A 564,078-nucleotide genomic window follows, 5' to 3' on the forward strand; every position below is an offset into this window, starting at 1 on the left:
CAACTTACCAAGGGTTGTGAGGGATTCTTCAACACTGGCAATTTTTAAAGCAAGATACGCTCTTTTTTTAGAAAAACATCCTACGTTCAAACAGGAATTATTTCAGGAAAATTACTTGGCTTGTGTTATACAGGAGATCAGACTAGATGATCTCAGTCCTTTGACCGTAGAATTACGAAATATGATCAAACAGCTCATGAGAAACTGTAGCAATGAATATTAAATAGTTCTCACTTTCATGATCAAGTAATGTACAAAACAAACATTGCATCACTGGCTAGAGCCAAGCAGCATATAGGCAAACAAAATCTGAGGTTTCCTACACATCCCCAGTTAATGCACCTGAATTCTTACTTGCAACATGACTCCTGTGCCAGTCAGGAACCTCATACAGATGAACAAATGTGAACTTGGTAGCTTACTATTTCAGCATCAAACAACCTGGTGGACTTGTGATGAAGCTACCTACCTCTTTTGCCAATGTTCTGAGGAAAACAATTTGTTCTTCTTTCCCTGTGAGGAGTTTCTCTCCCCTCTACTTCTGCTTCTCAACACTTCCCACCCTGTGAAAGTTCCACAAATATCTGTGTCAGGCAAGGTGCACTGAGACACTCCCTGGGAGCTAAAAGCTGTCCAACAGGTGAACTACATCACTGCAACAAAATTCTTGGAGGGGCTGTGGCAGCAGCAGCACAATAAATTCTCATCATAAGAAAATGCCTCTTCTAGTAAGGCCCCCATGCTCATGATAGTCAAGTGAAGTGTGATTTTCATCATTCACATCATAAAATCAGTCAAAGAAACATGCTCATCAAGAGTAAAGGCCATGTGTCAATACATCCAGAGCTTCAAACACCCATCAATTTACTAATAAGAATCCTCAAGAAATAGCTGATGGAGAAGCAAAGTCTGACCTTCCATGTCCACTAGTGCTTACAATGGGTTGCTCCCAAGTGACTGGAACTGTTATGTGCTGTGGGATTCTAATTTACACACAAGGGTATGAAAACAAATTACTGACCAAAAGACGTGGCATATGTGGGAAAGGGGGCCCTAGAGCTATATGGTGTTAACAGCCAAAGTGGACTAATGCACATGCATTTCAAGTTTCCTCAGAGTCTGACACTCCTGTCTAGGCAATTAATCTGTTGTTGCTGACAGCTGTTAGCAACAAGTCTACTCAAACTGCTGGTGTAGACAGGACAAAACTTTTCAGCACCATCATAGACAAGAGTGTACAGAATGTATACTTGTGTGTGTAACTTATCCATAAGGGTGCTGAGAACAGTTTTTCCCCTCTGTATATCGATAGTTTAACTATCTACAGAACTGGTTCAAAGAAATCCATTGCTGACAGCCATTAGCAATGGGTATATTTCCTGGCATGAACAGAGCCTAAGTATACAGTTATTGCCAGCAATTGTTAGGTTGCTTACAACAAACAAAACCAAACTCTGGGAGCCAATAGCCCTTCTGCTGAGTTCTGGGGATTTAATGATTCCTGACTTTCCTTAAGTTAAATACCTCTTCCTCTGTTATTTATCTAAGTGGAGGAATATGGCTTAGGATGCAACAAATGGGATTTATCAAATCAAAGAAGTGTAAGGTGCATCTCTTCGCATATCTGCAGCCATCACAACTGAACCTAACTGCATCCTTTCCAGCAGAAGGGAGAGTTGTTTATTTTGTTAGTGATTACATAGATGTAAGACAATCAGGTGACTAGCTTCTACTAGAACTCCTTTCTTGAGAGCAAGGTAATGGATTACGCATGTAGGAAACTCTTCCAAGTCTCTCTATAGTGCCACGAGATTTTGCGTCCTATTTTGCTTTCATAGGATTTGACTTATTGGCCTACCCCCCGACAGACATCCTCCCTGCTCTCCCATGCCCAGGGACCTTTACTTTCTGTTCAGCTAAGTCCCCAGACAATGCTCAAACACACATCCACCCCTGAAATCCTCACAGCATGAGGATTTCAAGGGTGGATGTGTGTTTATAAGTACATGTTTATTAGTATTAAACAGAAAAACACTTCTCTTGGACATATCTAAGGCAAGACAGCTTCAAACCCAAAGCTAAAATTATTGCTGGTAAGATTTGCAGGCGACACAAAAGTTGGGGGAGTGGTAAATCAGACAGATCAGTTCTACGGAGTGATTGGGAAGGTGGGCTTACTGGAACAAATTATGTACTAAATACAGCCGAATGCATGTATAGAAACAAAGGATGGGTCATACTTACAGGACTGGGGAGAGTATGTTGGACAGCAGCAACTCTGAAAGGGAATTAGCTGGATAACCAACGCAACATGAGCTTCTAGCGGTTAGCAACAGCAAATAGAATTAACACCACCCTTGAATGTGTAAGCAGGGGAATATCAAGTAGGAGCAGGGAGGTGGTATTACCAACACTGTACTCCATTAGCAAGACCACTTCTAGCACAGTGTCCAGTTCTCACACTTCAACGAAGATGTTGACAAAAAGGGTTCAGAAAAGAATCTATATATTTAAAGGTTTGGAAATCAGGCCTTATAGTGAGATGCTAAAAAAAAAAAACCACCTCAGTCTATTTAGTTTGAAGGTTAAGAGGTGACTTGATAATGGTCTATAAATACCTATGTAGGGAGAAGATTTTTGATAGCAGAGGGCTCTTTAATCTAACAAAGAAAGGCATAACAAAATCCAGTAACTGAAAGCTGAATTTAGACAAGTTCAGACTAGAAATAAGGTTCACATTATTAACTTTGAGGATAATCAACCACTGGAATAATTTACCAAGGCATTTAGTGAGTTCTCCATCACTTGAATCTAGACCGGATGTCTTCCTAAAAAGACATGTTATAGTGCCAACAAAAGTTATGGGCTTGATGTAGGAAATGCTGGGCAGAATTCTATGGCCTGTTCTATGCAGAAGTACAGACTAGAAGTTCATAATGGTCCTTTCTGGCCTTAAAGTCTATCCATCTATTCCTTCAGAAATAATATAGCAAGACTTTTCTCTCCTGTTCTGCAGAGGTAACACCCACCAAAGCATTTCCCCCTGTAGATTAAGTTAAAATATGCAACAGGACTGAACCCCACCATTAATACCTAGAACAGCCACATGGGCAGTGGAAGCGTGAGCGTCCTCATCTTGCTTTGTCAATATACTTCATCCCTGTCCCGAATCAAAGTTTTCTCTCATCTACCCACCTTGATTTTTGTACAGCGCTCACACTATCTTCCATCCTGTTTACATCTCGATCTCTAAAGATAACAATGCCAATTGGGTTAGCAACATGGATGTTGGTCCCTTGGATGGAGCAACAAACTAATTTTCCACAAATCTGTTTGAGTGAACTAGTAACGAGAAAGACTCCACATCTCACGATTACCACTCCTCTAAGATATCCAGGCCTTCACAGCTAGGCATTATTATACGGTTATCTTTATCTGCTCCTAGATAAAGAAATGCCCTTTCCTCCAGAGTTACTGCTTGAATTATGCTATCACTGCCACACGTACAGCTTTCCTGCACTGCGGCTGCTCTGAATACTGGTAATTGTGTATCAGCCATTCCTCACCCAAATAAATCCACGTGGGCTGCCTAGTTCTCCAGCATTTCTATGAGAGACATCTCATAGCTCCCTGCTCCTGAAAACGTTTGGATGATAAATGACTCTCCCTTGTAATGACACTGAAAATCGCCCTGATTCTCTACCTAGCCTGCCTTGCAAATTATAAATATGTCACTAAAACACAGCAGCTGGGAACATTGGTCAGTTTAAGAACAGAATCTCCTTGAAACATCGTTATGGCAGAAATCACTGGCATCACAAAAGTAAAAACAAAGTTAGTTCTACAAGGCTGGGAACAGCCTGTGTCCAGGTGGACAAGCGAAGACATTCACCAGCCTCTTGTGAGGCCACAAGCCCCAGAGTATCCCCACTTAGCGTCCTGTGTATCTTAGAAATGCACCATCTACCAGCGGCACCAGGAGTTGGTTATTTTGACTGATAGTATTAAGGTGAAATTATTTATCTACACTCAAAGCTCTTCTGGGAGAATTGGTAACAGTATCTGAGTTGGGAGCTTGGGTGAGAGTGAGCAGAACTGTGCCAAGGCTGGGTGCAAGGAACCACAACTTGTCTGTCCGTTGGAGTGGCAAGCTGTCTGCCTGCCTACTGCAGAAAGGACCCTAAGAAATGCATACTTTCTACTAGCCTTGTAACGGAGCCTGGTTAGGGTTACCCCTGAGTTTGCCTGTCTCTCTCTGTGCACATGCTGACCCAAGACAACTTCCAATTTGGGAAGGAGCAGTAAGAGAAGCACTGCCCTGTTGCTCTGTTGCTGCACTGATTCAGCCTGCGGATTCAGAGTTTTTGCCAGCAGCAGCTACCCCTTCTCGACGATCACCACATCCAATAAAAGCAAAGTTTATTTGGCAGAAGGCAAGAAAGAGAGCGAGCGCGCAAATAAACCAATGACATGCAGAATATAAACCCAGCTGGACTTATGGCCAAATTCAGAGATAGAGCCTCTAAATTCAGGACTTGTCTATACACAAAGTTGTACCAATGTAATTTAAACCAGTTTAAAAACCATTTTACACTGATCCAAATCCCTATTGTGGAGAGTTTAAACCTGGCTCATAGCAGTTTAGCTTGCACCTGTACATTAGGGTTTATCTGTAGGATTAAGTTGCCCCAATTTAATAATGGTGTGATTTTAAACTGATTTAGTTGAATTGATGCCAACCCCTCATGTGGAAACACATCAGTTTACACCTGACAAATTAATTTAGCTTAATTTGGTAAGCTGGCCACCACAGGCCCAAACCAAAACCCTGGACATGAACAGCTCCAAACTTCAAGTTAAGTTCAGATTCAATGATTACAACTCAGGCCCAACTTTACTTTCCACCAGGGTTCATATGCAGACCAGCTGCACAAGTCAGGAGCTGATGATTAATTCAAAGCTGGTCTTCCCCCTTTCAGCAGGGCAGAGGGAATCCCCTAGGGAAGCCGTATGTATGTGAGCACGTGTGTGCCAAGGCAAACAATTACAGCCATCTGCTCAGTTAGCCTTCTTAGCATCTACTTACTCTGTTGCACACAGAACGGGAACATTCTGTAACCAGGACCCCGCAGCACAAGTTATTAACCTAACCAACAACTAAAGCACCTTGCAATGAGTTATACCTGGGGTATCCTTAGGGAACAGATTCCTGGTCTGAACCTCATCAGCCATTGCACATCCTGTCTGGTCTGCACAAGGACAACTGAAAGTCAATTCCTCTGCTCTGAAAAATTCTCCACTTTTAACCTTGCATTTGGTCTAGTAATTAAGCACTACGGCACAGCACGGGGTATCTGCTCCGTGATTTCTGGCGTGCCTCAGGTGGTGCTGTAATACCAACACTTCATACCTGCAGCATCACAGCACATCATCAGTATCGTTTAATCCACTCTCACTACACCCCTGCAAAGTCAGTGACCATCATCCATGCATTTCACAGATGGGGAGATTGAGACAGAAAAATTATATAGGGCTGGATTTTCACAAGTATGAACACTGAATTATGCATGCAGCTAGGGGTTGGGTGCAGGGAGGGGGGAGCTCAGGGTGCAGGGAGGGGGATAGCTAGGGGCTGGGTGCAGGGAGGGGGGAGCTCAGGGTGCAGGGTGCAGGGAGGGGGAGCTCAGGGTGCAGGGAGGGGGGTAGCTAGGGGTTGGGTGCAGGGAGGGGATAGCCCAGGGTGCAGGGAGGGGGGTAGCTAGGGGCTGTGTGCAGGGAGGGGGGGAGCTCAGGGTGCAGGGAGGGGGTAGCTAGGGGTTGGGTGCAGGGAGGGGGAAGCTCAGGGTGCAGGGAGGGGGGTAGTTAGGGGCTGTGTACAGGGAGGGGGTAGCTCAGGGTGCAGGGAGGGGGGTAGTTAGGGGCTGTGTGCAGGGAGGGGGGTAGTTAGGGGCTGTGTGCAGGGAGGGAGTAACTAGGGGTTGGATGCAGGGAGGGGGTAACTAGGGGTTGGATGCAGGGAGGGGGTAGCTCAGGGTGCAGGGAGGGGGGTAGTTAGGGGCTGTGTGCAGGGATGGGGGGAGCTCAGGTGCAGGGAGGGGGGTAGTTAGGGGCTGGGTGCAGTGAGGGGGAGCTCAGGGTGCAGGGAGGGATAGCTAGGGGTTAGGTGCAGGGAGGGGGTAGCTCAGGGCTGGGTGCAGGGAGGGGGTAACGAGGGGCTGGGTGCAGGGAGGGGGTAACGAGGGGCTGGGTGCAGGGAGGGGGGTAGCTCAGGGTGCAGGGAGGGGGTAGTTAGGGGCTGTGTGCAGGGATGGGGGGTAGTTAGGGGCTGTGTGCAGGGAGGGGGGTAGTTAGGGGCTGTGTGCAGGGAGGGGGGGAGCTCAGGTGCAGGGAGGGGGGTAGTTAGGGGCTGTCTGCAGGGAGGGGGTAGCTCAGGGTGCAGGGAGGGGGTAACGAGGGGCTGGGTGCAGTGAGGGGGGTAGCTAGGGGCTGGGTGCAGTGAGGGGGAGCTCAGGGTGCACGGAGGGGGTAGCTAGGGGCTGGGTGCAGTGAGGGGGAGCTCAGGGTGCAGGGAGGGATAGCTAGGGGTTAGGTGCAGGGAGGGGGTAGCTCAGGGCTGGGTGCAGGGAGGGGGTAACGAGGGGCTGGGTGCAGGGAGGGGGTAACGAGGGGCTGGGTGCAGGGAGGGGGTAACGAGGGGCTGGGTGCAGGGAGGGGGTAGTTAGGGGCTGGGTGCAGGGAGGGGGGTAGCTCAGGGTGCAGGGAGGGGGGTAGTTAGGGGCTGGGTGCAGGGATGGGGGGAGCTCAGGTGCAGGGAGGGGGGTAGTTAGGGGCTGTGTGCAGGGAGGCGGGAGCTAGGGGCTGTGTGCAGGGAGGGGGGAGCTCAGGGCTGTGTGCAGGGAGGGGGGAGCTCAGGGCTGTGTGCAGGGAGGGGGGAGCTCAGGGGCTGTGTGCAGGGATGGGGGGAGCTCAGGTGCAGGGAGGGGGGTAGTTAGGGGCTGGGTGCAGGGAGGGGGGTAGCTCAGGGTGCAGGGAGGGGGTAGTTAGGGGCTGGGTGCAGGGAGGGGGGTAGCTCAGGGTGCGGGGAGAGGGTAATGAGGGGCTGGATGCAGTGAGGGGGAGCTCAGGGTGCAGGGAGGGGGTAACGAGGGGTTAGGTGCAGGGAGGGGGGTAGCTAGGGGCTGGGTGCAGGGCGGGGGGTAGCTCAGGGTGCAGGGAGGGGGGAGCTCAGTTTGCAGGGAGGGGGATAGCTAGGGTCTGGGTGCCGGGAGGGGGGAGCTCAGGGTGCAGGGAGGGGGGTAGTTAGGGGCTGTGTGCAGGGAGGCGGGAGCTAGGGGCTGGGTGCCGGGAGGGGGGAGCTCAGGGTGCAGGGAGGGGGGTAGCTAGGGGCTGGGTGCCGGGAGGGGGGAGCTCAGGGTGCAGGGAGGGATAGCTAGGGGCTGTGTGCAGAGAGGGGGGGAGCTCAGGGTGCAGGGAGGGGGGTAGCTAGGGGCTGTGTGCAGAGAGGGGGGTAGCTCAGGGTGCAGGGAGGGGGGTAGCTAGGGGCTGTGTGCAGGGATCGGGGGAGCTCAGGGTGCAGGGAGGGGGTAGCTAGGGGCTGTGTGCAGGGAAGTGGTAGCTCAGGGTGCAGGGAGGGGTAGCTAGGGGCTGTGTGCAGGGATGGGGGGAGCTCAGGTGCAGGGAGGGGGGTAACTAGGGGCTGTGTGCAGAGAGGGGGTAGCTCAGGGTGCAGGGAGGGGGGTAGCTAGGGGCTGTGTGCAGGGAGGGGGTAGCTCAAGGTGCAGGGAGGGGGGTAGCTAGGGGCTGTGTGCAGAGAGGGGGGTAGCTCAGGGTGCAGGGAGGGGGGTAGCTAGGGGCTGTGTGCAGGGATCAGGGGAGCTCAGGGTGCAGGGAGGGGTAGCTAGGGGCTGTGTGCAGGGATGGGGGGAGCTCAGGTGCAGGGAGGGGGGTAACTAGGGGCTGTGTGCAGAGAGGGGGTAGCTCAGGGTGCAGGGAGGGGGGTAGCTAGGGGCTGTGTGCAGGGAGGGGGTAGCTCAGGGTGCAGGGAGGGGGGTAGCTAGGGGCTATGTGCCAGGACTCCCCCCCTGCGGTCCCTGTTCCCTAAGGGCTCTGCCAGCCACGGAGCCGGGTCCCTGGTGGCTGGCTGTGTGAGCAAAGGCGGCTGGGAGCAGACGAGCAGCTTCAACCCCCTGCACCAGCAGCAGCTGAGGAAACACCATAGCTGCCTGCGCCATGGCACCGTCCGGCACTGGCTTCCCGCCTCTGACCTGCCATGGGGCGAGGAGAGAAAGAGATATATTGGGGGGGGGAGGGGTATGTGGAGCTGCCCTGTTTTTGGACTGTAGCTTTGGGGGGGAGCACCCCCGTGTTCCCCCAACTCTGCCCATGGGCTCAGGACTTCTGCCCCCTGGGGAGCACTGGGGCTTGGGGCTCTGGAATTCAGCCCAGCTGCTCCCAGCTTCAGCCCCCTGGGGGACACTAGGTATCGGGGCTTCAACCCCACGGCTCCTGGCTTCAGCTCCGTGGGAGGTGCTGGGGCTCAGGCTCTGGGTTTTAGCCTGTAAGGGTTCGCGGACGCCCCTGTTGAGAACCCCTGTTTTACAGGACATGAGAAAGCACAGGGTTCCTCCCCTGGAGAGCCCAATTATTACACTTGGAGACCTAAGCTGGGGTTCTCATTTTGCCACTTACATGCCTAAAGCAGGGTATGTCAGCACCCAGCTGTGAAACTGGACACCACAGCATGGACACTACATGAGAACACTGGAGCCAGAGCTCAATACAAAACTATGATCCTTGGGACTGGATTTTAGGAATGACAAGGTACAGATCTCAATGACAGGATTATAATGATGCACAGCTGCCATTTACAGAGCACACAGGGATCACTTCTCCTCCCACAGTAACGCAGCCGCTGTTCAGCGGCGGCACAGCACAGCCGCGGCACAGCAGCCGCACAGCCATCCTGCACACCAGGTTGGGCCAGGAACTGAAGAAGCCAAAGAATGGTGTCTGCTTGAAACTGCAAAGGGAATTTAAGGTGGCAAAATGTAATTACCTAAGAGAAAGGTGGCTCAGAGAGTTGGATTAACCACCTCTCTCACCTTCTTCCTGCCAACAGCTCCATTCCTCACAATCAGGACCTTGGCTTTGCATTTCATCTGAAGCGAGTTCCTCCTGGAAACATATCAGGACGCTCACTATTTGCAGTATTGTGGTAGTCACGTTGGTCCCAGGATATGAGACACACACGGTGGGTGGGGTAATATCTTTTATTGGACCAATTTCTACTGGTGAAAGAGACAAGCTTATGAGCTACCCAGACCCTGAAGAAACGCTCTGTGTAGCATGAAAGCTTGTCTGTTTCACCAACAGAAGTTGGTCCAATAAAAGATATTACCTCCCCCTCCTCTCAGGGCATTCATTTAACATTTAAAAGGCAGCTGAATAACAGAAACCAGAATATGTTCAGCTACTGTATTTGATACAGGGAAATCATTGTGACACATGCCCCCTACCCTGAAGTCAATAGGCAGTTTTCAGAGGATCTATGGTTTCTTAAAAGTGGTTCAGCTAACAAAGTTCGTAGCAGTTCTATATAGTAATTTACATCTTCCAAACCCTGTACAAACATCAACTATCAAACACCTCTGGAGGAAGGTATTATCCTCAAACAGATAAGGCACCAACACGAAAATTACATTTCCAAGGTCACAAAGCAATCAGTGACAGAGTCAGGATCAGACATCAGAAGCTCCTAATGCCCAATCATGTGCTCAGTCTATTAAACAATGCTGCCACCCATGTCAGTGTCTGCGAACCTTCCTGTGTACTAAATGGCAGTGTTTCTTCCACGGAAAACTAACAAGCTTACATACATTCTCAGATTGCACAGCAATAGGTGAGGGATGAGAACCTGAAGAGAACAGCTAAGAAATCTTTACTAATTCGTGGCAGAAAGATAGCAATTAGACTGAGAACAGGAATTTACTAAACAGATTTCAGAAATCCATGTCTCTGTATCAGTATCTTCAGTCCATGGACGGAATCAGCGTGTCTTGCTAAAGACAGCACTGAATACTTCTGCAGCCCAGACTGATAGTGTCTGACTGAAAAAAACTCAGCTTTCCCATTAGAGAGCAGAGCGTTTTAAAGCTGTTGACAGATAATTACTATTTTAAAAAATGTTTTGGTTAAATTAACTGTTGGTTTAATAACTATTACATTAACTAAACAAATTTATATCAATATTGCAATCCTGAAGTGCTCTGCTCTCCAGTATTTTTTTTAAATTGGAAAGCCAAGTCTTTAACTCAGTTTGTATTAATAAGCAGAAGAATAAATCTCTTTAGAGTGATTAATTTCCATGTTCAGTTTGGTGCATTCAGAATCTCTTTTCAAACCTGACACAGCTTTGTTCAAACTTGTAAAAGGCACAAATGCTTGGTAATGTCTGAACAAGACCAGACTGTTCTTGTAAAACAGAAACCATTTTGAAGCTACTGAGTGACCAGAAACACCCTGTGACAATGCAGGAAACCTCTTTGTTTTTATAAAAAGAACAGGAGTACTTGTGGCACCTTAGAGACTAACAAATTTATTTGTGCATAAGCTTTCGTGGGTTACAGCCCACTTCTTCGTAGCTTTGTTTTTATAGTTTTATAACAAAAAAGGACTAGGCCAGATTATTTTGAATCAAAGGGGAAAAAAACTAACACTGCTCTGAGGTTCTGCATTAGAATTTTCAGGAAGTTTGCTTGGAGAAGATTTAAAGGAAATCACAAATATGCCCAAGAATGGAATGATGGTTGTATCCTAAACTATGGAGACATCACCGTGACTCCATGGTTACAAAGGAGTTTTCCTTTAAATCCCAGAGGTTCTCATATGTGTGCGCTCCATATGAGCACCAGGTGGCAGTACATCATTGCAATCAGTCACTTGGTGACTTTTCCCTGCACCTTATGAGGAGCAGGTAAGAATGTTTCATTCCCCTCCTGCAGTGTTCTCCAACCTTTTTATGCCCAAGTTCACCTCTTGAATTTAAGGGCACCCCAGAATCTACCCTGCTCCTTTCCGAGGCCTCGCCTCTCCCCCAAAGCCCCGCCCATTCCACAACCACCACCCTGCCCTCCCCATCCCACCCCTGCTCTTCCACACTCACTTTCACCGGGCTGGGGTTCAGGAGGGGGTGCGGGCTCTGGGCTGGGGCCCAGGGGTTTGCAGCATGGGAGGAGGCTCTGGGCTGAGCCTGGGGCAGGGGATTGGGGTGCAGGAGGGGGTGAGAGGTGCAAACTCTGGGAGGGCATTTGGGTGCAGGAGGGGCAGAGTGTTGGAGTGTAGGAGGAGATGCAGGGTGCTGGCTCTGGGAGGGGGGTCAGAGCTAGGGCAGGGGGTTGGGCTGCTGGCTCTGGGATGGGGCTCAGTAGGGGGTGTGTGTGCTGGCTCTGGGAGAGGGGTCAGAGCTGGGGCTGGGGTGCAGGAGGGGATTTGGGGTGCTGGCTTTGGGAGGGGGCTCAGGGCTAGGTCTTGGGGTGCAGCCTCTCATCGGGTGGCACTTACCACGGGTGGCTCCTGGTTGGCAGCACAGTGCGGCTAAGCCAGGCTCCCTGCCTGCCCTGGCCCCACGCCGCTCCCAAAAGGGGCCAATGTGCCTCTGTGACCCCCTGGGGGGGGGGGGGCGGTACATGGCTCTGAGCACTGCCCCTCTCTGCAGGCACTACCCCCAGAGCTCCATTGGCCACAGTTCCCCGTTCCCGGCCAATGGGAGCTGCGGGGGTGGTGCTTGCAGGCAGGAGCAGCGCACAGAGACCCCTGCCCCCGCCCCCTCCAGGCCGCTGCTCCCGGGAGTGGCGTTGGGCGGCGGCAGGCCGGGAGCATGCCTTAGCGGCAGCCCCGCTACACCACCAGAGACCGCGATCAACTGGGAGAGTCCCCAGGATCTACCAGCCGATCGCGAGCGACGGGTTAGTGACCACTGCGGGCCTCTGGCTCCCCATCCTCAGCTCAATGTTTCCTAAAGGGAACTGGCCATTATTGACACTGGCCCTGGAAAACAATCCACATGCAAAGATCTGCATCTGGGACGGTGGTATTCACCGACGGCGAACAGCCAGAAATAACCGGCTCAGAATCCTCTCCATGGGCAAAACTCCCATTTACAAATAACATGCACATCCACAGAGCCCTCCACCAGAGGAACTCAAAGGACTGTAGTAACTGTAATCAATAAAGTCGACAGTACCAGGAGGCGTGAGCCAGAGTGACATCGTTCTCCCACTATGAGAAAAGGACCAAGTGACCTTCTCTGTTGGATCATATGAACTGGAACCATAAACTCCCTGAACATTAAATCTCACCAAATGAGGGTCAATCCATCCTCATCATCATATCCACTCATTATACTCCTCACCTGAACATAGCCACTTTATGAACTTCAAACCCTCATAGCTCAATGCCTGTACTTTGACTCATCAACCTTTTACCCCCAATCGGGGATATTGCAGATTATGTATTCCTTATGTCACCCGATCTTAAACCAAATTTTGCACCCTCAATAATCTGTACGTTATTCCCTGATAACCAGAAACTTCTATGCTCAAACTCTGTTCACTTTTTTTTTAACATCATCTTAATAAAATTTTTAAAACTGTAATCAATAAAGCCTCACAACACCCTGGTGAGCCAGGCATTCGTTATCCCCATATGAGAGACGGGAGTCGGGGCAGAGATGGAACAGGAATCCCTGGCTCCCAGCGCTATGCTCTCTAACCACTAGATGACACTTCCTCCAAACAAGACTCTCCTCTCTACTCTATGGGTAAACTTTCACTGGGATGGGGAAAGGCAACCAACTGTATCATTACTCTACCCCGCCCTCCACAGGATTAACAGGCCAGGCCACTGATGGGACACTGTCAAGTACTTTATAGTCCAGTTATTAGATTTGACTCAGCAACTCACAGGAGGGCCCAAATTCCCCCTCTGGCAATGGGACCAAAGGAGGGAAATAACTCTGCTGCACCCCCTCCTTTCTGGCTAGAAATGGGCCTGACTGAGCCTTCCATTTCGGAGCTTCCCAAAGTTCTAGGCATTGGCGTCCAGAGTTGTGTCTCGGCCTTGGCTCTACTTCCGGAGCTGGCAGCCCCACAGCTCGCCAGCCCAGCCCTGGTGCTACTCCACAGGATTTGAAAACCCATCTTAGAATCCTGACAATCACATTTCTTTGGTCTCACTCTATTTGCCAAACGCTCTTCTGATCTGAAGCCCAGTGTCTCCATAGACTTCCACTGGGACAGTGGGCCCTACACGTCTCACTATATTGGACAGAGAGCTGTGCAGACTGCAATCCTTATACACGCTGGGTTCATCCGCGCCTGGAAAATAGCCCATTGCTGATCACCATTGTCAGCAGCGGAGCCCCCGGCTCTCCCTCAGCTGGGGTTGAGAACAGCTTAACTGCTAGTGTAAGCAGAACAGAACCATTACCAGCCCCATTACAGAGCCTGCACCGCCTGGCCCAACTGCACTTGCTCCAACCCAGCTAGAAACAGTTCAGCCCAGCTTCAGGAGCAGTGAAGCCATTTTCAGCACTTTCTCGAGGGGAGTCAAGAGGAGTAAGTTGCCAACACTGGCTGTGGGTAGAATCACAGGCCTGGAAGGGACCTCGAGAGGCAGGACTAAGTATTATCTAGACCATCCCTGATGGGTGTTTGTCCAACCTGCTCTTAAAAATCTCCAATGATGGAGATTCCACAACCTCCCTAGGCAACTTATTCCAGTGCTTCACCACCCTGGCAGTTAGGAAGTTTTTCCTAATGTCCAGCCTAAACCGACCCACTGAGTCCAGCTCAAGGAACTGCAGCAGCAATACCACAGGGGGTGAAGCCAGACATGGACAAAGCTTTCTTTGTAAACACTTCGCCATTTGCTTCATTTGCAGTTGAAAGCTGGGCGGCCTGTCCTGTCCATTGTGATTACAAAGAGGGCCATTCCTGACATTATGATGGTAAAACCTGCTCAGCTTTGTAAAAGAGACTTCCCTCCAAACTGACAGCCCGGTATGTTGGTTTGCGAAGCTGGAGGTAACTCCCAGCTGCTGGAAAATACTTTAGAGCGCAAGGGATTGATTCTCTTCTTACATCATTGTAACCCTACTGGCTTCAATTGAATTGCTCCCAAGTTACGCCAGGGAGAGGTCAGACTCAGGTCCGCTGCTGGCTCTGTCACTAATGTGCTGTGTAACCTTGGGCAGTCAAGGTGACAAGAAAAGGGAAAAATTGGGTTTGTGCCCTTTCCTGTTTCTTTCCGATGAATAAAAACAGCCTGTGAATGAAAGCTTTCCTTTTTACGGCTTGGTTTTTTTCACACATTAGATATTCCAGTCTGCTCTACCCTGTTTTTCCTGGAAGACTATGAATGACTGGAGAACTAGTGCAATTACAACGTCACAAGTCCCAAGGAAGTGAAACCTGAACAAATGAGAGGGGAAGGGATTTTTAGTTAAAACTCTTCTCTTTTGTTAACACTTATAACTCCAATGCCTTAACAGTTGGGAGAAAAAATATCCTTGTTAAAGACCAATACTCCTTACAATTAAGAGCTAGATATTCCTACAGGGGCTAAAAGGAGTCCTCTAGCAAAAACAAGGAAGAAAAGATGCTGTATTTCTAATACTTCTATGGTAAAATGAAAGAAAAAAATCCCTTTTAAAACAAAAATAAAATAAAATAAAAGCTTTTCAGGCCTTTATACAGAAAAAAGTAACAAAAGACATGCACACATCTAATTTTGTCCCTGTGGCCCACCACCTTTAATCTCTCCAAGCATCAGTTTCCCCACTTATAACACAAGGTATGGTAATATTTACCTGCCACATCCAGAGGTTGAGGCTTCATTAGTGTTTGCAAAGCAATTCCCGTCCCCAGATGAGCAATGCTATAAAAGTGCAAAGTGTTGTTATTCTGCCCTTCAGGAAGATAACGCGTTTCCAAAGGTTGTACAAAAACAAGGCTACTTTTGGTGTATGCTGTCTTTTTAAGCCCTTGCACATATGAACTAGTCCTGAAATTCTCTCAGATTCTTTCATAATAGTTTACTGCCAGGATTCACCTCGCTTAAGTCTGTGTCTACATTAGGGAATTTTACAAAGCAATTCTATAGCTGAACTGATAGTAGCAATGGTGGGAGACAGTGTAGACAAGGCTCTGGTGGCCTCTCCTCTGGGCATTTTTACCACCCTGTAAATTAAACTAATTTCAAAGTAGCCTAAGGGGATTCAGTGTCAAACTCCCATTGAAATTCAATGGGATTTGGGTGCTGAACTCACTTAGGCCCCTTTCAAAACCCCACCCTAAAGCTGCCAGTTCAGCACAGTCAGCAGTTGCTCAGGTGAACACTTTTTCGGTAAAAACAATGAGGAGTCCTTGTGGCACCTTAGAGACTAACAAATTTATTTGGGCATAAACTTTCGTGGGCTAGAACCCACTTCATCAGTATCTTGCTGATACAGACTAACACGGCCACCACTCAAACTTTTTGGGTAAAATTCCCTAGTGTAGACAAGGCTTTGAAGTTCTGTACAAACTTCAGCCAGGCTCTGCCACAGAGCATTGCACTGTCCCCAGGACAGGAGATACACGACATTCCTGCTTGTGAACCTGCTCAAACCACAACTGGAACCTCACCAAGGTTCAAGAGTCTTCTTGGATGGAAGGAGACGACTCCTGGCCATCTGGCTGAAAAGTGACATCCCCCAACGCCACCGGGGCCTCGTTGTCAGACTCCATGAACCAGTTTCCATCCAGCACTGAAGCGGGTTTAACAAGCAGAAGAACGACTTTTAGTGCTGAAGCATAAAACCACCACTGAAGTGCTACGGATTGGTAAAGCTGGATGCGTGCTTGTTTACAGTCTCTGACACTGAGCAGTCCCTATCTCCCACTTAAGACCCCATTTGAATTTGGAAACCCAATGTTCCATGGCAGGTGCCCCAAACGGTCAGCAGGCTCCAGACACTGAAAGGCCGGGGGTATGTATACATAGGCTCTGAGGTTCGTGTTAGCTATATTTCTTTCCCCAGATTTTTAAAACCAGTCCCTCAAGGAGCCATTTATTAGGCAAAACACTGCCGGACCTGGTCTCCTTGTGGTATTTCAATTCCTGGATGGCAGGACTGGCCGAAGATCAGGTCTCACATTATTATCTTTAGGGCACTGGCCAGTCACAGCTGGACTTCTGTCTGAGCTTCCAGGAAGCACCATGCTAGCAGGAAGCAGGGGCCTGATTAAATTCTCTTCTAATAAAAGCGGACATTACAAACAGGCCCCAATTTCATCTCGTTAGGCTGCCCCAAACTTCAAATGCTCTGAATACTGTTGAGCCGCAAAGTGGGCTCTGAGCCCTGGTCTGGTTCAATGCTTCATGGCACTTTGGCTCAGGGGCAGGCCCTGTCCACTAGTGGCAGGAAACGCGTCTCGCCACGAGACCATTTAGAGCACTGGGCTGGGCATGCTGGGGTCAGGGAGGGGGCTTTTCTTGAGAGGTTTCCCTGCTGGATAGAAGATGCAAATGGAGCAGATTTTCCACAGGAGAAACAGACTGTTAGAAAAGCAGACAGACAGATGCTTTTGCACATCAAAGGAAACAGGATCCGGAGAGGCTTTCAGGGATACGCACAAATCGATAGTCTCCTTTTAAATACCAAGCGCATTTGTTTGAGTGCAGGGAGATTAGTCCCTCAGGATGGAAGTAAGATGGGGGACTATTAACAGACCCGCTGACAGGAGGAAGGGGGAGTTCAGAAGTGTACAGTTAAACTGCATGTACATCCCTGGCTATCTGCTAGCCTCAGCGTGAGAGAGACTGTCAGGGCTCCCCACCAGCTCTCAGCTCTAAGAAATCTCAGCAGCAGCAGCTAAATTAGACTCAGTACCATTTCCACTGGATTCTGAACAGCAATATTTGCCCATCAAAGTCACCAATGAAAGGGGGTCTTCTTTTGGGGTTGAAGCAGTGGACTGGGAGTCAGGATATCCCAGTCCACCCCGGCTCTGTCATAGACTTTGGCCAAGTCATTTAACCTTGTGTGCCTCGGTTTTCACAACTGTAGAGTGGGGATTATTACCTGCCTATGAATTTCTATTGCGTCCAGCAGTGTAGATACTATCTCTTCACATTGGGGTGGGAGGTTATGCAGCTTAATTTGTTTGTCTGTAAAGCAAGATCCCCCTAGGGAAGGGCAGAAGATTGTAGTGCCATGCATCTGGCTTGAGGTGTAGGTCTTGTCTAGGATTCCTGAAATATCCCAGCATCCCTGATGGTTATATTGAAACTTGTGTTTTTATTTGGTTTCATTGGTCCAGTTTCAATACAATCCTCAGGACCTTGCTACAAAACACAGGGCAATTTTTACCTATGTCCCTGTCTGCCAACCACTCTTCAGAGGTCCTTGGAACAGCCATCACAAGTCTTGAGAACTAGGAGCAGGAGTGGCTTTGCATGACTGGGCGTGTTTACACTCACCAAACAGGCATTCAAGGCTCACTGTCCGTTTAGGGAAGATTCTTTCACCCTCAGTGAATTTGTTCTGCCACTCTCTGGTGAGCGGGTGGTGATCCTGGAACTGCTCTAGCTAGAACTTTGCTATGTTACAAGATCTCAGCTCCAACATTCTGGAGCCTACAGTAACACACAAAGCCAACAGCCAAAGATGGGGAGGAGGCATGGAGCATGTGGGTACTGTGAACAGATGCAAGTGGAAGGCTACCTGGGTAGGCAGAACAGAAAGCATCACATCCAGGACTAGATCAACGCCCAGTGGCATAATACAAACCAGGCCTGACTCTTGGGCTGTGCCTACACCCTCCCACCACAAATGACAAATGTCATTTTCCCAGCGGCTTATTACAAACTATTAAAAACCCCAGCATCAATATGGGATAGTGCACAAAGCCCCAAGCCACCCAGATCTGTCACCTTCAGCATGCAGCAAGGCCCCTCTGCTGAGGCCCTTGAGAAGGGCTGGTGCCCATGGGCTGAGCACATTGTTCAGACTTTGACTTCATCTTTGGCCAGTTGTTTTTTCCGTTTTTAAGGTGAGAAGCTGCTGCTGACACTCAGGTTTTTGGGTGTATGGTTCTATGGTTAACTTATGGCAAAGGCACCTAGGTGAGGTGCCTGCACCAGTCCTTCAACTCCAGCCGCATCTTCCAATTCCCCTTATGGGCACACAAACTCTCCCTGCCTCCCTAAGGTTTTAGTAAAGAGTGGAGGGAAGCCATCAAAGTCTCAATGTGCCCCCACAAAACTGGAGAAGATGGAAATTAAATACGTCTGTTACACTCACTGAGCAGGGAAAGGTCTGGTCAGGCACACTTTATTAATACTCCTGCAAATTAAAAGAAAAGACCCTCACTATGGAAAAGCGAGAGACAGCTTTACCTCCTACACCACAGCACCTCTCTGTCCCATAAAACAGCTACCACAACCACACAAAATAAAGTTACAAGGGCAAATACATTTTACAAATGACAAACGTCCTCAGCTCCATCCAGAGCGATGGCTCACCCCAAACGGCAGAGACCATTAACACCAGCGTGAGTGATCGCCTTTCCTTAAAGCTTCGTAGCCGAGGGACAGATCTCATGGTGGCAGAAGTAGGCTGCACCTTGGATCTAACTTTAAGGCCTCAGCGGCTGCTTGCCATTAGCGAGCAATGGTTTGGGGGCAGTGGATCGGATGGGCAGGGGAGTTGGAAAGTGAGCTCACTTCTCCTTGCAGGAGCCTGAGCACGAGGACGGCTGGGGGGATTTGGAATCCGGCTTTACAATTGTCAAGGGGGCAGTACCCCGCCGAGGCTGCCGTTTGTTATCATCGCCTGAACGCGGCTTATCAACTGTGAAGAGGGTCCTCCTGGGATCCCAGCCGGGTACTTGGGAGTTAAGTGGCTCTTAAGCTGCGCAGTAAAAAACGATTCCGCGTTAAGAGCCACCACGTGTCACTGAAAGTTATTCTTGGAGGAGGGTTTTTTCTGCTTGACTTCTCCGAAGATGGGCAGCCAGCGGGTGCAGCGCTCGGGGATGTTCTCAGCTATGGCTGGTTAGAAAACCCCCCCGCCTTCACTGTCCCCAGCCCGGGCCCGGCAGCTCAGCCCGGCTGCTGCAGGTGGGCAGCTCGGGGGACGGAGGCGCTTCTCCCCTAGCCGCGCCCCCCGCCTGCAGAAGGAAAAGCAGCCACGTGGACTCACCCGTTCCCCGGCTTCCAGCCCGGGCCCCCTGCCCCAGAGCGGGCAGCGGCCGAGCTCCCGCCCCTTCGCCTCGCGCCCGCGGGCCCGCTCCGGGCGCACGTCAGCCGCGCGAAGCCAAACCCTGCAGAAGCTGCTAGAAAGTCTCCGGGTTTGCCCAGCCCATGAGCGGTTGTTCGGAGGATGTGACGCCTCGGGCTTGTTTTTGGATTGGCTGATTGAAATCTCTTCCCTCGCGCTCGGGGAGCTCAGAGGAGGGGTTGGGTTACACGCAGCTGGCAGCCAGGTTTGTAATGAGCGCTGCGCCGGAGCCCTGCGTTTGGGGGTGGGGGGCTGCCACTCAGGCGTCTCCTCCTCTGGGCTGAGGGGCGGTGGGAGAATTAGTTCCCTTCCCAGGGCAGGGTCCCCTGAACACATGCATCTTTTAGGCTATGTCTCATTGAGCGAGCCCCGTGTAGCCACAGCAGCACTGGGAGGGGCTAGCCCCCCTGCGTACACCCCCTCTCCCCCACGCCCGCGGGGGATGTACTTCGGCAACAAGCCAGAACTGTTGCCTATACTAACCCAGCTGCATTACTATTTTTAGCACGCCAGCAGGTGTATGTCTACCAGAGCTAGGAATCAAAGGCTAGCTCCAACTGGAGACAGCGCCTCAGGCTGCATGGGCACTGAGAACAGTAGCCTCTCTAACTGCCCACTGGGGATGCGCCATGGAGCAGTATAAGCTGCACTGCAGACAGGGAGAAGGCATTTTTACTAACACGCTACCTGCACTGAGCAGGGTTAGCTAAGGCCCAAGAGTTCAAAAAACAGACAAGCAAATCAAAACAAACATGGGTTTATTTTCACCTTGAAATGAACACAACCCCCCTTCCCAATGCACCCTCATCCCACACCAGCATCCTATAGCAAACAGAAAAGCATCCTTCAAAGAATTAGTGCAAGAAATTCTGAGTCATAACTAGGTATGCAAGTGGATGGCCAGGGGATCGTGGACGTGACAGGGAAAATGCCGAAAGCTTTGTTCAAGAACATGGTCAAGAGCATGTGTCACAATGTTTGTCACCGGATAACACCACTAAACTGGAACCAATTATGTGTTTGAAACAGGACACACAGCAATCACACTCAAGATTTTACTTTGCTGCTGATAATGACGTGCCCTCCATGTGTCTCATTTCCTTTTTATTAAGGCTTTCAGGGGGCCTTTACAACAACATGTTACACACACAGAGGAAGCAGCAGCAGTTCAGATGAAGTCATAGATTTGCAAAATGCCAAAGCCAAACAGAAGCAAGCCAGTGAAAACTCTAAGGAGAGGTCAGAAAATGGAGTCAAGTACGCATCTGGGGGTAAGAGACTAATGCTTAGTAAAATTACAACAAAGCTGTCCAAGTCTCTAACCCCAGAGAGCAGCAAGAAAGGAAAATGGATGTAATGCTCTGAGTAAGGCCAGAATGATTCACTGAGAAGAACGCTGTAGCCCTGTTACATAACAGACAACTGAGGAATAAAGGGCTCTCCCTCTGCATGAAGCTGGATTTCCTTGTTCTATATCCTCAAGGCTGGAGGTTTATTAGCCACCTCTGACTAACCAGCTGTACCAACAGGCCCTTCACAGGTGCCAGCCTTTGCAGAACTATTTTTGACAACTTGATGAACCACTGCCATGAGCCTATTTCTAAAGATCCCCAGGAATCCTTCCCTTTGCAACAGGGCTACCCAGTTCTCTTTGTGAAGTGTTCTGACTCTGACTCACCTTCAGAGCTTTCTCTTCAAAGCACTTTTCAGACATTAAAGTAATTCTACCACCACCCCTGTAATGCAGAAAAACATCATCCCCATTTCACAGAAGGGGGGACTGAGACAAAGAGGTGAAGTTAGCAGACTGTGACAGGAAAGGCATGTAGATTCTTTTCTGTAACTTTTCTAGGCCATCTTGTCAGTGCAGTTTTAATGGCGGTCAGCATGGTAGCCATATGACCAATGTCTCCTGGGAGAGAGAGCAACAGGGGAATCTTCCACAATTTAAATTCTGTTGCATTCCTTGTGGTAGTCAAAGGAACTAACAGAAACCTGCAGTAATTTTGATCGCCCAAGAAGTCTGAAGTCTCAAAAGATGGTGGCAAATTAATTGCTAGAGGTTACTTCGCATCAGTTATTCCAACCCAAGCAGGACGGTCTATATCTCACCCGGCCTTCATCTCAGCTGGTGCTAGGACGGTGTGAAATAGGGAAGTTTGGAGGATAAAAATAAAACCAAGGCACTTTTTTGGTCCAGACCATGCCCCTTTTTTAGTGATCCACTTACCCTAGCACGTGTGTGCTGTACCAATCCCTATTTGGAGCAGAGAAGGATCTAAAGGAGCAGTATGTATGTGGCTGCAGCAAAGTTAAGCCCTCATTTCTGTTGCTGCTTATCTCATATCCACTCTGTGGAGCTTAGAGGAGGCACTCAATCTCTGTGCAACTCACACTCACAATGCAAAGGTAATCAGCAATGCACTAATTATATGAGAAAGTCATTAGTCCTGGGAACTGAGGGTTTAATGGATTAAGTTATCAGTAATTTGCAATAATTACTTTTTCAAAGTAATTTTAATAATGTGCAATGAACACAACCTGACACCCCCACACTACAGACACGCAATGCTGACTCCCCCACACACTGACAGTGACACACTTACACCACACACACACCAAAACATCCACACCTTAAAGGAAACATACAAACCCTGGCACAGAGTGAGACACACACCCACTCACAACTAACACCCCTGCTCCATGCTCGCTCTCTTTCACGCACACACACCACGCTACACACTCAACTTTGTGAAATCCAGTACCCACTCCAAATGACACACCCCAACTCCCCACTGACCGATACATACCAAACTGTAGTTTATTTAAAGTGTTACATGAAAACATTCTCTTAAATAACGTCAGTCAGTCTAGGATCATGTTTATCACCACAGGAGAAACAGAGAGCCCCTCCCAAACGGGACTCCTATCCAATTGTGGTTCTGCACTGGGGCACATCAGGATGCTGCTCCACTCAACAAAATAAAGAAAATAAAAACCAGAGTGAAATGCAAGGACCTTCATTCAAAGTGATGAGCCATTTACAGCTGCGAATGTAAGGGAATAGCTCTTCCAGAGGAAGGACCCCACAGGTAAGGGAGGGCAGCTGCTCTCCTGCCCGACTGCACTGAGTACATTCCTAGAGCGGGTTCCAAATCATCAGCAGCACAATGACATAGTTGGACAGCCTGGAAACCACAGCAGGGCACCGACTGTTCAGAACAATAAATGCATCTGGCAACTTACATTTGGAACATTTTTTCTAAAAGCAAATGTCCAATGAGAAGAGACAGCTTGGTTAAAGCTTGTGCCTCGTCAGGACCGTTTCACAGATTACAGGGAGTAGGACGGTAACTACAAGTGAACAGGCCACTTCTCTGGAGCTGTGGGAGAAGCAAAGGTGGGGGGACGTTTGAGATTTACAGTGAAAAACACCTTCCCTCACAAAGACAGAGGTCAGCGTAACAGAGTGAGCTCTGCTATACATGGCCCTGTTTTGGTCAATCAGACCCTTCCAAGAATTCCCAGGGCATCTCCCAAACGCCACCAGCTCAACTGAAAATAGCAACCAAAAGGAAAATGAGAAAACATTGGGTTAACAGGTGTGAACTGAGTAAGGCTAAGGGAGCTGGTGTGATGACACATGGAGACAAACACAGACACTTGCAGTTGTTCTCTTGTGTGCAATGAACTCGGATCTGTCTGTGTGACCCTTCCAACTCTGCTTCAGGAGCACACGCATTGCTGCATCTTCTCCATTACACAGCTTTAGGGAAAGGGCCATGACTGTGGCTGTACTTTCTACGGTTAATTAATGGGGTTGTCTACACTAATTGAAGAAACCACTGCAGGGACATTGGCAGGTTCGTTGTCTGGCATGTCCTTACAATGATGTCTCAATCCACACAGTCACTATGCTTATGGCTGAACTGTTTTGGTGTGTCCACCTGTGGTACATTCTGTGACACCTTAGGCATATGTCCCCTGGCTAGCATTCTTCTGGGAGCAGGGGCTTTTGGGTAATTTCCAAACGCAAGATACAAATGCATTGTAGGATAGAGTTAAGAAGCTGGCTGAATCAGTGCAGCTGCATTGCTTGTGACTTCCCAGCCACACTTTGGAGACAGCATTGTAGACTACATTGATTCAGACAGACCTGAACTAATGCAGGAGTTGCAACCAACCCATACAACCAGTGCTTGAAAAACGCCTGGGACAGCTGTTGAGTGGGGGCACAAGTTGTACGGATGTTACGAGATTAAACGTGTCCCAGCCTACGATTTGTTGCAACACCTCTTTACCTACTGTAGGCAGGGCCACAAGGTGACAATCCCAGAGCAAATTTTAAAGTGGTTTTCCTTACAATGTTCTTTGAGTTCTTTCATTGGGAAGAATCCTCCCCTTCACCAGCAGGCATAGGGGAACAAAGGGTACTGGCTCCAGTCTGCCATGCTCCCATGGGCATGCCCTGAAGCCCCTTGAGTATTATAATCTGTGGAGAAGGGAGAATAGCTCATTGCCCTGTACTGGCTGTGGGAAGGTACCATCCATTGGCCTAGGCCTTGCTCGGTGCCATATGGATTGTACATTGGACCTCGGGTCCCTGGTTTCCCAGCAGAGTCTACAGCCATGTTGACCACCCCAGTATAGTCCTGTGGAGGAGGTAGTGGAGGGTGGAGTGTAGGCAGGTTGGTGAAACCTTCTGACAGCTGTTTGGAATCTTGTTCGGGCACCGTGGCTATATCCACTCGGTGGGATCTGGCCCGGAATTCATTTAAAGCGAGGATGTCACGAGTGGGCGCCTGCTGTGTATCCCCATTGTCGTGGAACCTGAGTCCAGAAGGTAGAGAGAAGAGGAAGGAGTCAAACCTACCACAGCATAACATTCTTGAATTAACCAACATTGTTTGTGGTTCAAAGCTTGATCCAGGGAAGTGGGGGAAGCCAACAACACGTGGCAGTTTTAAACATCAGCTAGCCTTTTGAAACTAGTGCACTTCTTAAACTTATTTGTCTCTGTATCTGCCCTCCTGCTTATCTACCTCCCTCCATCCCTGTGCCCTCTTCCTGTCACTCCTGCCCCTACCTCTCTCTAACAGGATGCACTGGGTCTCTCTCATGGATAAATATCCCATAAGGAGTCAGGCTGCAAAAGGGACATGCCAGTCCTTTCCAGTAAGTATGGGGAGGACCCGGACCCTGCTCACTACACATAAACAGCTGGGAGTTGAGACTCACCTATATGTCTGGTAGGAGGAAGGTGTTGGCACTTGCTGCTCTCTGGCAGTTGCCTCTCTTTGGTCTGCTGGTGCTGGTGACGCTGCAGGGATCGAGTGGCTGCCGTTCTGCTCGGAGACCCAGAAGGGGTACCCGCTGCTGACAGGAATGGAATTACTCTCTTCCTTCACCTCCACGTTCTCATCCTTCACAAAATCTGACTCAAACGGGAAATAAAGAGAAAAAAGGAGAGGGGGGGAGGCGGGAAGAGAGAAAGCAGAGCTCAGCAATGGTGGGTTTCAGTTAGATGCAGGCGGAGGTCCCCCACAGACAGAACAGGAGGTTGGAAGGTTAAGGCGTTTATGTAAATAGTCTAAAATGTCTAATAATTAGCAGGAATCTTCTTACATTCCATTAATTAGAAACAAAGGGCGAGTGTTTTTCTAATCTCTCTCTCGTTCTCAGTGAGAGATTCTGGAGACCGTGACCGACAGACTAGGGATTCAGCTGGAAATCTATAAGGGGTCAGAGTCTCCCAAACTGTTGCTGGTCACATGGTGTTTGGGCTGGCTCCTCCTCCTCTCTAAACTGCACTAAAAGACAGCTAAAAAGACACTACATATTTCCCTAATATCCCTCTTCCAACAGCTGTAGCTGCCATAGCAGTGTTATTAGATCATCAGTGGGAGGGGACGTGGCTTGTGCAATCATAAGTGGGAGGGGAGGGGAGAGGTGGGGTTTACCAGACAATCTCTACAATATGGTCCACACTATGAAAATTTCGAGCAGGCCTGTTTTAAGTCATTGCGTCTGGCATAGGAAGACCCTTGCTCCAGATGGCCTCCTGAGGCTGGCTGCAGCACAATATGCCCAACAGCCTCAGTTTCTCCTTCTGTTTGCCCATGAAAAGAACAGACCCTCACAGTCCAGTTCAAAGCCTGCTTCTGTGCATAATTTATTCCTGTACACCAGTGCATGAGTTCCCCCCAAACCTTGCAGTAAGACCATTCTCACCAAACCCGCAGTAAAGATATAAAGGTGGAACCATTTTCCCATTCCCCTCTTCAGGAAACGCAGCTCCAGGTCCCTCACCCAAGAGTCAACAGCAGCATTGTGTTCCCAGTTCCTTTTGCCCCTGACACAGGGCACCGCTCTCCAGGCCATCCACCTGAGAGCAACCAGACGCCTGAATCTACCACAGCCCCCAAGTCAGGTCTTCTTCAAGTGAGCTCCTCACAGCTCCACTCGCCTTCTCCTGTTTAGAAAAGGTCTCTCCAGGACCAACCCCTTGTTATGGGCATCCTCATGCCAAGGGCTCCCTGCAGCATTCCCACTCCCCAGGCCTCCTTGCCTGTGAGTCCTACCCTTGCTCAGGGCATGTCCCCTCATAGTCCCAGGTTTGGCCTCCCCTGACCAAGCTGGAGCTTCCCCTTTTGTCTAGGGGCCATTGTCCAAGCCTTCCGCTCGTCAGGGGTTCCCAGGAGTTCTGTTCCAGTTCTCCTCACAACTCAGCGCTCTCCCCCAGGGCTCCTCTAGCTCTGTTCCAAGCAACTCTTGCCAGTGCTTGTGTCTCTGTCTGAGCCTTCATAGGAGCTGACTAGCCCTCCTTCCCGTGGGTGCTTGACCCCCCTCTGCCCCAGGCCTCACCCCCACTCCACCCCTTCCTCTTCCCACCTCTGCCCCGCCCCCATTCCAACCCCTTCCCCAAAGTCCCCGCCCCAACTCCGCCCGCTCCCTGCCCCTATTCTAATTCCTTCCACAAATCCCCGCCCCGAACCCGCCTCCTCCCCTGAGTGCGCCCGAATTCCCGCTCCTCCCCCTTCCATCCCGGAACATGCTAACGCTGCCAAACAGCTGTTTGGCAGCAGCCGGTTGGGAAGTGCTGGGAGGTAGGCGGAGAAGCGGGGACACGGTGCACTCAGGGGAGGAAGTGGTGGGGTGGGGGGTGAGGGAAGCTCGGCTGCAGGTGGATGCAGAGCACGCACTAATTTTTCCCCATGGGTGCTCCAGCCCCGGAGCACCCACGGAGTTGGCGCCTCTGCCTCAGGCAGCTCTAACCCACCTCTCCTGTATCTGACTGTGCTCTCCAGGTCTCGGATAGCTCTCACCCACCAATCTCCTCACTTCAGGATCCAGCTGCCCTCTTTTAAGGCCAACTGGGAGTCAGTTGACCAGTCACAGGTGCACTGGCCTCTTTCCTCTTGCAAGGCCAGTGTCACCCTGTGACAGTGTCCATCTCCCTGCCAATGCCAGGTTGTTCCCTACAGGACATTTTCTAGCCCATTGTCTAGTCTAGTTGTAAAGGTTTCCAGCAATGGGGCTTTCTCCACATCCCATGGGAAACTCTTCTGCAACTGACTAGAGTGGAAGAAGGTAGTTATTGTGTATTACAAACGTATTCTTACATATTTCTCTCTGAAAAGCAACTTGTAAACAGCAGCATACAAATCCTAACAGGGACTCCCCCTGCTGTATGCTAGATGCTCCAATTCTTTCCCACAGGAGTATAAAGATTCCTCCTTCGAATGGGGGTCTGGTCTTCCTGCTATACATCGCCTGCCCCATTTTGTGGCAGTTAATGAAGGGCCAGATCAACCCAACAGACTACAATTTTATGTGCCCGTCCTGAGTCTTAACCCTGAAGTGGCATGTCAGAAATTGCTCAGATCAAAAAGCCAATTAAGTTGGTTCTGCAGCCCATCTTTTGTCCTTCCCAGTGCCAGGGACAGCTTTTCTCTCCCTCCCTGCCATCAGTCAGCATGCTGCCCTCCTCCTTACACCCACTGGCAATCCCGCAACCTCTACTGTCCAGTCCCCTTTGCTGCTCCTGCCTCCACCACCCATCCACCTGCCTCATTCCTCACCTACCTCTCCCATGCTGCTCCACCGGTTCTCCCTTGATGCCCAGGACCCCACATCCCAGCTGTCACTATGTACTTGACCCTTATTTCAGGCTATACCCCCAACTACCACATATTCCTGACCCTTTGGTCATGAATTAAGGTGTGAGAATTCAGGTGTAACATTCCTTTTCTTTTCTACTCTAAAAGATCTGCAGTGTCCTCTAAAATCCCTGCCCTTGCGGCCCAGGATTCACAGGCCTGCTGACAAACATGGCCCTGTGCAGAAAGAAGCTTTAGCAGAGCTGTGTTAATGCCTTTTTTCCTCCCCCGTGGCATGATCCCTGCTGGTGAGCGCCTCCCCAGGTTTGTTGTTGCCAATATTACCAGATTCCTCAGCACCAGATTCTGTTTCTTCTGGCAGCTTCCTCTTCTGGCCTTTGGCTGGACTAAGTTTCTGGCCTTTGACTCGCCCTTCCCTGCAAAGAGAACAATGTCTGGAGGCAGTTCATACGCAACCTTCCTACCCAGGAGCCTGTGCTGGGGACTCTGGAGCAGACACAAATCCTATTGTGTTGGGGGAAGCAGAAAGGCCAAGTACCCATCAACATCTGCAAAAAGAGAGGGTAGGGGTTGATGTCTCCCAGGTTTTTGAAGCTGCACATTGGCTGGCAGAGCACCAACACAACAGTAGGGTTGACTTCTTGGGAATGTACGTGTCCAATGAGATGCAATTAGTTATGCTGGTTGCCACTAGAGAATAGGGATCAGGGAGAAAGACTGAATTACCCCATCAGGATTCAGGCACTAGAACTAATCAGTGAATGGATTATATAAGTTTTACAAAATGCTCCGTGACATTGGAAAACCTCAGCGTTGGAAGTTTGAACAATGATTTTGTGAAAACGGTCCAACATCATTCATACATACATACCATAAAATGTTGTGGGGCTTTTGTTTGAAAGTGGGACCATTTCTGAGGGAACATGGACCCAATTTAACTCAAAAATGGTCCTATTAGGTGAAAAACAATCTTGAAATTTTCAAAATATTCTTTGGATGAAAATCAGTTTTGACCCTTTCTCCAAAACTGAAGGCATTTTCCAGGCATGAAAAAAAATTGCAAATATTTTCATGAAAAGTTTTGATTCTAAACATACATAGTTTCACCCCTCTCTTCTATCTGCTTTCATTTGCTCTTAAGTTTTCCTGTTATCTCGTGCACTGCCCTCAGACCTGACAGAAGTCCTCCCTGGGGGTGGCATCCAACTTCCTCTTCACAGTAACTGGGGGGAAGGAGGAGGAGGATGGAAGGAACCTGGATCTTAGAATTAAGCTGACACTAAACAGGGACAGCGATCTACAGCAGATTCTCTATTTCAAGTGTTCTCAAACTGGGGGTTGTGACCCCTCGGGGTCGTGAGATTATTACATGGGGGGTCACAAGCTGTCAGCCTCCACCCCAAACCCTGCTTCACCGCCACCATTTAGAATAGTGTTAAATATTTTAAAAATGTGTTTTTAATTTATAAGGTGTGTGTGTGTGGGTGTCTCACTTAGAGGCTTGCTTTTGTGAAACAGGTCACCAGTACAAAAGTTTGAGAGACACTGCTCTATTCGGTCAGGAGAGTGTCTACCTTCGAGTGTTCTTCCCATGTTCCCGGAATCCCTTAGCAAATGGGTTGTTGTCAATCTTGAGTTTTGTGATCTACAAGTAGAGACATGAGATCCAGTATTAGAATGAGCAGCTGCCCATGCTGCCATGTTTGGCTTATACCACTCTGAAGCAAGATCCCTGGCACTAACAACTGCTCTATGGATAAATGTCTATCCTGTGGTCTCCATCTGAGCGCCTCACAGCTTTACTGCATTTATCCTCACAACAGCCCGCTTAACAGAAGGGGAACTCAGGTGCGGAGAGAATAAGTGACTTGGGCAAGTTCACACAGGAAGTCTGTGGCAGAGCAGGCAACTGAATCTGGGTCTCCCAGGTGCCAGATGAGTGCCCTAACCACTGGTTTATCTTTTCTCTCTACATTAATTTACAATTTAATTTCAATTTCAAATTCAATTTCAGCAGCAATAAATGCCTCACTTTAAGTCGTCAGATACAATAAATTCAGAGTCTGCAAGGCATTGAAACATCAGCGCTACAGATCCACGCAATACTGTACACAAATTGCTAGTGAAATGTCCCTCCATCTCCAGCTGATAGAGACTTCTCTACGGGAGGTGCACGGGTGATAAGGGGTGACAGGGATACTTGTGCTGTCCCAGATGTGGGCATGGAGAAGGTTATAGGTGTCACGCTCACAGGCAAGGGAAGAGGGAAGTACACTTGTATTCCCCACATGGGAAAGGGGTACTCCTGTTCCATTCAAAGGGAAGAGGGGAGGTGATTCATATATTGCCCATATAGGGGAGAATTCCACCTGCACTAGTGGGAGGGCCGTGTAGTGTTATCTGCAGAGGAAGAGGAGGGGAGAGGCCCTTTGTGGGCCACAAAAGGTCAGTGGAGGATCTTTTCCTGTGGGAGCAGGTTCTGGTGTCAGTAGGGTGACCAGATGTCCTGATTTTATAGGGACTGTCCCGATATTTGGGTCTTTGTCTTATATAGGTGCCTATTTCCCCCCACACACACTGTCTGGTCACCCTAGGTGTTAGGGACAGGGTATTTCCGAGGGAGTGGAAGGCTGATCTCATACACTCTACCTGCTCATTCTGGTAGGCAGTGACAGAGGTGAAGACAGTCTCAGGGAAGCTGAACATCTGGAATATGCTCCAGCGGGCACTGAACAGGTCGTCTGCCTGAACGACGTGGAAGCGAGGCTTGTAGCGGTGCATGGAGTGAAGGATGATCTGGTGGAGAGGGAGAAAGGAAGAATTCCATTTGCAGCTTGGCTCAGTAGGCTTGCTATTGCCATATTCTGAAGTTGCCAACCACCCCTCAAGAGTGACCACCTCTTCTCTGTGATCATTCAAGCGCCATCTGTCTTTAGTCATGGGTGTTTTCTGAGGGGACCCAGGAATTGGGGTCTCCCCGCATATTCCAACAGTGGCAGCATATACTGAGCCCATCTCTGGAAGCTGGTGAAAGGAGGAATATTGCACATTCTGAGTATGGTGCCTCCATCTTCTAGTTGCATGACTAGGGCAGTAAACCTAGCGGCCTTGCAGTGGGGGTAACACTGTGTGGAAGGAAAGAAGTTTTAGCCTTCCTCCACTTAGACCTGCTAACATATCCTGAGTCAATGCTGAGTCCAAAGTCATCAAGAGCCACCAAACCTATGGGGCTGTAGTCAGTAGGCTGAAGAGTATGTACTGCCTACAGATACCACGGCCCTGCAGCATGAACCCTCCCACAGACTGCACATTTCCCATTTGTAACAAAGTTTCCCGGAAGTTTCCCAATCATTTAATTTCTCATGACACCGACATTCGATTTGCAACCGAATCCTCCTTCCCACAAATTCCTAGATAACAAGTTCCAGGGAGCAGAGACAAACCCAGCTCTCATCTTACGTGCCCGTGTTGATCCAGGGTATTGTTGGTGAGCTTCAGCTTTTGGAAGGAGACAGGTTCTTTCATCCAGTGGCTGCCAGGAGCTGGAGAATCTGGATGTATGTATGTACGACAGGGCAGCTGTGGCTCTGCCTTTCCAGCAACTTCCCACTGATCCTTATTCCACTGGGGAAGGCAAAGCAGGAAATTCCATATCAAAGCAACCATGACTCCAGCGCCTTTGCTTCACTGCTTAAGGCTGTGGAGCAGTGGTGCCCAAACTTTTCCTGTCACCCCCGCCCCTTACCAGTAATGGAATCTGTCTGCATTCAGATGACCAGACTGCAAGTGTGAAAAATCTGGACGAGGGTGGGGGGTAAATAGGAGCCCATATAAAAAAAAAAAAAAAAAGCCCCAAATATTGGGACTATCCCTATAAAATTGGGACATCTGGTCACCCTAGTCCACATCCACCTCCATTACTGCACAGCCAAGGCTTCCTCAGCAGAGGAGCTTGGGCTGGAGGCAGAAAGGGAATGAGAGCTAAGCTAGGCTGGGGGCAGAGCAGAGCTGTGACTGCAGCTGGGGCCTGAACAGAGGGTTGCTGCAGCTGGGTGGAGTGGGGCTGGGTGGCACTCCCTCCCTGCCCCCCTCCCTTGTCCTGTGCCCACTGAATGTTCCTCCATGCCTCCGAGGGGGGTGCACTCCACAGTTCGGGGACCACTGCTGTGGAGATCTCTGACACAGGTAACCTTGCCAGACAGTGGAGCGTGACTGACGGCTGTCACAGAGTCACTCTATAATGCTCCCATGTCAGTGTCCAAGTTCAGGCCCAGTTTGCTCTCTCTCTCTCTCTACTGCCTTCAAAACACTTTGCAAACATTAAGTAACTAATGGCTGCACGGTTATTGTGTCTGTGATTCAAAACCAAATTTGCAGTTTACAAATTAAAAAGTAAAAGTTATTTTTCTAGCGGCTAGCTGAATCTAGCTGCAGTGCTGGCAAATGGTGGCTGATTCAAAACAAGGCATAAATCCTAGAGAGCATCTAATGTGCAGTGCTCTGAGGGGCATTTCTTCCTAACCCGGGCTGGTGAGCAACTAGTGCCTGGAGCATACAGATGGATTCGCCTTGTGCAGGGGGCCAGGACACAAGTCCCATTTAAGATGTATGGTGGCTTCAATGATACCTGGCTTTACACTTGCTCTCTGCAGAGGGGTTTATTTCACTAAGCAGAAAGGGCAGACAGAATAACTTTTAAAAAAGTATTTACCTTGTACCTGAAGTTGTCCATCGGCACAAAATCCACCAGCATGAGGTACTTAGCGTAAGGGATCAAGCCAGAGATTTTGATTTTGCACTGCGGAAACATTCGTCTGAAGAATAAATAAAATCTACATTATAAAAAGTATTGAGTTTTCTTTAATGGCCCAATCAGGTATTAGGTCTTGTTTGCTCTCTGTCAGGTAAACTGCTGGTGAGAGCAGCACTAGTGTAGACCAGCAGTGAGCATTTTTACCCGCCTATTGCCTATTCCAGCTCAGAGTACGTCTAGATGACACAGTGGTTAAAAGGCCAGCAGTTGCAGGTGGCCTGTCTATTCCAGTACTCCTACTGTTACAACCCCCATAATGCAGCAGTAGGAAATTTAAGAAAAAGTTAGTGTAGCCCAGGTTTCAAGCTTACAGTTGCACCAGGGCTAGAAACAGTGTATCAGAGATGGAAAACAGCTTAGAAACAGTTCTGTGTAGGTGGCACCCATCTGAAAATCTATTGAGCTCTCTCCTAGCAAGTCCCCACCACCTCCATTCCTCCTATGACCCTGAAAGAGTTTTTAGCCCCTATGCTGCGAGGACTTGTCTCCCAGCTCTCCCTACCCACTGAAGATCCTGTGTCAGGTCTCAGAGGCTCTGGCACCCTCTCTGCTTGCTTTATCTTGCACAATGAATTAAAATTCCACATACTCTAGCTATAAGATCCAGAATATATCATGCACTCCAGGGCATGCAGGATTTCAATTTAAGAGCAGCCTGGGCCTCAGATCCTGTCTTTTCCTTGCCTTGTTCTTGTTCACAGACAGAACGAACGCCATACATTCAGCTCTCATTCTCCTTTGCAGCGTCCATCTTGAGTGCCAAGTCCCCAAGCTGGCCATCAGGAACATCCCAAGTATTTAGTCTATCAATGTGCCCTAGACTAGCTTTTTGTCTTTTATATTCAAAGGACTTGCCTACAATGCAGCATCAATATGTGCTCATGAGGCAAATGGGCTCTAATACTCAATCCTTGTGTGCCAGCTTCACAGCAACGGCGAGGGGACACAAACTACTACATGCAGGAGCTACCGAATGGGTTTTTCAGGGTACCAGGCGGTGCTTAAATTGTGCCAGGGCTGAGCCTGACACCTCTAGGCTTGGCAGTTCATACCCCCAGCATCTCTGGGCTTGTTGCATTAGTTACAAAAATAAAAAATTGCTTGAGCCTGTAGAGGATTTACGACTCACTGGCGCAGCACCTCCTGCTGGCCGTCTCAGGAATTAGCTCTTTCCAGCCCGGAGTGCCCTCTGCAGGCCGGTGTCTTGCCTGCCGCTGGCCCTGTGTCACTCCCAGACCCTGGTGCCCTTTACCCAGGGGTTCTGCCCACCACAGTTACCCCTCGCTCTGGGTCTCCCTACCCAGGGGAACCCCAACCCTCTATCCCCACCTTGCCTCAGTGGCTACTGCCAGTCTCCATCTAGCCCCCGCTCACTGGGGCAGACTGTATACCACGCATCATCGGCAAGGGGGGTTAGGACCTGCTGCCTTTGCCTGTCTCTGGGCTGCCTCCCTGCAGCCCCAGTACCTTTTTGGCCTTCTTAGTAAGGCCTGCTGCCTCGGGTTTTACTAGTCTGGAGCGCCCCAGCTCCCTCTGCCCTGCCCCAGCACTGCTCCACCTCAAGTACCCTTCTCAGCTACCAGGCAGCCAGGTCCTTCTCTCTCAGGAAGCTAGAGAGAGTGTGTGTTTTAGCTTCTGGCCCACTGCCCTCTTATAAGGGCCAGCTGGGCCTTGATTAAGCTGGCCACAGCTGTGGCTGCTTTCCCCATCAGCCTATCTTTTCCCAGCTGCAGCTCTCTCCAGGGCTGCTTTAACCCCTTCAGGGCCGGAGCCCCAGCACCTAATTGCTTGAGCCCGGGCACCTCTTTCATTAAAAAATTAAGCACTGGCACCAGACACTAAGTGACCTGGGTGATATTCCTAATTCAGAGTTTATGAGCCTTCAGTAAACCTTGATGCTGCACTTGTTCTGCAAGGAAGGGGAGGAGAAGGGTAACAATATAATTGGCTTAAAAACTAGCCTAAGAGTGGCCTTTCCAAAAGTGACCTCTTAGGAAAGCTCTGGAATGCAGCTTGCAGGGAGAGGGCATACACTGCTTTCTTGCTTTCCTTACCTGCCAGACTTGGTGATGATCATCTCAGTTCCTACTTGATGAAACTGCATCCAGAGGTCCATGTCTTCTAGGGTAACCACAATGGAGCTCTGAGGGTAAGGCTCCAGGCTGGAGGAAGGAAGTGCATCACACTGAGCTTTCACATCTACCAGGAGAGAGTAAAGAGAGGGATACCTCAGACAGTGAGGAGGAAAGTCAACATGAAATAGCACCATAATGCTTCAGGAGACAAAGCACTGGGAATCAGCATCAATACCAGTTCCTCTCAATGTCAGTGCCTGAACATATCCAGTTGTAGAGTTTCACATGCTGATGTACTAGACTAGCCCAGTGTATGTGGTCACCACTCCACTTAGTGACTGGCCCTCCAGAACTATTCAACCCACTACTATCTCACAGCTTATGGAGCTTTCATTTAGTTCAGACTATAGAAACCTATGTTTTTGGTGCTGTAGATCCCCAGTTTATTCCCAATGACAACTGTGGAGTCTTTGTGTGGTGTCTAGTCACAACTGGCTACAATGAGGTAACTTGCCTGCAAAGACCTTTGGCTATCCTGGCTCAGTAAACAGACAGGCTGCCTGTTGCAGATGTTTTTCAGGAGGCAAAATCCTTGTTGGTAGAGATTTAGGCTCCATACATCAGTGGTAGTCAATTGGCAAACCGCGGACCAAAGCCGGACCGCCAGATGCTATTGAATGGACTGCAAAATATTTGTATTTACTTATTCTTATCTTTATTGTTATTGCGGTGTGAAAAATGTTTCTCTAGAGTCTGGACCTTGACAATACCTTGACCAAGAAATTTGGACCTTGACAAAAAATAATTGACTAGCCCTACCGTACATCATGCTAAGTTTACTTGTTCCATTCAGTACTCAGACGGGGATCCACGATGCTGTACATTTCTCTCTACCAATGTTCTTATGTAATCACGGTCACACAAAACATTTTATATAGAGAGAGTAAATTGAAAGCTAAGAAAAATGGGAAGATTTTAAGTGGCATGGAGGGGAAGGGGAGAGAATGCTGGATAGACAGGGCAGCAAAAGTGACATAAGCAATCCCAGAAGACAGTGGAAAAAAGGATAGAAGAGCCAAACCTGAGGAATGAAGTTGGTAGATAGACAAGAGATCAGAGAGGGAGGGTGGAGCTAGACCATGGGGGGGGGGGGGTTTCAAAAATGGAAGGCCATTTTGAAATGTATTTGCTAGGGCTAGGAAGTCTGTTAAGAGGGTGGAGAATGGTCCCATGTGCAATACAACTACAACCATGCCAGGAGAGTCATTCGCAATATGACTCCATTTTATAGTGCAGTCAGGGATTAACTATGTTCCTAAGCCCTATGGACTTCTGAGCAGGCATCTGTACCATAGATGGGGTCCTATTCTTACAGAAAGTTCTAAATTCAGGTGTGTGACAAGAAAGCCAGAGATATTGGACTTCACACAGACTGAGAAGCAGTCAAATAGGCAAGAAGCAAAGGGATCACTGAGTGATTCCCTTTGAAAATTTTTATAGAGATCTCAAATCATGCAGACACTTTTGGGAAGGTATGGCACAACTCATATTTTCAAAGAGACAAAAAGTTAGTTGCTTTTTCCCTTCCTATATTTCAGCCCGAACACCTGGGAGAGCATGTCTGGACCTGACGGTTCCCATGTAAAGTAACTTTGGGATGTGAAATGTCTTTTTGCTCTTTGCAGAAGTGCTAGTTTACCTTCTAAATTATATGTACCTCATGGCTAGTTTTTGGATGAAGCAATGTTTTGCCCATTTGTATTTGTAGACTGTGGGAAAAGAAAGCTCACTTGCCTGTCATGAAATTAAATTTTAGTGCTTTAATTTTTCACCATAACCTTGTTTTATTTGGGGATGTTTTCCCCATACTGGTCCGACATACACTGTAATTCCTGTAGTTCTGAGGGACCTGATAATGACACAATAGTGCCCAATATTGTTAGGGTATGTTTTGGTCTTGCAGAGTATAGCAAATTCAACTGTGTTTTAAACTTTGTTCCTGAACTGTGTAACAACCCTAAGTACAAGGCTGTAGCACCGTTTGGAAACAGTTAAAACATGATTCAGCCCCTTTACACTACAAGACCAAAACACATTTTAGTCAGGTCAAAGGCTACTGTGGTGAAATGTGATTCCCCACCACAGTAGTTATAAATTGTATTAAAGCTACTGTTACAATTATATAATACACAGGTTAAGGAAAGAATGTCACACTGTAGACAGGATCACTAATGCTATCCAGTGAAGTCCGGACCCAAACCCAATTCCATTCCTAGGTCTGAAACCTGATCACACTGAAGTTAGTGGCAAAACCCCCATTGGTTTCTGGTGCATCAGGGTTTAGCCCATGGTCTTATGATAATATTGGTATTAATCAAATATATGTGACTCTTCATTTGAAAGTATTCAGAACAGCAATGCTGTCATCAGGTTAACAAAAGCAGGTTCACTTTTGCTTAACAGAGAGTGATACATTATCAGCCATCCACAGCCATTTATTTTAACAGGGGATTGTCTCAGCCTGCATCAGGTCCTATATAGAAACAAGGGAATTTGTCACCTCATTACAACTTTCCTGAGCAACATCTTTAAACAAATACACATGGAAAGTAGCCAATTATTTCCAGGGAAAGCAGACCCTTTTCAGGATACAACTTTCCATGCAAGAAGCCCAGTGCAAACCAAACAGGTTGTTTCCACAAGATTAGGATGCAAACACCATCTAAACACAATTCTGTCAGTTTGCAAAGGCCTTTAGGTGTTTAAAATAATAATAAAAAAAAAAGACCCTCCACCCTTAGACTTTTCCTGCTTTGATCCAACATTAATGAACTGGCTAAGAAGTGACACCTAATTGACTCACTAACATTAGCCTGTTAACATCTTCTTACTAAGGCTTTTCTCATATCCTCTAGCAGAGACATGAAAGCTGCAATGAGATTGTGCATTTTGTTGTTCAGTTCAGAGCACATATTAAAAGGAATTACAATAAAATTGGGCTGATTTTCAACAAGCCACTGTCCAGAAACAGATACATGCAAACAGAGTTGATTGAATTGATAGATTAGATAGGATAGGTAATATTCATTCCTTCCCCCAACTGTATTCTACAATTAGCATTTTTGTAAACAAATTCAAGCCCAGCAAATGAGATACTGGGAAAAATTCTGGAAGTCCTTACTCATGCAAGACATATGGTGAAGTCAATGGGAATTAAACTCAGTGGGAGTTTTGCCTCAATAAGTATTGAATTAAAAACCAAATACAGATCTCAGAATCAGGCTCCATAGGAATGAACCCACAACGAGTGAAATACTGTAGAAAACGGCAGCATAGCCATATTTATAATCAGCACTGGGGCAAAGCTTTTAAAAGGTAAAAAATTATTTTAGTGTCTCAATTTTTGGGTGCCCAAACTTATACCTGAAAGGGGCCGGAGTTTCAGAGACAGGATGGATCTATGCTTGGATCTGAATCTGAATCACAACAGATCCTACTGATGGCTCCACATAGTGACCCAATTAGTTCAATGGGGCTCCACACAAGCACAGGGGTTTGTTGAAGCAGAGCTATTTGCAGGATCTAGTCTCCAGTTTGATTTTGTAAAACCAAAGCCACCATGTTTTTGCCCAGCTCTAATCAGCGTATAGTGCAAACATTTATTTCCTTTCTGACCATGCCTTGATATTGGAATGGAACCATCTTGCAGAAAGGTTTGACACACACTGTTCAGATGCCACTGGAGCAAGTGCAAGGCCCATATGGGACCAGCTCAGCTCATAACCTTAAAAAGAAACTTTCTAAAGATTTTAGGTTCATTATTTCAATTGATTTTTAATCATAGGTTTCCAGTCTGTCATTCAATGGAGTTCTCACATTTGTGTTTCCTTTTTATTAGGTGAAAACTTAGGGCCTGGATTTGATTTTAGGGTTTATTTGAATAGTTATAGTTTAACATTTGTTTTCAGGAATTTTAGGCTTTCAAACATTATTTTAAAGGTATTGGTTGCTATTAACATTACACAGTGATAACACTGTGCACTACACATTTTAAAGGTATATTTGTCTCTGTGCCAAGACAGAATTGGAGAGGAAGCGCGCGGTCTTGTGAGTGAAGCAGGGCACTGGGAACCAGGAGGTCTCAGATCTATACCCTGATCTGCTGTAGTCTTCCTCTGAGAACATGGGCAAGTCACTAAATCTGTCAGCCTCAGTTTTGCAACCTGCAAACTGTTGAAAATAATATTTTCCTGTCTCATGGGGGGACGCTTAGTTTATATTTGTAAAGTGCTTTGAGATTCGTGGATGGAAGATTCTAGAGAAGTGTCCCAGAAAGTAATCCAGCCGTCTTCAGTGAATCCCCTAAACACGCCACAGTGCTGAGCTACTGGAAGGTTTGTGGTGTTTCCTGTGAGATGTATAGGACAGGGTCTGTGTGCACTGAAAATCTCCAGTAAGACACAGGGTAAGTCTACCATCTTCACTAAAATCAGTTTCAATTCCATTTGCATTTGTTGCTGTTACATAATCAGCGCGGGAGTCTAACTGTCATTTGGTATCTACTGTACAGAAGGATTTCTTCTCCAGTGACGCTATCTGGGAAAGGTTTCAGAGTGGTAGCTGTGTTAGTCTGTATCCAGCAAAAAGAACGAGGAGTACTTGTGGCACCTTAGAGACTAACCAATTTATTTAAGCATATGCATTATGCTTAAATAAATTGGCTAGTCTCTAAGGTGCCACAACTACTCCTCCTCGTTCTTTTATCTGGGAAAAAAATCTTGCCAATAATTCTGACCCCCCCCCCCCAAAAAGGCTCCCAGGCTTGTAAATGACAATAGAAACATCCCATTTGTTAAGTGGGAGCGCTCTCAGTTTCCTGGAATTGCAATGCTTTTGGCATTAACCTCGGGAGAGTGGAAGGTTCATCACTGCTTATCCAGTCCCACATTGGGTGTTTCATAAGTACTATGGCTTTATTTCTCACTGGCCATCAGGACTGTTTCTGATTTCCAGTGCTGTGTGATACAAACCATTAGATGAGAAAATAATATATTTTTAAAAAACTGGAACCCTTCGATAGATATAATGGTATAAGATAGACTATTGACTATTCCCTTCATTGTACATCCGATGTCTGTAAAGTCAAAGTCCTGCTAGATGTAGCAGAAATCACTATTATACTCCTATATTAATTTCAATACAGATTTTTTTAAACAGCTATGGTTGAGATGAAAATTATTTGAGTCACATATCTACCTAAGCTTTTCAAATGAATCAGCACAGTGTGGGGGCGGGGAAGGGAAGCAGAGGATAGCTAGCCGTTTGAAACGTGTACATTAAATGCGTACACCAAAGGGATAAATGATCTGCAGCCCTCCTCCAAAGTGCAGAACCTTAGGTCTAGATTCAGGTGTCAGTTACATCACTGAATGGAGTTCTCTCTGGATTGACACTAGTGTAACTGAGATCAGAATCTGGCCCTTGTTCTCCCAGTGCTGACCTGCCCTTACACACAATCTGTTCACATCACAATTAGAGAGATTTTACAGGGTGTTGTTAAAAAGGACTGAAGAACAGAAATAAAAAAAGTATGTAAATAAAAATCCTTGGCAATCAATACAAGACACATGTTGCCCCCCAGGGAATGAAAGCTTATGGAGACCGTGACATATGCCTGCCTGGTGCTTTCATTCTTGGAAGGCAGAGAAAACCCAAAATCAAGCTGACTGTGTAATACAGATCAGAAATGTCTTTATCCCCTTAACAACATAACATACAACTATTTTAGATTCCTATCGGGCCTTACATCCCAAAGGAACCCAAGGTGCTTCACAAACCGGACACACAGCATCAGCAACCTTCTGCATATGCTCACATTGTACAAGTTAATGGTGACTGGGGAATTTTGGGCAAAGACATTGAAGCAAACCCCTACTAGTCTTACAAAAAGTGACAGGAGATCTCAAATTATCCACAGAGAGCAGACATAACCTCAGTTTGTCCTCTGCTCCTGTGGGATGGTTTAGAAAACCCAATGTTACCCACAAATGCTGATGACCCAGTGAGTAACACTTCTTCTTCCCAATTTTTAAAAAACCGTAGCCCATCTCTACCACAATTTTAGATCCACCCCACACACTAAGACATGAAATAGTCACCTACCAGGTAAAGCTTGCATTTTTCCATGTACTGTGAAGCCAGAGAGGTTGTGGAAGTCACCGTAGGCGAGAGATCCACCAGAACTCTTATCTCACGAAAACCAAAACAGTCCAGTTCAAAATCAGAAGGCTTGATTTCTCAAAGAAAGCGAGCGCCCTTCTGTTATCCAGTGTCAAGAGTGACTGGGGCTCCAAGCTAAGCTAGCCAAGGTGAGTTCCTGTTTTATGAAGGCTAATGAGCAGGGAGGAGCTTCTCTCCAGGGTTGTCCCCTTGCAGTCCTTTGATGTCCAAAGGGACAAAGAGAGGAAGGATTTGCAGCAATGGCTGGGCTGAGGGAAGAAAATCAAAGAGAATTAACATGGCTTTGACATACAGGAAACCCTACAGGGGAAATGCACCTTGATTTACTGCTAACACACTTTTAAACAAATAGAGACAAGACCAAAAATGCCAGCTGAAGATGTACCTACAAAAAATAACTTAATTGCAGACAACAGAGGAGATTTCCCTCTGGCAGTTTTGGGGTTTTGATAAAACTTTCATCTCCTGAACAGATTTCTGCATTCCAAACACAGAGCTTGTGGTTTCTTTTAACTGTTGAAACTGTGGGATGTATCAATTCAGGAAGACAATGATTTTTAAAAAGCGGATTCTCCCAAGATGAATGAAATAACTGTCTGATGTAACCTTTCACTCTCATAACACATTACTGAAATATCCCTTTTCTTTTGTCAATAGAGGTCTTCAACCCCATTGGTATGAAATTCAAGGGAACCTCAGCAGAAATTCAAGGGACCACCAAAGCGTTACCTGACTATATCTGTCCCTTCAACAGGGCTCGGCAGTATAATTTATTTTCTTTTTTATCACATCAATTTTCTATTGCATTGTACCCATTGATACAACAGAAATTTATTCTCTTTGGACAAATCCTGACACTCTTACTACACTCAAAAGTTTTGCTAGCACACCTCTGATGGTCAGGAGTGTGATTTTTTTTTTTTGCTGACATAGGTATGCTGGCAAACGTGTGGAGTCGGCTATACTAGCAAAGAAGTCCTTTTGCCTGTATAGTGCTTGGTTTGCTTGATGAACTGGTATAAGTTTACCAGCAAAAGGAATATTTTGCTGGTATTAACTGCATCTCTATGTGGGTAAGGTAATCTCTTTCCTGAACCCAACTTCTGTTGGTGAGAGAGACAAGCTTTGTGTAAGCTCGACAGCTTGTCTCTCTCTCACCAACAGAAGTTGGTCCAATAAAAGATATTACCTCACCCACCTTGTCTCGCTAATATCCTGGGATCAACATGACTACAACAATTCTACACCAGGTTAACCTTTTAAGTGTAGACTATACAAGGCCTAGTGTTTGTAGTCATTCAGTCACTGAATTCAAGGCTGAGTAGAAACTAATGACTTCAAGTTTGGCCCTTAATGAGTTTATCCTGAGAGTGTGACCAATAACATTTGTGCTTACAAGTGCTAAGAGATGGCTAATCAATTCTCATGCTTCAGGACATGAACTGACCACCACCTGGCCAAGAAAGGGATTTCTTTGCATCTATGTACAGCATTTCATTACTGGCTGTGTATATTAGGGGCCAACGCTGGTGGCTCAAATACTGATCACTGCCAAGGCCAGATATTGGTCTTGATGGATCAGAGTCTGATTCCATTGACAAACTCTTGTGTTCCAATCTTTTGTTAATTTCAAATGGCATGATTAGATAGCTGATTTAGGGTCTGATCCTCCTCCCTCTGAAATAGACAGAAGTTTTGTCACTGTCTTTAATGGCAGCAGGACCAGACCTTTAGTTTGGCGCATGAAATACATATTTTTAACATGCCTATTCCTTTATAGGACTTTTGTTTAAAGTGGATGTTAGCATAGTTAATATTAATTCAGAAATAAATTAAATAGTGATAAAAGACATCTTCAGCAATAGTAGTTAGGAGCCTGAGATTACTTATCTTTGAACCACCCCGTATGCCACTCCCCTCCTCTCAGTTTTACACTCCCCTCCTCTCAGTCACACACTACGACTAGATCTCAGGATGTAACCAGCGCCTGCTCTGGTTTTAATAAAAGGGATTTTCTCTTCTCCTTTATTGCAACTCATTGTCGTCTGCAGTAACTTGGCTGTGGTAGGTAGGTCCCGCTACCCAAACACAGCACTAATGATATGAATGGATCCAAATCTTGAACATTCTGAAGGGAATGAAAATCCAAATTCTTATTACCACACGGCCAAATCTTGAGACCCTTACACTCAGACAAAATTCCCCAGTGACCTCAGTGGGAGCTACCCTGAGTAAACACTTAATCAAGGCCTCAGGATTTGGCCCAGAAAGGGTTCGAATAGAAACATTTGTAGACCACTTCTGTAATCACTACCCCATTGGCCAAGATCAGCATATTGTGCTTTGCATTGCTGAAAACTGGACCACACTGGTCATGGTGTCTTTCTGTTGCTGTGGGTTGAGACTGAAAATGTTGCTCCTTGCCTCACTCTACCTAAGGGCTGGAAATAAAAATATATAACCCCACCCTAGACCCCAGTTCCTGCACTGGTAGGCCCAGGAGCCTTCCTCTTGCTCCTGCTAAACACGGGCCCTTTGACACACTGGAGCTGAGGTGTCCAAGAGTGTGCTAGGCTGACAGGGGATTTCCATTCTTGGGGGAGTATGGGCCATTTCTAGTAGCACATTGCACTCTGGGGCATCCCAGTCCTGAAGGGGTGATGTGCCAACGCTTAGCGCAGTGGAATCAGGAAGAATGTTTTGTGAGTAGTTGTAGAGTGACAGGTTACTGACGCCTGGGAAGACTCCACCCGAGGAGGATTTTTGTGGGAAGGGTTAGTCTACTGGTCAGGTCCCTTGAAGAGCCAGGAGCAATCTACCTGACTGCCCCTTCAGATGGGAGGTGGGGCGGAGGGAGGAATGTCAAACAAAAGACCACAGTTTCTTCCCCTGCAGAGACAGCTAGGGACATCTCTAGAATTGGGGAGCTCAGCCCTTGAAAGGGAGGTTACTGTTTGGAAGTGGAAAGACGATCCTATGGGGAAGGAGAATCAGCTCTCTGTTTTGGGGAGAGGAAGGATGACCTTGGGGTAAAGGCAATGGACTGGGGGGGCACAAGATCTGGAGCCTATTCCTAGAGTGAGGTTTGGTCTACACTACCAACTTATATCGGTATAACTGAGTGACGTAGTTATAGTGACCTAATAAAACCCCCGCCCCACATACCCCATATGTAGATATAGCTACTGCCTCTCGGGGAGATGGAGTACCTACACCGACAGGCGAGGATCTCCCGCCCCAGCTCTAGCTGTGGCGCTGCAGCGCTGTAGGTGTAGACAAGCCCTGAGAGGCACAGATGTTGCAAAGCAGTATCACTCTCCCTGTTCAGGATAAGGGACTAAACTTGTCTTTCCTTCAAGTCACACTTGCATTGGCTCTGATTTCCTAGATGAGCGGTGGTCCCCTTGTTCTCATCCTGTCAAAGGGAAGAGGTCATATTAGCTCCTGAAATCTAGGAAAAGGTGAGGAGAGCATGGAAAATAAACCAAACAGACTGGTAATGTCAAGAGTGGGCCCCTCACCCTGCATAGGTTGACTGGGGATCCTGAGGCTCTGGGTAGAAGCAGCTCTGGGACAAGGAACAACAGAGACTCCTCAATTCTATGTTAAAAAGAACATGAAAAAGATCCGAAGACAAATTGTTCCAGGGTCAGACCTTCTCCTTCAGTTCTCCCAGCCCCAGTAGCAAGCAGAACAGTATTGAAAATGACTCTTGTTGCTCTCCCCACTGATAAGGTGGAAGCAGCCACTGAATCCTCCTTCTCAGCCCTGATTTTCTAGTGACACTTTTTCTGCCATAGAAAGGCATATGGGGGCCGTAACCAGAGGATATATCTACACTGCAATAAAAGACCCACAGGCATGGCTGCAGCTGGCCTGGGTCAGCTGACTTGGGCTCAAGGGGCTAGGGCTGCGGGGTTGTACAATTGCAGTGTAGACTGCCCGAGCCTGGGCCCTGATCATCCGGGAAGGGGGAGGGTCGCAGAGCCCAAACTCCAGCACGAGCCCAAACATCTACTGCAATTTTTAGCCCCACATCCCAAGCCCCACGAATCCAAGTCACCGACTGGGCTCTGAGATTCAGTGCTGCAGGTTTTCTATCGCAGTGTAGACGTGCCCAGAGAGCCTGAGATCTGCGCTCATTGCAGAAGATGGGAGAAGAAAGAGAAAAGAGGGTCACATTCAAACTAGTGGTGAGCTGGATTAACATCCAACTCAGTCAACAACTGCACAGCAATAGCACCACCAGGGATTTCACACAAGTGCCCCACCAGACTGTCCAGTGTATCAGGACTTAGTGCAATGCCTTTTATTGGTGTACGCACTATCTCCCTCATCCACTTCATCTGGACGTTCACCATCGGTATTTCTGGCAACACATATTTTCTGTAAACACCCATTCCTTTCATCTCCTCCCAACTGATTGATGGGGAGGTGGAGTCATTAATTACCAATTACTAGTTAACAGCTAGCGCGCTCTCAGCCATTCTAGCAGATAGAGAGGTTTTAAAAAGGGAAGAAAAGTGAATTTGTTATAATTGCTAGAAAGTGTGGCTAATAGCAGCAAAACCCATGAAATTCACCACCGCCAAGGTGGAATTTAACACATTACCCTCTGTCTGTCTGTCCCCAGCGTGCCTCAGGCTATTCACTGAGAAATCAGATGTGAAGGGCTGGCCTCTAACAATTCATGGGCAAATTGGATGGGTGGGAGGGATGAGGGGGAAGGAGAGGGAGGCTGGGAGTGGGGCAGTGAAAGGTGAAAGTCAGTGATGTGTACAGCTCTGCGCCCAGCACATTTACAGCAGTGGGTAAAGATCATATTGTACCTGACTCTAAACAGGAACTGCCCCCAGCATCCGGAAGGGAATGAGGAGGGGAAGGCACATGGCATACACCAGTGGATATGGGATGAAGGGAGAAGGGGAGGAGTAAACACAGCATTTATTTTTGTCTCTCCAATGAGCTGATCTCAGTGCTTTTAACAAAACAACCTTTTTCTGGCCAATTTCCTAGCATGTGAAGAGTTTTCAACCCTCTCTCCACCTTTTAGCAGCTAACACATAGCAGGACTTTGTGCTGAATTGGCCCACATGCATACCATATCACATTCCCGGCTTCTTTTGAACCACTCGCATGTGGTATTGGCACAATAAAGACCAGTAGGTCAGCAACCCTGTGGCCTCAGTTGTTGGGGTTGGATCCTATAAGATTCTGAATGGTCTGCACCCGCATTGCTCAGCTGCAGTTCCTAGAACGCAAACCCCGACCCAACATCTTCTGTTCAGTAGGCTTGCCAGGTTCCAAGTTACTATCAGGAGCGTTGAGATGCAATAGACATCCAGATGAGGGGTAATGATCCTTTTGGGTAGAGGTGGCCTTGAAAGTCACATGTGTTAAACCTTATCACTGCCATCTCCAGTTTTGCTTGGTAGCCAAAGGTTCATTAGATATAGGCCCCCGTGTACGCCACAATTTCATGGCTGTGGAATTGGCTGCAGAATTATGTGCCAGAACATGAGCCTTCATTTTTTGTTTTTAAAAAAGACTGTTTCTAGCCCTCATGGTTGTTAAGAGAATGTTAAAAACATGAACAGGGTGTAACTGAAGCAGCGTGGTCTTCCCGAGTCTGCAAGCAGCCTGAAACAATGGCTCAGAGAAGTATGAACTGCAGTATATTCAGCTCAGTGGGGTGTTATCTCTGAAACCTAAAAATAGCAATGTTGGCATTTTAACTATTAATCATTTTAGCAGGGACTAAGGTGCTTATCCCAAACTGCCTCCTATGCTTCTCCAAACGCCAGAAGACCCAGCTGCCCACACCTCCCTTGGCCACCTTTGATACCAGTATTAGTGCTGCATGCATGTATCTCTGGAAGAATGAAAATGTGGGGAAGACCTACAATTAATGGAATTTAATACAAAATAAACAGCAGGTGCTACTATCCTGACTATTCATTAATATCCTGCATTAAAAATTTTCTAATAAATCAGACACGTATCTTCCAGATTGCTATGGAATCCAGAGACACTGAAATAAAATTTAGGTCCAGGGCCCTGATTACGCGCACACAGACCCACCGGCGAGGAGCAGCATGCCCGCAAAGTCAGCGCATACTGAATCCATTTGCCCCTAGAGGAGGTGTCAGGATTACTCCCCTTTAGGTCTGGAGCAGCACACAATGGCACTAATGACCACTCCAGTATCTAAGCTAACTAACTAGCAGTGTCCTGGCTAGACACTGACTTCAAACATCTCAGAAGGGACAGAAAGAAAAGAAAATGCAAAAGTTGCTCTCTAAGCAGAGCAGACACTTCTGCAAGAAGTATATTTAGTGGCCTGAGCAGAGAACTGGGAGTGAGGACAGAGAGATTCTATTCCTGATATTCCCACTGACTCAATCTCATCTTGGGCAAGTTACTTAGGCTCTCTCTAGGGCTCGGTTTCCTCAATCATGGGGATGTGAAGCTAAAATCAACTGATGTCAGTAAAGTGTTTTGAGATCCCCACATGAAGTGCTAGAAAAGTGCAAAGTATTGCTATTATTCAGAAAGACTCCCCAGTGAGCAGAACTTTCCACATGTTGGTTCAAAAAAATCCAATTTCCTCTCATGCTGTAGCATAAGGAAGGGCTTCTTGACAGCTGCTTACTACCGCTCAGGTGCTGCAACCTTTTCTTTTGATGGTGAGTATTTGCACTTTTTTAAGTGGACAATTTTGGTTGCTATTTCCCGGGAAATCAGCTGTCATGCAGACCCATGTGAGAGGCTCAGCAGCAGGCAGAGGTCTGCGGGGCCGCTAAGCCACAAATTGCATTGGTCCCCAAACCATCTGAGTGTTCACAAAAAGCAAAATCACTTTTGGGAAAACAAAAGTAGCTGAAAGAGTTCAACACAAACAGGTTGGTTGGAGATGGCCTGTTGGTAACAGCTCCATGAACTGTGAGGCAGTGTGCTGTGTCCTGGTCACCTGCCTGTTCCCATCCCAGAGGAGGCTGCATTTAAAAGGTGCGGTGTGTAGTTTGTGGTGGACTTTGAGACCGTGGGGTGAAAAGGGCTCATGCAAATGTAGTATAATATATTACAGTATTAACTTAGGCTTTGCTTCTTCACAGGTTTGTGGATTGAGCTATCTGGCCAAAGAGTTATGCTTGTGAATTGGAGAAATGAAGGTGCTCTTCCCTTCCTTCCCATACTCATATCCCCCCTCCCATCCCCTCTATAATATGCACTCACTTCTTCCAACTGGCTAGTTAGCATTGAGACAAGAAGGGAAACACTTAACGGCCACTTAACAGGGCAGGCTGAGTTTGGGCTCAAAGGCTACAGTCCAGAGTCAAATGCAAAATGTTGGGGCCTTAGGCTCTTTCAAGTTTTCACAGACTCCTGATGTTAGCTGCACTGTTTTCCTGTCAGCCCATTGTGTTTCCCAGACACTGCTCAGCACTCCGTCCCATTCAAATCCACAAACACACCTTTTTGAAAGGACTTTACAGATTGGATGGGACATGACATCACAACACAGCACCCAAGAGGAGAATAACCACAAAGCACAACACAGCACAGTGCTGCTTTTCTTGCACACTGCATGGGAAAGTGCCAGCATATTAGTGCACCTGGGCATTGTATAAGGAAAAGCCAACAACAAAGGAAGAATCCAATCATCTCCAAACCCAGTACACATTCATTTCATAGGGAGAAGGCAGCAACCAACAGCTGTAGGTTAAAATACATACAAGGAAAAGAGAAGCAACATGGAGAGTATAAACACTGAATATTGGGGGTTGAACTAAACCAGGACCCAGATCAAAATAAGCCCTGGGTATGGTTTTGCTGAATAAAAACCCAAACTGACATGGTTTTGCAAAACAAAAGTTGTTTTTAGGTTTTCACCATCTATTATAGAAAAAAAGAAGGGCCAAACCCAGAACGATGTATCCTAATCTTTTGGATTTTTGGGGGTTCAGATAAAGTAGGATCCTGATTTTCTTTTTGTAAACAAACACACGGTATTAGATCTATCTTACAAACAACTACAGAATAAGTCAGAACATGAACATTTAATCAGCTTGCAAATTCATTAGTGAGCTTCTGACATCAGCGGTGTACGTCCACGTTATACAATTGTTTCTGTATAAGACTCTACTATATCCCACCAAGGTTACACTGTCTTAACATTAAATTAATAAACAACAAAATACAGGAGTCGATGGGACAACTCACATGCATAGCACTAATGCATATGTTTAAGATTTTGCAGGCATGGAGCGAAAGTTTGCTGGAAGGACTGGGAAGTGCTGTCTACAACATAATTTTATGGCTTTACCCCACAATAGCATCATTTTTGGATAAAGATAATCAAGATACCTCGGAAGATTATTAATAAAGCGTTTCAAACAGCAAATAGAATACTTGGGATAGATAACTGAAATACACGATTAAAATGTAAAAAAATAAAACTGATTAGAAAGTTATGTCTAGCTGGGAAATACTTCATGGAAATTGGTCTTGCCACCCTCTAACACAAACTGGTTATATTATGCTATGCTATGCATCTGAAGAAGTGAGCTGTAGCCCACGAAAGCTTATGCTGAAATAAATTTGTTAGTCTCTAAGGTGCCACAAGTACTCCTGTTCTTTTTGCGGATACAGACTAACACGGCTGCCACTTTGAAACCTGGTTATATTACGTGTGGCATATGCAAGAAATGGAAGAACTCACACATAATTTTCCCAAATACAAAAAAGAAATTCATGTCCATTTGGTCTTCCCTCCTTGATTACTTTAATGATTCTACTCACCACCCAAAAAGCAATGAATAACTGACATTTGTAGGGTGTTGGTGTTATTTCTTAATCTCCAATAATGTATTGTCTCACAGCAAAAGGGAATAATACGAGAATGAAGTCATACATAATGGATTTCGATAGCGGGTACCTGTGATATTATCTCTGTCACTCAGGCTAGTTCTATACTTAAAACGCTACCATGCTGCACTTGCACGGCTGTAGCCTTTAGTGCAAACACTCACTACAGCGACAAGAGGGCTTCTCCCATCGCTGAAGTTAATCCAGCTCCCCAAGAGGCTCTAGCTAGTTTGACAGAAGAATTTTTCCATCAACCTAGCACTGTCTACACTGGAAGCAGGTAGATTTTCCACACCGCTGAGAGACATAGCTATGCCAATGTAAATTTTCAGTGTAGACAAGCCCTCAGGAATTAAATAAAAGTTACTGCTGTTCTAAGTTTATCATCATGATGGAATTCTTTTACCAACATATTTTATTATTTTAAAAAAAGAGGATTCCATTTTTTCTCTGTGTATTTATATGTCATTTATATTTTCTCACTTAAAAAAAGAACAAGACCTGACTAAATCTACCACGCTATACAGCCATTGGATACATACACTGTATAAGACAGGGAGCCAGAATTAGATACCCAGAGCGAATACAGGCATTCCACAGGAGGAAGGAATTGAACCCAGAGACACGGAGGATGTATATAGAATCCACAGAAGAATCCGACCTGAGGGACTGAGTTACAGGACATACACCTGTATCTCTCAGAAGAAGAAACTGAATGCAGCAGTAGACTCACAAGGTGCATCCTAGATGACTGGTTCTGAAACTAGGAACAAAAGTTAGGATGGGATACATATATTCTATAGGGAAGCTGAAGCCAGTAAAAAAAGAGACATAAGATATATTCATTGTAGGAAGGAAGCACACTTCAATCAATCGGAGTGGTCTCACATATATACTGAAAAAAAAACCACCATTCAGTTGACTGGAGAGATTCCCATATTTTCTCTCACACCAGTTGATCAGCCCCGATAGCAAAAATGGTATCTGTGTCAGCAACAGAAATTGAGACAGGAATTCCTGTGTATTACCAGGAATGGAAAGCAGAGCCTGTCAGATTTCATGGATTCCTGAGGTCTGGCTGTGGGATCATACAGCCCATGAATTCCCATGCATTTGCATAGCCTTACATGACTGCTGCTCTGTCTCTTTCATGAAGCAATTTGTTTGTATAGGTTCCTCCCCCCCATCTCTAGTTAGTAAGTTCCTCATCCTTGTGATCACAGGCCTGGGTGCAAACTCCAGGCAGGAATCGCAGACCTAAGGCTCCCTCCCCCCACTCCAGTATATTGTGAAATGTTTATGACCAGGGTCTTATGGCTCTGGAGGTGCTGAATAGCCTGTTTTCTCCAAGTCTCAACTCCTGATGGGCAGCTAGAGACCAACTTTTAGCCGGTTTGGTCCCTAGTTGTGCATTTTATTACCCAGTTTGTCTCTTCAGCTCACATTTGTAAACTCCCGAGTAAATTTCTCCCTGGTTAACACTCTGGAGCTCAAAGAACTTTTCATGTTTTTATTACATCCTTAGTGATTAAAGGGAAATTTAAACCTCAAAATGTCCCCTGCCGTGATTATAAAAGCACAGCATCATTTTGGGTAGACATGTTTTTAAACAATAAATTAAAAATTAGCCCTCCTAAAGTAGACAAATGTTTTTAAGTTAAGTGCAGGATGTTATTAACAATAAATAAGTTGCAATTCCTTCATAGATCACTGGGTGGCATGTGAGTGAGTTGTATGGGCCATTAAAAGAGGTAAATTCTAATTGGACTGAGGGCAGAAGGGGTGTGAAATGGATGTATTACACTAAAAATATTAGACTTTATCCAACTTGTGTGCTTCTGCTAAGAATATACCGAGTTCCAATCTGTCATCTACGTAAGGAATCACTAGCACAAAAGTGTAGACCACCCATGCGTCCGTGATGAGAAAATGTATTTAACTGACCAGCACTTTAAAGGCTGCAATATCTTCTGCAATAGGAACATAGATTTAAAATACAAAACAAATGTCTGTAAAGTACAATCAATGGAAACACTCAAATTCTGTGCTAAAATTCCAAATGGGAAGGTAGGAAAGGATTGAAATTGGAACTGGGTGTGGTGAGTTCCTGCTAGGAATGGCTTATGTTCAGCTGTATAACTATCTAATAACAAAGGGCAGTAGTTTGTTATGGTAAATTATATGAAAAATCATAGCCTGGGCATAGTAAGAGCCAGCAGAAGTGAGCCCAGGGCAAGCTTTGGGTTTGCAAAGAGAAACTGCTTGCTTTACCCACCCATACCACTAAGCTTTGTGTAGAGAGCTGCTCCGTGCCTCAGTCTCAGCGGAGAGACCAGTATCCTTGCAGTGTGGCTACAGACTCACCAGTGAGCGGGTCACAGCCTGTCTCCTCAGCACTTGCTTGCTTGACCATTTCAGTACCTTGAACATTTTCCCCTCTAGAATGAAGGAGAAAAACAAATTCACCATCACACAGCATACAAAAATCGATCCAGATGTACATTTCCAGGTATTCAGACAAATACATTGTACCTGCACCGCTTTAAACACACATACTCACCCCCCACACTGCAGCTCCCCCATATGTAAGGATGCCATTTGTACTTCTGGACACACATTTAGACATACTAGCAACAAGCATGGGCACATACATAGACACTACAACATGATAATTACTAAACACACAGACATATTTCTTTTATTACACAGACATACAGTGTACACACCCTCAAATACCAGAATCCTTATATTCAGACATATATATCAACAAGTAGCATTCTTCTATTCATACATCTGGGCTCTCATTCTCTCCCTCAGAGGTGCACATATGATCAATCTGCATGGATAAACTCTACGTCTATGATTCTAGAGCTTATTCCAGGGTATTTCTCTAGTGCACATGCACAGCTAAAGACAGTGAAGGGGCTAGCAGGTTAAAGTTGCCCTTTCAAATTACTTCTCGTTTATTCTCCATCCACACTTGAGGCCCTGACTATAATGAAGCTGAAACTGAGTTTAAAAAAACATGTTCAACTAGGGTGACCAGATGTCCCTATTTTATTTGGGGCTTTTTTTAATATAGGCGCCTGTTACCCCCCACCCCCGTCCCGATTTTTCACACTTGCTGTCTGATCACCCTATGTTCAAACTTGGTTGTTTGTTATTTATTTAGTGTGTGTGGTTGGTAAGCATGATGCTTTCTTTACATTCGTGTCCATGCCCAGAAGAGTTAACAATCTCTAGACAGATGAATAACAGAGATGGCAACAGCAGAGGCATAGGGAGGAAGAGAAGAACAACAAAAACCAGGAGAAAGAGAAGCGCTTGTGGGACAGCATTGTTGGATCATTATGACATCAGAACTGGTCTTTAGCATGCTTTGTCTGGCTGGTGTGGATGGTTACAACCATATTTATAATTATGCTCAAGCTTGGGTCTTTACAGGTTTTAATCATGGTTCTAATAATTTAAGCGCTATCCACGCAGACTGGTAAAACCATGCCAGGACTGGGTTTAAGGAGAACTCTTTAAACATGTTTCCCATATTCTCTTTAAAGACCAATTTAGATAAGGCCTTTGTGGGCTTAGTCTCTGTGCCTCTTAATAAGGTGTACCCCATCTGGATTTAGAATAACCAAGAGATGAACCAAAGCAGTCTCAGAAAAGGGAATGTTATAGCAAAGTTGAGAGTACACTAGCCTTTTGGGAGGAATCTCTACTATTTTGCTACTACTGGTGCACTACTACTACCCTAGTGGTAGCAATGGCAGGAGCATTAGCATAGAAAAGGCACCTTTTATTTTTTTTATCGTGGTGTCCTCTAAACCTGCTTTAAGCTGGTCTGACTGACTGACATGGTATTTAAAATGCTGGTGGCTAGTGTGTTCTGTCTACACCACTTCTACCACCATCTCTACCACTAATGGAGCTGCAGCTGTGGGAGTGAAATGGTGGGATATTTCCCACATATGTGTAATACAGACAAGGCCTAGGTGGTTTGGCATAACAGGAACTGTTGGTGGAGGCTTCTTACCGGTTCTTCTTAGAGCTGAGGCCATTCTCTCGGAACCCCTTTGCAAATGGATTGTTATCAATCTTCAGCTGGGTAACCTGTGATGGGGAGATAACAGAGGGAGAGAAGGAAATGGAAAAGAGAGAGAGATGGGAAGATGGAGACAAAGAGAAAGGAAGAGAGGAAGAAAAATGCAGAGAAAAGGAAATAGAGGGAGAGGAAGAGAGAAAAGACAGAGGAAAGGATGAGAGAAGAAGGAGGGGTAATGAGAGAAAGAGAGAAGTGGAGAGGAACAGAAAATGGGGGAAGAATGAGTGAGGGGAGAGAGTGAAAAAGGGCATGTTAGTTATGTGGATATTCCCCAGTCTATTGGTGAAATGGCTTCAGAGTCAGACCATTCAAAAATGGAGATTATTTAAGAAGCAAGTGGGACAGGAAACCAGAAAGAGGAAAATAACAGAAACCTGGAAGATGAAGCTGGTGAAATCAGGGCACAATGCTGTCTTCAAAGGCAATAGCCCACATGATCCTATTTCCCAAGCCCTTCACTTAAAACCAACAGGCTGGTTTCTGAGAGAATGAAAATTTTCCATATGACCATTAGAAACTTCACGGGTTTTCTTATTTTTGCTACTACAGGTTAAGCAGGAAAAAGCAGTCGTTCTTGTTATGGCACAATTATGTTCATGTCACATGCAAAGTTTGTGAAATATATTGTATTCTTTTTATATTTAGAGTTAATTTGGTGGTCTTGATTAAAGTGAAGACTAGAGAGTACATGCTAGAGTCAGCTATGGTGCAGACATGAGCTGTACAAGCCAATACACCCAGTCCTGATGATGTTATTGCACCCTTGGCTATTCCTGTACTGGGTCTCCCTTCAGACAAAACCATGGACAATTATGGAGTATTTTTTGTGATGTGGGCAAATGTCATTAGCTACATTACCAAACTCACACTTTTAAATTTGTGCTCAGAGCTAGGATTTGAACCGAGGTCTCCAAGGTGTTAACTAATAAACTACCTTTGTGTATTTTTAATAGCTTTAGCACCAGAGTACCTGAATCTTTCCCCATCATACCCTTAATTTCCACCTCTTAGTGCTAATGATCATTTTGCTTGAAGGAAGCTTTATTTACCCCTGAATTGCCCCAGGTTCACAGAAAGTCACAGAGAAGATGGAAGGAGTCAGAGATAAGCTACCTTGGAATTCTGATAGGCTGTCACAGCCATAAAAGTTGTTTCTGGGAACACAAAGGTGGCCACAGCATTCCAGGGCAGGGTGAGTGTATGTGCGCTGGTCAGCACCACATGGAATCGTGGTTGGTATTTGTGCATTGAATGCAATATAATCTAAAGCCAAAGAGAGAACAAGCATTTCAGGAGGATTTGATAACAATGTTGAACTCTGTATGGCATCACTGTGATGAACTCAATGTTCCTGGAAGAGTCACCTGGAAAGGCTTCAGAGGCAGTAGCATGTTGCACACCACCACTTTTAAATAACTGCTTATGTGCAAGTGGAATACAGATCACATTAGATCTAAAGGGAGTGGACATGAATGCCACACCACATGTAACCCTGAAGATTTGACTTAAATAAACAAAAGTCTAGAATAAATTTGAAATGTAGCTCTATCCATGGGCCTGATCTTACACTTGTTGGTTCTTTCCAACCTCTCTCTCCGCCCCGCCCCCAATCTCTCTGAATTGGGACCTCCTACTCCAGACCCACTTGCCCTTCCCACTCACCATAGGTAATTGGGTGGAACTTGTCTACTTGTGCTGGTCCATCTCTCTGGAACTTCTCGCAGAGCTGTACACTGAAGTGAAAACCTTCCTTTTCACTTTAGTGTAAAACTGTCTCCACACGTCTGTGGAACAGATGGGAATATGAAAAATGCTACTGTATAGAAAGATCGTTCATATGGTATGGGACTGCACTGGGGGAAGAGGGTCTACAACAAATGAGATGTTTTTAGTCCAACAAGGGAAACAGTAAAGGCCAGTGCACTGCAAGGTGCATATTGGAAAGTAATACATGGCAGAACAGGGAGGTAGCAAAGCCTCCCTCTATGGCTTGGGTGTGAACACACCTCTAGGAACAGGTCCAGGTCCAATTCTGAGCACCTCACTACCAGAAATTTATTGCCAAACTAGAGAGAGGCTGGAAGGACCATTTTATTAGGAGAGATTAAAATAGTTAATAGCTTGATTAAGTGATGGCTATGGGGTGAGATAAGAAAGGGACGTAACAGTGTACATATAAACACCAAAGAGGGAGAGGAATAATTTAGGGTGTTACAAGGGGTGTAACTAACAGCATAAATAGGGATGAAAATGAGACAGGGAAAATTTAAGATGAACATCAGGAAAAACGTCCTGGCTGTGAGGTGTTAGGGTGTGCAACACACTCCCAAAAGAAGGGGCGGAAGCCTCATTGCGTGGAACTTTTAAAAGTAGCCTGAACAACACAGCAGTAGTAGGACCGTAGGGAACAAACCTGCCCTGGCAGGGAGATGGGTGAGCTGCTCTAATAGGCCCTTCCATCACGTATAATTCTGATTAATATTAATATCAGTTCTGGGTACATGAAAGAATGAATATTATTCTCCTTGTTGTGTATGAACAGCATGTCATGGCATTAGACAACTTCACAGTGCAGTGCTCCCTATAAACCAATGGTTTGTAGCACCACACATTTATTCTACGTACAAGTGAAATGGTCAGGCCTCTTCTTACATGTTCACACTGCTCCAGAGTATTGTTGGTGATCTTGAGTCTCTGGAAGGAGACTGGTTCTTTCATCCAGTGATTGCCAGGAGCTGGAGAATCTGGATGGAGGTAGAAGCGACTGGGGAAATGGGGATCAGCTTTTCCAACTGCCTCCCAGTGGCCACAGTGCCATTTATACCGAGTGTTGTCCAAAGGTACAATGTCCACCAGCATCAGGTAGAGAGAGTGAGGGTTCAGGCCGGAAACAATCACTTTGCAAGGTGGGAACATACATCTGCACGGACGGAGAAGAAAGAGAGCAGAAAAAGATTTCACTGTATGCTTGTCATAATCTGACGCCCCAACTCTTGTTCAGGGCCTTCACTTGAAGGAAGTGCACTTCCTTGGGAGCTCAAGTCACTGACTTTCTTGCACTGATAAATACAGTGGGCTAAATTCTGCCTTCATTTACACTTATGCAACCCCCGTGAAGCTGTTTACTGTCTCTGTTGAGGGCCAGTGGGACTGCACAGGGATAACAGAGGGCGGAATTTGTCCTGCTGTGTGCAATGAAAATCGAAAACCCAGATCAGATAATATACTGCAACAGTCCATATCAGGATCTGGAGAGCTCGCATAGGGCATATGACTGTAAAACTATTTAAAAGGGGGAGTACTTGCCACTCCTTTGACAAAACACAGTGAGGTTGTTACCAAAGGCCCAGCATAATATCCAGGCTTCTGCAGTGCATCCCAGCTACTGTCTTGGTCACTGTCCCTGATGGCGAGGGTATTACTGCTCTTACTGGATCACACAGCATGGAGCTTTCCCTTTAGTTCACCTTGTAGAGCTGTTGCCCAGGAATCATCTGACCCTCAAGCGAATGGCTTGGTCAGGGTGGTGTGCACCTTGCACACTGAGAGCACACTTTATAGTGTTATGCTGGACATGCGAACTCGTCACATTCATCTGGTGAGCCTGGTCACTAGTAAGCAGACACAGCACTTGGCTGGCTTGACCCAGAGAACAGGTGAGAGACAGAAAGGTAAAATAGTAGCTTCAGCATTGCACAGCAGATGGAACCGAAGGTGGGGTGTACCTAGGGTGGGGGGTGAGTGTTGAAAGTAACATGCCACAGGCATTCTTGGCGATACAGATTTGCTCTCACCTGCCAGATTTGGTGATGATCATTTCAGTGCCAAGTGTGTAGAACTCCTCCCACAGTGCTTTGTTCTCCAGAGAGAGCTGGACCCTGCCACAGGAACCATTTATGGATGGAGGGAAGCAGCCCTCATTATGGAAGGAAGTGAGTTGCGAGCTCTGAAGGGGTATCATCTGGAATTGAGGGAACAAGCCTCGGCATCTGCTGCATGGGGGGACAGGGTCACAGTCTCGCAGGAGAAGGGGAGAAAAGCAAACACATTAATGTACATTCTAGAGAGTGGCCCACACAGCTGGAACAAAAGCAATCCAGCTGCAAATGGAACATGTCAGAGGAAGGGGAGAATCCCTGCCAGGAGAGCTGTGCACTTTACAGCTATGCCGGGGAGAACATCCTTCAGGCAGGATCACCTCCACATCTATGCTTGGCTGCAAGCACAGAGGGTCTCTTTGCAAGCACCGAGAAGCTTAGAACACCAACCTCAAATACTTTATTCCCAAGCGATCTGGTGAGCGGCACTGGCCACCAGAGTGACCGACACAGCGAGTTCAGGCTATCCCCTGATGGGAATGCGGCAAGCCATGATTCCTTCACATTGAGGGCAAATGAGCTTGCCCACTGAGTCCTTGACACAACTGCTGAGAAGCAACTAGTCACAATGCTAGGGAAGACATGGCAGCACCACGTTAAGCGGGCCATACACATCAACCAGCCCCGTGCTGAGCAAGGCCGCATTCCCCACCAACCATCGTCTGCCCTACTTCCATTGACAGAGGTTTTGTCTCTCTCCTGGGTTCATTCACTCACAACTATCTTTTCGGTGCTTCAAAGCAGCCCAGGATTTTAAACACAGCCCCAACGATACCCTGAGAATTCTGGGGACAGAGGGAAGGTAACATGGGAAAAATGAATGAAACAGAGAAATACATACTCATTATTCAACCCCCCAAACAATCCCATTCAACCTGCTCTAGGGCCAGCATTTCTGTCTGAGAATCCTCGCTACAAAGGGCATCCTAGTGCCAGGCTGAGTGGACAGAACCAGGAAGGTCACCCCAAAGTCTGCAGCGGGCCTTTTGCTTGGTCTGTAGGAGAGGAACATGACAAATCTACTCACACAGCCTGGGGTGACAAAATCATGAGCCTATTCAAGCAAAGACTTGCAAAACTATTTTAGAGGAGGCAGAATGCTCACAGGTTAGGATCCAGGATTGCCCGAACCATCTCTTACCTGGCATCAGCATTGGTGCCCTCTGTTGGTGGCCCAAGGTGCAGCTTTCACCATGCTGGTGCCTGTATCGGCACTGGTGCCTTGAGCCACCGATATACAGGTCCCTTGAGGCATGAAGCATCGTGTAAGAACCTGCAAAGAGGCAGAAGGGCTTGGACTCCAGTGTTTGCCAAGAGAGGCAGGGAACAGCTTATAACTTGTGCAGGCAAACCTTCAAATTCGCCACAGGAGCAGAAAGGGTAAAAGAGGGAGAAGTGAATGAAAGAGAGATGGGAAAGAGAAATAAGGGAAAGAGTCAATGAAATGAGGCAATAGAGACAAAATGATAAAGATCCCGAGGATGTATATTGGCAATGCAGGCTTCTCTCTGCCTTTAGTATCCTCTCCCTGAACTCGGGGGTCTTACCATTGGCTTTTGTATCCAGCACAGGAATGGCAATAAGAAAATCCTATACTTCCACACTTCATAATTCACAAAACCCCAACTGTTTGTCCCCAAGGGAGGCATGATGCTGTTTGAATGTCGCTAGCTTCATACTGCACTCCCTCCATCAGCCCTGCGATTGGGCCGGCGGTGACAGGTAGGTGCCACATTATTGAGCAGGCCAGCACCCAGAGAGGTTTCAGTCCCCCCGAGGTGGCTCTGGAGGGCTGTGGAGGTATTAAAGCTGGCAGCCATCCTGTTAAGGCTGAGAAAAGATTGATCCAGGGATGAATGAAGCTATTTCATTGTCATTCCAAAGTGTGATGTTTACAGGCTGCTCTTCTCATAGCTTTCAGAGAGCTTCAGATGGCTCTCCGGGGAGGAGGGGGCTTCAGTTTATGCCAACAACATCCTCTCAGTGCCTTTAACTCCAGCACAGCATCCAAGAATCACTTCCTCACCTTCCAAGTCTCAACAAATTCCTGCTAAGTTCAGGCCCCTGGTTCCAGAAATCAAAATCCTCTTTCTTGTCCCTAGGAGCAACTGCAGCTGAGAAACAGGGGACACACCTTGTAAGATTCCTTCTACCCTGGCCTACCTCCTGGGAATTCAAACACCAAGGCTGTGCAGGTCCAGATTAACAGACACAAAATGGAGATGGACACTTTTTTCCTGTCTCAATTCTAGCATTCATGAGAAGGGTCAGACTGCGCCCTGGAGACTGCCGTCCTGTTTATCCACAGAACAGGTACAGCATTGGCAGGGGCATGCTCCCCCACACTGTCCTGCCAATGTGCCTCAGCCCTGACGTGGAGGTGCCAGGACAAACTGGGCCATGTTTATTTGTGGCACCTCTCCTGAGGCTGTCCACACATGTGGAGGCATCTGTGACATAGGCACTGATCCATTGAGAGCAGGAATGGGACTCAACAGCTCTTCATCCAAAGGCCTCTGCATAGGTGATACAGCCATTTTATGCAGCAAACTGCATTGTAACATGTAGCTGGAGAAGAAACAGTAGCAGACAGTGGAGACCACTGGGTGATGTTTTTAAACGTGATTTTTGCACTGAAAGCTTTCCTAGACATTTCTCATCAGTGGCCCCACAACCACGCAGGTCTGATTCCTGCTCCCACTGAAGTGGGATCAGGACTGGGCTGATGGTGCTGGGCAGCAGATGTTACGTCAAGACTGAGGCCACCACGAGACTCCGAAGGAGAGAAGTGGGGGAGAAGAGAGGCCAGGAGGGCTCTAGAGCCCCCCTCCCCCCGAGTAACCCACAAACTGGTGCCTTTGGACTCTCTAGACACTTGTGCCCACAGAGGTCATCACCTCCTGGTTCTACTTCCTGCTCCAGTCACCTGAGACGGGTCAAGTTACATAAAGTTAACACACTCATCACACAACAGGATCAGTATCCATTGTTATGGAGTATGCCAGCCACTCAAACACTGGGAGAGTGGAGTGTAGGTTACGTGTGCAGCTACCCTGTTTCCCCGAAAATAAGACAGTGTCTTATATTAATTTTTGCTCCCAAAGATGCGCTAGGTCTTATTTTCAGGGGATGTCTTATTTTTCAGAAATGAAAAATGCCTTATTATCGGTGGATGCCTTATTATCGGGGAGGTCTTATTATCGGGGGGATGCCTTATATTACAACGAGAGGCAAAACTGTAAGTAGGCCTTATTTTCGGAGGATGTCTTATTTTCGGGGAAACAGGGTACACATTGCAATGAAAGGGAGGTGCACACTGTTATTGCAGCTTGTAGCTACGAGGCAGTGAAAGGCTCTGTCGTGGGGAGCTGTGCCAGAGCCTTTTCCCCTTTGCCTCTCCCCTGCTGGAGCTTTTCACTGCAGTACGGACAGGCTCTGGCAGGGGGGAACTGCTGGAGTCCTTCCCCCCTACCTCCCCCTTGCCGGAGTCCTTCACTGTGGCAGGGAAAGGCTCCAGCAGCAGGACACTACACTGCTAAAAATAGCATAGACATGGGAGGCACTGCTTGGCCATCTCGAGAACTGTGTAGGATAAATGCCCTAGGGTTCATGTTTCTACTCTAGTCGCCTAAGTAGTGCATCACCCTCTACACTGCTATTTGTACCCATGCTAGCTGGGCGTGAGGTGTCTGTACTCTACATACTGCCACAAATGGAGATCTACCTTGAGAAAGCCATTTGGGTTCATGTTTTACAAAAGCAGTATTGACAACCCAAGTTTCAGCATCGTGAATCAGCCTCCCTACCCCCCCCCCCAATCACAAGAGCAACTTAAAAATCAAATAATTCATTTTCAAGTTCTTTTTCTTTGCTTTTAGGTTTTAACCTTTTGGGGTTCAGATTTTTAAACCTTTCTCCACGTTCATGAGGACTAGAAACTTTCATCAAAAGAACAGTAAGCTCAGAGTATTCACACGACTCCAAGAGTTAGGGCTTTATATTGCAATGGCCTGTGATATAGGAAGCAGGAGTTGGCAACAGTTACCATTTTTTTAAATACCGATTTGCTGATTTGTAGCAATTTTTTCCTTGTACATTTATAAGTAAACTATTTTAATGGAAGAAAAATTTTATCAGGCAAGAACAGTCAAACCTGAACCATTTATCTAACATGGTCCCCTCCCTGTGAATTTTGTGGGGTTAGAGCACATTTGTATTTGTTTTTCGCAAACCAGAATCCCAGCCAATGAGGCTTGCAATACAAATCCTCCCCACCATTTGCTCTCTCTGTCTGTAACAGAGATGCCCTAATACTGGAAATGTTTTCCCGAGACCCTCACCCAACTTTGGAGATCTGGGTCTGAGAAAAACTTGTATTATGGTTTTACTCTTACTGACTAGCTGGAGCTTCCCAAAGGAGGGAATATCCAACCACATCATGGTCATCATCACAGCTTCCTTCCATGACACCAGGAGTTACAAGCAGCTACTTTAAAAGCTTCATTATTTCTCTTTTCTGAGAGAGATGATGAGACCAGAGTGGGAGTTTATGCTCAGTAATGGTCCATAACTGCTTAAAAAATTACCTGACCATCTTGGTCTCATTAGTTGTCTGCCAGCTACAGGGAACTGAAGTTGCTGCTGAAACTCATTTTTTAATAATGTTATCACAAAACTCTGTACCAAATAGAATTAGAACCAGACAATCAACTGACATTTAATCAAGAAAAGTTTTGAAAAACAAATGGAGTGAAAACAGTGCAGGAGGTGATGATTTTTAAGCAAACTCCAACCAGACCAAAGAACACAGTTGTGTGCCGTACAATTCCGCCCCACCTTGATTAGAAGACCCACATCTGCCAAGCAACTGGTTTTTGTCAGTCCCTGAAGACAGATTTCATGGTAGAATTTCTGCCAGTCAGAAACCAGCTTTAAACACCTCATCTCCCAACAGACATGTGCTCTTATGGATAAGCTGGCCCATATCTGGTTGAAGGACACAATAGGTCTCTTCTGAAGCAATCAAATTCACCAGAACTTCAATAATGGCAGAGAGGGTAAATCTGTCTCATTGTACGATGCTGCATCAGACACAATTATTAAATCAACGTCAGTATTTTGGGTGCAAGGGAAAAATCCTTGTAACAGAGTGATATTACAGCATCAATGGTTCCTGCTTTGCTGTTCATGTAGCAGCAGCACACCATTCTACCAGAACAATGTGCCAATTCCATTGACATTTCTTGAACTCCGCCATCTGGTTTTGGATAACTGTCTTCATGCAAGGCTGTTTCAAGTAAAAAAGAAAAACGGGCATAATGGATGTTAGCAGGACCTCAGGAGAGGTTACGAGTTATAGAGAACTTTAGCTGGGGAAAGAGAAAAAATCCCAGTGAATTTATAATGAGAGAAAAGTGAAGAGCATTGGTGTTTCTGTACTGAATCATTTCAGTATCTTAGCAATTAAACCTAGAGGCTCTCCAACAATTAGCTGTGGAGTATCCCTTAACAACAGATGTTAAATCAGCTGATAGCCCCCTTGTGAATCTTCACCAGAACCTTGCTCAAGAGAAGCTACAGGTCATCGATCCTGATGAAACCCAAGTGGGTTTCTGTACTCTGGCTGTTCAGTTGAGTCACTGGTCTAAATTAATCTCAATGATTACATCATCCATCCATGAAAAACAGAGAAGAAAATAACAGATTGGATCAAATATTAAAAAGCAAAATTACAAGGTGTTCCAAATGCATAAAAAAATGTGCTAGCTTCAGTCCATGGACGACAAATTATTCTTGTCAAAACATTTTTCTGTACACATCTATGACATCCTTGATCCAAGATCTCAAAGCACTTTACAAACATTAATTAATTAATCCTTACCACAGCTTGGTGAGATAAGCATGTATCATTATCCCCATTTTACAGATGGGGAAATAGAGGCATAAGCTTAAAGGCCACACACTGAGCCAGTGGCAGAGCTGTGACTAAAACTCAGGTCTCCTGATTTCCAGTTCTACACTTCAGCCATTAAGTCAATGCTCTTTAATGAGAAGGAAAAGACATTAATGATTACAAAGATCCAACTTTACAGCATCAACTTGTGTCCAGTCTAAGTGAGTGGGACACCTCTACTTCTATTGCTGCTGCTTTGAAAGCCACCATGAATTTCTCACCATAAAAGCTTCAGCCTTTGCAGATGGGGAGGAAGGCTGTTAAACAACTAGATGTGTTCGACAAAGTCCAATTACCATTTATCTAGGTATCACCCAGAGACAATACTGCTAAATGGAATTTCATTTCATGCTTCCCACCTTGGGGTTTACCCCAGTGTCCCTGCAGTTGCCGCAGGGATCTCTCCATTGCCACCATATTTCTGGCCAAGGAGAACAGAACGTAAATGGCTTTGGAGTCCCAGAAAACTGTTCCTGAGTTTGCAGAGTTGCTATAACTGAGTGGCCTCTCTGCCAGGTGTAGAGAGCACTGTCTTGGTAGATCTTCCAGCTCCTGCTGACATTAGAAGCAGGATAAGGGGTCAGGTAAATAAAACTTATTCTCCACTGGGGGTTACATATCGTGAAAAAAAAAATGCAGTGATGCTCTTCCAAGCTCTGCCCACCCAAGATGCCAAAAATGAGATGCCTCGCCCAGTACATTGACATGTTGTTCCAAATAGGATGGTGCATGTTCTGTTGGGCTTGACATCTTTTCATTGGGGTTTGCATCACCCAAAGGTTCTGCTGAATCCCTTGGGCTTAGCTCAGGCTCAGAGGCAGTGCTGGGCTCCTTTAGCCTTGCTTTCCCATGGTGGAATGCAGATTCTTTGTTTGGCTCTGGTAGGCTCTTTTTTGACTGAGGGGAAAAATAAATGGTGTCATCTCATAAATGCCATCAATTGTGGCACCAGAAAGAGATGTCCCTCACAGCAGCTTGTTCAGATCTTTATAATATGATCACCAAGCTCCTTTCTTATGCTTTGGTCGACAGTGAAATAGTTAACATTATTGATATTCAAATTATCACTTGCCTTCTGAGTTATCACCTCACGGAGATGATTGGGGGCAGTTCACATCTCTCCCCGAGCTACTGTTTCAGGATCTATGAAAATCCAGGCATACACCACTGCATCAGTTACACTTATCATGTTTTGAAGGTTTTCTTCAGAACACCAAGGGATAGAAACTAACTACAAGAAAAACTTAGAGTCAGGATCACAAGATGGTAACTCAAGGAAAATACCACCTACTCTTGTACCTCAACCCCAGGTTCTCCTGTATGGTAGCTCAGAATATTAACTGGCCACAGGGCTGACCCAGAATGTCCCTTTTTTGCCTTCTCAAAGCCTTTACTGCATTTAAGCTGCCCTTGATTACTGACAGGCATTATTCTTGTTTCTCTTGTGAGCAGCTAGTAAATTGTCCCACAGCTCAATATGCACTTTTCATTGTCTCCCATCTTACAACAGAAATCAGAGATGGAAAAGCCTTATTAGCTCATCCAATCCATCATTTATGGACCAACGCAGGATTACATCCTCTAGTATATTATATTCTCCAGTACCTTTTCCAGTCAAGAGCGATGCTTTCATCGGTATCCTTGAGAGATTATTCCACCATGATCTCAATGTTGGGCAATTTTTCCTCATATTCACATTCAGCCTTAGGTTCTCTTTACTTATCAGGTATTTTCTGGATAAGGTTACCCAATATTTATTTGCAGAATTCTAATTTGCTAATTGCAGAATTCTAATTTGCACCCTGAATTAGAAGGTGCCCTTTGTTTGCATACCATCCCACATGTCTGACAAAATGTCAGCAACTTTCCCCATAGACACCTTTTTTGTGCTGCTTTACAGATAAATAAAGGAGAAGGTGAGTAAAAATGTATCAAAAGAAATCTGACCCAACAAAGCAGATGACAGTAACTTAAGGAAAGGGGGCCAGATAATGCAGAGTTACTGTTCTAGGCTTTAGCGTCCAATCACAAATAAAGACGTGAATTGGTAACACCAAATGAGTCCTAGACATTTACCCATATCTGAAAAATCAGTCTTAATGCATTTGGTATGATTGTCACTTTCTGCTCAGAAAAGGCTCAGTATAGGAAAAGGAGTAGCATGCAGGTCAGAATTAAGGTTCATCAAGCCACTAGCAACCTAAGAGTGTAGTAGTCGGAATGTAGGTCATTATTAAAAGTGCATCAACAAAACTGAATAGTGGACCAAGACTGGAGAAGTGGAAACCAGCAGCTGGGAAGCTGGCCGTTAGGGAAAGGAGTGAAGGTTTCCTACCATGAAGATGTTGGGTGGGGCTGAGAAAGGAGTCTTGAGTGTCGGAAGCATAAACAGAACAATTTATCCATGTTGGAAAATCCCTCACATACAGCGCCCCTTCCTCCCCATATTCCTTAAAATTTAGCCAGCTCCCAGGTGGGAATTTACACATTTACTAAGAGTTAACTCACATAACCTCATTAGCTTCCACTGCCAGCCTCTGACCACACTATAACTTCCTATTAATGAGTACTTCAAAGACTGAAGTTCTCCTGTTAATGAAAAGTTCATCAGATTATCACTCACGTTAACTTTGCTCTCATTGTCAGAAGTCTTGAAGCCATCCTTGACCTCAAACTATGTCACATAAAAAAATCAAACCCCTAACTGACATTATTATATCAGCAAAAGTTTCTAGTGTAGATCTGGCCTTAGGCTCTTAAGTGTCTATTTCCCTTTTGAAAATGGGGTTAGGTGCTTTTGCAAATTTTACCCAAGGCTTCTGCATCCAATTTAAAACTACCTTCCCCTTAATGCTCCATGGACATACCCCTTCTGATCCTCTAGGAGTTCATGTTCATCTGCAATTCCCCACAGAATCACTCACTCCACTTCTCTAATTTTACTTTCCTCTTTGACCTCTCTATTGACTCTCTCATGTTGTGCTGGGGGAGTGGGTGGTGTTCATTACTTTGTGCTGTTACCCTACCTGGATTTCTTTTCTTCCTATGAGTCACAAGCATTCTCTCTCTCTAAGTTCTACACAGGACTTTTGTTGGTAAAACTTTTGTTGTTCACGGGTGTGGAAAAAACCACCCCTCCAAACGACAACAGTTTTACCGACAAAAAACGCTGGTGTGAACAGCGCTTTGTCAGTGGGAGAGCTCTCCTGCCGACAAAGCTACTGCTGCTCATTGGGGTGTAATTTTTTTATCATCGGGAGAGCTCTCTCCTGCCGACAAAGAGCGGCTACACTGCGCGCCTTTTAGCGGCACGGTTGTAGTGGCAGAGCTGTGTCGCTAACAGGTGCGTAGTGTAGACATAGCCTAAATCTCACCTTGAAGACTTCCTTTTCTCCTCAGCTGATGAATGACTCTCTGCAAAGCTGTTTCTGATAGTCTGCACTATGAATGGTATAAAAATGGTATAAACAAAGCTTGTCTCTCTCACCAACAGAAGTTAGTCCAATAAAAGATATTACCTCCCTCACCTTGTCTCTCTAATATCCTCTGACCAACATGGCTACAACAACACTGCATACATATAAAAATGGTTAGATTTTCTAAAGGAATCTAAAACCTCCTACAGAAGACGTCTTGTTTGTTTCAGTTTACTCTGGTTGACTCCGAAGCAAAGACTCCCAGCATGCTGCCTATTTTGCTTATATACTATAGCAATTGTATTATACACGTGGACGTTCTTTTCAGTCACTTGTAACTTTGTCTCAAATCTTTCACTTGGACTGAATCTACATCAGTTAAATCATTTTCATTTTTGTTTATGGTCATTTTCACTTTCTTAGGGATTGTCTACACTTACAAACATTGGTTGACATAGCTATGGTGCTCTGTGATGTGAAATATGTAAACCCCTCAGCTCTGTAGCTATACCGACCTAGTTGTGTAGAATGCTTCCATGCACCTAGCTGTTGCTTGAAGAAGTGAAGTTTCTACAGGGATGAGAAAAGCCCTTCTATCATTGTAGTCTGCATCTATCCTAGGGGGTTATGGCAGCATAGCTATGGTGCCGTAGCTATGCTGCTATAGTCCACGTAGTGTAGACATGGCTTTCGTGGTGGAATTCCGGGGTTGCAAACATTGAAAGGTAATGTATATTTGTTTTAAAATATCTGTTTTCACTAGATTTTTTTTAAATTGAGGAAACACTTCTTATGGTTTGTAAATAGCTTGATTTTACAAAATTTAAATTTGTGGCCAAATTTAAGTTGGCAATATCCCTTAATATGAACATTAAGCGTAATGAGGCAGAAATAGCCGAGCCACTTCCCGCAGCCCCCATTGGCCTGGAGCAGTGAACCGCGGCCAGTGGGAGCCGCGATCGGCCGAACCTGTGGACGCGGCAGGTAAACCAACAGGCCCAGTCCGCCAAGGGCTTACCCTGATGGGCCGCGTGCCAAAGGTTACCGATCCCTGAACTAGCGTATACTTACATTCTTAATATTAACACTATATTAAGCTACTCTAGATTTCTATTAAGAGGGTTCCTGGTACCATATACAAGAATATGTAAGGTAATTAATGGCATGAGTTGCTTCATTGAAGTCAATGGACTAGTCACATGGTTATGTACCTTGCTGGATAAGTGTCATATGCTATTTTTAATTTCTGCAATTTCTCTGGCATCCTTTGCACCTACTTTTTTGTTTCAAATTTCAGCTATATTTATCAGATAGTGTGAGGGCTGGGGCACTGTGCTGTCTTGTATGTGAACTGCAATCGTTACTATGCTGACATAGTCACAAACTCTACATTTTCATCCAAATAGATTTCTCTACGTTTCACTGAGATTGCAACAGGCATCTCAATTCTGGATTTATCATCCCATTAAATAGTACAAGGACGGTGGAGAAAAAGTATAAACATATACTATTGACCCTTCTCTCTTACTTCAGCTATCAATTGCTTAAAAATAAGCCCAGAAATCTAGACATTAATGTCTCTGAATGGCCATTGCCCGAACAGCCATTTTAATTATGTGCAGTTGTTAAAGGACCTTATGTCTGCTTCTTAACAGCTGCCAATACACATGTCCAAGGAGCTCAGCCTTAGAAGTCATTCATTGTCCTGCAGAGGGAGAGCTGCAGTGCTCAGACAGGACTAAGCACCTGTTATCCAAGTTGAATAGGGACATATTTGCAGCCAACAGGGAGGCAAGGGAAGATATCAAAGGATTAAATTGGCTCTGAGGCTGCAGTCTTCCTCTTCAGTAAAACTTCTTTGCTTTCTTACTTTTTACAGGCCTTCAAAAACAGTGTATTACTAATACTGAGAGAAAACTGACAGCAAAGGTCAGGCAGGAGCATCCCATGGTTGGGGGAACTGTAGCTCAGCTCATACGGAGTGCTGACCTTAAAGACACTCAGACTGAGCAGAAGCATGGAGCATCAATATGGAAAAAGACACCTGCTGGGCAAATGCTCTCTGCCAGTTTGGCTTCTATCAGAAGTTCCAAATAATTTCTCATCTTACATTTAAAATAGCCAGTGCCTGATGGCACTGGTTAAGTGCCTGTGCTTCTAACCAAAGAGGTGGAATTTCAGGTGTTCACTTCCTACATTTGCAAAACAAGGACATTAATGGTATTTTGGGCTCAGCAGTGCAACAGGGAGCATGTGCAGTTCTTCTGGCATTGATCTTTTGAAATAACAAATCCTGAAGTTTGCAGTGTTGTTCTAGCCATATCAGTCCCAGGATATTAGAGAGACAAGAAGAGAGACACGAGACCTGAAGAAGAGCTCTGTGTAAGCTTGAAACCTTGTCTCTCTCAGGTCCAATAAAATATATGACCTCAATTCTGAAGTTGTCATTCTGTTCATGAAAGCTTGACTGAAAACTCTCCTTTCACCAGTTCTGCTTTGCTGCCACACAACACATCAGAGCCTTTGTTATGCTCTCAGCAGAGCTAATTTGCTTATTGGGACGTGGAAGGAGTTTCCAGCACTGCCATCTATTGGGGAACTCATAGCAGTATTGTTGTTTCACTGAACTTGAACTGAAAAGTTGAAAGAGTTTAAAGCAGGGGTCGGCAACCTTTCAGAAGTGGTGTGCCAAGTCTTCATTTATTCACTCTAATTTAAGGTTTTGTGTGCCAGTAATACATTTTAACGTTTTTAGAAGGTCTCTCTCTATAATGTATAACTAAACTACTGTTGTATGTAAAGTAAATAAGGTTTTTAAAATGTTTAAGAAGCTTCATTTAAAATTAAATTAAAATGCAGATCTTATCAGTTTAGTGTGATCCTTGCCCTGGCTTTTCCTTGCTGAGTTTTCCAATGTCTGGCACGTACTTGAATACTTTAAGCTGCACACAGGCTTCTGAGTGATCAGTTGTTAACTGGCTCCCAGAGGGACAGAGGACAGATTTCATGTGTGAAAATACCTGTTCACACAGGTACGTGGATCCAAATGCTGAAAGCACTGCAAACGCAATTTTCTTCAAACAGTTAAATTTCACTGGCAAGGACGTCCAGCAGGTCAGAATAGAAGCCCCATGATCTCTCTCGGTAGCTTCAAGTGCGCGCCGCAGATCTACAAACTTTGATGCCCACAATTCTGAGCTTTATAAGTGAATGAGCTGCATTTCGAAATCTTCAACACCTATCCACTGAAATACAGACAAATCCAAGTCGCCTTTGTTGAACTTTCCAGGTTTAATTAGAAAAGAAAGCATTGGGCCAAACCGCTGGAAATCTTGAAATCTGTCAGAAAATTCTGATTCCAGTTCTTGCATGTACATTCTAATCGCAACATCAAACGCAGTGTGCTGTTCCATGTGGTGTGATAGTGATGTAAACAGCCAATCAGGACGTACAAATATCCCAGCACAGTGGTACTGGAACAATTTTTAAGGTGGGGGTGCTGAGCTGTGCCCCTCTTGCCCCTGTCTGCACCCCTCACTGTCCCAAGCTGGAGCCAGTGGGCCACAGCTGGGGGCGGCTGCAGAGCCCCGGGCCGGCGGCCGGGACTCCGGGCCGGCAGCAGAGCCTCCCGGACTGGTGGCCAGGACCCGGGGCCAGCAGTGGGCTGAAGGGGGCTGACGGACGGAATGTGGCTGGCAGTGGGCTGGCGGCCAGTACCCCAGGCCAGCAGCAGAGCCCCCAGAACCGGTGGCTGGGACCCCGGGCCAGCAGCTGGGACCCCGGGCCGGCAGCAGGCTGAGCAGGGCCGACGGACGGAACCCCAGCTGGTGGCCAGGACCTGGGCAGTGTGAGTGCCACTGAAAATCAGCTCGCGTGCCATAGGTTGCCTACCCCTGGTTTAAAGCTTAACACTGCACGTTTACATTGTAAACTGTGTAACTTTCACTATGAATTTCTAGTTTCAAAGTAGCAGCCATGTTAGTCTGTATCAGCAAAAAGAACAGGAGTACTTGTGGCACCTTAGAGACTAACAAATTTATTTGAGCATAAGCTTTCGTGGGCTACAGGTATGGGTACTTCCACCTTTTCATGTTCTCTGTATGTATAAATATCTTCTTACTGTATGTTTCATTCTATGCATCCGATGAAGTGGGCTGTAGCCCATGAAAGCTTATGCTCAAATAAATTTGTTAGTCTCTAAGGTGCCACACGTACTCCTGTTCTTTTTATGAATTTCTAGATCTTCACATATTTTAAACTCTCTCAAGTCTAAGTTAATGGAAATCTCCAGTCTACTATCTAGAAGACAACCCAAACTGATGATTGCCAGACTTCTGGGGGGAAAAAAAAAGGAAAAAAAAAAAGTTAAAAATCCCGCAGTACAAGAATGTTAGTTAAAAGTTGGCTCAGTTAAGAATATTAACAAAGTTTGAGAAAGCACCCTGAGCCTTCTCCTTCATGAGGAAAATAAGATTATTAATTGGTTTCAGAGTATTAATTATTAATTATTAATGATTATTAATGTAATCTTATTTCAGAAGTTACTCTTTATATATACACATGCATTTAGCAAGGAAAATAACATGTGCCGACATAACTTTTAAGGAGTATAAAATGTGGGGTATGCATCTGTGTGACATTAAGGAAACCAGAGGGTGGTTTTAAATAGAAGCAGCACTTTTTTGTTCATAAAACATTCCGTACTAATGGTTTATATGTAATAGAGTACTCAAGCAAGTATGATGTGGCAGCATATACACAGACTATTTGAAAATAAGCCTTGCCACAGTTTTATAACCGTTCCATGTGATCAGACCCCTGTGCCAGCTCTTCTCACTCAACTCAAAGGGGTTGAAAGTGGGTTCAGGGATCTGCCTATGCAGACCAGATTGCAGGATTGGTGCACAGTTAACAGATTAAGGGTCTGATCTTTTATTTCTGAACCAGGCAAAATTCCTGTTGGTTTAGAGGGGACTTCTGCCTGTCAAAGATTATGGAATCAGACCCTTATTGTCTTGATTCTCAAAGGGTGTTGAGCACCAGTAAATCTCAGTGAAGTCCATTATTATTTCTATTATAGTAGCTCTTAGAGTCCCAAATGGGAAATTAGGTTATTTTGTGCAAAGCACTGTATGCACATAACAGCAGGTAGAGGTGATCAATATCTGAAAATCTGATCTTGATTTTCAAAAACTGTTTCACCTGAGTTTGGCAGGTTCTTACTATACTTGCATATTTGGTACCTAGTTTTATGTGCAACAAACATGTACTTATATATTTACATAGTACTTAGTATGTTTAAACCATACAATTTACTTAAAAATTGAACAGTGAATTTTTTACCCACTGTTGTGGCAAGCCTAAAATTACTGTATCCGAGGACTTGTCTAGATGGCTAGTTACTGGATAGCAAGCAGAGGTGTGAACATACAGCACATTAGCCTACTGTGCACTAACTACGTCAAAGCATACTCCAGTTTAGAGTATGGTAACAGGGTCCACACTGGTAGTTAATGCGTTGCATGCTAGTGCTCTGTATATTCACACCCAGGTTCGTCATGCACTAACTAGCCATATAGACAAGCAGAGAGATTAGAAATATTTCTGTGTTATTTCAGTTTGGTTACTTTGTGCATTTGACAGCACTTTTCGTATAGTCAGTTTCACTGGTTCCCCTGTTGACTGTGTGGGACCATCAAACAACAGGTGAGAGAAAAATGTTTTTTAAAAAATGGACTGTGAAGTAAAAATTGGCAGGGGGACTCAGTGGCTAATTTTGTACCAGAAACTACTTTCTACCTTATGTTTTTCAAATATATTGACAAGATTTCAAATAGGTAGTATCCCTTAGACAGTTACTTATAGACACGTTGTGAAGTGTTCCCCCCAATGGGACTGTATAATTGAGGGCTTTCATACTAAGCCATGTATCCAATCATCTAATTGCACAAATCAATCCTAAAGGTAGGCAAAAATGAATTTTATTCTTCCCATTGGAGGAAGAGGCAGGAACTTATGGGCCTTTTATTTTTCTGATTACTACAGATGATGCCATGCCAGAGCTATTTCTCACTATCCTAATTCATGTGCATTACTATAAGATGACTATAGTATCTTATTTTAGCCCCAAGCTGCCTGTTTAGTTATTTCTTCTTATGCATTGGTCACAGCTGTACAACTTTTTCCAGCTCAAAAACCTTACTGCACATTTCATTCTTGTGCTACTCTCAGACTCATGTTTTTGTCTCTAATTAGAATTTGGTTTTATACAATATCTTTAACAAGGTACCTCGAAGTAATGAGGATAAATACCAGGGGCTAAATTCTGCTCTGAGTTACACTACTGGAAGTCCTGAGTAACTGCAATTAACTAAAAGAAGTCACTCAGGATTTACACGGATGTAACCGAAAGCACAATTTGACCCATTTAATGCAGGGATGTTAGTTAACACACCAGGACTGTCACCCCTTTCCAGCATAAACCCTACACGCACTTATCAGAAGTTTTAAAGAAAAAAAAATTCTTAACTTTAATCAAACAAAATACATCCAAGGGGCCAAAGGTCAAAACAACTTTAACCTGGTAAACATGCACAGAATAATTCTGTTTTCAGGCAAAACAGAACTGCAAACAACCTTAGTAGCAATAATGCTTCATTTTTGTTTGTTTCCAAGAACTTTAAGCAGTAGGAATACAACTTAAATCCTGGGGGATGTGCTGAGAATTAATTTATCCTTTCAACTGTTAGATTTAACTATAATTCTGTGCAAACGATACTTCTAACAAGATTTTTTTAAGGTTCTGCAGAAACAGATTGGGCAAGGGGGAACATGGATACCTTAGCTTAAGATCGTTTGAACTTTGAAGGGCTCAAATGAAGACTGGCTATCCAGTGACTGGTAGATGTCACTGGCTAAGCTCCTGGAACCAGAGCTTGTTGAAGTGCTAACCCAGTTTTTGATATCAGGAGCCTCTTCTGCCGGTGCAGAGAGAATAATGTCTTCACTTCAGTTTACTCAATTAGTTCAGCTGAAAGACTAGCTCATTCAAAAAAGTTAAGAAACCGCCTGAGAATTGAAAAAAACAGGAAAGCTGGTTTTCCTTTTCCAATCTATGAATCAAAACTATGTCTGAGAATGAGATCTATTAGTTCTAAACTCTTAAAGGACTTGGTGACCAAAAACAATCAGCTCAATCACTAACTACAAATAATACTTCCTTTGTTTAGTAAATCCGTTAGTTTTAAATGCAAAACACGCTTTGATAAACTTTTTTTCTTATGTAACCATCCTACTTAAGGTAGTTTTTTTCAATTAAAAATGCTGTTTTTGTGCATTTTTAATTGAATTTGAATTTCCATCTAAACAGAGCTTCACAAAAATCACAAGACAAAATTAATCTAGTAAATAAGAAATGCATCATTCACTGTTAACATAATAAAAATGTAAAAAATTAAGAATCTAAATAAATGTAAATTAAGTTTTATAACTGCTTGAATAAATGTCTACATAGTACAGCAGAACCTCAGAGTTTAGAACTCCAGAGTTACAAACTGACCAGTCAACCGCACACTTCATTTGGAACCAGAAGTACACAATCAGTCAGCAGCAGAGACAAAAAAACCCAAAACAAAACAAAAACCCCACGCAAAGACAGTACAGGACTGTGTTAAATGTAAACTACTACAAAAAATAAAGGGAAAGCAGCAGTTTTCTTCTGCATAGTAAAGTTTTGAAGGAGTATTAAGTCAATGTTCAGTTGAAAACTTTTGAAAGAACAACCATAATGTGTTGTTCAGGGTTACGAACATTTCAGAGTTATGAACAACCTCCATTCCCTAGGCGTTCGTAACTCTGAGGTTCTACTATATATCCTCCAGGATATATAGTAGAAGCATCAAATTTAGTGTAAAGACTATGTTTAGTTGCAAATCCATGTTTTAATGAAAATTAACCTCTCTTTAGGAAAATAACTAAAGTACAAATGCCAAACACGATTAAAATAAATTATTTACATCAAGGTTTCCTGCTTGTTGATTTATATCATGATTAAAATTGGGGATTTAAATCACTGATTTAAAACCAATCTACTCTGTAGTCATCTATTTTGATTTTAGCTTTTATTCTGCAATATGGCACCCTCTAGTGTTAAAAAAAAAAAAGAGTTACTTTAAGAGGACTATCAAGGTCAGCAGGCTAACAATTTTACTTTAAAAAAAATCCTAATAGGACTAAACATCCTTTCTACATCTCATATAACTCAGCTTATAAAGAGAAATTTAGTCGATTAGGATACCTTTGGAGTCTGCTAATTAAACTTTCTAAACTCATTCCCTTCACCCACGTGCCACTTGGGCTTTCACATAATCACTCAGCATTCTGGGTATATATGTAGCTGACAGTTGGAAGCAGGAAGGCAAACTCAGCTGTTGGGAAGTAGTCTGCCAGGGTAGTTACAGATATGAGAAGACAGCAGCAGGGTGGGTAGTAAATGGACAACAATGGTGAAAAGAAACAAAAAGGGAGGTAGAGGGTAAAAGAAACAACTCCTCCAGACTTCCCCCCAAAATGCTTGTGCACTAAACAGGACCAACATTTCACTCTCCACAGTTTGGAACTAATCATTAATCAAAATAGAGGGAAGAGAGAATCTGGCAACAACTACAGACCAGTGTTTTCCCCAGGAATTGAAATTAGGGGGGAAGGTGTTTAAATATACAGGGAAGGTGATGGCTGACAAAGAATGAGACCATTAGGGCGAAGATGGGCTGTACGGCACGATAGTAAAAACTAAAAATTGTTTCATGACCATTAGATTTAACTCATGTTTTAAAACCATCACACAAATTAAAGTTGGCTACTTAAGCCTATTATGAAGCACTACATCTACATCCTTCTTGTTTCTTGTTGTAATTTTGCACAACTCTATTAATGAACTTTTTGAATGCAGGGGTTTCATCTTTGGTGGCTTCTTGTGTGTTCGGTACTGCCAGTCTTTCATGATATGCTCATGATCAGGCAGAAGCTGACTCCTTTCAGAACACAAAATTCTATTCAACGAGGAAAAAGAGTGCTCAACTGTAGCTGTTGTGACTGGGAGTAGCAAGAGATGGATTCCTACTTCTTTCATCCCAGGAAATATAGCACAAAGATTGGGTCGAACCACTAGTGATGATAAAGAAGAAGTTGAAGTCAAATCTTCATTTGTTCATCTTATGATATTCCACTATGTTCAAATTCTCTATTCTATCCTGAACACATGGCAACCCCATTGCTGGTCGTGCCTCACTCCACACAACCGTTGGTGTGTACAGGCAACTGTAAAAGCTGTGTGAGGGGTTGAGTAGAATCCAGAAGTTGCTGTTGTAGATTTGTAAGGATCACATCTGTGTACTTTTTCAGCTGTCTTAACAAACACTTCTTGTCCTCCTCACTTAAGGAGTCAATATACGTGCCCTAATTAGTCAACTTCTGAACTGAAGTCTTTGCTTCTTCCAGTATGTTTTCAATGTATATCTCTCTGATCTAAGTGTAGCTTCTATTGCTGGACAAAGGTCTACTGCTGTTGTAGCAGATGCCTAGATAGCATTGTTTAATGACCAAAGTGGTTTCAACAGTAGACTTACAAGAGAGAGAATGGCAATAGTCTTCTCTGAACTTAGTACCAAAAGTTGTCCTTAGATCTGGCCCATCTCAGTGGATAGTTTCCAAAGCCAATAATAATGGTTCCAGTAATTTTAAGACAACAGGCAAGGGTCGCTTATGAGAAAGCCAGCGGGTTTTCCCAGGTTGGACTCATTTGAACTTCAGTCCCAGGGTATCTTCTATTTTTTCCAAGATGTTCAGTCCTTTTGGACTCTTGCTGAAAAATAGAATATAATGAAGATATTAAATTTATGGCTTTTTAAATGTCTTTTGCAGATTCTGCATCTCATACTAGTGCTAGTTGAAGTAAACGGCCTCTGTAGTAGGCACAGGAGAGATTAGGATTACACTTTTCTCTGAGCAAAGCTTGTCCACTATGTCTTCCAAAGAAGTTTGCAACTCCATCAAATGCACAGGCAGCCATCTCTTCTGGGTTCAATTTACAAACATTTAACTCTTCTAAGATGTTGGTTGTCAGATGCAGCCAATGTCTCTTCTATAATCTGAACATGTAGAAATGCATCTACTGGTCTACCACTGACATCAAGATAACTTAATACTTGACACCCATATGCATCAGTGCATTCATCAGCCATGTATGCACATTTTCTGAATGCGGTGAGAGAGTTCTTCACTTTTTCAACTGATGAGTCTTTCCTGTTCCACTGCATGCTTCTAACCAGTCAATTGAGCTTCTTGCAAAACGATAGTGAGCATTTGTGGGTCTTGGTCAACTTCAGGATTAACAAGTGATCATGCACTTAACATTGGCCTCCAGTTTGTAGTGTGTGGTCCCTCTTGCTTAAATAGAAAGTATGATGCAACAGCCATGTTTGTTCTCATAAACTGTGTTGTGTCTCCAGCATTCTTAACAGCGTCATTAAGTACTTTAAAATTGGCTTTAACAGTGACTGGCTTATAAGGATTTCTGCATGTCAATGCAGTCCAAAGACTTGGTGTTTTGCAGCCTTTTCACATAGGTTGTCAGCATTGGTTTGCTGATCAGTCTGGCAAACCAAGCTCTTCCACTTTTACTATATGAACCCATGGTACACCCACATCTTGAATACTGAATGCAGTTTTAGTCACCCCAACTAAAAAAAGATGTATTGGAGTAGGAAAAAGTATAGAAAATGGCAACTAAAATGATTATGGGTATGGAACAGCTTTCATTTGAGGAGAGATTAAGACTGGGACTTTTCAGCTTGGAAAAGAGACGACTAAGAGGGGATATGATAGAGGTCTATAAACTCTTAACTGATATGGAGAAAGTGAATAAGGAAGTGTTATTTACTCCTTCTCATAACACAAGAACTAGGTGAAATTAATAGATATCAGGTTTAAAACAAACAAAAGGAAGTATTTCTTCATACAACACACAGCCAACCTGTGGAACTTTTTGCCAGGGGATGTTGTGAAGGCCAAAACTATAACAGGATTAAAAAAAGAACTAGATACGTTCATGGATGATAGGTCCATCAATGGCTATTAGCAGGATGGGCAGGGATGCAACACCACAGCTCTGTTCACCAGAAGCTGGGAGTGGATGACGGGATGGATCACTTGATAATTGCTCTTTTCTGTTCATTCCCTTTGAAGAACCTGGCATTGGCCACTGTCAGAAGACAGGATACTGGGCTATATGGACCATTGGTTTGACGCAGTATGGCCATTCTTATGTTCTTATGTAAAAAGTAATTATAATAAAAATGTTTAGTACAGAAACTCCCCAAGATAATGACCTCTCGAGATAGCGATAATGTGAGATAATGACCTTGGCAAATAATGCATTTTAAAAATCTTGGCCTACTAGGAAATGTGTATTTATATGTTTCCCAGTCACAAATCTAGCATTCTGGAGCAAAGTCACTAAAACATAGTCCAACAAACAAATGTTCCTTTGATGTACCCCCTCCCTTCTCCCTCCACTGCCCCCCACTCATAGTTGTTGTCCTTGGTCAATGGAGACCCAGAGTTCAGAGGTGCTTTCGCATGAGTTCACCTCCCACCCTGGGGGAGGGGGAGGAAAAGGGGGAAGGCACCTTACTCGTTCCTCCAGCCACTTGCCACGGCCACTTGCTCTGGCCACTCTTCACTTCATCTCTCTATCACCAATGGACCTGCACCATCACCTTCTGGTGCCACCTGCCACTGTGACCTCTTGAGTCTCTTGAGGTTCCTCCAGCTCTCAGTTATTTCAGCTCTCAGTGGGGGAACCTCGCTGCTAGAGGACGCTGGACTGTCTCTTTCACACAAACACTTTCCTGCAGCAGATCTAAGCACTTAGACCTGATTATCAGTGATTTCAGCTCTAGTGGTTACTTAAACCAAAAAACTCTCAGTTGAGCCCTATCAGCTCTGTCTTTAAACAGGAGGGGGAAGGTCAAATAGTGCCGGTGACTTAGGCAGAGCCCACCACCAAGCAAAACACCTGTCCCCACCCTCTCTCCCCCCACTGGGATCTGCCATCGAAAACCTTTGCTTAGCGAGTGCAGTTCAGTGGAGGGTGACCAGTTTTTAATTTATAATGAAAGAAGTGCCGGGACTCAAGTAAGTATTTTACTTTCATAACTGATGTAGCAAGCCCAGTGGTCCCGGGGCTATGAACTACCAAGCCAAATATGCCAGGGCTCAGACTTGGCAAAAATTAAGCACTGAGGGTGACCCCCTCAATCAGGATAGGCTATATACCACTCTGCTGCCCTTTACTCAGACAATAAGGATACCATTTCATTACCCCGCATTTAATACTAAAGTGATTTGTCACTCAACACCACCCAAAATTGATCACTTGGGTAACACAGCTTTGTCTGCTGGATACCTAGGCAGAATAGGTGTTTCCATGTAAATACAGTCTGATCCTGAACACCTGGCTCATCACTAGTTGTCAGGGGAGAACTCATTCAGACCTTGTTTACCAATCAAAACAAATGCATCGACACTGTCAGAAAAAAAAACAGCTGTGTGAGGAAACTAGTCTTTGTTCATACTTCTCAAACCTATTATGCTTTTCCACCAGGTACAAGTATTTTATCACATACCATATATGCTTTTAAAGTGTGTATTAATGTTTCAATTTCAATTCAAATTTCCAACCGACTAAATTGGCAACACTGCTTGATGTAACTAGTTGACTAGTAGGGGAGTGTTGGGGAAATTTGGGGGGAGAGGGGGCTGTAGGGAAATCCCTGCTGCAGACCCTCTCTTCTTGTCTAAACCCCTTATCTTCTCTAAGGCTAGGCCTACATTACAATGTTAGGTTGACCCAACTATGTCACACGGGTTGTGAAAAATCCATACCTGAGCGACATAGTGAAGTCAACCTAACCCCCAGAATTCTTCTGTCTACCTAGCTACTGCCATTCAGGGAGGTGGATTAACCACAATAATGGGAGAACTCCTCCTGTCACTGTAGTGAGTGTCTACACTGAAGTGCTACAGAGGCTGTAGGTAGGCTTACAGAATTCTTCCATCAACCTAGTGTTGTCCATGTCAGGGGTTAGGTTGTCTGAACTACAATGCTCAGAGGTGTGGATTTTTCACACCCCTCAGGAATGTAGCTAGGTTGACTTAACTTTTTAGTTTAGCTCTGGCCTTAGGGGATGTTTACACTACAAGCACTACAGCTGTAGTGATGCAGCTATGATGCTGTAGCGTAGACACTTGTAGCAGCAACCGAAGGGTATTTTCCCGCACTATAATAAATCCACCCCCTCAAGAGGCGGTAGCTAGGTTGATGGAAGAATTCTTCCACTGACATAGCGGTGTCTACACTGGGGCTTAGGTCAGCTGAACTATGCTTCTCAAGCAACATAGCTAGATCAATTTAAGAGTTAGGTGTGGAATAGGCCTTAAGGTGTATGATGACCACCTACGGGACTAAGTAGGTGTATAGCTCTGCTCTGTGTATAGCCTTGCACAAATTGCCCAGGTGCATTAATAGACTTTTCACCTTCCCCAGAATTGTCATCACCACTGCCAAAGGCAGCACACTGGACTTGACAGCTGACTGATCTGATCAAACACAGTGAATCCTATGTTCTATTCTCACCTGGCACCTCTTTGCTTCCACTGAGTCCAACCTGACCAAATTCAGATTCCTTACTGTAGCCACCACTTCTGCTGACAGACCTTCCTCATCCTTTCCTGGTCCTTTCCCTTGACAAGTCCCTTATCAAGTCTTGTTTCCTTTGGCTGCAAGAGACACATTTATGTCATTATCGATTGGACAGACTCTCACTCTGAATTGAAAACATCTGAACATACTATACTAATACTTGATGTAACTAATGCAGACTTTTGCAGTATTACCTGATCCCACATTTTAACTGTGGAATAAAGTTTATTCTCTCTTTTTTTTTTTATTATATTTTTGAGACAGTGGAAGAACACCAGTAAGGAAATCAGTGCTTAGCATGCAAGTCTCAGTATGGCACAGGTCCAACCTGGGAGATCAGAATTTTTGCTGGTCTTGGATTATAAACTCTTTGGGCCAGGCACCGAGCCTGCACTCCACCCAACAGGATCCCAAATGCGGATTGGTGTCTCTAAGCGCTACCATATTAATATTAAATTATAATAGTTATAGGTCAGTTATCTTTGCTGGTGCAAAGAACCATACACTATGAGGGTGCAGGAACACTAGAAATCCTCAGAAATACTTCTAAACCTTAGACTCAAAATAGTAATTTTTCCCCTTTGCTCTGAGACCCTAAACTTATGTGATTATACAAGAGGTCTGTGTTTATTCTTTTTTTAGATCAAAATACCCCTAAATTTGACACTATCTATATCTGAGTGAAGTGAAACAATTGTGGATTTGCTCTTTTAAGAAATTACTGAGAGAATAACCAGTACAAAAAAACCTCTTTCATTAGGGATCCTGCTAGTTTTGGAAGACGCTTGTGCACTGAAATTGAAAATGCTGGTCTGACCTCCTTCGGCTGGTCACTTAGTGTACAACTGCTATGAATGTAACAAAGGCTAGCACAGAAGATCCAAGGAGACATGGGGAGCGGCTGCAAAGAAAGCCGTTACCACTTTGTTCATTCAGTGTTATATAGGGAGAATCATCTCCTGCTACATAGAAATAATGCATTTTGTCTGAAGTTTTGGAATCTTCTTCTAGCACCAGCCATTTTGCTGAAAAACGACACTGGACACCAACAATATGTTTAATGAGGTAAACAAAATTTCATGTTTAAATGTTAAAGTTCTTCCTATTGTTAAAGCACAGAGGACGATGTAACAGTCCATTTTCTAATACAGTAGTGTTTTTAAATGACAAGAAGAGCTTCTTAGTCCATGTGCTGAGTATAAAGAAAAATTTTCCTTTAAACTCACATTTGGCATCAGAGCTTCCTCCCTACGTTCCTTTACAATAAAGGGGGCTCTCACCAGCCTTTTTTTTTTTCCCCCCTTTTCTTTATCTGGCACAATCTTATGAAGAAACCTGGGAACCTTTCCACAGATGTCAGAGGTGATGGTGGTCCAGCAGTTCCCCTAAAAAATGTATCATCACAGGCGGTAGTTAAGTGAAGTTGAGCTACATGCCTACATTTGATATGCAAGTCTGAAGCTGGAAGTGATGTTAGCTTGATAATTATGTCTTATCTACACTGGGGATTTCATGTCACCAAAAATATGATTTGCACCACCACAGCTTACCTCTGCTTGAAACTGAGTAAACTACACCGAAGTAAGACTAATATCAGTTTTACCTGTCTAGTTTAGGGTTTTACATTGGTGCAGCTACTCCAGTGGCTATAACTGGAACAAATCCCACTTTATTGGACTTTACTGACTGGCCTCTCAAAAAAGGCGGTAATGAGAGCAAGTTACACTCTCTTGGTTTTTAAAAGAGTCGGGGTTCAGTGTGTGGTCCCTTTTGTACATGGTTTAAAGCAAGCATGTCACACAAAATGCATCCTTTCTGGCATCTTTTGCCTCAGAACAAGCTGTACTGAGTTGAACAGTGACTGAATAATCACCACTTACAGAGACACGGTTTGGGGGATAAGGAAGGTATGTGGTTCCTTTGGCTGAAGTCAGCAGAAATACAATTATAAAAGATGGCCTGGAGTCTTGCCAGCACAGTATGTAGCCAGTAGCTGAAAACTGGTGCTTGGAGGAGACAGTACATGTACCAAATCAGTATGAATTATCTTCATGCGTATAAAGAAGAAAGTCCTCAAGTCACTTGAGGGTAATGGGAATTAAGCATCACAGACAAAAGGAAGGGAGAGAAGCAACTGAGAGCTTTCAATCCAGGCCAAATACACAGTACTGTAGACAAGAACAGAACACTGTGTTTCAAACTGACCTACAATATTCAACTTGCTTTGCTAACAGAAAATGGCAATTTCTAGCCTTGTTATACCCTTTCATGAGCACAAAAAAGAACACATCTCGTAAAATAGGAGGTGGGGTTGGAGTGAAAGAAAGACCCAGACATTTTAGAAAATGTTGGAAAAATATGGAAAATATATCAGAAAAATGTCTAGCACCTTGGAATCCTTAGGAGAAATAAAGGTAAATATAATACTTTGCACTTACAAACTTAATTCTTTAAATAAAAGCGATGTTTTTGATTTATGCAGACAAAAATCATCATAGCCTAGGAACTAAATGTTCTTAAAACAAAATACCCAGATTAATTTTACTGAAAAATTGTAATATATATTGTATAAGGAATACAATGAAAATAGGCTGTCAAAAATCCAATCAAATCCTCAGTCTTGGTCTAGTATCACCAAGCCCATGCTATATGCATGGAGCCAAGAATCCAGATTATCTTAAACTTAACCACACATCTGAGAGTATATATTGACCAAAGACCTACAGGGTCAAGTCCAATTGCTTGAATGAACATTGCATAGAATTACATGATCCATCGAAGTTTGGGTCTGAGGTCCATACTGTTCACGGTCTTCCATTTCTTGCGATGGACTGTACCACTCCTGTTGGATGACCTCATGTTACGTAGAAACAGACACAGACCACAAGGTGTTAAAAAAAACCCCACAGACAACAACCCAGTCAGTTAATGTCTACAAAATATAGCGTGCTATGCATTCGGTTTATAAAAACGAAGGCCAAATTAATGAACAAGACAGCACTGGATACTTTCCTCATTGAAAATGAATTTATCTGCATTGCTTGTTCATTGATCCTGACAAATATTCTCTCTCTCTCTCTTAGATTCATGTAGATAATTTTGTAATTTCTGTTAACTAGACCTAGTTTCATCAGAATTTGTTGATGTCCTGATTGGTGGACTTGTCCGTCAGTTTCCCAGTCATACTCTATTCAAACTAACCTTTATGGTGGTAGTTAAAGTTTAGAACGATGGGTCTGAAATGCAAATTTTGGACCTGAACACTCCCAAAGTTTGTAACTATTTGAATTTCTGTTTTGACCTGGGCTCATATCTGTTCAGGATTCATGTATAGAAACAAGTTCTTCCTCCTAACGAGAAAAAGTGATTGCTGTGATAGTGTATGAATTTCAGTTTTGTACAGTTAAATACTCTTTCAATATGGCCATTGTCATCACTGGGCTATATTCTCTTCCCTTATGTTATCCAAAGAGTGGACTGTGAGCTCTCTGAGGAAGGGACTGTCTTTTTTTACAAAATAATGGATTTTTTCCCCCCTTGCATCCCTCCTCCTACCACAGAGGGCACCTTTTCCAGAATCATGGTAGGATGAACAGATGTCCTGCCCTTTCCAACCAGCAGTTAAGAGAGGCAACCGTGAGTACATTTTTACTTTATTAGAAAAAATGTTTATACAAAGCTCTGCACTGCACAAAAACACACCTCCCCCCAAACACAAAGAGCAATCTAACATGGCAAGCTGTATGCATATTATATATGTGGCATATATATATTTTTTGCATGGTTTGCATTCATTATTTTACAAAGTTAACATTCAGTAGAAAAAGATGCTGTTTGTTACCATTATTTTCCCATATAAATAACTGTGAGCAATCCCTCTTCAGATAGATAAAAAACACCTTTTCGTGTCATTCTGTAAAAAACAGACTGAAATGGTATTGAAATCTATAACATTCCCCAATACCACCATAAAAATAGCATCTAGCCCCTGGCCCAAAATGCTTGTCCAAGGCAATTAGAAGAGAAGGGACCATAAGACAATGCTGGAAGGTGTGTCTTCAGTCCAGTTCTTTGAGCCAACATTCAGGTAAATAATCTTTTATTGGACTTAACAGTAAGAGTGAAATGAGCACAAGTTGGGAGGGACAAAACTTCTGCCCACATTGGAAACCCAACTTCCTGGTAATCTGTCATCCAGCCAGCTTCTTACATGTCCTGTGGCTGTGCCAAGAAGCCAAACACTCACCAATTCTCTCCAGAAGGCATGGGAAATCAATGGTGCCAGGAGAAACCTTTGCTGGCTTGCCAACTTCTTCCCTCCACTCCCCTTTGCTGGAAACACACAGCAGGAGGCTGGGCTGCTAAAATTATCTGGAGAAAAAGTCAACTAGGGGGAAATGCTAAAAGACAGCTAACGGGAAGCTTTAAAGAAAAAGCCACTGGAATGGCTCCCAAGGATCTGGTTTGGAGAAGCAAGAGCAAGTAGAAAGAAATGCCTGCAGCTCACAAGACTGGCTTTACTGGAGTTTAAGGGTGGTGTTTTGGTCCAGATGAATTAACTGGCTAGTGACCAATCATTCTTTCTGTCAAGTACAATGGTGGGTAGAATGGAGACGTTTTTGAAGGCAATACAGAGGCAGTGATGGTGGTGAAAATAATGGACGTGAATGACACAATGCTGATGAAGATTAATTGGAGGATAATGCCAACAAAGAGCAAGATGTGCTGCCTGGCAGTGATGCTGACAACAAGAAGAATGGCTGTATGGTTGGTGTTGTTGGTGATGACCACTGCAATCTATTCATATGTCCATGTAGTCGTCATCTTCATCAGTATCACTCTCCAGTGAGGACTCTTGGCTTGAGGTTTCTAAGATCTCCAATGCTGGCTGACAAAGACTCTCCTTCTTTACATTGGCTGCAGACTGAGCAGACAAAATAGCAGACTGACCCAAAGAAAAAAGAAAAAAAAAGAAATATATTGCTGAATAGTTAGAATAAACCCTCGATCACAGGGCTCAAAGACAAATGTCTGCTATTCCTCAACATTCATGAGTCCCCTTATTTGTAAAACTTTGTTTGTCCCACCTTGCGGCTCCATAATACTGAATCATCAGTAAGCTTCCCCACAGCCAGTACTCCTGAAGTTCTCTCTATAGCAAGACAGACTGGAACAGCTGGATATCCCATTCAGACTGTATTTCTACTTCGTCCTTTTTCATGACTACTGCTCGGACTGCAGTAGCTATGAACTCCTGCAACCAACTGGGGCCCTGATAGCTATGAGCTCACCTACAGCCTACACTTCACTAGTCCGTAAAGTAACTCCACTTGGGAAAAGCTAGGCCTCATACCACTCCCTGTACCATCTCCTGTGATGAGCTGGGGAAAGGAGCAGTTGTTCCAATGACATGAAAAAATCTCATTTTAAAGGGAGAATTAAGGTCAAACCCAAACATGTCCTAAAAGTTATTCTTTTTCTTGAATTACCTTTAATTTTTGCTTTGTCTCTTCTGAAATGCTGCCCTTTGGAGAAAGTAAGGTTGGTGTTGGTGGGGTGACAGTGATCTCAGGTGGGAATTTGGTGATAGATGAAGGGATAAAAAGCTTTGGCATGGTGGGCAGAATGCGGGTTTTTACTCGGGTGCTATCTGCCTTGTTCTGCTGGCTTCCCAAGGACTGTGTATTGGAACTGACTTCTGGCTTGGAACTGGAGGCTGAGGAGAAAAGAATCAGGAAAAGAATTTTAGTGGTTTTCCATGCTTACATATGTCAAAGAAAGGAAAACAATATTGTAGTTAAAAAAAATCATCTGAAAAAATATATTTCACGGCAAAGATTTTTGTATGAAGACTCAGAAATGGAAAAAGAAATGGAAGAGCAGGAGGAGATGCAAGTGGTAGAAAACGATTCAGGATTCTGCAGTTCATGCTCTAGGTAACAGCAAAAAGGCAGTGATAATTCTTAAGAGACACAATATCTCAAACTTTCCTTGAAAAGCACAATACTTGGCAAATGTAATCTTGCCCCACTCACATCCATTCAATACGCCACTGCAAAGTTAGTTTTCCTAGACCATCACTTTGACCGTGTCACTCCCCTCTTTGAAGCCCTCCACAGGCTCCTTCTTCTCTACTGCATCAAACTTAAGCTGCCTGTCAAGACCGCTCTCATGGTCTACCCCGTCCAACCTATCATCTCTCATTCACTGTTGAGGTGTTGACTCCCACCTCAGATGAGCCAGTGGTGCCAGCATCCATTGTCTGCTTGTTCAAACAAGCACCTTATTCCATTTTGCCCCTTCCGCTTAGAAGGAGCTCCCTGTAAACATCCGCACAGCTACATTATCTTCCTGTCTCATTGTTTCTTTGTACTCTCCCCATCTGTCTTCTTTGTATCCAGCTGTTGTCTTGTCTTACACTTAGACTGTAAGCTCTTTGGAGTACAGACTATCTTTTTGTTGTGTGCTTGCACAGCACCTAGGCACTATAGGGCCCTGGTCTATGATTAGAGCTCCTAGGAGCTACAGTAATACAAATTAAAAATAATATTTCTGTAATAATGATTAGTACAAGACATTGTCTCTTAGTTGACCTATTCAGTCCATAGAGAGGAGAGAGACCGTAAGAGATTTCTCAGCCATACTGTTACTCTTTCTATATGAAACTATGACAAAAAACACTCCACCAAAAAACAACCAACCAATAAAATCAAATTATGCAAGCCTGATCCACGATGTGAGCCTCTGTAAGAGGTACAATAACAAGAGGTACTACAACTTCCTGCTCTTCAAACTAAACACTTTCAGTTCTAGAAACCTGTAAGAGGCTGAGCAGTTTTATTGGGATTAGGCAGGGCTATTTAATCAGAGCCAAATGGAACTCCCAATTACGAAGGCCTGCCAGGAAAGCAGACACATCACCACCTATAAAATGATGTAAAACTGAATTTGGTGTGTCCTTAATACTACAGAGGAACATCAGATTTGCCACTCTCAATCAGACCTGAGGTCCTTCTATATCATAGTATCTTGTATCCAAGTATGGACAGTGCCAGATGCTTCAGAGGAAGGTTCAAGAAACACAGCAGAAGGCAAATGCAGGATAATCTGCTTCCCATGTAGGTATCATCTTATTATTTATATTTGTATTACTATAACACCTAGGAGCCCTGATTATGAACCAGGATCCCAAAGTGCTTGGTGCTGTACAAACACAGAACAAGAAGTCAGTCCTTACCCCAATCCCTAACAGTTAGAGAGACAGGCTTAAGCCCTGAAGCATGAGGCTTTATATTCCTTCCAAAACCCTTTTTTTTAAAAAGCATTAACTGTTATAACTATGAATATTCTTGTTATCCACATAAATGTCCAATCTCTCTTTGAATCTTGCTGAAAATCTTTTTCCATGAGGCAGGTACTACAGCAGTTTAATTAGAAGAGAAGAGTCATGGAAAAAATAAAGGTAAAAAATGTGAATTTCCGATTTTGCTTTCAAACTGTATCCAATTTATCTGGAACAGTGGAGGAATCCTGTGTTAGGAAAGTGCCTAATTGAAGCAGTGACAAAGGAACTGGACATGTTAACCGCTCCTCTGGATTTGGTATACTGCAGACCTTAGGTGACCTCAGTAAGCTTTTTATTTTTTAAACTGACTATTACTTTAAAAGCAGCATAGACTACAGAGTAAGGGCCAGGTACAATGGTGCTTTTTGTTTGGCTAGGCTGCCACTGGTATTCAGCATGCAAGTCCTATGCCAAAGAGAATTACCAATGAGGCACTTCTCCAGGAAGCTGGGCCATTGCCATGAATGTCTGTAAAATCTGGAAGACCGAAGGCATGGAGAGAAAGCTGGAGAAAGCATATCCCATGGTGGGTACAAGATTGCTACAGATGGATTTATTGCTCATTAAAACAAACTTTCAGAAATGAAACCAAAAGAAAGACCATTCAGCTTCTATGGAGCATGAAACATTCTTACCTTGGGTACAGCCATGTCCTGAGCTTGTGCTGGTCACGGATTCCACTTGCCAGCGTGCAGCCTCAGGCGACGGAGCAACAGTAGCCATTTTCATCTGCTGGCAAAGTCGGGACTCTTGCTGCTGAAATCCAAGCCCTTCCAAAGGTCCTTCCAGCTCCTCCTCCTCTTCATTAACGAAAGATAATTCACAGATAAGAAAGGGATTAGAAAATCGCTTAAATTCTAATTATTTTGTGTGTATTTTACAACTGGTGGGCATTTCGTTACTCTGCCACTATTCAACCACAGCATGATTGAAATTAAATACTGGCAATTTAAAGTGGCAACATTACAATTCTGACACTTGGTACCATCAATTAAAGCACAGATTTTCATGAAACCTTTAAAAACATAGCATTTTTAAAAGTTGGATGGAACACTGCGTGATAAATAATTCTCGCATATGCAAAGGCCGCATCCATGTGCCAAGTGAATTCCCTAAATGTGTATATGTGATCACAACTTTTGAGACCTGGGGATTGGAACTCCTGTCATAAGCACTATTACACAGACAATGCAGAAGTAGAATAGTTGGCTGGAGTGCCATGCCAGCACTGATCCAAGAGATCTGTGTCTGATTATTGGTGACAAAAGATACATACTATATTAAAAACCTCCTTAAAGCAAGCTATAAGGTTATTTATTATGAGTGCCAAGACACAGTGGAAGCAGCAGCTTGGCTTATCTATCTTGGAGACAAAGAATTATCTACTGTAGTTTTACTAATGCGTTTTTTTAATTAACACATTGTGAAATTCCCAGATTCTGGTATTCAAAAGTATATACACATACAGCTCAAATCCTTATATTGTGGGTACTGGTTTGCACACTCTCTTTCTCTCTATTCCACCCCCACACATACCCATGCTAATTTATATTAGAAAAATATTTAACTGAATGCAATTTTCATAGATTCCAAGGCCAGGACTGCATATTTTATATGAGTAGTATAATTTTCACTGACTACCATAAGATCCTAATCATAGTCCTTTCTGGAAAGGACAGGCTGAAATAACTGTTAGCTTTCTTAGATTCACTAACTGATAACAATGCTTACTACCCAAGGAATATATATTTCAACTTGCCACCATTTCTGGAGAAAACAGTATTTTTGCAATGAGAAAACCACTTTTCCATCTCCATCCAACGTAGCTAAGATCTCACCATCTGTTACTCTGATGTTCTGCTGCTTAATTCTTGCCTTTGCAGCAGGAGTTTGAAAGGAAGGTTTTATGTCTGAAGAACCTGCCAACTCTATTAAAAGGAATACCTAGCTAACCTGGGGTTCCTTATCTAGGTAGAATTATTTAATGAGTTACATTTCCTAAATTTCTTGAACACAGTTGGTGAGAATAAGTTTACCAAGTCAGATGGTGTGAAAATATTGCACTTGCAAATGTTAATTGGTCATAAAAAAAGAAATGTCACCTAAACTGATGCCTGCTACCTTGGATTCACTCTACACCAGGTGTAAGTGTGGTTTAACAATAAACAAGAGTACCAGAGGCTGTGTACCAAAAGAACAACAGCCCTGAAGTGGACTGAAGACAGGATGAATGCCCTATATACTGCTGGCCTTTGAGGATATGTTATGGGCTAGACACTCTAGACTTCCAGAATCAAATGATTGCAAAAAAATTCTTCTGACTCTGAGGTAGAGAGGAAGGAACATTACACCTCCCCAAAAGAGAAGCAGGAGAACAATGACGATTTTGGGGGATTATCCTGTACAACAGCCATGCTATCAAATTCCACCTTGCTGCTGCAACATCTCAGATGACAGATTTTAAGAATTTGGGATAAGCATAAAGTGGTCTTTATTCACCGAGGTTTGCCATCTACTGTTACTTTCATTAGATAAAATACTAAATATGAGTGTGCTGTAAATCCTGTAACTAAAGTGTAACCTAAGAAGAAATCACATGTAACTGACTGCTAAGCCATATCAGGGGCTTAATAATTCAGCAACTAATTAAAGTTTACCACTCATTCACATTAAAAGCTGTGATTTCTGTTATTGCCTAATGACTGAATACTTACCCTTTAATGCTGATTATTTGCTTTATTTGATTATAAGGTATTTCATTGTTTGGACTGATTTGCTATATTTTGATTCTAACTAGACTGTCACGTGACCTGATTGATTGGGTCTTCTGAGCAATCAAATTTTAGCCTAATGGTGCTAGCTTGAAATATACATAGTCTATCCATGTACCTGTCCCATATTCAATAATTTGCTTTATTAATTTATTTTGAATTTGTCTTGTATATCTAGTTTTACAGAGTAAGATTAGATTTCACTTGAATAAAATTAGATTTAATTTGCCAGCTCCCTTTCACTCTTAAGAGAACACAAATGAAAGGACATAAATCTGATAACTCTAAATATGAATTTGTATTGAGACCTTTCTGGAAACAGCGATTGTTAATATAATATTGTAATGAATGCTCCAGACTACCAGAACGAGGAGCCAATGTCAAGTTAATCAATCAATAACTCTACTCTCAGAGGTGTTAAATGCCCAGTGACTGAATTATGCCCCTATATTGGCTGAGACTCTTTATTCTCTTGTGACTATGATGTTTTGTGCCACGGTTACTTGAGAGCAACATCTTTTTTTCCTAAGTTTAAAAACTGAATTTACAAACAAAATATCAAAAAAATTCACTTAACCTGTGGTCTCACTGCACACAGATGTGTACACATATATATACAAATGTCCCTGTCATAATTTGTACCAATGACACTTCAATATAATGGGAAGTTATTCACTACATTTCTTTCTCCTTGAACAGACAGAAAAAGCAAGAGACTGAAGGATAAACACAAAAAGACACACGCAATTCAATTTTCTCCTATCCATCTAAAACAGGTTCTGAAGAAAATATCCCGATACTTGCCTTTGTGGAAGACACTGTTACAGCCCCGACAAACATAATGTATTAGTTCAGCTTATAAAAACTTTCCCCAGGGAGGCAAAGACTCCACTAAGTCATGAGCTACAATATTCTGCATCAGCACAAAAGCACAAGGAAATCGATACAGCACAGTCTAGAGGTGTTCAGAAGCTCATTTTTAGTCCTATTCAACTAGATCTTTCTATATCACACAGTACTGGTACGAGCCTGGTACATTTGCAAATGTTAGTTCTACAAATCCAGCTTCAAAATAAAATCAGTTTTTGAAGACATTAAGAGGAGATGCAATAGCCACCAGTCCCTGGGCAGAAGATGGGACAGATACAGTACTTCAGAGATTTATCTGGCACTCAAACACTATAGTGCAACTTGCAAACTGTAAGCACAAAGGGAAAACACAGATTTGCAACATAGAAAATTTATGTTAATATTTAAATAGAAAAGTTCATGTCTGTCTGAGCAAAATGGAGCTGAATAAGATAAAATTTTAGCGTACCCCTTCCCAACAGCTCTCTATTATACATAATATAACATACACAATAGAAAGAGGCACATCATACCTTTCAACATCTCCCTGCTTTAGTGAGGAAGAAACAAGCTGAAAACAATTCAGTGCAACAACCTACTCCAGCTTTCCTCTCCAACCTCTTTCCACTTGTTGCCAGGGTAACCAGTGTTTGCAGATGCCTATAGCGGGCGCCTGGGTTCATGACTTCATTATAGTTAATATTCTCTTTCACTGCCTCTCTTTATACAGAGAACACATTATATACATATATACTCAACTGTAGATATATATATTATAGACTTCCAGTGAGCATCATATATACAAATATGACACATTATTTTGCTAATCTAACATGTATACAATGAAAAAAGGGCAAATATTCTCCCTGCATTTTACACGTGAACAGAAAGTTTACAAGCAGAGGGGCTGTAAGTGATAAACTGCTGTTCTGCTCTCCTTGTGCTCTGTACAGTGTCATTTGATTTCCTTGTCCCGTCAGGTATTACAAGAGACCAACATTATGATGTTAATGTTTTAAATCAAAATCAAACACCTGCTTTTATTTATTGACAAAAACTGACAAAACAAACTGGATAATGAGACTAACACCTTAAGCAGATACTTTCCAGCTGTTCAAGGAGGCAACTATTAATACATACACACAAAGACATATTAAGGACTAAAAGAAAGGGAGAGAAAGAGCAAAATATCATCTCATCATAGGAAAGATGAAAGAGCTGAGCTCTGAACTCAAACTCCAAAACAGATTCATACCTGGGTTTCCAAAAGGCATGACTCGGGGAAACCATGGCCAAAAGTATCAAGTGCTTAAGTAGACAATACAAAAAACCCTACAAGTATTGTGTTATGAGAGGAAACACTAGGAAATATAATACTATTAAGTAGTCCTATAGTACTTTTACATCATAGAAACACTTTAGACACAGTGAAGACCCAATTCTGCAATCTTTACTTGTACTGAATAGTACTCACATAATTAGACTCAGTGACCTCAATGGGTTTAATTGCATGTAAGTACTACTCTCTGCTCGAGCACAGGGTTACAGAAACAAACCTTAATTCACCATGCAAGGTAGGTAAGTATTGCTATCCCTATTTTTCAGATGGGGCATAGACATGGGGACAAATGCTCTGCTCTGAACTCCACACCCCCATTTCTCCCTCCCCCCCCCCTTTTTAAAGTGATCAGTGAGCCTTCAAAGCGCTGTGCTAGTGCTTAAGGCCGTGCACACGATAGAAAAGCTTTCTGCATCCTGCCTACCCTCAGCCTGAAGAGAGGAGAGCTCCATGCCTATAAAAGGGAGAAGAGTTAAGTACTCCACAGAGAGTTAAGGAACATGTCCAAGACCAGACAGCAAATAAGTCACAGAGGTAGGATTAGCATTTTGGTATTTCTGGCTGACAGTATTGTGCTTAGTTTAGTCTATGCTGCTTCTCTAAAGGGAACAATATTGTACCTGCAGGGAAATGGATTAGATGACTTAATATGGCTTTTGTATCTCTAGGATTCTAGGTCTTTAGCATGAAGACCCACTTTAATACACAGAGTGGAGAAAGTTATATTGGAACAGATGAAGAGAAAAAAAAAAAGGTAGAGCGTGGAAGTTAGAAGAGGGCTTAAAAACATTGTGACCGATATCAGTGCACAAACTGTGACAAGAATGACAAGTAATGAGTATTTGAATGAAGTGCAGCATGCAAGAAACTAGATACAACAATGAAGCACAAAGCCACAGTGATAAAAATTCCTTTCAGAGAAACCTGGAAGAAGGTAAAGTTTTGGAACAAAGTTCTGTGATATGATTAAATGCAAGATGCTCAGATACCACGGTGAAGAGAATACTGCACTCTAATGGAAAGGTGAGAGTATCTATATCTAGGTCTATGAATACTTCGAACCCCAGATGCACATGGGGGAAGGGGAAACCCTAAAAAAGAATGTTTTGTTCCCAAAATCCTTTTTCTTTTATTAAACTTTTAAATCTGTTTCTAAATATTTGTTGAAGACTAAAGTTTGGTGTCCAGTTCCATGATTTCTTTACAGTGCCATTTAAAAAACAGTAAGCTAACTGATTTTAGTGTCTTAACATCTGACTCAGCAGTAGTTAATAACTTGGAGAGAACAACATTGTACACAGCACTACTAGAGTACAGCAGCAGTTTTTCATTTGTAGTCCATTGCTGGTGAATTTTATGTACGTTAATCTGTTGGACAGGTCCATCAATGGCTATTAGCCAGGATGGGTAGGGATGGTGTCCCTAGCCTCTATTTGCCAGAAGCTGGGAATGGGCGACAGGGGATGGATCACTTGATGATTATCTGTTCTGTTCATTCCCTCTGGGGCACCTGGCATTGGCCACTGTCGGAAGACAGGATACTGGGCTAGATGGACCTTTGGTCTGACCCAGAATGGCCATTATGTTCTTATGTTGTTTGAATGCAATAGCTGCCTGGAAAAAGCCATAAGTCTCTCCCTTCTTTGACAATATTTAATCCTTTCTTGTCCCCGAGCCAAATAAACATAGTAGAGGTTAGTGAAAGCTGCCATTAGATTGGTGAGTGGTTAAAAAAAAGTTTTAAAGCATTGTATAAATAAGTTATGCAATAGCAGTGGAGTAGATTTTCAGCTGGGCCTCTATTCAGCCTTAACTTGGGTTAATGGGAGCACTTGCAGGTGATCACACCTATTAAAATTTCTATCACTTGCATGTGCACAGTTGTTATTTCATTTGCAACAGTAGAACAGCAATGTGCATGTAAGAGTTAGCATTTGCACTCAAAAACACCATTGACCTTAATGGATTTTCTGGGTGCAATTACTAACATTTCAATTAACTAGGGTGTTACACCATTTAAAGGGTGCATGCAAAGATTAGTGTCCATGCATGTTTGCAATTTTGCACACAAAAAAGAGGTGGCCAACAACTGAAAATCTAGCCCATAGTAAAAATCTGAAATGTATGTACAGTCAAAAGTCCATATACAATGTCTCACTATCCACTCCTCTTAGAAGGTCACCCTGTCTCAGCAAGATACATCCCAATATCTTTATCACAATTTGGTATACTGTAGGTCTATCTTTGTTGCTTTAATTGTATGTATACATGTACATAACAGATCTCATACACAGGTTTAATTCTATCAAGGAATTCTGGAGACAGAGTTTGTAATGAAAGGTTTCAGAGTAGCAGCCGTGTTAGTCTGTATCCGCAAAAAGAAGAACAGGAGGACTTGTGGCACCTTAGAGACTAACAAATTTATTAGAGCATAAGCTTTCGTGGACTACAGCCCACTTCTTCGGATGCATATAGAATGGAACATATATTGAGGAGATATATATACACACATACAGAGAGCATAAACAGGTGGGAGTTGTCTTACCACCTCTGAGAGGCCAATTAATTAAGAGAAAAAAAAAAAAAAAAAAAAAACAAACAAACAAACAAACAAAAACTTTTGAAGTGATAATCAAGCTAGCCCAGTACAGACAGTTAGATAACAAGTAATATATATCATACAAGTGGAATTCAAATGGTAGCCATCAGAAAAAGAAAGACAGTAAAGCTACTACATGGACTGAAATGTTTTTGGCATTAACGTATCATGCTAGCTGGCTAATTCAACCTGCTGTACTCCAAATAGGTATATCGTGAGGAGGAGGAGGCAGAGAACCTATCCAATCAAGTGATCAGCTTGTGCTGTCTGAATGTGAGGCAAGAGGGAATTAAGAGATCCTTCACAAACAGGAAAAACCCCACTGACATCCAAAAGTGAGGTTGTTCTCAGAGTGCACCTGTGGTGAAGAGAAGAAGAAAACCTGCATGAAAGGCATGGATCTTAATGGATGAGACAAAGGGAAGTGAGTATACCAAGGCCAAGTTTAGGAGGTGGCTGCAGCAAGAGATTAGAAAGAGTAAACACAGACTACTTGTGACTGGCTCAGAAGCTGCCTGGTTTATTCCTACTAGCAAATCCATCCACTGTAAAATCTCACCTTGGAATATACAACAACTAACAGATACCACATTGCTTGCCCTATTTCAGAAAACCTTGTGAAAAATGGAGATGAAAGCTCAGGAAACAGGAAAGGGTCAAGAGAAAAAAGGGAAATAAGGGAGGGAGAGATGGAAAATGGAAGTGAGGAGGACAAGACAACAAAGAAAAAGACATACGGATTTATAAAAATAGAAGGATTTAAGATGAGATTACCTACAAAGCTGAAACTCACTCCGGGAAGAGATCTTGTTAACCACGAACCTCAGCAGCTTCAGAATGAAATGCCAAACCCATCTCTTTGGTAGAGCTTACTCAAAATAATATCACATTTTAAAAAAAGAAATAAAGGAAAAAATGTTCCTAAAAACCAGAAGGCATGCAAGAAAAATGATTTTTTTAAAACGTGATGCCGTGGGAAGGCTTAGGTTTTGCATTTCACTCAGAAGGAAGACAAGGATTCATGGTCATACTGGTTCTCTTCCAGGAGCAAGTTTCAGTTTTTTGGGGGCCAATCATCGAGAAAGCGCCATCTTCTTTGCAACCAGGTACCATTCTTAGGTCTGACCGTTCCATTTTCCAGTGGAACATAGCTGTCCATGGAAATCATTGATCACACAGAGTTAGGAAGTCCCCAAGTTAACTCGGTCCAGTCCCAAAGATGGCTTTGAAGACAAGGACTGAAACCTTGAATTTAATTCAGCATTCAGAGAAGAGAATGAGAAATGGGGTCACGTGATCTTGGCATTCTGCATTGGAGAGCAGATGGACTGCTAGGCTCTGAACTAAAAGTAGCTTTAACAAAGGTTGGCATTTTGTCCCCGGGTACAGAAAATTACAATAAGCAAACCCAGAAGTTGCTGTGGATCACGGTGGCTAAGTCCAAACAAAACAGAAGGGGGTTCCATCTAATCAGCCATAGATGGAAAAGGGGGATTTTGGGTGGCGGTAGCTATTCAGGTATTCAAAAACAGTGAGGAGTCAAGGTGAACACTTACACTATGTACTGTATTAATATGAAGGCAGATGCCCTCAATGGAAGATGAGGTTAAGAGAGTTTGTGAGTTCTCTGAAGTACTTCCCACTCCATTTGCATTACCTCAGTCTTTTCAGGCTTCGGCTTCAATCAACTGCTGAACTCAACCAAGCTCAGGACAGCTGGGAGACTGTGCTATTTGTATCTGATGTGAAGGCAATGTAGAGCTGGGTGTCTTCTGTAAACATCTGGCATTTTAGTCCACGCTGATTCACAATCTCTCCTTCTTGCTTTATATAGATTTGTATTGAAAAAAGATATGAGAAATGGAGGTGGGATCTCTCTGAGAACTCTGGAGATGGACGAGCAAGTGCTCAACGTAACTCTCTGGGTACTGTCTCAGAGATATAAGTGAAACCATCTTAGCACGATCCTGTTAGATCTCTGAAGTGGGGAAGCAAAATTCCACACCCTGCCATATTAAATGCTGTATTAACATGTGTCAAAGACTTCCTATCCTACAAGGGGAGGGATAGCTCAGTGGTTTGAGCATTGGCCTGCTAAACCCAGGGTTGTGAGTTCAGTCCTTGAGGGGGCCACCTATGGATCTGGGGCAGAATCAGTACTTGGTCCTGCTAGTGAAGGCAGGGGGCTGGACTTCCAGTTCTAGGAGATAAGTATATCTCCATATATTATTATAACCGCCTTTATTTTGAGCTTCTGCTCTTGAGTTCACTATTCCTGCCTGTGATGGGGCACCTGCCCCACACTGGCTCTGTGAGGGTTAAAATCAGCCTAGCGAGGCTGTGCGGCAGGCAGCCAAAGATGTGGCTGCAGGGGAAACAGCCAATTAGGGTGGAGGCTGCAGACAATTAGGGCGAAGGCTGGACCAGCTAATCAGGGCCCAGCCAGCCCATATAAAAGGAAGCTGCAGACCAGCACAAGAGAGTCTGCTGCAGGGAGAAAACTGGCTTCCTAGAGGGCTCCTGGCAGGCTGCCAGGATTTACAGGCTCGAGGCCCTGGGAAGAGGGCAAAGGAGCTGGAGCCAGAGGTAGGAGCAGAAGGAACTGAGGCTACAGGAAAGTGGCCCAGGGAATAGAGATAGTAGGCTGGAAGGAAGAGGCAGCAGAAAGCTTCCGTTTGCAGGGTCCCTGGGCCAGGGCCTGGAGCAGTGGGCAGGCCTGCGCGCCACCCCTCCAGCCCCCCTAATAGCTGCTGAAGGAGCGGCCCGGCTGTGGACTGCTGAGCCGCTGCAAGGAGTGGCTGAACTCTTGTTGGAGGAGTCCCCCGGAAAGCAGGGGGGAGGAACGGGATGGTGACATGGCCGGAAGGCTGTGCCATGAAGCAGACGCCAAGAGAAAGGAGTTGTAATGGGTCTGCAGGCGGAAGCAGGGATGGGATAGCCACCACCCACCCAAGGGTGCACCTGCTGGGACTGAGCTAATTCCCAAAACGTCCAGCAGGTGGTGCCAGTGTGGTGGGTGACCCCGTGACACTGCCCATTATTTCTCATGCTGAATCAAATCTAGTACCAGTTCCTTCTCTACAGCTATGATCGTATTGTCACTCAACCTTCTGGGCCCTACGCAGCCTTCTTCAACCATCTCTGTATCTCATTTACTATATTTCAACAGATAGGGTTATAAAGCTTAGGTACTTTCAGAATGATCACTACATTCTTAACTTGTTCTGTTGTGTCCAAGCACTGCAAATATCTGGGATCAAAGCAGGATATTTACACAGTATGTATGTTGCAATACTTAGACATTACAGAAAGAACTAAGGATTTGTCTTAACTCTGAATTTCCTAGTTTTGGAAGGGTTATGTCACAGCTTCAATATTTGAAAAAAATCTGTTTTGCATGTGAGTAAAAGGGTCATTTACAAGTTTCAGGAAGAATGCATCATGGCAAACTAAAACAATTTAATGTATTTGGAAGTCAAAAGTGATAATGATCTGTACCACTGAGTACCATCACCATAACAGGCAGTAGCTAAGGTAGAGGTAAAAATAAGGCAACTGAAGGCAGGTAATTACATCTTAAAGTCCTCAGTGCATTCTGCTGTAGTCTCACCAGGGGGACCCAGCTCTCCTCCATATACTGCACTGTGATTCCTTTGTGAAGGAATGGAGACCAGAATACAATGTCAGTGATCTGCTGCTGCTCCTGGGAAGGGGTGTGTGTGGGGGGGAGGAGGGGACAGACAGGGAGGGCAGAAGGCATGTCAAAAGAACCATCATAAAACAGCAGATTTTCACCAGTTAAAATCTTAACCTTATATTTTAATGCCCTTTAAAAATCTCAGCATTTATTTAGCGGGGCAGGATCCCATTTCCCCCTCCCTCCATTTTATATGCAGATCTAGTGCAATACTGGTTTCAAGCAGAGTCATCCTCACTTCTGAATAAATCCAGATGTGGAAATCCTCTCTTGCTATCCTGTACCTCATTGCCTGGACCCATGTTAGTGTTTTCCTTCTAATAATCATCACTGGATTAAGAAATGGGGAAAAAAAGGGAGACCATCTGGGAAAAAAACAACCATACCAGTAAGATTTTCAGAGTGATGGAATAGTACAGCTATTGGAATTGTGTGACAGAGCTGGAGAGGGTTTATCCTACTTGACCTATTTTACAGCTCTCCCCTGAGTCAATTCTATGCTGAGCTAAGAAGGCTGGCAGCCCCATGTGAATTTATACCTAAATGTAGGAAGTTTCCATGCTGTCATTAGCACCTGGTCATTGGACTTCATCGTGCTGTAGTTTCTGTACTGGTTGCTGTATACCAGTTGCAAGATCCCATTAAAATGTTTACATGGGGAATGACTGGCAGAACACCAACACTGCTTGGAAAACTGTTGTGTAATTCCTTTATGAAGTCATGAAGAAATACAGTAGTTAATACTTGGGGACAGGGAATCCTCTGAGATGGACAAACAGACATGGTGGGGGTATGAAAGTGGCAATTAAAAGGAAAGGCAGGAAGGGGAAAAGGTGAAAAATAAAAAGATTACTTGAAAAATGAGGCAGAGGAGAGACTTTACATAGAAAAGGAGAAATAACGGCAGAAAAGAGCAAAAAGAAAGGGTAAAACTTATGAATTTAGCAATCATTGTTTAAAAAGTGGGGGTGTGGCTAGGGGAAAAGTAGAAAGAAAAAAGAAGCAAAGGACAGAGCAGTAATTGGTGTCTCTCTCAGCTAGAGAAACGACCTGTCAGGTGGGTCTGAGATCCAGACAGCCGGAAACGATACATGCACTCAGCACTGAAATGAGAGCTGTACAGAGAAAGCCTCTTGATCTTCAGACAGGAGACTTCAGGGCAATAATTTTGGCAGCTAACCCACCCCTCTTCCACCACCGGAAGATGTGCAGAAACCATGAAAGAAGCCATCAGAAGCCTCACAAATCCCTGAAAGGCCTAGAGAGTCAAAAGATTAAAATAAATGTTCCAGCCACTGCAGGATGGCCTGGAAAATTAGATAGAGGAAAGTATGTAAGAAATGCTTATGAGTTTTATATGTAAAGCAATGGCACATGGGAGCTCTAACCTGCATTGTCATTCCTACCTCTCTGCTCAGTGAGAGCACAACTTTAAAAGGCAGAGGTTTCATTTTTTTCCTCCTCCAAGGATGGACCTGAATTATTCTCTGTTGAACAAGCCTGGAAAGACATCCCATGATAATACCATATAATTCCATTTCTGGACAAATCTGACTGCAACCTTCTCTCCCTCCCACCACAGGATTTGTGGAGAAGGAAAGTGAGGTGATTATAATGTGACTATTAGTGGCGGATGTTAAATTTCAATTTCATCCTGTACTCTCTGAGAGATTAGCTCGTTGGGAAAATTGATTTCTCCCTGGTTTGCTCTTTGTTGCGGATGTATTCAGAAGATTATGTGCATTTAGCTGCAAGGCTGATTACATAAGGAAAAAAATCATGTACAGTAGGTGTGTGCGCATAAACTATACAAAGATACTCAGTCACAAAGCTAAATTTCTTTCAAACAAACCAGTTTGAGACTAGCTTATGAAGTATTGATGATGACTGTTAATGAGTAAGCCTCCAATACATTGGCACTACTCTGATTTGTTCCATTCTACAGTGCCTGGATGGATATATGACGTTTCATTCTTAACAGTAAACATACCAGGCTTGTGTAGATTTGTCTCTGGCTTTTAATATTATCTGAAAATAGTTTGATTATTTTCTTTATACAGACAGGGGCCAAGTCACTTCTGAAAAAGGGATTTAGGCACTTTTGACCATTGTGCCCATAATGTAAATATTAATTTGTGAAATATTCATCTACAAACTACAGTTTTGATTTTGATTAAAATTTTTGATTTTCAATGTAATTAACAGACGTCAAAAGACATGATCTTGTTTCAGATGATAATTTTGGGTAATTGAAGATGCATTGTATATATTTCATATAAAAGTCACATACCTTCAGGGCCAGATTGTGCCTTAAAGGCACAATCCCACATTGGGGGTATCTGTATAGCTGGAGGCGGCTAGGTTGTTAACAGAAGCCAGAGGAAGAATTGTGGTTGATTCAGACAGAATTCCTCCTGGGGCTCCACAGCGTACACTACAGCAAGAATTCTGCCATCTTTTAAGTGGGTGCATCATTATGCTTCTACACATGTGCACCACTAGGCTCTGCTGGCCAGTACAGAGTGGGGTTCGGGCTGGTCCAGCCTTACTTCATACCCTCTGTGGAAGTTAGTAATGCTGAGGGTGCTAGCCTATCACACTCCCTTTGCCTACTGACCATGCTGTGGCTGGCCTGTCGCCAAAAATGCAAGAATGAGAAGATTAATTGAATTCTCTCATCTTGCTTGTCTGTCTAGGACCAACTACATAAAATGGTCTCTAATAAGTCATGTTCTCATGCCAACCACTGACTCTAAACTGTATATATTTTGCATCTTTGACCTTATCATCTGCCCCTGTGTGCTCATCAAACTACATTAGGGCTACAAATATTGTAATTCCATCATTCCAGTCCTCTCAGCCACTGTTTATTCCGCCTCACACAACTATCATTCTGTAGTTACCATGGTTCATTGTAACTAAGCCAACCCTCCATTTTCCAGTGCAGAAATATATAAACACCCCAAAACAGTACCAATAGCATATCAGATGACTAAATATCTTATAAAATAATTTCTCTCTAAAATCTGTGGCATAAAGATGATGCTACCCTACAAAAAAGTTACTAGTATTGTACAAGTTTGGGATTTACTACATTCTGCATTTCTACACAAACACATGGGAGTGATATACATGTAGTAAGTTATATTCATCATGCACCTTTGACTACACATTGCTAACTAATCCATCTCCACTGGTATTATGTCTAACATTTCAAACGTCTAAGCAATTTTAAACCATCACGATTTCTTTAAGTCAACCACTTGAGAAAATAAATACCTATTTTATACCACAGCAGAATTAGAAACCCTCCTTTTCAATGAGCTATAGCACTTTTATATTTTACACACACACACAGAGGACAACTCTTCAATCAGTTCTAGTAATATATATATCCCTTTCAGAATCAGGGACAAGTCTCAAAGTTTGTGTGGCCTCTTGTGTTCTTTTGCATATGGTCTAGTGATAAAAAAATGTGACTTGTGGCAGAATTCTGCCACTGACTTACTATGTGCCCTTGGGCAAGTCAATTAGAGAAGGTCAAGACATTTTATTAGGCGCAGACTTACCATGAGTAATATAAGACATGTTGGGAGCAGTCTCTGCACTCTGGCGTTGGTGCGGCTCGATGTCCTTGTGTGGTGTCTGTGGTGGGGGCACTGAAGAAGATGCTGAGGAAGAAGAAGAGGAGGAAGAGGACGCTGGCTTGGGTTTGGAATGAAGATCGTTCAGTTTTAGGACGTTTTCAGAAGTCACAGTGTCTGGATTCACTGGTGTAGGAGGCAGCGTTGCTGGAGTTGCTGGGAAGAAGCTCTCTTTATTGTCCTTTATATGCTTTGGAGTTGTTGGCGTTTCCCCTATGGACTACATTAAAAAAGGAGAGATGGTGAGAAAATATGGCCTACTGAGCTCATATATGTAACCTTATTAAATGGAAACTGCAAGTACTGTGGGTCACTTGCATAATGCAAAAAAAGAGTATCTCTCTTGTGCACATATAAAATCTTCCCCCTAGGTGAGTATTTATCTTCCATAATTTACAGTTCATTTATCAAAGCACCACCTGGAGTACTTATTCATATTCACAGTTATAGTGCTCTAATTGAACTGCTTTGTATAGAAAGCTCCTTACAGCATAATATACTCAGCTGAACTTTATTATTAAACAGGATGAAATTCAGGACTGTTCCAAACTCCTATGAATAGAAAGAAGCTCTTTCAATTAAAAAGAATTGTTGGCAAACTCTGGGTTTAATCTAACAGATAGTTAGTGCTCTGGGAAGAATCGAGCTTCAAATCCCCAAATTATTAAAAGAAAATACTGTGTGTAAGGCTATGAAAGACAGCAAAAGAAATGAGGAGACAAGAAAGTATTTATATTTGTAAAATAATAAAAATGTGCCTATCCTAAGGTCAATGATTATCAACTGCTGCAGCAGAGTGAATAACGCTGAAGTCCAGCTTGAAATGACTGATCTGGAAGCTCGCTTGCCTTTGGACCTTAATGGTGAGGATAAAATATCAATACTAACAGCTGGGCTCAACTAAGAATATGAAGTATTGCTACTAGTTACGTAACCAAGAGGTGGAAGTGTGATTTAAATTCACCAAGGAAAGGAAAGAAAGCTCAAATAAAATGAAAAAAGGTCCCACATTCCATACCAATAGATAGGCTGGATATAATATTCCAGTTTTTAAAGCTACAGACTGCCTTTGTGTTCTTAACAATCTTCATTAATTCAGATTAAGTTGTAATGAACTGGCTAGACAGACTCCAAGCTGCTCAACTGTCAGTCTCATAGGCCCTAAACCAGGGGTGGGCAAACTACGGCCCAAGGGCCACATCCCGCCCTTCAGACGTTTTAATCTGGCCCTTGAGCTCCCGCCAGGGAGCAGGGTGGGGGGCTTACCCTGCTCCATGCCGTGGCTCCGCGCAGCTCCTGGAAGTAACAGCATGTCCCTACTCCAGCTCCTACATGTAGGGGCAGCCAGGAGGCTCCGCACACTGCCCCTCCCCCAGCACTGCCCCTGCAGCTCCCACTGGCCAGGAACTGTGGCCAATGGGAGCTGCAGGGGCGACGCCTGTGGATGGGGCAGTGTGCAGAGCCGCCTGTTTGCGCCGCCGCGTAGGAGTCAGAGGGGGGACATGCTGCTGCTTGAGGTAAGCACTGCCAGGAGCCTGCCCCACTGACCCCCTCCCATGCCCCGACCCCCAGCCCCAGCCCTGATCCCCCTTCTGCCTCCAAACCCCTTGGTCCCAACCCATAATATGACAGGTGGGAAAAGGAGTGCATGAATAGAAAGGTCAGAGAGAAGGAAAAGGCAAGAGTTGGGGACATACAAGAGATAAAGGAGAAAACAGATGGTGAGGCAAGAATAAACTGAAAGGTACATGAAAGGGGAGTTACTGACAGATTCCCATATAACACTTAACTGGAGCTTGAAGAAAATCACGGTGAAAGTTGAATATAGAAAGGTGTTTTAATTGCAGATGAATGGGCGTGTAGGGTGGGGACAGAGATTTGACTGACATAATCCATGCATGCATGCATGCATACATACATAAAAGGCCAAATTCATACCTAGTAAATCTGAAGTCAATCAGGAATATATTTGGCTCATTGTCTTTCAAGTGGTTCATTCATGTAAAATTTCAAGGTCTGTGTAAAACTTTCTTGGCAGCCTAAGACTTCCAGGGTTGCCCTTTAAAGAGGATGTTGGCACCCAATGGTGGCATAAACAAAGACATACTTCATGTGTACATGGACCAGCACTGTACAACGTAAGTTTCACTTAAAAATTGCAGCCACTGTCTTGACTGGAGCTGATAGAGTGCTTGAGCACCAACAAGACCAAGATTCCAATTACTAGTGTATAATGGAAAACTATGGGTGTGTGTGTGTTGGCAAGGATTTAGGTATTCCAGCCAACGGTCAGTTACTTTACAATGCAATCGTTGCTTGTAATAAATCTGAACTTCAGGAGAAATGTGTACATGGGCAGCGGGTATTAAAGGCTGGCCCAAACAGCCCTGCATGGCCCTGCCCACGCTCCGCCCCCAGGCCCACTCCTGCTTCCCGACACTGTGCTGCGGAGGGCTCTTCCCCTGTGGCCGAGGCTCAGGGGTTAATGGGGGCTGTCCTGGGGCCAGTGACTCCACCTGGTGCTCCGGGGCACTGGAAGCTGTCCTGCGCTCCAGTGTTGGGGAGGGCACTGCCTGGAGCTCTGGGGCAGCCGGGGGCAGGGGAGGGAAGGAGGCTGTGCTTCCTGCCCGGTGCTCTGGGGGGGCACATGCTGCCTGCCTGGCACTCGGGAGGTCCAGGGCTGGGGGGCCACTCTGGGCTTCAGCGGGAGAGGAGGGATCTCAGGCAGAAAGGGCAGGCAGGGCCAGGGGCTACCCTCCCCGAAGTTCATCCACTGCTCATGAATGTGCATGTGTGCAAAGTAGGGGTAATAAAGCATCAGCACATGGCATTATCCTGTACTAGTACTAATCTGATAGCTCCATTAGTTTCAATGGGATTTAAGGCAGTGGTTCTCAAAGCCGGTCCACTGCTTGTTCAGGGAAAGCCCCTGCCAGGCTGGGCCAGTTTGTTTACCTGCTGCGTCCGCAGGTTCGGCCAATCACGGCTCCCACTGGCCGCGGTTCGCCGCTCCAGGCCAATGGGGGCTTTGAGAACCACTGATTTAAGGTTTTACTTGAAAAAAATTTCTCATTTTAATGGCTGTTAAGAAAACTTTCCAAATGTAAACTGGTGAAGGGCTGTCTTACTGATTCTGGAGATAGAGAAAATCAGATCCCCTTCAATCCAATGAAACAAACAGAGATGTTAGTAGGTGAACATAACCTTGATAACTTTCTTTGATGATGAAAGTGGGGGTAAGGAGACCTTCTTAAAACAAAAAATCTCCCACACACTATATACTGCCCCCACCACAATTCCACTGCTGACCTCCTGAGAGAAGCTGAAATGTATACAACATTTTATTGAAGTCAAGAAAGCTGGAGTAGGATCAAAAATAACTAAGCAAGAATATGGGAGGAGGAAGAATTATAATAGGTGTGAAGGATTACCTATTTTGAAAATATTTAGTTTTTAGTGTGAAGACAAGAGTTGTGGCACTTCTATAGCAGTCGCTGATGCCAACTTACACCTAAAGCAGGTGTGCATGATCCCACTCTCTGTAATACTTGTCAAGGTCTATGGGGCCACAACTATTTTAATGTCATGCAGGTGATTGCCTAGCAGCAAAAACTCAGTGTTGTCAGATGCTACCGGTGTGGTGCTCTGCTTTCTCCTTTGTTGATATCACTCGGCTGCATGCGTGTTCCCTCTGCGTGCTGCCCCAGCTCTGCGCAGATAGCTGACCCAGCAGACCCGAAGAGAACCCCCAATAACCACAGAGTCTAGTAAGGTACGAAGGCACCTCGGCCAGGTTTATTGTGACCCTGACACAATTGCAGTTCCCCATAGATTACTTAGTCTACCGGGCATACTACGAGAAAGTGCCTCTTGGCAATGGACTCAGCTCAGTCAGTGGCAGGACTTTCCACTGCCCCCTCGGCTGGACAAAGACACCACCCCAGGGATACATTCTTATACACAGGTACAAACAAGTTACACATCACTCCTGACGTATTGAGGTGCAAACCCTCTACGCAGCAAGGTACAACCCCTCTATGTAGTAAGGTGCTGCCTCTCACCTTGTACATGTTGGTTTGAACAAAACAACACTATCCATCATATTCCCCTTTTGGCCCTGTCATTGGGATGGGTCAGCCTGTTCCTTGTGTGTGGAATGTACAAGTATGCGAATGTTCTGATATCTGGTGTCCAGGACCTTTTAGGTATGTCTCTTCTTGCAGCATCAGCCCTTTCCTTGCCAGCTTCTGTGAGCAGGGCCTGTCTCTGGCTCACAGCTTAACTTTGCTTTATGTTAGCAAAGTCTTGACCATTACTTTAGTTCAGGCCTTAGGCTTCATACCGGGCCTCTGATACCAAGGTTTATATCTCAGGGCCTCCTCTTACTACACACAGGACTATGACACTTTGCATGAGAAACAGATACTGAAGAAACTTAGGGCATGGCTACACTTGCAGATGTAGAGCGCTTTGAGTTAAACCAGCCTTCGCAGAGTGCAGTAGGGAAAGCGCTGCAGTCTGTCTTCACTGACAGCTGCAAGCGCACTGATGTGGCCACATTTGCGGCACTTGCAGTGGCATTGGGAGCAGTGTATTATGGGCAGCTATCCCACAAAGCACCTCTTCCCATTCTGGTGCTGTGGACTGTTGGGAAGGGGGCGGGGCATTCCTGGTCCTGTCCCAACGCCCCATGATGCATTGGTTCGCATCCCAGAAATCCCTGGCTTCCGTCCACATTTGGGCGCCATCTTTCAACGTTTTTTGTACTGCGCGCTCGGTCTTCCCTTTCGGTCTGTGGGAACAGAACCTGAACTGCTGAGAAATATGCTACAAGTCTCGCCAGCACATCACGTTTGGCAGTCAAGTTACTCCTTAAGATCCAAACTGACAGTGAGGACTCCGGCGATATCGACTTGAGTAACGTATATGACACGAGATTGCTTGTGGAATTCACGGACATGCTCACCACCGTGGAACGCCGCTTTTGGGCTCGGGAAACAAGCACTGAGTGGTGGAATTACATCGTCCTGCAAGTCTAGGATGACGAGCAGTGACTCCAGAACTTTTGGATGAGAAAAGCCACTTTCATGGGACTGTGTGAGGAGCTTGCCCATATCCTGTGGCGCAAGGATACGAGATTGAGAGCTGCCCTGACAGTGGAGAAACAGGTAGCTATTGCAATCTGGAAGCTGACAACTGCAGACAGCTACCGATCGGTTGCGAACCAGTTTGGAGTGGGAAAGTCGACAGTTGGAATCGTGTTGATGCAAGTTTGCAGGGCCATTAATCGCATCCTGCTCAGAAGAACCGTGACTCTGGGTAACGTGCATGACATTGTGGCTGGCTTTGCCCAAATGGGTTTCTCTAACTGTGGAAGGGCGATAGATGGGACGCATATTCCAATTCTGGCACCAGCCCACCTAGCCTCCGAGTACATTAATCGGAAGGGGTATTTCTCTATGGTTCTCCAGGCGCTTGTGGATCACCTTGGGCGTTTCACTGACATTAACACAGGCTGGCCCAGAAAGGTGCATGATGCATGCATCTTTCGGAACACTGGCCTGTTCAGGAAGCTGCAAGCTGGGACTTTTTTCCCAGACCAGAAGATCACCATAGGGGAAGTCGAAATGCCCATTGTGATCCTTGGAGACTCCACTTACCCTTTAATGCCGTGGCTCATGAAATCCTACACAGGGAGCCTTGACAGCAGCAAGGAGCGGTTCAACAACAGGCTGAGCCGGTGCCGAATGAGTGTGGAGTGTGCTTTTGGCCATTTAGAGGGCCACGAGCGCTCTCTGTATGGGAAGCTGGACCTGGCCGATGACAGAATCCCCGTGGTTATATCCGTGTGCTGTGCCCTCTGTAACATTTGTGAAGGGAAGGGTGAAAGATTCACTCAGGCATGGAACTTGGGGGTTCAACACCTGGAGGCTAAATCTGAACAGCCAGAGAGCAGGGCTATTAGAGGGGCCCAGCGCAGGGCTGCAAGGATTAGGGATGCCTTAAGGGAGCAATTTGAGGCTGAAAGCCACCAGTAATGTTTGGTGCGCTGCACGGGAGTGAAGTGCAGTGGTTCCAATGTTAGCAGGAATCTGTGTTTGCTAAGCTGACTTACAGTGCCTGTTGCTTTCCTGGGTTAAGGTATCTTTTACTTTATGCAATAATAAAAAATGTTTTCAAAGCCAAAAAAATCCATTTATTGAAAAGAAAATCCAGTTATTAAAAAGAAACACAACTGCTTGGGAAACAGAAAGGGCAAGGGGTGGAGTGGGGAACGGTACAATCACAGATTTGCGTATGTCCTGTTTTCATACTCAGTCTTCCTGTCTGGAGTGCTGTGCAATGAGTGCTGCACTTGATGGCTATAATGCATGGTGATGAGGGTTGAGTGCAGTGGGTAAGGGTCATAGTTTTCAGGGCTGGGTGGTGAAGCTACAGGTGTTGGAGGCAGCTGGTGGTGATAAGAACCCAGATGCTGGGGAAAGTGGGTTAGAGGTGACATGGGGGCACAAGGGAAAGAGTTTTGGGACAAAGGCTGCGGGGGGAGGGAGGGGAGCAGGTGTGGTAGTGCTCTACCTGCATGGCTACGAGCGTCTGGATTGAGTCCGCTTGGCGCTCCATGATGCTTATCAGCCGATTCGTGATTTGCTGCTGGAGCTCTGCGCTTTTGTGCCGGCGCTCCTCATTCTGTGGGCGGATCCTCCTTTCACACTCCCTCCACTCCTGCGCTTTTAGATTCTTGTTAAGGGACTGCTGCATTACTTCATGCAGCATGTCTTCTTTGCTTCTATGTGGCCTCTTCCTAATTCTTTGGAGTTTTTCAGCCAGTGATAACACGGATGGCTGAGATCTCAAGGTTGCATCTGTAAAGGCAAAATGCAACATTTAACAAAGGCAGCATTGTTCACGCCAGACAGAGCAATGATTCCCCCGTACTTAAGGACAAGCACAGTCTACACAATAGCATAATTTGCCTGTCCCAAAGCGAGTGGATATAACCCATGGGAACCCCAAAATGGTGAATAACAGGGTCAAGGGGGACTGATTGTTTCACGGCTGTACTGTAATCTAGGTTTCTGTGCCTTGGGGACAGCCAACAGCTGCAGGGGCCCCTCTACTGAGCACGGTCCCCACATTTTCCACAGGAGTTCGTCCTGGAAAATATCTCGCTTCCCAGGTCACCCTCAGCAGCAAGGGAGGGTCTTCTACTACAATGCGGCTTTCGCCCTGGCCCATGTGCAGCTTGCCTGTGTGTAGCAATGGTCCCCCCACCCCTCATGGCACAGTGGCGCGGACATGTTAGCCTAACTGGGACAAGGAGCACAGCGGCTCTCACAAGAAACCTGCACAAGCGCATTGCCCAAGTTCTGGATGAAACCTTTGAAGAGATCACTGAGGCTGATTACCACAATGTGAGAGAGCACATCAACGCCCTATTCCGCATCTAGGCATGCAAGCAGCCCTAACCCTCCTCGCCCCAAGAGCCCACATCAAATAATTTCCTTCCCAAAATAAAAGCTGCTTACCGGGCACCTCCTCTAGTGTTTGTCCTTCCCCAAGCACCGGCCGCCGCAACTGGCTACCTTCCTCCTGGCCTGAGAACAGCTCCTTGCTGCATGCATCTAGGGATGCTGGGGCATCTTCCTCCTCCTCAGCACCCTCGCTCCCGCTTTCCTCCCCGTCCCTTGTTGAACTGGACTCTGAAGTGTCCATGGTGGTACTCGGAGTGGAGGTGGGGTCACCGCCAAGCATTGCGTCCAGCTCTTTGTAGAAATGGCAGGTCGCGGGGGCAACACCGGAGCGATGGTTTGCCTCGCGGGCTTTGCGGTAGGCTCCTTCACTTTAACCCTACACTGCAGTGTGTCCTGGTCATGGTCCCTTTCCATCATGTCCCTTGATATCTGCCCGAAGGTATCGTAATTCCTATGGCTGGAGCACAACTGGGACTGGACAACTTCCTCCCCCCAATCACTGATGAGGTCCAGCACCTAGCCATTGCTCCAACTGGGGATCGCCTGGCACGTGGAGCCATGGTCACCTGGAAAGATTTGCTGAGAGCACTCCACGCCTGGCTGAGCAAAGAGGAAGGGGATTTTCAAAATTTCCAGAGCGCATTAACAGACCAGGGCGTCCACACTGGCACTGTGGTGTTCCAGCGGGGGCTCATCAAACGTTATTCCACTCACCGAGGTGGATTACTAGGAGCACTCTAGCTGCAGAATCAGAGCGCTCTACGTGCCTTGCCAGTGTGGATGCATCGTGAGTTAGAGTGCACGGGGCTGCTTTAATGCACTCTAATTCGCAAGTGTAGCCGTGCCATCAGTAGAGAAACTGACATAAGTTCATCAGAACTACTAGCTATTCCCATTGCTGATAATAAGCAGGCACAGTAAAGTCAAGACACTAAGAAGGGTACCAAGAGGGCACTTTTATTTTTTTATTTTATTTTTTTAAAATCAGGAGGGTATCAATGATGTTCTCCGTGGATGAATGCATCCATCGTCTTTCTGGGACTTATTCCCCCTTCCCCCAAATCCTTTCCAGTAGAAAACTGAGTATTAGTGTCAAGCTTCTACCCTTGTTTTATGTGGCTCTATGAGAAGAATGTTCTACTTTGTTGTGGTACATAGAGTCCAAGCTCTGACTATTCCCTCCCAATCCACTGCAGGATGTAAACTTTCCCATTCTCACTGCTTTTAAAATTGATGTAAATGTGTTTTACAAATGTGAAGAGGCTTCATGCTTTTCTCCATGTATATGATAAAGGTAGCAAGTCTCAGAGGGAACTGGTACAGGAGGAGGAAAATTCTCTCTCCTCTCATTCCCCCTCAGATCATTTTGGTGGAAAACCTCTAGTTTCCCCAATAGGGGCTAGAATTTCTTGTAGGCCCTGACCTGTTAAAGAGAAGAGTATGCAGGAACTCTGCTTTCGCCTCGTCTCTACCACAGCATATAGAGAGAACTAACAAAGGCTGAGGCTTTTATGCTGTACTGGTCACATGACTGGTGATCAAATGATGTGTAATAGGAAGAAGTATATCTACTTTGGTCAATGTTTACTTTACATATCCTATGTTCTTGTTTTTTTATACGTATATCAAAAGAGGTTTAAAGCAAAGGTGCCCTTTGGTATGGGATCAGACTGAAACCTAATTGAATAAATAAAGATATGTGGCTATGCAGATTGTGTGATCTCTTTTTGGGCTAGATGTAGCTAGGTGTCTAAGGGCTGGTCTACACTGGGGGGGGAGGGGGGGGGGCGGAAATCAATCCAAGATAATGCAACTTCAGCTACGTCAAAATATCTTGGATCGAATTACCTGGGTCCACACGGCGCGGGATCGATGGGCGCGGCTCCCCCATCAACTGTGCTACAGCTGCTCGCTCTGGTGGAGTTCCGGAGTCGATGGTGAGCACATTTGGGGATCGATATATCACATCTTAACGAGACACGATATATCGATCCCGGATAAATCGATTGCTACCCGCTGATACAGAGGGTAGTGAAGACGTACCCTAACTAAGTCTCTTTCTATGCTTCTATAGAACATAAGAACGGCCGTACTGGGTCAGACCAAATGTCCATCCAGCTCAGTATCCTGTCTATCGACCGTGACCAATGCCAGGTGTCCCACAGGGAGTGAACAGGTAATGATCAAGTGATCTCTCTCCTGCCATCCATCTCCACCCTCTGACAAACAGAGGCTAGGGACACCATTCCTTACCCATCCTGGCTAATAGCCATTAATGGACTTAACCTCCATGAATTTATCTAGTTCTCTTTTAAACCCTATTATAGTCCTAGACTTCACAACCTCCTCAGGTAAGGAGTTCCACAAGTTGACTGTGTGCTGTGTGAAGAAGAACTTCCTTTTATTTGTTTTAAACCTGCTGCCTATTAATTTCATTTGGTGACCCCCTAGTTCTTGTATTATGGGAATAAGTACATAATTTTTCCTTATCTACTTTCTTCACATCACTCATGATTTTATATACCTTTATTATATCCCCCTTAGTCTCCTCTTTTCCAAGCTGAAAAGTCCTAGCCTCTTTAATCTCTCCTCATATGGGACCCGTTCCAAACCCCTAATCATTTTAGTTGCCCTTCTCTGAACCTTTTCTAGTGCCAGTATGTCTTTTTTGAGATGAGAAGACCACATCTGTATGCAGTATTCAAGATGTGAGCGTACCATCGATTTATAAGGGCAATAATATATTCATTATGCCTTTTTTAATGATTCCTAACATCCGACCACCTCTGCACACTGCATGGACATCTTCAGAGAACTATCCACAATGACTCCAAGATCTTTTTCCTGATTCGTTGTAGCTAAATTAGCCCGCATCATATTGTATGTATAGTTGGGGTTATTTTTTCCAAATTGCATTACTTTACACTTATCCACATTAAATTTCATTTGTCATTTTGTTGCCCAATCACTTAGTTTTGTGAGATCTTTTTGAAGTTCTTCACAGTCTCCTTTGGTCTTAACTATCTTGATCAGTTTAGTATCATCTGCAAACTTTGCCACCTCACTTTTTACCCCTTTCTCCAGATCATTTATGAATAAGTTGAATAGGATTGGTCCTAGGATTGACCCTTGGGGAACACCACTAGTTACCCCTCTCCATTCTGAGAATTTACCATTAATTCCTACCCTTTGTTCCCTGTCTTTTAACCAGTTCTCAATCCATGACAGGACCTTCCCTTTTATCCCATGACAACTTAGCCATCAACAGATTACTCTTTTCTTCCTTTTCTATCCTTTCTTTGGACTCTGGAGGCGTTAATCCACTCCTCTTAGGAAAATATCCTTAGGCCTCATGGGAACTGCAGGATCTATGGAGAAACCTTTCTTATACAGGAAGAAGATATAAAGGTACAGAAGAGGCAGAAAAGCAATTACTGACCTAGCCTTACAGGGAAGAAAGCAGTAGAGATAGAGGAATAACCTTCTCCTGGAGTATAAGCTCAGGAAAAAATTCCTTGCAGTTTTTCTGTAAGGCACTTCAGTGTGGAGACAACAAGTAGTAAAGAAATGGAGTATTGAATCTGGCTTAGGGTAAACCATCTGCTGTGTTTTACCCTTTATACTATATATCTGAGGTTCTCTATTGACAACTGAATCAGGGTTTTCTTTTTGTCTTGTTTCTTGTACGCACTGTTATTTTATCAGGATAGGACAAAATTCTGAAAATAACAGAAGTCATCAAGGCTCATTAACTATAAAACGTCTGGAGTGGTTTACAACGTTTAGCCTCAAGGATACAAAGATATCTGCAACACACTCTGGTACAAAGATAAGATCCAGACTTTGACTGTAGGAAAAGCAAATATTTTACTTAGTAGTGAGTGTAGGCTTCCCAATAAATATTTTCTAACTATAGAAAGTTGGTAGTATGAAGGATACAGCACCCTTATTTCACTTCTGAGTTCCAGATTCAAATTTTATCCTACAGGAAACGATTTCAGCATGGTCTCAGTCTTCCTGTTGGTAGATGGAGTCTTTACCATTCACATTCTGGAAAAATACCAACCAGAACGTGAAGTCTCAACAGTTGGAAGCTGTCACATGGAGTGCTGGAGTGGTAACAGCATACATGTTGCACTATGTTACCACTCCTATTTCTCCCTAGAATTCTATTTGCTGAAAACTATCTGTTCACATTGTCTTTCTACATTTCTCCTTAGTGATATTTGAAACAAGACTTATGTCTAAGCTTTCTCCAATGTACCTTTAGAACTAGCAGAAATGCCCATAATATAGTACTCCATATCTTGAAGAACCATATCTCAACTTCAGCATGGCCTCCACACTTGGGTTTAGTGTGTGGGTGCTGGTGGCCTGGGATATACAGGAGCTCAGACTAGATGATCTAGTTGTCCCTTGTGGCCTTAAACTCTATGACTAACATTTTGTAAAGGGAAAATTATAACTAACATACACATACAGTCATCTGAATTGTATTCCAGCCTAGCCAATCCTTCATGTAACGCATGCATTCAAAGACCTTGTCTCCCATTCTGAGCAGGTGGCTACTCCATATTCCAACAATGCTCTGATATGCGAACAACAGAATTATCAGATCAAGAGAGGTAAAATGGAAGGATGAAAAATATTAATAAATTAAAAAGAAAAAGTGTTTTTTTTTCTTTCCTTCTTGTTCATTTAACAATTGTTTTCAGCTGCAGGCTGAGAGAGGAGAGCCGTTAATTACACTGAGAGTACACCTCCAGTATAAAGTGAGAGGGGGATGCCATGGTAACTGGTGAATGCAACAGTGAACAAAACGGTCACCCTTCGGTAGGAGTGAGATCTAAAAGATCTCGTCTTTTTGTTCCCCTTTTCCCACCTTCTTCTTCCCCCTTTTCTTGTCGTCTCTCTGCTGCATTAAATAAAACCTACAGACAACTCAGGAAAAACAGTTTCAGCTCCATAAGCAGTCTCTGACGTCTTGATGTGCAGAAAGAAAGGAAAATGAGGAGATGAAAATTAGCAGCAAGTGGGAGGAACAAAGGGGGGAGAGAGAACCACATGAGGCAGAACAAGAGATGCTTATTTTCTAATTATTTAATGTTTCACTTATTTCCCCCCATCCCTGGGAAAGGGCTTTTAACAGTTTCTTTTACAGATTGACAAGGTAAAATTGTGGGAATATGAAAAGAATATCTGGACATGCAAGCCAGATCAAACAATATCGTCTCATCAGTTTTCTTCCTGAAGAAAAAAAATGTTTACAAACTTACCATTTCAGTCCACATTTTGTTTTGCCCATGCACGACAATTTCTTCTGTTCCAAGCAAAACTTAAAAAGCCACTTTGAATACAAAATCTAACATGATGATTGACCAATTGTAAATCCACTGATAGTGCAATTTGAGTGACTGATTTGATTTTGAGACTGGCTCAAAGAGAAGCCTTGAAAAACTCTTGTTAACAGATAATAGGTTATACAGCTCTACCTCGATAGAATGCTGTCCTCGGGAGCCAAAAAATCTTACCACGTTATAGGTGAAACCACATTATATCGAACTTGCTTTGATCCACCGGAGTGCGCAGCCCTGCCCCCCTGGAGCGCTGCTTTACTGCGTTATGTCCGAATTCGTGTTATATCGAGTTGCATTATATCGGGTAGAGGTGTTTCATGTTTCTGCAATATTTTGCCCACCACCACATGGAGTCCATCCAAAAACTTTATTTTAACTGGTCATTAGAGTCAATAAAGATTGGAATATGCTATAGTGAAAGAATATCGATTTCCAGGATTTGGGAAATTAATGTTTTGCGTTGGTGAAAGAAAACAAAAAGGCCTCTGTTATTTTTCCATTATGAGCCACGCTGGAATGTAGAAAAGTGTCTTTGAAGCTAGTATTTTTCTTCAGCAGATATTCCTTTATATTATAGAGGATCCCAAAATTTAAACCAATACAAACCCAAAGACAATTAGATGAGGCCTACTTTGCATAATCTACTGTGCCTTTTTTAAATGTCATTGGCAGGTTCATCATAAAGCACATTTTTAAAGAAGCTGATACTGAAAGTTGCTGAGAAGTTTTGACTGCCAGTTTTAAAGGAGAGGGAGAAAAGCATTCAGGCTTTGACAGCTAAGAGCAGGGAAAGAATGTTGTAGATATGTTATTTTGACAGGGGGTACACAAAGCTGGGGAGTAAAGGGAAGGTTTTTCGGTTGGGGTGGTATGAGGAGAGTGGGGATTTTGGCAACTGGAGTGGGAAGGGGTGGTTGGGAATTTCTCTCTCTCTCCAGGGATAAGAATCCCAGAGCAGGGACTCTTTTTGGCCAGGTAGTGGTCAACCCCACAGAAATAACCTTCTAAAGTTGGAATGGCCTCCTTCATTGTCTTCTTGTGACATTTAGATGATGTACTACATCTGCAGATGTACTATATCCACTCAAGAAAAATCATGGAGTCATTGTGGATAGTTCTCTGAAAACATCCGCTCAATGTTCAGCAGCAGTCTAAAAAGCTAACAATGTTAGGAACCATTAGGAAAGGGATAGATGATAAAACAGAAAATATCATAATGCCACAATATAAATCCATGGTACGCCCACACCTTGAATATTGCATGCCTGTTTGGTGACCCACATCTCAAAAAAAAGATATATTAGAACTGGAAAAAGTACAGAGAAAGGCAAGGCAACAAAAATGATTAAGGGTATGGAACAGCTTCCATATGAGGATGGATTAAAAAGACTGGGACTTTTCAGCTTGGAAAAGAGATGACTAAGAGAGGATAGGATGGAGATCTATAAAATAATTAATGGTGTGGAAAAAGTGAATAAGGGAGTGTTCTTTACTCTGTCACATAACACAAGAGCCAGGGATTACCCAATGAAATTAACAGGCATCAAGTTTAAAACAAACCAAAAGAAGTACTTTTTCACACAACTCACAGACAACCTGTGGGACTCATTGCCAGGGGATGTTGTGAAGGTCAAAACTATAACTGGGTGCAAAAAAGAATTAGACAAGTTAATAGAGGATAGGTCTGTCAATGGCTATTAGCCAAGATGGTCAGGGATGAAATTCCATGCTCTGGGTATCCCTACTGCTGACTGCTAGAAGTGGACGACAGGGGATGGATAACTCGATGATTGCCTGCTCAGTACATTCCCTCTCAAGCACCTGGCATTGGCCACTGTCAGAAAACAGGATACTGGGCTAGACGGTCCATTGGTCTGACTCAGAATGACTGTTCTTATGTTATGTTCTTATGCAGTAGCCAATGGGAAAGGCTGCTACAATGACACCATGTTACTAGTGCTGTGCACATGCATGGTTCCATGCTTTCAAGAGTTACAACGTAACAGACACAGCTTACCTGCACTTTGGAGATTAATATTTCGGACACACCGGTTTTATGTTTTATATTTTTCAGATAGTTAAAATTCGATCTTTATCTGAAATAGATGCCTGCAATATTTTATATATTTTTAACACATTTAACTTAAACATCATTTCTCTCAACAGCTCTGAAAGGATAGGTAATATACAATATACCCAGCACCTGCACATCCCTAAGGAAGCTCTGTTTATCCTCTACATGCTACTTGCCATGCCGCAATTTCAATTATGATTCAAGAGGTAAACTGAAAATTTAGAAAATACAGAGTTGTAACAGTGACCACACAATATAAGCTTTACAAGTTTCTGTTCCTATCTTAATAAAAGTGCTATTTGTAAGTACCTGCCTAGGAGAAAGGAGATAGATGTTCTAACATTTTTAAGAGTGCAACACTTTGTTTATATTGGTCACATTAACTTCACAACTTCAATCTCAAATAGTCAATGGAAAAGCCTGTAAGAAATTCCCTCCCATCAACCTAGAAGTTTCACAGCTAGGTTTATAATAAATGCATCCCCAAACAAACACTCATCTAAACGCTTTGCAATACTAAGAATGGTCAGGCAAGAAGTGACCCTGTTGAGAGAGAATTAGGTAACAGAGTCACAGCAAACTGTATGCTAATTTATTTAAAATCATATACTCTCTGTAAAGGGAACAATAGTTGGCAAGACTAAATATAGCTTATAGCTCTGAGGTAGCAGACTGCTTTCAAAACTTCAAATATCTCTGTGACTAAGACTGCAGCCAGATTGGAAGAAGCACAGAGAAAAACAAACACCTTTCCAACTGCTGTGTGACTGTGGACCAAATTCATTTCTGGTGCAACTCCAATGATTTCAAAAAGAAAATAGCAAAGTGATTGATATTTATTCCACTGATAACAGAGAGAACCAGCTACTGGTTGAAAGGTATATGCAGGGCCGCCGAGAGCAGGTTTGGGCCCCAGCAAGGGCGGACCGGCTAAACAGGGCCAACAAGAGGAGGGGGAAGCCGGGCCCTGGTAATTTGTACCAGCTTCCCCCCCTCTCGTCGGCCCTGGGTATATGGAGAAGGAGAAGGTTTTTGTTTGAAGAGTTCCAAAACCTCCGGCATATGAAAGAAAAATTTTATTAGTACTGTACTTTTGCTAACACTACATGATAAGCTACAGTATGCTATTGCCACAGTACCACCAGGAGCAATTTCATCTGCTTTCTATAGTTATCCCTGGACAAGGCTCCCTAGTTCACCAGGTGCTCTCTAGTTCACCAGGTGCTACCATTTTTATTAAAAAATTGCATATTTCCATTTCTGAGACAAGGGCAGTATCTTATTCCTTTTGTTCTTTCAACAATAGTCAAAGTTTACTCTTTTGGGGGGGGGGGGCAACTAGAAGAAAAGTGTCATAGATTCCAAGGCTTAAAGGGACCACTGTGGTCATCTTGTCTGACCCTCCTACTTTTTGGAAGTAGAGCACATTGTTAAAAATATAAATAAATAAAACCAAACTTTGATTTAAAAATTGTCAGTGATGTTAAAATGTACACTATTATTTACAGTCTGAAATTGCCTAGCTTCAACTTCTAGCCACTGGATCTTCTTTCCCTTTCCTTGCTAGATTAAAGAGCCCATTATCAACTATTTGTTCTCCACAGAGGTACTTATGGACTGATCAAGTCACCTTTAACCTTCTCTTGTTAAGCTGAACAGATTGAGCTCCTTGTGTCTATCCCTAAAGACATGTTTTTCAATCGTTTAATCATTCTCGTGGCTCTTCTCTGAACCCTCTCCAATTTATCAACATACTTCTTGAATTGTAGACACCAGAACTGGACAGTGGACGCACCAGTGCCAAATACAGAGGTAAAATAATCTCTTTACTCAGTCTCGAGATTCCCCTGTTTATACAACCAAGGATCACATTAGCCCTTTCAGCTACATCATCACACTCAGAAAAGGCTGGAAAATGTGAAGTATTTTCAGATCAGATACAGAGGAATTTTTTTCCACCCTGCTCCAGTTTTTCTTGGCTTTTTTGCCTTCAAAAATTATCTGGGTCAAGCAGTGGAAACAATTATCCTTCATAATGGAATTCAGTTTTTAAAGAGAGTCCCTTAGACTCAGAAGAAAACCAAAAGCCATTACACAAAAACTCTCCTTATATATAAATATAGCTAGTACCTTTATTATCACCTTACATTAAAACCTTTATTAATGTATTTTTCTTACAGCCCACCTCCTTCCAAGAAAGAGTCACCATTCTATCATGATGAAGTAAGGTGGTTAAGTGACTCAACAACGGTCTCTCAAAGTCTATGAATGAGGCTGGAATACAACTTTGGTCTCCTTATTCTCAAGTTGTGTGTTTTAATCAAAAGGCCATCTTTTGCCCCCTTCCTTATGGCCTCACCATATTGTGAAGAAGAAGAATGAGTTGGACAAAAGAGAAAAATCTTTAATTAAAGAACTATTCAGAATGGGAGAAAAGAGGTTTGGGGTTTTGTTTAGAGCTGGTCAATTTCCCCCCCCCGCCCCAATGTCTTTTAGGGTTTGTTTTTTGAGCCTTTAGGATTCTCCACAATCATAAGAGCTAGGAAATTACATATTTAATTCTCATTATCTTAAAATATAACATTCACATTCTGGAGTCTGTATTCTTTAGTAATGATGGTTTCATAAAAATGACCATAGCAAGGAAACAATGAAATAAATACTGAGAATCATTAAATAACTAGAAGATAATGGAACTGTGAACAGCAATTAACAATGATTTATAAAGAACAAACAATGCCAGACAAACCTGATTGTGTAATTCGGTACAAAAAAAAGAAGAAGAAGATCAGTGTATGAAGAGAATGCGTAATATCTAATATATTCGGACGCTAGAAATACATTTAATATATACGTCTTGAGAAACAGGGCTTTGGAGAGGCGCGGAGCAGCTCCGAAGCAGTGGAGCTGCAGGTTTTTGCCGGGAGCTGGAGCGGAGCTGGAGCACAGCTCCAAAGCCCTGTGAGAAATTCTACTCACAAGATTAATTCAAAATGGTTTGGGGATCTGAATTTTGTTATAGAATGAAATCTGCCTGAAAGACTATAAACTGAGTAACGTTAAACAATAATGTACAGATTAGGAAGAGTGCCACAGCAGGTAAGTGTTAAGTTTGGTTTTATTTAACTTTTTCATGAAAAACATACAGAAGTGGAAGTAAACAGGATATTTATGAAATTCACATATGTTGGTAACTTGGGAAGTATTGTGAGGACAAAAATAATTGAGAGAGTCCTTCGGACGTTAGATATGTGGACAGGAAATAAAATAAAACTTGGAAAAATGCAATAAATATATCTGGGGTGAAAAAAATATGAAACAGATATTTAAGGAGAGGGAGAAAGCTGGAAAGCAATACAACTGGAAGAGACGGAGAATGGAATACTAGACAAGATAGTGGACAAGAAATTAAGTAGGCATTTGCAATATAATATAATAGCAAAAAAGGCCAATGTGATGCTGGATTCTATATATTATTGTTTGTATTACAGTAGGGCTGAGAGACACCAACTATGATTTAGTCTGCGGTGTTCTAGAAACTGTACAAAAACATATCAAGAGAGTCCTTGCCTTCTTACAATCTAAACAGACAAGACAGCCAAAGGGTAGGAGGAGAAACAGATACAGAAAGTGAAGCATCTTGCCCAAGGTGACACAGCAGATCTGGGGCAGAGCTTTGACTAGAACCCCTCTCTCCCACATGCTAGTCCAGTACCTTACTCAGTAGCTCACGTTGCCTCTCTCACGCAGAAACATCAAGTCTTGGAGCAGGGAGAAGGTATTTCCTTTCTTTGGCCTTAAGTCAGCAAAGTAGTTAACCATATGTTTAACTTTAAGCACATGTTTAAAATCCCATTGACTTCAGAGACTATAAGAAAATATTAGAGCTAAAATATATATATAGCTTTGTTAAACAACTAAGAGTACCTTCTGAGGGGTATAGACATCACGAAGGGAGAAGAACTATTTAGAGTGGTACAAAGGGGTATAATTAAGCAGTGGGATGAAATTAAGGAGAAAATTTAGGTGGGATATCAGAACAACATGTCAGACGGTAAGATCTATCATACCACAGAATAGTCTCCCTAGAGCAGTGGACTGGACAATGTACTAGAAAATATACTGAAAGGAACAATTCTGTATTTGCAGGTAAAATGAACTAGATGATCTAAAGTGTCTTTTCCATCTCTAATGCTTAAGTGCCTATGATTCACTGTCATGGTTTCTCATATATATCTATGTATGTAAAATGCATGTGCGGCATATACCCCACCCCATCCATCCCAATAAGTACGGCCCATGTTTTCCCATCAACCAAACCAATTCACTTGATGGGGGGAAAAAACCCAAATTGTTTCAGCAAGAGGACAAGCAACTGCTTAGCTAAGAAAGATGAGGCTTTCACTATGTGTTAATGACCAGCAGACTCTGTCTCAGCAAAATTAGTGACTAAGAAATATTGTGAAGAAATTAAATGCTCCATAATCTTTTGTTTGGGTTTGCATTTTATGTCTATGTCAGCACCACATATTTACTTCTGTAAACTCATATACACTTGCCAGTACCTGGGGCCTTAATGGAGTAAATCTGGAATTGCTGTAGAAAACCTCTTCCAAACAATTTACAAAAGTATAAAAGTAGATAGAATTATGTTTTAGAAACATGGAGTATCTGTGTTATTTAACTGAAGTGAATCCTCTTTACATTTTGTGAAACTGGAAATCTAGTGTTCTACGTTTATATTTATGTCTGCACTGAGGCACATACTGCACATTTTGTCCAGTTCAAGATCATCGAAATATGAACATATTCGTTTGCTTTTCCCTTAATACCGTGCATTGATACAATGGTATCTTAATACAATTACTGTTAGCATCCAGTTGTATGATAGCTCCTTTTTGGAGAAGTATAGATCTCCGTAAAATTAGTTGCACAGAGAAAAAGTATGGGAAATATTTTTAGTTGTGGGGAGAGGAGAGACAGGCAGCTTACCACAGGCTCAAGCAGATTTTATGGTATGGCTATCATTTTTTAAATCTGAAGATAATAAATACACAGATAATCATAAGAGGTTAATGAAACAAATTGGTCTTTTAAAAAGGTAACCAATACAGGTTCTGAATAAGATATTTTAATACTTGTATTGAAAGTTCATGTATGTTAATAAATGATAAAAAAAGAGCTTTTAAAAAAAATCTTAATGTCAAGGAAGCACAGCAGAATTCCTGTAAGAAAGTACCTGAACTAAATCAATTTTCAAAAATGGACCTTGCTCATTTTAGCTAGCGTTCAATATTAGGATTAAAAGTTATTCCGCTAAAACAAAAATAAATTTCTTATTGCCCTGCAATAAAGTTTGGATGTTGCTTCTGTGCAGAAAACAACCCATTCTACATCTTCTTTGACTCCCTCTCTAATCTTTCAGTTCCCATCTATAGGTCTGTCTTAACCCGTTAAGTCCCTTTGGTTTACAGCACCATAATTTATTATTACTGAATGTTTTAAATTGAAGTTCTCCCTCTGGGGAAAATGTCTCCCTTGTCTACTGCAATTCCCTCTTTCTCTGGTGCCACCACATACATGCTCTTGAACCTGAATAGTTTTTCCCACTCACTTTGTATTGTGACCTAGTAGGACTGAAGAAGTTAATTTCTCCTATGGGACAAGGGAATAGGAGATGGGTGTTGGTTGAGTAGGCATGTCTGGGTTAGTATAAATGAACGCTCAAGAACAGTCAACATATGGATGGAGTTACCTTGGAGAGAGAATAGAAGACCAACAATCAGACACTAACTGGCTGCCAAGCGATGCAAAACATGAGACAGCAGCATGACTAGAGCTTGAAACAAAGAAGTAAGATGCTAGGAGGCTGCAATAAGAACTCTCCCGCCCAGGACTGTGGTAGGGATGGAGTCCTGGATGTTTTTGAACCAAAGAAGCATGTTGTGCTGACAGCATGGACATGTGTAAGCTTTGCTTTTCCATTTTAAGCAAAAGACCCTAAAATACTGTATTCCAGTTGATTAATAATGCTGACTTGTTTTGAAAAGGCTTTCCTGTGTCACTGAAAACATATGCTGTTTGCATAGCTCCCAAAAGGGCAAAGTATCCAATTTTTTTTGGACTCAATGGAGCCACAATGAGAAATAATGGTGCTGAAGCCTGGACTCAGTCTTGGAGTAGTGGAGCTGTGGGGCAAATAAGTAGAGGCCTAGGACCTAAAAAAGGTATACTCCGAGAGAAACGATATAAAAGTTGAAGGCAAGCTTTCCCTTTGGAGTCAAGATATTTGGTAGGAAGGTTGCTATTGTCTCATTGTTTCCTTGTATTCTGTTTAGCCAATACATGGTACGTGTAGGACACACCACATTAATACTGTATTATATTTAGCATGTGGGCAGTTATGTTAAAATTTTTGTTCATTTATGTCAAGATATATACTGTGCAATGCGAAATGATGCTTTTGGCACTAGTGAGTACAAAACTGGCAAAAGCAAGATACATTAATGGTTTGCCCTGGTACAAGTTTGGGAGGTGCCTTCATGCCTATTGGTACCTAGTATGTGGTAAACAAGAGATGAGGCAAGGTACAGAACAACAAACTAAGGAACTTGTACAAACTGGTGGGTTGGATCTTAGGTGACATTTGAAGTGCTTTTGTCTTGTACACAACCTTGTTATAAATAGAGGTAATTCTGAGGGTGTATCTTCGAAACACCATTACTGTGTAAGAGGAACATGCTGCGAGATAAGAATTGTTTCCCAAAAGGAGGGGTATGTATATCTCCTTTTCATGTTGTACTATTTTGTCTTTAGGCAATACACTGGCTAAGCTTGGCTATTTGGTCTTTTAACATTTTTACTATTGAACTGCAAATGTAGTTAATCAATTGGCTATACATTTTAATCAGTAATTCCTGCTCCCCATCTGTCTTCTCCCCCTGTTGTTTCTTGTCTTAAAACTAAGACTGCGGGGCAGGGACTATCTTTTTGTTCGGTTTGTAGCGCGCCTAGCAAAATGGGGTCCTGGTCCTTCGGAAATACAAATAAATCATTATATAAACAAATAAATGGTATTGTATTTCTCAAGCTAGTTTGGCGAGTGCATTTTTAATGACTGGCCAAATTTAAATAAAAATAAACTGGTTCAAATCCTCTCTGCTTCTCTTAACTTTCTCAGATGACTGGAATGTTTCTCTTTGCCATATCACCCAATAAGATCACATAAGAGAAGTAGCAGTTAAACAAACCTTTACGGGTTGTCTACACTAGAGGGGCTTCAATGGCATAGCTACTTTGCTGCGCTATGCTCCTGTAACCCCGTAATGTAGATGCATCCTACAGTGACTGAAGGGGTTTGTCAGTCACCGAAGGAACTCCCCGACCCTGACTGGTGGTAGCTAGGATGACAAAAGCATTCTTCCATCAACCTCGCTGTGTCTTCACCAGGGATTAGGTTGGCAAAGCTAGAACACTTGTGTTGACTTATTTTCTGCTCTTCTTTAAAGAGACATAACAAATACCAACGCCCCTGAAAACAATGCTGTCAAATTTCCAGGTGGAAAACTTCCCTGATGGGGCTGGAAAAAAGTTAAAAACAGGTATTGATTGGACGTCCCATTCAGTCACTAGTTCTGGCAGCCAATGAAAGTCTTCAGAACAAATATGCATGCTGACTGGCTGTTACAGTTGTAAAATCTGTGCTACCTGTGGCCATGAAAGAAAAAACCCAAGATATTGGCTTGTTAAAAACGGATAAAAACAACAGAAAAATCACAGACTTTGTAAGTCTATTTTCCCATCCAAACCCTCCAGTAACACAGGCCTCTCTCCTTGGGTTGCTGCTGTTTTACACATTAGCACCATTTGTTTACAGGAGGTAAATATTTGCTGGTTTGAGATAAAGCAGGATTCACTCTATTGGAACCAGACAGATGTCCCTTAGAGTAAATATTCTAGTGCCTGCATATTAATCCATGGCTTTGTACTAGCAATAATATGTCATCTCCATGCTATTGAAGATCATATCCCCAGCAGAAGAGAGTCAAACTGACTATGTTGAGTAATCTCTAAAATTCAGATTTCCACCTTCCCAAAAGGGAGTCCCTAGAAGGCTTTGAAGAAAGGCATATGTTAAATTAGACAGTAAGTTTTATTAGAAATTACTTATTAGGAGAACCTGTGTTGTTCCAGTGTACTCTGATATCAAACCTGCTCTAGTAGTTGCTTTCAAGACTAAATTTGTTCGCAGAGTTCTCCCATCTCAAACTTTAGTTACATGACTGAACAATGAATGACTTTGCTAGAGGATCTGGTGGTAAACTAGTCACATTCCCAGAATCTTAGCATCCTACAACTAACATAACTCAATTGGTCATGCTAATCTTCTCAGAACTCTACTTAGCAGCAAGTTATTTCCAGGATGAAACAATAGCAGGATGGATAAAAAATCAACTGTTTTTGAAAGAAAAATAAAAAAATGTTTTCTTTACATCAGATTTTTTAAATGTTGTCATTTAAATTATAAGTTTCTCTTTTTAAAATTAAACCTGTTATACAAAACATATTAGAGTCTCTTAAAACATTTACATAAAAAATATATGTTGAATCCGTGAGCCTCTATAAAACTTTGAGTTCAAGGCTGCTTTTCTATATAAAGAAAGGATTAAGGAAAAAACATCTAACTTTTGAGGTCAAGCTTAATAAATAAAGCACAACAGGGCAGCTTAATTGAAGAGATTGTCTCATTTCAAGAGCTAGGTGAAACTAGCAATATAAATTCCAGTCACTTTCACTTAGGCATATTTGAATATTTTCCCAGACTGGCCTGAAATAATCAGTTAAATTCACCGACTACAGTTAGTCCCTCAGTTTAATAAATAATTTAGCTGTAAATGTGAAACATGTTTTGATAAGAGAAGTTTATGTATTCAAAACATTTAAGGTTGTTTTGTTTAATAAAAATAAATTTGATATGCCATTTTGTGTGATTAATTAAATTCCAGTTACCATCCCAATGAGGCTTCACACAAATCACAAGCAAGAAGCTAATTACCTAGTAAATAAGCAATATATCATTCACCATTTCCTAACACACTAAAAATGTACAGTTAATAAGAATCTGAAAATACTGAGCTATACAATTTCTTTAAAAATATATATGTATACCAAGTAGTTATTTAGTAACAGTTAACCCTCCTAGAGAGCAAAAAGTTGTATCAAATCTAGTGTAAATGATCTATTTAGTTGTAAATCAACAAATTTTAATGGTTATAACAACCAATGAGAGTACAAATGGAAAAGTTGATTAAAACTGATTATTTAAATCAAGGCTTTCCACTTGGTTATTTAAATCATGATTTAAATCAATGCACTCTGAACAAAAGCATGGTTTATTTTAAGAAATTCACTACTCAGCATATTAGTTTTACAATCCAGGTCACAAATCAGACTAACATTTTTTGTTTTAAAGGAAAAATAAAGACATGATTTGCCTTCTGATCCCAGATTTCTTTATAAAGAAACAAGTTAAAGAGTAGACTATATGGGAAGAGAAAAAGTCCCTGCTGTATTGCCACTTGCACTATTTGTAGTCATTTGTGTAGTTTTAACAGGAAAATGTTACTGGCTACCTGATGGAGTCAATATGGAGAACAAGACCTTCCACTGAAAATCAAATCAAGAGAGCCTCCTGCACCTCTTTCTACCTCCTTCCTTCAAGAAATCAAACAATGAGTTCTCAAGAACCTGTCAAATTGCTTCTTAAATGAATCTGCATTGCAAAATACTCCATAAACAAATTGAATACAGAGTATAAAATGTAGTGTCCTTGCAACTATATGAGAAGTGTAATATTTAGCACATTGGACTATCTGCTCCTACTTCTCTTGTCTGCTTATATTTCTAGGAGAAGGAAAGAGATCATTTGTTTTATCTTGTTAATACAATTGTTTTAATAAATGCTAATAATGCCAATAATGAAAATCCACTACCATCACTTCTAAGATTCTACACCTGTAGTGAGTATTGTGTATTAACAGAATGGGAAGAATTCTTGCAGCATAAAACATTAAACCAATATCTTCACTCCCAAATTGAAAAAAAAAAAATTAAGTTGGTCTATGTGAAGACAAATGGTCTAGGCCTTTAAACCAATTGTTCTGAGACATTGTTTGACATGCTAACTTTACAAGTGCACCTGAAGAATAAAAGGTATGTTTGTAATACATATATCAAGCAGAAGAGGACAAACTTCTATCAAGACAAGAAAAGGGATTTTAGTTAATGAGTGCTGCTGTAATCCTAATGCTTCAGGTTTTCATTTTTCTAATTTATGTTATGGCACTCTACATCTAAGGAACGATTAATTTAAAAAAATAGAATAGAAGCCCAGGTTTAAAGATCCTCAAGTGGTGTGACTGTAGAAGTGCAATATGCTCAGGTGTCTTCTGGTTTCTGACCTCTCTTGTTCACAAACTAATGCTAATTCTAGAAGCGAATTTCTGGTTATCATGCCTGGGGCTAATAAGAAATTACGGTACTTAAGTTATAAGAAAAGTCCCGTCTCAAGGACAGCAAAACATTTCTTTTGAGGAGACAGAATTAGTGAAAGCCCTAAATGCATGACACAGAAGCCTCCTGTCTTCATGTTACCCATTCATTCATCAGAAAGACCTTCATCCCCGTTCCTATTGTGACAGCTTTGTGGCCTTCTTGAGAGAGGGTGCAGTTTGACATTATTCAGGCTGTAATGCAAAGATCAAACAGTAACCCCATGCATCATCATAGAACTGTTGATCGAATTGTAGTCATCGCTCTACATGAATTTAATAGATTTCTAAAAAGACTTTGACACAGTCGATAGAACTGTCTATTGGAAATTGCTGCATCACTATGGAATCCCCCAGAAATCTGTGATTATTCTTCAAAGCTTCTATGAAAATATAACATGCCAAGTAATGCATAACAGCAAAGTGACTAAGCCACTCAAGGTAACTACCGGCATCAGACAAGTACATCTTATGTCACAGATGACTTTCCTATTAGTAACAAATTGGGTAATGAGAAAAACCACAAACAGCCCAGGGGTTTGCAACAGACTTTCACACAGAAACTAGGAGACCCTGACTTCGCAGATAACATCAGCTTGCTGTCCCATACCCACAAAGATATGCAAGCTAAAACAAACCATCTCCAGACATGTTACTAGGGCTGAAAATCAACACTAGGAAAACTAAAACCATGAGAATCAACCCCAATAACACTTTCTGGGATTAGCGAGAATAGTAGGTGAGGTAATACCTTTTACTGGACCAACTTCTGTTGGTGAGAGAGGCAAGCTTTCGAGCTACACGGAGCTCTTTCTCATGTCTGGGAAAGGTACTTAGATCTTTATACAAATACAAAATACAAGATCAAACTGATAGAATATATGCTAAGGGACCATTCTGGGATTGACATAGAAGAGGTCTGACACTTCACATATCTTGGCAGCATCATAAGCAAAACAGGTGGAATAGACGAAATAAATTAACAACTAGGGGTCTCAAAGTTATTTGGAACAGGGGAATTTGTCTTTATAGTTTGAGACATACAAGCATGCACATAAAATTGCCATAAGGTAAGGAGAGTAAGCAGATGAACCCACAATGGAAGTCTCTGGGCCAAAATCAGCAACTTTAACTGGTGGTCTAAGTAGACTGTAAAACAGGTGATATAACTTGTATTGATTAGGTATTCAGTAGATGTGAAAAATAAGTGCAACTTACTGATCTAGGAGATGTGTGTGGGATTGTAGCAAGAAAAGCAACTAAATGGGTAGGTGTAGGAGAAAGCATACCTCCAGCTTATCTTTCATCCTCTTGTTAGTTCTTTTCCTGCTCCAGACTCCGTGGTGTGTCAGTTATACTCATTTTGCAACCCCCATTAAATACCAAACTGATACAAGATACACAACTTTACCACTTTCATCCATTTTTCAATGTTCTTATGAATGAGGAATATATTATATTTAAGTCATGGTTGAATTTGGCTCAGTATGTATGCACAATTCCTCATTTTTGGTGCAGAAAATCTCACCCAGTGGCACTTTTTGTATCTAGTTTTACAATTTTAAAATAATACCACTTTATATCATAGGAAAGCAATAAAAAGTTTCTAACTTGGACTTCTTTAAATATTTCAAACAAATTTGTGTTTATTGTTCATACATTTTTGAGAGCTGTCAATCTACAATATAGCTAGATTTTTATATTTTGAAATAATGTATAAGGTAGCTGAGTAATATTTAAAAACTGGCTATTGAGTAGGCACATTGGGATTTTTCCAAGATGTATTTTACTTTTTCTAGTTGTACTTTAGAGTCACTGTTTCTGCTCTTAATCCATGTGTGCTGATGCTATAAACCATAAAATCCTGTGGTTTTGCCAACTCTATGGTTTGCCAGCAACATGAATCACCATAGGACACACCTACTGACCTGTTTGCTCTTTCTTCTTGGCTTTAGGTCTCTCTCCAAGGGTAGATAAATAACCATCTGCCTTCAGGTTCCACAGCTGTTGCTTGGAGTACAACCCAGAAACCACAGAGTTGCTGGGTGACCATGAAAAATGAGACCTTTACATATAACAATACGTACAGATCTGTTGCTGCTGGTCCAAAGGTTTAGAAGATTTAGATAGAGGAGTCATTGTAAAAGTACGGAAATCACTCTGATTTCCACTGTTAGCTACCTAGATCTCTCATCTTAAATCAGCTCACCTCAATTGTACAATAGATTACAAGTCATCGCAATCCCGCAACAGCCTTTGTAATGACTGATTATCATAAAAACTGATGAGGGGAAAGAGAGTATAAAGGGTTAAATAAATAAATTTCAGCCAGTGGACAAAGAAAAAAGGAAATGTGACAAAGGGCTAAGAAACAAATAAGAATTGAATTATCCTTAGCAACAAAACTTGATTAAACATTCAAAGTGTGAAACCCCTCCTCCCTCGACCTCCAACGATACTTGTTCCTCAAAAACAATGCTAAGAGGAAGTAGATGTTTCTTATGTGACTTACAGACCCTTGTCTGCTAACTATCAGACCATAAAATAACAGTGTTGATGATGGTAAAGGGATGAAAGAATGGTTTAGTGCTTACCTGTTTCTGTGCTGAGGCTCCCATATGCACCTGACAGAACTTGACTGCCTGTTCCAGGGCTGCTTCCTCATCCACCTGAATAAAGAAGGACACGTGATGAAGCCAGGATGATTTAGTAACCGGCAGAAAAGCTACACTGATTTCAGTGCAGCAGAAGCAGGCCCTTGAGTTCCAACACAGTGTGGGTTTGACTTTGCATCTTGCAAACAATGCCCTTGTCCCGGCAAGAGGCTCTGTGGCAAAGTGCTCCCTTGCCCAGAGGCAATTTGGTGGGATGGTAGGAGGCCATCTGAAATATGTGGCTCCTTTTATATTTTGTTGGATACGGTGTTCACTGTTGCTCTCTGGTTTAACCAGATTGATTAATATGTCAACAGTGCAATAGGCAGATTCAGAATTTATGCTAACAAAGCCACTGCAAAATTTCACGCTGGGAAGAGCTGAAGGCCCACTCTCCCTATTGCCCAAGTGCATCAACTATCAGTGAATCCTACTGACCAAGGAAGCAACAAACATAGTCCCTCTTGCACCCCTCTCTGCCAAGATCATAAACCAGAAATGTTTGTTAAAAATAGTTGTTTTAATGTACCTTACCTTATAGATAGGACATGATGCAACTCCAAAAATTAAGAGCTCCAAAGTAAGGATGCATTAGGGATTTATGTTCCTAACATAGGTGACATATTTTGATTAATAATCACTCCCTACCACCTTGAGTCATAAAATGACAATGGTAACAGAGAGACAAGGTGGGTGAGGTAATATCTTTTATTGGGCCAATTTCTATTGATGGGAGACAAGCTTCTGAGAGAGACAGAGAGCTCTTCTTCAGGTAACAGAGAAAGCTGTTTGCCCAAAATCTACAGAGAAAGTTGAACTGATAGTAAAATCACTTGCCTGTTTAATCAGCATGTATGTTTCTGACATGATCTTCTCAATCCTGCCCAGGTCATAGGCCATGACCTTCTGACCTTGTTGCCACACCCGGTAGGCATCCAGTAACAGAGTTTTCCCAGACTCTGCATCATCTAGTAACTTCCTCTTTCTGCTTGATCTCTGGACAGCTTCCTCTGCAGGTGCTGCCTGAACAGTTCCTTTAGCTGCCTGCTGTTGTTGCTGTTTTGAGCTGATACTTAACTCCTCCAGGGAGAGTTCTGCAGTCCTGCTTTCAGGGGTTTTGTCCTTTGAATTCCTGCCAGACTGAACACGATCTGGCTCAGTATGTTTAAAGGAAGAATCAATTTTTTCAGGGTCTTTGGAATATCCATCAAAATCCATGGGCTCAACTGAGCCAGGCCTGAGAACCTCTTTCATCTCCTTGTCATTCTTATCCTCTTGTTCCAATGTGTCCATAGCATTGAGGGTTTGTCCCTGGGTCACTTCTTTTACTCCATTCTCAGTACCACATACTGCTCCATCGGAGAAAGCTGGCTTTTTGGGAAGGACCTCCTTCCCCTCTTCAGCACTAGCTTTGTTGGAAACATCTGTTGTCATCTTTCCTAACGCAAGGCTACAAGATTTGGAACCTTGATCTTCTGATACCTTTAAAAAAAGATCATCCTTTTTAATTATCACTGAAATCAGAAGAAACTTAGTGTTTGAAAAGCTAACTACAGGTAACACGAAGGCTGACAATAAGGACCATTGTTGTGTTGCTGTCTTTGGTGCTAAAGAGAATGAGTTTATTTAGTGTTCATTCTTGCTTAGTTCTAAAAAAAAAAAAAAAAAAAAAAAAATGTTAAAATTAATTCAAGTCACTAGCTTTAAGACTGGTTATAATATTCTGATGAGAAGATCGCAGTTGAACCAATAGCATAAACTGGATAAAAAATGCAATGGCAGGTTTATTTTATTCTTAAAATTTCCTTTTGCTGCTTCAGTCTATGCCATATATTTGATTAGGCAAAATCAGGGTTTAGATAGCTAGAAATTTCCATCGTACTGCAACCAAAACCAAATTATTTCTTTTGGCACCTAAACACTAACATCAATTTCATAATCTTCATTTTGGTTTCTAAGACATAACCTTCTCTTGTGGTTAGAGGCTTAAAAGATATCATGGACTCTGATCTAACATTTGAATGTTATGGCTTTGCTGTAGTGAAATCTATCTTTGGAATATCACCAGAGTATACCTTCTCCTCTTTCAGACCACAGCTGATATCAAATGCTACTGCTGTCATTCTTACAACATCCAGATGGAAGAACCGCAGTACATATAAAGGTCCAACTCCTTCAAACTTGTTTTCAGTGAGTTTATTAGCTTGTATTCTTCTTAACCAAAGAAATCCTTAGACCAGAGCTCTTCCCTTGATTTGTTTGCCTAATATGCTTCCAAGTTCCAGTAAAGTTAGTTTAAGGACTTATCTACACAGCAAATTACTGCATGGCAAGCCAGAATGTGAATCTACAGCACACTAGCTTGCTGCACAGTAACATCAATGTGGATACTGCTACATTGCAACCGGAATGCAGCTCTACTCTAGGACTTTCCTTGCATTGTATCAGTGTCCACATGGGATGCTACCGTGCAAAAAGCTGGTGTGCTGTAGACTGGCATGCTGGCTTGCCATATAGTGACTTGCCATGCAGACAAGCTCTGATACTTATTTAACTTGCAGACAATATGGAATGTTGGATGCTCACTGATTCAGCAGTTTAGCTCTTTTTCAGAGAGACATGAGACATATGGCTATTCTTTTATTCCTTTCACAAAATGACTGGATTCTGAATGATACCACTTAATGAAAGCTATAAACATAACTAACATGCATGTGGCTGTGAAGAAAGAGTATTAAAGAAACAAATCCAGACCTAAAGAGTCTAGGTTTATTCTGCTAGCAGAGCCTCTGGTCGTGCTAACTAAAGATCCTGGGCCAGATTCTGCTCACTAGCATTGTTTTTACACTAATGGAATTACGTGGGGGTCAGAGCAGTTATTTCTGACTTCCACAACTTTAAGGAAAAGCAGAATCAAACCCACTCTTCATGAATGTCTCTGGTTTTCACGACTGAGCAATAGGCCACCACTGCACTACACCACTGAAGTTTTCTGGGCAGTTGCACAGATGCTTTCTTACCTCTGTCAGCTCGTTGAGTGTGTCCTCCAATACTTTCACTGTGAGAACAAAGGCTCTTTGTGCAAGAACCTGGCGATCTGCATCCCGTAAGTACTTCCTATGCCACAATGAGAAGATGAGAAAGGAAATTAAGCATCCAAAAGTTCTAGGGTTTTAAAAACAAGAATAAATGTAAACTTTCTAAAAAAATAAAATCTCTTTAGAACAGATGTTGCAGGAAAAAAGCCAGCAAAAATTTACACTTCTACACCAAACTGCTTCAAACTTCCCCCATATCCCTCCCAAGTTTGAGAGGCACTTTGTGGAGAATGGTATTTGTATTGGCAAGACACTGACACTATTATCTATAGGTGTGAAAAATGTCAGAAATGGTGCACAAATTTTCAATACCCCTCAAATTCTGACCTACACTATCTTTGTTAGTCAAAATCTAGACTTCTCCTGAGCAAAGGATGTCAATTATGTAGAATTGGCTTGAATTGCGAGGTGGCTTTTGTAACCCGGATAAATGTCCATTTGAGCTAAGGGAGGATCAGCAGATTATTTTCACTTGTGTTCCAAGTTGCCTTTGAATCCAGATTTCTAGAGTTAAAAAGCTAGTGAATTAACGCATATAATTCCTAACGATCATTTACATTAAATCCTAACTATTTACATTAAGTGCCACAGAAAAGTGCTGTGAATTGGCTGGAACCTACTTAAACTACATATTTAACCCCACCCCAATGAAACACTGTAGCCTCACTGAGTTGCAATTCCTAATTGTGTATTTCACTTTAAAAGAAAGTTTTCAGAGAAAACGTTCTCAGCAACCAGCTTCACCCATCCAGTGTGATGAAAAACAGCATTTCAGCCTCAAAGTTGACTATTTCTAACCAGAACTGGCTACAAATGCAGGAACTACATTTAGTCAGAAATGCCCCAAATGTGTATTTTTTATAGCATTTACCTAATCAAACCATTTTCTGTTTTGTTTTTTCAAATGAATGATTACTGAATTGATGACAATTCTCTGATTTATTACAACTGACAGTTTATTTGAATTAGGTTAAAGTCAAAGAAAAACCTCCTTTAGTAAAACTAAAAATATCAAATATAATTGGCACATGCTATATATACACCCCAATATTTTCACTTTGTCGGAGAAAAACACTCTACTTCCACAACTTACAGGCACCTCACATGGCTATAGCTTGCTCTGGTTGGCACAAGCGGACCATATTTTAGACAAGTTAAGAATACTCTAAACTTCAGTTTAGAACTGTAAATGATTATGCTGCATTTTGAACACAGCCATGGACTGGCCTGGTATAAATTTAAAGCCTTCTGTCCTCCAGTACTTTTGATATGCTAAAAATTAACATATTTTTGGCTGCAACTTTGCTGAACATGTGATCACATATACATGAATGTACTGCACCATATGCAAACTCAGAAGCTCTCACACACTGAAAAACATACACAGTGAGCTGTGTAATGCTTCCAGCCACCACAGCCTGTTACCATCCATCTTAATTTCAATTTCTTAAAAACTGCATCCTGTACATATTTCCTTCTCAGTAACCAACTGGAATTTTATGGGGTTTTTAATTTACCCTGCAATATTTAAATTCTGGCCTTTCTACCTATATATGCAGCCGACATTAAAATGGCACTCTTTCAAATGTAATTAAAATTAGATCACTCCTGTATTAGATCAACTCCTACATTGTGGCAGTTGCCAACAGCCAGTTAGGGGCTAGTCAGTCACTCAGGAATTGCAGGGACAAAGGAGTGTCTGAACCTCAACTTCTGAACATGCTTCCTGTGCCAGAGGGGAGGACAGGGGCGATATATGCTACTATGCTGCCTCTAGGACACCTATGGTTCTTCTCATATAAGAGGACTCCTCAGGTCAGGTAAGCCAGCTCAATGGCTGCTTTATGCTGGAGGAGCGTAAAGCAGCTCTGGTAGGGATAAGAATCTGACCCCAGGAGTTATAGGTCTCAGTACCATTTTTAAGCATAGTCAAACTGCCTCAGAACCATATTAATTCACTCTCTTGAAATATGTTCTTCCTTCAACAGAAATGTAATTTATGGTGTTATAGATCAGGGTTTTATTTTTATTTTTTAAAGCAGTTAAGGATTTTTCCAAAGAAACAGGAAAAATGGGGGGAGAGAGGGGAAATATTCAAAATGGAAAGAAAAGACTAAACTTATGGCCTCACTTTCCCTGATCAGGTGTCCTCTGCAGCATGGACGAGACTTTCAGCAGGGTGTTGTAATCCTTGAGCTGAGACAGCACATTCAGCAGCAAGACAATGGAGCGGTTCATATGAGATGCAAAGCTGCCCGGGCGGTCAATTTCATCCACGGGGATTCGCCAGATTCCCTGCAAAGAAATCAAGAGAAGAAATCTCTAAAGATGGATCCGTGGTAAAAGACAGAACAGAAAACTAAAAATATGGACCAGGTTCCTCTGCATTCTGTGGATACTGTTTCAGCGTGAGACGGGGTACAATGAATGAACTAATGCAACGGTTCTTTAAATAAGGAAATTTGGATAAGGAACAGAGTCTTACAGAATCCACAGTACACACCTTAGTTATATTTGCCAATGAATTCCTGAAAAAGGTAAGAGAAGGTTAAATATTATGAGGGTTTTTTCTGAACCTCACCTAAATTCAAAGGTTTTAGTGTTTTGGTGTTACAAAAACCAAATCTCATTATCAAACAAGACAAGCTAGCCTATCCTTGGACGCGCAAATAAAATTTTTCTGATCTAATTCAGAGTCTCGCAACTGTCAGCCAGCTATTGTAGGAGTATCTTCAAATAGATTGTTAGCATAAAGGCTTCACCTGTTTGGTGGTTGCCAAGCATTAGCCATGGAGCAACCAACCTTTGGTCTGGTACCAATAATGTGATTCCTTATAATTCAGTTTCCCCACTAGCAAATTTTAAACACACTTGTGCTCACATCCTGAACTCTTAACTAAATCTCAGGAGCCAAAGGAATCTTTGGGAAAGACACTGGCAACAAATGGATAGTTATAATTAAATAATGACCAGTCAGCATTGATTTTGCAATGCTTAACAAATCTGAGGGGACTTTTCCCCCCATATTAATAAAATGTGCTTAAGATGGATGTTAACCAGATTTTAAAAATTATGTTCAAACAATATCCATACATCAGTAGTGGTGGCAGAGATCACTGACTGTCTCCATCTAAATAACAAATACTACTGTTGCTATGCCAATGCCAACTCTCCCACTATTTCCCTTGTTCAATGACAGAAATTCTCGAGGGGTACATCTGCAGACTGGAATCCTCATCTTGACCATGCCGTTTAATAAAGTAGTAGGAAGAATCTCATTAATTTGAGAATACCTGCTAAAGAGGTGAACCCTGCTTTCCAAACTAGTCCAGAGAGCAAGACGTACAAATATTTAATCTTTCATGCTTGTTTAAAGGTTTTGTTTTGCTAATTTTAGCTGTACTCTAAATGTGAGCAAAGTTCTTTAGAATTTATTACAAGGTGGAAGTGAAGAAATGGATTACAGCGAAGAACACATGATAGCTGAACATCAAAAACAGCTATGTAAAAAGCCTGTCCACAGTAGGTCTGCCTCCTACTCCTTTTTGGTGAATTTGCCGTTCCACCCCATATAATTTATTTAAACATTTGTAAATCTCTTATACTCCCACCCTATTATTTGGGGGCCAACTTCCCATGTTTTCAAAAGAGAAGCACTGACTTGAGCTATGCACAATGCACAGAGGTTGTCCTGCAGACTTCTCTTGCTTTCCACACTGCTCTTCTTTCCAGCCATCTTTTTTTATATCAACACTTCCCCATTCTTCCTTCTGCTTCTTCCAATTTTATCAGCAAACTTCATCCCTTTATTACAGGTTACTTATGCCAGGTAAACAGAATAGTAACTACAATTGTTCTGAGACCAACTTTTGTGGCACTATTGTCACTTCCCTCCACGCCAGAGGTGGGCAAATTTTTTGGCCCGAGGGCCACATCTGGGTATGGAAATTGTATGACAGGCCATGAATGCTCACGAAATTGGGGGTTGGGGTATGGGAGGGGGTAAGGGCTCTGGCTGGGGGAGCGGGCTATGGGGTGGGGCCAGAAATGAGGCGTTCAGGATGTGGGAGGGGGCTCTGGGCTGGGACAGGGGGTTGAAGTGTGGGGGGAGGGAGGGGAAGGGCTCTGGGATGGGGCTCGGGATGAGGGGTTGTGAGGGCAGGAGGGTACTTCGGGCTGGGACCAAGGGGTTCGCAGGGCGGAATCAGGACTGAGGCAGGGGGCTGAGGCATGGGAGGGGGTCAGGCTCCAGGCAGTGCTTACGTCAAGCAGCTCCCGGAAACAGCGGCATGTCCCACCCTCCAGTTCCTACGTGAAGGCGTGGACCTCACTCCCTGGGGGGAGCGTGAGGGCCAGATTAAAATGTCTGAAGGGCAGGATGTGGCCCCCGGGCCATAGTTTGCCCACCGCTGTTCCACCCTCAACTGCTACTTTTCACAAGCACCCTCTATGTTTTGATAAAACTGTGCTATCAAGCAGCTCACTATCTAACACTTACTGACCTTGTAGATTAAAAGTGAAATATTACGTTGAAAGCTTTCTGAATGCACAAAATAAGTCTGTAGAGAGAAAGGTCTCTTGGCTGTAAATATTTTTAAACTATTAAAGCCCTGTGACTATGCTTCTTGGCTTCACCTGGATGCACTAATTCTAAAGAGGATACACAAAGAAGCAAGGTTATAATTAAACTGGTTCCCACCAAATCCTCAAAGGGTTAGTTGACCTCAACGATGGCAACACACAAGTAGATAAAAACAGTCTTCCCAGCTGAAGCAGCCCTACACGTCGATTTACTGTTCATTTATAAATTAATGGTACACAACTCTCTATCTCATCTTTCACTTGCATTATGTAGCTCACTCAGAGCAAACTTTAGGACATGACACCAGTAGACAATGCTTTCCCCCAGCTTCTTCCCATCTGCCCAGTCAACATTTTAACTACTTTCCCCCACACACTGGGTATCAGCTGGAAAGTCAGAGAATGACCATTCTACAGGTCTCCAAGGACTCTTTGTTTGAAAACTAAAGTGCGTTGCGGGATTACCACAGAGTAAACTATTTTACAACATGTTAGGATATCAAATCATCTAACCAAAATCACTATCGGGGAAATAACTTTCAGGAAGCATTAGCCGCTTGTGGAGAAAGGCTCACCTCCACACACTTCAAGCCTCCAGAATGCTCAAGTTCAACTGAGCACAGTTTACAGTGTTTCATTTCTACAGTTATGGTATTACCATATTTTGGTACTGAACAAGTAATGTACTTTGTACAGTCCTACCTACATACAGACAGATGTTACTGTGCTGAAGAAAATAATCCAGGTGCCATACTTACCTTTAAACTCATCTCCTTTCAATGTTCTACAATTACAGGGTGAGAAAGAGATTGAAAAGGAAGATTCCTCATCAGCTTTTGCACTGACTTTTCATCACGGTCTTGCAATGAACTATACAGCTTCATACAAGTGCACTTAATTAACTATGACTACTCCCCTATGCTATCTACTCATCTTGTCTTCAGACCCAATCATAAAGCATAAAGGAATTTGCCGTTAAGAACCAACTACCTTGCTTGCTTTCCTTCAACTGTACTTTTGCATTGTGATGGGAAAAAACACCAGATGTTTAAGCAGTCAACCAGAATCCTACCAGGGCCTCCAGCTGAAGCCGAATCCTGCTCAATCTCACAGTCTGAGCTGAGTTAAAGATACATCCTCATCCAGAGTACTCCCAGAAGAATCCCACAAATATACATAAAGAAGGATCTAGCCAAGCCTTCCCTGGCTGTCATCTATCTCCAGGGAAAACGTATTTCTGAATTCAGAACACAAGAACTGCAATAAAAAAAATCTGCTATTTTTAAAAGCCTATTTTTCAGCAATCAAAGAAGCTGGAACTCTTAACTAAAACAAAACACACCATATAGAAGTACTTGCTGGAGCTGCCATGGAACCAACCGGGGAGCAGACAGGAAAAAGTTACTCAGTCTGACTGACATACCATTAAGTTTTCACATCATTTGAAAAGTACATTTTTTAACCAAATGTGCCCTTTAATGTACTCAGACTTAACAGTGCAGACATTTCAGACCCAGCAGAGACTGACAACATTTGCAGTCCTCTTCGGGGTTTCTATTACTTATCATCACTATCCAGGTCACTTGGCAGAGGTTCTCCCATCCAGTCAGTCACTGAATGGAATTTATGTTCAAAACACCACTCTGTTGCACAGCTTCTGTGTGCTGGCCACCATTCTTTCAGCCTTAAGACTCTCCTCCCTTCTGTTACAGCCAACAGAGCTGTTTACATGAAACCAAGAGAAGGAGTGAGAAGCTTTAAAAAGCTTCAAATGCCTCCAGGGTCCCAGAACTCCAAACCTCCATAAACAAACACTCTGCTCCCTCCTAACAAATTTTACAATTGTTTTGCATTGTTGATAAAAATCTGCAGCTAAGTGAAAATCTGAGGACAACATAAAATAAACTGAATTTTACATCAAAATAAATACCACAAAAAATACTGTATTGATTGCATTGTTCATTTTCACATTTATTTCAGGCTGCTGCAGAATTTCCATTGGCTGCAGAATTCAGCACTGAAGCAAGAGGGAGGATGTTGCTGCAGTATTCAGTTCCAGCTTAATGCAGGGTACATGAAGGCTTGTGGACAGGATTCAGAAAGTATCCATTGTGCCCATCTCAGCCATTCTGAAAGCAGATAGGCAGGGAGTGCTAACTGCTCCATGCTGCTTACCTTAAAATTTTTTGAGGGAAGGGATTCCCCAGGGATTAGGAATATCTCTTTGGGGAGAAAAAGCGGACTGTCCTCAACAAAATGAGGCTTCTGTGGCTTTCTACTGACACTATACAAAAGCACTCTTAACAGATTAAATATTTGAGAATTCTGGGCACAGAGCAAACTTCTCAGTATGCAAGTTACTGGATTGGCTATAGGATTTCTGTTCTTGGCAACAGTTTTTAAACGAAAGGAGTGACCCCATGTCACACTCAAGATGTTCCATCCAGTTGTGATAAGCAATCCCCTGAAACAATTACACTATAACTATAACAGAGTCAGGGCCTTCAAGTTTCATTAGGGTTGTCTCTCCTGCTTCCTCCATGAACCTCTCAAGAGCGCAAATCACTTCAAAAGGGGGCAGAGACAGGGTCATGACCCTTTTCCTGCACTGGCCCACAGAGGAGCACATACACATCAGGTAGGAAGGAAACATACTGGACTCCTGAGTCAAACAGGCTCTCTGACCACAGTTCTAGGAGATGTTTTTCTTAAGGTATTGATTATATAAACTAAGACACATAAAACTATTAACTAAACAAAGCAACCTGAGAGAGCCCAAACTCACCTAAAATGGAAGCAGCTAAAACAGATAATGACAAGCTGTTTGGTGCTGACATCAGAAATTGAAAATCTGTTCCATTTCAGCATGAGATTACAGAGTATAGGAAAAGTAGAAAGGATGCTCTTTCTTCACACATCTGTCCTTTTCTAGCAAGGGACAATATTCCTTCTGAATATCAACCCCTGGTCTTGCAGATTTCTATGGGTGAGCAAGGAAACTTGTTCTTCTCATTTCCATCTCTCATACCATCTTAACTGGCATCCTCTATCCAGAAGTTACTTCTAGTATTTTCAGAAAGAGCAGGAAAGAAGAAAAAGAATTCACATTCAAAGCTTTTAAGAGAGCTAATAAAATTTACAACAGCATCCAGAGGGAAATGCATACGTATTTCCTCAGACAAGGTGGATGAGGTAATATCTTTTATCGAATCACCTTCTGTTGGTGAGACAGACAAGCTCTCAACCTTGCACGGAGTTCTTTTTCAGGTCTACATTTCCATATTTTTCTGGTATTCATTTCCGTCTCTCATTTATGTTTTACACTATTTGTTTACAGCCACCTGTTTCACTAAGCACTTCTCTTATCCTCAACTAGAAGGCTGTGTTCCCCATCTGGAACTCTTGATGATGCCTGGGATTAATCTCCAGGCAAGTGGAAATCTTGTGAAGACCCAGAATGCACAAAAGAGGGGCAACCCCCCACCTCACCCACAATTATAAGAACATACAGACAACACTGGGGGCAAAAGAACAGACTAACATTAGTCAACCTGCATAATAACCTTGCCAACGAAAGCACACAGTCCATGGACTAATCAAAAGTCCATAACAATACAGCAAACCAACTCTAGATGGAGGGAAGCTATTGACTAATACTGCAGCAATTCAGATCTACACTGTTCTTCATTGCACAGCAGCTTAAAGTCTGGAACTGAACTCTCTTAACCAAAAGGAGTGGCCTCTAGTTGCATTAAAGATGCCCCTGTCCACTTATGAAAAGTGTGGGTCATCTCTGTGGACATTAATATCCTAAAGCTACTTTTTAAAATCTACTTCTAGCATGAAGTTTCCACAACGCCCCCTCTTTGCTTCCCCATGACATCTTTTCATAGTAAGATCTTCCCACATGATCTAGACCAAGACAAGACCTTGGATTCAGGGGCTGGAAAGTAAAGGAGTCAGGCTTGAGCTCTGTGGATTAAATGGCTGTATTTTCCCTTCTATAGTTCAACCCACTTCCTTCAGCCAACAAAGTGCAATATAGGGTAATAAACAGAAGTATCCTTAATCCTTGTTAATAGGTGTTGCACCATATAGTGTGGGTCTTGAAGACATCAGTGAGCTTGCTCCAAGAGCGATAAATTCCTGCTGGCTTGGAGAGCAGAGTCCTCAAGGTCTGAATCTCTGGTCCACCTAATCTTTCTTGATAAAGTAACATTTCTCTCTAATCCTTTCTTCTAGTTGCATTGTCTCCTGCGGCAAGCTTTTCTTATAGCCATCTCTCCTTTTAGCTCTTTCATATTTTGCATATCTACCGTTTCTCTCTCTTTTGATCCTCCTCTTCCATTTGCCCCTATTCCTTTTCATCTATTTTGCAAACCAGATCCACTTTCTGTAATATGGAAATACAGGTGGGTGCAGCAAAGGCAGCGAAAAAGCTGAAACAATTCTAGTGGGTATATTAAAAAAATATTATATGAAGTTTTACACCCCACCCCCCAGTTTTTGTGTTTTTTTTTTAATAAGAACTCTCCTGTTTCCTCTGGGTAATGATTCAGAGAAGGCTTGCCAACCCCTCTAGAATGTTTTAGAAAATTTCTTCCAATTTGCCATTTATCTTCCTGATATGGAAGAGCGAGAGAACATCAAAAGTGCCATGATACAAAAGATGGCATTTGGTCAGCCTGTGGGAAGGGAATAGAGGACACAGCTAATTGCCCCTCTTCCTCGCATTTCCTGTTTAAGAACTCTCAGACCTGGACTAGAATTCCATATCCTACCTCAGATCACAAGCAGTACATCCATAGCTACATGTGTAAATACTGCTACTCTTCTACTTTTACTCACAGCATTTGGAAGACTTACATGTAGAAGGCCAGGATTATGCATAGCCCAGTAGCATTAATTCTGAAGAAGAGCTGCCGGACCAAAATGGTGGTGTGAAAAAAATGCTCAGCCTGTCCCCACATCAAAGTGTCAGTGGGAAGGAAGTAGTAAGGGAAGATGACAGAGAACCTACACTTGGAGCTTTTCTGTTCCAAACAATAGCAATGTTTTAACTTGAGTTTTAAATTTAATATTTTCACTTCCTAGAATTAACATAATTTTACAAAGCTGAACACACTGTTACTGTTTATAGGGAGTTAGATTGGTTTTTACCACATGAAAAGCACACCCAAACTATCTGTTCAAAGAGAGTGTGTGTGTGTGTGAGAGAGAGAGAGAGAGAGAGAGATCAGACAGGGGGGGGGGGGGCGGAGGGGCAGGGTCAGAAAATATGAACAGTCATTTCCTCCTGAATAAGCAATTATCTAAAACCAGAAATGCCTTGTTAAGATGATGAGTTAAGGGTTCAGGCAAAATTAGTGAAACAGAAACTGAGGTTTGATAGCCTTTGTGAATGTTGGCTTTGGTCATTTGCCAGTTGCGATCTAGGGGGTTTTTGCTCACAGAAGCAGGAGACTGGCGTTTTTACTCAAAATGTTCCAACATCTAGTTCAATTTCACAAGGATCTCAGCAGAAATACTAAAATATACTCTTTTCATGGAAATGCACTAGATCAACAAGAGATGGGGACCATGCAGCCATTCTGCTCAGTGGCTTCTGTGGAACAAAGATCAGGGAAAGGAGGAAAGGAAAAATAATTCACCTTGTGCTGTAACTTCAAGTGCTGTCCCTGTGGGAGCTCCACTTTAGGTCCATATGCGCCCCTGTGCTTTTGGTCAGAAATTTTTGGTAGCAGTGTACCTTTTGCCTGTGCATGAGTCCTACAGATCCTCATGCCCCATAACAAGGCTATATAGGGCCGCAGAGGCGGACCGCCCTCAGTTCCTTCTCTACCGCAAAGCCCACAGAGATGGCTCCGAAGCAGAGTGGAGGAGAGCGGGTAGCGGAACACCCAACGAGGGACACATCTTGAAGAACTCCAGTTACTGCACAAAATGAGTAATCTCTCCTTCTTCGAGCAGTGTCCCTGTGGGTGTGCCACTTTAGGTGACTCCCTAGCAGTACCCCTTTTAAAGAGGTGGCAGCTTCAGAACAGAGTCCATCTCTGAAGAAAGAACTGCGTTGCCTACTGCAGCTTCTAATCTTGCTGTATGAATTAAGCCACAGTGGGTGGAAACTGTGGGCACCGAGGACCATATTGCAGCCCTATAGTTTTCAGCAACTGGAACATCTTTGAGTAGAGCAACAGATGTAGAATGTGATCTAGCAGAGTGCGCAGTCACTTTTGGGGAGGTGGAACCTCAGGATACCCATAACAGGCAATAATGCATCCAGAGAGCCCTTTAGAAAGCCTCTGAGTGGAGACAGGCATTCCCTTAGCCCCATCTGCAGTGGAAACAAAGAGTTTAGGGGCTCTTCATGAGAGGACTCGTCCTGTCCAAGTAAACAGCTAACAGGCTCTTAACATCTAGAGCAGAGGTTCTCAACCAGGGGTCCAGGGCCGGCCCCCCTGGGAGTCTGAGCAGGTTTCAGGGGTCCTCCAAAATAAACCAGAGAGCAAGGCCAGTGTTAGGCTCACTGGGGCCCAAGGCAGAAAGCCAAAGCCTGAGCCCCGCCATGTGGGGCTGAAGCCAAAACCTGAGCAACTTAGCTTCACGGGGCCATCTGTGGCTTGGGGCCCTGGGCAATTGCCCTGCTTCCTCCCCCCTCCCCCCAACACCAGCCTTGGCTTTTAATCTACTGGCTATGCAGAGAAACAGTTGCTGTGGCACAGCTGGGCCATGGAGTTTTTATAGCATGTGGGTTGGGGGCGGGGGGAGGCTCAGAAAGAAAAAGGTTGAGAACCCCAATCTAGAGTATGAAGAGCCAATTCCTGTATAGACTGATGCCACTTAGAAAAAAATGGAAGATGAACAGTTTGGTTGATAGGAAATTCAGGGGACACTTGGATGAGGTCGCAAAGATATCTTCTCCTTGGGGAAGGAAGGAAAGGGAGCATCTGCCATTAAAGCCCCCATCTCCCTAACCCTTTCTGCAGAAGTGATGGCCACCAAGAAGGCAGTCTTCATAGACAGATGTAGCAGCAAGCATGTAATTAGTGGCTCAAAGGGCTGTTTCATGAGAGGTTAAGAACCAGATTGAAATCCCTATGTGGAGCAGGGGCTCCAATCTGAGGGAAAAGATTGATAAATCCTTTGAAGAATCTCAGTGTGGTTGAATGAGTGAATACCGAGCAGCCTTCTAACAATGCTTGGAAAACTGTTATTTCCGCTAAATGAATCTTGATGGAACTCATAGAAAAGCCTGATTTTTTTAATTCCAACAGGTAAACCAAGATTGAGGAAAGAGACAACTGGATAGGAGAAAGATGGCACTGGTTACACAAAATGTTATATTTTCTCCATTTTCGAAGGTAAGTATGCCTAGAAGAATCCTTTCTGCTATTTAACAGTATCTTTCGTACTTCTGATGAACATGTGGTCTCTGATCCCAAGAACCATTGCAGAATCAGGCTTCTAGTTACAGGACATTCAGATTCAGATGAAGCCTCTGATTTGCATCCTGAGAACAATCAAGGTTTGATCAGGAGCTGCCACGGATGGCGAGAGGCGAATTAGATGGGGTAAGGAAACCAAACTTGTCTTAGCCAAGTTGGTGCAATCAAAATGACTTTGGCTTGGTTCGGTCTGATCTTGATAAGGAACTTTAAGAGCAATGGAGTTGGAGAATATGCATAAAAAAGACCCTTTAACCATGTAATTAGGAAAACATCTTCAGATCAGGAATCGAACCCCCATCTGAAACAGAATTTCCTGCGCTTTGTGTTGGCTGCCATGGCAAGAAGGTCGATGTCTGGCAATCCCCAAGATAGGAATACTTTGTTGAAGACTTGAGAGTCCAACTCCCATTTGTAATTTAGGGAGAAATATCTGCTCAGGTCATCTGCCATGGTGTTTTGTACACTCGAGAGGTAAGAAGCAGAGACGACCATCCGATTGGCTATGCAGCAGTTCCAAAGCCTTATCGCTTTGGTGCAGATTGAGGGGGAATGCACGCCACTTTGATGATTAATATAATACATGCATGCTATGTTGTCTGTCATGATCTTGATTTTGAGTAGGGGAAGGAAGTGGAGGCAAGCATTTCTGACTGCCCTTAATTCCAATAGATTGATGTACAAGTGCTGTTCCTGTTGTGACCATTTGCCTTGGACAGTGTGAGGCATCAAATGTGCTCTCTATCCAAGAGGGAAGCTTCTGACATTAATATGATTGTATGGGGATTCTGGCTGAACAGGATTCCTGAACGAACTTTGGATGGATTAATCCACTAGGTGAGTGACTGTAGGACCTGTCTGGGTACAGATACATGCTTGCTGAGACTGTGGGTATGTCTACACTATGAAATTAGGTCGAATTTATAGAAGCCGGTTTTATAGATATCGGTTTTATACAGTCGATTGTGTGTGTCCCCACATAAAATGCTCTAAGTGCATGAAGCCGGCGGACAGCGTCCACAGTACCGAGGCTAGCGTCGACTTCCGGAGCGTTGCACTGTGGGTAGCTATCCCACAGTTCCCGCAGTTTCTGCCGCCCATTGGAATTCTGGGTTGAGATCCCAATGCCTGATGATGCAAAACAGTGTTGCGGGGGGTTCTGGGTACATGCCATGTCCTCTCCGTCAGAGCAACAGCAGACAATCAATTCGCGCCTTTTTACCTGGGTTACCTGTACAGACAACATACCATGGCAAGCATGGAGCCCGCTCAGCTCAGCTCACCGTCACCATATGTCATCTGGGTGCTGGCAGACATGGTACTGCATTGCTACACAGCAGCAGCTAATTGCCTTTTGGCAGTAGATGGTGCAGTATGACTGGTAACCTTTATCGGCTATCTGGGTGCTGGCAGACATGGGGCTGCATTGCTACACAGCAGCAGCCCCTTGCCTTTTGGCAGTAGATGGTGTATTATGACTGGTATCCGTCGTCGTCGTACTCCAGTTCAATCATAGGCACCTGGGCAGACATGCTTTGTCTCCTGGAGACTCAGTCCTGCCGACAGTCCTATTGAACCGTCTTGACGATGATGGCTAGCAGTCATAGTACAGTATCTTCTGCCAAGCACTTAGAAGATGCCGAGGGCTATCAATCATGCTGCACCGTCTGCTGCCAGCTTAAGATGTAAAAAATAGATGGACCAGATTTGTTCTGTATTCATTTGCTTCCCCCTCCCTCCATGGTCACCTGTGCTCTCCACGCTGGGTAAACAGGAAATGAAATTCAAAAGTTCGCGGGGCTTTTCCTGTCTACCTGGTCAGTACATCTGAGTTGAGAGTGCTGTCCAGAGCGGTCACAATGAAGCACTGTGGGAGAGCTCCCAGAGGCCAATAACGTCGAATTCCGTCCACACTACCCCAAATCCGACCCGCAAAGGCCGATTTTAGCGCTAATCCCCTTGTCGGAGGTGGAGTAAAGAAACCGGTTTAAAGGGCCCTTTAAGTCGAAAGAAAGGGCTTTGTCGTGTGCACGTGTCCAGGCTTAATTCGATTTAACCCTGCTAAAGTCGACCTAAACTCGTAGTGTAGACCAGGGCTGTGTTTATTGGGTACATAAACCGTCTGAGCCATTCCTGGAGACATCAAAGATGCAATCTGGCATTTTGTGTCATAAAAAACACAAGCTGCCATGTGTCCCAGAAGTTACAGACATGTCCTTGCTGGAACTTGAGGGCTGAGCTGCACTCTGTATAAGATTCTTTAGAGCAAGAAACCTGTCAGAGGGAGATAAGCTCCGCCCGTTATCGAATCCAGATGCATTCCTATAAAGAATATTTGTTGTATAGGGGATGTCAAGTGGCTCAAGAGCATGAGTATCAACCGTAGGGTAGACTTAAGAAGCAGGGCACACACCCCAAACTGGTTGTGAATTCTATACTTAGATTTCTCCAACCATGTATCAAGTGAAAACTCTTCAGGCACTTTAACAGCCTAACCACAGAGTCACAGGCAGTCCCTTTGGATACTCCAGTCTATCTCACCACCTAGGCAAGCTTGCCTTTATGATAGATGGTCCCCAAAAATCACAGCAATATTCAGGTTACTCCCAGTCTCACAGGACCAGTCACTTACCCCAGGTCAATTGCGCCCTATATCTTACACTAAAGACAAAGCTTGTAGCCAATCCAATAATAAACTAACTAAAGATTTACTAAGAAAAAGAAATGAGTTATTTACAAGGTTAAACCAGGTAAACATACACACACAAATGAGTTACAGTCTTAGTTTTGAAAAGGTAATATAAGCTTCTGTAATAAGCAAGCTCTATATGTCCTTTGAGGTAACTCAGGCCAAGCACTGGGGATCTTTTGCTTACACTTAGTAACCCTTGCCCCTCAGACTCCAAGCAGCATAAAGATAGTTTATTCTTGATAAGAGATTTGTATCCCCCTTCCCCCAAAGTTCAAGCTGACGGGATAAGTTTACATGCATGTCTCCTTCATTCCTGGGCGCTAAAGGGGGGAGAGGGAGAAGGGAATCCAATTAACAAAGTTTTTGTTATGTGATGTTCCACAATGGCTCATTTGGTTTCAGTGGGTCGTCTTGGTGGGCAGGACCTAACACCTTCTGTAGGAAGCCTGCATTTTACATTAATTAGTGCTTCTTTCCTGTTTGATTACTTACACAATCACAAAGGATTACAATGCAAACACTTAATGTCACCTTATAACATGGGGACAGATGTTATAAGTGAGATTAATACATTCAGCATCCTACAAGTGTTTCATACTACATGTTCCATTCTACTCATCTGATGAAGTGGGCTGTAGCCTACGAAAGCTTATGCTCAGATAAATTTGTTAGTCTCTAAGGTGCAACAAGTACTCCTGTTCTTTTTATAAAGACTAAAAACATTCTTATAAACTTAACATCTATTTTAACAATACTAATACACAGGTGAGCCACACTGATTTCCAGCTATGTATTGGTCAGTGTTCAGCTGAGGTCTCGGGGCCTTGGTAAGATCTGTTTAAAGAGCTGGAAAAAGTTGTTTGAACTGCCAATCATTCCTCCTGATATGACTGACCCTTAAGGAGCCAGTTGTCAATGTAGGGAAAAGATTTATTCTTAGACAACCTAGGTAGGCAGCTATGACCACCATGATTTTTTAGAACAACCTTGGGGTGGATGACAGACCGAAGGGTAAGACCTGGTCCTGGTAATGATTGTGATTGAAAGTGAAATGAAGAAATCTTTTGTGAGAAGGATGAATTGCTACATGGGAGTAGTCTTCTTTGAGGTCAAGGGTTGCAAACCAGTCCCTTAATTCCAGGGAGGGAACTGTAGCTGCCAGGGATGCCATTCTGAATTTTAGATATCTGACATGCTTGTTCAATTGTCTGAGATCTAATATTAGCCTCCAACCCTCATTTTCCCTGGGTCTGAGAACATATCTTGAATATAACTCTTCCCCCCTGTCCTGAAGTGGGACTGGCTCTAGGGCTCCTAGACTTAGGAGTGATGAGATCTCCTATGTTAGCAACTGCTCATAAGAATGGTCCCTAAGGAGTGACAGGGAAGGAGGTTGGAAGGGCAGAGTGGAAGGAAATTGGATTTTATATCCTGAAGTAACAGCCTCCACTACCCATTTTTCTGATGTTATAGTCTCCCAGGCTTGATGAAAGAGAGAGGCAGTGTCCAAATTGAGGAATGGGGGTTGTCTTGTGCAGCTGATAAAACCTGGTCATTGGGTAGTCTGGATTCTCAACCAAACCATCAAAACTGGCATTTGGACAATGTTGCAGACTTGTATGAAGCAGTTGAGGTGGTTGCAGACTTTTTCTTTGCAAACCTTGACCTCTTAGCCAGTGGCTCCGGTAGCCTACGGAAGGTAGAAAATTGAGCCAGGTTGGAGCTTTGTGCCAATTGAAACCAGCTATATTTCCATTTATTTGGAGACATCTCTATCCCTAACGACCTAAGTGTTGCCCTACAGTTCTTTAGGGTATGAAGAGAGTTGTCTGACCATTGAAAGGTAAATCTTCCACAGTTGTTTGCACTGCCTGTGGAAATCTGAACAACTGAAGCCAGGAAGCTCACCTCATCGCTACTGTTGAGGAAGTAGACACAGCTGCAGTGTCTGCTGCACTAAGTGAAGATTGAGTAAAGAAATACAAGGAAATGACAACAGAAGGGATCCAATGTTTGAAAAATAGGAGGACAACAAGCTTGAAACAAAGAAGTTCTATAGTTTAGTCCAAGGATAGACGAGCTAAAGGCTGGCAATAGATCTCAAAATGGTACATCTAGTCTCACTCCCCAAAAGACAGTATTTCCATCCCTATGGAATAGCAGCAGAACAATGCACAAAATGGGAAAGAAAAAGAAAAATATAAGACAGATGTGTTCAAAAGGATGTGGAGAATGATACAATCTATGGAATATCCAACTGGGCCAAGATAGGCAGCCATTTTAGGCAAAAAAAAGGGAATAATTGTTTTGCAAAAAAAATCAGCTAATGTTCAGGTCGATTTGATCAGAGCAATTAATAGAAAATGCTTGATTAATTTATGCATTAATATATTAATTATAATTAACAGCAATGATCATTTATAATGTGTTAATGATAACACTGCTGTACAGCCAAAATGCTTCTGAAATAAATGTAGTCAAACTTTACTAATTCTGGGTCAATGAGAATGAAAATGATTCTTAAAATTGTTGATTGGCTCTAGTTTTCAAGATATGCTATTGGGTCAGTATATACGACCCTTGACTTGGGAATGGCGGAGGATAAGTGAGTTATAAAGGGAAGGGATCTCAATTTAAACCAGAAATGACTAAAATACATCTTTGACTGGATCTATGAATAAATCTATGACTGGGTTTGGACAGTACTTGCTTTTTAGGCAAAACAATGAATGATGCAATCTGAAGCTGGTATTGCGTCATACATGATATGAATTGCATCATGTTATTCCTAGAAGTCATGGATGATGCAATCATAACGAAGCTTACATCACTCTGCTGAACAAATTGCCCTATATCAGCTCTAGAAATCATACAGTGTCGTGCTCTCTTATTTGTCAGTGTTTGATTTTGCAAAGGGACACATTTCTGTTTAGCCAAAGTGAGCAGAGATGCCTCGTACGTGTGTGAACAGTGCAGATAACTTCTGCTATGTTTGTGGTGAAGTGACTTTTGCATCACAAAAGCGCAGTATAACCACTATGGTTAAGAAAGCCTATCACCTTTATTTTGGCTGCAAAATTGGAGATCAGGACAAGAGGTGGGCCCCACACATATGCTGCAACACTTGTGCAACAAATCTTCGCCAGTGGTTGAACAGGAAAAGGAAATCTATGCCTTTTGCAGTGCCAATGATTTGGAGAGAGCCAACAGATCATACCAGCAATTGTTACTTCTGCATGGTGCCTCCAGTTGGGAAAGGTGTGCCAAAGAAGAAAAAAGTGGACTGTGCATTATCTAAACATTCCATCAGCTATACGCCCAGTACCCCACGGAGAAGGACTGCCTGTTCCTGATGCACCAGAATCATCACTCTGACTCACTTGAGTCAGACGAGGAAGAGGATGAAACTTCTGGTCCTGAACCATCAATGTCACAGGACCCACATTTTCTCCCATCCTCCTCTTCTGAACCACACCTCATAACACAAGGTGAACTGAATGACCTTGTCAGGGATTTGGAACTACCCATGAGTAAGGCAGAGCTGTTGGGCTCCAGACTACAGCAGTGGAATCTCCTGGCAGGTGATGTTAGGGTTTCCATGTTCCGTGACCGTCAAAAGGATCTTATCCCATTCTTCTTCATGGAAGGTGATCTTGTAGCCTGCAACAACATCGATGGTGTGATGGCAGCCCTCAACATCGTTCACGATCCAGATGAGTGGAGACTATTCATTGATTCATCGAAGACGAGTCTTAAAGCTGTTTTACTGCATAATAGCAATGTTTTGCCATCAATTCCAGTTGGTCATGCAATCCATATGAAGGAAACCTATGACAACATGAAACAACTTTTGAGGTGCATAAACTATGACCAACATCAGTGGCAGCTTTGTGGCGATTTGAAGGTTGTTGCTCTCTTGCTTGGTCTGCAGACTGGATACACAAAGTACTGCTGTTTTCTCTGTGAATGGGATAGTCGTGCAAGAGATTCCCACTACATCAAGAAAGATTGGCCACTCCGACAGTCATTGGAGCCTGGGAGGAAAAGTGTTCAGCATCCACCACTTGTTGAATCAAGGAAGATTTTGTTACCACCCTTACACATCAAGCTGGGTCTGATGAAGAACTTTGTCAAGGCCATTAACAAAACACAAGCAGCTTTCAAGTATCTCCGTGGAAAATTTCCAAGGTTAAGTGAAGCTAAGATAAAGGAAGGTGTCTTTGTTGGTCCTCAGATTTGTGAACTTCTTCGAGATGATGCATTTGACCATGCACTGCGTGGCAAAGAAAAGACGGCATGGAAAGCCTTCCAGTTAGTGGCAATAAATTTTCTCAGAAACAACAAGGCAGACAACTACAGGTTGTTGGTGGAAAACCTCCTCAAGGCATACAAAAGCCTTGGTTGCAACATGTCACTAAAGATACATTTTTTGCACTCTCATCTAGATTTTTTTTCCACCAAATTGTGGAGCAGTGAGCGATGAGCACGGCGAGCGATTTCACGAGGACATTGCAACAATGGAGAAACGCTATCAGGGCAAATGGAGCCCATCAATGCTTGCAGACTATTGCTGGACAGTGACAAGAGATGCTCCATTTAATGAATACAAGAGACAAGCCAAGAAGCGCCGAGTAGACACTGAATAGGACTAAACTATGTACATAATAGTTTTTTGCCTTTTGTTTCATAATAAATTTTATTTATATAACCCTTTTGCTGATTTTTAAAGTGTTACATAAACAGGACAGGTGAAATATTATCATGTAAAGCAACCATAAACACATGAAAAGACCTAGGTTTACAATTTATGATTAAAACTCTATCTACACAATGTACATAGACATAAAATGTAAAAACTTAAATATCTTAGAAACAGTAGCCAATCAGTTGTTTTAATTGTCATATTTGAATTCAGCACAAAATACATAATAAATAGCACATTTTATCTCTGAAGCAGACGACTTCTCAAAAATTGTAGACCAGTGTAATAAATATATTAATAATATAGTAACAGATCAATATATTTATTTATTTGTTATAAATTTAGCTTTATACCAGGTGCCTATCACCATCATATCTAGACATATTTCACTGATTCACTGAAACCATCCAGTCTTGCTGCTATTATACTACAGGTAAAAGAAGAATTTATCAGCATGAAGAACAGTGTTATTCATTGAGAGCTAATGTGACTTTTTAATTTGAACCTTTGAATGACACAAAACCCCTCATCCTCGAACATTACAATGTAAGTATCGCACTATTAGGGGGTACCTCTTCCTATTATAATGGTCAATCTAGCAAACCAGAAAGCGTTCCTTCACATGCGATTTGAAGAAACTGTCAAATGCATATTTTATTACCTTGAATATGAGTTTTTGACATGCTATTTAAGCTACTTAATATAGTACACAGGCTGTAACAGAGAAAATTTCACCAGTGAAATGACTAAGAAATTCCTGTGTACTGGGCTGCCAGAATGCCTAGAAGAGTCACCTTTTACGGAAGCATTCCAGGTAGGGTTTTTGGTTTTGGGATGCCATTTTCACACCCCTCCCCTCTGATCAAACAAAATGTTCAATCTAAGGTGAATGCTCTTCCCCCATCTGCCAATATCCTGAATCCCTACATTGGAGCCTGTATGGCCGGGCCTGCTTTGAACCTCTCAATTTACAGAACATCCTCCGCATAACTGTGAGCACTCCAAGCCACAAAGTTAAAGAGGTGCAAGATTAAGAGTGTCAGAGAAAACAAAGAAAGCATTTCAGGTGATGTTACAGAATTCGTTATCCCAGCTGAGAGAAGAACTTTTCATCTGTTCTGTATGCTTGTATAAACATATCACCAAATTGGGCTCCGATCCCATCAGATATACAAGCCAAATAGGGTTGGGTCAAGTCAGTACTTATACGGGAGGCCTCAGAGGAAAACTCATGTACTGTAGAAAGCAATAATCATTCAGTCACTGATGCTTGAATCAGTTCTAAAGGAATGCCACAGCAACAGATTATGACATAGCACTGGAGAAGGTCTCACCCCCTTGGATAAAACACAAAATAGAGGTCTCACCCCCTTGGATAAAACACAAAATAGAGGTCCAGACCACTTGTGGTTAGCTTCTATGGCAGTTTTCATGAAAGAAAAACATTTATACGGCATCCTCCACAACAATGTCAGAGAGCACCTTATAACTAAACTCAAATTATCAGCACTTTGAAACAGTTACAAACTGCACAGGTGCTGGTGTTCTGGCTTAATTCCAACCTAACATTTTGCCTGCATAAAAACATCTCTCCCTGTAATTGAAGTTTAACCCTTTGGCTGCTCTTATTTCCCAGGGTTTGCAGTGCTCTTGTAGAGCTGTTGCCCTCTGATTTTAGAAAATTGGACAGGGAGCATCTTTTTGGGGCTCTTTCCTCCTCACTCACTCCAATCATTGTGGGCATGCAGTTTCTCTTGACCGAGAGGGCAGGCATGAAAAAATAGTCTCTTGACAAAGCTTGGCCCTGGTGCAGCATGGACAGTTAGATCCTGTCTATGCTACAACTTCTAACATGGTAACTGGGTCAGGAGACAGCCATGTTGCAACCAGCTTTGACCCTGGTAAATAGCTATAGCATTGACAGGTCCCGAACAAAACTAATCATTTCAGCAGGTTACCATCAGAGTACTTAATAAGGAAGTCACCCAGACAGTAGCATGTGAACACCCCAGCCTCCAAAACCATAAGACAGGAGTTATTTCTGCAGTTCACTGCTAAATTTGGTAGCAGGTTGGGCCCTTGGAGCATGCCAAATAGATTTCACCAAAGAAATTGTGATATGATTTACAAACACAGAGGATTCTTTTGGGGGGGGGGTGCGAACTGGCATCAGGGTTATTATTATTATTATTATTTTTTGGAATTTAATTTTTTTTTAAATAAAATAAAAATGAATGCATTTATTATTTAGCAGGACCACAAACTATGAAGTGTTATTAATAACAAGCAATATGTAACAAATCAAAACGTAGCTATCCACTATTAGAGCCACCGATTTTTGCCATTGGGGTTTCTGGAAGGAAATGAGGAGGACCTATCCCCTGGCCAGTGTATAGGGTATATGCAGGTTTGCAGGGGGGATATAGTGGAATATGAATCCCTTTCATCAGTGTAGTCTGAACAGAATTATTTGACAACTGAATTGATAGTAAATTATAAATAAATTTCCTCCTATTCTTGTGTTTCAACAGAAGGGAAAATGAGGGCAGAGGTTAGTGGAAAAGCCTTTTAATCTTGAGACAGAATCTTTGTCAGGAGGCTGTGACTAGGGCTTTCTATTCCTCTTCTTTATTGCCAAATTATTAAAGATGCACATTTGTTCACAGATGAGTTTATTCATATTTGAAGGTCAGAGTTCTGTCTGAGGTTTCAAAATATGGTAGAAGATTGATGGTGATGTGCATCCTGGATTATAAACTGTTAGCAGGAATAGGCAGGAGGAAGAAGAGGCTTATACAAGATAGATAATGAGAAACAAATACCTACACATTAGCGATTAGGAATAAGAAACACACACACAAGGGTAACCACTGTTAGAGAGGAGTTAAGTCTACACAGAAGCATAATCCCCTCCAATAGCTAAAAATCTCTACAGAAGTTTGTACATTCCAACCTCGCCAAATGTACTTTTCAGAAGGGGTAGGAGGCTATTAAATCATTTCTTTTACCTCCTTCTCCATTCCCTACTGAAATGTCTATAGAACATTTCTCTTTCCTGTCAAGCAAGTCAAGGCTCCAAACAGAAATCTTGACTACTACACAAAGCAAGCAATGTTGCTTCTATTAATGGCTATGCATCCCATCACTAACCTGGAAATATTTTTTTCTTTGACTCTGCTGCAATTACTGCAGTAGACAACAAAGAGTTCTCTACAAGAGAGTTATTTATTGTGCTAGTCCAGGGATAGGCAACCTATGGCACGCCTGCCAAAGGTGGCACGCGAGCTGATTTTCAGTGGAACTCTCACAGCCCGGATCCTGGCCACCGTTCCGGGGGGCTCTGCATTTTAATTTAATTTAAAATGAAGCTTCTTAAACATTTTAAAAACCTTATTTACATACAACAATAGTTTAGTTATATATTAGACTTATAGAAAGAGACCTTCTAAAAACATTAAAATGTATTACTGGCATGTGAAACCTTAAATTAGAGTGAATAAATGAAGACTCAGGACACCACTTCTGAAAGGTTGCTGACCCCTGTGCTAGTCCCTCCATTTTTCAGCTACTTTATCAGACCTACTAAAAATCAAAGAAAAATCATGTCCTGACACTGTTCCCATTTATTTGGTTTTCCAGGGCTTTGTCCATAACTAGGCGTTAACAAAAGGCTTTTTATCCAATTAGGGGATTTGGTGAAAATCATAGAATCATAGAATCTCTGGGTTGGAAGGGACCTCAGGAGGTCGTCTAGTCCAACCCCTTGCTCAAGGCAGGGCCAATTCCCAACTAAATCATCCCAGCCAGGGCTTTGTCAAGCCTGACCTTAAAACCTCTAAGGAAGGAGATTCCACCACCTCCTTAAGTAACCCATTCCAGTGCTTCACCTCCCTCCTAGTGAAAAAGCTTTTCCTAATATCCAACCTAAACCTCCCCCACTGCAACTTGAGACCATTACTCCTTATTCTGTCATCTGCTACCACTGAGAACAGTCCACATCCATCCTCTTTGGAACCCCCTTTCGGGTAGTTGAAAGCAGCTATCAAATCCCCCCTCATTCTTCTCTTCTGCAGACTAAATAATCCCAGTTCCCTCAGCCTCTCCTCATAAATCATGTGCTCCAGACCCCTAATCATTTTTGTTGCCCTCTGCTGGAATCTTTCCAATTTTTCCACATCCTTCTTGTAGTGTGGGGCCCAAAACTGGGCACAGTACTCCAGATGAGGCCTCACCAATGCCAAATAGAGGGGAATGATCACGTCCCTCGATCTGCTGGCAAGGCTCCTACTTATACAGACCAAAATGCCATTAGCCTTCTTGGCAACAAGGGCACATTGTTGACTCATATCCAGCTTCTTGTTCACTGTAACCCCTAGGTCCTTTTCTGCAGAACTGCTACCTAGCAATCGGTCCCTAGTCTGTAGCAGTGCATGGGATTCTTCCGTTCTAAGTGCAGGACTCTGTACTTGTCCTTGTTGAACCTCATCAAATTTCTTTTGGTCCAATCCTCTAATTTGTCTAGATCCCTCTGTATCCTATCCCTACCCTACCCTACCTACCACTCCTCCCAGTTTAGTATCATCTGCAAACTTGCTGAGGGTGCAATCCATGCCATCCTCCAGATCATTAATGCCCAACTCATGTAAACAATGAGGACTGCCTAGCAATTTAGCTAAAGTTAACCACTGTTTGGTAATACTGGAGAGAAAGGTAATGCAAAGTAGTTATGCTTGAATTATCCTAATTACAATAATGCAATGCACAGTATACACAGGGGATTTTCAAAATTCAACCAGCAGCGATTTTACAATGGCTTCATCTGGCACAGGGCAGGACAGTGACTCAGTTGGCTAAGCGGGAGAGAGCATTGTCTGCTGCGGTTTGATTTCTGGGATACTGTCAGATGGGAACAGTATGCATGTCAACTGACAGAATACTTATAAATGTGTGGGGGAGTGCTCAACTCGCACAGTATTTTATGTCCCTTGGAAAAGGTAAAAACAAACCCACAACTGATGATTCCTAATTGGAACATGCTGTTGAGGCTAACTAAAACAGTTCAGGATGTCAGCTTCAATATGCCCCCAATAAAAGAGGTACATCTTCCAGACTCCAGGGTGATAAAGATGTTCGGAAACAGATGCTCTAATTTAGGGATCTGCTTTAAGTTAAATATCCACAGCAGATACACACCTTGCAGTACCAATAAGCAAACACACCACACACACTATCAAAAAATTAGCAACATGAAGATGTTGAAGCCAGTGCCACAATTAGCAGGTGGCACTTGCTTCATTTACATTAGAATTTATTGCAATTAAGACATACAAAAGAAAGCTCAAAAATTGTAAACATATGACCAGACAAAGCTGACTGATTTTAGCTAATTGCTAATTAAACTGGAATCCTCTTATCCTCTTTCCTTTCAGATGACTGAAACTGTGACTGCTACAGTTCAGTACTTTGTGCAAAACAGATGCCGAATGACAGTGTTAGGTCACTGTTAAAAAGGGGGAATCTCCAATGTGAGCATGACAGTCACAGTCAAAACAGCAGAGTGCACACTAGAGATCACAGCTGGGTTGCTCTGTGCCAGACGTTGTTTTACAGGGCATACTGCGTCTCCTCTTCTTCCAGACGTGAAAACTCCCATTCTAAGCTCCAGGTCTGAATTGAAAATGATGGTGCTAAATAATTCATCCTACTCAGAAAAAAACAAAAACAAACCACTCCCCACCCAAACTTAATTCTTGATTTCCCACCCTCCCATCCCTTTGTAGATTTCTCTGTATAGCAAGCAAGACTCTGCTAAAGCCTTTAATAGAACATAAACTGAACTACTGAAATAAGTGCTTCCCAGCCACCACAACAAATGTCATCAGAGCACTCCCTGCCTCTTTATGCAGCTAACTGACTGCACATAGCACTGTGGAGAAATCTTCGGGGCACACACAGATCTCCCTTCCCCCATCCTCTCTCCCAGCTTTTTAAGGGGAGGGATTCCCCGCCATATCCACAGGTAATGAATAGCTAGAAGAGGGAAGGTATTACTAACCAGAGGCAACTAGAACAAAGATGGGTTAAGAAACCTGAAGTGTAAATAAGCTAGTAGTTATTTACATTAGAGGGTCATAAAGAGATGGAAAAGACGTTAGCAAAGCATAAAATCTCTTCCTCTGCTACTGCAGGTTATAGGCTCCCATGAGAGGGCATACCAGACACTAAATTTCTCTTCTCATATCATTTTCTTACCAAACATTCCAAATGTCTCTCTCTGTTCTGAACAGCAGTTTCCCACGTCTCCTTCTGTCTCTAACACAGGCGTACGTAAATAGCAAAACATTCAGGCTAAAACCAGAAGCACAAACATATTCTCTCGCTGCTGAACAGGACATATTTTTCCCTTCTGCCTTAAACATACTCGCAGCGGCACATAAACACCATCTCGATACAATGACTCTGCCTGGCTCTCAGCCTCTCTTCCCCTCCCCCTCGTGGGTAAGTTTCGCTCCAGCCTCTTCGTTGTCACCTTCACAACAAGTTCAGGCGAAGGAACACAACAATCGGGGAAAGGAAAAGCCCCAGCGGCGGCTCTCCTGCCCTAATGAATTGCGGCCATACAAAGGCTTCGCTCCATTTCCCCTCCCCCGTAATCAGTGCTATTTATAGCCTTCAAAATAAAGGCACTCCAGCAGCAGGGCAGCCCAGCAAAAGCCCTGCGTCTGGGCAGGTAACTCACCATTACAAAGGGAAAGGGCACCTCCAGAGCTGGGTTTTACTTCACCCGCATGTACAGCCAGCCATAGTGCAATTAAAAAGTTCATTAAAATCCCCCAGGCCCGCCGAGGGGGCTTGCCAGGCGCTGTGTTTGCAGGGAGAGGCGCTGTGGCTGAGAAGCGGCGGCGCCCCCAGGGGCTAGGAGAGACAGCATGCCTCTGCCAGACACTCCGCTTTCTCTTTCCGAGCCCTCCATCGCACACCCACGCACCCCTGCGCTCGCTCGCTCTCTTCCCCCCCGACCCCGGGCTCCTCCAGCTTTCGTTAGTGTGTGTGAGTCGCCGTGTGTTTCTCTCGGTGGCTTTTTTTTTTTTAAGGCAGCCCTGAGGTTGAAGGCGGCCAATCACGTGGGACTTTAAATCCACCCACTCATCCACCCACACAAAATGCACTAAACAAATCCAACCCACCTGACTGCACAAGCAGAGCGTACAACTGGAACTCGGAGTGGTCCAAAACAACACAACAAAAAAGAAACTATACTGACAAACACAGCCTCGTACCCACGGTGTTAACCGCCCGTCTCTTTCCTGTACTCCCCCTCCCCTACTTCTCACATACTTCCTCTCTACATGGGAGTAGATCAGCCTCTGGAAACCACATACCTTAGATTTCCTGCTGCATGTTTTTTTGCAACGTTTGTTTTAAGGTGGCCGGAGAAAGTATGTGCAATGCGCACTAGCTGTAGACCTGCTTGCTTTAATATTAGGGAGCATGTTTATGCTTGGCAGAGGATATTAGACCAGAATCTTACTCAGGGCCAGCTCCAAGGGGTCTGCTGCCCTATAGCAAATGAGTAAGCATTCACCCCCACAGATATGCCCACACTGATACTTAACAGCTATCTGTCCCCCATCCCTCCCAAAATATCCCTTGACCCAGCCTCACCCTCTAAGAGTGATCTATCTCTCTTCACCGCTAAATGTATTGAAAGACCCAATTAAAGCCATTGCCAGATTTTTTTCAACTGCATCCCTGATGCCCTCCAATCTGGTTTTCTCTCCCCTCACTCTATAGTAACTACTCTCACCAACGAGATGAGAATCATCAAATTGCAGGTCTATAGTCCCGCCCCATCCTTCTGGTTTTGACAGTGTCAGTCACCCCCTCCTTTATCAATCCAGGGCTTTTGCGATACTGTAATAGCCTGGTCCTCTACCTCTGTCCATTCCTTTAGCATCTTGTTCAGTGAGTCCTCCTTTTCTTCTCTCCCACTGCCTGTGCAGGAAACAAAGGGCTCCCCCTCATCCTTACATCTTACCGTGAGTGACGGCATCAATTACCATATTTATACTGATAACTCACAAATCTACTTGTTCACTCATGACTTTTTCCTCCATCGATCCAATCCTGCATCTCAGACTCCCTCATCTCCACCTGGGTGTCTCACTCACAGCTCGTGTTTAACACAGCCAAAACCAAACTCTTCATCTTCTCTCCAGTGCCTCTCTACTCCCATCAGTCTGTCACTGCCACCAACATCACCATCTTCCCCTCACTCAAGCCTGTAACCTGTTTTTATCTTTGGCTTCTCCTGCTGCCTTGCTCCAGATATTCAAGCTGTGCTGAAGTTCTCCTTCTTTCTCTACATCACTATGTCTAAACTAGAGAGCTTACAGCGGCACAGCCATATTGATGCAGCTGCACCACTGTAAGATCTCTCGGGCAGCCGCTCTATGCCCAAGGAAGAGAGCTCTCCTGTCGACATAATTAAACCACCCCCAATGAGCAGTGGTAGCTATGTTGACGGGAGACGCTGTCTACACTGGCGCTTCTGTCGATATAAACTAATTTTGCTCTGGGGGGTGTATTTTCACACCCGAGAGACATAAGTTTTGCCGACATAAGTGGTAGTGTAGACAGCTTAGAACTATCAGTTTCTTTCTCTATATAGTTAAACCTCTTGGTTCAGGCACTCAAAATTCATCTTGCCTACTGAAACATCATGTTTACTTGCTGCTTGATGCCCATATTGCCCCCTGCTGTACCTACAAAATTCAACAGATAAGATCATCCTCCTTCCAGTCATTTTAACCACATTCCAGTTCCCCTCATTTTTGAATCCCTCCACTAGCCTCCCATTTCCCACGGTTATGTTTTTTGTCATGTTAGAAACCCTGCATATGTCTGCCCCTCCTTACTTATCCATCCTTATCTTCGTTTGTGTTGCCCCTTCAGTTCTGCCAAGGATGCTAGCCTTGTCTGCCCATTTATCAACTTTTAAGATATATCTGTGCCTTCTTCTATGTTAATCTCTATGCACTGTACTGAATACCCCTCCTGATGTGATCTCCAAGGTCATTACCCTCTCCACACTTGGAATCTATTCCTGACATGATACCTACATGAAACTAACCAGCTGATAATGGCACATTTGAAGAATAGCAGGGACTTGTTTATATACTTTAATATTTTTAAAAAGTTAGCTTCTTTACATGTTGTATCCCTACCTAATTGTCCTCTGTCTCTCTTTAGATTGTGAACTCCTTGGGGCAGGAACCATTCCTTCCTTTTTTGGTTAGAAAGTTCATAGCAGTCTGCCATAAATAAACAACACACATTTTGTTGCCTCCAATATCTTGCTATACTGGAGACAATTGCCCATTCTGCACTTATGACAGAGCAACTCTGGCAGTCCACCCCAAATATCTGTTAACTTTTAATCTTTAGACTGCTAAGCATAGGTATGTGTTTTACATACAGATCCAAAATATGTATTTACTCTCTATGTATTTAATGTACTTGAGCATCTTTCTGACTGCAGTTTTTAATCTACTGGTTTATTCACAGTTAACTGTAGAGCCTCTGTTCTCTCTGTTGCACTGGAATTTGTTCCTACTGCGTTGTCATTTATTTATGCAAATTAAATGGTTGCTGTACCTGGAGTTAAATACACCTTAAAACATTTAAAAATTAATAGCCTGGGGACTGGGTGCTCAAGAGACTGGAAATTATGTCATATAGAAGTGCTGCAGAGCTAAATGCCTTTTGCCTTTATATTGTAGGCTTGGAGGTGCAATTTTTTTTTTCTAATGAATACATTTTACGTATTGTGATGAACAGTTATGGTGCCATAAAAACAACATATGTGACTTTAAGTGTTGGTAATAAGTAAATATGAATGATTATCACTACTAAGACTAATATAATAATACCCTCACACTTACATAGCACTTTTCTTCTGTAGGTCTCGAAGAGCTTTACAACAGAGGCATTATCCCCATTTCACAGATGGAGAAACTTACATATACATTTGTTTTTTACATATACTCCAAGAGTTTGATTTCCTATCTTATTCACTGGGATACTTACTATACACCAATGATTTTTTTTTTTAAACAGGAGAAGTATTTTTGGCAAAGGTCATTCACCCACTCAAATTATACAAGGCAAACACTATCTGCCTAAAGTTTAACATAGGGTTGCCATACGTCCGGATTTTCCCGGACATGTCCGGCTTTTTGGTCCTCAAATCCCCATCCGGGAGGAATTTCCAAAAAGCCAAACATGTCCGGAAAAATAGGGAGGCATGGTAAGGGGACTCCGAGTGCGAGTGGCTGCAGCAAAACGTACAACTCCCGCGATCTGCCGGGGCACAGAGGCAGTGGGCGGCATTCGAGCACGCAGCCGCCTCCTCCCCGGGCTCCAACTTTCCCGGCTCCCACTGCTCTCCACTGCGGCGGGGGCCGAAGCAACTTCCCCAGTGCAGCAGCAGCCGGAGCCCAGGGGGCGGGAGGGAGGAGGGGGAATGCGGGGTGCTCAGGGGAGGGCGAGGAGTTGGGACAGGGGTTTTGGGGAAGGGGTTGGAATGGGGGCGGGGAGGGGACAGAGTTGGGGCAGGGCCGGGGAAGGGGTGGAGATGGGGCAGGGCCGGGGTCCCCGTGGAGTGTCCTCTTTTTTCAGTGTTGAAATATGGTAACCCTATTTTTAACAGAATGAAGTTTTCCTCACAAATGAACCTCCCATTGATCTAGTACCAAAAGCCTCCCAGTTTTTTTTCTCAATTCATAATGAAATTTCCCTTCATTGCTTGTTGTGATGCTTTCCAGGGTTGTGTGGAACCTTGCTACCACCTGCCCTTAGAGTGAGCGTGCCCTGTCTGTACCTGCCAAGGATTAGTTGCCAGACAACCTTGGCCACAGGCGCAGGCAGCACAATTAGCCCTCTCAGCCCCTGTAGGTTCACCAACCCCCAAACTCTCCGAGTGTCCCTCTGGAATGCCCAGCTCATGTTCCACTGAGCAGTCACAGAACTCAGATTCTACTCCCAAAGGAACAGTACACAGCCTCTTACTCGTTTTAACTGAGGATCATCGCTCTACTTAACACACGGCCCTTAAAAATGTATATACACACACACACACACACACACACCCAGAAAGAGAGAGAGAGGTGTGACCAGGGGAGGGGCAGGGTGGGGCGCAGACAACATGCAGAGTCACAGTGCCCCCTTCCTGGGGACCCAGCCTGGAGAGGCAGAGCTGCAGGAGGGTCTGCTGCTTTAACTGTCCTGGGAGAAGCAGAGGCAAATCTGGGAGCTGCATTGAGGGGCTGCTGCTTTCTGGGAGGATAGGGGCTGCCAGGGATAGGTGTGTGTGCCTTGGGCTGTTCTTTCTGGGGTTGTGCCCCCCCGGTCAGGAGGCACAGGTCGTCTATGTATGAAAACAAGAATAAGTTTATCATCAAAGAATAGAGATTCAAGTGACAGAAAGTAAGAGTACTGGAAACAAATAGTTACATATAAAACAAAATCATAAATATGTTTTCTAAAGCCTAAATTTAACTCACAAGGCTTTTGTCTATCTCCTACCAGATAGCTTACCCTTTTCCCAGTGTTTTCAACCAGTTTGGCTGAGCAACTTCCCCCTTTCACAAGATCAATCCCCCTGGTGACTTGACCTCACAGACTGAAGGATATATCTGGGGGCTCGTATACACCCCAGATATAGTTCCAAAAGTTCATTGTCTCACTCCTAAACTGGATATCCCCAGCTGGTTTTATTTTTTCCTGCATCCCCTGCAATCTCTTGATTAGCATTTTGTTCAGACTGTAAATGGGCCTCCATTGGGAACCATACAATACTCGATTTGCATATGACCACCCAGAGAGAGAGAAAAAGAGAGAGAGAGAGACAGACAGACATCTCTTCCCTCCTGCCTGACAAGAGTATAGGGATCACTTTTTGAGGACCTGCCTGAACACTCACACACACACACACACACACCTCCCCACATACATCTCATAATGATTATGATGACTGTTGTGGCACAGGCTTTCATTAGAGACCTGACATGATATTCTTTGGAAGACTAGTATGTAGGTATCAGACCTATGGGATCACTGTAACCATTATGTAACTCTGTGCCCTCTACCACTCGGCATGAAGAGGTCCTAGGGTTATACTTGAGTTACGTCCATGTGTGTTGCACCATTGGAACTCCAAACAAAATCCAACTGACTGAGACAGGGTCATGCAAACTAAATTAGTCTTCTATTACTGCCTTTGTAGCTGGTCAGAATTTCTGGTGTCATTGACCATGATATCATATCATAAAATACAGAAGCTTCAGTGATGTGCAAATGGCAGCCACTATGCCTGTGGGGACAGGCATTGGTATTGTTACCGGGGATGCACCGACTCAACACATCTCCTGACTGACTTTGCTCCCTCTCCAACTGGCTCCATGATCCCTGCTGAAACAGGCTGTGGATGGCTTGCACCACTGTACCTCTAATCTAAACTTTCCACCACTGGGACCTGCAGCATGAGCCTATGTAGTACTTGAGGCCTTTATACTGATTCCCACCTAATACCGCATTTGGGGCGCCTTTCCTTACTCTTCTAGCAGGCTGGGAAGGAAAGAGATCCCTTTTGTTATTTTTTAATTTTTAATTACTTGGGAGGTGCTCAGATATTACAGAGATGGGAGCCAATTAAACAGCTTAGATAGACAGAGAGCTGCAATATAGAGCACCAAAGTGCAATATAGAGCAACTGCAATATAGAAAGACAAAAGTGTGGGGGAAATGATGGGGGGAAAAACAAGATAATTACAAAGAACTTGAAACACTCCCAGGGTCACCAATAGGGCCCTAACTACAGCTGGCTTAAAATCAAAAATTTAAAGTAAACACCCTCAATCCAACAAACACGTTTCTGAACTGAAAGAATAGTGCAACTGTTAATACCTGCATACGACACAAGAAACTTGTAATTCCTCAAATGCCATTCTTCTCTCACATCCCACTCATGCTTTTTTGGATACTGCTTTCTTTAAAATCATCTCTTATTCAATTAGCTCTCTTTTTTGGTTTTAGCATTCTGTATCCTTTAGATCAATAGCCATATAAGAAAGATTATGGAATGTCTTGGGCTGGTCTACACTGGGGGGGAGGGGGATCGGGATTGAATTACCTGGGGTCCACACGGCGCAGGATCAACGGCCACGGCTCCCCCGTCGACTGCGCTACCGCCGCTTGCTCTGGTGGAGTTCTGGAGTCGACAGTGAGCGCGTTCGGGGATCGATATATCGCGTCTTAACAAGACGCAATATATTAATCCCGGATAAATCGATTGCTACCCGCCGTATCGGCGGGTAGTCAAGACATACCCTTAGTGAGCCAGAATCGCCTGCTAAGATTTGAACTCTAGCCCTAAATCTCCAGTACTACAATAGCAGGACCCAGAGCAAACCGATTTTAGATTCTTAGCACTTTTAACCCTTATGCATTGGGATTTCATGATGAAATCTGATGGATTAAAATATGAAAGTTCATAAAGATGAGATCTCCACATCTCTCTGCACTAGGGAGATAAGGAGACCGACTTTATACACATAAGCAGAACATGTCCATGTGTTATGGAATAGCTTATAAAAGTCATGGATATGATAAATTCTCCTACTTTCAATGGAATTTCTTCAGGTCAGTGGACATTCACTACAGGTACTAGCATGAACTCTTCTTCCATTAAAAAGACTCGATCTGATCTTTTGTTTTAAAGTAGTAAGAGGTTCTTGTTTTCTTTTAGAGATAAAGCTAATCAAATCTAAAGATTCAGGGGAATACCTGATGACCAGGAGGAGTTCAAAAAAATTCGCCCTCCTATCCCCACAGCACAGCTGGCTAGGTTTATTAAGGGGCTTTTTCGCCTTCCTTCTGAAGCGTCAGGTGTTGGTTACTGCCAGAGGCCAATGCTCTGATCCAGCATGGCAAATTTTAAATTCTGATAGAAGTAACTTCCAGCCCAATTTCTCCCTTTATCAGTATTGAGACACACTACGAGTTCAGTCCTGCTGAGCAGTACACCTTGCAGGATTGGATACTAGAAGTACGGAGGGTTTGAGTCCTACTAAAATAAGTTGAGCAGGTTGGGGACAGCTGTAGAAATGACTCAAGAAAGTAATGTGCTTGGCTCACAGAGAGAAAGGGTTGCAAAGAACAGAGGATATAGTTAAAGAGGGGGTGGAGGAAGAAACAGCTCAGAAAACAACAAATGCAATTCTTAGTTAAGTCTGCACTGATTTTGAGCTTTGAGGAAATGGCTGCCCTTTTTATTCAGTCTGCACTCTAATACCTTAAGTTCATCTAAAAGTTTGTATTCTTTGCTGGTCAAATGAGTCATCAAGATATGCAGCTCCAGAAGTTCTCTGTTTCCATTATGTCCCTTTGGGTCTCAAGGATGAAGATGTAACAGCAGAGCCAGCAAAAGCCAGATTTGGGCCTGTAGTGGAGAGGTAACCTTTTAACACCTGGCCCTGTTATTGGAATGACCATTCAATACTGGTGATAATTTAATTTCTTATGGCAACTGGTGTTTAGAATTTGGAAACTACAACTTCTGCATCAAAGCGATTATTATTTCAGCCAGTTCAACATTGTTTTACAACATTATTTGATAAACGCCATGAAACGATCACAGAATCTTGTTAAAAAGCAGCTATTTCTAAGGATGAAGTCACTATTTTGGTAATTGCACATGCTCAGTGTGCTGTCTCTTTTACTGATAGAACCTCCAATATTCAGGTGCCTGATTATTTGTCTATATACTACATTTAAAACATGCTCATTAAAGGACAAAGGGAACAAGAAAAAGGAGCCAATGGCAAATGGGAAAATAAGCAGAGGAATATGGTCAAAAGGTAGAGACAGGAATAAAGAGAAGATAAAAGTAGATTCAGAAGAGAAATCTGTAGCATATCACCATGCCACCTTCACCTTGCTGCCTGCATATTTAAAGAACCTCAGATTCAGACTAGTCTCCTGGTGGGTCTTTCATTCTGTCAGCTTCAGGCAGCCATTGGAGGCAGGTTTCAGATGGAAGTTTTCAGGAAAAAAGACATTTCCCTTCTCCACTGCTTTAGCTTATCAATTTTAGAACACACAGAGAGTCAGGAAATTTTATTCCAACTCTATTATTCACAAAAAAACATTCAGCAACCTGCCAGAGTTAGAAGGGAGAAGAGTGACACATTGAAAGGATCGTACCAAAACAACCCCCAAAAAATAAGACTACATGTAAATGGTGTTTCTACTTAGACTGTCACAGCAATGCTGTGCCCAGAATATGCTGCCTGTGAGCACTAGCAAGGATTACTGAAAGGGGGACACTACTGAGACCACTGTAGTTACGAATTTACCAAACATGTCTGTACTGTTATTTTCTCCTCCCTCTTTTATTAGTTTATTTGCCAATTGAGTATTGTCTAAATCCTAGATTGTGAGCTCTCTGGGAATTGCGTGTTATTTTTCTGTACAGTTTGTAATATAATGGGGTTCTGATCCCCAACTGGGGTCTTTAATGTCACTGCAATAGTAATACATTATAATCATAATTGGTCAGATATTCAGAATTTCCTGCTTTTTCTAGACTTCCTGCACTTTGATCATCATTAAAATGCCAACATCGTTAACAATTTCAGTGCTGATCACTAGGCTTCCAAGTTGACATCACTAGGATGAATGGAGCAATTCATGTTTCTCAGAACTATTACAGTAGGTTGCCTGCAAACTTCACAGTTTATACTCAATTCACATTTTGAAGATCTAGAGGATCTAGAAGATTAAATTTCTTTTATCTGGAAACAGATTCTGGAGCACAGCTGCCACCCTCCAGTTGCCATGAGACAGCTCAATTCAACAACAGATGGCAATATAGAGTGCAAGAAGTCTTCCTCCCACACTGTGCACTCCAGGCAATGGCCAGGTACAACCATGGGCGAATTGTCCTGAAAGGGGTAGGGAGGGAGATAAGTAGGGATTAGCCCTGTCCCTACCCCTCCAATGGGCCCACAGAGATGGATGGGTAAATGGGGGAATGCAGGCTACACTATTCTGAAAGATGGCGTTAGATGCACATTCCCCGGGCATGTTAGAGAGTTGGGGGAGGGATTTTGTCTCCTGGCTGGCAAACACCTGGATCTGCACCCTGTGTATGGAAATACTGGGAATCCCATAGCCAAGTTTTAACCATCAACAGGACAGCCCATGCCTGCCCCTGTCTGGAATCCTGGTGACCCACAGTGCCTCTAATAGGTTAGTTCTTTCTAATAACAAAAGTTTTAAATTCAGGTACATTAGGACAATATATTCTCCAACTATGTGAAGAGGTTAGTCTGTGACTATGGATCTGCTGTGACCACACAACCATCAGCAAACCCGACTTACAACTAATTTTTTCCTCTTGAAAGTGGGTCTCATAGCAGATCCTCACTGAGAATAAACATCTCATGGAAATTTTTATGGATGGTGGGGGTGCATCTAAGCTGCCAGATGTATATTAAATTTCTTATAGGAGAGTACACTATCAGTGCAGAGCATGAGCTATCTCCAGTTTTTTTTTTTAACAAGAAACGAATACAGAATACTGCAACTGTAGGATGACGGAACATCAGGCTCCCGAAAAGAAAAACATACAACATATCACTTGAGTGATAAGGTACTCCAAAATAGAAACAAACACAGTAATATAAAAAAGCACAGACAAATCACTAAACCAATAAAATAATTGGAACAGATTCTGTAACAATAAGTCAATCCTGGAAACACAACACAGTACAGAGAGTCTACACAATGATGCCTTGGAAAATTCCATGTGGCTACTCTGTAAGTCTGTCTGGGAACTGATCTGAAGCTGGCTATGTATGACCCTAAGACAGTAGTCCTCAAACTGTGGGGTGCGCCGTCCCCCTAGAGGGATGTGGAGGAACATTTGGGATGTGTGGCAGGCCTGGGCAGGGAGGAAGCACCACCCAGCCTTGCTCCGCCTCCAGATCTGCTCCAACCCCACCCCCTAGCCCCGGCCATAGCTCCAGCCCCAGCCTCGGTCCCTGGCTCCATTCTCGACCCCAGCCTGAGACCTGGCCCCAGCTGCGACCCCCTTACCTCTGTCTGCATCACGCCCCGCTCCCGGCCCAGGCTCCCGGGTGGAGGGGGGGCCGTGACCCTGAAAAGTTTGGGGACCACTTCCCTAAGAGCACCCCAGTGCCAGAGGGCAAGAGGTTCCCTGGTATCTCTCAGTGAGTCTCAGCTAGCCTGACCAGCTGTGTACCCCAACTCATTGTTGTCATAAACTATCTAAAAGGTGTCATGTAAGGTAACATATGCAAACTGGTAATACTCTGGGCATTAATATTATTGCATGGTGTGTGTACAGGTGATATATGAAAATTTATAAACATGTACTGGAAATATGTTCCTAAAATGTGTTGGTCGTCAGGTAGGGCTAAAGGTATACCACCCTAAACAGAAGAATGTGGTCCTGCCTGCTTGAATTGGTCTCCAATGTAAACTGAGCATAAAGAGATGATGGAAGTAAACAAAATCATCAAACTACATAGTAGGGGAAATATCAACTTAACTATCTTGATGGGGGTGCGGGGGGAGAGGAAGGAGACTGCAAAAATTAACATGGCATCAGCTCCCTAGTGAATACAGCAAGGCAGACCCCCCCATGAGGGCTTCCTGACTTTGAAAACAAAGATAAACTTTGAAGATGCAAGCAGAAAGAGAAAGCCACTTTGGCATCCTTCACATGAAGAGACAAAGAAACCAAGTGCTTTGAGTTCTGTGTCGGATCTTGTGAAGAACTGACCAGCGATGCTGGAGGAACAACTGTGGTGAGTAAACTACTTTGAACAAAAGGCTCATTTGTTAAGTTAGATTTTAGTCTTAGAAATGTATTTTTAGTTTTGTTTTTTGTAACTATTTCTATCTCAATTCCGTCTACTCGTTATCACTTAAATACCTGTTCTTTGTCAATAAACTTAATCTTGTTTTATTACAAAACCATCTCAGAGCAGTGTTTCAAACTGAAGAGTAAAATCCTTAGCCAAAATAACAGGCTGGAACTGTGTACTGCCACTTTTAAAAAAGCAGCGATCTTGGAAAGGTTTTGTGGGCAAGAGGGGCTGAGCGCTGCAGGGGAGATGGTTCTGGGTAGATGTGGGTCTGGAGGGGCTGTTGGTGTTATTCTGCAAGGAGTCATCAGGCTGGTGGAAGCCGGGGTGAGGTCACTGTACTCTGAGCAAGCTGCTGTTGTCAGGGCTGTGAGCCAAAGATGAATAGCACAGAAGCACCCAGGGTTACAGGGCAGGCAGTGACACACACCCTGACTTGTCTGGGTGATCCCCCAAAGTGCCACATTGGTGTAATCGAACAGAATTTACACAGAGCTTGCTATTTAACTGAGGTTTATACTTCAAGCATTGGTAAAATAGTTTTAAGTGATTCTCAAGTGAAAAGGCTGGGAACAGTTTTAAAGAGAGGTTACAGATTTATTATTTTCTGTTTATTCTGAGTGAGGAAATAGAACAAAGGAAGTTTAAAATGAGCAACAGTGAAGCAACCCCCGAAGTGTCACACTATGATACTTGACATTCCACAGACTGAATGTGACCTAACTTGACCCTGACATTGGAGGTCTGCTTCAGAAACAGAGATGCAGCCAGACTACCTTTTTGTTACGGTTTAATGCAGAATGACCTATTGATCCAGTGTCAAAGAAATGAAAAGCTGATGGATGTTCCAAGGGCTTTATAATTTACCACAGGCAGTAGTAACTGAAGGAACTTTTCATATCATAGATTTGCCAAGCACCAGAGTGAAATTAATAAGACTCTGGTGGTCAGTTTCTTTGCTCTTTTTCTGAACCCTATAGGCAGCAGCAAAACTGTCAGAAATCATATCCACTTCACGCTGTTGATGCTTCAAAAAGCTCTGAGACGTTGCAGAGGCAAGCACTGGAGTTATTCATGAAGATGGAGGACCCCAAAAATGGTGACTGAGGAAGAGGCAGAGTAATGGGGGCCTCTCCTCAGACACATATAGCCAGAGGGGGCAGAGCATCAAATTGATCAAATCCCTAATATCCAGAAACTGGTAAGAATGGAATCCACAAGCAACGTCTAGGTAACAGCTCCCTGAAACAAATCTTAACATTTTCTCCCTTCTAAGCAGCTGGGAGAGGTAAGTGGACTGTTTACCAGTATGCTAACCGTGGACTTTAAGGGTGGGGGTCCTCCACCAACAAATATGTCATATCTACCTCTGGATATTAGATATAGTCCTTTGGCTACTAGGTGTCAAGTAATTTTCAAGCACCTCACTAAGACTCATGGATTATTTCCAGAAGAGGGAAGGCTTTGAGGCAAGTTGTGTCCAATAAGGTTCCTACATATTCCAATTGTCTTTAGAGAACAAAATGAGATTTTGGGGAGTTTAAGATGAAACTTAATGACTCTGCAGCAATGTCACATTCCCTTCTGAAGTACTGTTTTGCTCCAGCCAATCATCCAGATATGGTGCAATGAACTCCATTTCTTTCTAGAAATGCTACAGCTACAAAAACGTGTTGTAAACACATGCCATGCTGATACTAGCTCAAAAGGCTATGCTCTGCACTGATAGTGCACTCTCCTATAAGAAATTTAATTTACATCTGGCAGCTTAGATGTACCCCCACCATCCAGAAAAATTTCCTTGGGGGCCAGAGTGCACATCCCATTATCATCTAGATGAGAAGATTGTTTCAAGAGATATCATTTACAGTATTTCTTCTATCAGACAGTAATTGAGTTTTCCGAGATTCAGACTGGACCTCGGGCCTCCTACAGTTGTGGGCACTTGGAAGTACCCAGAATAAAAACCCCTTCCTTCTATTGCTGGGTGGCATGGATTCATTCACATGTTTTTGCCACACAGTATTTGAGGTTTCTGAGTTGCAGGCTTTGACTGAATTCCCTAAAGTTTCTCAACCTAATACTGAAGGTCTCAAGAGCATTCATGAAAGAGTCAGTCTGAAGGAATTTTTTTACATCAAACTCCATAGCCCCGCTTCACAACATTGATAACCAATGTGTCTGAGGCAAGCAAAGGCCCTTAGCTTTTCTCCAGTTGGAACATCTGCACCCTTCTTCCTTTGCTGGTAGTGAGGTCTGGTGACCTAACTCTGGGAATACTGGATGCCCCTTGAAGCCATAGCTAAAATATAGATTCTTTTCTGGGTAAGTGCCTTTCCTTTTCCTCCTTTGTGTTGGGAAATGGCTGAGGATTGAACAATGGAGCCAAAGGAATGAAGTGTGACCTATTCTTTTTAGCTTTTGTAAACCTATCTTCCAACTTCCTTCTAAAGAAATTCATTTTGTCCTAACACAGGACCCAAGTTTTTCTGAACTTCCTATGGAGAATTCCTTCACCATCAGTGGTTAGAAAGGAACAAAATGTCTTAGGTTGCTTTATAGTGCTCGTCACAGTAATAATATCAAAGGAACCGTTAAAGGCACACTACGATTTCAAGAAGGGGCAGGAGCACATCATCCTGTTATTGTCTTCTGCCGAGACTTAGTTATGGAAGTCCAGACAGTCACATGAAAGAGCACATATATAAGAATTAGGATCAGCTATGACACCCACTTCTAGAGAAATCCACATACAATATATAGTTTATACAAAGAATCATTTGTAATAATCCTATTGGAGTTTGAACCTCTTAACTCCGTACCATACTTCTTCAGGATTTCTCTAGCTAACTACCAGCTAGGGCAGAGATGGTCAAACTACAGCCCGCAGGGCACATGCAGCCCATGGGACCCTCCTGCCCGGCCCCTGAGCTCCTGACCCAGAAGGCTAGGCCCCAGCCCCCCCCGCTGTTCCACCTCCCCTGCAGCCTCAGCTCACTGTGCTGCCAGCGCAATGCTCTGGGTGGCGGGGCTGCAAGCTCTTGCCGAGCAGCAGAGCTGTAGAGCCGTGGCCTGACCCGGTCCTTTGTGCTGCGTGGTGGCATGGTGGGCTCCAACCGGGCGGCGCGGCTGCCTGTCCTGGTGCTCTGGGCGGTGCAGCTGTAGTGCTGCTGGCCACCAGTGCTCCAGGCAGCGCAGTAAGGGAGCAAGGAGCAGGGGGGGTTGGATAGAGGGCAGGGGAGTTCAGGGTGGTGGTCAGGGGGCAGGGGCGTGGATAGGGGTCGGGGCAGTCAGAGGGCAGGGAACAGTGGGGTTGAATGGGGCCAGGGGTCCCGGGAGGGGGCAGTCAGGAATGAGAGGACAGGTTGGACAGGGCGGCGGGGGGCAGTCAGGGGACAGAGAGCGGGATGTGTGTGGATGGGGCAGGAGTCCCGGGGGGGGCCCCCATCAGGGGACAGGGGAGGCTGGATGGGGCAGGAGTCCCGGGGGGGGTCCATCAGGGGGCAAGAAGCGTGTGGGGGGGTCGGATAGGGGACGGGGGCTTGGCGACGCCTGGCTCTTTGGGGAGGCACAGGCACCCCTAACCGGACCTCCATACAATTTTGGAAACCCAATGTGGCCCTCAGGCCAAAAAGTTTGCCCGCTCCTGAGCTAGGGGTTACATATTTCCTTTTCTATTAAAATTCAAACTTTTTCTGACATCTTTATCTTAGAAGAAGTGTCTTCTCCACTCCCTTCCCCAAACTTTAATTAGAGGACTCTTCCATGCTCTCTACTGATGGACACATACTTTCACATTTTCCTTAAAGGTGAGGGTAAATCTGAGCTAGTCTCCTGCATAGCTTCTCCTTTCATCTCTGCAGGAGAAGAACTCACAGCCTGGAAAAACCTGTCTGATGTGGATACCAAGGCAATAAGGATATATTTTTCTATCATTTTTTAATTGGAGAAAGTGATGTTTTCTCCCTGGGATATGGAACCATTGTGCTCAAGGGCTGCAGAGCTGCTACAGGACTTTGAAAAATTTCTAGGATCCCTCTGTGCTATTGTTATTAGGGGTGGCTGTTGCAAGAGTAAGATGGAAACAGCTTCACACAACAACTGCAAAAGCACCCGCAGGAAGCAGACAAAGTTTAAAATGTAACCCATCATGTACTTGCATTGGCTGGTGAATTTCATTTTGTAAAAGTGAATATAAAAACTAAAATCCAAAGCAGCAAACATACACCACTCTAAAAATGGCAGAGGAGATCCCTTTTCAAGCAAGAAAAGGTAGGGACTATGAATCTGGAACTAATGGTTAGAGCACACTGATTCCTATTTTCTAGCCCTAGTACTGTTAGTTTTATCATCTTATAAAATATTTGTCATTCTTGGTTTCTGTGGGGAGGAGTGTGAAATCAAAAGAAAAATGTTCAGAATTAAAATGTTCTGTTAGCTAAGGAAATTTTAACACAGCCATCCATTAGCATAGGGTTGTCAGGTTAAGGCAAACACCCTCCCCCCCCCCAGCAGAACAACCAAAAAAGCAACCAAACGATTCTCTCTTAAGCCTGTTAGAACAGCAACTGCATTACAGGTGGGAAAACCTCAGTTTTTAGCCTTGTTAGAAAGAAACTGTCATTTTTAATTTTATTCCCTTGCCAGTACTTCAGTTAATGAGGTATTCAGAGCATTCTTGCTTTAATGTTTGTGTCTACGAAACAGTTCCAATTACTAGTTTTTTTATCTTGTACTGAAGAGAAAGTGTTTTCTCAGACAAGTTCTTCTAAGGGGGTTCTGCTGGGAACCACTGGATTTTACAGTCTAGTAAACAGCAGGATATTTTATCTCAAAGCTCTTACACAGCACTCACATTAAAACCTTTGAACATTGAAGGAGATAAATGGTAAGGGTATATGTTTTTGTGCATGTCATGTATAACCACACAAAAAAACCTCTACATTAAAAGAGCATTAAGGATCCAAAGTCAAGCACTCAAAAATTCAGAAATGCCACGACTGAAGTGCAACTTTATTCAGCTCCCTTGTGTGTATGCACTATGACGACAGTCTTAATTTACATGATCACGTGCTATTTTTTCCTACAGGACCCCTACCCGATTCAGGATGGACAGAGCTCAACTAACGAACAACTATCCAATATTTTGTTTTCTTCTTGTTCAGAGTGTGGTTCCATGTCTCATTTACTTACACTATCCAAAACCTATTCTGAAGCCAGAATTACTAATTTCCTCATAAGCTTTTCTATGGTGTGCTCGTAACTGTAGTATCAGGGTGCTTCACAAACATGAACGAATTTATTTTCACAGTATCCCTGTGAGAGAAGGGGGTAGGGATGTAAAATGTTAACTGGTTAATCGGTAAGCATCAGTCTTACCAGTAATGTATTCAGTTAATGTTTAAATACCTAACGTGCACATTAAAAATACCGCAGCAATACCATTTCATAGAGTATGTGGAACTAGGTTCCACGTTGTTAGGACCATTGCTATGGAACTGATGTCACACTTTGGTACCGTTAAACCTTCAAACAATATCATGTAGGTTATCGCGATTTTTGGTAACTAATGTTCCATAGTGAAGATGGAGCGATTGAAAAGGACTAATGCCTGAAATCATTTCACAAAAATAACAGAAGATACCGTTAAATGTAAACTGTGTAATACACAGCTAAGGTATGCAAACAGTACCGGCGTAAGGCTGAATCATTTGAAGCTGAAACATCATTCTGTTTCATGTGAAAAAGAAGGCAAAAATCAAACAACGTTTGTTTCAGCAGTTCAAGAAAATAGCACACACAATGTGACAAAAAACTAGGAGTTGTTGTGCACCATGATCACTACAGATATGCTGCCTGTAAGTGTCGTTGAAGGTACAGGTTTTTGTGCATTGATGAGTTTTGTAGAACCTGAATACTGTGTGCCTGTGAGAGAGACTATAACCTCGCAACTAGAAGTGCTATGAAGACAGTGTGAAGTCTGTCTAGGGAAAAATTGGAAAACGCCGTTAAAGTAGCTTTCATCCCTAACTGCTGGACAGCATTAACTACAGAAAATACATGACTGCCACTTGCCATTATAATGAAAATTGGGAGCTTCGATCTGCAGTTCTATAAACCAAAAGTATGGCAGAACCACATACAGTGGAAATCCTTGCTGAAAAATTAAACACCACTGTGGGAAAATAGGGTCTGTTAGGCCGTGTCTTGGCGTGCGTACACGATAATGCAAGCAACATTGTGCTCGCCAACACACCAAGGTATGTTACATGGGAATCTGTCAGTTGTTTTGCCCATACTTTGCAGCTAGCCATAAATGATGGGTTTTTCTTCAAGTAGTGTGGATCGTGTTGTTGCAGCTGCAAGTAGACTACTTGCACACTTCCACCACAGCACTGTGGCTGCAAAAGCACTCGAAAGAAAACAAACACAGCTTCAGGTTCAGCGACACCATCTGATCCAGTCGTGTGAAACTCGCTGGAATTCGGTATGACATGTTCAAAAGACTCAGTGAGCAAAGGTGGGCTATAACAGTTGTGCTTTCAGATAGCTCTGTAACAAAACAATTTGATGCCCAAACACTTCAGCTGCAAGATGAGCACTGGCATTTAATAAAGGATAAAATGTAATAAGAAAAGCCAAAAAGGAGTTTGAAGAATAGATAGCCAAAAACTCAAAAGGTAATAACAAAATGTTTTTTAAGTACATCAGAAGCAGGAAGCCTGCTAAACAACCAGTGGGGCCCTGGACGATCGAGATACAAAAGGATCACTTAAAGACGATAAAGTCATTGTGGAGAAACTAAATGAATTCTTTGCTTCAGTCTTCACGGCTGAGGATGCTAGGGAGATTCCCAAAACTGAGACGTCCTTTGTAGGTGAAAAATCTGAGGAATTGCCACAGATTGAAGTGTCACTACAGGAGGTTTTGGAATTAATTGATAAACTGAACAGTAACAAGTCACTGGGACCAGATGACATTCACCCAAGAGTTCTGAAAGAACTCAAATGTGAAATTGCAGAACTACTCACTATGGTTTGTAACCTGGCCTTTAAATCAGCTTCTGTACCCAATGACTGGAAGATAGCTAATGTAACGCCAATATTTAAAAAGGGCTCTAGAGGTGATCCCAGCAATTACAGACCGGTAAGTCTAACGTCAGTACCGGGCAAATTAGTTGAAACAATAGTAAAGAATAAAATTGTCAGACACATAGAAGAACATAAATTGTTGGGCAAAAGACAACATGGTTTCTGTAAAGGGAAATCATGTCTTACTAATCTATTAGAGTTCTTTGAAGGAGTAAACAAACAAGTGGACAAAGGGGATCCAGTGGACATGGTGTACTTAGATTTCCAGAAAGCCTTTGACAAGGTCCCTCACCAAAGGCTCTTACATAAATTGTCATGGGATAAGAGAGAAGATCCTTTCATGGACTGAGAACGGGTAAAAAGACAAGGAACAAAGGGTAGGAATAGATGGTAAATTTTCAGAATGGAGAGGGGTAACTAGTGGTGTTCCCCCCAAGGGTCAATCCTAGGACCAATCCTATTCAACTTATTCATAAATGATCTGGAGAAAGGGGTAAACAGTGAGGTGGCAAAGTTTGCAGATGATACTAAACTGCTCAAGATAGTTAAGACCAAAGGAGACTGTGAAGAACTTCAAAAAGATCTCACAAAACTAAGTGATTGGGCAACAAAATGGCAAATGAAATTTAATGTGGATAAATGTAAAGTAATGCACATTGGAAAAAATAACCCCAACTATACATACAATATGATGGGGGCTAATTTATCTACAACTAATCAAGAAAGAGATCTTGAAATCATCATGGATAGTTCTCTGAAGACGTCCATGCAGTGTGCAGCGGCAGTCAAAAAAGCAAACAGGATGTTAGGAATCATTAAAAAAGGGATAGAGAATAAGACGGAGAATATCTTCTTGCCCTTATATAAATCCATGGTATGCCCACATCTTGAATACTGTGTACAGATGTGGTCTCCTCATCTCAAAAAAGATATACTGGCATTAGAAAAGGCTCAGAGAAGGGCAACTAAAATGATTAGGGGTTTGGAACGGGTCCCATACGAGGAGAGATTAAAGAGGCTAGGACTTTTCAGCTTGGAAAAGAGGAGACTAAGGGGGAATATGATAGAGGTATCTAAAATCATGAGTGGTGTGGAGAAAGTGAATAAGGAAAAGTTATTTACTTGTTCCCAATAATATAAGAACTAGGAGCAACCAAATTAAATTAATGGGCAGCAGGTTTAAAACAAATAAAAGAAAGTTATTCTTCACACAGCGCACAGTCAACCTGTGGAACTCCTTGTCTGAGGAGGTTATGAAGGCTAGGACTATAACAGGGTTTAAAAGAGAACTAGATAAATTCCTGGAGGTTAAGTCCATTAATGGCTGTTAGCCAGGATGGGTAAGGAATGGTGTCCCTAGCCTCTGTTTGTCAGAGGGTGGAGATGGATGGCAGGAGAGAGATCACTTGATCATTACCTGTCACGTTCACTCACTCTGGGACACCTGGCATTGATCACTGTCGGTGGACAGGATACTGGGCTGGAGGGACCTTTGGTCTGACCCAGTACGGCCGTTCTTATATCTTACCACTACTTTCCACTTTAAAATGCACAACAACTGCCATGTCTGCTGAACAGTCAGTTTCAATTTCAAATATTTATCCAATTTGCAACAGTCTTCTCCAAACTCACCTCAGAAGCGAAGCTCCAGTCAAAAATGGAAAAGTCACTGATTTCAAGGCTGCTGTTCGTTGATCTCTGGAGCATCGCATGAAACCCAATGATCCTGCCATAACTGCCAAACCTGCACTTATTGCCTCCATGTTAGATCCATGCCATAAACACATGTGGTTTCTTTTGCCTGTTGCCCAGATCACTGCTAAATCAAAGCTTCTGCAACTTGCATTGCTGTTAGAAATAGAAGAACCTCCAAGTGCTAGGGCTGAACCGAGAAGTGCTGAAATGGATGAACTGATAGAGCCAGCACCAAAAAAAAGTATGAAACTGAGAAGAGTGCTATAATGATGCTTTCAGGTGAAGATTATACCAAAAAGGAGAATGCAGTAGAAAATGAACTGGAAAATTATTTCAAGGAGCCTTGACCTTCATTGGAATGCAGTCCATTGGGAGTGGTGGAAGGTCAATGCACAGCGTTTTCTAAGGCGTGGAAAACTGGCAAAGAGTTACCTGTGCATTCCAGGATCATCTATGCCTGCAGAAAGTGTGTTTTCCCAACACTGGCCTTCCTGTTAATCGGCTGCGCACAAGACTGACATCAGAGCATGTAAACATGTTAATTTTTCTTAACAAAAAAATCATCAGCAGAGTTGAAATTCTAATCGGACCTTTTGTGTTTTTGGACGGCTCAGGGATATTATGTAAAAGGTTAAACAAAAAAGTGGGTTTTACACATAAGACTGTCTATTTTTATTGTTAGTAAAAGGCACTTGACAAAGATAATATATGTATGTGGGGTAGATTCATTGTGAACTCGTTAACAGTTAAATTGTTAACCGACAGAGTTTAAAAAAGGACCTCCATAGAAAGTGGTACTTATTATTCATATTTTACAGATGGCAAACTAAGGCACAGCAAGATTAGGTTAAAAAAATCCAATAGTTTTGGGTGTCCAGTTAGAGACACGTAGGACCTGATTTTTTGGAAAATTTAACATAATATAGCACTTTATATGTTCAAAGCACAGCTCCCATGTAATTCAATTGCAGCTGAATATTATACCACACATGGATATCACAGAAATGCAGGGCTGGAAAATACCTCAATGGATCATTTCAGTCTATCCCCCTTTGCTGAGGCAGGATTAGGTCTAACTAGACCATCCCTGACAGGTGTTTGTCTAACCTGTTCTTAAAAACCTCTAATAATGGGGTTTCCTGTCCTACCTAGGTAACCTGTTCTAGTGCTTACCTATAAGGGATAGTTAGTTTTTCCTAACATGTGACTTAAATCTTGCTTGCTGCAAACTAAGCCAATTACTTCTTCTCCTACCCTCAGTGAACATGGAGGTCAGTTGCGCACCATACTCTTTATGAAAACCTTTTACATATTTAAAGACTTATGTCCCCCCTCAGTCTTCTCATCTCTGGACTAAACATGCCCAATTCTTTCAACCTTTTCTTACAGGTCATGTTTTCTAAGCCTCTTATTTTTGTTGTTCTCCTCTGGATTCTATCTGATTTGTTCATAATTTTCTTAAAGGTGTGGTGCCCAAAGCTGGACAAGTATTCCAGCTGATGCCTCACCAGTGTCAAGTACAGTACAGCAACACACTCAAACAAAACTTAACACACTTCTAGGGAAAAGTAGAAATTAGGGGAAATACAACCTAGATGGAGGGAAATACAGCCAGGGAAATACTACCTAGCTGGAGCTACTATAAAGTAGGTGCATAACTAGTTGGAAAATCATTCCCAGAGAGTAGTTATCAGTGGTTCACAGTCAAGCTGGAAGGGCATATCAAGTGGGGCCCCTGCAGGGATCAGTTCTGGGTCTTGTTCTGTTCAATTTCATCAGTGATTTAGATAATGGCATAGAGAGTACAGTACAGTTATAAAGTTTGCGGATGATACCAAGCTGGGAAGGTTGCAAGTGCTTTGGAAGACAGGATTAAAATTCAAAGTTATCTGGACAAACTGGAGAAATGGTCTGAAGTAAACAGGATGAAATTCAATAAGGGCAAATGCAAAGTACTCCACTTAGGAAGGAAAAGACGGTTACTCACCGTTGTAACTGTTGTTCTTCGAGATGTGTTGCTCATATCCATTCCATTAGGGTGTGTGCGCGCCGCGTGCACGATCGTCGGAAGATTTTTACCCTAGCAACACCGGCGGGTCGGCTGTGGAGCCCCCTAGAGTGGCGCCTTCATGGCGCTGAATATATACCCCAGCCGACCCGGCGCCCCCTCAGTTCCTTCTTGCCGGCTACTCCGACAGTGGGGACGGGGGGCGGGTTTGGAATGGATATGAGCAACACATCTCGAAGAACAACAGTTACAACGGTGAGTAACCGTCTTTTCTTCTTCGAGTGCTTGCTCATATCCATTCCATTAGGTGACTCCCAAGCCCAACTTAGGTGGTGGGGTCGGAGTGAGACATTGCTGTGTGCAAAACCGCTGATCCGAAGGCAGCATCGTCCCTGGACTGCTGCACTAGTGCATAGTGAGCTGTAAACGTGTGGACTGATGACCAAACCGCCGCTCTACAGATGTCCTGGATCGGAACTTGCGCCAGGAAAGCAGTCGAGGAAGCTTGGGCCCTCGTGGAGTGAGCGGTGAGGTGCGGTGCTGAGACACCTGCCAGGTCATAGCAAGTCCGGATGCAAGACGTAATCCAGGAGGATAGGCGTTGTGAGGAGACCGGTGAGCCTTTCATTCGGTCGGCCACTGCAACGAAGAGTTGCGTCGTCTTTCTAAAGTGCCTTGTGCGGTAAATATAGAAGGCCAGGGCCCTGCGTACGTCCAGAGAATGCAAACGTTGATCCTGGCGAGTAGCATGTGGTTTAGGATGAAAGACCGGGAGAAATATATCCTGGTTGATATGAAAAGGAGAAACCACCTTAGGGAGAAAGGCAGGATGTGGACGAAGCTGCACTTTATCCTTGTGGAAAACCGTGTAAGGGGGCTCGGATGTAAGCGCCCTGAGTTCAGAAACGCGCCTTGCTGAGGTGATGGCTACGAGGAAGGCTGTCTTCCAGGATAGGTACAGAAGTGAACAGGTGGCCAGTGGCTCGAATGGAGGACCTGTGAGCTTGGAGAGAACCAGGTTGAGGTCCCACGTCTGAACGGGCTGACGTTGTTGTGGGTACGTCCGGTCTAAGCCCTTGAGGAATCTAACGACCATCGGGTTAGAGAATACCGAGGATGCGAGTTCCCCTGGGTGAAAGGCCGATATAGCGGCCAGGTGAACTCTAATTGAAGATATCGCCAACCCTTGCTGTTTTAGGGAGAGGAGATATTCCAAAATGAGAGGAATAGGTGCCTGCAACGGGGACGTGGCTCGTTGTTCGCACCAACAGGAGAACCGCTTCCACTTGGCCAAGTATGTGGTCCGTGTTGAGGGCTTCCTACTGCTCAGCAGAATCTGTTGGACAGAGTGCGAGCACTGCTGCTCTGCCTGGGTGAACCATGGAGCAGCCACGCCGTGAGGTGGAGTGATTGCAGGTCGGGGTGACGCAGGCGGCCGTGGTCCTGAGAGATGAGGTCCGGGCATAATGGAAGCGGGATCGGTGTCTGAACCGAGAGCTCCAACAGCGTGGTGTACCAATGTTGTCTCGGCCACGCTGGGGCGATCAGAATCACCTGTGCCTGGTCTCTGCGCAATTTGAGCAGTACCTTGTGGACCAGAGGAAACGGAGGGAAGGCATAAAACAGGTGGTCCTTCCAGGGAAGGAGAAACGCGTCCGAGAGGGAGCCCGGAGCTCGACCTTGCAGGGAGCAGAACACGTGGCACTTCCTGTTGTCTCGAGATGCAAACAGGTCTATCTGGGGAAACCCCCACTTCTGGAAAACGGAATGTATGATGTCCGGACGGATAGACCACTCGTGTGTTTGAAAAGACCTGCTGAGTCGGTCCGCCAGAGTGTTCTGGACTCCAGGGAGGAACGATGCCGTGAGATGGATTGAGTGGGCGATGCAGAAGTCCCACAGGCGAATGGCCTCTTGGCATAGCATTGACGAACGTGCTCCTCCTTGCTTGTTGATGTAAAACATGGCGGTGGTGTTGTCGATGAGAACTAACACACAGCGGCCACGTAGGAGATTGAGAAATGCCTGGCACGCCAGGCGCACCGCCATCAGTTCCCGAACATTGATGTGCAGGGCTATCTGGGGTGCAGTCCACAGGCCCTGGGTATGGTGTTCGTTGAGATGGGCGCCCCAACCCAGGGATGAAGCGTCTGTGACCAGGTGCAGAGAGGGTTGTGGGGCGTGAAACGGCATCCCCTCGCAAACCACCTTGTGGTCTAGCCACCATGTGAGGGAGGTCAGGACCGAGTTCGGGACCGTGACCACCATGTTCAGGCTGTCCCGATGTGGGCGGTATCTTGATGACACCCAGGTCTGGAGTGGGCGAAGCCGAAGTCTGGCATGCCTGGTTACGTACGTGCAGGAAGCCATGTGACCCAGCAGGGTGAGGCACGACCTCACCGTGGTAGTTGGGAAGGCCTTGAGTCCTTGAATGAGGCTCGTGATGGTGCAAAAGCGATTGTCTGGCAGGATGGCTTGTGCACGTCTGGAGTCTAGAACCGCGCCGATGAATTCTATTCTCTGGGTAGGTTCTAGAGTGGATTTGTCCTTGTTGAGTAGGATACCCAACTTGTTGAATGTGTGCACTATTATGTGGACGTGATCTCGAACTTGTTCTTTGGTGCGACCGCGTACCAGCCAGTCGTCTAGGTACGGGAACACCTGTATCCCTTGCCGACGAAGGTACGCTGCCACGACAGCCATACATTTCGTGAACACCCTTGGGGCCGAGGATAGGCCGAAGGGAAGGACTGCAAATTGGTAGTGCACCTTGCTTACCACGAACCGCAGGAAGCGTCTGTGAGGCGGGTAAATTGCTATGTGAAAGTATGCATCTTTCATGTCGAGGGCGGCGAACCAGTCTCCAGGATCGAGGGAAGGGATAATGGCCCCCAAAGAGACCATGCGGAACTTCAACTTTACTACGAATTTGTTGAGTCCGCGCAAGTCCAAGATGGGTCGCAGACCTCCTTTGGACTTGGGAATGAGGAAGTAACGGGAATAGAATCCCCTGCCCCTTAACTCCACTGGAACCTCCTCTATGGCCCCCATAGCAAGGAGCGTGGAAACTTCCTGTATAAGAAGTTGCTCGTGAGAAGGGTCCCTGAAGAGGGACGGGGAAGGGGGGGGAGGAGGGGGGGATTGAAGAAAACTGGATAGCATATCCCCTGTCCACCGTGCGAAGGACCCAACGGTCCGAAGTTATAAGGGACCAGGTCCGGTGGAAATGGGAAAGGCGATCCCGAAAGGATGGGGCTGGATCCTGTGGGATGACTGGGGCGCCGTCCTCGACCGCACCTTCAAAAGTTCTGCCTGGGGCCTGAAGGTGGTCTAGGTGGCCCCTGGTTCTGACCAGGTTGAGGGCCGGTCCACCTTCTTCTACCACCTCGCCCTCGCCTCCGGGTCGAGTCCTGTCTCTGACGAGGCGGGGGGGGGTAGAAGCGCTGAGGCTGCGGTCTAAATGGCCTGCGCTGAGGGTCCACAACATGCATCCCCAAGGACCGCATGATCGTCCTGGAGTCCTTGAGGCTCTGCAGGCGAGAGTCCGTCTTTTCGGAAAACAGCCCTTGTCCTTTGAAGGGCAGATCCTGCAGGGTTTGCTGCAGTTCCTGAGGCAGACCCGAAACCTGGAGCCAGGAGATCCTCCGCATAGCGATACCTGAGGCCAGGGTTCTCGCAGCAGAGTCCGCTATGTCTAAGGAGGCCTGTAAGGAGGTCCGAGCCACCTTCTTACCCTCCTCCACCAGGGCTCCAAACTCCTCCCTGGACTCTTGGGGAACCAACTCCTTGAACTTCCCCATAGAGTTCCAGGAGTTAAAGCTATAGCGGCTCAAGAGCGCCTGTTGATTAGCCGCTCTAAGTTGCAACCCTCCGGCTGAGTAAACTTTACGGCCGAATAAATCGAGGCGCTTAGCCTCCTTCGATTTGGGCGCTGCGGCCTGCTGACCGTGGCGCTCCCTTGCGTTCACTGATGCCACCACCAGTGAACACGGCTGGGGGTGGGTATACAAGTACCCGTAGTCTTTAGACGGAACAAAGTATTTCCTTTCCACCCCTCTCGCTGTGGGTGGGATAGAGGCAGGAGTCTGCCATATCGTAGATACATTGGCTTGTATCGTGCGGATCAGGGGTAACGCCACCCTCGATGGGGCATCCGCTCCGAGGATATTCACGATGGGGTCGTGCACCTCCACTATCTCCTCCGCCTGCAGGTCCATATTACGGGCCATCCGACGCAGAAGATCTTGGTGAGCCCGAAGATCTATTGGAGGTGGACCTGTGCACGATGTGCCCGCCACTGCCTCATCCGGAGAGGAAGAGGAAGATGCCTCCGGTGGGACAGGATCCAAGGGAGGGTCCTGGGCTCCCTGCTCCTGGGCCGGAGCATCACCTGCGCTTGAGTCCAGGGCGTCAGGTGGTGCGGACACGGAAGCCTCCATGCCCCCTGGCGGAGGCCGAGAGATGGTGGACTCCGGGGCCCTTCTAACAGAGTAACCGGAGCGAGAGGTCGAAGCAACTGGAGCCCCTTGCACCTGATGGTACGCCCACGGGGTCCAAAACGACCAGTGAGAAGGGCCATGAGATGGTCCTCTGTTATGTTCTGCCAATGGCCCAAGCCCTGTTCCTCGGCTTGCCCTTGAGGGGGGTATGCCGATCTCGAGAGGTCCTCCGAGGAGCGAGACCCCGATCTCGATGGCCATGGCGGTGCCGAGAGCGTCGAGACGATTCCCGTGGGCTGCGGTGCCGCACGGTGCCGGTCTGGAGATGATCTATCTCCACGCGGTGCCGGCGATCGGTGCCGGGACCGCGACCGGTGCCGATGACCTCGTCGGTACCGGGAGTCGGATCTGGACCTCGACGAGGACCTGGAGTATGCCCGGTACCGGGAGCGGCCTCTCGACGTCGAGCGGCGACCGTAGCGGTGCCGAGAACTACGTCTCGACGTTGATCGGTGCCGACGATCATAGCGGTGCCGAGACGTAGAGCGGTGCCGCGAAGAAGATCTTGGCCGCGAGTACGACCGGTGCCGAGGTGATATTCGGTGCCGGGACTGCGAGCGGCGTGGGGACCTGCTTCGGGACCTGGATCGGTGCCGAGGTTCCAGCCCTTGCGATGGAGGGCGCATCAAGGCAGGTTTCCCCCTCGACTGGACCGGGCGAGGCAACGGTGCCGTCGGTGCCGGTGGTTGAGGCGGTGCCGGCTCCGTGAGAGCTATTAAGTCTCTCGCCGCCGCGAAGGTCTCTGGCGTCGACGGGAGGCACTGTATCACCGCCTGCCTCGGTGGAGACGCCGTCTGCACCGGACTCAACGGCCTCGGCGCCGGAGTCGACGGTGCTGGAGGCACCTGTTTCCGGTGCTCCACCGGCGTACGCGGCTCTACCCCCGGCACTGGGGGAGCCAGCGTCTTCGGCACGGAGGTCCCCGTCTTATGGGCTTTCTTATGCCCTGGGGATAATGACCGGCGCCGAGGCACTTGCTGTGCTTTCGGTGCCGACGAGGTCCGGTGCCGGGAAGGCTCATCTGACGCCACTCGCGTGGTCGTCATGGCCGGTGCCGCCGGGGCACTGCGCACCGAGGCGCTAGGTGCCGGGGCCTGACTTGTAGATGGAGCGTCCGGACTAAGTGCCGCCTCCATCAGGAGTTGCCGGAGCCGAAAGTCCCGCTCCTTCTTGGTCCTTGGTCTGAAGGCCTTACAGATCTTGCACTTATCTGTTTGATGGGACTCTCCCAGGCACTTCAGACAGGAATCGTGCGGGTCGCTCGTGGGCATAGGCTTAGCGCAGGAGGCGCACAGCTTGAAGCCGGGAGCGTTGGGCATGAGCCCGGCCCCGCGGCCGGGGGAGAAAGGGCGAGACGACCCCCTTAATCCCCTGAACTATTATAACAACTAGACAACTATTAAAACTATTGAACTATTTAACTATAAACACTAGGACTATAACTATAACTATAACTGCGAATAACGAACTAAGCTAGGGAGAGTGGAGAACAGCTAAGCAGCGCTCCACAGTTCCAACGACCGTCAGGGGCGGTAAGAAGGAACTGAGGGGGCGCCGGGTCGGCTGGGGTATATATTCAGCGCCATGAAGGCGCCACTCTAGGGGGCTCCACAGCCGACCCGCCGGTGTTGCTAGGGTAAAAATCTTCCGACGATCGTGCACGCGGCGCGCACACACCCTAATGGAATGGATATGAGCAAGCACTCGAAGAAGAACAATCAGTTGCATACATACAAAATGGGAAATGACTGCCTAAAATGGAGTACTGCAGAAAGAGATCCAGGGGCATAGGCGCCAACTCCATGCATGCTTGAGCCCTGAAGCACCCACAGAAAAAAGAATTAGTAGGTGCTTAGCACCCACCAGCAGCCAGCTCCCTCCTTCCCCCCAGCACCTCCCGTCTGCCAGTGGCCCTGCCGATCAACTCCTCCCCCTCCCTCTGAGTGCCTCCCGCAATCAGCTGTTCCACGGCATGCAGAAGGCAGTAGGGGAAATGGGAGGAGCGGGGATGGGACACGTTTGGGGGAGGGGTCATAAATGGGCGTGAAGAGGTGGGGCAGGGGCGGAGTGAAGGCATGAAGAGGCGGGGCGGGAATCTTGGGGGATGGAGTTGGATGGGGGCAGGGCCTGCGGCAGAGCAGGGGGTTGAGCACTCCTGGGGCTCAGAGGAAGCCGGTAACTGTGTCTGGGGGTCATAGTGGATCACAAGCTAAATATGAATGAAAAGTAATAGCACTGTTTCAAAAAAAGCACACATCATTCTGGTATGTTTTAGCAGAAATACTATAAGCAAGACACAAGAAGTAATTCTTCTGCTCTACTCCACACTGATTAGGCCTCAACTGGAGTATTATGTCCAGTTCTGGGCGCCCTATTTCAGGAAAGATGTAGACAAATTGGAGAAAGTCCAGAGAAGAGCAACAAAAATGATTAAAGGTCTAGAAAACATGACCTATTATGGAAGATTTAAAAAACTGGGCTTGTTTAGTCTGGAAAAGAGAAGACTGAGAGGGGACATGATAAGTTTTTGAGTACATAAAAGGTTGTTACAAGGAGGAGGGAGGAAAATGGTTATCCTTAACCTCTGAGGATAGGACAAGAAGCAATGGGCTTCAATTGCAGCAAGGGCAGTTTAGGTTGGACATTAGGAAAAACTTCATGTCAGAGTGGTTAAGCCAGAGGTGGGCAAACTACAGCCCGCGGCACCATCCTGCCCGGCCCTCGAGCTCCCAGATGGGGAGGCTAGCCCCTGGCCCCTCCCCTGCTACCCCCCCTCCCCCTCAGCCACAACGCTGTGCGGTAAGCGCTCTAGGCAGCAGGGTTGCGTGCTCCAGCTGAGCAGCGCAGTGGTGTGGCTGGCTCCGGCTGTGCGGCGTGGCTCCCAGACATGCTGCTCTGAGCAGCATGGTAAGGGGGCCGGGGCTGGGGGGGTTGGATAAGGGGCGAGGGGTTCTGGGGGGCAGTCAGGGGACAGGGAGCGGTTGGATGGGACAATCAGGGGATGGGGAACGGGGAGAGTTGGATAGGTGTGGGATCCCAGGGGGGCCTGTCAAGGGGCGGGGGTGTGGATAGGGGTCAGAGCAGTCAGGGGACTGGGAGCAGGAGGGTTGGATAGGGGGCGGGTCCTGGGAGGGGGCGGTCAGGGGACAAGGAGAAGGTTGGGGGTTCTGAGGGGGGCAGTCAGGGGGCAGGAAGTGGGACAGGGTGGATAGGGGCGGGGACCAAGCTGTTTGGGGGAGGCACAGCCTTCGCTACCCGGCCCTCCATACAGTTTTGCAACCCCAAAATGGCCCTCGGGCCAAAAAGTTTGCCCACCCCTGGGTTAAGCACTGGAATAAATTGCCTAGGGAGGTTATGGCATCTCCATCGTTGGAGATTTTTAAGAGCAGGTTAGAGAAACACCTGTTAGGGATGGTCTAAATAATATTTAGTCCTGCCATGAGTGCAGGGGACTGGACTAGAAGACCTCTCAAGGTCCCTTCCTGTCCTACGATTTTATGATTTCACTGCACACTTTTTGGTACATTCTGTCAGAAGGAACACACTGTGTATGTGTAAGCAGGATCCATTTTAGCCACTATCCATGCTCATTCTGATCGCAAAGAATGAATACATAAGAAAAATAGACAATTGTGAATAAGCATTCCCCTAAACCATATTTCTGCAGTAGTTAGATTAGTAAATCTGACAGATTCCGCTATGCAAAGCAGCAAGTCACTAATGCAAGCGATGAAGCAACTCCGAAGTCACATATCAATCCAAACAATCTGAATACAATCCAGGCTCTTTCAGAGCAGATGGTTTACACCAGGGGTCGGCAACGTTCGGCACGCGGCTCGCCAGGGTAAGAACCCTGGCAGGCCAGGCCAGTTTTATTTACCTGCTGACGCGGCAGGTTCGGCCGATCACGGTCCCCACTGGCCGCGGTTCGCCGTCCCGGGCCAATGGGGGCCGCGATCGGCCGAACCTGCCACGTCAGCAAGTAAATAAAACTGGCCCGGCCCGCCAGTGTGCTTACCCTGGCGAGCCGCGTGCCAAAAGTTGCCAACCCCGGTTTACACTATCTCCTTGTAGACTGTCAGAGTAAATGTTTCAGCAGACCAATGAACCTAAGAGATGACAGAGTGACAGTTTTGTGTGTAGATTTAGATGTCTCTGTCCATACTCGCTTGTCCAAAGAGGTGTAACTGAAAGCCATTGAAAATTTAGGTTGACTATCAGGAAAAATTGTTTCAGTGAGTTCTATCAGACTGAAATAGTCTTCCCAGGGAATCAGAGAAATTCCCTCAGTTTATTTAAAATTAGACTGGACAAAATACTTGAGAGATACTTTGCCTGCACTGGCAAAGATCTCAATAAGATGCCCCAAGAGGACCTTCCATCTCTAATTTCTATTCTGTGTCAGCAAACCTCAACAGCAAATAAAAGCAAAATAGCCAACAATCCCAATTCATTCTGAATAACCTGTTAGGAAAGGCTTAACGTAGAAGGAGTTTGTTTTTCTCAGCTTGCTTCCTTTGAACTACAGAAAAATAAAGCAAATTCACAAAAGCCAAGTTTGTGAAACTGTTTGTTGAAAGGAGGTGTGCGCACACACCTGCTGAGTGGTAGCACTGACAGAAGTACTGCAAATTAGTATGGCCATGGAACTCTTGGAAATGAGCCATTTCGCACTCAAGCTGTACTTGGAACTTCCTTGCTGAATGAGAGAATGTAACAAATTTAGTGACTCATAGGAGTAAATGTATAATGCTGACCACAAGTGGACTCTTTCTCTGTTCCTCTCTTCCTACACCTTCCCCAATCCCCTTTCCAAGAGGCTCACAAAGTTCTCTGATTGATTTGTTAACCCTCTGGAGCTCCAACTACTAGTTATCATGCAAGCTGCAAAATGGATGCATATTATGGCAGGAATTCCCACCTCCTCCTCATGAGCCGAAGAGTATGGAACAATCACACAATACAATTGTCAAATTTTTTATTCTCTTAATTTTGGCAACACTGCCAAAGCCAGTGCACTACCATTCATGAGGAGTATTTCTGCTTCAATGTTTACATCTGTAACCCTAAGCAGTGCTACTGCATCCACCCATGAAAAGGCTCCCTAACTACTTCACAAGAACAAAATATATTCTACTCTGCCACATCTCCTCTTTCCTCCATCTTAATTTTCACCATATGACCAGTCACACCAGCTTAAAGCCATTAAATAAAAATTCACTCATGTCTAGGCCCTTCACATTATGATACATACACACTCCCAAAGTACTGTACACAGAACAATCCTGTCTTGGATCATTCTGCTCTCTTCTGCCCACATAGTTTCTCAGGCACCCTCACACTAGACAATATTTCTTTGTGGCAGGTGCTTAAAACCTTCAGCCAAGATCTGGCAGTGCCAGGAATATTTCTGATGGCATATGCTGCTTTAATAAAGCAAAATACTTTTCATTACAGGTCCTCTTCCCTTTCAAAGGCTGAACATTCCAATAAATGACCGATTTGCCCAGTAAATTGGGATATAGTCCCAGTTGCAGCCCCAGGTCATGTCAGGATTTCACAGAGGTAATACAATCTGCCCAGTAGTGGCTGGTTTTTGCATCTACTTGCTAAGGATCAGCTCCTTTAGCCCCCAAAATAGAATCAGTTCTTACAGGAACAAGGTGCAAGGTTGAAAAATCTTGCTGATAAATCCTGAGCACAAAATAAATGAATACTAAACTGGCTGTGGCTTTGCAGTTCCCTTCAATGCAAGCTCAGACAGAAGCTCAAGCCTGCCTCAAAAGCATTCTCGCAGTTACGATATACACAGAATGGGTAGTGGAAATGACATTGAATTACATTGATTACTATCTTAGAATCCTCTTAAAACCAACATATAGCTAGTGAAAACATCTCAACCTAAATTCACAAAGTGAAAAAAGTACTTCCGTTTAGAAATGGACTGAAGAAAATTGCTTTGCAGTGAACAGTCCTTTGATAAGTTCATGGAGGAAAGGTGCATGAATGGGCAAAGGCAAAAGTGGCAGGGATGCCACCCCACGTTCCCTAAGCCAAAAACTGGCACTAGATGACATGGGATGAATCGATCAAAATTGTCCTGCGCTGTTTATTCCTTCTGAAGCATCTGGTACTGCCCACTCTCAGAAAACAGGATATTAGGCTAGATGAACCATTGGTTTGGCCCAGTATGACCATTCTTATGTTGTTAGAATCTGACTGTACATCCATTAAATTCCCTTTCCACAAGGAATACTGCTATCACCCTCATAAAAAGGAGTTAAAAAAAAGTCAAGCATATTTAAAGTCAATGAAGTTTCACCTAGCAAAGTTACTCACTTCCTCTCCATTCATACACAGCCACATGCCTGCCTGCACTCACATCTGATGCTACTGAATTTAACAAATGAGTAACTCTTGTGTCAGGGGTTTTAGACAAAAGCTAGAAGAGTTTATAGGGGAAAGAAGAATGCTGATGCCAGCTACTTAAAAAAAAAGAAAAGTTAAAACTTGCTTGTTTTTTCTTAATTCTCTTTTTAAAAACACTCTAATAAAAGCTTAATATACGCTATTTCTGGCAAATGTTAATTGAAAGATATGGAAAGATTAATGTGGCTCTTTTTATTGTTTTCTTTGCTTATGCACCAGTACCACTGATTTCAGAGTAGCAGCCGTGTTAGTCTGTATCCGCAAAAAGAACAGGAGTACTTGTGGCACCTTAGAGACTAACAAATTTATTTGAGCATAAGCTTTCGTGGGCTACAGCCCACTTCATCGAATGGCATACAAATCTAATATTAAAATAGAAGTATATATATTTTAAAAGACCAAGACGTATTACACATCATCATCTTCAAAATTCTAGTCACAGTGAAACTACCATTTTTCAGAATTTGAAGGTGTCCCATTAGGTTAGATTTTTAAAGGAGGTAACTTGAAGTAGTTTAAACGTAAACGGCTCAACAGTTTCTCCTTAAGGTGACAGTCTCCATACCATTTAATTTCTTTTCCTTTTACTGATATCCTCTGTTCACAGCTGGCAAAGACAAACTATGGAATTTATTCACTGTACATTTGTAAAATGACACATCATTACAGGTATTAGTAATGGGGGATTTGATCATCAGAAACATAGATAGCTGGGTTTGCAATGACCGGGAGAACCACACGGTGACTTGCCTGTCCTGTGCAAAAGTTGCGGATCTCTCAAGACATCTAGATAGATGTATGAGTAGTGCTGGGGAGGAGCCAGTGGTCGTGGTACATGTAGGTACTAATGACATCGGGAAGGATAGGAGAGAGATCCTGGAAGCCAAATTTAGGCTGCGAGGTAAGAGATTAAAGTCCAGGACCTCCATGGTAGCATTCTCTGAAATGCTTCCAGTTCCACATGCAGAGCCAGTCAGACAGGCAGAACAGCAGGGTCTCAATGCGTGGATGAGATGATGGTGTAGGGAGGAGGGGTTTCGATTTATTAGGAACTGGGGAAACTTTTGGGAAAGGGGGAGCATATACAGGAAGAATGGGCTCCACCTAAACCAAAATGGAACCAGATTGCTGGCCCTTAAAATTGAGAAGGTCGTAGAGCAGTTTTTAAACCAAGGACTGGTGGAAAGCAGACAGGTGCAGGAGCACATGATTTAGACAGAGACATTCCTTAGGGGAGGATCTATTAATGGAGATTCTCTATGTCCTAGTAGGGAGGAGAGGATGGAAGATGATAAAACATGGGAAGGATCTGATGAGAAACAGTCAAATGAAAAAGAGTCCCATTCAATTACATCATGTAATGGCAGACATCTAAAAAGTGACAAGTTTTTAAAATGCTTACATACAAATGCTAGAAGTCAAAATAATAAGATGGGTGAACTAGAGTGCCTCGTATTAAATGAGGATATTGATATAATAAACATCACAGAAACTTGGTGGAATGAGGATAATCAATGGGACTTAGTAATACCAGGGTACAAAATATATCAGAAGGACAAAACAGGTCGTGTTGGTGGGGGAGTGGCACTATATATGAAAGAAAGCATAGAATCAAATGAAGTAAAAATCTTAAATGATATATTTATTAAAGTCAGATTCTCCAGCTTTCATTTTAAAAGAAAGTTAATTTCTAGACTGTATGGCTGCAGAGATAACCTTTTAAATATGAACTGAGTGAGTGATGTAGATATCTGCCTGAGTCTGCAGACAGTGAAATGATGACTGTGATGTGAACTCTCCTGTCACCTATTAATCTGAAAGGAATATCAACTTTGAATGACACTTGGGTCAATATTAACTATTTAGTTGCCAGTATAACGGGGAAGAGGCTGAGAATGGAGCATTCTGGGATGGGAATTGGGAGTTGTCGTAGGGAAAGAAATGCAGAGAAAAGAACAGCAAGGAGCTGCCGGAGCCTTTCCCTGCTGCAGGGAAAGACTCCTGGCAACAGGGAGTTGCCGGCGCCCAAGTTCCTTGTTGCAGGAGTTTTCCCTATGGCAGGGAAAGGCTCCAGTAGCAGGGAGCTGCCAGAATCTTTCCCCGTGTCAGATACTTTTCTGCAGTGGGGAGACTCCAGAAGCAGGGAGACAGAAGGACATTACACTGCTAAAAATAGCACTGTAGCGGAGGCCGCAATGCTTGGGCGAGTAGAGAGCCCTGTTGTGTACACACCCACAGGGTTCAGAAGTGTCTTTAGTGTACTTGCCCAAACAGTGCCTCACCGTCTACACTGCTATTTATACCTTGGGGGTGGGGGTGCGGGGGGTGGGGTGGCTTGTCATGTTTGTATTCTACTTGCCGCCGAAAGGAGTGTGCAGTGTGATGTACACTCAGACAAAAGTGTGGATACCTTCTGAATCACCAACACTCTTTCCTGCAGCACCTGATTTTCCTTGGAGGTCCCCTCAGACAAATATTTTGCAGCCCTGCCTCTACTTAGCTATGAACTCTGACAAGTGCACAGTTGGTGGTGGTGAAGCTGTAAGGGATTCCATTCACTGTTCCACTGGACTGCACTTCTCCAGAATAGCGCCTATTCACTGCATCATAACAACTATGGAAGGGGAGCTAGTTACAACAAAGCTGTCTCCTGTGAAGGTTAATCACAGTTCTGTCTTCTAGGGTAGATGAAACGTAACCATACTTTAATCACATCTCTGAGCCTTGCTACAGCCTTAAACAGAACAGACATGTTGAGGCTGGTTTAATATGTATTTTTGTTATGCTCTTTATTGATTATTTTATTGTGCCCACAAGTGTGCTAGACACTTCAAGCTGAGGGTTAATGCTGTAGGTTGCAAGTTATTTATTTCAGCCCCCTCGTAGTGGGACATTTACTTATTGTTGCCAATTCATGTAATTTTATTGTGAATCTCATGATATTTGTTTCTGTTAAAGCCACAGCTGCTGGAATCAAGAGACTGCACGAGAACCTTAGATTTCATTTAAAAAGAAACGTTTCTAGCCTCCTTGGTTGCAGAGAAAAAGCACCCTAAAGCCTTAGGGACCAGAAGGCAAATACCCCCCCCCCCATATATATTATTAAAAAAAAACCACCTCACAATTTTGGGGGCCTGACTCATGAGTTTGGGCGTTTACGGTTGGCAATATTGCTTACCAATTTTCAGAATAAGTGTGAGAATTGCTTGAAGGGCCACAACCTCCTTGGCAAAGGGTGGCAGCCAAGCATGAACACGTCCCCATCCAACCATAAACCAACGTACAGCCATAATGTATGTCATTAAATACACTCAGAAGCAGAATCCCTCTGAGGCAGAATCCCAACCCACACACCACATTACCCTCTTCCCCCTCCCCAAGAAAGCTTTTCCCCGTATTCTTTCCCTTCTTTTTCATGCTGGTGCTGCGCCTCCCAGAATTTTAGACTTCACTGCAGCAGCTGCCTAGGATCTGGAGTTCCAGAAACTGCTGCCAATCTGGAAGAGCTACCAGCTAGGAGAGAGATGGAGAAAGTGTCCCTAACCCATTACCAGCCAAGAGAAAGAAGAGAAGGGTAGCAGACACTATAATAAAGCGGCACAAGAAGAAGGGGGACTTGAGTCCATCAGAAGCCTAAAGGAGCACCCCTTGCCAGATCTCTTGGGCTTCTCCAGGGCAGCAGCAGTAGCTGGCTCAGGCTGGCCTGAGAAAGAGCCCAGTACGGCTCAGGCAACTCTGCTGGATCTCCTGCTTCCCTCCTCCCTCAGCTGTTATGTGTGAGGTCATGTCTATCACATTACAGGGCTACTAGGGACACCATGTAGCATATTCTGCACGTGGTTTGGATCTCTGAGTACAGGTCATGTGAGTCAATAATGCTTTGGGAACATTGTGGAATCCCGGTGGGAATAGGGCTGGCTTCCCTGCTGCCCAACCATATAAACAACAATCAGAATGCCATCAGCTCAAATTCATGTGCCCAACTCTGGCTGCTCAAAATTCCAGTCCAAAGTCACATGGTTCCTAACTAGATCCCCTCGTCAGAACCAACTGCTTCCTTACAGAACTGTAAGAGCAGGCAGGACCAATAGCAGGGCCAGAGAAAGCCCACTACTGGCAGAGCAACAGAGGAGGGCCTACGTTGACTAATTCTGCCCCCATGAGCATCCTGTACACATAGAGCACCAACATATAAGAGAACCTTATTCTTTGACTGCACAGCAGCCAGAACTCTCAATCCTGCAGGGCCCATTCACAGTGTACCAAAGCCCAATCAGACTTAGTGTGAACAGTCCCAAAGCAATGAAAAAATCACTCTAATCTGAGCCATCACCTGCTCCCTCTCAGAATGCTGGAATGATCTGACAGCTGCTGCCCTATGAAGGCTGATGCCTATGCTTGGCTCTGCTTTGCCAGAGTATGGAAGGAAGAATGGGAAACCTTGGAGACACAAAGCCCAGTCAAATTTTTGTGCCACTTTTAGAGGTAGAAAGAGTGCTGAAGTCCTTGGCAGCCTCCATCCCCGCATGACTTGGTACACCCGTCTCCTTATGCATAGTATGTTGTACGTGTGTATACATTGCTTTATTCCTGTCTTTTCCTCCCTAGTAAAAATGGTCAAAGATGGCTATCAGGGTTCTTAAATTCTGAATATAAAAAAAAAAACCCACAATATTTTGAACTAGACATTTGTAAGCCAATATGTAAAGATATTTTGGGCTAATGAATTTTATTGTGAAATTCAGACTTGTGAAAAACAGCATGAAATAACTTTTGTAAAATGTTATGAGCATTTACCTTGAACATCTAAAAGCCTTTTCATCCCCTAAACTTATTAATGCTGTGAGGGATATACAACGAAACCGCAAATCCTGGACATCAGACTGCATGGTATAGGCAGCTGCTGATGCAACAGAGCTCAACCCCTCACAATGCTCCTTTCCATTCAGTCTCAAGAAACGTAGTTACCAGCCACCCATGTATTGGTGAACCCTATCTTCTGTGCACTGAGCTTAATTTTTTTATTATTATTATTAATAGTGGCATAGAATCTGAACTGAAAAAGCTGCTTACTATATAAAGAAAATGCTCCTCCTCTCCTCCCTGTGGATTAATCTCTGATTTAGTTACTATAGAAACCTTTCTGTAGACATTATAAGTAAAATAATATAATATATATTTATTAAAGGCAAATATACAAAATTAACTAAACAAAGTAGAAGTGGTACCATCAGTAGTGGGCACACCAGTGGGAATGAAGTCAACCCCGAAGTCAGGAATAGTATCGACATGTCCGACGGCAGTGAGAAGTGCGATAGCAACATTTGCATTGCCAACTGTGGCGGTGCAGAGGTGTCTCATACCGATCCCAATGCCCGCCCCAATTTCACGACTTGCAGGAAGGGAACATTACGATATGGTGCTGACAGACTCGGTGGTTCAGCAACCCAATCAGCACACTGGTCTACAAATGATGTAGTCCTGGCAAAGTCCTGGATCAAAGGAGAGGTCGGGACTAAAGGCAGAGATCTATAGCCACCTGACATGCCACCAACGAGGGAACAGTCCTTCATGGGTACCAGACTCAATGCACACCCAGAAGCCAGAACCAGAGTCAATGGTACAGGGTTTCTAACCTCCCCAATCAGTACTGGGGCAGTGTTACAGGTACCTGTGCCATCCTGCGTGTCGGCACTCACCCGGTGCCAATCCATGCTCCTTCTGGGGGAGGTGGGAGTGTCCCCACAGGACCTGGGACCGTCCTGATTAGTCTTATGCAACCTCTTCCTCGGCGCACTTGATGGGGAATGATGGGGAATGACTCCACTGCACGTGCTCCAGAACGTGAAGCCAGAGCACTCTCGGAACCCGAGGGTGACCTCCGACCAGACGAGGGCCTCGGCACCGAAGCAAGCCACATGGGCTGCTCAAATAGATGCTGCTTTAAAGGGAGGTCTCCAGCCACTTGAGTCTGCTTTTTTAAATAACTTGCAGATTGCACAGCACACTCTAACATGGGCCTCACCAAGACACAGTAAGCACCACATGTGGGGATCCCTGTTGGGAATTGCTCCCCCACATGAAGGACAATGTTTAAACCCTGGTGCAGACATCACTGGGAAAACTTTGCTAATAAAACACTAAGGCACTACTAACTATGTACAACAACTATAAAACAGGAAACACTAGCTGAGAGAGATGTGGGATTAAACCACACAGAGCTCTGACTCCAGCCACGGGTGGTAAGAAGGAACTGACAGAGGGTCGGGGCAGCGGCACCTAATATAGTCAGGGGAGGGGCTACAGCATGAGAGCTGCCCCTCTACAGGTACTGCTAGGCAAAATGTTCCCGCTCCAGTGCACGGGATGTGCTCTCACTTAAGTGGAATACACATCTGCATCAACTCAAAGAAGCATATTTCCTTCGAATTTAGAATACTGAATTTTAAGTACCTTGAAGCTCAGTTTAATGTCAGTGAGGTGGCATCAAGGCTAAGCAAACAAGCCTTACTTGCTGTTCCTCAAGGCAGCAGAGCATAGTACAAAAAGATCTCACTCACAGCTGCTCAAGGGCTAACGAATTAGATAACAGAACAGGACATCCTGAGATTCAGACCTGTAGTCCTGCAGTAAAATTTAACAGGAGACAGCACTACCCTGTTTATTCCTTTTCATATACTGCTCTCACTCATTTCATAAATAATTCCACCAGGAATATGCATGATTTATAAAATGTCTGGAAGAGCAGGTTGGCAAGGTCCCTACTAAAATCTTTGAGCTGCTAGCTCTCATTCTCACACGATGGTTGTTTGTATATGTAAAATTAAATCAGCTACAATTTCAGCAGCTATGAGTCTTCCATAGAAAAACAGCAGGACTATTCACTTTGGAAGGAAATGGTATCTAAACAGTGAATCATATGGAGAAAGCCACTCAGGCATTCATTTTAACCTTTCCTATGATGAGAACAAAAGAGCACTCTATGTCAAGGGCATACACTTTAAGTGGATACAAGTAAATACTTTAAGCAACACTGTTAACCTGTGGAAATCACTGCTGCAGGATATTGAGTTTAGTAAGATTAAAAATATTTGACATATGAATAAGATTAGTGTGAGAGACGCTTTGGACAATTGCCTATTTTTATGGGATTCTGCAAAATTCTATTTTGTTACCACCTTGTCCTATTCAACATACATGTGATGCTATTAAGGAGGATAGTGGGCTGTAAAGATATCAGTACGTAGCAGATGGCATGCAGCTCTGTATTTCCTTTTTGCCAGACCCAGATGATGCAGCACATTTGCTTTCCTAGTGCTTGGTCAAGGTAGAGACTTGGCTGAGGGTAAACTGGCTGAAGCTTAACCCAAACAAGATGGATGTTGGCTTTTCAGGGTATGGTGGGAGGGGTGATTCTTATTCCAATTATGGAGGGAGTTTTTCAAATGATTCACAATTTGGAGGTTCTTTGAACATTATTCGCTCTTGGAATCTCAGGTGGCACCGGTGGCTTTTTTCATCTATATCAAAGTAACTATAACCATTTCTCTTGGATCTGGATCTTGCCACTGTGGTCCATGCTTGCATGTCTTCTATGCTGGACTACTACAATTTGCTCTACATGGTAATCCCCCTGAAGAGGACTAGAAAGATACAGATGGTGCAGAATGCCACTGTCAGCCTGTTATGCTGAGTTAGCCTCAAGATTAATATTATGCCTGTTGAATAATAGTACTAACTTTTTATTTGCGTGTTGGTGTTAGGGTGTTAGCGTCGATCTATAAACCCCTAAATGGCTTACATTATAGCTCTCTAAGACACTCCCCACCCTAGCGTGCCATCATGGCAGTTGAGAAACGCTGGGGCACTTGAGTTAAGAGTCCCTAGATTTAAATAGCTCATGGCTGAAGACAGCATCCTAAATGAGGCCTCTTAACTGGCATAGGCACACCAACAGCAGAAGCAAGGATCATCTTTTTTCTAATGCTACTTTTTGAGGGTTGTGTTGAGTTGGCGCATAGCTTCCTTTTGGAGACTATATTTTTATTTTTCTTATTATAACATTTAAGTTGTTAATAATGTATGAACATCCTAAACTGTGGGAATTTATTCAATTTTGTAATTTAAAATTTTTACTGAATATGCAAATGTATAGTATCTAGGATAAAATTAACAAGGCATAAACGGATCATCATCTGGGGTCAGGAAGAAATTTCCCTCACATGGCACAGCACCATACAATTAGGGACATTATGGGGGTTTATACCTTCCTTTGAAGTATCTCACACTAGCATTCAAAAACTAGATACTAAATTAGGTGGACCACTCACCTCTTTTTAAACAGTAAATCCCTGTTTTTGAGTAGAAATCAATTCTCACACAAATTGCACAGTTCCCTCCTGACTGGCTCTTCCAGTCTGTTTAGTGCAGCCATTGGGATTTGATCCTTCAAGGTGCTGAATGCTCTGCTCCCGATCCACCAGTGCACATGGTTAACTTTAAGCATGTGAACAGTCCAACTGACTTCTTTAGGAACACTCATGTGATTAAAGCTAAGCATGAGGCAAGAAGAATGAAATATTTAATGCCTCTTTTGCTTCAGTCTTCACTAAAGAGTTAATTATGACCAGATATTTAGCACAAGTAACATTAACAAAAGGAGGAAGGAACACAAACCAGAACAGGGAAGAACAGATTAAAAAATATTTAATAAAATTTGATGCATTTAAGTCAGGAAGGGCTGATGAAATTAATCTTCGGGTACTTAAGGAACTAGCTGAAGCAAACGTAGAACCCTAAGCGATTATCTCTGAGATCTCATGGAGCAGGAGTGATGTCCCAGAAGTCTGGAGAAGGGCAAACATAGTACATATCTTTAAAAAGGGGAACAAAGAGGACCTGGGGAATTACAGACAAGTTAGCCTAACTTCGATAACTGGAAAGATAATGAAACCAATTATTAAGCAATCAGTTTGTAAGGACCTAGAGGATAGTAAGGTAATAAAGTAATAGCCACCATGGATTTGTCAAGAACAAATCGTGCCAAACCAACCTAATTTCCTTCTTTGACAGGGTTAGTGGCCTAGTGGATGGAGGAAAGCTATAAATATGATACATCTTGATTTTAGTAAGGCTTTTGACATAGTCCCAATGACATTTTGATAAGCAAAGTAGAGAAATATGGTCTAATTGAAATTATTGTAAGATGGGTGCATAACTATTCTTTTAAGTACAGTTTTTCAACTAGTTATCTATGTTTTGCTGCCAAACTGGGAGTATGTATCTAGTGGGGTCCCATAGGAGTCGATCTTGGGTTTGGTACTATTCAATATTTTAATTAATGAATTAGATAACGGAGTGTTGTATGTAAAACATGGGAGGTAATTGTCCTGCTCTACTCAGCCCTGGTAAGGCCTCCGCAGAAGTTCTGTGTCCAATTCTGGGCACCACACTTTAAGAACGATGTGGACAAACTGGAGAGAATCCCGATGAGAATTACAAAAATGATAAAAGGTTTAGAAAACCTGACCTATAAATAAGGACAGCTTAAAACACTGGGCATGTTTAATCTTGAGAAAGGAAGACTGAGGAGGGACCTGATAAAAGTCTTTAAATGTGTTTAAGGCCGTTATAAAGAGGACTGGATTTAGAACACAAAATGATCAGCTTCATCTGAAGAAAGGGAGATTTAGATCGGGTATTAGGAAAAACTTTCTAATTAGAAGGCTAGTTAACCACTGGAATAGGCTTCCAAGGGAGGCTGTGGAAACCCAGTCTTTGTCTAACCTGTTTTTAAAAACCTCCAAACACCTGTCAGGGATAGTCTAAGTATACTTGGTCCTGCCTCAGTGCAGGCAGATGGACTAAATGACCTCTTGAGGTCCCTTCCAGTCCTATATTTCTATGATTCTATATGCTTAACCACTTTGCTAGATCAGAGCCAGTGTGTTCAATAGTTTGCAGGATTAAGCATTTACAGAACAAGATTTTTGTAGGAAAAGCAGGCAGGCACTGCAGGAGAATAGCATGACACACAGGCACCTCCTCAACAACTACATCACAACTGCTAAGTCTATACCCTCCCAGACATGGCAGTCTTTATAACAAAAACCTCTCTTCAGGAGCAGAGAGGGAGATGGAATTTAAGATTGGTCCATGATACAGTTTTGAAACACTTGAAATTTCATTTTTCTTCCAGTAGATTACAGTCGGAGAAGGGCACATACTATACATCAAAAGAAACTTCTGCAGGAGGGAGGGATAGCTCAGTGGTTTGAGCACTGGCCTGCTAAACCCAGGGCTGTGAGTTCAATCCCTGAAGGGGCCATTTAGGGATCTGGGGCAAAAATCTGTCTGGGCATTGGTCCTGCTTTGAACAGGGGGTTGGACTAGATGACCTCCTGAGGTCCCTTCCACCCCTGATTTTCTATGAGGACTACTGAGAACAGAATGCACAAAACAGCAAATGGTCTTCAGAAGAGGGCTTTTTGTTTGTTTTAAATAGATGCAAAGCAAAAATCAATTCTTATGAGAAAACTGTTTTGTACAGGAAACCATAGTATTAAACAGTGAAGCAAACATTGAGCATTGTAATGACCTGAAAGACACCTTGGCTACATATGTATAGACAGCTAGTTTGCCGTACAGTGAGACTCTGCTAGAGACTGGGCTTCATGAGATTACCTAGAACTCCTGTTCTTGCTGACAAAGTAGCTCATGTTTAGATACAGGACTTCAATACTCTCCCCCAACCTCAACAATTCTTTGAACAAATGGCACTATTTTTGGTTGTTCCAAAAAGTGCAAAAGGACTTACCCAAGTGAGAGAGACAGAGCGCATGCACACGCAGAGATGAACAGAATTAGAATTTTAAACAGTTTTCATCCCAGCAGCATTTAGTGACCATCACATGATGGCAAGCCACTGATTCTCCCGCCCCCATTCATGTTAATACTGTAAGATGATCGCTTCTCAAGCTTATAAGGTAGAGGTGAGCCTGAGGAGCCGCCAGAATTTACCAATGTACATTGCCAAAGAGCCACAGTATTATGTCAGCAGCCCCTATCAGCTCCCCCACCCCACTCCCAGTGCCTCCCACCCACCGGCAGCCTCACCAATCAGCGCCTCCCGCTCCCTCCCTGCACTTCCCGATCAGCTGTTTCGTGGCGTGCAGGAGGCTGGGGGGGGCGGGGAGGGGGGAAACGAGGGCACTACAGCCTCAGGGGAGGGGGTGGGAAGGGAGGAGTGGGGGCAGGGCCTGTGTCAGAGCAGCGAGTACCCCGCAGCACACTGAAAAGTTGGTGCCTGTAGCTCCAGCCTTGTAGTCGGTGCCTATACAAGGAGCCGCATATTAACTTCTGAAGAGCCGCATGTGACTCTGGAGCCACAGGTTGGCCACCCCTGTTATAAGGAATAAGCACTATGCATACATCTTCTTAGATGGGACAACACTGGTAAATTTTGCTGTAGTACAAATCCAACTTCTCCTTTGCCCTCCTCTGTGCTATAGCCCCTCCTTTGCTGTAGTACAAATCCAACTTCTCCTTGTTGCCCCTTCAACCCTCTCTTGTTAAATTCTCCCATCATTCTCTCGCAACAAACCTTCCATATGAGAAGCAGGTGTTAAAATGTCCAAGTAGTGGTATGTTTGTCAACAATATTAACTTACATTGAAGAAATTAGTCTTGTTCCTCTCACAGAAGAGACCCTGTGCTGGCATGTGCTTCAGTTGCTGCCATGGGATACTGCTGCCTAGCAACACATCTCGGGCCCACTGGAGGTTCTACAGAAGCAAGCAAGAAAGAAAATGAGTAGGAGACAGAGGAACGGTTTGTTAATGCAGGTAAAAGTACAAAACATCCTCTTGCTTTTATTTATACATTACCAGCTATAATTTTTCCAGAGAGATCTGTCTAATGGCAGCCAGACTTAGTTCAGCTAATATTTGTGCATTTTGGGCACTAATGTAATTCAGAGGTTAGATTATCCCATCTCCCTCAAAAAAACTCTTACACAGAAAACACGATGGTTTAACAGCACAAGCCCTAAGACTGACTGGCCCTGGCACTAGGCAGCGAATTACTCAATCCCCCATTACTTTCAAATTCAGTCTCAGACCCTCATATTTTGCGCTGACTTAGAGTCTTTTTTGTGCTTCCTCAATGCCACTGAAGTCTGTTTCCATTTCCTGTCACTTAGAGCACCTCAGTTGCACACATATTTTCTACCTGTTTTTAAAAAAAATTGACTATATGGATTTTTTAATGGAATAATTGTCATAATTTCATTAACCAATGTAAAAGGATTAGATAGCAACCAAACTCAGAACAAAAAGTCACTAATTTCTAATACCAATTTCTTGTCCACAAATACTAAACAGCTAGCCAGATCCCTTGAATATTTAGCAGTTTCCCTGCCAGCACTTTTTTTGGTTGCCTAGGATGTGTGTCTGTGTGCCTAATCACCATACTTCAATGTACCATACTTGCAAACCCTGTCAGCCCTAAAAATGAGAAACCAAGTCAGAAAATGAAATGTTCATATTTCAGATGGCAAGAAAGCTCACCATTGCTCTGTCAACTAAAGCCTGGTCTACAGATAGATTTTTTTTTTAAACTGTTACTATTATTTTGGTTAGTTTGGTTTTTTTAAACTGAAATAATTATACCAGTACAACCAGTAGTGTGGATACATTCATACCAGTATAAAGGTGCCTTAAATGAATGTAGCTTATTCCCCCTTTTTCCTTAGGGGAATAAGCTATACGACTATACGCAACTTTATACTGGTATAACTGTGCCCACACTAGGTATGTTGTAACACCTTAGCTATACCAGTATAGTTAAAGGAGTACACTTTGTGTGTGTAGATAAGCCATACTTTGGCTTTATAAGTTAAGAAATTAGGGCCTGGTCTGGCAAGCACCCCATTTGCATCCTGATTTACACACAAACATTTAACATGCGAGAATAAGAAATATTCCTGAGAGTAAGATCTTGCAGGATCAGTCTCCTAAGGAAGAAAAAATTATGATTCAATAGAACTCAATGTCTGACATGAACATATGAATATGAAAACTTGTATAAAGCCTTTATTTGGTCAGAAGAACAGCAGCTGTTGGCCCTGGGCAAAACATGCCACCCAGGAGTACTAACAGAAGGGACAATTATTAATTGTAAAGTTTCACTGACAAGCTAAATCTTTGGTTTACTTCTACTTTTTCTTCAATCATTCCATGATTTCCTTAGCAGTTAAGCACTGGGTTGTTTTTTCCCCAGAGCACTAGAGCTGTAGAGCAAACAAAAGGCAGAGAACAAGGAAGAGAATGCAGTGATAGCTCTTGAGAGGCATGTGACAATGCTATAACCTGCCTGTGGTGTTCTTTCTATGGACCTTGGAGCTGCATAAATAAACCATAAATCTGATTAACCCAGGTATATCCTGCAACTGTATTCTGGTTATACCACCTTAATCTTTTTCCTCTTGATGTATCTTCTGTGGACATTATTGATTTTTTCTAGACTGATTTTTACCTTATTTCTCTGCTGATTTTCCTTTCCATCCTGCGAGTGTTCGTTGAAATATGCACAACTCATGTATAAACCCTATCTAGTTGCAAACTCTTTCAGTCCTTTAGTTATAATAATCATGCAGAAACGCGCCGTGTCTTTTCAGAATTGGAGACTCACCCCTGGACAGGTTACTGTTTCTAGAATCAAGTGTAACAAAGCATAATGTTGGAAATGTCAATCAGCTGCTGCTAAGGGTCAAAAGCACTTTCAGATAAACTAGAAAGATTGTTAGAAATTAGGGAGAAACAGATATCGGGCATCTGTAATTACAGCATCTGACACTGGACAGAATTTGGAGAGCTTACCTTGAGTATGAGACAAATGCACATTACTTTACAAATACCATTAGGCATTTTCTGGCTTTTATGAGGACCAGTACATATATTTATTACCACAGAGACATATGAATAATAAAAGGTTTACTGGTGTTATGACTGGAAAATAAAATGCTTTAACCTCACCATGTTCTCTCTCCATAGCACTGTTTTCTGCAATTTACACCATAACCATGCACTGACTTTTATGATACAAATCTGTAAAGCCTTTTAAGTTACAGACAGTAGAAAACCAAAGATATAAAAGAAGCTATGCAAAAAAGGGCCTGCTCCTGCTTTTATTGAAAAAAATGGCAAAACACTCATTGATTTCAGCATGCTGAAGGATTGGTCCTAAAGTTGCATTGCTATCAGAAAATTTATAAAAGTGCAGCAATTTATTATCATGGACTAGGCTGATTGTCATATTGAGGTGGATATACACCACTACCTTGATATAACGCGACCTGATATAACACGAATTCAGATATAACGCGGTAAAGCAGTGCTCCGGGGGGGACGGTGGGGGGCGGGCTGCGCATTCTGGTGGCTCAAAGCAAGTTCAATATAACGCGGTTTCACCTATAACGCGGTAAGATATTTTGGCTCCCTAGGACAGCGTTATATCGAGGTAAAGGTGTATCATAATTACATTTAGAATATGATCAGAGAGAAGGTAACTTTTCTTTTAAAGTCTCTCCGTTGCCCATTTCATCTGAAGGTTTCTATAATATATCATTTACACAGCAATGCTATTATCTGACCACGGTGTCTGATGTTTCAGTAGACACTAATTTTTAAGGTGTTGCGATCGTGTGAATCTTGTCTTAAAATTTACTCTTGTAGAACCTAAAATAATTGATGGCAACATCTCTCACAATACATGCTTTACAGAACACCTCCTGGCTTTCCAATGAGCTGTGAAAGACACATTTCTTGCCAGATTCTGCCCTGCATTAAGATTGCTTTGCACTGCTATGGTGGTGCAAAACAATACTAAAGTCAACTTAACTGGTCACTTGAGAATTCTCCCAATTTAGGAGATTCTGGGCTGGCACCGAGCCACCATACTGGCTCCTAGGTCACCTTCTATCTCTCTCCCACATCTCCTGATAGAGGAATCATGGCTAGAAAAAAGGAGCTGGGGATAAGGTTGCTTTATGCCCTGGCAATCGCCAGGCGACAACTGCCTCTGGGGCTACTGGCAGAAGTCTTAAGTGGCTCTGATTTATGCCAGGGACTTCCTAGCACCCACATGCCCCCAAAATCAGGGGCTGGGGGCCTCATAGAGGGCCCCTTGCATTATTCTCCTCCTTAGCCACACCATATTGAGATCTAGCCCACAATATGGAAATTCCAAAAAGAACAGTTCATTTACTGCTTTTGGTAGTGAACAGAGAAGCCACGTGAACAATAACTAAACCCAGTTTATTTTGTGTGATGTTTGTGGCCATTCTGTTCTGAATGAAGTCAGCAGACAGCACAAGTGATAATTATTACAATCAGCTCTTCACATCTTTCAAGAAGCAGGCACATGAATACTTTTTACGCTGTTCTCACACATCAAATGCAACCCCCCCCCCCCCCCCAAAAAAAAAGCTGTGAATGGAGCCGGGAAACAACAAACCTAGTGTTTCTTGTCCACTTCAACTCTGGGCTTTCCCTTTCAGATATATCTGCCTGTTTTTCTATCTATGGTATTTGACAGTACCAGCCACCATAGTAAAGTAGGTGCTTTCAAGTCTGATCTTAAACTCCACTTCTACTTACTCTAAATGCTGGAAACGCCCATCATAGATTTTATTTTCCCTAATAGGTCAGTCTACACCCTCCAAACCCAAACTGCCACTTCTGCAATGTCAGCTCTCTACTGATTTATGCACTGAAACTACACTGGGTTGCAGTCACATCAAAAGACTGGCTTCCTCTTAAGAACAAGACATCAGCATTTGGCTACCTAGCAGAGAATGTAAGAAGACTGCTGTATTATTTTACACTTCAAAAATATTCTGGCAGCGAAAAGGCTCTCTCATAAATGGCTGAGTCTGTAAAAGCAGTGAACCAGAATTGCCAGCCTAACAACAGAACAATGGGGCAGCCCATGTTTCAGTGATTAGTGCTTCACATTGCTCCTGGAAAGACACAGAGTTCAAGGCTAAATAAGGCCAAAAAAAGCCAAAGTGTTTAATTATTGTACTTTCTGCGTTGCTTGCATGCATCTATTTCAATTCAATCTGTGATGATCTGAGGTGTATGAAAGTGACATGCAATCTCTGGGCATCTCAACGCACACGGCCGTGCGGATTTTTACTTACAGTCAAAAAAACCCTCAATCAAATATTTTTAACAAACAAAAACAGAAAAGCTATCATCACAAGGCTATAACCTTATATATAAAATCCCAGGCCTGAATGACTCTTTAGAGGTGGCTTATAGATACACCTCTACCCCGATATAACGCTGTCCTCGGGAGCCAAAAAATCTTACCGTGTTATAGGTGAAACCGCGTTATATCGAACTTGCTTTGATCCACCGGAGTGTGCAGCCCTGCCCTCCCGGAGCACTGCTTTACCGTGTTCTATCCGAATTCGTGTTATATCGGGTCGCGTTATATTGGGGTAGAGGTGTATATTCTTGAAACTAGGATTTACACCAGATAGTTTGACAGATCTGTAACTGTAGTGGCATGCTCTTGTGCTGCTCAAGTTGTGTATGATATATGTACACTGAATATATTATTCGTAGGGAAATCCACATATTTTGCAAAATGATGATGATGATCTAGCCAAAAGCAAAAAAGGTCATCCAGACAAATAATGCAATTTTTCAGTAATCTTCATACAACTCTATGTAATGGGAGTAAAGGGTGTAGCTAAGGATGTTCCACTGTCCTTATCCTTAAATCAGGATAATCAGGAATACCCAGTAAACACACCTGAGTGGGGGTCTCAACTCACAGGTTTCAAAGACTCTGCTCTGCTTACTTTTTTAAATTGATGGAGTCATTAGAAGCGAAGAAGGGATCCAGGACAAAGCAAAAGGGATTTATTCTTACCAGTCTGAAGCACTGGATTTAACTGTGACTCAGAGCAATTATAAAGAACTGTTTCCAGTTCAACAACCACCTCCCACTCCCTCACCACTCCAAGATTCAAAGGCAGGCTAACTGACAGGGTACAGTCCCTTGCAGAACTGTTTTCCTGTATTACTAAGATGGACAAGGAGACTACCATAAAGATCATCGTGCTAGAAATCTGAGTCACCTCACAAATGTATACCTCTTAACGCCAACGTGTCAAAGGCGACCTTTCAACAACTCGGGAACCACAGGAAGGGTGGCTGTGAATTGCATAAAATGATCCGCTACTTCCTACCCCTCCCAATTATTTTAAAATGTCTGTTTCACTGCCAATGCTTGTAATTATGATAATCATGCAAAAATATCATGCAAAAATATCACTTTTACTAATTACAAGAACCAGTACTACTCAAACCCAAGCCCTCAACTCCTCATTTCAGCATATGGCCAGGAGAAGAGCTAGAAAGCTCTCACTGAGGACACTGCAGGGTTAGCATCAATCTAGAAGCTCTAACAAAACTTTCAAATGTTGCTCTTCTTGGTAATTGTAGAAAACATATTTTCAAGTTTGAGTTTGTTAAGGAAGCCTGGAGTTGCCCCTCCTCCACTATGGGAGAACATGCGGCCATGCTCATGATCTTAAAGCAGCGTTTGTGCAGTTGCATTCCAATGCTTCCCAGAGCCATACACTGCACTGACCCACAAATGATGTACAGATATGAAAACATTCTTACTGTAGTTAAATTTTTTATTTAAATACCAGGCTTTTAGGAGCGCAAGACAGCCACTTTTCACATTTGAAATTTGCCATAAATTAATATCCAAATAATGCAACAAATTAAGACTAAGGATTATAGCCTATTCCTTTTTATATATTTTTAACTTAAGTGGCATATAAACAAACTAGGGCGGTCGATCAATCGCAGTTAACTCACGCAATTAACTCAAAAAATTAATTGCGATTAAAAAAATTAATCGTGATTAATCGCAGTTTTAATCACACTGTTAAACAATAGAATACCAATTAAAATTTATTAAATATTTTGGATGTTTTTCAACTCTTTCATATATATTGTATTCTGTGTTGTAATTGAAATCAATATATTTGAAAACGTAGAAAAACATCCAAAAATATTTAAACAGTAATTCATTATTGTTTAACAGTGCGATTAATCGAGGTCAATTTTTTTAATCACGCGATTAATCAAGATTAATTTTTTTAATCCCTTGACAGCCCTAAAACAAACTGTTTCGCTCTTCAAGATATTTTTTGATGTGGAATGGTATCACGTGTATATATGTGGTGGCAGGTAACAGACTGTTGCGTAGTCTGAAGGTTCTTTAGAACTTTTGAATGTACTCAGAATAGAAGGCATATTTAATGGGAAAATTCTAGTTCCCTCAAGTGAACAACAACATTTCACTTTGCATCAAAGCTATGTACTTTACAAGACCTCATCTCCAATGCACCTTGCTATTTTAAAAACATAATTACCTTTTTTTGGTCTATAAACATTTCCTCCTTATTGGTCATTTGTTTGTGAAAGTTTCCACTATGTATTTCATGCAGTAGGTTGATGTGTTCTGTGGGGTTGTTTTGGGGTTTTTTTGGAAAGAGAAATTGGGAGAAAACCATGGGAAGCACCACTATAACCTATCTGATGGATTTTATTGGATCCCTAGTACTGTTGACATGGGCTGAGATCTGCCAATATGTCAGGCTTGGAAAGTGCCATTATATTAGGAAAAGTGTTGTTACATTGTGTGACCTAAACCCATAGGCCATACAACAGACATTTTAAAATTAGCTTCCATTGCTAACGGTGATACAAGCTCTGAACAGGTAAGAGAACAATTTGCTGTTTGCAAACAGGTGGCAGTCCAGTTTGTCATCTTTATGAATAACCTCTGGATAGCTCCATTTTATTTAGCAGCTCTTTTCTTACCAAGGACTAAAGCTGCAGCATAGATGTAAAAGATGCAGGGGGATAGAGTAGAAGTGAAAGATCCTGGAGGGAGACATTTTGAACTAACATATGATCAAGCAGCAAATATACATGATTATTACTAACGAGGTACTAACAATTTCTCTGAGCTGTACTGTTTGTGTTGGAAAGAGTTTTAAAGAACAGCACTGATCAGAGAAACTGTTAGCAACAACATATTAACACATTTCTGCCAAAACAATTGGGGTACTAATGTAGACCAGTCCATGCAACATCTGCTCCAAAGTGAGGAACGTGGTTATTAGATTTCAAAGTGGAATGGGAATCAACTGTAACCTTGAACTACACAAGTTTACATTGTCAGAATTTGTTCCTATTGTTTGATGTATATCCTTTATAGACACTTTTTGACTGAATTCCAAGGCAACTAGCTCAAAGTGCCTTTTTGATTCCACAGCTGTGATGTCATCTTGCAGCAGGAATGTAGCAAAGAACAGTCCCTGAAGCTGATAGAAAGCTAGACCCAGAGCAGCTGTAATATTGGTGTATTACTGGATTTGTACTACAAAGTTCCTGAAAATTGTCAAAACTTCCTACTTCCACAAACTAATTGGACTGTTAAGTACAAAGTTAGTGATGATGAACAACTCAGGTAGTGGATCACTTTATCAAAGATTCTGGCTTTAAATTACCACTCATGCATTTTATACCATGTCCTGTGGCCTCCTGATGTAACTACGGCTCATATTACATTCTCCTAATGGCAAACAGGTGTTAAAAATTGTTAAGGGTTCTGTTAAGGATAGATAATGCATGAGCATTAATAAATTAAAAAACCTAAGGACAGGAAAAAAGCATCTCCTGGGAAAGACATTATAAGAAAGTTATGCCTAAAACTTGCATTAGGAGGAACATTTTATATATACAATTTTTTTATATACTTCCTGACTGCCTATGAGTAGGAGAATATTTTACCCCTGCCTGGACTGACCCCCCCAACAAAAGAGAACTATTCACTTTCTTTTAGGTAGTATTTTCTAGTCGTATTTGTGAACAAAGCCTTGATTTTTTCCCTGCCCATCTTGTCCTTCCTATTTTATATCCTAGATATAAGTCATAAAGATCAAATTGTGGCATTGCATTCATTTTTGTGGTAAAAGATGGAAGTCACAAAGAAAGGATTAGGACAGAGAAGCAGCTTTAGTGGGGGAATAAAACTGGCAGTCAAGTTTGTAGTGAAATAATAGCTTTTGAAAATTCACTTTTATATTCCCCCACGCCCTCCACCCAGTATGAAAGTCCTGTCTAAAAATATGTAACAGTTAAACACAGATTAGCTTTGATTTCAACATGAGATGAAAAGAAATAACCACCAAGTAGCAGGCAACATTTTGAGGTGGAAAGGTAGAAAGTGGAGTATCTGTCCAAACAAAATGTAGAACAGATCCTGAAAAGGACTTGGTAAAAAAAGCCTGTGCCTTTACCAACATCCTGCTTCAGAAAAATCAGCTGTACAGAGACATGACAGAAAAGGGTGAAAAGAACCAGTGCATGAGAAACTTGCTGTTCTATGCACTGTGGCAGCTAGACAATTGTCTCTCATGTAAATTTCTGGCAATGGACACAAGTGCTGAACTTCACAAGATTTTGTGCATTTTAAAATTACTCTCAGCTCTCTGAAACCCCACCAGAAATCTATTCAAGCCACACTGCAACCCACCACTACCTAATCTATTTACCAGGGTTTTCATACCACACTTGTCACCATGGTACCTAAGCATTCTTCTCACTCCAGTTGTTACTACATATGCTCAGATATATTTTACTTTTAACATTTATTTATGGGTAAAACTCCCACAAAGTACATAACAGAGGCACATATATCCTAGCTCTTTAGCACTAGCTAACATGAGGCAGCAACTGTGTAAAAGAATATGAATCAATGGTCCAAAACAGAAAATTCTATCCTCTGGAAATTCTGTGGTATAAGCAATCATAATAGTAGAAAGTAATAGAAGTTTTTTGGGAAGTTGAGTGGCAGTTCATTATGCACCAAAAGTAAAAATTATATATAACCCTGTATAGACTGCACAGAAATTAACCTATCTACTAGAAATGAGGAAGGGCTGAACTGGTAAAGACAAGATTTAATCCTATGAGTTCCAGGAAAGACAGGTATTTGACATGATATTTAGACTACTGTGCCATCCTCTTCTATGCGATCTACTGTCCAGCCAATAGCCAAATATAATGAATAACTAAGTGTATATAATTAGTTGGTTTGTGAGAGAAAGAAAGAAAGGAAAAAAAGGGAAAAACAAAAAATGTTTTGTGAGGGGTTCCCCAGGCAAGGATATTCTACCCTCTGACCGACTGCTTTGAAGACAGACAGGCTTTCTTACTGGAAGTTGATACAACCACAATTTGTCAGCAACAGTAATGACAGATTGTGAAAATCCATTGCTGCTCTTAATGATTGGATTTTATGAAGAAATTAATGGCTGTCATATGCAAACAGTGTGAAAATATTTTCAGAACCTGCTGTGTTTAAAAACTGGTCATTTTTTGCTAGATAATTACTTTATAGCCAGTCTGAATGCTGGACACATTCCACTTGATTAGTAATACATGTTACAGCTCAATTTGGTGTCTCTTGTGCTGTTAATATTTTTGTACCACAGTATGACAGAAATTGAGCTCACCTGTAATAAGGTTATGAACACCATAGGAACTACTATATATTAACCTATGAATATAGATATGTAATAATGACATGAACACTGTATATGACCAGGGCAATGAGGGAAACATTCTATATTGGGTTATAAGACTTTCCTGTGTGAATGCATTGATCTAACTTGTATTGGGATTAGTTGAACATTTATTATATGCCTATAATGCTTGAATTCAATGGGAACTGTACATAAAGGCAATACAATGGTTTCCCAGATGAGAATACATAGGTACACACGAAAAAGACAAGGCAGCCAGCTGTTGGCTTCAAAGTGGAGTAGTACGAAGGAACTGGGCGTCCCAGATCTAGGGAATGGTAAGCCTTAGAGAAGAACTAGCTATGCAGACAGGATACTTTATTGTTGTTAAGATGCGTTTCCTCTGAAATGCTTTTGTTCTAAATAAAGACTTAGCTTTAAGGAAGCTGTTTGGTCACTAATCACCATTGTCACTGGGAACAAAACTGCAGGTTTGCACCCAAGTCAGACCTGGTAAGGTGATCACAGTTGAGACACAGGGGACTGCCATCCTGCACCTGGTCTGAGAGTGGGAGACATGTGTGTTTCCATTTCAAGAAGAAGGTGACAGCCTGAGGCCTAGAGGGGGCATGCTCAAGAAGCCAGGAGTTATTGGAGGTGCATTTAGCCCGATAACTATGACAAGCAGTATAATTTCCTTCTCCCATTACCTTCCCTCACTGCTATTAGAGTGCATAGTGGAAATTCAATTAATGGAAGCTACGGTGTAGGTGGGGAAGGAATACCATGGGGTAAGGTAGTGCAGTGTGTCGTTGCACTAGCCTTTCAAATCAAGAGACTTGGGTTCAAATCCTGATTTTGACCAACCGAGACGTAAGTTTGGTAGTTTCAACTTATTACTCATGGATACTTTACAATTTACTTTAAAAGCTGGCAAGATAGGCAGTTGTTGCTCAAGAAAGGCCCAGGGCTAGAATAGCAGTGGTGTTGCAGGCCAATATTCAGGTGGACTACAGAACTGTGGCGAAGAAACTTTCACAGCACCTGACTGTAGAGCACTTTGCCTCCCTCTAGGCTAGCAGTATCAATCTATAATTTTCATGAGCACCAAATTCTTAACAAAAAGATGCTACAGCATGCAAGAGTTACTCAAAAGATCCATAGTTGCAAAGATCAATGCTCAACGCATTTTGTATGCTGATTGATTATGTGGGAGACAGATAGTGCTCTGCAGAAACATGGTTACTTGTTTTGGATGCAAAATAAACATGCTAAATTTAAAATAAAGAAAGTTTACAGTTCAAAACAGAGAGAAAGAGAACTCATGACAGTTAAAGTCCTTTGACAGTAATTCTACCATGAAGAACACATGAAGCTTCATGCTGGAGGAGGAAACTTCTGGGGCTCTCAGGCCAAATGTGCACTAATTCCAACACAGTGACCAAGACATTTTCTGCCCTGTTTAAACCAAGACCACGGGCCTGGGCACCACAGTCTGCTTTGGAATTGCAATCAGATCCTTGAGTGACTTTCACTCAGTGATTTCTAACAGCCAGTAACTGGTCTACTCAGGGGGAAGTAATGACAGATTACAGGAGCAGGAGACTTAGAAACGCAATACCCCAAGCACAGCAATTTGGGTTTTGTGGGGAAAAGAAATTTCCCTCAAGCCCTAATTCTTATTTTGACCTTCACTGAGTGATAACTAGAATCCTGACTACACTACCCGTCCAGTGAATGTCATTATGGAGATATTTAAGAGTAGGTTAGATAAATGTCTATCAGGGATGGTCTAGACAGTATTTGGTCCTGCCATGCGGGCAGGGGACTGGACTCGATGACCTCTCGAGGTCCCTTCCAGTCCTATAATCTATGATTCATAATCTATGATTAGAAAAAGCATGCATTCCTACGAGATGGGAGGAATGTGTTCAGGTTACAAAATCTTGAACTTTTTCAGCTGTGTGACGGGAGGCAGAGGTAATGTTTCTGTCTTCATATTGAGCTTATATAACCTTCCCCTTTCCAAATAGTTCCATGACAATACTTCAGTAAGGAGGAACTGTGCTCCTCTCAGAGCTCTGTTAAAACTATTCTTGACTGACCAGAAAATATCACTGTTGAGGAAGCACAAGACTTCCCTATCCCCAAATGAGAACCCAACCTCTGCAGTACTCCCAAGATAAGGCAGCACAAGAGTCAGAGACCAAACCTGGTATCCAAACCTGGTCTTCTATCTGACAGTGATCTTACATCTGGCCCCGGAGATGCCACAAGCCAGAAACTGAGGGAGATAGGAAGAGAACTAATTCTCACCATACTTAAGTGACCTTCTGGAATACAGCTCCTCTTGTTTTAATATATTAAGGACGTGTAATCTTCTAGTATCAATAAGTATCTATTAATAAATTTACTGCTTTTATTTTTCAAAAAGCTGCATATACACAAAGTCCTAAAATTTAAAAAGTGTGCACACAAAGCATACCTTTTTGCATTCAGATCTCTCAGCATGTGTACGTGCATCAATTGGTTTGCGCATACCATACATATGCATGCGAATGTAGTTGTCCAATTCTGCACATGTACTTTTTAAAATTTAGGTCCAATTTACTAATCTTCTCTATGCCCTGGATTTGGGTAAGCATTATTATCCTCATTTTACAGATGAGGAATCTGAGGTGCCACAAAGGCTAAGTGAATTGATCAAGCTCACACAGCATGTCCATGTCAACACTGAGGAGTTCCTAACCATTTGTTCAGTCCACTTATTTAGTTATAGGTAAGTTGTAATTCTTTTTATATTTATAAGAAATAAATAGCTTTAAACACAGCTGGCCAGTCATTCTGCCAGTGCTATGTCTTACCTTGTGTGTTTTGCTGTACGTGTACAGAAAGGCCAGCCTGTAGAGGCTCTTATAGTGCTGGGGGAAACGGCTCAGACACAAACGGAAGGAGGTGATGCACTGTTCTGTCAGGAATTTGCGTTGCTCTTCAAGATCTGCTGGAAGACACTGGGGAAACTCAGATGCATCTCCACAAGATTCAGCTTTCTTCTTACAGTCCCACTGTGAAGGTGGGGGAACTGTAGCCTTGACAGGGATGCCAGATGATGCTTGGGCATCTAAAAGAACTTTCTGGACACTATGCTCAGCTGCATGATAAGATTCAGAGTTCTCCAAGGGTTCTTCTGATTTTCCTACAAATGAACAAAGGTTCAGCATTTGTGTTTTAGAACCGATGTGTACCGAAAAAACTTAAAACTTTTTCTCCATTAAACTACATTCAGAATAATTCCAGAACTTCCCAATATACGTATGACTGTTCTTGATGTTCAATGAATAAGACGCCTTCAGACTCCTAGAGAAACATATATCATTTATCAAGAGGAAGGCAATTTTAGAGTCACAGGTTTTAGGGGCGGAAGGGACTATTATGATCACCTAATCTGACTTCCTGAATAACACAGGCCATAGAATTCCACCCAGTAATTTTTCCATTGAGTCCAATAATTTGTGGTTCAACCAGCCCATCTCTTTTAGAAGATAAATTTTCATTTATCAGGTAATGCGGAATCTACAATATCCCTTGTCACCTGTTGCAAAGGTTAATTACCTTCACTGTTAAAAATTTGCAACCTATTGCCAATTAAAAATTTTTCAGCTTCAGCTTTCAACCACTGAACCTTGTTACATCTGTCTACTAGAATAACGAGCCCTCTTATATCAGATATTATCACTCGATGTAGCTCTTTATAGTCCATGATCAAATCACCTCTTAACCTTCTCTCTCATAAACTAAATAAACTGAGTTTAAGTCTCTCTTTCAGGTGTGTTTTCCACACAGCGAAATCATTCCTGAAGCTCTTGTCTGAACCCTCTCCAATTTTTCAACAGCCTTTTGAATGGTTAACACTAGAAATTGACACAATATTCCAGCAGGATGTACTATGTTTTTCAGAAGCTTCTGAAGGCTGGGGAAAATATTTATATTTAATTTTTTAAAGCATTAAATATTTTACAATCACCACCTTCTGGCCTAGAATTGTTAGCACACTTGATGCATCTGAGCCCTCCCAAGTTTGAGGAAGACCTTTTTAAATTTTTAACTTAAAAAGTGTTATAGATTTTTCAAGCTAGAGCATATTCAATGTTTCAATACACAATGTTTCAGTTCAGACGCTCCCTGGGTTACGCAAACCCGACTTACACAAATCCGCACTTACGGAAAAAGTTCCGTAAATTCCGTAAGCTAGAAAGTTTTCTTTTTGTTTTGTTTTTTGCGTAATGGTCGGATATACGTTCCTGACTTACGCAAAATTAGAGTTACGCAAGGCGTTCCAGAACGGAACACTTGCGTAAGTTGGGGAGTGCCGTAATACCAGAATGTTTTAATTCTCAACTCAGAAAGTTTCAGTCATTCCAATGCCTTAATCATCCCAGTAGCAGAGGAAAAAAGCTGTCAAAATTGACATACACAAGCCCCTTTTACATACCTAGCTGTTATTTTGCATTTATCCTCATAGCATCTCGGTGACTTAAAATTTGTTTTAATTATTTTTTAAAGTATCTTGTATATCAAAAATTTATGTCCATTCTCTCAAAATAGGCTTTTTAAAATTAATTGTAGGAAAGCTAATTCAAATATTTTTGAATTATTTTTGAATTGTGGGTTTTTGTTTTGTTTTGTGTGGGTTTTTTTTTTTTTTTTTTTAAGCAGTTGGTGTAGTTAGAAGTGGAAGTATAAAACACACACCCCACCTCTTATACTGGGTCATATTACAAAATGATGTTATCAAATCTTATATTGATTTACATTTATGTTGCATATATCTTAATTGCATACTCTTAATTTTCAGACAGAGGGCTAAATGACATAGCTCTCAGCCTCTTCTCAGTCTAAAACATTTCAATCTTTGCCATACAGTGAATACAAAATATACACATTATATCATCTAAATGTATTACACTGTCTTGTAATGCTATATTTGTAGCTGGCTTAGAAAGGTACTTTTCCAGAGACATTTGTTAGAGTGAACGCAAATAATGCAATACTGAATTTAACATAGGTCTCCAAATAGGCATCTGATTGCAATGCCTTTTAAGTCACTATTGCCTAGAAAATTGTTATTGTAGTGATCAACCCCTCCCAAATACTATTTATATAAAGCTCTCTCTATACTAGGAATTTTGCACTGATGTAGCTATACTGGGACCTACAGCATAGATACACTCGAGTGGTATAAGATGATGATTACCCTGGTGAATCTTATTCTGCAAGGTTACTGGAATTAGTCACATACTAGTTCAAGTAGTTATGCACATTTGGGGGTTTGCACCTGCGTGGCTGTATTGGTATAGTCACTCTGGTGCAAGTTTCCCTAGTTTAGACAAACCTTAAGAAAAAGCATAATTCAAAAGAGAAAACAAGTTATCAGTCAAAATGTCAATGATACATACAATGTTGAAATAAATGTTTACTGTACATTTCTCTCCAATGAGAATAAGGGAATGGATCAGGACCAGCTATGGATTTTGTGGACCCATAAAATTGACAAAAGATATGATATTATGGAAGGAGAGACTAAACAATGTGATAGGAAAGTTTTATGAGCCTAAGTTTGGATGGCAGCATTACTCACAAAGTTGAACAAATTACATGCCAATAATATTTATGCTACACCCTCACATTTTACAGAAAAAAAGTGTTAACTTTTAGAAAGTTTTAAACAAATGTATTGGTTTTGTTTTTCATATCCCTCTACTTGTAAAGCCCAGCTCCCTCAGCACCAAGTTCAATTATACAGGCTTCAGATGGAGAGAGAAAAAAATCTAACTAATAGATTTTGGAAGGTCTAAAATTATTTAAAATCACTTTTCCATATATAACATCTGATATCAAATGATCTATTGGAGCTACAAATAACTGCTGTATTCCACTGCAAAAGGATGGCAGAGGGTGATTTCAAGTTCTCCTGTGTGATTAAGCATTCAATTCCAGTATTTATCATTTGCAAGATATTTAATAATAATCTATCACTAGTCCAGGATTAAGTATGGACAAAAAAGAGAAACATTTTTATTTGAGATTGTTTTACAACAGCAGCTCCTTGAACTGCTAAGGACTTTGAAATATTAGAAGCCAGAGTACAGGTGAGGCAGTCAAAAGAGCACAATAAAAATTTATTTACCACATGATTCTGCAGGTTATGAGAGGGTTCTAACACTTATGTCAGTGGTATCACTACCACATGGGTGATATAAATATAAAATTTATATATACACATTTAAAAAAAAAAAACCACTAACTATACATACACACCCCACTGACATCCAACAAAAATTCAAAAGCATAGTTCAACATCTTTCCAGTACTGCATGCTGGACAAAACATTTTAATGTAATCACTAGGGCTGTTGATTACGCAGTTAACTCACGATTAACTCAAAAAAAATTAATCGCGATTAATCCCAGTTTTAATTGCACTGTTAAACAATAGCATACCAATTGAAATGCATTAAATATTTTGGATTTTTTTTACATTTTCCTATATATTGTATTCTGTGTTGTAACTGAAATCAAAGTGTATATTACTTTTTTATAACAAATATTTGCACTGTAAAAATGATCAACATAAGAAATAGTATTTTTCAGTTCACCTCATACAAGTACTGTAGTGCAATCTCTATCATGGAAGTGCAACTTACAAATGTAAATTTATTTTGTTACATAACTGCACTCAAAAACAAAACAATGTAAAACTTCAGAGCTTACAAGTCCACTCAGTCCTACTTCTTGTTCAGCCAGTCGCTAAGACAAACAAGTTTGTTTACATTTACGGGAGATATGCTGCCCTTTTCTTATTTACAATGTCACCAGAAAGTAAGAACAGGCATTTGCATGGCACTTTTGTAGCCAGCATCGCAAGGTATTTACATGCCAGATATACTAAACATTTGTATACACCTTCATGCTTCGGCCACCATTCTATACTCCTGAGGGCATTCTGTGCCAAAAAATTAAAAATTCTGTGCACAATATTTTAAAATTCTGCAAGTTTTATTTGTCAATAAATAAATGCAGAGGCTCCAGCACAGTAGGAAACACAGGCCACTGCCTGGGCGAAGGTGGGAGATCACCCTGCAGCCTCCCCACCCCTGGGACACCGACTAAGTGGTGAGGCTGCACCTGACCCTGACCCAACACAAGGCCTGGGCCTGCCCAAGGAACATCCTGGGGCCCTGCCCCTCTGTGCCAGGTGCACCAAGTGTGGGCAGGCAGGCTCAACCAGGCAGGATCCAAGTGTGAAGGGGCTCAGTGTGGGGGATCCAGGTGTGGGATGAGAGGGTTCTGTGTGGGACAATCTGGGTGCAGGCAGATTGTGGGGGGCATCTGGATGCACAGAGGCTCGTTTGGGGGGGGGGGTTTACAGGTACAGGGGAAATGGGACTCTACAGGGGCTTCCAGGTGAAGGTGGTTGGAGCTCAGTGCGGGAGTCTGGGTGCTGGGGGAGTGTGGCGTGGTGGGGTGGGGGCCTGGGTACAGTTAGTTGGGGATCAGTGGCATGGATGTCTGGATGTGGGGGCCCAGGGTGGTGCGGGGGGGTGAGGTTTGTCAGGGTGGAGGTTTGAGTGCAGGAAGCAGAGTGGGGGGTGGGGTGGGGTGGAGGTCCGGAGGCAGGGGGGCTCCAGATGCAGGGGTTGAGGTTCAGTGGGGTGGGGTTCGGGTATGGAGTGCTAGGAGGGTTCTGGGTGTACGGGATGAGGCTTGGCAGGAGTGTCTGGGTATGGAAGGTCAGGCTGCTCTGGGTGGCCTGAAACAAACAAACAATCTACCTGCGCTGCTAGGGAGTGGTGTGTGACTGCTCTTGCAGCTTCCCTGTCAGAAAGTCATTTTTCTGTGGGGAAGCCAAGAAATCTGTGGGGGACATGAATTCTGCACACGCACAGTGTTGCAAAATTCCCCCAGGAGTAATTCCAGAGGACACGCTTCAATGCCGATGACGCTCATTAAAAAAATAATGCGTTAATTAAATTTGTGACTGAATTCCTTGGGGGAGAATTGTATGTCCTCTGCTCTGTTTTATCCACATTCTGACATATATTTCATGTTATAGCAGTCTCGGATGATGACCCAGCACATGTTGTTCATTTTAAGAAAAACTTTCACTGCAGATTTGACAAAATGCAAAGAAGGTACCAATGTGAGATTTCTAAAGATAGCTACAGCACTCAACCCAAGGTTTAAGAATCTGAAGTGCCTTCCAAAATCTGAGAGAGACGAGGTGCGGAGCCTGCTTTCAGAAGTTTTAAAAGAGCAACACTCAGATGCAGAAACTACAGAACCCAAACCACCAAAAAAGAAAATCAACCTTCTGCTGGTGGCATCTGACTCAGATAATGAAAAGGAACATGCGTTGGTCCGCACTGCTTTGGATTGTTATCGAGCAGAACCCATCATCAGTATGGACGCATGTCCCTTGGAATGGTGGTTGAAGCATGAAGGGACATATGAATCTTTATCGCATCTGGCACGTAAAGATCTTGTGACCCTGGCTACAATAGTGCCATGAGAATGCCTGTTCTCACTTTCAGGTGACATTGTAAGCAAGAAGCGGGCAGCATTATCGCCTGCAAATGTAAACAAGCTTGTTTGTCTGAGCAATTGGCTGAACAAGTAGTAGGACAGAGGACTTGCAGGCTCTAAAATTTTACATTGTTTATTTTTGAATGCAGGTTTTTTGTACGTAATTCTGCATTTGCAAGTTCAACTTTCATGATAAAGAGATTGCACTATAGTACTTGTATTAGGTGAACTGAAAAATACTATTTTGTTTTTTTACAGTGCAAATACTTGTAATCAAAAATATAGTGTGCACTGTACACTTTGTATTCTGTGTTGTAATTGAAATCAATATATTTGAAAATGTAAAAACATCCAAAAATATTTAAATAAATGGTATTCTATTATTGTTTAACAGTGAGATTAATCGCGATTATTTTTTTTAATAATGATTAATTTTTTTAATCACTTGACAGCCCTAGTCATCACACAAGCTGCTGTGAGTTACATAATAAAATGATTGTACCTCTTTCCTCTTCAGATCCTAGAGTTTCTTTGCAGGATGCCATCACATCTGAACAGGAAGTGGAAATCCTCTTCTCTGAGTAAGGCTTCCTCGAACTGTCTTGAGAACTGGCAGGTTCATTGAAGATGTCCTGTGTGGAGCTGGAATCAGAGAGCACCACTGCTGTGCTGTCCTGACTCCTTTCTGCAAAAAAGGAAAACGAGGTAAAGAACGAATGTGCTACTTCATCCACACCACAGGAGACATTAGGACCAAACAGTCCTCTATCTTAAACCATGAGTTAGTGCTTTCTCCTCAATCTAAGTAGCATAATGACTGCAACCATTCTGTAAAGTTTTCTCTATTGTAACGCATGGACCTATACCAACCAATGTTCCTACTGTCTAAAAGGTAATTTTTTTTTTTTTGTAATCTGTCTTCTACAATTTATTGCCATGTTCATCTCCTCACCTGTTTGTTCCAAGAACTGAAAATTTAACTGTTTTATTTCATAAGCAGTTGCTAAATATTCACGTAGATTTCATTTTTCGAATGACTTCCTGGGATATCTAATCAGGTTAGAAACCTCGTACAAGGGAGTCGATGCACAACCCTGATAAGCAGTCACCTTTAGGACAGAATGTAGCCAACATTTTACACTCATAACATTCAGCAGTTTTACTGTGCCATTTGTGGCATCTCAAAAGGCAGGTGGGACAACTTTGGTACACTAGTTAAAAATCTGAGTCCACTAGAAATCATTTGCTAGGGGAAGACCACAAACATCAAGATATCTAAGAATTTTTAAAAGCAGTTCTTGCAAAGAATAGAGGATCGAAGTAATTAGAGATGCAAAAGACCTAACAGAATGATCACTGACATCATCAACCTGACAAGCATTTGATACAGTCCACTGAATGGTCATCTGCTTAGCATCTTGCTAAGATTTGGGGTTAAGATAGATATCGAGATTCTTGAACTTCAGGCTAGCAGCAGTGCTTAATTTGTAATGAAAGACGTGCTGGGGCTCAAGCAATTTTTTTACTTTCATAACTGATGTGGCAATCCCAGAGGTGCCAGGGCTATAAACTGCCAAGACTAGAGGTGCCAGCGCTCAGCCCTGGCAAGCCCTGACACAAATTAAGGAATGGCTAGCAGATAGAAGGGCGAGGGAAGTGATTCAGTCTTGGTGGGTACAGCTGATTAGAGTAATGTATCACACTTGTTGACTGCATTACAGTTTAGAGGGGGTTGTTAGCCCTTTCAGCCATAGTTGTTTCAGCACATGAAACACTTGTACAAGGCTGTGATTATAGTGGGATAAAAACTGCACCCTAGAATAAAGAAAAGTGAAAACTTCTCAGATACCTCTGAGGCCAGTCTAATATATTCTTAGTCACTATGTCAGGGTTTGTCAGAGACAACCTAGAATATCTTCATGATTGGAACTGGAACAGCCCATCCACATGCAGCCTCTAAAACTCCAACACAACTACAGAAAAAGATGCACACTTTCTTCCTCACATGGGAAAAAAAAACACATTTTTCTACAATTTTCCACCAGCAAAATCCAATGTCTGATGTGAAATCCTAGCAGACAGAGCTCTCTCTATATCTAAAGCCCATGGATGAATTTAGTCCCTTTACCAGACACAGGATTGGTTCAACCGATAAAAAAGTTTTCTACAATTAACTGCATGCAAAAAAGCTGACAACTATCTGACACTGAAGACCAATGCAGTCCCTCTGCATTCTTATTCATGATATGATCAAGAATAAAATGAAAAAATGCTCAGCAACAGAGAGCTTCAACAGAGAGGAGCTGGCAGTATATAAATCCCTCCCTTTCTATACATTTACACAGTGTAGATAGAGAGCTGAGATGCCTCTTATGGATGTGTCTTAACCAGATAAACCCCCTCCCCAGACCTCAACTTATAGTACAGGTATTACTTGTTTTGATTCCAAAAAGATTAAAATGCAATTTGATGAAACCTATGGGTTTTTCATTTGGCACATGAAGAAACCCTGCCTATCCAGTGAACAGGTCTTATCAAACTGCACCTGGAAAAAGGAATTGGGGGAGGGGGTTCCTGGCTTCCTAATAGGAAGTTTTACAGTTTGTTAGTGATGACAGACTTTATATAGAAATGATATAATTACAAAAGAATGGGAGAGGAAAGATTCTGAATGGAGGTCAGTCAAGCTTTCATGACTCATTTGTAGAGCTTTAAGAATGTTCTTTGATATACGTGGATATAGCCGAACGCCTTGTGGGTATCAGGAAAAAAATTATGTTTTTTACACTTCCAAGGTTTGGAAATTGATTGCAAAGTTTTGGGGGATAAAATAAAAGATATTTTCTCTTGTCCACAGTGGTTCTTAGCAGTTTTGTAACATCCTGAAAGACTGGTTGAATGACAGCACCAACAACAAAGGCCCTGATACAGACAACCAACACACTCCACATTTACAGCAATTCATCTGACAGATTTTTTTTTAAATGGGAGAAACTCAGGCATCTGCTTCAGAAGCAGGTTAGAGGTTGAGTTAGAAGCTTGCAGATGCAAAAATACAGCAGTTGCAAGACTATAAATGTTTCATTATCCCATAAGCACTGAAGTTAATTTTGATGTACAGCCTGTGACAGATGAAAAGTCGAAATGTTGGAAAAGGAATCAAGAATGGCTGGTATACAGTGAGTTTGAGAGAGCTACATCAATTACTAGGAAATTATACTAACCTCTCTCAGCATAAAAAATGACGCTCATAGGCTCTGAGCTAGCATGTTGTATTTCAAATATCTGAATATCAATGAGGTTTTTCATCCCAAGGGAGCAAACGTGAAGTCTTCCTTTTCAAATCCTAACTAGCAATCTCAGCTTGAAGTTTCTACTAAAAAGAAGTGTATATATGTAGGTATGCATGGGTGTATGTGCCGCTCTCGCTTTCGGCTATTCCTACACTAGCCAGACAGATACCCAATATTTCAACCACATCATCATCTAACCATGCTCCAAGCACACAACATAGTGGTAAAAATGCAAGCATCTATCAATATCTTGTCTGCACAATGACTCCCAGCATTGCTTTTGTTGATGGAGCTGAGATGGTGGGCTGAAACAATAGAAATTTTTTCGAAAGGAAAGCAAGTGTAACCCAAGTTGGGGGTGGCGGGTGGGAGGATGTTTTGTGCTGTTGCATCTAAGACATTTTTAATGATTTCTTCTGAGTCAACTTCCACATTTTCAGTGTACATTTCCCAGAAATGTTTAGAAAGATTGTCAATTGATTTTTTTAAATATTAAAATAAATCAGGACTGCTAAGTAGAAGACATGGGTAAATGTAGTGACTTCATTTCTTTTTCATGGGCTCCAAAGCAACCACAGAAGAGAGGGTTATAGGAACACTTTCTTAAGTTGCTAAGTTTTAATTACGGTGTATAGGGCATTTAAGCATGACTATGCTTCCTTCTTTCACCTGCTCTGACCATTGATATATTACACGGTGGTGTGTATTACTTTGGAGTACCCACCAAGGTGACACTAGGATAAGATAAGGTGTAGTCTGAGTAGAGGTGAAAATACTTTACATATTCAATGCATTCCACCCTCAGCTGCTATTGAAATTCAGCATACAAATTGTAAAATGAGAGTCTCAGATTATTAGGTTGTTGCCAGGATTCAACTAAATAGTAATTCAGAGGATGGGAAGTGCTAATATCCACACATTACAGATATTCTCTGCTCAAAATACCTTAAAATATATACGTTAGTGCATCAAGATTCAGACTCCGTCTGAAGAAGCTCCTAAACGGGACACACTTTGAACCTGCACTGCAAATAACAATGGGAACAAGAGCTAGGGGTTCCAAAAGTAGGCTTCTCCAAAGACACCACATTAGTTATGTATGAAAGGATTCCAGACTTAGAGTTCTTCACAGGGTCAGTGTGTTGTGAGTCGGGATGTAAGTGGATTATCTCAGCAGTAGTTAGAATCTGTAGGTCCGTGCTATGGAATCAGGCATGGATGAACTGATAGGAGAAACCATCAAACTAGACAACTCAGCACTGACTGTATGGATCATTTTGGGGAATGGGGTGTCTTCTAGGAACCCCCAATTTTCCCCCCACTTCCTTTTACTTCTCCACCTACCCTCAAATGCCTCCTATTGCTGTAACTGTCCCACTGTCAAGAAGAGCTGTTCATGGCTCTCTTTGGAGCCTATCAATGTCATTCCTCCAATCAAGCAGAGAGGACGCTAAAGAGCATCACCAGGCACTCTCCCCCAGAAAAGATGAGTGAATCACCTTCTCAGTTCTCCCATGCCAGTAACAATTTCAGGTTCTGGACTTGCATCTGAAGAAGTGAGGTTCTTACCCACGAAAGCTTATGCTCCCAATGCTTCTGTTAGTCTTAAAGGTGCCACAGGACCCTCTGTTGCTTTTTACAGGTTCTGGACTGTGATTCTTCCATGGTAGTTTACTGTGATGTCAGACTGCCAGACTAGCCATCTGCATGGTTCAGTTTGTGAGTGTGAGCAGGAGCCCAGAGAGAGAGACTGGCATCAAGACTATATTAGCTTTGATTATTAAGAAATGATTAAAACGTACATAGTGCTGTACGTTTATCTGGAATTTTACAAACATTCCCTGCCAAAAAAAAAAAGAGTCTTAAAAGCTAAGAAAGAAAAAAGGTAACACATGGCCTAGTAGTTTAGGAAAGGGGATTACTATTAAGGGTTGAAAAGATCCCTTAAAGCTTAGACTACAAGATCTTCAGAGCAGGAGTTGTACACCTAATACATTTTTGGCACACCTGTAATAATACATGAGCTTTAAAATGCAGTTTTATTCTGAGAAATGACTAGAGCTGGTTGGAAAGTTTCAGGATTTTTTTTTTTTTTTACTAGAAGAGATACATTTTTCATGAATATTTTCTCCATTTCTCAAACAACATTAGAAGTGACTATGTATAGCATATGTGGCACTGTAAAGCTACTTGTTTATTGTTTCAATGACTTCTATATCAAAATGTGCTCAGATTACAAGCAAAGAGATGCTTTCTGACTGCCAGTTCCACAAACTCAGCCTAGAATCTGAGAATCAAGCTGTGTTCTTTCTACTTCATCCACCAGCACCAGCTGTGAAGGTCCCAAATTAAGCACTCGTGACACCTATAGAACGCCAAATTATGCTTTCAGCAACACCTGCATAAACTCAACGTGAGAGAGTCTCTCCTTTGCTAAATCAATGTACATGCAATTGTGGCCCTGTTGCAAGGTCTGGTGAAGAGAGTACGCTGATGGGGTCATTATGGGAGAGAATTCTTCCAGGAGTGGGTGGGTCAGCTTTGGTGGCCTGCATCATGCGGGAGGTCAGTCTAGATGATCATAATGGTCCCTTCTGACCTTAGAGTCTATGAGTCTATTTAAAGCAGCCCCCAGGGATCCCTATGTTATCCTACGGGACCATTACAGTCCTTTCAGCAGCCCAAAATTGGAGGATGAAAAGGTGGGGTAAAGTCACCTTTGCCCTGCTACTTCCAAGGTTGTGAGTTCTGTGCTGTGCCTTGAAGAGACTTAGCAAAGAATCACACCAAATGCCTTCAATATGTTTGCACAGGTGTAACTGACAGGAAAGAATCAATTTGTTGATGAACATGGGAAGGAAGAGAATCCAACTCACACCCTAATAGCTGTAGTGTCTCTGCAGCACTAACAGTAGTAAAAGACAATAAAAACTTATAGGGTAAATTTTAGGGAAGTCAATGGGGAAAAAAAAGTCGATGGGACTCAGGAGCATAAGTCACTTAGGCACTTTAGTGACAACGGGTAAGATTTTCTAAACTCAGTAGACATGCCTCGGACTACACAAAGGGAGCAGATCTGCTGAGCATGGTGTCTTTTTACATAGTCACCTTTTGGAGTAGAACTGCACTTTATAGAGGGATTTGAAGGAGGAAAGAGGGAGTCTTGGTAAACAAGAAGAGGGAGCCAATTCCTGGCATGAGGGTAGCAAAAGTAAAGGTACGAAACTTAGAAAAAAGCATTTGAAGACACACATGGAGAGAGTGTGACCAGTGGAGGAGAGCAGAAATGTAGAAAGGGGCAAAATAAGTTATTTAAGGATTAGAATTAAGAGTTTAAAATGATGTGTTAAGAGACAGGAAGAGAGCAAAGGGGAGTGTGAACTTTGTCTTCTCTTCAATGGTTGAGAAAAGGAAAGCATAATCAGAATACTTACCAGCTGAAAGGGAGAGATATGCAGCAAGCATCAGCCCACTGCTAAATGGTCAAGTCAGGGCTGCAGTTGCTTGTCTTAACCAAATTTAAAAGGCCATCTATTAGAAAAGCATACTTCTACACTGAGACATTTCAAGAGTGACGAGGCGATTGAGAAGAAATGTGGGAAGGAACAGAATTACCACCTATTTGAGGCAAGAGACCTGACAAACACATGCCCAGGACGGCTATGTCTTTTTATTGATATTATGTTTCTATAACAAAAGCTGAGATCAATTTTTGATGTCTACAGCTTGTGGTAATTTAATACATTATGTTAAAAGAGGGGAGCCTTGTGACTGGAATGCAGCAGAGGAAGAGAACAATAGCCAAGGCACCATATACTCTGCAGCTGTGGTATGTACTGCAGAATTGTGCTCACAAATCTAAACTTTATTTTAAGAACTCTTTTAAATGTCTAGTTCTTATAGTTGGGCAGGAAACCTTAAAAATGTGAACCAAGAGCAAGTGATGGACAGACAGAAGATTTCAGTTATACAGTAGAAACATCAGAGAACAAGCAGTGTTTGGTAAAGACCCAGGCTCCAATCCTGCAAACATACATGTATTTAACTTCAACCATGTGAACATCCCACTGAACTTGCCTAAATCCCAATTACATGGTGACATGCTTTGTTGAATCAAAGTCCAAAGGAGGAGGTTAAGGAGAGAAAACAGAGAGATGTCCTCCGTGTTGCAAATGAAGCCAGGACAATTATCCTTCCATGAAAATCCTCTAATCTCACATCACTAGAGATTTTGGGATATCACACATACCAGAAGAATTGAGATTTCTGTTTACTATGATCCTCCAGAAACAAAAGAAAAATAATTGGTTGGTTAAGACTAGAAGGATGTAAAGAAGTTAAAATAAAATTTTACCTCAGTAAAAAAGTAACTTTTGTTTCAAACACAGAACAAACTAACAAGCCCTTCCTTTCCTTTTCCCAAATTAAAAAAAAAACCCTCAAATAGGAAAGTTGGAAACTTTGTTTTTTACTTGAAAATACGACCATTTTAAAATTAGAGGAACCTCAAACTTTATAAAAATATGCAATTTTTTAAATTTCATGTGTTTTCAATATGAAAATGGCCATTTCTTAGACATTTTTGCAAAACCCCCAAAACTACCTGGGTCACAAAATGAAAAAAAATTGAGTGAAAATTTTAAAATTTATTATTTCCACACAACACCAGTTAAAATTAATTTTTGTTTCCTCAGAGGACACAGTGTATTGCTTAGTGAACACAGTTGTTTAGCAGAGGAATTCAGCAGACCTCAAAGTTGTGTTAAGCTTTTACAGTTTACCTCAGATGTACATTTACATATTAAAAATAATATTTAAAAATACTGCTTTGCTCCAGCAACAGAATTCTCTCCTCATATCTTCAGACACTGAGCCCCAGTGTGCAGGAGGGAGAGGCAGAAAGTAAAAGTGCCTTTCGTCCTGTTTACAAAGAGGTTTTGACTTTGGTTAACATGTTGTTACAGAAACATATTTGAATACAGGTCTTGCTAGAAAGATAATTTCAGGATTTGAAAAATTAATGCAAATGGACCTTTACCTACAACTTTAGTGTTTTAAACTTCAAAATTAACACTGTTCATAGACTGCAAGGAAGGGAAGGGAGGTTTCATTAAACATTGCATAGTTTCCATTCCATTGTATCTGGTGAAGACTTTTTTAGTCATTCAGGTGACTGAAGAAAAAGTATTTACCTATGACATTTTAAAGAACTAGAACTTCTATCAAATCTCAGTTTTCTTCTTAAAAGTATGTTAAGGCTAATCTAGTTTCTGACTGACTGAAGTTCACAAGACTGATCCATAAACCAAAGTAGAATAGTGCTATTCTATAATAGCACAGGAAGCCATTGCCATTCTATTTCACTAATATCCAAATAAAAACATGTGTGTGTGCCTAACAACTTTTTTCCAAATAACTTTGAAAAAGGATCAGTCTCTCTCTTTATAAAAAAGAGCATCTCAGCACTTCTTTAGGACCAGGAGATCATTATTCTTCGTCAACATTCTACTCCATTGATGTGAACTCTTTACATATACCAGTATACATATGGAACATACCTTGCTATCTGAACTGTGGATGTTCACTAGCATGGCAGGAATGGAAAAAGAAGGGGACAATGATGTGTAAAAATGTGAGACTGGCCTGCAGCAGCAAGTATACACTAGCACTGGACAAGAGGCTATGTGCAAAGGCATAGGTATAATGTAGTAAACCTCTTAGAATAGCATGTTGACTGGCAGAATCTGTGTTGCATTACGAAACTGTGAACGTCCTTGCAAAGGAGGTAGTAAGTAACTGAGAAAGGTAAGAAAGTAAAGCCTTTTTGCAGTGTATTAATAAGGTATTTAGTTTTTATCAGTGAAGTTGCTATTAAACTTGATTGATAGATTCCCCACATTCCAACCCATGAAACTCTTTTTTGAGATGAGAGAGGAGGGGGAGAAGGTCCTAGGTGCAGCTATATCTGTGGGAAGATACCAGGTTCAAAGAGAAGAAAGGGTAAAACATACAGCTTCCTCTTTAGAATACTATCCTGGATATCGGGAGGAAGGGCATGGGTTCTAGTAGTTATAAGAAGGTCTTTCAACTGGGGTAGGCATTCAGATAGTGGTAGAAAAAGGTGCTAAAACAAAGAGACTTAGACAAATGTGAGCTGAACACAAAGCTTTTCTGGTATGTGACATATGTATTTTAATTCATTTTAAAGTAAAGAAAAACCTTTGAACAACCATATTTATGGAGTGGTAACTGATTACATTTATTAAAAGTGTTAGACTCAGACTTTTCTACTTCATAAAAGTGTCACGGAGTGGGGGGAAATCAGGGCCCTGCACCCCTCTTCCTGCGATTCACCGTGACACTCAGCCAGCCAGTAAAACAGAAGGTTTATCAGATGACAGGAACACAGTCCCAAGCAGAGCGTGTAGGTACAACCAGGACCCCTCAGTCAAGTCCTTTGGGCGGGGGCCCTAGGGAGCTTAGACCCCAGCTTGGGGTTCTCTGTGTTTCACCACCCAGCCCACAACTGAAAACCAAAACCCCCTCTAGCCCTCTCTCTCCCCCTTCCCTCAGCTCCTCCCCTCCCTTTGTCCAGTTTCCCAGGCAAAGGTGTCACCTGGCACCACCTCCCTTCCTGGCTCAGGTTACAAGCTCAGGTAACTCAAGTAAAATCATCCCCTGCTCTCCCATCCCCAATGCAGACAGTCCCAGTAAAACTAACAGGAGTACTTGTGGCACTTTAGAGACTAACAAATTTATTAGAGCATAAGCTTCCGTGGGCTACAGCCCACTTCTTTGGATGCATGCATCCACGGAAGCTTATGCTCTAATAAATTTGTTAGTCTCTAAAGTGCCACAAGTACTCCTGTTCTTTTTGCGGATACAGACTAACACGGCTGCTACTCTGAAACCAGTAAAACTAGACGACATTCTCAGGTCAATCTGCCCCGCTCCCTACTGCATCACAATAAGGATGGTTGTTCAAAGGCTGTGGCTTCACAGATTTACTGAATGGGGAATATAGTATTGTTACTTACCTTGGCAGTAACTGGAGTTCTTTTAGATATGTGATTCCTATGTGTATTCCACTGGAGGTATTCGTGTGCTCCATGAGCCTGAAGACCAGAAAAGTTTTGCTAGCAATGTCCGTTGATCCAGGCCTGCATCCTTCTCCTCATGCTCCAAACTGAGAGCATAAGGGGCGGTGAAAACTGACTACCCCTCCAGTTCCTTCTGTACCACAAATAACCTTTGGAAGTATTTGCAGCAGAGGGGAAAGAGGGCACTGACAGATCCTATGCAAAGAAGGCTGGATCTTGCTCCTGCCTGTTTATTGATATAATAAATTGCTGCCCTGTTGTCTGACATGATCTGAACATGAAGGGTCTGAATAAGTGGTAGAAATCGCTTGAAGGCTTCATGCACTGACTTGCAGATCCAGGATGTTGATGTGTAGCTGGGATTCTTGTTGAGTACCACTACCCTGTGCTACATGTTCATTCAGATGGCCTCCCCAGCCTAGTATGGAGGCATCTGTGACCCATCTTTTAATGGGTTGGGGAGGGATGAAGAGGCCCCCCCCACCACACACACACACTGTTAATCTGTTTTCCTACCAGGTAAGCTAAGTCAGAACTCTGTGGGGACGTGAAACTGCTTTGTTCACAACCACACCTGTAGATATCAGAGATGAAGTCTCATAAAGAGCATCACATACATATAAGAGGCCATGTGATGTAGGAGGAAGAGAGAGCATCATACTGTTATCTGAGGGCATAGTTGAAGCTGAGTGATGAGCTCCCTCATAGCTTGGAACCTGTCCAGAGGTAGGTATACTTTGGCTCTGATCGAATGCAGGGTTGTTCTAATAAAATCATTGGCATGGGAGCTAAAATGGACTTTTTTACATTTACTTGGAGTCCTAATGAACATAGGAGTTGGACTAAAGATAGGGCTGCCCTCTGAACTTCTTGGTACAGCTTCCCCATGAGTCGCTAGTACTTCGAGGTACTGCAATAATATTGGTGTGCCCTGATAATTCAAATGTGCTGCCACTACCAATGACACCTTTGTGAAAACTCATAGCACCATCAAGAGATCGAAGGGGATCACTCTGTATTGGTAACGGTCCAAGCAGATGGTGCACTGAAGGAACCTCCTGTGTGCTAGGTGGATGTTTGTCTGGAAATAAGCATTCTTTAAATCAGGAGCTGTGAACCAGTCGCGTTTGTTTAGAGAGGGAGCTATAGAGGCCAGGGTGATCATCTGAACCACAGGAGGCAGATGAAGGCATTCAGCTGTCTAAGATCTAGTATGAGCCTCCAGCCTACTTTCTTCTTGAGGATTCTTCTTCTTTCATATGTCAACTTGAAAAGCAACATTAAAAGGTCAATATCCAAGTCTGTCATCTGCTCTATGGCTTCAGGTGACCTGGAATAAATCAAGGCTTTCCCTTCAGAGAAAGATCTTAGAAGGCAATGGTTCACTAGTTGTTCCCTGGTTTGGATGGCTATTCCACATTCACATATCAGGCTAGTCTTCATTTTCCATTTGTGTAGTTGTAATTACAAACATCTGTGTGAGATTCTGATATGGTTTGCTGTGATCCAAAGCTTTTGTGGCATGGTGAAGCTAGATGGTTGGTCTATAAGATCTGTGATCAGGTCTTGATTCTTTACCTCCACTACTTTCCCCACAGCCTCTACGCCATTTGGTTTTTGCTCATAGTCCCAAGGTTTTGATAGCTTGGACCAAAGGCAGCATTTTGGAGGGGTTTTGAGATCATCATAGATGAGTTTGTTATTGCATGGTTGTACCCTTGTATTACTGCTGCTTCTCTTCAGTAGTAATAGTAAAATAGTATAGTAAAATATGGGCGAAGACGTGAAGACAGATATTCAACTGCTGAGAAAGCAAAATTACTCAAGATTGTAACTCTTTGCAATCAGCTTTGGATTTAACTAGGGGATTTCACACAACAGGGTGACTGGGCAACAAAATGGCAGACGAAATTCAATGTTGCTAAATGCAAAGTAATGTTCACTGAAAAACATAATCCCAATTATACGTACAAAATGATGGGGTATAAATTAGCTGTTACCACTCAAGAAAGAGATCTTGGGGTCATCATGGATAGTTCTCCTAAAACATTTGTTGTATGTGCAGAAGCAGTCAAATAAATAAATAAATAAAACAAAAGAACAGACTGTTACAATCCCTTAGGAAAGAGTTAAATAATACGATGGAAAATATCATAATGCCCCTATATAAATCCATGGTACATGCCCACACCTTGAATACTGCTTGCAGTTCTGGTTGCCGCCCCATCTCAAAAAAAAAAAATTGGAAAATGGAGATATCCCATCTCCTAGAACTGGAAGGGACCTTGAAAGGTCATCGAGTCCAGCCCCCTGCCTTCACTAGCAGGACCAAGTACTGATTTTGCCCCAGATCCCTAAGTGGCCCCCTCAAGGATTGAACTCACAACCCTGGGTTTAGCAGGCCAATGCTCAAACCACTGAGCTATCCCTCTGCCCTGTACAGAGAAGGGCAACAAAAATGATTAGGGGTATGGAACAGCTTCCATATGAGGAGAGATTAAAAACACTGGAACTGTTCAGTTTGGAAGAGAGATGACGACTAAGGAAGAATATATTAGAGGTCTATAAAATAATGAATGATATGGACAAATTGAATAAGGAAGTGTTATTTAACCCTTAATGTAACAAAAGAACCGGGTTGACCCAATGAAATTAACAGGCAGCAAGTTTAAAATAAATATAATGAAGTACTTCCACGTTCAACCCATGGAACTCATTGCCAGGGAATGCTGTGAAAGCCAAAAGAATAACTGTTCAAAAGAGAATTAGATAAGTTCATGGAGGATAGGTCCATCAGTGGCTATTAGCTAAGATGGTTAGGGATGCAACCCCATACTGTGGGTTTCCCTAAGCCTCTGACAACCAGAAGCTGGGCCTGGATGACAGGGAATGGATCACTTGATAACTGCTCTGTTCTGTTCATTCCCTCTGAAGCATCTGGCACTGGCCACTGCTGGAAGACAGGATACTGGGGTAGATGGACCATATGTCTGACCCAGTATGTTTGTTCTCATGTTCTTAAGATGGAGACCAAAGTGGCTGTCTGCAAGGTGTGAGCATCTGTTCCCCAACTGGCCCAAGCTAGTTTGTGGATTATATTGTTCCTAGTTTTTATCTTGGAGAAGAGGAAATATCTTGAGTAGAATATTTTCCCTTGGGCTGAAGCGGTACCAGTTCTATGGCTCACAGATGGAGCAGGAGTCTATTTCCTTTCTGACCATCTTCTTATGAGAGGGGTCACTGAAAAGGGACATGGAAGGGGGTTCTGGAGAGAGAACAGACAGGACCTCTGTCATATCACCAGTAGTGATAACCTCTAGAACCCATGTTTGACATTATACCGTGCCATGCTGAGAAAAAGTGAACCAGATGACCTCCAAATAGGGTGCAGGAGTCCTGTGTATGTGTTAGGGGCCTGATTCTTGGCTTCTGAAAGCCCCATCAAAAGGATTTCTTGGTGGGAGGCTAGGGCTGGAAGAATGAAGAGGAAACATTCTGCTTACTGTGTTGTAATCTTGGTGTTTGCTAGGAGCTCAAGTCCTTTGATGATAGAATGGTTATGGGGCTGGATGCTGCCTGTAAGACTGAGGTTTAGGATACCTCCTCTGTGGCCCCAGGGTATAGATACCCAGAGAGTGAAACATTGCTCATGGGTTTTTAAGGGTATGTAACAATTTCATCTTTTTTTCATGCTGAATGGGTTATTTCTCTCAAGAGGCAGATCCTCCACAGTGGATTGGACTTCTTTGGTAAATCTGGAAGATTGGAGCCATGAATCCCTTCTCATCGTTATAGATGCTGCCATTGACTAGGAGGCTAATTAATTAATACAACCATATTTCAACTTTAAACCTTGGTTCTATTTCACTAAATGGAACTGTGCACTCACCAAAGTGAAGTTCTTTCTTCAAAAGAGGTCTAGACATTTGGCCTCCTTGCCAGTGGGTGTAAATCTGGGTTGATGTTGCTTGTCACTTTTGGTGACAGCCTGCAACACTACAGAGTTTGGAGTATGAAAGTAAGTATTCCATACCCTTCAATGGTACAAAATATTTTTTCTCTGCTCTTTTCAGAGTGAGAGCACAAGTAGCTGGAGTATTCCAGACCATTCTGGTTGGTTCTAAAATGGACTCATTAATAGGCAGTGCCTCCTTCCTGGGACCAGCTCTTTGGAGGATATCTAATAGCTCATGAGTGATGTCCTGCATTTTATCCAGGGGTATCTGCAGCATATCTGCAATTCTCCCAAGGTGGTCTTGGAACTGCCTATAGTCAGGTGGTGATGGTGTGATCACCTCATCTGATGCGGACAATGATAATCATCCCACAGGGGCAAATGGTTCCAGCTATTTGGGTTGCTCCTCTTCATCAGAGTGTCCCTGATTAAGCTGAGGTTCTTTCCCAGGTGGGAATCCTGCCTTGCATCTCACTGATACCGTGCATATTTGGGAGTCACAAAGATGGATCTCAGGGACACCAATAAGGCTAGTGCAGGGGATCATAGAGGTAATGAGGCAGACTCCAGAGAGGAAGGTACCATCCTGAGCTGGGCAGTCCTTCCTATGAGAATATGAAGGCACCCATGATATCTTGGAGCCTCTGTCGGGGCTGACTTCCTGCCTCATTAAAGCTGGTGAAACTCTCCCGGTAATTCCAGACTAAGTGGAGGAAAATAAGGCCTCTATGTTGATGGGCGGCGCCATCAGTACCAGTAGTCTCATTATGTATTGGCTGGCTGATAGTACAGGAGAGTGGTGAAGTGATGGTGTCAGGAGCTCCCTGGTTAGGACCGGATCTGATAGTGTCAGCGATTCCAGATCTGCAAAGACGGTAAGGGCCTCTGGGATAGAATATCTAGTCTGTTGAAGGAGAGTGGACCCAGTTTCTGTCCCTTAGCAGTGCTGATTTCAGAAGGACAGTGGTTTTCAGTAACAATGATTTCTTATCTCTTCATGCTGGTACCATCAGTGTAGGATGTGTCCAAGTTCCTCTTTCCATTGTCACTACCAGAGATAGTCCTGTCCTTTTGGCTATCAACCGTTTTGGAGGACTCTTGATTCTCCATATCAAGGAACCAGTACCATGCTCCTTAGGAGTTCCAGACACGTCCGTATCAAGGCATGGGTCTTATTGACCTAGAAGTTGTCAGCAAGGAGGTCCTCTTTTTAGGTGAGGACTTGGCAAGAGACTTTTCACATTTCTTGTGAGTGTTTGCTTTTACCCTCCTCATGTCTCTGTTTGGAAGAGTCTGTAACTCTGCCCTGAGCAGCCCCAGAGTTGGAGACCCCCGTGATCGAAGGGGTGCCCTTCAATGCCTCTGTCTGATGTGCAGAGGAGTGTGATGGGCCAGAATAAGACTGAAGTCTCACAGAATTGTCCATCGGGAATCTTGTAAGCCTGAATTCATGGGACTGATGGGTTCAGCAAGGAAAGCAAGGACAGATACTGCACTTAGAAGGATTATGAGCTTTGTGGAAGTCGGTGACCAGGAAGAACCAGGGATAGGCCTTGCACACCCTGGGATCTTGGGCATACAGGGCACCCCCCTATGGGGGGGAGGGGTGTTTGGGTGGGGGTGCCCCTAGACCTCTGAACTACTCTAACTACACTATCTAAAACTGCTAAAACTATTAATATCTAATTGTTTGAACAGGCACACTAGCTAAAGCTACGGACACTAGAGAAGTTCTGTCTCAGACCACATACAGTAGAAAGGAACAGGAGAAGTGGTAGGTCTGCACCACCCCTTTTGCCCTCGGTTCAGAGCAGGAGGAGGAGAAAGGCGCAGGCCAGGCAAAAAAATCTGCCCATCTCAGATGCATGGAACACATATGCACCTCGACTGGAATACACTTAGTGACCATCACTGGAAGAACTCTGGTTTACACACACGTCTATCTTCATTGGTATGCAGTCGAAACATTTGAGATTACTTGGCCTCATACCCCTGTGATTCTTGAAATAGACCCCAGCCATAATAGATGGCACTACACAAATCTGGAATCAAAATGCACTTTCATGTAATTAATTTTTTTTTTTTTTTTTTTAAAGAAAAAGTTGAGTTTTGCATTGGAGCCAATTCACCACTTGAGGCAGAGTGCCTGTCTCTGTGTGCAGAAGGGACCTCCCTTACAAAATCAGTCAAAGATGTAATCCTGGATTGGGTCTAGTTTCATCAAATCATTAGATACATGAGTAACTAGCAACTCTAACAACTCCTATACTTCTACCATCCACAATCTCAGAGCACAGAGGCTCATCAACATTCCATTTATCTGGTCAGATTTTTCTTGCATATTTTTGTACTAAATATCAATTTCAGATTTTTTCTCATTCAAACCCATTAAAATAGGGGCGGTAAATAGAATAAATTACAGAAAGGATAAAAAGCAGAATAGTAATTCCCATCCTGGATCCATTAGTCCAATGTCCTGTCTCCAAGAGCATCCAGTACCAGATGCCTCAGAAGCAGGTGCAAAATCACAATAGTAGTCAAATGTGTTATGTCCCCCCATGCCGGTTTCATTCTAATCTCTAATAGTGAGAGATTGGTTTAAACCCTGATGCATGAGGATTTTGTATCCCTTCCAAAATTCTGTTTGTATTAACTGTTATAACTCTGGATATTCTTGTTATCGATATAAATGTCCGATCCCTCTTTGAATCTTACTAAATTCTTGGCACCAGTGACAAGTTAATGCATAATATCCTCATGGATCACCTTTGACTCATCAATACCTTGAGAATCCCACTCTCGCAGAAACTGTACATCTCTATGACATTTGCAGAATCACAGGACCAACAGACTATGAAGTGGGACTCCTCCCACAGCAGAAAGCAAGTAGCCTTTCCCAGTGAGCTTAACATGCAGTTTTTGCCAATTACTGAAGCAAGCCGTGACAGGTAAAAGCAGGAAGAAAATGTCTAGGGAACAGAATTGTATAAAGGTTAGCGGCAGCACGGGCAATATTGGTTGCAAAAGCAGTCAAGCAAAGATAAAACATAAAAAAAGGATGATCACATCTAATTGAACAGAAGGCAGTAAATGACATGGATAAAGACAACAACAATATAATGTTTCAGCATTACAGTAGCAATGGGCATTCCATGCATTTTCTGCACTCTCTCACAACGCTTCACTGGTAGATATATACATAGCTGAACATCAATAGATTCAAAAGACAGATACTACAGCAAAAGGACAAACTTTTCAGTTCTCTTTCTGGGAACTAGATTTCTTATTTGGATAACTGTTTTTATTTAAATACCTTTTATTTTTTCTCTTTCTGAATTAACGTCAATATTTAAACCAGGGATTAGCTGAACACATTGAGACGGTAACTGTTGAAAGTCTGTATTTTCTCCCTGTCTCTCTCTGAAGAGCTGCACATATCCAAGGATTAATCACTGTGCATTCAGTAGAAAGTTGGCCCTCTAGCCGGGTAAATTAATCATAGTGATATCCTAGGTGAGGCAAATGTCCTATTTAATCCCAGATTGCTATTTTTAAAAAGTAAATAATGGAGGTCTACATTTGATTCATCCACTGTTAAACTCAGATTTTTACTCTGTTGGGTTACAAAACCAGTGATGTGAAGGGGAGGGAAAAGGAGAGGCTGGGCTAAGACAACAAAGGGGAATGCGTAAGAAAGAGCACTGAGAAAACAAGCCGCCTGTTTTGTGCATGCACAACTGCCAGCAAATATTAGCTGCAACTCAGCTATATTTCTTGCCTCCTGAAGGAAAGATGCAGGTCAGCAGCTGCCATAGGGAGACCGAGCTAGAAATGTGCGTACTGTACAATAAAGTACTGTACTACTCTACAAGCTTTAATTGCTCTATATTTTCCAGTTTGTCTAAAACATGATATTCTAAACCAGCACTACAGGGATTCAAAATGGTCTAGACTATAGCAGTCATTTCTGAATTTTGTGTCCATCTTTTCCCAGATATAGAAATATGCTAGACAGTTATAGTACAATATGAGAGAGATAAGGTGTAAGCTTATCTCTCTCACCAACAGAAGTTGGTCCACTAAAATATATTACCTCACCCACCACCTTCTCTCTCCATTATACTGGGACCAAAATGGATACAACTACACTACATAGTACTATATGGACATGACAGCTACATCACCTGAAAATAAATGCTTGCCCTTTACATTTTAGCTGTGTAGAGGTGCACACTTGAGGACTGGAGTCCAGTGATTTTCAGTGAAGGGCTCCTCCCTGTGGATGAACTTACTCTCTCTTGAAGTCAGCAAGTTTGCTGACCTCAGGGTACAATACAAGATATCTTGGTAAAGCATTTGTTTGACTATGGACCATTGCTGAGTTATAAAATAAGTTTGCTTGTAGCAATGCAGGCAGAGGGGATGTTTGTGTGTGGGATCTGTTGTAGTCACTTATATTATTGTCATTTAATTTGTCAGGTGCCATGGAAATAAGTATATAAAAATATTAAGACGATTAGGGTAGATACCTGAACTGAATTTGGGCCAAACTGTTTCATTCATGAACAATACCAGTGTGAGCTATTTCAACTGGTGTCAGAATAGCAAAACGTTTCCCAAAAGTAGTAAGTTTTAAAAAAAAAAAAAAAAAAAAAAAAAAAGGGCAATTGACTCTTTTTAGGAACAGTATAATGGAAAAGCAGACACCACACTTCTGCAGCAATTAGATTGCGTTAAAGATGTCAGTAGCACTTTACTTTAAAAAGTACATATTTTAAGAAAAGTATTATGCAAATTAATGCAAAGCAATGCAATATTAGTAATACATGTATACACACACACACACACACACACAGGTGAGTAACTTCTGAGCTTCTCAACCTGTTAGCACTCCTCCCTCTGCAACAGCAGCCCAAGGCAAATATTTTAATTTCCTGGGGCTCTACAGCGTGCTGCTGCTGTAGTTTGGCTTTGCCAGCAATTTAAGGCATGATGACTGGTGCAGTGCTTTGCAATTCTACTTGTAATAGTCACACTCTACCTTCCTAGAGGGCACCCTAACTTGGCTTCTTCTACAAATTGACAATTTCAATAGCTGTGACAGCAGCTATGCTATGCCAGGCTTGCAGCTCCTAGAATTGCTGCTTCAGCCCTGATGGATGTAACAGCTCCTTAGCTTGCACCTTTTGGTTTTGCTAAGTAGCCCACCTTCCTCCATCAGGAAATTAGTATGCCATCACCCATAATGCCTTCTTGTGAGTGAATGCACTCATGACATGCACTGCAACGACTCATTTGTCTCCAAAGTATATTTCAGCAAGCTGTAGGGTCTATGCATATGTAGTCTGACAGAGAATTGAATTGTAGTCTGACAGTGCATATTATTTTAGGATACTTTAAAAAAAATTTACATTTTGCATTTGCAATGTCAGTCTTCAGAAGTGGGGGGAAAAGCAGATCATGACTGGCCCCACATCCAAGTAACAGCAGAATTATTTGAGAAGAATCTTTGACTAACAGGGCAAAAACTATCTGCTAATGAATGTGGCTGCTAACAGAGAGGTAAATAATGTACCTGCCAACAAATAAAGGTGATTGTCCAATGATTTCCGAAGCATACTAGCTACACAAAGAAACTTCTTGCTTTCCAGGCACATGCTGTCTGAGCCTGATCTGATCCAAAGGCCAGTGAAGTCCATGCAAAGACTCCCATTGACTGTAATGGGCTTTGGATCAGACCCTATATCTTTATCCCTATTCTCTCTCTCTCTCTCATTTATATTTTACACACACACACACACACACACACACACACACACACACACACACACACACACACACGTACGTAAGACTGGTAGAGAAAGGACATGGAGCAGCTGAAGCAGTACAAGTGCCTGCCTATATACAACTCATTCACACTAATGTGTGTACACACATTACACACACACTCTCTCTCCCTCTCTCTCTATTAAAACAGTGAGCGAATTACTGCATACTGAAATGAAGGTTTGGATAAACTAAACTTTTAAATATTCAGGTTAGTGAAGGAAATGCAAGAACCTTCTGCTGGTTTTAATCCAGGAGTTATTTATTAGTAGCGAAGAAAAAGGAACAAATACACCTTGTTGGGTACTGGACATTTAGCTATTGGTTTCAAAATTGGGTCACATTTTTATGGTTTAGTTATTTTTGAAATGTTGACGGGCACGGAAGCAGCCCACCCTACAGAAATAAGTTCAGACCAGGAACAGCAGTTCCTCGAGGAGGATGCTGTAATCCATCAACATTCACCTGCAGAATATGCACTTTATTCATGAATGTTGGTAGCCACAGATCCAGAGGGACAGATAGCTAAGCTGGTCACCAGAGTGGTGATGTTGAAACAAAACTGCCTGCCAAAAGACAGTGTCAAGTTTCCTAAATAGAAGATTTCTATTAATTTGTATTGCAATGACACCACTACACTGCCCTACTACTTTTCTTTCTAAACCAATCAGCTGTTATTTTATGACCCACAGAAATGTGCTGCTAGCCAGTTATTGTAAATAATAAAGAAAAAATTAAAAGACGAAGTCTATTAGACCACCATGCAAATCACCTTGTGTTGATAAGCAATATATTCAGACAGTCGCCACCTGCCTCATTCCAAATGGGATAAACTCTGGTGGGATTTTTTGGATGGAACATCACAAAAAGTTAACTGACTTGCTCAGATTCTCACCAAGTCAAGGAAGCACTGAAATGGTACAAGCTCAGGTATCAATTTAACCCAAGTCTTTCCTCATAAGCTCAACAAGCACATGATTGGCTCTAGAAATATGCCACATTACTGAAGGACCATTTAATAGCCAAATACCCCATCCCACCCCCATTCCCATTTAGTTTGGGTGGGAGGTGACGACCTTGAATGTTTTATTTAAAGCTCTGACCACTGTGAATTTATGAAGTTAATGAGCAGCAATATTGCCCGTGTTACCACAGACCCATCACCCTCCTTGAAATGAGCAGATTGATCTTCCCAGGTCAAGCCCCCCATGATTAGAGCACCTCCCTGTGCTTGCAGTATTGAGAACAGGGACTGTACCGTCCGGCGTTGCCTGCTGACGGGGTTTTTTACATTTGACGTAATCGTGGTCAACTGGAGTGGCTGTGTAAGGTGGGGATGTCAGACCTGGACCAGAGGAAGAGGGGAGGGAAGTCCCAGGGCCTGGTACTGTTCCAGCAGAAGAGTGAGAGTCTTCATCAATCATGCAAGTCTTTTCCCTGGGTAGATGGGAAGAAGAGAAAAATGAAAAGGAAGAGTATTAGCATAGTCAGTCTCTATATAAATTAAATGGAAATAGACTGCTCCTCTTCCATCATTATCTTCTGTATATAATCAAATCTATTAGTAACATCAACAAGATGGATTTTCACCATAGAAACAGGAAAGAAATGAAAAAGGGCAAACTGGATCCCCATCAATGGTTTGTGTCAAAACATCTTTATTTTATGGCCGCTAACAAACGAAAGCTAGAGGGCTCATGTCAATAAATTAAGCTAGACTTTTAAGTAAACATCTGCTAATTAATCAAAAATAATGGTTTCACCAGTGGATCCAAAGATGAGGTTGTCCCCTTCTCTCGTTAACCTTCCTCCCTACATTGTGTCCATATATTGCAGAGATCTCAGAAAAATCAATAACGTAAGTTCTATGACGTGGAACACTAGATGCCATAAGAGTGAGTTAAATTCTTAATATTTTGTGGCTTCTGTTGGTTTATGGCATTCATTGTTACCGTAATAGTCTGTGGCACACCTGTTTTGAATCTATGTAGGTGTCTGCACAAATAATAATCTTTACACTAAAAGCCTACTTAGTGTGGAAAAAGCATGTTTTCAGAGTATTTTCTGGAAGTTAGCACTCACTTTTCTGTAACTTTTGGAGTGTTCTTCTCTTCACCCCTGGCAAATGGTCCCTCAGAAGCCTCCTTCATGAAAATAACTAATACCTCCGCATCCACCCCAGAGTCTGGCTTCCCCAGAAGTTTCAGAATAGAGGCATGAAGCCGAAAGTAAACCTAGGAAAACAAAACACAGTTCATTAAATCAGTAGAAAGCTCAGAATTCTGAAACTAGTTCCAAGAAGTTGGCCCTGTTCTGCAAAAATTATTTGTTGTCACATGTACCTCATCAGGACATTTCCTGTCTATCCAAGTCAAGTAAACGGCACAGGGTCTCAAAACAAAAAGGTGTTCCCTCCAGGCAATGAAATGAAGCAATGAGGACAGACATGGGAGGAGGTCACTGGATACATACTACAGCCAATGTCCTTAACAAGCTGCACCATGGATGCAGAGGGTCTGTGACTACTACGTCAGCCCATGGGCTCATGCCCTGTCTCTGGGCGAGGGGATGGATTTCACCCCAACCACCTACACTTCAACCTCAAAGTCTGATTGATGAGTTTTATGTGGGTAAAGCAAATTTGACTCTTATTAAATAAGTGATTAAAAGTAGCATTATCTGATACCAGTATCATACCTATAAATTGGCTTTATAATGCAAGCATTTAGGATTCCTGGTTTTTGTCTTGAATATTTCCATCTGTAAAGTACAATGCACATCTATAGCCACTATGCTAATAATAATGATTATCATTATTTCAACTAACTGGAGAAAACAAAATATAAACCTTCCATGCTTTAAAAAACAGAAAATGGTGTCTACTGGTTAAACTATGCATGTGTGTCAACATTTTCAACACACTTAAACCATGGTAACAGCAGTTAAATTCTGATTCAGTTTAGCTAGTAGACCTTGCACTAAGCTTTTGTGCATGTTTTCCCATTTTACCTCTAATGCCTCCATGGCCAGTTCTGGTGGGTTATGGTAGTGAATCTTCTTTGGATACCTGGCAGCTTCCTCATGGAGGTAGTGACCTGCCTGTTTGTAATGAAACAGATAGACAACAGGAGACTGCTTTTGCTTCTCTGCAATCTTTCCCAGCATGTAGTGAATAAGCCACTCCTCTTCATCTCCATCTCCCTCACAGCGAGATGCCGAACTAAAGCAGAGTTTGGCTGTCTCCAACATGCTGTCTCGACGCTCTTCCATCTGCAATGGGACAAGATGCTGAAAACATGAGTTCACCCTTAGCTGGAATGAACAATGTTGAAATTTATTCTACTGCATATGAAAGCTCAAAAAAGCAATAGGTTATTTAAATGTATCCAACTACCCAAATGGCTTCTGAAAAGTCATAAAATGGAGTGCATATGAATCTGTGTTTCATTCAGTTAAATGCCTTCTTACATTAATGACTGAAATAAAGCGGTAAGAAAAAAATGTATAAACGTAAAACACTTGTGGAGAAATTAACAGACAGTGATTCTGTTTCTTTTCCATCATTGTAAGCAATTCCCTCAACACATTTTATTTAAAAATAAGAATTAGGGATATTTACCTAACTCTGCAACTAATAGTCTGCTAGAACATAGGCCATTAGAATTCACAAGAAAATACATTTTATAATAGTTGGTAAGAATCGGATTTTGACCCCATAAGCAAGGCAGCAGTATTGATTTTTACTAAACAAAACAAAAGCATAAATTAAGGTTAGCCTTCCCCAAGACTGAATTAAAAAATATTTAAAAATATAAAGTTATGACAGCATCTTAAGTACTGTCTGGGAAAGTGTTGCTTTATTTTACAGAGTTTCAATATAATGTTAAATATTAATTACGAACTTCTTGAACAGAAAATATTCTTGAAACACATCTGCCCCCTTTTACATAATTCATTTAAGGAGAATCCCTTTGATTATGGTTTGGTATACAACAGTGGCTTTGTATTTTTTTTTAAACAGATATATCCCTGACAGGGAGAATCACGCTGTTCTAACTCACCTTTTGTTACACCGAAAGCTTAGCCTTTTCAAAGGTTTATACCTTTATAACACATTCATTTTAAAAAGAAGAGTGAAGCCATTTTAAATAAATATTCTGGTTTGGTGCATGGAAACTTAAGTTGGATGGTCTGTACCCACGTTATAACTCTGTAACATATTGTAACTAAAGTATTGTCGACTCAATTCCTTAATAAGTACCTCACTGTGATAGGTTTACAAGACAGTAATGAGCATGTCTTTATTGTGAAGAATGACGTGGGGCTGTAATAACTTGGGGCTTCAAGGTAATTAATTTTGGAGTTCTTAGGTATAATTACCAAGTAATCTTTAGAGATGTAATAAACACACTGTTACATGGCAGTCCACAGTAAACCTTGTATGGTTACCATGTAACTAAGAGCAATAACATAGTCAAGAGCCTTTGTTTCTTATGTGTGTAAAGCTCTGCACACTTCTATGGTGGTACTACATATATCAATACAGAAGGGGAAGGTGGTAAATATTTATACTTGGGAACACTCAAAACTGAGAAGGGTGAAAATGTAATTTAATCTCCCCCCATTAACATTTGGGATGCTAACACCTCAAGAGCTTTGGAAGAGATGGGAGAGTAGAGGTGCTAGTAAAATTACTCTAATATCAGCATCATGATGTCCCATGGTTCTTATCGCTCAATAACTACATCAAAATTTGTATGTGGACAAATAAAAAGATGAATCTTTCTAACTACCAAATTGCAAATAAATTAATAACTAATTCTAGCACTGTTCTATCAGAGAATTCATGCCAATCAGACACAATTTTGATGGGAAAGAGCCCTGTATTTCTTTCCCTTTCCACCACAGTGATCACCTTCCCAAATTATCTTTAGAAGAAGCAAGAAATCTAAAAACAGGATCCGAAAGACTGATATGGTGTAATCGCCTTGGTTAGGTGTCTGACCTTTCACCATTAGTTTTAATATTTCCTGAATAAACAGGAAATGAGAAGTTGAGATCCTGAACATGCTAAGATACTTTTCATAGCATCTACTAAAGAGCAGCAAGAACCTGGATGAGTAAATTTGGAAAAAATGTTTATTTTGTTTTCCTGGGAGGCATAGCGATTCACTGAAGTTATCCTTCATGAATTCAAAATCAACTCAGTGCATTTCCCACAAACATGTTTGTTTAGAGATGCTATTTCAGTAGATCATCTGCTGCTACGGAATACGGCTGCTGACAGCCACCACTTTGTTTATAATCCAGATTATCAACAGCTCATATAATGTTCATTTTGCTTCATGGGAACACCCTTGTTGACTTCTGATTGTTTTACTGCAAGACAAAAATCTGAATTCAACCCCCTGGGGCAAGTTTGCTCTAGAAAACGCTTTTTATATATATAAAGGCAAATTGCAAAGCAAAAATTTAAGCCTAGATTTATCTGCTAAGCTCCTCACTAACCAAGTTGTGGGAGGCATCCAACATACAAACGTTATAATTAACCTTTTAGACATTCTTTCCCCACCTTAGTGGAACCCTATTATTACCTCTTGATTCACTGAAGACATGCCAAAATCCATCATTATGTGACATAACAAATACCATGGACTGTATTCAAACATCTGGGATAGCTTCCATGAACCAAGATCTACCAAGAGGGCTGGACATCCCTCTGTGTTGAACATCCCTCAGAGCTTCCTTAATGGGGGCATTCAACACAGAAATTCAGCTCAAGTTTTTATTTTTCTTTGCAGTTCACCTAACTCAGGATGAGAGCCTCGTAGAGACTTTTGAATAAAAAAACCAAGAAGAATGACTAAGCCTCTTGAGATGCGTGTTCTCTGAACATGGGGGCCTCCCAAGACCCATGTTTTCCAAATAGAATTTTCAGCTCCTTTTGTGCCTAGCTCAAGAGTGTTGAAGAAAATGATTCACTACCTTGAGTTAACTGAGAATTTTGTTTTCACACATCTAGCACTGTGTGATCACAAAAGGGTATATTTAAAATTTTGACAATATAAAAGGATTAGAAAATAACCAATTAACTTTCAGTGCAGCTAAGTCAAAATCTTTTATCAGGCAGTCCTAACTCTTTCCTGCTTTCAGGATGCAAACACCTTCCATTTCCCAATATTACTTTTTTTGAAGAGATCCATTACTCAAGTAATGGCCATTTTGTCTTTATCTGCAGGGATACTGGCTGAAACAATGGTCTTTAAAACAGTGCCTCATTTCTTAAATTGATTAATTCATACCTCATTCCACATGTAAAACCTGCAGTCTGAACACAGCAATTGATTCTATGATTTCCAAATCTCCCCAGTGACATACGGTGCTCGAGAGAGAAGTATTCTTTATACTGAACCACTACAAGGTGCTCATCTTATTAACTGAGAAGCCATATAACTTTCAGTTAGAAAGCCATATATCCCTACATGATTCCTGATGCTTAAAGTTATCTATAAGAAAGTATCTCTCTGTTTCCAGAGATTGTGATTTCTCTACTTTTCTGCAACTGGATATTTTAAGACCTTGTTTTCCATTCAGCTCATATAAGAAAGTTCATATTAATTCCCCACAGTGGTTCACGCCAGTATTGTTTCTTTGAGTCTCCTTGTCCACATTTTCTCTGGCATAGTTACCTTTGCTGAAAAAGTAATTGTGGTTTAACTTCAGGCTGAGGAACAGGGATAACTTTCTAGGATTCAGAGCACATTTCAATAGAACCTTTGCAGGAGGGAAGAGAGCCTTCGAAAAGGCAGGAGAAGAAGGCAGTTCTCATTGCACCTTCTCTTCCATTCATATACTGGGGAACTTTAGATATTCATGAGTATTTAACAGCTCACAGACCAGAGACAATTCACCCCCCCCCCAAATTTCCATTCCTTCATTGTAATCTGATAATTGAGAGTCAGGATGGAAGATAAACGTATCAATCAGAAAGAGGGGGATACAACATTGTCTATATCTAGTGACCCAAGTTTATAAAGATTAAAGTTGCTTTTCCCACTTGGATCAGCAGAAAATTTCACAATCAAGATAATTTATGCATGGCTGTTGGTCGGGGTCAATAATCACGTAAATTACTTCCTTGAAAATGCTATTGAGATGTTTGTCATTTAACAATTTTGATCATGAGCTTAAGTAAATAACCCAAATGTAACAAAAAGAGAACCCTCATTATGACACAAGAGAAATGATGTTGTGTGGACACAAATGTGAGCTGCCCAATTTTCTGGTCTTTTGACTATTTAAAAAGATATATTTCATCTTATTCTGAAGTAATTTGTATGAAGTTTAATAACAGGGAAGGTAAATGTATTGTAGATACTTGCAGTTCATTAAACATTCTTAAGTTTTTGTTTTTTCCTTGCTGGTTCTGCCATTTTTGAGTGATCTTTGGAGGAAGAGTCTAAGTAGGCCCAAATCTCTGACAGACTAATTTTGAGAAGAAACTAACAAAATTTCAAAAAGTGCTCACACTGGCAATTTACATGTTTATTTTCACTGGGGCTGGGTGGATGCTGTGACTAGCAATGCTGCTAAGTCATCATGCAGTGTAGCAATTCCACACCAAGAGTACTGAATGCTTTAATCAGAAAGATTATAAGGTTTAAATAAGCATTTCAAAGTTCACACAGCTCTAACTTAGACCCCCACCTGCTGCACAACTTCAGAGGGAAGTTCTAACTTCCACTGCTTAAGCTGTCGGGATGCAAAAGAGTGCAGGGCATAGGAAATGGTTCCGTATTCTATCCAGAGAGAGAGATTGGAGCTGTCAATCTCCAGGGCTCGTTTAAAGCAGTTGAGGACAGGAGTAGAGTGCTTCCAAATGGGGCCATCACTCTTCAGCTCATTGGAGTTCAACTTGTCCTGAATTCGACTTGCTCTAGCCAGCGCCATGCCAGCCCAAGAATCAAACCTATGCAAGAAAGAACAAACACAGCAAATAAACTCGCTGCAAAGTATCTTGAATCATGAGTGTGATTATTCCTTTTACTATTTCTCCAGATGTTTCCTTCTTACATCACAGGCTTCTCCAAAACAATATTCCTGCTGCACATCCTCCCATGGTGGTGGCATTCTGAGAGACACCGTACACATCTAATCCTTACTGCTCTCAAAACTAAATTGAAAAAACACTTCCCCTGTCCCCATTTTGTGTTTTAACAGAATGAGGAACCTGGTCTAGAATTGTATGAAACACAAAAATGGGTAAAATGGATAAAATGTGTATGTCGATTTTGAAAACCTCCATTTTCTAGCTAACCCAATATTGTCCTAAACATCCATCATCATAGAAAATGAATAACTGGTGTCTTTTCATTCGAATTCAATATGTCCAAGTTTGAACAGTTCCATTCCAACCAGCTTCTTCTCTCAGAAACCATGCTGTCCTATCAAAACAATATGGTGCCCTTTCATCCTAGCCTCTAAACATTATCAAATCTTGTCCAACAGACAGCCCGTATTCACAACAACATTCTGGATGGCAGGACTGGATGGGACTCGATCTTTACTATCATTATGCTTTTTTGATGGAAACATGACTTAGTAGGAACCAAAAAATCTCCCTTCAGGACAAAATGTGATGTACAGACGTTCCCCCGACTTATGCAAGCATTCCATTCCGGAACACCTTGCATAACTCAAATTTCACGTAAGTCAGAAACGTTTGTCTGACCATTACGCAAAAAACCCCCAAACTCCTATTTCTAGCTTACAGAACTTTTTCCGTAAGGGCAGATTTGCGTAAGTCGGGTCTTGCGTAACCCGGAGAGCATCTGTATGTGTAGCGTGGTGGTCACCCTCTTCCACCTCAGAAAGGGTTAAAACCCAGCCCTTGGAGGGGACTGGGAGGCAACCAATCAGGGCTTGCCAAGCCAGTATAAAAGAGGGCAGACCAGAAGGGATAGTCAGTCTCTCTCCAGCCTTGGGGACAGAGATGGACCTGGCTCCCGGATAGAAAAAAGGGTACCTTGGACAGCGCAGTGCTGGAGAAGGGCAGGAGGAGCTAGGGAAGCTCCAGCCTGGCAAACCTCCAGGCAGAGGCCTTGCTTTCAGGACCGGAGGAGATACTAGGGCTGTGGGGAAGCAGCCAGGGAAGGAAGAAGCAGCAGGTCCAACCCCCTTGCTGATGATGAGTAGCCATTTCAGACTGAAGTTTGTCCCTGATGGAAGGGGCTATATGAAGACTGGCAGTGGGTCACTGAGGCGAGTTGGGGTTCCCCACGGAGGGGAGGACCACTGAGTCTATGGGCACTGCTGCAGGGCCGTACTCCAGAGAAGGGGCACCGTGGGCCGGGAGGGATGCGGGGCCTGAAGTACAGTGGTGGAGATTGAAAGGAAGCAGGTGCCGGTAGGGTGACACCGGCCAGCAGGACGCGCTCCGGAGCTGGAAGAGCTAATTCCCAAGGTAACCAGCAGGAAGCGCCGCGGCGGTGAGTGCACACCATGATACAGTATGGTAAAAGCTACCTTGCGATGAAATACCTCAAGATTCAGCACTATGCTTATAAGTAAGGTTAAGATTTTGTCACAGTTATTTTAGTAAAAGTCACGCACAGGTCGCAGACAATAAACAAAAATTCATGAAAGTCTGCAACCTGTCCATGACTTTTACTAAAAATCACCAGCAGGAGGGGATTGATAGCCCTCACTGCTTTGGGGGGAAAGCTCCGGCCCTGACTGCCGGGAGTGGGACTGACAGGCCCAGCTGCTGCGGGGAGGACAGCTCCGGCCCCAGCCTGCAGCTGCTGCAGAGAGGGCTGAAGCTGAAGAAGTCATAGAGGTCCATTAAAGTCAAGGAATCCGTGACCTCCGTGACTAAATCATATCCTTACTTATAAGTGACAGTAAATTCAAGGGTATTCTCCACATTGGATGAACCCAAATTGCTAAACCATTTTAGCGATGGTATGGAGCTTCCAATTTTTAATGCGATTCTAACACCAGATGGTTAATCATATTTATAATACTTTTAAGTTTCTGCTTACCAACATTGACTTAAAACTTCACACCATGTCAGATTAAAAGGTGATCTGAAGACCCACATTCCATGAGGTTTTCAAAATTAGATATTTTGAAAAGATAATATGAAAATACTATGTTGCTTGCTGGATAATTAATTGTAACAAATTAATGGCAGCCTGTGGAGCAGAATTTTGAAGTGACACTCTCAAATGCTGACAGGGCTTTACTCCTCCCCCTCCAAAAAAAATCCTCATTTTGTATTAAAATGTTCTTGCAGTTTTATCATAAGCCACCGAATCAAGATTTCAACACTTGAAAAATCCCAGTTTCTAGACTGGAAGACTCAATCATGACCAGGCTATGATGCTGGGTTTGTTTTGATTGCAGATTTTCAAATATAACTTTGCTCTGTGCCTACACTCTCCCTGTTGCTTTGTTATATGACTGAAATTAACAATATTTTTGCTCTTCAGAAAAGGTTTTTGTCAACTTCAATCCCTTTGCCATCTCATTAGAAGGAAGCTGGTAGGAAAAGCCGAATTTGCACGTCCTAGGTTTATTGATTGGCATTTTAAGATTATTGCAGCTCACTTTTTGCAGGAATTTTAAAATAGAAAATACAATTTTTAAAATGAGGGACTGTCACTCTGTGAAGCTTATTCACCTTAGAAAGTATCCCTTTGAGATGGTGAATACTGAAAAGGCAGACAAGAGAAATATTTCTGAGTTTAACTAGTGGTCATCAGAACAATACAGCTCTGTCCATTTTGACCTATTTTAGAGTATCTCTCTGCCAGCAAATCTAAATAAACTTAAAAAACCCAGCCCAAGCAGCTAATCCATCGAGAGATGGTATGTGTTTGTCTTATGCAGTTAACCACTGACATAGCTTCCATTTCTCACTGCCTGTAAACCTGCCCCAGGGAAACCAATGAGCAAAAGAGAAAAGAAAGTCAAGTCAGTAATTATCACAACCTCTTGCTCTTCCTGATTATAATTCAATTTCCCCCCCTCTCTGAATTCTGGTCATTTCAGAAACCAAAAGGAAAATGTCAAATAGCTGAAAATTAACAACAGGTTTTTTCCCCAAAAATGCTCCTTAAGATACAACTTACTTCTAATAATAAACACCAGAAAATGTTATTACTTTCCAAATAGAACAAACCCCCTGATTTGTCCCTCATTTCAGTACTGATGAATTGAAGGAAAAGAACAACACTGACCTATTTGGACAAATACAGATATCATGCATGTAGAATTTAATGGCCTTAGATTGCTCTTTATTCTTGAAATGGTAGTCTGCCAGGAGGTAGTACAGCTCAGTCACCACTGGAGGAGAGTAGTCTGCACCCTCAGGGAGAGATGGTACCTGAAAACAGAAAATCTTAGATGACTCAGGAGCATATTTTAAAATAGCTCTGTATATACTATTTCCCCACATCCCTACATCTATCCATATTCATCTACATTGAACCTCTTCCTTGTAAAACGACAAGCTTTGGAAAGGCCATTCTAACCCAATTAAAATGTGATTTTTGTGAGCATCAAATGTCAAATTAGACACCACCCAACAATCCCATACTGTGAAAATGAAACAATATAGCCATTTCCTTCCCTTGAAGTTTTTTAAACAATTAACTGTACCTTGCTGAAGGTTCCTTCAATATAGCCAGAGACATCATCTAGGCTTAACATGGGCTTATCTGTTCGAGGAACAATTGTAGCAATTTTCTTCAGAAGGTTGGCCAGATCAGCAGATACAGTGCTGGTTTTGTAGCTATCAAACTCAGGGAGGGTTTTGGGCTTAAAATATTCAAACATGAATAATGCATCTTCCCACATCAGATCCACCTTAAGGGAAGGGGGTGGGGGAAAGAGAGAAAGAAATTATCTCAATAAGTCAAGAGCTAGGGAAATTTTTTAAGAATAGAACAAAACATTACATCAGCTAAAAACCAGTGCAACCTTTCCAGAATGGAAGATCCAAAGGCATTATTAAGATACAAATGTTCAGCACAGTGATTACAGGCGAAGGCTCTCGACTGTAACTTAACGAATGTTTTTAATAAGGATAGCTTTACTTACTTGGAAGAGTTGGAGAGTCTGCTTAGACCTCCCTGAGAAACAGGAAATTTGGAGACTGACATGGGGGGTGTGAGAAGAGATAGAAGGAAAGAACTACATTTGCTATAGATTTTGAAACTCAAATCCAGGTAACAGAGAAGGAAAATTCCAGGAGCATCCCCAGCAATTACAGAGTTGGAAGCATTTTCAAATCAAACAGTAAAATAGCCAGTCACACCCTTGTCTCATCACCTTTTTTCTTCATTTTTTTTTAAATGTTCAGGTGTTTGTAGTTTTCCTATCTTAAGCTAATTGAGTCATGCTTCCTCTATTACTCATGCAACACTGGAATTTGCTTTTCTGAAGACAGGGTGAAATCATAGCCCCAATGAAGTTAATGGGAGTTTTGTTACTTACTTCAGTGGGGCCAGGATTTCACCCAGAGTTTCCCACCTTTTTTAGACAAGAAGTGCCCTTTCCAGCAGGAGGGATTCTCTTCTCCCACTTTCTTTTTTTTCCTTTGCCCGTCCCATTCATCTCCTCCTCCTTTTTATTAGACTTACAAAACAGTCTATCTGAGATGCTTCTTCTGGGACTCTAGCATATTATACATATGAGACGAGGTGAGGTTGAGAAGAATTCAGAGACAGACTATGAACAAGAAAAATACAGCTATCACTCAGCAGACTGCACTGCAAAATTCTTAACAGGCTCGCTATATTATGGCGTCAGAGGCACTAACCAATTAAGTGTTTTCTTGGGTAAAATCCAGACACAGGAGGCAGCTTCATGACCATCTTTTTTTTGGTAAATGTAACGTTATCTCGAGTCTAACAATGAGTGAAATGTCTTCTGGAGATTCCTCATAGCTCTGCTTCTTCCAAACTGAATTTTGTAAGTTTTAATAATCCGTACTAACCAATATTTTACATCAGAGCTTTGGCAAGATAAAAATTTTAATATTTTACCAGCATCACTTTAAACTGCATTTTCCATATTCATCAACTGGAAGATCAGATGTTTGGTGTTTTAGGGTGTTTTTTTTTTTTTTTAATATCATGGGTAAAGATACAATTGGCTTTATATCCAACATCTAGCCCTCTTGTTCCATACTTATTTTAGGGATCCAGCGAGTTTTTTCATTATTTCTACCATATATAAAGGAAATGAATTTCAGGTCTGGAAAAAAGGTCCTAGTAATTATGACTCCTTCCCATTAATTCAGCTCAATATATTGACACTGGAGAAAACCATGTTCTTCAGCATTTTAAGGTGTTACACTAAAGGTAAGTTGTGCTTATCTTACCTGTTGCACAGAATGCTCTTCCAGGTACCTTGCTTTGCTCTTTTTGCTCGGGAAGCTGTACAAACAGTAAAAACATTGCTCCAGGGCTGTCTCCAGTTCCTCTTTGTAGGGATGAGTATCTTCCGAGGTAGACACTGCAAGCTCCTTTTGCAGTACCCACACCTAGAACATCACAAGCATCATAAGTCAAACAAGGTCTGATAACTGAATTTGACATTAAATTAAATGCTACCTATTTTTATTTTCCTAAATGTGGCAACCAGATACTACGGCGAGGAATGCAGTATAAGAGCCTATATCTAACAGAACATGCACAAAACAAGTTTACTGTTTCTCTATTACTCACATCCAAATATTCTCCACATCTCTGCATGCTCATCACTTTTGTAATATGTCCATTTCCATTACACTGTAACCGAATACCATTCTTTTACCTTCTGTATTTGTGATGCTTATGTTCTCTTTCAGTTTCATTTACTGAAGACAGTATCTCCACTTGACGTTTTCAACTTCTAAAAGTCATTGAAAAGCTCTCTCATTACCCTCTGCACATTTAGATGGTTTACTCTAACAAATTATTAGATTTTACCAGCCTTGACATTCAAGAAGAATATCACCACCAAAGAGACAGAAAAATGAGAAAGAAGAGGCCCCAGTTCAGAGGATGTGGAGGAATACCTGGGATAATTAATGAAATTCAGGCAAGAAAAGAAAGAGGGAGTTGTCTTGCACAGTAACTCCTTTTTTCAACCATAGCATTTTAACTACACATGTAGGATACCATGACCTATTTATACACTAGGGGTCAAAGAAGGCAGCTGGATTATTGCTGAGAAGACTGAACCTCAGAGGAGTCTGTAATGTCTACTGGAAGTTTGACAGATCTCACAAACATCAGTTAACAGAACTTTCCAAATCTCAACCCAACAGGCATCAACAGCTCTGGATGAGCGAGCTTCCCCACAGATGGGAAGAAGCCACGTTATATGAAATAATTCTCTAATAGAGAAAATCATCCATCTTGCCGGTGAGAGTTTAGAGATGGGAAAACCTAACCTTGACTGATAAGAGGATATATCATCTGTCTGAGACTTGGGCAAAGAGCTTCTAAGCTTGATCTCAAAGTTTATGCTACATATTTACAAATCCCCTTAGGTCTGGAAGTTCCATTAGAACCTACAAAAATAATTTATGAATTCTCAATGAAAATGTAACACCAATTACAGCCTGAAGTTCTGTAATTCTGCAGGCCAGATAATGGAAAACAGGAAAGCCTTTTCTAAAGAAAAACTTCAACTATGTACCAGAGTAAGGATGCTCACATATTAGGACACCAAGGGCTGCATTAATAGTTTACCAGAAGGCCAAAGGCGATGTCAGTTTTGCATATAAAATTTACACAAATATTATCCCCAAAAAGCACCGTGTGAATATATGTTGCAAATGTATCTTTCTTGGTTGCATCTGATCAGCTCTCACTCCACAGCTATAGGTGGAAGAAGAGGGTAGCCATCAGCTGCCCCTCCATCCCCCCCCCCTCCTTTTAAGGATCATACCTAGTTCTATGACATTTTTGGGATAGATCTGCAATAGAAGGCTGAAGAGTAAAAAAGGTGGCCCTATGAGATCTTTTAGTAAGATCCCTAAAGGGAACATTTTTGTGAGGGTCTTGATTTTTCAGTGTCATTGACAGACATTTTCACCAAGAGTAAGCTGTGTTTTTGATTCTGCCCCTTTATGAAAGACTGGTTTAACCACCAACTATCCCCAAGAAACGACAGGGACCCCAATTTCTATAGATTGTGTAGGCTCTCTTTATTCTCATTAGCATTAACGCACAACCTGTATCATGTGGTTAAGATACATGTTGGAGACAAGATTTGCCTTTACAGCATTTTTATGATTTAAAATTAATCTTCTGGCTAATTTTTTTGCATTACCACCACTTGGTACCTCTTTTCCCATAATCTTAGGGCATCGGGTTATTCTTTGGTCACTTACTTATGTCAGCATTTCTTAGCGCCAAGGCCTAAAACAGCTAAGCTAAAACGTTGCAGGCCTCAGCCTACAGGCCTTGCGTTCCAACCCTCCTGTGCCCTTGCTCAGCTTTTAATAATATTCATTCTTAGCAGCAATTCAGAATGATTTTGTAATGAATGATTCAAACTGTGTCTATAGTAGATGTATTAATGCCATATTAACATTTTTTGTTACACAATATCCTTCAGCCACCAGCAGTGAAATGTGTGCCAGCAGATGGCTCACCTACAGATGGTGATAATTTGGTACTGATGGGCTATTGTGTAAAACGCACACCTGTGTCTAGCATACTTGTGAAGGCCATTTTCTCTTTTAATGTTTTCTTCCCCACTGGAATATCTTCCTGATTTTCAGCCTTTCAACACCTTTTTGGATCTGAAAGCTATACTACTGACTACTTGTAATAAGTTACACATGTTAAATAAGGCTTTTGTTAAAAGTACTTGACTCTAGGATTGGTAATTCAGGGTTTTTTTCAGAGCACACAATTACATGTGGGGTAGCGATGCACCTTCTAAATTCTAGGAGGATAAGAGGAAGCAGTAATCTGCTGACAAAAATTCTACTGCTGCCCATAGGAGATTTCTTCTCCCCAGCATTAATTAAACCACACTATATCTCATCATCAAAGTCAACAGTGATCTGACAGCCCTCCTTTCATCTACTAATAGTGCAGTACTAGTGCCTTAAAATACACTTCTGGGTTCTATAATACTATCTAGCTGTAACATGAATACAATGAAGAAAAGTCTTCCTGTAAGACAGCAGGCACTAAGCAATGATCCATGGACAAGGTAAACAAAATCTATTTCTTCCCCAGATCAACCTAGAATTATTAAATTATCATCTAGGGCAGCTGCAGACGTCCTAGCATAGTTTCACAGAACTCCACCTGAAAGAGGTTTTTTTTTTGTTGGTCTTAATATACACATTTTATTTTTTGAGCATCAAATTCTGACGTGCACAGTTGGACTTCCTCCCCACAGGAGAATTCCATGTGTGTGTGTGCACGCACGTTTGCATATGTGTGCATACCCACAGTGCATCTCTGTCGTCCTGTCTTTTCTGCACTGATCTGCTGTGCTGAACTCAGTGAATATGAACAAGGGAACTGGGTGCTGAGGATTATCTATTGCTTTACTCCAGGAACATGAGCAGGGAAAACCGCACTAATTTTATTTATTTATTTCCCCTTTGGGTATTTTTCCCTATGATCCTGCTTTAGAGGAAGATGCAAGTTTGAAACCGTGTTTGAGCCCAAAAATATTTAGTGACTAACACTCCCCCTGCCCTCAAAGAGGCTGGGCTGATTGTCTCTCCTCCCCCGTATGAGCCCCCTTTCAGTACTGGCCTGGAGTTCAGGATGGACTGGACACCTGTTTACTGCATGGGAGCCACACGGGCCAGACAGGTCTGTATTTCCCTAGGAGGCTCCAGCCTGGCAGTATAGAACAGCTGGGAAGCCTGTTGTAGAGGTAGTAGCAGGGGAAGGGAGCTGGGCATGAAGGTCCCTTATCACGCTCTCTGGTGTCAGCAGCACCCATGTTGCATCCATGGCCCGAGGAGAGGCTGAGGGGTACGAGGTGGCTGAATTCTGCAGTCAGCAGCATGCTGCTGGTGAGGGTCTAGGGACAAAGGCATGATGCCATTCTGGCATCACTCCCCTCATGGAGTTGAGAGAGGGGGAGCTGCTTACCCCCTACAGCCGTTTTTTCTAATCCTAGCTGCCTCCTTTCCTGCCTGGATGAGGGGGACAGAAGTGAGCCCACCTAGACTAAGCTGCTGAGACAATGCATGTGTCTTGCCCAGCAGAGCTGGCCTCTTCTATCCCTCATGCAATGGCAGCCAAGGCAAACCTGCTCAGACTGAGCTGAGAGAAACTGCATTTTGCCCACAGAACTGGCTGAGTTCTCCAATGTGACGCCCAATAAGCAGGGGAGGGACACAGACCTTGCCTTCTGCCTTTGGCTTTCCTTGGTCTAGCTGTCTCCCCTGAAGCCTGTAGGGGTGCTAGCTACTGCAAATGCCTCAAAGGGAGAAGTAGAGCTGGGGGACAATTTCCCCAAAAAGGGAAAAAAACAGCGCAAGGAGATGGCAGGGAAATAAGACACACTACTGAGCCAAAAAGTTATTCAGAAACTTGAAACAAAGTTTCAGTAAAGCTCTGCAGCAGGAAGATCTGGAAGAACCACAGGTCTGGTTCTGCTCCCAAACTGCAAAGCAGCAAGTGCCCTTTGTACCAGATATCTGGACCAGAGCACAATAAAAAAAAAAAAAGCAATATCATGCTCAGTCATTAGGTTACAAATAATGTCAATGGATGCTGACGATACCATTCATTAACATGGCTTCTACTAACTTCAGAAAACCTCAGTTTAATTAATTCTTTTTTTTTTTTTTTTTTTTTTTTTTTTTTTAAGAGTACAGTACCCACCATTGCTTTATTAAAATTTCAGTTGCATAATTTGAACCTTGTGTTGATCACTGAGAACACAGGCGGATGAAAGAGCATAATTTTTTCAGGCAAATCAGTAATAACCTTTATTCAGTGCTTTACAGTTTCAAAGAAATGTATAGTGAATGAGTAATGAATAGTTAATGAGTTAACATAAGACAGTCTGTTATCCCAGGCAAATGACATGTTTTGTCTGTTTAGGAAAGCCAGATAACTTTTTCAGACTATGATGGAAAACAGCTTGGAAGAGCAATCCTTAACTATTTCATTACCTAGGATAAAATGGCCATTCCAATACATGTATATGGGGGTAGGGAACAGGAGAAAAAACAAATAAAAAAAAACGTTTAATATTTAGGCATCAATACTCACATAGAATTTGAGAAGGGCACCCTCTGAGTTACAACACCAAGATCTTCTTCCTAGGTACTCATGAGCAGTGTTCAGTAACATGAGGGAAGGAGGCAGCATAGGCGTGTCAGGACTCACTGGAAGAAAGGAGATATAAATACTGGCATCTAAGTACAAAACTGAGCTAACCTACCTAGCCACTTATTTCTCCGCGTTTTGGTATGGAAACCTTTCCTCAGAATGACTGTCCACTGTGGTGAGGAAATGAGGATTGGAGACTCCCTAAGGGAGGGGGACAAAGGAACACTAGCCAGTTCCCATACACATGCCAAAGAGGAAAAGGATAAGGAGCAATGTTTTAACAACATATAACATTGACAAATTAAACTATTACCTTCCTCACCCTGGCTTTGGAGCTGCTGCTGCTGCTGACAGCAAAGGGATCGGAAGGCATCTTCTTCATGCTGGATGATTCGGTGCAAAATAATCCAGGGAAGCACTGACGAGACATATGGCTCTTTGGCTTCCTCCTGGATTGCCATGCTGCAATCTATAATCTAATAAAGAAATATACTATACCCATTATACACATTAGAAAAAGGATTTACACATGTCCAGATGACTCAGCTGGTAGTGCATTCTATTCATACACAAACAAAATCTAAATTTAAGTAGCTTTGCTTCTTGTGCTGGCTGGGCCTGAAAGTACTAAAAGGAGAAGACACACTCAACTTCCAGAATTTGATAATATGGGAAAAGCCCATTTTTCTTACCTGTAAGGTCATTTTCTAACTAGGTACATTTGTACTAATATCACACTAGAACAAGTGCAAATCACTAAGCGAATAGCAGAATTTTTGAACACTAACAGAAGCTGCATCAAGGCTCCTGTTAGTGATGACCATAAAGAGATGTATTTGCACCCTGGAAGGTAAGACATACCTGCTTAGAACGAAACTGGACAAAAGTTAGTTCCAACAAATTTAAATAAAATGAAAATCTTGTAGCCAGATACAGCCAACTAGGAATTATGAACAGATTCTACTGAAGAGATACATTTCAGAAAGAGTAGTTAACTAGTGAATAACGCCTAACAACAGACTAGAAATAAGGGATGGGTGGGTGTGTGACAGACAGTCTGTTAGAGAAATACCACTATCATTTACCTATGAAAAATTGCCTATTCTCGAAACAGAGAAGACAACAGCTGAAAGAAAAGGGATTTGTATGGCTTTCCTTCTATGTCCCTTTTCCAGAACATATGCTAGAAGAGCTCTACTGAAAGCTGCATCTACTGAAGCATATTTGACTACCTTATAGTGTCTAGTAAAAGCATGCATTGAGGACCACACAGCAACTTTACAAATCTGTTAGTAAAAATAGTGTCCTTTTTCAGTTAACCAGGTGGAGTTGCTATTCAGGAAATGGACTGTGATATTCAGAGAAGTATAGGCTTTAGTAACACATTCCATATCATTCAGATAGTATATTTTTATGGAACTTATGCTTTTCCTTTGGCCTCTCAAAAGTAAAATGAACAAACATCCATAAACTCAGAACATTTGTATTTTATTCTTATTTTTATGTCCTATTGAACATCTCAGCAGGGATGGAGAGACAAAGGCCTAGGAAAGGAAGGCTAATCTCTTGATTCTGATAGAAATTAGTAGTGCAAGTTACATTAACTCTCCATGCCTCAGTTTCACCAACTGAAAAGTGGGAGTAATGATACTTACAATCCTTTGTAAAGGACACAGAGCTACAGATGAAAAGATCTATATACAAGTATTATCATCACTGTTTTTCGTTAATGTAAGAAATAAAACCCAACTCTCGACTTCTAATATTAAAGTCTCTTTGAAGGAGAACTCAACTGTAGTAACATGAAAGGTATTCCAACAGCTATATCTATTTCTAAATGAGAGTGTGTCCCTATACAATTTTAAGTGTCTAATCAGTAACTAAAAAAATAAACCCCCCGACAATCAAGAAGCAGTTAAGAACAAAAAAAAAAAAAAAAGAGAAGCAGTCCATTTGGCATAAAATAAATAGGAAGCTAGCATTTTGACAATTTCTTTAAATTATGTAGGATTGAGAAAATTCAGGTACTGTTAAAACTTTCTGGAAAATCCTCTACTATAAACCAAAACAAATTAAGGAATTTACCTCTAGCAAATTTGAAATTCTCTGATTTTCCTTTCCCCCACACCCCAAATGGAAAATTGATTTATAACGTCCAATTTACCTCAGAGAGAGAGCCTCTTGGTGAGAGTACAATGTCCCATCATTAAAACAGTAGCCCTAACCTTACACAAAGATAACAGCCCCAGTTACTGAAACGGTGACAGGTGTTTTTAAAATTTCTGGAAATTCCTTCTTTATTTTATTATATTATACTTAGAGACATATTTTATGCATATAAACTATATATATTTGTTCTTATCTGTGAAAATATTTATGGTATTACAAGAAATTCCTGCAGTTTCCCTAGAATAGCCTTACCCTTAGTGCCACTTTAACTAGTGACCAAATAGGCATCACTGTACACATTGCTCTAAAGCCTTAGGGTCAGATTGTACAAGGTGCCAAGTGACCTCAGCTCCCACTGAAGTGAATGACAATTGAGAGCACTCAGAATGTTGCAGATAGCAATTAGCAAGCTTGGGTCTTTAAAGAGGAAATAATATTGAAAGTAGTTTACACTTGTGGCACTTAAATGAGAAGTTCAGGAAAAAAGTAAACAGTTTTCAAAATTTCAGAAGAACTTCTACAAAAAGGCTAAATATTGCCTGTAATTTTAAAACTGGAAAGAGATAATAACCATCATTTTACTTAATTCTGTCCTTAAGAGGAAGGGAAAGAGGAATGAGGATGAAAATACCCCTCATCATCGTCAGATTTCCAATTCTGACTCACGTCCTATATCTGTATAAGAATCTAAAGAACTGATCAGCCGCCAGAGCTACTAGCATCTCAGTTGAATGATGTAACATACCAACAATACCAACTGACTGTACCTGTTCCTAAGGTTCACAGGATCTCTTTTACCATCCCTCATGTGAATGGCAGGAATATGCAACAAGATCTGTGCCAGAAACAAACTGGGCCCAGCCAGCGGGACCAAAGCTTGCACTGCTGCCATTAGAAACAGAGTCATAGCCAGCAGTACTGCTCCCTGAGCCACCTTATTACTATTCCTTGCTCATTTCAGCAGAGACGGTGCTCAGAATTAGCTGCCATTACTGATTTCAGAAGAGATTCTGCATCTGACATCTTGCAGTGAAAACTAAGAGTGTGAAAGGAAACAGCCCACACAGAAATGTAACCCAAGAGAGACTCTGCAAGTGGGTGGCAGTTCAGGCAGCAGCTGTATCACGCCTAAAAAAGATCTGTAGCACAGTGGCTGCTTGCTAGTGTAGGTGAACAGGTTACCTGAATGAGGTTGTTTGTTAGCCGAATGAGGCTCAGTGTTACAGAAGATTCCTTCAGGATGCTGCTGTCTGACGACAGTGAGCGATCAATCCCCGTGAGCAGCTGTGTTACTGTAGCAACCCACTCTTCTTTAGCAGAAGCTACTGTCATGTTAATCATCTGCTGAATTGCTTCGTTCAAGGCAACTTCAGAGCATTCAAAACATTGCCTGTAATCCTTCTGTTTCAGCAGGGAATCCTAGTGAATGTTAACATGAAAAAAAAAAATGTTATATGGATCTAATGTTTATTTCAAAGCATAAAAGCACAATAAAGGGGAAAGGAGAATGGAAGAAGGCACACAGTTTGCAGCTAATGTTTACTCTACTGAGATACCAGTATGAATTTCTAAATGTGACATAAAATGGGCAATACAAGAGATCCCAGAACCCATGCTCCTCAACTGAGTGTCATCAGGGAAGCAACACTGAGTCCCATTCTCTGAATACGAAGAGACTCTACATGAGCCTCCTTTGCAGGAAAGAGGCAGCAATGAGCCTCTTGCTTTCAAGCCACATACTGCCGTGTAAAGAGGTTCAACAGAATCAGAGTTTGAGTCACTATGGACCCATGCTACTATGTTATTACTGATTTAGAAAACAAGCTCATATGATGATAAAGGCTACAATGCTCTAAGTATTTTTATGATCCCCAGCTCTAAGATTCTTTCTTGTTGAGTATGGAAAACAAGTTCTGATGTCCCACTATCACAACAAAATAGGAATGTGGATGAAAAGTAACTGGCACAGGCTCACTCCAGTCAAACTAGCAGTAAAAATAGCCAACACAGAGGAAAGACTAAGGAACTGACAGACTGCATCCTGTTCCCTCAGCAGAGGGCATCTGTCCCTTAATTGTCATGGTAGTGCATAATCTTCTGATCTTGCTAGACTAATCTTCTATCCTGTACTTTCGGATTGCAGCAGCAGTCAAGAACTTTTTTTTAAATCTATAGTTGGGCAATATCTGGCACCCTTTTCTGTTAGATAAGGATCTTGCCATGTTGATCTAAGCTTTTATCACCTCCAGTTTGGACTTTTGTAATATGCTGTGAAGCCACCCTGGAGATTACAGCTGGTGCAGCAGCCTGCCTGTGAAGCAGGACAGACCAATGAGAAGTTATCACACCAGTGCTTCTTGCCTCACATCCAGTTGTCTAACAACTTTCAGGTGCATAGGATGCTTGGGAGCCACCATATAAATAGTCACCGGCAACAAAAACTCCAAGTCCTAATAGCAGGCCATTGGTAAAGTGGGTTCATCCATAATAAACCTCTAAAACTGATCCAGGTTCACTCGCATTTATACAGCCTTAAAGTTTTCAAACTCGAGTGAACCTGGATAGATTTTAGAGGTTTGGGTGAATCCACTATCTCTCTCTCTCTCTCTATTTATATATATATCTATATACCCACACACATTTTCTCTCTCTCTCTCTACAAATATATATACATACATATATACACCTCTACCTCGATATAACTCTGTCCTCGGGAGCCAAAAAATCTTACCGCGTTATAGGTGAAACCGCGTTATATCGAACTTGCTTTGATCCACTGGAGTGCGCAGCCCCGCCCCCCCCGGAGCACTGCTTTACCGCGTTATATCCGAATTCGTGTTATATAGGGTGGTGTTATATATACACACACACACACACACACACACACACACACACACACCCTCTTATTGATCAGAGAGCTTAGACTATGAGTTTAAGTTTCAACAGAACTTTGCCAATTTACTTCACCTGACGATCTGGCCCCATGTTTTGCTTCTTAAATGAAGTCAACACAATTCATCATTAATGCTAACCCTCCAAATCTTTATGTTGCTCTTGGAAATAAAGCAGATGCAGGGCTTTCAAACCCTCACTAAAGATAACTTTTTAAAGAAACATAACAAACCTGCAACAGAAGTAACTGTGTTGGTCTCTCTGGTATAGATATAACAAATTCCAGATGTTTAGCTCTACCATATCCACTGAAGCACAAGGTTGGACGAAGCAGATGCACCACTGCCTTGTAATCCCCTGCCTCATACAGTCGCTGGATCTCCTCCAAAGACTGGCATCTCTCCAGAGACTTTAGGTTCTTGTCAATCTGCAAAAGTCACAGATGGTGCAATCCAACCTACATTTCACCTTCATGTGCAAATGACTGACTTTTCTTATGAACAACAAAGCTATAGCTGTAGGATGTGTAAAGTTTACAGCACTGTAAGGAAGAGAAACGACAAGGAAGAAAGTAGACAAGCTTCCACCCCATTATCACTTACCCCAACTTGTATTTAATTTTTTTTTAAATTAATACTATTGCTTTTTTGTATCTAAGCCATACATTTGAAAATCTCACATTTTTCTGATGAACTATGAGAAAGAGCGATCATGGGAAAGCCTTTAGAATCGAGATGGCATTGCTTGTGTTTGAAGCCCTCCCCTATAAGCAGTAACAGAAAAATAACCACCATGTCTAATTTTTTATTTATGAATTCATTTGCATGTTTTACTGGAAAATTCTGACTGCTGAAGGCAAGAGTTCATTTGAACAACAGTAACATTAAAGCACAAGAAACCCTCTAAAACAAAGCTCTAGTCTAATGACTAACAGCTGTATACGCAGCACCCTGATAGCAATCTTTTTCACTCTATTTATTAAGCAGACAGAATTGTGCAGGGACCAGTAATAGACAAAGAAAGCATTTAACTGAAAAAGGGAAGGATGGTTTTCAAATCAATTAACTATAAAAACACAGTCATTGTTAGTTTTATCCTGGTTTGTGAAAATATTCTTCACTCTAAGACAGTTGCTACTGATGTTGTACATGCTACTTTTCCATCAGGGTAAGTGATAGTAATTTTGAGATGAGTCTTGCAACTACGGCACTGTTTCTGAGCACTGCTGATATAGAAGCCACACTAGTTTGTTTTGTTTTAAATCATAAAACATGCTTTTTATCCCCAAAGGGAATAAATGCCTCTAAGGAGCATAGGAACTTGTCCCTTAGCATCTCTATCTCAGATTCTCTCCAGAAGTATCACATTATCAGCCCAAAAGAAAATGGATTGTGCACAAGAAAATGGCGCACACATATAAAACCTCTAGTTTCTCACAAGACTTAGCTCTTCTTTAGAAATGTCTCCAAAACACATTACGTTGACTGGAATCCTCAATTTTGGATGAACCTAGAAACAGAAAAACCCAAACAAACAAACTGATCCCTACCTCTTCTAGAGAAACAACAGAATCAACATGGAGGTTAGGTAATCGGATCACGATGCTGCGTTCATTGCCAGCTTTGGCTTGGACTGCAGTGGAACTCTGCAGCATTTCGGTGCAGATGTCATAATTCTCCAATGCCTGCTCCATGTCACCCTGTGGAAACAGTTAGAAGAAATCACACAATGCTACCTGAGATTCTTCAAAAGCAGCTAGGCAATGTTGAATCACTAACTCTGTGAGTACACTGTCAGTGAGAAATAGGCAAATTTGGGAGGGTACTTTACAAATCAAAATATCAACCAAAAGAGTCATTACCAATAAACAGTTTAACAGTCTATTCTACCAGTTATCTTCATCACCACTGGGGGGGAGGGGAGGGTGGAGAAGGGGAGGAAATCGGACACCTAGGTATTCAAGTTACATAGCAAGAAAATGTATTTGTATAAAATTGACTAACATTCTCTTTTTCTGAAAGTGAAGGGAGGCAGATTAAATCCAGAAGTAAGTCTTCCTTTTGTGCTGACCAGAACCATACATTTGGGTAACATTACCGAGATGTACAGCTAACTGGTTAAAATAAACTAAAACTGTGAGGAACCCACTTTGTCCATCTTAAACAGATTTGAGTTTTCCTAAAAGGGAGGGATCAGGACAGGAAGAGAGGCTGTAGAGGGAGAAAATATAACTCACTAAAGCTAAAGAGATACAGCACTAGCCATACGACAGTTTGTTTAATAAAGATGATCAATCCATTTTGACTGGACAACCTGCATTCAGTTTAAGTGGAGTTGGCTCTGATTCCAAATGTATATTTATGTTTCAGATTATCCTTCTACTTCCATCTTTGTTTTTTAAATTGCAATATCTAGATCTGTTGTGAAACAGAGGAGTTACATGTGTGTCATAAAAATTGTATCTTTCAGTGAAATAGAGCAAAAAGTATTAGTCTAGTCTACATGTTTCTTCATTACTGGGACTGTGCAGTGACAGTTGATTTTGAATTGTCTTTACCTGGAAAGGGAATTAGAAGATCTTTTTAACTTAAAGAAATTTTATTTTTGAGTGAAAATAAAATGACTTATCAAGAAGTCTCTACTTTAGATGTATAACATGATTAAACATAGTTTATAAATGAGAAGGAGGTTCTGTCCCCACTAATTTTTCTATGGAACAATCCAGTTTTTCATTAGATGGATTTCTTAAAGAAGGATTTTGAGATATGAAAATAAAAAGGGAAATGAATTACTCAGTGGGTGCATATGAAATCAACTGATATTGTACTTTATCAATTGAAGATTAAAGTTTGATTAGTCAAACCCACATTTTTCTTCTCAACGGTTTAGAATTAAGTACAGACAATCTGTAAACATTTTCTTTGCTGCCTTAAGAAACTGATGCTTGAAATAAAATAATGAAGTAGTCTGGAATCCAATAAATAACTTTTCTTGAGACTGTTTACTTGAGCAATCAGTCTAGAACAAATTGCTTGAAAATCTGTACATGAAATGAATAATTGTCAAAAGAATGCTCAAGCTCCATCAATCACAACATATAAATGTTGACTCGATGCACAGTTGCATTTTGGACATTCTATTTGGGCTTCTATTACAGATTCTAGGAGCTACAATCCAGGCTTCAGTCTGCTAGTGAATTTGCGTACTGCGGCTGCTCATTATAACTCCAGTCGAAATTTATTTCTGGGGACCAAAGACAAACTACTTTAAACACATGTGTATGTACCAAAATGACTGAATGCTGGTACAATGCATAAGAATTACAGCCAGATCCTTCGCATCTATCTAATTACTGAATGTTCATAGGGACATTTAACAAAACTAAATAAAACAGTATCAAAGGGGTAGCCATGTTAGTCTGGATCTGTAAAAGCAGCAAAGAGTCCTGTGGCACCTTATAGACTAACAGACCTTTGGATGCATCCAAAGAAGTGGGTATTCACCCACGAAAGCTCACGTTCCCATACGTCTGTTAGTCTATAAGGTGCCACAGGACTCTTTGCTGCTTTTAAATAAAACAGACAAATGTAACCTCTACTTTATCTTCAAATTAGAGCTCAGTCAAGATATTCCTGAAGTGGTGGGTATGGTGCGTTGATGACTTACCATACCTACCACTTCAACGGCTTATAGTAATTCTAAAGTCCATTTGTTTAAAAAAAATATGCTAACTGTGAAAAATTCTATTTGTTGAACTCAAAATGAAAACAAACCTGCAGTGCTAGAAAGCGAGCCTTCAGCCAATACACTCGAGCCACAAACTCCAGCCAGCCTTCCTCAAATAGATCTCGCTGGGAGGATGCAAATGAGAGCTGCAACAAGTCCCCCAGAAAATGGGATCCTGGGAAATCAGGACCAAACTTTCCGTTCACAGTGGCAGAAGGGCAATTTCGAGGGGAAACTGTAAATTAATTTATTACAGTTTAGCATAAAATCACATTCTCCCTATGCAAACAATTCCACGTGCAGCAGCTGCAACACTCAGCTCACCCTTCTAACACAAACACTAATAAAAAATAATAATAATAAAGAACTGTTGTACACATCCATTGCTCAGACCTACATCTGGAGAAGTAACAGCTCAGTATTTTAATAAATGATTCACAACATTTCTTACAAGTTTAATTTACATTGTAAGAATAGCCTAGCAGAGAAAAAACAATTCTCACCTGTAGAGCTCTTCCCTTTGGTCAGCAACCATTGGTCAAGTTGTAGTTCCATGCAAGAAAGGCTCATCAGCATCATATCCTACAGGGAAGGTATGAAGAGATCAGGGAAGAATATAAAGAACCTTGTTTGGAAAGTAAAAAGAAGTTAACAATTCACTTGAAAGGAAGCTTTCTAATTAATCCTCTTTTGTGATTTCCATTTCCAAGCTACAGCCATCATGGCTTTCTTCTGTCTAAGGAAAGGAGGTTGCCCTCTTTCTATGATGCTCAGTAGGATTAAAGAGACCCCCCCTGGCCTTTTACAACTAGAAAGAGGAATGGAAAAAAATTTATTTAAGAAAGGATACGACGATCTAGTGGGGAAGAAGATAAGAAGGGAACAGTTGGCCCAGTCTTGAAAAAGAGCAGCATCCTCAATCTAAAATACAACCATTTTAAATTGCTTCATCATTAATACTTTATGTTAGAACATCTGAAAAAAGACACATCAAAAGGCTGAGATGAATACTGAAGAAGTTGTAGAAATCAAGGAGATCGAGCACATATGCTAGTTTTGCCAGCTCATTAATGCTTTCTGGAGAAAGACAGGTGGATTTTAAAAAAACAAAAAACTGGATATGAGTTGGTCCTGGTAACACTGGATGTTCTGTTACAGCTCTTACAGACGTGGTTGTGTGGATTAAAGAGAAAATTATTTTTATATTTTTTTTCCCACAGTAACCAGGGTTGTAACTGCAGCTCCATCTGGAGAGGGTGAAAGCTCCTGACATGGGTTCAAAAATCTCTGTACCCTAAAATCTCTGGGCATTTGTTACATCCAAAGGCATCATCTTCTATCCCAAATAAACTCAAAAAAACAAAAGGGCATCTTGGAAATCAATTTATAATCAAAGTTAAATGGAAAGATTCAGAAGCAATATATGTTAATCAGAACTCCCGAATTTCCTAATATTTATTTGTGTAAAATCTAATCCATAATATTGTATGTAGTAATTTTGATTTTTTAATTTAATATATAAGCAATAAAGATCAAGCAGTCTCAGACAAGCAAATCAAACAGTAATATATATAGCAATAGATATACATGCTAGTGTAGATTGTTTAGAGTATGTTATATCTATACAGCAACACTACTTTTTTAAACCACCAAGATATTATTATTTTCAAAGCTCAATTTTATTTTGCACAGCATTAAATACGCTGGTGATGGAAAAGCTGAAATGTGGGAAATAGCAAAAGAGGAAATTATTTGGGAGTGCAGTTACCATGAATACTCAAAGTCAGAACTTTTCAGCTACAGGTCTGATCCTTCTTGCTAATGTCTTAAAAACACAGTAATATAGACAGCAGCCAGTGGACAAAGAATATAGCATTTTGCTTTTACTATTACCACATACAGTATTTAACCTAAAATGTGTGCATTCATGTAAGCCAGGCCCATTTTGGGTTCCAATTTATTGTATAATTTTTGTTTTTCCATTTTGTATTTGTGAAATTTATATACCTGTATTTGGAAAAGGAAATAAAAGTTTTTCATTGTACTTTCACTATGGGATGTAATTATCTTTTTAAAAACAAGCTCAACAATTTGCCATTAATTAAGTCACTATACCTTTTATACGTGCTATTTAAAACAGGGATTTTCCTAAAACCCATGTACAGTAAAAGCTCTTTTATCTGGCATTTCACCAAGCTGCAAACTCTATAAACTAGCATTTCTTAGCTGCACTGAAAGTATGGTTTATAGTGCGGTTGGTGAGGGGCTGGGGCATGGGAGGGGCTGCGGGGTATGCTCTGGGAGGGAGTTTGGGTCCTGGAGGGGACTTGGGGTAGGGAGTTGGGGCGTGGAAGAGGCTTGGGGGGCTAAATGGGGGGGGGCACTCACCTCCGGCAGCTTCCCACAAGCAACTCCGTCCCTGCTGTTGCTGGCGGAGTCGCAGCAGGCGGCTCTGCAGGCATGCTGCCTCCGTCACCCTTCCCTGAGCGCTGACTCTGCAGCTCCCAGCCCATTGGCCGGGAAAGCCGCAAGGGGCAGCGTGCCTGCTTGCAGAGCGGCCTGGCTGCGCCTCCGCCAGGAGCAGAAGGGATGGAGAGTCGCTTGCAGGGAACTGCCAGAGGTAAGTACCCCATCCATCCCCATCGGGCACCCTGAGTTCCCTCCCATGCCTCAACCCCCTGCTCCAAGCCCCCTCCTGGACCCAAACACCCTGCCACGCCCCTGCCCCACACACCTTCCCACCCACACTCCAAACCCCTCCCTCTGAGTTAACCAGCATTTTTAATTTACCGGCACCCCCCCATTCCTCCAGCATGCCGGTTAAAAAAGCTTTTACTGTACTTGAAACCTTGGTATGGCATCTAAACCACAAACATTTTGAGCCAAACAACAATGCTGCACAGACCACAAGAAATGCTCCATGAATGGTGCAGCCTCACCTCAGCCCTTAAAGGCAGGACACAAAGCTGTGTGTGCACGCCATTTGAGATGCAGGAGGCAGCTCCAGACACAGAGTGAAAGATCAAAGTATGTGTAAATACTGTAAGACATAGCAGTTTACTGACAGAAACAACAGCTGCAGTGCACTCAAGTTGTTTTTTGACTGAAGTTAGAGCTAGAGCGAACAATATCCCAGGCATAGATCATGAGAGGGACAACCTGAGCTTGAGTTGCCACACTGAGGTTAGCCACATTCAAGACACAGACAGCAATATACGGTGGATAGGGAAAATTAAGCAGCTCAAAAAATAGAGCGTTTCCTTACCTTGATGTGCTGGTTGCTACAATCCCTCAGTAACGGGTTGGGCAAATTACTACTATGCTTTCTCCAGCTATTGTAGATACTAAGGACCACCTCAGACAAGCCAGGTGGCCACTTCACCAGGAACTTCTGGCTGATTACTTTCAGATATCTCATCATCAGTTCTAGGATGCCACCATTGTTCAGGTTATCCAATAGGAATTCATGAACATCTTGCTTCTCTGGAAAGCAGATGAGCACAAAGTATATGAGACCTGTTTGTTGAAACTAACCACATTTAATTCCTTGCCTCACTTCTAAGAATAATACTTTTAATGCTTTGTGACATTTAGCACATCTTGCATAAAGAACACCCATAACACCTTTATGACACAGTGGTTCTCCTTTTGCAGGAATAGCCTTGAATTTATGCAGAATAAAGTGACTATACTAAAATGGTTAAAGGAGATCATGCACACAACACAGATCACACATAAATAAGCAGCCCAATGAAAACAAAAATAATTTATGAATACAGTGAAGCTCAGTCAATTGATTTATTAAAATAAACCCTTTAAAAGAATAGATTCTTTTGTGCACAAAAAGAAAGAAAACAGAAGAAGAAGTGGGAGTAAAAATGCAGACATAAGGGGAAAAAGAAAACAAGTAGAAAAATGGATATGCTGAAGTCCCTACCAGATTCCATGAACGTTGTAGAGTCAAATGACAGTCTGTGTGGTCCAATATGCTGGAAATTCTCTTGTTTGATCTCTGATTGCACCTCGTAGTTATTGAAAGGATCATCCTCTTCCTCTGGATCCAGTTTCCTCAGCCTGGGTGAAAAGGGGTAAAAGACAGTATTTGTGAGAGTCTGAATATTACTTTCAATAACAAATAGCTTGCCAGGTGTAGGGGTTATGTATATTTTCACAATGAAAGTACCCTAGTTGGAGTTCATCATTAGAAATTTAAATTTATTTCCAGATTTCATCAGAGGAAAAAAACCTCAAACATGCTATACCTAAAAATGGAAAGAAACAGCCTACAGAAAAGAGCAAATCCCACCAAATAAGCATCAGAAACTGACAAGACTACTCCACCACATTTGGAATTGTTTTTCAAAAAACAGCATTATCAGCACTGTTATTTTAAGTACTAGCAGATCCGAACCCTTTTAGCAATGCAACTTAATATTTTCCTTTCAGAAGGATCTTTGTTTTTTAAATCATCTCATTCAAATCAGTAATCAATGTAAAAACAAAATATGCCTTCTGATTTAATGAGAAATGCTGATCTGATTTGTTGACAAATGATACTGGGGTCCGCACAGACCCAATGTGGTGTAAATCATACCCACTTCTTAACTATGCAAAAAAGTTCATGATATGCTTCTGCTTCTTCTCTAGAAAACAGTGAGCAAAATAACCTATATGAGAATACCCTACATAAACTTTTTTTTTTAAAGTATTTTTTTACTTTCAAGTTATTTTTCTCTGTCAAGGGACAGATTCCAGAAGACAAGCTGTTTGACTTATAAAAACCCAGTTCTGAAATAGGAAAATATTCTAATTGCCTTGCTTCAAGAATAAGAAATAGATGTGATGAAACTGATCATAAATTTGAACTTATTTTTAATTTTGCACATGAATCAATGTTGAGTGACTGGTTGTTGAAGAGCATCCCTTCCAAACAGCTATTTTTACAGGAATTTTGTGTTGAAATTTTTGTAAACTAATGACAACGTCATCTCAATACCCTTTTACCATGATAAGACCATGACAACTTCCTCAAAAGTGGTATCATCCAGATTTTTTTTTATATATTTTTGGGGGTCATAGACTTCGTCTGTGTAATATGTAAAACACTGAATATTTTTAAAGTTGCTGATCTAAACAGAACTTTTCCTAAAACTGAGGCTCAAGATGACCTCATTTGAAACTGATTGGACCAAGATGCATGGCTGCAAGGCAGGCCTCGCACATGACTTGTTCGAAGACCTTGAGGGAGGCACTGCAAGACAGAGTAAGTAAAGTTTACAAATTACAAGGATAAGGCCAGGAAGCCTCATCTTCTGGGTCCCAAGACACCAGAGGAAAGATTGATGTTCCAGAATTCTCAAGACTAAACAACTTGGGGAGAAGAATTCATGACATCAATAATCAGGCCAGTCCTACCCTGGAGGTGGCCCACTAGTGAGAAGCACTTTGCCAGCAGAACATCAACGTTTAATTCCTTGACTGCAGTTCCAGCTCCTACTCAGAGTGCCCAGAAGACTGTGAGAGCTGAAAGAGTTTGCAAATTCCATTACCTTAATACCTTATTTTTCCTTTTTCTGTTTTTGTCTTTTGTTCTTATTAGCTGGCAGATGACCCAGACAATTTAGACTTTTTATTTTTAGGATGTGGAAATGAAAAGTGCAGCTGTGTGCATGCATGTGTGTGAGAGCACCCATAACACCCAAGCCAGGAAGGCACCTGAAAGAAAAGTGCCTCAGATAAACAGTCCTCAATATTGTCTCATAAAAGTTACCCATTAGAGTGTGTTCTATGTTTCGAAGTCTTAAGAGATTTGAGATTGTCATCTGTCATTTCTGGTCAAAGTTGACTACTTATCCAACTTCTCTTGTTCTGGAGCAGTCTGTATTTTTATAATCTGTCTCATTTTTGGGAGGTGGGAGGGGAAGGGGGTAAAGGTTAGCCAGCACACAAGACTGAAATTTAAGGAGGAAACGTTTGATAATTGGATCCGAGGTTGTACTCCAGACATTAGACAATAATTCGGTTTCTATATTATGACACTTAACCATTCAAATGAGAGAACTAATGGACTTTTGTCAAACTCTTTAGCTGTGACTTCTAACCAAATGGTATAGCCACCTCCTCAGAATGTATAAGAATTGGTTATTTTTTGTACTAATCTGATGATTTAACTAAATTGATGATTTAATTCAATCCACTATTGAGATTAACTTGTTGCTTTATTGATTTTAAGGTTGTTTTATTTTTAATAGTTTTAATACAATTTATAAAAAGATACCGAGTCACATTTCTTTCATTCAATAAGCAACACAAGTCCAGTACCTCTGAGGATTTGGGTGGATAACCAGCAGGTCAACAAAAAAGCCTGTGGTCCTCACATAATGCCAACAACTCTCATCACAAGTGAAGGTCTGCTGTACCTTGAAGGAAGGAACTTTACCAACAGTTCTTGAAAGTCAACTTTCTCCTCCTTTTTACACTTGGTATTTCGGACTCTAGCAGACCGCCTTTTTGCAGTTTCACCACTATCTTCTGTAATTCTCCTCCGTTTCACCCCTTTCTTGGATTTATCACTAACAGTTGTGTCACCTAGAAAACAGAATCAAACGTTTTCAAAACTCAAATTGCCAAACACACAATGGATAATGTTGCTTAATATCATGGTGATTTATGAAAAATATTTTAAATTTACTTTATTCTATGGCAACATCAAGGACTCAATTCTGTTCCTACTGAAGACAATGGCAAAATTCCTATTAACTTAAATGGGAACAGAATCATTTACACAGAACTCTGGTTTGATGTTGGCCTTGTAGCCCACTTAAACACAATCATGTTAATCACTGATCAAACTACAGTTAGGCCTAAATCATGTTTTGTTTCACAGAACAGTTACCATAAAAAATTAGCTAATATCATATACAGGAAGAGTCACAGTAGTGACTTGAGTCAAGGCAGATAGAGAATCCTACACTGTATTTCTACAGGACCAAACATAATGGGGAACCTGGGGACTGCCCTGATAGTAACAAGCATTATGATTTTACTATTTTTACACAAATCTACTCATTCTATTACAATGTGCAAAAATAATTGCATCTCTTAATTAAGAAATGCATAGCTCAAATTCTAATTTTTCTTTTAATTTTAATACAAAGTAAATTAAGTTTGATATTCATGACATTTTGTATGCATGTAAATACTGGTCAGAACTAAGAAGCAGACTGGTTGAAAACTTGGGTTTTTTTAATATACTTTCTTTTAAATCTTCTAATTTTCAGTACAATTTTGTGGCTTTTAAGGAAAACACTGCCTAGAGCTCTAACATCTGTAAATTCTCATAAACATCAACCAAAGACTGGTAGTCTTGTGAACAATAACTATAGACACCCCCACACACACACACACACACCCCCACACACACCTCCCTACACAGTATATGCCTTAAAACATCTGAGAATATGAATATCATCATGCAAACAAATTAATTCTCTGCTTCCATATGTACTTAACAGGCCAAGCAGCTGATCTTATTTAATAGTAATAATATTTTGTCTTTTTATGGCTCCTTCCATCTGACAGCCTCGAGGTGCTTTACAAATATTAACAAATTAAGCCACATATCACCCAGGCATTATTACCTTTATATTACAAATGGGGGAAACTGAGGCATGAGAGCAGCAGCACAGTCAAGAATAGAAGGGATTAGATACTACAGTGATGAGTGCTATAGAAAATCAATTATGGATAGAACTCAGAGCTAATAATTAACCTAGATCAGGGGTAGGCAACCTATGGCACGCATGCCGAAGGGGGCACACAAGCTGATTTTCAGTGGCTCTCACACTGCCCGGGTCCCGGCCATTGGTCCGGGCGGCTCTGCATTTTAATTTAATTTTAAATGAAGCTTCTTAAACATTTTAAAAACCTTATTTACTTTACATACAACAATAGTTTAGTTATAGATTAGAGCAGGGGTCAGTAACGTTCAGCACGCGGCTCGCCAGGGTAAGCACCCTGGCGGGCCGGGCCAGTTTTATTTACCTGCTGACGCGGCAGGTTCGGCCAATCGCGGCCCGCACTGGCCGCGGTTCGACGTCCCGGGCCAATGGGGGCGGCAAGAAGCCGGAGCCAGCACATCCCTCGCCCGCGCCGCTTCTTGCCGCCCCCATTGGCCCGGGACGGCAAACCGCGGCCAGTGGGGGCCGCGATTGGCCGAACCTGCCGCGTCAGCAGGTAAATAAAACTGGCCCGGCCCGCCAGGGTGCTTACCCTGGCGAGCCGCGTGCCAAACGTTGCCAACCCCTGGATTAGAGACTTATAGAAAGAGACCTTCTAAAAACGTTAAAATATATTACTGGCACACGAAACCTTAAATTAGAGTGAACAAATAAAGACTTGGCACACCACTTCTGAAAGGTTGCCGACCCCTGCCCTTGATCATTTAGACAGCTTTCCCTTTTTTAAAGTAATTGTTTTACAGATTATCACAGCTTTATATGACTGAACTTTTCTTTTAGGGGGGGGAGGGATAGCTCAGTGGTTTGAGCATTGGCCTGCTAAACCCAGGGTTGTGAGTTCAGTCCTTGAGGGGGCCACTTAGGGATCTGGGGCAAAATCAGTACTTGATCCTGCTAGTGAAGGCAGGGGGCTGGACTTGATGACCTTTCAAGGTCCCTTCCAGTTCTAGGAGATGGGATATCTCCATTAATTTAATTTAATTTAATTTTCTGACTTGGAATACATGTACATTGAAAATGCACTGGATCAGCTATAAGACAGTTTAGAAAACACACATTTCTAAAGACAACTGACATTTTCCAGTCTCGTTTATGTCTGCAAAGACAACAGTGTTATCTGGAATTATAGACTAAAGTACCTTGCTCACCTATAGGTATTACTGATTCCAGTAAATTCTCATTATGACTGGAAAAATTGGGTGTCATTGGAGTGTAAGTTAATACTGGGTCACTCATTGTAACCACTGGATTAGTGCTGACAGGATTGGGCTGGATAACACTGACAGGAGTAGAGGTAGGAGAAAGAATCAAGTGCTGGACTGGGTCTTGGTACTCTGAGAGGTCAATTCTCTTCCCCAGGCTCGGTCGAGGAGGCTCACAGGTTGTCAGGTGATGATACATAGCAAGTAAACTTTCTCCTAGACACTTCCACCTGCATGTAAAAACACAATCACAACACGACCTTATTAACACTTAATTTATCCATTTATTCATTAGCTTTTGCCACATAACCTTCTGTATTACAGTTAAAAAACCCTTTGCTGCAGGATGTCGGAATTATAATAAAGATGTTCTGCTATAGAATGTTAGAATTACTGAGGGTACCAAAAGTGATTTTATCAGTGTAAGAGGAATAGATTCCTCGTGGAGTCAAAATCTGCTTTACAACTAGAAAAGCTGAGAATATTATTTTTGGTACCCTGTCCCCTCGAGAGTTCAGTTCAGGAGCAAATGTTTCATGGCTCTTGCTTCCTATTTGGAACATACTGTTAAACTACAGAGCAGGACCAACATTATCACAGCAATTAAAGCCATTGTTGGGAAGGAGAATTAAGTATAATAGAAAGGAAATGGAGCTCATGATATGCTTCACACCCAGAGAAAGCATTCATTGCACCTCAAAACCAAAAACATTATCCCAGTTTAATATGAACCATTTTCAGGTCTAGCATTATATTCAATGGGTAAGGGCAAGATTCTGTCAGCCTTTTACACAATTAGTAGTAACTTGCTCTGAAATTGGACTACTTACAGAGGAAATTATTCAGGGCAAATAAGGGTGGCAGAATCAGGCCCTAAATAAGAAGATCACAGAAGTCTTTAACACACGTATTTAAAACACGCAATATACTCTAACAGGATTCCTAGACTATCCAAATGCACAATAGAACATTTTTGTAGACATTTAACATTTGTTTATAAATCTCCATGATCCAAATGGTAAAAATATTAAAAACAAATTAAAAAAAAGCTTTAAAGTTCAGATACAAACCAATTAACGCAGAAAAATTTCAAAAAATTTCTGTTGTGAAGATATCCTGAATTTAGCTATTTGTTCCTGGTTCATACCACAGTTTTGTTTCAGCATGTTTTAATTGGTATGTATCAACTTTAATCTGGAAACATGAACAGAGCCAGACTCCTTACAGATTACTGAAACTTTAAAAAAATTAATATATATAATGAGAAAAAATACATGCTGAAGAGATTCCAATGAACCCTGGCCATGACTCTCTGAAACAGAGACAGTGATGACTTACGTGAAAAAGGGAATTGGCTGGACAAGCTTAAGATCTGGTTCTCTCTCTCGCACCATTAGAGCCTGCCTCTTTCTACGTAGCTCCAATGCTTCATCTATGATTGCTCTTGTTTCCGCTGCACTCACATTCACATCATGGATTGACATGTCACTGAGAGGTGGTGAGAAAGGAAGACAACATAGGTAGTTTTATTTTTTTAATATCAAATAGAGATTAACTTAAGATTCTCCTCTAACGTAGGGTACAAAAACAGTAATCACATATACATTTGTTCACAGTTCATTCTAAAATTAGATGTTTTGAGGCAGATTCTCCTCTTTCACGTTCTAAAAAGTGAGAGATGAATAGGAAAACAGTGAAATACATTACAGCAATGCTATTGTTATGGCTGAGAAGCTCCTTTTGTTCCATGGTCCCATTTTGAACAACTCAATGTTTCAGCAAAAATAACAACTGGAGTTGAAAATTCTCTTGAAGGTTTTCAGTCCAGAAGTGAATTTTTTGAGAGCTTGAAAAATATCTATTCCATTGTTTTTGAGATATCCGAGAGTGAGGGGGAAAATGATCATTAAATGCTTTGCTGAATTTATGTGCTTAAAGCTTTGCTAAATCATTGCCTAAGTAACTAACCGACCAAAAATCTAGGTCAGAGGCCCTTATTTTGTATATCTGACCCAAGTCAAAAAACAAGATCACCCTTCCTCTAAGATTCACTAGCTCCTTCCTTGCAAGCTAGCAAGCCATCCCTACACTAAACTTCTACCATAAGAGGCATCAGGAGCCCAAGTAGGTTTGGCAGTCTTTCTGATCTTTCCCAGCACACACTACACCTTAACTACCTAGGATTATTTGAGTCTGTAACTATATGTCCACAAAAAATTAACTTTCAAATCACGTTTCACATGCTCAGCTGCTGAGCACTCAAGAGTTTGCTATGCTCTAAAAAATAAAATTTTAAAATGACTCTCTCAGGATACTGTAGAAAGCCAACGATACATCTGGGTCCCTTCAGATGGTTCCCCACACTTCATGTTTCAAAAGTTGCAGGCTATGTAGAGTACGGTGCCCACAATGTGAAAAACTATTTGAATGCCTGACCAAAGAATCAACAGGTGTGCACCAAGACTCACATCCCACTTTAATTCATCCACAAAGCATACACATATTAAGGCACTGATGTTATCTACATGCGCAGGAACATAAAGTATTAGAGATGCACAATGGGACTGAGTTACAGTTTAATTAAAATCCTAATTTTGAGTTTCTTGAGTTTTGTTGATGAACAGAGTGTTAGATGGGGAGTCAGGAGACCTGGCTCTGCTACTGAGCTCCTGGTGATTTTGGGTAAATCACTTCAATTCTCTGTGTCACTGTTTCTCCCACCTTTTAGATTATAAAATCTTCAAGGAAGGGAGAAGTCTCTAACTATAGGTTTGTACAATGCTTAGCACAATGGGACCCCAAACTTCATTGGGGCTTCTAGGCATTATCATAATATAAACAAAGTAACATATCTCAACCATAATGTTGCAATAACATAGTTTTCAGAATATATATAAATAACTCAAAGGCTCACATAATCTTACAGGATTCTTGCATCTCAGATACCACAGAAGCTTACAAAACTAATAACCATATACAATTCTCACTGAAGTCAATGCAATAAGGTTCATTTAGAAGACAAAGACTACATGGTACAATTATATTAGTTTAAAGGAGGGGTAGGCAACCTATGGCACGCGTGCCGAAGGCGGCACACAAGCTGATTTTCAGTGGCACTCACACTGCCAGGGTCCTGGCCACTGGTCCGGGGGGCTCTGCATTTTAATTTAATTTTAAATGAAGCTTCTAAAACCTTATTTGCTTTACATACAACAATAGTTTAGTTATATATTATAGACTTATAGAAAGAGACCTCCTAAAAACATTAAAATGTATTACTGGCACACAAAACCTTAAATTAGAGTGAATAAATGAAGACTCGGCACACCACTTTTGAAAGGTTACCAACCCCTGGTTTAAAGGGTTGAACCTCACTAGCCTTTCTGAACTACTCCTATCCTAAAATTCTAATGCAAGAACTATAGGATGACTAAGAATGAGATTCACCATTTAAGGAACATCCTTAATGAGTCTTTCCTGAGGCAAGGTTGCTCCTCAAAAATCTTCTCCTTCAGTACCAGTCCTTTGCTGTATTGGCAGTCTTTCTCCAGAGCTTTGCAGATAAAATACAAACATGCTAGTAGAGGGAAACAGAAATAAAAATTATGGGCAATTTGACACTATGAATCATTCAAAAGTTCCCACTTCTGAGATAAATATAAACTACTAACAAGATTGTTAAAATCTCCAACTGGACATGAAACATTTCTACAATCATTGGATTGTAATTCTCTCTGCAAATGGTTAAACACACAGAAATACAATTTAAATAATTTACCTGGGCATACTAATCATAACCCCACATTCTCAAGTTTTAGCCTCTAAAAACAAATCTACAACTTTGCTAAACAGCTTAAAGTCATTTATCATCAGATTTTGGTTTCAAATCCCCTATTTCTGTAAAACACCATTCCTCAGCATTTATCATGATTGCTGTATTACAAATTGCATTACAGCAGGAAAGGCCATATCCTGCATTCCTTACTCACCGGAGTAATTCCATTAAGACTATTTTCATGAGGAAGGCCTACGGGATCAGGCCCTACATCTCTAATTTACCTTGGAGCCACCTATTAGCCTTCATTTGTATTGGTTCATCTACCGCATAAAATCTGAATTTAAAAGTTGAGAGCCAATTATATTAACAGCTGCATAATTAACCATGCCAGGCTATGAACTATATTGTAGTTTTATACTCACACCCTGGAGGTAACTTGCTAGAAATGACAACAAAGACAAAGAACATGCATGAGAGTGAGAGAGAGGTCTACAGGGAAGCTTCTTGCAGCGGCTCTGATGTATAATAGATCACAGCTCCAGATGATACTTCCACTCTAAATCCTACAGATATTTTTTAAATGTTGTGGGGCAGAGGAGAATAGATTATTACCCACAGAAATAAATGTCCTTCTGCACAGAGACAAATATCCTCCCATCAGAAAAAAAAAGTATGGATTAAAAAAGAACTTCATTGAAATGTTTGCTGTTTCATCCTTTTATCTGCTTAAGCAGAGTTTAAGAGTGCCATTCATGACTTCAGACTGGTGCAGGGACATCTCTCTCTTGCTGCATGGTTCAGAGGGGATAGAAGAAGTGAATATACTGTCCTTATGGACTAAAATTGCAGAAGAGAGGAATTAATGCTACATCTTCCCACTTCCCAGACCACAGAGAACTTTCCTCAGGAACAGCATGTAGTTGGGACTCCACAGGTTTTTTGGAGTTGTGTGACCTTCTGGAGGGAAGCATGGCGAAGGATAGCTGCTCTCAACGGCATCATCCCTTGCTAAAATTCCAGCAGAAATTAATGGTGACTTTATCAGCTGGAACTTTTGCACAAACCCGTTCCACATTATCTTCTCATTAGGTGGGTAGCGCGGTATGGTGCAGCTCCTAGGGAAGCTGAGCTGTGGGGAAAAGGGGAGTGGCCCAGGAAGCAGTATGGATCCCTTGTCCTCTGTGGAATTTCCTCACAGATCTTCAGACATTTACACAGGTGCTGGGCCTTGTCCCCTGCTCCCTTTGTGGCCCCAGAAACCCTGTCTACTGACAAGGTATCTCAGAAACTCCACAAGCTACAACACTTAACTTCCTTACATGTATTTTTCCATGGAGTGCATTACCTGGTCCTTAATAGTTAAATAACTACCACACACTGTTCATTAATTACAATGGAACCGGCTTATAGAGAATCCTGTTGTACTACAGTTCTACTTATAGAGGAGTGAAAACGCTGTGGTGCAGAGCAAATATTTTCTTCACCTCAGTTTATTTAACTAGTTCAGTTCAATGACTAGGTCATGCAAGGGTAAGAAACCAGTTGGGAGTTGAAAAGCCAGTAAAGGCTTGTTTTCCTCTTCCACTCTATGAATAAAACCTAAGTGTGAGAGAATGAGATCTCCTATTTCTAATATCTTGAAGGACCTAGTGACCAAACTGCAGATAATACTTCCTTTGTTTAATAAATCAGTTGGTTTTAAATGCAAAACATTTCTGATAAAAACTTTTTTAATGTATCCCCATATTTAAGGTAATTTTATTTAATGAACTATTTAAATGCTATTTTTGTGAAATTTTAATTGAATCCAGACTCATGGATCCAACCAGGGATACTGAAATCAAAATATTTCCCCCTCAAAGGATCTTGTTTATAGTCCACCTCAAACATTCTACAGAAAAGCAAATCCTTCGGGCGGCCAGGGGAGAAACACATTTCAACTCAATATCCATGGTTGGAACTTTTGTTTCCTTGCCCCTCGTTTGTGTGTTCTGTTTGGGATCCCTTGTAACATATAATTATTTTAAAAAGTTGTAGGAATTCTAAAAGAGAAAAGAACTGAATAAAAATACTGAGCACAATGATGGTTTTCAATAAATAAATACAGCAGACAGGGATTTTTACTGTAATTAAAAACAGTTACAGATCACTATACTTTACCATGAAAAATTTACATATTACATTTCAATACATTGCATGTTCAAGATATTGTGTCTGTAAGACTGAATCACTGTACTGATCATATTGATTTTTACTTGAATTAATTATACATTTTAAGAAAAATTATACAAATCTAGCTGTACTTACTTGTATAGTCACTGAGCGTGTACAAGACTGTGATGAGGTTATCTAAACAAGGCCAGTGATCAGGATTACATCTGAGTCCTTCTTCAAAAGCATGACGTGCCAGTGGCATACGGATTAGTCTTATTGCTACACGACCAATTTTATACCATAGGTTGACATCAGTAGAGTCTAACATTACAGCCTAGAAAACATAAATATCACACCATATCCACATGTCAACATATGCATGTGTGTGTCTGTACACATTGCCTTATATAGTTTGTATTTGCTGGAGCTGAGGTTTATGATGGAACACTATTGTTCTTTGGGACTAAAATGGTGAGCAAGTAATACCATATTTATTACCTAAACATACACACAATACATGCAAATTAGGGCTGTCGATTAATCACAATTAATTCACGCGATTAGCTCAAAAAAATTATTTGCGATTAAGCACAGTTTTAATTGCACTGTTAAACAACAGAATACCAATTGAAATTTATTAAATATTTTTGGATGTTTTTCTATATTTTCAAATATATTTATTTCTATTACAACACAGAATAAAAAGTGTACACTGCTCACTTTATATTATTTTTATTACAAATATTTGCACTGTAAAAATGATAAAAGAAACAGGATTTTTCAGTTCACCTCATACAACTACTGTAGTGCAATCTCTTTATCGTGAAAGTGCAACTTACGAAAGTGAATTTTTTTTGTTACATGACTGCACTCAAGAACAAAACAATGCAAAACTTTAGCGCCTACAAATCCACTCAGTCCTACTTCTTGTTCAGTCAGACGCTAAGACAAACAAGTTTGCTTACATTATGGCCTGGTCCACACTAACCCCCCACTTCGAACTAAGATACGCAACTTCAGCTACATGAATAACGTAGCTGAAGTCGAAGTACCTTAGTTCGAACTTACCGTGGGTCCACACGTGGCAGGCAGGCTCCCCTGTCGACTCCGCGTACTCCTCTCGCGGAGCAGGAGTACCGGTGTCGATGGCGAGCACTTCCGGGATCGATTTATTGGGTCTAGACAAGACACGATAAATCAAACCCAGAAGATCGATTGCTTACCGCCGAACCCAGAGGTAAGTATAGACGTACCCTTATGGGAGATGCTGCTGCCCACTTCTTATTTACAATGTCATCTGAAAGTGAAAACAGGCATTTGCATAGCACTTTTGTAGTTGGCACTGCAAGGAATTTATGTGACAGATATGCTAAACATTCATATGCCCCTTCCTGCTTCGGCCACCATCCCAGAGGACATGCTTCCATGCTGATGCTGCTCGTTAAAAAAATAATGTGTTAATTAAATTTGTGACTTAACTCCATGGGGGAGAATTTTACGTCCCCTGCTCTGTTTTACCCACATTCTGCCTTATATACTCATGTTATAGTAGTCTCGGATGATGACCCAGCACATGTTGTTCCTTTTAAGAACACTTTCACAGCAGATGTGACAAAACACAAAGAAGGTACAAATCTGAGATTTCTAAAGATAGCTACAGCACTCATCTCAAGGTTTAAGAATCTGAAGTGCCTTCCAAAATTTGACAGGGAAGAGGTGTGGAACCTGCTTTCACAAGTCTTAAAAGAGCAACACTCCGATGCGGAAACTACAGAACCCGAACCATCAAAAAAGAAAATCAACCTTCTGCTGGTGGCATCTGACTCAGAGGATGAAAATGAACATGCATCAGTCTGCACTGCTTTGGATTGTTATCGAGTAGAATCTATCATGAGCATGGACGCATGTCCTCTGGAATAGTGGTTGAAGCATGAAAGGACATATGAATCTTTAGCGCATCTGGAATGTAAATATCTTGTGACGCTGGCTACAACAGTGCCATGCGAACGTTTGTTCTCACTTTCAAGTGACGTGAACAAGAAGTGGGCAGCATTATCTCCCACAAATGTAAGCAAACTTGTTTGTCTGAGTGATTGGCAGAACAAGAAATAGGACTTAGTGGACTTGTAGGCTCTAAAGTTTTACATTGTTTTATTTTTGAATGCAGTTATTTTTTGCACATAATTCTACATTTGTAAGTTCAACTTTCATGACAAAGAGATTGCACTACAGTACTTGTATTAGGTGAATTAAAAATAATATTTCTTTTGGGGTTTTTTACAGTACAAATATTTGTAATCAGAAATAAATATAAAGTGAGCACTCTACACTTTGTATTCTGTGTTGTAACTGAAATCAATATATTTGAAAATGTAGAAAACATCCAAAAAATTTAAATAAATGGTATTCTATTATTGTTTAATCGTGTGCTTAATCTTTTTAATCGCTTGACAGCCCTAATGCAAATAATTTATACAAAATACGGTGAGGGTCTCACACATCTACTTCATCAAGACTAGTAAATACTGAGTGTCTCATATTGTACTCAGACTGTACTGTACCTCTAAGTAGAACTCCATGGCTGTCTCCAGGTCATCTCGCTGTGCTGCCAATTGTGCTAGATTTTTATAGGTGGAATATTTTAACATCAAGCCTGGATGTTTTAACCCTTCTTTCTCATCACCAGAGAGAACTGCCTGAAAATTATAAACAAAACAATTGTACCCTTGACATCAGGAATTAGACTTGTGATAAACAGCAGCAAATAACCAGCCAACTGACAACCAACATTACATTTTTGAGTCATCCATGGCCAAGACACAATGCAGTGACACAAAATGCAATAAAGATGTGGCTATCTTTCACTTTGACTCCCTAAATTTCACTGACCTCTCGCAGAAGACGAATCTCAAGCAGCTCATGGTAAGCTTTGGCAGACTCTTCAAATCGGTCATGTTTCTGAAGGTCCAAAGCTTTGTGATACAGAGCAAAAGCTTCTGCTTCCTGTGGGTCAAAATAACAAAATTAACAATGTAATAATTACAACTCCTATGCAGAAGTAACACTTAAATAGGAGCAGATTTATATAATGGATTTGGCTCTACTGATTTTTCTCTTAACTTTTTATTTAATAGTCTTCAGAAATAAAAGAATAAAATATTAGAACAACCAAGGAGAATCACTGCAATACAATTAGAGATTTTAAGAAAATATGTGGAAGTCAAAAGCAATTTGCTGGGGGGAAAAAAAAGGTGTGTTTAATAGAGCCTTAAAACGACATGCATACCATGGCCATTATTCAGGAAATCATTTCTGTCAATTCCTATTCAGGAAAGCACTCATGCACATGCTTAACTTTAAGCACATACTTAAGTCCCATTGGCTTCAATGGAATAAGTATGTTTCTTTATTAATATGAACAATAAAGCACCCTCTCTGAATAGGTAGACTTTTCTGAATTGGGACCAATAGTTGTAACCAGGCTAAGCGCAGTTGTTATTATTAGAATTCTATCACCACTTCCTTTTGCAGTTTGTAAAATATTTTTAGTTATAAAACCATACTAAAAGCTACCTGTCAGAGTGGTTAGTATTCAGCATAGTTTTACAATAGAAAAAACCCAGTCTACACTGGTCAGGAAAATTAATTCAGTTGTTGCTAGCAACAGCTCTACTTAAATATGGTAGCTGCTAGAATGGTTTCATACACAGTATGAACAAGACCTAAGTGAAGCCGTAAAATCTAAGGTTTTAACAATAAATACATGTTCTTTTCTTTTAACTATTTCTATCTGATAAATATGATGATTTATCAATAATCTTAGCTAAATAATTCATTGATCCTACAATGAGTTCCATGTGGGAAGCCTCCTGCATCTGCACAGTCTTTATTATATGACAGGAGCCTAAGAACTGAGACAGGCACTCCAATCGCCATGAGAAGTTAATCATTAAAGTAACTTTGGAGGAGAAGGGGAAGCAATGGCCATCTCTCAGCTACAGAAAAATAAATGTATTTCTTCAGTTTATTAAAGTACAACTAGAGATGCCCATTCAGTGCTCTAGGACTAGGTGCCTATCTCATAATTAAAAATCACAACATAAAAAGTAGAGTCATGGTATGCTAAGGGCTGAGTTTAGGAGATGAGAATATTAATGTAGCTCTTCCCCCTAGAACCAAAAATTACAAGAGAACAGACCCAATGTCGGGAGATTAGAACATATCAGAAGAGATTCATTGTCAATTTTCCACATTATTAAAATTGTTTTACTTACTTGAGCCTCCTTTGTCTGTGTTTTGTGACTTTTGAAGGTACCTTCATGCTCATCCTCAATTGTGGAGCTGGCATTCAATGCTGCAATTCGGATCTAAGAAAGAGAATCAAGAAACAGTTACATACATGAAATTCATATCTGGCTCAGTTCCTCTTCTCACCCTTGCCACCAGAATTTTTATCATTTCTCTCTCTAGTTGAAAATCTCAATAAAACCTGGGTTAGCACTGCAAATGTAAGAAATTATTACTACTTCAGTATATAATGGTTACTTTATCCACCACTAACTGCAGAATATGACAAGCAAGACAAAGGAAGCTCCTTTAATGACAGGGGAGGAAATTTAAACCATCCCTAGGAATCATGGGGCCAGTAGAATGGACATATGGATTACAGTGACGCTCCTTAATTTACCAATCACTACAAGGATAATTACTGAAAATGCAATGTTCTAGCTGTGCCAATTAACACTCCACAGAGAGTGGCTAAGTCTTGGGATAAGGAAATATGGAAAATTGTTTTTGGTTTCTCACATCACACACATGAAAGGATTCAAGCAACATGTGGCACCAAGAATACACTGCTCTCTCACAGAGCCATACCACCAAGATGTCTGATAAGCAGCTTGTGCTAGACTGCCACCTTACCATGTTCAAGATTCTCCCACTAGAGTCAGGTGGAGGGCCAGTCACAAATAGGTCTGAAGAGCAAACAGGGATTAGAATTATATGTACTATAAATGGAAAGCATTTATTATTAAAAACATAGCATCATTATTTAACAATTTAATTGGAAATTTTTGCAAGCATCATAGCACCTTACAAAATAAACAAGAATTGACTATAATAATCTTAAAAAAATTGTAAATAAAGTTCTAAAATAATTAAGATGAAAGGAAATTCAATTGTTCCTCATTTTCTTTTTGCTTTTAAGCCTTTAAACACTATAAAATAATGAATATTTGCAATGTACTTATAACTATGGTACATTAGTCAGCTGTAGATTTATGTGTACTAAATGTATTAAATAAATTTAGTAAATAAATAAATGATATTCTTGAGAACATACAAAAATATTACATTAAATGAATGTTAAGACTGCCACATTAATCACTTAAATGTCAGAAAATGACAAAGATAAAGTTGCCTGTGTAGCCTCAACTCTGCCTCCTTGTGGTGCATTGCTATAGTCTACCTTGTCGGAGAAAAACAGAGTTCTCACTATTTGTTTAGGTATAGCAAGTCAGATGCTTTATTAACTCTCACAATTGCGCAGAGGGAGAGAGCTAAACAGGTCTCTCCCCGGTTACTAATTACAGCAAGCATTTATACCTTTCATTACAAAAATAATGAGGGACAGCAGCATTTTTGTTTATACATAGGCCATCTTGATATCTCATTTCCTCAGTTGTTTTGACTCTTGCCAACATACAATTATTTTCTATTCCTTATCTACACAAGGTCTTCTACACTTTATCTATGCTGAGGTCATCATGACTTCTCACACAGTTCTTTCTCACCCGCCTCACACAATCCTCGCTTCTACAAATCTCGCGTTATTAGGGTTACAGTTAGCCTAACTCTTGCTAATGAACTGTCATGCATTGCATCCCCTTCCTGTCAGTTCTTTCTCTGCTTCCACAACCTGCACCTTGTCATTTTTTTTAAATTATGGAAAAAGCCCTGCTCTGAGAAGAGGACTGACTTCCTGTCCCTGTATCAGCAGCACAAGGCCAGAATCCCTGTTCACAGATGCATTTCTGGGGCTAGATCCCAATGCCCTTTCCACAAGAGTCTGTGGAACAAGACAGAAATCAAGAAAAAAGTTGTCCTGGGGCTGACTGTCAGAGGAGGTAGCCATCATGGCTTGCTTCAGTGCGCATCCAATTGACCTATTACTCAAAACAAGCTGGCAAGCCCTCTACACTAGGGCTCCCAGCTACTGCTGCTAACTTTTATGAAGCTGAACTAGTGCATGTAGCAGTACCCTATACAGAATGTAGGTGGGCCAATGACAACACAGTGTCCCTGTCATCCCTCTTGCAAAAGTAGGACTTTAGAGCTGCATACCCATAGAGGTCTCAAGTAAATATTCAGCAACAAAAAGAAGCTAAACTTCTATGATAAATACTTCTCCATTTTGAAAGGAGCAAGGTTAATATCCCTAGCAATTTTAACATTGATAGAAAATTTGAAAACTGGTATTCACCTTTAAAACCAGTGATTTTTCATTTAAATTAAACCTATAATTTTCATTCTATTAATTTCTTGAAGTATGATGCAAGTAATGGCAAAAGAACGTGAAAGGAATTTGTACATTTTATTTTAAATTTTCACTGCCATGAGACAAATCCCTCACATCAGACATACAAAAAAATGACATGTGCACAGCAGGCTAAAAACAGTCTTTTATATTGTAGATCATATTAATAGCAAGGTAACTCCAGAATTAACCACAGCAGGAAGCAGTGGGAGTGCTGAACTATGAGCTGAATGAATTCAGACATCATTGATGAGTGCTTTCACGTGTAAAGAAAGCATATTTTTACTTTAATTTAACTCATTCAGAAATGATCACATTTTGTTGGTTCATACACTGATTTCCGCTCCCCCCCAACTGAAACTTCCATCACTTGCATCCAAATTACACAGACAACTGCACAATAAAGTACTTTACATCTTCAAAGCATTAAATTAACAAAGCTTCAAAATCCCTGCAAGACATGTACGTATTTCCCCCGTTTTATAAATGGAGGAAACAGAGGCCTGATTTTCAGAAGTTACAGAACTAGACCCGGGCAAAATTTTCAGTCTGAAACTTTTTTGTCCCAAAATTTCCTTTATTTTTACTTTTAAAAATTCAAAAGCATTTTAAAATGCTCAAAACAAAATGTTTTGATTAGGTCAAAACAAAATATTTTGTTTTACCCAAAAAAGTTTTTTTTTTTAATTTTCTAAAAAAAATTTGAAAAATCATTTTTGGTCTGACCCTAAACAATTTTTTTTCTCAATTTTTTAAAATTTCCAATGAAACCAAAAGTCCAATTTTCAACTAGGTCTATACTGAACATCCATGACTCCAAATTAAATTATCAACAGCTCTAAAAAACATTGGGCTCCATGGCCCAATTTCAGTGAGATACTTAAAGTTAGGTACATATTTAAGTTTAATCAAGCTTAAGTTCAAACACATATTTAAGAATCTGGCTAAATCAGGGCCATAGTGACTTGCTCAAGGTCACACAGCAAGTCATTGGTAAATAGGGTGACCATACATCCCATTTTGGATGGGACAGTTCTCTTTTTAAGTCCTATCTCAGATAGCCCAACTTTTTTGGCAAAACGAGGCATTTGTCCCATTTGCTCGTCAACTGATCATCAGATGGCAAGAGCAAATGGGACAAATGCCCAGTTCTGACAACAATGTGGAGCATTCCCCCTAGGGCGGCATAAAGGAATGTTGGGGGGGGTGAGCGACAACGGGGCTTGGGCTGTCAACCCCAGCCCCATGTGGGGGGCAGAGACCCTCAGACCAGCCTCAAGCGGTATCCTAGTTTCCTTTAGGAAATATGGTCACCCGATTGGTAGACGCAGGATTAGAACTCAGTAGCTTAGCTGATCTTGCACTAGACCAACCAAAGCTATAAAGAAAAATATGTGGATAGCAACCATTTTAATTCTGCATTTTGCTCAAATAGAAACTTTTTAATAATGGTCAAGCTACTTTTAGCTCTAATACAGTCAAACGATGACAGAGGGAGAGAAATAAAATAGAAAGCAGAGCAGGGGTGGCCAACCTGTGACTCCAGAGCCACACGTGGCTCTTCATAGGTTATGCGGCTCCTTGCACAGCTGCTGACTCTGGGGCTGGAGCTACAGATGCTAACTTTCCAATGTGCTGGGGGGTGCTCACTGCTCACCCCCCTCTGCTGCCCCAGGCCCTGCCCCCACTCCACCCCTTCCCCCGAGCCTGCTATGCCCTCACTCTTCCCCCCTTCCCCAACAGAGATTCCTGTGCACCATGAAACAGCTGATCACAGCAGGTGGGAGGCGCTGATTGCTGGGGCTGCCAGCAGGCAGAAGGCGCTACAGGTTGGAGTGGGGGAGCTGACGGGGGCTGCTGACGTAGTACTATGGCTCTTTGGCAATGTACATCAGTAAATTCTGGCTCCTTTTCAGGCTCAGGTTGGCCACGCCTGAAGCAGAGTTTTTGTACTGGCATAACTATGTCAGTTAGGGGTGTGATATTTTTACTGGTACAACTCCTAATACGGACAGAGTTATTTTATAGCAGAATAACGCTCTATGGGAATAAACTATATCGGTATAAGCATTTTAATGCTAGTATAACTAAATCCATAGAAAGTGGGTTGTACCGCTTTAGGTATACCAGTACAGTTAAAGCAAATTTTATGTGTAAGACAAAGCCTTAGGCACCTGCAGATGTTATGTCTAGACAGAGTCACTCAATGAAAGAGTTTCAGAGCGCTACTTTAAGCCTTCCAACTTAAAAATCATATACAGGTACTGCAAAAATTAATTTATTTGTTTCACACAGCTCCTTAGATTATTAAAACCGAAATAATTTTCTAATTCTAATGTACTTAACTATTTATGTTCCATTTTCATTTTGCATTGTTCTTGTGAGTTTCACAGTAGGTTCTCATTGCAGTTATGTTTGGGTTTCACATGCTATAAAGGAATATTTGTTTGAAGACAGCAGTTTTCAGTGACTTTTAAAAAAAGTTGTAAAAGTATTTCTACTAGATTTAGGTTTTAGAAAAGTTCATTCTTCCTAAACTGTAATTTTTGACCAAATGCTAACGGGAATAGTTTTCACAGTCGTGTACACAGTGCCACTTCCCAGAGCAAGCGTGTGAAGGAGTGACTGGAGAAGAAGAGGAGGTAGATACATAAATGATGATGGATAGGCCTTTAGCAAGGGGGCGGGAGAGGGGGGAGTCGTTACATCCAAGCTCAGCATCCAAGTATTTGAGAAACCCTGTTGTAAAGGGTGCAGGAGCCCAGCAGAATCTTCACAGGAGGCTCCATCCAGCCATAGGCCGGTGTGAGACAGAGGGGTGGAATAGGGCCCCTCAGAGTCCCTCAGGCCCTTCAGTGGAAACGGGGACGTCTGTGGGTTCTGGAACTAGAGGGCTCCCCAATGATCTGGGGACCTTTAACGTAAGTAAGGCTTGGCCTGCGGAGATCGCTCCCCCACCGCACCTCCTCCCCTAACAATGCTGATCCCCCATACGGGCGGGGACAGGGCTGCACCCCCGCTCTCCATACAGGTGCCCGGCAGCACTGTGCCCTCCCCTCCCTCAGCAGAGGCGCCAGGTACCAGCCTGCGCGCCCCACACAGGTACCGGCCCCCCTGCTTCCCCGAGAGACTTCCCCACGCCCCAGCCCTTTGTGCAGCCCCGGTGTCAATTCCCAGCCGCCCCGCGCCGGGCTACCAGATCGCCCGGCCCGGCTGGGTAAGCAGCGGGCAGAGTAGCCCGCCTAAGACGGGGAGAGGGGGGTGACGCGCCGCTGAGGGGAGTCCGTTCTACGTGGAAGGGGGAGCCTCACCTGCAGTCTCCACGGCAACCTCCTCCCGGGCCCCTGGAGCCCAGCAGGCCAATACAACGGCCGCTCATTGGCTGAACTGCGACTCCCTACCCAGCCAATAGGGATGCTGGATACAGAGTGACCGGCTGCCTTAGGAGAGGGCGGGGCCGAGGGGGCTGCGGAGCAGCTTCCCACAGTGATACCCCCCCGCGAGGCTATGCCTTCCACACGCGCCGCGCCCCGCCCCTTCCGGTCCAGTACCCCCTGGCGCCGTCACGGGACCCATCGTCAGAGAGTGCTCTGATGCCGTCACCCCGGCACGTCGTTGCCGTCATGACCTTAGCGCGCGCGCCAATCGCTTGCGCCGTGCTGTTCCCCCATTGGCTCTCGGGAGGCACCGTCCCGTGACTCGTCCTGCCCGCTCTCTCGTGACGTCGGGGTGCGTCCCCCCCTCCCTCGTCCAGCGTGTGACTGTCAGCCCTTCCCGCGCGCACAGGGCCGTGACGCAGCCTGTCCCCGCTGCCGCTGCCCGGCCTCGGTGTTCGACCAGTGACCGAATAGAGCCTGGAACTCCTGTCACCAGGCGTCTAACGCCGCCGACATTCAAGGGGACGTGTCCCTGGCTCTCTCCAGCGCGCCACCAAGTCCCTCTGCACTGTCATCGCCACACCGCCTTGGCGCATCTCCGCGCTTCGCTTGCGGGCATTGCCTGAGGGGTTGGACATCTCCACAGCCTTAACGTTAAGCGTGGTTACGTGCTTTGTTGAATCAGGGCCTTGCTTCTGCTTCCAGTGCGTCGCTGCTGACCCTCCTTCATTATCCCCTTTCCTGGCTTTTCTTCCTGCTGCCTTCCGGTTTCTGCCAGTGTCCATCAGGTTCCTGGACTGGATACCTTGTTTCATTTGTATATCCCATCGCTGGGATTTTACCGCTCATGGATTCAACTACTGCCTTTTCTCTCTTGTAGTGGGCTGGTCAGTCCTCTCTCTCTGGTTGCCTTTCTGATATTTCTTCACGGACGCCTGGCTTCAGCTAAAACTCATTTTCTCAAACAATGAAGTCTTCTTTCCTTCCAGTCCTTCTCAACTGCCCTCCTTTATTCTGTATATTCACAGCCAACTACGCAATCCTTCCTGTTTCCCCAGCCCATCATTCCAGTGTTGATTGTCTGTTCTCACACCTTAATTGAAAGTGAGCTGTTGAATCTTTAAGAAAAATGTCCTTTCTCCAGAATGTTATTTACTTAAGTTAAGTAGGTGCTAACAAAAAGCAGAGAGTTTTAAAAAGTGTCAGTAAAAATTCTTTCCCTGTCAGTTGCTCAGTTTTCACCAGTTTGCTTGAGTTACACGCTCAAGTTATTCCACTTGAGCTAGCCAAGCTTAAGGGAGAGCAGCCACATTGCAACATCACACTTTACCTGCAGAGAATGATTGCAATAGTAGCAAAGAGTGATTGGATTAGCATCTGATAAATTGTGCTAACTTGAGCTGTAGCTGCATCCCCACAGCATTAATAACACGTACCACCTGACGGACCAGCTAGCTCAAGTTTAAAGCATCACCTTAACTCAAGATAGAGATTTTTGTCTATGAACTGGAATCAGGTTGGGGGTAATGCTTGAATTATATCTCAAGTTAAGCATTCCAACGAGGACAAGCCCTTGGTCTATGTGTGTATAGTATTATGTAGAGTTAGAGCACTATGTAAATAGATTGTAATAATAAACATGACGCTTTGCTCTTATAGAATCATAGAAAACATAGAGCTGGATTGGACCTCAAAGGGGTCATCTAGTCCACTCTTCTCATACTGAGGCAGGACTAAGTACACCATCCCTGACATGTGATTGTCTAACCTATTCTTAAAAACCTCCAATGACAGGAATTCCACAACCTTCCTTGGTAACCTATTCCAGAATTTACTGCCCTTTTAGTTAGAAAGTTTCTCCTGATAACTAACCTAAATCTTCCTTGCTGCAGATTAAGTTGATTACTTCTTGTCCTACTTTCTGTGGACATGAAGAACAATTGATCAGTTATCTCAGTCAAGTTAATTACAATCACTTTAACCAAAGTGAGCAATTTATCAAGTTACTCTGATGGTCACTAAAGGGCATATCCTAACTTGTGCATTACACTGGAGCACCCTATAGTCAAATGTCTAACAGCTGAAACATACACATCAAAGCTTTAGTCATTTTCTGGTGCTGGATCTTTGATCTTTTTCAGAATGGGAACCTAAAAGGCATTTTTGTAGCTGTGTATCAAATATGTCCACTAAACTTAAAGAAGGTGACGATTTTATGGTAAAATCATCTGGTAAATTATTAGAGAATGAAGATATGTGTTTAGGGAGACACTGGAGAGAGTAGAGGACTGGTAATAGGATGAAAAGACTCTGTCAAGCAGATCATTGGACTACAGTGACGAGATGTTGTTACCATCTGATAGCTGTTTGCTGGCCAACATGGAATAAGCTGATAGTCAGTCCTGGTAGACATGTCTACCAGGCATACATGTTGACAACCTGCAGTGGAACCCAAAGACTGAAAGTGTGGAGATTGAAGTACCCTCTCAGTCATGAGTTTGTGTTGAAGTATGCTGGCAGGGTTATGTAGGGAAGCTGGTAGGAACATGATTGTAAGGAGAAATAAATATGTTTCATCAGTCTGGGTTTGTTTTTTTCATTTGTATTTTATTTTTAAAATTAAAACAGATTAATTGCAAATGTGATTGTAGAACAGGCATTTGTTTACAATGTGGAGAAGGCTGTAGATAAGGAGCAGTGGGTTAGTGCATTGGCCTGCCACCCATGTATGTCTGAGTTCAAACTGTGGCTTGTCAAATTAAAATCTTTTATTGTAGTCTCCCATTTTGTGCTTATTACAGAAACATCTCAGGGATGGGCAGAGAAGACAGATCTGGAATAGCAGGGGTGTTTCAAGTTTCAGATGCATTTGGAGAGCTTGTATGGAGGAAGCTTTCGCAAATGACTTATATTGCTTTCTAGTTTATATTGTTGTAATCTAAGGAACCATATCAGCCTGCAGCCATGCCACCTTGTACTACAAGGAAATCTCCCACCTGAAGTGATATAAAGAATAGTTCCCGTTGTGTAGAACGTACACATATTTATCTCAAAATCTTTGACTCCAGGTTTAAGAAAGCAGACTATCGCCCCACCAGCTATCGTATAAACTGATAATTGGGGATGGGGTATTCATACACCTTAAAGCAATCTCCCCACATGGTTATTCTTTTAACTCAAATGTTATTTAATATTTATATCCTAATATTGTCCAAAGGCCTTGAACAGGATCAGGCCCCTTGTGCTGGTTAAATACCCACACAGTCCTTGTCCCCAAGACTTGAGAATCTCAGAAGTTATCTTTGTGCCCTTAAACCAGTCTGTTAAGATTTTGGACATGCAAACGTCTCAGTACAGAGATTTTGAACAATCCAATAAAGATCACTGACCCTTAGAAACAGTAGCCAAATTCTTTGAAGTTCAAGGCTTGAAATATTTAGAAACTGTAAAAAGATCTCTTGCTGAGTGACGTTGGGGATCAGATGGCAGGCAGCGTGCAAGAAAAGCTGGACAATTTGGGGGTTTAATTTGTGGGGAACAGAGGTTTAAATAATTCCTATTGAGACCTAGGCAGTTGGTACATTTGCTTTTCTTGGACCTAGAGTAACAGATCTAAGTAACTGGGCTGTTTCAGCGTAAACAAATGTTTACTGCTTCCTTTGGTTTCTCTATACTGTACTATGCAGGGCTGTGTACTGATTTCAGTTTGTGGATTTAAGGGGCCTGCATGACCTCCCTATGCCAGTTTCCTCCTCAAGCCCCAAAACATTAAACTTCACTCAGAGTGAAGGAGCTAAATGGCTGTTTCCCTAGCCAACATGATCATAGAGAACATTCAGCACTAGCAGTTTGTGGAGTAGGAGAGCCTACAGTGATTTTATGGTACCAACTCATAATCGTTGCTTTGATCCCACTCCACCCCCTGCATTTGCCAGAGCCAAATAAAGAGGGCTCAGGCTGAGAAAAACAATCTGTCCCAGCCATTCACTCACTTTGGTTTAATATTTTAACTGCTCTCTTACAAAAGATGCAAAGTCCATGAGCAACGAAGCTCTCGGTAAGTTCCCTGCCCCAGTTTACATTATGATTTTGCATTAGTACATATGTTTTGTCACTAATATAATGTCACAGACATACTGGGGGTGTGAAACAGATAGTCAACATTGCATAGCAAGTCTGTGACTGGAGAAACCAAAGTAATGGTAGCTCAGGTGCTTGTCTGAACCTATTGAGACTCCCACCAACACCCAAGACTTTCCTTCCACAAACCTACCACTCCTCTAAATATGCCCTGCTCCCCCTTTATCTGTTGTCTTCTAGGGGGCAGGGACCCCTCTGGCCTACAATACCCTCCAGCAGTTGGAACAAGCTCAAAAGTCATTCTCTTCTGCTATCTTTGCGTGGCAATCTCCTTCCCACTTTTAATCCCTCCAGATGGTATCCATCCCCTTTCCACTCCTTTGTCTATCTATACACCCCAGGGCAATGGAGTGAAGCTGCTGCTGAGAGCTAGAGAGCTTGTGTGGAGACTGCCTCTTCTTGCCCTTTTATAGCAATGAGAGAGCCACAAAGCAGCTAACAGGAGAAGCAATGAAGGAGAAACAGCCTCTAAAAACAACTAGTGGTAGGTTTTAGAGTAGCAGCCGTGTTAGTCTGTATCGGAAGCCAACAAGGCCCAGCAAGGGGAGCTGGGACAACAATCCTGTTTTTCGCCCTAAGGGAAGTCAAAACTTGTCGGCTCCAAGAAGGGAAGTACTTTACAAACCAGAATTAAAGCTACATTTCTGTAATGCTAACATTGAGGTTACTGGGTTTTCTCACATTGTCACAAAGGGTTCGCCTCCACTTTTTTGAGCCGCTCATAGGGACATGGGCAGTACTGTCCCCCTGCCTGGAGCCAGGGTAGTAATAGGATCAGCTACAGCTTTAAGTTTGTCATATGCAGGGAGCCTAGTTTTCCATGATAAACCCCCCCCACACACACACTTCTCTGATAAACATAAAAATCTGTATTTTCCATAATTATAATGAAATGCTGAACTTTAGTTTTCCTAGCCACGATATATAGGTAACAGTTGAACACAATATTTTATTGATATATTTACAATTTTTAAGCAAGTTTGAAGCCTACCAGTGCCATGAATCATTATAATAAAATAAATAGCATTGCAATTTGCATTTCATACACATACCAAATAATTCTATGTCTGTATTGTATATTTTCAGAAATTTGTTTTTTTTTTTTAAATGCACAAAAACGCTGGAATGATCCAATCACAGTGCATTGTTTCTTTACTGTTGATGGACCTGCTGTTTCAGTCTCATTTTTGTTTTTTTTCATTCAGTTTATGTTTAGCACTTTGTGTGTTCTGCAATTGTCTGCCTTCGAATGTAATCTAAAACCTTGCTGCATACAGTACAGAACAGCACATTACCATCAACATAAAATTTGCCCTTGCCAAATGCAGAGACACACTGTCTTTGGGTGATTTTTTAAGTTTTTGGCATCTTTTCATAACTTTAATCACTCACATCTGGAGGCTGCAGTGAAATTTGAGATTCATTAAAAAATGAACCCCACATACACCATTGAATAACCTCTCTACACTGTAAAAAACAACAGAGGGTCCTGTGGCACCTTTGAGACTAACAGAAGTACTGGGAGCATAAGCTTTCGTGGGTCAGAACCTCACTTCTTCATCTTACTTGCATCTGAAGAAGTGAGGTTCTGACCCACCAAAGCTTATGCTCCCAGTACTTCTGTTAGTCTCAAAGGTGCCACAGGACCCTCTGTTGTTTTTTATAGATTCAGACTAACACGGCTACCCCTCTGATACTCTCTACACTGGAAACAGTTTATTGGAGTATGTTTAGCTACGTAAATTAAAGCGCATTCAAAAATTAACCACAAGAGGAGGAGGTTGCGCACACTGAGTAAGTGACATAAGTACTTTCAGTAAAATGTAGTTAATATGTTTTTATTTTTCACAAAAAGTAAAAACTAAAGATTCTTTGTAAAAATGCAAATTCAGCTTTTTTTCCATGGCAAATGGATTTCTAAGATCACTGGTCATATGCTCAGTGACACACAATTGTTTAATTTACTATCCTCCTTTTAAAAGCATTTAACTGAAAAGACCTCATGAGAAAAATAAACAGGGAGCATGGACAGCTGTGTTATTTACAAGTGTGCTTAGAGAGGGTGAGTGAGATACAAGGAGAAAGGGAAACAAAATTAAAGTATTGTGATAATCTAGTGAATCGACACAGACTAAAAGTATTTTGATAAAAGTTTTATTGACCAGATAAACGCCTAACTCATGACACTAACACATAAATCTGCACTTAGTGCAGATTTTAGAGGACAGTGATTTTGCAACAATGGAAGAACGTTATGTTGCATGTGTAGTAACTAGCTTCAGATATTAATAAATCATTTGGTTTTAATTATTTTTGAATAACCTCATTGGTTTCAGTTATTTTTGAATAAATGAAAGATACTTCCAACTTGACACCCAAATTTTTGATTGTGTGTTAAAAAAAATTACAAACACTAACTGGAATAAAAAGTGTTCTATGAGCAATGAAAGAGGAAATTCGTTCATTTTTAAATGTAATTATTCCCTTGCAATGCTGTAAATACCCGACAATTAAACACTGTAGTAGTACATCAGAACCAGAAAATGAACGATTTAATCCTGACCCTCAAAACACTTATTCACATAAGTATTCCCAATGAATTCAGTGTAACTATTCACATGCCTAAATGTTTGCAGGATTTGGACCTTAGAAAGTACTATAAATGAAACTGACAACTCTATCTTCATTATCTCTGCTGAGTGAAATGCAAAAGTAAGGAAATCCCATAGACTATGATAACTAGGGGGTTGAGGGTCTTTTTAAAATAAAATATTATGTATAATCCAGTTATAAAGTGACCAACTCTAAAGGCCCCCAGGGGAAAACTCCCCTACTAAGAGAATGGACATTAGAGCAGACGTAGCAAAGCCCTGGGTCTAATACGAAAAACAAAAACACAGGCCCTCCAAGAAGTCAGTTATGTGTAAATTCATCAGCTCCTCTCCACCACCCACAGGACATTGAAAGCATTCATAAAATAAAGTGTTCTGATCTTGCTCACTAGTGAGAGGGTTGTGGGAAAGTACTGTGGACAAGGAGACAAGTTACAGGAATTGAAACTAATTACCTGAACCAGCAAAACAATTTCCTGGGCTCCACGTCCTAGGGTATGAAATGATTCTGCAATAAGAAGCCCTCCTTCCACACATACCCCAATGCACAATATGCACATTGATATTAAACTACAGGAGTCTACTGAATGAACATGGGAACATCCACCTGTGCAAGCCAATGATCCTAGTGAAGTAGAGCTCAGAGCAGGAGATTAGAGAGGAACCCTAGCCCAGCCATCCCATACGAGTTAAAAGCTTCTTCCCTCAGACCAATATTCTCTCTTCCCAGAAATGGGGTGGGGGGGGAGGTTTAGAATGGAAGAAATGTTCACGGAAGTTGGAAGCGAAAGATCTCAGATCCCCTTGAATCTCTGCCCTCCAGTGGCAGCAAGTTAGGCTAACTACTGTGAATTAGGGCTTGTCTATACTTACGCGCTGGTTCGGCAGCAGGCACTTGAACTTCTGGGTTCGATTGATTGTGTCTTGTCTGGACGCGGTAAATCAAACCCAGAAGTGCTCCCCGTCGACGCCGGTAATCCTGCTCAGCGCGAGGAGTACGCAGAGTTGACAGGGGAGCCTGCCTGCCACGTCTGGACCGCGATAAGTTCGAACTAAGGTATGTCGACTTCAGCTACGTTATTCACGTAGCTGAAGTTGCGTACGTTAGTTCGAATTGGGGGGTTAGTGTAGACCAGGCCTTAGTTTAGTTTCTATTGCCAGACTAATGAGCAACATTTAGTGACTTCTGGTGTAGAAGAGTCTACAGGGACATGGTCCCAATCAGCATTCTATCTGGTGGTGAAGTTAAGCCCATAAACTCTCAAGATATGGCCCATGGACTCCTAGAACAGACAGAATTTCACAAGGAAGAGAAAAGGTTAGCACATGACAGGACCTGTCTTTCTCTTGCAAAGCAGCCCTCAGGCTGAACAAAACTGGAGAACCTCCCCAGTCAGTTATCAATGATGCCAATCACGCAACAGAAATAAAGAACTGTTCACTGCTAAAGGAAAAGACTACAAAACTTGGATTAACTGGATCCAAATAAGGAAGGCCATCATGACGCTGCTGATGACAAAACAAACTCCCAGCTACACAAACCTCTCGATTCAAGTTTTGTTTGAGATCATAGGTAACTGCATTGTCTCTGGGCCACAAGACAGGTGAGAGACAAAGACTTCCAACTGTTACTGTCAAAGAGTTTGGCTGGTAAGCCCCACTTTGGAGCTGTGTGCACACAGGAAGCAGAAACAGAAAGGAACTACATGAGTGGAGGTGTAGAAGGATACATATAAGATCTTGCGTAGAAACAAACAGGTAGAGCTGGCCATCCTGGGGTTGTGCCCTCCACAAGGGTTTCTTTTTAATGGGTTTCTTGAAGAGATCATAAGAAAGTCATGACAGTTCCTTTCTTGCCAATTTGCCAAGGTTCCAGTGGATAAAAACGGATCAGAATCCTTTGCATGTGGAAGAGGAGAGAACACAGGAGGAAAGGAAAAGTTATTATTTTATAATGGAACATTATCTCCAGTAAGTTCTCTCAACAACCCAGAAACACACCACTAAACATAGCTCTCAGTGGTCTGGACTTAATGTCTCTGACTGTAATAGGAGCAGGATTTTTTATAGAGACAGTGTGTGAGTGGGTTCTAAAGTCCTGTCCACACCCACAAAAAGTTAAACTGTTAACCATTTATTTATCCAAGGTACTTACCATATATACTCGTTCATAAGCCCAATATTTTTGGTAAAGAAGTGACACATTAAAGAGTGGGCGTCAGCTTATAAACGGGTCTACACCAAAATTTGATGATTTTAAAGTCTATGGAATCATTTAATTGACTATCTAATACATTGTTGTTTTGTTTACCGGGAGCGTCTGCAGGCATGGAGCCCCTCAGCTCCCTGTGGCCGCGGTTTGCCGTTCCCAGCCAATGGGAGCTGCAGGAAGTGGCGCTGGGAACGGCAAACCGCAGCCACGGGGAGCTGAGGGGCTCCATGCCTGCAGATAAACAGAACATCCCAACCCGCCAGCAGCTTACTCTGATGGGCCGGGAGCCAAAGTTTTCCAACTCCTGAAATATAGGGTCAGCTTATGAAAGGGTCATACAGTTTTTGCTATTTTTACCTATCCATTTTGGGGGGTCGGCTTATAAACAAACAGGCTAATGAACGAGTATATACAATATATGTAAATTCTCATTGCTGTAGTATCTGAGTGCCTGCTGACCCCCAACACAGAGAAGAGCAAGCTGCACTGGGGTTTGCACTGATTATGTTAAATGGGGTTACTTATGTTCAGAATAGAATAAGCCCCAAACAGTTCAGTCAGTGCAGAGCCCTGCATGTCCTTGGCTATCCTTGCAGCTCAACCAGGGTCAGCACTGGTGCAGCTGCACAGAATGCTGAATTTAGAACTATTCTTGGAAGTAGAAAATACCTTAGTCACATGGAAAACAGGAATTCACTGCCTTTTCATTTCAGGCATCTGCTCTATTTATGTTTTCTGTATTTCCCTTAGCTGTTACACACTGGTTATTTTCAAATCACCATCCACGTCCACCAAGCTTTTGTTCACCAGTGTTACTGCCTAGGAGGCAAGACCTAGTAGCAGCAGGATGCAAGGGGCAGCCAGTTAGGCAACTGGCCTAGAATCTAGTTAATATTTCTCTTATTCTGTGGCATGACTATTTTTTACAAACTTCTGCTGGTCATAAATAATTCAATACAGACAATTTCTCCCCCATATAAACACAAAGGGAAAGATAAGAGACTTCTCCTCTTCCCAGAGCTGTGAAATACATGGAGCAAGATTTTCTCTCTATGCTACTATTGGAGTAATGGGAGAACAAGAGAGAAAGGGGCAGAGAAAAAAGACTGACAAATCCACCTGAAAGGCAAACTAAGCCCTATGCTACCACCTTGCACTGATGGGTCATGGTGGATGTGTCTGGCCTTTTCTTTAAATAGAAAAATACATTTTATTTTTTCTGTACTGAATAAATTCTGACAATAATTAGCCCTACTGAGGAGTTATTTGGATCAAGCATGACACTAATAGTATAGTGGGCTTTATATGACATAGTGGGGACGTGAAGTCAGAGCTGCTAAGTACCAGAATAGGGGAACCTAATTCATCCAGCCGTAAGAATAATGACATTCAATTGCCATATCTCCTCTTTCTCTGGTTTCACGCCAATGCAGCTCTGCTTCTAACCCCTCTACCCCAAAATCCTTGCTCATGAGCCACCAGGCTCTCTCTGATCCCATCATTACACCAGTGCATTCGGGGGTAACTCGGCTTTGACTACACCTGGGACTCTACCCCTCATTCTCACAATTAGGCTCCGCCTTAGAAAGCCAGGAGAGGAGCAAGAAGGAAGATGCCCTGTCTAACGAGTGCAGGAAATTACTGACGGGGCAGGGGGGAAATCAGGAGGACTGGAGGAGGGAGACCCTCCCTGCCAAGGCCTCTTACAAGCTTCCCCTACTTGTACTTAAACACAGACCTTGATTAGTGAAGCTCCACACAGCACTGATCTGGGTCTCACTGGGACACTGCATGAAACTCCCCTCTACCTGCTGCATTCATCTCCCCCTGCTCTCTGCACTGCACTCACCTGTCTGCACCGAGCCCCAGCTCCTTGGTAAGGAACTCAAAGAACTTGGCACTGTGCCCTCTGTTCTGCTCCGCGGTTCCCACCACTGCGATGGATGAGACGAGCAGCTGAGCGCAGGGCGCTGCGGAGCCGCCAACCACCATGGGCAAGTCGCTCTTCACAGTGACGTTTATCCTCTGCCATGCCGGGCACGAGGGCACACCCAGGGAAACAGCCATGGGAGGGAAGGAAACAGAACACGAGCCTCACAGATATGAGCAGTGTGTGTCATGAGGAGGAGCTGGTGCCCTGGGCCACCCACCCCATGCACCTCAGGGGAATCCTGCCTTTCCATTTCCCTCCTATTAGGGTGCCCTAGACCAGGAGTTCTCAACCTTTTTCTGAGTCCCCCCCACTACAAAAACTCCACAGCCCACCTGTGCCACAATAACTCATTTTCTGCACAGAAAAGCCAGGGCCAGCATTCGGGGGTAGCAAGCAGGGCAGTTGTCTGGAACCCCGTGCTGCAGAGCCCCCCGCAAAACTACATTGCTCAGGCTTCAGCTTCAGCCCCGGGGGGTGGGGTCCAGGGCCCCAGCCTTCAGACCCACGCAGTGGGACTTTGGCTTTCTGGCCTAGGCCCCAGCGAGTCTAATGCTGACCCTATTTGGTGCCCCCCCGAAACCTGCTCACGGCCCCCCAGAGGGCCCTAGACCAGTGATTCTCAGTCTTTCCCATACCAGGACCCCCTCCCATCTAGCCCATGCCCCCCAGGGGGTGCGGGGCCAGCAGAACTGGGGGTCTAGTGGGCAAAGCAACTGCCACTAAACAGACTCGCTGCTGGTGCTGCCCCCCAGGGACAAGTTCTGTGCATCGGCCGCAGGCCCAGCTGCTCCGGCAGGGGAGCCGCCTGCAAGGGCGCATCCAGCCTGCGCGGCCAGACCCGAGGCCGCTGCGCTGCGCACGCCGAGGCAGGAGACTCACCTTCTCGGGCTTGCTCAGGATGGCAGCGGCGGCCGAGCACAGCTTGCCGGCAAAGCCCTGGGGCAGCAGAGCGGCCGGGAGGCTGGTCTCCAGCTCCAGGAACGGCATGGCCGAGACAAGCGCCACACACCAGCTACCGCCGTCTGCAGGGTCACACGCGGCGCGGCCGCCGAGGCTGCAGGGCAGGGGGTGGGAGCGAGCGCCGGGGATTGCGATTGGCTGCGCCTGGAGACACCTTCCTCTGTCGGTCTGTCCGTCTCTCCGCCTTGACCCCTTGTGCCCTGGGTAGCATCCCTGAGCACGGCCCGTTCCTCTCCCGGTGGGCGGGAGGTTTGCTTTGCCTGGCCTTTTATGAACACGTTGCCACAGCCACAGGTGTCCCCGCTGTCACGGCGATGCTGCCTAGTTCAACAGGGCTGGTCCTGCCCAGACAGGACAGGAAAAGCAGTTCCGGGGCCTCGGTCACCTGGATCCTCCAAAGCTGAGTGTCCTGTTTACCAGATTGTACAATAAAATATAATACTATGGATTTGATGCCCTGGTTTTTGTTAGGTTTATTTCCACATGGCAGAGAAATCTGATTCTGCTAAGGGAATGGAGTCTTAAGACTTCATATGTGCAGTGTGCCTCTAGTGGCATGTGACCAGGATTCATCACTGAATTTGGTGCACTGGTTGGATCATTAGTTTCCCCAGCCTGGGCCGGGTACTGACCGGGAGCACGACGTGAACACTGATCCATGTCCCCCAAGAGAAAGGAGTAAGCCAAAACAAAACCCTCTATTCATTTTCTGTGGCACTGGCAGGCAGGTATATGGATTGCTTATCAGGAAGGCAGTTCGCCTACTTCATGCAACTCCCTGATCAAGAGTGTCCTTAACAAAGCCACAAATGGAAATGTGCCAGTGGAGTTTACCTTGGCTTTCATTTGTCTGCTGGAAACAAATGTTTATTTCTCGCACCCTGAGTGCCCTGAGACGGACAATAGTGGTTAGGGGATGGAAAAGCATAAAACACATACACACACGAATAATCTGAACACTGAAATGTAACAGTAAGTCTTGACAAGCAGCCTGACCACCACGGCACGATTGATTTATCATACCCTACCACATGACAGAGTGCTTGTAATAGTATGCATGTGACCGCATGAATGCAACTTACTGTGATACTTAATTTCTCTTGTTTTTGCAGCCTTTTTCATATTGCTTTACCTTCCCTAAAGACTGGAAATTATTTCTGCCCTTTGTTGGGAGATGGATAGAGGGGTTTATGTGCCTACAGCTGGCTGGGACTCTCTGCCTTCCATGTGTTCATTATTTCTTCTCACTTCAATATCTCTTCTTATTTAGATACTCCACATGGAGAAATGGGGTGAAGAAAATATTCTCCTTTTCACTAACAGCTGCCTATTTTATCTCCATGCGTGGTTGCTAAAATCCAAGAAGCCTGTTTTAGAGGTTATGTCTCCCACGTTACTGTCCAACTGATGTGGCTCTTTATGATATCTATTTATAATACCTGATTCTTTATGCTGAAGTGGCAACTGTGATAATGGGTAACATTATCATTATAAAAAAGTTCAGCTGCAAAATCTGAGACTGGCCCACGGTTTGAATTTTGTGACGGGGAGTTAATGATGTACAGCTGTTGAGTGGAAAAATCTCAATGGAAATGGACACTTCCAGAAGATTAGGGCATTTAAAAACCAAACCAAACCCACTAACCCTAACTGGAACGTCTTAAGGAAGGAAAGTGTGTGGGTAGGAGAAGGGAACGAAGCTCTGCTTTAAGGTGACTGCACTTCAAACCCAGATCCTCTAAAAGCAAAGATAACGAAACACCCAAAGACAACCGACTGCTGCGTTTTCATTTTGAACATATGCTTTGCAATATTCTGAAGAGACACACTGGCAGCTGATGAATCTGAGAGGTAAATGTCTGATATAGTCTAAGCAGATTCAGAAAATGTCAGTACATAAATGTACACAACTCCTGCTCTGAGTTTTCTAGGAAGAACAAGCAGTGACATTACAGTGAAGTATATGCAAGAGTTACCTGTCTGGCTGAAAGACTGTTATATCCATTTGAATAAGCTACAGTAAATGCTTGTTTCTATTTTTAATGTCTATTTTATAACAGTAACAGCACATCAGGCAGTGCATTTCCAAGACTTGCCCAAAAGATTTGGCACTTCATGTGATAGAAATCACCTGATGGCTGGTATTCTGGGCATGCAACTGCACAGAAAGTACACTGCTTTGGGTGTCCAGTGGCATCATTATTTCTAGCAACATTTTAAGAGCACAAAATCCTGGATATCTGTTAGAACAGAAAATTCACCAAGGAATGAGTCACTCCTCTGTGCAGCAAACTGCCAGCTGTGAAGAGTGGCACTGGCAATTACAAGATGAGGAGAGGAAAATGAGAACAATGTGTGCTGCCTCAAGAAGCTAAAATGTCCCGGAGGTTAGTAAGCTTCCACAGAGAGAAATCCAGAGCATGTGTGTGGAAGGGGGTTGAAGACTCTCTGCTAGAAGTCCGCATTCTTTTTGAGTTTTTCAGAATTGTCAAGGAGCAGAGAAGCTGACAGTCAGCATGAGGATATTTAAGAGGACTGCGACGAAGAAGCCCTGTGAGAGATAGTAATGAGTGAATTTTTGGGGACAACACACTGTCTCTTTCAAGTGACAAAAAGGCAATGGTTAAGGGAAAAAAGGTCTAATTTTAAAGTGCCCTGCTGTGGTTCACTGTTAGAGGATAAAGACAGAACACGTGGAAAAGTTCCATTACTCAAGTGAAACGTGTGGCAAGTTCTTTCTTCTTGGCACAGGGTAATTGCACATAACAGGGGAATTTCGGGGGTTGGATTTAGAAAAACATTCAGAAAAGTCTAGCAGTGAAAGAATACTTCACGTTTCCTCCTACTTCAGCATCTTGGGCTTCATTTCCTCCTTCATCTGTGGGTCAATCTGGACTTTCCTCAAATCCTGGGCATTCAGGATCCATTCATGCACTTCTTGGAAGAGCTCCTTCCCCACAGCTTCCTCCACCTGGCTGTGCCATGTCACCAATTTGGGCCAGCCCTCAAAGATGTTGCAACCAGCACCTACGGGCTGCAAAGAGAGAAAGACACCGCAGCCAAACGTTAGTGAAAAGGAGAGGAAATCATTTCAATGAACTGTGCACAGCAAAATCCTGCCCTGGATTAACAAACAACTGCCAAATGTGGGAAGACAATTGGCTGACTAGTGTCAGTGTCATCCTCAATCTGCTCTAGCACCTAAATGGCTGAGCCTGACTTGAAGGGTGGTACATTCTCATCGCAATTCACGTGATGCTTATTGCAAGACCTCAGCTGCTAGAGGTTAAGTCAGGAGATAATGAGCTGATTTCTCCAGCAGCATAGCACGATTGAAGCTAATGAAGTTACACCAGCAGAGAGTTTGGCTTAATAGCTGTAACAGTTCTCACATGCACTAAGGCATGGTCAATGAGAGAACACGAAATCATCATTTAAGATCAAAATTGCAGCATCAGCAGTTTTTCTTGCCCTCTCAAAAGTTTATCTGCAGGGTGACCCGCTCTTTGGAGGGAGGCAGTGCTGCCCCATAAAGCATCTGGAGGAGAAGGTGTGGGGAGAGGTGGAAGGTGCTGTAACACAGTACTCCAGGCAAGTGACAGATCCATATGGGAGCCACTTCCTTTTAAATGCTGTATTTTGTGAAGTCCCTGATTGGTATTTTGCAGACTGAGAGGAGGGAAATGACTAGGGGAGGAAGCCTGCCTGCCTTCCCCCCCCCCTTGGGGTGGGCTCTTCATTTTAATCTAAACCTCAGTTCCCCATTGCTCCTCATTTACTCTTCATAGGATTTGAATTCTTCACAAGAAGAACAGAAAACTGTAATGAGGAGGGAATGACGTGAAGGAAAACATGGGGGGGGGGACAGAGCAACACTGGATCAGACTGTTTTGTAGCATCTGCCATCTTTGTGATGTTGCTGAATCCTGCTTCCCTTCTCAGTCGTGTGGTGCTGCATCAAACCCTCCTTCCCATCTCCAAGGAAACTGTACCAGCACCACATGCTGGTCTTCAGGCAGTATAGACAACATCAGTTTTTCATGATGCTGAAAATTCACTAACACTCCTACACTCACCTGCATGAACTCTCTGATAGCCACCAGGTCTGCCAGAGAAATCTCACTGCCCACAATGAAGGGCTTGTCCTGCAGGAACTTCTCTATGAACTTTTTTAGGGAATTATTCAGCTCATCCAAAGCCTCCTGCAGCTTCTCTCAAGGTATTGGCTTTCCTGTGAAGAGGGGAATCACCACCTGCATGGGGAGGAGGGAATAGGATTAGCTTCCATACACATGCAATGGAATTTAGTCATCACAAAATGGGGAACTGCATAGATGGCTCCATGTATTTACAGGAGAGCTAATCCGGTACTGAGCTGTATGAATCCTCTATTTCTCTGTACCTCTAAGTATCAGCAATCAGAATGAGACTTAATGGGATCCTCGAAGCAGCTGGACGTTGTCCTGTTGCATTCTGAGAACAATCTGTGGATCTCAGATATCCTTACATCAAATGCTGGCAGCGTATGCATCAGGTTTCATAGTCCACGTCTCACACGGTCTTTTGCTCCTACTTAGTAGTCGAAGTAACCTTTTAATTTAAGTGGAGTGCTAGGATCCCTACAAGTTTGGTTTCATCAATTTAAATATATCTGTTACCCTGTAAGAGGAGACATACCAAATCTCCCAAAGACTCTTGGCCTTGCTACATGATCTTGCTGTTCTCCATCAGACCAGTAGAGGGAGAAAAGAGCCAGGTGCATGTAGTTTACCACATGGCATCATCATTATAATTTGTATGATCATAGCACTATGTAAGTGATTTGTATGTATATGTATATTGTATACATACATATTAAATACAAAGTGGATTTCTGTATGTTCACCAATTGGCTGGTTATGGTCACAAGACATACGCTTATTGGACAACCACCCCCAAAATGCAGTTATTTAACCTCACACAGGCACTTAAAAATGTGGGAGCACTTAAAAAAAAAGAAAGAAAGAAAGAAAGACGTTAAATGCCCCCTCATGACTCTGTCTGGAACTCAGGAGTGCTGATAATACTCAAACTAACTACAATTGACCAGATCGGGGAGTGGTACTTGGCAGCCTGGATTAAGTAGGGAAACTTGCCCCATGACTTGCTCCAAAGGCTAAACTAGCATGCCAGACATACAGTAGTCTGGTGGCACTGGGAAAATAAATGATGGGTAAAGCAAGCAGTCTTGTAGATTTCCCTAGTGGAAATATACCTCCTCCCTTTGTCTTTGTTCCGTACACCTACGGATGGCAAAACGAGCACTATATTGGAAAGAAAGGGCGAACCCTTTGTACAAAGGCCATTTAAACATAGCCCTTTTATAACACTGGCAAGTGCTAGTATTCAGGACTTTTGATATTTAGCCCACTTACCTTAACCCACAACATTTTGGAAGCATTCGCCCGGACAGTAGTGTGTTGCCAGGGCCTGTATTCATCTACCCGGGCCCGTTTCTGTAGGTCGGACGGGTACCAGTGATAGGTGTGTTGTACTTCTCTGGCTCAGGGACAGAAGAATCACAGTGCTGTCCAGATAAAAGGGGAAACAGTAGGCCTGTGAGCTAAGGAGAGAACAGTTGCATCCTCCTCCTCTTCTCCTTACATCGCTTCCATTTAGAAAGCGTGGTAATGTTAGGGGTCAGAGAACAGCGCAGGAGCCGGAAGATCAGCACTGCTTGTTCTGCTGATAACCCACAGCACCCTTTACACATTATGAACCACAGACCAATGATATTTTATAAAACTATCATCATGAAGTATAATGTAGTGTTTTCTGCATTTCCTTTTCCCTCTCAGCTGTTTTAGGGCCTGATCCAATATCCCACTGAAGTCAATGGGAAACCTTCCATTGACTTCAACAGACATTAGACCAGGCTTTTATTTTGTCAGCTTTTGTTGCTATGAAAAGTACATTGCACACGTTCCTTACAAAGACATGGCTCTGAGAATGCATTCTCTCAAAAATACACCACTTGTTCCTCGCCCCACAAATATAAACAAACGTAGAACTTGCAGATTGCATCCTGGCAAAGAAGATAAGACATGTAAATCAAAGCTCTCTCAGAACCAGACTGATTCTAATGGGGGCTTTCAGGGAACCCTTCTCCTTGGCTTCTTGAAACACTGCTTTCCCATTTCGCTCTCTGTTCACTTGGGGTCTTGAGCAGAGGCGCCATCTTTCTAAGTTGCTGGGGGGTGCTCGACCCCCGTTCCACCCTAGGCCCCACCCCCATCCACCCCTTCTGCCAAGCCCCCACCCCTGCTCTGCCTCTTCCCAACCCCACTCTGCCCCATACCACCACCGAGCACACTCCACCCTTGCTCCTCCCCCTCCCCCTCCACACCTCCTGCACGCTGCTGAACAGCTGATCCACAGCGGGAGGCACTGGGAGGGAGGGGGAGGAGCTGATTGGTGGGGCTGCCGGTGGGTTCTGAGCACCCACTATTTTTTTTCCGTGGAGTCGGAGCCTATGGTCTTGAGCCCCCTATGTTTGTGTGAATATTAGAATATTAGAAAGGTGCTAAGATGCCTTCAGATGGGTCACAGTCTGAGTGAAAAAAGGAAGGCCTAGTGCCACACTGTCCCCCGCACTTACAACTTTTTTCTCAATACAATCCATAGTGTGTTTCACTGAGACATAGATTGGCACTAACTCTCCCACGCCTTAGTGAGATTCCAATCTGGGGCCCCAGGAGAACATTCAGCCAGACTGCTTTTCTCAGTGCATCTGGCAATCTGAAACCAGCCAGGACGCCTTATTACCGGCATGTCCTAGCACACTGAAAGACCAAACACCATCCCATGATCCTCATAGCGGCGGACTGCAGCAGACAACCATGCAGCTCAGAAGTGTTATGGTGGTAAATACTGTGACAAGGATGTGAGGTTTCTACCTCTGCATTCTAACCTCTCTCCTAAGGTCAAGCTTCCATCCTTCAGTATAGGCACTTTCTTCAGGGAGTTTGTGTTGCTAAATTCTTGAATGTTGAGCCCTAAAAGAGTTATAATTAATAAAAAAAACAATCAGAGACTAGTGGTGGAGAAACCAATAGAAGCTGAAGCTGAGCTGTCAGCATAGCCCATTTGGAACCTGTTAATGGGGATTAGTCAAACCAGTGGCAATATTTTGCTATTGCCACTGCCAAACACTTAGAGGCACCTTGTTCTAAATAAGTCAGTGGGCTTTTTCAAGAGGTGTATTTTTCAAATTAAAGAAGGAACATAAACTAAAAAGCCAAAATATCCAGCCAGGGTCTTTGCAGTCTGACAGTTATGCCAAGCCTTTCAGTGCATTGCAACAGGGATTCGGTCATTTGACTCCTGTTAATGCTAGCGGTAGGTGAAACACACTGAAAAAAGTTACCTGCAAATGGCCATTCTGAAATGGGAAGAGCATTTCCTCCAATCTTGGGGGAGGGAAAGAAGGAGGAGATTTCAATAAAGGCAACTGAATGTTTTTATGACATATTTGCCAAAAGTAAGAAAGAAGGGAAATGAGGGGACAGACTAGTCCTCAATGGAGCAGATGTGCACACAGTGTTAAACTGCCTTCTGCAAGGGATTTTCACATCACACAGGTTAAAACCCATGTCTAACTTTATAGAATGAATTAATAACAATGAGTTGTCCTAGGATGAAGTAAGGGAGAAATTTCTACTTTCAATTTGCTTTTCCAGAGGTGGCATCAGGGTGGATAAAGAACCACCATGACAGGTCAGGCCAGCCTAGAAAGCAAGGGATGTAAAACTTTGCTCTCCTTTATTAGACCCTTCACCTCTGTTTTTAAAAGCATCTCAAAAAGAAAAAAGCTATCAACAGCCACAAGTGCATGTAAATTCACACAGGGTTGATTACTCAGCAGACTACCCAGCGGGTCATTGTTGCACATACAATCACATGTTTGCGGTCCAAGACTGGAATAGATTGCACAACAATACTCTCTACAAAAAGTGAAAAGGCAGCCTGGTGGCTTATTGCCATAGTAAATATTTAAAAAGTCAGGTCAGCTACTGAGATTGGAGTTTTGCTTTCCCAAATCAATAAAGATGACTCTGGCAGACTGGCATTGATGGACAGCATAATCCAGAGTTTCATGTTGTCTCAAAGAGTGACCAGCAATAGAATTTCATTAGTTCATAACAAAATGTTAGGACTAGGACAGTTTGTTGAAGAGTGATGTTATTCTGAAAAATGACTCTATGAATGAATAAAATTAATTATGCTCGAAGGTCCCAATCTTTACTGAATCTCAGTAACTCCTGAACAAATTTGCTAAATTTACAAGAAAAATATAGTGTTTTCTACCTGCCAGCCCAGCACATTCATAGAAACATAGAATCATAGATGATTAGGGTTGGAAGAGACCTCAGGAGGTCATATAGTCCAACCCTCTGCTCAAAGCAGGACCAACCCCAACTAAATCATTAATAAACATCAATTAATCATCAATAAACATAATGTTCACCAATTTATGCCCCCAATTATACCAGTGCAATCCCAATGAAGGCTAGTGTATCACTAAGGAAATCATTTGACCTAAAGATCTTAATTGCTGAGAATAAAGATGAGAGGAAATAACCCATCTTAACTCTCAAATGCCAGGGTGAGTTTGCTGATAAAACAAATCTTGTTCATTTCAACAGAAGATATGATCTGGAGTCACTGAGTCATAGTAAATATGGATGCATGTAATGGCATTACGAGGGACTTTTCAGAGTAGGCCAGCACTTTAATTACATTTGTAAAAGGCTCTTCTTGCTTTCTTGGAGGGGATCAGGGAAGTGTCCCTACTACTGGACAGCAGGAGCACACTGGATATAAAGGGACACCTTGAACTTGCCCACAGAGAAGTGTTGGTGTCACTAGGCATAGCTACCAGGGAACTCGGGAGAGTGGAAGGCCAAAAGAGCCGATGAAGCTCTTCTGCTCTGGGCCTACCTGAGCCACAGTGACTCCATCTTGTGAACTCTCACCTACTTCTGTGCTAACTGCTTACATGTTGAAGCAGAAATGTAAGGGTCAGCTTTTCTAGCAGGCAGCTGCTGTAAACAGGCCTTGCAAGGTCAAGAGATAAGCAGGCGAAGGGAAAGTTTCTAACATGCACACTGTGTACCTGCTGTAACTGCTAGAGAAGGGAGGGGAGGGAGGGGTAAGAGGGAGTAACAGACAAAGGCTTACACAGAAACAGCTTGGAATATAAAAGGGAAAATTTTATTTGTATTTGCTGCACTTGATTTGAGACATGCTGGTCTCCTAGTGCCATTTCAGAGCTCTGAAATAAACTAAGCTTTCTCCCCTCGGTGTCTTTATTGGTGCCAAGCACACCGGGCGACAGACCCCTGTTTGCCATCTCGAGGCCTTTTTAGGCAGGCAACAGTTTTGGCGCCCAACGTGGGGCTCGAGGCTGAAATTTAGCCTTGCCCGGATCCCTCCTGGCGGCCGACGGCTTACAGCGACAACCGACGCCCAGCGCGCACCGGTGACTTCATCGGGGGCCTCGGCGGAGATGTGGTTTGCTCGACCCCGGAGGCACAACGGTGCAACGCACTTAGACAGTGGAGAAGCAGCTGCGGACGACGGTGGGGAACCGGTCCCGTGGATAGGGCGACGGTGCAGAACCGGACCCTTGGATAAGGTAGGAACAGTCCAGTGGGGACTTATCTGTTGTGACCTGGGGACGCCCAGTGTCTGCCTGTTTTGACCTGGGGACGCCCAGAGTCTCCCTATGGGGCAGGAACGGAGTACAGCCGGCAGGGTACAGTGTACACCCTTAGAATGCATTCTGGTGAACTGGAAAGTGTTTGGATCTGACCAGTTGATTAAAAGTAAATTGAAAAGGTTCTGTACAGTTGATTGGCTTCAGTATCAGCTGGAGTGCCGAGAAAGATGGCCACCGGAAGGATCACTCAATTACAACATGATCCTTCAGTTGCTTTTGTTTTGTCAGAGAACAGGTAAAGGGAATGAACATCTCTATGCGTATACGTTTATGGTGTTAAGAGATAGGACTGATATTTTGCATAAGTGCCATTTGACTCCGACAGGCTCGGTAGTAACGGCTGCTAAACCCCAGAACCCTCCCACAGTTGTAATGGCAGAATCGGTGTCCCCTTCGGATCCTCCACCCCCACAGGCTCCAGAGAGTACCCCCACCCCTCGGTGGGATTGTATCCATTGATTACTGAGAGTGTGGTAGCCCGTCCAGGAACACAGGATCGTGCAGCCCAGATTGTGTCAGTGTATTCTCATGTTGTTTTTAACCCAGTCCATCTAGCTGCTTTCAGGCAGAGGCAGGAGAGTTCTGGATGAATCCAAGCAGGTTTATTTCAATCTTTGAAGGGTGTCTGGCTAGCCATAAGCCTGACTGGGATGATTGCAATATACTTATGAGAACCTTGTTGTCTGAAGTGGAGCGGAATCAGGTTATAGCCAAGGCTAGGGATGAAGATGGGGAAGGCATTTAAAGTTTGAAAAGGAAAGCTATTGGATACCAGAGGTTGTACAGAGTGGAATCCTCAGAAGTGAGTGTGCTTGTCCTGGTTTGTTGCTTCAAGGCTCTGTACAGAAGTTATGTTACTGGAAAGGATGTATAATGGTAATGTGTATGTGTTAATGGTTGGAGAAAAGATGTATGAGTGAAAAGTGGAAGATTCCTTTGGAAGTTAGAAGAAGCCGAGAAAGGGAGAAGGAAAGAGCACAGAATGAGTAAACTGAGAGGAAAATACAGCTAGCAGGCTTTGTCCAAGGACATTGTTCACAGCCAAGACTTGGCTGACAACCAAGAGAAAGGGGGGCCTGAATGTGCCCAAGCAACTATGAGATCTGCAAAATACTGCAAGGCATAAGGAAGACAACAGAAGGGTTAAGAAGCAGTTTTGTTGGACAGTATTGGCCCAGGGATTAAAATTCCCCCACTCTGTTCGGACAGGCTCTGGCCAGAGACTTGGAGGAGTGGGATAATGAGGACAAAGCCCTCCTTCTGCAATAGGTAGATGATTTGCTAATTGCTGCTGTGGGTCTGATCCCTTGTCTCAGAGCTACTGTGAGTCTCTTGAATTTTATTGGACTCCGAGGATACAGGGTAGTGGACTGTGGGCTAAACCTCTGTATGCATGTGTTAAGGGAGTGGATCATGACCCCTTTCACTGGTCCCCAGAAGCGGACAGGACATTTCAGTTACTAGGTGCCTGGAAGCGTCCTGTGGCATACTTTTCTAAACAACTGGATCAAGTTTCAAAGGGATGGCCAGCCTGTTTGTGTGTGTGGGGGAGATGATAGGGTTCATTCTCCAGAAGGGAAGAGGGAAGGGAGTGAGAGGCAAACGGTGCTCGGCCTCTCCCCTCCGTCCCCACCTTTGAGCAGCTCCATGGGCTTGAAGTCAAAAGGGGATTTTGTTCTTCTTGGTGAACATGTAGATGCATCAGCAGGGCTGGGAGAACAAATCCAGGTACAGCTCCAGCCCCATCCTGCCCAGCCGGGAGTGGGAAGGGGGCCGGGGCAGCGGTGGCGGGGATTCCAGTTACAGCTGCTGGCCACATGGCAAACCAACAAGAAACATCGCTCCGCACTGCGGATTGTCCGAAGGAGTTAACTGAACGGGGGTTGGGGGGAGACCAATCCGATGAGACCAAAGGGAAGACGAGGGGCTCAAGTCTGTCGTCACTACCCCTCGCCTCCTCACTTGGACACACTCAGAATAACCCACGTGCAATGGAGGGCATTTAAAACTGCCCAGTGTTTGGGGTAAGAAGGGGTGAGGGAGATAGGTGGGTTGCCTGGGGAAGAAAAGGGTGGAGCTGGTCCTGGCGGGGGGAGGGGGAGAGACGGAGGGGCGGGGACACTCATGAGCAAACCAATGCTGACAGGACCAGCCTGCTGTTTCCCTTGGATTCTGCTTGGTCTTGGAAGGAACAGAAAAACTTGTATTTGTGTCAGTGTTTCTAGTTCCTCCTGCCACATAGGGGAATGCGGGGGAGTAGGGTGACCAGACAGCAAGTGTGAAAAATAGGGACGGGGGTGAGGGTAATAGACATCTATATAAGAAAAAGCCCCAAATATCGGGACTGTCCCTATAAAATTGGGACATCTGGTCACCCTAAGGGGGAAGCCTCTTTGGACCTGAACACAATGCTCTGCTGGGACACACAGCAGCGTTCCTGCTCCCCCCCCCGCCCCCGCAGGCTGGAATACAATGCACTCCAGCCTCCTAAAGAGCTCTTTCCTTGTGGATATTTTGGCTGTTATGGCTCCAATCATTCTTCTCTAAGTGGCGTCCTCCTTCTGTTTTTCTATTAACCTGCTAGAGCTCAAACTGTGGGTTGGGACCCCAAAGTGGTCACGACCCCCTTTGAATGGGGTCGTCATGGCTGGCAGTGGCTTAGGCTTTGTTTACATTACCAAGTTTTGTCGACTACACTTATATCAACACCCAAAAGTCGACTTAATAAAAATCGGAAAAGCTTGTTCACACTAGCCCCCTCTAGTGACAGATTGTCCACATTGGGGACCCCATCATTGACAGTGTGAACAATGCATTGTGGGTATGTATCCTACAGTGCAGGGCGACACCTTCTGTCGCTAGGTGTTGTGGAAAGGCGGAGCGGATCACGGCGCATCTTGGAACCGGGCTAAATGTCCCGTCATGCATTGCTTTGTGTCCCAGCCCTCCATTGGCTTCCGACTTTCTTTCGTGCCATTTTTTCAATGGCCATTCTTTGCTGTGCACCCTGGTATCTATAGTGAGAAGAGATGGATTCCGCACTTCTCTTCTATGCTCTTTGAAGTGTCATGAGGACATCGCACCTGGCAGTGCAGTTAATCGTGAAATTAATGACAGAGGAAGACTCGCAGGCACCCGACATTCTGCATGATATGGATAGCAGCAACTTTACATGCTTTTGGCATTCACAAAGCAGCTGCATAGGGTAGACTGTCGCTTTTGCACTAGGCAAACCAGCACTGAATGGTGGGATTGCATTGTCATGCAGGTGTGGGATGAAGAGCAGTGGCTACAGAACTTTCGGATGTGTAAAGCCACCTTCTTGGAACTGTGTGCTGAGCTGGCCCCAGACCTGCGGCGCAAGGACACCAGAATGAGAGCTGCCCTCTGGTAGAGAAGTGTGTGGCTATCACTGTCTGGAAGCTGGCGACTACAGACTGCTACCGGTCAGTCGCAAATCAATTTGGAGTGGGGAAGTCAACCGTTGGGGCTGCATTAGTGCAAGTGTGCAAGGCAATAAATCTCATCCTGCTACGAAGGACCGTGACTTTGGGAAATGTGCGTGAAATAGTGGAGGGCTTTGCAGAGATGGGTTTCCCTAACTATGGAGGGGCAATAGATGGCACACATATTCCAGTTTTAGCACCAGACCACCTTGCAACAGGGTACATCAATAGGAAGGGGCACTTCTCCATGGTGTTGCAGGCACTTGTAGATCACCATGGGAGTTTCACAGACATCAACATGGGGTGGTCTGGAAAGGTGCATGATGCACGCATCTTCAGGAACACTGGCCGTACAGAAATCTGAAAGCAAGGACTTTCTTTCCAGACCACAAGATTACAGTGGGGGATGTGGAAATGCCCATAGTGATCCTGGGAGACCAGATTTACCCCTTACAGCCCTGGCTCATGAAACCTTACACGGGACACCTGGACAGCAGTAAGGAGTGTTTCAACAACAGGCTGAATAGGTGCCGGATGACAGTTGAATGTGCCTTTGGCATATTAAAGGCACGCTGGCATTGCCTTTTTGACAGGTTAGACCTTAATGAGGAGAATGTTCCCATGGTCATAGCTGCGTGCTGCTCTTTGCATAATCTCTGTGAATCTAAGGGTGAAATGTTTGCTTGGGTGGAGTGCTGAAGTAGAGCGTTTGGCTGCTGAGTTTGAGCAGCCAGATACCAGGGCTGTCAGAGGAACCCAGAGGGCAGCAATAGAAATCAGGGAGGCTTTGAGGAAGCACTCTGACAATGAGCAGTAGTAATGTATATCTTTCTTAGAGTTGCTTCCATGGTGCATTCCATTTTTTCCCCCTAGGGGGCTATGTTGACATTTGGGGCCACATATCCCAGTAAGAAAATGATTAAAATGCCTGTACATGTACTCGTAGTGATTGCAATGTGAATTTGTAGAAAACAAAATAAAGATGTTTTACCATTATAAAACTTTGCCTTTATTGATCAAGAAAAAGCACAGTGACACTCACCAAAACACAGATGCTTGCTGGGAAAGGAGGGACTGGGAAAGGGCAGACCCTCACAACTGTGTGTAGGTCCAGTTATCATTGTGAAAGTTATGCAAGGGGGTGGAGTGAAGGAGAACCTGAGGAGTCCCAGAAAGTGAAAAAAATGTGTGGGCGGAGTGGAGCGGGGCTGGTAAATAATTGTGCATGTGCTGCAGTGGAGGTTGAGCCTGGACGTGCTCACTCTGCAGCATTATTAAAGATGTGAGCATTTCTGCTTGCTCCTCCATTACTTTATCATCCACGCAGTTGCGTCCCTAGCAAACGCTTAGTTCTCTTTTCTGTCCTGCCTTTTGACTTCCCAGAACTCCTTTCATTCCCTTTTCTCTGTAGTGGAGCACTGCAGTACCTCCCAGAACACGTCTTCTTTGCTGCGTCTTGGGCTCTTTCTTATCTGGCGGAGACGGTCGGCAAGGGTGTATGGGGTGTTCCTGAAGGCCACATCTGGTGAAGCATAGGGGACAATGCACAGAAGTGGGATTGTTAAATTCAAGCACAGCATTGAAACATTTCACTTATATGCACCTTTTGCAGCATACTAATCACTTTCTCACTGACCTTGCCAGGCACAAATCTCTGCAAGCACCCAAAACGGTGAGCATTGGCTGGGTTGGTGGGGGGGGAGAAAAGGGGGCTGCACCTGGACAGAAGGACATACAGTCTTTGCAGGGGTTGCGGTGCAACTTTACAGGGAACTAATTCTAAAATTATCCCACACTTTTCCACAGGCAGGGATCATTCTAGCAGACATCTCACTGCTGAGAGTAAGCAGGGAAGGTAGGGTATATATACTGCAGGCTTGCAGCTTCCGCCCTGCTCCATATGCAGCTCACCTATGTGCCACTTTGGTCCCTGCACAAGTGATTGACGAATGGCGCGGGACAGTGTCCTACAATGGGGGAAGGAACAAAGCTGCACTGCCACGCAACCTGCGGCAGGGGATTACTGAGTACCCCAGGAAACTTTCCTGGAGATCTCTCTGGAGGATTCCCATGAGATCTTGGTGTGCATCAACACCCTGTTCCACCATACCGATCAGCTACAAAGGGAAATGTCCAGCTCACAGAAACACAGACAGCTTCCCACATTTCTATTCCGTGAACCCACCTCTGCACTACACAAGCCACAGCCACTTACCAGGTGTCTCATCTCCTGCTTCTCTCTCGCTGGAGAGCAACTGCTGAGACTGGCTAGGCACCTCAGGAGTGGAGAAAAGTTCCTGGCTGCCTGACCCACTGGGCGATCCTGCCGGGAGCTCCACATCCTCGTCTAACTCCACTTCTTCATCAATAACTTCACCCTCTGGGTTAGGTCCTCTTTCCACCGCCTCCGTTCCCTCTGAAGTATCCATGGGGCTCTTGGCAGTGGAGATGGGGTCACCACTGAGGGTACCGTCCAGCTCCTTATACAAAGGGCATGTCTTAGGTGCATCACCGGAGTGAAGTTTTGCTTCCCTCGCCTTATGGTACGCCTGCCTCAGCTCCTTTATCTTCAGTCTGCACTGCAGCATGTCCCAATCACAGCCCTTTTCGCACAAGCCTCAAGAAATGTGCCCATAGGTATCCCAAATTCCATGGGTCCAGCGCAGCTGGGACTGCAAGCCTCCTCTTCCCATATACTGATCAGATCCAACAGCTCCATGGTGACCCAGACGGGAGAGCGTTTGGTGCGATAGACAGCCATAGTCACCTGGGAAGACGCGATGAGATCCCCCCATGCCAAACCAGCAAGCAGGAAATGGAATTTAAAATTCCTGGGGCTTGCAAGGGGGAGGGGCAGATGGTTGTTTACCTGGCTGCAGGACAGCTGAGTTCAAACTGCTGACCAGAGCGGTCAGGATGGGCATTGTGGGACACTTCCTGGAGGCCAAATAAAGTGATTAAAGCAGGCGTGGTGTCTACACTGGCTCTTTGTTGATAATAAAGGAAAGGGAAAAGAAAAAAGTCTCTCATGGGGTGGAAGTATTTTGTCACCGAAACTGGGCATTTTTCCTGACAAAAGTCGCATCGCAGTGCATACGCACTCACTGTTTTGTCGCCAAAAGGCATTTTTTAAGGTATAATCATATTTTTAATTATATACTTTCCCCTTTACACCCAAAAGAGTGAGTGGCAGATTGTCAGTGCCTCAGGTCACAACCCACGCTTCCAGATAGTTTATAATAGGTTATTATTTTCTAATAAACAAATGAAGCCAATCAATAACTCTTCGACACCACCTACTATAAAGAACTGAAAGAAGACCCCACACCACAACTTACCCAGGAATTTAAGTATATCATCAAATCCTTCCCCAAACAACTCCAAGAGAAACTCTACAAACTCATCCCCCAAGAACCCACCCCAGAGACCTTCTACGTGCTTCCAAAGACACACAAACAAGGGAACCCAGGAAGACCCATTATATCTGGTCACAGCACTCTCACTGAAGGAATATTGGGACTCATAGAAACGGTCCTCAAAGCACTCACCACATAAAGGGCCAGCTTCCTCCAGAACACAACCTACTTCCTCCACAAACTCTGCAACATTAACAACCTCCCTCAGAACACCATCCTTGCCACCATGGATGTTACATCACTGTACACCAACTTTCCTCACAATGATGGTATAGCTGCCTGCTTCAAATATTTACATGATAATGGACAATCCTCAGATATGCGCCCTCAACACATTGCTGAACTCATCCATTTCATGCTCGCTCATAACAATTTTACATTAAAATAACTAACATTTTGTCCAAACCATCAAAACATCCATGGGTACTAAGACAGCTTCCCAATATGCCAGCCTCTTCATGGGCCATCTTGAAGAAGAATTTCTGGACAAATGCACCATGAAAGCAATGATATATCTGAGATACATCAATGATATTTTCATCCTCCCTCATAGATTTCCACTACAACTTCAACAACCACCACACATCCATTAAACTCTCTCTGGACCAATCCCACACCAGTATCAACTTCCTGGATACCACGATCAGCTTCAACAATGAAACCCTACAGACAACTATAAACGAGAAACCCCTTGATCACCACACCTACCTTCATAGAGCCACTAACCACCCCAAACACACCAAGAAATCTGTTATCTACAGACAGGCACTCAGATATCACAGAATATGCTCTGAGGAGAAAGTCTGAAATATACACCTTAACACATTCAAAACTGCCTTCACCAAACAAGGATGCTCCACCAAAGAAATAGATTCCCTCATGGAACAGGCCACCCAAATACTCTGAGAGAAACTGCTTCAATACAGAAATAAAACCTTCTCTGACCATAAATGCCTAGTTGTCATCTACCATCCCACACTGGAACCCATACGGAATATAATCAAACAGCTACAACCCATACTTGATGGGGACCCCATCCTGAAAGAAATCTTTCCCGAACCCCTCTTCTGGCCTTCAAACAACCCTCCCAACCTCTCCAAGCTCCTCATCAGAAGCAAGCTCCCCACAGACCAGGACACACCAACTCAAAGTGGCACCAGACCCTGCCAGAGCAAAGATGTAAAATCTGCAGAAATATTTCCACTACTACAATGATCAACACCCCCAAACAACACACCTTTCAAAATCCATGGGTCCTATGCATGCCTATCACAACATGTGGTGTACCACATCCAGTGAACTAAATGCTATAAAAACAACTATGTGGGTGAAACCAGACAATCACTGTGCTTTTGAATGAACTCACATAGGAAAATGATAAAAGACAAAAATGCCACATCAGCTGTGGGTGAACACTTTTCACAATTCGATCACTCTATATCTGACCTATCAGTCCTCATCCTCAAAGAGAACTTGCACAGCACTTTCAACAGCTGAGCCTGGAAGCTTAAATTCATAACTTTACTAGACACTAAAAGTCATGGTCTTAATAAAGACACTGGATTTATGGCTTATTACAACAATCTGTAACCCACTAAACCTGCTTTTTGTCTTATGATTACAGGGGTATTAACAGGCCACATCACTTTGAATGGTCCCTTGAAAATATGCTAACTACTTAAGCTAAACCATCTGTTCCACCTTGTATTTAACTGTGACACTCTGAGTACCTTTCCCAGACTTGAGGAAGAGTTCTGTGTAGCTTGAAAGCTTGTCTCTCTTACCAACAGAAGTTGGTGCAATAAAAGATATATCTCAGCCACCTTGTCTCTCTAATAAACTAAAGGCAGTTTCTTTTCCTTTGGAGCAGACCATTAACAAGTGTGTGGGTGTGTACGTACACAGCAAAAAAGACAAGCAGAGAAGAAACACATGGTCTCATCTGGTAAATTCATCCGCAAAGCCTTCATCCTTCAGAGAACCAATGATGGCTCTTATTCTCTGAATGGAAGAACTTAGGAATGCCTGGATGTGCAAAGGTCTCTCAAAATCAAAACAGAACCATCCTGGCCACTATGGACGTAGAAGCCCTCTACACCAACATTCCACACAAAGTTGGACTACAAGCTGTCAGGAACAGTATCCCCGATAATGTCACGGCACACCTGGTGGCTGAACTTTGTGACTTTGTCCTCACCCACAACTATTTCACATTTGGGGACAATGTATACCTTCAAGTCAGTGGCACTGCTATGGGTACCCACATGGCCCCACAGTATGCCAACACTTTTATGGCTGACTTAGAACAACGCTTCCTCAGCTCTTGTCCCCTAATGTCCCTACTCTACTTGCGCTACATTGATGACATCTTCATCATCTGGACCCATGGAAAAGAAGCCCTTGAGGAATTCCACCATGATTTCAACAATTTCCATCTCACCATCAACCTCAGCCTGGACCAGTCCACACAAGAGATCCATTTCCTGGATACTACAGTGTTAATAAGCGATGGTCACATAAACACCACCCTATACCGGAAACCTACTGACTGCTATACTTACCTACATGCCTCCAGCTTTCATCCAGACCACATCACACGATCCATTGCCTACAGCCAAGCTCTAAGATACAACCACATTTGCTCCAATCCCTCAGACAGAGATAAACACCTACAGGATCTCTATCAAGTGTTCTTAAAACTACAATAGCCACCTGCTGAAGTGAAGAAACAGACTGACAGAGCCAGAAGAGTACCCAGAAGTCACCTACTACAGGACAGGCCCAACAAAGAAAGTAACAGAACACCACTAGCCATCACCTTCAGCCCCCAACTAAAACCTCTCCCAGCACATCATCAAAGATCTACAACCTATCCTGAAGGACGATACCTCACTCTCACAGATCTTGGGAGACAGGCCAGTTCTCCCTTTCAGACAGCCCCCCAACCTGAAGCAAATACTCACCAGCAACCATATACCACACAACAAAAACACTAACCCAGGAACCTATCCTTGCAACAAAGCCCGGTGCCAACTCTGTCCATCATAAGACCTAATCACATCAGCCACATCATCAGGGGCTCATTCACCTGCACATCTACCAATGTGATATATGCCATCATGTGCCAGCAATGTCCCTCTGCCATGTACATTGGCCAAACCAGAGAGTCTCTACGCAAAAGAATAAATGGACATAAATCAGACGTCAAGAATTATAACATTCAAAAACCAGTCAGAGAACACTTCATCCTCCCTGGACACTCAATTACAGACCTAAAAGTCACAATTCTTCAACAAAAAAATGTCAAAAACAGACTCCAACGAGAAACTGCAGAACTGGACACCATTAAATTTGGCTTGAATAAAGACTGGGAGTGGATGGGTCATTACACAAACTAAAAACTATTTCCCCATGCTAATTTTTCCCCTACTGTTACTCACACCTTCTTGTCAACTGTTTGAAATGGTGTCTGATGGTGTCTGCATGCATCTGATGGTGTCTGCATGCATCTGATGAAGTGGGTTTTAGCCCACGAAAGCTTATGCCCAAATAAATTTGTTAGTCTCTAAGGTGCCACAAGTACTCCTCGTTCTTTTTGCTGATACAGCCTAACACGGCTACCCACTCTGAAACCTCTCAAAATCTTAGCTCTCATAAATACATGCTGTTTCTCTTGAATCTGAAAGAAATAAATGTCGAACCTTTTTACGTTTCACTCATAGCTGTATTTTATATTTTTATAGGAAAAATATAAATAAAAACATATTAATGACCCTCTATTGGAGAAAGGGGGCAGGAGAATTCAGAAAATACCGCATATTGCAGTCGAAGGTCAAATCAGAAATCATATTTATAATATGTTTTGTTGATCAATGTTGGCTTCACTCTGAGAAGAAAAAGTCTTCTTTCATGCCTTATGGACTTGTGATACATTTACAGAATATTTTCTTGCCACAAAACCTAATTTTAGCTTGTTGATAAAATTTAGGTTCAGGTTGAAATTTATAATATATGGAGATATACCTATCTCACAGAACTGGAAGGGACCCTGAAAGGGTCATTGAGTCCAGCCCCCTGCCTTTGCTAGCAGGACCAAGTACTGATTTTGCCCTAGATTCCTAAGTGGCCCAGTCAAGGATTGAACTCACAACCCTGGATTGAGTAGGCCAATGCTCAAACCACTGAGCTATCCCTCCCCCCTTATGATATACATTCTCAGTTTGGGAAGGAATTACCACATCACTCCATACACACAGTTTATAGGTTAAATTTATAAAAATGCTTCCAAGGTAGCTTAGAACTTAAAACCTAGTTCAGTAGCGCTATTACAACCATAATGACATTGTAGAAAACTTCAGCAACAACAATCTATATAGCTGAGCTAGTAAATACTTAAAAGGAAAGAGGGTGTAAAATATTGAAGTTTTTAATCATGATATTGTCATTGGCAATGGGGAGAAAGTTTTGCCTGAGCAAGGACTTCAGGATAAGGTTCGAGGACAACAGGAAATCATAACTATAAGCATATTGAAATACAGATTCCACCCATTTAGGATTCTTTCACAATTGGGTGTTTTCAGCAGAATCCAAAGTCTTTGTATAGTTTTCTCATCACTGCCTCCTTAATTTTGCTGCAGTTCCAGAAGGTTTATGTGTTATTGCTACAGATCACCTAAAAGTAAATATGACAACAAAAAAGTCACGAAGCCCGTGCCCCCAGAAGATTTGCTGCCCGTTTATTTGTTCTCAGATGCTTCCTGTGAATTTACAGCGTCAGATTCTAAGATTTCCCCAGTTTCTGTCCCTGAGGACAATGGACTACAATGGACTAAGGGAGGGCTGCATTTTCCACATGGAAAGTACTGCAGTATTCTTTCCTCCTTATGAAGGGCACTTACTCATGGTTCTGGAGAGGGGGTTGGGGGAGCAAGATGGTGGAAAGATGCAGATCAAATGGTAACAGAACATTAACTCATTTCATCATTTTCCTTAGCACAGGCGCCAGATGCTCTTTCAGCTGTGGGTCAATTTGGATGTTGCTGAGTTCCTTGATATTCAGAATAATCTCGTGTGCTTCCTGGAAGAGCTCCTTCCCCACAGCTTCCTCCACCCGGTTGCGCCATTCTGATAGCTTGGGTCTGTCTTCAAAGATGGCACAACCTACTCCAATGGGCTGCATAGAGAGACACAACTGCAGTGAGACATGCTGAAGCTTCCACAAGGGAAGTCACCGTAAGCACGCGCGTGTGTGTGTGTGAGAACTCATGGAAGAGCATCAGAAAGGTTGGGAGATCTCCTAGTCTACCTATGCACCTGGAAAAAAAAAAACCAACTGGACTGTATTTCTTCGTGCATTTTAATAGTCCCAAATCCACTCCTGACAAAAGTGGCCACTTTTACTTGATGATGACACACGATGTGGCTAGCACTTATTTTGAGTAATGCTCAGCTACAGTATTAAAGAGATGGGGCTAGAGATTCCATTGGTGGCTGCTGATATTGCCCACTTGCTATTTGTACAGTAGTGAGGAATGCTAAACCAGATAGCAACCTATGAGACCACCACCACCGTTGTAACTTAAGCTGAGGTTTTAGTTGGCGCTTCCCCGCTACTTTCTGCCTGTCCCACCCTCCGAAATGCTTCACTGCCGAGATGCAGCACTGCTATTTGTTAGCCACCGGGACATGGAATTAGGAGCGGGAAATGCTCTTGCTCTGCAGGATCCCGGCTCTGATGGCCTAGGACCGAGCAACCAATCTAAGTATGATCCACTTAATTTGATTTAAAAAAAAAGCTCCCCACAGCTTTGCTACTGGAGAAGTTTCAAGTTGGGATCTTGTGGGTCTGGTGTGGGGAAGAATAGGTAGGTCTGGAGGAGAATATTCTAATATGGGAATCTCTCCCTCTGCTGAATTAGATCTGCATCCCGGCTCTAGGGAAAATAGTACCACATGCTGCTCATTCCCAGGTAGTTAGACAATACCAGCTTTTCCTTGTGCTGAGTCTTCATGATTACAATCCACTACTCACCTGCATGAGCTCCACAATAGCCATTAGGTCTGCCAGGGAGATCTCACTGCCCACGATGAACGGCTTGTCCTGAAGGAATTTCTCCTCAAACTGCTTCAGAGAAATAGCCAGCTCATCCATAACCTCCTGCAGCTTCTCTGGAGGCAGAGTCTGGCCTGTAAAGAGGGGAATGAGCACCTATGTGGGGAGAAGGGAATAGACTTAGCCTCCGTAGATGTACTTGCACTGGAGTTCCTTTGCCTTTGCAAATGGGATCCACTAAGGGCTGGTCTACACTGCGGGGGGGGGGGGGGGGGAATCGATCCAAGATACGCAACTTCAGCTACGCTATAGCTGAAGTCGAAGTATCTTGGATCGAATTACCTGGGGTCCAGACGGCACGGGATCGATGGCTGCGGCTCCCCCGTTGACTGTGCTACCGCCGCTCACTCTGGTGGAGTTCCGGAGTCGACGGTGAGCGCATTCGGGGATCGATATATCGCGTCTTAACGAGACGCGATATATCGATCCCGGATAAATCGATTGCTACCTGCCGATACGGCGGGTAGTGAAGACACACCCTAAGTTTACTGATCATCATGTCGTACACTCTAGGATCAGTTTGAAGTGATGCTATATTCACATGTGGCAAGATCTCAGCTTTCATAAAAAGATGATCCTTTACCCTCCAAAATGCTCACAGTCAAAGCAACCGTGTCCAAACACCACACAGCTTCATAGCTACCTCCTGCTATGGCTTCTGATTAAGCCTCTTGTTTATTTTGGGACTGTGGCGCTGACAGCTAGCCAGAAGAACAAAAAAGAACAAAAACGGATGTTATCACATTACCTGTACCTGGTAATTACATTTGCTTTAGATGCATGAAAGCTAGTGAAATTATGTTATTGTCTTCACCTGTTTCCTGTGATTGCTATCTTTGTACTTAATTAACCTTAGCCCAGCAGTTCTCAAATGGGGAGAACCATTTTAATGGGGTCACCAGAGCCGAACTGCCCGGGGTTCAAGCCTGAGGGCTTCAGCTCTGGCTGATGGGGCTCAGGTTACAGGCCCCCAGCCTGGGGTTGCAGCCCCTGAGCTTGGGCTTTGGCCCCTCACACCTAGGGCAGTGGGGCTTGGGGTCCCCCCACCCCCCACTAGGGGTCATGTAGTAATTTTTGTTGTCAGAAGGGGGTCGTGGTGCAATGAAGTTTGAGAACCCCTGCCTTAGATCAAAGATGTGTTAGGATAAGAGTTGGCTTGATGTCACATTGTTCATGAAAACTAATGAAATTGTCTGGATGCCTATAACTAAATGTATTAGGATGTCTCTGTAATTGAATGGCCCATCAACTGGGGTTGAAGGCTTAAACTTTAAATGAGAAGGTTGTTAACTTCAAAGTATGGGTCATTATGTAAGACAATGGAAGATCTACAAACTTGGTCTGCATTTAATCAACAAAACAAGAGCCCCTGCAGTGATGTAAACGCTTGCCAGACTTTTCAGCTATAAAAAGGGAACCTGGGAATGATTCTGCATCTCTGATCTATTTGGATGCTGTTAGGGGGCATTCCAAATACAAGACAGAGGTCCCTAAAGCCATTTTGGGCAGCCCTAAGAGATTATGGAGAACTAAGCAAATACACCATCTCTGCTATCACTTTGGACTTACAAACTTTGATTCACCTGTTATGTATTTTACCTGCTTTAACCTCTCAGTAACGATCATTTCTTTTTCTTAGCTAATAAATATTAGGTTAGTTTACTAGAGAAATTGGCTTTGGTGATTTCTGGTTTTAATAAACTTTCATCATAAAGTCCAGTTTATCTGGGTGGTAAAAAGGGGCTGGAGAGCTTAAGGGGACTGTTCATGGTTCCATGGTTAGACTAATTCAGTAGTCCAGGAGTGCACATTTGTTACTGGTTTGGTGAAATCTAATTATAGAATATACCACCAGTTTGGGGTATTGGCCCTGTTTTCTGACAGTCTGACCTGAGATTGACTCTTTCTGTTGTAGCCACATACCAGGCACTGTGACAGGAAAGCAGAGCTCTGATCACAGGTAAAACTGGGAGCAAATGTCTCCTAATCATTAACATACACAGCAATTCATTCCATGATTGCTTAATCCAGGCCAGGATTTAAACAGATTCTATGTGGCAACAATATGAAACACAAGCAGTATTCCTTAGCATGTGGGCTATATATTCATAGATTTCAAGGCCAGAAGGGACCATTATGATCATCTAGTGTTACCTTTGCCATAGAACTTCACCCAGTGATTCCTGCATAAAGATAACTTGTGGCTGAACTACAGCATTTTTGTTTTGGAAAGACATCCAGTCTTGATTGAAAGACTCCAACTGATGGAGAATGTACACATTCCTTGGTATCCTGTTCTAATGATTACTTACATTCCCAGTTAGAATTGAACTTTGCTACAAGGTCTTTGTAAGTCCAGCATCCTGAATAAAGAATCCCCTCTGTGTTTACTACACCCAAGGCCTGGCTCTTCTCCATGGCAAGGGACACAACAGTCATATGGTTTTAATTTGATATTATTAATAAAAAAGATACAAATCCTGCATTTATTTTCCAGGGATCATCAAGTGAATCAGGAAGAAGTTTTATTACTTGGTTCAGCAGCAATGCTGGAGCTCAGCCCCTGTTCAGCATAGTTTATTCAGAACTGGATGTGCCATAGAGCTTTCAGGCCAGAAGGAACCATTAAGATCATCTAGTCAGTTCTCTTGCATATCACAGGCCAGTAAACCTCATCCTGTAATTTCTCCATCAAACCCATAACTTCTGTTTGAGCTATAGCATATCTTTTAGAAAGACATCCAGTCTTGATTTAAAGACTTCTGGTATACATAATCCCTTACATTCATAGGTCAGATGTTCCAATGGTGAATCATAGCATTTCTGTGTAGTGGCTTGGGACAACATCTTCCTCCTTTTCCCATTCTAGGGACAGTATGACTTCTCCCATATCCTAGTTAGTGCCCTGTGCTACAGAGTGGTTTTATATCCTTCCCTACCTCCAGTGATCCAGCGGATATTTCCTGGACCAGGGTTATCTAATCAGCAGTGAGATTAAGTTGGATTAGAACATAAACACATAAGAATGGCCATACTGGGTCAGACCAAAGGTCCATCTAGCCCAGTATCCTGTCTTCCAACTGTGGCCAATGCCAGGTGCCCCAGAGGGAATGAACAGAACAGGGAATCATTGAATGATCCATCCCATTGCCCATTCCCAGTCTCTGGCAAACAGAGGCTAGGGACACCATCCCTGCCCTTCCTGGCTAATAGCCACTGATGGATCTATCCTCCATGAATGTATCTAGTTCTTTTTTGAAGCCTGTTATAGTCTTGGCCTTCACAACATCCTCTGGCAAAGAGTTCCACAGGTTGACTGTGCATTGTGTGAAGAAATATGTCTTTTTGTTTGTTTTAAACCACTGCCTATTAATTTCATTTGGTGACCTCTAATTCTTGTGTTATGAGAAGGAGTAAATAACACTTCCTTATTTATTCTTTCCACACCAGACATGATTTTATAGACCTCTATCATATCCCCCCTTAATCATCTCTTTTCCAAGATGACAAGTCCCAATCTTATTAATCGCTCCTAAAACGGAAGCTGTTCCATACCCCCTAATCAATTTTGTTGCCCTTTTCTGAACCTTTTCCAGTTCCAATATATCTTTTTTGAGATGGGGCGACCACATCTGTACACAGTATTCAAAATGTGGGGGTACCATGGATTTATATAGAGGTCATATAATATTTTCTATCTTATTATCTATCCCTTCCTTAATGATGCCCAACATTCTGTTAGCTTTTTTGACTGCCACTGTACATGGAGTGGATGTTTTCAGAGATGACTCCAAGATCTCTTTCTTGAGTGGTAACAGCTAATTTATATTTTATGTGTATAGTTGGATTATGTTTTCCAATGTGCATTACTTTGCATTTATCAACATTGAATTTCATCTGCCATTTTGTTGCCCAGTCACCCAGTTTTGTGAGATCCCTTTGTAGCTCTTTGAAATCTGCTTTGGACTTAACTATCTTGAGTAGTTTTGTATCATCTGCAAATGTTGCCACCTCGCTGTTTATGCCTTTTTCCAGATAATTTATGAATATGTTGAATAGGACTGGCCCCCAGTACAGACCCCTGGGGGACACCACTATTTTCCTCTCTCCATTCTGAAACCTGACCATTTATTCCTACCCTTTGTTTCCTATCTTTTAACCAGCTACCGATCCATGAGAGGACCTTCCCTCTTATCCCATGACAGCTTACTTTGCTTAAGAGACTTTGGTGAGGGACCTTGTCAAAGGCTTTCTGAAAATCTAAGTACACTATATCCATTGTATCCCCCTTGTTCACATGCTTGTTGACCCCCTGAAAGAATTCTAGTAGATTGGTGAGGCATGACTTACAAAAAACATGTTGATAAGACAGATTTGATAAGACAACTCCCACCTGTTCATGCTCTCTGTATGTGTGTGTATATATCTCCTCAATATATGTTCCACTCTATATGAATCCGAAGAAGTGGGCTGTAGCCCACGAAAGCTTATGCTCTAATACATTTGTTAGTCTCTAAGGTGCCACAAGTACTCCTGTTCTTTTTGCGGATACAGACTAACACGGCTGCTACTCTGAAAAAAAACCACGTTGACTCTTCCCTAGCGAATTATGTTCAACTATGTATCTGACAATTCTGTTCTTTACTATAGTTTCAACCAGTTTGCCTGGTCCTGAAGTCAGGCTTACCGGCCTGTAATTGCCAGCATCAACTCTGGAGCCCTTTTTAAAAATTGATGTCACATTAGCCATCCTCCAGTCATTTGGTACAGAAGCTGATTTAAATGATAGGTTACAAACCACAGTTAGTAGTTCTGCAATTTCACATTAGAGTTCCTTCAGAACTCTTGGGTGAATACCAGCTGGTCCTGGTGACTTATTACTGGTTAATTTATCAATTTGTTCCAAAACCTCCTTTAATGACACTTCAATATGGCACAGTTCCTCTGACTTGTCACCTAAAAAGAATGGCTCAGGTTTGGGAATCTCCCTCATATCCTCAGCCGGGAAGACCGATGCAAAGAATTCATTTAGTTTCTTTGCAATGGCCTTATCATCCTTGAGTGCTCCTTTAGCATCTCGATTGTCCAGGGGCCCCACTGGTTGTGTAGCAGGCTTCCTGCTTCTGATGTACTTAAAATGTTTTTGCTATTACTTTTTGAGTCTTTGGCTAGCTGTTCTTCACATTTTTTTTTTTTTGGCCTTCCTAATTATATTTTTACACTTCACTTGCCAGAGTTTATGCTCCTTTCTATTTTCCTCAATAGGATTTAACTTCCACTTTTAATTTTCTTTGAAGCCTTGTGAGAGCAGGTTGCAGAGATTGGAAGCAATTGTATGTTGCATATGTGACTCATATTTGTGTTTCTTCTTTGTGGAGTTTAGCCAACTGTACTCTAATGTCAACAGAACAGGAAGGGAAACAAGCCCCAAGGTGTTTAGTCAATTACTGACAAGGGCAAAGTTACAACAAGCAAGATGAAGTTATTACATGTTTACTGGCAACTCTCCCCATTATTTCTATTCTTGTTCCCATTTTGGAGTAGCATCTGTGTGTGCTGGAAGCAGACAGTCCCCTACAGATTTCATAATTGGTGGGTCTGCAGGGGAGCTGTGATTAAAGAATACAAGCCTTTCAGCTTTGTATAGAAGAGCATGCACAAGGGAAGCAAAAGGAACCCAGGTCCTATTCACCTCTCCAAGCTCTCTCTTTGGCTATGTCTATACTAAAACCAAAGGGTGTGATGCGATTTGTGTAGACATACCTGAGCTAGCTTTAATCTAACAGTGAAGGGGCAGCAGCACAGGCTTCAGCAGGGACTAGCCGCCTGAATAATCACCTAGGGTACCAGGTCTGGGTGGGCTTGTACAGCCTGTACTGAAGCAGCTTCACTTTCTGAAGATCTGTGCTTCCCTGGCGAGGTTCAGACCTTCTGTGTTAGACTGATATTTTTAAGGGAAAGTTATTACCAAAGCCTTCCTTCCCACATCCAAATATTAAGGCAACAATTGCCTATGTGAGGTTTCTTCTCAGCTGGGTATGGGGCCAAGTGTGCTATTTTGGGGAGACAAACTTGCTTTGTCTAGGAGCTGTTTAAATGTCCCATGTCCAGTGAGGAAATACTAGTATTCTGAGCTTTTAGCATTTAATCTTCTTACCTTGATCCACAAGGCCTTGCCAGCATTACCCCGGATGTTGGTATGATGCCATGACAGGTATTCATCTACCCGGGCCCGTTTCTGTGTGTCGGACGGATACCAGTGATCAGGGGTGTTGTACTTCCGGCTCAGATACAGAAGAATTGCAGTGCTGTCCAGAAATTAATGGGAGACAAACCGTGGGGCAGATAAGGTGAAAGAATATATTGAGCTGCATCAATCTCTCCTCCCTCTTGCCTAATGTTGCTTCCACTAAAAAGTGTTGGGGCTGGGATTTTCAAAGGAGCTTAATGGAGGTAGCCACTCAATTCCCACTGAAAGTCAATCAAAGCTGGGCTGGGCACCTAACTGTTCTAGGCTCCTTTCAGAACTTTAACCTGTAGGAAAATTAAGCCTCAAGATGAAACCAGTGTTTGTACAGTGCCTAGCACAATGGAGTCCTGGTCTATGACTAGCACCTAGGAGGTCCAGTAACACTACTATTACTACTACTAACACTAATAATAATCTGTAGACAATAGTTTGCTAAAAACCCATTAGCAGCTGTAACTCTTCTGATGCCTCTCTCATCAATGCAGATTTTCAAGGGGTTTGTGTACCAAAATAAACTCTCTTTAAGTGGCACCCTCCTCCAATCATCTTCATAAAGGCCCTGTCCTGCAAGGTCTCCCCACCCAGAGCTCCTAGTGAGGTCAAGGGAATTCCTTGCACAGAGAGCTTGCAGGATCAGGCCCTTGGTGTTTGTTGCAGCTTGCAGTCCAGTGTTTGTGTCATCTCTAGCAGGCAGGAGAAATCAGCTGGTTAAAAATCTTGGTAATTTGCAATGGGGTATGCTCAGCTATTGTGGTGGGGAGTGAGTGCCATAGAAAAACCTATACTGACAAAAGTAAAGAAAGAAAATACAAGCAGCCCATGCCATTCTGATACAGATATCACTGAACTATTTTAGCATTATGACAGTGTTAGCCTGCTGAGCTAGGGCTCTTCAAAGGATGCAGACAGGTCATTTTGTAAATAAAAACAAGGTTTTATCTGTCTGGTGCTTATATGGCCTTTGTCACTGTAGTATCTGAGTGACTAACATAAACAGAAATGTTGCCATGATTTTGTATTTCACAGTAAAAGTTTTTGTTTGTTTGTTTAGCTTTAAGCATTCCTCTGCAGTGTTCATAACCCAAGACTTTGTTGTGTAGTGCATGCACATGAGAACTAGATGGCAAAACCCATGCCTAAGGCCCTAGGTGCTATGGTCACACAAATAATACATAATAACAATAGTATGTTTTCATCATGGAAGCTAACAAATGCAGAAAAGCAAACAAAGTAAATGAGATTTTTTATTACAATAACCTGAGATGTTAAAAGGTAAGAATTTTAAATCTTTGTGTATGATTTTTATCTTGGCAGTGTCCCTTTCATTGTAAAGAGGTTTCAAATGTAAAAAGGTCATTGCACAACATTTTCAGTGGATACCCATGGCCCAAGCATGAGTGTCAATTAAATTAACCCCTTCAGAGCCAGCAGAGAGGCACATGAGACAAACACTGTATTGTCCTGCTCCAGCCCATACTAGAAAATCCTTGGTTCCCCATGAATAACAAGGATCAATTAATCTAGAATGACTACTCCACAATTTCAAATACACCTAACCAAAGAGGACCCTTCTGAGTATCAGCTCCAAGTCTGAATCATATCATATGTTCGAAATATGTGCATAGATTTAAGAACATAAGAACGGCCATACTGGGTTAGACCAAATGTCCATCTAGCCCAGTATACTGTCATCCCAAAGTGGCCAATGCCAGGTGCTTCGGAGGGAATGAACAGAACAGGTAATCATCAAGTGATCCATCCCATTGCCCATTTCCAGCTTTAAACATCTAAATGATAACACTGCATGTGAGTCAAGTCCCTACCATCTCCTTTCTTTGCGGGAACATAGGAGCTGAGATACCAAAGCAGATCATTGATCTATCTAATCCATAAATGTATATGGCAAATTCTGCATTTTTTTTTGTCAGCCATAGGGAATTATACTTCCCAACCCCTGAATTTAATCACCTTATCCCCTCATAAGTATGGTGAGTAATGGAATTTGGGGATTGAATTCTTACCTCTCTGCTAAGGTGAAGACTCCATCCTTAAGTGCTGGCACTTTCTTTAGGATGTTCACTTTGCCAAACTCTTCTCTATAGTGTTGCCCTAAAAACAATTAAAATGTGATCGTCCATGATCAGAAGTATCTAAACCTGTGAAAACTGAAGCAAGCACCTAGCTCATACGTAACTAGACCATGCATGAATGAGGATCAATCAAACCCATACGAACATTCTACCTTCACTTCATGGTGTTCTGTTAGAGTTTTCCTACATGTGTCTGTTTCATATTAAAAAGGGGCATAAATTAAAGAGCTAAAATATAAGCTATGTGTGAACTTTGCAAGCTGCTCAGGTCTGCCAATGGCATGGAGCAGTTCAGAATGTTGCATGAGGATTCAGTCATTTGACTCCTGTCAGTGTTAGTTATTAGTATTATATAGTTTATATTATGTAGCAAATATTATGTATTTTTAAAGGCCCTCTATTTAAGCTAAATGAAATACCCTCCTATCATGCTTTGCACTAGAAATGTATTAAACTGTGATTAGGCTTTTCTTCTTGGTACATGTGAAAATCATCAAGGACAAGATAACGTGTAGTTGAGGTTTGCTAAAATTAATCGGTAACTATAATTGTTGCAGTTTTCTATAAATATTTTGGTATAGATGTCCAAGAACCTTGGAAAACATGTGCAAACTGGATAAGAAAGAAAAATAGGATACATAATGAGACAATGGAATGTGGGGAATTTCCTGTCCGTGATAAACAACACAGAGGGGTGTGTGTGTGCGCGTGTGTGTGTGTCCATCAGTGGTGTGATAAAGTGTAATCCAGGGTTAATAATTGTGATTTTGCATGGTCTCAATCATGGTGTCCCCAAGAGTTTGTAAAAGAACCCCTGTGACTCAAACAGTGGGAGTCACACCCCTGAGGTGGCTGTAAGAGGGGTGACTTATCCTTACAAGGTTCGGTGGCACTTGACTGCAGTATTGCTGGTGCAGGTAGCAAGTGGGGATTAACCCCCAAGCCCCTATGTCGTTGTCTAGCTCAGTCAGGCCTCCCTGTGGGGGTGTCGCTAGGCACAATGTTCCTGCTGAGCCTCTCAAGGGGCATGGCTGAACCTGTGCTCTCCACCGCAGGCCTCTTGCTGGCAGGGTTAAGAGCACAGCTAAGGACCGAACCAGCCCGCAGTGTTACCACATGGGACAGGACTGGTGCTGAGCTGGAGCCCAATGGGCATGAGGGGAAAATTTCCCACCTTCTGGTGAATTTAAACCTTGCCTGGCCTGAGGGAAATAGCCCTCTGATTGGCTGTCTTCCCTACCTGCCCACCTCCTTGGGCTGAGTGACCAATCAGAGCTGCTACAGGAAGAGTTAGCGCTCACTTTCTCTCTCCACAGCGACCCAAAGCCATTCTCACAGGAGGGGAGGGCGGAAAGAGCCCAGCCTTCAGGGCAGCTCTGCTGCCTCCTCCCGCTTCCCTCACTTCAACACTGGCCCTGAGCGGGGGGCGAAGAGCCCATGGAGCTGCCCCCAGCCTGGAAGGGGAGAGCAAACCCCACTGCAGCCCCCAGGCCTGGGAGTGGGGGTGCAGAACCGTAGAAGGAGCAGAGGTGAGGCTGGGGCGGGGGCTGGGCTGATTGGGGGCATGGGCTGAACTGATGGGCTCCAGGGGGCAGGACCGATCTGGAGGTTGGGGCAGGAGCAGAATTAATTGCTGGGCAGGAGTTGGGCAGATGTGGGGTAAGAGTTCCTGCTGCAGAGGCCAAAATCATCACCTCACCCAATAAATCTGGGAAATAGTCAACACTAGTTGTCATACACAGACAGGCACGCACAGACACAGGCACAGGCACGCACACACACGGGCTGTCCATAAATTATATAATACATTTTTTGATTATTTTCGAGCCCCACCCACCTCTTGTAACACGTAATAACACTGAAACAAACACACAAAATTAACCACCCACCCACCCCCTTATGTAACTTATGGATAGCCCCACCACCACCACCTCACAGACACAAAGGGGATGGGGAGGAGGAGTTAAAAAAAATCAAAAGTCAGACCAAAAAAACCACAATATCACCTTTAAAAAAAAAAGCATGATTTTTGTGGGGTCTGACTCATGGCACTTGAGGTCAGCAATACTGGAATCAGCCAAGGAAAGTGAAGACCAGCAGAACAGGGTTGAGACACGGTAGTAAGGCTGTGTGTTGAGACCTGCATTGCAGCTGCTTGTAGCTATCCTGTGCAGAAGGGGGATTTCTAGCATCTCTCACCACCCCAAATAGTCACTAACGTTAAACAAATCTGTTAACTGAAAGGCTCAAACAAATTTCCAAAGAAAAGAACAGCCCTGAGGCAAAGTACAGGGGCAAGGCTCATTATCTCAATATTTTGAGTTCTGTTGACAGACTGAGCTCTCTGCAGAGTAAGGCTTGGTTTTTTGATTCTGTAGCAGACAGAGCAGGCTGTAGGGAGTTGTCTCCATGAGGATTTAGTTGTTGTCCATAACGTTAGTGAGACAAACGATTCCAGAATGTGGGGATTCTGCATGTGGGAATCAGCATGTGCATCTTGGACAGTAGCTTCATCGTGTTAGGTTAAAGGGAAACAGCATTCATGTTTCCCAGCAGTCTAAAAGTTCACAAGAAACACCTTTCAAAGCAAGTGCACTGGTGTCTGAGCCTATTGTTAGAGGCAGCCAATAACAAAGTGATGATGTCCTTTATCACAGTGGCAGCAGAAGAGCTCCATGTGTAATACTCTGAACCAGCTTCCAAGCTGCTTTAATAATTAACAGCCCTATTAAGAACTCAAAATTAGTGTCCTTGATGGAACTATTAAATTATTAAAGCAGTTTGGAGACTGGTTCAGAGTCTCTTACAGGAAGCTCTCATGCTGCCATTGTCACAAATGAGAAATTACATCTAATTTTTTTGTTTCATGATGGCTTTACATATTCAATACAGCCTTGCTGAGATTTCTGTCACAGGGCTGTGCAGTGAACCATTCAGGTTTGCAAAGAAAAGCCTTAATGCCAACGCTGGTTTCACATTGCTTCAATGGGATTAATGGTTTATTTATTTATTTATTATGATAATTATTATGACTGATCTTTATATTTGCAGTTTAGCAGAGATGACACTGTTGCTCCTATTCTACTAGGCTGTGCTGGCCACTATAAGTGAGAAGCCTGTTCACAGGTTACCTGGTGTTGACCTGACTTGTGGAGTCATCTTTTGAATGAGAACCGGATCTGCTGTAAGTAATGAATGATTTCAAAGCCGCACCTCCAGCTCTCTTGGGGTTATGCCCTGCCTCAGAGAGCAATTTCAATAGGTAGTACACACAGTTGTTCATGGAATCAAGAAAAGGGTTAGGATACTAACAATAAGGACTCCTAGGTATAAGGCCTTAGGGGAAAGGAAGTTTATTGGACAAAGGAAAAAGAGCAAAGTGGGTAATACATTATAAAAAAAAGAGAAAAATCAATCCTTTTGTCATGGCCAGCCATTCGCCCAGGACTCACATTTCTGAGAACTCCACTTCTTTTTAGTTTCAAAGGTGACTAGGGTGATCAGATGTCCTGTTTTTAAAGGGATAGTCCCATATTTAAGCCCTCCTGCAGGTATCCTTACTTTTTCTTAAAAACGGGCAAATTGTCCCATATTTTCTGTCTCCCGCCATCAGTACTGGCAGGTCCTTCTGCTGAGCAGATCCCTGCTCGCCAGCCACCCACCCACCAGCAGTGAATGGAGTGGTCCAGTGGCCAACAGTGGGTGTGGGTGTGCAAGTCTTGTGGCAGGGCAAAGCTGCAGTGAGCGGGGCCGGGCACTCACCCTGCTGGTCTATCAGCGCAGTCCCTGCTGCATGCCGGCTCTTGGCCAGCAGGGCCCCATCCCCCGTTCTGTTTCCGGCTGGCATTGGCTGCAAGCTATGGTGGCTGGTGAGTGTGGGCAGGCACCAGGCGGCATCTGGTTATGTGTTGCCTCTGCTGCCCACCCACTGGTCCTTTACATATTCCTGCTCCCCTGTCCTCTCCCTCTTCATCTCCTCTAGCCCCACTGCTCCTCCATATCCCCCCCGGTGGGGCGCGTCCCGCTCCCAGCGCTGTGCGGAGAACCAGCCCCCGGTCAGAGTGCTCAGCTCACCAACAGCCTGGCTGGCAGGCTACTTCCTTCCCTGACTGCCTCTGGCTGGGCCAGCGCCCTGGAAAAGCCCAAGACCCTCTGGCCCGGCGCGCTGGCCAGGAGGAGCTGAGCCCTGCATGTACCAAAGCTCCGCACAGCGCTGCCAAGGGGAAGCCTCTCCGCGCCTCAGCTAAGCTCTGAAGTGGCGGGAGGGGAGGGGGAAGCGATTTCCAGCCTGTTCACATCCCAACACTGCAGGCCCCACAGTAGCCCCCCTGGACGGGTGCTTAGCACCCTCTTCATCCGCATCCCCCTTCCTGGGTCCTGCCCCCAGGAAGCGCAGGGCTGCTCTGTCCCGTAGGCACCCTCCCCTGCTGAGCCACCTGTCTGGCTGGGTTCGCTGAAGCCCCTGCAGCCAGGTTCCCTGGGCCCTGGTGCACAACGCATCCTTACAGCTTAACCCCTTCCTGCCCGTGTTGTAACCGGGGACAGGAAGTAGTGGGTTATGTTGGTGTCCAGCAGCAACTGGAGGTGTTAGCTTCCTTGTGACCATAGGTATGTGCAGCACATTGCATTAAGGTGTGCACCAGGGAATTTTTTTTTCTTTTTTTAAAGGCGAACATTTATCGAATACTCAATCATAAAGGACATTATTTTTATTCATCAAACAAACTAAAGAAACTAAAACTTAACTAAACTTAATTTTTTAAAAATTAACAACTAAACTTTACTTAAATTAAAACGCAAAGCCACTTTTTTGAGACATTAGGGTGTCCCTGGGCACACCCCGTATGCACACCTATGCTTGTGACACTCTGCAGGCAGGAAGGGACAAACTGCTTCCAGCCACAGGGGAGTGTGGGGAGTGGGAAAGAGATGAGCTCTGCAACGACAGGGGCCAGGTCATCCCTTCCGCCCCCTCCCCTGCGGCTGGAAGCAGCTCCCATTCCTTCCCTCCCACACAGCGCCAAAAGGTGCTGCTGGCCTCAGTTAATCTGGGGAGGGGACATGTGTCCCTGCATACCCCCCCCCCCACACGTGTTGCCTCAGGAAGACGTGGTGCCAGGTACCAGGAGAGCCGGGTCCGTCCTGGGGGCCCAGCCAGGCAGGGAGGGCGGAGAGTGCCGGGCAGGGAGGGTTGGGTTGCTTGGTAACCCCGCTGTGTGAGAGAGGTGTACAGGAGTGTGTGTGTGTGTCATCTCTCCCTACGTGAACCCTAAAGCCTTAAATATAAGAAGGTAAATAAAAAGAATCCAACTACGCAGTATTTCTTTTTAACAGGGGCTCAGTCAACTTGATGTTAATTTGAACATTTGTACTGCAGTTTTCATTGATTGCCGTTGAACTAGCTTGAATACGAGTCACTTTACCACGTCTCCCGTATTCAGCATAGGGAAATACAGTCACCCTAAAGCTGGCAGATGGGTGTAGCTGGAAGCTGCAGTCAGTAAATGAGTAACAGTCATTTTAAACAATTGCGGGGGTCTAAACAGAAGCAAGCCGAGTGCTTCTGATAAATACACAATCCTATATAGTGCTCCCATGCAGACATTCAGGGCATCTCTACACAACAATGTCCAGTGCCCAGGCTGTCCTTCCCCTGCAGATTCTCCGTAACTAACCAACTAAACTCGCCAGACATGACGGTAGGGCATTCCCTGCAGTGCCACAGAAGCATCCACAATACAGATGAGTCAGTTGGGCATCCCAGGAATAGAAGCACACTGGTCAAACCACAGAAGCCTCTCCCTTAGCTCCCCACAGTAGGGAGTTAAAATAGTGCCATTGCCTTAGCAGTGAATCCTTCTCTCTCTCAACAGGCTGAGCAAAGCTTCCAGGGGCTGGAATAGTGGAATGGATTCAGTTAGGCTGTGCATCCCTTCACAGGGTTTACCTTCTTTTGTGTCTCTCCCATGTATAAGCAGTCAGGATGAGCTCTACCCTGACATCTGGTGGTGAATTATGGCTAGTGTGGAAAATAACTTCAGGGGCTGAACTTGTTTGCATAGGCACATCCACCCCGCCTAGCATGAGCCCATGGCAGCCCAAAATGGTCACTTTGGCTGCTCTGGGATCCCCAGTTTCTCTGTTATTGGGGCAGGAGGAATAAAGTGTTGTTACCCTGATTATGTGAATCAAGGACAATGAAACTGTTTTATGACAGAGGGTCTCATCATCACCTAAGTAGCACTTGCTAGACAAGGGACATGGATTCCAAAACCCCATAACTTGAAAGAGGTTGGGGGCAAGTATTTGTACCTTGTGGTGTAGGCCCTCTTTGTGAGCCTGAAACACCAATTGGACTCTTTTTTCTCTTCACTGTTGAAGGTTGGAGCTAATTTTGATTATATCAGGAATCTAGTTACAGACTGCTAAGCTGAATTCACTTTGGTTCAATGGTGTACCAGCATTGGGACTCTCCTACTACAAGCTGAAATCACAGAAGAATTTAAATTACTAAAAGCTGAGATCACCCTGAAGCTATATTGCTAAGCGGTTGGTGGAGCAGTTTGCAGGAACAGCTGGAGGAGCAGGCTGGCAGAGCGCAGCAGTTTGTGGGACCGTTGGAGAGGCCCATGGAACAGTGAGCGGAGCAAAGCCGTGGAGCTGAGCAGTTTGCGGGGACGGTTGGAGCGGCCCACAGAACGGCGAGTAAAGCGGAGCAGTTTGCGGGGATGGCTGGGGGAGTAGAGTGGAGCAGAGTGGCTGGTAGAGCAGAGCAGTTCGTGGGGCGGCAGGAGTGGCTCACGGGACGGCTGGTGGAGTGGAACGGCTCGTGAAAGGCTGCAGCGGAACCCCACGGAGAGGCGGGCAGTCGACCTCGGACCACATAAGGTACCTCTTAGCACCCTGTGTGCCCCCTTCATGCCCCCCCATTTCCACTCAGGCTGGGGGGATGGTAAAACCCTGCAGATAAACTTTTGAACTCTGGGGCTGCACTGACCAGGGGCAGAGACTTTTGGGTTGTTGGACTTTTGGGACTTTGGGTGATTCTTGGGTTGTTGAACTCAAGAGACTTTTGGGGTGTTGGACTTTGGATGATTTTTGGGTTGCTGGATTCAAGAACCAAAGGGAAAGGACACGGCCCAATTTGCTGGGGTGGGTCTTTGCTCATGGTTTGGTCTATGAACTCTAGTTGTGGTGTTTTCCCAATTTAATGCTGATGTCGTTTACCTCATGTTATCAAACATTTTCTGCTACTCCAAGACTCTGTGCTTGCGAGAGGGGAAGTATTGCCTCTTCGAGACACCCAGGGATGTGTGTAAGATTTTCCCAGGTCACTGGGTGGGGGCTCGAGCTGGTTTTGCATTACGTTGTTGGGAGGGGACTCCTATGTATTGAACCCGGCCCTCGCTGCTAACAACTCGGCTGGCAGAAGGGTTACACATGCATCATGGGGCACTGGCTGGCAGGATGACAGCAAGAGGCTAAAAAGAACAGGAGTACTTGTGGCACCTTAGAGACTAACAAATTTATTAGAGCATAAGCTTTCGTGGACTACAGCCCACTTCATCCGAAGAAGTGGGCTGTAGTCCACGAAAGCTTATGCTCTAATAAATTTGTTAGTCTCTAAGGTGCCACAAGTACTCCTGTTCTTTTTACGGATACAGACTAACACAGCTGCTACTCTGAAGCAAGAGGCTGTATACTGCTGTCTCTGAGCTCTGCCCCTGTGTTCTCCTCCAAAACAGTCCCTTTTATCCCCTCCCTCAGCATTTTTTACAGGCTGTGAGAGTGTTTTTCCACTTTCAGGGAACACAAAAGCTCTACTTGTGCATTAAGCACTGACAGCGGCGAGGACCCGCTGACTTGCGCTCACTAGAACTACAGTTGTTTGAGTTTCACTGCAAGAATTCTACAAAATAAATCAATAATGTGATGAATTCCAGATAAGTGGCAGTTTATTGAGGAAGGGTAAATTTAAAAGGAAACAACTGAGATTCTGGTCACAGAGCAAAACTGGAGAGGGAAGAATGTGATGACCAGGTAAAAGAAAGCAAGTATGTCTCCTCTTATTGGTGGGACAACAGGATTCCACTGATATTGGGTGAAAACAAAAGTGCTTGTTGATTGGACAGCAATATTTGCTCTTTCATATCTAGGTCTTTCAGACCTATGAGCAGAGATGGTGTTTGAGGAAAATCAGCCCATTAGCTGCACAAAGCAGCACATGGATATAAACACACCGATTTGCTGTATCCGCAGAAACTGCCCATACATCCCTGGCATGGATGTGCCATTGAATCTCCTGAGTTATAAGCAGCCTCCTGTTCATAGCTCCCATTTAATTGAATAGGTAAAACTAGACACCCTGTACTTCCACAATGACTGCTGTCTAGGATTGCCAGCTGTATGGCTCCTGCCATACGAAGTGATCATCTGGTTGCTGGATCCCAAGAGGCCCGTCTACACTGCAAAAAGTGATGTTACAAGACAATATTTCCCCGACCACTTTATAGAAAATATTGTTCTTGCTGTGTAGATGGCACCAAACAGTGTTATACATGTTGCCAAAGCCCTGTAAAGCTCAATGTGTTTCCCCCTTCCATTCAGATGAGGCCAACCCATTTTAAGAAGATCCAGGGGTTATCTTGTTATAACATGATGCCGAGGGACGGTTCTTGGTTGTTATTTCTAAAGGAGAGAGGCCTATGGTTTGTCAGGCTGAACAACAGGCGTTGCTTGTTAACTGGTTGTAAGCCCTGTTAGTCAGCTGAGGAGTCAGTGCAGGAACTCTCTGTGAGTCCCTATTCCAGGGAGAGGAGAAGCTGCTGAGATGACACTGGGGAGGAACGGGGGAAGTAGAGAGCGAGGAGTGGCAGGGGGAAGAAGAGGGCCAATTCAGGGCCCCCAAAGCTCTGATAGAAAGGGGAAACTGTTCATTTTTGTAGGATTCTGTCTCTTTTGTGTAATGCAAGAGCAGTGTCTGTAACTAGGACCCTTACCTTCGTGTGAGTGTCCAGGGTTATTGCCACCTGGCATTTTCTTCCCCAGAATGGAATCTGCCAACAGACAGGTAGATTACTGTGACCGAATGCACCCCTGCATTCACACTCTACATACTAGTGTAATGATCTTTGTACAAAATATGCCTTGTGAGGTATCATTTACTGACCAGCAAGCTATTAGTTTTCAATGTGTGTAGCAACCTTATATGTAAAGTTATGAATTCTTCCTGAATTATGTTAGTGGCACAAGTTCAAACCCATATAGCTCCAATATGGCAGAATTGGTCAAGCAGGCCTATCTTAAACAAAAGAAGGTGTGTTTAACTCAATTTACATATAAGTAATAAACAAGGTCCTTAAAACAGCACGAAGGAGACAAGGCAAATCTGCATTTTAGCAAAACACAGTAGGGAACCTCTTTCACCACCAGATTCTGTGCTCACAGCAGCCCTGAACTTTTACCCACGGTAACTCTCAGGAAAATGCATTTCAAAGGGTGACAGACCTATAAAAGTGAGGGGCAAAACATCCCAGGCTTTCTCTCTATCCATCTCTCTCTTGCACCTGAGAAGACAAAAGAAACAGCCTATGGACTTGGGAGCAGATCCTGACCTGAAACTTGGTCAGCAGTGTTACTGGAAATTTGTGGTAAGAATTTCACCTTGGACCAAGCCTAGTTTAAGTTTAGTACTAGGAATCATTTTATCTTTATTTTGCTAGTGATCATTTCTGATTTTAATGCCTTATACTTGTACTTATGTAAAATCTACCTCTTTATAGTTAAATAAACTTAATGTATTCTTTAATCAAAGCTAATCCAGTGTTGTGACTTGTTTGCGTAACACCATTTAGGGTAGCAAACTATTGTATATTTTAGAGGAGCAATTAACCTAATGTATCTGACTGTCCAGGAGGGGGTGGACAGTACAGAACACATTTTGGGGAGAAAATCTGGGACTGGGAGTGTATTAGGGTCACTCTGCAAATGGTACCAAGGCTGGTGGAATTCAGAGTGTGACTGATGTGTGGCTGGCAGGCTGCAGCTATACACAGACATTCAGGGTGTTACCTGCGTGCTGGAAGGCTACTTGTGAGCAGCCCAGTTGGGAGCTACAGCAGCAAAACATTGTGATGCACTTGAATTGCAGGACAGGGGTGACACAGGATTGCACTCCCCAATGTCATAATTACACAAACCAGAGGGACAAAAGGAAAAAGGCCTTAAATACTAGGGGGTCCTTAGAGAGGGCCTATTTTCTTCCCACCTGAAGTAAAGCCCATGCTGTCTACAAATGTCCCTGCAAACCTCACATTCCAACCTCCTCATAAACTTCCAACCCTTCTCCTAAAACCTCCTTTATCCCCATCTTCCTACCCCACCCCCAAGCAAAACTGACTGCCACACACAGTTTATCACAATCCCTATCTCCCCTGTGTGCCGCATCCCACCCAGGAAAAACTACCTCCCCACAAACAGATTTCTCATCTTCCACAAACTCCTGGCCCTCTCTAACGCTAACTCCCTTCCCACTAGGAAAGATCCCAAGATTTGAACTCAGCTTTCCAGCACCCAGGCCTTGTAACACCTGTCTCCAGACTTCCCTATCCCACTCAGACTCCCTCTCAGCAGAAAAGGCTCCCATACTTTGCACTGCTCTTCTTTCACTGACTTCTGTAAAGTCTGTTAGTAGCAGATTAATGAGGGGTTTTCTACCTGGAAATTTACCAAAATTTCTATCCTGGAATATTCCAGAAAAGTTATTTTTGTATGAGCCTCTAGTGGACCCTCTTATTCCAGAATAAGCATGTCCATACAAGAACTGATACCAAAATTATAATCAACCCAGAATTTTGATTATCTATTTTGATACAATCCCACTATAGAAAAGTCCTTAAAGGAGGAAGGGAAATGCACAGAAATCCTGGGGAGGGGATGGGGGGAGAAGGAAACGCACCACAGTTCCTTAGGGCTTGGGGAAATGGGTAATATAGCGCCCTTTCCACAAGTGCAGGAAATGTACTTTGACTCAGTTACTCACGTACAGGTGCTAAGAAGGCTCAGCCCCCAAGGGGGGGTGGGATGCAGAGTGGTAAAAAGGCTCAGCTCCCCTCACTCACCTTTGAAAAGCTCCACATGCTTGAACTCAAAGGGGACGTTGTTCTTCTTTGCGAAGATGTAGACCGCTCGGCAGGGCTGGGAAAGCAGATCCAGGTAGAGCTCCAGCCCCATCCTGCCTGCTGGGCACAAGGAGCAGCAGTAAGAGAGAGAGAGAGGCTTGTCTTAATGTGGCTTTGGCAGCAGCAACAGACAGGGCGGACAGAAATTTCTCTCCAAGGCACAGTGGCTTAACTTTGAACCAATAGGGAGAGCCCTTTCCCTGGACTGCCACGTGTTCCTCTAAGGGAGGTAGAAGGGGCAGGGACTGCAGTAGGTGGGTAGTAACTTTCCCTCTCATTCAGAAAAGGACTAGACATTTATACATATAACACTGAGAACAGCCACTGTTATGTTACATGGGGTAGCAAAGTACAAGGAATATCAATAAACCTTCATCTTCAGGCCAACGACTAACTGGTTAAGCAGCTGGCATACTGTGACCCCTGCTTGATTACCAGATCACTGCTACCTTGTAATCCCCCATCTGTTTGTTTTATCCCATGTGTCTCTCATCATAGATTGGAAAGTCTCGGGGGCAGGCACCAACTTTTCATGATATCTAGGTACAATGCATCAGACAATACAGTGGCTGATCACACAATACAAATAAATAATAATAATTAATTAACTGCATGGAGTTAGGAAGACCTTTCCTTTATGCAGGGGCGGCTCCAGGCACTAGCGCGCCAAGTGTGTGCCTGGGGCGGCAAGCCGCGGGGGGCAGCCCGATGGTTGCCGTGAGGGCGGCAGTCAGGCAGTCTTCAGCGGCATGCCTGCGGGAGGTCTGCCGGTCCCGCGGCTTCGGCGGTTATTCGGCGACGGGTACGCCGAAGGCGCGGGACCGGAGGATCTCCCGCAGGCATGCCGCCGAATCCGCGTTACCAGCAGACCTCCCGCAGGCGCGCCGCCGAAAGCTTCCTGCCTGCCGTGCTTGGGATGGCAAAAAAAGGTTCTTCCATAACTGTGGGGCTCTTGTACTTTCCTCTGAATCATCTGGTACAAGCCACTGCCAGGAACAGGATACTGGACCAGATGGACCACAGGTGTGATCCAGTGTGGCAATTCCTATTCCTATTAGAATAGTGCCAGCTCCCAACAACCAGCACGTTGATATTGTCCCTGAAAAGGGACCTTCACCCAATTCAGAATGAAGTCTCATTATTATTTCTAACTACTCTAATCTCTGAAGTCTTTGTAACCCTTTGATTATTTGCTGCTTTTCCATCCCCTTGGGGAAAGCAGCATCAGGTCATTGATCAAAAGCAACTGCAAACCAGGTAGTTCAGCAAACTCAGTAACCAATAGGAGACAATGGGTTGGGAGAGAGGCTAGGATTTGGGAGACCTGGGTCCAAGTCCCTGCTCCATCACAGACTTCCTGTGTGACCATGAGCAGGTCAGTTAGGTGGGAGTGAGGCACCTAAATACCTTTGTAAATCCCATCCTTAGTCTCTCTTTGCCTCAGCTCCCCATCTATAAAATGGGGATAATAATACTTACCTATCATTAACAATTGTTAGGCACTCAGATACTACAGTAATAGGGGATATATAAGTACATAAGATAAATAAATTTCCCCTCTACAGTTGTCTGGGACTGGCCTTTGGGACCTAAGAAATCCACTGTCACAGGCCCCTGGTGTTTAGGGGCGAGATCCCAGACTGATCTGTAGCTTTGTGAGGCCATACTGCCCAAGGAGTCAGTGGTGGCATCAGAGCTCCGGAAAGTTTCCATCCAGATGGCTGTCTGCAACTAAGACTGCTCCACTGCTAAGCAGCCATTGTGGTCTTTGCTCTCAGGAGGGAGAGCTCAATGACATAAAAGGCATTTCAGGCTAGTGAACTAAGCACAGGACCGAGAACAGTGACATTATAGTTAGGTAGTTAGGGTTTAATCTTGCATGATTAAGGCACATTAAAGGGCTTTCATTTACCTGGATCATCAAGACCTGTACTGGCAGTTCCCAGTATAATAAAGTGTATTTCTAACAGCATCAAATTACAGGCCTGCAACGTGTCTCCACATGCATCACCTGGGTACCTGAGACATGCAGGACAGACAGAACCGAGTGGGGAGACACTTTGTTTAGGAACACTGGGGGAGTGTGTGGTCATGTGACCTAGTATGCTTGCTGGCAAAACCTTTAGTAATTAAAAAGCATTATTAATATATCTAATCAGTTTAATAATTTAATATTTTTACTGATTGTATATTTCTCTTTAATCAAACCATTACATAAAGTATATAGTTATTGTTTTTAATTTGTTTGCTTGTGAGTTTGAATTATTTGTGAGTTAAAGTGTGGTAGCCACTGCTTTAGGGCAGTTAACCCTTTGTCTCATTGGAGGCACTACCAAGAAGCTTTTTTCTTTAGCACAACAGGAGGAGGAGTTGGCCATCTAGCAGCAGCACAGCAAAATGAGACCAGCAGGTGACAGAAATTTTGGAACTGTGCAAAGACTGTGAGGTAGGAACATAAGAATAGCCATACTGGGTCAGACCAATGGTCAGTCTAACCTAGTATCCTGTCTTCTAACAGTGACTGGTGCAAGATGTTTCAGAGAGAATAAACAGAACAGGGCAATTTATCAAGTGATCCATCTCCTGTCATCCAGTCCCATCTTCTGTCAATCAGTGGTTTAGGGACAACCAAAGCATGGAGTTGTGTCCCGGACCATTTTGGCTAATAGCACTTGCTGGACCTATCCTCCATAAACTTCCCTAATTCTTTTTTTGAACATAGTTATCCTTTTGGCTTTCACAGTATCCCCTGGCAATGAGTTCCATAGGTTGACTGTGCCTTATGTGAAGAAGTACTTCTTTATGCTTATTTTAAACCTGCTGCTTATTAATTTCATTGGGTGACCCCAAGTTCTTGCGTTATGTGAAGGGATAAATAACATTTCCTTATTTACTTTCTTCACACCATTCATGATTTTTATGGACCTCTATCATATCTCCCCCAGTCCTCTCTTTTCTAAGATGAACAGCCCAAATCTTTTTAATCTCTCCTCATATGGAAGCTGTTCCATACCTCGAATAATTTTTGTTGCCCTTCTGTGTACTTTTTCCAATTCTAATATATATATTTTTCATATGGGGCAACCAGAACTGCACACAGTATTCAAGGTATGGGCGTACCATGGATTTACACAGTGGCATTATGATGTTTTCTGTTTTATTATTTATCCCTTTCCTAATGGTTCTTAACATTCTGTTAGCTTTTTTGACTGCCACTTCACATTAAGCAGATGTTTTCAGAGGACCAACCACAATGACTCCAAGTTCTCTTTCTTGCGTGGTAACAGCTAATTTAGACCCCATAATTTTGTATAGGTAGTTGGGATTTTTGTTTTCCAATATGCATTACTTTGTATTAATCAACATTGAATTTTATCTGCCATTTTGTTACCTAGTCACCCAGTTTTGTGAGATCCCTTTGTAACTCATCACTGTCAGCTTTGGTCTTAACTATCTTGAGTAATTTTGTATCATCTGCAAACTTTGCCACCTCAACGTTTACCCCTTTCTCCAGGTCATTTATGAGTATGTTGAACATCACTGGTCCCAGTACAGATCCTTGGGGAATCCTGCTACTTACCACTCTCCACTGTGAAAATTGGCCATTTATTCCTATCCTTTGTTTCCTATCTTTGAACCAGTTACTGATCTATGAGAGGACTGTCCCTCTTATCCCATGACTACCTACTTTACTTAAGAGCCTTTGGTGATGGACCTTGTCAAAGTCTTTCTGAAAATCCAAGTACACCTCATTGACTTGTATTTATAATGTATCCTTGGGATAGGGTTGACAACCCCCCCCCCCCCCCCAGACTGGCCAGGAGTCTCCTGGAATTGGGCTTGATTTCCCACTACTGAAGCCAATCAGGGAGATTTTAGGCTGCTAAAAGTCCAGTTGGCAGTGCAGCAGGGCTAAGGCAGGCTCTCTATGTGCCCTGGGTCTGTGCAGCTCCTGGAAGCGGCCAGCATGTCCCTCTGCTTTCTAGGTGTAGGGGCGGCCCAGGGTCTCTATGCACTGCCCTCACCCTGAGCGCTGACTCCACAGCTTCCATTGGCCAGGAACTGCAGCCAATGAGAGCTGTGGGGGGGGGGGTTCCTATAGGCAGGGGCTTCACGCAGAGCCACCTGACCACCCCTCAGCCTAGGAGCCAGACTTGCTGGTGGCTTCCGGGAGCCACCTGAGATAAGCGCCGCCTGGCTGGAGCCTGCACCCCAACCTCCTGCCTCAGACCTGAGCCTCCCGCATCCAAACTCCCTCCCAGAGCCTGCACACCTCATCCCTTCCCGCACTCCAACCCCTATCCAGGCTCAGCCTGGAGCCCCCTCCGACACTCCAAACCCCTTGGCCCCATCCCCATCCCAGAGCCTGCACCCCCTCCTGCACCCCAACCCCCTGCCCCCAAGGGGCAGGAGCGGGGAAGGTGTTTGGGTTTATGCGATTAGACAGTGGCCAACCCTACCTTGGCAGGAATTTATAAAGCTGCTCTGGAGAGCTCAGTCCATACCTTTAATTCAGCATTATTCTCACGATGTTGGAGCTTCAGAAGATGCTCATTTCTAGAGATCAATATACCCCATGCCCATCTCCTGGGTCAATTACCACTGCTTGGTGATGGAGATCTGCAGAGTCATTTTGGGGGCATGAAGAAAGCTTGCTTACTAGAACCTGTACTTCTCTGAATATATTACCTCTGCAGATCCACAGTCACCAACCCTTTTCCCCAGGTCTCTGAGGTTTAAGATTCCCTGCAAGGAAAAAGAACTGAGGGAATCCAGAATGGACACAAGCATGTGCCTTGAGCCACTGATTGTTCTCTGCTCTGGAATGGAGCTGCAGCCTGTGTGATTCCTGGAGTTGGATATGATTATATTTGGAGCATTTCAGTTACTGGAAAGTATCCTTCTGCACACCCCAAAGTCAAAGCAGGTGAGCCAATGAAAAGTAAAGTCATCCCTAATCAAATCTACCTCAGTCCCCTAGCATCCCCTTAAGTTTACCGCAATCGCTGAAGGCTTATATTTCAGACTTAGATCCTCTGAAAGAGTCACAAGAATCTCAGTGAAAGGAAATCCCAGGATTTGCTGCCGTTTTATTTATCACACATATGATTGTTACATAGCACTATGAAAAAGCTTTAGGGCTCTGAGCACAAGGGAGCTCTCAGGTTGAATTGAGTTGGAAACAATCTCCATAGTTTTTGTTTATTTTGATACACACAGGTTGCTAGGATTCCTGCTCTGCATTTTCTAGGAGGCATAGGGATTGCTGTTAAACTTCAATCTATCTGCAAGAGTCTTCTGAGCAATTTGGTCTAGAGTCACTTCAAGGCAGTAAACAACGAACCCACCCCTTTTACAGAGTCATTTTTTGGAGTTACAGCTACACTTTAAGACTATTCCTCAGTTTCTGTAGCTGAGCAGAGAGCGATGGGCTGTGAAGTGTTTCGTTTCCCATATGATGTGGAGTTCTTCCCTCATAGCTAAGAGCAGCCACACATGGAGCTAGGAGACCACAAGATGCAACAGAAATAAATGTACTGTTACAATTTTTTAAATAAATATTTCAGGCCACCATCTTCAGCAGCCTAGGTTTCATTTGCTCTTTTAGTTGTGGCTCAGTCAGCATGCTATTCAAATCCTGGAAATTCAGAATCACTTTATGCGCTTCCTGGAAAAGCTCCTTCCCCACAGCTTTCTCCACCCGATTGCGCCACTCCACCAGCTTGGGCATGTCCTCCAAGATGTTGTAACCAATTGCTATGAGCTGCAGAGAAAGACATACGTAGTTGTGAAACACTTGGGTGAAACTTCAATAAGGGAATTCACCACTTACACAGCAGAATCCATTCTTGGCAAGTGCAAGAGTACTGACTGGGATTTACCTGTGATTGCCACAGGTAGGAAAAGAATTCAGCAAGGGAGTCGCTAAAAGCTGGAGGACGACACCCTCAGTCTTTTCTCTCACCTGCAATAAGAAGCACCTGAACTGGATTTCTGTGCCCATCTCCGAGGGTAATGACAGCTGCTTTATGATCAAAGGGGACTGGAACTATGTTCCATCACGGTGCTACACGTCTAGTAGTCTGGGCTGGATTTTCAGGCACTGTGATGTATCTGATCACCATGTGCATTGGGGCATATTGAAAATATAATAAATGTATCAGATGACACAGTAACATGCACCTTTTCCAAGATTAACACATTCAGACACCAGTGTTTTTCCCACCTTCGACCTGCGGATGGTATGACTGAGCCTGTCCACATCACAGTGACTAACTCCAGAGACAGTCAGCACTGCTACTTGTGTCAGCCAGAGGAGGGGAATGGGAGGATGTCACTGCCAGCCTGGAAGTGAGCTTCTGACCTATCCTAAGTGTGATCCATTTAATATTTAGAAATGACCCACCCAGAAATCTGAGCTGCTGGAGAAGTTTCTGGTTGGTGTTTTGTAAGAAATGTTCAGGGAAGCCATTGCCTTGTGGAGGAAATAGTCACATGGGATCCCTCTCCCTCTGTCCCCATGCCAGGGCATTCCTGAGCATTTGTTCTCCATTAGGAGAATGATATTACCTTTTGGATCTTGCATTAGGAGAATAAAGAAGCTGCAACTATGGATGAAATCCTGAGGGGGTGGTGGGTCAGGTAAATGGGAAGAGAAACAGCTGTAAGAACCTCATTCAGTCTGTGCTCAGCATGCACCTGCTTCACTAGGTGTCTGACCTCCTTGCGTGGGCTTTGCTCCCCAGCTTATCCTGTGCTGATGGGGTACAGAGCACACCCATTTGGAAGTGGTACAGCATGCTGTCCAGTGGCCACGCAGCTCAGACAGCGCTGCTTTCCTCATCCTGCTCCAGCCCTTACCTGCATGAGCTCTGTAACTGCCACCAGGTCTGCCAGAGAAATCATGTTGCCTACAAGGAAGGGCTTGTCCTGCAGGAACTTCTCCTCTAATTGCTTCAGGGGAATGGTCAGGTCCTCTAAAGCTTCCTGCAGCTTCTCTTCAGGAGCTGTCTGGTCCATGTATAAAGGAAACACCACCTGTGTGAGGAAGAGGGTATAGACTTAGCCTTCATACATCTACACACACTTGATCCTGTTTAGTAATTGTAAAAAAGGTAAGCTCAGTGGTCGTCATGCTGCAGTCAGTGCCACAGTAACCAACAACAGTGGTGCTGTTTGTGTGGATGATACACAGACGGGAAGTCTAGACTCATACAGGGATCAAGTCCCTCATCTTAAATTAGAAGATGATCACTTGTCCTCCAAAATGTTTACAATTAGGGCAGTAATGCCCAAAGAGAAAGCAGAATAAAAATTCTCAATAATTCACAGCCTCAGGGGGCTGACAGCATATGATCTGTGCCCAAGATGGTGGAAATCTCTCAAGATTTGCTTATTTGCAGGTATTGGAACTGGCAGGGCTGCAGGGGAGGAGAAGGGGAACTACAGTCAAAAAATAGGATATGAAGGCTGATCCAGTGATTAGGGCACTAACCTAAGTGCTTCAGGAGGCCTGGGTTCAGGGCTCTGCTCTTACACAGACTTCCTGTATCACTTGTGCAAGTCTCTCTGTGCCTCAGTTCCACATCTGTAAAATGGGGATAACAGCACTGCTCTACTTCATAGGAGGTTGGGAGGCTGAATACATGAAAGACTGGGAGGTGCTCAGTAATGAGAACTGTCGCAGTTTCAGGGTAACTGCACCTGTATTCCCCCCACCGTTGTCCCTCAAGGGCACTCACTTAAGGTTTCCGGCTCTCACCATCTCCTCTCTTGCTCAGAAACCTGCGTCTCGTTGCCTCTGGACCAGGTTTTAAGGCTGCACAGCTATCTGTCTTATGCTGTGATTTCTGCAGCAAATCAATCGACCTAAGGGCCAGTGCCTGTGCTTTGCTTTCTCTCTGAGGGCTATGACCAATGTATTGCCAGCAGTTACAAGTTATCATACAGATCTTTCTAAGCAAGCACATTTATTCTTAAGGTAAAATCATTACAATGAAAACATAAACAAAACAAAAGTTCCTGTACATGTGCTCAAAACTTACCAGAGGTCTCCAATCAATCAGACACTTAGTAAACCATAGTCCTTCCAACCCTTTTGCAAAGGTTGAGGCCCTTGGACAGAAGGTCCTGTCCATATTCTGAATCAAAATGAAGGCCCTGAATCAGTTTAACCACAGCCTGTTTATGCCAAAAGCCCTCTCTTTATGTCTGTTGGTCTCTGGAAAATCCAGTTTGGACCAGTAGATGTGCACTTCCCCAGGGGTAGTGCCTCTCTGGAGGTGTTTACAACCTCAGTGATTCACCTTTTTCATTCTCCCCCACCCCCCGTTTCTGATTCCGAGAGGAGCTGCGGTAACCCTTCCCCCTGGAATTGCATACAATCCCTGGCCACAGTAGCCCATAAACTTACTCCAATATGTTCCCTGAAAGATACTGGATGTGGTTGCAATATCTGTCACAGGGGCCACAGAAAGTACCTAAGATAGATAGCACTAGGTTCTGGAGCACAATTCTCCACCATGGGAAATTCAGTAGCTGCTGACTCACAGAACATATGAGGTCCAGCTCTGGATATTTAAATCTCTTACCTTGAGCCAGAATATCTTGAAAACACTTGACCGGATGGCAGAATGATGCCAAGACAGGTATTCATCTACCCGGGCTCGTTTCTTCATATCCAATGGGTACCAGTGGTCAGGGGTTTTATACTTCTGACTCAGGTAGGTAAGAATTGCAGGGCTGTCCAAGTATAAAGAGAAGAAGATAGGCAGGTGAGTTAAGGTGAAAGAAAGTTTTCATCTGCATCCCTTTCCTCTTCATTTCTTCATGTTACTTGCATGATAAAGCATAGGAATGGTAGAGGGGGACAGCCAGGAAAAAGGGAAAGTTAATGAGATAAAAAAAATTGAAGTGGGGAAACAGGAGGACAGAATAAAGAATTTGAGAGTTCTGAGTTTATTCCTTTCCAGTGAGCTATATTTGCTGTAAACACCTGAGATACATTTATTAATGTAATTCTGCTGGGATGATAGGAGACAAGAAAGATTGGCATTCTGGGGAAAACTTAGGGAAGAAGGGTGACAGGAAGCAGGAAAAGTGATCTTGAATTGAGGAACAAGTGGAGCACCAAGGCCAGTATATTGCAAGAAATCCACCTATGGCATCACATCCCTAATGGTTCCACTTGTGGGGAAAAACAGAGATAACTTTATTCTAAAGACTGCATCACTCCCCAAACAGACAGACAGGCCTTGATGAGATTCCAAGCTGGGTCTGGCCAGATTGCTTTTCCCAGTGCCACTGGCAATCTCAAAACAGCAGCGAACTCTTATCATCCACTTTTCCTTGCCTGCTTCAGGACCAAAACCATCATCCTAAAATGGATTGCAGCAGACAGATGTGCAGCCTCAGAAGTGTTAAAATGATGACTAATGGGACAAGAAAGAGAAGAGTGTACTTCTGTTGAATTCTTACCTCTCTGCTAAGGTGAAACCTCCATCCTTCAGTGCTGGCACTTTCCTCAGGATGTTCACCTTGCCAAATCCATTACTGTGCTGTTGCCCTGGAAACAGTGAGAAAACCCTCACCAGTTATGAGACTGGTAGCTGGACCAATGGAAGCTAAAGTGAAAGGAGCACCCAGCTCACACTGGACTCTGCCCAGGAGAATGTCTTGCCATTATTTTATGATGCTTATAGGAACATTTGTGATATACAACTAGAATTTTTCCCATATCATGTATTTGTTTGATAAAAGGGACTATATCGGAGAGAGTCAAAAGACCTTGCCAAGATCGGACAGTCACATGGAACAGGGGATTTGCTGTTGCAAGAGGATTCAACCATTGACCTCTGTCACTGGCGATGGCATTTGTGCAGCTTGCTGAAGTGTTACTCACAAATGTCCACTATGCAGTAGAAAGCGAGTATGCCAAGGACTTAGAGGCAGGGAAAGAAGAGGAAGATTTGAATAAAGGCAACTGAACATCTTAAATATATTTTCATATTTGTGAAGGAAATAGGCATGGCCTGGAAGAAGCACATTTGTGCACAGAGCATTATAATGAGTCAGATGGTCACTAACCCCCCATTCTCCCTCACAGGGAAAGTCAAAGCTAAACCATTTTCTTGCAGCTCATGAAGGAGACCAATATCAGCTAGGACGGAATAAGGAAAGGAGCTTGAAGATTGTGGGTCAATAGAGATCCCTGCAGTGGATGAATATCAACGGCAGATAGCCCAGCTATGGGAGCAAAGTCTCTGCTCCAGTTTGCTAGGCTCTGAACAGCAGAGGCCACTGAGCGCTCACATGAAAAGAAGATGCTGTCAACAGAAGCTGCTCCCCCAGGAGAGGAGTGGCTGAGGAAGTTTCCAGAGCTCTGACTAGGAAGAGAAAGACAAGGACGTCAGTGACACAGCAGTCAGCTTGTTGCTGCATAAACAGTCGCAGAAAATGATTAATCTACAAACAAGGGTTCCCCACCTCTGGAATAGCAGAGAGGCTGGAGGTCAGAGTGGATGAGCATTAACCTAGTTATGGAGAGGGAAGCTTACACAGCATTTCCCTGCACTACTCCTGGCTTGAGGGCACTGATATTAGTGCATCCCTTTGAGGAGAACTCGTGAAATAGTTTATTCTTCCCTAGGGTTACCATATTTAGTGCCTCCAGCCCCGCCCCCTCCCCAACTCCGCCCCCTCCCCAACTCCGCCCCCTCCCCAAAGTCTCCGCTCCCTCCCCTGCTTCCCGCGAACATTTGAGTCGCGGGAAGCCTGAAGCAGGTAAGGGTGGGTGTGGGGGGAGGAGGCGCGGCCCACCCCCGGCACCGCAGGTCCCCAGCCCGTCCCCTGGCCCGTCCCCCGAGCCCCCGGCCCGTCCCCCGAGCCCCCGAGCCCCCGAGCCCCCGGGGGTTACACTAGAAATCTTGGATTCTCACTTTTCTGGCTTCGCTGGAGTACCTTGGCAAGAACCTGGGGACCCAAATAGGGATGACACATGAAACGGTAACCTGAGCTGTAACATCTACCTGCCCTTTGGATGCTGATTAGGTGGTAGACTGAGTCAGGGAGGGAAAACTGGTTGCATAGGTTGCAGCCTCATGTGACATTAGTGGCCAGACCCTCCACAGATCTTGCTAGGCCCTCCTAGAGCTAGAGAGAAAATGAGGGTCTGGTAAGGTAAAAAACAAGCAGAAAAAACACACCCTGTCTGTCTGTAGGGAGGATAAAGTTTCTGGGGCTGTCTCTGTGTATCATAAAGAACCAGTAAAGGCTACAATCCTTTCTGTTGCTCTTGTTTTGCAGTTTATCTTTAAAGGAACTGAAACATTATTGGCATGGAGAGTCAGTGTTCTGAGTTCCTGGATGGCCACCTGTGCACAGACAGCCCATCTGCTTGTTTATTTTATATTTCTACTTAGTGGGACATTAAGGTCTCGTTTCACATCCAGCTCAGGTCAGTAGTGGCTGATAGTTGTTATCATTGGATAGCTGTTCATTGACCAAGTTTCCTTAGTGATCTTATTGTAGTGGAGAATTCTTCACATTACAATAATCACCACTATCATTGGCACCTTCCTTGGCAGTCTCTGTGGGAGGCCAAGGGCTCAATGGGCCATGGAAACTGAAATCCCCTATAATCCCTGGAAGTGACCTTGTTAGCACAGAGGCAGAGTGGTGAGGACTGCGCTGTTGCTGCTGTCCCTGTTCTGAGAAGAGGGGGTTGCTTTTGGGGCTCTCAGTCTGGCACCTTTCACCAGGTCTAAATATTCACAAAGTTAAATAAAATTCAGGTGACATTCCAAACAAAAAGGAAAAAAAAACAGGTCAGAAGGCAAAGCACAAAGAGGAGGCTCGTTATTGCCAATATTTACAGTATGGAAATGTTGAAGCAAATTCATTCTTAGTTGAACTCTACTGCCGTCCAAGGAGTTGTTTATTCAAATCATAGATGCACGTGGCCCTGTGTACTTGGAGGGGTTCTGAATGCCACCAGTCACAGTATACACAGCTCTGTTGACAGAGTGAGCTCTTTGCAAAGTTAGGCTTGGTTTTTGGATCCTGTGGCAGACCAAGCAGGCAATTGGGAATTGTCTTCATGGGTATGTCTATGGGCCAGTGCCAGCTGATTCAGGGTCGCAGGACTCAGGCTGCGGGGCTGTTTAATTGCAGTGTAGATGTTAGGGCTCATGTTCTAGAGCCCAGGCTCCAGCCCAAGCCCAAACAGCTATGCCACAAGTAAACAGCCCCTTAGCCCAATCCCCACTAGCCCAATCCAGCTGGCACAGGCCAGCTGTGGGTGTCTAATTGCTGTGTAGATAGATCTCCAGGAGGCTATAGTTGTTGTCCATGTTAATGAGACAAAAGATCCCTGTACCAGAATGTGGGGATTCTGTAGGTGGGAATCAGTGTGTGCATCCTGCCCAGTAGCTTGATCGTTGTGTTGGGTTAAAGGGAAACTGCTTCCATGTTGCACAGCTCAACCGTCTAAAAGTTCACAAGGTAACAAACACCAGTCACAGCAAATACACTGTGAAATCCTGTATGCTAGGTTGTTAGTTATCACTGGCCTCTGAACCTAATACAGGAGGCAGCCAGCAAGTAGGGAGTGATGGTGTCCTTTGTGGCACTGGGCAACAGAAGAATTCCAGGCAAGGGACTCTGTACCAACTTCCAACCTAGGGACTCTGTACCAACTTCCAACCTGCTTTAATAATTTCTCAGGCCCATAAAGGATACTAATTTTGTGTTCTTAATAGGCTGTTCCATTTTTAAAGCAGCTTGGAGACTGGTTCTGAGTCTCTTACATGGAGCTCTCATGATGCCATAAATGAGAAATGACACCTTATTGGCTTGGTGTCACACAATGGCCTTTCATACACAATACAGCTGTGCTGAGAATTCTGCCAGAGGACTGTGCATCAGGCCATTCAGGTTTACAGGGAAAGCATTTCATGCCAACACTGGTTTCAAGTTATTTTGACAGGATTAAGGATTTATGTATTAGGATCATGGCTGTGACTGATCTCTATACTCTGTGTGCACCTGAGCAGAAGCGATGCAAGGTATTTGTAGTGTTGGGGATGGGAGGTTCATCCTTTATTTAAAAAAAAGAATAGTTAGAGGTCAGGAATTTGGAGGATGGGTGGAGAAAACAAAATGTAACTGAGAGGGGAGTGAGACCAGTGAACTCTGACTTCTCTCACACAACACTGAAGCATAATAGGGTCCATTTTATACTGACAGTGCTGAAAAGGATAGCCAGTTGCCTCGGGGTAGGCTGTAGTTCAGGGGTAGGCAACCTATGGCACGTGTGCCAAAGGCAACACGCGAGCTGATTTTCAGTGGCACTCACACTGCCTGGGTCCTGGCCACCGGTCCAGGGGGCTCTGCATTTCAATTTAATTTTAAATGAAGCTTCTTAAACATTTTTAAAACCTTACTTACTTTACATACAACAACAGTTTAGCTATATATTATAGACTTATAGAAAGAGACCTTCTAAAAAGGTTAAAATGTATTACTGGCACGTGACACCTTAAATTAGAGTGAATAAATGAAGACTCGGCACACCACTTCTGAAAGGTTGCCGACTCCTGCTGTAGTTCATAGAGGAAGGGCAAAGCTGTGAGAGGGTGAGCCAGTGTGATGTGGCTCACGTAGACTATTTACTTTAGATTTGACCTAATGCTGCATGCAGGCTGCTGAAAGCAAAGGGAAATTAGTGCATTGACCACACAGGATTTAGTAACTATGCCTCCAGCTGCTGGGCAGGCAGCAACATTGGGGGGCTATTCCTGGAAAAGAAAGAGCTGCTGTTGGTGGGTTTGCTAACCATGGAGTAACAGCTTCGTTTAGACATACTTGCCTGGTTAAAAAAAGGATGAGAAAATAAACATTTGCTTCCTGTGTTAATATCAGTGTGAAAACCGATAGAATTCTGGAATCCAATTTACATTTTCATCACTGGTACCATTTGTTGATGTTCTGCATTTCACTCAGCTTGGAGGGGGGAAATAAATTAGTCCAGTTCACTTTCTGGCTTTTGTGCAGTGGCCCAATGCTGCAGTATGTGCACTGAAAACGCTGTGTCAGGCAGCCCTTAAGTCTTTTGCCCTGAAGAGGTGTTAAGACTTACAGATCCACCTGAAAGGGCGTGCTAAGCTACCTTGGGCAGGTAGCCGCCTTCTCTGACTTATCTAGTCACTTGACTTGATGGTGGGGACCTGCATCATTTTTCCAGTGGAGAAAAATAGTATATTTAAGTAAAAGCACCATTACCTGTGTCACCTATTACTGCTGCAGGGGAAGCATTGCATTTCTTGCACAAATCTCACCAATCAAGTGAGAATCCTTTTGTAAAAGCGTTCGCTTCGGGATGGGTGGGGGAAGGGCTGTTCAATGTTCCAAGAAAAGCAGACGTTTTTCCTCCTAACACAAAACCTACATTCTGGGTCTAAATTCACTATCCTTTTAATTATCAACTACTCTGATCTGTGGATAAAGAGGCTGAATGGGAAAAGCGGCATACCAAGCTAAATACAAAACTCCTTACTCAGTCAGATCTCCCATTGACTTCAATGGGATTTAGTCTGGAAATCCTTATTCCACTATCATTAAGGCAGCAAAACTCCCCCTAAAGTCAACATTGGCAAGTGGCCGACTCCCCATACTCCTAAGGGCATTCTGCACCAGAAAATTAAAAATTCTGCAAAATGTATTTGTCAAATAAATGTGGAGGCTCCAGCCTGGCACTGGGGAGCACAGGCCACTGGCTGCAAAGAGGTGGGAGATCACTGTGCAGCTCCCCCCCAGGACATGACTCAGCGGTGAGGCTGCACCCAACCCTGACATAGCACAAGGACTGGGCCTGCCCCAGAAACACCCCAGGGCCCTGCCCCTCTGTGCCAGGTCCACCAGGTGTGGGTAGGCAGGCTCAGCAAGGCAGGATCCAAGTGTGGAGGGGCTTAGTGTGAGGGGAACCTGGTGTGGGTTGAGAGGATTCTGTGTGGGGCAATCTGGGTGTGGACAGCTTAATGGGGGATCTGAATGCACAGGGGCTTGTTGCGGGGTTCTGGGTACAGGGGCAATGAGACTCTGCAGCAGGGTCCAGGTGAAGGTGGTTGGGGCTCAGCAGGGTGGGGTCTGGGTATGGGAGGGGGGAGGGATAGAGCTTGGCAAGGGGGTCTGGGTGTGTGGGGCTCAGTGGGGTGGAATCTGCATGCAGGTGTCTCATCAAGGTGGTCCAGGTGTTGGGGGGAGTGAGGCTTGACAGGAGGGTCTGGGTATGAGGGGGTTTGGATGCATGAGGGCTGGGCAGATGGGGGAGCAGCTCCCTGTACAGTGATCCCTCCCCCTGCAGCTGAGGAGCGATGGGTGCAGGAAGTGGGGGGTGGGAGAATTTGCAGAGCTTCGTGCAGCTGGGGGAGGGTTTTACCTAGCCCCAGATGCCATGCAGGGGAAGAGGATGTCTCCCCCAGGCGAGCTCGGACTGGCAACTGAGCCTGGCACAAGGTAGGAGGCACCAGCCAGCTCTTCCACGATGATTTACCTCTCTGCCATCTGCCATGGGCACCTGAAACATACTGCTGGAGAGGTTCTCATGACCACTCTTGTGGCTTCCCTTTGTTTCCCCATCAGAAAGTCATTTTTCTGCAGGGAAGCAAAGAAATCTGTGGGGACATAAATTCTGCACATGCACAGTGACACAGAATTCCCCCAGGAGTACCTTGGACAGATAGACAAAGATGTTGGGCTAAATCTTAATCTTAAACAACATAGGGATCCTAAACCAATAACTACCAAAATCAGCACTAAATTCTGCATTGGATGCTTTCTCAAGTGCCTTGCCAGGATTTTGCAAATGGGCCCCAGTGAGGCTTAAACAGCCTTTTTACTTCCTGCTCCCATTTCTTTCAGTATCTGGGGTTAGAGTTCCTTCACAACCCAAGTTACTGCTGCTAAGCCTCCCCGTGCTTGTGTACAGAGCAACTTTCCAGCCGCTGGCTCCTAGGAGCTCTTGTCTGACAAAGTTTGTTGGGCAGAACTGCTGAATCATAAGTCTTTCCCCACTAATTGGTTGACAGCCCCATTAGTCACCTGGGGAGGAGTCATTTGGGGCTTTGAGTAACAATGCCTCAGAGGAGAAGCTGCAGAGAAATGAGACTTTGGTTCAAGCAACACACTCCCCCTCCGTTACCAAGGTGTAGAAGACCAAAATCAAAAGCTTGATCAGAAATAAACCCACACCTATTTTCTACATAGAGTAATCCCATGCGGCAGCATTAACCACCACACTTGTGAGATAAGCTTCCCTATTTGAAACATGAATAATGCTCAAGAAGGACTGTGAAGATTCAGGGACGTTTCAGACCAGATCAGCCCTGGTGGAAGCAGACATAACTCCCATGGGAGACTATGAGAATTACATCTACTTATGTTTTTAATTAACTCTCCCATGGACATCCCAAGCCTGCCTATTTTCAGGGCTGACTGACAGACTTTCCCTTCATATAAAGCATTTTAGTGGCTTGAAATTACAGAAAAGAATACAGTAAAATTAATTATGCAAAAGGCTGATTCACAAAGCTTTGACAGATCCTCATGCTGAGTGCAAACCTCAAAGATGGCCAGCAGAGAAAACCAGCCAGCTTTCCAAAGGCCGTTTCCCACTGTGTTGGCCAGCAGCATGTTAGCTCCAGGACTTCTGTGCATGTTGCTAGTCAGACTTCAGCACTGAAAGGTTTATGCTTCAATCAGCCATGAAGAATTCACCATCTAGATCTGTATGTGCAGGTCAGATATAATGTGTGTGTATTGAAGACCTATGTAACTTTCAGATACTCTTCTGTTCATCTGAGGTTCAGATTATCATGGTCTCTACGTATGGTTTTATACTCACTTCCACATCAACATTGGTATCTCAGTACCTAGTTTATCCACTGACTTTAGAAAGCTCTATGGATGTGCTAAAAGTGTTCCCCAGACATGTTGTTGCTTGTCCCAGTGGTCAAGATTCTAGCCCTAAGGAGACAACATTCTGCCTAGTGGGAAGAAGAGCTAAAAACACAACCTACATTCTTTTGGTCTAGCAGATACCTTATAATGTGATAAGTAAAATGCAGGTAGACGCTTACCAAATGCAGAATCTGTGATCACAGATTGGAAATGAAAACTGGGAGACCCTCTGGAACCACAATGGGGAGCCATTGTGTAATGAGCGAAAACAAGGAGAGATTATACACATTTTCTGCATCACTATCCAGAAAATAATCAAGGGCTGAAAAGATACTTCCTCAAGGCAATCAGAGTAGGCAGAAATTTCCCCTAACCCGTGAGGAAGAAACACTGCCTAATGAGGGGAGCAAGAAAAGAAAAGAAAAAAAAAACACCACACAATATATCACAACCACCACGGAGTCAGAAAAAGACAGCAACACAAGATGAAGACTCTGTATAAAACCCATCACCACCTGTTCCTGGCCACAAGGAGGTGATGCATTTATATTGGGCAGCATCCATATGGCTTGTCAGGTGTTGAAATGGAACTGGAAAGTATATGGGGCTGGGAAGGGGGAAGCAGAGACAGGGAGCAGAGCACAGAGCCACAGCATAACATAATTCTCTAACCAATTATATCCCACTACCCTAATTAACTTTATAGTTATACAGCAGACAGAAACAATTAGAGAACCAGACAGATTAACAACAGAAAAGTGGGGGCCATAAAGATAAAACATACAGAAATGAGGGTTTCACAACCACAACTATTACAAAGTAATTTCTTGCCAGACAGGATGCTATCAAACTAAGTTTTCTATAACCATCTTTCTCTGGTGGCGATAGGCATTATCAGAACAGGATTGTGTTCCTAACAGCCCAATAGCATCTTATTTCCATGGGACTAGTTTGAAATGTAAGAATGTGACCATACGCTTCCCAGCTTCTGGCTGCCTCTGCTGCTTAGCCAAAGGCCTTCGCTTAAGAACAGGGCCTCAAACGGTCACAGTAAGAAAAGGCCCTTACACAGATTCTCTCTTTTATATCTCTATAACTAGCTAAATGATAAACATAGACCTAAATTCTTAAAATATAGGCCTTTACAGGCAGCCCTGCATCTCTATATCCTAACACAGCAAAGGGGTTCAACTCCCTCCCTCACCTTTGAGTACCTCCATTTGTTTGAATGTGAAGGGGATGTTGTTCTTCTTGGCAAAGATGTAGACGGATCGGCAGGGTGGTGAGAGCAAGTCCAGGTAGAGCTCTATCCCCATCCTACCTGCTGGGTAGAGGGAGCAGCAGGGAGAGAGGTGATGTGTTGAGGCTGAGACTACCTGTCCTTGGCTGTAGCTGCAGAGAAGGTAGACTGAAAAGAAACTTCTTTCCATCTCTTAGTTATCGTGTATCATTAGAGCTCCTCCCCTGCTGTTCCTCCAGAGGAAGGAGACAGGGACCAGGCTAAGGTGGCATCTCTCTCTGCTCCACCAGAATGTGAACAATGTACCTTGGCAGCCACCTGTAATGCAGATATTTACATCGAAAAATTTCATCCGCAGGGGCATATTCTAAGGAGTGTAGCACTCCCACCCCAGAAACCTCTCCCCTCCTGTTTAATAGGACCTGGCCCCAGGACCAGACGCCTGTTGGTAAAACACAAGCACACCTTTGACATTACACAAATAATGATAAAGCCCAGATGTATTTGCATCTCTTGGAAACCACCCCCAACTGGTCTCCATGCTTATTTGTTAATAACCATGTGTTGCTCCTTTCCCCACCCCTCCAGGTGCCCCTTGTGGATCTCCTTGATGGCCCAGCTCCAGTAGGAGGAAGAGGGGAGGCTCCAGGTGAATTTGAGTTTGCTCCAGTTGGAATCCTAACAGCAGCCCATAGACAATAGGCTGCCTGTTGTGGCTTTGCTTAAGAACCAGTTCTGCAAACCTGATCCACCTTCTCACTTGACAGGGATGGGGAATGGGATGGGAAGGGAAAGCAGGAGGCCAAAGAGGAGGAAAGGAAACACAGGCAGGATTGTCTAGCTCAGGTGTTTGCTCATCACTTTGTCCTGAAGTGGATGGAGCCCAAAAAGCAACTCTTAATTCCCCAGCAGCAGAACACCAAGAGAAGAGGAATGATCCTGGCTGGAGTAGGGGGAGAGGAGACCAGATGGAAAGGCTCCGTAAGCCTGGCTCCCTGCTTGGGCTTTAACAGAGCTGTGCTAGGAATGAATTTGGCCATTTGTACCCAATTCCTGTGGGGAGTAGGAGACAAGGTGGGTGAGGTAGTAGTTTTTACTGGACCAGCTTCTATTCAATGAAAGATATTACCTCACCTACCTTGACATCCTGGGACCCACACAGCATACAAACCATGAGTGTAGGAGAAGCAATTTGGTTGGAGGGGAACCAAGCCATTTCCCACTGCACCTGTAAGCTGAGCCATGTGCTTCTGTATAGGTCTGCCAGATGGCCTCCATTCATGCTGCATTTGTGAGTACAGCAGAGGCTTGGCCCTTTCTATTATGAATTATAGTGACTTGGTTAGTAAATCATGTTGGGCTTATTAAGGCCCATGAGAAGATCCATCCACCCCCTCTGACTTTTGTTTAATTCTTTGCATTAAAAAAAACCCAAAACAATTCAAGCCAGAGTCTCACTTAGCTGAGGAGGCATTGAACACTCAGCATGGCACAGCATGCTGGCAGAAGCTTCGCTTGGAAATGCAGCTTTTGTTCATACATTAGATCATTCCTTGCACATTAAGGCTTGAGCCTGCCCATACAAATGTATCTTTAGTCAGGCGTATAATTCCTCCTAAAGTTTGGGCATAATGTTACTCATGGGTATGACTGTCTGCTGGATCAGACTTGTCTTCACCTACATATACCCTATCCCAGTTGGTTCATGGAGCTGGATTCAGTAGCTTCCAACTGATGGAAGCATGTGTTTGCTTAGACATTCTCATGCCCAGCTTCCCAGAAGCTGTCTCTGTCCACTTCTCATCCATTTAGCTGGAGGGTCTCTTTACTCTTTCATTGGCAAGGCTGTGAATCTGCAGCCTACTCCCTGTGCAGACTGGGGCTAGGACTCCACTAGAGAGCTTACAGTGCATGCAGCGGCGCCACTGTAAGCTCCCTAGTGGAGCTGCACTGAGCCAACAGGAGAGAGCTCTCCTGTCGACTTAATTAATCCACCCCAATGAGAGGCAGTAGCTCTGCTGACAGGGGAAATCCTCGTGTTGACATAGCCCCCCGGTAGACAGTGCTAAATTGGTTTAACTTACGTTGCACAGGGGTGTGCGTTTTCCACACCCCTGAGTGATGTGGTTACACCCACATAAGGTTGTAGTATAGATCAGAGCTTAGTTTCAAAATACTTTTCCTTCCCCATTTGGAAATCGCTCGGCCCCTCCGGCACAATGTGACCCGCAACACTAATGCGCCCAAGTATCTGAAATGTAGGCCTCTAGCTAGTGAGGAACTGGGGGCTTGCACGATGCTGAGTGCCAATGTGGATTGAGCTGCTGAGGGTCTCAGACAGGTCCAGTAAGGATGACTCAAGGAAGGAAAGGGAGCTCTACCAATACTGCAGCTCACGTGTCTGCAGATTAAAGGGGTGATTCAGTGTTTGTAACAAGAGATAGTATCTTTCCCCTCTGTAAATCGTGGAAGGGCTGTGATTAAAGTATTGTTAGTAAGATGCTGTTCTTTCCTCTTGGCAGGAAGGCCACGGAGATGTGGTATTGGAGAAGGGAGTGAAACATGCAGAAAAACCCACACAGAATTAGCTTTGCTTAGAGGGACACTTTCCCTTTTTAATTCAAGGTTTTAGAAGCTGTTTCACATGCTCCCTCAGTTCTGGGGGAAGTTGAGTGGTGCTCATATTCTTGACATTCAGGATTATCTCATGCGCTTGCTGGAAGAGCTCCTTCCCCACAGCTTCCTCCACCCGGCTGCGCCACTCCACCAGCTTGGGCCTGTTCTCAAAGATGTCACAGCCACATCCTACAGGCTGTAAAGATAAGCAAAAACACAGTAGCACAACTTCCATGCAAACAGCCCAAACCAGAATCCATTTAGAGCAGGGGCCACCAACCTATGGCACATGTGCCAAACACGGCACGCGAGCTGATTTTGAGTGGCATGCTGCCTGCCCGGTGAGAGGAGGAGGAGGAGGGGCCGGAAAGCACCACGCTGGGGGGAGAAGCAGGAGAGGAGGGAAGCTTGGCTGCCATAGGACCAAGCTTCTGCCTCCTGCCCCCACAGGGGAGAGCGGTGTGGGGGGTCCCGACCCCACTTAGCCCCCCCTGCCCACCGCTCTCCCCTGCAGGGGCAGAAGCTTGGTCCTGCGGCAGCCAAGCTTCCCCCCTCCCCCACCTCTTCCCCCAGCGTGGTGCGTTCCGGCCCCTCCTCCTCCCCCTCCCTCTCCCTCTCCCTGCCCACGATGGCCCTTGCGAGGGGGAGCGGAGCAGAGCCGAGCGCAGCGTGCTCGCTGCTCAGTAGAGCAGGCAGAGAGAGATAGGGACGGGCCTTGGGGAAGGGGGTGGAACAGGGCATATCCGTCCCAGCCCCCTGCCACGAGCCGCTCAGGGCAGGGGGCTGGGAGCATCCCCACGAGCCAAGCACCCCAGCCTTCTGCCCTGCACCTCCACACCCCCCCAACACCCAGCCTTCTGCCCTGCACCCCCCCCACACCCCAGCCCTCTGCCCTGACCTCCCCCCAACACCCAGGCTTCTGCCTGCACCTCCCCCCACCCCCTGCCCTGACCTCCCCCCAACACCCAGCCTTCTGCCCTGCACCCCCATACCCACCAGCCTTCTGCCCTGACCCCTGAATGCCCCCACACCTCTGGCCTTCTGCCTTGAACCCCCCACATCCCCACTGCCCTCTGCCCTGACCTCTGACCCCCCCCCCCAGGTCTGGGGTCCCAGCTGCCGGCTCCTTGCCAGCTGGCATCCCGGCCACAGGCCTAGGTGAACAGAACCCCAGGCTGGAAGTGGGCTGAGCAGGCTGGTGGTGTAAGATTAGCATTTTAATTTAATTTTAAATGAAGCTTCTTAAACATTTTGAAAACCTTGTTTACTTTACATACAACAATAGTTTAGTTATATAATATAGACTTAGAGAGAGAGACCTTCTAAAAAACGTTAACATGTATTACCGGCACGCGAAACCTTAAATTAAAGTGAATAAATGAAGACTCGGCACACCACTTCTGAAAGGTTACCTACCCCTGATTTAGAGGGATGAGACCAAAAAGCCATTTGGAATTCAAAATGAATCTCAGGTGGATGTAGTGGGGCAGCTGCCCCACTCCCTCAGAGTATGGGCTGTGGCAGGCCAGTGGGCCTGCACAGACGCGCAGCCAATGGGAGAAGGGCTTACTGGGAGTCAATCAGGGCCCAGGTTGGAGACAGCCAATCAGGGTCAGGCTCAGCCCTATAAAAAGGCTGCTCAGGCAGAGAGCAGTCTGTCCCAGGCCTTTGACAGGGGAAGGTCTGTCTCCAGAGCAGGGCGACTAGCACCATGGACAGCACAGTGCTGGCCAGGCTCAGGGAGCAAAAGAGAGCTCTAGCCTGAGGCCTGCCAGGCTGCAGGCCCTGAAGGGAAGGGCCTAGCGGGTGCAAGGGGCCATAGGGGAAGCGGCCTAGGAAAGTGGGCAGATGGAGGGGAGAGAAGGAGGACAGCGAGGCTGCTGCCAGAGGGTCCCTGGGCCAGGACCCAGAGTAGAGGGTGGGCCTGGGTACGCCCCCCTTGCAGTACACCCAGCCATTGGCCATAGGGAACGGCCATTATAGACCACGCCAGATCCTTGACAGGAGGGATTAGACTTTGGGATGTGTGGTTGACCACGGTGGCTGAACATAGAGACTGCTGATTGACTTCCCCCCCCATCCCCGGAAGGGTGTGTGGAAGGACTAAGGGGCACTGCCAGAGGGCAGTGGTCCTGAAGAGGACGCCACAAGTTGGTGAACGACATGGGTTCAGAAGCCAACCGAGGGCAAGACAACGGGCGGGATACCATCGAGAGGGGATGCTCCACTGGACTGAGCTAATTCCCGGAGTAACCAGTAGGAGGCACCGCGGTGGTGAGTCCCAACCTTGTTACATTGGAAGACTTGAGATTTTGGGGCCTGGTTTCAGCTCATTTCAAGTTCTCCATTTCTAGGAGACTAGAGTAGTATCTGAGGTCCCCTGTGACAGCTACATGGGGACACAGAGGGATGGTAATGTGGTCTTCCCCTTCTGCCCCCTACCCAAACGTTAAAACGAAAGGCATTCTTGAGTTTTCATTGAAAACACTTCATTTTTGGGGTTTAAAAATCTCTCTGCAGAGTTTGCAACCCCAAAATTAGTCATGCTAACACATGAAAGCCAGAATGTGAAGAGACTAGTATTTCACTCCGCTGGGCAACAAAAATAGACAAGACAAACCAACAGCACAAGTGTCAATAAGTATGTTACAAACATTCTCTCAAGAGATAATCAATTTTATAATGGAAAAGTAAAGTAGATCCAATTAAAAGGAGACTCCTGCAATACAAAAACAGGTACTTCATTCTTAAGGATACATACAATGGTATGAATGTGTTTAGGGATACAGAGGAAGCCCTCGCTCTAATATCTAGACATGTTTTCTTTCTCAGTTTAGACTGTATGCTCAGCACTTGAAGGAAAAAACAAACAAAAATCCCCCCACAATTCTGACCCCCAGACTTTTCCCTGTGGAATTCCCAGTCTGAGGAAGGGAAACCATGCATTTCTCAATCAGTTTAAAACATAGGTAGTTTTTCCACCGTACTGAGCATCTCCAGTTATTCACCCTAGAATAAGTTTTAGTAACTTAGGACCTTTCAGCTAGTCTACTGATTTCCATTTATTTCTGCCAGAGGACCAGTAATCAGAGCAGGGTTGAAGTTCTTTGTTCAAAATATTTTTCATTTCCACAGGAAGTGTTGCTTCAACTCTTTCAGTTTTATCCAAAAAGTTTTAAAGACAAACTGAGAACTCTTATATGAGGTATTTTTGCAGGACCTGAAAGCCATGTGTCAGCCCACTCTCCCAGCAACCCAACTTGCTTTGTCTGAAGTCTGGTTGGCAACTGGAACCAGTAGGACCAACACTCACCTGCATGAGCTCCACAATGGCCACCAGGTCTGCCAGGGAGATCTCGTTGCCCACAATGAAGGGCTTGTCCTGCAGGAACTTCTCCTCAAACTGCTTCAGAGCAGAATTCAGTTCCTCGACAGCCTCCTCTAGCTTCTCTGGAGAAAATGGCTGTCCTACAACAAGAGGCACCAGTACCTACAAGGGAGAGGAAAATGCAGCTCTTACATGTTACCTGCCAATTTTTAGTCCATCCACCATGCAGCCATGGCACCCTGAACCACTCTAAGTATCCCTCATGAGTTTATTATGGAGTGGGCTTAGTTAACGGATACTGGAAACCCCCTCTACCAGGCTGGCTAGCATTACAACCCGTTGCATCATACTCCTCCAAACCAGGCAGTCTTTTCAGATTCTCCTCTTTGGAGACATTTGCCTTTAAAAAACATTTCACACCAACTGTGATTGCAGCTCCTTGTTTCAACAAGAGAGGGCTTGTCTCTGTAGACACAGTCAGACAAAGTCAGATGTCTAGTCAGTCAGAAAGCAGGAGGAAAGTGGTCAGTGTGTGGCACCATCTCATCCTTGCCATGCTGGATCAGTTACATTTATTTACTACTCTGGACTGAGTACAGTAGAGACAATGTTCCCGCAGATTCAATCTTGGGAAGAATTAGGACTAGAATGTAAAGGAATCTTTCAGCAGGAGTAAGTGGGGTCATTAAAATCCATCAGGCAGGGTGCTGGCTCACCAGGGACGCCATTGCAACTCAAGTTCCAGTTTGATTTCCAAATATCAGCTGGCCTGGGTCTTTGGCTAGTGAGGCACAACATCCAGAAACAGTCCCAGTCATCCATACAAGAAACTCCAAGCAAACAGCATGTCTGGCATTTTCTAACTTCTGAGTGCTGGACTTCGCAACCTCAGTGCTCTTTTAATGTGGTTTTGGGATGTAATAGAGATCTACACTACACTAGCAAGGTACCAGCTCAGCAAGATAGGTCATTCTGAGTATGCCCCTCCCCACCCAATCCCTTGCCCCACACATACTTTATAGGAAATAGGGATGCTATGGAGAGGGGAGGTTGAATGCCTTGTATGTGCTACAGCACTAGCAGGTGCTAGCAGTCAGTTCTCATGTTATCTAATATCTTTACCTTGGTTATGAAAATTTTGCACCCTTTCTCCCGAATGGTAGTGTGCTGCCAGGACAAGTACTCATCAACCCGGGCCCGTTTCTGCAGGTCTGAAGGGTACCAGTGATCAGGGGTGTTGAATTTTCGGCTCAGATAGAGAAGGATCGCAATGCTGCCCAGATAGTAACAGGGAACAATGGGCAGGTGAATTAAGAGGAGTTGGAAGTTATTGTCTCCTCCCCCCCCCCCCCCCCCCCACAATTTCCCAGAATACTCTTACTACCACTAGCTAGGTCAGTGAGTTAATACTGACAGACCCAAGAATCTCCCCTTAGTCCCTAATAACCAGTCATGTTCTGTAACATGAGTGTTACAACTCAGACTTCTCTTCCTGCCCCCCTCTCCCGCTCTAGAAATGCATATACCATAGCAACATCTACTTCCTAGCACTGCTTGAAGTCTTGGGTATTTTTCACAAACTAAATGGTGAGAAAGTGAACATTTTTTGTTTTTTTTTTTAAATTAAAGTTTTGCTTTTCAAGATGAATTCATTTTGAGTTGTTTTGGTGAAATGAATGTTTTAGTTTTGAAAAAAGCATTTGGAGTTTCTGCATTCCAATTCCAGCCACTTTCCTGCGGGGGGAAGGAGAGAGAGAAAGTGGGAAAAAAAAATCCACTCTCACTTTTGCTTCCCCACCTTCCTCCAGAAAAAGTGAGAAGAACTGGACTTCCCCTTGTCCTTCCTCCATGCACACTTTTTTTAAACTGCCCTGTGATACTTTATCTAGCTTGCGGGGCGGTGGCCAAAGGAGATCAGCCATTCAACCCCACTACCGCCTGTATTTCCAGTTGCAACTTGAACCACTAGAATAATTTATACAATTTACACTGGACCATATACCCATGATGGGAAAGCTTTACATTACCAGACTTGTAGACATCCTCAAGCTAGCCCCTCCTCCACATACAGTCAGCAACTCACCAGGTCCATGGAACTTTGCAAGTACTGAACCTACAGGCAGCTTAGCTGCCACATCACCTGATGCAAGTGGCTGGGCTGGACCAATGTTTATCCTCATCTCCTGGTCTTCAAAGATGGATACACAATTGTAGCAAGGCATAAAGGACAGAAGGAACAGGGAAATATAGGACTGGAAGATGCATAGATGAGTGGGGCTGATAAATAGGGAGAGAAGAGAAAGGATATGAATGCAGAAAAGACACAAACAACAACGTATAAGAGACAGATAAGCCAAGGCATGGAAAGAGAAGAGATGAGCAAGTAATAAGGTGGAACTCTGAGCAGGGGACATAGCAGGCAGATGTTAAATGTTGTGGTGATAGACAGTGTATCAGAGGGCTGCATTTGTTTAAGCCTTACCTCTCTGCTAAGGTGAAGGCTCCATCCTTTAACGCTGGTACTTTCTTCAGCACATTCACCTTGCCAAACTCTTCACTAAGGTGATGTCCTAAAAAGATTTAGGAGGAGATAAAGGAGGTGGTGGCATGCAAGGAAGATTCAGAGACTAGAGGGAAACAACCCAGCAAAGTTTAAATTTAGCACCCAAATCAAGCTACATTCTTCACCCAATAGTGAGGATCAGCAGAGTCCATGGGAATATTTGACCATGACATCCTAACTTTGACCACATAAGGAAATGTCCTGTTTATTTTCCTAAAAGAGCAAGTGGGCAACAGAGCTCCATAACAGATATAGATTTATCCTGATGCTATCTTCCCTGTTCATCAGCTCAGCATTCCTGTCTCCCTCCTGTTCATTGTCTGCATGTTCAGTGTTCTGACATTTGTTAATAGGCGTGTAAGGCTCAATTTATGCTGGTAAGCTGGTCAGCTCACATCTGCTTCATAGACCTTGTTTTAATATCAGATTGCTGCTGCTAGAGTGTCCCAAGACCCTTATCAGGATCCCTGTGCGAGGCACTTTACATAGGCAGCGTGAGAGCCCCAGAGGGCTTGCAGTCTAATTTTAAGATGAGAAATAACAAATGGGTGTAACTGTAAGAGGGAAGCAGGACAAGGGTAACAATGATAAAGTGACAGTTCTATAGGCATAACTGGAGCCAGTGGCGTAGCCAGGTGGAGGGAAGAGGGAGAACTGGGGGGGGGGGGGGGAAGTGCCACCTGCTGTGGCGCTTTTACTGACTGGGCAGCGCTCTGGGTCTTCGGCGGCACCTCATCGGCGGGACCTTCACTCGCTCTGCAGGTCTTCAGCGGCATTTCGGTGATGAAGCTTCAGTGCCAGTGAAGGTCCCAAAGCGAGTGAAGGTCCCGCTGCCGGAGTCCCAGAGGTGAGTAAAATTAAAAAGGTGCCACTTGTGCTCGGTGGGGGAGCGGCCGCTCCACCCCCCCCCCCCCCCAGCTACGCTACTGACTGGAGCATAGCTCAATTCAGATGCAGTTAGCTTTTCCGGCCCTATTAGAGTGAGACAGGATTTCAATCATGCTTTTGAAACATGAAAATGCAATATTTTGTAACTGAGTGCTGTGACGCTTTTACCAAACCCCTCAAAGCTGCTGTTGGAGTTCAGGGTATTTTTGGTTAGTTATCTGCATTATAGTTTGTACTCAGACATCCGTTGCTTTCGATTATCAAATGGAACGGCCACCATTAGTTTATTGCAGGAATAACTTGCATCAGGACAGGGAGGGGAGAGAAAGGCATGCTGTCAGGTCTGAGGTAGTTAATAGACATAGGCATGGGTTTGCATTCTCATGACAATTCTTCAGAGCTCCAATACAAGATAGAAGGAAAGGAATGAGCTTTATAGCCTGAAAGGAAAAATATTTAGTTTACCTTAAGTCTGAGTGTTCACATCAGGGCCCAATCCTGAGAACCCTTCCATGCACAAGTAGTGCTTGCCTACCTGGTTAGACTCACTTGAGTGGATGACTTGTGTGTTTGCAAGATTGGGCCCTTTGTTTTCAAGCTCCTCTAACCAACTTGCACAAGTAAACCTCAGAGAGCTAAATGATGCAACTCTCAAGTCTTTTGTACTAACATTCTGGCACCTGATCCCCAGATAATGCAGAACCTTCTGGGAATTGGTTTAGTTTTCTGATACTTGAATAGTCACAAATGAGGCTTGCCATCTTTACACCGTGAAGTGGTTCTATTTGGAACAGCCTCATTCGGCAACCTTCCAAAAAGGATACTAAGATTTTTCCATGTTTCTCTCTCTGCTCACTGCTGTGCTCTAGAAATGCCTGGAGGATTCCAGGCCTAGACTTCACTCAGGCCACACAAGCCTTTCTGTTCTGTCCAGTCCTCATCCTTTGCATCTGTTTCCCTGAAGCCCACAATGTTAGAGAAGTAAGAATGCTTCAGAGGACTAGTTCCAGCCAGCCTCCAGACCTATGGAAATTCATTTCCAAAGCAGCACTTCTGAAATACCAACCATCCTTAGGCTTCAGAATGTGGCTTCCAATGGTTACTGAACTCTGCTTTGCAATTCGTGGTTTTGCTGTCATCACACAGATTAAATGGGTCTGTTTTTAGTTCGATGGGTGGGATTTATGCATGCAGCACCAACACTTAATAGCAGACTGGCTTTTATTTTCTTTTAAAATACAGCTTAGCCTGTATATTGTGTTTTTTTTTTTTTTTTTTTTTAAAGCCAGGGTTTGGTCTTTACATATTAAGCAGCATCTGTTGCGATGAGCTAACATGTAATTGCCACTTTATGAAAGAGCTCTGAGGCATGGGTGTAGTTTTGGGGCGAGTGTTGCGCCCCCCAAACTGCAAGCCTTGGGTAAGCGTGGAATCCCTTCCCCCCGCCCCCCCCAGATGGCCCTATTGGCCTGTTGGAGCTGCCCCCCCCCAGTATAGAAGTCAAACTACACCTATGCTCTGAGGCCTTATTTAAGGTATCACCTAACAATGGTGACTCTTCCAGGGAAGCAGAGCATCCACTTGGGCTGAACTTTGTGCCTTCCTCATGGTGCCTCCCATGCTCAGCAACTTTGTCAGGATTTGAGAGTAGAGCTTGAAGCAAGAGTGCAGATCTGGACTGAAGATTTTAGCACACCCTTCACCTGCTGTCCCATATCCAGCACCGGTCTGTCTGCATGCTGAGGCCACATAGGGGCCCACGGTGTGTCTGTATAAAAGGCTATAATAACCCTGATTTTTGCAACATGAATCCATGCCTATGTCCACACTGGTAGCACTTAGGACCTGAACATAACCAAATGTATTTAACTTACAAGGATTTCCATAGGAATCCAGGAGGTTAGTGCAGTCAGAGATACAATGCACTTTAGAATCCCTGTAGGGGGAGCGAATGTAGCAGTGCTTCTCTGCTGTATTCATAAGCAATGTGTAGGCTTTGGCAAAGCCTAGCGCTGCTACTGTGTAGCATAGAGCATTTGGAGCTTGCGATTTTGTTGAAATCTCCTTCAGTCAGTCCAATGACAACGGAGTCAGTTTCTCAGCCTTTTCAGTAAGTTCATTGGCTTCTCTCCCCCTGCCCCATATTTAGTGGCTCATGGTGGTCAGTACTGAAAAGGCAAGAAGCCCAAACCTGTGTTTGTTTAATAAGATAAATATTCTTTTAAACTGACAACGCTTCCTTCCCCACGGTACCTTGAATATTCTTATTCATCTCCCCCTACCAAAGTCTCTAGAAAGGCGAATGTCAAGCAAGAGCAAGGCAGAGAGAGAGGAGAGAATGTAGCCGAACTCCTCATTATTAGTAGGCTTTATTGCAAACTCAGGCTTCCCCACTGAATGAATGGAAGCAAGCAGGAGACTTCTTGGGGAGAGCACCTGTGCTGTGAAACACTAGAGTTTGCCATAGGCCTAAAGGGGATTCACTTAACGTTTCATTGAAGCAGTTAGATGAAAGCTGGTGGATTTACTGCTGCCAGGCTGCACTGGGTTATATCAGTGAGCACCGGGAAAGGAAAGAGTAACTGCAGAGTGTCTGCTCAAGAAACAGTATTTCTCCTTCCTGCTGTTACTGGAAGAGGGACCTAAAGCAAGAGCTGCAGTGTGTTGCAACAGCAACCCAAGTGAATCTTTAACATGCCTATGACTGCAGTCTCAAGGTCACCCCAGCATACAAAGCCTAAATCTGACATTATGCCTTATTGGCAGCAACGGGAATGAGGGGAGTAGCTCATACGTTAGTAATTACAGACAGTTTCTCTTTTCTGGTTTATTCCAGCCAGGTTTAAACTACATTTTATGTCATCAGCTGGATGGCAAGGGAGCATCCCTGCTGTGTCCACTCACGTTCCCCTCACCAATAGGGCTGCAGCAGGAGCCAGAGAGGTGTAAAATCTCTGCGTAATGTAGAGCAGGAACCAGCACGGGGTCCGAGACACAGCAGCTGCTGCAAGGTCAGCATAGACCCATTAAGGCCACATAACTTTGACAGATTCTTCTGTGTGTGTCATAGCTCAGCAAGATCCCAGATGGGGCTGCCTGAACTCAGCCAAAATGGGCATTTCCTAGGCACAGTAAAACCCCGGGAGTCCTGTTTGCAGAGAAGAGTATCCTATTACATGTCCTCACCTAGTTCACACTTCTCTTGGTGAACTATCGCCTTTGGTACCAAAGACATTTAACAGGCACCGCTTTGACTTCAGGACAGCAGATCTGGCATTCTCTCCAGAACCAGCTGGGGCAGCTCCGGCTACCAGCATGACAACATAGATACTGCCTGGGAGGCAGCTTGTCAAACATGAGCAACTAAATGAGACTCATAAAACCCCCACTGGCGTGTTTATGCCACCCCTCTCTCCCACATGCTATTTTGTTGCTTCAGACTAGCAGTGCATCCCCCACCATCACAGAAAGCATCTTGTGCTCCATAGTAGCAGGGTATGGAAGTACCTCCAGAACTTTAGAGGATGTAGTACTTGGATTACTTTAGACTCCGACTCAGAGCAGAGCTTCCAGCCCCTGCCTCCAGCTAGGAAGGGACTTGTCCTAGAGTGAGCATTTCGTATGTAGTTAGGTGTGCTCGGAGAATGCCCACAGGATCAGCCCCAATAGGCAGGGCAATGCCAGCTTTCACCTGGCATGAGAGAGGCATTCAGGCACCTGCCTGAGGCATCAGTACGTATACCCAGAGGCAGAAACGTAAGGACCTAGGAAACTTTTACAGTAAAAATTTAGGCACTGAGGGATTTGAGACACCTCTAGAATGAGGTAGCAGCTGAGGGGTTTTGATGATCTCCTTGGTGCCTAAACTTTGACCTTAGGTGCCTCAGAAGTGGCAGTTAGGTGCCTAAGTGCGTGAGGCATAGAGGCTGAGGACGCTATGAAAGACCAGTCACAGCAGCAGGCTGGGCAAGTGCTTTCACTTAAATAGGGACGAATGGAGAGATCTCCTTAGCAGGGCCAACATTCTGGTTAATGCCGCTTAACTGAGAGAGGAGTTGCTGTTCTTTGTAGAGGGAATATCCATTGGGGATGAATGGAGCAATTAAGTACATATTAATAAATGAAGGACGAGGGAGAGGAGAGAAAACACAAGTCATAGTGAAAAGTCTAAAATCCCTGCTCCCCTTTCACAGTTTGAAGGCTTTTGAAAGGTAAGCCTGCAAAGGAGGTTTTTAAGAAAAGAGTTGTGCCTTGTTTGTTCTTTATGGTGGATAACAACCCACAAAGGCTCTTTCCCTCCCTTCATTGTTTGAAACATTGTGTCCTGTTTGTTTGTTTTTAAATTCGTAAAGCATCATGAGCGCAAGGCTAGATTACCTCCTGGAAGACTCAAGATGTTTGTTATGAACTTGAGCTGAAGGGCCCAGAGCATTAAGTTTTTAACAAAAAGAGTCAATTTATCCAGAGTGTTAGTCATTGACATTAGATAGGTATTAACAAGAGACAGACATCAACCAATAGCCAAATGTAAAGCAGTTTGAGAAAGGAAGGGGTTTTCATCAATCACTCAGTTTTCACTCTTGTGGTGACTGGAGAGCTAGTGCAGCGTGACATCACAAGCCTTACATCTACTCTACAAAAGATTCCTCATTGCTGACAAGGGATGTTGGCAACATGCACACTTGAACTGGTAAGCAACATGCCTGTTCTTGTAGTTGAACTGAGGACTAAACATGTTCAGCACCATTTCAGAAGTGATTGTTAAACCCTGCAGCACCAGGTCACCCACCAATCCCTCCATGGTCAGTAGTGGGAAATTTTCACAGTGTCAGCAAAGCTACCGAGTTTTGTAGGAAAGGCAAATTAAAACAAAACAAAGAAAAAGTAGAGAAGAGAAAGAGAAATCCCACCTTTCAGGCTCTTTCTACAGTCCCCCTCACCCCCACTCTCTTTAGTAGCTCCAGAATATACTCCCATGGAAGTTCTTCACTGAAGAGTGGTTTTAGAGAGTGGCCTTTCTCAGCTCTCCATATCTGCTGTCTGCATATGTTCAGAGAGTCACAGCTGCTGACTTCAGTGACAAAAATAAGTCCCTAGGTTTTGACTCCAGCTCCCCTATAGCTCAAACACAACTAGAAGGGAGTTCACACATTCCTTAGAGTGCTTATCAGAATTGTCTACCAAGCTCCAGTCAATTACACCCGCCTAAGCATGTTGAAAGGAAGGGGGAGCACACGTGTAACTAACTTGGCTTGCAGACCTCCTATTACAGCTCAGTTCTCTTTCCCCCCACTCCAGGGTTTAGGAAAACAAACCAAACTAACGCCAAAGCCCTGCCTGAGTTTGTAGGCCGAGCATATTTTATTTGAGGCAAGATCCCTTCTCCAAAGGTCACTTTCCAGACTAGAACCACAGTTTAGAGTGGGGGCAGGCAACGGTCTCTGCTGCAAGAGCTAGAAGTTTGCCATGATCACCTAATCGTGGTAGTTTTTTTAATTTCATGGGCCATCCGCATACTCCCCCTTATGACAGGCAGCATTTCCATCCTACAAGAATAGGGGTACATTTGAGCAGAAGGCATAAACATCCCCTTAAAAAAAACAAACTAAGAAGTTGGAGGGGAGCATGTGACACAGCTGGCTTTTACCCAGTGAGATAACTGACACTTCCAAAGAGGGAGTAAAGGCCATAACAGTTTGGTAGAACAAACTTTCTCTTGACTGCAATGGGAGAAATCTGCAGGTGGGGATGGGGCAAGAAAGGCCATGATTCGAGAGCAGAGTAGGCCAGACAGCCCCAGCAGATATTGAGGTAGATAAGAATATTTATAGGTTACTCATTACTACAGCATTTAAACAGCAATTAGTCTTAGTCTCTCTAGTACCTATTTTATGGACTGTGCAAGAATCTACTTCAGGGTCATAAGAGGGAGACAAAACTCAAGACTTTTTTAGTGTTAAAGATGACACATTAGAGCCAAGGTTTAGATCCAGATCAGTAAGTCTGAATTACAGGGAGCTGGAGACCACTCAGCATAGGCAGGACTTTTCAGAAAGCATTTCTGCTCAGTGCTTTGGTGTAGTCATGTCATCATACAGGAGAAACCTACTTAGTGGAGTATGGAAACAGCAGGACTACTGCTAGTAGGAGCCTGCACGTGTGACTGTGAGAGCATGCCCCTGGCCCCATTCCTTCACTTAACAATGCTCATTAACTAGTAATATGCTTAACTGTTGAGAATCAGAGACTGGGTATAACCTTGCACCTCCTAAATGTGAGCCTGACAGTTAAAAACAGCCAAGACTCCACCCCACCAAATGTGCAACTGTTACAACAGTGCCCCAAAGTACAACAGAAAAAAGCTTAAGGAGCTGGGGCTACATTTCTTTCATGTGTCTAGTTTCCTAAATAAGATTTCCACTCTCAACTAGAGGTCAGCAATGAACAAGGCAAAATCCCTGTGTGGGGGGACAGAGCTACATTAGGGTTTATAGCAAGGGAGGTGCCTGGGAATCAGTTACACCTGAGAAGTGGAACATGCTGCACAGTGCCCAGCGCAGATCAGTTCTCCTAAGAGCGAATGTTCTCCCTTAAGAAGTTATTGCCAGGCCCCCCTAGCAAAGTAAAGGGATAACACACGCACAGTCCATTCGCACAGGTAAATGTGCCTTTCACTCACCTTTTAGCAGCTCCACATCCTTGAACTCAAATGGGATGTTGTTTTTTTTGGCAAATATAAAGAGGGCTCGGCAGGGCTGGGAGCGGAGATCCAGAAAAAGCTCTACCACCATTCTGGCAGCTGGGATTCAGTGAGAGAGAAGCCCTACAGCCTAGAGAAGAGCCTCTCACAGCAACTCAGGCTGTAGCAGGTGGCCTAGAGGCAGGACTGAGAATAACTTCTGCATACCTCTGTTAAGAGCCCTTAGTAAGCAACTCAGCCAGTGCGGCTAGTTACTTTGGCCCAATCAGGAGAGACTGCAGGGCTCATTTGGCTGGAAACACTCCAATGCTAATTCCCTAGCCATGGGAACAAAGGTTGATGGATGGGGGAGGCAAAAAGTAGATAAAGATTGACCTGGATTTATGAAATGCCAGGCCATTCCTCTTGTCCTTTTATTAATTTAAACCAGCTCAGTTAACAAAACGGTGGAACTGCAGTAAAGCTATCATGACTGCTGAGTCCTTTCTGACCTCAGCCCATCAGTACTGAGACCGTCAGCAGTTCATGGCAGGGACCATGGGCAGCAGTCTCAAAGTCAGCTATGTGATGTAGGTGCCTAAATCCTATTTTCAGAAGTGACTTAGACACTGACGAGCCTAAGTCTCATTCAGAGTCAACTCTGATTTGCAAATTGGACTTAGGGCCCGTTTGAAAATTTGACCCCTTGCCATATTGTCTTGGGCCTAGCACGGTCAGTGCTTTATAGGATGAGCCCAGTTAATGGGAGAAAACCTTTTAAAACACTGATCCCAGCTTGTATCCTCACTGGAAGGATAGCAAGAGAATTTATATCCTGCTGCTGCACACACAATGTAATCCTACACTGAGTTCGTTGCATGATGGGGGTCTAAATGCTTAACTGCTTTAGTGAAGGAATCTGTCCACACTGAATGAGGCTGAAAAGCTTCTACATGACACTGACCTCTGTAATGTGCTTGGAGATCCAAGGATGAAAAGTGCTATGTGAAAGCTAGGTATTATAACTTTTTTCTATATAGGTTTTTATCCACTAATCAGTTGTATTATGTGGCAGATTTTAAGTGCCAGATTGTAGGTATAAAAGTGTAACAATCACTCCTGCACAGAACCCTGTTAGGAAATATTCTGGTTTACAGGTATGGAAACTGGGTTAGTTTATCTAAGCTGCTGCCAACCACAAATTATCTTGAGGATTCTACCTTGAGCAGGCCAGTGTGGTAGAAAATTGAAGTGAATTTCACATTTTCTCTCACCTCTCATAATGCCCAGTGCCATGTTAACAGACTTGAGCTCAACCCCACTGCTTACGTGGAGCTTATTGCAGAATTGGGTCCTTAGGCAGAACTCGACAGAAGTTCATTAATTCAAGTACAATGCACATTGGCTAAGGAAGGTATCACATAACTTTATTCCACATGGGCCTGTTTCATTGAGTTACTTCACCCCCCACCCATTTTCTCTTGGATTTATTTTAGCATTATATTTTTTTCTAATTGAAGTTGATAATATAGGGCCTGTGCCTGCACATGCGATTGCTTTCCAAGTACAAGGTACGTTTCCAGCACGGTGCACACGTTCCTTTAATTGGCGTGGAAGCTCCCCCTCACAATACCTTGACATTTTACCTCTAAAATGGAACCATATTTATAGATTCTTCTTAGCTTAACAAGTTCTGCTAAAGCTGTGCCAGGTCATTTGAAAGGACAGTCAATACCTGCAAGCACAAAGTGACAGGATCAGGCTTCAAATGCAAAAGCATTCCGAGCAGCCAATTGCAACAGCAAACAAGGTGGGAGACTTTGGCTCGTTTCATCAGGACTGTCTGTCTAAAAAAAAATTTAAATCAAGGCCAACAGTTTTATTATAATTTCAAAAGAGTACAGCTTATTGGGAGGATGCAGAGACAGGTGCCCATGGCCCTGTTCATATTAGATAACAGCTGAGCACTTGGAGAACTACATGCTTTTTCTTTACCATCACTGTCACTTCAGTAGTCAATATTGTGAAGTGTGTAATAGAAACAGCTGCTGTGCAGAGATTTGGGGGGGGGGGGGGATTAGCATGAAAGATGGTTTTAGCATTATGCAGGTGCTGTAAAAGGTATTGTATTCCCCCCTCCTTCTACAAAACTAGACCCCCCCCCATCAATTCAAGATAATTTAGTCACCCATCTTCACCCCCCACCCAAAAGCCCTATCCCTCACCTGCCTCCTTCATAGCTCCCCCCGCACACCCAGACCCACTTCTTTCTGGAAGCTTTCCAGGGCTGCCTTCCCCCATCCCACCAATGCTTGACTTTACTTCCACAAAGTTAGTTTGATTTTTTTTTAAAGCTAATATTAAACAATAACTCTCAAACCTGACATGCAAAAGGATACATGATCGTTTACTGTAGTTTTGAAATCCCCAGTTGTACTGTGTCTAATTTAAATTGCAAGCTCAAGGAGCAGGAACTTGTAATTGTTTGGAGAGCATCCTGCCCACCTCTTTCACTCTAAACATAATATCGGGCAGCTGAAATAATGTGTCAGAAAAAGGTTTGGAGCTAGCCAGACCCTTGCCAACAATCACATTAATGGTGTGTGTGTGTTCATGTTACAGGTGGTTTTATAATGTAAATAGTAGGGCTGTCAAACAATTAAAAAAAATAATCACGATTAATCGTAGTTAATAATAGAATGCCATTTATTTAAATATTTTTGGATGTTTTCTACATTTTCAAATATATTGATTTCAATTACAACACAGAATACAAAGTGTACAGTACTCACTTTATAATTTTTTTATGACAAGTATTTGTACTGTAAATTTTTTTTTCAATTCACCTAATACAAGTTCTGTTGTGTAATCTCTTTATCATGAAAGTTGAACTTACAAATGTAGAATTATGTACCAAAAAAACTGTATTCAAAAATAAAAATGTAAAATTTTACAGCCTACAAATCCACTCAGTCCTACTTCAGCCAATCTCTCAGACAAAAGTTTGATTACAATTTGCAGGAGATAATGCTGACCACTTCTTGTTTACGTCACCTGAAAGGGAGAACAAGTGTTCACATGGCACTGTTATAACCAGCGCCGCAAGGTATTTACGTGCCAGATGCGCTAAAGATTCATATGTCCCTTCATGTTTTAACCACCATTCCAGGGGACATGCGTCCATGGTTATAACGGGTTCTGCTTGATAACGACCCAAAACAGAGCGGATCGACATGTTCATTTTCATCATCATGAGTCAGATGCCACCAGCAGAAGGTTGATTTTCTTTTTTGGTGGTTCCCGTTCTGAAGTTTCCGTATCTGAGTGTTGCTCTTTTATGTCTTCTGAAAACATGCTCCACACCTCGTCTCTCTCAGATTTTGGACGGCACTTCAGATTCTTTAAACCTTGGGTCAAGGGCTGTAGCTATTTTTAGAAATCTCACATTGGTACCTTCTTTGCGTTTTGCCAAATCTGCTGTGAAAGTGTTCTTAAAATGAACAACATGTGCTGGGTCATCATCTGAGATTGGTATAACATGAAATATATGGCAGAATGCGGGTAAAACAGAACAGGAGACATACAATTCTCCCCCAAGGAGTTCAGTCACAAATGTAATTAACACATTAATTTTTTTAAACGAGCATGGAAGCACATCCTCTGGAATGGTGTCTGAAGCATGAAGGGGCATACGAATGTTTAGCGTATCTGACACGTAAATACCTTGCAATGCTGGCTACAAAACTGCCATGTGAATGCCTGTTTTTATTTTCAGGTGACATTGTAAACAAGAAGCGGGCAGCATTATCTCCTGCAAATTTTAATGAAACTTGTTTGTTTGAGCAATTGGCTGAAATAGGGTTGAGTGGACTTGTAGGCTCAAAAGTTTTACATTGTTTTATTTTTGAATGCAGTTATTTTTTTGTAAATAATTCTACATTTGTAAGTTCAGCTTTCATGATAAAGAGATTGCACTACAGTACTTGTATTAGGTGAATTGAAAAATACTATTTTTTGTTTTTTACAGTGCAAATATTTGTAATAAAAATAAAGTGATCACTGTACACTTTCTATTGTGTTGTAATTGAAATCAATATATTTGAAGAATGTAAAAAAAATCAAAAAATATTTAATAAATTTAAATTGGTATTCTATTAACAGTGCGATTACTCAAGATTAATTTGAGTTAATCACGTGAGTTAACTGCGATTAATTGACAGCCCTAGTAAATAGTAAAACTTCAGCATAATTAGTGGTGTAATTTAGATGGATAACACAGCTGGTGTTTCCAGCAGGAACTATGACCATGGGTCTGACTTGATAAAGGGGGAATAAAGGTTGATATGAGGGACCCAGGACAACGATTAGTTCACTCCAAAAACTCCTTTACCTACTCAGAACCATCCTTTACAAGAAAACAAAACCATATTTTTTAAAGTTACTCTTTATTTAAAAACTTAAGTCAGCCTGGAACAGTTCTTGAAATGGCAGCATTCTGCTAAATACATGGTATGGCTTTTGATGCATTTTGCAGATACAGATGGTGTGTCTGCAGCAAAGGAGAAGGAACAATTGTCTGCTGAAATGATCCACAGGCAAAGCCAAGAGGGGCCTGGCCCCATCAAATTTGATAAGTGGAAGCTCCATCAGATGCACATTCTAAGAAGGCAGGATGTTCTATTTACTGCTGGCAGTTTTCAATATACCAATAGGACAGGAGAGAGTGTTCCCGTTCAAAGAATATTTGTTCAAGCTGAGATGTGTTGCCAGTTCCCTCAGAATGGAAGGGGGCCGTACACACTCCTTGGGGTCCGCAATGCCTGTTGGCAAGACGACAATTTAGCCTTTGGACTAGGAGGCTGGGCAACTAATCCATCAGCTCTGGAGCTGCACTGTTACCGACACTTGCCATTAACAGCAAAATCGTGATCAGTCCTGGCCATGGAAAATATACACCAGTCTTCTCATGCTCGTTTCTGTGCTCGCTCATCCTGTTAAGACAAAGAAAGTGACTACAGATACTCAGAGCCTCGGTCACACAGATGTGCACAAACTGTACCAGGCAGCAATGCAGCAGAATCTGACAAATTTTCTTTCCCTTCTCTCCCACTTCCCCAGCACTACTTAAGTCCAGAAGCTGGACGCCAAAGCCATCTATTTTGCAGGGACAGGTCACCAATCTCGACTTTAGTTTTAGGATTCTCTACAAAGTACTAGAGCAGGAGCTTCCCCCCAGATCAGTTACAATGTGTGACTGCTCTTACGCTTAGCTGGTGAGGACACTGATGTTCTGTTTACAGATGAAAGCACTCCTTTCTAATAGAGGGTCAGCAAATGGAACTCCTTTTCCTTGAATGTTCAAAACATAGCTATGCAATTTGCAAGTTGGGTGTTTTGTGTCTCAAATTCTGATTTGGCAGAAGGTTCAGCCTCTGCATATAGTTACTCTGTCTTCCTCTTCCCAGCCCTCAAATCCCCAGTGCACTAGAGGAAATCAACAGATCTGCCGAAAGGCAGTAAAATACATAGTGCCTACTGTACTTTCAACACAGGGACCCTCTGTTCTCTACTGACTCAAGCATCTCAATAGATCTCCATGGTTAAGAGAAAAGACACTGAACACTAATTGATGTTCAAGTCTGCAGCAGGTTACAATGACCTTTTGTGCAGCTGAATTTTATACTGCAGCTCTTCACTGTTGCGGTTACCTTGACAGTTTTCTGGAGCTTGGACAGTGCTTCCTCATATTGCGGCAACAATGGCTTTAAATACTCGCTCTTCACCAGCTGCTTCTCCAGATCTGGGGTGCCAGCATCTCTCAGCATCTGCAAAAACTTCCGCTCCTGCACCGCAAACAGATACAGAAAATTAAAGGGAGGAGGAGACTCAGGAAAGTGGGTGTTGCCCCCTTCAACTTTTCACCACAACTGTCAGACCATGAGCCTGGGAAGTGAGCGAGTCTGGGCGGCTCCATCTAGTTTGGAAATTACTAATGAATAAAATTCACAACCAAATATAAGCTCAATTTTGAGAAGATCTAACTTTTATGCTTAAAAACTGGGTTTGCAATCTCCCCAAACTCCTGAATAACTCACACACGAGGCCTGGAATGCAACAGAGTTCCTAGGCTGGCCGGAAACCAAGGGTTCATTTTCAGCACTGGATGTGGAAGCTTAGGCATGCTGCTTTCATCAGTGTGTGAAGGGGGGCGGTGTGGCTACCTCCCTTCATGCGATGAGATATGCATAACTAAGAATTCATACTCAATACAGCCAAACCAGGACATCTTCACAACCAATGAAGAGTAATTAAGTAGTCTCTATGAAAAATGCGCTGTACAGATACCACTGAAGGGAAAGCACCTGTACACAGAACTAGACTGCACGTGACTGGATGGAGGAAAATTACAATAACCCCACTCCTCCTCACCACTCTGCTGTGCTTCACTTCAGAATTGCTGCCAGGACTATGACTCACCTGCACTTTCAGGAGCATGGTGAATGCTAATCCCACCTTGCCAGCTCGAGCTGTTCTTCCAACTCTGAAATCAGATAAAGGAGGCCAACCTCAATGTTGGTTTAACTGCCCATCTGTTCCCCCCTCAGCTGCAGCACATTCCTTCCCACCTTGCCCCAACAGGAGTTCTTGAAACCTGAAGAGGACTATTCAGATTATTTCTATAAGTACTATCAGTATAAGTAGGCCTCCTGTACATAAACACAAAAGATTAACGTTTCAGGGCTTGATCTTCAGAAGTGCTGACCCTACAGTCCTCATTGATTTCAACTGGAGTTGGGGCCCTCAGCACTTCTGAAAATCAGGCCATCAGTGTTTGGGACCGTCCAGGGCAATACCCACATTTCCTATAAATTAGGCCTGGTATAGTAGAAAGCAGCCCTAATTTAGAATGGCCTTGTGTCACTACAATGACTCTAAAGGCTTAATTTTGATTGAACAACTGCTTTCATATTGAACGAACAGCTCTATTGCAATGGAATTAAAAGCTTTTCACACCACATACTTTGTGTATGTGAAGAATACTTAAACGTCTAAAAAGCCATATCCAAAAGAGACGTTATAAGCTGAATTCACGTCTCTTCTTCGTATTCCTCATCCACTCACCGGTGAATATAAGTCCTGATGAACTGAGGGGCATCATAGTTTATCACACACTTCACTCCTTTAATGTCAATCCCTCGAGCAGTGGCATCTGTGCTGATTAACCTGTTTTATGTTTTAAAGAAAAGAACAAACTCGTAGTGTTAATTTCCAGGTCTGTTGCATGGCATAAAGCAATTGCCCAATGACACTGCAAATTCTGATAACTGGATACAGAGCAGCTCACAATATGTTACTAATCTCCCTCATCAAGCTAGCCAGACAATACAGAGGGCTGGGTCTTTGGAGCATAAGATAGCACCACGAATCACACCACAGATTAGCTATACCAGCCATATTAGACACCTGCGGGGAAAATCCATTCCAGTGATATACTAAGCACTTCTGGAGGCTTCTTTTCTATTGACATAAACAATGGCCCCATTGGGAGTTTCCAGGTTTGGTAGACACAGAGGATATTAGCAGCACTATATGTGGAATTTTTAGCCAGGTGACTCCTATCAAAGTAATTGGGAGCTAAATGCCCACAAACCATACTGAAAATGCACCCAAGTGTTCATGCTCAAAGCATTCAAAACAGGACAGCTGAACAGCCACTGCAAAGAGAGGTTTGTATTAAAAAATATGTATTTTAATATGTTTACCCTCTCATGAAAGGTTCTCAAGGACACTTGTCAGGCAATGAGTACTCAATGCCCTTATCAGCATTAAAGAAACTGAAGCACAAGATTAAGTGATATACCTCAGGTCACAGCAAAACAGTAACAGAGCTGGGAACAAAAATCTAGACAGTCAGTCTAGCAGGTTCTTGCTGTTATGAATAGAAGTAATGTAATCTAATAGCCCCGTAGTAAAGTGGCATCCATTTTTTATTATGTGCCAATAAAAACCTGATCTGCAGAAAGGCTCAGATTTTCAGAATTACACATGTGCTTTGTGCATTTACTGCCATTGCACATGACAAATGCCCATGCAACATAGCAGCTAGATTCTATGTGGCCATTTGCACACACAAGTAGCTCAACTGTACAAAAAAATTGCAGTAAATGCACACACAAATGCACCAGCATCTGCACATTCAGAAAACGTGAGTCTCAGGCTATGGCTACACTACAGAGCCTATAGCAGTGCAGATGCATTGCTGTAATGCTCCTAGTGCAGATGCTCTAAGCTGATGGAGAAGGCTTTCCCATCAACTTAATTACTCCAACTCCTGTGAGCGACGGTAGCTATGTCTGCGGGAGAAGCTCTCCCGCCAATGTAGCGCTGTCTAAATCGATGCTTATGTCAATGTAACTTGTGTTGCTCAGGGAGATGCTTATTCACATTCCTGAGCGACATAACTTATACCAAAGTACGCTGTAGTGTGTACATAGCCTAAGCCTCCCACTCAGTTCACAAGTTGGATTTTGTAAGCTCAGTTTTGCAGATGAGTTTGTTTTATTACATACATGTTTCTACTACTCTCTCTCTACACTGGAAGTAGCCTGGGTTATTACCGGAGCCCGCCCCCCCCCCCCCCCCCCCCCAAAAAAAAACCCCAAACACACATACACACACTCATCTGAGACACTCACAGTTGTATCTTCCCCTGTTCAAACTCCTTCAGGGTCCTCTGTCTCTCACTTGGAGTCAACCAGGAAGAGAACTCAGCTACATTCACTCCACCAAAGGCTCGAATCAGTAAGAACAATCTATTTGGAAGTGGGTGGGGAGATAAAACAGAGTCATGAATTTACCCAATTGACTTATACAGGTACACATAGTCAGTACCCCATCAATGAACTCACCTGTGGGAAGTCTGCTTGGAATTGGTAAAACAGAGCACCCGGGTGAATTTCATTCTCAGCATGAAATACAAGAGGAACAAAGGTTTGGAATTCAGGTTACAGGGCACATAATATTGCTGCAAGGGACAGAGAAGAAACAGTAAATTTTAAAAATGTTGCTCTTCACATGGACTCTTCTCCCAAACCTATTTATCCGAGCTTCTTTCTTACTTACAAACCCATTCACTATTACAGATAACTGATCCCACAGTGCCATCTCCTTTGGGACAAGTCATGCAGGGAAGGTAACATGGTCTAGTGGAGACAACACAGGACCGAGGCAGGAGATCTGTGTTCTAGTCTTGTCTCTGTCACTGATGCACGGTGCAGAGTCAGGCAAAATAACACTGTGCCTCAATTTCCTAATCTCTAAAAGAAGATAATGATGTATACTTGTCTTTGCTACATACTTGTGGTCTACATCTGGAAAGTGTGATCTAAGCGCTATGTATTACTCTTATCTTATTATCGCACTCCTTAGTGATGGTGCTGGTCATCCTCTTTTAAAGGAGTATCTGTGTAAAAAAGCCCTGTTCTGAGATGAAGGACAGGTGACAATCCATCAATAGGTATGCATGTGTAGGTCCTACTTATGTAGGTCTATCTGTTCCCTTAACCATTTCTCCTCCTGATCCTCAGTAATGCAAGACTGCCTGGGGAAGAAATGCTTTTATTCATGGGATAAAATTAAGGGGAAAATGTAACCACATTTCCACAAGCAGATCAAGCTGCTTTGAGTCTGATATGTTCTTCAGATGTAACCTATTCAAACTCCTTCCCTCTTGGAAAGCTGCCCAGCAAGATACCTTCCATGGCTGCAAGAGGATAAATCACCTTCTTACCGAAAGTCCCTCGGGGAGAGTGTATTTCTTTTCAGCATCCTGTTCTGTTTCTGTCCCAGCTGTGACAGCTCGTTTCTCAGAGTAGACAGATGTGAAGAGGCGAGGCTGGTACAAGCCCAGCTGCTGCAGTTTCTCTGGGTTCCGAGTCAGTGTGGCTGAGAACAGCAACTTCTGTAGTGGTATCTGGGGACAGCAGGTGCTGAGACAGAGAGCGTGCAGGCATTGAGCATTAGGGCAGACAGGAGGAATGTCACATTTTATTCCTCCCCTTTAACATCATCTGAAAAATTTGAGAAGTCATTAACTCTTCCTGGAACTCTCTTCCTCACCCAATCCACTTTCTACAAGTCACTTTGCAACCCCCTGCCCCTTTAAGCTTTCTTATACTGCTAGTGCTCTAATTAGTTCAAAGCAGTTAATATCAACTAAAAAAACCACCACACCCCTGTAAGCCCCCCATCCTTCCCCCAGTGCATGCACCAGCTTCCCAAGTGACCAGGCAATCTTTTGTGTCTTCACCTTGGTCCTAACCCCAACCCCTCCTTCAGTTTTCTCCTCCTGTTGTTCTGTCTTAACCCTGTTCTGGGCAGGTAACCTGCCAGTATGTATTCTGTGAAAGGCCATGTACGTCTATGGTGCTACACTGAAACAGCAGTTACAGATGAATAGCTCAGGGGTGGTCCAGCAAACATTCTCCCAATCTCCTTATAGGGGAGCTATGATAGTTCTGGTGCAACTCAGTCAGCTATAAAAACATAGCGATTGGTCCTCGAAGTTTTGTGCATTTTTACTTTCTTTAATGCCACCCTAATCTAGCTGGAGAAAGGATCAATTGATCAAGATGGTAAAGCTTACTTTAAAAAGCATGGGTCAATTCCTAGCATCAGCTCTTTGCCATCTGCATTTTCAAGCCACTGAAAACCAGCAGACTTGATTAGCGGTATGTTTTCTAACTGAATGAGTATTGGAGTGTACACAACAATCAACATCCAAATGGAGAGGACAATAAAACACCAGCACTGAATAGAGGGATAACCTGGAGTCCTCCTCTGTAGTACTGATTCAGCAGAGTGTCTTTTCCAAGTTACCTGGCTGCCGTTACGGGTCCCGGTTCTGTCCTCTGGAAAAGCATGTTGGTGCCAGAGTCCTCTTCGGCTCGGAACACTGCTTTTACCACTTGATGCAGCCAGTTCTGGTGCATGTCATCTATCATACGGTCAGCTTCATCTATAATCTGCACTCAGACAGAAACAGCCCTTGTTGTTAGGCTCTTTTTGGTGCTGCAGCTTTCCTCCTACATACATTAAACCCCACTCTTTATAACAGGCAGAAGACATTTCTGCTTGGGATAAACAAATGATAGAAGGGAGTGTGCACATGCATGCGCACACACACACACACACACACACTATCCTTGTGTATATGCATAAATTTCTAATCAGCCAAACTATCTAGCTTTAAAAAAAAAAGAGAGCAGAGTTTTAATATAGGAGTTGAATCCTACATTTGGGTCCTTGCATAGACATCTAAATACCGGATAGATAGATTCCAAGGCCAGAAGGGACCATTGTGATCATCTAGTCTGACCTCCTGTATAACAAAGAACTTCTCCAAAATAATTCTTAGATCATATCTTTTAGAAAAAGATCCAATCTTGTCTTACAGTATTCAGTGGCCAAACCGAAGGGCGACCTTTAGTCCCCTATGAAAAATAGATTTGATTTCACTTAAATCCATTAGCTAATAAACACCACATGGCTTTAAATTACATAAGGGAAATCAGATCTTCAACACCATGAATAAATAAGGCACCAAACAAATGTGGCCCCAGTGCATACTCCGATATACTGGTGAGTTATTATAAATTTGATAATTTACTGTGAAATCTTGGTTTTGATTGTTGAAGTTAGACCCGTTAAGTTTTATTTTTGTAGATTTTTCCCCTCCAGGTGTTTACATAAAATGCCTTTTCTGGAGGCAGATACTAGGATTAGATGGACCAATAATCTGAATGGCATGGCAGTTCCTATACACAGATGTGTATATGCACCAGGAGTACAAAAAGATGTAGAGTAGGAATTATAGACACAAAGAGCCTTGTGACAGTCAGCTCAGTAGATCGGATTGTTTTAACTCACCAGAAAGCGAAGTTGTCTCAGGCTGAACCCTGGAGTCTGGTCAATATGATCCACAAGTCGTCCAGGTGTGGCCACAATGATATCAGCCAGACTGCAGTAACCCATCACTCTGAAAAGACAAATGTCCTGTCACCAAGCTGCTTACTGCTGTGCACAGTATAGTGGGGTCAATGTAACACGTTTCTGTGACCAATGAGTACCTGGTTTGCTTTTCTTCCCTTTCTCACTTCACTTAATTGAGGAATAAGAAGTCAAATATACCATTTAAATTAAAGAATGTGTATGTAGGATACTCGAGGCCATGCTGTGCTCTGGAGAGCTGAGATGGAGAACTAGCTTATTTCAGACAGATTTGGCGAATGCTTCACGGCTAAATCATTGGAAATTATCTGGTGTGTAACCCTTTTTTAGCCAGTGTTATAATATGGGCTGCAGGCCATCACCATTGCCCCAATCCCAGGTTCTCTTAGAAGCAGTTATGTCTGTGTTGAGAACCTAACTGCAAAGATAAAATAAGAGGACAGAACTGAAACCCACGCCGAATAAACAGCAAACCTACAAAGCAGCCACTGGAGAACAAAAGAGTTTCCTGGGGCAGTGGTTAAAAAAACCAATCAGCTCTGGAAAGAGACAGATCTTATAACACCAGACAAGAGCAGAAAGCACTAAGTGCTAAGGATCCCAGTAAGGAGGGACGTCCTCCACCTTTCCAATTTCATGATCAATTTGATTTCTGAAGGTGTAACTGACAAACAAAGCCACTTCTTCCCCCAACCCCGAGTGGGCTGCTGATCCCAAGGACAGACTCTATTGTGTAAGTAGCAGTTTGTACTCAAAGTCACAGGTAATATGTTTCTATCCTACTAAAGCTAACAAAGCTTTAGTAATTGTAGCTACTCCCAGAAAACGCTGCTCCTAGCATTCTGGCAAACAGAGATTTTAAACAATATCTAGTATATGAACCTATTGTTCAGAAAAACTAACATGTGATGCAACCTAACATGTGATGCAATAGCCTACACTTCAACCTCTCCATGCACTGAAATAAGGGGTTGAGACATCTGAGCTGTAAAACATTATCCAAAAAAAATATTTAACCTACGTTCTCTGGACAAGAGTCTCTTGCTCCTTCCCGAAAGATTTCTGCCCAGTAACCAAAACAACCTTCAGACCTGTCCCATCAGTGTAGATGTTGAATACTTTACTCACCTGCAGAGGGGAGATGCGATTGGTTAGCTACTTTGACAGTTGTTTATGACGATGCTTTCTATTATGTTAGCCAGCATCAAACCCAGTTAGTCTTCAACCTACTTCACATGGTAGAAATCACATGTGTTCGGGCAGTGAGTTTAAAGCACCAGCCTTTCACTTGACTTAAATTCAGCTCAGAGAAAGGGAGGAAAAAAAAGTCTCTTACCTGCTGTGCCAGTTCTTTGGTGGGCAAAACTGCCAGAGCTCGCACCTGGCAAACCACTCGTTCTAACAGAGCCTGCCAAAACAAAGGCCAAATGAGCACTTGAAAGCTAGTGGCGTCTCTGTGCACAGTCTGGGCAAGTGGGCGGCATCCTAATAATATCCCAACATTTACTAATTCATTTATTCCCTGCTGTCTTCCTCAACCCCTCACATTATGTTCTTTGGCCACAAAAGCTGGATGGGGCACTGAAGTTAATGGGAATTGTATCTAGGCAACTCTGAAGTTCTAAGCCTCAGTGCTTTTGTTGGTGTTTCTTCCCGACTTTCTTACCTACCTCAAGAGGCTTCCATTTTACAGCCCTGCTGAGAAACAAAGGCAACTGTGGCCCTCTGTTACAACTCTACGCCTTGGTTGAACTCACCTGTACCACAGGGATGACGAAAGACAGTGTTTTACCACTGCCTGTAGGGGCCGAGACACAGATATCGCTGGGCTGGTATCCTCCCCTCCCTACCAAAAAGCCACTGGACGCATTCTCCAAAATGGCAGGAATCACCTCTCCCTGAACTGAGCAAAAAGAAAATGAGGATCAGTAAAAGGCAATAACTGGGCCAAAGTCTATCCGTCAAATGCTATTAAAAACTGTACAAGGTCATCTCTTTCTATGTCTTGGAAAGCCTTGTGTTCTCCCTGCTGTTAAGTTAGGGTTCCTGGTGCGAATATGGAAGATCTAGAGTTCAAAAGAGTTCTTCACTACTCGGGGGAACCCCAATTCATTTTAGGGAAGCTGTTTCACATCCTTTCAGCAGGGTCTTTAACTGGCTATAAACCAAAGATTAAATCAATTTGTTGTTTCTGAAAGTGAGCCCTGACTAGATCTAAGCAATGATTATGTGGGTTTCCCTATACAAGTGATTCAGCTGTCCCTAAATCCAAACTTCGCACCCCCTTGTAGCTCACTATGTCATTTTGTCTTGTTTGCATATGTATCAAGGTGATGAAAGTGTGAACAGAATGATCTTAGGCAGGAGTTTAACAAGAATAACCACTTAACTATTTAGTATTTTTTAAAATCTTCCTTTCACTGAGAGACAGCACAGAGCCTGTTCCTTCCAGGCTGAGGGCAGCTGTGTACTCTCTGCCTAAAAAGATGGTTCTTGCTCTCATCTGGAGCTAGTCCTGCAAGGGGCTAAATGCTCCCAAGTCATGTCAACTTCAGTGGGAGCTGATGGTGCCCAGCTTCCTGTAGCTCTGGGTCCTTGAGGAGACGTTACAAATGAAGCAAGAGCAAATTAGTCAGGACAAAAGCTTTGACTGCGACCTGTGACTTTTCCCTTCTCCTTCGGAGAGCTCTGGCTTATTAGCCAACTTTGAACTAAATATCCACTAACAAATCATCTATGAGCCTCTTCCTCACAGCATATTCTGTATTAGTTTTATATTGCATCTATTGATCAAGAACAGCATAAGCAGTAAATTATTGAACTTATGTCCTGCCAGTGTATACTATAAACTGAAGACAAGGGGTTCTGGACCTCAAAGTATAAGAGTCTGTGATTGACCTAAGGAGAGTAATTGAGGATAGCATACCAGCAACTCATTCCACTTTGCTATGTGTCCTAGCACAGCAAAATATTAAATAGTAAAATAATTTAAAAGAGAAAACGTCTGAGCTAGATCTGCAGTTCTTTGATGGTCTTCCGATGCAGATTAAGCCCTGATAAATCCAGATCACAAATGTAATTAGTTAAGTCTTTAAAAGTGAAAGGTTAATGCACTAACCCATTGTAATAATTCTACGTTTGTTTTAATTCCTTTGTCTTAATCAAATCAACAATGTGCAATATACATGCTACCAATAAGACCTTCCAGTGGAGAGTTTACAGAGGTTTGTCCCTACCTAGCATATATCATAACCTCTACGTATACACCAGGGGTGGCCAACCTGTGGCTCCGGAGCCACATGTGGCTCTTCAGAAGTTAATATGCAGCTCCTTGTATAGGCACCGACTCTAGGGCTGCTACAGGCGCCAACTTTCCAATGTGCTGGGTGGTGCTCACTGCTCAACCCCTGGCTCTGCCACAGGCCCTGCCCCCACTCCAGCCCTTCCCACCCCCTCCTCTGAATCTGACGTGCCCTCGCTCCTCTCCCTCCCGCCCAGAGCCTCCTCCACACCACAGAACAGCTGATTGGGAGGTGTGGGGAGGGGGCGAGAGGCGATGATTGGTGTGGCTGCTGGTGGGCGGGAGCTGATGGGGGGCTGCTGATGTGTTACTGTGACTCTTTGGCAATGTACATTGGTAAATTCTGGCTCCTTCTCAGGGTCAGGTTGGCCACCGTTATACATAGTAATACCGCAGCTCCACCTGGTGTCCAAGTATGGAACAGCAAGTTTTTTCTAAGATCGATCAGTCTCCATCCAGCTCTGGTAGTGAAGATGACTGGTCCCTAAGTAACCACTTAATTTAAAGTTAAAAAATCCACACCACTCTGGCTAAAGTATCATATTCTTGTCAGCTTTTGGGAAATTTTGGAATTTGTTTCCGGTCTCCCCCCCCCCCCGTCCCCCCCCCAAAGAATCACTCATCTCCAGCGTTCCCCACAGCCCTGATTTTCTAATAAGTTTTTTATATCCTATACAAACACACAAATTGAGCTGTTTGAATAATGGAGAAGTTAGCTGATTTTAAAAAAACCAAAACCAAACCAAATATTAAAGGTACCTGGGAAAAAAGACTCAATTCCATTCATTTGCAGCTTCTTTAGCAATTTGGGATGGATTCCTGCAACATCCTGGATTGGAACTAGGTTCTCTTTTATGCGTTTATGGACCAGCTTGGGTTGAGCAAGCCACTGTGGTAGGATGGGCTGAACCTGGAAACAAAAAGTGAATGAACCCTGAAATAGATTCTCAGCAACCCGCCTGAAACTGAAGTTCCTTTAATGCAGGGGAAAAAGTTAGTGTAACACAATCAGTAACTAATTAATATTCAGCATTTTTAAAATTATCATCATTGTGGCAAGATTTTATGCCTTAAGAGGATACGAACTTTTCTGTAGAAAATGGTAACATATTGTCCCAAAGTAACACACAAGCAGCAAGTTACAGGCTTGAAGATAGGCCAAAACTGTGCATCTCTGCACTTGTACAATTAAACATTTAGTATCTGCACGAAGAGTTTTCAGGATTGGGACCTTATGCACTGACCATACCATTAAAAAAATGAAAAACGGTAAAACACTTGAAGAGCAAATTGAAATGAAAGGTCAGTCAACCATGTATTATATATCAGGATTAAATTTAAAACAATGCTGAATGTATCAAGAAGACTGTATAGTCAATAACATTGTTTTATTTTTTGTGTACTTTATCCTTTATAGGAAAAATAAATTTATTTAGAAAGGCTAGTAAGCCATGTATTAATGAAATGATTTTTACCATAAGCCTGACAATGCTATATATAAAGCATGTTAGAATACTCCTTCTCTCACCCAAATAACATAATCAGAACAAAATCCCTGGCTAGTTGGTTACCTTCTGTACTGCTCTTCTGTCAGACCCTCCCAAAACCAACGAACTAGAGGGCGGCAGTGTTGCTTTTTCATTCAAAGTAGGTATGCACACTTTCTCCTTTGTGCTTTGATTCCCTTTAACTTCTTCACTCCTGTCTTTCTCCGCAATTTCAGCTCCATTTGTCTCAACTTCTGTTGAAATGTCCCTCTCCTTCTTCCTCTTAGCTTTGTCTCTCTTCAAATTACTTTTATTTTCCTGTTGTCTATTGTTTTCGTCAAGATCTGAAATTTTGGTAGAAGGAATAAAATGCTAAAAATCAGACAGTGAGACAGAAAAAAAAAAGGAAGTATCTTTACTAATTAGGGTTTCCAGGATCTAAAAATCCACCTACATTCTCATCTCTCTTTCCAACCCTAAGGTTGAATGTAGCTCTAACTGCCGTTTGGCACTGTTAAATGAGTGGTTAACTTTCCATACTTATGTGCATGCCCCCCTACCCTCACACACCAATTTTCAGGTTCCAGTTGTAAACCAGAACCAGAAGTTCAGAATTTTTCACTTTCTTCTAAAATAAAAAATAATTTGACATTGAATTTTAACAATTAAATCCTACAATTTCAGTTTTGTTTTCACCTGCTTCAATTTTCTTTTGAGATAGACTTGATTTTTTCCCATTTTCATTTTTTTTCTTCTTAGCTGGAATGTAGCCATTGGCAGCCTCACCAGCTAGGCCAGAATCTGCCCCTGCCAAAGGCTTCTCAGAATCACTGCTCACTTGGTGGTTCTTCCTCAGCTTCTTTTCCCCTTCTCCACAGGAACCCTCACCGCTGTGTCCTCTCTTCCTCTTTTTTGCTTCTCTCTGATATTCATTTTCAGAATCAAATCCAGAGTGTTTGAGCTTTTGGTGGAGTTCATTTCCTGTTTTCTTTTGTTTTAATTCATCAGAAGGCAAAAGCACCTGCTGCTGCTTTTTCAGTTGCCTGGCTCTAGCTTGTTCACGCAGCCGTTCTAACAGGGCCTGTGACCTGTCCTCAGTAGCATCCTCCTCACCACCAAGGTATCTGAATGTTTCACAAATAAAACACTTTAAACATACCATAGCAAACACTATAACAAAGCTATAACCACCTTTTTCACATCTTTACTGGCAGAGAAAAGGCAACAAAATCCAGTTTCAGTTAACTAGATACTGTAAGAAGGCACAGTAATCTAGTCCAGTGGCTCTCAATCTTTCCAGACTACTGTATCCCTTTCAGGAGTCTGATTTGTCTTGCGTACCCCCCACGTTTCACCTCACTTAAAAACTATTTGTTTGTAAAATCAAACATAAAAATTCAAAAGTCAAAGCACGCTATTACCAAAACATTGTTTACTGTCTCACTTTTACCGTATAATTATAAAATAAATCAATTTGAATACAAATATTGAACTTACATTTCCACATGTAGTATATAGAGCTATATAAACAAGTCATTGTAAGAAATTTTTGTTTGTACTGACTTCACTAGTGCTTTTTATGTAGCCTATTGTAAAACTACGTAAATATCTAGATGAGCTGACATACCCCCTGGAAGACACTTGTGTACCTCCAGGGGTACATGTACCTCTGGTTAAGAAGCACTGCTCTAGTCTACATCTTTGCAGCCAATGAAGAATACTTCCTTTTGTATTCTCATATTAACCATAGCAATACAGGTATTTAAACCAAAGTCTTATGACTGTAGTGAAAATATTGAAAACATGACAGAGGTGCAGCCTGAAGGCTCCAAAACCTGACAGCAAACTACAAGAACTCATTACTTAAGACGAACCAGGATTTTTAAGACAATCTCGTGATTCGGGGGGTGGGGGGTGCCTACTGGTTTGTGTGTTTGGGTGGGGAATGGAGGGGACCCCCTTCATGTAACGTGGATGAGTTACAGGAGTGACGCTGCGTTACAAATCCCTGCCCACAGCCTGGCACAGCAGTAACGCGCCCCCCCCCCCCCCCCCCCCCCCCAGCTGAGCCTGTCTGCTCCACACCCACTGGAGCCCACGAGGGGCGGGCGAGCAGACGGTCCCCAGCAGCGCCGCCCCTCCCCCAACACACGTGGGCCTGTCCGCCGCCACCTCCTCTCTACGCGCCACTTCCCCGCGCGGGCTCCATTCTTCTCCCCCCCTTTCCCGCTTACCTGTTGATGCGGAAAAGCGCCATGGTACCCCGGCTCCACTTCCGGATCCCGCACCTCCCCCCCGCCCCGCTACTCGCGCGCTCAGATGACGTCAGCCGGCGCAGCAGTTACGTTTGCGACCGAGGGGACCATAGAGATGTGCACAGCTAGAGTGCCAGGCAGCCGCCATCGCCCCCTACAGCCTGGGAAGCGCAAAGGGGCAGCTGGTGCCTTTGGGCACCTCAGCCTGGCTCCGCCCTAGGCCTCGCCTGGCAAGGGCAGCCCTTTAATCTGCCTCAGGCTCTGGCCGCCTCTCAGAGTGTACACCCCAGCCAAGGAGTGTCCCTGAACAGCCCCCTCCTCTCCACCAGGCCTGGACACACCTCAGCTGGCAGCCTCCTAAGGCACAGGCTGGTCACCCCTAAAGAGCCCCGCTGGGGTCTGGGGCTGGGCAGCAACATCAAGTAGCACCAGGGGTCTTGTCCCCATCCCAGCTGGTAGCTCTCTGCTGGCCCTTGGCGTAATGGCTGCTGGTGAGACGAGACCCTGGGTTGTGAGACATATGCTAATTGCACTGTGTTGTACATAAGAACCAGGAGAATTCTGAGACCTCGGCCACCCCGAGAGCCTGCCCGCACCAGGCTTTACTCAGCAACCCTTCCGAGAAGGGATCGTCCTTTGTATCTTCTTCCAATGGGGGACTGAAAGATGCCAGCTCAAGCCAATGGGCAAGTATAGTTTTGCAAGGCATGTGCCACTGACAGCTAAAGAACATTCTTGTGCACCTACCCAGCCAATGAGCATGTGAATATGTGAGTGTGCTTTAGACACAGATTTAAACACCACCTCTACAAAATGCAATGAAAGGACACCTGGATTACAATGCATTTGAGATGTACTTTCATGCGCTACACAATATGGAATTAAAAAGGAGCAAAGAAGTGTGCTACCTCCATTTTGATCACTGGTAAATTATTCTGCTTGCTGCCTGAAAAGGAGCTATGTGTAGACCTGTCTATTACTTTTGCACTACACAGATCTCAGATTCAAAGGGATAGCCGTGTTAGTCTGGATCTGTAAAAGCAGCAAAGAGTCCTGTGGCACCATATAGACTAACAGACGTATAGGAGCATGAGCTTTTGTGGGTGAATACCCACTTCTTCGGATGCATGTAGTGGAAATTTCCAGGGGCAGGTATAAATATGCAAGCAAGAGTGAGTAAGGCTAGAGATAACAAGGTTCTTTCAATCAGGGAGGATGAGGCCCTCTTCTAGCAGTTGAGGTGTGAACACCAAGGACACAGTGGTTCAACGAGACAGAAAAGCACTTGTTTGTTAGGCTGGCCAAATCCCTCCCTCCCCTGATCCTAAAGGAAGAGCTCACACCATGCCACTTCCTTCTAAATCTTTATTATTTATTTTCTACATATAGAAAACAAAAGGAATGCTAAAACAGTAATGTGAACACTAGCAAGGAACCACCATCCGTGACAGTGCACAAAGTGCAGGGAAGGGCCATTTGTGCCATGAACTGCTGATAGGCAGGAGATGTGCAGGTCCAGGAATAGCCTCTTTGTTCACATGGGAGTGCCCTATGCGAAGGTGGAACCATTCCAGCCCACATTAGCAGCATTCATGTCATAGTAGTTGATGTAGACTCTGTAAAAAATAATAATAATAATAATAATAATAGAGTAGAAATGTTGACCATGACAAATGTTTGCTTTCGTCCACCAAGCATCTACCCATTATTACTTGTATAGGAAACAAGGGGGGGGGAGGAATCACTCCCCCTCCCATCCTCCAAGGGATGTGGTTTCACATTTTCCATTTTAATTTTTAGAAAAGCGAGCAAGGTCTTTGCCAGTAAATTTTGGCTTAAGCCCAAAAGCTGCACCACCCACAACTTCCCTTCTCCAATACTTTACCAAGCAAAGGCAAGCTGGGTTTGCCAAAGCTCACACCTTCCTGCACACTGCCTTTTCTTCCTTGCATTTCCAAGCTCTTAGTTCTTTAGTTAAAACATGTCATTTTAGTGACATGCCTGGAACTGCAGGAGAGATCAAAGGGTTTGAGCGCTTTGAGGGCTGCAACTTTTTGCCAACACCAAATGGGCTCTTCTGGCTGACTGCAGCTCCCTGCTTCTCCACACATAGGCAGCAGCAGCTTTCTCCTACTGTTTGCCACTGAGCACAGCTGCTCTATTCCCTTGCTGGCTGACAGAACTGCAGCTGTTTGCCAAGTGCCAGCGTTCTTCTGGGTCCCCTTACCTACCTTCCAGCTCCCCATCTGCCCAATGATCTCCCTTCATGCCCAAACAAACCCCCCTCCCCCATGCTGAAATGTAAGTTCCATATTTATATTTCAATTGATTTTACACTTATATGGTAAAAATAAGTAAGCTATTTTTCAGTAATAGCGTGCTGTGACACTTTTGTATTTTTAGGTCTGCTTTTGTAAGCAAGTAGTTTTTAAGTGAGGTGAAACTTGGGGGTATGCAAGACAAATCAGACTCCTGAAGGGATACAGTAGTCTGGAAAGGTTGATAGCCAGCCTGAACCACATTAATCCAGAAAAGGCCAATTCATGGCACTAGCACACACCTTACAGATTTTACAACAGTTGTATCTCCCTACTCAAAATAGATACTGTTCTGTAGTAAAAGGCTTGCAAGATGAAGGACTTGTTCAGTTAGGAGTCTTAGGCAAGAGCCCTATTTGCAGTATTTTACTGAAACTAGCTGAAAGAAAGCTGGAAAAAACAACCCCCCCTCGGGTGTGAAAAACAACAGACAACAAGAGAACATAAATAATCCAAAAAAGTAATAATTTTAGACAAGCTGATAACTGGAATGTCTCTCTGGTGCAGCCTTACCTGTCTGCAGGTATGTGCAGCTGTTTAGTGAGCAGGTCACACAGCAGCTTGGTATAGCTCTTGTTCTGCTGTCCTCCAATCTTTCCAATGCTGTGAAGGCTGCAAAGGGCACAGGGATCGGTGGAGCCCCCAAAGGACATAAGTTGATCAGCTGCAATGTGCACAGCTATGTACTGTGAAACAAATCAACAACTGGTGATCAGGTAATATTCCTCCCTCTCCTGATGTGTATTTACTTGGAATCCAGAGAGCAGGCTTGTTTTCTGGAATTAGCTACTGCAAGGACAAATGGTGTTTAATCATACACATTTCTAGAGCATCCACTGCAGTAGTACAGTACCTTAGTCAGACATGTAGTGATTTAGCTCACCAGCTTACATTTTTTCCTTTTTTTAAAAATAATTCTGTAAAGACATCTTCCACCTCCTGCAAAGGTGTAGTGATCCTCCTCATTGAGACTACTGCCTGACTCCAACTCGCTCTCTAGCCAGTTGATGTTTAGCCTCCACACAAGTTGTAAGCAGGAGCACATCACTGTGACCAGTCAGATTGCGCCCATAAATCTATAACATTTCATGGCATCTGTTGTCTAGTAGATTTAGCACAGGACAGGGAGTCAGGAGGGCTTTGTTCTCTTGCTTGCTCTGCCACCGATTCACTGGTGGTGTGTACACTAGCCTTTTTGTTCACATTGCACACTGGTACAACTCCAGTAATGTGATTACAACTCATGGAGTGTTCATGGAGAAAGACCTTGGCATTTTGGCCACCTCATCTCCTAACCCTGCTTAGGGGCATGTTAAGATAACAGGGTGATCAAAACGCTAATGGGCTGTCTACTCTGATACTCCCAGAACTTTAGCTCCCATTATAGTAGCACAAGTGGGAAATTTAAAGATAATGCTAGCATTGATAATAGCCACTGTATGACCTTGGACAAGCCACTTAGCTTCTTTATACCTCTGTTAAGTGGAGCCACATACCCATGTTTGTAAAGTGATTTGAGAGCTATGAGGACCAAGAGCCTCTATATGTGCTAGATAGTAGATAAACATTTTTCTGACTGAACAGGATTTGAAACTGTATTTATTTGAAAGCTGAATTCTCTGCAGCTGCCTGGGGCTGGCATACTCTCTCTTACCCATTGCTGCCCTCTATGACAGAAGGTTTTTCCAACCCACTGGGCCTCATTGCAACCTAAATCAGTAAGAAAAAAAAAGTGACCTCTCATAGCATTAGTCTTCTGTACTTATCATTCTTTAATAGCAAAGGCCCACTTTGATCCAGCTTTTGTGGACATCAGTAGAGAAAAATACTTGGTGAGAAGAGCATGCCGGGTTAGTAAGAAACACAAGAGGTTTGCATGATGAATATTCCTAATCTATACACCCATTACAGTGAAGACCGACCTATTCTAACGGAACAGTTCCCTCCTACAAACACACCTAACTCTGGTAGGCAGAGCGGTCTTATCTGCTTTTCTAGAAGATAAGCATGAGAGAACCCACTCCTGCACCTACAGAACCAACACCCTGGCCTTGCCCATGAGGGAGAAAGGCTTCATTGTGCAGTGTCACTTCTACATATTAGTCAGCCGCACATTCAGTTATTCCATTGGCGGCAGAGAAGAAGAAACCAACCCCCCCGGGGCCATGCCAGCAAACCTCCATGTGCTCACTCAGTCCTTCCATCCTGTCTCGCCTCACTCCCAGGCGACCGACTGAACTAAAAGCTGCCTGCAGCAATAGAAATGAGAGGGCTCCCTTTTACACTGAGAATCGTTACAAGAGAATCATTTCCGTTTCCTCTAGGTTAGAAAGGAAGCAGCTAGGAGAACAGCACCAAGGATTCAGGCTAACTACGGCATCCTTACCTTGTACAAGTTGCTCTTTCTGCATGCAAGTTATATACATGCCCATGCGTACAGCGCTGGGGGTGGGAGCAGGGTTAGCCTCCTGAACTCACCTGGGCAGGCTTGCCTGTAGCCTTTGCTAGCTGCTGGGTGATCTCCCCGGTCAGGCTCTCTGGCACTGCATCCTTGCTCACGTTGGTGTTAACAACAAACATGGGCATCTTGAATCCTTGCAAAGAACTTTCCCTTTCTACTAAATCGTTAATCTCAGCCTATAGCTGCTTCCCCTGCTGCTGCTGCAAAATGGAGCTGAAGAGAAGAGAGCCCGCAGCAAATCCCTCTCACTGTGCTCTGAAATGCTGCTCATGTGATCTGTGCTAGACCAGATTCTTAAAGGGACAGCAGCACTCAAAAACGGGGGCTGCTATCTGCAGATAATTTTGGCAACTAAACATTCAGTTAAAGCGTATTCCTGGTGCACCTACTGGGTTTAATGTCTTTATAGTTTCCCCTCTCCCCTAGATTCCCTACAGAGTTCTTCCCATTTCTTCCTTTGCTCAGTCATTTACTTTATTATATTATATTATTATTAATAATAATTATTATTAAATATTTATATTATGGTAACACCCAAAGGCTCTCATAAGGATTTGATACCCCTTTGTGCAAGGCACTGTACGAACATAGGCCCCGATCCTGCAAAGACTTATGCTTGTGAATGGTCTCACTGATTTCAATGGGACTACTCATGGTGGTAACGTTAATCACAGGTATGTTTGCAGGATGGGGCCAAAAAAAGACACAACTCCTATCCTGAAGATGAGTTTTTATTTGCAAAATAAATGGCATCCCTCTGCATTTTTTTATATAAATGCGTATTTGGCTTTGTCTGTTTTTTTCCTGTCACATAATGCAAACCATGGTTTATAATTCTGTGTTGCTGGCATGAGTTAGTTCTTCAATTCTTCTCCTTCGCTTTTGACTGTTAAATAGACAATGATCCATTTCTTCTCAATGCTATGATTTCCATACCATGTTTTCTTGTTTGAACTGAATTACGCTGAAGTGGTCTATCTAATCCTGGCTCATGGATGAAGTGGAGCTCTTTATATACAGGCCAAAGGCTGCTTAAGCGATGAGCCCTCTGCTGGGCTGTGTGCTGTGATGCACGTAGATTGCCCTGCACCTTGTGTAGTCATTTACCTCAGTGCAAAGAGAGTGTAAAATGCTGCTAAATCAGAACGGTGCATTTTACCCCCAATTTACATTGGTTAAATGACTCTCAAAATGGAGGGCAACAGAGAATCAGGTTCATAACCTCCTCCAGCCTTGCCTACACACACAGGCACAATTGAAAAATTACTTGGTTCTTATATTTGTAGAAAACCTGCCAATATGTAAATAATGATACAACTGAGCATAGACCCCTGCTAATGTACCTACAGTAATGGTCCAGAAAAACAGTTTACAATAAATAATAAGATGGCAGGGTCTCGGCTAAGAACATGGGGAATGTTTTAAAATGTTTTAGTAATGCTATTTTTAAAAAGGACACACTGTCCCTATTATTCCCTGCAGTTGCATAAATCATCTCCCTCCCTCCTCTCTTACCTCCAGCTCCCTGAGGGACTGCAGGAATTGCAGGGTGTTGCTTCTGGGAATTCATGCAATACAGGGGATCATGCCGCAGCCAGTGACTGCACCCCAAACGTTCTAACATACCTTCCCTGGCCTGCCAACCCCAAAACTATAGAACCCCAGCCATCCTGCAGTTCTTGCATGGAGAGTATCTATGGTCTCTGGTGATGCTGTGGAAGTACTCTTCTCCACTTTGGCAGGTTTGGGGGGAGGTTTCCCCTACACAGTGGAGGGCAATACTTGGCCCTCTGTTTGGATCTCAGATGAAGGGCTTGCATGTTCACTAAAGCTGCCCATGTGCATGTGTAACCCACCTGGAGTGTGTATATGTTACATACACACACAGTTTTAATCATTCATTTTTGGATATACAGCATGCATTTTAAAATGTGACCTGAGTCTTTTATTCTTTCCTAAGCATCACTACATACTGTAGAACCTCAGAGTTATGAACACCAGAGTTATGAACTGACCAGTCAACCACACATCTCATTTGGAACCAGAAATACAAAATCAGGCGGCAGCAGAAACAAAACAAAACAAACAAACAAAAAGCAAATACAGTAAAGTACTGTCAAATGTAAACTATTTAAAAAACAGGGAAAACAGCATTTTTCTTCTGCATAGTAAAGTTTCAAAGCTGTATGTCAATGTTCAGTTGTAAACTTTTGAAATAACAACCATAACATTTTGTTCAGAGCAATGAACATTTCAGAGTTATGAACAACCTCTCTTCCTGAGATGTTTGTAAATCTGAGGTTCTACTGTATTTTATAATTAAAATAATAATAATAATGACCATCTTGAGAAGGAATGTGTGGAAGAAATAAAGATGCTGGGATCTCAAATGGTTTGAATTTGTACAAACAAAAATTAATCAGGCGCAAAGCTCTAATGACGTGTGATGGCTGCAGTGGGCAGAGTGCACCCATCTTTTAAAAAAAAAATGTAATGCAGGACAGTTAGGACCAGATCTTCAAAAGAATTTAGGCTCCTAACTTCCATCTTAATCTTTATTGTCATTGGACATTGCTCAATTGGTGAAAAGGGGAGGGGAAAAGGTTTGTCCATTTGCTGTCTCTGCACATTCCAAATCCTAGGATTTGATATTGGCCCCTTGTAGTAGATGTGACCATAGTTTCTAGTAAGCAGCTAACTACCTTCCTACAACTCTGTTTTTTGGTGTAAGTACAATTTTGGACACACTTTTGCTAATACAGATACAGGGAGAGTTTGCAGTGCAACCCTACCCTTTAGTTTAAGTGTGCAGACTGATTCTAAGAAAGGGCAGTAAGGCCAAATCTAAAGTGGGCTGGGAGCCATGTTATTCACATTATTTTGTAATACAATTTAAAATCAGTTCAAGCTAATTCGGTTTAAACTGTGTTAGACTGGCCAGCATGAACAGGCCAAAAGCATGTCTAAACTTAGTTTAGAGCTGTGTTCTAGCCCAGATTTCTACCTAAGCTAGAACACGGTTTCTAAATTCATTTTTTAACTTCTCCACACTGGCTGACTTGACTAAACTGTGTTTAAAGGAACACTCTTATATTAAAACATATTTTTAGGAAGCACATTTCCTTTTGTATTGTCACAGGGTAGCTGGCCCCTTTAAAGGGAGTCAGAGCTCAGTCTACCTATAACTGACATCTTTAAGGAGAATGAGCCAATCTTGGCCCACCTGCCAATTAACTGCCTAGGTGCGTGGTTGGAAGCTAATTTTTCTAATGAGCACCTGGAGCTGATGACTGGCTACCAGAGTGCAGGTGAAGGGTACTCCTACAGAGAGTGAAGGCTTCTAAGGAAAGGAAGTGTTTAGATAGCTGCAGGAAGTCTAGTTTGTGAGGAGCTATGGCTTGTATGCTGTCAGGAGAAGAGCTGCAGTTGGTAGGATGGTGCTGGCTCTAGTGAAGGAATCAGTGTTGAGAGAGTGCCTACTATGTAAAGAGTCTAGGTGTGGGAAAGGGTGCTATTTGCTATGGGGGTGGGGAGTTACTCTTACTTACTCCTTGACTTTTCCTAGGTCTGTGTTCTCTTATGTCTTCCACTTCTTGCTTGTCTTTCTCTCTCCCTGAAGACTTTGGATGTGGTCATTAGAAAGATAAACTTTCTTTGCCTCCCCCAGCATCTTTCTTAAATGATGTACTTGATGTGGGATTAGCCTGAGAGTGAGATGAAGGCTGCCTCCTAGTGAAGAAGATCTTTATTTGTTGTGCAGTCTGCTAATATCTGAGAGTCTCAGAAGTGGGGGAGGGTTTGGTTGACCTGTAAAAGCCTTGGCTAACTTTATTGATAATGGAGTTGGGGGAACTATGGTAGAGTATCCACAGTGCTGGAAGGATGTTTGTGTTGGAGGGAAGAGGGTGGATGGCCTGTGCCTTTTATACATAATATAACATACTTTAGATCAAGACCTGAATTAGCTTAAATTACTGACTTTTTACTACTTTTATGTTTACATCTGGTATCTTTCTTCATGAACTAGCTGGAATAACTCTTGTTTCTAGTGAGTTTGTAGTGCTGGAGACCCTGAACTACTGCAACGTTTGGAAGCTGGTGCTAAAGGGGGATGGTTATTTGTTTAAAGAAAACTTCCATTGGAAAAGCTCTCGTGATAGAGTCCAATGTTTTGTGCTTGTTTGGGTAAAACCAGTCTTCAGTTGCTATACTGACTAATATAAATCTTTAGATGGTTTCAGGCAGGAGACAAGATTATTGGTGATAAATTCACTTACCCAAAAACCCTGCACCACAGCTGACAATATGTATTTCTTCAAAGGTTAACTGGCTGCACGTTCAGCTAAACAAAGCTAGGAAGGCCATTTACAATCTGGTGACTGTGGTAATGTTGCACAAACATTGACCAACTTCTGTTGGCTTTATGTTTATGGCTTAAAAAACCAAATGCCTACATTTTGGGCCAAATTGGACCAGTCAGGTTCTTTAAACTGAATTAACCTGAGCAGATTCCTCAGATAAAACTACCATTGAAGTCTGACTGTAAAGTATACTTTTAAAATTGCTTTCAGTACTAAGTGCCTGGTGCAGATGGGCTAAACTTTGGCTAGATTTCTATTGCCATCTAATCAGGCATTAAGTGCTGTGCTCATCTCTTTCTGTAGCTTTGTCTAGGCAATGAAAACTCAAATTTCCCCCTAGTACTAGCAGCTTGTGTGAAACCTTGTGTAGATAGGTTGCTGCTGACATTTAATAAGTCAACTAATCTTACTTGGAGCAAATTTAATGTACAATTAAGAAGTATCTCTCATACAGATCAATAGAAAGTGTGTCCATCTTCCCATGTCTCTGAAAAGTAATAAGGCTCACACTCGGCATTTTTTTCTAAGTCTTTACTTCTCTTTTACAGGTGTGGTGCAGAAGAATGTTAAAGCAGCAACAGGTAAGCATGCTACTTGAATTTGCGCACACAATACAGAAAGTATGACTGGAACCATGGTGAGCACTAATCATTTAACTCAGTAAAATTCTGATCCATGAATAACCTGTTACTTTACATAGGCCTTAAGCAAAGGTGGTACGGTTCCAGCCTACGTTGGCAGCACTCATATCAAAGTAGCTGATGTAGATTCTGAAAGAGAAGAGAGATGCTGAGAACAGAGCCTGCAAAACTTCTGGATTTCACTTAATGAAACTAACATATTTACAGTGTCAAATATCCCTGTAATCCTGAAGCCTTCTCCAGATTTTACTATCTGACTTACATGCTCCGTAAACTGTCAAGCATCTGCAAAAGCTTAATATATTCTCCTTATCTTCCTGTCAATTTGTACATATCATTTCAACTTACCTTAAAACTATTTACTCTTAAATAAAGAGACATTGTCTTGTCTCTTTGGGCCTACGTACAGGAGGAGCAACAGAAATGCCGCTTTTCTTTTGTAAAAATTCTGATGGAAACAGGTTTAAAAAAAAAAAATTCCTCTGCTGTTTGCATCCCAGATCCTGCATTGAAAATGCAAGTGCATGAGAACCTGAAAGTGAAATTAATAAGAACTAGCAAGCGATATTGACTAGTACAATGTTGCATTCTGGAAGAGGAGATGTGAAAAGCAAACAGAAGTAGTGGAAATTTACTTACATTTTTCAAACCTTTATTTTTAAAAAACATGGCTTCTAAACTGACAGGATTTCACCTTTTTCTTCAGCTTCTGTTCTGGTAGCATTAATTTTTGTTCTCTAGTAGTTAGTCAGGTTGTATCTAATCAGTTGGTCATGGTCACATACTAGTTGAACCTGAGATGTTCAGCACCAGAACCTCCTACCATTTGTGCTAAAGGGTTATCCCCTTCCTATTATGACAATTGTCAATACAAAGTTTAAATATTTATTTTTTTACCGTCTTCAAACAAGTTGTTCAAAAAAGTGTAATGCAAAGAGCTATGTAGTTTGGGGTTAGTAGTTAACAGATACGGAGACCCCAAATCAGGCACACTGTAGTACAGGCTCACCTGTCTGCAGGTATTTTCAGATGTTTGTTCATCAGATCACACAGCAGCTTGGAATAGTCCTTGTTCTCTTGGTCTCCTATCTTGCCAATGCTGTAGAGAAAGCACATGGCGCAGGGGTCTTTGGAGCCATGGAAGGACAGCAGCTGATCAGTAGAGATCTGTAGCGCTAGATACTGTGAGAAGAAAATTGCTTTTCTTTGTCATTGTTGGGGAGATTTTTTTCAAAGGCACAAATTACACTTGGGTGCCTAAATCCCATTAACAGCTAATGGCAGTTTGTACTGCAATACCAGTTTGTGCTTTGGAATTCTCCCTCGTATACAAATTTTTTAACCCTAGCTTGTTGTTACATTCTTGGATGCATTCAATACTAGTGAGGAGTTGCCACCCCTTGCCCTGTAACCTCAAGTGCGTCACAATGCCTTGCCACTGTGGCTCCTATGCCTGGGTCACTCACCAACAGCAACAAGCATGTGCTGTCTATATAGTGGGCAACCCTGGTCCAATGCTTTGGATCCCGGAGTCTGCCTGCAATCCCACAGATCTCCACTGGCTTCTACCAGCCTTGGTTAACAACTGGTATGGTGACGCCACACGCTCATAGCCCTGAATTTTCCCGAAAACCCATTTTGATTGTTCCAGGACTGGACATATCAGAGGGGTATTAAGGATTGCTGCCCTTTTTAAGGAGTCAATATCCAACAGCTGGCTACTTTAACTGGTGTTACCAAACTGTTCATTTTAAATACAGCACTAGATTATTATTTTTTTAGATTAAAAATAAAACAAGCTTATAACAAATGATTTCAAATAGGAGTTAGAAATGGTTACCTGCAAATAAAATTTAATCTAGCAAATTTTGGTTCAAAGCTTTGTTTAAAATGGACTTTCTCACCCCCAGTTTTTCATTAAGAGGGTGACTGACTCTTCCTTGGTTAGGATCTCGCCCAGATGCCCAAAGGTGTTTAGGTGAAAGAACTTGGGGTTCTCTAATCCACTTCGAGGATTCCTTAGACTATATATTCTGAAGGATTTCCTGCTCCTCCCCCTGCAAGTAAAGCTCATTTGAACTGTGAGGTAGGTGACAGAGCATGGAGCTTCCTTCACCACCAGATTCCTCATTTCCCCACTCGTTGGCAGGAAACAGAATAACTTGAATTTCAGCGATCTCCTCCCTCTGCTGTCTTGAGGACCCTGTTATTAATTATATGTAAATTAAGGTAAAAACACATTACTTTGGTTAGAATAGGCCAGTTTAACAGCTTTTGCCTACCTCAGCAGGGCTGTCTGGTTTTGACCATATGCTAATGACATCTTACAGGGGGACTTCATTACTTTTACATAAATATTTCTACATCCATTTCACCATGATATTAGTGACAAGTAAATCTAGTTTTCAAATGATTCCTCATAAAATGTACTTTGTACAAAGGTTACAATAGTGTGTAGAGTGTGACTACAGGGGGTGCTTGTGACATTGCACTCCATATGTTTATGAATGTGAATGCTTGTGAATATAATGTAACTGGAATATGCTTTATGAAAAAGGTCTCTTGTAAGGTATCATTACAAAGTTTATAATCTGAGTGTTCATCTATTTGTATCATTCTTCTATCTAAAACTAGAAATATGAAGTATTACTGAGGTCTTATTGTAATAATGTAAAGTGTGGGCCATTAATGGTGGTTTAGAATCTTGATTGCTCCCATCGACTAGGACAATTGGTTGTAAATGGCTCTGTTTACTTGCAAGCCTTCCTGCGTTTGTATGAGTCAGGCTGGGAAGAATAGAAGCTTGGGGTCTCACTGGACATGTGACCATGTCACCTGGTACTGGAATCCATCTTAAACCTGGTCCTTTTCCATGTAGAAGGAGGGGTGGGGACCCAGAGAGACAAAAGATTCCCACCTTGTGCCAAAGCTATAAAAGAGGGTGGAACAGAACAAAGGGGGCTGCTAGTCATGAGCAATCCCCTAGTTACCATCTGAGCTGGAACTACCAAGGACTGTACCAGGGAAAGGATTGGGCCCAGACTAGGAAGGAGTCTAGTCTGTGGAAAGAAGCTTATTGGAACATCTGAGGGTGAGATTTACCTGTAATCAGTTTCTTAATGTATTAGGATTAGATAGGGTTACCATATGTCTGATTTTTCTGGACATGTCCGGATTTTTGGTCCTCAAATCCCCGTCCGGGGGGAATTGCCAAAAAGCCGAACATGTCTGGGAAAATACTAGTCCCCCTGCTTACCTTAGAGCGGCTCCGGCAGGCTGCGAGCTGCAGGCGGATTCCCCCGTGGTGGCGGCTGCTGCTGCTTTCCCCCACCCCCCCCAGATACCTCAGCTTTGTGTAGCTGAAGAGCCGAGCTGCCCGAGCGCTACTGGCTTCACGGTTTGCCAGACAGCCTCCAGACCCTGCGCCTCCGGCCGGGTGTTTCCCCTCTCGGGCTCCGGCTGCGCTGGGGAAGCGCCCGGCCAGGGGCGCAGGGTCTGGAGGTCTGGGGGCTGCCCGGCAAACCATGAAGCCGGTAGCACTCGGGCAGCTGTTTCGCGTGGCTGGGAGGGAGGAGGGGGAATGCGGGGCGCTCAGGGGAGGGGGCTGGGAAGGGGCAGAGTTGGGGTGGGGCCAGGGCCCTGTGGAGTGTCCCTCTTTAAATATGGTAACCCTAGCTTAGACTTGCATGTTTTTATCTTATTTTGCTTGGTAACTTACTTTGTTCTGTCTGTTATTACTTGAAACCACTTAATCCTACTTTTTATATGTAATAAAATCGCTTGTTTATTGATTAACCCAGAGTAAGTGATTAATACCTGGGGGACTAAACAGCTGTGCATATCTCTCTATCTGTGTTATAGAGGGTGGACAATTTGTGTTTACTCGAAAGCATTATACAGAGTAAATGCAAATTTCTTTGGGGTTTGGATTGCATTCAGAGCTGGGTGCTGGAGACAGGAGTACTTGCTGAGCTGTTTTCAGTTAAGTCTGCAGCTTTGGGAGTGTGATTCAGTGTCTGTGTTGCAGCAGGCTAGTGTGTCTGGCTCAACAAAACAGGGTTCTGGAGTCCCAAGCTGGCAAAGCAAACTGGCTCAGAGGTAATGTCAGCACATCAGGTGACAGTCCCAAGGGGGTCTGGTCTCTGTGCCCAAACCAGTCACAATGCTTTTGGTCACACGTGCCATACAAAACTTCTAAAGATAGTGCTGCTAATCACCCAACTGGACAGTTATTAATGAGCCAGGGATGCTTCTAGCATGTAGCATTTGGGCTGGGTGATGCTACCTTCATTACTCATCTATTGTAGAACTGTTTTCTTAGAAAGCACTACACTAAGGCTGTGTAGTGCACTTTAGCATTTGGTGCATTGCAGCTGTGCAGCAGCTGTTGTCCTTGCCAGTATTAAGTTGTAGGAGGTGCATAGTTCCCTTGATCTCCTTCCCCACATATGGAGCATCTCTTCCTCTGCACCCACATAACTCTCCCTAAAGAATACACCGCTAGGTGGGGTGGTTTTTGATTAAATGTAAGAATCATCAGGATTAGTTTCCTATTGGAGGAAAATGGGTGGCACTAAGCTCTGCCATTTTGCCTCCATGGAGCAGGTGTCCATTAGACCAGCCATGAAAATAACCCCTTGGTAACAAGAATTAGGGAAGGAGGGAGAGTGCCAGTTATTTACACACACTCAGATACAGCATCAATATAGTGGGAGGTGTATAAGGGGGAATTAGCCAAATGATTTTAACTGTTTTTATATAAAAAGTAGCTGAGCTGCCATCCCTTCCCCATATGGGTGATACTATGGGAGGATTATTGTCAAACCGGGGTGCCTAGAGAGAAGGGCCAATGGTGCTTATATTAGCACTTAGGCTTGGTCTACACTACCCCCCTAATTCGAACTAAGGTACTTCGACTTCAGCTACGTGAATAACGTAGCTGAAGTCGAAGTACCTTAGTTCGAACTTAACTTGGTCCACACTCGGCAGGCAGGCTCCCCCGTCGACTCCGCGGTAGTCCTCTCGCCGAGCTGGAGTACCGCAGTCGACGGCGAGCACTTCCGGGTTCGACTTATCGCGTCCAGACTAGACGCGATAAGTCGAACCCAGAAGTTCGATTGCCAGCTGCCGAACTAGCGGGTAAGTGTAGCCAAGGCCTTACATTGGATTTAAACCCTATTCTGAGGGCTTAAGTGGTGCACTAGCTTTGTGGTGCCTCTCTGCACACATGAGTGACTGTCATCTGACTAAAATGAAAGTGTGAATTTAAGTGGAACAGAGCCATTTCTGCCCTCTACAGTGGGATGAATTTCAGGAGGGATTTTCAAAAATGCTTTATGGTGGTCAACTTTGCTCCCATTGAACTTAATGGGAGCAGTGCCAGACAGATACTAAGTACTTCTGAAAATCCCACCTGTAGCCCCCTAAGTGGAAACTTGAGCACTGAAGTGTGGGCTGTGGACGTCTCACATAAGCACACATTTGTAAGATGGACTCCTGGCACGTTATGGTGCTGATAACTCTCTCAAGAGACAGGGAAAGAAATCCCTGTGTTAAGGTCTCCATTTTATTCCTAAACTTTTACTCTGAAACACAGAAGGCACAGACTCCCTTCTCGTGTTTTTCTCCCCATAATGCCAACAGCAGCAGACTACAAAGGGAAGCATGTGGAGTGATGGGTTAATTGATTTACACCCTCCCCTACCAAAAATAATAAAATTAGTGCACATCACTTGAGACTAGAATGCACCATTCTAAAGACTTTTGCTGCTGGGGGAAACTGCACAATGTTATCTGACATAAACACATTGGAACTGTTCTCAAAAAGTCACTAAGGGCCAGACTTCAAAAGGCATTTGGGTACCTAATGATGCAGTTAGGCATCTAATGTGATTTTTCTAAAGTGTCCAGGGCCCAGATCCACAAAGGTATTTTGTTCCCTAACCTGCATGGAAATCCATGGGATTTAGGTGCATAAATACATTTGAAGCTCTGGGTGTAGGTGCCTACTTCCCATGTCCCCTGACCTGCAATCTGTTCATTTTGTTTCCTGTCTGTTTCTGCATCAAATTCAAATACCTCATCTTGCCTTTAAAGGTGCTGCTCCTGCCTACATCTCAACCCTTGTTTCTGCCACTATGTAGGGAATTGGATTGCTATCATGAAAGGCTTCTGAAAGTGCATCATTCACTTAACAGCCAGAGAGAGCTAAAGCTTTGTTATTTTTATAAAATAAAGATGTTTATTAAAAATAAGGAAACATTAAATCTTCAGTTAAATGTTCCTTATTTCCTTTTATTTATATACTCAAATGCCCACCCATTCGCTTTTAAAATCAGCACATAGAGGAATTGATCTGAGAACATACGTCCTCCTTACACACTTGTCTTGTTTGATTCTGCAATCAAACTGATAAAACTACTAAGGAAGGGAAGATGCCCTTGGTTTATCTTTTGGGTGTAAAATTGAAAGCTTAATTATGGCCAATTACATACCAACTCTGTTAATTTTTTCATTTCTGATCATAATACCAGAAACATCAAGGTTGTTTCTCTAGTATGTCTGTGCAGGAACAATAGCTCCCAGTGAGCAAAGAGTTAACAGGTGATCTTCCTCCTCCCCTTGCACAGGAGCTCAATAGAAGTGTGGCTGCTTGGGAGACTGGGGAGTAAAATGTCATGAGGGTGATCAAGATCCATGCACAGGGCTCCTGGGGTAGCTTGAAACTCAGACTGGAAGATGTTGTTTTGTAATTAACTTATTTTTTTCTTATGAATATCTCATGAGGTAGACAGTTTGACTCAGTAGAACAACATGCAGTCAGTCAGCATTCTGCCAATTCATAGCAGCAGAGTAAATAGCATGCCCTGACACACTATTGACTTGAAAGGATGTTTCTAGGGAATCACATTGAGAATTTGCATCCTCAAAATTTGCATTCTATTTAATGGACTTCTAGCTAGAGTGGTGGGGAAGAGAATCTACAGAGAAAACATAAGAGTGACCATTGCTGTGTACTCTGGTTTAAGCAATAGGAATGGAGAAGAAAGGATTCGCTTTAGTGATGATACAGAAGGGGAAAGTGGCAGGAGTTAACAAAAGCCTGAATGTGGAAGAAAGCTAAGAGAACTTGAAAATTATACTGACATTATGACCTCAGGAGATGGAGAGGAAAGTGTTTTCAATTGTAAGAGAAAAGGGCAAGGTCTGGAAGGAAAATATAAGTAGTTTGGGATATAGTAAGCAAATTAATTCCCAGTGTAATGTCATTGAATTTCCTGGATTTATACCTGGCATGAATTTGGCTCACTGAATTGACTCAATTGTGCCTATCAGAGAGGGAAGTTTAATATTTAAGTATTTCCAGTGGTACTGTGGTAGCTAGTCATGAGATTGGCTTGTTCAATTGGTTTTAAAAAGAACTGAGTCTTAGAAAGGAAGATGAGACTAATGGAAAATGAGCTACAGGTAGGAATTAGTCCATCACAGCAGAAGGTCCCACACCTGGTGATTATTGGTAACTTAATCAGATTACAAATGAAGTGTTAGAATGCTCAATTTCAATTACTAGTATCAAAATCCTGGTCAAGAACACCCCTAACCCACCACTACAATGGGTGGTGTAGCATTATCTAACCCTAATTGTACAGACAGCATTCTGAGGGAATCCTACCTTGCAAGCTCTGGCATCTTTCTTCTATTGTTTGAATATATCTTCCTAGAATGGAATAGGGAATCCAATTTTCTAAAATGCTCCTCTGCCAATGAAAAGGTGTCAGTGTGGTACAGTACTTGACCAATCTGTGTATTATTCATGAAAGCTGCTGCTGCTTTAGGGACTGGAGAGGGTAGATCATGTTTTAAAATTATTTTATTAAATTATGGAAATGTTTTACACCTTTCACTTGCATATTAATATGGATGATAGTGCCACCAATTAGTTTTGAGTGATGAATTGTGAGGAATACAGTCTACTCTGACCTGAAAAAGTTGAGTGTCACCAACCACTTTCGTAGCCATTTCTTTAAATTCACTAAACAGGCAACTTGTGCCTTGCTTTTCATATAAACTTCTCGAACAGTCTTTCAGTAAACATCTGATGCAATTCCCAGCAGCTTTTTTGGTATTAGTGAAGAAAACAGATCCTTGCAAAAGCTCTTGAGAGCAATATCTGTTTAAAAGTGGTGTTTTAGTACCTTGATGTCGGTGCCACAGTCATGGATCTTTGTGTGCTAAAAAGTCCCCATGGGTTTGGTAATGAGGCAAGCAGAGAGTAGTTTGGTACTGGGTACTCCAATCACTTCTATTAGGACATGACCAGAAAGCTTGTAATGAGACACGCTATGCTCTTTTTTAACCTTCGCTAAAACTCGAACAATGATTGCTTTTTATGACTTGTACTTATCTAGCAGGTCAGCTTTGGTTGGAGGCAGCAAGAATGTATATACTAGTGTCTCCTTGTTTCTGTTACTGCTTGATGGTGCTTCCAAAGAAGCTGTGTTTATGCAAGATTCTTGAATAATTACCAAGGGTTTGGCGGATTCTCCAACCGTGGCAGTTTTAAAATCAAGGTTGGATTTCTCTTTTTAAAAAGAGAATTCATTTTGAACTAGAGCATATTTTGGGAAAGTTCTAGCACCTATGTTATATGGGAGGTCAGACTAGATAATCAGAGTGGTCCCTTCTGGTCTTGCAGTCTTAAGAATCTATGCAAAGCAGAAGCTTGATGGACTGTTATTTGATACTAACAACAATGGTTAAAAAGTTGAGCTGGTCAGATAAAGAGAGTGCCCAACTTCACAGCAAATATTATTTACCATGAATTCAAACATCTGTAGTAAAAACTTACGCAGCACTGATTCTAACTGTAAAACTTCCTATCAAATTTTGTAAGCATGTACTCTATTCCTCCCCACTGGCTGCCTATCAGTGAAGCACAGGCAGCAATTAAACCATCAGTCCTTACCCAACCAATTCTGTGGAAATGCAAGAGAATCCCTTATAACCCCAACCTCTGACTCCTAAACACTGCTGTTTTTACATGTAGTCACCTGGGACAGAGGCTGGCTGTACTGCATTATACAGCAGGCATTTATTTCCTTTTCCACACTGAAAATAGTTTGGTTTTTCTAAGTGTTCAGTATAAAGAAGAGCTGCTTCTGGAAAGAGGAGCATGTTTATACAAAAAGTTTTGCATTACTATTTCAGTTGTTTGAATAACAATTCTTCTCCCTCACCATCCAGTTTCTGCTTCCATCTGCTTTCACACCACATTTGAGATCTCAGTATGTGGCTATGGAAAGCCACATCTCAGTAGGAGGCACCGGCTGAGATATTAAAGTGGGTTCTTCTCTAAATGTGACCATGTGTAGAGCTGGGCAGACAATGCCATCTCCATCCCGACCCTGTGGAAAAATTGTTTTTTTTTGTTTTTGTTTTTTTTTGGGGGGGGGGGTGTGTCAAAAATTAAAAATTTCAGTTTCTGATGAAAAATCAAGATCTTCCATATAAAACAGACATTTTCCATGGAAATTCAGTTAGTTGAAACTCCAATTTTTCATTTAAAAAAAAAAAAGTTTTGATGGAAAATTTTCAACCAGCCTTAATTCTATGGTCTCGTGTTCATTGTATCTCTCTGATTGCATGTAAAATTGTCAGCCTGCAAACAAAAAGTTGTCTTTTCTAACTGCCAGCAGTGCAAACTCAGCCAGAGACTTGGGTCCTGAAACTCAGGCTGGGTTCTTTCTTTCTTGTACATTATCACCAGAAATAAAGATACTAGAGGCCATGGTTTAGTACCTCATTGACACCTCTGCAAATCCATCATCTTTTAGTGTGGTTGCACATGAGAAATGGAAATCAGAATATGAAGGCAATAGGGTTGCACTTGTGTAACTGAGGGCAACAGTTGACTTGCAATATCTTAATGCTGGGATGTGTGAGGACAAGAAGAGAGCTCAGCTTGACTCTAAGTCCAAGCTGAGTTTGCTGGGCTGCTAGTTGGAAAAATGACTGAACTTAGCAAATCTCACATGGAGTCACATAGAGTGAATATTAGCCCCATTTATACCATTGTTACAAAGTCACTTTTCAGGGAAAAGCTACACTTCAATTTGAAAGCTGACACTTAACATGTTTAATTACCTATTTATGTTTAGATCATATTTCTTATTTCCCCATCCTGTTTTGACAATACTGAAATAAATGTCTTACCCCTCTTCCAAAAATGTGAAAAGGATGTTTGCATGTTCTAAGAAACATTAGGTGGTGTTTTTCCTGCTCAGATAACTGAAAAATGGTTTCTTTTTAAAACTTTAGATTTGTCATGGATTTAATCCTCAAAAGTGGAAAAATGCCTCTGAAAATATTGGCTTAAATCTAGCCCTGATGTACAACAGGTTCAGCTCCATATTTGCACCCACTTACATCACAACTGATATTGGTGGTCTTGGTTTAGAAATAATAGATGTGTTTTGAAAATATTGCTGGAAAATCACATTCAGAAAGCACATTGATACATTCAGAAAATTGCAGTGAGTATGCACTGGGAACTTCACACAGTGGGCTGTATTCTAGATTTACACTGGGCTGACAGATCTGAATAAGTCTCATCTTGGCTTAATGAGAATCTAGCCCACAGAAACAAATTTTACATTTATTGCAATTGTTGTCCTGTATACATGGAAAGATTCACATAAAGACACTGGGTCAAATCCAGAATTAGTATTAGGAGGGACAATTCTGTTGACTTCAGCAGTGGCATATCAATTTATTTGAATTGCACATTGGAGTCTATTTATTTTAATTTGCAGTCCCATTTTTCTTGATTTTAAAAACCAATTCCAGGTCAGTGCAACATAATGATTTAATATCTAATGCCAAAAAGTCAGGAAGGTCCATGGCAGAACTGGGACTACAATCCAGATCTCAGGACTTCTTAGCTCAGTGGTTTGAGCATTGGCCTGCTAAACCCAGGATTGTGAGTTCAATCTTTGAGGGGGCCACTTAGGGATCTGAGGCAAAATCAGTACTTGGTCCTGCTAGTGAAGGCAGGGGGCTGGACTCAATGACCTTTCAATTGTAGGAGATGGGATATCTCCATTTATTTATTTATTTATTTATATGCAGTATGTATATTAGTTGTAGAAAAATGTACATTAAAAGGGAATTGTTATGGTTTCCACATCAAGGGAATTACTTTTCTTTTTTTTAAGAGTCATCTTAAATGTTATACACAGGCTGTTCAGGCCTGGAATTGTTTTAGGGTGTATGTGTGCGCAAATGGAAGGTTCTAAATACTGTTACATTTTTCAGGAATTCAGTGAAGTAACAATAGATGTCTTAATTGAGAAAAGAACACATGGAAATACCTTAGCATATACTACATTGTCCCTAGATTACAAATACAGTAATTGTTTGAACCTTTTTCTGCTTACCTGTGCCGGTTTGCCCAGTGCTTTTGGTAGTTGCTGGGTGAGCTCTTCTATTAAGCAATCTGGCACTTTATCCTTGCTCACATTTGTGTTAATAATGAATTTAGGCATCTCTTGATTACAAGAGAGCCTTTTTCTAGCCTTTGTTAAAATCCTCACTGAAGCTACTAATCCCTATGCTGTTTCACAGTATACCTGTTATGCTGCTCACTCTGCTATAAAAAGCCCCACAAATGCATAATTAATTAGGATCTCCTGATAGTCAGCAGTTCCCGCCCCACCAGCAGTTCCTGCAGGCTCACCTGTTGGGGTTAGTAGAGAGGAAAGAGGCTGGCTAAGCCATCTGCTGGACTTTGTTAATGAAAGTAGGAACTGTAAATATATTACAGTGGGGAAAATGTGTATTTTTCACTCATAACAAACCAACACGGATTTTGTTTAAAGTTTAAACAATAATTCATTTTTGGATATAGGCCAAGCATGAAAAATATTTAAAAAGTGAATGTTTCAGAAAGTTACAAGTGTATGAGAATAGGGGACTATTACGGGAATTGTTTTGCAATGTTAAGTATAACAACAAATGTAGAAACTTTCCATAACTGTGGGTTCTGGTAGCACTTTACATGAATAGAATACAAGAAAATAGCAAATGCTCCTTGTGTTATGTGGGCCTGGCCCAAAGTCAATGGAAAGGCTCCTATTAACACCAATGGATTTTAGATCAGGCCTTATGACTTTCTCTTTCACCAGTGCGACATTTGCTAATCTTAAAGAAAAGGACTAGTCTCTGAGTTCTTGTTCTTCATGCTGTATGCTACAAGTGATCCCATGCAATCAATGGGCATTCTCATAGTGTAAGGTACTACACAGATGAATGTGGGTGGAAAAATTGGGCCAGTGTGACTTTTGTCCCTACTGAGGATTGCTGTCCACTCAAATGTTCACCAATAAGGTTATTTAGGAGACTGATGGGGAGGGGGATAGGGTGTGTGGGTGGGAGGGTATTTGAGGTGAAGTATGTGTGTGGTTAGGATAGAAGGTGGGTTTTGGGGGCCCAGTAGGAGAAAAATGGAATGAATTCTTTCCTGAGGAGAAATAATAAGAGTAATGGTGGATCTAGGCCCCTGTTGCCCCTCTGGGGCCCCCTATTGCCTTCAATCAGGGATTAGGGCCTGGAACTGCCAGCCCCGTGTGTGTGTGTGTGTGTGTGTGTGTGTGTGTGGAGGGGGGGAACATACAGCTCTAGTTCCTCCTCATCCCATAGTTTCCTGACTGCTGGCACCCAAAAGGTTCCTCCTACTAGACCAGTGGTGCTTGGTGCCTACTGGGAATCTTTGTGTTGGAGATCAGTAAATTGGCATGGTCTGCAGAAAGCCGGGAGGAGACTGTCTGATAGTGGATGGTAACAGTGCTGCCGTTCTTGGAGCTCCCATGTGTTCTGCATTAGCAGTGTGTGTCGCTTGTTGATTCAGCAGCCCTCGATGTTGCTCATAACAAAAGACCACAGGCTCGGTTTGGTGGGAAAGGTTCAGCCAGGTTTATTTTCAACAGGGCACAGTCCTAGTGCCCGGCTCAATGGTTACAGGGTATTAACACATGCCTGCAACAAGGTATTAGCTTGATCAACGTGATATCGTCCCCTAGGCCAATACAAAGATACCACTCCTTCCGCTCTCCTTTCATATATTGATACAAACAAGTTATGTATTCCATTCCATATGTTAGCTACCCTCCTGGTACCTGCTAGTTTAATCCTCATCTATTATCCTGTCATTCCTTTCTTATTTTACAAGGGGTCTGTGTGTTCCTGTACTACTCTCTAGGAATTTGTTGATGTAATTACTTGAGAGTTCAGGGTGCTGTGTACCATCCTTTCAGGTCAGGAATGTGCTTACGTGGGTAGCTGATACCTAGTGTGTTGGTATTCTGCCAAGGCCTACTTTGGTTCATACTTTTAGCTATCCCTATGGCTCCAGCAAGGCCTACATTGGGGACCCTAGGCTGAGGCAAGGGAAAGAGGAGTGGGATGTGGAGGGGACGGGATGCAGCACTGGTGAATGATCCATCTGCCTTCTGAGGGGAGGCAATTAGTGATCTCCTTCCTGGACTGAGGCTCCGCTTTGAGAGGAAAACCCTCCACCATGGTCTACCTGGTCAGAGACTGACTCTCCTGCAGGGCCATTTGGAACTGAGCCAGAGAGTGACCTCCTTCCAGGCCACCTGGCCTGTGGCAAAGTAAAAGGTGGGATTAAGGAAGCACCAGCAAAATGTCGAACTGCCTCCTGAGGGGTGGTCATTAATTCCCCATCCTGGGATGAAGGACCTGTCTGAGGAAAGAGAACCTGCCCTCCTCCTCCCACCATTGGCTGTCTAGAACTGAGCTAGGCAACCTCTCCCCCCCCCCCCTGCACTTCCAGGCTGCTGGACTGAGGGGAGGGAAATGGGGGAGGAGGGGAAAAGGGCAGCATGAGGCAAATCAATGACTTTCCACCTCATCTGGAGCAGCTAGTGACCTCTCCCAGAGCAGAGAAGTGCTGCCCCACCATGGGCTGCCTGCAGCTGGGAGAGGGTATTCTCCTAGTCACCAGTGGGGAGCAGGCCCCCCCACATCTCACTATCTCCTCAGACTCTTCTCTGCTATTAATTGTGAGAAGATCCCTTACCTAATCACACCTGAGGAGTTGGGGCCTAGTTGGATGGCTGAGGGGACAGTGAGAGGATCCCGCTCTCCTGTCGTCCCTGAGGAGCCTGGTCCCCTGAGAGGCAGCATCCCAGGGCCCAGTCCTGAGCAGACTGCCTTGTCTTCAGGGATGCTGCAAGATGCCATGAGGCTGGATCAGATAGCTGGAGAGACTCTCACAATTGGGTTACATTTCAGGTTAATGTCCTGCTTGGTGGGGGATGGGACTGTGCCCCAGGTGGCAGTGGATTGTCTGAGGTGTTCCAGGAGCCATTCCGTATGAGGGTAGTTGGTCACATGAACTATGGGGCATTCCTGGTCTTCAGGAAGATAGAAATTTCAAGTAAACATATACCAATAGCTCTGTATATACCCGCGGCTATGTGAGGTGTGATCTTTCCACATATTGCAAGTTAAGCATAATTAGGGAGATTCTATGGAAGTCTAAGGAACACTTAGATGCTGTGGAACATAGTACTGATGGTTCAGTAAGAGGCACTTTGCCCTCTGAACTGGAACTGAACCAATCCTCCAGGTTGCTGTTAAGGGGCATCCATTTCTGATGTGATAAACGACCGTTTTGACTACTAGTGGCCATTAAAGATCTCTAGGCTCCTTAAATAAGAGTTGAGGTTTTAATCATGCTTTCTTTGGAAATTTTAGACTAACTGCACAGTACCTACCTAAATTACCCCAGCAGTTTTAGTTGGATATGTTATTCCTCACTTCCTCTCCTTTGTGTTCTCAGTCTGAAGTCCCTCCAACATTTTTCTTCTTCTTAAAGACAGCATTTATCACAAATATTGTCTGACAAGAGAATACAGATGTCCTATTGTTCATATAGCCATACATAATTACCTGTGTCCACTCATCCTGAAGTGTAATAGATGATGCATGTGACGGGTTGGATCACAGAAACCCCTTTGGGACTGCCACCTGCTGTGCCTAGACTACCTCTGAGCCTGTTTTCCCTGCCAGCTTGGGACTTCAGTGCCTTGCCTTGTTTGATCAGACATGCTTGCCTGCTGCAAAAACAGATCCAAGTCTGAACCATGTCCCCCACAAGCTGCAGGCTTAACTGAAAACAGCTTAAGAAGTGCTCCTGTCTCCAGCACTCAGATATCCAACTCTCAATGGGGTTCAAACCCCAAATAAATCCGTTTTACCCTGTATAAAGCTTATAAAGGGTGAACTCATAAATTGTTTGCCCTCTAACACTGATAGAGATGCACAATTTGGCGGATTCTCATAGACAATAGGTATTTTCTATCTCTGGTAGGTTATTTAGACAATCTTCATGCCAGTACAGGGCTGATCCCGAAGATATATTTATTAGTGTACAGGGAAGCAATGAAGTTTCCATTACTTTCCTGAAAAGACCATTCCACTGTCCAATTGATTTCACTGTCAGGAAACGTTTCCTGATTTTTCAGCCAGAATTTTCTTAATTTCATCCATAACTCTCATTTATACTTTCTTCTGTTTATCCTAAATAATTTCTCGTGATCTTTGTTGTTTTATAGCCTGCCATTCAAATACTTGTAAATTCTCTGTTGTGGTCATTTTAGCCAAGCTATACATATTTAATCTTTTAACATTTTTCCTCAAAGTCAACCCATTTAGCCCCTTAATGTTTTTTGTTGCTCTTTGCTGAAGTCCTATAATTTGCCAATGTTTTGATACTGAGATGCTTAGAACTGAACAAAGTACTCCAGGTGTTGCATTAACCCAATCCAAAGAGGGAAAATGGTTTCCTTGCTGAGCAATATGATGCTTTGGTAGTAGCCATATATCTTAGTGCAAATTTATGCTTAATAACTTAATGATGCCTGGTATCCTTAGGTTTCTTTTATCCTTACTGCTCCCACTGATTAGTGTTTCACATAATTTTTCTGGACTGAATGCCATTTGTTTCCTTCACAAATTTCTAACCTTCCTACTTGAAGGGCTGAAGAACTGAGTTCTTAACTACTCTCAAGGGACAATCACTTGTAGATTTAGTACATATACAGTCTACTGCCATTGGAAGTTGTTAAATAACTTGGAAGCCGCTATCTCTCCCTGTGGTAATTCATTAGACATTTCACTTCAGTTGGGTATGCTGCCATTTATATTTACCCTTTTTAAGTTCAAGAAATTCAGTTCATATGACAATATTCTAATCCAAGCCAATGTGAAGTAAGACTAAGATTTCATTAGAAGCTAAATCAAATACTTTACTAAAATACAAATACAACATTTAGTGTAGTCACTTCATCCACTATCTTTATAATTCTATTGGAAAAGCAATTGTTTGATGAGATGCTGTTTTTCATTATTTCATTATCCTATAGATGTTTAAATGACTTTTTCCTTTTAATATTCCACTTATTTTTACTAGAAATAGAGGGAACCCTGCAAATCCATGGATATCTGCTTTATATCCACAGATATCTGCATCTGCAGACCATTTTTGCGGATCGCAGATGGCTACAGATCCAAATCTTGTATCTGAGCAGGGCTCTAGAGACAGAAGTTAGACTTACCAGATAGTAATTGTCACGCCTCTTTTCTTGTTTGAGGACTGGTACAACATTTGCTTTTTTTCCCCCAGTCTTCTGTAAACTTATCCAATTTTTCCATGACTTTCCATGACGATTTCACTTGTTTGGTAAGCACACCAAATTAATTCCCTTGATGTGGGTCATCCAGTCTGGCTGAACTGTTTACAATGATGCTTTTTTAGCAAGCTTTTACCTCCTCTTTATCAATAGCTATTTTACAAGCTATTTTATTGCTTCCTAAACATCCAGTCTTGTTTTCTTTCTCGAGAAAAGAGACAGATTCTGATCCCACTGACTTCAATGGGCTTTGAATCAGGGTCATAATCAACCTGAAATCTAGTCAACCAAAATAAATACATAAAAGTAATTTCAGGTACTTTACTTACTTGATTCCCCCTCTCCCCCACTTATGGTTTTTATTTTTACAGTTCCATTTTCCTGTGTCTTGTAAAATCTTTCCTTTGTTGCAATATGAAAGACCCACAGGAATAGGGGAAACTGATTAAATATAGTCCTTGTGCTAGTGAATCCTGGTGCAGGATTGACTGGAGTTCAAATTGAGTGACCTAAGTAACCTTGAAACTGTTTGACTATCTGGGTGAAAATAAGACTTAAGCATGAGGAATTTCATGTCTGTATAATTTTATGAAAATAAGAATAAGACAGTAAAGCTAACAGTCCATTTTATGATTATATTTCAGTCTGATTGCAACAGTGCTTCCTGTCCCTCTAATACATAAAATTTCCCACCTGAGAAGTCAGAGTTTGGTGCAGAAGGTGTGTTCCTTAGATAAATTATTTTCTGTGTTCACAGCTTGTTTCTTTCCAAAATTTAACTTATTAAATTCGCCTTTAATTTCCATGATTGACTTCCCCTTTGTCTCAGGGAGGAACAGGTAGGTAAAGATTGTTGAGAACACAAGGCTCCCCAAAAATATAAGGAAGCAGAAAGGTCCGAGGCTTTCCTAAAACCAGAAATAAGAGAAGATTGTAAGAAAAATACCCTTCTGACTCTTATTCCCTTACCTCTTCAGCGCAGGTTTATATTTTAGGAATGAGGAAAATTCTTAATTCTAAAATAAAAGAGAGTCCCAAATCATTAATGAAGGTGGACTTTGTTATGCATTTCTATTGGGATTTGTTAATATTCTTTTGTTAGGTATAGAATTCTTAAATATTTTGCCTTGCCTAGAGCATCTAACATTCATCAATTCTGGGCATAGGATATGCATCCGGAACTGTGATGGTGTTAAGCCTTCTGTCATCAACACAAACTTATGGTCACATCTTTTTTGGGAATCATAACAACTGGAGAAGTCCAGAGACTGTTTGACCCTTTAGTTATCCCCATGTTCAGCATGCTTTTTATCTCCTTATGAATTCTCTCCTGCATTTTTCTAGTGGTCTGATATGCACTGCTGGGGGCAGGTTGTGGCTCCACAGTGGTGATCTTATGGAGCACTTTGAGTCAGACCTGGCCCACTGGAAAATACCTGCTAGTGACTCTGGGACATGCTCATAACCTTTGCCCTTTCAGCTAGGGTTCTCTTCACACACCTCAATGCTCTCTACAGAGATGTTACTATGGCACTCAGCCATCAAGTCAATGAGAGGGGCAATCTGAGAATCCTCCTCTGAACAGCATGGCATGTTTACAATGGCTTCTCAGTTGCTACACTTTGAACTTGTTGCATGCACTGTCTGTGCAGCAGCCTTGCTGTGGGGCCCAAGTATATTGTAGGTAACACCATTAACCCTTTCCAGCACCCCCAAAGGCCCCTTCCAGGTGTTCTGCATTTGTAACTTTTCACAGGGAGTAATACCAGCACCAAGTCCCCCACATCAGATGAATGCTCACTTTGTTTTCTGAGCAGCTTGGCTTTTTGTGAAGTTTTATTCAACCATTCCTATCATTGTCTTTAAATCATTCCTAAACGTTTGCACATATTCAGCCTCTGCCTCAGAGCCACCCTTCCAGGAGCCTCCGAGATCCAGGGCGCCTTCTGACTTTTCACCCATGTAGGAGATTACAGGGTTCACCCCATTTGGACTCTTGGGGCACCTCCCAGCAGGTGAACAGCAGATAAAGTAACGTTACATCCCAGTTCCTCTCCCTTCTTTTAAAATATATTTCTAACATCGGTTCAATGGGGCTCTAAAATCTTTCATCTAAATAATTTCTCTGGATGATATGGATCAGATTTTAATTGGTTTAGCCCACACATCTTCCATAACTCACTAAATAAGTGGGACATGATATTTGACCCACGATCTGACAAGATTTCCTTCGGGAAACCTACAGTTCTAAATATAATGAACAATATCTTAGCCACTGTTTCAGCTTCTATGTTAGAGCAACTGCATCTGGATACCTAATGGTGAAATCTACTATTACCGATATATTTCCCCCCTCTCTGTTTTGGCTTGGAAAAAGGTCCTTTAATGTCCATGGCAACCCAGTAAAATACTTCCTTGATTATTGGCAAGGGACCCTTGTGGTGCCCTACAGGCTTTTTCTGCTTCTGACATAAATCACCAGTCCTGCAGTAATCCTTTACCTCCTTTTGAATATTGGGCCAATACAGTTTTTTTTTATTTTTTTCTTTTTCAAACCTTTCATATGTCCTCTGTTCCCAAGTGTCTTGCACAAGGACAGTTGTAGGCTAATAATAACTCCACATGATGCTTTGAGGTCAAAAACAATTGTTTGTATTTTTTGTATTCTATTTTTCCGCACCAGAGCCTTCCAGTACAGTTTAGCCTTTCTTCTGTAAAGAACCTAGCCCTGTTCTCCCTATCTGGGACCCTACTGTGGATGGCTTCTCTGATGCTCTCTTGAGAGGTGTCAGCATTGTGCTCCACAGCAAACTCACTTTGGCTGTGGCTTGCTTAGAGGGCTGTCACCAGCAGCTTCTCCCCTTTCTCTTGGGACACATTGATATTCTCCCCTGATAAGGGGACTGAGACTTCTCTTCCCCCTCCGCTCCCTTTCTCTCCTCAGAGGTTACCTCTGTGAAATCGGGGACATATTCTCCTTTTACAGGTCACAATACTGACCACTTTGGGCAGTGATATCATGTAATTCTCAACCAATGCAGCTTTTTAAAAAAACAAAAACCCTATTTTCAAAGTACCCTTCCCATTCCAATTTGATGCAGGCCAAAGGCACTGTGGCTTTAAATTGTCCTAAAGAGAGTAGTTTTACCTCTTCCCCCCCAGGAGCATATCATTCTCCTGAATCACATCCCCCCGACCAGGGAAATCTGAGCACCAGTGTCTTGCCACCTCTGGCACGCTTCACCATTTATGTTTGGTCATTGTTATAAACTAGTCTATCCCTCAGGAGGTCAGACCTGACAAAGTTAACTAGAACTCCCTTTGCCACCACTGAAGTTTCTGACTCCAGCGTAGCTGCATTAACCTGAACAGATCAGGGAGTGAATTGGGATCCCCCGTACTTAGGGCATTGCCTTTTCATATGACCGAGGGACCCACATAAATAATGTTTCTTTGGGGTGGGGTCCAATAATTAGGGTTTCTAGGAGGAGACTGGTACTGGGGTGGTGTGGACTTAGTTCCCTCACCTCTCTCCCTATTCCCAGGGACAAACTGGGAACCCTCTTTTATGCCAGTTTTTGCCTTTCCCTTTGGAATTTGTGCTCCTCGAATAGTCTCGCTTGTATGTACAAGTTACCTTTGGCAGATGTTTTCACCGATACTGGAGTTTTTCTCCCACACCATGGCTTGCCCTTCCTCAGAGCAGACCTCAAAGAACTGCTCCTGAGCAGTGGTTCTCAAACTTATTTGATTGTGCCCCACCTTCTTTGTGTCTATAGTCATTTACCACCCCTCCACCCCAGGTACATATACCACCACCCAGCTCTGAAGGGAGAGCGGAGAGCAGAGGCTGCTGGCCGAGCGCTCAGCTCTGAAGGCAGCGCTGTGCCAGCAGCAACACAGAAGTAAGGGTGGCAGTATGATTTGTCAATATTGCTTTTCAAAGTAGACTTAGCACCCCATCTCCACCCTTATTTGTGCACTGCTACTGCCACCCTGGGGCTGACAGCTGGAGCCTGCCGCCTCCAGGTGAGGGATGTGAGGCAAAGGGAGGAAGTAGAGCCCGAGCTGCCTCCTGGTGAGGGATTGGGAGGGAGGGGGAAGAAGAACCTGATCCTGGGTGACAGGGCTCTGGTTGTCCCCTTTATCTCATTTCCCCCCCCCCCCCAAGTATGTATGGCCCTTCCACACAAGCCCCAGCTGCCAGGGGCTGACAGGCAGAGCTCTTAAAAAAAAAAAAAAAAACAAACAAACAAACAAAAAAAAACAAACTCATACCTTCCTTGACACATTCCTGCACCTCCCCATAGTTTGAGAACCACTGCTCTTGAGTGATCAGATCTACCAACTTGTCATGGGTGTCTGCCCCTTTACTCGTTATCCATTTTCTCCACATATTCCCCTCGATGTAACTTATCAATCTTTTTGAGGTTTCTGAATGCCTCTGGAGTAGTGGGAAACCTTTTTAACAGACTCCTTGAACTGCATGCCTGTCGGGTGGTCTAGATAGTACTTAGTTCTGCCTTAGTGTAGGGGACTGAACTAGATGACACATTGAGGTCCTTTTCAAATCTACATTTCTATGAACATGCTTCTCAGCCTCATTAACCTCCATATCATTAAATAGTCATTCTTTGTTCATTTGGGATTCTATGTATCATCCATATTCTTTTGAAGGGGATTAAATATTCCTCAGTGCAAACAGTCTCTCTGTAACTCAGGCATAGCTTGTTGCAGCTCTGTGAACCCTGGTGAGAATTCCCCATGGGATGAGGGATCATTTTTTGTAAATTCAATATGATCAGGGCATGTAGCTTCTCTGTCTTCCCCCTTTCGGGCCTAAGGGCTTCTGCTTCTTGGGCTTCGTGCTTTGTCTTTTAGCGGGAGCGCTCTCTGATGGTGAGTTATTTGCTCTTTGACTCTATCTGCAGTTTCACACCTCTAGTGCTCTCATTTCTTTTCTGCTTAATCATCTCCTGGCGAACTCCAGCTTCATGGCTGTTTCACTGAGAGCTGCATCAGGATTGTTTTCAAAGCCTGCACCCCCTTTGCCCTTTGGTCAATCAGTCTGATCACTTTTTTCTGTTCATCCGCTTACTCATTTTATATTTTCTTTTGTTCTGTTTCCCTTACCCAAAATAACAACCCGAACCTTTCTTTACCTGTTTTCCCCATCTTCTCAGTTGTGAATCTCTCAGCAACTATTATTTATTTGGTAAATAAATGCCTGGAGCACGATCCTTAGCTAATCAGCAAACTGGGTGTAATATCCTGCCAACTGTGATGCTTCCCAAAGTTGTGAGGCACCTCATCCCCCCTGCTCTTGTCATGAGAGAGTCTTATCTGGGCCTGCTGTGGATCAGCTCCTTGAAACCACCAACTTCTGGCAGCACAAGCACTGCCTTCCATGTCTCCACCGGCCTCGCTGTCTCTCTGTATGAGTTAGCGATAGACACACTCCAACTCCCAAATCCTCCTAGCATCCCTCTGGAGTACTTGGCCCCTGTCCCACTGAACATTCTCGGATCCAAAAGAGTAGTACACCCCAGCTTGCAAGACTCCACTCGAGAGCCATACTGTACTTAACACACAGCTAAGATATTTATAGTGAAAACAAGAATTTTTATCAAAGAACAGTCAAGTGATGGAGTGAGAATATTAGAAAGAAACGGTTACATATAAAACAAAATCATAACACAATTTCTAGAGTCTAAGCTTAACTAACAAGGCATTCCGCTATGTCCTACAAGATCGCTTACTGTAACAAGGCCTTTGCTTGCCCTCGCAACAAATCAGCCAGAGACCTCTTCTGAGTGCAATCACCAGTGCTTTTTATTTTCAGTGCCAGCTCCCACCAGCTGTGGACAGCTAGCTTCTCCAGCCAACCGGGATGCACAGCCTTTGCTCCTCCCTCCCCTTTCCCTTCCCACCTGCCAGTCTTCTATAGCCCCCTGGCTACTAAGGCCCACAGGTGCTTCTCTTCTAGCAATTAGGTGTGGCATACTCAGCCAGCCCCAATTAATGCTGCTTAATTGGAGCTGGGCTAACAGGGGCCTGGCTCAGAACCTCCTGGCCAGCACCCTGTTACACTTATCCCTGGAATTTTCCCCAGCATTTTCAATCCGTTTGGCAGGGATCACATCTCATAAGATCAAGCCCACTGGCAGTTTCTCCTTAGAGATTTCAGGAATGAGGGTGTACCTCCTTGCCTATACCTCCAAAAGTTCACTGTCCTTACTTCTGAACAGGCCTCTCCCCTGCTGGTTCATTTCTTCCTGTAACTCTCTCCTCTTTGTGGATTTAACGATCCTTCTTAGTATTTGGCTCAGACTGTAAATGAATGTGAACCTCTGTGACCCACAGAGTACCTAATTTACATGTAAACCAACAGCTAGATAAACATTTCTTGCCTAAAAGAGAACCTGGTTTTCACCTTTCTAGTGACCAGTCCCTAGTCACAGATCTTAAGAACATAATTTTCAGTATATATACATAGAACTCCTTATACACATGTTATATATACATTTTGGTATGATTATGATGACCAGTGTGCCACTGGCTTTAATTAGAATCCTTACACTGCATTCTTTTGTACTATGCCTATGTACTCCTGTGCCCTCAGCCAGATGGCATCCCGAAGAGGTCGGGTCACAGAATCACTTACCACGATGTAGGGAAAAATCATTCCAATGACAAAAAGCCATATCCAGCTGATGCATCCATTAAGCAGAAAGGCTGATGGTCTGAATGACTGGCTGAAGATTTCAGTCATTATGGATGCGGTGGCTCCAGCTGGAGAAAAGTTGTTTCTTTAGTAATTAATTCACTTGCCTCTGCAAAGAACCTCACCCTGACAAGGCCTAGTAGATCACTGGGACAGACTTACTATTATTTTCTATGTGGTTAGTGTCCTCTACTACAACAAAAGAACTTGATTCCCAGCCCCAGAACCCTGGCAGTGGCACTGCTGCAGACAGTGTGCAAAAACTCAGGGAAGGGTTGGGTTGCCTTGTAGGGAGGTGTGGGCTAGTGCACAGAAGACTAGACTGGGACTTGGGACTCACGGTATGTGTACTCTGCAATCAGGAGTGACTGCAGTATGAGTAGACGTACCCGAGCTAGCGTTCATCTAGCTAGCTTGAATGACAATAGCAGTGTTGCTGTGGCAGCACAGGTGGTAGCATGAGCTAGCCACTCAAGTACATACCCAGGATCCCAGGCAGACTTGTACAGTCCATGCTGCTGCCATGGCTTCACACCACTCCCGCCCCCCCCCAACTAGATCAAAGCTAGCTTGGGTATATCTACACACTGTTCAGTCATACCTTTTGACTGCAGTGCAGACGTACCCTCTGCCACTGACTTGCTGGGTGAACTCAAAGTCAGTTTGCTTCCCTGTGCCTCAGTTTTTTTATCTGTAAAATGGGGATAAATTATATTCACCTCCTTTGTATAGTGCTTTGAGATTTATGGATGACAAATGCTATATAACAGCTATGTATTTATTATGATACCTTGCTGTCCTGAATTTTGAAACTGTACCGATGGACTCTGACAGGGTCCCTGCCTTAACTCAGCTAAATAGATGGAAATTGTGATGTAAAGTCTTGATCTTGTTAATTTCAAATTGAAATGAATAATGGGATATTTAATCTGTGAGATGTAGATAGCATCCCTTTCTGCTGTGAGGAATGAGGGAGAAGAAAAAACAGATTTTCAAACTTTGTATACATGAGCCTCTGAGGCCTGGTCTACACTACGAGTTTAGGTCAAATTTAGCAGTGTTAAATCGAATTAAGCCTGGACACGTCCACACAACGAAGCCCTTTTTTTCTGACTTAAAGGGCCCTTTAAACCGGTTTCTTTACTCCACCTCCGATGAGGGGATTAGCGCTAAAATCGGCCTTAGCGGGTCGGATTTGGGGTAGTGTGGACGGAATTCGATGTTATTGGCCTCCGGAAGCTATCCCACAGTGCTTCGTTGTGACCGCTCTGGACAGCACTCTCAACTCAGATGCACTGACCAGGTAGACAGGAAAAGCACCGCAAACTTCTGAATTTCATTTCCTGTTTGCCCAGCGTGGAGAGCACAGGTGACCACGCAGAGCTCATCAGCACAGGTAACCATGATGGAGTCCCAGGATCGCAAAAGAGCTCCAGCGTGGACCGAACGGGAGGTACGGGATCTGCTCGCCATATGGGGAGATGAATCAGTGCTAGCTGAACTCCATAGCAGTAAATGAAATGGCAAAATATTAGAAAAAGTCTCAAAGGCCATGAAGGACAGAGGCCATAACAGGGACACACAGCAGTGCCGCGTGAAAATTAAGGAGCTAAGGCAAGCCTACCACAAAGCCAGAGAGGCAAACGGAAGGTCCGGGGCAGAGCCGCAAACATGCCGCTTCTATGCAGAGCTGCATGTCATGCTAGGCGGTGCAGCCACCACTACCCCAACCGTGTGCTTTCACTCCATCAGTGGAGAATCATGCAACAGGGAAGTGGGTTCGAGGTACGAGGAAGATAGCTCACAGCAAGGAAGCGGAGAAACCAGTTTCCCCAACAGCCAGGATACGTTTATCACCCTGGACCTGGAACCAGTAACCCCCGAACTCACCCAAGGCGTGCTCCCAGACACTGAGGGCACACAAGAGACTTCTGGTGAGTGTACCTTTGTAAATATTACACATGGTTTAAAAGCAAGCGTGTTTAATGATTAATTTGCCCTGGCAATCGCGGCCAGTACAGCTACTGGAAAAGCCTGTTAACGTGTATGGGGATGGAGTGGAAATCCTTCAGGGACATCTCTAGAAAGCTCTTCATGTACTCCCAAAGCCTTTGCAAAAGGTTTCTGGGGAGGGCTGCCTTATCCCATCCGCCATGGTAGGACACTTTACCACACCAGGCCAGTAGCACGTAGTCTGGAATCATTGCATAACAAAGGATGGCAGCATATGGTCCCGGTGTTTGCTGGCATGCAGACAACATCCATTCCTTATCTCTCTTTGTTATCCTCAGGAGACTGATATCCTTCACGGTCACCTGATTGAAATGGGGTGATTTTATTAAGGGGACATTCAGAGGTGCCGGTTCCTGCTCGGCTGAACAGAAATGTTCCCCGCTGTTAGCCACGCGGTGGGGGGAGGGGTGAAGTGATCATCCCAGAGAATTGGGGGTGTGTGTGTGTGGGGGGGGGGTAAGTTGGGTTTGTGCTGCATATTAACCTGGAAACCGCAGCCCCTCCTTTTACATTGCAAACCCATTTTAAATGGCCAATCCAATGGGTGCTTGGTATGGGAAATGAGGGCGCTACTGTTTGAAACCATTCCCACATGTTAAGAAGGTTAAAAAAGCCAAAAGACTGTGGCTTACCATGGCTGCCTGCAAGCCAAAATCTGTTGCCTGGCACTGCGTGAGTGATCTCTCACACCAAACCAGCAGGCCCTCAATATAAGAGGAAAAACGTGACCTTGTAACGAAAGCACATGTGCTGTGTAATGTGAACAGCAAAATTTAACATGAAAGAGTGTACCCATTGTTCTCTAAAATGTGTCTTTTTTTTTTTTTTTTTTTTTTTTTTTTTTTTTTTAACCACCTCTCCCTTCACCACCACCAGCTGCAAATGTTTCTCTTTCACAGAGGCTAGTGAAGATTAGGAGGAGAAAACAGCGGACTCGGGATGATATGTTCTTGGAGCTCCAGATGTCCTCCCACGCTGACAGAGCACAGCTGACAGAATGCGTGGAGGCAATGTCAGAGTGCAAAAAAGCACAATATGAATGAGAGGAGAGGTTGCAGGCTGAATCGCGGGCTGAAGAGAGCAAGTGGCCGGCTGAAGATGGTAGGTGGCATCAGCTTGCTGACAGAAGGCAAGAGTCGATGCTCCAGCTGCTGGAGCATCAAACTGATATGCTCCAGCGTATGGTTGAGCTGCAGAAAAGGCAGCAGGAGCAGAGACCGCCGCTACAGCCCCTGTGTAACCAACAGCTCTCCTCCCCAAGTTCCATAGCCTCCTCACCCAGAGGCCCAAGAATGTGGTGGTGGGGGGGCCTCTGGCCACCCAGTTACTCCACCCCAGATGATTGCCCGAGCATCAGAAGGCTGGCCTTCAATAAGCGTTAAAGTTTTAAACTGCAGTGTGGCCTTTTCCTTCCCTCCTCCCCCACCCCTCCCAGGCTACCTTGGCAGTTATCCCCCTAGTTGTGTGATGAATTAATAAAGAATGCATGAATGTGAAGTAACAATGACTTTATTGCCTTTGCAAGCAGTGCTCGAAGGGGGAAGGTGGGGGTGGTTAGTTAACAGGGAAGTAGAGTGAAGTGGGGGAGGGCGGAGGGTTCATCAAGGAGAAACAAACAGAAGTTTCACACCGTACCTGGACAGTCACAAAACTGGTTTTCAAAGCTTCTCTGATGTGCACCGTGCCCTGCTGTACTCTTCTAACCACCCTGGTGTCTGGCTGCGCGTAATCAGCGGCCAGGCGATTTGCCTCAACCTCCCACCCCGCCATAAATGTCTCCCCCTTACTCTGATATTGTGGAGCGCACAGCAAGCAGCAATAACAATTGGAATATTGGCTTTGCTGAGGTTTATCCGAGTCAGTAAACTGCACCAGCGCGCTTTTAAATGTCCAATTGCACATTCCACCACCATTCGGCACTTGCTCAGCCTATAGTTGAACAGGTCCTCACTACTGTTCTGGCTGCCTGTGTACGGCTTCATGAGCCATGGCATTAAGGGGTAGGCTGGGTCCCCAAGGATAACGATAGGCATTTCAACATCCCCAACGGTTATTTTCTGGTCCGGGAAGAAAGTCCCTTCCTCCAGCTTTTGAAACAGACCAGAGTTCCTGAAGACGTGAGCATCATGTACCTTTCCCGGCCAGCCCACGTTGATGTTAGTGAAACGTCCCTTATGATCCACCAGGGCTTTCAGCAGCATTGAAAAGTACTCCTTGCAGTTTATGTACTTGGTGGCTTAGTGCTCCGATGGCAAGATAGGGATATGGGTTCCGTCTATCGCCCCACCGCAGTTCGGGAATCCCATTGCAGCAAAGCCATCCACTATGATCTGCATGTTTCCCAGAGTCACTACCCTTCATATCAGCAGGTCTTTGATTGCGTTGGCTACTTGGATCACAGCAGCCCCCACAGTAGATTTGCCCACTCCAAATTGATTCCCAACTGACCGGTAGCTGTCTGGCGTTGCAAGCTTCCACAGGGCTACTGCCACTCGCTTCTCAACTGTGAGGGCTGCTCTCATCCTGGTATTCTGGCGCTTCAGGGCAGGGGAAAGCAAGTCACAAAGTTTCATAAAAGAGCCCTTACGCATGCGAAATTTTCGCAGCAACTGGGAATCGTTCCACACCCGCAACACGATGCGGTCCCACCAGTCTGTGCTTGTTTCCCTGGCCCAGAATCGGCATTCCACGGCATGAACCTGCCCCAGTAACACCATGATTTGCACATTGCTGGGGCCTGTACTTTGTGAGAGGTCTATGTCCATGTCAATTTCCTCATCACTCTCGTCGCCACGTTGCAATCGACTCCTCAACTGGTTTTGCTTTGGCATGTTCTGGATATGCATATACTCCAGGACAATGCGTGTGGTGTTCATAGTGCTCATAATTGCCGCGGTGATCTGAGCGGGCTCCATGATCCCAGTGCTATGGCGTCTGGGCTGAAAAAAGGCGCAAAACTATTGTCTGACGGAGGGAGGGGCGAGTGACAACATGGCTTACAGGTACAGGGAATTAAAATCAACAAAGGTGGCTGTGCATCAGGGAGAAACACAAACAACTGTCACACAGAATGGCCCCCCCAAAGATTGAACTCAAAACCCTGAGTTTAGCAGGCCGTTGATTTCACGGAGGGAGGGGGAAGCAAATGAATACAGAACAAATCTGGTCCATTTATTTTTTTACATCTTAAGCTGGCAGCAGATGGTGCAGCATGACTGATAGCCATCGGCATCTTCTGGGTGCTTGGCAGAAGATGCTGTACTATGACTGCTAGCCATCATCATCAAGACAGTTCAATAGGACTGCCGGCAGGACTGAGTCTCCAGGAGACAAAACATGTCTGCTCAGGTGCCTCTGATTGAACTCACTGAGGAATACGACGACTATGGATACCAGTTGTAATACACCATCTACTGCCAAAAGGCAAGGAGCTGCTGCTGTATAGCAATACAGCCCCACGTCTGCCAGCACCCAGATCGCCAATGAAGGCTACCGGTCATACTGCACCGTCTACTGCCAAAAGGCAATTAGCTGCTGCTGTGTAGCAATGCAGTACCACAGCTGCCGGCACCCAGTTGACATATGGTGACGGTGAGCTGAGCGGGCTCCATGCTTGCCATGGTATGTTGTCTGCACAGGTAAACCAGGTAAAAAGGCACGAATCGATTGTCTGCCGTTGCTCTGATGGAGGGGGAGGGGCCTGACGACATGTACCCAGAACCCCCTGTGACACTGTTTTTGCATCATCAGGCATTGGGATCTCAACCTAGAATTCCAATGGGCGGCAGAGACTGTGGGAACTATGGGATAGCTACCCACAGTGCAATGCTCTGGAAGTCGACGCTAGCCTCGGTACAGTGGACGCGGTCCGCCGACTTAATGCACTTAGAGCATTTTATGTGGGGACACAAACAATCGACTGTATAAAACCGATTTCTATAAAACCGGCTTCTATAAATTCGACCTAATTTCGTAGTGTAGACATACCCTTAATCTGCTTGATTGTAGTGCACAGTTTGGCATATTTTCTCTGATTTTTATGTGATCTATGTGGTTTTATATTTTATTGGTATGCACCATCAATGCAATAAATTGTTAATCCACATCCCTTATCTGTTTTGTGGCCTCTTCCATCAATGCTCCTCCATGGGCAGAAAGTGCATCAGTTCAATATTTTAACAAAGGAGGTGATCGCTAAATATGTACTTATCAATGTTCTGTTGGGGGAATTGTTAGTAGCAGAGTACTCTGGGGTTCTTCCTCTGGGATTTGGGTCTCAAATTTTCTGGGAGAGGAGGATACTACGTTCTGAGTTAAGAGCCAGTAAAAGATCGGCAGTAAAACTTGACATGCTCATGTGCTCTTTCCACGTTTCCCATTTATGGACACATTGTCTCCTTCTGTTAATGTATTCAGATAGCTAAACCCCCTTCCCTTGCTGCTCTCTAGAGATGTCACAGTGGTGTTCCATTCTTTACCCCACTTCTGATGCACTTGAGTGGTATGGTGCAAAGTTTCTCCCTCACCATCGTCTAAAGTGGATGTACTCACATGGTCCAATTCCATAGCAGATAACGAACAAGAAGATCAGAGTGACGCTGAAGTAATGCATCCATAAGAATTGATGCTAGAGTGAGAAAGCAAAGTGAGAGCAGACTCTTTAATAATATGGTAGAATAGAATGCTCCCTGCCAGGGCCAGATTTACACCTTATGCGCCCCTAGGCATAGCATCTTCAGCACCCCCGTCTCCGCCACGCTCAGCACTCCCAGCCTGAGCTAGGGCGCAGCCCACCCGCTCAAGGCGAGGCGCAAGCGGGGGCCTGTACCTCTCCCCATGGCAAACAGTCCCTAGGTGTCTTCTGTCCCTCCCGCAACTCAGTGTGGTAGCCATGCTCCGGCTCTGCCTGTGCAAGTGAATGGGGCACCGGCCACGCCCTCCCTCTCCTTCCCCAGCACGGGGCGGAGGTAGCTGGGTGGCTGAGATTGGAAAGGGGCTGGGAGGCTCCCAGCACCTTCAGCAGCTGCCCCACCCGGTCGTGGCTCACAGTGCCCCACTTTTAATGTTTACGTGCCCCTAAGCACGTGCCTACGATGCCTAATTGGAAATCCGGCCCCGCTTCCTGCTTTCCACCATGGTGAATGAAATTCACTTTGGTGGTTATTCTGTTGTGAAAAATCTTGCCTAGGAGGAAAGATCAGAAATGGGGGTTGATGCTGGAAAAGTACCGATTAGGAAATCTCCTTACCTGCAGGGAGAGAGTCATAGTGAGGAGTGCTAACACGAAAATCATTAGTACATATCCTCCGCACAACAGCATCCTCCTGCCAAATCGCTCAATAAGGGAGCTCTGGAAAACACAACATCACAAATATGGTTAATTCCAACTCCAAATGAACTGATTACTTCTCATGCTCCTAACATTCTTCTCAGAAGTCTTATTCAGTTAATACAAACAGATGAGACTCTCTAAACATCAGATGAATTTTATTGATATTTCAGTTTATCACTTGTACTGGGGACTGTACCTTTAGACCAGAAAGATTAATTTATACAGTATGGTTGGACTGATTCTGCTTTACTTCAGCATCTCCTATTGACTTATTCAGAAATATTTTTCTACTTGAGTATTTCTTCCTTAAAACCATGGCCAAGAGGTATATTTTACTTTAATCGTTGTACATCAGTCTTGATTCCTGGATATCTAGAGAGAATCCATTTTTAGGCAAGAATGCAGTGTGTGTGGACATGATCTATATATATCTGTCCTACTTACAGGAATAATTATTGTATTGTGTCATGAGAAAAGGTCATAAGTCAACACATAGGATTGAACTACCTGAGGCTTACCCCAGAAATGAAGGCAGAAAGTAGGTGTTCTTGAAGGGCTTATACGTCCCAGAGCCTCCACTGCAATTCCTTAAAAATTGAGGGGATAAAATAGTTCATGGACTTTAGTCTCCTTCATTGTGGGAGCTGGTAACTTTTTCTGCCTCTGAATAGGGAAAGTGTACAGCCAATTGACAGCCATTCCCTACAGGTGATAACATCTTTTTACCCAGAATGACAGTGATCGGACATGCACCAGCTTCTTGGCAAATTACATAAATTTCTTTGTTATGTGCAGATCTGTGTCAAACTGCACAATTTTGTATCAATCCAAAATTTCACATGGCTTCACGTAATCCACTATTTTGCCCTTTACAGGCCATTGAACCTGTGCCCTTTTCTCTTCCGATCTATTCACAAAGCAGTTATCTGTACAAAATCACGATTGGTTAAAGCAGGATGTGAAACTTATTTCACAGAGTAAAAATGAGGACAAAGACATTCAGCAAGTCAAAGTTAATTGGGGAGAAGGGCTGCCTTTCTCAGCTTCATGTGGCTTAGAAGTAGGAGAAAATTTCTTGGTTAGTTTACACAAAGGAGTGATTCTCTCCCCCTAGCTCCCCTCTGCCAAAGCCACACATTAAAAAAAATTGCTCTCTCTAAACACTTTCCTTTCTTCCTACAAACTCCAGTTTGGTGAGACTTACACACACTATAGATGATAGGCATTCACACATCCCAATTCCTAGTGATACGTACGGGATGAGATCTTCTTCAAACTTGGCTGTACGGAACACTTCAAAAGAGTAGAAATAGATCTGAAAAAGGCAGAGAGAAAATAGTGTGAACAATCATCTTGGAGGCATGCTGTGAAACTCCTCAGATGTGAGGCAGAAATCGGACAAAAATTATTCTAATATAAAGCAAATTTACTAATGGGTGGGCTGTCTGCAAACACAGAGGCAGTTCATTGATAAAGCATTTTGGTGCCATCTAGTTCTCACTGTACATGTGATAGCATGTCACAAGCTCCTTGTACAAGTGAAGTTCTGTCTGCTCTATCCATTCCTATCTCTACAACCACAGCTTTCTAGCTTCGCACACTGATAATTCAAAATTATGCACATCATGTCTCTCTTGCTGCTTTTGGAGGATTACATATTCTTAGATCTTCATGTACCTGAATGAAAAGCTTCATCCTTGTCTCAGTTTTCAGATTCTAGCCTTCAGTACCTCTGACCTCACCAGCAGACTCCAACCTATGGACTCTAGGGGGAATGGGTCAGCAGTGTTTTGACATAGAATGTGGTGCAACAATGGTGTGTCTTTGGGCTGGTCCCCACTTAGTCCGGACTTCGGACTAAGGTACGCAAATTCAGCTACGTTAATAACGTAGCTGAATTCGAAGTACCTTAGTCCGGACTTACCGGGGTCCAGACGCGGCTGGAAGTCTCCCCCCGTCGACGCTGCGTACTCCTCTCGGAGAGCTGGAGTACCGGCACCGATTGTGGGCACTTCCGGGATCGATCCGGGATCGATTTATCGCGTCTTAACCAGACGCGATAAATCGATCACAGAACATCGATTGCGTGCCTCCGGACCAGCCGGTAAGTGAAGACTAGGCCTTAGTCCATCATCTTTATTGGTGCAGACTGACCCTAGAATTGGGCATTGAATACCTCCCCCCAATACTTGTTAGCTTGTTAGCAATTCTGGGGAGGATCCCTCACATCTGAGTGAGTGGCCTATGTGGCTCTTTGGTGGAGCTGGTAAACTTGCTAATGCATTCAGGATTCCATATTAGAAAAGTCAGAGCAGAATTGTAATGGCAACAACTAGGGACCCCCATTGATCAGGAAGAAGAGGACCAAGATTCTCAGATTTTAAGGCCAGAAGGGACTATTATGATCATCTAGTCTGACTTCCTGCCTAACATGTGTCATAGAATATAATAGTGTAACAAATAACTAGGCTTTTTTTTAATGCTACCTAACAATGACTCTGAGTTTTTACACAGGGAAAACACTCAACTGCATTGACGCCACTAAGCTGCAAGGTGGTCATGATGGTGACCAAAATGTACAATTGCCAGCGCAAGGATCGTTCTTTAACTAGTTCCAGGACACGCAAGGTTTTGGTGCTTTTCATTGCAGCCTTTTCCTGCAATATGTCATTAATCTCTGCTTGATGATCTCCTTCACCCCAGAGCTGCTTAATGGCTGTGCAGGAGGAAAAACGAAATAGTTTAATCTATCAGCTCATCTCCATCACTGTGTATTAACACATCCTTTTATTCTGTCTGAATCACAGAGATTTAATTAGTCTCCTGTCCTTAGCTGATTTCACCACATCATGATTTGGTGTATGCTGTCGGGGCAATGTGTGGAAGTCTACTCTTGTGCTTGTTCTGTAGATAGCTAGAAGAGTTTTGTCTTCGGGGCTGTCAGTATGTCATCTCACACTAATATTGAGTTGACTTAAATGTAACAATTTTAAAATTTTTATTTAATAAAAATGAACATTAAGAGCACAGTTTTATTCAGGTAGTGGGAGACTTGGGTTCTACTCTCCTTGCTTACAATGGCTAACACTCCAACAAATTAGATGATTTACTGAAATGAGCGGAGTAAGTACTTTACCTTTCATGAAGGCATCCTCATTACCCTTCTGTATCAGAAGGTAGGATGGGGAATCAGGGAAGAATGGGAGCATAATCAGTTGAATCAGTGCCGTGAGTCCAGTAGAAGCCAACAACAATGGCCACAACAATTCATTTCCTAATAGCTCCCTAGAGAGTACATGTAAAAGTGCAGTCATGGTCAAACCATTACATTAATATTCAATAGCTTTTTCTGACTGATAAGCAGAGAGACAGCAAATGGGCCAAATTCCAGTGGTGAGTGCATTGCAGCAGGGTAACTGAGTCAACAGTCTGGAAAATTTTGTGAAACTCAGCAGCACTTTGGAAAACTTTCTAATGATAATCATTAGGTCCCACAATGAACTTTAGGAAGTTTGAGATTGTGATGCTAATTTTGAACGGAATAACTTTCTAATATGCTGTGCATCTCAAATGTGATCCCATGTGCTAGATCTCAACAAGATATTTCAAATAAACCTCAGGAAGTTTTAAGGTAAGCCAATTGGTAGCAAGGCTATAGAGGGAAAAAATGTCAGATTATGGTTAATTACTTGTATTTTTCTGTGTACAATGTCTTAAACATGGAAATCTCAGATTTGGTCAAATACTGTCTACTGGCTTAAGATAAAACATTTAATTGTGAAAATGAGAGGCGTTATTGAGGATTTTAGAGGATGGCTTTTTTTTTAAAGACTTAAGACCAGCTTCTGCTGCTGCATAGAAAGGTGGTAGATGATTTTGTTTTACCTTAGTCCAAAAATCTGCCCTGAGACTTTTCCTAGTGTCAGAAAAACAGACAGAGTGGCGTTTGAAAATCCACGCAGCTTCTTGGGTGAAATTTCTGCTACGTACTGAGGATGTATAGTGAGAGAGAAACCTTGGACAGGAAAGAAGAGAGATGCCCATTAAATTGAGGAAAATATTAACTGTCTCATCCCATGCTCTTCCCACTATTCATTTCCACTCCCTGCACCTTTGATCAGCTGTTATGTTTCAGTGTCTTTTGTGACATGCCAAGTATACTTGGTGGGTAATATAAAATAATTCTAAAAGAATAATAATAATGAAAGGAGACTGTACTGGGACAGCAAGAGACTCCCTTTTGATGTATACAGAGGTCATACCTGCACCAATGCCATAGAGGAAGCGCCCAATCAGAATCATCTCAAAGGACTTGGCCATCTTGCAGAAGGCCATGAAAAGTGCAGCTACTAGCATGATCAGGTTAGTGACAATCTGACACTTCTTTCTGCAAAAACACAGAGAGAATGGTATGAAGTGAGTATCTCCTGTATTGTTTTAGATTAATGTATTTGCTGTTACTTATCCAACATACAAGCACGTAACTTCTTAAATATGTTAACTGTAAGTATGGTATAGCAATTACTGTTCCTTTGTGGCATGGTTTAAATCAGTGATTCTCAAACTTTTTTGTACTGGTGACCCCTTTCACATAGCCAGCCTCCAAGTGCAACTCCCCCTTATAAATTAAAAACACTTTTTTAATATATTTAACACCATTATAAATGCTGGAGGCAAAGCGGGGTTTAGGGTGGAGGCTGACAGCTCGCGACCCCCCAAATAATAACCTCACGACCCCCTGAGGGGTCCCGATCCCCAGTTTGAGAACCTCTGGTTTAAATGGATACCAAAACTCGATATTTCCAGGAGAAATTAAATGATTCTTCACTTTCAGAATTCAAGAACTTTTACTTTATGAATTGTAAAATTCGTACCTTGGCAGCATGTGCATTTATAAATGCTTAGCATATGTCAGTATTTCTGTAGTATTTCTGTAGGATGGGAGTTCATGTGTAGTCATACTTGAACAACAGGTTGATCAAGAACAATATGTTGAAGGGTATAAGTATTGGGGTTGCCATTGGTGTATTGAAGTCATGGTGCAATATCCAAAATACCAGCTTGTTACCGGCAAAATACCAGAAACAATTTGACTCTATGGGAGCCAACTGTAGACATGACTTGTGGATCTGGCAGAAAAGATATACCAAAGAGAGGCTTCAGTAAAGACTATGTTGTAAATTTTGGGCCTGATGACTGCAGTAGTAAGCGGTGACCATGGCATGTCACCTCAGTGCACCCTGATGTCTCCGACTTGAATCACGTAGACTTTTGCATCTGGGTAACTAGTGGTTTCTGAAACACACTGGCTAGATTACTGTCCAGAGACATTCAGCATTCTTGGAAAGGTCTCACAGATTCATCTGATTCAGATTATAACTCTGGATGCACTTGTGAAAAGGAGCCTGTGTGGAGTAGCTTTTCACTCAAAGTTGTTGGTATCTCCAAGGCCAGTTGCTACACATAACTGCTCTTGAGATGAATGTGATCTTGTATGCATTAGGAGCATACAGAAACCTTATACCTAAAAGGTGGTTCTAATTCAGGCAGCTAGGCTACCAAGGTTTACATAAATAAGTGGAGAGGAGCAGGATCTTGCTTCTAGTATCAAGAGGCCTTCAAGTGTGGGATGAGGCAGTGTTCCACAAGAAACTTTTTGTTGGCACTTATCTGGCAGGAAAGAACAGTTGCAGTCAGGCTAAGATGGTTGAGACCCATAAGAGGGGCCTCTGGATCAGAGGGTGGCGGAGCAGATCTTTAAGTGGAACACACCAGTAGATCTGTTTTGCCAATTTCTCTGCAAATGAAATTATTGGTGTTACACACAAGATACTGAGAACACACCAGATTAGGGTGACCAGATAGCAAGTGTTAAAAATCGGGACAGAGGGTTGGGGGGTAATAGGAGCCTATATAAGAAAAAGACCCAAATATCAGGACTGTCCCTATAAAATCGGGACATCTGGTCACCCTATACCAGATGCATGAGGAATCCTTTCTCCATCTATGGTGGAGTTACTTTGGGACAGACTTTTAATAGAGGACATTACTAACAATGGAGCAGTCTCTTATACAGAACTATAGGTAAAGTTAACTTTCTTTTCTGTTCAGTTTCAGGTTTTCATTAGAATAGGTACTAATAATTCTTTAATACAACATTCACTCCAGAATGAATAAAAGTCAGATTCCCAAAGTGTAAACAAGCACTTTAATGTCTCAGGTTTACCCCTGAGTGTTTAAGCTACATCTCTCAAAAGTTGAATTCAGGCTGGTCCAAGTATTGTAACAGTTCCTGGGAAACCTGTGTTTGAATGAATATGCACGGCTTCTGTTTCTGGATTTGTGGATCTTAGAAATTCTGTACTGGAGACATATGTGATCTTGATGTGAGGAAATTGTGCCACATGTTACTTCCCCACAAGGCACTAGTCAATGGAGTGCTGGTAAGTGCATCTTCAGAAGGGACCACACTTCACTATCAGCATACTATTTAAATGCATTGAAAGAAAGACTGGTTACCACTTACACTGGGTGGCTATGATAGCAAATTAAAGCAATTTAATACAAGTATATATGGTCAGACTATGGAAAAAGAATAGCTGACTGGATGTGCTTTGCTAGTACATTTCCCCCCACATGCCTTGATTATCAAGATATTAAAAGAAATACTTACTTTCTGTATTTTGTAGTAAGGTAGCCACAGCATAGGCTCCCTAGTAATCCTCCTATACCATAAACAGACACAATGAAGGACCACAACAACATGATGGTCTCATGATGGAGGGGATAGCCATATCGCTCTATCCAGGTTTCATTGATAAAAGTCCTAATGTGCTGAGAGAGAAAATGAGATTTTTAATTAATAGTAAATATGGACTTTCCTCATACTATTCTGTTACTGTGCTTCAACTTTGATCCATTGTTGTAGTTTTGAACCTCTTTTAAAAAGTAACCTTCACTGTCAAAGCAAATTAGCTAAAGTTATTTGCGTACTTTGCCAAATTTTCATCTAAACCTTTTGTAAGTTTGGATGTTCAAGACACTTTCAAAGTTAGAAATTGCACCTTGAGTTTATTTTCTTTATAATCCTTTCAAGGCTTTTTATGAAGCCATCTCTGAAATGTAGAAATTTCAGGAAGCCTTGGGAAACTCTGATGTAATAGACTGGCTTAGTATGGTTTATCATATCTCCTCCTGGTTGGCTAGATCCAGCAACCAGAACAGTCTATTACAACGGAAGGAGCTTTCTTTTAGTTCAAGTATCAGAGCTATGTGCTTTTAGTAATGAAGGTCCAGTGTTTAGTCTTTGATTTCTTTGTATATTTGGCCATTGTTTGTTGCTAAATGGGACTTGAACTGTTGTAGACCTTGCACTCAGGATGAGTTAGCTGTATTGCCAATCCTAACTATTGAAATATCATGAGTCAGCTCCCCCCAAATCATAAGATTGGTTTAAAAACCATGAGATTTGGAATATAATTTGATTCTTTTTATTTTTGTTCTGGTTTTTGAGCCTTTAAGGCAGGAGGGCTAAACACTTCTTTTTAAATGGAAGCTGAAATTTTAATGTAATCACATGATTTCTGGAGCTACGGTTTTAAGAAAGATCAAGTCTCATGAGACTTGTGATAAAATCATGAGATATGGCAACACTGAGATCATGACGGACGTGGTCAGGTCTAATAGCAGGGAGCCAGGAGCCAAGCCGGGGTTAGAGCTGGAGTTGGGAGCCAGAAGGGCAGACACAGGGCTGGGAAGGGAGCAAAGCAGATAGAAGAGAGATTGCAGCTATGGGGAAGTGGATTGAGCAGCTGCCACAGCCCAGTGCTACTGCTGGGTTGAAGAGCTGTCCTGGCATCAGCCAATCAGGCTGATCTGGCCAGTTAGGGGATTTAGCTGAGGTTAGCTAGCTGATCCCAGGCCCACCTGGAGGCCGTCATTCCTGACACTGAGCTAGTGTAGTGCATGAAACATACTGCTGTAGGCATGTGATCATATTTCATGCTACAAGCTGGCCCCAGGGACTGTAACTGCCTACTTGTGTATGCAGTGGTGTTGTACAGTCTCAAAGCTTTAGTTGAAGTGGTATTCATTCCCCACTGATGACTGCAGTGTCTGTACACAGCCATGGTTGGTTAAACTTACAGATAAAGGATGGAATGCCAATAGATATTTTTCACCAGCAGAAACTCTTTTCTCTAATGCACGAGATTACTTTAGTTTTCTGACATTTCTGGGATACTAGCCTCATTTACGGCAGATTTTTTTCCTCATTCATACAGCTCACTCAAGTGCAATTAACACAGAAGAAAAATTGATACTCTTAATCTTTTTTTCACTTTTTAAAAAAGATGTAATTTTGTTTTGAAAAAGCATTTACATATTCAAAAGTTTAGTCTCCTCACCCTGTAGTGCAAATTTCTGTGAATGAATGAAAACTACACAGCTTGCCCAACTTGCTGTTCAGTTGGAAGACACACTAGTTAAAATGTTACTTCTAGTGACAGAGTAGAAATCCGCTCTCTTAAAAAAAGCTAACTTCTCTACACAAGAAGCTATCACCGCTGCTTTCTATCAGGAATCCTTCTCACAGTACTCTGGAATCAGTAATGAGCCTGTTGCAGCACCTTTTTAGTTGTGAAATGTTAAGAGATTGTTTCTGTTAGCACATTGGGAACAATAGGAACAATAGGAAAAAGTCCCCTCAGCAGGCTCAAGGGAAGGCTTTTACTCTAGACATAATTCTAAGGAAAAAGTCTTTATCCTCTGAGACTTGATGAAGCTGACCAAATTATCTCTTTGTAAATTCACAACACAGATGCAGGTTTGTGGACTTGAGCTAGGAGGAAGTGTACGTTTGTCAGAGCTACACCAAAGAAACACCTTTCATTTTAGTGAAAATTGGGCCTCCTGCTGGTCTCCTGATGACCTCGTAAATGAATATGGTTACTGAGTTTTGTTTCCAAAACAATTTTTTAAGCCCCCTTTAAAAGAGGATTTAAGTTTTTTACCTTTAAGCAGAGACTGCAAAATTGTGCTTTAAGGTGTAGTGGCTTAACAGTAAGATCACCACATTTGATTTCACTTGTTACGTAAGGGAGAACTTAAACCCAAGTCTTTAAAGATAAAAGGCTTGCACACAAATTGATTGTACCAGGTAGTCCCCTGAAGCTTAGCCTATAATCACATAAATACCTCCCAACATTTTGGCAAATCATTTCTGAAATGTAGGAAAGTCATTTTGGGTGTTGCTCATTTTAGATTGCAAGAAAGAATATTCCTTATGCTATTGGGCTAACAATCTCTCTCTTTTTTTTCTTAAAGTACTGTCTGTTGGGTTTAAGGTGCTCTACCCGCATGATATTTACTTTTCATTATGGATCAAAATGGATATTTGAAGAAATGGCAATGGAGTTTGTTGAAATGCTCAGCAAGTTTTGAGAGTATCCTTAGCTCAGACCCCTCTACCATGTGAACTCTCCCTCTGGGGAGTCTCTGCTTACCATGGAAGGGTAGTTGATCACAGAAATATGGAACCCAAATGGGAAACTTCCACCAATTCCCAGCACAAAGATCATTTGAAACAATCCCCGATACTGAATCTGAAAAGAGAAGGCAATGCTCCATCAGCTTGTCATAAATCTAGATTCCCTCATGGTCTTGCATCCTTGTCTGCCATACTCACCTCTTCACTCTGAAAGTATGTATTATTCACTACAGATACTTTCAGATATAAACATTCTTCCAAAAGCCCATAGTCCCATGCCAAAAGCAGAATAATTGGCCACAGGACCAGATTAAGGCTAAATCTTACCTAGTGCAAGGGAAATCATTGTATATTACAAAATTATCTACATATCTTTGCTTAGAAGTAAGGTAGCAGACATTAAATCAAATGTTGTCTGCGGCATGGCTGTCGCTATGTGGATCTGACTGCCGTTGTGACAAGCTGACAGGAAAAAGGGTGTCAGTCCAGGTAGGATGGAATTCTAGTACCTTGAATCGGCAGTTTGTTTATGAACAGCCATTAGGGTCTAGTCCCTTCCTCCCTCTAAAGGGACCTACCTGGTAGTACACACCTTTTCTCTGCACATTTTCATTTTGTTCCCCTTCTGCTGTTGTTTAACTCAAAACATTTTGGGATGTAGTTAGTAAGACATGCTATATAAAATGAGTCTTGTATTGTATTGCAAAACATAGCCAGGCTTTTAACATTACAGGTTTATCTACAAATGTATTCCATACAAATAATTATGCATCAACATTTTCCATGGGGAACATATGTATATGTCCTGGCACAGAAGTGTTTCAAATGTTGAATCTATAGTTAGCCTAGTATATAGGGCTCTATTTAAACAAAAGCTGTTGATTCAATCTACATTGATCAGGCTGCCAAATATAGCATGAGCTTCTTAATTATTATTTAGCTTGAATATTCAAAGAATACAGCCCTAACTGGGAGTAATATTATCTGAAGCATATTGGTTTGTGCTATAAAATAAGGTCTAAATAGGCCATTTAAGAGATTACTATTGGTCCATAAAAGGGATTATCCCAAACAAATTTCATACAGCGAAAAAAGGATAAAAACAACTCATCTGCTTTTCACTCCACTGTGTCATGGCACTTAGGCTGTTTCATGCCACTGCCACCTTATGCATGGTCAGTGGTAGGAGAATAAGGGGTCAGAGAAATCACTAGTTCAGTTTGTATGGCAGGAGGCTTATTTGGATGAGCTCAGTTTGTGACAGTGGAGTAATTGTTTTTCATTGTTAAGCAGGGGTTGGAGGTAGGTGACTTCTGTGGCAGATGGCTCTTTCCTGTAAATTGAGCTTCTCACAATATGGCAGATAGTTTTTCTCTGACCTAACTCATGAAGATAACTGCTCACTGCCTTGGTCCAGCAACAGCAACTTAGTCATTCATCTTTTCACCTGCACTCCTAATCACTAACTGCTAAATGTAATATTAAAAAGTAATAACATAAAAATAGCTATTTCCAGGGTGCATAGCGGCAAGACTCAACATCTCTTAAGATCAGCCCCCGGACTAACCTCAGTGGCAGCCGTGGGTGCTTTGCACTGCACAGAGTGGTGGGAAATAAGTTACCGAATGAAGATCCTAGAGAGTAAACATCACATGAAAGACGGTGCTTATTTACTACAGTATTTCTGAAACATCCCTCTGAGCTGCATCTGTAGTAATTTTGAAATTACATTCTTTGTGGATGCTCAAAAGATGCTTCTGTAGATGCAATAAGTGTTTCAAATATGAGAAGATTGAACATTCCAAATCAAGGAATATGACGAGCTGAGCTTTTTTAAGTGCTCTGGTACATCAGATTTCATAATGTAGCCTAATTACCTCATACTAATTGTCTGGGTCACATTGCTGCATTCTTTTGTCCTTGTTTCTATTGCCTTCTCATGTGCAGGGTAACGACTAAAAGATTGTGCCATGTTTATCTTACTTGAAAGGTGAAATAGACTCAAATTTAATAAAGCTTAAAGTGTGTAATAACTGGGAACAGACTGCAATTGCACTAATAAAAAGACTTTAATATGTATAAATGGTGGTTGCCTTCCTCTTCAATCTTTCTCTTCCTTAAGATATAAGAATAATTGTAGAAGTGGGTATTTGTGTGTTCCGATCGATTCCCTCCACAACTCTGTGCCTTTCTTTCTCCCCACCCCCACTATGTCCAACAATCCAGATCCCTGTCAACGAGGCTTCAGGTCAGGATAAGATACTTAGATATGCTTTGGTAATGAAGTCATTTTGTCAATAGACGGGGAAATACACCCACGTACAACCTGCTAGACCTCTTTGTAAGAGACAAGGTAGGTGAGGTAATATCTTTTATTGGCACAATTTCGATTGGTTGAAGGTACAAATTTTCGAGCTATACAGAGCTCTTTTTCAGGTCTGGGAAAGGAAACAGACCTTCCCCAGACCTGAAGAAGAGCTCTCTGTAGCTTGAAAGCTTGTACCTTCTACCAACAGAAATAGTCCAATAAAAGATATTACTTCACCTACCTTGTCTCTCATATCCTGGGACCAACATGGCTCATCCACCACCACTGCAAACAGACCTGGCTGTGGCATACGATTCTGTTGACCACTAAACCCTCCCGTCCTGCTTCTGAGTGCCTGTTGGGCTGAATGGAAACGTCCTGAAATGGTTTAGCTCTTAACTCACAGACCAAATCCAAAGGGATCATTGTGGGCAATTGTTTCACTACCTCCAGGACCCTCACATGCAGAGGATCCTACAATGCTTAATTCTTTCTCGTTGGTAGGAGTATGAACAGGAGTATGCAGATAACATTTGGCTTTACATCTCCTTCATGTCAAACCTAACTTGCACCACCTTCCAGGTTCCTTCTTGCCTAGCTGAGATCAGTACCTGGATGTACAGGAGCTGGCTGAAGCTGAACTCAGATGAGAATGTGGTGATGCTCCTCCCCCACACCCATCAAAGGCATCTGCCTCCGATTGTTACATTAGTCAGCGTTTAGATCCACAGTGGCAAAACCAGTCCACTTCTGTCTTGCCTGGCTAGAAAAATGTTTCTAATCCTATTTATTTGATTTAATTTATTTCTTCATATTTCTAAAAATAGAACTAGAGGCACCTATACAGTAATCTGGGCACTTACTTTGTAAATTAACCATCACAAAATCCATAAACAAAGGATTGCCGATAAATATATCAACCTCAGCCCACAAACTCCTCAGCAGTTCTAGAGGAAAGAGAAGAAATATGGCCTTTGTTCTATGCCTGAAAAGCTAACAAATCCGGTCTCTGGAGTGTGAGTTCCAAGACCAAGGATCCTTCACAGAGCACACACTGCCACATGCTCCCTTATGTTTATATTGAAGGAGTGCCATCTGAAGCACCTTTGCTTATCTTAACTCTGGCATTGCGTACTGGGGAAAGAGGTGATTCTTCAACTAATCAGATCCTAGAGCATTAGGCATTTCATAGATTAAAACCAATACCTTGAATTCCACCTGGAAGTTTACTGGAATCTGATGAGATTAGAGAGCTCTCGTCTAAGTCTAATGTGCTCCCAACATGCAGCTCCTCTTAATAAAGAAGCGGTGGTACTCTGCAATAGCTTCCGCTTCTGAATGGTCCCAAGGTGTAGTCCTATCCAAATGCTATCAGATTTAGACCTGAGATTACAGTGATCTATGCATTTGTAATATCTAGGCTCCACTAGTGTAATGGTCTATAATCAGAAATGAAGCTCCCTGACTTAAGAAAGCTCCAGCTAATTCAAAACATAGCAGACTACCTCCTCAGCAACACAAGTTATTATCATGAGCCCTTCATGAGTGAGCTGGACTTCAGCGAGTTCATCAGCATGGATGTGGAGGAGGCAGCTGTGAGGGAGATGGCCAGCAAGGAGTGCATGCTGGCCCAGAGGAATCAGTGGGCCGAGGCAGCCTAGTGCTCAGAAGAGAAGGATGGGGACCTGGACCCGGGGAGCTGTGTCATTGCTGCCGAGGCTCTGACTTGGCTGTCTGCTGCCATGAAGTGGTGCCAGGTCTATCACTGGGAGAGACTGCTGGAGACGGAGAGCACTGTGTGTGTAGATGATTGTTGTGGCCAAGGCCAACCAGAGCAAGGTTCTCCGCTGCTCCAGCTACATGCCCAGCTTGGGACTGTAGACCTTGGCTCCAGCTGTGCTGGGCTCAGCCCTGCTTTGACTCCTCCTCTAGGGTAGGAGGGAGGGAAGGACAGTGGGCCCTGCTCCTGCAGTGCTTCCCTCTGATCCGCACCCCTCCCTTCCCCTCGCTTTGCCTGGCACAGGGCGGTGAGCTTCAGGCAGAAGCAACAGCATAGCAAGGTGAGCCCAGTGCCAAAGGGGCTGCCCACAGTGTGGGGAGGGGAAGGGCAAGGGGTTCTCAAGGGCTTGGTCACTGGTGCTTATACTGTGTGTAGGTTAGACATGGTAGGGTCTGGGGAGAACATCGAGCAAGTGGTGTATGGACACAAGGGGTGGCGGCATAGATGAGAGGAGCAGAGATGGAAGGGGTGAGGACAGACAATGTGGGGGAGAAAGGAGGCTTACAGTAGTCTGGGGACGGGTCTCTATTTTTTTTAAAATAAAAAACCCCACAAGTTATTAGGAATGCATCAACTCAATATGGTGCTTTCTTCACTGGCTCCCCATTGAATGCCCAATCTAGTTCAAACCCTCCCATGGAACTAGTCCTGACTATGTTAAAGGTAATTTCACCTAGTATGACCATGGTTTGCTACAGCAGCTGTGTTCCACTGGAACAAACAAACTGTTGACCAGTAGGGGGAGACTTGTACCTGTAGGAGTTAGAACCTTCACGAGCACCAAAGCAAGACCATTGGACTTGTTACTAGACCAAACAGGAGAGGCTTCTAACCTCATCACATTCATAGATAAACTGAAAACCCACCTCTTCACCCAAGCCATTCCTGACTAAACCCTCCAATGATGGGGATTCCACAACCTCTCTCTGAAGCCTATTCCAGTACCTAACTATCCTCATAGTTAGATTTTCCTAATATCTAACCTAAATCTCCATTGCTGCAGATTAAGCCCGTTACTTCTGTTCGTACCTTCAGTGGATATGGAGAGCAATTGATCCACCATCCTCTTTACAACAGCGCTTAAAATATTTGAAGACTATCGGGGCCCCCACTCATTTGTCTTTTTCAAGATGCAAAGTACTCAGTTTTTTTAACCTTTCCTCAGAGGTTAGGCAGTCTAAACCTTTTATCATTTTTGTTCCTCTCCTCTGGATTACCTCGTTTGTTCACATCTTTCTTAGTGTGGCACCCAAAACAGGACACATTACTCCAGCTGAGGCTTCATCAGTTCTGAACAGTGTGCGACAGTTACCTCCTATGTCTTGTATACAATGCTCCTGTTAATACACTCCAGAATGATATGAGCCTTTTTCACAACTGTGACATGTTAGCTCATACTCATTTTGTGATCCACTATAAACCCCCAGATCCTCTTCTGCAGTACTACCACCTAGCCAGCAATTCCCCATTTTGGTTTTGTGCATTTGATTTTTCTTTCCTAGGTGTAGTACTTTGCACTTGTCTTTATTGAATTTCATCTGGTTGATTTCTAGTCCTATCTTTCAATGACAGGCAGGAAAGAAAGATAAATTAACATCTTGCCTCTTTGGCGGCACCTGGACACAACAGATGCTAATGTACGTACCTAGGGTGAAATTCTTGCCCTAGTGAAATCAATGGGAGTTTTGTCATTGACTTTAATAAAGCCAGGATTTCATCCCTACATAGATTGAAAAGTCATTTTGAAAAGATGGACTAGCTAATCTCTACCATCACAGGAAACAAGAGACTCCTGAATCTTTTTTCCTCATAAACTGGAGCAGTTTAGGAGCCATTTGGATGGTCAGAGAAGAAAGTGATAATTAGTCTACTAATGGCATTGGTTTGGAAAAACAAACTATTAAATACAGTCATTTTAAGTATGATATGATGAAAAGAGGCAACAGATTTCAGTGGTGGTCTAGGGAAACAAGATTATTATTTGTATTGTGGTAGCATGTAACAGCCCCTGTCACGGTCCAGGACTCCACTGTGCTATATGCTTTACTAACACAGAACAGTCTAAAGATGTTGAATCTTTCCTATTCTTCTAGTTTTATCTCTCTCTTTGGTCTGCTACTACTAAATTGAGCCCCCAGATTAACTGAGCAGGTACTCACCAGGTCTGAGAGACAGTTAGCCATCTCCTACAAAAGGGCTGACTGCTGTTGATCACGGACTCTTTCCTGTGAAAGGAATGAAGTGTGCTTTGGGTGTCCTTACTTGAATTATGCTGTCGCACTAGTAGCATGCTGGCACCACGTGATTCAAGTTAAATTTTACTTTCAAGGTGTTCAGTTACCTAAAGTCTATTTCAGCTGTTGTACAAAGTTTAGAAGGGTTGGATTAAATATTTGAACCAACAGTTATGTGCAGTCCAATCAAATGAGGTGGTCTTCTTGATGAGGAACTTTTTTTCTTGAGTACTCACTGATTGGGGGAGGGGGAGCAAGTTAGTTTAGGCTTAAATTCTAAATAGGATCCTGTTTATCATAACTTATTTTGTCTTCAGTATAAATTGAAAATTAGTTCTGAGTTGTTATCTGGTGGAAGTGGAGGATGCCCTGGATGGAATTTGGACACTGAACTTTAGGACTTTTGCTATAAAAGTGAAGTACCTTATAAATTAGTCATTACTTAAGACAATATAATTGCTTCATCAGTTTAGCAGTGGACACAGTCCTAACCAGCGCTGCAACTGGATATCAGGGTCTACCAGCTAAGCAATTGAATTTTCTTTTTGAGTTTTTTGACTGATTCATTGTTTTATAGTCTTCCTCCAACTTTTGCTGTTTGCCTACATAATTCTTTTTTTAGCTCTGCCTCCCTGGGATGGGATGTACAAACCCTGCACTGCTGAGGTGAGGGTTAAGGAGATGCTCTGGACACAGGAAACCATGCCCCTTTGCTCCTGCTGGGCATGCTCTCAGTGGAGGGAGTTCAAAAGGGAGCGGCTCAGTTCAGTCTAGGCTGGCAGGCAGGGGCGGCTCTAGGCACCAGCAAAGCAAGCACGTGCTTGGGGCAGCCCATTTGCAGGGGCAACAGGGATCCAGCAGGTGAGCTGAGAACCAACAGGGGGCTCTGAGGAGCTGTAGTTCCGTGGTTAGCTCCCTGCCTATAGAGCCAGCCCTGGAGCAGGGAAAGAACTACTTTTCCCAGCATTCCCTTGGCCACTACCAACAGGAAAGAGGGGGAGGGAGTGAGGGAGCTGAGACCTCATGCTGCAGCCTGCCGTGAATGGAGAGCTGCACTGTGAGTAGGGATACCATATTTTGACATTCAAAAAATAGGACACTCCACGGGGAGGGAGGGTAGCCCCACCCTGCCACCATCTACTCCCTCCGACTGCCCCCCCACAGAAACCCCAACCCCCCTGCTCCCTGTCCCCTGATCACCCCCTCCCAGGACCCCTGCCCCTATCTAAGTCCCACTGGTCCTTGGCCCCGATTGCCCCCTCCTGGGACCCCTGCCCCTATCTAAGCCTCCCTTCTCCTTGTCCCCAACTGCCCCCTCCTGAGACCCCCCCCAACTTTCCCCCTAGGACCCCACCCCTTACCTATCCCCTGACAAACCCCTGGGACTCCCATGCCTATCCAACTGCTGCCTGTCCCCCGACTGCCCCCCCGAACCCCTGACCCATCTAGCCCCCCCCAAACCCCCGACCCTGACTGCTCCCCCAAACCTCCGCCTCATCCAACCCCCCCTGCTCCCTGTCCCTTGACTGCCCCCCCGGAACCTCCCTACTCCTTCTCCAACCCCCCAGCCCCCTTACCGTGCCACTCAGACCAGCGTGTCTGGCTTCACGCAGCGCCAGACACGCTGCTGCATACATGCTGCCGTGCTCCCCTGCGGAGCCACAGCCCCCTCCCCCCCGCAGCACCTGCCTTCCAGATTTGAACACCTCAAAATTCAGGAGTGCTCAAGCTCAGTTTGGGTGGCTGTTACTTCATTTCTCCCAAATCAAATATACCGATCCACTGTAGCTTGCTATAGAAAAAGTAGAATAAAATTGAGCAAGAAATGCTTCCCAGTGGTTATTAGGACTGGAATTGCTATTTTCAACAGCCATTGCCTTTTTTTGTTTGTTTGTTTGTTTAAAAGGAAGACAGTGATATTGCATTGGCAAATTCCCCATAGAAAGAAAGAATGGAACAAAAGAATAATAAAGGCACCTCAACTTTTCCTCATTTATGTAGGACAGTCTTATAATATGCATTCAGATATCCTCCAATCACCCAAGCTGAAAATTGTTCCACTTTACTGCAGTTCTGTAACCATATGGGAACCAATCCTGACTGTGTTCTGTGCACATCTAAAATTCCTGCTGAATGACCCTCCCTGGGAGTGAGTTACCAGTGACCCAGGGCTGCGGCGGAAGGAAGGTGCAGGTGCGGGGGGGAGAGCCCAGGGCTGCGGCGGAAGGAGGGTGCAGGTGGGGGGGGAGAGCCCAGGGCTGAGGCAGCAGTGGGGTGCAGGTGGTGGGGGAGAGCCCAGGTCTGGGGCGGCAGGGGGGGTGTGGGTTCGGGGGGGGGGAGAGCCCAGGGCTGGGATGGCAGGGGGGTGCGGGTCGGGGTGGGGGGGAAGAGCCCAGGGCTGGGGCGGCAGGGAGGTGTGGGTGGTGGGGGAGAGCCCAGAGCTGGGACGGGAGGCAGCCAAAACTTTGTTTGCTTGGGGCGGCAAAAAACCTAGAGCCGGCCCTGCTGGCCGGGCAGGTGGGTACTGCAGCCTCCTGCGGAGAAACCGCTGGGGCTCCAAGCAGCCGGGACTGAGCCTCACAGTCAAGCTGCTGGTGGCCTTCTCTAAATCCACAGGCACTAAATACAATTCCTTGTATTTCTCCTTCAGTATTCAGGGTGAAAACACTGCATCCAGTGCTGAGCTTCCTGGCATAAACCCGTATTCGTTATTGCTTACTTGAAGCTCCAGCTCCTCCTGAAGAGTTTTCTCCATAATTCTTTCTGGCCATTTCATCGTGTGACTCAGTAACTTGATGGGTCAGTAATTACTGCGTTCTTGCACATCTCCTTTAGGCTTGAAGATCGGGACCAATGAGCCCTTCCTCCACTCATTGGGCATTTCCTATTCACTATAGTTACAGTTTGTCAGTTCCCTGCAGATCAAACTGGAGTTGACCTGGTTAGTCATTCTAGTTATAAGTACAGGCTATTACTTAGCATCCATAGTTCTACACGATGCTTATCTGCGTGTGCTGATTGCTCCACAGTACCTCTTGTTCAGTTTCTCCCTTCAGCCCTATATTGCCAGTACTATGCTGTCTTTCCCCATCTTTCTTCAACCCCTAGAGTTTTTACAAAACTCATTGCAGTTGTAGGAGTTCACCTTTGGAAGCAGGCAATCACAGTTATTCACTAGATAGTCTGGGGCAGTTCTCACTTAGAAACAGGAGCAGCAGTATTCCTAACTTTAAATCTTTTCCTGACCCTAGGTCTGATTGTGAACCTTGGCAAGTTTTCTGGCTCCTACAGAGAAACTGATTTACCTTGGAATTAACTTCCACACAGACATCACAAACAGGAAAGCTCTTCAAAATGGGAGTTCCAAGCTCCACAGTCCTATTCCCTTCACCAAGGAATAAAATTCCTTGGCTTTCTTGCCTCCTGCCTCTAGGTGGTCCTCTGGCTCCACTTCTGGCTTCAGCTCTTATAGTTGTTTCTTCTGTGAGTTGGAGCCAAGCAGAAACAAAACTAGGTGGTTCCAGGACTCAGATATATTAGATAATCTTTCTGCCTAACCTTTCTCTGGATTGTTCTAAGAACAAACATAAGCCTCTCTGGTTGTGAAGGATATGTGGGATATAAAATGGCTCAGGAGAAATGGTCCAGCTCTGAGTTAAGGTTTCACATAAATGCTATAGAGCTAAGACCTATAAAAAGGGTCTTATTTGTGTTTAGAAGAATTCTTTTAGACAAGCCATGGTTGGTCTGGAATGGCAACTTTTTCATAATGGAATATTAATTATTGTTTCTTAACTGATAACGATGAATCAGACTCTAGGGCTCTCTTCTTGTGAAGGTGTTCTATGAATGCATTGCCTTTTATTGTATCGTCTCTGCTATGCTGTCATTGCCTGCCTGCCTGCCTGCCCGCCTGTGTATGCCCCTTTTTTGCTCCAAGGGGATTTCTTAGCATGATGTGGGAATCTTCATGAAATAATGCTGACAGATTCAGCAGTCATTCCTGTGAGCATTTATTCGCGGTATTGCTGAATGATGGCGAGCATGATGCGACATTGTACCTCTAGTTCAGATTCTATTGAGTGGCATCTTTCCTTATACAGAAATGACAGGGTTGCTTTGCACATGGGCTCATTTTGTGACTTCTGTATGAAACAAACTTACTACTTTTAAACATTGGGGTGGTCACGAGCCATTTTATATTTGCTTGATATGATTGTATTGTGCTTCATTATATGTTTTGAAATTCACTTTTTGTTCATTTATTTTCAGCACAACAAACCAATCTGTTATGGAAACTTCCTTTGTGAATTATAAAAGAACCCAACAAAGCTCTTTCTGTATCTTCATCCTCATCAGAACTTTGTCCTCCAGTTCTGTGTCTATGAATGTATTTTGGTTTGCACTACTTTGTGAAGAGAGTAACTCACTTCTGCAGACCATGTGCTCTTATTGTATAATTGACACGGCTATCCTTGTGCTTGGACATTTTTTGTGTTTAAATTACCTCCGCATTTATAGAAATCAAATCTGATCTCACCCTTTTATTCTATTTGTGCCTCAGTATACATTTTTAATTAGATACCCTTCAGTTTTACTACTTTAACACTTCAATTTAACACTAATTTGGGAAGCATCCTTTTCACTATTCCTGCTAATAACCACTGTTCTTTGCAAAGTCAGTTCCATTTCTTGTGGTTGTCTTGTTTTAACCTGGTTCTCAGTAAGGTTGCAAAGTTTCTCACAGCGTGAAAAAGTTGCCAATAGCATTATTTTCCTGTCTGTGACTTTTTTCTGTGTCTGCGACTCTCTGGGCATAGTGGTGGCTTTTGTCCCCCACATGTCTGTTCCTGGCTCCCCGCTCCAGGCATTGTAACCTTGACCATCAGGTCACAGTACTGCTCAGGTTTGGCCCACCTGAACCTCTATTGTTTTAAGTGGTCAAATTCACATGACTTAGCCTTACTGTGTAGATCTATAGCAGGGGTAGGCAATCTGTGGCATGCGTGCCAAAGGCGGCACGCGAGCTGATTTTCAGTGGCACTCACACTGCTTGGGTCCTGGCCACCGGTCCAGGGGGCTCTGCATTTTAAATGAAGCTTCTTAAACATTTAAAAAACCTTATTTACTTTACATACAACAATAGTTTATTATAGAAAGAGACCTTCTAAAAACGTTAAAATGTATTACTGGCACGCGAAACCTTACATTAGAGTAAATAAATGAAGACTCGGCACACCACTTCTGAAAGGCTGCCGACCCCTGGTCTATAGCATGGTCTCACCAGACACCTGATCTCTTTTAAAGAAGATTACTTTCATATTCTTGAAACTTTTGAGTAACTGTCTAGTTTGTAGTCCCCTTCATGCTTCCACTGGAGCATAGTGTAGATTCCCAGCGCTCTAGATTTGCTATGCACAGTAATGTGGCGTATTTCACTCTCAGGAAGGAGGGGACAATGTGCCATATTGGTGATTCTTCCCTTCTAACAGATTTTAGGACATTTATGTGGCTTTTGATTATTTTCATTCCCTCTGAACCTAAAACAGGAAGGGAAGATCAGGTCCTTTAACATTTAAATATTTAAATATACTGACATTTATGCTTACCCAATTCACTATTGAGTCATTCATGATATATATATAGCAAATGCATGGACAAGTGTATTTTGCGCTATACCCGTCTGCTATTCCAGTCATCTGAATACACGTTTCTTAGAAAAACGTGCATTTTTCAGAATTGACCTGTGCTCCAAACATCAGTTCCAGTCAGTTCTCTTGTTAATGTTCCACAGGGTATTGTTCCACTTGCTGGTGAGAATACTCTGAGTAACTGAGATCAGGGAAGTGACTCAGAACAGAGCTGCTCATGGAATGTCATGTCATGCCATTCTCATACATTTTCAAATGTTTTTGTATTGTTTACCTTGAATTAAAATATTTTCAGTAGGTCTGACTGGAGAACTAGAATTGTTTCTTAAAAAACTGAGGTTTCAGAATTTTGTTTTCATTTCAATGCAGAAGGAAAACCAGATCTTTTGAAATGCTTTGTGCAAAAAAAAAAAAAAAAAAAAAAGGGGGCGAGAGAGACCTCAGAATAGCTAGCTAGTAGCCCAGTGGTAGGTGAGTGCCCCTACAATAGGGCACCTAGATTCAAATCTGTTTCCATCAGTGTCTTTCCTTGTCTGACCAATGAATATTTAATTATTTATACAAAGTTGAGCAGCTCCAACAAAATGAGGAGAGAGAGAGACTGACTCTATAGATCAGTGATTAGAACATTCATCTGGGATATAGAACACCCAGGTTTGAATTCCTGATATAGCCCATTGATTAGGGCATTCTCCTGGCATGTTGGAGACCCAGGTTCAAATCACTGTGGAAATCTCATCCTGGACCTGATAAAGCTTCTCTGCAAATGGGTATTTTCTGTCAAAAAACCATTGTCAGTAAACTCCTGACCAGCCCTCATTGTCAGTGACTGGACAAGGTTTAGAAGGGTTGGATTAAGCGCATAAGCAAACAGTTGTCTGACCCAGTCCAACCTGAATTATAGGATAGGAAAAATGATGATACTTCAGGAATACAAACATAAGTGATCTTCTGTTGGTTTTAACATCAGTTGACTCTCCGATTCAGTGTTGTCTATGAGTTACCCATTTTGGATGAAAGTGTGCGCCATTGACATGGTTACTGAGCCATAGGACAGCACAGTCAAAGTGACCAACAGGGTAACAAATTCAGGCATATAAACTGTCTTATTTATTATCTATAATATGTGTATATATTGCAAAGCCAAATTGTCTTAGTGTCCTTACAATGGTATGACATGGGCAGAATTAAGGTTTGGGTGACTTTAAAAGTATGCAAGTACACATTTGACTGGTGATGGTGTCCATTAGATACTGAAAGACACTCGTGTTATAGAATCACATGGGGCGATCTTCTATGAAGTCTGTTTGCACGAAGAAATGAATATGGAATACAGAATAATAGGAGTAAAATATTAAAGCTAACATTCTTTTTTTTTATATTTGTCTGTGTGTGACACCATTTTCTGTCCCTTTAAGAAATTACTCCTCTTCTGTCCAGTCATAACTTGGTACATGAGGTATATTTGTCAGAGGGATTCTCTCTCATGGCCTGAAATTTCTTCCTGAAATTTAAATGCTTGAATTCCTCTTTGATTGCCATGACTGATTTGCCTTTTGTTTCTGGAAGGAACCTGTAGATGAGAATCCATGAGATCGAAATGAAGCCCATAAAAATGAGGAAGCAGAAGGTACCGAGGCTTTTCTGAAAACCAAAAGAGAGAGGAAAATAAGTTAATTCTCTTCCCTGGTTAGCCTTGATTGTTTATAGTTTGGAAGTTTTTAAAGAAGATATCTTAATTTCAAATGGTGATGAAGGACATATATAGCACTCAAAGAATGGAGCAATCTCACACTCTTCACCTCAGTGATAAGGGCTGAGTTCTGTGTTAAGGCATGTCTACCCTTGGCTAGGAAGCAAGGATGTTACGGTTGTTCCAAAACCCAGGCTTCCTGATATGCCGGTGTGCTGTGATGCCATTGCTTTGGCACAGAAATAGTCTCAAAACATTTTTTTTAATCAGGCATCCTCAAGAAGAGCTCAATTTAGATTCACTTACCACTACGTATGGGAAAATCATCCCGATCATATAGAGTCCTACCCAGTGTAGAGACATGGAGATCGCTAATGCAGATGATCTGGATGACTGGGTGAAGAGTTCAATCATGACTGGGAATGAAGCTCCACCTGGAAAGGAAAAGATTTCTCAGAATAATAATTAAATCATAAAAATAAATGCTTGTTCATTTCTCAGCTAATTTAAATCCAGTGAAGTTTTAGTGTAAAGTTTACAGATATTAGACTAGATTCCAATTTAACACCAATTTTAGACTAGTATAACTCCATTGATATAAGTGGCATTACCACTAGTTTACACTGGTCTGGGGGGGAAAGAATCAGAGGCATTGAATTCTAATAGTCCATGCACAGTCAGTAGTATTTTTAGTAGTAAATTCTTTTTTCTGTCTTTCCAAGTGGAGGAACTCAGATTTTTTTCATTGGTAAACTTCCTTTTTTGATCCGTGTGACTTAAAAGAACTTCTCTTGTTTAATTTTTGTCCAGCCCCTGACACTAAAGAAGTTATGACAGTGTAATTTATAAAGGTGTGATCCAATCAAGGTCATGCTACTAACATTCACATATAGCCTTTATATTTCATATTTGATCTACAGTCAGATTCTTAAGAGTAAATAGTTAGTAGAATTAGCTTCCAAAGAATACCTCCATTGTAAGGGTGTTTCCCAGGCAACACAGAGGAGCTAGAATGGCTCTATAATGTGTCAGCCCCCAGTGTTAGGGGGCATATTGCGAAAGGAAGGGACGTGGCTAGAACATGCTGCCAGAATGGCTATTAGGCCATTCCCAAGAGTGATGGGATAAATAGTAATACTTAGTATTAATCTGAATACCAAACGCTGGCTATAATTGTGCAAAATATTATAAATATTTTAAATTTATATTATGATGAATTTAATTTTGTTCAGCTATCAGTATATAGTCCCTTCATGTTAGTATATTAAATGATTCATTCTTTTCCAATCTCTCTCTCTCTCTTTCTCTCCCCCCTTCCCCCTCCCCCCCCCCCCCCGCCCATCTATGTACTAACCTGGTCCAGTTGCAAAGATGATAATGAACAGGAAAATCAGAGCAAGACTGCAGTAGGGCATCCAGAAGAACTGATGCTAAAGGGGAAGACAAAGGGACAGTAGACTGTGTTTGTTAATACCTTAATAGACTTCCATGCTGATTTCTTGCCAGCATGGTTTGGAAAACCTTAAGGAGTCTCAGCCTGAAGATAATTTTCTCTCCTTTTTTGGAAGTGACTATTCTGAAAGTCACAAATAGAACATTTAAGAACTAACTGAATGAGTGCTATAGATATTATTTGTTCTTGCAGACAAGAATCCCAACTAGGAAAGTTATTGGTAAAGAACACAGAGAAAGGGAACATTTCTTTACCTGTAGGGAGAGAGTTGTTGTGAGGAGCATGAGTATCAAAGCCATCAGTCCATATCCCCACAACAGCAGCATCCTTCTGCCAAACTTATCAATGATGAAGCTCTGAAGGGCACAAAATGCAAAAGTGGTAGTCAGCCACTAAAACTACCTTTCCTATTTGTCTTTTGTATTGGTATTTCTTCACCAGGATTAATCTGTCTTGCGTGTAATAGGTCCATAAACTTGTAATCAGGTTCCAGACTTCACTGGTCTTTTCTATATCCTACTATTATATTTTGGTGAGGGATGCTGGCATATGCCCTTCTGTCTTTTTCCTCTTCCTGTGTCTGACTTCCCATGTAGCCCCTGCCAATATGAAAACTAGAGCTGTTCAGGGGAAAAAAATTCCCTACCAAAAGTTTCAAGGAAAACGTGTTACTTAATCACCGTGACTCAATAAGCTATTTGACCTCATCAGGCAAATCTCCATTCTGAACGCAGTGTCTTGCTTTGCTGCCTCAAAACTGCCTTAATGGCTAGAGGCTGCCTTAATGGGTGAAGCTAGACAAATTTAGATTCGAAATAAGGCACAAAGTGTTAACAGTGAGGGTAACTAACTATTGGAACAACTTACCAAATGTTGTGGCAGATTCCCCATCACTTGAAATGTTTAAATCAAGATTGGATCTCTTTCTTAAAATATATTCTGTGGTTGAAACAAGAACTAATTCAGGCAAGTCCTATGGCCTATGTTATGCAGGAGGTCAGACTAGGATTACAGTGGTCCCTTCTGGTCTTGTAATCTATGAAAAACAGTACTAGTAGTCCCATTGTGCCAGCAGCTCTTTCTTGTGCAGGACCTGTCTCTTCTCTAGTTTTCACGGATTCCAACTCTTTTTCAAGCAAGTTCCTAATGGAACTGGCAATTGGGATCCCTCCCAAGTGAAAGGAGACATGGAACAGAAATGATGTCCTTTTCAGGAGCCCATTCTACTCTTCCTGTTGTGTAGATGCCTCCCTAGAACTCCTAGAAAGGTGAATTCCATTGAACGAGCTCTCTTTGAGTAGACACTAGGCGGGAACATGGGATGAGCTAAGTATACAAGTGAAGAGTTTGTCAGAGATAGAATCTGGGGCACATATCCTGAGCTTAAGAGGATCGAGAGGTCTAGTCCTCACCTCTGCCTCAATTCTGCTTCAAGAACTTAAACTCAGCCTTCTAAATGGCCCATAGTAAAGAGTTGAAGTTCTTCTACCAGGTCTTCTTTTCACTTGCCAAGCTTCACCCCTATTTTGTAGATGTTCCAGTAAATTGTGTTACTACCAGCTGGGGATGCAATGTCTTTCATGGATCCCAATGCCAGAGCTTTTTAAAAATTATAATTTCCCTCCATTGCACTGCCACTAGCGGATGTCCTCCAGTAAGAGCAATAGTGGAAGCACTAGTGTAGACAAGGCACTAGTGTCTCCTGGTGTTTATTCCGTCCTGTCATCTGAACTTGCTTTGACTCAGGTTAGATCACATGGAGATAGAAATGCTGGTGCCTTGTCTATACTCGACTATCTGATGCAGTCAAAGAACAGGAGAGAAGCCCACTACTTCCTATTGGAAAATCCTTTTGCAGAAATAGAACCTCCCTTTTCATTGATTCAGAGAACTATCCACCACCCAGGTTCTGGACATTTTACATATGCCAACTCCCACTGCAATGTGACTTACACATATTATAGCGGCGCAGAACTCACAGGTCCCAGCTCCCAGAGATATGTAGGGGATACGATCTTGAGTAAATCCGGCTGTACGGAACACGTCAAAGGCGTAGAAATAGATCTGGAAAATGTAACAAAAGAAACCATTTAAAAAATAAATTACTGAAGCACACCTGTGCAAGACTGTTTGAGTAATGGGCCAGGTAGCAGAGAGAGTGCTTCTCACCCACTAACCTGGTTTGTACTTAATAGTCTAGTTAATATTGAGCTCTTACTCTAACATTTATGTGAAAGGGGGGAGGGATAGCTCAGTGGTTTGAGCATTGGCCTGCTAAACCCAGGGTTAGGAGTTCAATCCTTGAGAGGGCAATTTGGGGATTTAGCTGGGGATTGGCCCTGCTTTGAGCAGGGGGTTGGACTAGATGACCTCCTGAGGTCCCTTCCAACCCTGATATTCTATGTTTACATGGAAACAGATTTTAATAGTTTCAGTGGAAGATTAGTTACCTAAAGAGCTTTCCAACTTTGTGGACATACTGAAAGTCCATTACTTTGCCAAATCACAAAATCAGGAACTGGGGAATTACAAGCTGCTTGAGTATTTTTGGCTCAAGCTAGTAATAGAAAAATATTATGATCCTAATGCATGTTTAACCTCCATTCTGAGCTGTGTAAACTTTGCCTGTCAATGTAAGGCGTAGCCCCCGTGCCCCCAGTGTAAATGGAAAATTGAGAATCAGGAGAAAGGAATTGAAGAGTCAAAACCCCTTCCCCACTTTCACACACAGCTCTCCTTGAAATTCAGGGGAGTTGCGGGTGAATGAGGTGAGTAAGACTGAGTCACAGACATTCAACTGCAGACTTGCAAAATGTGACAGATTCCCATAGTGCAAGTGCACAAAGCCTGCTATCCTTAGAAAGACTGTAGAACAGATTCTCAGTTGGTATAAATTGATGTAACTTCATTGAAGTCAATGGAGTTGAACTGATTCACACCAGCTGAAGATCTGGTCCAATTTTTCTGGCTACAGAAGGAAGAAAAATTGTATCATTAACAACGATAATAATAAAAATGAGGCCGCTGTTGTTTACGGTTAGGTGGGTTTCATGAAAGCTGCAGTGGTCTTAGGGATTTCGAGGGGAAAAAAAAATTCATGCAACAAACCAATGGAACGTTATTATGCTGAAACACAGAACTCATGGTGCCCAATGGTCTTGAAGACTTACACAGGAACATAAATATTGCCATGTTGGGTCTAACTAGCTTGGTATTCTTTTACTGATAGTGGCTGATAGTAGATTCTTCAGAGAAAAGGTGCAAGAGTTCATTTGGGTATATCTCACAAAATCAATTCCATGCCACTGCAGGGGCCTTAGGTGCAGTTTGGTCCCTCCTTTTCTCTGCCTGTAGCGCACAATAGTTTAGTCTCTGGAAGACAATTGTAATACTTAAATTTAATCCAGGTTATTGGGTCAATGTAGAGGTAGCTGGGTGGGGGGAGGGGGTTAGTGACCTGTGGTGTGCAGGAGATCAAACTACATGATCTGCTGATTCTTTCTGGCCTTAAGCTCAGTCTAGGAATCCCTGCAATGGACAATTATGGTATAAACTGCCCATAGCAAAAGGTTTTCCCTAATCCCCTGCAATGGACAATTATGGTATAAACTGCCCATAGCAAAAGGTTTTCCCTAATCCCCTGCAATGGACAATTATGGTATAAACTGCCCATAGCAAAAGGTTTTCCCTAATCCCCAGCGCTTAGTTGCTGACTTGTGTCCTGAAGCATAAGGGTATATATAACTCTGTAAATTACAAATGTATATACTGAACTGAGGATGTTTTCATTGTCCATATAAATGTCAAGTCATTTTTTAGTCCTACTAAACTCTTGGACTAAGTGATATTATGTGGCAATGAACTGAGTGCATTAATTATGCATTGTTTTTTAAAATACAGTGTAATCCCTTTATCAGTTTTAGATTTGTTGCTTTTCAAATTCATTTTTTGCTCCTCCTACTATTAAGTGTACATATTGTAATGGACTTCCCTTCCCATTAGCTGGATTGTTGGTGGGTGTGGTTTGAAAGAAGCTAGGGGACTGGAAAATGTAACAAATGCTTTGTTGGACTGTGTACTTGTCTGCACCTTTAGGGGAAGCGGCTGCTGTTGTGTCAGAGCTTTGGCTGCATTGAAGTTTGTTGAATCTTTAGACTATGTGGGCTCGCCTCATATCTTTCAATACACCTGGTATTACAATATGTTGCTTCCTTAGTGATGACTTATAATAATGTTTAAAGTGAGGAGAATACAGTACTTAACTGCATTGATACCACTAAGCTGTACGGTAACACCAATGACGATCAATAAACACAACTGACATCGCAAGGATCGGTCTTTTAGGAGTTCCAGGACATTCATGGGTTTCATTTTTTTCGTTGTAGCCTGCTCCTTCACCATATCATCAATTGCTTCTTGATGATTCCCTTCACCCCAAAGCTGCTTCAAAGCTGTAAAGGAAAAAATTCTCAAAATTATTAGGCAACAAACAGATAAACCCATTAAATTTGTTCACTGATGTTTTCACCAGACTTCCAGTCCTTTACTAACTGATCAGTGGATTCATCGGGTCCTCCATGCATGGTCATTGATCAATTAGTTAGAATCCTCTCTCCTTCTAGGTGCTGAGAGAATCCAGATCTTTTGAATTTGGGTTGGAAGCAGAGAAAAGGGGAGGAGGGAACACTAGATCTGTGACATCAACTCACATGTATGGATTAGGATATGTAATGTATAGGTGGGTGGGGGTCAGACAACCATTGATCTCTTCAGCATCATCTACTTCCTGCACCTGTAGTGGCTGCTACCAGAAACAGTAACTATTATTAATATCCTCATTGGACCAAAATAATATGTGGAACTATCAAAAGCAACAGAGGGTCCTGTGGCACCTTTAAGACCAACAGAAGTATTGGGAGCATAAGCTTTTGTGGGTAAGAACGTCACTTCTTGCATCTGAAGAAGTGAGGTTCTTACCCACGAAAGCTTATGCTCCCAATACTTCTGTTAGTCTTAAAGGTGCCACAGGACCCTCTGTTGCTTTTTACAGATTCAGACTAACACGGCTCCGCTCTGATACTTGATGTGGAACTATGTAAATCTAAAGCAGTCTAAGTTTATAACAATTTAGAATCAACTCCATTAGACTTTCACCCACTTTCCAATGTATAAATTACACTCCTTATACATCACCTCTGAATTTGTGCCACTGAATCTCAGAAAATCTAAGTTGGTCTAACTTGTACACAAGGGGTGTGAAGAGATGAAAGAAAAATGCTTAATAGGAGGGTCAATCTAATTAGTTTTAAATTAACTTTAAGGGTACTCTCTACTTATTCACACCTTCTTTCATCTCCTTGATGTGTATTATACACCATCTTAGACTCTCACAGTCAGAGAAATGTGGCCAAACTGAGAAATGGTATGTAAGGATATGTAATTTATGTCAGTAAGTAGATTGAGTTTCAAAGAGTCTAATTTTCGCTAAGGGAGTGTGAGCAGAAATCCGAAATGATGTGTACATTAGGCCTCCTTAGACTAATTTTAGTCTTCTTTAGACCTACTTACACACATTGTATTGATGTCTAAGGGGTTTAAATTGGTCTCATTTACACATGGAGGGAGCTGGAAGATCAGTGATTTACATAGACGCATCTCTGAATTTGGCTTGCAGTCAAAGTTTTTCTTGGCATTTTTTTAAACCTATCATTAAGATCTTAATTCTATACCATTACTTCTAGTGAAAATAGAACCATCAAAAATTTACCCCAGATCTCCTATTTTATTAGTATAAGGGAAAATGTGGTAATTTTTGTGGTAATGTCTTTTGTAAATGTGTTTTTGTTTTAATGGCAACCCCGCAATAAACAGGTAAAAAGCTCTCAGTTCTTGGTATTCAAATACCTGTAGATGATTACCATGTTCCCCAGTCTCTGCTTAGGTATTTCTTAGCTAAACTATATATTTTATCACTTTTTCTCTTTCCTCAAACCCTCCCGTCCCCAGTCTGTCATTTTTGTTGCTCTTTTCTGTACTCCTTTCAATTTGTCAATATTTCCAAGTGTTGAGATATTCAGTTTTGCAAATCATATTCATCGAGTAGTAACACCAGGACCAAATGGAGTAGAGGGTGATTCCTTTCTGTTTCATAATTTAAAGACACAGCTTCCCTCCCCTCCCTCCCCCAGCCAGAGCACATAGCAACCACAATATCTTGCTTACTGCACCACTATCATTCATATTTCTCTTGGCATTTCTTTTTCCTAGTTTTCTTCTTCATTCACTGTTTAATTAGTATTTTCCACCGCGGGCTATAGTAACGTATAATTTTCCCATGTTGAATCTATTTTCACCAATATTTCTAAACTTGTAGGCCTTCTTTACTATTTCTCTGTGCTCACTGGTGTTCAGAACACTAACAGGGTGTTCTCTCCAAATCTCTTCAACTTGCTGTCTCTCAACCTCCAGATAATGAAGGAAGATATTAAATAGCTAATCTGTTCATCCATCCACAACTGATCCATTGTTCCATCATTCTAATGCATATTTATCAAAGTATGCAGTGAATAAGTCAATTACTCAATCCATCAGTCAGTTCTTATGTCATTGTTTGATGGATTTCTCCACCATGCTTTCTATTAAACCCATCCATTGCCTTGTCACTCTTTAAATGAATCAGTACATATAGGACCATCCGTTCAGCCATCCATACTTCAGCTTATGTGAAGCTACACATGAACTTTGTTCCCTATCAGGTGTTGATAATATCAGTAGCTGTCCTGTTTTAAGAGAAATGTGGAACTCTGACCTCTTTTTGCACCCTACTTTCCAGCAGCTCCTCATTTAACAATATCTTTTCTGCTCCCTTTCACAATCTCCACACTGTTGGTGTGAGAGCCCTTTCCCTTCCATTTCCTGCTGTCTGAAATGATCTTCTCTTAGTTCTCTGCCTCATTCATTTGCTTTTTTTCCTCGAATGTCATTTTAAAAAATTTTGCTTGCCTATACCTGTTCATTTCTCTCTTCCTCTGTTGTTGGCTTTATTATCGAATTCTTTAACTTATCTAGTGTCTATTAGGATAGTATTTTGGAATACCATTAGTATGAAAGACTATACAAAATAAAGGTGTCTGATTTCAGCTGGCTTAAAAAAAGTGTTTAATTTTAAATAAATTCATTCATATCTCAGTTGATTATAGTTACTACCTATTAGTTGTGCTGTGCAATGTTATTATTGGCTAGTAGTTTAGACAGATAAATATTTACCTTCTTAACAAGAAAAAGTTACCGCTCAGAAAACACACAGGGATCAGATCTGTTCAGTAGTAAGATCCCATTCTTACCCTGTCACTTTTCTGACTATAACCACAACTCAGTATAGCATTCATGTTAATTTTTGCACTAGTTATATCTCAGAGTAAAGAAATTATGGCCACTAATTTTAATAACAATGTTAACCCCCACTAATACTTGTATCTGAACTGTCCTGATGACAGCATTAAGAAAGTACAGTGTACAAGTGGTATTTTGTTTCTTCAAAATGGTGTGGAATCCTTTCCTCTTCCAAGATTCCAGCTTGAGTAACTGGACAAAGCTAGAAAAAAAAAGTTGAGAGTTAAGGTGGTCCATGTTACCTTCCTGGCAGCCTTCCATATCTCCCTTTTGCACCAGGAGGTAGGGTGGAGACTCAGGGAAGAATGGGAGAGTGACCAGCTGCACTGATGCTGCGATTCCACTGATAGCCATCAGTAAAGGCCACAAGGATTCAGTTCCTAAAAGTTCACTAGAGAGAATAGGTTAAAACAAGACCCAAAAGAACCCCAAACAGTTCTGGGAAACTTACCAAATATTTTGAGTGAAAAATGGGGAGACTGAATTAAACTATATGGGATAACAATGGATAACTAAAGAATGAATAGACATTTAGATGTGAAGATAAATACGTTTATTTTACCTTAGTCCTGCAATTTGTCCTAAGCATTTCCCCATGTTTGCAAAAAGAGAGAGAGTGGCACTTGTAAATCCACGCAGCTTCTTAGGGGAAATTTCTCCCAAATACTGGCCATGTAAACAGCAGCCCAAACCTTGAATAGGGGAAAAGAGGAAGGACAAGTTTGTTTAAAAGAAGGAAAATGTAACTGAAGTCCCACTGAAATTAGTTTTGCCATTAACTTTAATGGAAGTAGGATCAGTTCTGTGGCTCCATATCACAAACTAATGTTAAAAGGAGGATTCTTCTGTCTGGGTGGAAATTAGGAAAGACCAAAACCCTTTTTAAAATAAAAAAAGAGGATGAATTCTGGCTTACTCTTTAAAAAGTAAGAAATCTAACTGAAGTTGTTCCTATATTCTGTGTAGTCAGACTGAGATGTAATTTTGATAAACATACATAGGGATAAAAGATATAAGAGGCAAACCGGTTTCAGTCTGGGCAGGATACTAGCAGTACAAAGTGAATATTTTATTTTATTTATTTATTTTATTATTTGCAAGGCCTGCAATATTTCTGCTGTCAGCTTTATTGCCTATTTTTTTTAAAGTTCCCTCTTCCAAAGCGTTTTCCCTTAGCCTGGAATATTATTATGTGGAAAACAGGCTCAAGCAACCAAATGCATTCTCTTATTTCTCTCTCTTAACCCTTTTATCCCATATCCTTTGGGTTATCATCTCTTTTCTTTCACCCTATAACAACTTATTGACCCCTTTCATTTTGACACTTAGGAATATTGATCCTGCCTCTGGTTTACAGCCTTGCAAAAGCAGGGGGATCCCAACTGATTATTATACAAGTAGAAATCAAACACAACCTACCTGAATTAAAACCACAAAGGAAACGTCCAATCAAAATCATCTCAAAGGACTTTGCCATCTTACTGAACCCCCAGAAAAATGCAGCTGCTATCAGAAGCAGATTATTGAACGTTAGACATTTCTTTCTGTAACAGCACATAAGAGACTTTCATAAAACTGGCAACACCATCTCTCTTGCTTTCCCCAAATACCCTCTTTTTATCCTCTGAATATACAGATAGTGGTGACTTTATCATTGAATCGAGAATTTGCAAGTGGGACCTAGCAGTTGCTTATGCAGTGCTGTTGAGTCATTACTTAAATTGATATTGAAATTGGTGTAATCTAAGCGTAAAGTGGGACTATTCCACGGTATATGGGAGCACTTCAGTCAGGTAAAGCAGAGGCGGTAATGAACATTTTTGAAATAATATTTCTTCAAAGATACCCATCCCAACAGATCTCCCACTCATGGATCTGTGCTGTTTGGTGGGAATTCTTTAAGTTCAAAGTTCTGAGATTTTGGTTTCTCTAAGGGTATCTGGCACTATCCCTGCGGAGGAACCCCACAGTGCTCACCTAGACAGTTCCTTTCTGAACACAGTTTGTGAAGGAGCTCCTCTGGAGATTGCTTCCCTGCTGTTCAGCCGCACTACAGCCTAGCTCTTTTTGGACACATCCCCTACAGTTAAAGTGTCTGTATCCTTTACCAGTGTTTGAATGCCAGCCTTCTTTATTTAAAAAGAAAAAATATCGAGGCACTTACTCATACCTGAATTAGGTCGCCAACAATCCTGGCAACACCCATGATCTCCACACCTCCTCAAACATTTTTTGTTTCCTCTTCATTTTTATTGATGCTATCTGTGCTGATTAATGACCCTCATTGATGCTAGCAGCTATGCTGTGTCAGTGAACTTTGACCTATTCTTTTCTTTTGGCCTTTTACTCTTTTGTGCCTTCCTCCTCCACCCCTTCCTCTTATGCCTGCTAAGGGGAGAAGAATCCCAGCAACTTCAGGAAGCATTCTTAATGCAGTCAGATCTCATTCCCCAAGGACGTGCACATTTAGCCAGTTTTTTGAAGGAAGAAGGCTAGGGATGATTTACACCTGGTTGCCTTGGGTGTATGAGTCCTCAGTATTATCTAGTAGGGACTATAACATCTGATTGACAGAAATTCTCAGGGGTGAAAGTAGGCCAGTATGGTGTACCAGTAAGAAGCCGGTACCAGCTGATATGCAGCCAACATTAAAGTGCTGCCGCAGGGCTGCCGACGTGTGGGGGAAAGGGGCAATGCCCCAGGGGTGGCGATTTAAAAGGGCCTGGGGATCCCGGCCGCAGCTGCTGCTACCGCGGCAGCGGCTGGAGCCCCCGGGCAGCGCAAGCCAGGCAGTGCGGATGGGCTGGCTGTGGGAGGCTGACCCCCAACCCCACCCCTTCTGCCCGAGGCCCAGCTCCTTCTGGGGGCCTGGAGCTGGGCCCCCCCTTACCAGTAAGAGTTTAATATTACTTTCACCCCTGGAAATTCTGTACAATTGACTACCCCTCTCAAGGATGCACTAAAATTGAACAGCATAATGATGACATACATCAGAAAATCCATCTCCTGGGGAAAAAAGGCATTGGTCTATACCAGTGGTTCTCAAAGCCTGTCCGCCGCTTGTTCAGGGAAAGTCCCTGGCGGGCCGGGCCAGTTTGTTTACCTGCCGCATCCGCAGGCTCGGCCGATCGCGGCTACCACTGGCCGCAGTTCACTGCTACAGGCCAATAGGGGCTGCAGGAAGGGCGGCCAGCACATCCCTCAGCCTGCGCCACTTCCTGCAGCCCCCATTGGCCTGGAGCGGCGAACCACGGCCAGTGGGAGCCGCGATCGGCTGAACCTGTGGACGTGGCAGGTAAACAAACTGGCCAGGCCCACCAGGGGCTTTCTCTGATCAAGTGGCGGACCGGCTTTGAGAACCACTGGTCTATACCACTGGATGAAAGGAGAGATTTTTATATCAGATACTCCCTGATGCTCATTCATCCTAGTTATTCTGAATTTGAGAGCTCGGGTTTTTTTTACTTTTAAAATGTTATGGTAATATTCTATATTCCTTCCAAAGACAGTGCTGAAGTTCCACCTTAGTCAGCCATGGTTCTACTCTTTCTAAGAGACCATGTGTGTATGATTGTGGCTGAGTCTCTTGTTGCTATAATCTAACCAAGCTGCATCTCAAGGTCATGTTGAGGCTTATTTGATGAGAAACTTGTTGTGATAGAAAGCCTGCAATCAGTTCCATCCAGGAGATATTCAGAGTGTGTGTGTGTGTGTTTCATTAAGCAGAATTGCTTAGATTCTACCTCTAGACAAGGGTGAAGATTAGGTCTATTGGTGTTATACAACCTCTTTGTGAGTAAGTTAGGGGCCTCCAAACTCTCTTGCCTTCTAGGAATTTTAATTTTTCAGGATGTCTCTTTTTCCTTTTACTGCTTTAGTTTTTATATATATTTCTGAGTCCCCATATGTTATCCCTGGGCATATACTTAAAAAACCCTAGAAAACTCAAAGGCATTTTATCCTTTTATAAATGTGTTCCTTTTTAAAGTAATTTACACCTTGAATAAATTTCAAGCCACTGTACCTTTTGTAATTGTTCTTTTTCCACTGTGGAAAGGATGAAAAATCGAGTAGTGCCTGGTACCTATGTTTCATTGCAGGGCTGGCTCTCTACAGCTTTGAGACTGGGTTGTTCCCATCTTGGCTTTATGCAGGGCCATAGGCCCAAGAATGGGTGATTGCCAACTACAGCTCAAAAGCTGGTCTCTCTCATCAGCAGAAGTTGGTCCAATAAAAGATATTACCTCACCCACCTTGTCTCTCTAGCTACAGGTAAGTAATTTTCCCTTGGACGTTTCATAAATAGGTATTTTATTTTCTAAATCCTTCTTAATTTAGGGGCTTTTCCACCTAGAAACGTAACAGCTCCTCCTGAACCAAACCATTATTGGATATTATGTTTTCTGGTCATGTGAATATAGTGCTCATGAAAGAGATTATATTTGATGGCAGTGAAATATGGAATATCCTGTTTATCTACTGTACAGATACACCAGGCAGTGGCAGTGCAAGTTTCTCTGCCCTATTCCACTAATGTACTTTCACCATGTTTTGGAGGGACCACATCTTAGGGTGCAAAGAGTAGCTCTATCTCCATTTTAATTCATTCCTTAGTTTCTACTGAGACTTCCAAGAAAGGTGCTGATTTGTGCCAGTTAAGATTAACACGTAAAGGCAAGTATATTAAAGTCAATTAAACTATGCTGAGGAACCCAATGTATTTGTTTTGAATTTAAAAGTAATGGACAGTAATTTCCCTGTCAATGTATGTAGTATTTCCCCAATTGTCCTTGTATCCTATAATCCTTTTGATCAGGCAGGATTAGTCAGAACTCCCTTTGGAGAAGGTCAGTACCCTTCATTAATTCACTGGCAGGATGAAAAGTTGAGTAACATGAAGTATTCCTTTCCAGAAGCTGATACACTTACTATTGCAGCATTGACAGCAATCAAAATCTTGTTTCCTCCATTGGATTGCAGAGCACTAGGCTAGCAGACCACTTTTACAGTCAATTTTAATCTACATTTTTCTGCGAAGGTATTAATCAGTATTATGGACTGAACTCTCGGATAAAAGAGGGAAATAGGGAACTGTCACTGAAATATGTACATTAATTGGAGGGATGGTGTGAAATAATGCAACACTTTTGGCTAGAAAAATATGAACTATTCTTCCTTTCTGTAGGGACAATTGTCTCAAAGCCAACCATAATTTTTCTACCTTGTTATAGAGGACAATTTTTAAAAGCGCTTTTTACTTGATACAGACTTTCCATATTTTGCAGACAGGTATCTTGAGCTGATGGCTCCCAAGAATCCCCCAATGCTAAAGGTAGAGACAATGAAAGACCACAGTAACGTGAGGGTCTGCTCATCGATGTCAGAGTGGTATCGCTCTTGCCAGGTGTCATTGATGAAGTTCTTGATGTACTAGAAAGAAAAATTGGGGTGAGGGGAGGAGTTTCATTACCAAATACCCAGATTATAAGTGTGATAATAGGATAATATCCTGCATAAACCTTACTGAATTAAATTACTTCTACCCCGATATAATGTAGGGTTACCATTCGTCCGGATTTACCCGGACATGTCCTCCTTTTTGTGCTAAAAATAGCGTCCGGGGGGAATTTGTAAAGCACTCACAATGTCCGGGATTTCCCCCCTCCCCCGGCAGAGAAGAGCGAGCGGCTGGGAGGGCTGCAGGAAAGTCCCGGGCTGGACTCAGGAGCAGCTGGAGAGGAGCTCCACCCTGCATTCTGAGCAAGTGTCTCAGCACAAAGTGCAGCCCTCCCCTTTTGCAACTGGGAGCGGTTTCTGCCATGCAGCGTAGCAAAACGGGAGCGAGAGCACTTTGTGCTGATACAAGGGCAGCTCTCCCCTGCAGCCTAGTCCGGCAGCACTGTGCAGGGCCAGGGACCGGGTTTTGTTGTGCAGGGCCAGGGACCGGGTTTTGTTGTGCTGGGGAGCTTAGCCACGTGTCCGGCTCGCACAGAGCCCAACACCCTGTTCTGAGCAGCAGGGTAAGGGGGGCAGGAGAAGGGGCAGGGAGGTTCTGGAGGGGGCAGTCAAGAAACAGGGGGGGCTTTTTGGGGGGAGTGGAGAAAGTTTTGGGCAGTCAGGGTACAGGTAGGGGGTAGGGTCCTGGTGGGCAGTTGGGGGGGGTCTTAGGAGGGGGCAGTTAGGGGACAAGGAACAGGGAGTCTTAGGTAGGGGGTGGGGTTCTGGAGGGCAGTTAGGAGCAGGGGTCCCAGGAGGGGGCAGTCAGGGGACAAGGAGCGGGGGGTAGGGGGCTGGGAGTTCTGGGGGGGAGCTGTCAGGGGGCAGGAGTGGGGAGAGGGATCGGAGCAGTCAGGGGACAGGGAGCAGAGGGGTTTAGATGGGTTGGGAGTTCTGGGGGGGGGCTGTCAGGGGGCAGGAGTGCGGAGAGGGATCGGAGCAGTCGGGACAGGGAGCAGAGGGGTTTAGATGGGTTAGGAGTTCTGGGGGGGGCTGTCAGGGGGTGGAGAGTGGTTGGATGGGGCGTGGGAGTCCCAGGGGTCTGTCTGGGGGTGGGGGTGTGGATAAAGGTTGGGGCAGTCAGGGGACAAGAGGCAGGGAGGCTTAGATAGGGAGTGGAGTCCTGGGGGGCAGTTAGGGGCAGGGGTCCCAGGAGGGGGTAGTCAGGGGACAAGGAACGGGGGGAGGGTTGGGAGGTCAGGGGGGGCGGGAAGTGGGAGGGGCGGGGCTAGGGCGGGGCTCCTCCCGTCCTGTTTTTTGCTCGCTGAAATATGGTAACCCTATATAATGCTGTCCTCGGGAGCCAAAAAATCTTACCACGTTATAGGTGAAACCGCGTTATATTGAACTTGCTTTGATCCACCAGAGTGTGCAGCCCTGCCCCTCCGGAGCACTGCTTTACCGCGTTATATCCAAATTTGTGTTATATCAGGTCGCGTTTTATCGTTGTAGAGGTGTACAACTTTATTTAATTAAGTTGAAGTATTTTAGGAGATCAGTATATTAATGCAAATGTTTATGTACTATTGAGGGATTATAGGTATTTTTATGGGGCTGGCGGACCACAGCCAAGGAACTAAGCCAGGGGTCTCAGACATGCGGCCCGCGGGGCTCTTGTGTGTGGCCAGCCAAACTCCCCGCCCCTCTGCCTACCCGTGGGATTGCCTCCTGATGCTGCAAATGCCGTGCTGCTCTCTGGAGCAGCCGGCAGCATGCCCCTTCGGGACGGGGGAAGGGGGAGGGAGGCAGAGGGCTCTGGCATTGCCTCCTTCCAGGCACTGCCCCCCACAGCTCCCATTGGCCGGAAACAGGGAACTGTGGCCAATGGGAGCTTCGTGGGAGGTACCTAGAAGAGCGGCAAGAGCCGCAAAAGCAGGGAAGCCTGAGCCCCTCCCCATCCCCCAGGGGCTGCAGGGACACGGTTCCAGCTGCTTCCTGGAACAGAGCAGCACGGAGCCGGGGCCAAGGCAGGCAGGAGCCTGCCCTGGCCCCAGTGAGCGCTGCTGCCACCCCGGAGCCGCTCTAGGTAAGCGGCACCAGGCTGGAGCTCACACCCTGAACCCCTCCTGGACCCCCAACTCCCTGCCCTGAGCCCCCTGCCACATCCCGCACCCCTCCTGCACCCCCAACTCCCTGCCCTGAGCCCCCACCACATCCCACACCCCAACTCCCTGCCCTGAGCCCCCACCACATCCCACACCCCAACTCCCTGCCCTGAGCCACCTGCCACATCCCACACCCTGCCTGCACCCCAACTCCCTGCCCTGAGCCCCCTGCCACATCCCACACCCCTCTTGCACCCCAACTCCCTGCCCTGAGCCCCCTGTTGCATCCCGCACTCCTCCTGCACTCCCTGCCCTGAGCCACCTGCTGCACCCCTCTTGTACCCCACACACCAACTCCCTGCCCTGAGCACCCTGCACACCTCCTGCACCTCAACTCCCTGCCCTCAGCCCCCGCTGCATCTGCACCCTTTCTGCATCCCCTGGGGGCAGCATTGGGATGGGGACTTCAGGGAAGGGATTGGAATGGGGCAGGGAAGGGGTGGGAAGAGGTGGGGCCTACTTGGAAGGGGTGGAGTGGGGGCGGGGCCAGAGGCAGCATGCGGGGGGGGGGGGGTCAGTGATGTGGCCCTCAGGCCCATGCACTAGTCCTCATGCGGCCCTCAGGATCATCTGAGCTATAGACCCCTGAACTAAGCCCTGGGAACTAAGAATAGTGGAGCGTAGTTAGACCAGGGGTAGGCGACCTTTCAGAAGCGGTGTGCCGAGTCTTCATTTATACACTTTAATTTAAGGTTTCGCGTGCCGGTAATACATGTTAACGTTTTTTAGAAGGTCTCTCTCTATAAGTCTATATTATATAACTAAACTATTGTTGTATGGAAAGTAAACAAGGTTTTCAAAATGTTTAAGAAGCCTCCTTTAAAATTAAATTAAAATGTTGATCTTACGCCGCCAGCCTGCTCAGCCCGCTTCCAGCCTGGGGTTCTGTTCACCTAGGCCTGCAGTGGGCTGAGCGGGGCAACTTGAGGTCAGGGCAGAGGGCTGGGGTGTGTGTGGAGGTGCAGGGCAGAGGGCTGGGTGTTGGGGGAGGTTAGGGCAGAGGGCTGGGGTGTGTGTGGGGGTGCAGGGCAGAAGGCTAGGTGTTGGGGGGAGGTCAGGGCAGAGGGCTCGGGGGATGTGTGGAGGTGCAGGGCAGAAGGCTAGGTATTGAGGGGAGGTCAGGGCAGAGGGCTGGAGGGATGTGTGGAGGTGCAGGGCAGATGGCTGGGTGTTGGGGGGAACTCAGGGGAGAGGGCTGGGAGGTGTGGGGGGTGCAGGGCAGAAAGCTGGGTGTTGGGGGGGAGGTCAGGGGAGAGGGCTGGGGGGTGGGGGAGCAGGGCAGAAGGCTGGATGTTGTGGGGAGGTGCAGGGTAGAGGGCTGGGGTGTGTGTGGAAGTGCAGGGCAGAGGTGTGTGTGGAGGTGCAGGGCAGAGGGCTCGGGAGGTGTGGGGAGGTCAGGGAAGAGGGCTGGAGGGTGTGTGGGGATGCAGGGCAGAAGGCTGGGTGTTGGGGGTGACTTGAGGTCAGGGCAGAGGGCTGGGGGTGTGTGGAGGTGCAGGGCAGAAGGCTGGGTGTGTGTGGGGAGGATCAGGGCAGAGGGCTGGGGGTGTGTGGAAGTGCAGGGCAGAGGGCTGGGGGTGTGTGGAGGTGCAGGGCAGAGGGCTGGGTGTTGGGGGGTGGCCAGGGCAGAGGGCTGGGTGTTGGGGGGAGGTGCAGGGTAGGGGGGGTGTAGGGGTGCAGGGCAGAAGGCTGGGTGTTGTGGGGGGGTGCAGGGCAGAAGGCTGGGTGTTGGGGGGAGGTGCAGGGTAGAGGGCGGGGGTGTGTGGGGGGTGCAGGGCAGGAGGCTGGGTGTTGGGGGGAGGTGCAGGGTAGGGGGGTGTAGGGATGCAGGGCAGAAGGCTGGGTGTTGTGTGGGGGGGTGCAGGGCAGAGGGCTGGGTGTTGGGGGAGGTGCAGGATAGAGGGCGGGGGGGTGTGGGGGGGTGCAGGGAAGAAGGCTGGGTGTTGGGGGGAGGTCAGGGCAGAAGGCTGGGTGTTGCGGGGGGGTGCAGGGCAGAAGGCTGGGTGTTGGGGGCAGGTGCAGGGTAGAGGGCGGGGTGTGTGTGGGGGGTGCAGGGCAGAAGGCTGGGGTGCTCAGCTTGTGGGGGTGCTACCAGCCCCCTGCCCTGAGCAGCTCAGGGCAGGGGGTTGGGAGGGATATGCCCTGTTCCACCCCTTTCCCCCAGGCCCATCCCTACCTCTCTCTGCCTGCTCTACTGAGCAGCGAGCACACTGCGCTCGGCTCTGCTCCGCTCCCCCTCTCCTTCACCGGCAGGGGGGAGGAGGAGGGGCCGGAATGCACCACGTTGTGGGAAGAAGTGGGGGAGGGGGGAAGCTTGGCTGCCGCAGGACCAAGCTTCTGCCTCCTGCCCCCGCAGGGGAGAGCGGTGGGCGGGGGGGGGGGCTGAGTGGGGCGGGGGCCCGGGACCCCCCGCATCGCTCTCCCCTGCAGGGGCAGGGGGCAGAAGCTTGGTCCTGCGGCAGCCAAGCTTCCCTCCTCCCCCTTTTCCCCCAGCTTGGTGCATTCCGGCCCCTCCGCCCCTCCTCCTCTCAGTGGGCAGCAACGTGCCACTCAAAATTGGCTCGCATGCCGTAGGTTGCCGACCCCTGAGTTAGACACACTCACTCAGGTTATAACACCTCCAATGAGCTACCACCATCTCAAGAAAGAGTTGCATGTACTGGTTCAAACTGGATTCTCCAGGGACCAGCAGACAAATAAAGGATTTTTGGTTAAATAGCCTGAGCTAAAACCGACTCATGGTCTTCTTTCTGACCCAGCAAATAGACAGGACCTCAAGCCCAAGGGGAGCCCCAATCTTTATGGAAGGGTTGGGAGGACTTTGGGCTACTGAGGGCTCCATAAGACAGAAAGTTCTTGTTCTGAGCAAAACCATTTGCATTTTAGTGATGAATGGGTGACCACAGGAAAAATCCCTGTGTGAGGTTTGAAGAACTGTTCCCTTGCCAGAGCCCTTGTTGGAGTTGGGGTGATCTCTGGTAAGCTTATTGACATGCATGTAGGTGCTTTTATTGTTTTTAATGTATTGTCTGTAATGCTTTTACCTTAGGAATAAGTGTGCTTGCTTATAAAGAGCTGTGTGGTATCCTGTAACTCTTGGCGATTACAGTGGTGTTAGTCTCTGAAGACAAAGCAGAAGTGCTGATGCTGGTCGTGTAGGCAGTCTGCCTGGCTGGGGGGATATCATGGTGTAAGCAGTGGGCTGTGCAGCCTGGAAATACTCTGGTCAGGAGGGGGAGAGACATATCTCTGCCGAAGAGAGCTGATGGCTGAGGAGCCAGGACCCTAGATAGGGTGCCCTTGCTGGACCATGGAGGGGGATTACAGGTGCAGTTGCCCTGAACTGTGACAATAAAGTCTTTTATTATATCTAAAAATTCTAATTTAGAAAAAAATTGTAGTATAAGTTGAACCAATTCTTTCCATATTCTGAATTGTCTTCCTTTCAATTGAAGTATTATAATGAAGTTGGTATGGGAGATGAAGGCAATTAATTAGTTATAATAGTTCTGTGCTTAGACTTTAACTTGTACATTGAGTTTTCACACTGTATCTTTTTGCTTCTTTCATGTTCTAGTCATTATAAGAGACACTTATGCCATCAAGGCCCATATGAGACACCCATTAATAGGGATACATGCAATGAAATAGATACTTTTTAAAGACTAGCAAATCACATGAGCCTTCATCTTCTAGTAAAAGTCTCTGGTGCAGTTAGTCCTGTTCCTTTACAAATGTCCATGATCCTGAATAGATTCTGCTAAGCTGTCATCCCTTGGGGTTTTACAAACTATTCTTACTGTTCTTCATGGACAGAATGAGAAGGGAAGGAGTTGAGGAAAGAATTTCTAGGTGTCTTGAAGAACATCCCCAGCAGGTCCGGCTCCAGGCACCAGTTGAGCAAGCTGGTGCTTGGGGCGGCAGATTGTTCGAGGCGGCATTCTGCCCAATCCTAGGGCGGCACGGCCGCTTTTTTTTTTGTTCCGCTCCGGCCGCCCTGTAGGGGGCGGCGGCGCGGAGAACCAGAGTGCCCTGCAGAGCAGTCCTCTTCCTTCCCTCCCTGCCAACTGGAGCGGAGCCCTCACGGCAGGTGGCAAGAGGCAGCGCAGTGGGAGGGGCCGCGTGGCAGCGCCCCCTGCTGTAGCCCTGGCCGCCCCCTTCTCTCTCTCTCCCCCCCACTTCCTCCCCCTCCCCCAGACAGTCCCCCCCCCTTTTTTTTTTTTTTACTTTGCCGTTCTGGCCGCCCCATTTTTTTTTCTTTGTTTGTTTGGGGCGGCCAAAAAGCCAGAGCCGGCCCTGATCCCCAGGCCAGAACCTGACACTATGAATTTAGCTGTAGAGGATGCTGTGTTTACCATGGAAGGATAGCTGATCATAGAAACCTGGAAGCCGTATGAGAAGGCTCCACCAATTCCCAATACAAAAATCATTAGAAATAGCTTCCGATACTGGACCTGGAAGATAGAAGACAATATTTTGGTATGTTCAGGGTGTTCTTGGAACACCCTGTTCTTGCCTCTTCCTCCTTGCACATACAAAATTCTTAGAAATATTGTATTAACAGGGGTTTTGAACAACAAATCGTCCCTTGAAAGGCTAAACTATATACCTTAAAAAGCTCTTTAAATTAGAGGGATATTTCTCACTTAGAGTATGTGTGTCAAATATAGGTATTCAGTGCTTGAAAATATTTACTTTTTATTTTGTTTTCTAACTTTGGGTCACTAACTACATTGAAATGAATAACTGAACATTCTTCACTGATTGCATATCCCTGAAAATAGGATAATATAAATTTAGGACAATAAAATGTTGGGAACAAACAGTGCCAAGTACCACCTTTATTTTTCTGATTTTGGGGAAAAAAGTGTTAAAATGACTAAATTATTGAGTTTGATTATCGCTCTAGATGTACAGGAAGCATGAAAATGAACAGATCTCTTCCAATGTTCTCCCTTTTCCCTGCCCCCCTGCTGGATTTTTAGATATAAATGAGAAGTACTTGGTACATAGATAAATGACAGAGAACTCACCAAGTCTGAGAAAAAGCTGCCCATCTTCAGGGTAAGAGTTTTCTTGCTCTTTGTTTGTTTTGTGGCAGGTCTCTTGAATTAGCAGTCTGGTTGCAGTCGTTTCTCACTAAAATTGTATAACCCAGGCACTAAAAGAAGCTTGTCCGTTTGGACCAAAGTTAAATTTGACTTTGTACTGTTTGCTTTGCATTATTTTCTTTCATGCCCTTTGGATAAGGTTCAGAACACTTAAAATTTGTCTGTGTTCATTCTGTCATTCAGTATCCTCTTGTAGGGAGATATTTCTCTCCAACTATGAAAGTGTGTAGAAGGTGAATGTTCATAGACTAAAAACTACAAAATTAATTGTATGCCTGTAAGTGGTAGCTGTTAATATTTGATTACATAAGACATCTCTGATTTTGCTTGCTAAAACAAGAGGGTTTAGGAAATGATTCATCCTGGAAAGGGACAAGGTGGTGAAGTAATATATTTTATTGGACCAACTTCTGTTGGTGAGACAAGTGTTTGAGCTTACATGGAGCTCTTCTGCAGGTCTGGAAAATAAACTCAGGGCTTGTCTACACTTAAACCACTGCAGCAGCTACTCCGCCTCCTTGAGATGCGATAGCTAGGGCCTGGTCTACACTACAGAGAGGTCGATACAAGGCAGCTTATGTCGACCTAATTCTGTAAGTGTCTACACTAAAATATTGCTCCCACTAATGTAACTTGCCTGCTATGCTGACTTAATAACTCCATCTCCACGAGAGGCATAGCACTTAGATCGATGTAGTTAGGTCAATGCAGTGTCAGTGTAGACACTGTTACTTACTTCAACTTTAGTGGCCCCAGGAGGTTCCCACAATGCCCCACTATGACTGCTCTGGTCACTGTTTTGAACTCCACTGCCCAGTGGCCAGGTACACAGGTATGTGCACCTCCCCTCTAAAGCCCCATGAAGTTTTGAAATTCCATTTCATGTTTGCTCAGCGTGGAGAGCTCACCTAGTGGCTGCCAAGCTGACCATTCTGGCTCCATGCTGCAGACACGCTCTTGCCTGGAGTATACAGGAGGTGATGGATCTCCTGGGTCTGTGGGGAGAAGAGGCTGTGCAGGCACTGCTCTGATCCTGTAGCAATGTCTCCCTCTGTCTCCCATTTATATGGTCCCAGTGCGCTCACTTAAAACCCACTTGGGAAATAGCTGATGAGTCTCAGGTGCACTGGCATCTTCCTTCTTAAAGGGCCAGCGTCAGTGTAGGACAATCCCTGCTTCCTCTTCTAACATGGTTACAGATACAACTTGCCTCCTTGGTTTACTTTTACTTTTTATGTTCTCAGGATCATGGAGTGTTATATAGATTGCCTAATTCATATGCCATAATGATGAATGTGGGATAAGTGCCTAATTAGTAGGTAGTTAGAGTATATCTTGTTGACTGACTTATTGCAGGTATATATATCTGTACTGATGTGTACTACTTCTTTATTACACCCAAAAAACTACTTTAAAGGAATGGTATGATTGCGAAGTCAAACAATAAAAATTTTGAAAATGCCAAATAAATTTGCAACCTTAATTTGGCCCCTTTGAGTATATGCATAATGTATATGTATGGTCTCTAATTAAAAAAATTCATCTATTTTGCTGGACCCCCAGCCTCACTGAGAGTGCAGGATGGATGGTGCTCCTGAGAATAAATCAGGGTTGTGTCGTCTGTAGGAACCTTGCCTCATTATTTGCAAATTTTGGAAGGTGTGCAGTGAATGAGCTAGGGAATTGCAGAAAAAGAAAGGATGATCTCATAGTTCAACAAGTTTAATACTGCCATGGAGAACTGTATTCTATCTCTGCCTCTATCTCGGTCATAGAGTTCCTATATGATGCTTGGCATGTCCTTAAATAAAATGTTCACAGTCCCTCATGGCTTCTGTCCCCATCCCCATCTGCTGCTGGCCCTCACCCATTGGCTCCTTCCTCTCCAGCTCCTGTCCCTCTCTCCCTCTGCTCTTTCCCACCATCTGGCTCCTGCAAATCCCCCTCATTTCTCTGCATTCCAGTCAGACAGCTTCTTCCTCTATATCATGAACACTGGAACTGGAGTTAGAGGGCCCTTGTTCCCTAGGGAGACTTATTGACAGGACACCAGTGGAACAGGAAATGCAGGAAGTTAGGCTGGAAGCAACTGGAAGCCACATGGATAGAGCAGTCTATAGGGTTTAGTAAAGTTCCATTTGTTGAACTTAACTTGGATTCAGCTTCATACTTTTCAAATAAAACATTGTAGCAGTGTCAGAGCTGTGAGTTCTCTGAAATGCAACAGCGGGGAGTGTGAGCCATGGAGTTTGGTTTGAAGCCCTGGATTTTGAAGACATAGAACTTGTTAGACTATGGACCTGGTGGAAGGAGGAGTTTGACCTGTACACAGACCTAGTCAGGCAGGGAGACTACAATGGAAAAGTAAAACTATTTTATCATATTGAGGAGCAAGGCAGAGAGATCTTCACCACTGCCTCAAGCCTCACAGCAGGCCTAGGAGCCTTGGGAAACTATTGTCCCCCAAAGCAGAACAAAAGTGTGGAGTGACACAAGTTTTTCACTACAGACCAGTCCAAAGGGAAGGATAGACCCCTATGTTGCAGCCTTACACAGGCTGCTACATGCACATTTGGGGACTTGACAGACTCCCTGATTTGGGACAGGATAGTCTGAAGCACTTGGGAACACCATCTGTGGGAGTAGCTGCACCAGGAAGCATAGGTGGCACATGAATTCTGTGTTTGGGGAGGCTGAGCATGAGTGGCAGAAGCTCTCTGGAAATGGGAGGGGCCATCGGCACCCAGACTGGGGCCATGCCCCCTGCTCTTCCCAACGCCCTGCCCATGCTTCACCCCTACCGTGCCCCAAGGCCCTGCCCCCACCCTGCCTCCACCCACCGCTCTCTCCTCTTCACCCTCTCCACCTAGCCCCCCACCACTCACTCCTTTCTGCTCCATCCTGCCTTAAGAGTGAGAAACTTGGAGAGAGGGGGCAGAGAGCAGCGAGTGGTGGGCTGCAGAGGGCCTCAAGGAAAGAGGCGGAGTGAGGGCGGGAAGAGGCAGAATGAAGGTGGGGCCTCGGGGGGAAGAGCTGCAGTGTGGGCGGGGCCACAGGGAAGAGGCCGAGCAGGGACAGGGCCTTGGGGCAGAGTAGGGGTGGGGCCATGGTCTGGGCACCAGTGGTTTCCTCAGTTCTTGGGAGCTTCCGGCAGCAGCGCTCCAAAGGTTGTGGGCTGGCGGCCGCATCTGACATTTCTTGCCCCATTTGGGGAGGCTTACCCTCCCCAAGCCTCTTACATCTGCTGCCTGTGTCAGGAAGGCAATCTCGTATTAAACAGATGCTTAGACATGGGGCATGCAGCAGAAGCCTCGAGAGAGGATGAAAGCATAGGAGGCACAACACCCCCAGAAGTACATGCAGTGAGACAACCGCAAAGATGACCAGGTGGCCAGTGTTCCATTTCCACTGTGTGATGCATTTACTGTGGAAGACAGCATGAGCAGGTAAAGGAGAAGTGCCCTGCACTAGGATAGCATTGTGTTGTGTCAAGTTGGACCATTTTAGCAGTACATGCAAGAGCAGAGCCAGGTCTCAAAGATTAGTCAGACTTGTACAAGAGAGGTGATGCTACACATCAGACAGCAGGGATGATATCATGACTCTTTCCTTCAGTCTGAGAATGTAGCAGGTTCAGGCTGTCAGGACAGGAAAGCAATAAGGGACAATATCAACCTCTGTGCATGCAACAATGTTAATAGAGAAATGCCCTGTGCTATTTCAGCTGGATGGCAGGACCCCCTTCAGTGAAATTCCTCAGTGTGAATTGCACTTGAATAAACCCATTACAAAGAACAGGCACAATCTAACAATGTACAATGAGAACATAATGTAGCCCATAGGAAAATGTGACTTTGTAATAACTTACCTGAAAAATAAGAAATGGTACCAGTTGAAGTTTGTGGTGGTGGATGGCAAGCACTACAGACTCCTCTTGGGAAATGCAGCCATACAAACCATGGATCTGATCTGGGTGCAGCTTCAGAATTTTGTAGCTGCAGTGCAAGAAGCAAAAGGGGGAGTCCCATAGACAATGGAGACAACTTTAAAAGCATATGGATGTTTTCAACGGCAAAGGGTGCCTCGAAGGAAAGCTAAGACTGAAAGTAGACTCCACAGTGGAACTTGTGTGCTTATTTCAAAGGAAAATGCTGGTGGCACTACATAATCTAGTATGCAATGAGCTTGAAAGTCTGTAGAGCAGGAGTATCCTAGCACCTGTAGAGACCAGTACAGCCTGGGTAAGCAACATGGTGGTGGTAAAAAAGCCATCAGGCAAATCACGTGTCTGCATAGATTCAAAGCCACTGAACTGGACATTGAAAAAAATGCCACTATCCACAATTGATCACATCTTCCCAGAACTCTTCAAGGCCAGAATTTTTATACTCTGTGTTGTGAGGAATGGGTTTGGCAAATAAACCTTGATAAAGAGTCCAGCATGCTCAGAACCTTTGCTGCAAATGGCTGCACATGTTAATAGACATAAACCATGCCCCAGAGGTGTGCCAGATAAGAATCACCCAAGTGTTGGACTGCCTGCCTAGGGTGAAAATAACTGCAGATGATATCCACATTCCAGATGAAGGTAGCAATGTCAAAGAAGCTGAACAAGACAGAAAACTACAAACTCTTCTACAGTGATGCAGGGACATGAATGTAAAACTCAACTCAGAAAAAATGTGACTCAGCAGGAGGTGAGCTACACTGGACATCCACTTACAACAGAGGGACTAAAAATAGATCCCAAGAAGATCAAGTCAGTCAGACATGCCAGCTCCACTGGATGTGAGAGAGGTACAGTGCTTCATAGGAATGATACATTTTCTGTCCAAGTTCTATTCACATGTGGCTACAATAGTGGAACCCATACATCAGCTCAAAAGGCAGGATGCTGAGTGGGACTGGGCAGGTCCCTAACAGCAAGCATATTACATGCTGAACCAGAACGGATGCCCTGGTCCTGAGGGACTACCAGCCAGGAGAGCCACTGACACTCCAGGGTGATGCATTGGAGAAAGGGATTGGGTGCAGGAGCAGTCAGTCACTTATGCCAGCAGAACCCTATCAGATTGAACAGGGATATCCCCAAAAAGAGCTTCTGGCTGTGATATTTAGAGTGGAGTGATTCCATCAGTACATCTATAGCCACCCAGGAATAGTGTAATTATGGCAAGGCCCCTTCTTAATGTTCCAAAGAGATTGCAGTGCATGTGGATGTGCCTCCAGTCCACCAGGCAGAGATAATGTCCAGGCAGATTACTGGTGTTAGTTGACACCTGAGCAGGGCATTTACCCACCATCTGTGAGCTTGGGGAAGGGGATCAGAACATTGTATCCATTAACATGCTGCATTATCTCCCAGTTTCAACAGCGAAGCTGATGGAAATCCAAGAGGTTACAGAAAAGGACATCCGACTACAGGCAGTCTAGAGATACTAGCAGGGTGGCCAAAAGACAAAAAACAAGTACTGATAGGAGCAGAACTGTATTTTCAAATAAAAAATGAGCTTAGTGTGCAGGATGGAATCGTATTTTGAGGACAAAGCTATTGTCCCTGCCTCATTATGCAAGGATATCATGCAAAAAAATATGCCTTATACCTTGGCATTGACAGTTGTCTTAGATGGACTTGAGAGGGTGTTCACTGGCAAGGAATGAATACATAACTGAACTCCTTAGAAGGGTGAGAGATTCTGTTACTATATGAACTGCCCACTCAACCCTGGGAAAAGGTGAGAGAGGACTTGCTTACCTTCAAGGAAAACCAATACTTGGCTACAGTGGATTACTAGTCCCAATTTTTGGAGGTTGATGCCCTACCTGATACAAAAAGGAAATCAATGCTTGGCAAACTGAAGACCCACTCTGTGAGATATGACATTCTAGATTCTGTACTCAGTGACAACAGACTCCTGTTTGGCTTGGAAGAATTCCAGGAATTTGCATGTAAATGGGAGTTTGGCCACCACACCATCTCTCCAGCATACCCGCAGAGAAATGATAAGGTGGAATCAGTTGTGAAAACAGCTAAGACTCTTACACAAGGCTTTTTCTTCTGGTTCATACCCCTTGTTAGCATTTTTGGCACACAGGAGTACCTCATGACAGGGGTGCCAAAACTGTCTAGCACAGGCACATGGGGAGAGCAAAAGGCACATTCCTGACACTCGGATGACCATCCTGACAAATGTTAAGTCCTTTCTTCAAAGGATGGACTTGGTAGAACTTCTCAACAAAACTGCTGTAAGAATTTTTTTTAACATGGGGAAAACAACGTTTTTATCTAATCTCATTTTTGCCAACATCTGAACTCTTTAACTGAAATTTAAAGGTGAAAAAAGCAGGGAATGTGAGGGGTTGGGGGAAATCAGCCTGAGGCATGGAAAATTTCAGCCAGAACAGTTTAAGTTTGGCAAAGTTATGAGCAACTGAAAGCAGAATCTTAGAATGGAAAGTATTGAGCAACCTTAGTTCTGCCTATAACACCATCTTTTATGGAGAGTTATCTGAGCTCTTATCCCTTTGTGATGTGAATCAAAATTTTTCCCATTCAATGATGGGCCAAAAAGAACAATGGATTTTCCCTCCTCTTTTTTTTTCACTTTTTCTTGGATCTATAACTGACTAAACCTTAGCAACTGAATAACTTCACTATTCCCAGTTTTGTATTGTAAAATGACAATTGCAAGTCACTTTGGAAGAGGTGGGTTTCTATTTCCTCTCTTTACTCATGGAGAGTTGTTTAAAAGTTTTAAACATAATGCCAACCTTTGATTCATTGATAGATGGTATAAAAGAAGATTTACTGTTCACCAAGTTAAGCCAGAGTTCTCAGTCATTCCAGTCTTGAGCGCTGGATCTGTTACTAACAGACATCATCCTGTTTCTGAGTTGACTGGAGAGCAGCACTTGGTCCCAGGACATTAGAGAGAGAAGGTGGGTTGAGATAATATCTTTTACTGGACCAACTTCTGTTGGTGAGAGAGACTCTTCCTCAGGCTCTGTGTGGCTTGAAAGCTTATCCCTCTCACCAACAGAAGTTGGTCCAATTAAAGATATTAAAGCTGACTGGCTTTACTTTCCAGTCTGAAAGTCACTAATGTCTCTTCTTTCTTCCTTTTGCTGACTCCCTTTGATGGCCAATCAGAGCGGAGTGCAGAAAGTATAATCTTCACTGATGTTCTTCTCCATGGCTGGGACATATTTCTTCCTAAAATTTAACTTATTGAATTCCTCTTGGATTTCAGTGATAGACTTTCCTTTTGTTTCTGGAAGCAACAGGTAGATAAAGATCCCGGAAGTGACAAGAACCCCCATAAAGATGAGGAAGAAGAACTGACCAAGACTCTCCTGGGGAAAAAAATTGAGAGAAATATGAACAAATCTTCTGACTTTCAGATTCTTGAATGTGACTTTATATCTTTGAAGTCAGATAATGTTTAAATAAAGGAGAAATCATTCTTTACAAGTTTGAGTTTGAGATCAGTCTAAAACTGAAATGCACCACCTCTGTTACGTAAGTGGTCTCCATAGAGCAGGAGCCAAAAGATTCCAAACTGACCCAGCATTGTGCTTTACTGCTCTTTATTCATCCCCATTTTCCTGCAAACCTCCCAAGGTGGTTTAAATTAGAAACAGTTGGGAAATGTTCCAGTTAGAATCACTTACCACAATGAATGGGAAAATCATCCAAATGACAAAGATTCCAACCCAGTTGAGGGCCGCACCAATCACAAAGGCAGATGGTCTGGATGATTGGTCAAAGATTTCAACCCTAATGGATATTGTGGCTCCAGCTGAAAGGAAGATGAAACATGAATAAGTAATAATTGCTGTGTTGTTTTCTTAGCTACTCTGTTTCCCTTCACCTTCTTTCTTTCCTCTCTCCCTCCACTGAAAAAAACTTTCAGTAAAAGTTGTTGGTGAAAATAGATAACCAAACCATCTTGCTAATGTAATGGCCAAGGTAAGAGGTTGTATGGGATGCATACTGAATATAGAGCTGAAAGCTAGGATCTTGTGAGTTCTGATTTCTTTTTCTCCACAGACTCATTGTGTGCCCATGGACAAGCCATTTAGGCCCCAATTTGGGAAGTATAGGAATAATCTCATTTAAATCATTGGGACAACTCATTGGCACATCCTTAAGTACATTACTGAATATATGCCTTAATCTCTCTGCCTCAATGTCCCTACATGTAAAGTATTGGTGATGATGACCCCAGGATGCGTTGCCATTACGAAGACAGAAAATACCCACAGTTACTCCACACTGGCATCTGAGTTACTACCGTGGTATTTCTCATTCTACTATGTAGCAAATGTTCAGTTTTTAAATGGTAATTAACTCACTGAGAAGATGTGAGGATGAATGTTTGTAACAGTTTGAAGGTCTGCCATGAAAAATGTTATACAAGTGCTTATTATTATTATCATCATTATTTTGTTGTTGTTATAGGACTATGGAACTCTCCCTTTTTAATGTCCCAATGTAATAGATGGTATTGATAGGCATGGATGACCCTCATGGAGTTTGGCATTAGGGAATGCTTCAAATTATGTTTTGAGGTCCCAGGACTAACAAAACAACTGTGAGTTAGCAAACCATGCTTCCCGCCAGGGGAAGGGAAGGCAGCTGAAACCGAACAGGCTTTTCTAGGTAACAGGAAGCCTGCAGTATGTATCAGTGAAAGAAGAGTCACCAAGAGTCTAGCACAGTGATACTCAGACTAAAGCTCGGGAGCCACAAATGGCTCTTTAATGTGTTTCCTGCAGCTCTTTGCAGCATATGATATGAAAACATTGAGTGATTTAATTATTAACCAATCAGGATGCTTATACTATGTTATTAACCAATTGTAGAACACCTGGTCAGTCATTTTGCTGTGAAAATTATATATAATGAATTCACACGACTGTGGCTCTTTTGGGTAATGTTTATCAGTAATTTGGCTCCTGAACCACTGAGGTCTGAGTATCGCTGCTCTGTCACAAATGAATTATCTACTCTGGGCACATGTGTATAACGATGTATTTTTAAACTTTTCCTCTTTTTTCCAGTCTCTCTCTGTCTGTTTTTCACTCTGCCTGCTCTCTACTCTGTCTTATCACCCTGTTTTTTCCATGAATATTTTTTTCTCTGTGCACCTTCTTTGTTCTCTGTTTAGCAAAACACAAGGCCAATAACTTTTAAGTCTGTGTCTTGCTACTAAACCTATGATGTTCAAGAGTGTTCAAAATTAAGCAAAATTAGTATGCCTGTGCCTAATGTTAAATAATATTTGGGGCTAATACTTGATCAAAGAGTGCCTTAGGTGAACTAGAATTGCTTGTTCTCCTGTTTTATTTATTGAGTTCATGTTGCCAATATGGGGGTTCTCAAACTTCATTGCATCGGGACCCCCTTCTGATTACTTGGGGAGGGAGGGAGTCAAAGGACTTCAGTTCTGGGCAGGGGGCCTGTAACCTGAGCCCTGCCGCACAGGGCTGAAGCCCTCAGGCTTTGGCTTTAGGCCCAGGCGGTGGGGCTCGGGCTTCAGCCCCAGGCCCCAGCAAGTTTAATGCCTGCCCTGTTGACCCCATTAAAATGGGGTTGTGACCCACTTTGGGGTCCCAAACCACAGTTTGAGAACTCCTGGGAGGCCATGTGCTGCTACAGAATCAGTGCCATAGATGACATATTTTGGGAAGCAGGGGAAAGAGACATTCTGAGCTGGAGAAAACTATTTCCTGAGCCTCTGAGGTCATATAATCAATAAAGTAAGGTCAGCAATTTCCTTCACTCAGGCTCTACTCTCAGGTTAATGCACTCAAATAGTTAAGCCTCTTCCCTCCCTCCTTCCTCTAAGAAGATGTATTCATGTGGTCTAGTTCTGTTCTTTCCCTATCCTTGTGCATATTAGCATTCTGGATTCTGCTGTTACTCCACATATACTTAATGGCATGTGCTATTTGTTTTCCCTGTCTCCTTACTATATTATTGTACTCACGTGGCCTGGTTCCTGTCTCTCTCCCTCTCTGTTGAACTAACTACTCACCTGGCCCAATTCCAAAGAAGATCACATACAACAAAATAAGACAGAGGCTGCAATATGGCATCCAGAAGAACCAGTCCTAGAGAGGAAAACAAAGCTTAGTGATGTCTGTTCAACTAGTGACAAATAGTTCCTCGTTTCCCTGGCCTCGTTTTCCCTCTGCCCCTTCTCTCCCCACCTCCCAAATTCTGTTTGCTTTTCTTTTTCTTAACTTTAGAAATATGAAGAATACCAAATTGTCTTCCCTGATTTTGTTAAGGACTCGTTAGTTCACAGTCCAGATGAGAGATCTTTCTCATGCCTTGTTGAAGGGGTGAAGGTCTTGATTCCTTAATGAAAGGCTTTTTCCCCATGTGTTTGAGTTAAATGGGTATGAACAAAAACAATGCTTTAAGCAGGGTGACTAAAAATCACTTTCCCTTTCCCATAATCATGTTGTCCTTTCATAGATTCTTTGTGGTAGATCTCCAAGTTGTCCAGTTGTCTATAAATCCAGGGTATAAGACCTGAATTTTGAATGTATAGAAGAATCCTTGAACAAAAGAGAACCTTCAAGGCCTCCTTGTACGCTATAAAGAAAGAAACAAACAAAAAGGGCAAAATTCCATTTTTGTTGAGGTCACTTCTTTAAGGGCAAGTCTTGCCTCTGTAGCCCCTTCAACATACACGGAGGTCCCTGGATGCAGCAGATCCTGCCTGCTGTGCAGGGGTGGAAGAAAGCTTTTGGAAGCCTGTTCAGGAGAGCTGTACCTCCTGCACTCCATGGATTACATCCCCATGTAGAGAAGAGTCCCTGCACCATAGTGCACAGAGTGTTGGTCACAAGGAAGGGTGGAGCCTGAACCAGTGATTCTGTAGCTACACTGATCCATCATGAATGAAACAGGAGTGGGAGGCACTGGGTAAGGTAGCAGTTTGGAGCAGCTCCTCTTCCAGGAGTGCTGGTATCACAAGAGCCCTGTCCCTGAAGGAGCAACAGCAATGATACTAGTATTGTTGAGATCAGATTTAGCTTGTAACCATTTTGGCTGGGTCCAGCTGTAATGGAGGGAGGAATACAGCAGACTGTGCTAACAGTAGCCACATTCACAGGCCATAAAAGAAGAAGGATAATCAAGATTGAATCTGCATGAGGTTCAGCCCTGCCTGTATCAGAGTGGGAGGAAGACTGGGGGAGTCTCATGACAAACTTTAGCGACTACTAGCTCTGCCATCATGGTAGCAGAAGTTATTGTGGGGGTTCTAGAGCCAACTGGACTTTTTTATAGCCAGTAGAACTATTGATGGGAAGGGTTAGAAACAGGGTTGATATTGGAAAAGAACTCATTGAAAAGAGTTTCCTCACCTGCAGGGCAAGAGTTACTGTGAGGCCAGTCAGTATTAAAGCCATTATCCCATAGCCCCCGCAAAGCAGCCTCTTTCTGCCAAAGTGCTCAATGATGATGCTCTGAGGGATACAAATCACATTGATGTAATAGCAGATGGAGCAAATTCTGACCAATTCCCAGTGTAATTTTACTTACGCAGAGTATAGAAGAGAGGAGTTCACATAGACTAACACTCAGTGACATGTAGCGGATGATGTCTTCATCAAACCCAGCCACATGGAGCACTTCAAAAGCATAAACATAGATCTAGAAAATGCAATTAAAAAAAAGTAAATTACCTCTTACATATATTTGTGTGACACTGTGCCTGGCACCAGATAAACAATTGCTATTCTCCAGTGAGAACCATGATTGGTCTCTGCTGTTCAGAGTTGTAATGTTGCACTTCTACATAAAGTTGGGTAGGTGTGAGACTTTGTATTATTGAAAGATGAAAACATTGTAAAATGTTATGAAATTAAAATATTTTACTATAAAAAATTACAGTAGCTAAAATCCTGTGACAGTGAGACCATCAGTTGCTGAGGTTTCATCAGTTCTTAATAGACATGCATCATTAAGTGCTTTTTAAAGACTTGTAGTCGGAATGGAATGGTGTATTTCTTCCTTAGGAACTCAGTGTTTTTAAGTGGAACCCATTTTACAGGGCAAGTGGTATTCTCTCTCACACACAGACTGCTTGTCAGGGAAGATCAGCCACTATACGTAAGAAGGAATGATCTCTGCAGTATTGAAATAATGGTGGGGCTCTGCTCCTGTTTGTAAGTATGGCAGTTGCTCCAGTGAATGTCTACTACTCATTTGGGAAGTAGTGTTTGAATAGATTGTTTGAGGGTGAGTTAAGAACCTTTCTCCATGCAATGCAGCATTGTAATGCGGTGGTGAAACATTGCAATACGGAATTGTTCCCTTTTAATCTGTGCTGCTTGTGTATGCAGTCCTTACACACAAGGATGGAGTGGAATATGACGCTGACCAGGTTTTTCAGTTTTCTGCTGTTGCTGCTGCTGCTCTAGGGACCTGTATTTGTCAGATGATATTGTATCATAAATAGACCTGCACTATAGTCGCTCAAGATACCTCCTTATATTTATACTCCTCAATCCAGTAGTCTCACATCACAGTGGGAATTGGCAAATGAGTCCTATGTAATAATTTTGACATTCGATTCTTAAGTTTGTGTGCTTGCATTACTCCCCATCCTAGACAGACTGCATGTTAGCTTGGCACAGAGTTAGGTGCTTTCCTTCTGTGGCTAACAATTGCAGCACATATTGACATATGCGGGAGGTAGTCCCAGTACTTATCACTCCGCTGATCCCCACTAGCTATCAGAAACAGCTACATATACGGACACTGCAGGGACAGATCCAAGAATGTCATAGTAGAACATATTCTTCCTTCCCAAGAACCCTGATGTGTGGAGGCTTGCAGTACTCAAAACTATCACCCTTTCTCTTAAATATACATTTGAGATTGCTTGGTGAGATTCTGAAATGCTATGGACTCCCATGTTAACCAAATGCCAATTATACCGAGTCTGTAGCATTTTCAAGGCTGCCTAATAGTTTTGAGACTTAAAGTGAGGAAGAACTCAACTGTATTGATGCCACAAATCTGCAGGGTACCTATAATAATAATTATGGTATACAACTGCCAACGCAAGGATGCTTCTTTCATTAGCTCCAAGACACTGAGAATCTTGGTGCTTTTCATTGTAGCCTTTTCCTTCATCATGTCATCAATCTCTGCTTGATGAGTCCCTTCACCCCAGAACTGCTTCATGGCTGTCCATGAGAAAGAGAACAAAGTCCATCATGTTAGTCCATCTCTTTGTTATTCAGTTAACTATTGAATTTACTGAGTAGATAATGCATTAATTGTTCAGTACCTGCATTGATTATTCCATTGAACTGACAGGCCATGTCTCATTAATCAATCAGAATGATCAATGCAATAATGAAGTTAGCTGGTAATGGTAGAAAGCTAAAGCATCCCCTAATGCAGAATTTTACAAAGAAAAGGTTATGTCTACTAATTTAGACCCGTATCAAAATCTGTAGGTCATCTGTATTCACAGAATCAGCTTAGTAATGGGCAGTGGGAAACTTGGTACCACCTAATATCACATGCCCCGTTAACGGGTGCTATTAACATCACAAATCCAAAAAAACAATAGAAATAAAAGTGAGGACCAGGGAACTCTCTGTTACCTTTCAGGCAACCTTCCTTATCTCCTTTATGCATCAGGAGGTAGGGCGGAGACTCAGGAAAGAACGGCAGAGTGACCAGCTGGACCAATGCTGCAATTCCACAGGAGGCCATCAGTAACGGCCACAATGACTCAGTTCCTAAATACTCCCTGGGGAGTATAAAAATGTAAATATAAAATAAAAGTTCAGCAGATTTTGTTTTTTGAGAGATGCATGGGCAAATGGAAGACTATGAACAGAAAGATAAAGAATATAGAGAAATAAAGGTAGGTAGGTAAGTAAGTGTATTCTACCTTTGTCCCATAATTTGCCCAAGGGTTTTTCCCAGTGCCCCAAAAAGAGGGATAGTAGAATTTGCAAATCCACGCAGCTTCTTGGGGGAAATCTCTCCAGCATATTGAGGATGTAGAGAAATACATAAACCTTGAATTTAGGAGACGAAACAAGACCGTTATAGGAAATAAAATAGTGTAAATTAAAAAATTGTGTTTCGCCAGAATATAAGCTGCCTCATGACTTGTTTATTGTATATTAAATAAGGGGTCAAATAAGACTCAAGCAATCAACTGCCTTTGCTGACTCTTCATCTGTTGGGCAAGTTCTTTCTTATCCCATCCTCCTTGTGCATCATGCACCACTAATCTGCAGTCTGTTTTTTTAAAATGGGGGTAAGAAATTAGGAGTTTTCCCGTGAGTTGCATCATAATCATTATCATCATCATGCCTCCAGTGAATGACAGCAGAAGATTTTTAATGGAAATGAGAGACTACAAAGCTCAACAAGTGAAAACCTTGTAGTAGTATTCGATTTGCTTCTAAAACCATACATGCCTCTTGCCTCAAACTTTTCTGAGGTGATATATCAGAAGGGCTGGTAAAGTACATTTTTTTAGTACTTTATGGGATATTTCTGTAGCAAGCAATATTGGATTCCAGAGCAAATCATGAATATTTTTGTCACGTGTATCTGTTTTGCACATTACGTTATTAAGGTTGCAGGTTTGGGGCAAAACGTGCTTTTTGTATCTTTTAATGAGTGAAATATTTAATCTGAAAACAAAGGCATTTAAAAATAAATATTACATCTTTTAGATAAGTAACAGGTTTCCCTTAATACTGTGATCTCAGCATACCTCTGTTTGGTATGAAAGTAAACAAGGTTCTGACATTGTCCTTCCTGTTAGCATATGGTAGCAAAAGTGATAAAGATATGAAACTCTGTTGAATCAGATGAAATTCTGTCTGTGCGAGACTGGTGCTCCTCATAGAAGAAATTACAGAGCATCCCAATGCATGGGCAAAAAAAATAAAAAATAAGAAAAAAATGCTGCCATTCAATGCAACATTGCCTTACATAAGTTTACAAAAGTTTTTGTTTCAAAATAAGAGATTCCTTTCCAAGGTAAAGAGGTAAAATAGGTATCATTTTGTGTAGGTAGAAATCCAAGACATAATGGCATTAGCATGGGAAGTTTTTATTGACATCTGGGCCACCTGCCAGGAATTACTTTTATTGATTATCCCAGGTCATTTTCCTAACTCAAAGGAGTTCATGTGTTGAGGGAGGGGTAAAAACAGTGTACTGAGAATTTTTACAGAGATAAAATAAAATGGGTGAAGCTCTGAATAGAGTTTTTCTTGAGAGCTTTATGAGAACATTAGATTTAAACTGTGCTCTGTTTTGTTTTCCAATATCATTGATCAGAACCATATTCTGCTGGAATTACAGATTGTAATTGAAGTAGGCTAAGAACAGTATGTGTCTATTCATTTCTTTCCCATCAAGAAAATTACACATTATACAGTAAGCCCAAACTTTCCTCTGGCTACTCTAGGGATTTTTTTTTTCTCAAAGTAGAATTTTGGTTTTTGGCAGCAGAATTGGTACGCGTAAGAATGGTTGGTTGTAGCATGTGTGCTGTTTCTGTGCATATGACCTAATGAGACATTGCACCACTGAGGATGAATCTGGATATTTTGTTGTCAAAGTAAAGGGAAATCCTAATTTGAAGAGACACAAAGCATTGTGAGATAGGAAAGAGAATTGACTTATATGAGACGTCTCACCTGCACTGATGCCGCATAGTAAGCGTCCAATCAGAATCATTTCAAAGGACTTGGCTGTCTTACTGAAGCCCATGACAAATGCACCTGCTAGCATGAGCAGATTGTTGCACACTAGACATTTCTTTCTGTAACAGTGCAAAAGAAACTTGCATAAAACTGAAGGCAAATCCCACCTCCACCACTGTGCCCATCACTTGCAGAGTCTCTCAGGGCACACTTCTCTCCCCAGTCTTAGGCCTGGTCTACACTAGGAAATTAGGTCAGTATAACTCCATTGCACAGGAGTGTGAAAAATCCACACCCCTGAGTGACACAGTTAAAGCCACCTAACCCCCAGTATAGACAGCACTAGGTTGATGGGAGAATTCTCCCGTTGACCTAGCTACCGCCTCTTAGGGAGGTGGATTACCTACACCTATGGGAAGCCCTCCCATGGGCGTAGGTAGCATCTTCACTGAAGAGCTGCAGCGGTGATGCTGCGCTCATGCAGCATTTTAAATGTAGACAAGCCCTTATTAAATATTTACATGGAGGTACTAGGAAAAACTGAGACATAATGGGCTCAAATGTCAACAATATGCACATGGCATACAACTCTATCTGTCTTCACAATTTAGGAATATACTGTTGTCAGCCAACTATCTAAGAGGCTGGATGAGATAATATAGATGAAAAAGAGCTGGCTGAAGCTAAAGGCTAGTAACACAGATTTTATGTTGGTTGGCAGAGGAAAACACTTAGGGTATGTCTACACTACGAAATTAGTTCGAATTTATAGAAGCCGGTTTTATTGAAATCGGTTGTATACAGCCGATTGTGTGTGCCCACACATAAAATGCTCTAGGTGCTCTAGTCGGCGGACCGCGTCCACAGTACGAGGCTAGAGTCGACTTCCGGAGCATTGCACTATGGGTAGCTATCCGACAGCTATCCCACAGTTCCCGCAGTCTCCGCCGCCCCTTGGAATTCTGGGTTGAGATCCCAATGCCTGGATGATGCAAAACAGTGTCGCGGGCGGTTCTGGGTACATGTCGTCAGGCCCCTCCCTCCCCCGTCACAGCAACGGCAGACAATAGACAATAAACGCGCCTTTTTACCTGGGTTACCTGTGCAGACAACATGGAGCCCGCTCAGCTCAGCTGAGCTCACCGTCACCATATGTCCTCTGGGTGCCGGCAGACGTGGGACTGCATTGCTACACAGCAGCAGCTGCTAACTGCCTTTTGGTGGTAGACGGTGCAGTAGACTGGTAGCCTTCATCGGCGATCTGGGTGCTGGCAGCCGTGGGGCTTGCCTTTTGGCAGTAGATGGTGTATTACGACTGTTAACCGTCCTATTACAAGTCGGGTCATCGCACATTAGCAGAGTCTTCCCTGAGCAGCCGATCGTGCAATAGGCCTGAAGACCATCGTCATACACTAACTGCCAAGCGCCCCGTATTTGCTGCCAAGCACCCAGAAAGATGCCGAGGGCTATCAGTCACGCTGCACTGTCGTCTTAAGATGTAAAAAATAGATTTGCTCTGTATTCATTTGCTTCCCCCTCCCTCCGTCAAATCAACGGCCTGCTAAACCCAGGGTTTTCAGTTTAATCTTTGGGGGGGACCATTCTGTGTGACAGTTGTTTGTGTTTCTCCCTGATGCACAGCCACCGTTCTTGATTTTAATTCCCTGTGCCTGTACGCCATGTCGTCACTCGGCCCGCCCTCCCTCCTTCCCCTAGTCCGTCAGATACTATTTTCGCGCCTTTTCTTTGAATTCTGGGTTGAGATCCCAATGCCCGGATGATGCAAAACAGTGTCGCGGGCGGTTCTGGGTACATGTCGTCAGGCCCCTCCCCCCTTGTCACAGCAACGGCAGACAATAGATTCGCGCCTTTTTACCTGGGTTACCTGTGCAGACAACATACCACGGCAAGCATGGAGCCCGCTCAGCTCAGCTGAGCTCACCGTCACCATATGTCCTCTGGGTGCCGGCAGACGTGGGACTACATTGCTACACAGCAGCAGCTGCTAACTGCCTTTTGGCGGTAGACGGTGTAGCATGAGTGATAGCTGTGGGGCTGGCAGCCGTAGGGCTGCATTGCATCAGCCCCTTGCCCTTTGGTAGGCGATGGTATATTATGACTGGTACCCATCGTCGTCATACTGGAGTGGCTGTCAATCATGGCCACCTGGGCAGACATGTTTCGATGATGATGGCTACCAATCGTAATATACTATTTTCTGCCAATTGCCCAGTATTGTCTGCTAAGCACCCAGAAGAGGCCGAGGGCGATGCTGGGTGCTGGCGGACGTGGGGCTGGCAGACGTGGGGCTGCATTGCTACACAGCAGCAGCCCCTTGCCTTTTGGCAGACGATGGTATATTATGATTGGTATCCATCATCATCGTACTGGAGAGGCTATCACTCATGCTGCACCGTCGGCTGCCAGCTTAAGATGTAAAAAATAGATTTGTTCTGTATTCATTTGCTTCCCCTTCCTCCGTGAAATCAATGGCCTGCTAAGCCCAGGGTTTTCAGTTTAATCTTTGGGGGGACCATTCTGTGTGACAGTTGTTTGTGTTTCTCCCTGTTCCTGTACCTGTACGCCATGTCGTCACTCGGCCCTCCCTCCCTCCCGCCCTCCCTCCTTCTCCTGGTCCATCAGATACTACTTTCGCGCCTTTTTTCTGACCAGGCGCCATAGCTAGCACTGGGATCATGGAGCCCGCTCAGATCACCGCGGCAATTATGAGCACTATGAACACCACGCGCATTGTCCTGGAGTATATGCAGAGCCAGGACATGCCAAGGCGAAACCCGGACCAGCCGAGGAGGCGATTGCAGCGCGGCGACGAGAGTGATGAGGAAATTGACATGGACATAGACCTCTCACAAGGCACAGGCCCCAGCAATGTGGAAATCATGGTGTCACTGGGGCAGGTTCATGCCGTGGAACGCCGATTTCTGGGCCCGGGAAACAAGCACAGACTGGTGGGACCGCATCGTGCTGCAGGTATGGGACGATTCCCAGTGGCTGCGAAACTTTCGCATGCGTAAGGGCACTTTCATGGAACTTTGTGACTTGCTTTCCCCTGCCCTGAAACGCCAGGATACCAAGATGAGAGCAGCCCTCACAGTTGAGAAGCGAGTGGCGATAGCCCTGTGGAAGCTTGCAACACCAGACAGCTACCGGTCAGTCGGGAATCAATTTGGAGTGGGCAAATCTACGGTGGGGGCTGCTGTGATCCAATTTGCCAGGGCAATGAAAGACCTGGTGATAGCAAGGGTAGTGACTCTGGGCAACGTGCAGTCAATAGTGGATGGTTTTGCTGAAATGGGATTCCCAAACTGTGGCGGGGCCATAGACGGAACCCATATCCCTATCTTGTCACCGGAGCACCAAGCCACCGACTACGTAAACCGCAAGGGGTACTTTTCAATGCTGCTGCAAGCCCTGGTGGATCACAAGGGACGTTTCACCAACATCAACGTGGGATGGCCGGGAAAGGTACATGATGCTCGCGTCTTCAGGAACTCTGCTCTGTTTCGAAAGCTGGAGGAAGGGACTTTCTTCCCGGACCAGAAAGTGACCGTTGGGGATGTTGAAATGCCTATCGTGATCCTTGGGGACCCAGCCTACCCCTTAATGCCATGGCTCCTGAAGCCGTACACAGGCAGCCTGGACAGGAGTCAGGACCTGTTCAACTACAGGCTGAGCAAGTGCCGAATGGTGGTGGAATGTGCATTTGGATGTTTAAAAGCGCGCTGGCGCAGCTTACTGACTCGCTCAGACCTCAGCGAAAAGAATATCCCCATTGTTATTGCTGCTTGCTGTGCTCTCCACAATATCTGTGAGAGTAAGGGGGAGACATTTATGGCGGGGTGGGAGGTTGAGGCAACTCGCCTGGCCGCTGATTACACGCAGCCAGACACCAGGGCGGTTAGAGGAGCACAGCAGGGCGCGGTGCGCATCAGAGAAGCTTTGAAAACGAGTTTTGTGACTGGCCAGGCTATTGTGTGAAACTTCTGTTTGTTTCTCCTTGATGAACCCTCCAAACCCCCCCCCCCCCGACCCGGTTCACTCTACTTCCCTGTAAACCAACCACCCCACCCCACCCTCCCCTCCCCAATTCGAGCACCGCTTGCAGAGGCAATAAAGTCATTGTTTTTTCACATTCATGCATTCTTTATTAGTTCCTCACAGAAGTAGGGGGATAATTGCCAAGGTAGCCTGGGATGGGTGGGGGAGGAGGGATGGAAAAGGACACACTGCATTTTAAAACTTTAACTCTTATTGAAGGCCAGCCTTCTGATGCTTGGGCGATCATCTGGGGTGGAGTGACTGGGTGGACGGAGGCCCCCCCACCGTGTTCTTGGGCGTCTTGGTGAGGAGGCTATGGAACTTGGGGAGGAGGGCTGTTGGTTACACAGGGGCTGTAGCGGTGGTCTCTGCTCCTGCTGCCTTTCCTGCAGCTCAACCATACGCTCGAGCATATCAGTTTGATGCTCCAGCAGACGGAGCATTGACTCTTGCCGTCTGTCTGCAAGCTGACGCCACCTATCGTCTTCAGCCCACCACTTGCTCTTTTCATCCCGCCATTCAGCCCGCCACCTCTCCTCTCGTTCATATTGGGCTTTTCTCATCTCCGACATTGACTGCCTCCACACATTCTGCTGTGCTCTATCAGCATGGGAGGACATCTGCAGCTCCGTGAACATATCGTCCCTCGTCCTACGTTTTCTCTTTCTAATGTTCACGAGCCTCTGCGAAGGAGAAACATTTGCAGCTGGTGGAGGAGAAGGGAGAGGTGGTTAAAAAAGACACATTTTAGAGAACAATGGGTACACTCTTTCATTACAAGGTCGCATATTTCAGCTTGCAGGCAGCCATGGTAGGCCACAGTGTTTTGGCTTTTTTAACCTTCTTAACATGCGGGAAAGGTTGCAAACAGCAGCGCATTTCCCATATCAAGGATGAATTGGGTTGTCCATTTAAAATGGGTTTTCAATGTAAAAGGAGGGGCTGCGGTTTCCCGATTAACATGCGGCACAAACACAAGTAAACCACCCCCACACACACACACACACGATTCTCTGGGATGATCACTTCACCCCTCCCCTCCACCGCGTGGTTAACAGCGGGGAACATTTCTGTTCAGAAGAGCAGGAACGGGCGCCTCTGAATGTCCCTTAATAAAATCACCCCATTTCAACCAGGAGAGCTTTCTGGAGATGTCCCTGGAGGATTTCCGCTCCATCCCCATACACGTTAACAGACTTTTCCAGTAGATGTACTGGCCGCGATTGCTAGGGCAAATTAATCATTAAACACGCTTGCTTTTTTTTTTGTAATGTTTACAAATATTTACAAAGTTACACTCACCAGAGGTCTCCTGTGTGCCCTGAGGGTCTTGGGTGAGTTCGGGGGTTACTGGTTCCAGGTCCAGGGTCACAAACATATCCTGGCTGTTGGGGAAACCGGTTTCTCCGCTTCCTTGCTGCTGTGAGCTACCTACAGTACCTCCATCGTCATCTTCCTCGTTCCCCGAACCGTCTTCCCTGTGTGTTTCTCCAGTGAGAGAGTCATAGCACACGGTTGGGGTAGTGGTGGCTGCACCCCCTAGGATCGCATGCAGCTCCGCGTAGTAGCGGCAAGTTTGCGGCTCTGCCCCGGACCTTCCGTTTGCTTCTCTGGCTTTGTGGTAAGCTTGCCGTAGCTCCTTAATTTTCACGCGGCACTGCTGTGTGTCCCTGTTATGGCCTCGGTCCTTCATGGCCTTGGAGATCTTTTCTAATACTTTTCCATTTCTTTTACTGCTACGGAGTTCAGCTATCACTGCTTCATCTCCCCATATGGCGAGCAGATCTCGTACCTCCCGTTCGGTCCATGCTGGAGCTCTTTTGCGATCCTGGGACTCCATCACGGTTACCTGTGCTGATGAGCTCTGCGTGGTCACCTGTGCTCTCCACGCTGAGCAAACAGGAAATGAAATTCAAACATTCGCGGGTCTTTTCCTGTCTACCTGGTCAGTGCATCTGAGTTGAGAGTGCTGTCCAGAGCGGTCACAATGAAGCACTGTGGGATAGCTCCCGGAGGCCAATAACGTCGAATTCCGTCCACACTACCCCAATTCCGACCCGCAAAGGCCGGTTTTATCGCTAATCCCCTCGTCGGAGGTGGTGTAAAGAAACCGGTTTAAAGGACCCTTTAAGTCGAAAGAAAGGGCTTCGTTGTGTGGACGTGTCCAGGCTTAATTCGGTTTAACGCTGCTAAAGTCGACCTAAACCCGTAGTGTAGACCAGGCCTTAGAAGACCTTAGAGACATAACCCTTCAACTTGAAGAAATACCCACAACTCACCAAGTCAAACCACAGCCTAGGAGGACTTCTGTGCTTCTCAGTGATGCTGAACTCTTAGTAGCACCTCCAAGAAACCCATTCTGTCATTTCAGCTGGCTAGGAGACCGCATCCCCTCCTTGCTGATAGTAACCAGGCCTCAATAATAGATGCCTTTGTTAGTTCCCATCTAGGCCACAGCAATGTAACTTATCAGGGTTGAAGGCCTCAGCCCTGAGGAAATTGCAATGAATGTAGAATGCAGCTGTCTACCTAATCAATATATCACTCCAGTAGTCTTCTTACTCTTCTAGCTTTCCATAGAATACCATGTCAAGTTTAAGGTCTTGATACTTACTTTCAAGGTGCTAAATGGTTTGATCCTAGGATACCTAAAAGAATGTTTCACACTCAAGGACTCAACCGCTCATTAATTGTTTCATGACTTTTGATTAGCAATTTGTTTTTATATATACGTACTTGCCATATTTTCTAGTCAGGTATCCACTGCCCATAGACCCCAAGAGTCCCCCTATACCGAAGACAGACACAATGAAGGACCACAGCAACATAAGTGTCTCATGATGAAGAGGAGAGCCATATCGCTCTTGCCAGGTTTCATTGATAAACTTTTTAACATGCTGGGAAAGAAAAAGGGGATTTTCATTAACTATAAACACGTCTCCAATGGATTGTTCTTAGTTATTTGTCATATTTTCAGCCACTATTTAGAAGAAGTTAAAAGTCGGTGACTTACTATTAGACATAGTTTAAAAAAGAACCCATAATTCCACCAATTTTTTTTTGCTGTTCTTGAATCTGAGACCTTGAACATCATCTTTGTATTGCTCCTTTTCTGTTTCATACTGTGGAACTGCTAGGAGCTAAAGGCCAGAGAGAGTTTAATATATTTGGAGTGGAGTGGAGTGAAAAATTCCAGAGATGCAGGGCTGCCCGGGGGGTAGGGGGGGGGAGCAAGTGGGGCAATTTGCCCCAGGCCCCGCAGGGCCCCCCACAATAATATAGTATTCTATAATATTGCAACTTTTTTTTATAGAAGGGGCCCCCAAAATTGCTTTGCCCCAGGCCCCCTGAATCCTCTGGGTGGCCCTGCAGAAATGTTACTTGTATTTGATTAAAAATTGTGATTTAATTTATAGCTATGAAAATAAGAGGGTAATGACATTGGCTTTAAGTCAGACACAGTTCAGAATTCCCCATGCAGTTCTGAAGTGCACCTCAATCTCGATCCTCTCTTAAACAGTTGACTGGTAGTGCTTTTACAGTGAGATTACCCACCTTATTTTCACTTTCACTGTCCCGAAGCCTTAAAATTCTACTTTCTCTGTAAGGTGAAGTCCACTGAATAACATTGAATCCCCACAGAAAAGGCATTGCCTTCAAAGGAAATATATTTAGACTTTTGCCCTTTTTTGCTTCTTTAGGACGTATAAAAAAGATCTGAAAGGTATTTGTTTTATTTTATTACATTTGCTTGCTTGTGAGTTTTTTACATTAGAAATGCAGATCTCGTCTATCCTAGATCATACTCTGGTGACTGGAGAATTAATGAAGTTACTGGATGACATCACAAAATTTGAGACTGTAAGCTGAACAACTGTGAAGGGTGCCTCATGTCAGGGATTCGTCTCTTCTATCTCTTGGCCTACCGAAGGCACTCCCAAAGACAGGGGTGTGGGGCTATACAGAAAAGTTAACACTATGTGGGGATCTATTAGTTTTTCCTGGTAACCTTAGGGCGGGAGCGGGATGATGAATGTCCCATCTATGCCATCTCCGGCTTGTCCTGTCTTCATCCACTCCCCCATCATGACCTCAGACCACATGGATCTAGGCAGGCATGATCTGACTCTTGGTTTTGTGTTAACACCTATTGAATTCCCGTCATTACTGAGTATTTTAGAAAAAGAAGGAAGCTTATAAGAGCTAAGTATTTTTATTATTTTATTCTTTATTAAAGATTCAACACCACTTCCCCTTTATGTCGTGAGACCTCAAAATACCCACACTCTGAGACCCCCAAGAGGTGTCCTTCAGCAAAACTTGGGAAGACCAAACTTGACATTCCTAATATTTCCAGTGTATGAAAACAGAAGATTAAAAAAACCCAACACATTAAGGTCTTCTTTATACATCATCAAGAAGTAAAGTAAAGCAAAATCCTACTTTACAGACCCACTCTGAGGTCTCAGCACTATGCAATAAGGAAATGCACAACCCTACTGCCTTAACTTACTGACTGCACCATCTGTCAGAAGAAAAGCTAGCTATAGCATAAAGCATTCTGAAAATACAACTCCACTCCTCTCCTCTCAATTATTTTGTACACTTTGAGGAACACTGACTTACAGGATAGAATAGAAAAGGGAGGAATAGTTGCAATGTAAACACTTGGTGGATTGCCTTGAAGGAGCATTCTCAAGCTAGCATGCAGTCCCATTGCACACACAACCAAAGAGTATTCTAGCTGCTTAAGACTGCTTACCACAGAAGTGTAAGTGATCATAGAAATTTGAAGGCCAACTTGCAGGGATCCGCCAATTCCCAAAACGAAGATAATTTGAAATAGCCTTTGGTACTTAATCTGCAAAGAAAAAACACTCTTTAAGCTTGTGGTAAGACCAAGATAGGGCTGGCTGCAGGCAACAGCGGAGCAAGCACATGCCTGGGGCGGCACATTCTAAGGGGCGACATTCCGTCCATTCTTGGGGCGGCAGAGTCCGGGCAGCTTTTTTTTTTTTTGTGCTTTGGCAGTCCAAGCTTTTTTTTTTTTTTTTTTTTTTTTTTGCTTGAGGCGGCAAAAAATGGTAGAGCTGGCCCTTGACCAGGATGTTCCTTATATTTGTCTTTCACTTTCCAGACATATATCTCAGTTGTCACAGACAGATGTAGATGTAAGAAACTTCACAGGAACAGAATAAGAATATTGTATTGTCTTCACTGAAATGGTAGCAAAGCATAAGTGGGGCCTTGGTTCTGAAAACACTCTTTCTCCCTCTACTTGCTCTGGGGCCAGAGGTGTGTTATCCAACTTTTTCTCTACGTGCAGCTCAAGGAACTGCATTTTGCTGCCATGGAAACCCTGGAGTTTCCCTGTCAACAGTCTGATATGTTGTGGGGCTTCCCAGGGTTAATGTAAGTAGTAGCTGTGGGAAGAGAATTGTTTTTGGCCTCTGCCACTGGATTCTGAATGGGACTCATGCCATCTCCAGCTGTTCCCAAAAGATCTTTGCATGATTGGGATTGTATTGTCACATATTTTATTTGTGTTTTCTCTTATGCCACGTGCTAATGAATAAGCACCTCATGACTCTCCCATTCCCTTGATTGTCTCCCAGACTGTCCTCCGAGCTACGTAGGAGCCTTGTTCCAATATTTTTTTCACTTTTCTTGTTAAAAGGATATCATCTAAAAAAGTGTGTTCTGCTTCAACCATCCTGACTGCAGAACAGTTACTCAAAGAAGCCATGTCACATATATAGATTTGTTTTAAAGAAGTCTTAATGGAAATATCACAGAAACATTTTCAACAGTATTGACATCTTACATTTTTCACAATTTTTAACCAAAATTTTAATGAAATTATATCAGCATTTATATCAACATTATTTTCAAAATCATTAATGAGATATTTCATTTACCAAAAGCTCAGTCTTCAGACAGAAAACAAATAATTTTCAGTAAAGGAAAAAAAAAATTATAAAAATTTCAACATGTTGGTTAAAATTATGAAAAATTGTGTGAGACAGAAAATTTTCGACCTTGTGAAATGGAAACAATTTCAAATTTTTGTGCGAAATCATTTTTGTTGGTTTTGACCAGCTTTAATTTTCAGCGAGTAGGAGGCAGATTCTTCCTATTGATATATTGGTTTTGTCATCTTTAAAGTGCTGATAGCATTAAAAACACCAGCTGCAAAAGGTAAACCCCGGGGTACTCACCAGGTCTGAAAGGCAGCTGGACATCTCTGGTTAAAGGGCTTACTGTTCCCAGTTCTTAGTAGGTCTCTTTTATTATAAATGAATGAACTGGTTTCTGTGTCTACATCCTTGTCTGAGGTGTGGCAATGAGGAACTGGCACCATGGGATTACTGTTAAATTTGTACTTTGTACTGTTTTCTTTGTATTATATATTTTGCAGTATCTGGACAAGGTTTAAAACTGTTGAGTTAGCTATTTCAGGAGAATGTGTCTAATCTAAGCCAATGGAGGGAGAGTTATCCCTATCTCAGAATATTAGTCACTATGGGGTGCTCATTGATTTGGGAAGAGAAAGAGGTACATGGATCAAGCATAAAACCTAAAATGTGCCAGTTACTGTAAAATACTTTAGTTCTCTGATCTAAACTCAGAAGTGTCTCTGCAGTAATACTTATCTGAATTAGAACGTGCCTGATATAGAGTTTGTACAATGAGTTACGTTGCTGTGAAGTAAAAATACGCTGTTCTGTACTGTCATATGAACTGTGAATGAAATGCCCTGTAATTTAGGGTCCAGCTTTGCAACTCTTTCTAACCGTTGGAATCACTTACTCATGAAAGTAGTCCAGCTGAAAGCAATGCAGTAAGTGCTCCCCAGGGTGATGAAAGGTGGCACAAATTTATCCTTAATCATTAAGTTCAGTACCTGGTTGTCATGGTCTCTGGATAGGTTGCCCCTCCTGTGACACTTTCCCAGTCCCCTGAGGACATCCATTTCAGGCAGCTGGTCTGTTCTTCCATTTCTCCTTGGGACAGGATCCTGCAATCCAGCCACTCTCTGCCTGGGTTTCTGGCTGCCAACTATGTTACCTAGTAGGTCCAGCTAGGCTTGGACCCTGCAGGAGTTCTTTTTTGGGAGTCTGTGGTCAGGAATAGCATGCAGTGACACTAAAGCAGTTTCTCCAAAATAAAGTATGGTATATTTTACCCAAATTATACACAGAGCTTAGAGAAATAGTCAACAATAACAGAGACATCTATACACATTCTCTTGCCTGCGCTTGGCTTTCTCCTCAAGCCCCTAGGTAGATATGACTTAGCCTTGGTGCCCAGAGAAGATGGGGACAAGTTACAGTTTGCTTGCTGATGACTCCCAGCTAAAGACCCTTGCTGAACCCATTCTGACTTGGGTGTCAGCCTTGTTGCATGTTGACTCTGTGTCCCTTTATCAGCTTCTAACTGAGGTGACCTTCCCCCACTATCCTTTCTGCCAGGACACTGTTTTAACCCTTGTGGGTCATTTGATCTCACCCCGAGCCTTGGGAAGAGAAACACATCCTAACTGGGATTGTGCCAGCCATGTAGATTCTTCCTCCAGTTGATGTCCCAGCTATTGTTGTCTTAACTCCTTTGCACTGGGTACGTTCGGGGCTCTTTTATCTGTATCATTGTTTAGCCTTCCTGAGTTCCTAAACAGCCCCCCTTGTGTAGCCTCCTTTGATTTGATTACACATTCAGGGGGGTAACCATTCCAGTTTGAACAGAGAAGACAATGACTTATTAATAAACAATTAATATTAATAAGAAATGATATAGACATTTCCCCAATTTGTCACACTGGGCTGTCTACTCCTTTGCTCTACGCTGCAGGCACAAAAAAAGCCCTAAAACCACTCTATCCAACCATGGGAAGGTCAGCCTAGTTGTGACGTTATTGATATAATCTGGGACCATATAGATCATTGTTGCAACCAAGGTCCTGTAGTGGCACGCAAATCTTGTATAAAGGGGATGAAATGGGGTGTCTAAGACAAGGTTATGGTTTACTGGTTATGATTATGCTGTCTATATGTGTGTATCACTTTTGTAGTTGAAGTTATGAATATTGGCTCTATACTGTCTGTATTTCAAACTTATGCTATGCTGCTGGGTGACATCCCAGACAAACTGGTGTTAGCTCTGCCTAGCCTGCTTGATGGCCCATTAAGGACCATCAGCTATACAATGGACCCATTGAGAGAAGGCAGATACGCCTTGTAACACAGCAAAGTATGCAGGGACTGGCCCATGTGACTCCAGACTCCATTTTGTTGTAATTTTCCACAGTAAGAACAAAGAGGTGTTCTTACACCTGGAAAAGACTATATAAGGCGGATGCCTCATCTCCATCTTGTCTTCAATCCTGCTTCATACCTCTGGAGGAACTTTGCTACAAGCTGAAGCTTTGAACAAAGGACTGAGGACCCATCCCAGCGGGGGATGTATTCCAGAGACTTGATTTGAACCTGCAGTTTATTCCATCGCTGCTGCAAGCCTGAACCAAGAACTTTGCCATTACTGTATGTAATTGATTCCATTTAACCAATTCTAACTCTCATCTCTATCTTTTTCCTTTTATGAATAAACCTTTAGATTTTAGATTCTAAAGGATTGGCAACAGCGTGATTTGTGGGTAAGATCTGATTTGTATATTGACCTGGGTCTGGGGCTTGGTCCTTTGGGATCAGGAGAACCTTTTTCTTTTACTGGGGTATTGGTTTTCATAACCATTTGTCCCCATAACGAGTGGTACTGGTGGTAATACTGGGAAACTGGAGTGTCTAAGGAGATTGCTTGTGAGACTTGCAGTTAGCCAGTGGGGTGAGACTGAAGTCCTCTTAGTCTGGCTGGTTTGGTTTGCCTTAGAGGTGGAAAAAACCCCAGCCTTGGGCTGTAACTGCCCTATTTGAGCAATTTGTCCTGAGTTGGCACTCTCAGTTGGGTTCCGCCAGAACCGCATTGTCACAGTGGCGTAGTCGTGCTTGGATCCACAGAACCAGGTCAATTAAGCTTTGGATCAGAACCCCACGTTATCCAAATTTGAATTTTGGGATTGAGAGTTTGGTTGGTTAAAGAGCAGTTGCAATGGGTGAGCAAAGAGCATATGAGGGCCTTGACAAAAAAGCCCTGAAAGATTTGTGTTCAGAAAAGGGGATAAGCTTTAGAAAGAAAGCTACAAATCAAGAACTGAGAGATCTGTTAATGGCCAGTGATCAGAAGGCAGAAGCAATTGAAAAGCAAAAGGCAGCAAGTAAACTTCAACTTGAACATGAACAAAGACTGGCAGAAATTCGATTGCAGGAACTAGAAGCTGAGGCAAAAGTGCAAAGATTTCAGCTCCAAGTCAAAAAAGCAAGGGAAGAAAAGCAGAAATTGTATCCTCTTGAAAGTCCGGTTTATAACAATGTTGGTATGTTGTATAACTCTGAGCAGTTGTCTGGGTGTAACCAAATGTACCCCAATTCTGCCACCTTTTATGTAAATGCTTTTACTGTGTGTTCAGTAAAGGGTGACTCCATAACTGGTGCCAATGCTCTGTATGGGAGTGGTAATGAAAGATTCACAGAGAATGTAAAAGTCAATGGTAAAAGCTGTGTAGGGCAAATTATGGCTTCTAACATCACTCTGGTTAAAGCAGATCTTGTCAAAGAGGAAGATTATTTACCAAATCAGAGTGTGAATGTTGTAGTCCTCTATGAGTTTACTGTCTGTGTGCCTTTAGCCAAAATCCACCTTGAATGGAATGGTGCTAAGCATGAGGTTATAGCTGGTGTAAGTGTAACCCTTCTGCCCATCTAAGTTGGCAGCAACAAGGGCCGGGTTCTGTATCTAGGGGTTCCGTTTCAATAACGCAATGCAAAACCGGCTCGAGCCCCCACCCAGTGACCTGGGACAATTACATACCACCCCCTGGGCACCTCTAAGAGGCAATACTTCCCCTCTCGCAAGCACGGAGTCTGAGTGTAACAGAAAATGTTTAATAACATGAGGTAAACAACATCAGCATTAAATGGAAAAAACACCACAACTAGAGTTTTTAGACCAAACCATGAGCGAAGACCCACCCCAGCAAATTGGGCCGTGTCCTCTCCCGTTGGTTCTTGAAACCAGCGACCCAAGAATCACCAAAGTCCCAAAAGTCCACCAATCCCAAAGTCTCTTGGGTCCAGCAACCCAAGAATCACAAAAGTCCCAAAAGTCCGACAACCCCCCAAAGTCTCTGTCCATGATCAGTGCAGCCCCAGAGTTCAAGGGGGGGGGGTGAGCAGGGTGTTAAGGGGCACCTTACGTGATCCGAGGCCAACCGGCTGCTTCTCCGAGGGGTTCCACTGCAGCCTTCACCACGAACTGCTCCACTCCACCCGCAGTCCCACGAACTGCTCTGGCAGCTGCTCCGCTCCGCTCCGCTCCCCGACCTGTGAGCCGCCCCGCTCCGCTCTGCTCCAGCCGTCCTTTGGGCCGCTCCCACAAGGCTCTGCTCTGCTCTGCTCTGCTAGCTGCTCCGCTCCACTCACTCCCCACTAAGCTAAGTTAGCTTAGCTATTAGCTTCAGGCTCCCCCACTAGTTAACACAGCCTCAGTGATCTCAGCTCTTAAATAGCTTTAGCTCTTTTGTGATTTCAGCTCTTAGTGATTTCAGCTAGTAGTAGGGGAGCCCCAGTGCTGGTGCACTATTGGCCCAAAGCAAACTCAGCTCAGCAGTCTGTAACTAGACTCCTAAGGGAATCAAAGTTAGCTCTGACATTCAACAGTGGAGAGAGGTGGTAGTGCAATTGGTGTTTCAACCCCCTTGGGGAGGGGGCCACACCATCAGGTACAAATACCTGTCCCCATCCTCTCTCAATTCACTGGGTTTTGTAACCCATGCCCCTTGACAAGCAAATGCTACTTAGGTAATGGTGAATGACTCACTCAGTCCTTCTGTCATACAACAGTTCCACTGGCCTTGATTCACAGAATCAGGGTAACAAAACTTTATTCTTCCTGCCCCAATAACAGAGAAACTGGGGATCCCACACCAGCCAAAGTAACCACTTTGAGTTGCTGTGGTTTCATGCCAGGCGAGTGGGTGTGCCTATGCAAACAAGATCAGCCCCTGGAGTTCTTTTCCACCCTCGCCATAATTCACCACCAGATGTCAGGGTAGAGCTCATCCTGACTCTGCTTACATAAGGAAGTTATTGCCTAAGGATCTTTTGATTGGGGAAAATGTTAAAGCTTTGTTCAGTCCAGGTGGTCAGTCACAGGACAGGAATGATCTTAAACCTGTGTCTATTGTGGGCAATGATTTGCCTGGGGAGGGTTGCTCCAAAGGTTTGTCTGAGAAGAGCTATTTGTCGGTAAATGAAGTTTCTGAATGTCGGTCTAGTGTCTCAGAAGTGAATCTGGAGTTAAATCAAGAGCAGCAAAATCTTATTGGGCAGGAAAATGTTTCTCTGGAGCAGACTAAAGAGGATGGTCAGGTGGAAGCCCTAGCTGAGGAAGGAAAGGGTGGATTTTGGATGGGTGATGCTTTGGTGGCTAGTACAGCTTGTAAAAGTGAATCTGAAAAGGGTAACTGTGATTTGCTGGCAGTGGCTCAGTGTAAAAGAGCAGTTTGTCTGCTGGGAGTGGCAAGGTGCCTGGTAAGGAAGCTGCCCCACTCTCCCAGTCTTTGTCTGTAATCAGCCCTGTGTGCTGGGACAAAGGAGAGGAAGGCAGGAAAAGTTTGGAGGAGCCTGGGCAGCCTTGTGAGCTGATGGCTTTGTCTAGTCAGCAGTTTGGGAAGGCAGGGATAGTGGAAGATGAATGTCCCTATACCTTACCTGTTTCCTGTGTGGAGAATAGTGACAGTGAAGGAAATGTGCCTGTGTCTGTCAGGGGTATTGACTTGCCTATGGAGGAAGCTACCTCAGTCTCCAAGCAGTTGTCTGTGAACAGCCCTGTGTGCTGGGACAAGGGAAATGAAATCCCGAGCTATGTGTCTGGTAAAAAAGGTGTCTCCAGCTCTTCTTTGTCTGTGGAGCAGACAGAAGGTGCCTTTCGGCCTGTGATGGTTGAGGTTAGTGCAGTTGTCTCAAAGTTGGTTCTGAATTCAACTAAAGCCCAGGAAGGGAATGGTCCTAAGTCTGTGTCTGCTGGGGAGAATGGCACTGTAACTAAGTTGCATACAGTTAGTGTCTTAGCAAAATCCCAGAGACCAGACAATTCTGGTGCTTGTATTTTGCCTATTGCTAGTGTGTGGTTGGTAAAGGGTGTAGCAACACTGTCTAATCAGGGTAATACCCTAGCCGGGGCACACGGAGAGCATGCAGGTGATTTGGTTGTGTTACCTACTGATGGTGTGGAAACTTGTAGCAAGAAGGAAAGGATTCCTAAACTTGTGTGTGGCAAAGGAAAGGAAAATGTTTCTAACCTTTCATCTAGGAAGTCTATGGGTTTGCCTGAAAGGGGATTGTGTAGAAATCTGCCTGATGGGCCAAAGGAGATCCTGGATGTAAGTAAGACCCAGAAAAAGTCTGTTGTTGCTCAGGAAAGTGTTCCTTTAGAGCAAGCCCTAGGTGAAGAGGGTAAGGGCAGAATTTCTGTGCGGGGTGATTTGCTGCTTAAAAAAGCTCCTGGGGAAAGGAATCCTCATGGTAATTTGTGCAAGCAGTTCCCTGCAAATGAAGGGTGTGAGAGTAATTTAATCAAGGAAGTTTCAGTTCCTAACAGCCAGAAATTTTCTGTTGTGAATGGATCCACTGACTTTCCTTTCGAAAGATCCAGTGTGGGTAGCTTTGAGAAGGTCTCAGATGGAGTAAGAGCTGTTAAGAAAGTTGAGCAGCCCTATAACCAAGTGGCTGTGTGTGGCCAGCTTGTTGGGAAGACAATGGTGTTGGAACAGGAATGTCTCCATTCTAATTCTTTAAGTGAGCAGTCTGTGCTTCAGGGTCTGAGGACAGATTTGGTTACTGGTGTTTCAAAGCAGAACAGTTTTATGGCTAAATGCTTGAGGATGCAGGGGAGAGCAAGCAAACTCTCACCCTCAGACTCTTTGGATTTGTGTGGTATCTCTTTAAGACAGAGTCCAGCCTTGGAAATGATAACAGTTAAGGATATGAAAACTGGTGGACTGGCTTCTGTCTGTGGTAATGCAAATTACTTGTCTGGCTGGGAGGGGAAGGACTTGCTAATAGCTGTTAGCACAGAGAGCCCACCCCATCAGCCAGTAAATTCTGTTAAGCAAGAAAAATCAGGGTGTGATCCTGCAGGACAAGGAGGAAAGAGAAAACTGAATTTTGCAAAGGAAAGCCACAGGTTAACCCTAAAATGCCCAAACTCCAATGGTATTGAGCCAAAGGTGTGGCATGACAACCATGATTGTAGATGGACACTTGCAATGGATTTGTTGTTAATGCTAATGGTAATTTTGTAACTGATGTGTTGCTATTACCAAGAACTGTAAGAATGTACAATGTTCCTAATCTGTTGGAAAATCCCTTGAACATGTTAAAAGGAATACATGAGAACACACTTTATGTTAAAAGGCCTTGCTATACTAATGTTTCACAGTTGATGCCTGTAAACAGTATTGGAACTTTTCACAGGAGAAAAGACATTCCAGACCTAATGTACTGTATGAGAAGGGAAACTAAGGCACACTACCATATTGCCTTCATGGCTAAATGCCAAGATTCCTGTACTATGAACATCATTAATATCTGCATTTATTTGATGTTAATTGGGTTCCAAACATTTGCCCGAGCTTGTATGGATAAAGTAGCTGTTTTCTTTAGCTCTTGGCAAGGTCACATGAGACATACAGGAACCATGCTGCAAGAGCAGATCCAATCCACTATTGTTCTAACCAAGTTTTACCTTGTTTGTAAAGAGGTTCAATCATGTTGTTGAACACAATTTTGATAAACCATTTCTGTTGTTCTTTAGCCAGCTAAGCCATAGTGCCTAACCCCGATACTAGCCATAGTGAGATAAACCCAAGGATGGGGAGCTCTTGGGATGCAGTCAGTGATGTTTGTGTCATCCCTTCCTGCATCAATTTTGCGTTGGGGGTGTGACGTTATTGATATAATCTGGGACCATATAGATCATTGTTGCAACCAAGGTCCTGTAGTGGCACGCAAATCTTGTATAAAGGGGATGAAATGGGGTGTCTAAGACAAGGTTATGGTTTACTGGTTATGATTATGCTGTCTATATGTGTGTATCACTTTTGTAGTTGAAGTTATGAATATTGGCTCTATACTGTCTGTATTTCAAACTTATGCTATGCTGCTGGGTGACATCCCAGACAAACTGGTGTTAGCTCTGCCTAGCCTGCTTGATGGCCCATTAAGGACCATCAGCTATACAATGGACCCATTGAGAGAAGGCAGATACGCCTTGTAACACAGCAAAGTATGCAGGGACTGGCCCATGTGACTCCAGACTCCATTTTGTTGTAATTTTCCACAGTAAGAACAAAGAGGTGTTCTTACACCTGGAAAAGACTATATAAGGCGGATGCCTCATCTCCATCTTGTCTTCAATCCTGCTTCATACCTCTGGAGGAACTTTGCTACAAGCTGAAGCTTTGAACAAAGGACTGAGGACCCATCCCAGCGGGGGATGTATTCCAGAGACTTGATTTGAACCTGCAGTTTATTCCATCGCTGCTGCAAGCCTGAACCAAGAACTTTGCCATTACTGTATGTAATTGATTCCATTTAACCAATTCTAACTCTCATCTCTATCTTTTTCCTTTTATGAATAAACCTTTAGATTTTAGATTCTAAAGGATTGGCAACAGCGTGATTTGTGGGTAAGATCTGATTTGTATATTGACCTGGGTCTGGGGCTTGGTCCTTTGGGATCAGGAGAACCTTTTTCTTTTACTGGGGTATTGGTTTTCATAACCATTTGTCCCCATAACGAGTGGTACTGGTGGTAATACTGGGAAACTGGAGTGTCTAAGGAGATTGCTTGTGAGACTTGCAGTTAGCCAGTGGGGTGAGACTGAAGTCCTCTTAGTCTGGCTGGTTTGGTTTGCCTTAGAGGTGGAAAAAACCCCAGCCTTGGGCTGTAACTGCCCTATTTGAGCAATTTGTCCTGAGTTGGCACTCTCAGTTGGGTTCCGCCAGAACCGCATTGTCACACTAGTGTCAGAGGATTCTCTCATGACCTAGTGCCAGAGTAATGTCTTCTTCACCAGGGGTTCTCAAACTTCATTGCACCACGACCCCCTTCTGACAACAAAAATTACTGCATGACCTCAGGCGGTGGGGACCAAAGCCTGAGTCCGCCTGATTCCCACTGTCCTGCGCGGGGTAGGGGTCAAAGCTGAAGCCCGAGGGCATCAGCCCCAGCCAGGGGGCCTGTAACCTGAGCCCACCGCCCAGGGCTGAATCCCTTGGGCTTTGGCTTCAGCCCTGTGCAGTGGGGCTCGGGCTTCAGCCCTGAGCCCCAGCAAATCTAAGCCAGCCCTGGTGACCCCATTACAATGGGGTTGTGACCCATTTTGGGGTCCCGACCTACAGTTTGAGAACTGCTGTTCTACACCACTCCCTCTTCCTGCAGACTGTGTAAGAGGCATGGTTTGGGGGGAAAGGGCAAGTTTGGGACTCTCTTGTGTTTGGTTGATCCCTGTCTGCTGTGTCAGCCCCTGGAAGCCTTCAGGCTGCTTTAACTTATGGCCGGGGACTTTCTCTGCCTAGAGCATGTCTAGGATTGGAGGAGGCAAAGGTGAGCTTTACATCACCTTGGAACCTGCAACTAATCTGCACTGTGTAGTCCTACAGCTAAGAATCTAGTAAACCAAATACAGAATTCACTTATTTTTGGAGGGGTTTACTGCAAATGCCTATGAGTCAAAAGAAATAATGAGAAACAAGTACATGTTAATAGCAAAACTTCAGTTACTTGGGTAACTGCTTAAATCACTTCTTACGCATGTCAGTTGTTCTCAACCAGGGGTACATGTACCCCTGGGGGTATGCAGAGCTCTTCCAGGGGGGTACATCAGCTTATCTAGACATTTGCCTAGTTTTACAACAGGCTACATAGAAAGCGCTAGCAAAGACAGTACAAACTAAAATTTCAGAGAAACAATGACTTATTTATACTGCTCTATATACTATACACTGAAATGTAAGTACACTATTTATATTCCAATTGATTTATTTTATAATTATATGGTAAAAATGAGAAAGTCGGCAATTTTTCAGTACTAGTGTGCTGTGACACTTTTGTATTTTTATGTCTGATTTTGTAAACAAGTAGTTTTCAGGTGAAGTGAAAGTTTGGGGGCACACAAGACAAATCAGACTCCTGAAAGGGGCACAGTAGTTTGGAAAGGTTGAGAGCCACTGACATACGTTATGTACTCAAGCAATGACAGGTGGTTTATTGGAATGCCATAGTACCAGTTAAATATTATAGTGATTTGAAGTGGTTGGAGATTTTTACACGCATCTCCTGTTGCCTGCCAACAACCTTAACTCTTTATTGGTGTGCAGGAGCGTGTAGACTTAGAAGCTCTAAAAAATATGTTATTTTATTGGCATGAGATTTTAAACAATTTTCTTTCATTTACAAGTTTTGGATTTTTCGCAAACCTTCTAAAAAATTTTTTATATCATGGTGATGAATGCACAATTTGTGATATAATTTTTGATAGTATTATACCATAACAGTGATTTTCACTAACTGGTCATAAGACTTTTCCTATACACTTTGGGCTCTGCTTTGTCTTTCTATTGTGTGACTATACTACCAGTGCTACAGGGGCAGAGCTGCAGTTCTGTCAGTGTAGTGCTGGAGTATAGACTCATAGACTCATAGACTTTAAGGTCAGAAGGGACCATTATGATCATCTAGTCCAGTGCTTCTCAAAGTCGGGCCGCCACTTGTTCAGGGAAAGCCCCTGGTGGTCCGGAACGGTTTGTTTACCTGCCGCGTCTGCAGGTTCGGCCGATTGCGGCTCCCACTGGCTGCGGTTCGCCTCTCCAGGTCAATGGGGGCTGCAGGAAGTGGCGCGGGCCGAGGGATGTGCTGGTCGCCCTTCCCGCAGCCCCCATTGGCTTGGAGCGGCGAACCGCGGCCAGTGGGAGCCGCGATCGGCCGAACCTGCGGACGCAGCAGCTAAACAAACTGGCCCGGCCCACCAGGGGCTTTCTCTGAACAAGTGACGGACCGGCTTTGAGAAGCACTGATCTAGTCCGACCTCCTGCACAATGCAGGCCACAGAATCTCACCCACCCACTCCTGTAACAAACCCCTAATCTATGTCTGAGTTATTGAAGTCCTCAAATGGTGGTTTACAGACCTCAAGGTGCAGCGAATCCTCCAGCAAGTGACCCGTGCCCCATGCTGCAGAGGAAGGCGAAAAACCTCTAGGGCCTCTGCCAATCTGCCCTGGAGGAAAATTCCTTCCCGACTCCAAATATGGCAATTAGCTAAACCCTGAGCATGTGGGCAAGACTCACCAGCCAGCACCTAGGAAAGAATTCTCTGTAGTAACTCAGATCCTACCCCATCTAACATCCCATCACAGGCCATTGGGCATATTTACCGCTAATAATCAAAGATCAATTAATTGCCACCCAGCTTCTTTGCCACGTGTGAAGAGACCTCATCATCACGTCCACATTCCTCTACCAGATATGTGGGTTTTGTAGTAATTTAAACTCTGGTTGTGCCACTGGTGCAGTTTTATAGACACATAGGAGAGGAAGGGTGCAGGTACCCGGGTGCTAGAAATAGCAGATAGGCTGCTGGTGTGATTGGGGCACTACACCTGATGGATTGAGTGTGTAGCAGATGATGTGCAGGACCCTGTGCAACTGCATACATAACATATGGGTGCTGCTGCTAATATATTTGATTAAACATAAAAAAAAATGGTACAGCTTTTCCTTTTGCCATGAAATTGACCTGAGTATATAATCCCCCAGGGATCGGTCCAACTCACATTAAAGTCATAGCCTCAATGAAAATCTTTCCATTGACTTTAACAGGAGTTGGATCAGGTCCTTAACCTGTGCTCCAAAAATCCATTCTAACTGGTGATTCTGTTAATGTTACACAGAACATTTCTCTGTGTAAGAGAAGTAGGTAAAAAGTCAGGAGCATGAAATAAGTAACTGGGATCAGGTGGGTCATCTGTAGGAGGCACATAACAGGTTCTGACTCAACATAAAACTGCTGTGTCATGCCATGACATTCAATACATACTAACTGGGGAGAAAGGGATTCTTGAGGCTGATATTTTTGCTGTATCCTGACCATACAGACTTCATTTTTGTACCTAGCCCTCAAGAAATCCAGAGTGTAACTGGGCTTATTGTTGTTATACCTTTTACGGTGCACGTCCCTTCCCTGTTCCTCTGGGCTCTATTGCTGCTTTTCACTTTCTGAAATAATAAATTGTGAAGTGAATCTGAATCCACTCTCACCCTGATGATGTGTTGTCTCAGTGGTGTGTTTTGCAGTATAGTTATAGAGGAACAGAGTCAAAAGCCTGCCTTCTGTACAAACCTCATTACTGTAGTGCAGCTTATTGGCGTTTTAAGCAAGTGATTATCAATCAGGGATTTGGCAGTATGAGTTTTAAAACAAGAATTTCTACTGAAAAACTTCAATTGCACCATTCAATTTTTAAACATCTTTTTTCCTTGCCCACAGATTTCACTCTGAAAAATATTATTTTGGGGACAGGCCTCAGTCACTAAATTTTTTTTTGAAACATTAATAGTTTTTTTTTACAGTTTTGGTAATTTATTTAGTGGCCAGCAATTTATGTTTTTAGTAGGGCTGTCAAGTGATTTAAAAAATTAATCGTGATTAATCTCATGATTAATCGTGCTGTTAAACAATAATAGAATACCATTTATTAAATATTTGTGGATGTTTTCTAGATTTTCAAATATATTGATTTCAATTACAACACAGAATATTGTGTACAGTGTTCACTTATATTTATTTTTTATTACAAATATTTGCACTGTAAAAAAGAAAAGATATAGTATTTTTCAATTCACCTAATACAAGTACTGTAGTACAATCTCCTTATCATGAAAGTTGAACTTACAGATGTAGAATTATGTACAAAAAATAACTGCATTCAAAAATAAAATAATGTAAAACTTTGGAGCCTACATGTCCACTCAGTCCTACTTCTTGTTCAGTCAGTCACTCGGACAAACAAGTTTGGTTGCAATTTCAAGGAGATAATGCTGCCCGCTTCTTGTTTACAATGTCACCTGAAAGTGAGAACAAGCATTTGCATGGTGCTGTTGTAGCCGGTGTCGCAAGATATTTACGTGCCAGATGCGCTAAAGATTCATATGTCCCTTCATGCTTCAACCACCATTCCAGAGGACATGCGTCCAAGCTGATGATGGGTTCTGCTTGATAACGATCCAAAGCAGAGCAGACCCATGCATATTCATTTTCATCATCTGAGTCAGATGCCTCCAGCAGAAGGTTGATTTTCTTTTTTGGTGGTTTGGGTTCTGTAGTTTCCGCATCTGAGTGTTGTTCTTTTAAGACTTCTGAAATCATGCTCCACACCTCGTCCCTTTCAGATTTTGTCAGCACTTCAGATTCTTAAAACCTTGAGTCAAGTGCTGTAGCTATTTTTAGAAATCTCAGATTGGTACCTTCTTTGTGTTTTGTCAGATCTGCTGTGAAAGTGTTCCTAAAATGAACATGTGCTGGGTCATCATCCGTGACTCGTATAACATGAAATATATGGCAGAATGCGGGTAAAACAGAACAGGAGACATACAATTCTCCCCCAAGGAGTTCAGTCACAAATTTAATTAATGCATGTCCTTTGGAATGGTGTCCAAAGCATGAAGGGGCATACAAATGTTTAGCATATCTGGCATGTAAATACCTTGCAATGCCAGCAGGGCCGGCTCTAGGTTTTTTGCTGCCCCAAGCAAAAAATTTTTTGGCTGCCCCCCACCCCAGCCCTGGGCTCTCCCCCTCTTATCCCCCCCCAACTGCACCCTCCTGCCGCCCCAGCCCTGGGTCACTGGTAACTCACTCCCAGGAAGGGTCATTCAGCAGGAATTTTGGATGTGCACAGAACACAGACAGGATTGGTTCCCATATGGTTACAGAACTGCAGTAAAGTGGAACAATTTTCAGCTTGTGTGATTGGAGGATAGCTGGATGCATATTATAAGACTGTCCTACATAAATGAGGAAAAGTTGAGGTGCCTTTATTATTCTTTTGTTCCACTCTTTGTTTCTATGGGGAATTTGCCAATGCCCTATCACTGTCTTCCTTTTAAACAAAACTAAAACTAAAAAAAAAAAAAAAAAGCAATGGCTGTTGAAAATAGCAATTCCAGTCCTAATAACCACTGGGAAGCATTTCTTGCTCAATTTATTCTACTTTGTCTACAGCAAGTTACAGTGGATCAGTATATTTGATTTGGGAGAAATGAAGTAACAGCTGCCCAAATTGAGCTTGAGCACTTCTGAATTTTGAGGGTGTTCAAATCTGGAAGGCAGGTGCTAGATTCCCTTTCTGAATATTAGCTAAATCTGGAAAAGAAAAGTCAATTGCTGCTTCCATGGCTCAGAAGTGTAAATCCTCCTACGTGCCTGGTACTGTATCTAAAGCTGCCCAGTCTAGTACAGCCTCCCCTCCCTTGCTTTTCATTTTAAATTCTAGTGGGATCCACGTACCTGCCTTGCTAGGTTTCAGATAGAGAGGTGCACTGTCCATTTAGTCCACCCAATTCTTTCTTTGGGGGAGAGCCCAGGGCTGGGGTGGCAGGAGGTGCGGGTGGGGTGGGGGGAAAGAGCCCAGGGCTGGGGCAGCAGGGGGTGCGGGTGGGGGCCAGAGCTGTGGTGGCAGGGGGTGTGGGCGGGGGGAGCCCAGGGCTGGGGTGGGGGGTGGCAAAAAACCTAGAGCTGGCTCTGTCCCTACCATTCACAGCAAGCTGCAGGTTTCAGTTCCATACTCCTTCCCTCTCCCTTTCCTGTTGCTAGTGGCTGAGGGAATGCTGGGAAATGTAGTTCTTTCCCTGCTCCAGGGCTGGCTCTATAGGCAGGGAGCTAACCAAGGAACTACAGCTCCCAGGGCCCCCTGTTGGTTCTCAGCTCTCATGCTGGATTCTTGCGCCCCTGCAAATGTGCTGCCCCAAGCAACTGCTTGCTTTGCTGGTGCCTAGAGCTGGCCCTGAACGCCAGTAACAAAAGTGCCATCGGAATGTCTGTTCTCACTTTCAGGTGACATTGTAAATAAGAAGCAGGCAGTAGTATCTCCTGCAAATGTAAATAAACTTGTTTGTCTTAGAGATTGGCTGAATGAGAAGTAGGACTGAGTGGACTTATAGGCACTAAAGTTTTACATTGTTTAGTCTTTGCATGCAGTTATGTAACACAATTGTAGATTTTTTTTAAGTTACACTTTCACGATAAAGAGATTGCACTACAGTACTTGTATGGGGTGAATTGAAAAAATACCATTTCTTTTGTTTATCATTTTTACAGTGCAAATATTTGTAATCAAAAATAATAATATAAAGTGAGCACTGTACACTTTGTATTCTGTGTTGTAATAGAAATCAATATATTTGAAAATGTAGAAAAACATCTAAAAATATTTAATACATTTCCATTGCTATTCTATTGTTTAACAGTGCAATTAATCACAATTAAATTTTTAATCGCGATTAATTTTTTTGAGTTAATCGCATGAGTTAACTGCGATTAATCAACAGCCCAAGTTTTTAGTAAATATCCAAAATAAATTCCAAAGTGAAATCCATGTCACTTCTTTTCCAATATCTTCAGATTGGGCTATGAAAGACAAATGACTCCATAGATCTGGAGAGAATCATAACCAGCATAATTTTAAAAGGCATCATTTCTGGAATACGTATATCATTTTATTACAGTAAATATGGGAATAAAGTTTTGTTATATGTCAAAGTAGAAAGATGATGACTAACAAGCAAATATTTATGAGAATTATGCCAATTTTTATTGGAGATGCTGCAGGCGGGATAGGAAGGAAAATTTATCTCTTATGGCACTATCCCAAAATCAAGGTATCCAGCTTCCATGTCTTTGGTCAAATACAGGATAAAAGTCCATGTTTTCAATGCACCTTAGCCCTACCTGACTTTTTTTTTTTTTTTTAGTGAAAATTTCCCAAATTTTTGTGGCTATAAATAAGATGCAAGCTCAAATATAAGCAGCTGGACACATCATTCCCTGATTTGTAAGCACAAATATATGGGCCTTTGATTTATTTGTAGGCACAAAACATGCTGGTGCATATTGTGTCCGCAAAAAATGAAGACTGAAGAGCAGACCCCCAGCTTGTGTGAATTGTCATAGCTCTTTTGCCATGTCATCAAATGAAACAATCTATCAGACCTAGTGATTATTGGTATGTTCTATAATCCTTCAGAAGAGTTGAGTACCTACAACTCCAGTTGAAATCAGTGGGTGTTCAGCATCTCTGAAAATCAGGCCCCTTTGTGACAGTCGTTAGTATTTAGCATTTAATTGGAATTATACATCGTCCAAAACACAGTACATTCAGACAGTATCTTTTTTTCCCCTCTCTCTTTGTTTCCCTGTCTGTTGCCCTCATCACTGTAGTATCTGATCACCCTCCAAGTACTTAAATATAGACATTATGGCAACAATCTCTCTCCTTGCCACACTGTGGCTTCTTGATTAGTTTATAGGGCTTTAAATATTTTTTCTTTGTTTCTGTGATAGAGGTGTTGCATGTATACAAAGAACTTACTGAGGGAAAATTGGATTGAAGAAATGGGTTTTAAATTTAGTTCTGAAGGTAGTGAGGGCATTGATGGTCATTCCTAGGTCTCATGGGAGTGAATTTCCTAGTTTAGGTTCATCTCCTATGAAAGTTCTATCTCCCAAGTTCACACGCCTCCACCCATTAGTGAACATTTTCATTGTTCCACTGGAATATAGCTGTCATGGGAGGTCATAGTCCTACAGGGAGAGCTGATCTTTCACGTAGGTCAAGACAATCAAAGAGTGGATTTTCAATATCAAGGTGGAGACCATGAACTTGACTCTCTTCTCAATGAGAAGCCAGAGCTGAGACTGGAGCACTAGTATGAGTGTGTTTATGGTTACCTATGTTACTAAGCAGACAGGTTGCTGAGTTTTGTATTATATAGAGGTTTTTCATGATGTGGTTTCATTCCTAGAGGTAATGAATTGCCATAATCATGCCTGTTGGTCACAAAGAGTTGGATCACTGTGGTCAGATCTGTCTCTGACAGAACTGAAATAAAAGCAAAGAACTAAAGGCTGCCCATGTTACCCTTCAAGCAGATGGAATATAATATTGCAAGTTGAGCCAAGGATGAGAGAGTTGTGGAGGTCTAGACCTCTTTTCTGATAGGATAGGAATTAGATTTTCTGTTTATATTTATATTTTTCCTGATGTGATTGTGCACTTTGCTATATGGATGTGTGACATGCCATTTGTAACTTGTGGCAAAATATGGAAACATAAACTACAGTCATCCTATTAGAAGGTACATGTGGCAGGAAAACAGTAAATGTAATGGCAATTGAGTCTTGCACCCACTTACTTGTGTGTACCTGGGTATTACAGGAGAGCTGTACGCTGCAGATGTGCCTTTGTAAGGAATCATTTGTCCTAAACCAACATCTGGCTAATTGATTTTTTCAATATGCAGTTAAAATGTTCTACCATATCCCAAGCCCTGTTTCTCATCCTGAGCTGTTAAACCTCTGTGATGTAGGCCAAGACTCTCTCAGTCCTATGATGTTCCTTTCATCTTGACCCAACAAGACTGAGGTTTTTTTTATACAATTGTACATAATTTTTGTCCTGGCTGTCTTTCATTGGTTGCAGTTCCTTTTAGACAGGAAAAACAGTAGTTAGGCTATTTAGAGTGCTGTGTATTGTAAACAGATGATCAGAAGCTTGTTTGAAGAGGTGTTTTTATGGTTTGTCCTCTCCCTCTTAACTATATAGAGGTTCATTTGACAAATTAACACACATACTTTTAAGTCCCATTTCTTTGCAATGGTTGCAGCGGAAGGGGACTTCCAATAAAACCGATAAGTTTAGTTATGTTTGAGTGCTCATAACTTCCAGTTCTGGGAAGTGTCTCTGTTAATTACTAAAACCCACCTGATACAGAGTGGTATTAGGAGAAGGGCACCATGTGTGAAGATACTGCTGTGAGCATGAAAAACAAAGACCCAAATATAAAATGGGACTGCTAGGAATAAGAGGTAAGATAGATGTGAATTATTTTTCAAATAAGATTTTATTAAAAAATAGTCTGTTTTAGCTTCAGCTTCCAATTTGATCTTGACAGTGCATTTTGTCAATGAAATCTGACTCTGCTGGCCAGTCAGAACTTGGTGCAGAAGGTGTGTTCCACAGGGGAATTCTTCCCCGCAGTCAGTAGAAGTTTCTTCCCAAAATGTATTGTGCGGAACTCCTCTGTGATTTCCATGATCGACTTCCCCTTTGTCTCTGGAAGGAACAGGTAGAAAAAAATCCCTGAGATGACAAGAACGCCCACAAAGATGAGGAAGCAGAAGGGACCGAGGGCCTCCTGAAGACAAAAATAAAAGAGAAAAAGATGAATAAATCCTCTTCTGACACTTACGCTCTTAGATCCTTGAAGGTTGCTTTGCTTCTCAAGAATGAGAAAAAATTTCAGTCTAAAGAAGAAATGTTTCTTTACATTTTTAATATATGTATAAGACAGCAGAGGGTGGTTGACGATTGGGCCAGCTCACACCCTTCACCTCAAGACTATGTATGCCACCTCTGCTACACAGCTGGCCTCCGCAGAACAGGGACTTTGAGGTGGGTTCAGAACATTGATCACCTACATGGTATTGTAATGTACTTGCTGTGCCTCGCTGCCTAGGACAGCCATAAAAGGTGGTTTAAATTGGGAGCATTGAAGAAGAAATCCAAATTGAATTACCACAATGAAGGGGAATATCATCCCAATTACAATGAGGCCCATCCAGCCAATGGTCCCAGCAATCACAAAGGCAGATGATCGGGCTGACTGGTTGAAGATTTCCATCATGACAGACATGACTGCCCCAGCTGAAGAAGCAACATGAAAAAGTAATGAAGACATTTATGTGGGGTTTTCCAGTAGGAACTTTGGTCACCTCTTTTCCCCAAAATGAAAACGCAAATTCATACCATTCATATTTAGGAGCTATATTTGATCAAGCAGAACCCCAGAGAGTGAATATTTGTGCCCAGCGCTTGGCATATGTACAGAGTTCCTGCTTCTACTGGGGGCTAGTACCAAGACAGGTTGTCAAGGCACTCATACACCATGGTTATGGCTATGATATGAAAACCCAAATAAAAATCAGTGACATACAATACTGATATTTTATATCTGAGGTTCCAATAACAAAATGTAGCCATTTGTCAGGGACCTAGAATTAGCTTTGGTCCCAAGCGAGGACCAAAAACCTAGCAGGGAGTTGTAAACTGGTTCTGGCATTGCCATTGTATCTGATTCAGATTGAAATTAAGAAAGGATAAAGGGATGCTAAGAGAAGGAACTGAACATGCCATCAGTTAACAATCCTGAATGGAGCTGGGGTTTTGCTTGTGAGTTGAGGATATTGTAGGATTCTGCTTCACTCTCTTCTCTATGAAGATGTATTTACAAAGTCTAGTTCCATTTCCATATACCCACCCATATTAATGTGCTCATATAGTATGATCCAGAGGTTTCCTATCATCGCCTAATTTTATGTACTCACATGGTCCAATTCCATAGGAGATAGTGAACAAGAATATGAGAATAACACCGCAGTAGGCCATCCAGGAGAACTGATTCTAGACAGAAAGCAGTGAGGAGAGAAAAGGGGAATTAATATGGTGGTAGAATAACATGCTCATTACTTTCTACTATCTGGAAAAGTGATTGCCAAGGGTCTGTTTTATATATGGGGAGTAAAATCACTTGTATCAAGGGGTGGGATGGAGGAGAGTTTAGCAGCTGAGGGAAGTGGCAGTGGGCCATTCTTTTTGCCGGAGACCAGGGTTGCAAAAGAGATTCAGGAGCTTAAAAGGGTGTGGATGCTTTGCACTGGGGGGAAAAGAGATTTTCAGCAGCTGAGATGATCATTGGGCAGCTGTCACAGCCACTTGTAAGTGGAGAGGAGCGTGAGAGGTGCTGGTGAATGAGAAAGGAGACAGCAGGAATGCTCATTGCAAAGATTTTGACAACATCAAGGCAAGATACACCCACTGGAGACTGGTGTGTGAGGGGTTAGGTAGTAAGAAGATTGGAGAAAGACTAGATCAGGGCACCTTGCTCGTGGGACAGTTACTCTGGCAACTGGAATGCGGATAATGCTGGTTTAGGAGGAGGCAGCACAGAGACCCCTCCAGTGAGGACAAGGATGAAGGCCTCATAGAAGGAGCCATGAGTATTCACGTAACATTCAGCCCTGCATTTGTTAGAGTGCAAAACTAAGGCTGACTGTGAGTCTCCCACCAAATGGCACCATGGGGATCAGGCTTAATTTGAAAATAACATAAACAACAGTTTTGTGGAAGTGGGAACAGGGCACCTCAAAAAGAAAAGCTTCCTTACCTGCAGTGAGAGAGCTGTTACTAGGAATACCAGCATCCCTGCCATCAACCCATAACCACCCCATAACAGCATCCGCCTGCCAAACCGGTCAATGATGGAGCTCTGAGGATCAGAAAACACATTGACATTACTGGAAACATGGCAAATTCCAACCTCCACTCCCCAAGGGAATTTGGGTTCATTCTCTCTTGCTCTCTCCTTCATTCCTTTTCTCTCAGGAGTACAGAAATAGGTGTAATCGTGAAACGTCTGTTAGCCCTGTGATCAAGCAAAGCACTGCTGGGTGCTAGCCTGATGAACTCTGTGGGCGTTTCGGAGCAGCGGTTAAAATGGAGGCTGCTCTTTGGGGCCAGAAAGGACAGCTTGTATTTCTGGAATGATTCTGCTTCCCTCAGCCCCTCACTTTCCTAGTAAGTCAAACTCTTTCATTTGAATGTATTTCATTTAGAGTCACAGAGATATTATTCTACTTTACTTGTGGTCCCATCTATTTAATTAGATGTTAATACGCCAGCTCTCTGTAGCCTTGTTTTAGTATCCTATGCAGAGTCTGAACCTGGCTTGTGCATTTCCACTATAGCAACCGTAATGACCTTCACTGCAAATTCTCCTAAAATAGACATGCATGCCTCTTTTTACATGTGTTTAAAAACAAACATTACAAATCATACGTTTTATACAGTTCTCTCTCAGCTGTGTTAGTTCCTTCCCTCGTGTCATTGATAAAGGTGAAATTAGTATATTATGCCCATGGTTGTAAATGGATCCCAAGGATCTCTGCAAAGATGGATGAAGCAGATTTGAGGCTGAAGTTCTGTGGATACTCTAATTTCAGAGGAACTCTGGTAGGCAGAGTGAATACCACAGTTAACATCCTTTCCCTTGCAAAAAATGTCATAGGGATTTTTGTACCACAGCTGTTCGGGGGTTCCATGTTACATCTCATTTAGAGGATGGCAGCATATCTCCAACAGTATAGTGAGTCACCATGTTGTGCCATTTGATCAGTACTGACTCTGAGTGCCACCTACTGAACCACATCACTTTCTTCAGCACTGTGGCATTTTCCCTAGATAGTTCTCATTCAAGGAATGACTCACCTACACCCTATTTAGTTAATGAGTTACCATGAGGTTATATCCCGAGGTTGCAGACAGCCTCTATATCTGACAGACCATCACATAGATTTTCTGGGTGTTATGTGTAAAATTGCCAAATTACACCCTAAAAGTCAGATTTTCAAAAGTTAATCAACCATTTCATGTAGCTGCTGCAGTCTGCCACTATCTTGACATAAAGTGGCATTGTTCCCGTCTGCCTTTCCCACTTCTTCTGCTATATCTGATCTCTCTCACAGCTATTACCTGTATATAAACATTATTATCAATGGGAGCATGATATAAACTCCATTTAAAAATAACCATAAGTCTTGATTTTTAAAAGAAATTGTGGATCATGACACTCCCCCCGCCCCCCGAAAAAGATGGGAAGTAATCTGGGGGGTAATAGGGAGGTGTCAGGGTTCTAATCTTTCACCAGCATCCCATTGGGGTGTTGACGGAATTGTATACGTTTGTCCGGGTTCAGTCACTCAAGTGGAGGCATTCATTAGCATTCTGAAGGAGATGGATTCTCAGCGCTCCAGCCAAGTTGTCTGGAAGCTTACCCCTTTCAGAGTCCCAGGGAACAAACAAACAACTTAGGAGCAGCAAAGTAAACAAAGGAAAAGGAAATATACAGACAGTCCCATTTGGCCACTGGCCTCTCTTCCTTCAGAAGGGCCCTGGGCAGGCCGTAGCGTAGCTCAACATCGGCTGGTTCACCAGCAGAATAGATGACAGCCCCCTTTGCCTCTGCGGACTTGGGCGTTCTTTTAAGTAAGGGTGTAGATTCTGGTCTCTGCCAGGCCTCTCCCTGGGAGCTAGGAAGCTCAACACTCTGCTCTTCTCAGAGCTGCCCATCAGTGAGGTCTGGTCTACACTTAAAAATTAAATCGACCTAGCTATGTTGCTCAGGGCTTTGAAAAATTGTGTGCCCTGAGTGCTGTAGTTAGGTCAACCTAACTCCTGGTGTAGCCACTGCTAGTTTGATGGACAAATTCTCCTGTTGACCTAGCTACCATCTCTTGGAGAGATGGATTAACTATATTGATGGAAAAACTTCTGTCGATGTAGGAAACATCTACATTGTGGCACTATAGCAGCACAGCTGCAGTGACGTAGCTGTGCCACTTCCCCCATCTTAAACTTATCTTCCAAGTCTCAAAAAGACTTGCAGGTGTGGTGAGGTGGGGCCACTTCAGCCCGGAGAAACTCCTTAGCCCCTTCCTGTTGCAGGGTTTATGTTGTCTTTCACAGTTTCATATGGTGGGGTAGTGGTGACACAAAAAGATTCTTCAGTTCATGTATAGAAAGAGCAGTTTGTTTTAAGAAGGAACTGGCTCAAAACACATTTCCCTTTACCCTCCAAACCCAAGTCAGGTCTGACTTACACACAGGATGTTCGAGAAGAATTCACAGATCCCAACTCCTAATGCTATATATGGAATAAGGTCTTCATCCAACCTGGCTGTACGGAACACTTCAAAGGTATAAAAGTAGATCTGGAAAATGCAGTGAAAAGGAATTTTAACAATCAAGTGTAATCAAGGTACACCTCTACCCCGATATAACGCGACCTGATATAACACGAATTCAGATCTAACACAGTAAAGCAGCGCTCGGGGGGGGGGGGGGGGGGCGGGACTGCGCATTCCGGCGGATCAAAGCAAGTTTGATATAACACGGTTTCACTTATAACACAGTAAGATTTTTTGGCTCCCGAGGACAGCGTTATATTGGGGTAGAGGTGTATGTGAGGTGCGCTTGTGCAGCAGCATTCAGATCTTGATCCTTCACCAGTACATTATCACCAAGTGGGTTTTTATTGGGGGGGTCAGGAGAGGAAACAGAGGGGCCTGGATTTTATTTGGACAAAGAAAGAGGAGCTGTTTGAAATCTGAAATTTGAGGGTCTATTAGGGATTAACAAAAGGGTTTTGAGGGTCAAGAAAAGAATGGAACTTAAAGAAGCATTGTGTTAGGAGGGAGTAAATAAGAGAATTGGGAGAAGGAGCTGGTTGGAGCCAAAAGAAGAATGGTATTGGGCGAAGGAGACGAGAAAGAGAAAAGTTCTTAGGGCCCTTGCTGTCTGGTTTGGCAGAGGCTTGTAGAAGGAGATCCCTTGATACCACACAGAATGAAGAAACAGGAACTTAAGGAAAACTGAGACCCAAATCTGTACAAAGAGTTCTCAAGGTCCAAGACGGAGAGAGTGAGCTTGTACAGTCATCTGTCCTAGAGAAAGAGCTTCTAGTGAGAACAGAAATGAAATCAATGGGACAATACCCTTTCAGGGAACATTAACATCCACTGTGCTGGACCTATTATATACACAGGCATGTGTTCACTTTAGAGTGCTGAGAAGCACGGTACTGTTAACGTCAGTGAATGTTACCACACAATTTACTGCAGTGAACTATCTATGAGGAGGAGAAAAGAGGATCAAGAGGAAGTAATAAGTAGGAACTGTGGCTCTGTAATGTTCTCAGCGCTACCTAATAACAGTTCTGAGGTTGGAATTGAGGAATACTCAACTGCATTCAAGCCACAAAGCTGTATACTCATCATAAGGAGAATCATTATACACAACTGCCAACGCAAGGCTGGTTCTTTCATCACTTCCAGGACAGTCATGGTTTTGATGCTTTTCATTGCTGCCTTCTCCTTCATCATGTCCTCAAACTCTGCTTGATGATCCCCTTCACCCCAGAGCTGCTTCATGGCTATGGAAGAAAAATAGCAAAGCATAATTATTAGTAGTATTGTTTTTTATTTATAACACTGTAGTGCCTTGCAGACCTATCCATCAGCTGATCCATCCACTCATCTCCATTATTCAATTGGCTAATGAATTAGTGATTAGATTATTCATTAATCATTCATAATTCAGTCCATCTATTGATCCATCAGTCACTGATTGAAGAAATCAATCAGATATTGCTTAATGGAACACACTATTACACACTGCTGTTAGCTGGTAGATGTCTATCTCTTGTTTGTGTAATACAGTAATATTTTAGAGGGTGATCTTGAATTACTGCAGATTAGTAATTTGTGTCTACACTAATTTAGATCTACATCAATATCAGTACAAGATCCTTGTTGATTAGAATTATTAAGAAATATAATTGGTGGATGATGGGAAACTTGGTTCCATCTAATAGGCCCACCCCTTCAATGGCTATTAGGGTGACCAGATGTCCCGATTTTATAGGGACAGTCCCGATATTTGGGGCTTCATCATATATACATGCCTATTACCCCCACCCCCATCCTGATTTTTCACACTGGTCACCCTAATGGCTATCATATAACAAATCAGATATTTGGAGAAAGGCTTGTCCCATTTTACCTTTCAAACAACCTTCAGAGTCTTCCTTTTGTATCAAAAGGTAGGGTGGGGACTCAGGGAAGAATGGCAAAGAGACCAGCTGGACAAATGCTGCAATTCCACATACGGCTAACAGCAAAGGCCACAAGGATTCAGTTCCTAAAAACTCTCTGTAGAGAGCATATAAAATATATTTATGGTTTAATAAAATAAAATTAAATAACTGTTTCCTGGAGCAAAAAGTGGACCAACAGATGCTATATACAGATGGAAATGGAGAAGATAAATTGAAAGAAAGAAAATTTGGATAACTGGAAAGGAAAATAGCTAAGTAAGTACCTTAGTTCTATAGTTTGTTCTGAGGTTTTTCCCATTATTAAAAAATAAAAATTCAGTGGATTTTAATCCATGCAACTACTATCGAGACCAATGCTACAATTCTACATAAGACTGAAGAATTCAGATCCTCAGTATTCATGAGTTACAACTATATACAACAGAGGGTCCTGTGGCACCTTTGAGACTAACAGAAGTATTGGGAGCATAAGCTTTCGTGGGTAAGAACCTCACTTCTTCAGATGCAAGTAATGGAAATCTCCAGAGGCAGGTATAAATCAGTGTGGAGATAATGAGGTTAGTTCAATCAGGGAGGGTAAGGTGCTCTGCTAGCAGTTGAGGTGTGAACACCAAGGGAGGAGAAACTGTTTCTGTAGTTGGATAGCCATTCACAGTCTGTTTAATCCTGATCTGATGGTGTCAAATTTGCAAATGAACTGGAGCTCAGCAGTTTCTCTTTGGAGTCTGGTCCTGAAGTTTTTTTGTTGTAAGATGGCTACCTTTACATCTGCTATTGTGTGGCCAGGGAGGTTGAAGTGTTCTCCTACAGGTTTTTGTATATTGCCATTCCTGATATCTGACTTGTGTCCATTTATCCTCTTGCGTAGTGACTGTCCAGTTTGGCCAATGTACATAACAGAGGGGCATTGCTGGCATATGATGGCATATATAACATTGGTGGACGTGCAGGTGAATGAGCCGGTGATGTTGTAGCTGATCTGGTTAGGTCCTGTGATGGTGTTGCTGGTGTAGATATATGGGCAGAGTTGGCATCGAGGTTTGTTGCATGGGTTGGTTCCTGAGTTAGAATTGTTATGGTGCGGTGCGTGGTTGCTGGTGAGAATATGCTTAAGGTTGGCAGGTTGTCTGTGGGCGAGGACTGGCCTGCCTCCCAAGGTCTGTGAAAGTGAGGGATCATTGTCCAGGATGGGTTGTAGATCACTATATACAATTATTTATTAGTAACTTTAGCAACTTCTTTTTTGTGTGATAAGTAGAGAAACTGACACAATATGCACAGACAATGGGAAAAATGGATGAAAAGAAAAATATTTAGGCTGCTTGGTCCATAGATAAGTACATATATTCTACCTGGAGAAAGGTAGTAGCCTAGGACTTGGGAGACAAGTTTTTGATTCTGTGCTTTGACACAGAGTTCCTCTGTGATGGTGGGCAAGTCACTTAGCCTCTCTGTGCCTCAGTTCCCCATTTTAAAAATGGGGATTATAGACTTATCTATCTCACAGGTGGATTGTGAGGATAAGTATATTAAAGATTGCAGGGCTTTGGAGTGTGCTCTGGCTCCGCTCCAGCTCCAGGCAAAAACCTGCAGCTCCACTGCTCCAGAGCTGCTCCGCGCTCCAGCTCCGGGCTCCGCTCCAAAGCCCTGAAAGATTGTGGTGTGCTCACCTACTGTGGTGATGAGGCCATGTACGTATGTAAAATAGACAGGTACCTTAATCCCATAATTTGTCCTAAAACTTTTCCTAGTGTCAAAAACACAAGAGCACTGGTGTTTGCAAATCCACGCAGCTTCTTCGGTGAAATTTCTCCTAGGTATTGACCATGTGCATTCATACATACACCTTGAACGAGGAGAAGAAATAGGAAAGTTATATTTATAGAAAGAAAAATTACCTTTTTTTCCAAATCATATTCTGCCAAACTGTAGCACTCTCCTTTTTTGAATTGTTTCTTAAGTATCATCTACAATAAGTAGTCAAACTGGAAAATTACATCTTCTAAAACAACACATTTAATAAATCACTATTCGGATTACCAATTTCAGTTGAGTCCTTGTGGAAGTAGATGGTGATTTGCTATAATTTATTACTGCACAATCCCTCCCCAGCTGGCTAATATGCAGGAGGACTGCTTGAGCTGCACCATCCTATAGCTGTGTGCAGCCTGCTTCCTCTGATGCTGGGTGTGGAATGGCCCCCACCTCCTCCCTAATCCTTCCTGCTCCACCTGGGGTGCTATGTTCCCCGAGGAGCTCTGAGAGGGAGTGGTCCCTATGTTCTCCCAAGAGAATAACTTGTGTACATACAGTAGCGTGAGGTCCTACCTGCACTGATGCCATAGAGGAAGCGTCCAATCAGAATCATCTCAAAAGACTTGGCGCTCTTACTGAAGCCCATGTGCAAGGCAGTTACCATTACGAGCATATTGTTGCACAACAGACATTTCTTTCTGTAGCAGCAAATGAAATACAGATGTGAATCAGGTTTTCCCACAAATATCTCCTCTGTCACTTTGAACAAATGGACTCCTGTTATCCAGTGAATGAATTGTGTATTTTTATCAGTCTAATTTACATATGCTTATTTATTCTTATAATAACATTTTATCTGTTTTTTTCACTCTCATCAGCAGAGTCTTTAAGAATTCCCACATTCACTATCCTATATTTCCCCAAGAAAGAGTGTTTTTCAGTGGCAATTCTATTGGACAGATATTAAAATAATGTTTAGCCCCTCCTCCCAGCCTGTTGGAAAGAAATTGTATATACAATCAACCATAATGGAAATGTGTTTGTGTATCTTTAAGCGATGAGACAGCTTGTTAACCTTTGGAACTCTGATTTCTTGTTTAAGGACACTTGAAAACTTTGTGTTCTGAAGGCTTGGAGATTGGGTAGGGCAACTTGGTCTGGATTTTATAGAGACTTTCTGGCAGCTGAAAGTGGAGATAAATCTAGGATAGTGGCAGAAAAGATAGGTTGGGGAGGGTCAAGTGGAGGTGTGTGTTCAAGGGAGTTGGTTGGAGAGGGAACCAGTAGCAGGAAGAAAGGTTGAGTGGAAGCATCTAGTGTGAGAGTGTGAAGTGGACCAAAAGCTGAGAACTGGGATGGGGGAAGAGGAAGAAGCAGAGATACAAAGAGATGAGGTAGGGAACTAACATCTGGGAAGCAGATACTATTGGGCACATCTGCGGTTTGTTGAAAGGGGTCTGCAGCTGGTATATTTACTACTGCAGGGAATACAGAATCATGAATTTAGCCCTGGTAGGTAAGTAAATGGAGAAATTATTTTCAAATATTTTGTTAGTGTGTGTGTGTGTGTGTGTGTGTGTATCTATATCCATGTCTATCTTTGTAATTTTAAGTCCTCTTCCTCTCAGGGGTTCTACCAAAGGAAGGCACCTTCACTTTCCACAAGAGGCTCTCTAGTTGTTTTGCTTATGGAGACTGCAACAGGGAGGAACTAAATTAATTCATCTCCTGACTGACCTGACCACACACTCTTCTCAGCTAGCAGCACTGCAGACTTGTGCAGCTGCAACCTCTCCATGGATTTTATACTGCTAGGGGCCCTGCACCCTGCTTCACACAGACTGAAGCTGGTGAAAAACAGGGGTGATTTAGCCTATATTCAGTTAGCGCTCAGTCCTAGTCCCTTGTAGTTTTGCAATTGACTTCAATGAGATGAAGTTTTAGCCTTTAATAATGTAGGAACTTAAACGGTTTTTGTTTTTATTTATTTAAAAATCATTTTGTTCCCTTTTCAGTAAAATGTTTTTCAATGTTAAATTAACTAAATGGTAGGCCAAGCAAACTGCTTAGCTGGTTTGTTAGCTGATTCCATTGTTACAATTCCTCATTAGTGAGCTGTTCAGAAAAGATACGTACTTTCCATATTTCACAAACAGGTATCCACTACACAGACACCCCAGTAGTCCCCCTACACAGTAGATAGACACAATGAGGGACCACAGCAATGTGATGGTCTCCTGATGGAGGGGAGAGCCATATCGCTCCAGCCAGGTTTTGTTGATAAACCTCTTAATGTGCTGAGAAGGAAAAGGGGATTTTCATTAACAGTAATTATGACTCCAATGCATTATACACAATCATACTTCATTATATTTAAAGCTGGTTTTGGTTTCAACAAATAGTTGCTATTTAAAGAATGACAACATGAGACTTACTTGCAAATAAAAGTTTAGGAAGAGCCCACATACCCACATTTCTTGTTATTACCAATCTGTATCGCTGAAAATCCGTTTTGAATGGCTATATATTAATTTCACAATGGAGGAATAATGGGGTGGTGCTAAAGACTGGCAGTATTATACACATCTGCAGTAGAATTAAGTGATGATGTCAGAAATGATGTTTATTATTTTTAATTAACATTTTGATTGAATTTATTGCTTACAAAAACAAGAGACTAGTAGTATGTGAGCTTCCCCAATAAATTCTGATAGTACACCTAATCCTTGACATGATGGTATTATTAATTAATATTATTACAGTCAAGGGCTTCTCTCTTAAGCAAAGACTGCAGCAAATTGTTTTTGATGACTGTATGATGCAATAACCAAACTTGTTTTCACGCATAACCTAAACCGTCTTTGAATCCAAGTGTTGAGAGAGGAAAGGTTACTGCACAAATTAACTGCACAATCTCATCCACTGAAACTTGACTTGAAAAATGTTGTGTAAATTTCCACACTCAAATGTTGGATCCTGTTATGGATTCCTTTTAAATATCCGTGTTCTTGAGTGTAGGGGAGTGATGGGGATAATCGGAGGAAGGCCAAAGGACGTTTTGAGGGTTGAAACCTCAACCACACCACCACTTCTTAACCTTGATGTATTCCCTTTATGTTCATCAAGTTTATAGTTCACACACACCCCTTACTACCCAGTCCATGGAGTGTGACCTAAGGGACTATACAGATACTTCAAAATGAAGAAGACAGTAGCGGAGAGGGATTTACCAAGAATCCTCTTCCTAAGTCCCTCAGTTCAGCAATAGACTGCACAGGGACTAGTGCTCATTTCCCAATGTCCTCAGCCTTTCAAATGCTATCTGTGGAGTGAGGTTCTGTCCTTTATCCAGACTCTCGTCTTACTCTTTCTTATAGTACAGAATGGGAATGGAAAGATCTGGAAACTATCTCAATGGAAAGACTTAATGAAGAATTTTAAGGACAAGGAGCATCCTCAAGCTAAGACCCAGCCCCATGAAAATTCAACCAAAGAGGTGTCTTTGATTAAGGCTTTGCTTACCATGGAAGGGTAGTTGATCACAGAAAGATGAAAACCTGGTAAAAGGGTTCCACCAATTCCCAGCACAAGCATCATTTGAAATAGCCCCCGATACTGAATCTACAAAAAGATGATAAAACACACCCTCAGTTTATGGTCAGCTCCATGTATCTACAGCTCTCCCTTTCCAGAACCATGTCTTATTCACTGCAGACACTTCTAGCTATTGAAACCTTTTCACACTATGCAAGGTTCCAGCCCAAAAGGGTGCCATCAATCATTCAAAGATGCCCCCCATCCCAGCCAAGTGGTCAAAGAAAACCAACATCCATTGGAGTCTCCTCATCTAAAGAGACAAGACAAAGAAAGATCCATTACTATCCACTACATGGGAAGGACCATTGCATTCAGGACGATAGAGTTGACAATGTGTCAATGAACATGTAAATATGCTGTCCAAATGCCTATTAATGATACTGGGATGTGTGAAACTGCAGAATTTCATCCCCTCTTATCCCATGTTACCTGTTTTATTTCTACAAAGGGAGAACTTTTATTCTTACCATTTTTGTCAAAACAATAATTCAGGAACTGTCTAAAGAAGATTTTTTTCATATTAGGCTTACTACACTGAGGCCATATCTACACTTCCACTTAAATTGGCAAAACTTATGTTGCTTGGGGGTGTGTTCTCGTCCATCCTCCCTGTGCAAGGAAAAGGCCTGGGTAGAGACCGTTGAATCGTGGAAGTCAACGAATGGCTACGCAGGTGGTGTCGGAGAGAAGGCTTTGGATTCTTCGACCATGGGATGGTGTTCCAAGAAGGAGGAGTGCTAGGCAGAGACGGGCTCCACCTAACAAAGAGAGGGAAGAGCATCTTCGCCAGCAGGCTGGCTAACCTAGTGAGGAGGGCTTTAAACTAGGTTCACCGGGGGAAGGAGACCAAAGCCCTGAGGTAAGTGGGGAAATTGGATCCTGGGAGGAAGCACAAGCAGGAGAGGGCAAGAGGGCAGGACTCCTGTCTCATGCTGAGAAAGAGGGACGATCGATGAGTTATCTTAAGTGCCTATGCACAAATGCAAGAAGCCTGGGAAACAAGCAGGGAGAACTGGAAGTCCTGGCACAGTCAGGGAACTATGCTGCAATTGGAATAACAGAGACTTGGTGAGATAACTCACATGACTGGAGTACTGTCATGGATGGATATAAACTGTTCAGGAAGGACAGGCAGGGCAGAAAAGGTGGGGGAGTTGCGTTGTATGTAAGAGAGGAGTATGACTGGAGATAAAGAGAACTATTAATGGAATTATGTCAGATTGGGGGGAGGTCTCAAGTGGGTGTGACGTTGTGCAGTCTATATGGTTTTATAAAAATATAAGTGAATATAATGTAACTGGGATATGCTTCATGCAAAAGGTCTCTTGTAAGGTATCATTACAAAGCTCATAATCTACTGTGTGTGATCATCCGATTTGCCATAAAAAAGATGGAGAAAAGTTGTTCTCTCTTGCCACAGAGGGCAGGACAGCCATTCAAACTACAGCATAGCAGATTTAGATTAAATCTCAGGAAAAACTTCCTAGCTGTAAGAACAGCCAGACAATGGAACAGACTGCCTAGGGAGGTTGTGGAAGCTTCTTCATGGAAGGTTTTCAAAAGGAGGCTGGATAGCTATCTGTCTTGGATGGTTTAGACATGACAAATCCTGCATCTTGGCAGAGGGTTAGACTAGATGACCCTTGTGGTCCCTTCTAACCCTATGGTTCTAGGAGTCTATAATCCTTATTATGTCAGCATGGAACTTCAAAAGTTATAAAACAGAGCTTTAAAAACCCCCATGAGATTGTTATGAAAATAATGAGACTCTAAAATAAATGTGATGGGTTCTTTGTGTCTATATTATTATTTTTGAACTCTAGGGGAAGTTCCCCCTCTCTCAATGAGGAGGAAGAATGTCCTCATACAGGTGTTAATGCATTTTGGGATGAATTTTCACACACCAGTTCAATCTCTGTACTGTTCATGGAGCTTGGTTTCTCCTGCTTTCCCACATCACCTTGCAGGCTCGCATACAGCTTTTTCTCATTTATACTTGGATATTTTTAGGGCATGTTGCCTCCTCCTGAGCCCTTCAGAGCGAAAGCAAAGGCACAAGTGTCTTACCACAATGCTGTTTTGCTGTATTTCCTCTTCTTCCTCTCTTGCTGTGCTTCTAACTGTCCCAGCACCTTGAGGTAATCATCCGTTATCAACAGTACCTCCCTATTTTTGTTAAAGGGGTATTGCCCCCAAAATAGATTTTTTGCTCTGTCCATCGTAATCACTACTAAAAAGACATTAGGTGGCCTCTTATTGTACTCTTTATAACTATATCACACTGTTTTAAAGATTGTTTAATGAAAATGTGCAGTACCTTCTCCAGCATTGGCAGTGGCAGGTAGGAAGTGGAAGACAAATCCTTCCTATTATTAATATCTGATGTGATAAAAAAAAACAGGGTACTCACCAGGTCTGACAGGCAGCTGGCCATTTCCTATTGAAAGCTCGGCTGGTTATATCACTGGCAAGTCCCTATCAGATGGGTGATCTGCTTTCTAAGCTTTTTTACCCAGGCATGTTATTTAAGTAATGAGGAGCTGGGATCATGGGACTGAAGTTAAATTTTTACTTTCTACGTTTTCAGTGAATTATGTTATTTTTAATCATTGGACAGGGTTTAGACCTATTGGACTAAATATTTCAAGAAACAGATATGTCAAGCCCAGTCCAACGTGGAGAGAGATTTTTCCTCCCCCTATATTTGGAGGGCTCTTGCTGACTTGGGATGAGAGGCAGGCAACTAGTTCAGACATCAAAGCTAAATGGTGTTCCAGTTATTCTCTGATATATGAAAGATTGCTCTGAGGTTGTTTCTTGTATAATAACTCATTCATTTTAAGGCTGACGAAATGTTAAACTGTTTAACACCATCCTCAGACCTAAGCTCGGTTATTGTTCATAGAATCATAGAATATCAGGGTTGGAAGGGACCTCAAGAGGTCATCTAGTCCAACCCCCTGCTCAAAGCAGGACCAATTCCCAACTAAATCATCCCAGCCAGGGCTTTGTCAAGCCGGGCCTTAAAAACCTCCAAGGAAGGAGACTCCACCACCTCCCTAGGTAACGCATTCCAGTGCTTAACCACCCTCCTAGTGAAATAGTGTTTCCTAATATCCAACCTGGACCTCCCCCACTGCAACTTGAGACCATTGCTCCTTGTTCTGTCATCTGCCACCACTGAGAACAGCCGAGCTCCATCCTCTTTGGAACCCCCCTTCAGGTAGTTGAAGGCTGCTATCAAATCCCCCCTCATTCTTCTCTTCTGGAGACTAAACAATCCCAGTTCCCACAGCCTCTCCTCATAAGTCATGTGCTCCAGACCCCTAATCATTTTTGTTGCCCTCCGCTGGACTCTTTCCAATTTTTCCACATCCTTCTTGTACTGTGGGGCCCAAAACTGGACACAGTATTCCAGATGAGGCCTCACCAATGTTGAATAAAGGGGAACGATCACGTTCCTCGATCTGCTGGCAATGCCCCTACTTATACAGCCCCAAATGCCGTTAGCCTTCTTGGCAACAAGAGCACACTGTTGACTCATATCCAGCTTCTCGTCCACTGTGACCCCTAGGTCCTTTTCTGCAGAACTGCTTCCTAGCCATTCGGTCCCTAGTCTGTAGCAGTGCATGGGATTCTTCCGTCCTAAGTGCAGGACTCTGCATTTGTCCTTGTTGAACCTCATCAGGTTTTTTTTGGCCCAATCCTCTAATTTGTCTAGGCCCCTCTGTATCTGATCCCTACCCTCTAGTGTATCTACCACGCCTCCTAGTTTAGTGTCATCTGCAAACTTGCTGAGAGGGCAGTCCACACCATCCTCCAGATCATTAATAAAGATATTAAACAAAACCGGCCCCTTGGGGCACTCCGCTTGAAACCGGCTGCCAACTAGACATGGAGCCATTGATCACTACCCGTTGAGCCCAACGATCTAGCCAGCTTTCTATCCACCTTACAGTCCATTCATCCAGCCCATACTTCTTTAACTTGGCGGCAAGAATACTGTGGGAGACCGTATCAAAAGCTTTGCTAAAGTCAAGGAACAACACATCCACTGCTTTCCCCTCATCCACAGAGCCAGTTATCTCATCATAGAAGGCAATTAGGTTAGTCAGGCACGACTTCCCTTGGTGAATCCATGCTGATTGTTCCTGATCACTTTCCTCTCCTTTAAGTGTTTCATAATTGATTACTTGATGACCTCCTCCATGATTTTTCCAGGGACTGAGGTGAGGCTGACTGGTCTGTAGTTCCCCGGATCCTCCTCCTTCCCTTTCTTAAAGGTCATCTAGTCCAACCCCCTGCTCAAAGCACGGCCAAATCCCAACTTTTTTTTTGTTTGTTCTTTCAGCCAGTTTCAGCCTTCAAACTTCTTACCTCACTTTTAAGACCCTGCACAGCTCCCCTCATCTTTGCTTTTATTTCCTTGTCCTCTTCTTCATTTTGTGTGTGCTCCTCCCAAACTTCATCTAAGTGTCTCACTTGTATCTTCTCCCACACTTTTCTTCCACACTTCCCCTTACACTCTGAACTTCCTCCCTCTCCTTATAGACTGGATGATCTCTGCCTCTTTTGCAAAAAGAACAGGAGAACTTGTGGTACCTTAGAGACTAACAAATTTATTTGAGCATAAGCTTTCGTGGGCTACAGCCTACTTCATCAGATGCATAGAATGGAACGTATAGTAAGAAGATATATATACATACAGAGAACATGAAAAGGTGGAAGTTGCCCAACCAACTCTAAGAGGCAAATTAATTAAGATGAGCTATTATCAGCAGGAGAAAAAAAACTTTTGTAGTGATAATCAAGATGGCCCATTCCAGACAGTTGACAAGAATGTGTGAGGATACGTAACATGGGGAAATAGATTCAATTTGTGTAATGACCCAGCCACTCCCAGTCTCTATTAGTTAATGGTATCTAGTTTGCAAATTAATTCTAGTTCAGCAGTTTCTCATTGGAGTCTGTTTTTGAAGCTTTTCTGTTGCAAAATTGCCACCTTTAAGTCTGTTACTGAGTGACCAGAGAGGTTAAAGTGTTCTCCTACTGGTTTTTGAATGTTATGATTCCTCATGTCAGATTTGTGTCCATTTATTCTTTTGCATAGAGACTGTCCAGTTTGGCCGATGTTCCTTGGCAGAGGGGCATTGCTGGCACATGATGGCATATATCACATTGGTAGATGTGCAGGTGAACAAGCCCCTAATGGTGTGGCTGATATGATTAGGTCCTATGATGGTGTCACTTGAATAGATATGTGGACAGAGTTGGCATTGGGCTTTGTTGCAAGGATAGGTTCCTGGGTCAGTGTTTTTGTTATGTGGTGTGTGGTTGCTGGTGAGTATTTGCTTCAGGTTGGGGGGCTGTCTGTAAGCGAGGACTGGTCTGTCTCCTCACTCTCACAGATCTTGGGAGACAGACCAGACCACACATATAGTTAATGTCTACACAGAAAAGACAGGAATTTGTTTTTTAAGACCTCATCATGATACGCAGTTAATCTTCCTAAGAAGAATGAAGAGCTGAGTTTATCCTGCTAAGATTTAAACCTATGGTTCCAGCAAGTATAATTATTCCAGATCTGATGCTGTGATCACTAACCCTTCCCTGGCACGTAGTATTTACATTTTATAAGTTGTCAGTATATCTTGTATGCACGTACAACCCATTTGATCAAGCACAAGAAATTCATGGAAATTGCAGAGTTTCTCCCTCTTGCATGGCATTGATTCAGGTTTTTGAGCAGTCACTTAACCTATGCTCCAAAATCCATTCTAGCTGGTGGTTGTGTTAATGTTACACAGAGCATTTCTCCACTTGCTGCTCAAGTTCATCTAGAGAAGGGAAGTTGGTGAAAAGTCAGGCAGACAATGAATAACTGGGATCAGGTGAGTCACATTACATGCTGTAGGGAGACACATACGAGGATCTTACTCTGTGTAAAGCTGCTATGTCATTCCAGGAAATGCAATGCAGACCAAAGAAGACTTTTCAGACAGATGAGTTCACTGCATTCTAGGAGCCCTAACCTAAGAAATGCTGAGTGTCCTCAATCCCCATTGAAGTCAAAGGGCGATGAGGATGTTTAGCACTTCACAGGAGTGGGTCCAAAACGCATAGACTTGGGGACAGATTTACAAAGGCATTTAGGTGTCTAAAGATGGAGGTAGGCTCCTGGAGCTAGATTTTTAAAGGATTAGGCACGTAGATGCTTTTGAAAATTCCACTAGGCAAATAACTGCATCTTCAGGTGCCTGAATATCTTTGAAAATCTACCACGTTTGCAGCCTTGAGTGCTGGCAAGATCTCCACGCTGATCAAACAGGAAATGAAAATTCAAAAGTTCCTGGGGCTTTAACAGGGGAGAAGCTGTTTCCTGTGTACCTGGCTGACATGCAGTGGAGTTGAAAGCGCTCTCCAGACCGGTCACAGCGGAGCACTGTGGGACACCTCCTGGAGGCCAATTCATTTTTAATTACACAACACAGTGTCTACACTATCCCATCGACCTGTGGATGTCGAATCAGGCACTACGCCTCTTGCAGAGGTGGAGTACAGACCACTTAGGTCTGCGGAAGGGACTCAGAAGTGCAGACACATACATTATTTGATTGACTTAACGCGGATTATGTCGACGTAAGTTTGTAGTGTAGACCAGGCCTATGTCTGTGATGATTCATGTTTACTCAGAGTGTGGAAACCTCTCTGGACTTGGGAGCCGGAATGTCTCAGTGTCTTTTCATTAACTTTAATGGGCCATCCTTGTCTTTTCCTGGGCTGGACAATGGGACATTACCTGGAGCCAGTTACATGTAAACACCGGGCTTGGGAAGTACCCTTCCCTGCTATGAGTTATAGCTGACATTATGAGCAAAGTTTCCTAAATACACAAATGCATAGATTCATAACCATAGTCTGTATACGTCTCATAATGACTATGATGATCAGAACATTACAAGCTTCCATTAAAGACCTTACTTGATACACTTTTATAGTACTGTAGTACAGTATGCAATAGGCTGGTTTAACTGCTCATTTTTGGAGTTTAAACATTCTGTTCGCCCCCTGCTTATTGTATTTCAATGAAAAACAAACCTGAGGCTGTGTATTCTCAGCAAATCTGTTCTGTGTCCTCTTCTGTTAAAGAGGAATCAGACATCTTACATCCGCTTCTCTGACTCTGCCCTGCATAGACCCCAAAACACAGAACTCCAGGGAAAAACTACTCTTACATTCAAATTGTCTGCCTGAAAAGAGTTCCATCTTTCAATACTTGAAAAGTGATAATAGCACAAAGGCTGCAGAATAACGGTTTTTAAAAAAATATATGAATTAATACTGGCATTTAAAGCGTTAGTGAAGAGGCAGAATACTCATCATGAGTAACTTGATAGGGCATGAGAGGAAGTGGTAAGAACTAAACAGCAGCAACTCCCTGTCCCTGGCTGCTAGGAGGAGCAGTATACATCAAGGGCATGGACTAGCAAGACGGTCCTGCTGTACTCTGCGTATATGCGTAATCTCATGTTACTCTCTCGTGGCTGGCAGAGGAGAAGGGAAACACTAATATCACTGTTGAAGAGATCTTCTTTATCTCAAGCGGTAAAGGCCCATGTCTGTGGAGCTGGAGTTTCTGTACGTGTTTGTGTGAGTTTTCTGGTAATTGTACCTGTTGTCTGCAGCACATGGATTTCTTACAGTACTTCTAGTTCTGCAAAAGATACGTGTCTTAAGGGCATATTTTCTTACCTTTGATGCAGCCCTCATTGTCCTTTCTGTCTACAAGGAGGTGGCGTGGAGAATCAGGGGGAAATGGCAACATGACCAGCTGGATTAGTGCTGGATTGCACTGACAGCCATGAGAATGGGCCAGAGGGCTTCTACTACTTATATCCCAGTAAGGATTTTGATTTTCTTTATTGAACTGCCCATTGCACATTCTTCATTGCAAAACTCCTTTGCTAGAAAGCTTGTGGTTATTGATACAAACTCCTTGAGGAATTTAAAGTATCACATTTCTGTTTCCATGTCAGTTGAGGCTGAGGAATTTGGGCTAAGCTGATTCAGCCTGCCACAGTCTAGCTGCCTGGGATACTAAAAGCAGTTGCTAAATTGCCTTTTACAAGTGGCTTGTGTTAACCTGTTCCTATATTTTAGTAGGAGAAAAAAATGAAATAAGCCTCATGTCTCATGATCTGAGTCCAATGCTGAATATCCTACAAACTTTCCGATAGCTGTGGCAGTGGATGCTGTTATGGCAATCACCCCAGGCAGCTTCTGGGGAGCACATTCTCCAGCATACAGTGATCCTTATGATTTGTTGGTACATTTTCCATTTGAAATAGATGGATCTGGCTATGGTGTGTTTGTTTTGTAGTAGGGTAATGTAGGGGGTAGTGATGGGAAGAGATACGAGGATTATGCTATAAGATATTTAGGAGCAATGCTGAGCCTCGGTTTGTAGATGTCTGACAATAGCTCCAGGTTTGGGTAAATATTTTAGTAAGTATGTTCCTTTGTTTATTTATTTCTCACCCAGATGACCTTTCCATGTCATATTTCCTACAGCGGACTGCTAATGCTTCACTCCATTTTAAATCACAGATTTCAACAGATACCCAGAATGCAACGGGCTTTGTATCTTGCTCAGACCTGACCACAAAGTCTTTTATGCAATTATATTTATATTCCATTGATTTGGTAATGTAGTTATTTTTCATCTTCAGTAACACTTTTTAAAGAACCTGTAATACAGAAAGCAGTGCCTGTCACAGGCAGCAGCAACAGGAACATTGGGGTTAGTTTTCTGTTCAGTCAGCATGTTCCTAAATACACTGTGCATGTTTTGACATTTTCACTGCTTTGCTGCACTCCGGTGTAAAGAGAAGAGTGTACAGAGAAGGGAAAGGAAAGGTGGCACATTATGAACTTTAATTATTATTGCTACTATTTATTGAATTAAAAATGTATGTGACAACATAACTCTGTGTGATACTTTACAGAGATCTTTAAAAAGTTGCAGGCACAGATTCTCAGCCATGGTAGGACCACTTTGCTGCTGCATGGAGGAATCCTTCAGTGGTGTCAAGTGGCTCTACTGGCTCCCAAGCCCCCCCTCCCCACCCAATATTATTTATATAGTCCAATAGGTGTGTAAATTTACCTGTACTGACTCCATAGAAGAATCTTCCAAGAAGGATCATCTCACGTGATCCAAACATCTTGCTGAATCCCATCAGAGGTGCACCACTGAGAGCAGGGATATTGTTATATAGCATAACTTTCTTCCTGAAATGCATAGCAAACAGATCTAAATACTGTGTGTGTCATTCACTGGTCAATGATAATCACATAACATGTAAAATGGCTAAAGATTCTGAGCTGTATTTCACTGTAATGACACCATAGCCAGGTGCTCCTTGAGGCAAGGAAGGATGGGAAAGAGACAACTGTCTTTTACAGAGTGAAAAGCTATCTGGAGTTTTTGGTGGCTATAGCACTGCATGTGTGTGCTCCTGTTGAAACAAGACTCTATGTTCAGATTGGAGGATGAGCTTCTGTAAATTATAGTTGGTGACACTTTCCCCAAGTGGTTTTCCTTGAAGTATTGGCTCAACTCAGGTAATTCCCTTAAAATCCCTAAGGGATGGGGGTATTTTTTTTAACTTATTGGCATTCTGTCACAGTCTGTTTCTTCACTACTATTGGCCTTTCATCTGAAGAAGCTCATAGTAGTGAATCCCCATACAGGACAAAGAGGTCTGCAGTCGATCTGTTTTCTTTAAGACATGAGTCACTTGATTTAGTGGGCATTGGAGTAAACAGAAGTAGACTAGTGCAAAGGTGCTTCCTGACTTCCAAATCTAGCAGACAATTATCCAGAACACATGGCTCTCAGCAGCCCCCCCCCATGCTGTAAATGGACATGATGAAGGACCACAGCAATGCGATGGCCTCCTAATTGAGGGAGGAGCCATATCTCTTCACCAAATCTCACTAATGAAGCTTTTAATACGCTTGGAAAGAAAAACAAAAACAGGTGAACTTGGTCAACATTTCCTGGCCTGAAGCCAATGGCAAAACTCTCATTGACGTCAATGGGGCCAGGATTTCACCCTGTGGATTCTATGCTCCGTGGGGCAAGGATGGACCTCATTGTTACTTAGCTATACAGTAAATAGAATAATCGGATCCTGATTCTTGATTGTGGCCCATAGATGCTACTGAAATAAAAGTAATAAATAATATCACTAATGTCATCAGCTGCAGGACCATGTGAATTCAAATGTTGCCAACGTAATAAATTTTCACCTCCCCAGTCCGAGTCTCAGCCTCAAGTTTTTCCTTTTCCAACTGTCAATACCTGCTGCAGACCTTGATTCCAATACCACAGCCCAGACTTGACCTTTTTGGACCTATGGACAGCTGCTCAAATTTTGAATGTGAAGCCAAGGAATTGGGTTCAAGGGACTTCACAGAGCAAGCGAGAGGGATTGTTCCAGGGCTGAATAATAGCAAAGCATCGAGTGCTATAAATTTTCCATAACCCTTCTCCATTTCCCAGCTCTGTGATATCACAATGGTACTAAACTCTGATGGTTACCATCAAAAGCGGGAGTGTGAAGTGACAAATATTGGAAACAGAAGCTAAATGCTTTCTGAGGGAGGCCAGGAGAAAGGAATGAATGTGGGGAAATAATTTGAAGTAAAAATTGGAGCTTGTTGTTGCATATCTGATTTTTCTCAGTAATTATGTCTATGTTTTCCTGATAGCCTTCACTTACCTCAGCAGGAGAGTTGATGATAGCCCCACCGATGCCCTGGTCAAGAGCCGGGGTAAAACCTTCCAGCTGTTCAGCTGTCAGAAAGAAGCAAAAAATAGGGTAGGTGGAACTGCTGAATCACGTTCAAAATAGTCATTCTATTTCTATAGTGGTAACCTCTGCACACAGAACATCAGCAGGAGAAAATCCACAGGAAGCCAACTGCTTCTGCTTGAGATGTGGGAGTAAGGATACAGTACAGGGCAAGGGACCCTAAGTGCTAAAGGCAGGGCAGAAAGGAAAAAATGGGTGAATTTCTGTGAAAACAAGAGACAAGTCTGCCCTTGTCTTTCACTGCCCAGTGTCATGTTTCAATGCTTTAGTCCTTGGCTTCAGAGACTCTTAACCTGTGTTATCAAGAGGTCACTAGAGATGTTAGTGTTGCAGTACCCGAGCTGCTGGGTACCATATGTATGCCTAAGGCATGGCTTCTCCCTTCTCCTCCAGTTATCCCACCCACTTATTGTTGTCTTATATAACTGAATATTACACTCAGCAACCTGAATGAGTGGGAAAATGTCAGCGAGAGGTAGCGAGATTCCCAGGTTTTGAAGGGCATTCCTGATTTTGATGGGTTACTTCCATGTCCTAGAATTCTATCATGCAGGATGTCTAAAAATATCCCAGATATACTTTTGTAAGGGAAACATCACCCCCTTCCACCTGTGTTGATTACTGTATATCTTTATGATGCTGTGTCATGACGTGATGCAACATTTTTATCCCACAGGACAAATGTTTGCCGATGGCAATGTTGAGCCAGGACTGTAAAACCTTTATAAACGGGTTTATAATCAGAGGAATATTGCTGCTTGAAGACATGGTGGGCCAAATTCCCCCTTGGAGTAACAACACTGACTTCAGAGTTGTCACAACAGCAATAAAGTTCACACTTTGTTCATATCTTAAACCATGACACACTCCTGGTTGTTGCAGCAGCAGGATGGAATTTGGCTTACCGTCTCTGACATGAGGCTTCTCCTCATATGACTGGTGTTACAAACAATGTAACTCCTCAGCAAGAGACCCACTATCAGCAGGAAACTCAGAAAGGCCTATTTTAATTATATTTGTATTAATTTCCTGCCTATAGCATCATTTCTAGTACTTTGCCAGTCTGTTTTAAAACGCCTGCAGGAGGAGGGGCTTCCACCACCTTTCTTGGGTGACTGTTCCAGTCTTACAGATCTCACTTTCAGGAAGATTTTTCTTGATATTTATCATAAATATCTTTTTTCTATTTTTATGCTGTTATTTCTAGTTTTACCCTCTTATACTGCTCTAAACAAAAACAATTCCTTTCTGTCTTTTCATGTTTACATCTTTCAGGTAATTACAAATAATTGTCATGTGCCTCCACCCATGCCATCACTCATCCAAACTCTCTTAGCTCTTTTAATCTAAGTCAATCCCTCTGGCTCCTTAGTCATTTTGTTGCCCTTCTCTGAACTCCTCCGGTTTGTGTTCATCTGCCACATCTCATTGCTTTAAATGAAAGAGGTCTCAAATCCATTTTTCACTATTTCTTTTTTTAAATTATCTGCTAAACCAAACATTGAGATATTTGATCTCTTGGATATGACCTCCTATACTACTATTTTAAACCATATTTGATTTCAGATAAGAACTGGGTTGATTTACTGAGTTTATGCAACAAGGCTTTAGAACAGCAAAAGGAAGGAAAAAAGTAGTGCATAAATACTGTTTGGAGAAAAAAGAGAAATGTATACCAGTTTGGTTGCCACTTCAGCTTGCAGATCAGGTCTCTCTTGATGGTTCCTTTAGGTTCTGAGGGAACAATCACACTTTATATAGAGAGGGGTTTTAGATAATTTTTCAATGTGTGAGTGCCTTCTCTCTCTCACTGTCTTGTTCACACCCTTTTTGCCTTTTCATGGAGTTCTTGTTATGCAGTTTGTCATTATCATGGTGGTTACTGATGAAACTGCCCATAATTTTGATGGGTCATGATCTGTCTGCGTTCATTCCAGGTTGTTTGGGAAGAAGATATATAAAGAAAGCTGACAAATGATATGCAGCTGGAGGAGCTGGGTAAAGGGCAATAAAAGGGCACTGATGAAAGCCAATATCCAGGGACTGGTATAAACTAGAATGGACTGGCCGAGAGTCTGATAGCTAATTTCACAAGACTTTTGTTCTGGCTGAGATTTTATTGCCTTGAGTAATCAATCAACACCTTCTAAATAAATAACATTTGACCATTCCCTCCGGCCAAAATGTAATAAAGGTTTCCATAGCTAAAAATATTGGTAGGCTGCATGCAATGGATACTATAGATAGGAAAATATTCCTCAGCTTTGAAAATAATGTAGTATATGCTTATAGCTGCATTCTGAAGAACTCAGGGCTACAAGTGTGTCTTTTTCTGAGGAGGGAGAAGACTATGAAGTAAACATGAGTAACTGTGGCATCTTAAAAATTCACAAGAGGACATGCTTATAACTAGGAAAAAACCTAAGTGCAACCATTATTAATAATTTTACATATTGTATTAATATTATATGAATAATTTGAGTGTTTTAAATTTACATTTTTTTTCCAACTGTCGTATGGAAATGGGCAGCACATAAAATTCTCCTGTAAGGTACAGCTCTACTGTGAGCATAATGTGGATCTAAATGCAAATTAGCCCATCATGAAAGTTTCAAAACTTTTATAATGTTAAAACACTTTTTGGTGAGCCGTATTCTCACCTGCCCTGGATCGGTTCTCAAGGGCTTCTTTGTGGTCTGTGTAACTAGCTGTTAGGATGAAGTCCTGATTCAGATACGAGAAATGACCTAGGCATGTACACACACAGCCTTTTGAAGGGCTAGCCACTAGTTTAAGACTAAAGTTCTCTGTCTGAAAGAAAAGTTCAACAGTTAAGCATGTAGGGACACTCTGTATGATAGATGGTGATGAAACAGAATATCTTTATTTTTGTCTGTAATTCTAGACAGGGCCTCTCCTTAAATAACAGTTCAAATTAGGTAAACTGCTCGTGTTAGGAGACCCAAGATTTGAACTCAATATTTCTGTGGGCAGTGTGTTTTCAGAGGTGAAGCTGCTGCACCCAAGATAGGCGCCCCCATCCTGTAAGGATGGCCTATGGTCTTTGTTCCTAGATGTATACATTTATATTTAGCCATATTAAAACACATTGTTCGCTTGTGTCCAGTTTACCAAGCAACCCAGATTTCTCTGAATCAGGGACCTGTCCTCTTCATTATTTACCACTCCCCCAATTTTTGTGATAAATTTTTTGTGGTAAATCGGCAAACGTTATCAGTGATTATTTTATGTGTTCTTCGAGGTCATTGATAAATATGTTAAATAGCATAGGGTCAAGAACCAATCCCTATGGGACCCCACTGGATGACAATTCTCCATTTAGGGTTAAATTTTGAGACCTGTCAGTTAGCCAATTTTTAATCCATTTAATGTGTGCCATGTTAATTTGCACCTTCTATAGCACCTTCATGAAGTCACACTTGTCTGTGGTGTGTTTGTGCACATATATCAGTGATTCTCAAACTTTTGTACTGGTGACGCCTTTCACACAGCAAGCCTCTGAGTGTGACCCCCCCTTATAAATTAAACACACTTTTTAATATATTTAACACCATTATAAATGTTGGAGGCAAAGCAGGGTTTGGGGTGGAGGCTGACAGCTCGCGACCCCCCACATAATAACCGTATGACCCCCCTGAGGGGTCCCGACCCCCAGTTTGAGAACCTCTGACATATATAATGTAGATCGGTATGTTTGTGTACTACTATACAGCTAGTCTGCTTGCATGTGCCAAATAATCTTTCAACTACATAGTCAGAGCCGTGGATAGAAGAAATCAGGAGGGACAATAGTTAGAAACTCTGATTTTTCTTTACTCCTTTTAACACATCTATTTCAAATTATTCTGCCAAACTGTTGTAAGGTTACTGGACATTTTGGAGCCTCCTCCCTACAGCCCCTTCCTCTCCCATGAGCCCGGCTATCTCTTTAGCAGCACTTTATGGACCACCAGCCACTTTAAAATCTCACTTTCTGTTGCATGCTGAAGTGAAAGATTGTTAAATTCAGTGGTGCACCAGGTTTCCGTGTCTCAGTTTGTCTGTTATTTCAGCTCTCGGGTTTGAAACACCTAAATTCCCTAGCACCACAGCTTTGATTCCCATCAGCAGTTCAGCCCTTCAGCCTTCTGAAGTAGAGACATTGAATTTCATGCAGTTTAGTCATGTGACGGTGTTTCTGGTGTGATTTTAAAACCTAAGGTCAAGTCCATGCTGCATGTTACATCCATGTGGTGCCTAATACAATAGTTTGATAATTCACCAGGGCCCGGAAGCACTACTGCAATACAAATACACCTTTACCCTGATATAACGCGACCCGAATATAACACGAATTCGGATATAATGCGGTAAAGCAGTGCTCCGGGGGGGCGGGGCTGCGTGCTCCGGCGGATCAAAGCAAGTTCGATATAACGCGGTTTCACCTATAACGCGGTAAGATTTTTTGGCTCCCGAGGACAGCGTTATATCAGGGTAGAGGTGTAACAAATAATAAAATGAAAGCTCTGCTGGCACTTTTGAAAGATTATGATTTTGCCCCAGTGTCTGTGTACTATTGTATAAATGAAATGTCACTTACGCTGTCTACTAGCAAAGATTTCACAAACAATAGGTAAATAAATAGTGTGTGTGTGTGTGTGTGTGTGTGTGTGTGTAAAGACAATTCAACAATAACAATAATACCGAACAATTTTCAGATTTATCCTTTCATATATTACATACAGATACTAAAATATAGAATAATTTTCATGCAGCTTCCTTTTCTACAAAACAAATCTTCCTTTCCATTCATGTCGAGCATGATATTAACAGACGTTCAGGATTTTACATTTAAATTCACTGCATTCAAGAATACTGTTTTTTTTAAACTCTACGGTTTTAAAATAATTGTACAAATGAAGCTGTTTCGCAACAAATTTCTCTTTCTGTTGCATATGCTCCTTTGTGACTAGCCAGCAGCAGTACTGTAGCTTTTACATAAGCAAAATCAGAAGAGAAGAGCTGGATGGATTATGGCTTGCAGGCTATAAATAGAAACTGGAGGAGAACACAGGTGGAGCTCACAGACATGCCCAACAGCTACAGTAATAGGTATGTACTAAACGAGAAGCCCTGGCCATGTCCTGCACTCGGGTTGCTGAAATGGTTAGTATAGTATATGGGACTTTTGATTGTACAGATGATGGAACTATCCTGGAGTCTTTCACTGTTGGGAACATCCTGCTTACTGTTGGAACACAACGCACCTAACACAAACAAGCTGCTACATTGTTCTGGCATCTGGCCAGTGATACCCGTTTTCCAGGAACTTTTAACTGTGCTTTTTCATTTCATGCACTGTAAGAGAAAGTGGGGTTGTTTGGGAAGATCCCTGACCATGACAGCTACAATTTGGTGCACAAGTACCACAATGCTAGCGACCTTAAAACACTTATGGTAGATAAATCTACAGGAAATGCTTCAGCCCAAAGCCAAGTTTCTTATTGCACAATTAAAGATGTGACAAGATGTGACTGAGAGAGCAAATGTTAGTCTCAAGCCCTATGACTAATAAGCACAGATGCATTTAATACCTGGTCACTAAGGGCCAGATTTTTAAAGAGAGTTAAGCATCTAAGGGGATTTTTCAAAATCACCTAGGTGCTTAAAACTCATTGATTTCAATTAGTGCTAGGCCCTTGGATGCTTTTGAATATCTCACTAGGCGCCTACATACCTGTAAAAATCTGTCCCTAAGAAGTAAGTGATTCAAAGGAGAAACATAGGATTTCACTGCTGGAATAACTGCTGGGCAAGATGCATAATGTTTAGTCATATTGAAATCTATGCAATGCTCAAAGAAAATTGAATCAGAGCTTGGAAGCGGAGTTTGCTGTCCCTACGAGCTCCTGCTTCCCTGGGACTGTTCCTCTGGGCTCCTGTTAACCCAAGCAGCAAGCTCACAACACTTTTACCGTGTGAGTGGTTAACTGACACAGCACAATGTCTGGAGGGCAGCCAGGAGCATGACACCAAAGATGTCTGAAGTCTGGCACACCTCTGTCACTTGGCTGCCAGATGCTGAGCATGTCCCTGACGTATTGTGAGCATTTCATTTTTGGCTTTTGAGGGACTGGTCAGGTTGCAGGAGCCAGGCAGACACACAAAGCCAGAGTGTCACAGAGAAGAAGAAAAGGCAGTTTCACTGTAGCCTCTCAAGCAAAGATTGGTAAGAATAACCCCCAAAGTAACCAGTTACCCTTGTCAAGCCTTTCAAAAACAGTGAGAGACACCAGCGGCACGTCAGTGCTTTGGGGCTCTGGAGTGGACCGGACTGAAGTCAAATGGATTTATTGAAGCTTTAAACGATTTACACGAGGTATGCCTTTTGGCCCATTAAGGCAGGGGATAATATACAGCATATTACATTAGCTGTGTAACATACAATAACATTTCAGTGCTAGCAAACCTCAGTACCATGGAAAGGGCTCCTGTCTATGAGCCAGATTTTCTGGACTGCCAAATTCACTCTTCACAGCTTACCCAAAGCAGCCAGAGATCGCCACTGGAAAATTACCCACACCTAGGGGGAATCTGAGGGCGTAAAGCTGGAAGAGGCTGCTCTGCTGTTGCTGGCTTCATTACCTGGTTTTACCATAACCTCCATGCCCTGTATGGTGAGGAGGAAAGGCAGTGGGCACAGGGGAATGTAATGAGTGGAACAAGGCTTTTGCTACATCTGATTCTGCAGTGGCAGTGTAAGGGTAGGTTTACACTTACCTCCGGGTCCGGCGGTAAGCAATTGATCTTCTGGGATCGATTTATCACGTCTTGTCTAGACGCGATAAATCGATCCCGGCTCAATCCCAGAAGTGCTCGCCGTCGACGCCGGTACTCCAGCTTGGCGAGAGGAGTACGCGGCATCGACGGGGGAGCCTGCCTGCCACATCTGGACCCGCGGTAAGTTTGAACTAAGGTACTTTGAATACAGCTACGTTATTAATGTAGCTGAATTTGCGTACCTTAGTTCGAAGTGGGGGGTTAGTGTGGACCAGGCCTAAGTTACATCTGCCTGCTACAGCTTGAGCTTGAGCCGGATGCACATAACAGAATCAGAGGCCATGACTGGCTCCCCTCTCTACTCTGAGCTTGGCAGAGCTTACATGAAGAACCAAGCCCTATGAGAAGTATCAAGAGCACCCCTGGGAGCCCACGTGCCTCTCATACAAACAGTGCAAGAGAAGTAGCTGTATACGTTTTAAAATGTACATAAACCACTATGAGCAAGCCATGAAGAGAACCAGTTCAGAATAAATAATTCCAAAAGCAATGCCCAAAAGTCAGGTGTACAACAAGTCACTGATTAAGTAGGAGGAGGAGCTTTCCTTCCCAGTCTGTTAAATGATTAACAGCCCGTTATTGTTCAACAGGTTGGCATCTATTTGAGATCACTTATACCATCAAAAACATGAGCATTGAGATGAGGAAATAAAATGTCATCTGGCTTCTGAAAACAGAACTTAAGATTGGCCTTAATATGATTAATTATTTCAGAGTCAGGTTTAGAGGCAAAGAGTTGAGAGGATTATAGCGAGGTAGACATTGTTTGGGTGAAGAAGGGCTAAAGAAGAAATGTAGTTAAGTATTAAACTGGAGTTTGGTACTGCTCAGAGAGAAACAGAATATACAACCAGTTCGTAACACTTTAAATTAGGGTTCCCAAGTATATGCCATTTAGCCTTGAAAAATACCAACTGATGGTTAAACTTTCACTGAGATGTATCAGTCATTTGTCTCATGTGAACGATGACACAACAGTCAGTATATACACACCTGGGGCACCTGAGGCGCAAGGCACGACAGAGTACTTCTGCACACCTAATGTGTCTGTATATTTATGTGGCTGGAAAACATATTGCAGTTAAAAATTAACTCTCCTTCAGAAAGATTAACATCCCTGTGCTGCACTTGAGTGGATGGGATTACAAAAAACAATAACTGAATCTCATCACTGACACAATCAGCATTAGTGCCCCTTATCTGAATGTATGATGTATCTAAACCACAACTAGTGGGGTAGCTAAATGAGAGGAAAACACAAGCTGATTGTGCAGGACAAAACAGTGAGAAGTCACTAAGTGCTAGGTGTATATTTCCCCCAAATAAAAGTCGTCTAAAGATTTCTTTAGTATTTGTCTAAAATTAAAAATAAATCAAAAGTGATGACTTTGATGGAGAAAGGGAAGCAGAGGGGAGGGGGGAAATGAACACATTATTTGCTCATACTTTAATTTTCTGTTCCATGAATAAAAGGCTTGTAGAAGATTAATGAATTATTGGGTTAATGAATGATTGACAGATTTTTAATATGTGGTTAATCAAACATTATAGATTATTACAGAGGCCAGAAGGTCAATAGGTGGCTTTTAACTAGAGCCTTTTTTTAAATTATTTTTTTATTATTATTTATTTATTTTAAGAAAATCCACAACAGTTTAAATGGCAGAGTACTGAATTTCATGGAGTTTGAGTGGAATGAATTTTACAGTTAATGTTAGAGAATTTCAAAGATGGAATGAAGTTTACAACTAAATTGAGTCAATTTCAAGGTTGGGAATTGATTCCATTCTTGAAATTGATTAACATTACTTGTAAAATTCATCCCGCCCTTTAAATTGACTACTATGTGTAAAATTTATTCCATCTTGAAATTGACTCAATTTAGTTGTAAAATTCATTCTGTCCCTGAAACTGACTACCATTCATGGTTTGGGGCCCCAGGGCATATTTACGATTTCCGTGGTCTCCATGAAATTGTGATTTAATGAGGCCCCTAGTTATAACCATCTATAACACCTTCTGCTTACAACAATCTATAATGCATAGTACTCAT

At 43.3% G+C, this 564,078-nt stretch overlaps 15 protein-coding genes and 5 long non-coding RNA genes across 43 annotated transcripts; 5 read left to right on the forward strand and 15 right to left on the reverse strand.

Moving 5' to 3' along the window:
- The first annotated feature begins 19,335 nt into the window (after positions 1-19,335).
- Positions 19,336-21,343, forward strand: LOC135975809 (uncharacterized). Its single transcript, XR_010592856.1, has 2 exons — positions 19,336-19,526; positions 20,434-21,343. It is a non-coding gene; the product is annotated as an uncharacterized LOC135975809 (long non-coding RNA).
- A 774-nt stretch (positions 21,344-22,117) lies between these two features.
- LOC101939163 (T-box-containing protein TBX6L) lies at positions 22,118-40,629 on the reverse strand. 4 transcript variants are annotated; one of them, XM_005314067.4, is made up of 9 exons: positions 40,492-40,629; positions 34,309-34,453; positions 32,153-32,255; positions 30,901-31,065; positions 30,091-30,237; positions 29,016-29,086; positions 27,766-27,857; positions 24,560-24,755; positions 22,118-24,151 (listed from the first exon to the last, which is right to left on the reverse strand). In XM_005314067.4, the coding sequence occupies exons 1-9, from the start codon at positions 40,505-40,507 to the stop codon at positions 23,725-23,727; spliced, it is 1,362 nt and encodes a 453-aa protein (XP_005314124.1). In that variant the 5' UTR covers positions 40,508-40,629; the 3' UTR covers positions 22,118-23,724. The 4 variants fall into 4 exon arrangements, with proteins under 4 accessions (XP_005314124.1, XP_065424429.1, XP_065424426.1 ...); XM_065568357.1 differs by lacking the exons at positions 34,309-34,453; positions 40,492-40,629 and adding an exon at positions 33,822-33,926; XM_065568354.1 differs by lacking the exons at positions 34,309-34,453; positions 40,492-40,629 and adding an exon at positions 33,722-33,899.
- A 47-nt stretch (positions 40,630-40,676) lies between these two features.
- Positions 40,677-58,698, reverse strand: LOC101938716 (T-box transcription factor TBX6-like). 2 transcript variants are annotated; one of them, XM_042846969.2, is made up of 7 exons: positions 58,559-58,698; positions 57,334-57,531; positions 56,192-56,459; positions 54,653-54,802; positions 53,471-53,547; positions 51,802-51,875; positions 40,677-40,817 (listed from the first exon to the last, which is right to left on the reverse strand). In XM_042846969.2, the coding sequence occupies exons 2-7, from the start codon at positions 57,498-57,500 to the stop codon at positions 40,720-40,722; spliced, it is 834 nt and encodes a 277-aa protein (XP_042702903.2). In that variant the 5' UTR covers positions 57,501-57,531; positions 58,559-58,698; the 3' UTR covers positions 40,677-40,719. The 2 variants fall into 2 exon arrangements, with proteins under 2 accessions (XP_042702903.2, XP_005314122.2); XM_005314065.5 differs by lacking the exon at positions 58,559-58,698 and having other exon boundaries at positions 57,334-58,548.
- On the reverse strand, positions 58,620-301,001 carry CABIN1 (calcineurin binding protein 1). Of its 14 annotated transcripts, XR_010592855.1 has the most exons (39): positions 295,295-295,526; positions 294,330-294,412; positions 290,369-290,421; positions 289,723-289,815; positions 288,338-288,451; positions 288,010-288,144; positions 285,602-285,782; positions 282,964-283,093; positions 280,855-281,004; positions 279,454-279,746; positions 276,995-277,163; positions 274,513-274,649; positions 273,841-274,058; positions 271,079-271,157; positions 270,623-270,810; positions 268,399-268,548; positions 267,082-267,276; positions 265,140-265,376; positions 262,102-262,264; positions 261,729-261,844; positions 256,862-257,023; positions 255,136-255,342; positions 254,715-254,860; positions 251,179-251,440; positions 246,481-246,741; positions 245,554-245,705; positions 244,730-244,908; positions 223,800-223,982; positions 217,580-217,911; positions 204,763-204,876; positions 136,129-136,292; positions 133,920-134,016; positions 131,737-132,381; positions 130,840-130,914; positions 102,718-103,012; positions 88,529-88,693; positions 86,038-86,264; positions 80,483-80,625; positions 58,641-58,769 (listed from the first exon to the last, which is right to left on the reverse strand). XR_010592855.1 is itself a non-coding variant. In XM_065568352.1 (38 exons), exons 3-38 carry the CDS (start codon positions 290,369-290,371, stop codon positions 58,749-58,751), a joined length of 6,438 nt encoding a protein of 2,145 aa, XP_065424424.1. In that variant the 5' UTR covers positions 290,372-290,421; positions 294,330-294,412; positions 295,295-295,526; the 3' UTR covers positions 58,620-58,748. The 14 variants fall into 14 exon arrangements, 13 of the variants coding, with proteins under 13 accessions (XP_065424424.1, XP_065424417.1, XP_065424419.1 ...); XM_065568352.1 differs by lacking the exon at positions 80,483-80,625 and having other exon boundaries at positions 58,620-58,769; XM_065568345.1 differs by lacking the exons at positions 58,641-58,769; positions 80,483-80,625; positions 295,295-295,526 and adding exons at positions 84,185-85,493; positions 295,535-301,001.
- Positions 93,449-96,064, forward strand: LOC101936321 (uncharacterized). The gene is made up of 2 exons (XR_255383.4): positions 93,449-93,875; positions 95,659-96,064. It is a non-coding gene; the product is annotated as an uncharacterized LOC101936321 (long non-coding RNA).
- Positions 301,002-301,640: 639 nt separating the features above from the next.
- On the reverse strand, positions 301,641-307,803 carry DDT (D-dopachrome tautomerase). Its single transcript, XM_005288571.5, has 3 exons — positions 307,137-307,803; positions 306,174-306,349; positions 301,641-304,010 (listed from the first exon to the last, which is right to left on the reverse strand). Exons 1-3 carry the CDS (start codon positions 307,242-307,244, stop codon positions 303,938-303,940), a joined length of 357 nt encoding a protein of 118 aa, XP_005288628.2. The 5' UTR covers positions 307,245-307,803; the 3' UTR covers positions 301,641-303,937.
- A 1,059-nt stretch (positions 307,804-308,862) lies between these two features.
- Positions 308,863-315,841, reverse strand: LOC101945076 (glutathione S-transferase theta-1-like). The gene is made up of 7 exons (XM_065568511.1): positions 315,746-315,841; positions 314,623-314,665; positions 314,167-314,251; positions 312,597-312,755; positions 312,177-312,201; positions 311,294-311,425; positions 308,863-310,251 (listed from the first exon to the last, which is right to left on the reverse strand). Exons 1-7 carry the CDS (start codon positions 315,839-315,841, stop codon positions 310,060-310,062), a joined length of 732 nt encoding a protein of 243 aa, XP_065424583.1. The 3' UTR covers positions 308,863-310,059.
- Positions 315,842-316,423: 582 nt separating this feature from the next.
- Positions 316,424-345,816, forward strand: LOC135975752 (uncharacterized). The gene is made up of 4 exons (XR_010592772.1): positions 316,424-316,893; positions 339,608-339,820; positions 341,380-341,475; positions 344,673-345,816. It is a non-coding gene; the product is annotated as an uncharacterized LOC135975752 (long non-coding RNA).
- LOC101935619 (glutathione S-transferase theta-1-like) lies at positions 328,091-349,614 on the reverse strand. 2 transcript variants are annotated; one of them, XM_024108672.3, is made up of 6 exons: positions 349,412-349,613; positions 347,291-347,347; positions 338,223-338,310; positions 336,109-336,259; positions 329,871-330,047; positions 328,091-329,012 (listed from the first exon to the last, which is right to left on the reverse strand). In XM_024108672.3, exons 1-6 carry the CDS (start codon positions 349,521-349,523, stop codon positions 328,812-328,814), a joined length of 786 nt encoding a protein of 261 aa, XP_023964440.1. In that variant the 5' UTR covers positions 349,524-349,613; the 3' UTR covers positions 328,091-328,811. The 2 variants fall into 2 exon arrangements, with proteins under 2 accessions (XP_023964440.1, XP_005288627.1); XM_005288570.5 differs by lacking the exon at positions 347,291-347,347 and having other exon boundaries at positions 349,412-349,614.
- A 5,284-nt stretch (positions 349,615-354,898) lies between these two features.
- LOC101935343 (glutathione S-transferase theta-1-like) lies at positions 354,899-367,979 on the reverse strand. Its single transcript, XM_065568359.1, has 6 exons — positions 367,632-367,979; positions 358,949-359,036; positions 358,063-358,213; positions 357,517-357,612; positions 356,333-356,509; positions 354,899-355,235 (listed from the first exon to the last, which is right to left on the reverse strand). Exons 1-6 carry the CDS (start codon positions 367,855-367,857, stop codon positions 355,035-355,037), a joined length of 939 nt encoding a protein of 312 aa, XP_065424431.1. The 5' UTR covers positions 367,858-367,979; the 3' UTR covers positions 354,899-355,034.
- A 2,272-nt stretch (positions 367,980-370,251) lies between these two features.
- On the reverse strand, positions 370,252-384,029 carry LOC101935058 (glutathione S-transferase theta-1-like). The gene is made up of 5 exons (XM_005288569.4): positions 383,742-384,029; positions 376,094-376,181; positions 374,734-374,884; positions 373,597-373,773; positions 370,252-370,479 (listed from the first exon to the last, which is right to left on the reverse strand). The coding sequence occupies exons 1-5, from the start codon at positions 383,851-383,853 to the stop codon at positions 370,288-370,290; spliced, it is 720 nt and encodes a 239-aa protein (XP_005288626.2). The 5' UTR covers positions 383,854-384,029; the 3' UTR covers positions 370,252-370,287.
- A 2,399-nt stretch (positions 384,030-386,428) lies between these two features.
- Positions 386,429-402,908, reverse strand: DDX51 (DEAD-box helicase 51). Its single transcript, XM_005288568.3, has 16 exons — positions 402,773-402,908; positions 401,235-401,662; positions 400,623-400,882; positions 399,811-399,961; positions 397,508-397,653; positions 397,087-397,158; positions 396,772-396,878; positions 395,670-395,778; positions 394,620-394,765; positions 393,532-393,730; positions 392,651-392,766; positions 392,438-392,554; positions 390,864-390,965; positions 390,219-390,282; positions 389,450-389,584; positions 386,429-388,732 (listed from the first exon to the last, which is right to left on the reverse strand). The coding sequence occupies exons 1-16, from the start codon at positions 402,793-402,795 to the stop codon at positions 388,706-388,708; spliced, it is 2,202 nt and encodes a 733-aa protein (XP_005288625.1). The 5' UTR covers positions 402,796-402,908; the 3' UTR covers positions 386,429-388,705.
- A 1,236-nt stretch (positions 402,909-404,144) lies between these two features.
- On the reverse strand, positions 404,145-407,832 carry LOC101934100 (macrophage migration inhibitory factor). Its single transcript, XM_005288565.5, has 3 exons — positions 407,590-407,832; positions 405,625-405,797; positions 404,145-404,409 (listed from the first exon to the last, which is right to left on the reverse strand). Exons 1-3 carry the CDS (start codon positions 407,695-407,697, stop codon positions 404,343-404,345), a joined length of 348 nt encoding a protein of 115 aa, XP_005288622.1. The 5' UTR covers positions 407,698-407,832; the 3' UTR covers positions 404,145-404,342.
- Positions 407,833-410,932: 3,100 nt separating this feature from the next.
- Positions 410,933-466,518, forward strand: LOC135975754 (uncharacterized). The gene is made up of 3 exons (XR_010592775.1): positions 410,933-411,068; positions 412,482-412,514; positions 466,385-466,518. It is a non-coding gene; the product is annotated as an uncharacterized LOC135975754 (long non-coding RNA).
- Positions 412,530-424,223, reverse strand: LOC101933859 (macrophage migration inhibitory factor-like). The gene is made up of 3 exons (XM_005288564.3): positions 424,010-424,223; positions 413,584-413,756; positions 412,530-412,703 (listed from the first exon to the last, which is right to left on the reverse strand). Exons 1-3 carry the CDS (start codon positions 424,115-424,117, stop codon positions 412,637-412,639), a joined length of 348 nt encoding a protein of 115 aa, XP_005288621.1. The 5' UTR covers positions 424,118-424,223; the 3' UTR covers positions 412,530-412,636.
- LOC112060096 (solute carrier family 2, facilitated glucose transporter member 11-like) lies at positions 429,855-459,224 on the reverse strand. The gene is made up of 12 exons (XM_024108668.3): positions 459,090-459,224; positions 452,859-452,957; positions 450,029-450,189; positions 447,618-447,742; positions 447,241-447,370; positions 446,492-446,640; positions 445,884-446,071; positions 444,560-444,670; positions 443,272-443,373; positions 442,575-442,650; positions 435,951-436,078; positions 429,855-430,194 (listed from the first exon to the last, which is right to left on the reverse strand). Exons 1-12 carry the CDS (start codon positions 459,111-459,113, stop codon positions 429,988-429,990), a joined length of 1,500 nt encoding a protein of 499 aa, XP_023964436.2. The 5' UTR covers positions 459,114-459,224; the 3' UTR covers positions 429,855-429,987.
- Positions 465,903-488,324, reverse strand: LOC101944799 (solute carrier family 2, facilitated glucose transporter member 11-like). Of its 5 annotated transcripts, none has more exons than XM_042841381.2 (12): positions 487,988-488,324; positions 487,310-487,408; positions 480,623-480,783; positions 476,773-476,897; positions 475,916-476,045; positions 475,596-475,744; positions 472,225-472,412; positions 469,915-470,025; positions 468,216-468,317; positions 467,863-467,938; positions 466,815-466,942; positions 465,903-466,459 (listed from the first exon to the last, which is right to left on the reverse strand). In XM_042841381.2, exons 1-12 carry the CDS (start codon positions 488,009-488,011, stop codon positions 466,256-466,258), a joined length of 1,497 nt encoding a protein of 498 aa, XP_042697315.2. In that variant the 5' UTR covers positions 488,012-488,324; the 3' UTR covers positions 465,903-466,255. The 5 variants fall into 5 exon arrangements, with proteins under 5 accessions (XP_042697315.2, XP_065424035.1, XP_065424037.1 ...); XM_065567963.1 differs by having other exon boundaries at positions 476,773-476,859; positions 480,612-480,783; positions 487,988-488,151; XM_065567965.1 differs by having other exon boundaries at positions 476,773-476,859; positions 487,988-488,029.
- A 4,571-nt stretch (positions 488,325-492,895) lies between these two features.
- On the reverse strand, positions 492,896-514,194 carry LOC112060097 (solute carrier family 2, facilitated glucose transporter member 11-like). Its single transcript, XM_065567962.1, has 12 exons — positions 514,054-514,194; positions 512,598-512,696; positions 510,572-510,732; positions 503,771-503,895; positions 501,997-502,126; positions 501,704-501,852; positions 501,090-501,277; positions 499,626-499,736; positions 499,448-499,549; positions 498,106-498,181; positions 495,737-495,864; positions 492,896-495,418 (listed from the first exon to the last, which is right to left on the reverse strand). The coding sequence occupies exons 1-12, from the start codon at positions 514,075-514,077 to the stop codon at positions 495,212-495,214; spliced, it is 1,500 nt and encodes a 499-aa protein (XP_065424034.1). The 5' UTR covers positions 514,078-514,194; the 3' UTR covers positions 492,896-495,211.
- Positions 514,195-532,109: 17,915 nt separating this feature from the next.
- Positions 532,110-546,837, reverse strand: LOC101933143 (solute carrier family 2, facilitated glucose transporter member 11-like). The gene is made up of 12 exons (XM_065567961.1): positions 546,716-546,837; positions 544,231-544,329; positions 542,845-543,005; positions 541,282-541,406; positions 540,670-540,799; positions 538,899-539,047; positions 538,082-538,269; positions 536,939-537,049; positions 534,448-534,549; positions 533,609-533,684; positions 532,801-532,928; positions 532,110-532,419 (listed from the first exon to the last, which is right to left on the reverse strand). The coding sequence occupies exons 1-12, from the start codon at positions 546,737-546,739 to the stop codon at positions 532,213-532,215; spliced, it is 1,500 nt and encodes a 499-aa protein (XP_065424033.1). The 5' UTR covers positions 546,740-546,837; the 3' UTR covers positions 532,110-532,212.
- A 4,879-nt stretch (positions 546,838-551,716) lies between these two features.
- Positions 551,717-554,626, forward strand: LOC135975755 (uncharacterized). 2 transcript variants are annotated; one of them, XR_010592777.1, is made up of 3 exons: positions 551,717-551,955; positions 552,069-552,205; positions 552,848-554,626. It is a non-coding gene; the product is annotated as an uncharacterized LOC135975755 (long non-coding RNA). The 2 variants fall into 2 exon arrangements; XR_010592776.1 differs by having other exon boundaries at positions 551,722-551,943.
- The last annotated feature ends 9,452 nt before the right edge of the window (positions 554,627-564,078 follow it).

This window comes from Chrysemys picta, chromosome 15 (genome assembly GCF_011386835.1).
Source record: "Chrysemys picta bellii isolate R12L10 chromosome 15, ASM1138683v2, whole genome shotgun sequence".
NCBI classification, from domain to species: Eukaryota; Metazoa; Chordata; order Testudines; family Emydidae; genus Chrysemys; species Chrysemys picta.

What these genes read in the sequence shown, in the direction of transcription:
- LOC101935343 (XM_065568359.1), bottom strand. Translation starts at nt 367,857, where the DNA reads ATGGAAAGAAGTTTCTTTTCAGTCTACCTTCTCTGCAGCTACAGCCAA. An exon ending in ACAAATGGAGGTACTCAAAG is followed by an intron (nt 359,037 to 367,631) that starts GTGAGGGAGGGA and finishes CACTGTTTCCAG; the next exon opens with GGCAACAGCACAGTAATGGA. An exon ending in CAGTTACAGAGCTCATGCAG is followed by an intron (nt 355,236 to 356,332) that starts GTAAGGGCTGGA and finishes CTTTCTCTGCAG; the next exon opens with CTCATAGCAATTGGTTACAA.
- LOC101933143 (XM_065567961.1), bottom strand. Translation starts at nt 546,739, where the DNA reads ATGGCCAGCTGCCTGTCAGACCTG. An exon ending in GGACAAATTATGGGATTAAG is followed by an intron (nt 539,048 to 540,669) that starts GTACCTGTCTAT and finishes TGCTCTCTACAG; the next exon opens with AGAGTTTTTAGGAACTGAAT. An exon ending in CTCTGAAGGTTGTTTGAAAG is followed by an intron (nt 538,270 to 538,898) that starts GTAAAATGGGAC and finishes TTTCTTCCATAG; the next exon opens with CCATGAAGCAGCTCTGGGGT.
- LOC101935058 (XM_005288569.4), bottom strand. Translation starts at nt 383,853, where the DNA reads ATGGTGGTAGAGCTTTTTCTGGATCTCCGCTCCCAGCCCTGCCGAGCC. An exon ending in GCCTTCACCTTAGCAGAGAG is followed by an intron (nt 374,885 to 376,093) that starts GTAAGGCTTAAA and finishes CTATCTGGGCAG; the next exon opens with CATTGCGATCCTTCTCTATC. An exon ending in CCATTGTGGAGCTCATGCAG is followed by an intron (nt 370,480 to 373,596) that starts GTGAGTGTTGGT and finishes TTATCTTTACAG; the next exon opens with CCTGTAGGATGTGGCTGTGA.
- LOC112060096 (XM_024108668.3), bottom strand. Translation starts at nt 459,113, where the DNA reads ATGGCTAACTGTCTCTCAGACCTG. An exon ending in GGGCAGATTTTTGGACTAAG is followed by an intron (nt 446,641 to 447,240) that starts GTAAAACAAAAT and finishes TGTACTCTCTAG; the next exon opens with GGAGCTATTAGGAAATGAAT. An exon ending in AGCTTAGTGGCGTCAATGCA is followed by an intron (nt 444,671 to 445,883) that starts GTTGAGTGTTTT and finishes TGCCTTTTTCAG; the next exon opens with ATCTATTTCTACTCTTTTGA.
- DDT (XM_005288571.5), bottom strand. Translation starts at nt 307,244, where the DNA reads ATGCCGTTCCTGGAGCTGGAGACCAGCCTCCCGGCCGCTCTGCTGCCC. An exon ending in TCCTGAGCAAGCCCGAGAAG is followed by an intron (nt 306,350 to 307,136) that starts GTGAGTCTCCTG and finishes CCGGCATGGCAG; the next exon opens with AGGATAAACGTCACTGTGAA. An exon ending in CTGGGGCTCGGTGCAGACAG is followed by an intron (nt 304,011 to 306,173) that starts GTGAGTGCAGTG and finishes CCACATGCAAAG; the next exon opens with GATTCTGATCCGTTTTTATC.
- LOC101945076 (XM_065568511.1), bottom strand. Translation starts at nt 315,841, where the DNA reads ATGGGTTATTTCCTCTCATCTTTATTCTCAGCAATTAAGATCTTTAGG. An exon ending in CCTTCATTGGGATTGCACTG is followed by an intron (nt 314,666 to 315,745) that starts GTATAATTGGGG and finishes CCCTCCCCCAAG; the next exon opens with ATTGGAGGAAATGCTCTTCC. An exon ending in ATCAAAAGTCCTGAATACTA is followed by an intron (nt 312,202 to 312,596) that starts GCACTTGCCAGT and finishes TTTTTTTTTAAG; the next exon opens with TGCTCCCACATTTTTAAGTG.
- LOC101938716 (XM_042846969.2), bottom strand. Translation starts at nt 57,500, where the DNA reads ATGATACCCCTTCAGAGCTCGCAACTCACTTCCTTCCATAATGAGGGC. An exon ending in CTCTGGAGCAGTGTGAACAT is followed by an intron (nt 54,803 to 56,191) that starts GTAAGAAGAGGC and finishes CTTTGGCTTTAG; the next exon opens with ATTATATTGCATTCAATGCA. An exon ending in CAGCCTATCAGAATTCCAAG is followed by an intron (nt 53,548 to 54,652) that starts GTAGCTTATCTC and finishes TCCCCATCACAG; the next exon opens with GTTACCCAGCTGAAGATTGA.
- LOC101944799 (XM_042841381.2), bottom strand. Translation starts at nt 488,011, where the DNA reads ATGGGCAGCTTTTTCTCAGACTTG. An exon ending in TGATCAGCTATCCTTCCATG is followed by an intron (nt 480,784 to 487,309) that starts GTAAACACAGCA and finishes TTTTCTTTCTAG; the next exon opens with TACATCAAGAACTTCATCAA. An exon ending in TATGGAAGGCTGCCAGGAAG is followed by an intron (nt 472,413 to 475,595) that starts GTAACATGGACC and finishes TTTCCTTTACAG; the next exon opens with CTTTGAAGCAGCTTTGGGGT.
- LOC101939163 (XM_005314067.4), bottom strand. An exon ending in TGGACAACTTCAGGTACAAG is followed by an intron (nt 31,066 to 32,152) that starts GTAAATACTTTT and finishes TGCCTTCCCCAG; the next exon opens with TGGAATAAGGATCAGTGGGA. An exon ending in CATGGGAAGAACACTCGAAG is followed by an intron (nt 27,858 to 29,015) that starts GTAGACACTCTC and finishes TTCTCTTTGCAG; the next exon opens with GGAAGGGCGAGTCAAAGGCC.
- LOC101933859 (XM_005288564.3), bottom strand. Translation starts at nt 424,117, where the DNA reads ATGCCTAAATTCATTATTAACACAAATGTGAGCAAGGATAAAGTGCCA. An exon ending in CACTGGGCAAACCGGCACAG is followed by an intron (nt 413,757 to 424,009) that starts GTAAGCAGAAAA and finishes TTCTTCTCACAG; the next exon opens with TATCTAGCGCTACAGATCTC. An exon ending in CTGAAAATACCTGCAGACAG is followed by an intron (nt 412,704 to 413,583) that starts GTGAGCCTGTAC and finishes CTTCTCTTTCAG; the next exon opens with AATCTACATCAGCTACTTTG.
- LOC101934100 (XM_005288565.5), bottom strand. Translation starts at nt 407,697, where the DNA reads ATGCCCATGTTTGTTGTTAACACCAACGTGAGCAAGGATGCAGTGCCA. An exon ending in CTACAGGCAAGCCTGCCCAG is followed by an intron (nt 405,798 to 407,589) that starts GTGAGTTCAGGA and finishes TTTGTTTCACAG; the next exon opens with TACATAGCTGTGCACATTGC. An exon ending in CTGCACATACCTGCAGACAG is followed by an intron (nt 404,410 to 405,624) that starts GTAAGGCTGCAC and finishes TATTTTTTACAG; the next exon opens with AGTCTACATCAACTACTATG.
- DDX51 (XM_005288568.3), bottom strand. Translation starts at nt 402,795, where the DNA reads ATGGCGCTTTTCCGCATCAACAG. An exon ending in GCGCTTTTCCGCATCAACAG is followed by an intron (nt 401,663 to 402,772) that starts GTAAGCGGGAAA and finishes TGAAACATTCAG; the next exon opens with ATACCTTGGTGGTGAGGAGG. An exon ending in ACAGAAGAGCAGTACAGAAG is followed by an intron (nt 399,962 to 400,622) that starts GTAACCAACTAG and finishes TTTTGTTTCCAG; the next exon opens with GTTCAGCCCATCCTACCACA.
- LOC112060097 (XM_065567962.1), bottom strand. Translation starts at nt 514,077, where the DNA reads ATGTCCAGCTGCCTTTCAGACCTG. An exon ending in CTGACTAGAAAATATGGCAA is followed by an intron (nt 503,896 to 510,571) that starts GTACGTATATAT and finishes GCACTGTTACAG; the next exon opens with AAAGAAATGTCTAGTGTGCA. An exon ending in TAAGGAAGGTTGCCTGAAAG is followed by an intron (nt 501,278 to 501,703) that starts GTAACAGAGAGT and finishes TCTCATGGACAG; the next exon opens with CCATGAAGCAGTTCTGGGGT.
- CABIN1 (XM_065568345.1), bottom strand. An exon ending in TTAAGGATGTTCCTTAAATG is followed by an intron (nt 281,005 to 282,963) that starts GTGAATCTCATT and finishes ACCACCTCTCAG; the next exon opens with TGACATGTCAATCCATGATG. An exon ending in AGGATCTGAAGAGGAAAGAG is followed by an intron (nt 217,912 to 223,799) that starts GTACAATCATTT and finishes GTTCATTTGTAG; the next exon opens with GAAAATCAGAAGAACCCTTG.
- LOC101935619 (XM_024108672.3), bottom strand. Translation starts at nt 349,523, where the DNA reads ATGGGGCTGGAGCTCTACCTGGATCTGCTTTCCCAGCCCTGCCGAGCG. An exon ending in GTCTTCACCTTAGCAGAGAG is followed by an intron (nt 336,260 to 338,222) that starts GTAAGAATTCAA and finishes ATTTCTGGACAG; the next exon opens with CACTGCAATTCTTCTGTATC. An exon ending in CTATTGTGGAGCTCATGCAG is followed by an intron (nt 329,013 to 329,870) that starts GTGAGTAGTGGA and finishes CTCTCTATGCAG; the next exon opens with CCCATTGGAGTAGGTTGTGC.